Source organism: Cydia pomonella, chromosome 2 (assembly GCF_033807575.1).
Source record: "Cydia pomonella isolate Wapato2018A chromosome 2, ilCydPomo1, whole genome shotgun sequence".
NCBI lineage: Eukaryota > Metazoa > Arthropoda > Insecta > Lepidoptera > Tortricidae > Cydia > Cydia pomonella.
Window position 1 is genome coordinate 10,334,876 of NC_084704.1, and position 424,325 is coordinate 10,759,200.

At 36.3% G+C, this 424,325-nt stretch overlaps 13 protein-coding genes, 2 long non-coding RNA genes and 1 other non-coding gene across 20 annotated transcripts; 6 read left to right on the top strand and 10 right to left on the bottom strand.

Annotated features, from left to right (window-relative positions):
* Positions 1-352: 352 nt before the first annotated feature.
* Positions 353-3,618, top strand: LOC133533875 (uncharacterized). The gene has a single exon (XM_061872957.1). It carries the CDS (start codon positions 695-697, stop codon positions 1,955-1,957), a length of 1,263 nt encoding a protein of 420 aa, XP_061728941.1. The 5' UTR covers positions 353-694; the 3' UTR covers positions 1,958-3,618.
* Positions 3,564-6,093, bottom strand: LOC133533884 (putative glutathione-specific gamma-glutamylcyclotransferase 2). Its single transcript, XM_061872968.1, has 3 exons — positions 5,731-6,093; positions 4,658-4,886; positions 3,564-3,811 (listed from the first exon to the last, which is right to left on the bottom strand). The coding sequence occupies exons 1-3, from the start codon at positions 5,872-5,874 to the stop codon at positions 3,630-3,632; spliced, it is 555 nt and encodes a 184-aa protein (XP_061728952.1). The 5' UTR covers positions 5,875-6,093; the 3' UTR covers positions 3,564-3,629.
* Positions 6,094-11,701: 5,608 nt separating this feature from the next.
* Positions 11,702-14,482, top strand: LOC133533901 (uncharacterized). The gene is made up of 2 exons (XR_009801940.1): positions 11,702-13,518; positions 13,602-14,482. It is a non-coding gene; the product is annotated as an uncharacterized LOC133533901 (long non-coding RNA).
* Positions 14,474-16,215, bottom strand: LOC133533893 (CCR4-NOT transcription complex subunit 9). Its single transcript, XM_061872977.1, has 2 exons — positions 15,132-16,215; positions 14,474-14,558 (listed from the first exon to the last, which is right to left on the bottom strand). The coding sequence occupies exons 1-2, from the start codon at positions 16,022-16,024 to the stop codon at positions 14,543-14,545; spliced, it is 909 nt and encodes a 302-aa protein (XP_061728961.1). The 5' UTR covers positions 16,025-16,215; the 3' UTR covers positions 14,474-14,542.
* Positions 16,216-16,468: 253 nt separating this feature from the next.
* LOC133533970 (HEAT repeat-containing protein 5B) lies at positions 16,469-54,627 on the top strand. The gene is made up of 40 exons (XM_061873063.1): positions 16,469-16,687; positions 18,853-18,982; positions 19,694-19,905; positions 20,142-20,289; positions 21,994-22,211; positions 23,420-23,517; positions 24,266-24,429; positions 25,011-25,144; positions 25,844-25,994; positions 26,919-27,050; positions 28,136-28,292; positions 28,630-28,818; positions 29,201-29,319; positions 29,567-29,703; positions 30,532-30,716; positions 33,435-33,529; positions 33,788-33,948; positions 34,287-34,461; positions 34,561-34,821; positions 35,331-35,520; positions 35,893-36,053; positions 36,498-36,636; positions 37,212-37,394; positions 38,226-38,344; positions 38,894-39,005; positions 40,228-40,409; positions 41,268-41,392; positions 41,575-41,695; positions 41,895-42,180; positions 42,637-42,792; positions 43,140-43,238; positions 43,858-43,981; positions 46,220-46,371; positions 47,103-47,399; positions 47,778-47,984; positions 50,226-50,365; positions 50,761-50,968; positions 52,219-52,233; positions 52,321-52,466; positions 54,204-54,627. The coding sequence occupies exons 2-40, from the start codon at positions 18,857-18,859 to the stop codon at positions 54,369-54,371; spliced, it is 6,192 nt and encodes a 2,063-aa protein (XP_061729047.1). The 5' UTR covers positions 16,469-16,687; positions 18,853-18,856; the 3' UTR covers positions 54,372-54,627.
* Positions 54,628-56,865: 2,238 nt separating this feature from the next.
* LOC133533961 (tRNA (adenine(58)-N(1))-methyltransferase catalytic subunit TRMT61A) lies at positions 56,866-145,593 on the bottom strand. Its single transcript, XM_061873053.1, has 7 exons — positions 145,113-145,593; positions 144,667-144,823; positions 141,428-141,570; positions 136,059-136,188; positions 100,574-100,743; positions 57,417-57,546; positions 56,866-56,987 (listed from the first exon to the last, which is right to left on the bottom strand). The coding sequence occupies exons 1-7, from the start codon at positions 145,305-145,307 to the stop codon at positions 56,905-56,907; spliced, it is 1,008 nt and encodes a 335-aa protein (XP_061729037.1). The 5' UTR covers positions 145,308-145,593; the 3' UTR covers positions 56,866-56,904.
* LOC133515660 (U4 spliceosomal RNA) lies at positions 71,149-71,287 on the bottom strand. The gene has a single exon (XR_009799059.1). It is a non-coding gene; the product is annotated as a U4 spliceosomal RNA (small nuclear RNA).
* Positions 145,594-146,017: 424 nt separating the features above from the next.
* LOC133533909 (mediator of RNA polymerase II transcription subunit 24) lies at positions 146,018-149,395 on the top strand. The gene has a single exon (XM_061872992.1). It carries the CDS (start codon positions 146,231-146,233, stop codon positions 149,168-149,170), a length of 2,940 nt encoding a protein of 979 aa, XP_061728976.1. The 5' UTR covers positions 146,018-146,230; the 3' UTR covers positions 149,171-149,395.
* A 144-nt stretch (positions 149,396-149,539) lies between these two features.
* On the bottom strand, positions 149,540-288,983 carry LOC133533934 (PAS domain-containing protein cky-1-like). 2 transcript variants are annotated; one of them, XM_061873031.1, is made up of 12 exons: positions 288,529-288,983; positions 275,487-275,597; positions 250,680-250,861; positions 227,430-227,491; positions 224,778-224,867; positions 211,805-211,978; positions 186,913-187,097; positions 176,323-176,426; positions 166,856-167,009; positions 152,710-153,033; positions 151,844-152,460; positions 149,540-150,917 (listed from the first exon to the last, which is right to left on the bottom strand). In XM_061873031.1, the coding sequence occupies exons 2-12, from the start codon at positions 275,516-275,518 to the stop codon at positions 150,871-150,873; spliced, it is 1,971 nt and encodes a 656-aa protein (XP_061729015.1). In that variant the 5' UTR covers positions 275,519-275,597; positions 288,529-288,983; the 3' UTR covers positions 149,540-150,870. The 2 variants fall into 2 exon arrangements, with proteins under 2 accessions (XP_061729015.1, XP_061729009.1); XM_061873025.1 differs by having other exon boundaries at positions 176,323-176,429.
* On the bottom strand, positions 189,925-193,245 carry LOC133515593 (uncharacterized). The gene is made up of 2 exons (XR_009799044.1): positions 192,229-193,245; positions 189,925-191,682 (listed from the first exon to the last, which is right to left on the bottom strand). It is a non-coding gene; the product is annotated as an uncharacterized LOC133515593 (long non-coding RNA).
* A 40,219-nt stretch (positions 288,984-329,202) lies between the features above and the next one.
* On the bottom strand, positions 329,203-338,774 carry LOC133533978 (vesicle-associated membrane protein 2-like). The gene is made up of 7 exons (XM_061873073.1): positions 338,621-338,774; positions 335,750-335,930; positions 334,379-334,457; positions 334,201-334,280; positions 333,729-333,780; positions 332,628-332,744; positions 329,203-331,152 (listed from the first exon to the last, which is right to left on the bottom strand). Coding segments are annotated over exons 1-7 (513 nt in total). The 5' UTR covers positions 338,623-338,774; the 3' UTR covers positions 329,203-331,150.
* Positions 338,775-342,458: 3,684 nt separating this feature from the next.
* On the bottom strand, positions 342,459-350,086 carry LOC133533988 (neuronal synaptobrevin-like). Of its 4 annotated transcripts, none has more exons than XR_009801957.1 (7): positions 349,787-350,041; positions 347,960-348,101; positions 347,349-347,427; positions 347,079-347,158; positions 346,717-346,768; positions 345,942-346,063; positions 342,459-345,329 (listed from the first exon to the last, which is right to left on the bottom strand). XR_009801957.1 is itself a non-coding variant. In XM_061873088.1 (7 exons), coding segments are annotated over exons 1-7 (450 nt in total). In that variant the 5' UTR covers positions 349,789-350,080; the 3' UTR covers positions 342,459-345,327. The 4 variants fall into 4 exon arrangements, 3 of the variants coding, with proteins under 3 accessions (XP_061729072.1, XP_061729065.1, XP_061729078.1); XM_061873088.1 differs by having other exon boundaries at positions 345,942-346,034; positions 349,787-350,080; XM_061873081.1 differs by lacking the exon at positions 342,459-345,329 and having other exon boundaries at positions 345,356-346,034; positions 349,787-350,086.
* Positions 350,087-361,396: 11,310 nt separating this feature from the next.
* On the bottom strand, positions 361,397-362,546 carry LOC133515654 (uncharacterized). Its single transcript, XM_061848225.1, has 4 exons — positions 362,509-362,546; positions 362,349-362,454; positions 361,977-362,112; positions 361,397-361,560 (listed from the first exon to the last, which is right to left on the bottom strand). Exons 1-4 carry the CDS (start codon positions 362,544-362,546, stop codon positions 361,475-361,477), a joined length of 366 nt encoding a protein of 121 aa, XP_061704209.1. The 3' UTR covers positions 361,397-361,474.
* A 522-nt stretch (positions 362,547-363,068) lies between these two features.
* LOC133515655 (uncharacterized) lies at positions 363,069-363,644 on the top strand. The gene has a single exon (XM_061848226.1). It carries the CDS (start codon positions 363,069-363,071, stop codon positions 363,642-363,644), a length of 576 nt encoding a protein of 191 aa, XP_061704210.1.
* Positions 363,645-365,189: 1,545 nt separating this feature from the next.
* On the bottom strand, positions 365,190-367,472 carry LOC133515594 (uncharacterized). The gene is made up of 4 exons (XM_061848175.1): positions 367,422-367,472; positions 367,241-367,320; positions 366,485-366,620; positions 365,190-366,164 (listed from the first exon to the last, which is right to left on the bottom strand). The coding sequence occupies exons 1-4, from the start codon at positions 367,444-367,446 to the stop codon at positions 366,109-366,111; spliced, it is 297 nt and encodes a 98-aa protein (XP_061704159.1). The 5' UTR covers positions 367,447-367,472; the 3' UTR covers positions 365,190-366,108.
* A 13,738-nt stretch (positions 367,473-381,210) lies between these two features.
* Positions 381,211-402,849, top strand: LOC133534007 (PAS domain-containing protein cky-1-like). Its single transcript, XM_061873098.1, has 11 exons — positions 381,211-383,947; positions 397,454-397,635; positions 398,373-398,446; positions 398,528-398,617; positions 398,744-398,932; positions 399,208-399,392; positions 399,702-399,808; positions 399,986-400,136; positions 400,371-400,682; positions 401,461-401,609; positions 402,395-402,849. The coding sequence occupies exons 1-11, from the start codon at positions 383,937-383,939 to the stop codon at positions 402,565-402,567; spliced, it is 1,623 nt and encodes a 540-aa protein (XP_061729082.1). The 5' UTR covers positions 381,211-383,936; the 3' UTR covers positions 402,568-402,849.
* The last annotated feature ends 21,476 nt before the right edge of the window (positions 402,850-424,325 follow it).

Below are 424,325 nucleotides of genomic sequence, written 5' to 3' on the forward strand. Positions count from 1 at the left end.
ACAAATGGAGTTTTATTATTAAAACGTACTTTGGCATAAATCATAAACATAATGAAATCCGACATGATTATTTCCTTCCCCATTGACCTCATTAGAAAGACTTAATTAGATGGTATTCGGTACCATTTTTATTGCAATTTTGTATCCAAAAAGGTACGTATCGACTTTATTTAATCCATTTAACAAAGTGTAAACATTTGTGACATTATATGTCGATAGTGTTAATGCGTTACTTAGATATAGTAATTAACAATGAGCCGCTAAGTAGGTCTAGCGTATTCGGGCCATTTTGCCTTTTAATATTCATTATCGTTACATAACGAGGCGCGCCGACGCCGGCGCGCGCGCGGCTTTCACTCCATCCGCGATTAATTACGAAGACGATTGTGTACGCGCAGCGCTTCTATTTACTCAACTGCTTCGCCCGCCGAAAGATAAAGAAACTACCAAAGTGCCTACGTTTCACACCAGTATCTTATCGCGAACACTCTATTGATCGCTCACCATACACCGCGCTCGCCTCGCCTTAAACGGACGACAAATCCAGCCTTATTGTTCAATTTAACTTTAAAACGCTATTGTGGCCGCGATGTTACCGGTGAAGTCATAATGTGCGCCGTATAAAAATAGAACCGCGTGTTTACAGGAAAATAGTGTCAATAACAAAAGTGTTGCGGTTTGTAATCGAGCGGAAATGGCGGCCAAATCGCCTACATTAAGTTTGAAGTCGCGGGAAATCATCGGTGTGGATCAGTTCAGTCAGCGCCGCGAAGTGTTCGACAAACACGACACCGTGTTCCTCCCGTTGCCGTCGCCCACCAACCTGGCGCCCTCTTACGTCGAAGTCGAGCCTATAGTGACGTCCAACCACGGAAAAACTACCACCAATTTCAAACGTAACAGCCCTGGATATTCAAGCATGAGGGAATCGCGAACAGACAACTCGGAAGTTTTCGAATTCCGAACACGTAAATATTCCGACAATTTCACGTCGGAGTCCAACCAGGATGAAGATGTGGATTACAGGCGGAGCATGACTGAGCGAACGCGGCGATTGTCCAAGTTACGACGAGACTTCTTAACTTCCAATTTACACGAGCCCAGCAACGATAGCTCATTTACGCGCGCCGGTACCCGCGCCTCGATGCCGGTAAGAAGCGGCTCCATAAAGTACAAGATAGAGAGTCCCAATTTGCATAAATTTCCATTTGCGGAGCGAATCGCAACTCCACCTCCAGTGCGCAAAGTTACCGTGGACTTAGGACCGTCAGAAGTCGATAGTGGAAAAGAGAACCAAGATCCTGAGTTTAGATCCAAAATCGTTAGCTTGCCAGATACTGATGCTTTGAAGAAACTAGACCATCAAAAGATGTTCGAGGAACTTGTAAAAAGATATTCCCCACAACGCAAGCCAGTCGACTGGAAGATACCTCCCACCAAACCCAGAATAGTTGATTCAGTTCCTAAACTAACCACACCTAGCATGGCGAGCCAAGAGAGCTCGGATAGTAAGAAACAAATAGACGATAAGACAGTCAAACCAGAAGATGAGGATGTTTTCGACAAAAAGCCTGAAACTGAAGTAAGTTTAGTTATTGAAGAGAAAGAAGTAGAACCAAAGGACGCCCGCAATGGGCCCGAAATCATTATACAAGAACAAAACGATAACAAAGAGAGAGAGTCTAAAGTATCTCTGACAGAGCTAGCTGAGAAGAATGATGAAGTACCAGAATTATCGACAATCACTCGGCAAATTAGCAAGGAATCTGCTAAAAGGCCACCTTTAGACAAAATAGTAGATTTAACGATTCCCGACTTGCTAGAGAAGATGACTGTGGAAGGTGAGAACTTAGGGCACAAGAAAGACCAGAAAAAAGTGAAACGGAAGAGAAGTTTTCTGGACAAACTACTTGGGCGTAACAAAAAGGATAAAGTTATAGTTGGTAATGATAAATAATAATACAGTCGCTGCGTTGCACCTACTACACCCTACACCTGCCAAAGACTATCAAGAGTATCAAGGTTGATTGGTGATAAAATAATGACGTCAAAGTTTAGATATAAGAATATTTTTATACATATTGAAGCGGTAGTATTTTCGATAAATTATTTTTGTTATAATTAAGCCTCAGACTTCCTCTACTCGACTCTTTATCTAAATGCAATGGCTGGGTTATCAATAGTTGATAAAAAGTAAGTGCCATGTGACACTCCCTATCTGCCAAATTCTTAGTAATGGTTATAAAGTGTTGGGTTTTAAGACTGGGCACGCAAGTGTTGAACTCGGTTGTTACGTGAAGTCGGTGATTACCTTTTTTGACAATTTCCTCTGCTATTTTTCTGCGATTATGAAAGTCTGTGTGCAAAAATCCGCCCATGTACGACCTGGACATACTCGTACTTATTTTTATTTACTGCTGATTATGTTGCAGCACTTTTAAATTGATCTGTAGACAAAACATTATTCACCGAGCGCACGAAATGTCTCCATTTCAGCTTGGGCAAAAATGCTTTTGTGTGTTAATCGGATTGTCCGACTTAAAAAAAGTAGTGATTAAAGTTAACAAATGAAAAAAAGAAGAAACACGTCGTATTTGTAATAAAATTGCTTTGCTCTGACCGTCACCTCGATTACTAGAAGATTCGACATGTGGGGTTGAATATTTTACACAATGTGCGTGATACAATTACAATCCAATAAAATTGTTTATATAGGTATGTAAAGTATTCGTAAATTATTAAATTGCTCGTCCAGTCTTATTAATTATTCATTGGCTATAACTGTATTTATAAAATTAGTACCTACAATAAGTAAGAATCATTGATATCTATTTAAGGACGGGCCTTACGGACACTAAGAATGGTGCTAGTTCAGTGGTGTCAGTGTCACTCACGAATTCAAGCCAATCGTGCAGTCTAACGCAACTAGTTGCGACCGACGCCCGCGTGATGCGAACTCATCAACCAATCGCGTTGTGGTGTTAGTCTGCACGAGTGGCTCGAATTCGTGTGCGTGACACCGCTGTACTGGCCCCATTCTTGTTGCCCGTATTAGGGGTCATCCATTAATTACGTCACACGAAGTTCTAGGTTTTTTATCCCTCCTTTGTTACAATTGGTCACATTTGGCAAACCCCTCCCGCCCTGGTGTGTCGTCACATATTTGGCAATTTTGTTTTCAACGAAAAATATTGTTGATAAAATAAATATTACCAAATTTGTAACCCAAAACTGATGGATGACTCCTAAGGCCCGTCCTATACATGTCAATAGTAAGAACATGTAGATCGTGTCATGATCACGCCCGAATTTGACAAATCTAACCTTTAATGGCATGACAATACGAACCAAGGCACCAGTCCTCGTGTATGACTCGATCTATACTCGTAGAACTCGCGAAATACGTATGTCAACTTCCTTCCTGTTAATTAGTTCAATCTGTATTTATTTTGTATTATTATTCATTATACTTTGCAAGTTTTGGACTTTACGTTAATTTTCTGCTATGATATTTTGTAAACAAATGTTTTTAAAGTTAATTTATAATAATCATAACACAAGAATTTAACAGAAATATATTTTATTTACTACATTGATAAAATATACAATTTTTCTAAATATCACATGTTTCATTTTGATTCAGTGTCTAATTTTCTCACCTCCTGTTCTAGCGAGAAGAGGTGGTCATCATCAACGTCAGGTGCTAATTGCCGCATGGCTGCTGCTAGCTTATACACATACTCCTTATTGGGCCCACTGGGCCCTTCACTAACAACTACTTGTTTTGCTATTTCTTCTATAGGTGCTGGACCTGTAAAAAGCAATCTGTCAACAACTTTCTGTAAACATTTGGACAAAATCGATTACAATTTTTTAGGCGTCAATTTTTTTTACTCTAAATTTAACCTTATATTCAAAATTATACAGCACATTATTCAGATGAGTTTATGGTGCGGCATTAATGTGGGCGCGGTAAATAGAAGTTTGTTTGTTAAGGTAATATTGCATCAACACATATTTAGACACATGTACACAACTATGCTGATATCATAAAAGATAACAAGCAACCTCTTCACTAGCAAACTTCTTGTAACATGTTTAATAAGAATAATAAGCATAGACAATTATGTGCAGACATTGCAATTCCTACTTTATTTAAGTACAGTCTTTGGCCAAATTTCACCTTCCCATACAAGCAGAGTTTTGCTCTCATGTTAATAAAACTGTGTTGGATTGTAATGAAACATTGCACATAAAATACATGAGTTATATCTATGCCTGTAATTAGTTTATATAACTATAGCTTATAAAACAAAAAAAAAATAGAGCAGAAACAAATTTTGTATGAAAAACTTAAATTCACTGTATTTTTTAAGTCTGGTACCTCATCCTATTGTAAGTACAAAGTTTCAGAGCAATCTAGCCAGTCATTTTAAAATGAGAGTGTAACTGTTTGTATGGAGAACCAAGCTTGCTGCAGACCCTTATGTAGATGCCACTGATTTAGTAGGAGGTTTTGAAGAAAAAAAGCTTCATTGCTTAATAAGGTAAGTAACACACAACATTGAAAAAAAAGCTAATTGTGAACTCCCCCTTTTTCCAAGTTGTGAAAAATAGTGAACATTTAAGTTGCTCAAAAAAAATAGTATGGTCATACCCGCAAAAGATTCATTATCCTCTGTAGCAATGTACAATGTCAAGTCAAAAGGTTCAGATGTCTTATCTTTTGGATGGAATGTAACAATTTTCTGGCTATAGCCATTCTTTTCTCTGAAGTCTAAATACTTGGTCACTGTATCTACATCTTCTGGTTTAATTTTGTAAGCCACACCCCATACTGAACTGTTGGGATCATCACTGGCTATTAAAGTTACCACTCTGCCGGGCTGAAATCATATTTAATTCGCTATTTCTATACCACTAAACAGTAACATATAAAAAAAATTACAATAAGTGTTCCACAATCAAAGATTTAACATTCAAAAGGCGAAATCATATAATAAAACTTAATGTGATGTCACTGCTGTCATTTCTATTAGAATAAAAATACTTAAGGAGTCTATAGCATACCTAGCACATTGAAATAACTACAGTAACCTCATTATTTATTTTATTTTATTTTTTTGACGACCAGTCTGGCCTATTGGGTAGTGACCCTACCTACGAACCTGATGGTTCCGGGATCAAATCCTGGTAAGGGCATTTATCCATGTGATGAGCATGGATATTTGTTCCTGAGTCATGGGTGTTTTCTATGTATTTAAGTATTTATAAATATTTATATTATATATATATATCATTGTCTAAGGACTTAAGTCAATTTGTGTAATAATGTCCTATTATATTTATTTAACAATTTAACAATAAGTTTCACTAATGTGCACACTACTGACATGGAAGTTGCATAAAGAAACCAACAAGTTGGAAAAGCACTCAGAAATTGCAGGAAAATTTAACATGAAACAAAGGAAACTTTCTAATGGCACATCAGTATGCATAATCATATTTTTTTTTATTATTATTATGTCTTAATTTTAAAAGATTTGAAGGAATGCTGAAAATTGTTACTACTGTTGCGAAATCTTGTTGTGGTGAATGACCAAACTTTAAAAAAAAATGTGCATGTAAAGAAACCACATATGTTGGAATATAATTATACAATTATCAAAATGTAAACAAAGTATAAGGGATGTTTATAATATAATATCTATATTAGCAGAGAACATTTACCTTCCCCGGGACGCCCCTATGGTCAATACTGTGCTGGTAAAATCTCCTTAGGTATCCTTTAATATAACCTACAAGCTTTACTTCATAAGGAAATTCAACCTTCCATACTAAGGACCCGTAGCCGAACACCCACATCTTTATCATGTAACAAAATGTAATACCTTCTAATTTTTATACGTCATCGTCGTTTAACAGGATTATTTAGTATGACTGGTATAATTACTATTTAAAGCCAAAATTTTGTATCATACTAAAAGCATCATATGAGTGTTTTGGATTTTGACAACTAGGTCTTAACGTAGTGATCTAGTGATTATAATTATAGTGAGATTATTCTAACATCACATATTTGACACATGACATTTGATGTTTGAAGTGATGTGGCTAAGACAACATAATATGTCAAATCCTGCAATCGGATCGATTACAGTTACGATTTGTGAGATAGAATCGATTACCTGGAACCTGCACAGCAGTCATACATGCAAATTATACTGCTAGTGACTACTTAGTACTCGTATTAGCAAACTCAGGCATTTTTAGGTCCAAAGTCAACTAAATTCAAATCACAAGCAAAGTCAAAGTCCGAAAATACGAGCCAAGGTAACCAGATGTGAAAGAGAAGAATCCAAAAATAAAAGCAGGTGAAAAATACGAAAAGAAACGGAATATGCGCACAGTAAGACGGAAATTACAATATTGACAGTGACAGTGCAGTGGCAACACATGAGCATCCATCATGGAGATATTAAGTGGAGGACGTTTTAACATTTTTTGGCATACTAAATTGAACCTTATCACTGTGGCAGAATGGTGTTCGTACCATAGGGCTTACCGCGAACAACTTTCGACGTGTTGCTTCTTTGTTGCACTTGTAAATTCGTAAGTAAGTGTAACAGGGAGGCAACACGTCGAACGTGGTTCGCGGTAGGCCCTCTGACTAGAGAAAACGGTCCACATGAGATAGTAAAAGTAGAGTGCAGCATCTCACTCGCACATGGTACCTTTGTGGCAGTATTTATATCAATATACTACTGAAATTGAATACCTTCTTATATTATACTATTTTAGTGCTATATTCAGAGTGCGGTTCTGATATGTTTTAAGTAATTTGTAAATAATTATCATTAATAATCTCTTTATTTATCTTGTGTCTTAGATTAGGCATTTTATAATATGAATATAAAAGTAAAATACAACAAATCATACAAAAATAATACAAAATACATATAAACACATTATAAAAAACCTAACCTAGGGTGCCGCCAGCAGCGGGGCAGGGCACAAGCTGCCGATGGCCAGGGCTGCAGAGAGAGGAACCGCCTGGCTATCCGCGCCGTGTACAAGATCACCGCCTTCTGAATCTGACCCTTGATCCAACCACCTAGCGAGAGCCTCTCAAGGTGTTGGTCGAGACTCTTCGCTATGAGACTGTTCGCTGAAACGACTATCGGGACAATGATCGTCGAATTAACATCCCACATGGCGGTTATCTCGTGAGCCAAGTCTAGGTACTTACTGGACTTGTCCTTCTCGGCTTTCACGAGATTCGCATCATGGGGGATGGTGATGTCGACGAGCACGGCCTGGCAATGCCGGATTTAGAGGTCTGGAGGCCTCGGGCAATAAAGGAGTGGAGGCCCCCTGGCCCCAAATTTTTTCCGAATAAAATGTTAAATTTTTCGAATTCTCTATTGTGGAGACCCCTCTTTTATGGAGGCCCCGGGGCAGTAGCCCCGGTTGCCCTCTCCTAAATCCGGCCCTGCGGCCTGGCGTTGTGATCTATCTATTACCACGATGTTAGGCTTATTGTCTACAATAGTCCTGTTAGTGATAATACGAGGTTGGATTGAAAAATTCACCTCAGCTTGGACCTCGGCGTTGCTTGAAAATTTCATACCACACATATGTTTTTTTTAAATTGGGGAACAGATGAAAGTCCGATGGTGCTAAATCGGCTGAATAGGGTGGGTGGGGCAATAATTCAAACCCACATTTGGCAATCTCCTCCATCGATTTTAGTGACGTGTGAACACGTGCATTGTCCTGGTGGAAAATAACTTTCTTTGTCAACATTCCAGGTCTTTTTTATCTTCAGAGCCTCGCGTAATCTGCGTAATAACTCGCAATAATAGTCGGAATTTATAGTTTTACCTCTCTGGAGATAGTCAACCATTATTATTCCCTTTGCATCCTAGAAAACAGATGCCATGACTTTATTGGCCGACAAAATTGCTTTGGCTTTTTTGGCAGGCGGAGATCCAGGACGAACCCACTGCTTCGATTGCTGTTTGGTCTCTGGTGTATAGTGGTGGACCCACGTCTCGTCCATAGTTACAAATCTGTCCAAAAAGTCTTGAGTATCGGCTTCATACAGGTCTAGACGGCGAGCTACGGAGCTACTATTTCTTGGACCGTTTTCCGTAAATAGCTATAGGGCCAATTACATCCACATGCAAACGGGCCCGATGTTATGTTAGTCCCGACATCGGGGCAGAGCATTTGAACAACAATTGTTTTTCGTTTTACCAAATATCAGCACATCGTTTACAATATTTGATATGGCCCGGCGTCGGGGCAAACATCGGGCCCGTTTGCATGTGCATGTAATTAGTGAGTATTTGACATCTCGCGCTGGCTCGCGATTGGTAGCGCCATCTTGAATCGTAACGCTTCCGGTGAGGCAAGATGGCGGCAACTGGCGCGACGGTTGGGAAGCAGAACGAGTGAGGCTACGAACGAGTACAGATTTACAGATCGAATAAAATCGTCACATTGTAATAGCCAAACATGATTTGATGTAAAATTAGTTAATTGTGTCGAAAGAGTACGTGAATATGTACAGTCACGTCTGAAAACATCGACACGATCGAAGTGCCAAAAATATGGATACGCGACCTTAAGGCCCATATATTAGGGTAGACCGGGGACAATAGAAACACGTCATGATTGAAACAAGTCAAATTTCTCGAAAACTATAATACCTACGCGTCTGACGTAACACTCCGAACACGCGGTCGGCCATGTTTGAATCCTTGGCCAGTAGCGCTCGAGCGCCGGTGCGAGACGGGAGTGTCCACGAGCCAAACCAGTTTTTCGCGGTAAGAGTAAGTATTTGTGCTTTCGTATATTTTCTTATAACTTCTTTTACTGTTGTATTTTGACTAATCAAATTATTTTGGTGTTATAGTTAGGAATAAACGTATGTTTTAAATGGTCGTTGATCAGCGTTCGAGTCTTTTTTATACATAATATTTGACCTTAAAGTGAAAAACGTGGTGTGGGGACGATAGAAACAACTTGCTTGTGGACGATTGAAACGTTTCAATCGTCCTCGCGTTTTAATCGTCCCCAAAAGTAACCGACTTCAAAATATAAGGTTCTGTATTCGATGCACATGTTTATTCTATTAATGTTGACATTTATTTGAAGATATACGAAGATACACGAAGTTTTTTTTTAATCTGCAGTTTTTTTATTCGAGATAATATAAACATTTGTTTTTAACCGACTTCATAAAAAAGGAGGTTCTCAGTTTGACCCGTATGTTTGTATGTATGTTGGTCCACGATATAGACCAAATGATTATTAACAGGTTTAAAAAAAAGAAGGATCTCTGTTTAACCCGTATGTTTGTAGGTATACAATTTAGTGAAAAAAAAAATTTAGTGATTGTGACGATAAGCTGATGATAAAAGCAAAAGATTAAATTTTTTAACTAAAAAAAAAGAATGAAACTTAGATAAAATCAAAAATAAATGAACGGGTTCATGTAGATACAGATTACATTTGAATCACCTTTTAAAGTCGGTGACAAACCTTACGTAATTTTTTTTTATCCAACAAGCACCGCGATCTAAATTAAACTAAAATATTGCAAATAATGCTAATTAAAAATATAATACTATACTACTACATCCTATTTCTGTACAATACATTTATTTAACTGTTTTTTTTAGATGCCCCGAAAACGGAAGCATTACGGAGAACCTCAAAAAGCATGTTTGCCATTTTAGCAACAACCGACTGCTGCCAACCGGCTGATTAAACAGGTCGGCCACTGCTAAAATTTATATCAGAGAGAGTTAAGGATTTTTTTTTGATAGGCATATCGCCATGTTTTTGTTTACGTAATAAAACAATTTATACTGATTATTTTATTGCGTCTATTATTTCATTTTACATCCCGATGTCTGCAACACTCGTTGTCACAGAGTGTGTGGGAATGGTTATGATTGAAACATTGTTATAGTTGAAACAAGCACTTTTGTATGAAACATAATTATGCTTGTTTTCTGCGATTCTATATCGTTATATCTTATAATTGCATTGAAACTACTTTGGTTAAGGTAAATTTAAAAGGTAGCAGCGACAAAGACAACTAAAAGTCGTATTTTCTTTTTTTTTCTCAAGTTTTTTAGTCGAGATGTTCAGATGCTCATAAATTGAGAAATTTTTATGTTATGCTTGCGGACTTTTGATGAGCTCATTGTATGCCGAGGTAGTGATGAAAAAAATTAAAACAGATATAAGTACTTTCATTGTGCCGAAGATATTTGAGTGTTTCAATTGACCTCACATAGTGTTTCAATTGACACTCATGTGAGGTCAATTGAACCATACTGCCCCATTCTCTTTATTACATTATTGTCAAAAAACTATGGATTATAGACCATCCAAATACATTTTATTTAGGAACCAGATAACTAACCTTGAAATATTTTGAGCGTAGATCTTTCTACTCATCAAAATAAAACGATCACAGGCGGTTAAAGGCAAATTGTTTCAATTGTCCCCGGTCTACCCTATATTAGGGTAGTGTATATATATTTTTTGGCAAAGGTCCGTCTCGATATTTTCAGACGTGACCGTAAACCTTGCTGAATCATCGATTGTTTTATTGAATTGTCATTCACAATAGACATAAGATCCAAACCTTCATATTTGGCAGTATCAACTCTCAAATAAGCAATATGTCCAACACCCACTAGGGCGGCGCCAGAGTCATGCACGGGGCGATGTACCAGTAGACTAATACAAGCAGACCTCCAACTCCAAATAAATACTTACGTTTTTTTTAAAGCATGTTGTTGTCAAATAATGACGCTAAATCAAAATGGAGAACAAATAAACATAAACCTAATTTCAAATTAAATTTTATTACTAATGTCATGGACATCAAGCTGGACGAACTATGGTAGAAAATAAACATACGTTAATGATATTATACCCTTTTTAAAGTGATATCAAAAATGTCTAACACAGACGATGAACATTGCAGCTGGAATCAGAATTCAGTCTTTCACCCGTCACGGTGCTTTTATGATGTTCCCAAAAGCTTTGAGAAGCCTGTAAGAAAACCCAATAGACCCACAAGGGCAGTCGTCATTGAGAAAGAGACATTTATTAACAATCTTGGCCCACTTAAATCAAAGAAAAGGGTCAAGGATACTACGAGTAAGTTGACTTCAAGAGAGTTAATTTTACAAAAGTATTTCGAAGATGCAGGAGTTAACACAAGTATCTCCGCAGCGTCAAAAATCGACAACGAATCTAATACCATGATTCAACAAAGGGAGGATATAAACCGTCATAAATGCCATGGACCACACTTTCGAAACAATTCCAATGTACAGAAGAATAAATCATTCAGTTTGGATAAAGCTTGTTCCATAGTCGTCCAAACTGTCAATAACGGTACACAATTTTACGATAGTGTTAAAAAAACAGATAGTATAAAACTTGGCATCCTTCGAGCAACTGAGACACAGACTAGTAGTAGCGGTCGCAAAGATGTGGGGATGCAGGTAAAGCTGAACGTACATCAAAAGAATCATACTCCGAAACCTGAGTTTGTTTGTAATAATCAATTACTGCGGTATAGCTCCAAACCTTGTAAAAGATGGGCGGTGTCTCAAAATCCTATCATGGGCCCCGATTTTTAAACTTACCCACCACCTGAGTACCTAGGCAGGCCGTCTAGGTATCTACTCCCTCTGTCTGAGTAAGGTACCTACCGAACGCAGTCAGGCGGATCAGCCAATGGAATCGTGAGATGTTGTGACCTCAAAATACCAACTACCTATACGTGATCAGAGAGTGCACAACTAAAATTGTTTGGCCTGGTGTCTATTTCACCATGCTGACAATTGGTACCCGATACTGTCCATTTTCTGTACATTGCCGGGTCGATAATCACGGACAGTACAGTACAGTCCAACAAGTAAATATTGACGCTTTGTGCTTAGAAATTAGGTACAAGAAGTTGTCAGTGTCAGATGTATCGATTGAAAAGTTAGTAAAATAGGCGACTGATTGTTTTTGGTAAGCGGCAGCAAATTGGGAAAAGGTAGGTATAATCACAAAAGTTATTAGCTGTGTACCCCTGCAAACTCTTGTCTTCACAACACAAGTTAATAACTATGCTTCTGCTTTATCTAAGCGCTCATTAAAATCGCTTGCTTATATGCTCTGGTATAACAATAGAAAGTTAAAAAACTTCAAAATTGCCGCCATTTTGCAAGTGTAATTGGCGATTTTGGTTTTGCGCTAAAGCATTTGCAGAACGCCAACACTAACAAACATTTTTATGAACTATGTAATTTTAAGTCGCCTTGCGATAGGTAGTACAAATTGGAAGTTAGTTTAAGGGCCAGTTACACCAACCACAATTAGCGGACTGATGAACGTAAGCAGTGAACTATGAAACTTACCATACGTGGAGCCGACCCTTATTCTATTTCTTTATGAAGAGAGATAATAATCTCATCGTCATTTCAACAATTTCGATGAAAGTTATGTTTTTAACTCTCAAGTAATTTCTAAGAATTAAATGTACTCGGCCATATATATTTTTATTTTATTTATTTGCTTTTGTTGTTTGTGTAAAATAGGGGTAGTAAGTACTTTTATTAAGATTGCCTTATATTACCAGGCCTATGAAGATTTTTTTTATCAGGAAAAGTTATTTTAGTCACGCAGCAATCTTTAAAGGGCTATGGCTGTATCTCTTGAACCGTGTGTCGTAGATAGCGCGGACGTACTAACAAACGCCAACGATGGTTTGTAAGCGTGTGCCGACGATCCGCAGTGAGGCGGCAACATCAAAGGATTTGAAGCAATCGACCCCATGCGTTGTGGATTGGGGTGCGTACACACCAAGCTAACGAACGTTTTTCAGTGTTGGCTGTCGCACGTTCGTTGGTTCTAGCCAACGCCAACACGCATATCTTTCGTTGACATTCGTTGGTCTTGTGTGTACGCAGGCAATTTGCCTGCGTAAAATAATACCTACCGCCACGCAGCGTATTGCCGGCACACGCTAACGAATGATTATGGAACGGTCGTTAGCGTTTGTTGAGCCGTCCAGACAGGGCCAAACAAGGTCGGTGAAACCCATTCGTTGGCTTGGTGTGTACGCACTTTTACGAACGCGAAGCAGGGCGCTGCGGCGTTATTTACACGCGAACGTCGAGCGGCGCGGCGCGGCGCCTAAGAAACGAACCGTTGTTGCATAATCTAAGTGTAGGTGAGCGATCTATCTTGACACGATATGGCGAAGTGGCGCCGCGCGACGCGGTGCGGGCGCGATTAACACATTTGTTTTTTAGACGCGAATACAACGCGGCTAGAGGCATGGCCCGCGTGGCGCATGTAGAAATACCAAATTTTTATTTTTATAGATGTTTTGTAATGTATAGGAAAAAAAATTAAAAATAAATTATTCAAATGCACGGACATTGACATAAAGGACTTAGGCACCAATAGCGTATGGCACTGACGACTATGGTGAGTCCGCTGTGATAATAACTCGACAAAGTAATTATTCTTTAATATTACATTTTTTAAGGTAATTTTTTTCTATGACGCAGGAGGCAAGCGAGCAGACGGATCACCTGATAGTAAGCGATTACCACTGCCCATGGATACCTGCAACACCAGAGGGGTTTTAAGTGCGTTGCCGGAATTTAAGATGGAAGTACGCTCTTTTCTTGAAGGTCGTATCGGTCCGGAAATACCGCAGGCGACAGTTCATTCCACAGTTTAGCTGTGCGAGGTCTTCAGCTTACAGAGGCCTACCCCTAGTTTCGCTCATTGTCACTGACAGAGCGTTACCGATCTCCGCTTTGGTTTGTGCGGTTGTTCTTTTTTTTATACTACTTCGGTGGCAGACAAGCATACGGCCCGCCTGACGGCCTAGCAGTCTCCGTAGCCTATGGACGCCTGCAACTCCAGAGGAGTTACATGCGCGTTGCCTACCCAAACACTCCGCACAATCGTTGAGCTCTGGCAACCTTACTCACCGGCAGGAACACAACACTATGAGTAGGGTCTAGTGTTATTTGACTACGGTTTCTCCTCTGCAGATTGTACCTGCAGAGGAGAAACCGTAGCCAAATAACCTTCCTAACCGATATTCGCGAAATTTTGTGAGCCAGTTTGGTAGTTAAATAGTTTTTGTCGTTTCAATTTTTTTAAAGTTCAAAATGTTCTGTGCCAGTAACGCCTATAGCACTTAAGATAAGACTATTGTGAATTTTATATTAAAGGAAAAAATTACTCTTCCGGCAGGACTTGAACCTGCAACCTCCGCAATCTGTGCATTTGCTCTTATTCTATGTAACTCTAATTACGTCTTAGTGAGAGTAAAAGAAAAAGATCCCTCTGGCCTTTACTAGTTCAGTCAGTGAATGTGTTAAGCAACTACTTAAATTAAAGGGTGTAATAAATAAACAATTGTGTATACATGCCACATTATGAAAAACTTTATTCTTATACCAGTCCACTACATCTGCATACAAAATAAGTGCTTTCATCTTGTTTTGTACCTAAAAAAAGAAATACATAACATATAAAACCAATTCATGTTCAATCACATATTCTACTACATTAATGTTAGTCAGTAGGCATATTAATATTAATAATGAAGTGTCAGTCAAAGGTTCAAATACATAAAAAGCAATAATTTGAACAGTAAAAATGATTGTGAAATGCATTTTGGTTCTAGTTTCAAAGTGGCTCAGACCCACTACAGAAAGTGTAACACATTATTTCCATGTTAACTACTTTACTGTTAAAATTAAACTTTATATTAAGATAAACTTATACCAGAGGCTGCAAGATTAGTTGAGTATCACATAGAAACAATACACTACAGCAGGGGATCCCAACCAGTGGGGCATACCCCCCCAGAGGATTGCACTGAGACAAAGAGGGCAAGGAATACCTTGCTGGTAAAGAAGAACCAAAGGGTTTTTACCACAGCAGAAGTTAAATTTAAACTAGTGGCATAAAATACTGTTTTTCATCAGGGGGGGCTCAACACCAACAAAGGTTGGGAATCCTTGAACCACAGAGAGAACACTGCAGTGGGACTAGAGCTCCATAAAAGAGAAGCTCACATGTTCTGTTGAGCAGGGCTAGCAGGAGGAGGCTGGGCTTCTAAATTCTTAATTAGCTGCGCAAGCCAGTGCTTTGTAGAGTTGTCTTCCTGAAGGCAAGCTGTGAACGTAGCATCCCGCAGCTGATCCGGAAGACATTGTCTCAGTGCCTCCCTGGCCCTCGGGTTGTCAGACAGACGGAGATAACAGCGAACTACATGCTTCAACAACCTCGCAGAAGGATCTTTTGCTAAAGACAGCACCATCTTGCCGAGTATCATGGCTACATGTGAAAATCTATCATAGGTTTGACAAATGTAGCACAAACCACTGTCATCTAGCAAAATCTTTTGGAGTATGAATGTGGCAACCGTTTTAGAAAGTTCAGACCCATTTTCCATAATACGCAAGCACAGTGGAATTATTTCTGTGGTTAGCAGAAATGTTATAACTTCCTGTTCATCTGTCTTGACCAATGCTCCAATGACTCCCAGACTTGTCAATCGCAAGTATTCGAAGGGTCTAGTTTTAGAGACCGTGTGGAGAAAGGGGTACAGGAATAATGGAACATGGGCTTGAAGGAATGCAGATCTCGTCTCAGGATGAGAGGCTACACACTGCATCAAGGCTAAAGCGTTGCATACACGGTTGCTTTGATGCGCGGTAAGCGTCGGCGGGATCATTGCCACATAGATGTTCGTAATCTCTTGCAACAGCGCGGCTATGGTGCCAAAGCTGTGCCATAGCATGGGTGCCAAGTCGGGGACCACTTCCCGCTTTTTGCTCAATTCCAGGAGAGCATTCTCCCTCGTCTCTGGGTTACACAGCTCGAGGATCCACGTGTATATCTTCTCGCGGTCCACCACGGCTTGCATGTTGGCCGGGCTTTGCTGGGCGCTCATGTTGTTATTCATTGTTGCAGCTCAATGGGAGATTGTTGTAATACTAATAATACTATATACTTGGCACTGGCTTAAAATAAAATCTTAAGTAAAGGTCAAAACTCATTGTCCACTAAAACAAAACAGTTTCTAATTCATATCACAAATTATCAAAAATACTGAGTCTTGTCTTGACAAACGTCAAAGTAAAAGGGTAGACATTTTTATTTCTTCGCATCGTCTCGGCATTATTAAAAAAAAACTTATTAGATAGAATGATACCAACAATAATTTGTATATAAACAGTTTATTGATCATTGTTTGTTTTTATAATAAATAAATTGAATATAATATCTATATTTTTTTTTGTGACATAGAAGTAGTAGAACCATCCAAAAACCGAAAATGGTATCACTGTCATCATTATCGCTTCACTACCTCACAGCAGCGTCAGCAGCACTGCTGTCATCGTTCTGTTCTGTCACTTCTGTCAGACTACGGTTTGTGTGTATGAATCGTGTTGTATATCGTGGATCCTTTTTGGATATTTTTATTTTTAGTAGTAAATTACGTTTATTTATTTATTGCATTTACAGAGACATTTTTTACCTTCACTTTGGATCTAATGTTTAAATACTATGTAAATGTAAAAAGTGTACAGAACTTGGTCAGCTGTATTGGTACGCGTTAAATTAGGTAATAACTATTAACATTTTCGTAATCATTAGTTTAAGATCGAGCATTTTTAGGCCAGTCATAGACCATGGTAATACTTCTATTTTATATCTATCCGTAAAATTGTTTACGTATCATGAGTATTCACTCAGATTCCAATAATTGGCTGACGCCATAGCTATTTCGGACGTATAAAATAAACAATCTTTTGGTGTACTTGAACAGTCATGCGAACATTAATTAGTTGGGAACTAGGCAGGATATCTGAATGTTACAGCTATATGTGCTTTATATTAATAATTTAAATTTACTAGGAGACAGATCATCAAAGCCTACACATTAACATGTCTACTATGCCAGGAAGTTGCTTGTTTATACAGTACTTAAGGGCTTGGTTTATCATAAATCTGAAATAATGTTTTGGCATCTCAGCCATAACATCTTTCGTAGTTTCAAGATATATTTTTATAATATGTATGCTAGTTTAATGAGAAAACATTAGGGCTTTTTTTCATACAAACATTCTTGACATTTTCGTCTCTGGATGTTCAATATTATCATTACCTGTGTCTGTATGTTTTGCTGTTTTTGATATTCTTGTTTTTATAAGAACTAGGTTACTTCGAAAAGAGCTAAAACCGGCCAAATAAATGTGCCGTAAACAGACACCTAACATACATAATCGGCAACAATTGACACAGATAATTTCTTTCTCATTCCTTTCCCAAATTTGGTTAAGTTTTAGAGGAGGAAAATGTTGACAACAAAACCTCGATTTTTGCGATTTGTACACAGGATTTTTCACCTAAGCTAAGTCCTTATCACATTTTTAGGAAAGGTCCCCATAACCCGACAGATATCTATCTTCAGTTCATATTATACTGAGCTGTGTTCTAAGGAAAACATTAAATGATCAGGAAAAGGATTTAAAGGCTTTTGATAAAAGCTTATATTGTTATAATAAGATAGTTCTTATTCATCCTCTATTATATTCTACAACATTTCGAATCTAGATCTATGATGATAATGTTTCATCATAGCTCAAAAACGGTATAGACCTATAGACCTTATCCTAAAATAGTTTTACCAAAGAAAATTTGAAATAGAGGTGGATTGTCTAAGTAAACTTTGTAGCCATAGTTATTTTACTGCCATGCCGCCTGCCTTTTTGAGCGATGGCGCCAAATCTTTGGCCTATGCTAGGGGATGGTGCCACTTTTTGATATTTAATTAATTTAACACATATCAGTGAAAGAATGAGGATCAAAGTCAAATGGCATTCTTAAAAGTTTTAATCTTGTGTCGAAAGATGGCAGTAAATTTACTGAGGCTACAAAGTTTACTTTGTTAATCCACCTCTATTTCGAATTCTCTTTGGTTTTACTAAGGTTTCAGATACTTCCGACTATCTTCTTTAATTATAGATATACTTAATACTTATGGGAATAGTGATTAGGCGGGTCCAGACAGAGCGAGCATACGTGCGAAGCAATTTCCTCATGCACAAACTGGCCAGTGTAGACGTGGCTCGGCCGAGGTAGCACGCGCGTTTTCCTCGCCCGAGCGCGCTTCCTCGGTCAGGGAGGCGAACAGTCGAGCATACGCGCGAGGAAATTGCCTTGCGCATATGCTCGCTCTGTGTGGACCTGCCTATTTAATTTTTACTAATAAACAAGTAATCTATAAAAAGACAACTAAGCTCTCTAGCAGTGAAGCTGTAGGCTGGAGGGCATTGTCACTTACTCTTTTATGTATATCATCTATTTCAGCGTATAATTTATTTATAGGAGTGTGAATAATTTAAAAATAAATCAATATTTGATAAAAAAGGCAAAATAGATTAATAATCAATTTTCAATAATCTCTGCAGTCTATGGTGTATCCGGGATCATGATCAGATCAGAAATGACAAAAAAGATAGTAATATGTATCAACTATCCTTGTTGAACAAAAAAATCACAAAAAAAAAGCTATTCTATAGAAAACGATGATGCATGTATCCCATCCATGTATGTCCCATGGGACTAGAGATGTTTTTCTTCACAAGTTCAGTATTACCATTATAACCAATTTTTGTAATCACAACCTTAATCACCCTGTTGTTGGATTGTTAAATTTTATTGTTGATACTGGCCTTAACAATTGATATTGTATTATAGTCGTAGAAAGACCATTATACCTTGCAGAATCATGGAGGTCTCCCACTCCCTTACCCTGAACGAAACGGCGCTGCAACAGCTACCTGATGACAAGAAGCCACATTTCATCTTCGAATGGCTTCGATTCCTCGACAAAGTCCTTGTGGCGGCTCATAAGGTATTCTTCTTACTACTACAAATGAATTTTACGTTTATCTTCTATCTCCTCTCTCTTTATCTCTTTTAGCAATCATCATTTGCATCTGCTGATGCATAGATGAGTATATGTTATTACTATTACTGCTGCTTCACATATTTCACTTTTGAAGAGTGAAACCAATGACAAGTTCCATGTCATTCTAGATGCGGCTGTGTCATTTTAAAATTGTTTGTTGATTACCATGTTGTTTGTTTATTTATCATTTGAAATGGTTCATTTATCATTAACCACATCACAGATTAAAACAATAGTACCTGGGCGACCGGTTATATTTATTGTAATATGGTGGTGATAATCTTAACTACATTTTTTTACTAAATTAAACTTGTCTAAATATATTTAAAAAAAAAGTCAGTCACCGGGCGAGATTCGAACCCGTAACACTCGTTTAGCAGTCCGCGTCTTAACCCGCTGGACCAGACGGATAGTGGCTGGCAACACGAAATTAGCGACCATATTCTGCGACGAAAGAAAAACGCATGAAAACTCGAAAACACGTGTTTTCCCAAACATAAGACTAATCTAGATAGATTGTATACCCCCAAAAACCCCCATATACCAAATTTCAGCGAAATCGTTAGAGCCGTTTCCGAGATCACAGAAATATATATATATATATACAAGAATTGCTCGTTTAAAGGTATAAGATATTATTCTTTCATTTTCCAGTCTGACATCAAGAGCTGTCAACAAAAGCTGGTAGCCCAATTAGTGAACCTCCTCCGTGAAAACCTGGGTTCCCCGGCTCGACGGCTGCTTGCTCGCTGTTTGGCCACACTGTTCTCTGTTGGAGACACCTTCTTACTGTTTGATACCGTCAACAAATGCAATGATATCATTAAAGTTAAAGATGACTCACCTTCATACTTGCCAACAAGATTGTAAGTAATTTTATATTATGATGCTGTTTCCAAGGAACTTATAGTTGCCTGACTGACTGAAAATTGTCGAGAGCTATACAGAAAAATAATACCTATATTATATATCTCTCAACCTCAACATGCACCCTTCGAAATCCTTATTTTGTTTAAGAGATTTTTATATCTGGTTAAGAGTCAAACGAAATGCCGGGAAGAAAAGAAGAGAAACTCAAAGTGATCAAAACATTTATTTTCAGAGCTGCGATATGTTGCTTAGGGGGGATGTACGAGAAACTTGGCCGAATGATGGGGCGTTCGTACGAGGAAACAGTGACGACCCTAGTCAGGTCGCTGAAGAGCGCCGAATCGCAGACAAGACTGGAAATAATGAATACATTGGAAAAGGTAAACCTGTATAATAACTTCATACGGAATGTGTTTTTTATCAGGAAGACCGAAAGAGTTAATGTTGTTTTTCCTGTACATTGCAATTAGAATTAATTACGATAACTCGTGCACTGTAAATGTGTCATGGCTTCGCCTGCTTCACTTTTTGTTATCTCTGTACATGTATAGTGAATTTATTTCTATATGTCAATTGTTGTAACCCATTTATTTAAACGAGTGTTATTTACAGTTAAATCTAAATACATATATATAATAGAAAAAAATAATTAAATGTATTAATTTAAATACCACAATAAGGACGCTATGTTACGACTTGATTACCTAAAATACTTTCCCGCAAAATCACGTGTCAAAAATACACCGTAACTTCTATTACGAAGTGATTGAAGACAGGTCGTACAGTCAGCATCAAAAGTAGCGGATCAAATAACGCTTCATAAGTATCTGTAACAGCATAACAAAAAGTGATGTGTTTAATAATAATATAGAACAACAAAGATTGTAAAAGATATACCTTTGAACGCGAATTCTAGAAATTTATCTGTATTTGGAAAAGTTATCCGGAATATCAGATACTTTTGGCGCGTTATTTCATTCGCTACTTTTGATGCTGACTGTACGTCGGTAAACTCATAAAAAATCGTGGCCCTCTGTCGTCAAACGTGCTGATGACGTGTGTTTAATTAGTCGATCACAGTTTTGCAACACATTACACCAAGAGCATACAACCTATTTTATCCGGCCTATCCGGGCATTATGTATCGGTTTAGTACTATATTATGTCACTTCGATTGCGAGGAAAATACGCAGATAAATTACATGTTTGAGCGTGTTAAATGATATTTATATTTAACGGTCTGCTAGCAAATAGCTTGGCGGCGGTGGCTTAGTGGCCCTGCCTAAGTGGTCCCGGGTTATGAATCCCGGTAATATATGTTTTATATATGTATTTATCTATATAGGTATCTTTATTGTTAAGTTGTTGCTGTCGTAAGTTTTGTTGTATGCCCTCCATGATACATTCGACAGGTGTCTTTTGACACATTCTTGGTTTGAGTTTTATCAAGAACTATCTTTTTAAAAATATTTATGTTGTAAATCGTTCTTGTCGTTTCAATAGGTCAATACAGTGGGACTTTGTTGAATCAAGTATTTGGGTCCGATTTAGAGGGAATTGGCTAAAGCAAGCTGATGGCACCATAACCATCAGAGATCATCTCCAACTACTATCAAAATAATATTGGATCAAGTTTTTGACAGCAATTTGACGGCGAATTATTTTAGGCGTTCACTTAAAAAGTTTATTTGATTACCTGAGCAACCGGCAAATCGTCCCGCTTTGTCGCTTGCCATAAGGACGCCTTGACATGTTATTCGTATAGAAACACAAGCAAATCTCGTCCTTATGGCAAGCGACAAGGTGGGACGTTTTGCTGGTTTCGGTCACATATAAAGTAAACTAGAAAATATTCGCGAAAAGCACTCTGAATTCGGCGAATTCGCTACGAATCAGGCCTTAGTACAAGCTTTGCTTAGTTTGGGCCTAGGGAGATCTGTGTACGATTGCCCCCAAATATTTATTTATTTAAGCGTGGTATTAAGTCCGCGTTTTGTCACTGTATATTTTTTACTATGCAATAAGGTTTAAATAAATAAATAAATAAAATCATATTATTGCGATAACGGTATATTGTTTTTCAGATTTGCGTCGGAATGGGCCTAGCCGCGCCCGGTGCCTTGCGCGAGGTGTCCCGAGCCGCGCGCGCAGCCTTGCTGTCCGACCGCGCGCCCGCCGTCCGCGCTGCGGCGGCTAATGCACTACGTCACATGCTGCCACTGATGAAGCTCACCGCAGCAGACCTAGATGCTATAGCTGCGGCTTGCTTGAGAGCTGCGCAGCCGACTGATTACACGCTCAGGTAATTTAAACCCTTTGCAGCTAATTTAGAGTTTATATTTGAGAAACGACCGCGCGACAGAAGACTGCATTGCGGCGGCCAATGCGATGCATGCTACCACTTATAAGATTAGATTAAATTAAAAATTAAATTAAAATTTCTTTATTAAAGACAACATATGGTCCATAAATGTGTTAGTTATAGCTTATCAGTTATGTTAGTAGCAACCGTAACCTAATAAAAAAAATCCGCTGACCCATTGCCCACAACAGAGCTTGCTTATTAGCTATCATGTTTAGAATGCTGTTGCTACTCCCGCGAACTCTGTGAAGCAGTGAGGCCGCTTTCTTGCGCCACACGGCATCAAAACCGTCTGTGCGCGCCTCGGCGAACATGGACGATGTGCTGCAGAAACGCGGAAGTCTCAAGAGCATGCTAGAAGCATTATTGTATTGAATGTGCAAGGCATTGTAAGCTCGCTGAGTATATCTAATCCACAGACTTGACGTGTACAATGATGTACAGGAAGCCTTAAAGAGAGTGATTTTGACTTCATCTGTACACCGAGCAAATCTGCGGGCTAGCATGTTCGCTCTAACTGACAATGCCCTGCGCTCCCTCTCCATATCTAAATCGTCCTTTAAGTTGTCGGTCAGCAAATGTCCCAAATATTTGAAATGTGTCACTCTTTGTAGTGCAACACTTTTAAGGATGATAGGTGGTATAAAAACAAGACATTTACTTCCCGCCTTAAAGACCATGATCTTAGTTTTACTTACATTGTAAGTCAAACCATGCGCTGTCGCGTACGCCTCACACGCCTGGATTAGCTGACGCAATGCACTGACTGAGGGGGCCAGCACCATGTCATCTGCGTAACTCAGGTTATTGACGCAGACACCGTCAACAAAACAGCCGACTTGAGTGTTGCTGAGCTCCTCAATCAGCGCATTCATGTATAAACTGAACATTAAAGGTGAGCTCAACCCCCCCTGCCTTACTCCGCAGTCCAGCCCACATGGGTCCGACAGCTCTCCTGCCTACCTCACTCGATTTTCCTGGTGTAAGTACCAGTACTTAACTAGTGAAATAAACTCCGGTGGTAGCCCTATTCCTAGACTAGACCTAGATTAGATCTAGATGTATAATTAAAAGGAAACGTCTACAAATATCGAAAAGACTTGATGTAGGGATGATTTTTCTTTTTAAATATTTATGTTTACTTTCAGATGTGCGGTATCAGGGTTACTGGGCGCTCTAATAGCGGCGACGCAGGCAGGCGAAACGTCTAATTTGAATAGCAAGCTCAAAGTGGGTGCACAAGCAGGTACGTTTTTAACTATCGATTAATTTTCGATCTGCATACTTATTATAGTCGCGCTAATCGCACTTGACGCGACATGATACACTGCTCGTCATGCACAATAAAAGGGATGATGACACATGTTGAATTTTATAACAAAATCTAGTAAAATAGATAGCAAATGAGCAGTTTATCGCAATAATGTGGTTATTAAAATAATACATGGAAATGATAAAAAAAATATAGGACCTGAAAGTTTCAAAAATTAAATGTTTTTTTTTCCAAAAAGGAATAAAGTAAGGGTACCATTCGATTCCTTACATTTTATCCAAAAAAATATTTTATACATAAACGCAATATTTCACCGACAAAATCGCAATTTTAATGTTTTTCATACTTCAAGATGGGCTCTTGGTGACCGTGACGTCACGTTTGCTTATAGTTTTGTTGGGAGCGTTTCGCGAGTGAAGTACGACTGTCGGACTTTGACTATCATTTCTGACTTTTGTCTTTTGTGTTTTGACTTTCTGGCTTTAATGCAATGGGTCCCATATAGACATATGATTCTAAAAACGAACCTGATCGATTGATACCCTTAATAAAAAAATGTCATCTAGCCTATTGTGATCATAATACGCCATCCAAAAATAACTCATTTGTCACCCTGTATTGTGGCTACCTTTACTACCTACTACTACGTCAAGTATATGACTTGTTAGGTAATCCTAAAGTGGATTTTTGTCACTTTTAACATGAGCTTATACATTTTCAGTGCAACAAAGTAAAAAGGACCCACCGAAGAACGTAGTATCGTTAGACGAAGCGCTGAACCTCTTGATGGGTGCTTTCTTAAGAGGCGGCACCTCATTCTTGAAAGGCGAGCTCATCAAGTCTGGCTCGGGTGTAAGCCGGGAGGTCCGCGTCTGCGTTACTCATGTAAGCATAGTTTAAAATATTCACATTAGATTTGCGAAGCAGTTTTAAAAATGGTGCCCGCAGTTTTTGCAGCGGAAGTAGGATGCGCTGTATGACCCCGTACATAAGCTGCGTTTCCACAGAGATGTGCGAGGGATGCGTTTGTCAATAGAATCACTTATATTATGATATTTGTGTCCCGTTCTCGGAAACACAGCCTAATGCAGACGTTTTACTCCATACTGGCCTCAATGAACTATTAATAGTTTGTGTTAATGTGTTCTTATTTATTTGTAAGAATGGGATAAATCATAAATAATGTGGCCACGGCCGGCAAAACGTCCCACTTTGTCGCTTGCCATGAGGACACCTTGTCAGGTTCGTATAAAGATACAAGCAAATCTCGTTCTTATGGCAAGCGACACAGTGGGACGTTTTGCCGGCCGCGGTCACAATTGACTGATTGAGGCTAGTAAAGTTTTATGAATAAGAGGGTTATTATATTCCTTTTTTATTGTTTTTGATAGGGATAATAAGTAGCTTTGGTTTTGAATTTAGTATTCTGTGTAACTTTAAGTATTATAACTTGTGTCAATTTCCAGGCCTACGTGATATTCGTGCAGAACATGGGCGGCGTGTGGTTGGAGCGCAACCTGACGACGTTCCTCGCGCACGCGCTGGACTTGGTGGCCAACCCCAAGGCCGCCAGCTCCCACGTCGACGCCGTTTATTCTAGGTTCGCAGATTGTAACATAGTTGGCCTCTTATGTCAAAAATCACTACACCTTATAAAAAAAAGTCCCTCGCCGCGTCTGTCTGTGTGTATGGTCCGGTTTTTCCTGCGGTTTTCACCTATTAGAGTGATTCTTGAGGAAGGTTTAGGTGTATAATTTGTTAAGGTTTTGTGTAACCCGTGCGAAGCGGGCGGGTTGCGAGTAATATATAAATTAGTATTGCATTGAGTCCGTAAACCTGACAGCTAAAGCATATAACAATGTACGGCAGTGCATGATGCGGTAACTAACTAATAACTAAGGTTGCCAGAGCTAAATGAGGGTGCGAGGTATTAAGGTCGGCAACGCGATTGTAACACCTTTGAAGCTACAGGCGTTCATAGGGCGGTTCGTTGACCGCTTGTGTTGTGTAGTATGTAGTATAAATAAATAAGTAAAATGTAAGTTGTCAAGCGTTTTGTCAATCCAGTTATAACTATATACTTCCCTATATTTTGTTTTTGGATCTAGCAAAATAAAGAGTTAGTGTTCTTAGATTGGATCTAATTAAGTACTTCTTAATTTAAGTACATACTAACAACATTCGTTCCCTGAAATATATTTAATTGAAAGAATAACTCTACTTTTTTGCCCCATTGTATGTGTCTTGTATTCTCTATCTATTCTACGGTAAAGTGCTAATAATTAAAGAATTTCAACAGGAAATGTATAAACTACATTCTACGCAACACACTCGGCAAAATGTTGGGCGAGAAGGCGCAAGCTTCGGCGTGCCGCGAGATCATTCAGATCGTCATCAAACAGATGAACAGTATCGACTTCAACCCGGAAAACGCTAAGGATTGTAACCAGGTACTGTCGTATTTGCCGATTTATGGTTCGGTCATAAATTATAAATCGACCTTATTAACAACCCACACTTGTAACTTTTTACCAAAACGTCACTTTATTCATAAATATTTGATAAATAAAAAAAAACAAGAGGAACATATAAAATAATATCTGTTTTGAATTTGCGGTCTGCGTTTTTTGTAGATTTCTATCGCCATCTAGTGGTACATCAGAAGTAACCAAGTTATATAGCGCGAGTAGTATAGCGTTTTTTTAGTTTTATACCACCGACGCAAAAGAGGGGTGTCATTTGTTTGACTCCAATGTCTGGTCTGTCTGGCATCGTAGCTCACCAACGGATGTACCGATTTCGATAAGGGTTTTTAAACGTGAAAGCGAATTCCACTGCGGTGGTTCTTTCGTTTGATAGAAATCGATCCAGCAGTTTGAAGAGTATCAGCTCTTTTCCAAGATGATGTAAGGCATTTTGGCATAAAATGCTTTTTTTACGACTTTATAACAGTGACCAAAAGTGTAGTAAAGGTATACTGGGTGACATTTTTAGGTGATACAAGATTGTAATTGCTATGTTCAACTTTTACTATAGAAGGAACTTTGAATACACAACAAAAAAATCTGGTCTTTATACTTATACTTCATACAACGACACCTTGTATAACGTAAGCAATTACACCGCGTATAATATATAAAGCGGTTACGTTATAATAGTGACTATCGACAGGCAATGCAAAGCTTAAACCGTTGAAGGTAGGACTTTGAAATTTGCAACATTCTTCAAATATTCAAGAAATTGAACCCCAAGGAGGGTGAAAATTGGGTCGAGTTTTTAACTTCTATGCGGTAAACAACTAATACATATTGTATAAATTTAGGCAAAGGCCGACAGTACTGTGTTCTATGTTCACAAATGGTTATATTTTATAGGAGACACTGTTCAGCCAACATCTGCTGGTGTGCGCGTTGATGGAAGCGGGTGAGCTCACCCTACAACTTGGCACATCAGTACAAAACCTCGTGTCAGATACCTCGTTGAATATGATCGACGCCATATTTGCGGTAAGTGAAAAGTGTAGTCATTTAACATAAGAAAAAATATAGACTTGAAACCTCTAGAATCATTTGCGGATGATCACCCTTATTCATTAAACTTTACAAGCCTCAATTAGTTTATTTATGTTTTACCCCTTTCTTACAAACGGTTCCTATCTTCGGCATTTTTTTTCGTAATAATTATATTTTGCATATAACTAGGCATAGTATATTGTTAGCATAAACTCACTTGGTACTGGATAGTTACGCATACGTACTCTATGCATAATTTATATTGATCGAAGTATCTTTTGTCATAAAATCTATGAAGAATCTGTCGATCACTCTGATCGAAATATCTGTTATCTGTTTCATTTCGCATAATTTTATTGGTAATAATTTATTTTTGCATAGTTCGCTATTAATCATAAACTACTACAAGCATAAAATCAAGGCAGAAAAGTTTTGCATACTTGCAAGAGTTATATATGTTTGTAGGACGAATATTAGTCGGGACACTTCGGAAATTGAACAAACGCAAAATAAAACGATTCGTATCAAAAGTCGGCCAAGATAAGTCTATTTAAGATTCGGACTCGCTAGTATTCGGGCTAATAAACTTAATGATGATGATGAAATGAATGACTGAAGCTTTCTGCAAATTTAACATTCGTCGAAAAATAGTTCTGCCAAATGGACAGAATCCCTTACAAACACATAAATCAATATGACAGGTCAAGACAAACGACTAATAGCTAACTCAGGCTTGTAGCGCGTTTATGAATAACGTCATTAATGTATATTTATTTGAAATATTCGTTGGTTTTAATCTCAAGGTAGTCTCTGGGTAGGCATAGTATTGAAAGAAGGACTTTATGAATAGTTGAAGGTTATCCAAGACAATGCTTCAACAGTTTTCGAGTGCACTCCCTTTGTAGTTTTCGGAAACGTGTTTGAACTGTGTAAAATCTTAAGTACAAGTTTAAGCTTGCTATTTTAGCAATAAGACGGCAGACTTCCAGCGCGTACGGTGTATGTTTCAGAACCCAGGACATGCAGTGATCGATATAAACAAGGCCACTAACACTACTATAAGGTGTCATGCATTTTAGGTATTGGAGCACCCGTGCGTGGCGGCCCGCTTGGCGGGTGCGTGGTGCGTGCGGTGCGTGTGCGTGGCGCTGCCGTCGCAGATCACGCCGCTGCTGGACAAGTGCGTGGACGCGCTGGACGCGCCGCGCTCGTCACCTACGCCTCATCATATATCTGGTAACTACTTTATAGTCGCTGCTTGAGCGCCCGTGCGTGGCCGGTGCGTGGTGCGTGCTGTGTGTGTACATGAAGCTATTGGATAAATGCGTGGACGCTCTGGACGATAAACTCGAGGGAATTTCTCAACTTCCTTGAGTGTGATGAACACCGGTAGTCAATTTTTATAGACTATTGTTTATCAAAAAAATACTACTTGTCTTAAAAATGTATACGTTCGGCACGTTAAAACATAGGAAATGTTTGATTCGCTCAAGTGACTAGATGCTAAGTCAACATACCACTTTACTTGGCCTGTCAAAGTCACATTTATTTAACCTTTTTTTCTTCTACACAGGATATTCCGCAGCCCTAGCAGCAGTGCTGGGCTCAGTCCGTCTCTCCCCTCTCGGAGTGCCGCACGGCCGAGGCAAGGTGGCCTTCAACGCGGCTGAACAGTTGCTAAGATCGGCCGGGCAAAGCAGCCGACTGACGGCTGCGAGAACGAATGCGGGATGGCTCATCGTTGGAGCTATTTGCACATTAGGTAGAGAAATATAAAATAACCCGCTTAATAAGATCACATTTAATACGATTTCCCACTTAGGGCTGTTATTTGCCTGCAGTTAAATGAAGCGGACGGAAATGAATGAATTTTTTTTAATTATTTTGTATACCACTTTAAACTCTGTACTATGTCATGCATTTATTAATTACCTACCGATGTTTTGAAGTCCCTGTACGCGTGACAGACAAGAAGATGCCTAACACCTTCCCTGTTTCGATCTGTAATTTACTATGTATACTTTTATTTTCAATGGAACTAAAGGTCTGTTTGTTATCACTTAAGCTTATATATATTAATATGTGACTGTTTGTTTCCTAAATAAATTTAACAAAAAAAAAAAAAAACATTCTAATGTCGGTAGGTGTTCCCGTGGTGCGCGGACTGTTACCGCGAATGCTTTTGCTATGGAGGAACAGTTTCCCGAGATCCGCCAAGGAGATGGAGTCGGAGAAAGCCCGAGGCGATGCATTCACCTGGCAGGTTGGTGTCTTACCATAATCTCTTGTAAAAAATCTTCGTATAAACTCTTCATAAGAGTTTATACGAAGAGGTGATACTTTCTTTACAAAGCTTTCAAATAATTACCCCGCAACAGAAAAACGTAATACAAAACTGATGTTTCATAGAGCCATTTATATATAAAATTTCGTTGTCACATGATACAATAACGTTTTAAATCCAGATATTATGAATGGTTCCAACTGTCAGTACTGTTTCTTTTGAATAGGTGACATTGGAAGGCCGCGCCGGGGCATTGTCGGCGCTCCACAGCCTGCTGATTCACTGTCCGGCGCTGGTCAACAACGACGATACCGCCAAGCGGTTGACGCAGCCCATAGATGGAGCGATCGCGGTCCTTACCAAGTAAGTCAACAATTAAACTAGTCATATTTATTTAAACTAATGATGTCCAGATTTTCAAGCTGTCCGATTATCACAAACCTTGTAGATGAGTTAATTTAAGTCTGCTTTTTACGTTTATCTTGATCCCTAAATATGTACCTATTTTTACCTATACCTATAAAAAAACTTTGCTTTAGTACACGCACAGGGTTGTTGAACTGAATTAGGTAAACTACACTAAAATTGCAAGTGCCATAGGCTGCGGTGGCTGCTTAACATCAGACAGGCTCCAAGTTTGTTTATCATCGTCTTGGTAAAAAAAGTTGAATAAACAAAAGGCACGTTGCCGATTGATTTTAAAGTTACATAGGCTAGGTTTAAGCGAGGTTTGTCAATCTATCTGCGATGTGGCGTTATCGCTGCCACCGACTTATTACACTTTATCAGTGCAAAATAAAATCAAGATAATCGAATTTAAACTGTCGTAAGACATATTAACATTAAAATGATTCTACGGTTTTTAATCACTCGCGCGACATGTTTCGGAGAGCTTAGGTCTCCTTTCTCAAGCACTAACAGTGCGAGCAGCGTTCACGACGTCCGTGAATCGCGTACTGCACCGCGCCGCGTCGCACGCTGCGCGCGCACTGAGAGAACCGGTTGGGGGAGATCTTGCGTTGTCGTAGTAGGCGGGCATAGTGGTGTGGTGCTTGGGTTTGGGTCACCTAACACTTGTAGCGACAAGCAGCACGAACTCACTATGTCCACTATACTGTCACCACACTCACAAATATGTCGCGCGAGTGACTAAAAATTTTAAAGTCAAGATAATTATTATTTGTTCACCAGTGTTGGCGGTGTACTCCGCAACTACGGCGGTTCTCTAAAAGCACCGGCAGCGCTGCTGAGACTCCGCCTGTACCAGGCCTGCGCGGCGCTCGGGCCGGGCGCGCAGCCCGCGGCGCCGCTGCTGCGGCTGCTGGCGGGCGAGCTGGCCGGCACGCCGGACCCGACCACCGCCAACCTCGCCACTGGTCAGTACAGCACCGGCAGCGCTGACTCCCCTGTACCAGGCCTGCGCGGCGCTCGGGCCGGGCGCGCAGCCCGCGGCGCCGCTGCTGCGGCTGCTGGCGGGCGAGCTGGCCGGCACGCCGGACCCGACCACCGCCAACCTCGCCACTGGTCAGTACAGCACCGGCAGCGCTGACTCCCCTGTACCAGGCCTGCGCGGCGCTCGGGCCGGGCGCGCAGCCCGCGGCGCCGCTGCTGCGGCTGCTGGCGGGCGAGCTGGCCGGCACGCCGGACCCGACCACCGCCAACCTCGCCACTGGTCAGTACAGCACCGGCAGCGCTGACTCCCCTGTACCAGGCCTGCGCGGCGCTCGGGCCGGGCGCGCAGCCCGCGGCGCCGCTGCTGCGGCTGCTGGCGGGCGAGCTGGCCGGCACGCCGGACCCGACCACCGCCAACCTCGCCACTGGTCAGTACAGCACCGGCAGCGCTGACTCCCCTGTACCAGGCCTGCGCGGCGCTCGGGCCGGGCGCGCAGCCCGCGGCGCCGCTGCTGCGGCTGCTGGCGGGCGAGCTGGCCGGCACGCCGGACCCGACCACCGCCAACCTCGCCACTGGTCAGTACAGCACCGGCAGCGCTGACTCCCCTGTACCAGGCTTGCGCGGCGCTCGGGCCGGGCGCGCAGCCCGCGGCGCCGCTGCTGCGGCTGCTGGCGGGCGAGCTGGCCGGCACGCCGGACCCGACCACCGCCAACCTCGCCACTGGTCAGTACAGCACCGGCAGCGCTGACTCCCCTGTACCAGGCCTGCGCGGCGCTCGGGCCGGGCGCGCAGTCCGCGGCGCCGCTGCTGCGGCTGCTGGCGGGCGAGCTGGCCGGCACGCCGGACCCGACCACCGCCAACCTCGCCACTGGTCAGTACAGCACCGGCAGCGCTGACTCCCCTGTACCAGGCCTGCGCGGCGCTCGGGCCGGGCGCGCAGCCCGCGGCGCCGCTGCTGCGGCTGCTGGCGGGCGAGCTGGCCGGCACGCCGGACCCGACCACCGCCAACCTCGCCACTGGTCAGTACAGCACCGGCAGCGCTGACTCCCCTGTACCAGGCCTGCGCGGCGCTCGGGCCGGGCGCGCAGCCCGCGGCGCCGCTGCTGCGGCTGCTGGCGGGCGAGCTGGCCGGCACGCCGGACCCGACCACCGCCAACCTCGCCACTGGTCAGTACAGCACCGGCAGCGCTGACTCCCCTGTACCAGGCCTGCGCGGCGCTCGGGCCGGGCGCGCAGCCCGCGGCGCCGCTGCTGCGGCTGCTGGCGGGCGAGCTGGCCGGCACGCCGGACCCGACCACCGCCAACCTCGCCACTGGTCAGTACAGCACCGGCAGCGCTGACTCCCCTGTACCAGGCCTGCGCGGCGCTCGGGCCGGGCGCGCAGCCCGCGGCGCCGCTGCTGCGGCTGCTGGCGGGCGAGCTGGCCGGCACGCCGGACCCGACCACCGCCAACCTCGCCACTGGTCAGTACAGCACCGGCAGCGCTGACTCCCCTGTACCAGGCCTGCGCGGCGCTCGGGCCGGGCGCGCAGCCCGCGGCGCCGCTGCTGCGGCTGCTGGCGGGCGAGCTGGCCGGCACGCCGGACCCGACCACCGCCAACCTCGCCACTGGTCAGTACAGCACCGGCAGCGCTGACTCCCCTGTACCAGGCCTGCGCGGCGCTCGGGCCGGGCGCGCAGCCCGCGGCGCCGCTGCTGCGGCTGCTGGCGGGCGAGCTGGCCGGCACGCCGGACCCGACCACCGCCAACCTCGCCACTGGTCAGTACAGCACCGGCAGCGCTGACTCCCCTGTACCAGGCCTGCGCGGCGCTCGGGCCGGGCGCGCAGCCCGCGGCGCCGCTGCTGCGGCTGCTGGCGGGCGAGCTGGCCGGCACGCCGGACCCGACCACCGCCAACCTCGCCACTGGTCAGTACAGCACCGGCAGCGCTGACTCCCCTGTACCAGGCCTGCGCGGCGCTCGGGCCGGGCGCGCAGCCCGCGGCGCCGCTGCTGCGGCTGCTGGCGGGCGAGCTGGCCGGCACGCCGGACCCGACCACCGCCAACCTCGCCACTGGTCAGTACAGCACCGGCAGCGCTGATTCCGCTGTACCTACCAGCTGACGCTGTTCCAACCCGCAAAGACTGACGTAGTATTTAATTAGATGCATATCTCTGTACTGTACGGATATGACGGTTGTATTTGACTAGAGTCAGTCTACAGCGATTTTGATAGCCCAGCCTGTGCAAGTGTTAAGTAAACGTCATAATTTCATAGAAGAATGACGATTAAAATAACACTTGAACTTCCTGGGCTGTCAAAATGGCTGCCAACTTACCTTAGTCTAACTACGTGATACTGATAAATACAGTGTCCGTCTCTTGTCTTTTTCAATTAGAAATGACACTTATTTTATCACGTGGATAAAGCCTTTCATAATTTACCTGCATAATTATTGAACACAGTGTTTTTATTGAATTCCGTTAACTTCAGCGTATTCAGCGTACATACATTTAAACGAATTGTATTTTTCTTAACTATCGTATAAAAAAAAAACATACAAAATGTTGAAATGCTGTATATACCGTTGTTGTAACTCATGTATTGTTATTACTCGGGAATGCTTCAAATTAACGAAGTTAAAAAAAAACGGTGTATAAATCGGTGTATTACAACAAAATCCTTAAAACTTGTTACTGAATCATCTTTTCTCTTTACTTAGGTATGCTGCGTAGCGCTATGCATCCCCACGATACCATTTTGCTGGGAGACGAAGGCTGGATCTACGACACAGATCATGCTGAAATTGAAGAACAGGTATGATGACAGTTTGTATATATGTATTTTTATCCGTTCTATCCAAAAGCCCTCGTTATCACTCAACTGAGACGGTTTGAAGGAGGGTGGGCAGAAGGTAGCTCAGTGTTTAGTTTAATAAAATATTTAAACTTTAGGCGTCACGAATCTGTCGAATACAGAATAACATTTTACGAGTCAAGCGGTAGACCGACCGTGGTAGCTGGAACGACTAACCTTATTCTTCGTACCTATTTGATATGTATGCAATTTTTATAGCTGATTTCGCCGCTCAGCGCAAGCGGGTCGGGAGCGCTAGAGCACGACCCCTGCTGCTTATACCGCGGCGGCGCGGGCGCGCAGCCGCTAGGCGTCGCGGTCATCGACGCCTGCGTCACACTCTTCCCGCACACGTTCGCCAGGGCTGCCAATAAACACAGGTAACTACAATATCCGTTCTCAAATATGTCACCTCTAAACAAAATTGTATGCGATCGTATTTAATCCTATTGTTACGAGTATCGTATCGCAAAACCATACACTAATTTTTAATTTCTCGTGTCTAAATGTTACTAATACTATCTCAAATATATAATTAGCGTATGTGCAATACGCGGTATAAAATTGTACGATTTTACCGCCCCATATCGTATGAGAAAAAAGTTAACCCCAGACCAGACGAAGCCTGTGCCGTGCGTGTTAATTTTGTGGATTGAAAAGTAGTATTTTGTTTAAAAGTTAGAATGTGTTGTTAATGTCGATGAACGTCTTTTCATAGGCAACAAATGCTAGAACACTTCACAGAGTGCATCAAGATGTCCAAGGGCACGCGCCAGGAGGCCATACAAGTGAACGTTTACACCGCGTTGCTACTGGCGTTGAGGACGCTCGCCGAGCAGAAGAGCTCGCTCGGACAAGATGCCGTTAAGACGGCTGCTACTGAACTTATTATTGTGAGTACACATAGTATGCACCATACAAATGAACACGTTCACATGTTTCTAAATAATCCCAATCTAAAAAAAATGTTCATCCAATTTAACCTTCCACAGTCGGGCCTATCATCGACCAGCATTCCGGTCCGCGCGGCGGCGGCGTCCTGCGCCGGGCGTCTCTGCGGCTGCGTGACCGAAGCCGAGAGTCAAGCGATCAGCGAGCGAGTGCTAGCCCTGACTCGCTCCACCGTGCGCACCACTAGGGCGGCGGCCGCAGCGGCCGTGGGGGCCGTGCAGCGCGCGCGGGGGGGCAGCTCCGCGGCCGCGCTGCCGGCCTTGAGGGCCATGGCGCAGGATGCCAGCGGACAGGAGGCTCAGGTTAGTTATGTTGTTACATTTTAGTGACGAGTTCTAAACTTCACTAGTGAACAATTGACTGAGGATGCGGCTGCGGTAGCCGCGCAGAAGGCGCGGGGAGGCAGCTCCGCGGTCGCGCTGCCGGCGTTTAGGGCAATGGCGCAACGCACGAGCGGACAGGAGGCCCAAGTTAGTTTCGGGAATAAATACCACATAGCAGACGAGTGCTGGCCATTACTAGTGTACGAATCAGTAGGGCTGCTACATGAATAATTAAAATTATATTTGAAAATGCTGACAAAGTTTAAAGTGTGACCTAGGAGATGTAAACATGACTGATTCACCCTTATACATTCTAGCGGATGATTGTTAGCCTTAACTCAATCCACTCTACTAACTATAAGAGTTGCTGCGAGTGTTGATCTCTGACTTTCATTCTACCTTACAGATTTTTAAGACTGCCAAATTTTTGAACAATGTATAGATTGCATATCCATTCTCTAACTCAACTCGGCTGCTATTTTTTCCAGGTCTGGGCTCTCCACGCGCTCTCCGTGCTGGCCGACGCCTCCGGACCCATGTTCCGCAGCCACGTAGAGTCCACGCTCAACGTGGCCTTGAAGCTGCTGTTCACAGCGCCGCCCTTCCAAGAGGACCTGCATCGCAGCGTCGGCAGACTGCTGTCTGCGCTGATCACTGTGGTTGGGCCGGAGTTGCAAGGTATTACTTCTGAACGAGTGCGAATGGCATGCATGGCGAGATGAATTTGACGACTAATATCAACACATAATACATAACTGACCATCGGCGGACCATAATTCTTTGAGTTTAGTGGGCTGCTTCACGGCGATCGTCACTCTTCACAGATTTGCGCTGTCGCCGCTGTCAAACTATTCTATTCGTATGACTCTCTTTATTTGATCCGTTTAGACGTTACGCGTTATCGGTGATATGAATCGTGACCCGGTGCCTTCGACCATTTAGTACTTCTCATTTTAAATATTAAATGCATAATAAATAATCGATCGACTTTATAAATTCGGCCCACGTGTCGTGGGTATGATAATGCTCAAGATTTTATCTCATATAAAGGCAGTGCCGGAGCAACGGTGGGCCGCTTCCTGTGCGCATGCGCGGCGCTCAGCGAGTGCGGCGGCGGCGGCGCGCGCGCCGAGGGCATCGGCTGCCTGCAGCAGCTGCAGATGTTCTGTCCCCGCCACGTCAGCGCACACATGCTCGTGCCCTCGCTCGCCGTGAGTGTCTTTGTATAATAAATATTATACTGGCATTGGCATCATATTAGAACTAACTACGGAATCCAATGAAAAGCCCCGTCAACCCAATATACCTACATAGAAAACATAACTCAGAATCAAATGTATATTCACAAATAAATACCCTCAATGGAATTCCAACCCAGAACCTCCAGCTTCGTAGGACCCTGTCTACCGACTAAGTTAGCAGGCCGTTAAAATAGGAATCAATGCCAGCACTTTTAAGATAATATATTTCCTGCATGATTTTGAACTTTGTTTCGAAGTAATAATGTTGAATTTAGCATAATTTCTGATATCCTTATGCTTTATAAAGGTTTATACGTACGATGCTAATCACAGACTGGTAAATATCGTAATAGTATAAATAATCGAAAGAAAATGAAATTGTAAAGTAATGCTCTGTGACTTATAACATTGTAGCGGGACCTCTCAAGCTCGGAGCTGGCGGTGCGCCGCGCCGCGCTCTGCTGCCTGCGCCAACTGTCGCAGAAGGAGGCCGCAGAAGTTTGCCGGTACGCGATGCTCGCCAAGGACCACGTGCCCGCCCGCCCTTACTGTGGTACGTAATATATTAAACTACTAAAATCTACATTGAGCGGGACCTGTCCAGCTCGGAGGTGGCGGTGCACTGCGCCGCTCTGTGCTGCTTGCGCCGTTGCATGAGCAGGTTTTGAATATTGATTTTATTTGATTCGTATCAAAGATACGATAAATCAAAATCTAAGAAAAAAACTTGCTACGAAAAATCAAGAAAAACATATGATCGAATAGATGGCGATATACCTTTGGCCTATACTCGAGTAGACGACGACACCGTTTGATATTTAATATATATCAGTGAAAGAACATGGGTCAAATAGCCACATGCCATTCTAAGAGTTTTAGTCCTGTGTAGAAAGATGGCAGTAAATTTTGTTGACTACAAAATTTATTGTGACAATTCGCCTCTATACTAAATTCTCTTTGATTCGTTCTAAGGTAACCAATCCTCGATTAAAATAATCAGTCAATTACAAATGAAAAAAACCTGTACGTTAGTATTATAAATCTAAGTGCAGAAACAGGTGTCGCGAGCGCGTTGATGTAGTTTCAGTAAATGAGAGTTGTATAATACACGTGGTGTTTGTTGGTTAGGCGTGGTGATCACGGATACGGGCCTCCCGGGCGCTCTGTTCGCGTTCCTGGACACGGAGCGCGACGAGACGGCGCAGTCGTACGCGCGCGACACGCTCACGTGCTGCCTGCTGGCCGCCGCCGCCGCGCGCGCCGTGCGCGACTGGCTGGCGCTCGCCAAGCGCGTGCTCACCGTGCGCCTGGGTAACTATACGAATGATGACACATGTTGAATTTTATAACAAAATCTAGTAAAATATCTATTTTACTAGATGACCAATTTATCGCAATAATGTGGTTATTAAAATAATATATGGAAATGATAAAAAAATATAGGAACTGAAAGTTTTTTTTTATTTCCAAAAAGGAATAAAGTAAGGGTACCATTCGATTCCTTACATTTTATCCAAAAAAATATTGTATAGCAAATATATACATAAACGCAATTTCACCGACAAAATCGCAATTTCAATGTTTTTCATACTTCAAGATGGGCTCTTGGTGGCCGTGACGTCACGTTTGCTTATCGTTTTGTTGGGAGCGTTTCGCTAGTGAAGTACGACTGTCGGACTTTGACTATCATTTGTAACTTTTGTATTGCTTTAATGCAATGGGTCCCATATAGACATTTGATTCTAAAAATGAACCTGAACGATTGATACCATTAATAAAAATTGTCAGCTAGCCTATTATAACTAGACTGCTGCTTCCAGTCAAACTTTATGAGAAACACTGGACGTATTGGTAACGTAGTCAACGTTACCCAACCCCTCCGAAGTGTCAAATATAACACACAGCTGCCCACGCTGGATTCGATGTGACGTTGACATGTCGCTCCTTGTGCGACTTGTTGCTACTGGTGACTTAGCGATGTCTAGGAGGGGTAGCGTATGAGAGCTTAAGCGCACTAAACTTGGCTCTGGTTAATCCTTTTGTGTCTAGAGACTTGCTAAAAAAACTAGATTCTTTCCTGAAATTTTAATTATTATAACATTATAAATGAGTCTTATAATCGCTCTATGTAATATCTTCCAGAGGACAGTAACAGCCCTGACACGGATTTCGACGGCGAGGGCGACGACGACCAGGCAGAATTCCACGCAGATACGGACGAGTCCACGCATCCTGCAGTCCAGTCAAGGTGGCCCACTAGGGTAAGCATAATCTTTAATAGAAAAAAAACAACTCCACAAAACAGTGTAGAATGTCATTCAAATTATTTACAACTATATTGCATCTAATTATAATTAGATAATTAGAATTAGCCGTAACGTAAAATATCTCTCGTGAAGGAGTTCCATTCTGGTTTTCATGAGCCATTCCACCAAATAGCACTGTTAAAATGCAAATGTTTGGTAAAAATAATAAAAAAAACATACAACCGAATTGAGAAAATCAAGCAACTAGAAGTTAGTCCCGCGAAGTCCCGAACAGAGGACGGCGTTGCATCGGAAACGTGCACTAAATAACTTGTAATCACCTTTACTCTTACCTTTACCTTCAAAACCGATCCTCCTCATGTTCAAACTTATAAGTTGTATTTTTCTGAACTGAATCTTATTCGATTATATAAACATTGAGTCAGGAAATACGTAAAATATCCGAAGACATCGCTTCGGTGGGTCGAAAACGAATCTGATTTATTAACAGACCTCCTTATTTATTTTCTATATACGGCTGTGTTCATACCAGACCTTTTCCAGGTTTTCGCAATGGAATGCATCCAGAAAATAATGGGTGCATGTGAAGCGACAGGCGATCCAGCGCACTTTGACCTGGTCAAAGCTAAGGAGAAACAACTCACTGATCCTGACAGTAAGTATACCTAATCTTGGCCGTTTCGCTGCCGTCACATGGGTGTAAGGTGAAATTTTATTCGCTATTCATTATGTTTTTGTTATACAATAGTTCATGTAACGAAACGGCCAAGCCACATATTTTGAATAAGGTGTAGAGTTTGTGAAGTTAATGCTTGTAGAGTTAGAAGCTTGGCTCTACAAGAGATCTGATAACTTTTTGACAGTGCGAGCCATATGGTTTCTTCTTGGCAACATTTTACATGAAAATGTTTTTGATGAGATTTCACTTCTTTTTGGAAGTTGCTTATGACAATCTTCCATCCCCTAATTTAGTGGGTTGGGGGTGATTTACTATTAAAAATCCTGAAATACGTATCTGATTCCCCATACAAACTTCAACCCCTTTTCCACCCTTGCGTCCTTTTCCTCCCCCTTGTCACCTAACCTATCCACATACCAAATATTAACTAAATCGGTTCAGCAGTTCAAATCATTCCTCATCATTTGATTCCCCATACAAAATTCCACCCCCCTTTTCACTCCTTTAGGGGCTAAAAATTACAAGTTTTAGAATTTTTTGTTTTGTTTGTGTACTAATACTATTCTACATACCAAATTTCAGCTTCCTAGGACTTCAGGAAGTACTCTAAGGGTTTTGATGATCATCAGTGAGTGATTCAGTGATGAAATCGTTTTTATTTAGATATGAATAGAATCTAAAGTGTGAGAGCTATGCAATTGAAATTGTTTATGCTTAATAAGTCCATTATTGACATTATACCCCGTGAATTTTGTTTATCTGGGGGCACGCCAAGACGAGCAAAGCGAAGCGCAAGGGAACTACATACCTTTTCTCAAAGCGTTTCGTCGTTTTCTGAACCCTCATAACTTGGGTTTGGATTATAGCAGATAAACAAAATTCTCGGGATATAATGTCAATAGTGGACTTATTAAGCATAAAAAAATTACAGTTGCCTAGCTCTCATACTTTCGATTTTATTCATATCTAAAAAACCCGTTTTCGTCACTGACTCACTCACTCACTGATGATCATCAAAACTCTTAGGCTACCTTCTGAAGTGAAGGATTCAGATTTTAGAATGGATCACTTCATGATATGGTTAGGTTAGGTTTCACTTTTTCATGATGTGGCCAACCGATTATTTCATGAAACGATTGCCTAAGATCTGGGCGCGTCATATATACCAGTTAGAGACGCGGTTGTTACCACCCACCAGGCGACTACCTGTCGCTGCACCTGTCGGAGCTGGTGCGCATGGCGTTCGTGGGCGCGACGGGCGAGGCGGACGCGCTGCGGCTGCGCGGGCTGGGCACGCTGCAGCTCATCGTGCGCCAGTTCGCGCGCGCGCCCGAGCCCGGCTTCCCGGGACATCTGCTGCTGGAGCAGTATCAGGCGCAGGTGCCCTATATTCGCCTCCGTATATAATTATTACTAAATTACTTTACACAAAAGTAGGATCACGCCAAGATAATCTATTTTAGCTTTTTGGGTTTGACCCACTGGTCGTATAATTTAATACATCGGAAACTCGATAACTCGAACCGCGATAAGATGAAATCCCCGTTAATAAAACGAAATAAAATGCCCATTCCCTTCCTATCAAAGCCCAAAACGTCTATAAGTAACTTTAAATAAATTTTAACCTCGTTAAGTCGAAGTAATCAACGATTCCCTTCACGACTATCCATTACAGTTTTTACCTCTATAATTCGAAAAATGAAATTTTACTTCTACAACTCTAATAAATAGGCGTATGTTTTTACTACCTCCATATTTATAATTTACTGACAAACCTCTGTAACTCGAAAAAATACAATAAGACTGTATTTTACGCGGGTGTATGGTTACCTCTCTAATAAGATTTTTCATGGTTTTACGTCAGTAACTCGAAACCTCTTTAAGACGAACAAAAACCTATGAGAACCTCCCTAAGTCGACACTCTCTATAAGACGAATACCCGTTAACAAGAAGTTTTAGCGTTTCCCCTGAGATTCGTGCTATCGAGGTTCCACTGAAATTGTATATTCACTCACCAGTCACTCTTTAGCAAAGGTAAACGTCGCAAAGAAATGAAATAAGTAAGGCCTACTTTTCCTTTTGGTTTGGACGGTCAGATGACTTAGCTTTTTCAAATGATTCATTAGCGAGCCGTGGTAAAAAGCCAGAAGTGTAGGTACTAGGGAGATTATGAGATCAACCGACTTAATGACTGACTGCTTTGAACTTAGTTAATGATAAAAACACTTGACTTGTAGGTTGGAGCGGCGCTAAGACCGGCATTCTCCGGCGACACGGCATCTCACGTGACCGCTGCAGCTTGCGACGTGTGCTCCGCTTGGATCGGCTGCGGCGTCGCTAGGGACATCAACGACTTGAGAAGGTATAAGAGCCTTGTGACTTTATATTCGAAAACTTAAGAAGCTCATTAATCAGCATTAAATTTTACAATAACCTGATTAAGTGATTAACGATTGTAATAAAAAGTTAAGCGTACTCCATCCTTGATACAACATGGTATACGGAATTATAATAATGCTATACTAAACTTTGTCCTTGTTGAAGGGTGCACCAGTTACTCGTCTCGAGCTTGGACAAGTTGAACACAAAGGGCAACACTACACTCATCTACAATGAAAGTATGGCTACACTTGAAAAATTATCCATCTTGAAAGCCTGGGCCGAAGTAAGTGTTCTCAATATTTGCTATAGTTGGATCTATTTCGTACACTGTTTAATCTTGGGATTGTTTTGTCGAAATCTTATTCCATTAATGAACTTCCATTAGTTATAAATGTAAAATCACAGATTAGTTTAAAAAAATTAAAATTTTCTTATAACAGTTACATGGTTTCTATGATGTAATTTATACATGAATCTTTCAGGTGTACATAGTTGCAATGGTAAGCAACGGCAGCGCGCCAGGCAGCTACATCAAGCAGCTCGATAGCAAGCCGATTAATAATCGCGCAGAAATCGCAAAATGGCGGAACCAGCTCCTGCGAACCAACAGCCAGGTCGAAGACGTGAGCCCGGAGAATGACGACGATTACGGCGACTTCGAGTCTAAAGGCGAGAGCTTGTTGAAGTTGGTCGAGCCGGAGTTGGAGAGCTTGGGAGAGAATTGGATCGCAGCGTTGAAGGATCACGCGCTACTGAGTTTGCCGCCGGGTGAGTGCTGTTTTTGTTTTCAAGTAGTAGAAAGTTTCTCGTTAAAATATACTTATTTTCTCTACAGGCGAATGTTGTTTATGGGGATTGAATTTCATAAGAGTGCTCAGAATTGATTTAATTTATATGTTTTAGAGACAGATGGAAAAAAGTACTGGAAATGGAAATTAACAGTAACGAAAAGTGACTAATGGTGCTTCCATACTGTCTGTTATATAACGTTATATAAAATCGTGTGACAGGGCCACCATGATAGTATTGTTAGTGTTTTATTATGTTGTCCCTATCATACAATGTTATATAAGGTTATATAACAGCCAGTGTGGGAGCAAGTATTCTAAGGTTCTTCTAACATGCACAGACTATATCTACACTGGCTACTTCTCTCCCCCATAGTTAGCATTAGACATGTGTTTCATCACTACACCACCCTTGATCAAGTCGTGAATGTTGCAGAGTTCTCATCGCAACTGCCGCACGGCGGCGGCGCGTTCTACTCGGCCGAGACGGCGGAGGCGTCGCGCGCGCACTACGCCCGCGCCTGGCCTTCCCTGCTCTATGCCGCGGCGTTGAGATACAACGCTCACGTCGACAAACCCGTTCCTACTGCCGGTTGGGAATTTTTCTTTATTGGCTCCTGGCACGTGACTAACCAAGCTAGAAAGAGATTACTTCATAATCATAACAAACAAGACTCTTTTAGAAAATTAACAATGTTATAACATTCAAAAATATTAACAAAGAGTATCTTACCTCTGTGAAACTATAAAAAAATTGGATTGACTGCACTGTCTTATTGGCGACATACGGCTTCTGTTCGCGAATTGACTTACTTCTAGACAAACCATACACATGCATGCTGGGAATACGCCTATGTATTTTCAACAAACGTTGTGTCATAAAACTTTTGATTATATAGCTTATAGAGCCAGAGATGTAACTTACATTTTACTTTACAGATAAATCTGAAAATACATTAGACAATAGGGCAAATAAGACTGAAAACGGAAACTTCGAATTCTTCGAACCCATTGACGAGAGATTCCATTTACTATTTGGTAAGTTAATTGTTAATTATGACGACCGGTTTGGCCTAGTGGGTAGTGACCCTGCCTACGAAGCTGATGGTCCCGGGTTCAAATCCTGGTTAGGGCATTTATTCGTGTGGTGAGCATGGATATTTGTTCCCGAGTCATGGGTGTTTTCTATGTATTTAAGTATTTATAAATATTTATATATTATATATATCGTTGTCTAAGTACCCTCAACACAAGCCTTATTGAGCTTACTGTGGGACTTAGTCAATTAGTGTAATAATGTCCTATAATATTTATTTATTTATGGTACTACAAGCGTTTCCTTTTTGTTACATACAATATAAAGATGCATTCAGTATATTGTACTTAGAAAAGCACGCGAGCATTTAGTGTTTCTTTCGCAAATAGTTCGCGAATGGAGTGCTAGTGGTGCATTCGCCTGATCTGGTCACACTACAATGTTCATTTTGTTGACTGTGCAGTCGCCACCAGATATATCAGGGCGGCCAAAGTGCTCACAAATATCTGAACACAGCTCTTTTGACCAGAGTGCGTCTTCAGATATTTTTGAGAATCTCGGCCGCTCCGATACAACCAATTGTTTCTGTGAAAGGTGTAAACTGATAAACGAATATTTCAGGAATATGTATGGAAGCCCTATGTGCCCAAAGGGACATGACCGTCGACAACACTATCTCTGTCCTGCTCTCGATAGTCACTCTTTTGGACGCGCCCAGAAACAGGGCGAGGCTGCTGAAGGACAGGTAAAGGTTATTGTAACAAAATCAGTGAAATTTGTATTTGATATGAATATATTATTCTAAGCCAAATAATTACACGTCTATATCACCTTCGTGTATTATAACATGATAAGGCTTTTTGTTTACAATGACACAGATTTTCCGAGAGATCTACTGACTGACTGCTTTGGCTCAGCGATCCAAAAAGAATCTTGGCCTCCGAAACGAGAGAACGCCACCTGTCCCGATCCAGCGCGGTTTCCTGCCATGAATTGGCATTCAGCCGACGCAGATCCGCCTCCACTACATCACACCAGCGGTACCTGGGGCGCCCGATCGGACGACGGCCGATTGGTCGCCCCAAGTACGCTTCCTTGACTACGCGATCCTTCCCCATTCTGAGTAGGTGACCGAGCCAGCGAAGTCTGTGGGATTTAGTTACGCCTATGATATTGGGCTCAGCCACCAACTCTTCGATCTCGGCGTTTTTCCGGATCCTCCAGGAGCCGTCGTCACTTCGGACAGGTCCCAGGATCTTCCTGAGCACTTTTCTTTCCGCTATCAGGAGCTGACTTTCCTCTTTTTGAGTTAGTGTCCAGGCCTCACAGCCGTACATGAGAATAGGCCGAATGACGGTTTTATAGATTATTAGTTTTGTACTCTTACTGAGACGCCTGGACACCAACACTTTATGGAGGGCTGCACTACATCGTAGTGCGTTTTGAATACGCAGTGCAATCTCCTCCTCCCGGGTGTTTGTATCGGTGACTGTACATCCGAGGTAGCGGAACTTGTCAACACCCTGATAGACGGAACCCTCCACATGAAGGCTGTCTCGGCGAACTCGCGTGTTTTTGTACCGTTTCATGTGAAGGTATACGGTTTTTGCTTGATTGATCCTGAGACCTATCTTGGTTGCTTCCTGCTCGAGGACCTTTACCGCCTCAACCACCTCTTCACGGCGTTCCCCTAAGAAAGCAAGGTCATCCGCATACCCAATCACCTTGTGCCTCCCACCCAACTCTACTCCTATGTCAAGGGTTATCACCTTGCGGACGACATGCTCTAGAGCCAGGTTGAAGAGTACAGGCGACAAGGCATCACCCTGCTTTAGGCCGGTTATTACCGCGAATTCGTCCGTCAGTTCTCCCCCAACTCTGACTCTCATCCTGCTCTTCTTGGTTGCCGTGGCGATTAAGGAAACTAGTTTTTTTGGGATGCCAAAATTAATGAGGATGGAATATAGGGCCCCCCGATCCACACTGTCGTAGGCTTTCGCGAAGTCCACAAACAAACAGTGGACGCTCTGCGCGTACTCCCACTTCTTCTCCATTATCTGCTTAAGCAGAAAAATCTGGTCCACTGCGCTGCGGTTTTTGCGAAACCCACATTGGTAATCGCCAAGGATTTTTTCAGCATGCGGCTCCAGTCTTTTTAACAGCACATTAGACCAGATTTTGTACGCAGATGTCAGCAGAGCGATCCCCCGATAGTTCGTGCACCTCTTCTTGGAGCCTTTTTTGTGGATCGGACAAATGACGCCCACATTCCACTCCTGTGGCTGTTCTTCAAGTTCCCATACCTTCAGCAAAAGTTCATACACTTAGAGATCTAAGTTTACACATTTAACACGCGACAACGCCTGTAGAACGTAAACGCGCATGACCCATTGAAATTATTAATAAAATCCCGTAATAATATTAGGGTTTGTCAAGTACTTAAAAACAATATTTCGCTTTTCTGAAACATAACTTAATATAAGTTGAATTTTTTTAGAACTTAGTTATTGAATATTTTACGATAATAATTTATCACGCTAACAGTTACCTATTGTCTTTTCTTTTTTTTAAACTGTCGTTATTTCGATTAATATGACATCTCCGTAAGTTGATAAAAATCGTTTCATAATAATAAACGATACATTTAAAACAACAACAAAATGACAATATAATGAATTACAATGTAATAAAACGTTATTTAATAAAACAAACATGAGAAAATCGGCTGTAAAATCGATTCGACTAATTCGTTTATGATCGCTAGATTTGACAAACCATGTCTTAGCCTCATCACTACCAACTTCAATAGACAACTGTCAAATGTGTGGGCTTAGATCTGTTGGATACACTGTCTCATCTTACTTAATAGCTTTGTGACAGCGTGGAACTAAAGTCCTTTGTCGGTAGTCCACATTAAGGCGCTATTGGCGTATTAGAATGAATAAAACGATCCTTGTTCATTTTGTTTCCGTGATTGTTACAGGGCATTGGCAATAGAGTTGTGTCAAATAGTGCACCGCACCGGACTGACGCTGGAGAGCGTGGAAGCACTGCTCCTTGTGGCCGACGTTCTGAAGCTCATCATCACCGGCGCTCGAGAGCAGTTGCAGGCCAACATGCAGGCCAAGATCAAAGGTACTCTCAGATATTAATACAGAACTGTCTTTTTAAATTGATGTTTGTACTCGGCAGAACTTTTTGCTGCAGCAAAGAGAAGGGTATTACATGTTTTAATAGAATAGAGACGTTAGTGTTCTTAAGATAATTCTAGCACTTTTACGGTAGATGTCGCAAGGCACACCTAAGCTGTTTCAAGCTAAGTAAAATTATGAAGGATATGATGGAAATTGCCGTCGTTGTGTAAAGCTTCGATAGGTCGGTTGGTAGAACGGCCAGCCGTTGCTCCAGTGCCGCTTCTTCGAAATTTTCAAATTACGTCCGAGGCGCCGAATTTCTAAATATTTACTTATACCCGGGTTTGAAGGGGGCAGTAATGCACCAGTGCCAGTGATTAATTAAACGTTATTAGGACTAAACTCTTCGAACTAAACGCCATTAGTCAACGTTATTAAAACAACAGCTCTTTCATTACCAACTTTCTAACCTTTTTCATTTATTCTTCCAATATCTGACATTGATTCGAGTTACTCTAACAATAGTTCTAAAATGCATTAAATATTAATTCTGTTGATATTATTGTAATTACGATCAGTTGATATAATTAATAATATTACATAATGATGAGATTTATAAAGCGACCAAACATCAAACCATAATTACCCGCATCGAGCAGACCGGGGTTTGCTTATCTTACTCGTATTTTATGAATAGTAATTCAGTATTTAGATAGCAACAATGAGTTACAGAATTAGTACCAGACGAGCCATCCAACAACATCCCCGAATCGGTCTTGGAAGTGGTCCACACGCTGGGCGAAGGCGGCCCCACGGGCGACCTGCCGCCCGGCAAGTCCCTGGTGTTCGCGTGCCTCGAGGTGTGCGTGTGCCTCGCCGTGCGCCGCCTGCCCGCGCTCAGCCCCCGCAAGCAGGAGGGCGCCGTCGGCGTCATCGGCGTGCCCCGGGGGCTCGGCGTGCACGGGGACGCCTTGCTAGTCAGCACCTTGGCCGCCATGGGGGACTTGACTTCTTTGACTAGTCCTCAAGGTGTGTAGGTTTCTGTTATGTTAGCATTTGGCTTGTTAGATTCATTTATGTTATCATTTGTCTCCCGGTCATTCCCTCGTATTCTCGAGGTGCGCGTGTGGCTCAGCCCGCGGCGTAGGCGTCGCCAAGGGGGGACAGGAGGGGTCAGCTTCCGCCGCTGCTGCTGCTACTGGAGAACAAAATTACCTGTATACCTTGGGCATCGGCCATATTAACTGTCCCCTTCTTAGCCCGTCAGCTGGCGACGTCCTTAGCCCGCGGAGTAGTACAGGGCCCGGGAGAGAAACAACAGAGATCGTTTTGTGTTATAGGGGTGCCGAGGGGATTAGATTTGATGATTAATGAACGCGTTGTCTAAAAGTCAACTCCATATTCCAGGAGCTCTATCCCTCCTGCCGACGATACTGTACCTGGCGCTGGGCGTGCTGGGCGAGTGCCGCCACGCGCCGCTGGGCGACGCGGCCGTGCTGCTGCTGCAGCAGGCCTGCGCCGCGCCCGCGCCGCGCCTGCAGCCGCACACGCGCGACCAGCACGCGCGTCTGCTGCACTCCACGCTGGCCAAGTTGCTCGAGAAGGTCAAGAGCGGTCAGTGGCTAACGGCTCCCTACATACTTAACAATCTATTTTAGACGAGAACTAGGGGCTCAATCTACTATTCAATATACTCTATGGGCTCAATCAGCTAGTCCAGCAAATTTTGCCCGAGTGTAATGAACTACTTCCCATTTGTTCATGGAACTGTGAAATCCTTACAAATGTACTTAAACTAGTGGCTCTGTGAGCTGTAGATCTCACAATAAGAAGAAAAATACTTAGTTGATTGAGTCATTATCACAGTGACCTCACAATGGGCTTAAGTCCTTTATGCCAATACCCGCTATTTGAAAAAAAAAATACTGGATCGAGAAAAAAAAAAAAAGAATTTAATAATAGAATCTGGTCACGAGATTTCATGACAATCCGTTAAGAATTACAACCTATACGACCTGACGACCGGTCTGGCCCAGTGTGTAGTGACCCTGCTTATGAAGCCGATGGTCATATCCGGTCATACGAAGGCATTTTGCCTGAGTTAACACGGAGACCTTCGCTAACGCTTCGCATAATTACAAAATCAGCGAATGCTCTGGTATATTATTACAACTAACCCAGGATGGATCAAATTGAATGTTTAAGGACCACATTAATGGCGCGGTGCGCCACAATGTCACGTTTATAAACTTTATCTACACACATATCATAAACCCTCTATGATGCCTCCAAAATCCGTAAATAATGGCCAACATTACGATAAACTATAGATAAACTGTTTTGTTACAACAAATTTCTTATCTGTGATGATGTTGTAATTATTATTATTATTTCCTTGGATTTCACGGGCCTATAAATCCCGGTCTTTTGATAGGCTTGCGTGGGGATATAGATCCAACACGTAGAGGCCCCTTGGAGAGCTTTAATGTCATGTAGAACGCCTGCTGGAACCCGTTCACAGGCGCAACAATAGACACCCATGAACCGGTCGCAGCAGGCATTGGGACTATTGTAGTAAAAATGAACAGTATAACGGTCTATGGATTGAAGTTTGGGAGGACAATGAGACTGGGTTATTGCAAAGACGTCCGGACACCTGCCATAACAATGTTTCCACTAGTTATCAAGGCAGGCGGTGACTCGCCGCCCACTAGATGGGCCCCTGAAAATGCCGTCGTGAAGACGACCAGGAGCAACACCGGTGTGAGCGGCTCAGGGGTGTCGAGAGGTGTACGCCGCTTTCTACCCAGTGGCTGATAACAGCCACTGTGCCAACTCGCGTCTTATGCAAGTTTTCACTTCCACCCCTGGAGCATTTAGCTCTAACGACTCCTCTCTGGACGGCCAATGAAGGCAAGCCAGAGCTGAGGTTCCTGCGGGTCCCCTTGGGGTCCACTCCGACCGACGAAGACACGCCGGAGACGGAGACCCTGACCGACTCTCGGGAGTACTCGGGTCCGTGGGGTCGTTACTCCCCAACAGCTCGCCACAAGCTGCCCTTATTAATTATTATTATTATTATTTATTGTTCGGAGAACCAACAGCTATAGATTGTACAATAGTTATATATATAGATAACAAAGAGCCAATTATAGGTTCCCACCGGTAGCAACAGGTAATTGCTTCATAACTACATCAAAATAGATGTGGTTATACATTCAAATTTGGAACATCTCGAAAAAAAAAAGCAATTCGATTTGATCTCTATTCTAATATCAGTCGAGATGCCTTTTTGTTCGAAATGAAATGTCAATTGCTACAATTTTGACATATCTCGCATGTTAGTTTGTATCGAATGATACGGAAATAGGCCCCCGACTCAAGTTTGCCTGTGAATTAAAAAAAAAAAACAACGAATGCGTGACATGCGTGAAAAAAAGTTTTCATTTACCGCCATTTGACGTACAGTTTTCTTTTAATTAGTTTTAAGTATAAAATGAATATGTTTTGTTGTTTTTAAAGTAACAATTGCAAAAGGTGTGTGTAAAATTAGCGATAAAAATCATTTCGGTGACGCCACCACATATCCGCCATGACAGCAAAGATGCTCAACGTTGGCTGTAATTTGGGTTAGTGAATATATCATAGAAAGTTTATAATATGTGTGTAGATAAAATAGTGTATGTAACTGTACATAAGTAGGCATTAAAACATTCGTGTGATCTTTTTAAGAAACTCACTTCGTTCGTTTCTTAAACCCACACTCGTGTATTTTAATGCCGTTTATTATGCAGTAGTCACATAAACTACTCGTACTATTATTTGGTCCTGATTTTAACATGACTTTATTTTCAGACGAAGCCGGACAGCGCATCGACCCAGTAATTGGTGCGCGAGCGATGGCTGTGCTGCTGAACCACACAGAGCCCACGCCGGCCTTGCACTACCCGTGCATCAACCACTTCCGGCAGTGCCTCGAGACTAGAGACAACGAGGTTATTTTTAAACAATATAAATTAACAACAGGCATGTGCAAGGTCTTCATTTCAAAATCGTTACAAATTTGATTTTACAATAAAAGTGGGTAATAGATGATTGATTGCACGTCACATCAGACCTACTAGTAATGCGACGTATTATTATCAACAAAAAAAATAGTTTTATGTAATTATGATTTTCGATGGCGCGGCTGACGCTTATTGTAATTTTGTAATAAAATCTGGCGACAGAAGTTTTTCATAAATTGGTCTCTGCAAGTGACTCGGGGGGTGTTAAGCGATGCACGCGTATAAATGTTTGTACATATTCCACGATCTATTTTGAAATGTATAATCGATATTGTGTGCTTCTGGGTCTCAAGAGGAGGTAGTGAAGTGGTGCCTCTCGGCAGGTGTTCGCGTTGATCTGCGGCGTGGTTCGCACGGTGTGGTCGCAGGCGTCGCCGCAGTGCGTGTCGTGGTGGGCGCGCGCGCTGGCGGCCCGCGTGGTGGCGCGCGCGGCCGCGGCCAGGAGGCCCGCCGACATGGCGCACACCAGGGCCGCCATAGCGGCCGTCACCGCGCTGGATGACCTGCTCAACGCTGCTCCGGAACATGCGCGTGAGTATCGTGTCGTGGTGGGCGCGCGCGCTGGCGGCCCGCGTGGTGGCGCGCGCGGCCGCGGCCAGGAGGCCCGCCGACATGGCGCACACCAGGGCCGCCATAGCGGCCGTCACCGCGCTGGATGACCTGCTCAACGCTGCTCCGGAACATGCGCGTGAGTATCGTGTCGTGGTGGGCGCGCGCGCTGGCGGCCCGCGTGGTGGCGCGCGCGGCCGCGGCCAGGAGGCCCGCCGACATGGCGCACACCAGGGCCGCCATAGCGGCCGTCACCGCGCTGGATGACCTGCTCAACGCTGCTCCGGAACATGCGCGTGAGTATCGTGTCGTGGTGGGCGCGCGCGCTGGCGGCCCGCGTGGTGGCGCGCGCGGCCGCGGCCAGGAGGCCCGCCGACATGGCGCACACCAGGGCCGCCATAGCGGCCGTCACCGCGCTGGATGACCTGCTCAACGCTGCTCCGGAACATGCGCGTGAGTATCGTGTCGTGGTGGGCGCGCGCGCTGGCGGCCCGCGTGGTGGCGCGCGCGGCCGCGGCCAGGAGGCCCGCCGACATGGCGCACACCAGGGCCGCCATAGCGGCCGTCACCGCGCTGGATGACCTGCTCAACGCTGCTCCGGAACATGCGCGTGAGTATCATCATTAGGCCGGCGCCCCACTGCAGCGCACGCTACATCCACGGGCCACGTTTTAATACAAACCGTGGGCAGGCCCACGAAATTTTGTATAGGAACGTGGGTCGTGTACATAGCGTGCGCTGCAGTGGGGCGCCGGCCTTAGTCTTGATAGGATCTTCATCGTTCGAGATCGAGTGATCAAGCGCGCGGCACCTGACTACATTATGTCCGCAAATGTGACTATCGCTCCCGCTCAATGCTTCGGGAGTCTTTTATTGTAGAGTTATTGTAGTGTATAGTCTGTCCGTTTTTCTTAGATCAAGTACGCCATAGTAAATGTATGGCGAACTTGATCTTACAAATCGGACAGGCAAACAAACAAACATGTACTGTTTTTTGTATTACAACGAGATAAGCGATATTAAGACACATAAATGTGTACAAATTTGGTAGTTGAAGTGATGCTGTTCAACGGCGCCAACAACCAGCGCATGGTTTCTTACAACAACAATTATTTCGATTGTCAGGTTTAAGGCGTCTTATTAATCCTTGGTCTGTGGTGTAGCGAACTTATAATATACTGAAATAATGTTCGTTATTAAAATATTGTTCTTATTTTTTGGCGGCCTAACAGAGGGACCACATCAAGGTATGACTTAATTTAAAGCCTTTTATAATTGTCGGTATTATTTGACGGAATTCCCATACTAATTTGGAAATGATCGTACATTTGCAGGCATCCAGCTGCTGTGGCTGGTGGTGCCCATAGTGATCTCGTACCTGCGCGAGGGCGGCGAGCTGGCGCGCGCGGCGCCGCACGTGCGCGCGCTGCACGACTTCGCGCTCGCCTGGCTCACGCGCCAGGGGCCCAAGCATCCGCAGGTACCACACCACCTTACCAATCCATCACATTAATGTCATGTAGGCGTACAACCGACTCTTATTATTAAAAAAACCGGTCAAGTGCGAGTTCGTAAACTTTCATGTATTTAATGTAACTATAGCAGAAAAGACTTGACCGGAAGCATACTAATCATAATTATGTACAGCGCCACCTATCGGCAAATTGGCTAATTAATTTGAATTTTAAAGAATAATTATTTATCATGTGAACCAATTTCAACAATTTTATTAGAAAGAAGGTGTTTTTAGTGCAATATCATAATAATAAACTTCCGTGAAGGTTGTTAAATTGCAAATTTAATTGGAAAGGTTTTATTGATCTTCTCTTCTTCTTCCTCGCGTTGTCCCGGCATTTTACCACGGCTCATGGGAGCCTGGGGTCCGCTTGGCAACTAATCCCAAGATTTGGCGTAGGCACTAGTTTTTACGAAAGGTTTTATTGATCATCGAAAAAAAAAACAAAACAAGATAGAGCCCATACTTGAAGTCGCGCTAGATGTGTGGAGTCGCTCATTGGATCAAGATGTCAAAGAGAAGGCACAAGATAAATATACATGGAATTTGGTCCACCGACATAAGTCTAGCCCGCGTAGCCAACATATCAATCGTTAACGCTCCGTAGCTTAGCTCATCCATATTAGTGCGACAGTGACAGTTGTGTTTCGTTCGCTACGGGCCGATAACGATTGGCATGTTGGCTACGCGAGCAGATCATATATAAGTAATAATTACCATAAACATAACATCATCTCCATATAAAACCTGTTTTGATCAAGAGAAATCAAAATAATATGATCCTAGCTAAACTATACGTAAAAGGTAATCCCATATTTTTCCAGTGTTTGTTGTAACGACTAGCACATCATTTATCTGCACAATAAGGCATATTTCTTTTATTAAAGATATAATTTTAATACTTCTTACTATGACTGTGACAACGGGCCGCCATTTGCGAACTATAAATAGCTCCGCGGCACAAAGTTGACGCCCTGCCCGCTTCGGCACAATGTGTGTGGAGTCATTTTGCAGAGCTAGTTCGTCATCTATGTTTATTATCAATCGCTGACATCGTATGACAATAAATAAAAGTATACAAGTGGCCAACTTAAACAAAAATAAAGTGATCATCATCAATCTATTGCCTTCCAGCCAAACTTTCAGAAAATTATATTTGTTTCACTTGTTTAAGGTGCCGTTCAGCAGGAGTTTTTGAAAAATCGTAGCACTTTTTAGATCACAATGCTGTTGCCAAAAAATATGAATAACAATCTTGAGACGTTTTTCTAGTAACATCATCGCCAATCACACCCTGATTAAACAATATTCGCACAATAGAAAAAAATTACATAGGTTAAATAACAAAACACTTTTTTGATTGAACTCATCGATTACTTTTTTTTGTTAAAACAATCTAAAAATAACAATTCAAAACGATATCCGCGATCTCGGGCACGCACAACCGTTTCACTCACGCTCAGTGAAGAACTTAAATTCACGGCGCTTCAACTAGGTGTCACTAGTAGTTGTCATTTTAAACGTCATTGTTGATCAGTCTGTTAATTTTGCTGGGTGCAACTGGCCTTATTAGCAATTTACGAGTCCAGATAGGCGCGCCATCTATTGTTTTTACGAGCATGTTAAATCTTCCGGCACGCTTCACTAGATGTCGCTAGCTATTAGTATTGTTGGTTAAAATGAGTAATTTTCGTTTGTCAGGAATTGAAGACGATGATGTCCCAGTCGGCGGAGCTGCGGCGCGCGCTGGAGGCGGCCGTGCGCGCCGCGCCGCCCGCGCGCCGCGCGCCGCCGCGCCCCGCCTTCCCTCCGCGCGCCGCGCCGCCCCCCACCATACAGCTCCGGACCGACTTCAGCGACTTTAGATAACTTCGCCTTCCCTAACTAAACTACGCCAGTATGTCACTCTACATTGACTACCTATTGGAAAACAAGTACTCCCTTGACTTCTGTTATGCGTCTTTAGAAAAAAAAAGTATAAAGCCTAAACAAGTATACGCCCAGATAGAAGTAAAGCATCGTCTAAAAGTAAGCGAACATAACTTGAACTAATAATGACAGTTAAGTACATACCGTAAAATGGGGTGAGTAGGGATTACGAGGGCAGTTGGGTTATGAATGGGATGAGGAGGGATGACAGAGGGGTGCGTTGGTTTTTACAGGCTACTGCTGCGTAAATTATATATTCTATTAACAAATCAAGCTATTATAATGTTCATAATTGCAGTGTCGATCCAACAATTTTCAAAACTCGCTTTAGTATGAAATCCCTCCTCATCCATGCTACGGGGTGAGCTGGAATTTCCTACTATTTCGTATTTATCTTTAAAGATATGAAATAGAACTATACAAAATCATAAAAAAACTAAAATTACAAATGTATAAAAACCAGTTTGCCACATGCAAAAAAAGTTTTATTGAGGTTTGAATGTCAGTTTTGTCCCTACTCACCCCATTTTACAGTACACAAAGTGATAGCACGTGGAGTATTAAGAAACTTAATTTATAGGTGGAATTGGGACTAAAACGTGACCACATCTTCGAATGACGAAAATATATGAATTGGTCTGAGGATTTCTGAGTCGGTTAGTAGGTATAAGAAAAGGACCAGTGGTGATAATCAAAATGTAACACAGCAGACTGGGTTAAATAAAAAGTAAGCATTACACAGACTGCTATTACTTAGCAAATTACTTGTAGAAACCGCAAGCCAGGGTTTTAGAGAAAAATATCCAGTGATTATAAATAGTCATGAAATGCAATAGGTAATTCATACTTACGCGAAAATATTAAAGTTATCAAAATTTATGTAAAGCGATCATTAGAAATTTAATTATTAATCCAGATCTCTTTCTTAGTGTTTATAATTTTATCGAACGTAAAAATAAACAACTATTAGGTTGTTTAAGCATAATTTAGTGAAAATGCCAAGGGAGCTGAGAGTAGACCACGATGAAGGACTAAACTGTTATTGCCTAATTGTTTCTAGAAAACTATGAGTTATTTGGCATCGTTGTTCTGGATCTGCATGTGGCAAAAGTATCATAATTAATTGTAAGTTAAATTGAGGCTAGAGATGCTAACTGGCATACATTATCATTTTTAAAAGGAACAAAAATATCTCAGTTACAGACAATATTATTTATTTTTATAGTAAACATTCCAAACAGATCAAGCCTTCATTCAAGATTTCATTAATATTACTTATTACTGAGACCGCAACTAGATAAAATTAGTAATTAATAATTACTAATTTTATCTTGAAAATAGTAACTTCCTTTGCTTCCTTATTTAAATATGGAATGGTATATTCTGGTCTGTTCTCTTCCAACACAGAAATTATTCATTCCCATCTGTCACCGCTGATCATGTAAGGTGGGGCAGATAGATATATACACCTATAAAATACACATAATCTATTAAATGATTGATATTTTTAATCTAAATACTGCTTAGTGACATTATAGATAATATTTAATTGTTGAAAATTATAAGGAGTGTATCGAATGTTGAATGTGATGAAAAGTGAGGTAAATGTCGATGTTTTAACTGACAATATTTAATCAATTTATGACCATCGACATTTTATTTATACGTAATTGTAGAACAGTAGGTATAATGAAATTGATCACGACGTTGCAAGTATTGCATGTATTGCACGCTTAGTAACTAGCTGGAATCTCATGAGAAATTGTAAATTAGAAATTTACCAAATTTAATTATTTGTCTATGTTGGATTTCAACCTACATATTTTGTTATTTAACGTTTTGAATTAAGCTGTTTCTAGACTGACAAGTGTATCAAGAGACCTCAATATATGATAACAGTGGTGTATTCCCATCCGTCCCTGGTGGTCACAGATGGGAATAGTTTCATTCATGTCTGTCCCCGCCGGGAGCAGATGGGAATGAATCATTCCGATCTGTGTCCGCCCCCTGACCGGTGCGCGGGCGAATACACCAATATGCAAAGATGTAAAAACTTAGTACAATCCGTTTGCCGCTCATTGCCCTTTGTAATAAAGTTCTCAAGAGTTTCAGCAATTAGTGTGCTAATATGGTAGAAATTAACAAAATAATCAAAACTAATTACTGTGGTAGAGAATGAAATTCTGATTGCCAAATTTTTGTATGAAATAATTTTTCAACACTGCCTTTTATTATGCCCGATATTGAGTGTCGAATGCTAATTCTCGTGTATCTGTATTGTGTAAGTTTCATGTGTTAATGGAATTATTTATTTATAGATATTTTCAGTCATTAAATTATTTTAAGGCTTTTATTTAAATATACCATTTACCTAACAAATACTATTTTTATTAAACAACCAGTCCTTAAGTTTAGTAACAATAAAACTACAGAGTAAAATTCAAATTTATTTTATTTCATTGATTAATTGCAATTATGTGCTTGTTTCCATAGCTGCGTCATCTTCAGATAATACTGATTTTTCATTACTGCTAACTTCCGCTTTGGATTTCTTGTCTGAAAATAATAAGGTATGAATGAATGAATAAGAATACAAAACAATATACTTAATGACTATACCATTTTGAAGTATTTAACATTACAAATTCGGCAAGGACGGGGTAGTAACAACGCTATCATTTGTCTATCAATTGGATTTGTAGAAGTACTTAGTTGAGGCAGACAAGTTGAGGCGTAATAGTCACTGTAATAAATAGAAATTTGCTCGCAGACCATACTACGAATGAATGTATCTTTGCTGCAAGTTACGACCCAGGTCAATGTGCAAATCGCTTACCCTCCATGGCGATCGAAACACAACTCACTGTCGCACTAATAAGGAAGCGTGATAGAGATACACAAAGCGTTTCGTTGTCGTAGCGATAACGATTATCACCTTGGCTAGGCCAGCAGTTTCCTATATTGTCGCCTTATTGGAGAACTCACCTCTAAGGAAAAGAGGCGGCAGCGTCGCAACGGTGAGGTAGCCGGTGTGTCCCGGCGTGCTCGGCGGCCACGCACCCACCACGTAGTTCGTGTCTGATGTCGGCTTCTCGTCTACTGGGTTCTCAGAGCTCTGGAAACAAATAGTTCTCGCGTTAAGAAATGAACGGAAAAAAAATGTACGAATATTAAGCTAAGTTTGAATCTCAAGAGATACCTACGAAAAAATAAAATGGCTAGGAAGGTAACAAGGTCAGGGTGCGTAGCCAACGTGCGTGCGTGCCGTGCGTTAACGTTCCGTAGCGAATGAAACGCAACTGTCACTGTCGCACTAATGCGGAAGAGTGATAGAGATCACTACGCTACGGAGCGTTAACGGTTGGCACTTTGTCTCAGCACCAAGGACACCTAGGTGTCTATTAACCCTTAAATGCATAGTGTTGCCAAATGTCTACAAAGCATTAGACAGCTCACAGACTTTAGAAATCTAATCATAATTTTTAGTCCTTTATTATTATTTAGACCGTAAATGAATACACTTTCAAATGTTTTATTCAAATCTGCGCAGTATTTTAGTTTTAAAAAATTACATTAGTTTTAAGACAAAACTGCGGAAAATTTGGAAAATCTCGAAAAGTTAGTGATTTTTAGTATGTGATTTAGGCGGTTTTTCGGGGTTTGCAATTATTTTATATTTAAAATCATTATCATAGGTATATCACAAATAGTGTACCTTTCTGATAGTAGTAAGATTTTTCATATATCTCTTACTGAAAATTATATATTTACATAAATATGATTTAGCCTAAGTGAATTCTAACACTGATTTAGCAGTAAAACCGATGTTTTATTATTTTTCCCAGAATCAGTAAACAATTGTGTAACACATATATAAATTTCAGGCAAAAAGAAAAAATCATGCATTTAAGAGTTAAAATCTATGGTTAGTTCAATACCCGAAGGGTGCCTATGGAATCCCTATAGATAAGCCCTAACGTCCTGTCGGTCCGTCTGTTAAAACTTCATCCCCTCCCATCGGGCCCTTAAAACGCGAATGCCGCTTTTTTAGCATTACATTCGTACAATAATAACTAAGGAAGGAAATGATTATACACTACCTTTTCCCCCGCTAATTTAAATTGACACTGACTGACCTATGTAGTCCATATCGTATCTTTAAGTTCGAATCGGGCCGTTAGTATTTTGATTGATATTTCGTCCATATCTTATCAATACATTTTTTTTATTATGATTAATAGTTACAATTACATGAATTACAGGTTAACAAAGCTCCACTAAACTACATTTAGTTGACTGTGAAATCAGGTATCAGTCACACTTTTTACTTGGTTATATTTCCTATTATATTACATTACAGTATTCTGAAAGGCAGAGCATTTAAAACATAACTTTTTAGGGTCCTCCGGGCAAAGTGTTCAGCAAAAAAGGACTAGGGCTTCCAATACCGGGATCCCGGTATCCCGTATTTTTAAAAGCATTTTCAATACCGGTATTTTGAAATGCAATACCGGGTTCCCGGTATTTTCACAAACAAGGGAAATATGTAGTATAAACCCTTTATATCTATTAGAATGGTCACATTTGGCTGTATCAACACGGAACACGCATCTAACTGGCATATACCCCTCATTTTATTATTGAAACAAGATCGTTGCTGTGCGTCGGATAAATATTTGGTGGTTAGTGGTGGATGAATTCTGAAGTTTTCTGGGTGATGAATATGATAATAGTGACATTAATATAATTAGTTCTTAAAATTTTATCAAACATAAAAGAAAAGAGCAAGACAGTGTATAAACCAATTTTGGTGGAAATTTGATGAAAAGTTGGTTAAGTTGGACTAACAATGTGACTGGTGAAGTCAACATGTTGGATAAAATTATTGCCCATCTGGAGTGTGAAATTATTACAGATGGCGACATTGATTGTTTAAGGCCAGTCCAGACGCTATTATGATTTTTGACCAATTTGATCAGAAAAGAAATTGGCGTCGATCTCATCCAGCATCCACACGTATACAATTTAATCACCAATTTTAGATTTTTGGTGAATTCGAGGGCTCGTGGTTTAAAAAAATGTCCCCAAATGTGCATCTAGTATGCGGTATCGTCGGAAGTTGGTATTCTTGCGTTCGTGCCTTCATTTGATCGATCATAATCTTACAATCGAATAAAGTGGAATCGGCGAGCCAATTTCATTTTTGCGTCCACACCTGATATGGTCAGAATTTTCTGAAATGTTTAATTAGATTGGCGAAAAATTGTTCCCGCTTGAATGGGCCTTTATCGTTTTACTAAAAGCTTTTAATTAGGATATATGTGGTTTTACAGTGAGCCTTTTTAATTCCCGTTTTTAATAAAACTATACATTTTTAAGCGATTCGTCTTCAATGCCGGGATCCCGGTATTGATGAAGACAGTTTCGGTATTAATACCGGTATTGTGAGAAGTCCGGTATTTGGAAGCCCTAATAAGGGCACACGTTTTTCAAGTGGCCTATCTTCAAACATACTTTTATATACATATTATAAAAAGCCTAGCCTAAGAAAAGAGATAAATAAAGGAAATAATAATAATTAGTGGTAGTAATTAGTCACTAGGTAAGTACTACATTACTACATATTTGCCAGCGGAGAGTGCCCTGGTGTTATGACTTAATATGATTGACTAGTTCCAGATGTTCTTGGCTGCCAAGGCTGTTTAAGGCTAATTAGGATAAGTGGTTCGTGAGGCTAACATATATTTAAAGTTTTAACTGAGAAAATTAACTGTAAGTAGTATTTTAGTTTATCAATTTCAACGTAACGTAATAAACCCACATAATAATCAAATGTCCAATTAAAAAACTAACCAACCAGTTAATATTTCAATCTTAGGTTAATGTCGTAATTCGTCGCAAATAGCTACACGAATGAGTATGTTTGTATAAAATAACAACCATGGGTGTGCCAATTTTAAAGACGCGGTATCTGACAGGCTCGCATAATTTACGCGAGTTAATTAAGCCCGAGATGCTAGCACGGTGTGTTACTCAAATTCCGATAGAATTGTGCAATAAAATGGTAGGAATGGTAAAAGCATATGGCATGCTTTGAATCAGTAGCGAGAGAGAAGACAAGACGGAATACCTAAGACAATAGGTACATGTATTATCATGCTTGGACAGGCAGGCTTGCTTGCTTATGTTGGCAAACAGGCGATGAGTGTGACGGGATGACGCCATGCGTCACAGTGTTAAACGTGTAAAAACCAACAGACGTGAACAACTACCAATACAAGAATTTTATCTATCATGCTAGGCAGCTAGGCACAGGATTACTATGTTGCTAAATAGGCGATGACGATGAGTGTGACGGGATGACGCCATGCGTCACAGAGTGCTAAACGTGTAAGACTAACAGACGTGAATTACCGCCGATACCCCATTAGCGGCTGTCGACCGAATACGTGCTTGATGGTGCGGTACAAATGGTACAATCCTATTGAAAATCCCAATAGATGATTACAATAGATATTTTATAACACATATATAATAAATTAACGTATAATTTTAGAATTAAGATGTCATATCGGTAGATATACAACATGTATCTGAACGTAAAGCAATTACTCAAACCCATTAGTGTTTAGGTCATACTGAGCAACTTTTACTATGGGATCAACACCGAAATCGCGAAAAAAATTTGGCTGTTTCATACATTTTTCTGGTCTGATGTTGAAATTGCCTATGGGAGAGTTAAATTATTTTCTTTTTCACGATTCCGGGGTTGGTCCCATAGTAAAAGTTGCTCAGTACGTAAACATTAACGGGTTTAAGTAATTTTTTTTCAGATACATACTGTATACAGCTTTTTTATTCAATACCTAGTTTTATTTTAAATTTTTACAGTGCTTATAGTATTCTTCACATAGCTTGAGTTATGTTATTAAGCGTTCTGGCATTACTATTACTTAAGTACATGATTAGTAGGTGGTTTAACGACCGAACTATTAAGAGGGGAATAATATTTATGAATCGATTTTTAATTTCTAATTTGTATCTAAATTTCGTATGATACAACTATTTGGATATAATCCGTGAATACTGTGAAGTTTTCTTTTGAGATGTTGAAAGCATATGGATTGCGGGAGAAGAAATCAGAAGAACGTCTTCATTAAATTAATATTATGATAATAATATAATATTTTATTGCACACTACAAAATAAAAGTTACAGAGAATTCATTGGAGTCTAACAGTGTAGGTATCAACAGGCGGACTTATCGCTAAACAGCGATCTCTTCCAGACAACCTTCAGATAGCGAAACGGTGATAGTTAAGCGTACGGGTGGTGCAAAAACAAAAGAAAACATAATAATTGCAAAATGAAAAACAAGACAAAATTAATAATAAAATACATAAACTACAACTATACACTAAATCATACACTACACAAATTACTACATACAATTTATATATGTCAGGTATCCAAAACAACCGCGAGTTATAAGGAGAACACAAAAGGTTTAAGATTTAGATAAATATATTTATTAATATAAATCATACAAACTAAACCAACAGCGTTTGGGTATAGGAAATGTTGTCATTCATGCATATCTCTTCCACGTAAGAAATTCAAATCGAAACTGAATCTCTTGGATAGTTGTAAATTCCTAAAACTATTTAATTTAAATTCAGAATAACATTTCAAAATAATCTCCTTCTTATACTATACAATGGCACTGTCTCGTTCCGTTCCAAGCATTGGTCAATCTCAAATGGTCGGGTTCAAATCCTGGTAAGGGCATTTATTCGTGTGATGAGCATGGATATTTGTTCCTGAGTCATGGGTGTTTTCTATGTATTTAAGTATTTATAAATATTTATATATTATATACATCGTTGTCTAAGTACCCTCAACACAAGCCTTATTGAGCTTACTGTGGGACTTAGTCAATTTGTGTAATAATGTCCTATAATATTTATTTATTTATTATTTATCTCACATGTAGATATATTACTACATTAGAAGCATAGGTTTAGTGGTGCCACTTGTGTACCCGCTGATACCGCAAGGGGGTCAGGGCGGGGAATGCAATTGTCGATGTCACGGGGCTCGCGCGACCTTCGCACCATCGCAGCCGGTATTCCACGTGGATCATGAGAATCAAACAAACGCTGTCACAGGTGTTTCGATAATCAGGGGAGATCTATACCTACACTATGCCTTCTATGTTTATGGTGCACATCTCACATCTACGAGTATTACCGGTTAATATGAATGAGGACAAGTGTTCCGCGTAGACCTAAGAGGTTTAAGTTAACACACAATTTTACCGAGCTTAATAGAGGTGTCAGTGACACACATAGTTTCGTGGCTCGCAGGTATATTTATATTATACCCCAGTTATCCGAGAAGATAAAATTTTAACAGTAGCAAGCCCATTGTATATCATTTAACAATGTTTAGTCATATTTATAATATTGTAAGGATAGGTATATTTATTGCAACGGTAGATACATTTATTGGTAAACTGCAATGCTAACATACCTGTAAATAATTATTAAAAAAGCTACGCTACAATGAAGATATTGTGTAAGCTTTGAATTAATTCAAACAGCAAAGGCAGCATTTAACGGTACTGTTAGGTTTTAAATGACAGGCGAGCGGTGGCGCCTTCTAATGACAGAGCGGAGATGTCCTCTCATCTCGAGGGATTACTAAATGCAGTACATTACATGGGGTGTAGGTATTGCACAGCTTTTGTTTGTAAAACCTTGGATGGAGCGAAAGTACAATTGCAGCTGCATTCTGTGCTATTGAAATTGTATAAAATTATAGTAAGGTTTACCCTGGAAATTGGTTGTCATGAGTTCCCGTCGTTCAGTATCGTCGCAAGTGCCATTTCATTTTCATTTCAGTTAGCTGTTAGCTTAGTACGCTAAACTTACAAGAAATAATCACGGTAGTCATCATATCTCTTAATTCACAGTGATTAAATATATAGTAAACAATTACTTATTTATGTTTTCATTCTACGTTGATAAATAATACCTAACATAATACTTGCAACTGCGGCGAAGATCATACAAATGTTTTATGTATTATTCTACGAATCAAATAAATAACACCGCATCAAGCTCATTCTGGTAGGTACGAGTAGGTAAGACATGTTCACATGTCAGGCTTTTTATTCAGTAGTAATCTTTGTCTATTAACGTTTTTTTCTACACATACATAATTCCGAAACAATACGGAACAAATTATGCCTTCATTCTTCAAACAGCCACTTAGTGCTGATCTTTAAAATGACTAATAAAAACATTTGTTCGGATTTCCTCTTTCTATTGACGTTTGATTACAGCAAAAACCCGTGAAGATAACTTCCTCTTATGTACAAAGGGGCATATAGTACGTGCGAATACCTAAGTACCGTCCTAATAGTGATGGCGGACCTTGACAGAGTTGTGGTGAAGATTGCCACTAATTGAGCAGAGCCTGTATCCGTACGACCGCAGTTTGAACTTAACTGACCTTGGCCTGGTGGTGGCTAAAATGCTACGTTTGTATTGCTGAGTGGTTAGGAAAAAAGGTTTAGATCTAAGGTATGCTAGGAGTTTTATTCTAAACTGTAGGTAATAATTTAATTATAGTAAGATGGTATTATATAGGTATTTATTTATTGGGTTTCTAATATTTATTATCAAATTAACATAAAAGTACTTATAGTTACCTATTGCAGGATTTAAAACATTCAAATTATGTTCAATCATTCAGTCAAACAATCATTTTCCTCAGTAACACAACAGAAAAACCACAAAATAAATCTTTGAAAAACAACATAATAAGCGAAATCATTGCAATGTGCGCAGACGCACCGCAATTATGTAACATAAATCCGAAGTGCGTGATCGATGGACGATGCTACGAAAATGCAACTACAACTCGCCAGGCCAGTTTAAGCGCATTGATCAATTGCTTCTCATTTATTTAAAAGTCACAATTCGAATTGATACGTTGAATAAAATTTGTTAAGCAAAGAAACTGGCCGATAAATATTCATTTAAAGACATGACTAAGTACAAATCTGATCCAAATTAATAGGACCAAGCTACAACCTACAACCGCCTAATGCTGCTGAACGAACATTAAGTCGAGATTAAAACATAAAACCTTCATGCTGTCAACACAGAATTTAACCTCACCACTGGATGACATGTTGAAAAAGAACAAAAAATAAAAAAGAATAACGAGCAAAGAGGCGCATTAAGAATTGAGATAAGAGAGACGAACGAGCACTCAAGACGCGCGCGGCCACTTTATTATTTATTGACACTCAGAATAATTATACTTGCCGGTTGGCCCGTGCCGAAAATGCCGGACTAAGAGTGTCAAAGACCCTAATGCCATCAATCTGGAGATATATCTTTTACGCTAAATGTTCGCTACTAAGGTTTTGGAACATATGTTTACTTTAATTTTAACAGATATTTTCGACCAGAACTTTATCAGACAATTAGCCATACCTATTGATGTTTCTAAAAAATTATGCTGAAATGTATATGTATAGTACAAGCCTGTAGATAAAATTTAATTATAATATTTCAGTAAACAATCATTAACTATAGAGATAGAAAAGTGTTCACAGTATATTTTTAACATATAAGTACCTAAGGTGCAAACAAATTAGCTACCAATATTTTTACCGCTGATAGTAGTCGGTTCCTGGAGTGTATTTAAGTATGAAACATACTTAAATATTTTTTATGTTTTTTGGGAGAAAATTGGAAAACATAACTATGTAAAAACACCGTGTTAATGTCACCATCTCTTAAAATATGTGTAGTGTCATTAAAGTCCTCTTGCTAATCAAAACACCTCCATTATTCTTAACAAATCTCACCAAAACAAAATATTTAAAAAATAATAAATGACCACAAAATGACGCAGCTGCCAAACACTTGCAAGAAGCCTTATCAGAGCCATGTTGGTGTCTCCATAACTGTCAGGGATTGATAAATACTCGTTTGAATTTAGACGTCCATATTGGAGAAAAATAAAAAACATCGGTAGCAGTCCGTACATGTAGGCATAAGATAAGTTACACGCGAGAAACAAATGAGTCAGAATTTGTTTTAGGTTTTGAATATTGAATTGAATTTTACTGGGAACACATGACTGTCTATAAAATGTTGTTAGGTAGTACAGTCAGCATCAAAAGTAGCGGATCAAACAAGGTTTCAAAAGTATCTACCATTCTGTAACAACTTAACAAAAGTTGGTGGTTCTATATGTAGAGCAATTTAGACTGTAAAAGAAAGTAAATTTTAGAGAATTTCCTTTATTGGGAATAGTTATCTAGAATATCAGATACTTTTGGCGCGTTGTTTCATCCGCTACCATTGATGCTGACTGTACTAATACTAGGTATTATCTACAGATATTATTCATCACAGACGATACTGACACGTATATTTCAGCAACATAAAGTAAGGAGGAAATAAATGAGAGAAAATCTGTTCTATGTATTTCTTTATTCTGCTGAATTACTGGAATATTTTGCTGTTAAAAAAATGGTAAAATATTAACATTCTTTTTTGCGTTTGCTTCCAATGAAAGTCATCTACGTAAGTGTCGGAAGTAGACTATGTGTTGTGTAGGTTTACTAAACCGGTGGCAATGGATCGATTCCTTTTTTCAATTTTCCACAACACTAAAAGCTCCATATTTCGACACAGCGCGTGATTCATGCGATCCCATTATTGACAGCCAGCGGTAATGGCGATTGATATACGCGCAGTTTAATCGATGCTTGCGCAATCAATCCATCGATCCCGCGCATCGAGCTGTATCCTTCGGCTTCGTATTGATCTTTTAATGTTTCAGTGCAGTAAGTATGTCCTGATTATGTAACACGATTTGATATACTTGGTTATAATATTTTATCAAGTCTTAACCACTCATTATAAAAAATCTTGAAACGAATTAAGGATAGGTTAATGTCATACGTTGAACTTTTAATTTCGCTCTAAATACCAATACTCACATATATTTTAAACCTCTTTATATAATAAAATACCTTAAGAAATAAACCTATGCGTGAAACATCCCTATAAACCGGGCGGGCAGAACAATGGAAGTGCAAATCATCTGTGTTGGCAGGAAAAAGCGGTAATTTCACGGGTGTTCAAGCGGCCCGGGCACGTGTTCGGTGTGACATTCCGTGCGTGCCTGATACTGGCCACAGCCAGTTAATTCTGACCTTTCCGAGCCTTTTTGTCAAAAGGTTTATGTAATAAAATAAAACGTATAACCATGATTGTTGTATGCATGATTGCTGTCTTGATTTTATGATGAAATAGAACCTTGTTTAGACGTTTGTATATGTACCGTGTCTTCTTTAAGACAGCATTTTTTCTTCTTTTGATACGATTATTTCATGATGAAAAATGTTCATCAAGCTTACTGGAAATTGAATAAGCCCCATTTAAGAAAAAAAAATGTAAGTTGTCAACCATTAGGACCTAGACCCGACCCTAAGTCGCCGCTGAAATTGTTAGCAGAAGACCATATAACTAATGTGCGAAAATACTCAAGAATTTGAATCATCTGGTACTTTTAAATCCGTTAGTTGAAGCCTGTTAAACGTAAGAAATAATCAATTGAGAAATTATTTATAGCTAGGCATTTAAATTTATATACGCAGTTACGTGATTACTTTAGTGCCAATTAAACAACGCAACGCAGAAAATATACATAGGTTAACATTCATGTCCGAATAAGCCAACTAACTCTATTGTTGATTTTAAATCTTATATAAAGGCTTTTGTATACTTCTAGGCTTCTATATATATAGAGTTATAATGTAGTTGATTATTTGTATCTTATTATATATTTCGTGGGCACATTTCTGACGATTGCACATCAATTCGGTTCGATTTTGCTGACATTTCGGGTTATTTGATACACGTTTTGTACCCACTTCTATCATATAGACACCCCGAAACCCGCTATCAAAATTTTCGCCACTTACACTGTGTATTCATTCACGAAAGTAAATGGGATATGCTTGTACCCTCTAGAATATTAGGGAATATTTCGAGAGCGTGTTATAGTTGAATTACTTTTAGAAAATTTGGCAGGAGAGAAAAAAATATTTTTGAGGGGAGCATTCAAAAGAGATATAATAAGCATTGACCAGCTTGCCTGCCCAGCCACTTTGCACCACTTATCTGAACACTCCCGCCGAAATCTTAAATTATCCGTGTATGAAAGCTCATAATACTATACGTTTAAATTTGCATTAAAATCCTTTCAGCCAAATAGCATTAAACAGTTCGCGACTGTGACAAAATTATCTTGAACACGTTTAATGTCGGATTTGAGAGGAATATGTTTTTATCAGGTATATACAGAGTTCCTTAAGTTTGTAAGCACTATAAGTATTCTACAGTTTAAGGTTACTCTTACTTGTAACGTATAGTGTTCGACAAAAATCCTGATGCTTACTTCTGTCAATGCTAAAAAAGTTAGCATCAGGTATAAAATTATCTACCTCTAAGTATATCAAGTGGAGATTATTTTTGCGGTACTTCAGAAGTTTTAACAGGTGACTCTGCGGTTTTAGTATGTTGTGACAAGCCGCACTTACATTCTTAGAGCGTTAAATCTTCTAGTAAATAGAAAATTTAACGAAAATTGGCGTTTTTCGTAAGCAAAAGAACTTCCCCAGGTTTAAAGTCACCCGCCAATGGTTTAGGCAGAGTGAAATAAATTTACGAATACAAATGACGGAACCTCAGTATAAATTAAAACATTTACTGACTCAACAATCGTGGGCATTTCGTCCTTATAGCTTCCGATGCTAAGGTTAAGTAAAGGTTTGATTGATTTCTGGTTTTAAAATTAACATTTTTAAACTGCCCGCTTCTGACCACATATGCAGCATGCACACATGGTTATAAATCAAACTGAAAGCGTTTGGATTAAAGTTGGTTTTTCAAAAACAAGATTTAGTTGGGCGCTTGCGAATGTTAAGTTGTTTAATTTTTAACAGTGCATTGGCTAACGTGTCTTATAACAAATTGACTGTCAAAGTTCACATGAGTTTTTGGAAAGAATTGATTGTAATTAATCGGAGTTGTCAATTTGTTTTGATCGCGTAAAGGGAGGCTGATGTCATGGACCTTGACTCTTTAACCCTGTTACATGTGCCTAATCGTAATATTAGATGTAAATGCTGTGAACAGATTGATGAATGATAATAATAATTAAATGTAATCGCTTTGGTAAATTAATTGCCGGTTTAATTTTTTATACAGGTATTACGTGGTGGATATATTTAAAACGATTTACAGATATTAAATGAGCAATATTTGCATACATCTAATTTTGTAATCGTGTTTACGATTAACGCGTTTTCAAATTCGAAGAATCTGAATATGAGTAGCTAAGTATCAAGGAGAGCCGCAAAATATTAAATCAGCTCTTTGAATTTTATTGATCGTAAATGAATAAAGTAAAAAAAAACTGACTAAACAACGATCAATATTAGATAAGTCGACTCAGTAGAATTGTACAAATTTTGCCACTGGGCTGCCCATTAACAAACAAATAAATAAACAGTCGATTAACACCCATCGAGTCGATAAAACGGCACGTGAGACCCCCCGCGTACCAATAATGCGATTATACGAGCCATGTATCGATTCTTCATCATTCGTATCGATTATCGGCCGTTTTCACCGCAGTGTGGATGTCAAAGCCTGACGCTATTAAAAGTGTATCGAGCGTAATCGCGTCAAGTTTTGTTCTTTATTAATCCCTTTTGTAACAGACTGGTTTAAACCTCTGTGATGGTTAATGAAATGAACAAGCGTGAACATCAATATGGATGTTTTGTAATATCTGACGTAGCTTCATGAGCTGTCCAAGGTACGAGTACGTTGAATCATAATCACTATTTTTTTAAATTTCATATTTTCCGTTGTTGGAAAATGTGACATTATAATTCATTACAGTAATTAAAATGTAGAAAAGTACCTAGTTTTCTTTATAATAAACATCACATTTAATCGAAAATCGGTTAACGCCGTTTCTGCCTGACCGAGGAACAAATTAACTTCATAATTTATACTATATAGTCTGTCAAGACATTTGCGCCAGCAGTAGAAAAAAGCGGCAAATTTAAAAAATCAGGGCGCGAGCGCGAAGAGGTTTCGTCCCATAGAAACTTCCAAGTTTCGCGCCTTTTTCTACGGACAAAGTTGTTTGACAGGCTGCATGCAGGATACGACTTGCACATAAAACGTTTATAGAGTCTAGGCGGAAAGAGAAGAGTCGTGGAATGTATGGGGCCCCATACATTCCACGACTCCTTTCTTTCCGCATAGACCCTAAAAGGGATGATGATGCTACTGAAAAGCCGACGTGCTTGACTATGGCCAATTTTTTTTTCTATGTTACAGTAAAGACTCAACGAACTGGCAAAAAGTATTTTGTCATAGTTCCAAGAAACGAGATTCGTTGTACGGTTATAAACACGTACCTACGTAATGAAAGGATTCGCAGAATATAAATTTTGAGACCGAAATAAGCTCTGTTCTCATTTTAAATTAAATTTATTTATCCATTTATTTTCATACTTTGACCATGTGATATGTAGATAATGATGTCAGTGATTGGATTACTCAGTCATTTAAATTGAAAAAAATTAATCGATTTAAAATATTAGTAATTTCAGTAAATGACAGAAAATACTGGTAACAGCAATTAATGAAAAGCCAATAGCGTAAAAGTATTGAAATACAAAAAAATAGGATATTATGCATGTAAGTCAAGATTTTTAGATGTCTATAAACATTTGGAAATTTATACAATAATAAGTTTTTGGCAAAAATTTCATTTTAGATACAAGCTTTTATCGCTGACTGTACTTCTTTTTCCACAAGCAACTAATACTCATCGAGACAATTCTAACAACCCCAAACACGATTATTGTTGCGAATGCAACTTTTTATTAATATAAAACTATTCATAATGCAGTAACTAAACACAACTGCCGGGCTCGGCGTGTATTCAGAAGCTTTTTCTAAAACACCAATGGCAGCGCCCCACATATGTTTTATTGCGGCTAATCATAAGTACCCCCTAAATTTAAAACCATTTTATAGTGTTAAATTCTTGCAAAATCACTCTTTCATCAACCTGCAAGCAACTTTGCTTTCTGCTTTTAACCGTTTTGACAAGAACCCTTTGTATTGTCATCCGATTCACATTATGCAAAATTTCAGTTCGATCGGAAATTGGGTCAAATTTAGCTTCCAAGAATGTGGAAACTTTAAAGAGTAATATGTACTCTAGAACGTTGTACGATACACGTGCGAATATATAATTCGCAACTCGTGTCGATTTAAAACACTCCCTTCGGTCGTGTTTTATTTTAATTTATCACCACTCGTTGCGAATTTCCTTTTCTGCACTTGTATCGTAAATAACTATTGATACAACGTTGTTTCGGCAATAATTAAGAATTTAATTACTGAACTCGATAACTATATGTGATGTGACAGTAGACCAGCAGCGGTATCATGGTCGTGTTTTTGTCACTTGTCATATCATGCGTCACGTTCGCACTTACGTATTTGTTAGAGCGTGACAGGTAGGGTGACAAATGATAGACAGCCGACCATCTTAGCCCTGCTGACTCATTTCTATTTTATACAAGAATTTTGAGGCCTTAACGGCCATTCAAAAATTGCCATAGCGGACGGTATTTCACGTCCACACGGCGGGGTATTGGTAAAGTTTTCAACTAGCAATAATCGCACCTCGGATTAACCTCATTGGTTACGATATTGCCTCTGCGCAAAGTTAACATTGAGTCGAGTAATCTGTCGATACCCCCCGTCAGGGGGGTATGAGGGGCCGCTACCGCACAATGGCTGCGGCGGCTGTCGCGGGTCGCTTCCCCACCGACTGGTGGGGTGGTCGAGTGGCCGTCATTTTGGGGACGGTGTGGGTTGCTGGTTAACATTGAAGACGAATGTAAGCCGTCTGGTGAAACTACGGCGAACAAACGATAGCGCCATCTAACTCGACGCCAGCGCCATCTGTTGGCGTATGATGTAACTAATATCGTAGGTTTTCTCATATCAGCGTAGTTATTAAATTATATGTATATAATTATTTGAAGTATTTTTAATTTTATGCTTATATTAAGCACCTACAAACACAAAATAGGTACCTAAGATACAAGTATTAGTATATTAGTAACTAAATAGGTACATGAAATATGTTTAGAGCCAATTATAATTTTTGCTTACAAGATTTTGTATTTTATGTAAATATGTTTAGAGCCAATTATAATTTTTGCTTACAAGATTTTGTATTTTATGTGGACTATTCTAAACCATATTTGTATGTTTAGATTATTCAAGTACTTTATTATCTTATTTTTATATTATATGCTTTTTCCATTTAGCTCAGGTTCGTTGTATTTTCCAACTATTCCGTGAAGACAAACCAAGAAGATGGAGTGACAATATAAAATACAATCAAGATAATAAACAACCATCACTTCATTTTTCCATTAATAATTATTAAGTAGTGCTAAAGGTCAATCCAGATTACTGATATCTGAATTTTAGCAATTATTTATGTAACTATTTAACAAAGACCATGGAGCTACGAGCTTATACTGAAATTAAATCCGTCGTTTAAAAAAAGCTGACTTAACAAAATTTCCGTGTAATAGTGTCCAGGTGGGCGCGAAAATGCTTGCACGTAGCGTCTTCTCAGAGGAGGTTATGAATGGGGCTGGCCGCTGTCACGACCGCGTATTGTGGCTTTTTGTCCCGGCTGCTTCCGTGGTGTCGGAGGTCGGCTGACCGGGCCCTTCTCCAATGTCTCCGGTCAAATTACGTTTCAATTTAGAAGTTTTTTAAAAATATAAATACTTACCTGTTTATTAATCAACATTTGCTTTATGCTCGTTTTTATTTTAAGCAATTGAGGCCGATAATGGATAAATTAAGACTAATACAAAATAATCTTATTTTCTAAACAACACATTCAGGTGTGATCCCCAAATCAACTTATTTACTCGTAATTTTACCGTCTAAGGAAAATACTCTATAAGCAAAACGCTTTAACCTTAACTCCTTAAAGTTAAAAAATAACAACATAAATTCCTCAAATGTGACGTTTTCAACTAAAAGGTACTGGTTGATTTCAAATTAAAACTCTGGAAATAGCGCCTTATTGACAAACGACAGTAAGTACCCTTTTGGTTGAAAATGGCACAAATTATAGTATTAACTATTAAATTTGGAGAGTCTCATTTACAATTCGCTAGTACAAAAAATATTATAACAATTTGACAAATATCAGTCGCTAAATTTATAAACTTGATATTTGCAATATAAAACACCTAACTCTTAATTGATATTGTCACATTAAATTTTATTTAAGTCGACAATTAAGTAGTCGTAACGATAAAAGGTATAGATGATCGTTCAAAATGGGCAACATAGCAGCTTTTTGCTACTTAACAGCTTAAAGTAAATTTCGACACGGAACCATTGGCCAACGCCAGGTCGTCGGTCGTCAGTCGTGACCCGATGCGCTCCATCGGTCACGATGTCAGCCAGTCTATCTGTTCCCAACTACTGAATGAGATAGTTGCCCCAACAAAAACTATTTCCACTAAATTCTCAAAAGAAAGCCGAAAACATTGCTAGTTAACCGTGCAATCACGATAGCTACGTAATTTTAGTTCTTTAAAGATTGAATTGTTATTTTTTTGCCGATTGGGGAAAATATGACAAACGGTTCCAATATAACAAAACATCATTTGAACAAAAATTTGTAAAATTAAGATACTCACGATATTTAGTTTACATGTTTATTGGAAAAAATAGTTTTTCTGAGAATTATAACTTTCATAACAATAATTTAAAAAAAGACCTAATATTTACTAAATTATCCTTCGAAACATTAAGATAGAGGTAGTCCTTGTTTAAAAGTTTGTCCCCTCTGTTACCAAACATCACAAACATGCCACATTCATTCCCTCCGTGTATTACCTATTATGTAATTCAAAATCTGCAGCTAATTTCAGTAATTCTACAAGCTTACGTGACCGTGGCCTCTGTAATTAGATAGTAAGCTCTAATTCCATGTCGCGGCCATGACATGTAATCGTAATCAATAGAATGATAGCAATCTTCATCCTTGAGCAACACGTCCCGACAATTAATGCGGCTTGGAGACTTGAGACAATGGTGGCCAAATGAACTGATTTGGTTGCGTAAGACAAATGATGGTAGCCATCAGATGATAGAAAAATACGGTTATTAATTACGAATATATATTTAACATGTTACTTATTTAAGGTAGGTACCTTATATTATTTTATGCCTGAAATCATTTCTACAGTTGTATTTTTTCCCGCTCGAAAAGACACCTCGTATTTACTACAAATACTACATTTTAGTGTCATGTTTTTTTCTTTCTCCTGAACTTTTTAAACTATTATGAACTAGTCATTCTAACCTTTAATATAAACACCATACTCATTACTGAACTGCCGAGACAACGCGAGGAAGAAGACTCATTACTGAACTGTCAGCGACCAATATTTAGATTATAATAATAAATATAAAACGTAATAATGAATTAAAGTAGGTACTAACTAACGAGATATTTTACTACAGGGCATACGCGTGTTTTGGCGTAATAAACAAATGGCTATAAACACTCATGAATGTCAGAATAATAAAAACATCGACCTGTCAACTTCATCAAGCGTTTAAATTGGAAGTTGATTAAAAACACGTATCAAATTGCAAATAAAAAACTCGCGCAATAAATATTGCTGTGCATTGCAATTACAATAAACAAGGTACATTGAACACTTTTAGAAGTAAAATGTGAAAACGGGTAATTAAATCTGTTGCATTTTGAATCTTATATGTTTTAGAATGAAGTCTAGAATAGAAGTAGCTGAAGGCTGATATTTGGTTGTTTGTTCGGTGAAGAGCGTGGTGCGCGCAATAAAGCTCGCGTCATATCCGCGTGCACGCACGCAGCCTGTCACAGCGACACATTTCAATTGCGGGAGCATTATCCGCGATAGCGCTATCAGTTGTTGGTAGTACAAGTTAAGAGAGCAAAGTGGTTGTTCAACAGTTTATTAGTTAAATTACAATCCTATAAGGACTTAAGAGCAAAAAAAGGTATAAAATGGCTATCATTGCCTATCTCAAAAGAGATCCCTTTTTTTCTCTTTGATCCCTATAGTTAGATGAGAGAAGTGTATATTATCTTCGTGGAATTGTGTTTGAAATCTGCACAAGGAAACAAGTGCCTACAGCTAGGCGACTTAAAAGCTATAAATTGTTAACGTAATTACGAAGTGGCAAAGAATTTGCTTAATAACTGTGGGTTTATGAGTTCATAAAATAATAATTGCCGATAAATTTAAACTTGTCTCAATTACAAAGGTATAAAACGAATAAATCTAATATATTGTAGATATATAAGCAACTACAGGCCCGTCGCGAATTCACCGGAGTGGGCTAGTTTAGTACCATATGTTCAATTACTTCTTGGCTTACCCATGGCATTTTTCTCGTTTCATCATCCTATAGTTATACTAATATACTCATTTACCTTAACTATTCGAACGTCCGATATTTTATTTTTAAGTAACAAAATACAGTAACCATGAATGTGTAAGTGGCGTAAAGCTCGACTACTCCTTTTTTCCATGTTTGGTAGTTTCTGATGATTATCTGAAATGATGGCGTTATCGTTACTAACTTGTTAATAATAGACTAATTAAAATGCAATGTAAATATTGTACCATACCCAAAAATAACACAATAGGACCAGGGGGCCGGAGCGGGTCACGAACCCATAGGTGAACCAGTTTTGGGGTCGCCAGCTACCGACGCAACGTGTGGGTCATAGGTATCGTTAGGGCGCTATAGTGCAACATGGTGGTGGCATTTATGGCTCTAGTTTACGAAATACGAAATTATTGGTCTGTAAAATGTGATACAGGCAGCTGCATAGAAAGTTGTATGTACAGTTAACATCAATAGTAACGGATGAAACAACGCGCCAAAAGTATCTGATATTCCGGATAACTTTTCCAAATATACTTAGGATAAATCTCTAAAATTCACGTTCAAAAGTATATCTTTTACAGTCTAAATTGTTCTACATATAGAACCATCACTTTTTGTTAAGCTGTTACTGACTGTACTTACATGAAAGGGAGTATGAAAGTTCCGTAACATTCTCAACGGCAATAGAATTCTAGGTTTAGGTTCGTTAATTGCCATTGCATAAAAAACGGCGTATCAAATGCTTGATAGTGTTTAAAAGTCTAGACATATCTTGAACTTATAAGCTCATATCAATTCATAAATAAAGCATATACAGTTTTGTTACGTAGTAAAATAGACAGCGAGGGATGATGGTTAAGGAGGGCTATCCGCTGTTTACGCTAGCTCCACCTATTGAGTTGACTATCAATCAGGAGTTGGAATTGTTTGTTATTTAGAGGAAACAGCGCTATTAAGAGAAAATAGGCCGACAAGAATGTTGTAAATAAAATCATTATATTTCTTGATGTGGCATTTTGTCGTTAAATAATTGAATAAAAATGGAATAATGTTTATGAGTGTTTTGGAATTTGATACCGTTTGATAATCAAAAAATATATTTTGTCGATTATGAAATACTTTAAGTGTTGATGATACAAATTATTATTAATCGTTTTAAAATATTATGTACTGTTTCACCCGAGAAGAAATAGGAAACTACTGCCAAATGTTATAAATACTAAGTACCACCAGCGCCATCTAGTAAACTTTGATAGTAAACATGCTGCTCATATGGTATAAAAACTTTATTTAAAATATGCAGTACATATATTTTAATTTGAAACGACTCTAGGAAAGCCGGTCTTATCTAAGTATGTATAAACAAACCGATGAATTGGATTAATTTCAAACTTATATACCCTTGCAAGCAAAGTATGAGGTGAGGGCTAACGCGTTTAATTCCGCTAGGGGCGCTAGTGTAGACGGAGGTCTTTCGAAATGGCAAATGCATAGTATTTGTGGGGGGTTATAAGCCTTTTTATCGCGATTTTTCAATCCTTATTCGTAATTTGTTTTGATTGTTCATGGTAAACTTTTTTTTCATTATAGCTCAATATATTATAGCGGTTTAAAAAATTGCCAACTAAAATATATGTAAAAATAAACAGGTTTAAAAAACGGCAAATTTAGATTTTAAAATACTTTTGTGTAAGAATGTATTATTATTTTTTAAATAAGCGTAGCCGAATTTTGAGAGCTATTTTTCTGGACCACCATCTACAGTGGCGCCATCTGGTAAGCACAAAAACGGTAGCCCTCATTAGTTCACGTGTTTGGCTTCTACGCTCAATAACTTTTCCAATTTGCATGCAATCCTGCATTCCTGAAAAATGATTCTAGGCATAAAATAGTATCAAATCAAAGCTAATACGAATAATATAACCTATTGTATAACACCCAATTTTTATTTGTTTTAGGCTTGCGACTGTATTGCCACCCATATTATGTAGATCCTATAAAAGGAAGCAATCCATCGTACGTCCAGTTTATTTGGAGCATACCCTTAGTTGTTACGATTAAGTTGTTTAAATCTAGCTTTTATAAAAAGGCGATACGGAAACAATACAATCGCAATCCAATTATTTTCCAAATCTTCAGATAACGGTTGACGGTTGTAATAATGGCTTCCAAAATTGAATGATTAATTCAGTAATTATCAAAGTGGCCGTGTAAACATAATATTGCTCCACTTTCATTCGTGATCAATGGATATATATATCAGTAATTTCTATCCGGTCTGTCTGTCCGAGCTCCATTGTTTTCTCGACTCTATCAATCACAATTACGGATGTGGCTTAATCACGTTTATACTATTAATTGATTTTAATACGACCAAGGTTAAGAAGTTTATTTCCATAAGTCGTAGGCAATGGCATGCTGGGAATTTTGCAGATCCGTGAAGGGGTAACGGAGAAGTTATATGCCATCTGGTTGGTCCTTAAGTAGGCTAATTTAAAAAAGAAGTCATACGGTAATCCTTCTTAAACTCCTGGGCTCAGGAAGTAAAGCCTAACTACAAAACAGGCCACATAGTCCAAGTTACCCGCTATACTTGGTTTGAGTAACACAAGTATTACTTTATCAAGATAGGCATTGTTACAGTTATGGTGTCCAATAGATAGTATCGCTAAAGCTGCTAGGTGTTGCCTAACTTTACAAATAGGTGTATTGAATAAAACAACAAAACATAGGTGGACGACGTTATTTCAATAACAAACCAAACAAGTCACGAATAACTTGCTAACACGTAATATAATTTTAGCGAACTGTTAGAATTGAATCAGAAAATCTGTAGTGGAACACTTTCTTAATCTTGATAATTAACGTACGAGTATTAATTGTGCGTTTTAAATTTTCACACATTTTATTCAGCCGCGGAATATTTATTGGATATTCATTTTCATGCAGTAAATGGGCTGAAAAAGAACGTACAATTACTTTCTTGCAAGGTACCTATAACTTCCTTACACAGTTACCTTCGTATTGACCCAGTTCCCGATTTCCGATTGAGCTGAAAATGTGCATACATATTTAGGTAAGTTGGGTGCAGTCCAGTGCACCTTAAGCTTCTGCTACACACCACACAGATACGTTACTCAGACGATGTCCTAAAATTCCTAAATGAACTTGCACAAATATATATTATACATATAATATTTCCTTACGGTTTCACTATTTTGTCAATTGTGGCTTTGTTTAAAGGCCCGCCTTGTAAAACCAATCAATGAAACTGCGCCTATCGATAGAATATTAACAATAATTCAGATTAGAGCCTAACCAGTCCTATGCAATAATAATATTCCGTATTAGCTTTAATTGCTTCAAAGACGAATGTATATTCCTTGTAACCCAATACAAAATTAAAACGCTCTACAAACAAACACAAACCGAGTGTGAACGAGTGACAGCTAACAAAACGCAACGAATGTCACACAGGCGAAATAAATCGAGTAAGGGAATAATGCATTTCCACTGCTTACTTTCCGAGGCTCCTATCTCTCTCCCGCATAGTTTTTATATTTAAACCTTATTCGGACGCTTGAAGGTTCGTTTTAAACCGGGGTATATGCTAAGGTGTGAGCTTCGGAGAGTATTGGGTAGATTTCGCTCGTCCCCGTTTTCGACTCGGTGTTCTAGGGCGCTGCATCTTGATACGGTTTCGTGGGAACACTTTGAACATTCGAGCTCTAATTTATTGCCTAGCCGTGGTACAGGCGACTGACGACTCTATCCGTGCAGAAATGAAAACGCCTAAATCTAGAGCGATGTGTATGTCTCCCTTTGGAATGTGTAGTGAATGTTTTTAGTATAAAGCTTCGTTGTTTTAGAGGACTTGTGTTTCCAATGTCTGATCGTGATGTTTCGTTTAAGTCAAAAATAAATGGCGACATAAACAACAATGTACATGTATGTATGAGTGTAATGTAAGTAGGTATGTATTTGTGTCTGTTGGTGGCCGGGGTTTTGAAGGGGTTAAAAACTTCGTTTTGAAGGAAATATTTATAGGCCGCTAGTATACTACTTGATCGATGCGACCAAACAAAGATTTGTGAGAAACTGCGCAACACTGCCAAGTATCGTGTCATTTATTTCATTCACACGGCGCACATCAGTAAATCAGATTACTAAATCGTATAACCCTCGCTTACTAGCTTCGGGGGCATAAATAAATACGAACGTGCCAAATGCAGCACGACCTGCAGCGCACTAGTTAATTTAAACGACAGTTGCATCGTCAAAGTGCTTGCCAAAATCACGTAGCTTACTTTCTTATGCCAAGGATATAAAAGCTGTTTTTGAACGTTATGTTTTGAAGAGTGATTGGGTTGGATTTAAGCGACACTTTACAAGTGTTTAGCCGGGGATTTTAGATAGTGTTGGAACATCTGAAGTGTTTCATTAAAATAGATTAATTGTTGAAATTTGCAACATCGTTTTGACTTAAGACTTGTTTACTTGTCTTTTCACTATTATTCTATTTTTCAAGTATTATGCATTGTACAAGGCGCAGTTCGACATTCCATTTGACAATTCGTGACATCACTGACATCGGATAATGGACGTCATGTCTGTTAGTTTCCAGTGACTTATCGTATTTTGAATAGTAATATTTGACCGTTTGCCAGTGATTTCACTACTTTTCATAAAAAGGGTTCATAGGATGACTGATACAGTTATTGGCCAGTATACATAGTAATAATTTGTCTCTCTTAACAATAAAGCTTCAATTGGCTTGTTTCTTCCTGATTTGTTAGTAGTGGCCAATTACTATGTAGTGGCCAATAACTATAGCAGTCAACCTATGTCTATAAAATAGTTGAATTGGCTCCTTCATAGGTCATTGCACGCCAATCGATAAAACCGGTAAACATAGCGTAAGTAGAAAAAGATGACTACAGCAAAATCTAAATAAAAGTATCTTTCTAAAATAATGCCTTATCTCAAAGGCTTGTATACCTATTGTAAAACGCTTTCACATATAAATTTAAGATATATTTCCTCCATGCTCAAACACAAATTGATTCGTCCGCCAAGTACCGACAAGGAACGTTCGTATTCGCACTCGGGCATTGCTTGTAGCATGTAAGACATTCGCTGACCGGCTGATTCATGGTTCATTCAGCGTGTGCCATTCATGTCGAACATACTCCATCCTCGCCTGGCCTATAGTCGTTCTACATGTTAAGAAAATTGACAATATAAGCGTAGACATAAAATACTTAGTCTTAGCTTCACTAGCACGGTAAGTACGTGCGAGAGCTACAAAATGTTTTAAGTCCGCAATAAACAGTACCGTGCTAGATGGGCTTAAGTAAATATAGGTATTTATATATTTAGCTTTAACCTGAAATCCTGACAGTTGTAGAACTTGTAGAACATAAACTGATAGCACGTAGTTGGTTTACCGAAGATGTATGACAAGTTCGTTTTAGGGATGCTAATTTATTTAAAATTGAACAAGTTTTTCGTGACATGTATGGAACTTGATTTAGACAAAGAAATATAATTTTATTTATAACAATAATGTGTATGTACTATTTAGGGTATATACAATTTTAAGGGTCCAGCGGCTCCTTACAGTACTGTCATGATGAGTCTACAAAATGACGACCACCAAGGGTCTGGCTCTAGAAAATTCTATTTTTGTTGATGCTCCTTGAAGATAACGCTCATTGGGCCCTATCACCGTGTAATCTGGCACGACGGATAAATATACTACTAAATAAAGCTTGTTATTCGACACTGTCAAACTTGGGAGGAAAGCGAGCAATATAATCAGTTGTGTTGCAATTTGGCTTAGTGCATTAAATTGACAATTCCATCAATACAATGTTCTGATAATTAACTTAAGTTGATCTTTGTAATTGATTATTCGAAAGTACTTGTGGTTTATTTACAATATAGACCCGAGTATGTCCTTAAACTACGTCCAAAAGAGAGGTATGGGCACTGTGAATGTCATCTCGCTTTGTGTGGTAGGGCACAGCGCAGCGGATGTCATTCCAGATGTAGAGCAGAGCCCAACTGGGGAAGTACCTCCATCTTACAGAAAACCGCAGCCAAATAACACTAGACCCTACTCATAGTGTTATGTTCCTGCCGGTGAGTAAAGTTTCCAGAGCTCAGCGAGGGAGCGGAGTGTTAAAGTCGGCAACGCGCATGTAACTCCTCTGGAGTTGCATGCGTCCATAGGCTACGGAGACTACATACCATCAGGCGGGTCGTATGCTTGTTTGCCACCGACGTAGTATTAAAAAAATAACAGTATACATTAATAGTTTTCGTCTAAAAAACCTAATAGAGTTGTCCGGGGCATCGTCCCAAAGACGCTTGCTGCAAGTGCTTGTTGGAAAAAGAATAATTATGAATCTTGAATCTAAATTATGGTTACTATTTACAATATATTGCAATATATTGTAAATAGTAGGTACTAGTAACGTCTATCTTACACAGGTAGGTATGGATTTAGTATGATTTGCTAATTAAACCATAGCCAGAAATCATAAGTGTCGGTTTTCAACAATTCTATGATAACTAGTAGTGACTACTATGTTTTGATATCGCCCACGTGAGGGTCTATCACATTTTGAATCGTTGAAAATTTGATTGGGATGTTATTACTACATAACTCTCAGTTTTCATTAGAGAAACAAATGCCCACAAATACGGCGAGCGAGGCCAAAAGCGCGCAATTTGCCTAATTACATAATTTAGGTACAACGAAAACTTTGCTTCCGTACCGCAAAATGATTACGTATGCATACGCGTAAAAGCAAATATGCCTGCTGAAGGAGTAGCGTGGTAAGCAGAATGAAGTAGATATAGAGTTTTGGACATAATTCAAAAAGATAACCAATCATAAATACCCACACGCGATTGCGTAATTAAAACTAGAATTTATATTTAAAACGGACCGATATATCATGCTTGGTGTAAATGTCCACATTATGGAAATTACGTAGCACTCGGCTCAATCAGTTCTAATGGATAGTAAATGCTGTTACGATTCGCTGTATGTTTAATTTTTAGCAAAACACTAAAAACTGTAACTACAACGAACGTTAAAAGCTATGTCTCTAGAAAGCGTTTAAGCTCAAAGGCCATTTATCAGGGACCTTTAAAGTACAGTTTAACTAGTTGGAAATTTCTATTACAAGCTGGAAGGCTGTATTAAGGTATCTGATTGAGAAGAGTAGATTCAATATATCTTTCCGGGCGTTAATAGCGTGGAAGTATCGACTCCCCTATTATTTTGTCAAGGTGCGAATTTATAGATGGTAGTTGTAACGGTAAATTGTGTTGCTAAAGGAATGGGCCGTGCCTGGTGTTATATAGGGCGTTTGTTCATACGACAGTGTTGGACCGTCGATACTATCGGATCACAAGCTTTGGATAAGCAAAGGGTGGTCATATATTACATAGCCATCACAATACATTAGAATTGACACCACCTGATAAAGAAACCCTCCCAGAAACACTTGCGCTATATTTAACTTTCAAAGGACATCATTGCCTGTGCGTTTTAAAAAAAGTATAACTTCTTCAAGTAATCTAAGAACCAGAAAAGCTGGCGAATCAAAGGTTCTGTATAAGAATGTTGGTGTCGAATATGAACAAGTTTACAAAAAAAACATATTTTACAAAATTGTCGTATGGTTGGCCCACTGAATATAGGTGATTGATATCGGATACCTAGTAAACACGACTTACACAAACTTTTGGATAGAAGCGATTTATGTAAGTGGGCCGACTGCTGTTGATCCGTAATACTTTCGTCACCTGCTGTACCGACCCCTAAAATGGCCCAGTAAAGCGGATACTCCGAGTGTTAATCAAACATTGAGCACCGCACCGACCGCAGGCCATAAGTCCTCACATTGCCACAAGCCTAACGAGCGATTTCACGGCACACGCGCGCGCATCCTTTCGCCACGGCTGTCGGCCCTCGATCACGCCGCCATCTTAACCCATGCGACAGATTTGTTGCGTCACACGACAAACAATATGGCGGATTGTGTTACACTGCCCTAAATCTCTTTGTTCTTCGATTTGTATGAGCTTGTATGGAGTGTTTGTAAATATTACTGAATTAGCTGCATCTTCGAATGGCTATGAAGGTTTTTGTCACGAGAGTGGAATCACGAATCTACTCAGCTTCTATATTTGTCAAATATAAATAAAAAACTTGCTAAGATATTTCTTTATTAGGTACATATTTTATCTCTAAATACATCTAATCCTGTCCATCGATGGTAATTATGTAGCAATTTTATCTACAACGAAAGGGTAAAATCTCAGCACAATTAGTCGAGATACCTCCCTTCAAGGAAATATTTACTAAATTCTGAACAATTGTTTAATTGGGTATATATCACTTAATGGTATCTCGATCCCACACTTCTAGACAATAATTGATATGAACCTAAATGACGTGATGATTAAATTTCGTTAATAGTCACATTAACCCCTTTAACTATGAAATACAGTCATGAAGAGGTAATTTAGCTTAATTTATAGTTGCTATAACGTAATGACGTGTTAGTAGTTGCATTGAAGGGAGTATTTGGGTTAGGGCATGTTGGGAGGGATTTATGTGCGACGCTAGTAGTTGCGTTGTGTAACGCGTTCAAAGGGAACATCCCGCTGTTTATGGCGTTAATATAATGATATTAACGCCATTATCAATGCTGGTGCTGAGCTATGTTTATTATTTATCTCAAGACGGATGTAATTTATTTTATGGATAAATTCGATAGCACTAGGCATAATAAAATATATTTCAATGTCTTTGGTCTAAACACTCTTTCTACTCTCGTTATTTGTATTCAGATAAATTCACTCAAGCTAGCAGAAATAAAATAATTATCGAATATAAATACCTATTAATACTGTATTCAGGTATCGCGATAGTTACTCATGAAATCAAACTATTTAAACGGATAATATCTTTAATAATGAATTTAAAGTACATCCATGTAAGTAATAACTAATAGGACCCTAAGCAAACATACAACATTTGAAATTAAATATATGTTTACAAGTAACTTTTTTAATCCATCATTATAGAGAAGAAATCTATACACAAAGTTTAAGACACCGTATAAAAAAAACTCGTAACTGTATTGAATTCTCAGCTCCAGATATGTACAGAACTACAGACTACAATTAAGTAAAATCGCTCCACGCGACACGGCTCAACTTACACCGAGCCCACTTACAAGACGGCGCGATGTTTGGACACGGGACGCCAGCGACAATGTGCGCGATAACATCGACGCACGCGCCGCTCCGGATTACAGTTAATGGCCACTGAATTAATTATACGAAAATTATGGGAGCAACCTTGATCGAGTGCTATTGTACTAATATGCAGTTAAACTGAAATGAGCGCTCACCATGACGGTATAAGTTGGCCAACGGCAAAGTTCTCTTGTCTTCCAGTTTCTGAATGGCAGGAACTACTTTGTTTATATATATCTGTTTAGTACGAATTGCGAGAGGTTTATCTAAGTTAGTGTGAAATTAGAAGCGCTCTTGATAAACGCTGTATCGGTAAAGTGCTACGTGTCATTGTCAGGGACGATGGAGGTACGTTTAAAATTTGAGAGGATGTACAAAATGTGTTTACAGAATTTAAAGCCTGCGTTCTGTTTGTTGTTTGCTCTCAAATTTTATTCCTAAGCCTGATTATTACTTGGTAGCATATTATACGGGTTGGAAAAACGTAAGCGGGTGCGCCAACCAATACGATTCGAATCTAATACCTAGAGTCAATTTTTAATTCAAGATTTGGTGTCCTGAGTGAGTCGAGTGTTATTTTGCGACTCTATAAATACAGTGGTGCAATTTACTTGCAACATAAAAACCATTAGATATAAAGTTCAATTAAAAAGCTAAACAACACACCTGTCGCAATACACAAGTAAAGATATTGTCACTCAAAATACTTGGAAGTATCTGAACAGGTATCATGTCAAAGCTTCAGAAACCGACATGACTAGCCATTGTCAGTTGAACGTGACACTAGATTAGATAGAATCCATTCAATCCTTATCTGACGATGAATCTGATCGATTCCATTGATTCTTCTGGGTTCCTACAAAATTGGAGAGGTCAATGGTTTTGTGCTTGACAGTCTGACAGTAGGACAGTAACTACAGACTTGGGATAAGAGAATGAAAAAAAAAATATTAAAAATAAAACAAAAAAAAATACATATATTTATATATATGGGGACAATCTTCAGACACAGCCCTAAGCGAAGGAAAACTACTACTACTAATAGGCGTCGATATTCATACGTACGTAAATAGAAAACTACGGACTTAGATACGTAAAAAATATCCATAACTCAGAAAGACATTCTTCGTGATAAACACGAATAAATGCCCTTACCGGGATTTATTAAGAAACATATTAATTAAACATTTTCGTATGACAGTACCTACGAAGATTGTTTATCATTGGCCTAACTAAAACGACAACGAATGATAAGGGCTTGTGCATAAATCACGCAAGGTATTTTGGTTCTTTTTTCTTAGTTTCATTCACTGGAGTAAAATACACGTGAGGTCCCCTTACATGATTTTTTCTCCGTGATTTTTTCGTGACCACCCTCCCCCCTATCGAACCTCGCGTGATTTATTTCAATTTCAATTTATTTATTTCGGAACATGACCATAGTGTTAGTCCATAGTGTTATGCACAAGCCTTTAACGTGAAATACCCAGGGGTGGAACTCAGAGGCCAATTCGATTATAATCATTCGAGCTGTTTCCGATATGATACTGATTTGTCAGTGTCAAAAGTGACTTCTCTTCAACCGAAAACGACATTTTTACACTCATCAGTAACATATCGGAAACAGATCGAATAACTAAAACTCAAATTGGCCTAATAATATATACAATGAAAGTGTCCAACTGTCCATATAAACGTGGGTACCTACAGATACTACTTAACTACACAACTAGAGCAATGAAGATGAGTCGCTTAGTATTTTGTGACGTCTGCATACTATTTCGAAATACTACAGTATTGTGATGTGTGATTATTTAAAAAGAACCGGACAAGTGCAAGTCGGACTCGCCCACCGAAGGTTCGGTACAAAATCAACTTATATTTTTTTTGTTTTTACAAATGTATAGCTTTCCGATTTTTCGCTGTACGTGTACTTTAAGAAGATTTTATTTGCCAAATTTCATGATTTTATGTCAACGGAACAAACTTTATAAATTTTGATTCCGTTGAGAAGAGTGTCGAAATAATACGTTTTTTGCGGCATAAACGGCCGTATCTTTTTAGGGTTCCGTAGTCAACTAGGAACCCTTATAGTTTCGCCATGTCCGTCTGTCTGTCTGTCTGTCTGTCTGTCCGAGGCTTTGCTCCGTGGTCGTTAGTGCTAGAAAGCTAAAATTTGGCATGGATATATAAATCAATAAAGCCGATAAAGTCGTACAATAAAATCTAAAAAATTTTTTTTTTAGAGTACCTCCCCTACACGTAAAGTGGGGGTGGAATTTTTTATTCGCTTCAACCCTAGAGTGTGGGGTATCGTTCGAAAGGTCTTTCAAAACTAATAGGGGTTTTCAAGAAACATTTTTTGATGAAGTGAATATATTCGGAGATAATCGATCCGTAAGAAAAAAAAATGTGTCCCCCCCCTCTAACTTTTGAACCATAGGTCCAAAAAATATGAAAAAAATCGTGGAAGTAGAGCTTAAGAAATACATTAAATGAAAACTATAGCGGACATGATCAGTTTAGCTGTTTTTGAGTTATCGCAAAAAGCTTCCCCTTCATAGTAAAAAGACTTACTTTAATTAGGTACTGATTATGCAAATATGCCTATTTGTATAACTCGGGTGAAAGGTACCGTTTCATCCCTTGGTTAACAATTTACTATACTTTAAGCTCCAGTTTAGCTTATTGTGACGGAAGAGTAACTACGGAACCCTACACTGAGCGTGGCCCGACATGCTCTTGGCCGATTTTTTTATGTTAACTTAGAAGATAGATATTTTTACAGCTTCAAGGGATTGTAGACCTGAGTATATGGTTTTAATTATAACTCGATACGTCCACGCGTTCCCGAGATAAAGGGTCTTGACAGACAGACAACAAAGGAATTCTATAAGGGTTACGTGTTTTCCTTTCTGAAGTACGGAACCCTAAAAATGCCTTATCGTAATAACAGAAAATAGAACATCTGACATTACCTTCCTTTCCTTGTTATGATTAATTTGTTATTTAAGGTATGCACAGACAAGTATTGTACACTTGCTGAAAGTTATAAACTTGTTACCAGTCAGCACCACTATATTTGGAACTACTGACAGAAACACAAGCACGCGATGAAAGCATAGTTGCGAGCATAGACCAACGAAATGTATGAACATACATTTTGGACTTAATGTACATAAATGTAACCAATTTTATCTTTTATAACAACTATTAATTATTATATTTGATCCACGGGTGGCAAAATCAAAAACTATAAAACATATGTAGTATAATTGCATTAAAAGAAAAACAACGGAAGTAGTTTTTTAATACAGTTGCTCAAAAAGTGCTACTTTACGTAGCTCTTTAGCGTGCGGAAAGTCGGATTTCGCGAACTAGTGCTTTTCACTTTTCTATTTTTTTTTTTTAATGTATACTTGTTCCAATTCATGACTACTTATTGATGAGTGTTAATGTTAGTTTCCCTTAAAAGTCTCAATGAACATCAAAGCCTACTGTTAATGTAAGAATATACATATTTTCTATTTTATTACTTACCTCTTCATCATTATAACACGTTCATTTTTTAATATTTAAAAACCGTTCGTAATAAGTTGTCTGAATGGAACGGAATAGCTGCCGAAACGCCTGTCAAAGAAGAGGCGTTTTTTCTTCCTGCAAGCATGTTTTAAGTTTCCAAAGGCAACATTCGATATTGTTTTTATACAATTTAAATATACGATATGCAAATAATCGAAAATAACGATACTTATTTACAATTGTTTCTGTGTTATAGAATATGCATAAAAAATACTAGTTGTTTTTTTTATTTTTTCGCAACTGTATTAAAAAACGTCGTTCGTCGTTTAGGTAATGACATACTTTCCGCACTAGCATCGAAATGTACTATAATTGTGGAAATGGATAGTCTATAGTCTGTTTATGTGGTTGTTACAATTGGGTTGGTGATTGGCGGCAGGGTTGCAAGAAAACTATTAAAACGACCTCATACTCGTAGTTCATACGTTTCATAGTTCCTTAGTCTATAAGTCATTTCGGTAAGTAATGTGGGAATGCGCACACGGCTTTGTCCCGCGCAGCTGCGTCGGCGCGCGATATAAATCATATTCATAACTATAATGGACGATCTAAATTAGGATAGATGCTTGTTTAGATTGTAATTAGGGAGAGTTGGACGTATTTCCGACACGTGATTCCAGGTACTCGAATAGCGTGGATTGTGAAATATGACAGACTGCACTATATTGTATTCAATCAATTTTGAATTTCAAAATATAAGATCACTAAGTAAATGTTTAAGTTACCAATGGCGATATATGTATCCCAACAAAAACATAAATGAGAAATGAGAGCCAAGTTTATGCATTAATGCAACTGTATATATTTAAAAACCATGTCCTGCCTGTCCGCATACAATCGAGTCTAGAATTTACATGCTGCTAATAAACGTAACTAAAAGTTTAGGATAAATAACCTTTTGACTGCGATGCTTTACAAGTAGGCTAAAATCTGTTCTCGTGCTTCATACTTATCAATGTCGTTAAGATTCAAGCGTCCTTTATAAGGACTTATAAGCGTAACCTCGCGTATGAAATATGACACCCAACAATCTATGCAGGTCAATAATATTTAAATGAAACCCATTCCCTCTTTTAGCACCGCAGTAGCATATGCGACCGGATTTGGCACACACCGGTCACATACACTACGCAGTACAACCGCCTTTCCCATACCGCTGACAGCACTATTAGCTACTCGTTATGATTTGCGGCAGAACTGAACTTAGACTCGCAAATGGCTCGATGAAGCCTTATTCGGTTAGTTAATGTCTTGATAGAGCTTGCCTTTGTAATGAGACTGTTTAGTATGCGAGTGCGTTATGCATTTCAGTGCGTGTTTAAGTTCAATAGATGCATTGTAGTCAAGCTTGCTTAAATTATCTGTGTGTTAAATTGGTTAAAGTATGGACTATATTAATAGCATCTTTGTCTATGATATTCCGTCACTGCATATGATCAAATATTCCGCCACAGTTAAATTAGAGCATACATATTATTCGTGAAAATCAGGTCAGTCGTTTAGTATTTACGAGGAAAATAATATACATAATTTGTACTCATTACGCATCCTTTTTGGTTTCTTCGCACTCGAGCAAAAACGGGTATTAAAAGGCTTGTTGTTATCAAGCTACTTATCATGTGTCCTCCTCACCTAACCGAAATTGGAACCATCACCATCACGTTATAGAATTAGATTTTATTTTTACAAGCGTTATCTTATACTATTAAACAATTAATATTTATACAGAATGTAACAGAACGAAAGGCAAAGAAAGATACCCATTAATGTTTAGGTCATACTGAGCAACTCTTACTATGGGACCAACCCCGAAATCGCGAAAAAAAATATGGTTGTCATTTTGCTGGTTTCATGTTGAAATTTCCTATGGGAGAGTAAATTTTTTTTCGCGATTTCGGGATTGGTCAGATAGTAAAAATTGCTCAGTATGACCTAAACATTAATGGGTATCTTTCTTTGCTTTTCGTTTTGTTACATGCTGTATTTGTGTATTTGCGTGAGTTTTAGAGAACGTCTTAAAGTAGTAGATACCATTTTTGGGTATAAGGAGTTACAAAAACGAAAAATCTATCTATGTTTTATTATAGTAAATTCACTGTGTTAAATAGGTTTTTGTAAAACCTAGTTGTTATGTCGATCTTGCCTTCAATTTTAACACATTTATGAACATAATGAGATAACTTATGACAAGTGTGACTAAGTATCAATTATTTCCTTAATCGGACAGCTAGTTACCGTTAGTAAATTGTAAACAGCCCATAATACAATGATTTACTATTATGGGCAACAGTTGTTGGGATTTAAACAAGTAGCTAGGTTTCTTGGGCGTTGTTTAGAATTTTTGAGTATTAGGAACACAAAGTAATGTTTAAAAGTAAGTAAGTAGATATTCTTTATTGAACCAACATTAAAACACATATATAAAACTACAAATAAATTGCAAGTAATGATTATGAAAGGTTCTAATTTTAGATAAATTGCGCAGCAATGAATAATTAAATAACTTGCACATTTTAAACCGTCATTATTCAAAAATAGTGTTGAACATGAATATCTTAAATATCTTTTTTTATAAAGACATCGGTAAAAAACGAGCATACAGCCCGTCGATGACAAGCAGTTATCGTAGCTTATGGTGGCTCGTGACTCTAGGGGTGGTCTTATGTACATTGCCGATACTAAAAATACCTATATTTAACTTCTTTATTAAAGTCATTTATTCAAAAGAAATAATTTATGTAAAGGCAACATAATTATAAATATTGTACACCGTGTTTTTATGGAATTCCGTTAACTTCGGAGTATCGGGAAGTACCTTAAGGGAAACCAAAAGGCATAGTTAATTAAATATATATATAAAAAACGTAATTAAATGTTTCATACAACGTTGTTGTAATACGTGCATAATATTAAACTCAACCAAACAATGAGAACTCAGACATATCAAAGTCATTTCGAACATCGTTAGTAGCAAATCTATAAAATACAAAACCTTTCAAAATCCCAAAACAAAGTAATTCAAGCCATGGATACAGAATACACCCTGTTAGCTTCCCCAGGCCCTTCTACCAATCTGACCCTGACATCATCTCTATCTACCGATAAACCAAGTATCAAAAACCGGCCAAGAGCATGTCGGGCCACGCTCAGTGTAGGGTTCCGTAGTTACTCTTCCGTCACAATAAGCTAAACTGGAGCTTAAAGTATAGTAAATTGTTAACCAAGGCATGAAACGGTACATTTCACCTGAGTTAAATAAATAGGCAAATTTGCATAATCAGTACCTAATTAAAATAAGTCTTTTTACTATGAAGGGAAAACTTTTTGCGATAACTCAAAAACAGCTAAACTGATCATGTCCGCTATAGTTTTCATTTAATGTCTTTATTAAGTTCTACTTCCACGATTTTTTTCATATTTTTTGGACCTATGGTTCAAAAGTTAGAGGGGGGGGGACACATTTTTTTTTACTTTCGGAGCGATTATCTCCGAATATATTCACTTTATCAAAAAAAAAATCTTGAAAACCCCTATTAGTTTTGAAAGACCTTTCCAACGATACCCCACAATCTAGGGTTGAAACGAAAAAAAAATTTCACCCCCACTTTACGTGTAGGGGAGGTACCCTAAAAAAAATTACATTATTAGATTTTATTGTACGACTTTGTCGGCTTTATTGATTTATATATCCATGCCAAATTTCAGCTTTCTAGCACTAACGACCACGGAGCAAAGCCTCGGACAGACAGACAGACAGACAGACAGACAGACAGACAGACAGACAGACAGACGGACATGGCGAAACTATAAGGGTTCCGTTTTATGCCATTTGGCTACGGAACCCTAAAAAGGAGAAAATTAAGGCGCGCTCGGCCCAGAATCCGCACCGGGAGATGAAGTTTTGAGATGTTTGAGCGAAATACAGCCGGGACTGAGACCCGGCGCTTCGACTTGTTGGAAATCCATTTGCTAAGGTTTATGGATAGCACTAATGACTTCTATTTATGAATTGCAGTACCACCGGAGCGATATATGATTTAGGAATGGGGAAGGATATGCAAATTTGCTTGAGTGCCTGGTGCGATGGACTCATATACGAGTAGATAGATCAAACGGCTTTTATATCATCTTCGATCTTACATAGCATAATTACATCTAACTAAGAGAGAGCTATATAGCTACATGCTTTTGGGAATAAGAGCCTTTACGAAAATGGGATGATTGATCACGTAATATTTGGTACTATTCTATCCGGATATTAGACAGCAAAAACATCGTATTTAAGTTATTAATAAATAAAATAAATCTTTACATTTGTGGGTGGATACCGATGATTGTGGTATAAAGTAATTTGTCACAATAATAATAATAATAATTGGTAAGTAATCAGTCGGTTACACGCGCAAAGCGTTGGCTCGTGTGAAAGTTCATAAACCCTCAAATTTACTGAATTACGAAAAAGGTTTGCGATTAATCTTATGGATTCCAAACTTATGTCTCACGAGACAACACATTAACTAGTATTTTCTCTCTGTTTCCCACGTAGTCCTTCCTAATAAGTATGAGTTTAAAACAATTTTACTTGATAATCCGGTAATGGATAATTTATTATGAGTGTGGCATACTAGGGTTGGCTTTTAGATTTTAAGAAGCCTGCGATTTTCCCACGGACGAGAGCCTTTGTTACTAGGCATGGGCCTTATACAGGTTTCATCGATAAACTGTAAAGGGTACATTTTACTCATTTTAGAGTCAATAAATGTATTATGCGGAGCACTTTAGGGAAATATTAAAGATTTGATGTGGAGACTAATCATGGTAAATATTGAGTCTTATACACCATGTAATAAGGAAACGGTTGGTGTTGAGAACGGAAAAGAGGTTAGGAAACGAAGAGTTTTGATTAGTCATCAGATTTACAATACCTGTTTTAAGTATAAACTTTAAGATTCTTCTACTGAACTTAGTTCTTTAATTGAGTACTCAAAGATACATTTGAGTAATAGTTGACGGTTGACATAAGGACACAGTTAAAGAATTAATTCTTAGTCGTATCTTAAACTTCTTCGACTACGATGCATTGGTTGACTATGTTCCAGAAATAGGAGAGAAAGCTTGGAATACGAACACGACATGAACCCGCTGCTAATGTTTGGAGGCTATAACTTCAGCGGTGAACCTAGGAAATTTCTCACGATTTTACAAAATTAGGTACGATACTATTCAAAATGCAATCGGGTCACATTGATTGTTTATTTTCGAGTGTATTTTTGTGACCGTTCGCCGGAAAGTTCTTTGGAACTATTAAGAAGTGTTACCTATTTAATTATCCTCTTAGATCTTTATTATCGATGGATATCACAAAGTGTCCGTACTATTGGAGTGGTTTAAAATTATAACAAATGTTAAACAAATGAAATGAAGTCATTTAGGCTTCTGCTTTCAGTTCAATCGCTCAATCAAGCAAAGCCCGTTGATGTCTTTTGTATTGAAGTGAGATTGAAGTTAGCGTTAAAGATGTATTACGGAAACGTGAAATTGGTACGTGAACTGAACGATTTTTATTTGACACACATCATTAAATATGAACAGCCTGCTCTTACACATACGGTGAGGAATGAGAGGAAGTAAATACTCATGTGACTGACACGTTGAACATAGGTTCTCAACAAGGTTATTACTAATCGATAAATATTTATAATCAAATATGACGTCTCTACAGGCTACTGGTCGGGAGCGTGACCGCCCGCGACAAACGGCGCGCGTGACGTTTCAAACGCAGCCCGATATGTCGCCGATATCGATAGGTTTACCGTATTTGCGATTTAGCGCTTTATTGCAAGGGCTTTGGAGATATTGTAGCTTGATGTCGCGGTGCAAGTTCCATGTATTTTTACTTGCCTTGCAATCTTTATTCGAGAGCAATCCGGATGCAGTTCGAGGATATTACTTAGCAACTTATAGGTATTAATACGGATGAAAATATTAGAACTTCAAACTTAATATACCTAAAATAATGATATGATTTAAATACTCGCAATTTATTTGACATTTACAGCATTTTTAATAAGCACGAGCGATGCAATGGTAAGGTAATATCAAATCCAGTTGAATTTTGAATCCAACTCGGTATTACATACTATATTAGATATAGCCGGCAGTCCAAAAATAAACAAAGCGTATACTTCCCTAGTTTTAACGTAAGGATGCACAGAAGAGAGAAAAGCGGCCAAGTGCGAGTCGGACTCGCCCATGAAGGGTTCCGTACCATTTATGACGTATTAAAAAAAATACTTACTAGATCTGGTTCAAACCAATTTTCGGTGGAAGTTTGCATGGTAATGTATATCATATATTTTTTTTAGATTTTTCATTCTGTTAATTTAGAAGTTACAGGGGGGGGGGGGGGGACACACATTTTTTCACTTTGGAAGTGTCTCTCGCGCAAATTATTCAGTTTAGAAAAAAATGATATTAGAAACCTAACTATCATTTTTGAAGACCTATCCCTAGATACCCCACACGTATGGGTTTGATGAAAAAAAATTTTTTTTTTAATTTTTATGACGTATTAAAAAAAAACTTCTTACTAGATCTCGTTCGAACCAATTTTCGGTGGAAGTTTGCATGGCAATGTATATCATATATTTTTTTTAGATTTTTCATTCTGTTATTTTAGAAGTTACGGGGGGGGGGGACACACACTTTTTACCACTTTGGAAGTGTCTCTCGCGCAAACTATTCAGTTTAGAAAAAAATGATATTAGAAACCTCAATATCATTTTTAAAGACCTATCCATAGATATCCCACACGTATGGGTTTGATGAAAAAAGATTTTTTGAGTTTCAGTTCTAAGTATGGGGAACCCCCAAAATTTATTGTTTTTTTTCTATTTTTGTGTAAACATCATAATGCGGTTCATAGAATACATCTACTTACCAAGTTTGAAAAGTATAGCTTTTATAGTTTCAGAAAAAAGTGGCTGTGACAGAATCGGACAGACAGACGGACATGACGAATCTATAAGGGTTCCGTTTTTTGCCATTTGGCTACGGAACCCTAAAAAGGTGTGTATATGTTATTGTGAGTATTTAAAAAAGCGTGATATGCATAGTTCGGTACCCCTTAGCTTATTTAATCTACTTCGAATGATGCACTGCGAGCAATGATATGGCAATATTAAATCTACTTTGATTGCGATTCCAACTCGGCATTAAATAATGGACAGTATGGATTGTAGCAAAATATTGCCATATCATTGCTCGCAGTGCATCATTCGAAGTAGATTAAATAAGCTAAGGGGTACCGAACTATGCATATCACGCTTTTTTAAATACTCACAATAACATATACACAAAAATATTGAACAAAGCTGAATACTTCTCTTTTTTTTTAAAGATAAAGATATTTTATTTTTCAAGTAGGCATATTACAATGCGCTTATGAACGTCAAATAAAGCTACGCCGGCTCTAACCTCTGACCCGAGAAGATTTAAATCCCTCTTAAATTGTAGGAGGGTATCCCAAACTCGGCGGGACACATCTTTAATTAAATCATCATTAAATAAAATAAATACAATTTAAATTAATATGGTATTTAAATTAATATGGTATTTAAAAATGATATATAATAAAATAACATACAGTGAGTGGGTAGTTTCTTATAGAAATGTAATGCACTAGTTAGATTGCTAACACAGGACGTTATCATTGCCAAACATCCCTATCCATGATCACTTATTTTATTAGTATGCTCGCGAAATGAGTTTTTGCTTAACAACAGTTTTGAATTTAGAGTCTGTAAGATCGGTGACATTTTTTAGTATCTTGTTATAAAATTTTATACAATTTCCCAAGAACGATCTTCTTAGTAGCCTGTCTGTAAGATGTTATTTTATTTGTAGTCTTTGGTTTATCAACATTCGTTGGGAAATTGTGTAAGGTTTTCCTTTTTAACATAATGATGCGCAAAAAAGAAAAAAAAATTTCAAATGCTATTGTGAGTATTAAAGCCTATTCCTATGCATAGATTTTACAGTTATATCGCTTTTAAATATGAACCGAGGTAGATTTGTACGAAGCGTGAGTTTCGCGCTAGTTCGGAACCCCTTAGCTTACTTAATCTACTTCGAAAATCCGTTCTCAATTTTCTCACGCTCAGAAGCTAATCAATCAATCGATCCTATTTAATTCTTGCCGCGCACCAATCACAGTGATGGCTGGTTCAGAACCCCATACACTTCAAGTTAGTACAACGTATGCTTCAATCTACGTCAGTCTCAGCGTAGAGACGTACGACCGTATTCACGCACCCGTGGATCGCACGATTGTAACATAACACGTATATTAACTTGACACGTACCTATATTGCTATCTCATTTACGTAGCCCTGTTTTTCCCTTTTCAGTCGGGGTTTGTTATCAAATTCATCGGAGTAGTTATATGACAATCGAATTACCGTACCGGAGTACCGTAGCCCTACGATAGCGTTATATTAGTGGTGTGTTTTAGTCGTCCATTCATTCATTCATTCCCTTGCTCCCAGCTTGTTGCATTTTGAAATATTTAACATTGGACTGCTCCGTAGCCCCTCGACTCAATGTACAATACAATACAAATACTCTTTATTGTTCACCAATATGAAAACAACAAAATGACATACAAATTAAGCCCGTTGTCTACCATAGTCTATGTTGTGTATAGACTATGGTAGACAACGGGCGGTCTTATCGCTAAAGAGCGGTCTCTTCCAGACAACCTTAACCTTAATGTAGCTGCGACACTGCAACGCAAACCACATCTACTAGCGTGCACCCGCATGCCCGCATCACTGCTCGGAGCTGGATCTGAGGGACGCGACAGCCAGGCTGTCAACACCGCTGCTTACTGGGCATCCATCATATGAAAAAGGAACCTCGACTAGAAAAGAAGACGAAGATAAAATATTAGAAGTTTTGTAGCTGCCACTTGGCTCTAACTGTATAGACTGGAGGATTGTTGAAAGAGTTCACCTTTAGACAAAGCAGATCATAATGTGTAGAGTGTAGCCGTACGAAGTCAAAATACTGACTACAATCCTTTCACTGTGGGCAAGATGTGCTTGTGCCTCCCAATTACCAGGATCGCGTATAGTTCGATAGGGGCCATTCATACTCGTACCCCATTCATACCGCGACGTGACGACGTCTGTCGACAGACGGGTTCGCTTGGTTCTTCAACTCGTAGGTACTAGTAGTAAAACACTGTACATAGTATGGGTACAAATTGTGGCTGCATAATACTTGGATATAGACTGGAATCACAAGTGCTGCTGCGCTTTTCAATCTTGCCGAAGACCGGGAGGACCTTGCCAAAGACCGGGAGAAAAATGCGAAGCAGACTGCCAACTTTGACAAGTTGGAAAGTTACTAGAAGAAGAGAAAAGAAGATATAAACGTTTTGTTTTCGAGTCAGCAATACTATTAGTTTAGCACCACTGCATACGAATGTGTATGCAGTAGAGTAGGAGTATAGTAAAGCAAAATAGTTTTAAGCTATATTAAGTCAATTAGGTATAACAAACTAAAACACGATAGGATGCACTTTTGCAGCTATGTATACTTCCACCTCACAGAAGACCTTTCTTACCCATAAATCTTGTAATTATAAAACCGCACTGTACGGATAACATTCTATATCCAGTAAACCGAACCTATGATTCTCGGATAAAGGCGATGACTAATGTTGAACAAATTTGCCGGTACCATGTGGAGTGCAATAGGTGGTCCTGTGCAATCATTCGGAACGCACCGAATCAGGCAATTAGGTACGAACGATGTGGTCCTACCGTGATTTACTACACGTCTATACTCTCAATTTAGGTACACGGCACGTACTATGGATTTATGTGAGCCGGCTGGGACATTATATTGCAATCGAAATCCATGCGGTTTACAAAGGGCATTAGTAATTGAGATATATCAGTAATTTGAGGGATATACTTTATAGGGCCAGTAGTAAATGTAGGATTAAATGCTTTATTAGATTAACTTTAAAAACAGTTAAGCCGACGAGGAACTTTAATAGCTACAAGTACGAGTATCTGGTACATTTTGTATAGTGCGGCTCCTTAGCTCGATTTAGTATGGAGGTATCGTAGCCATAGCCATTCGGCAGAAAGCACGAAACTTTGCATGCATGTAGCTTTTAGGTTAGGCATGCCGAGTTTCGTGCTTTCTGCCAGATGGGACCATAGTTGAGGCTAAGAAGCCACACTAGTAGCAATTTCGTCACGTTTTAATTAAAGGAATTACGAAGTATAATTTCTAGAAAGATGATCATTGACATTGATCAATTCACCCTCCAGCTGGCATTCCTTAAATTTCTGTCTTTAAAATAAATTTGAAATAGACCTTCCCACTGCGGGAGTTTACCAGACCATGGCTGGTAACATGGAATTTAAATGGATTATTTTGGCTAGCCGAAGATAATTCTATTGAATTATGCCACAAAAACATACCAAAACTGTAATGCTTCGAACCTCGTATAACTTTACAAACTTTTTTTTGGGATGTCGAGTTCGATTTATCACGTCACGTTACTCATCACGTCGAGTAGGACTCTACACTACTACTACTGAGGTCGAGACATACAAGTGAAATTGGCACCTATTTATGTCAATTTCATAAAACTATAGGTACATCGTCCGTATGTGCGAAAATAGTAGTTCAATAACCCGCCAACATTGCTTATATCCGACCTCTGCAATTAGTAATGGTAATGAATAATGATACATTCAATAAAATACCCTGATATAAGACTTCTAATTAAATATTCTTACCCTAAACATAAATTATAGCAATAGAGTCATGACATCTAACTAACGACCTAATAAGCAATTTGCAATTCACGAACTTAACTGTAGCTCCTAACGAACCACGAAACAAGTGAAATGATTAAACCATTGCATCAACCGCTTAATTTGGATCATCTGCGCATAGGCAACGTATGTCGCAAGCGAGTAAGGTTGTCAATTACTGGCTACAATCGATCCTCGGAACCTGGGGCGTTTAGGGATGTGCATGTGCACTTACCCCAGAAAATAATACCAATTCAACAAAATAAGTACTTATCTGTTCTTAATATAATTTCTATAAAGAATTGACTTGTTTATTAGTGCCCAATTTCCTTGTGCTTGTACGTACTACGTACAGAGTAATTTCGCATAAAGTTGAGTATGTTCATTTATCCTCATGAGAACTTGCGTGCAATTTTTTGTACCTATTCCACAATATATTTTGAACTTTTATTGTGTAACTAAGAGTTCTAAATTCAAATACACAACTAAATTCAATCGGCATTTCGGCATTAACAGCCTCTCGGGAGACAATAGGTATACAGTCTTCGAGAAAACCACAAAACAAAGAAAAACGTTTTTGTACAATTAGTAATTATAATCAGGGTACTAGGATGGAGGACGGGTAATAATCCGTTTAATAAAATACAAAACTGGAAGTACCACATTATGTCGGTACACTGGTATTAGTGGTATCCTGATATAAACCCATCTCTAGTGTAGTCATCCACGGAACCTATAAGTGAGTCAACTAAATGTGTCAGTCTCAGAGGTCAGCGGTGTGGCCCACATTCGCTCACTTTCTTAATTAGGAGCAATGGGAAACCAATCGACTTGAAGACGTATTGCCGTTTATGGGATACAAAATATCTCTTATATTTATACCAATTTAACTGGCAGATAAATATCGATGTAGGAATTAAGTTAGGTTAGTAATACAAATGTGTCGGACAAACGGAAAGAACTATATAGGTAGAGATGTTCGGGCTTAATTAATTCAGTCAATTAGTTGGCTCAACTCACAGATATGCAAATATGCTCCAAATACAAAACATATACATATTATATTAGTATAATAAAATAATAGTCATTTGCCCATTGAGTGTTGGTAACTCAAACTATCCATAAGAATTACATACATACCAATAAAGGCAATAAAGTATGGCAGAGTATGCCTTGGATAGGTGCAAACTTTAGAAATTAGTAAAAATCTAGTGGTTGTCATAACTGGGGCACAACAACATCTTGTATTCGACATATCGTGCCATATATATTTTATATATTATACGACATTCTTACACAAATTAACTAAGTCCCACAGTAAGCTCAACAAGGCTTGTGTTGTGAGTACTTAGACAACGATATATATAATATATAAATATTTATGAATACTTAAATACATAGAAAACACCCATGACTCAGGAACAAATATTTATGCTCATCACACATATAAATGCCCTTACCAGGATTTGAACCCGGGACCATCGGCTTCATAGGCAGGGTCACTACCCACTAGGCCAGACAGGTCGTCAAAAATCAATTCCGTTATACGACGAAACAATTATGAAATATCCAATTATTATTTTTTACTTATCACTATACGATACAGGATCCAGAGGAGTTGAAGCGGATTAGATGGTAAATGCAAGTCTTTAGTGATCTAGTATTTAAAAAAATATCAAATATCTACGGGGATGGTCCACCCTAGGAGGTGATTTTTTTTCAGTTTGCAACCGGTCGCTAATCAAGGCTAGACACGTGCCCTGAACTTGTCAGACAAGCGATGAAAAAAAGGAAAAGATCCCTCTGTGAAAACAATATCACCAACCTTGTGTTTCAAAAACGATAGATCCCTCACTGGGATGGTCCTCCTGGTGACCTTGATCTCAGTCTGCAGCACTTCCAAAGTCGCAAGCTCCTGGAATCCGTTGTTAGTCAGGGCTCGGCACGTGCGCTGGACTTGCTCAATGCATGGTGAGAAAGAGCAGAACCGTCCACCTGGAAAGTGAGAATATGTTATAGTTAAGAAATTAATTATTAGGATAGGATAGCTTAAGGACGACATTAATGGATTTATTCAAATTATATTTTCAGGTTTCTAAAGCTTGATGATTGGTACATTTGGTACTAATTGAAACGCAGACACATTATTTGATTCTACGGGTATATTCTTTTCTTTATTTCTTTATTTAAATATGAAACAAACGGTCATACAAAAAATATTATTACAGTTTCGTATCTTAATCTAGACCTATAGTTTCCATGTTTGTTAAACATATCTTTATATAGAAGCACGAAAAGTACCTATCTACGTTTAGGTTCAGCTAAATAGTAAGAGGTTATTATAGAATTTATAATGTAATTGGTATGATCTCCTTGAGTAAATTTTAACATACGTATAAATTCATATCTCAAAGTCGTTGACCTTATTGGAGCTCCAGTTCGCGGGATACCGAGTCCCCTATCATAAGGCACGATAATGACCAAAGGGCTCTCGCCTCGCGACGCCGGACCCGTTCGGGCCCGTAACAATGTTTGACACGCGCCGGGGGCGATCGACCTCGCTATTACACAATCCAAACAAAACCACGACGTCTTACCACTTCATAATGCGCCCGCGCATGTAAAAAACGATCCAGACATAACAAAACGTCGACAGATGTTTTCATTCCCATGTGATACGCCCGGACCGTAGATAGAAAACCTTTTTGTTACCGCGATACCGTTTTGAAATTTTTACAAGTCCAAAATGCCCGGGAAACGACACATCGTCTTTTATGTGGGCCGCCGGATTTTATCTGTCAAATCTTATCGACCAATAAGGACAGCGTACGTCACTCACTCTGCCAATCAGAGTCGTCTGGAGCGGCCGCGTCACGGCGGGGGGCGAATTTAAAATTGTTGTATTTTTAAAATGCGTATCGCGTGCCTGGATGATATAATAAGCCGCGCTGGTTCTATTAGCATAATGTAGTCGGTCGTGTAATGAAGCCATTAAAGGGGATAATATGAGTACGACGTACGCGTATAGGTGGCGAAATATGCTGCGCTATCTTAATGTATCGCAAGTCACGTCGCACTGGTGTCGATCAGCTTACGATCGCCTTAACAAGGATTTCTTCGGCATATCGACAGCTTTATACCTTTAATTAAAGCTAATTAATCATAGATGAACGTTTGATACGAGTATATATATAGCTAATAAACATTTCTGATTGGAATCTAATATTCTAATGTGCTTAAGCACTGACATTTATTACAAAGTAAAAAATCTTATTGGAACATCTCATACGCTTTGTTTACATTATTATTCATACGGATACGCGCGCGATTTACGTTTGATTTTATATCGAATACACTTTCGTTGCAGATATTGTTGTTTTAAATTTACACTCATACGAGTATAACTAGAGTAAAATGTATCTATTTGATCAATAAATATGAGATCAGACTGAACCGTCCGATCCAATTAGTGCCTGGTGCGTCTTTTTAATGTATCACTAAAGGTGCATTTACATTTACCTATAATAAGTAGGTATTCAGGTCAAATCATAAGTGTGACTTAGTTATAGTCTGTCTAATCTAACTTTGCACCTAGTTGAACAGAAAAATGTGAGGGAGCATACTCTCCGGTATATACATACTTATACGTCATATTTTCATACAAAATTGACATTAATGATGACATTACCACACTTTGCCAAACCAAATGTCATGCAGAGGCTGGAGCTGGACCGACTCCATTTGTAAGTTTAAGTTTTAGAGAAAAATACATATCTACTCGTAGTCATAACCACACAGAAAGTGTTGCTAAATAGAAGTGTTGCTACATTTCGGCCCGATTTGAAGAATTAAGACACGTTTAAGATCTTTAAAAGATCGATAACTAAACGACATGTCAACATTGGCGTTTATTTCGATTCCGCTGTGATCCCAATATGATCCATCTACGATATTTCTAGCGTCAAAGTGACATTGGTTACCCGAATCGAGCTGCTTCTGTCAATTATACGACATACAAATGATATCTAAATGAAAACTTACCTAAACCAGAACTTATCGTTATCGTATCTCATTCCTCGAATCGGGCCGTTGTGACTTATATCGCACAAAATCGATCCCTACTGAGTTTTTCGTTGTATCATATTTTTTAATATTTGAGTTATGTGTGCTTAAGGTACCTATAGAAAACGAGTTAAGTAATACTTGTTTACATTTGCCGTTTAGGTCTTTCAATGGTTAGAATTGGAATGTATGGTATTTAAGTTAGTATTTATAGGTTCCGTTAAAGGTTGACCGGGGGAACAATAGTTAGTCATCCTCGGTTGCGCCACGCGGTTCACGGGACAGGAATGCCGGCTAATTGACAGATTAGCGAGGACACCATGCCTTAAACTATGCAACCTTGTCGGTTCGGCTAACCCGCGCTTGCTAACCCCGGACAGAGGCAAATTAATACAACAAACTTACACTGCTACAGTGTACTTAATACCTACACTTAAACAGACACCATGTAACATATAACAGCAATACAAACCTTAGTTGATAATCACTTTAGTAATTCATTTATATGTATTTTTAGTAATTCCTTTAATTTAACTACGCTGTATTAAAATTGCTACAAAATGTATCAGCGGGCGTAGCCAAGATGACAATCGTTTCCGCTACGACAACAAATCGTTTTCAACAAACCATTTATCGCACTAATATAGAAGAGTGATAGAGAGAACAGAAGTGTTTCGTTGAAATAAGGGACAAAAGAATAAAAACCGGCCAAGTGCGAGTTGGACTGGATACTATTACGCAAAAAAACGGCAAAAAATCATGTTTGTTGTATGGGTTTGGTTTTAGTATTTGTTGTCATAGCGGCAACAGAAATACACCTTCTGTAAAAATTTCAACTGTTTAATTAATACGGTTCATGAATTACGGCCTGGTGCCAGACGGATAGATAGACAGACGGACAGACAGCGGAATCTTACTAATAGGGTCCCGTTTTACCCTTTGGATATGGAACCCTAAGAAAACTTTTCTGTTTAATAGCGCCATCTGGTGAGCTATATGTTATCTACTTGTGCCATACGACTAAATAAAATCTGGTGAGCTTTCTGAGAAGGTTAAAAAATTATGCCGCCATATATAGTGTAATATGGTAAGAATAATAATATACATATTTAACAGTACATATGGTGCTACTTTCCGCACGTGTGCGATAATGTACACTTTCCGTGCATATGTCGAAACATTAAAGAGCCATATGTACTGTAAAACGTTGTACGATACACGTGAAATAGGTAATTCGCAACTCGTGTCGCGGGAGTGTTCTAATTTATCACCACTCGTTGCGAATTTCCTATTTCCTATTTTTTGCCCTATGACAGTGGCTAGGCGAGTTTTTAGAATATTTAGCGCCATCTCAGTGACAATTATCGCGGCGTTGTATGCGGATTGTCAGTCTTCTTTATTTACTAGCCTGTGTCCCAGCGTAGCTTTGCCTTTAGGATGTGTCGTAAATCTGGTAAATCTAGCGGTTGGCTTGTTAGTTTATGTGGAAGCTTTAGGCGATCAGAGGTGCGGTTTAGATGGCCAGTGACTCCACACAATTATAGTAATTTGCTTGAATTTGGAACTATTTTGATTTTATCTACAACTCGATATTGAGTAGAAAAAGTTTTCTAGTGTAGTACATTTAAGAAGAATGAAAATGGGTCATTCAGTATTATACCGTCTCTACAAAGTAATCCGTTTACATTACTCTTGACTAAAGGTGATCAAATTTAAATCATCGTGAGTCATACCAGAACTATTTAACATAAATGATTGAAGTTCCATGTTTATACCGAGTCACTCTATTAGGCGACATTTCGAAAATAATAAAGGGAAGAATGTAGGTACTTGTATGCTAATGAACTTATATCACGTTGACATGGCTATAAAATCTAATCATTCGATAACAAAATTTTATATATTTTCACGAAGTAAATGATGTAGTGCTAAACGCTATTTCCGATACGTATTGCAAAAAATGCGTTACTCAATGTCTTAAATAAAACTGATCTAATTCGCAATTCGACTCGGTCCCATTCAGAATATTGCGTTGTATGCAACAATGTATGAGATTTGTTGCCAAGCATAAAGCAGTATCGACACTAGCACTACTATCTAAGTCGAAAAGGCCTTATGTATCTCTAAATTTAAATAAAACATACGTTGTTCTTGTTGCGAGAAAGGCGGGGTAATCCTGGCCTGTATATTTTGTAACTATTTAGCTAAACGTTATGTAACAAAAGCTTTGTGGAATAAGTACCTCATTCACTCACAATGATGCTAGTGATGGGAAAACTTTATCGATAACTTTGATGTTATGATATATAATAAAGATTACTTAATGATTTTGTATTGTTGGGAGTATAGTGATGTATTAGTGATGAGTGACGTGGCTTGGCATGGCAATAAGCGGGCATTCTAGATCGAAGCCGAGAGCTTTCACTTTATATACAGTTTTCAAAATCAACTTTACTTAGATTTAGAGAATACATGCTAACCTGTGCTTCAGGTTGTGTTTCAAACGATTGCTTATAACGGAAAAACACTAGTTACATGCCGTTATTCGTAATTGTTTTGGGTAAATTTTAGCCTTGTCTCTTCGACACTAGGGTCTGAGAACTAAAAATAGGTTTGACCTCAGAATTAGCAGGTTAAGATCCATAAATAAGGGGTTAATCTTTCTGATACTCGAAGGCCAATGAGTTTCTTTAACTAATAACACAGCTGTCACCTAATTGCTTATCTACATCAACATGTGATTTCTCAAACAGCATCATATTCTAATAAGTTCACCACCAATAGATATATAGGCCCATCACTACTCCGAAGCGACGCAACGTAATCACAATAGATCCGACCGTCACTAACAATACTGGACAAGCCATTGATGTATTAGGCGAGATAACGCGGTGAAATCACATGTGAGCCCTAGAATACAGAATATGCTAGAACAGTAGGTACAATCTACACTGAAGTACTATCAAAGACAAGGCTTATGCGCACAATGGTTTGCCAACTATAGATTGTGTCATTCACGACGATGCGTGCCTCAGCTCGTATTGTCATATCATTAAAGGTTTGATTTGACAAATCTGCGCGTCATCGTAGATGACACGAACTATATCTACGAGTAAACCTTTAGTAAGTATTTGTGATTCCATCATATGTTGCAGTACCTATTAATATCCTAAAGGATTTTTAATGCCAGGGATGACCCTGGCATGCATCAGCAATATGAGCATGGCCAAATCGAGTCGATAAATTGTCATGTTATTGGTATGAAATGGAGGGTGGTTATTATAGCTGGAGTTGGTGGATTTTACATGCAGTGTACCCGATCACCTCATCGGTATTTTTACACTGGTGAGTTTGCCATTCACTTGTCTTGATATGCCATCATAACAGAGTAGTGTGCTTGAGGTCACTTAAGTTTATGGCCCTAAAATATTCGTAGCCGAAAATACTATGGTATTCAAAACATTTTGTTTTGAACAAACTGCACACCGCCTGTACGTACTATACTGCGACTTGACTCGAGACTTTCATAGTGCAACCACTGGCGCAATATAGTCTGCGCATACGCACCGTAATGGGGTCGCACTCGCGCGCAGACGGTATTGTTCTGCGATCTGATTGGAAATTAATTATTGATATGGTTTAAACTATTCCATTGCCATCAGGTTACAATGGTTAGCTAAGTACTATAAGTACATGAAATATCTCATCATAAGACAAAATGTTACATTTGAACTTAAAATGTTCCGTTCCATGATCATTGATCATTTACATTTTATTGCGAATTTGTCGTTTTTATTGTGATATTCGTATATGCGCGTTTTTGACTTGATAGAACTAAAAATAAAAAGTATAATTCGTAAAATATTTCAAGTACATATATATTGCTACATATGTACGTTTCAAATGTCTTCCGTATCTAAACAATGTAAATTAAGTACTAAACGCAATTCTGCACTAGTATCGTGCGATACCCCAGACCTCCTGGAGCAGAGCAGACGATCATAACATCAAGTGTCATATCACAGTCAGTTTTAAGTATAAATTACTTGGTTCACCACCATTAAACCCTTTGGCAGCAGACAATGAAGCCGTCTAAATATAGGTAAGTTGAGCGTCTGGCGTGGGGCGTCGTCGCCGGGGTGGCCGCGCTTGCGTCGCCCCGCCCTCGCCCGCGGCCTGCGCGAGCGCACCGACTGCGGCGACGGCTCCTCTTGTGTCTATGTTTTTGCCCTTTGCTCTAGAAACACCTAAGATGCCCCCTTTACAGATCCCTGCCCACCTATAAACGTATCATCATATTTCATGAGAATCCGTAAGCTATCATTCAAACGGGATTGCTTTCCGCATCCCAATCCTATTGAGCCTTCGTCACTAAGACACTCAAAATGAACGGTTTTCTCTCTATCATCGATTTTACGAATAAGTATGAAACTGTGATAAATAAAAGACGTGCGCTCGCGTTATAACCATTTAATGCACTGACTTATCGGTACAGGCGCGAAAGATACAATATGAACTAACCTAACATCCCTCCACCATAAATCCTTAATACTAGCTACTTATAATTAACGCGGGGTATATTCCTAAGTCGAGCGCTCCGAACGACCTCGCTGCCTGCTGGTACCGCGGTGGCAGAGCCGGGTGGCTGGCGCATAGACGTCGGCTCCTGTTGCGCGAGTGGAATGTTCGATGACGGTGGAACAGCCGGAGCGATGGGTACGGTTCGTGATGGTAGCGGAGGTGGAGCGTCAGACGTGCCCAACAATGACGGCGTGTGCGCAGCGTCCCTACCGCGCGACATTTGCGGTGCTGTTGGCACGTGTTGGCCGCCTTGCACGGCCGTAGTGGCTTCTATGGGATCGGAATTGGCTTCAATCCCATCCTCGTCGCCACTGTGATAAATAAAAGACGTGCGCTCGCGTTATAACCATTTAATGCACTGACTTATCGGTACAGGCGCGAAAGATACAATATGAACTAACCTAACAGAAACTTAAAATCAGAAGTCAACTATTAGATTTGAATACCCCTGATTCAGAACCCCTAGTGTAAATTTATTCGATAGCGTGACGTGACGTGGGATTTAGAATCAGCGCGCCAAGCGGGACGTTTTGGAAACTCAAAATGCGACTTAACGCAAACGCGTAGGTTACGTTTCGCTATCGATTTACAAATTTACACTAGGGGTACAGAAATGTATCCTTAAGTACGAAAGTTCTAGAATCAAATTTATACCGGTAGAAGTTATGTTATCCCAAAAAAAATAATTTAGTTGATAAAAGCTTAATCATTACCTTAATTTTTCTCTTAGGCATTAAAACATATTATGGCCAAGAATATATTATCGAACTTATCTGCCAGTGATATCAAACAGTTTTAATAAAGCGGATGCAAGTAGAACAATCATCGGAGACTATCGTGAAATACTACCTACAAACGAATGTAGTAATTTAATGTAAACAATCCTGGGAAATGGCGGGGATTGGTCGTGTGTTTGTTTTACCATACGCTTGAAATTCATAAGTCAAGCTATGAATTCCAATACTCGGCAACTATGCGGAATCTGAGAGAAACCACGTCAAACACAATTTCAATACTTGTTGGCGCGAGTGACATGACAATAATAACGGGCTTTGCTCGGTTTGGATTTAGACACTATGAATATATTCATGCATAAACTACGAGAGGTACAAATTAGATCTAGTATAATAAGTAGACACTATGTTGTCAGGTGTTGATTTTATCTAACCAATACTCATATATTATTAATATTAAATACAGGAATACTTATAGGTACAGGAAATAAGTTCGTAATAGGAAAAGAAGTCAACAATTGCTACTTAATATGTTTACATGTTTCGTCGTTTTTAGGGTTCCGTAGCCAAATGGCAAAAAACGGAACCCTTATAGATTCGTCATGTCCGTCTGTCTGTCCGATTATGTCACAGCCACTTTTTTGCCTAATTAGTCAAACGGTATACGTATACGATGTTCTTATTTTTTTTTTCATGACAGCTAATTTTAATAAGACGAATCACTAGTTTACCACAATAAACATTCCAAGAGCTTTTTTTTATATTTCGTCTTCGATTGCTCTATCTGCATACAGATAATATTTACTGATTATACAATTTAAATACTCAACTACAAATAGCAAATACAAAATGGTCTGTAAGCCGCTTACCTAATATTAACAAATATTGGGAGGCTCTAATTTTCGAGCGGTGGTCCACTTAGTAATAAATATCCCTATAAAATAAGCAGGGTAACAGTACCGGGAAGAAATACGATCCGGGATAACAGTTTCCGAGTATGTTCAATTAATTTAAAAACATTCGTTAATTTTATTAATGCGAGAACCTAAATCTACGATCGGCGATGTGATCGCGGGCGCCTTCTCATTTTCGAAATTAGCAAATGAATAAAAACAAACTGCTGGTAACCGCCAACAGAGCGGACAAGATAAAGAAATATACGGAGAGGTGCTGCGTTCGAGAGGCAAGATAACACCATTAACGCCGGGGAGGCTGAAGAACAAAACAATAGAACGAGACAGGAGAAAACTTTTCCAATCCAAAATGACTTACTTCGAGCAATCGCCAGAGCAACCTTAACCATACTGACTAAACAACTAAGTGCAAAATCCGTTAAATAGTTGCGATTTCTTACGGTATTATTTCGCAAGGGTAGGCCACTACCAAAGGTAGTGTAACAAGGACGGGGCATGATGGTAATGATAGCGAAATGAGTGGAGTAAGTTTTTCTCAGCCACCCAACCAGCAACATAATTAATGATGCTCGTGTTGGAGACGAATTTATAAATTGGCTTTATTCGCCTTAACAAAGGATATGCGTGATAGGACTGATAGCGTACGCAGGCTTGGCGTATCTAGCTGGAACGTTCCCACATCCAAACGAACATTGGTTTTATAATAGCAAGATCAATACAGGGTTCGGCAAAAATATATTATGACACACTGACCTATCACACATAGACAGTTAGTCCTCATAAGGCTATCTGCCAAAAGTGAAGCCGAAACTCGATCGATGTGTGCGTGCGACGCTCGTGTCTTACGCTCAGCGACACACACATATATACAAAAACGGGTTGCCAGAGTTCATTTATTCCCCTTAAAGTAGATGGATTTTAACCACATCCTTATACTTGGCTATCAATCATTTGGGAGTGTGTATGTAGATATTAAATTTGTAGCAAAAGCTTTCAAGGTTTCTTTTAAGGTCTTTGCATTTCTGTACTTTGTGAAATAATGTTTAAATAAAAAAACGTTTATTTTTTTTATTTTACAAATGTGCACAGATAATAGCTGGTAGAATTGACTTTGGAATAATGATTTTAAATGATAAATATTTAATGACGATCATTTGGATTTGATTTGGTTTGATTTTATTTGACTAATATTTTCTTCGGGTTAGTGTGGTGAAAAGTTTTGTGTTTCACTTGGGGCAAAATTTGTTTAACTCTCGTAACTTGAAACCCTCGCAACGCTCAAGATTCCATTTTTCGACATTTTGGATCTTTATTTAGCTCGAGTAGCAATATTAGCACGAGCGGTTAAACAACAACTTTTCCACTTGTAAAACAAATAACTATTTATCGTCAGTACTAGTAATTGTACCTGCAGGCCTAGCCAAGGTGGCAATCGCTATTGCTTCGAACAACGAAACGCTTTGTGTCTCTCTATCAGTCTTCCATATAAGTGCGACAGTGACAGTTGCGTTTCGTTTTTACAGACCTTAACTGTAACACCTGTGTTCCACAAATAAAATTTACTTTACTTGCTCATCAAAATGGCGAGAGCATATTCGACTATGTTTAGTCGGTTTCCATATTGCATCGTTCCTATTTAATCTAATTTTTTCCGTCCATCTCGCAGACAGAAGCGGATCAGTCGGAAATCTAAAACGAATATCACACAAAATAAAAATACGAATTTAAACTGTAATTTTATAAAAGACAAAACATAATTTGAAATAAAAGAATGAAAAACTAAAAAAGAATATTTTCTATAGTCATACAAGGAACTTAAAGTAAGCATATTAATTTTATCAATGTAATCGTCATGCCTCATTTGGAGGAAAAAAGATTCATATCACCTGGCAACATTTATAAGTAATGGCGGCTGACGAAAATTTGGATTTTTGTATTTACAATTACGTAAAAATATCACATTAAACTGGATACTTACGCATGAAATGTTATATCAGGCGGTTTGTTTTTATTCACTGATGTGTTGTGACACCAATTCACCGCACAAACAACCATCTTTCTTGTATTTTTTAATTTATAACCGGGAGGTGTACACAAACCAACTCGACCTTGAGTACTGCGAGGGCCGTTCGGATACGATGACACGAGGGCGACATAATGTCGTACTCGAAATGGCTTCACTAGGGATGTACAGACTAGGCATCTAGGTTAGTTATAAATCTATGTTATGACATACCTAAGCAAAATAAAAATCGAATAGATTAGATAAGTAGTCCATTTAGGATAGAGCTTCTTTGTATCGTTCAGTAATACTCGAATAGAAAAAAATCACTTGTAAGCACCGCAAGTTCAAGTAGATTGAAGTTGGAAAACAAATAGACCTAACCCTCGAATACTCGCTAGGGGGTAAAAAATACCACGGTATAGATCGTGTCATTCACGACGACGCGTGCCTTAACTCGTTATGTCATGTTATTATTGGTTGGATTTGAAAAATCTGCGCGTCATCGTAGATGACACGAACTATGGAATTTCGCTTATTTTCTTGGGAATTAGCTCACTACCAATTGCTCTACCAATTGATAGATAATAAACATTCACCAAAAAAAAAAACATTATTTTGTACAGCAGGAATTGGTTTCTAGAGTTAAATAAAAGATATTATGAAAACAGTTTTCCTAAGGTGAATTTTACGTGTAAGAACGTTTAAGCCAAAGTTAACATCAAAACTAATACATAACAAAGAAAGAGAAAGGACTAATTCTGTACTATTATGTAAAGACGTAAGTAATAGATAGGATTCTTTCGATATTTTGGGCAGTTGCTGTAAGATTTACTTACTGTATTTATTGTTGTCGGTGAAAAATAAACAAGTCTTTCTATTTATGCTAAGCGTGCTCACAATTTCTGTGTGTCCTATGCACGTTGCCGACCCTTTAAATGTCGTACATTCCTATTCATTTTTAAAGAATTCATACCCTTCCTGAAAACCGTAGCGTTGGGTCTCCTGCTGCGTATCTAAGTTTATAACAAACACGAAACAAGTATGCCATCCAGATTACAGCAAATACATATTGATTCGCAAGGCAGGTATAAATCTTTTTCAAGTTTGCCTTGTTGCGATCTGGAATAAGGTTCTAAGACACCACTTACATGCGTAAACTATACTTAATCTCGATCCAAATTCCATTCTCAGCAATAAATAAAACCAATAAACAATCTCGGGTCGTAATCGTAACTGTGAGAGTATTTGTTTCGCATATAATAATGGCATATTTAGTAGGTATTATCAGTTAATACGGAGAGGTTGGCATAAATCCGCGCGCGCGCAATCTAGCATCGCGCGGTCTCGCCCCGCCCCCCGCGAGTAACTCACTGCTATCGGACCCGAATATTGTTAATCAGTGTATCATTAGCTTGAGAGCCGTACACACTAGATGCATATTTAACTATTGTTCTAAATCATCATCATCATCATTACACTTTACTGGACGTATGACCTAGGACTTTAATTTGAACCGATAATATGCTGCCTTCAATTTTCCGTTGTTGAACAATCTCCCCAGGCTGCATGAATTAAAGGTCAAATGGGACTAGTGCCGCTATTAAATATTTGTACTTCAAGAGTAAAGGCACTTGCTCCACCTTGGGGATAAGCTACAAAATAATGAACAAAAATCAAACGGATCCTTTAAAGGAATGATGCCACTATAATTCGTAGTATTTGTGCTAGGAAAATTTGTGTTAGCGAAGCTAGCTATACATCATAACAACAACAACATAGGTGCCTGTACTACCTGATATTTTAGTAAATGTAGGACCGTACGTAAGTGTCGCTTATACCCCGCCTTGTACCAGAAAATCTGTATGCCTTTCAGAAGATCAGATTAGCATTATAATCGGACTATCTTTCCCTGCTTCGCATGGAAATTATAAGTAAACCACCCCGTGTGGGTCAAGCGCTAAGCCGAGCAGATGGTGACTCGCCCGCGCGATAGCTCCATAGCGCACCGAGCGATACAGATAAAACTAACGGGGAGGCGCTGCTATAAATCCAAAAACGAAGAAACGATCACTCTGTCCTGCTCGCGCACAGGAAAAAACTAACCCTTTCCGCCGTGTCCCTCTCGTTTCATGCAGTAAGGTTATTGAGGATTGGCACAAATGCTATGAAAATATAACAACAAAAGATTTTTAACTACTTTTGTCATAAGTCATGTGTAATGAACTTTTCTTCGGGTATATTATCAACCTACGTTTATGACATATATTTAGCACCAAAGAACCAGCCCGCGTAGCCAACATGCATATGCTCCGTAGCGAGCGAAATGCAACTGTCATTGTCGCACTAATATGGAAGAGTGATAGAGACACACAAAGCGTTTCGTTGTCGCAGCGATAGCGATTGTTACCTTGGCTAGGCGACTAGTTTAATTTCTGGGTCCATAGGTATGAAAGACACGTCGTTGTGAAGTGGCGTTCAAATGCGATGCTTAAAACTGCTGTGGCCTTTAACTCTTAAAAGTGGATTTAATCACTACTGAGATTCAATAATTATAATTTGCGGCAGCAGCGCAGTCGGCAGCAATGTCACGTCACATTAATGTCACGGCAACAATGTCACGTCACGTCACGTAGCAGTAATGGTGGTGTAGTCCGAATCCGAACTGTACCTGGAAGATACATCATCATCAATACATACGTATGAATGACTGTATGTATTCGCAAATAAGCTTCATGTCATATGGAATCGAAGTTTTTGAGGAAATGGTTCGACAGAACACGGCTCTAACGTTAGTACCATCGACAGGGGCCAGTTCGAATAACCCGCACTGTAGAGCAATAAAGTATTTTACAAGTGATACAAGAATGTACTGCAATCGGAGCGCCGGATCTTGCTCGTTGCTTTAACTTTATAAATACTGTGCTATTTATTTCTGGAAATCAGCCGAGTCTCATCAATACTGGTTCGGGTGTTCGATGGTCGAATAAACCTTAGGTTCAATTCGAAGTATAAAGTGTTGCAGCTTCTAAAGGTCACTATTAACACTATCTTCTGGGTAAAGCGTGTGAAAGGTAGCGAAACTTTGATCTTTCGCTTAGCGTTATCCTGACAAATATCAAGGTTTGCTTTCCGCGCAAGACTTCTGCGCTTAGTCCACTTTTGTGCATCCTTATTTGTGGGTCTGTTGACTTTCAAATTTGCAACACCCACTTTCCTATTTTCTAAAGGCTTTTCCTTAGAATATTAGTTTGCGGATGAATACAATGTTGCAAACTATTATTTTATATATATATATGTAAGGTGCTGATAAATTAGCTACCCATATTTTTACAGCTAATATGTACTTAGTACTCGGTTCCTGGAGTTTATTTTAGTATGAAACATTATAGGTTTTATACTGTTTTTTTTTGAGAAAAATAGGAAACAAACATTTGCTACGTAAAAACTCCCTGTTAATGACATGCCAATTAAAGAGATTCTAGAACCTCTTTTGACGTGACAGAAAGTGTTAGACATCTTGTCAGTTAAATGCACATGTGATTATTTTTAGACTATAATACAATACAAAATACACTTTATTGCACACCTCAATACAGAAACAGTACAAATAATACAACACATAAAGAAGAGGTAAACAACAGGCAGTCTTATCGCTAAAATGCGATCTCTTCCAGACAACCTTTAGGTAGCGGAATTAAAATATATATATATGTTATGTCAGTAGGTGTTCCAGATGCAATAAAAGAAGTCTAGCACAGAATAAACACAAAACTAAACAATATATCATATACAAATATAAATAAAAAAGATAAGAAATACATATGAAAAATGAAAAAAATGAAAAATGAAAAATATCTTTATTATCTATTTACAAACATATAGTAAGCATTTGCTGGGGCCTCTCTTTAGGCTTACAAAGCTTGTGTTGAGACGTCCCGCTCTTCCACAACATACATATATTAAAATACATATATTAAAATATATATATAATAAATGCCAGCTATAAGTATGGAAAAGGAAGCAGATAAAAGTATTACGGAGCAGGTAAAAAGTGAAGTTTAATGAGTATGTGTAATTTATTTTTTCTGTTCGGTAAATGAAAACATAAAAATGATAAAAAGGTTTCTTAATTTCTACCATCTCTTAAAATATCGGTACTTAATTTGTTAGAACCTTATATACTATACTTGTCAGTCTCGCATCGGTATATTCAGCCACCAAAATCGGTGTCTCTCCGGCATTACACCATAAATCGTCTGCAATAGACGCAACAGGCCAATGATGACCATTGAACCGTACATTTTATTAGCTTTTAAAATCCCAATATTTTATGTATGATATAGTTTTTTATCTATGGGCCTTTGTTGGCTAAAATAAATTTTGTAATATATGTAAACACATCTAGGCTTTTTTAGCATCTATAACTTTGAGCATAAATGTTTGACCAGTGCACGATATTATATTTATAATCTAACTACGAGTAGGTTTCCAAGATAAAAATATCCCCAGAAATACAAGATTATGAAGATTTCATACTTACATTTTATGTTCCGTTTGAATGTCAACTATTCTATTCTATTCTTTGATTGAGTAAATGATATGCGTCCTTGTACTGTTTATCAGTTTGACTTTTGTGTATTTGTATTAGCCAAAGAAGTCCAAACTCATTAATATATTGTTATGTTTGTCAAACAATAAAACTTCCTAACAACTCTTACGCCCTTAATTAAAAACAGTATTATAATTGAATGCGCTTGCACACCTCTCCCGCCGTATATCACACCCGGGCAGCCGGCGACACGCATGTGCGTCCATTCATTGCGTATAAGGACCGGCCGTGTAGCCCCGACACCGACAAGCCGTGTAAAGTCGCTACTGCCTGCAACTTAGGTTTTTAAGGTATAAGGAAATCGATTTATTTTATAGGCTTGGCTTAGCGGGTAAATACGATTGTACGAGTTTGCAATTTTTAATTGCATCACGGCGTTGTGAAACTTTTGGGTAATCTATATTGGCCCTTCCTACCTCTGAAGTCTATATAGGATTAAATCTTCTCTTCCTCTATTATTGCACATTATATTTATATGCCTTATATGTTTAACTAAAAAATAACAGAGTAGATGTCTCATATATTACATTTCGAATATTAACAAGTACGAGTAAGTCGGTATACTTATGTCCAAGTTTAGTTCTACGTAATTAAGAGCCGTTCCTAATAAAGTGAAATGAGACAGACCTAATAACGTATTTCAACGTCACATTGTCGTTGACTTAATATAGGACTTAGTTTAGGCCGTTAGCGGCTCGATCTTCAGTAAATCATCAGGACGTGGCAATGCCTACCGCCCCGGCCCGCGTCCCATAAGGCAATAAAATTCATTCACACGTTCGTCAACTTAATGTGCCAATGAAAATCAAAAAGGCCTTTAACGCGATAGGCGCTTATGCCTTTATAGATAAAATACCTATTTTAACTCGAGAGCGTACGGCTTAAGCGACATAAGCGTAAGATCCAAAGCCTCTAATAAATAGCTTATTAGCATTTAAGGCGAAATATATTTAGCAAGAAGGTTTTACCTACATATGGGGCTAGGTATATGAAAATAGGGCAACGTGGGCTATAAAAATTATATTTCTTTTTATGAAAACAAAAAAATGTTTTTTTTTTTTTTTTCTATTCCTGTTTGAAAGGGTTGAGACGTACTAATTATCATCGGCAGAAGAAATATCAGAGTTAGCTTATTCTTGTGATCTTTTTTTAGACTGAAAAATTATGTTATTTCATTATGTATATATTTCTAGATCCTCTTAATGGTAAATCTATATTTAAATAACTAATGGCTGCCTGAAAAATAAAAATTAGATCAATAAAATGCAATATATTCTCATTACACAAAATAAGCCTGGTTTGGGCGCGGTTACTCACTACTCCATATACTTTAGCTACAAAATTCGGAGCGGATTTCACCTTAAGCCGTATAGGTACACTATTCAACGTACAATAAATACCTTTTCAAATGAATACTGGCAGATACGTTTACGCACTCTTGTATTGATTTAGTTAAGTGTCAACCTAGGCTTTACTCGATATTCGAGTTCCAGTTTGTGACTGTAGGTATAATGGTCCCTACGTTTGCATATGATTTATTTTAATACGGCGTTGGTAATTGACTAATACAGTAATTAATTGTAATTGCATTTAGTGACTTAATTTTTTGGATTATAAATTGTAAGTGGTTAGTCACGGTCCCTTGTAAACGATTGCGAAGTTTTGCGAAGAAAATCCTTAAATACTTTCCAATCAAGGATCAACCTGTAGTTTATACGTGTAGTTCGATTTTTTTTTGTGAGTTTAGGGAGACCCCCCCACTAGCGTCTTGAGCGTTGGCGTCTAGTCAGCGCTATGGAAAATGGCGTCGCTGCGCAGTTGCGCCAACGTTGCTTTGAGCAGCAGCCATAGAGTCGACTAGACTCCGACGCTCGGAAGACCATAATGTCGGGTGGCGGTTAATATTTAATTTCAGTTTTAATGTCGTTTAATAATTCCAGCCAAGGTCTCAAATTGCACCAAAAAGCTCATCAAGATGATGACGATTATGATTTTACTTGTAGGTTTTTATAGTAAAAGCAATCTGCTGGTCCTGCTGCTGCTTCTGCACGTAAAACGCATTTCAGTATTGCTACAGCAAGGACTATAAGCTTCGAACTCAAATGCAATCCTTATAATTGGAAATTATTACAAACACAATAATCCTCTAAAAAGAGTACCTAATGTAATCATTTATAAGCACTTATACCAAAAGGCTTCTAAAGTTACGCCAATATTCTTGCTTCCAAAATGCAAGCTTCAAGCAAGCCTCTAGAAAGTGTTACTATTTCTGCAGTTACAAGCGCGCTCCACCTGTGAGGGTAGCAGCGCGTGGGAACGCTCCCTAATTATCCCGGCACATAACGAGTCTAATTCGCGGGCTGCGCCTGCGTGCCCGGCGCCCGGCTCTCACGCACGCATTGTCTTCGGTAATTGCCGATCCTGTTCAATTTGTTGGATTTGTTGCCTCTCCGCACTGTGATTCCTTTAAGTGGCCACTTTCAATTGCTTAGTAAATCGTATGCGAGCTTAGTTCGCCGTTTTAAGGGGTGGGATTTTTATGCAAACATAGTAAGTTTTCCATGGTTACGTCTAAGAAGGCATGCGATTACCGTTAAGCTTTCTTTGCTTTGAACGAAACAAGAGCGACACAGCAGAAGGAAAGGCAGCGAGAACAAAATATGTCCATAAAAAGGCACGTTTTCATCTGAAGTGATTACTCCTAAACTTCCACATTACTAGTTTCTTCATCAGTATTTCTTCAAAAACTGTGAGTATGCTACGAAATCGGATTGGAACGTGCGTTACTAAGAAATACGGGAAATCCCGGCGCGTTTTGTTCGATACTCGATAACAGTGGAGTTCGCGTAAATCATGACACAGCTTCATGTAAATTGCCTTTATGCAAATTTCCAACCACATACAATAGATGCGCACATTTCTCGTACAAAAGCTGTAAGTTTAGGTGCGCAAGCGCTGGGCGTTACGCCCCCGGGCGGCTGATGAAGACATCACGTCGCGCGCCAATTGATTAGTCGCGCGACGACCCGCGAGCGCTGCGGACGTGTTATTATGCGACGTTAGACACGCGTCCCGGTTACAACGTCATATTAATTCGCTAAGACTATATAGAGAAAAAGGATCTATAAAATAGGACTCAATTTTTTCAGTGACGACGACGCATAGGTACTAATTTAACGCTGATTATCAGCTATTGGCTACAGGTCAAAACCTTAAATTCATAATTATGTATGTACTAGCTTACTGTCCTGATCATCAAATACAACAAAAGAATTAGATAGTAAGATATTGCTGTTTCCTCTATTTACAAATCTCTCTCCAGGGCCCAATGGCCAGGAAAATACATCGAGCTGGTATTTAGAACACATGTTATTCTACACTGAAAATCAGTCTTGACACTAAATCTAACGGTGCACGAGTGCCTTTCAATAACACCCATACTCACGTAATCCACTTATGTACGCTTTATTCAAGTAACTAAATACAGAGACTTTACGTCAAATGCTGTTAGGCTAAAAGGGAGTTAAGTACCGATATAAACTCATTTAACTTGGCCAAAGCAACAGGTCAATGGGGGAATTATTGCTTGAATTACCCGGCCTAATCATGGTCGGACGCATTCACGCGATTCTAATAGAAATGCGACCATCGAGATGGTATTCCCATGAACACATAATTATACGATTATATGTAAGGAAGCTATCCATCTCGATGTAATTAAGACGTGAAACCGAACGGAAGTTAGGACTTAGTTGTAATTTGTTTGGCATTTATTTAAAACTTTTCTATAGAAAAAAATATTGTAACATTATATATTATAACATAGTCATAGGTATATCGTAACATAGTCAAGAATAAAAAAAAATGTTTAAATAAATATCCCACCAAAAACATTTTTATGTAAAATATACCCAAGATCTCATGTAGAACCAAGCTCTTCTACAGGCCCTAACTCTAGAAGCCCTAAACTTCACAAGCTCTACACCTTAGTCAAAATATGGGGCTTGGCCGTTTCCTTACAACAAGAACTACTAAATAACAGAAAAGTAATGAACTATGAATGCATTTTTCACCTGATGGGGATTTATTAAAAATCCTGAGATATGTATTTTATTATTTTAGACCTCGAGCATCAAAATTTGCGGAAGTCATACAAACTTCCATCCTCTAGTTTAATGGGTTGGGTGGTCAAAGTTCCATGTTTTAGCATTTTTTTGTTGTTTGCATACCAATACTAGCTTACATACAAAATTTCAGCTTTCCAGGACTTCAGGAAGTACCCTAAGAATTTTATTGTTTATCAGTAAGTGAGTGAGTCAGTATCAATAGAATCTAAAGTATAAGAGCAATTGAATCTTTTTATGTTTAATAAGTACACCACTATTGACATCATATCCCGAGAATTTTGTTTATCTGGTATAATCCAAATCCAAGTTACGAGTGTTCAAAAAAACGATAGAGAAAAGGTAGGTAAGTAGCCCTTGCGCTTGGCTCGTCTTGGCCCGGGAGTCTCATTACCGTGTCCCCACTGTCCCCAGATCTCAGATGCGTATTTCTTATCCCAATTTCTATGAGTTCCTATCGATCTTATATTGGCGTATTAAGGCGGTGCCTTTTAGGGGAGTGTTAAGACATGGCCCGAATGCACAAACCTCCCTTGTCCGAAACACATAATTGCATATGACCTGCCACTTATAGATGCAGCAAATAACACTTACGGCCTGTACACGCAGACTCAAATAAATAGCTTATAATTTTATACTCATAGCGTGCTTTCGACCATTTAGCATAGAGAACCACACTGCGCACATAGCCCGGGGGCGCTTTCAGAGTTGTTTTAAAACATTCGCCGGTCTCTATTAATTGCTAGCATAAATGATTTTAATGCGAACCATTCGTTTCTGTTTTGAATAGAATAAAGTTTCATTGCAGTTCCTCTTTACATAATTTGAACACGCATCTGAGAAGATTACATAGAATTGACGACTTCATCGGCTTCAATTTATATTAATAAAATGCGAGAGTAGAGCCCCAACACGCGAGTTGTTATAATATTTGTACAAGATTTCATTATGCAACACGACACTTTTCTAATAAATATTAATGATATTATGCATATTTAAAAATACGAAAAGTGCAGATTTTTTTACCAAAGATTCAAACCCTTGCTAACAAGAGCATCAGCTCCAAATTTTTGATACACAAACACAAATTGCAATGAATGCTAGAAATACTACAAAACGATGTGCTATGTGTTTATGAGACTCTATAACAATAATGAGCAGTAATCATTTAGCAATCACCAATTATTTGGGTATGATATGAATCTGAATGATCATCACACTAGTGAAACAGACACTAGACTAGATTACAGAATATTTAATGTTGTATCCGTTATAGATATATCATGCAAGGGCAGACAAATTTATTATTGTTTCAGTTCGAATACTACTTAACGTCATAACACTCGTGGTTTTAATGGAATAAATTCCCATGCAAAACTGCCTTTTATTATATAAGCAAGCTGTAATAAACAAGGGGCAATAGGTATAAATTACTACAGGCCGACAGCCGCATTTACCGCGACGTCCGACCATATTGAAACTAAATCATTTCAACGTGACCCAGACTGGTACTAAATACAAACAACGACGCTAATGAACTTTGAATAAAAGTATAAATTATACAACTTTGGTGGTTTGATTCTTTTGGTGTAACCGAAAACTGAAAAGCTTATTAAGGTAAGTTTTTGACTAACATTTAATTTGTGATACAGTCAGCATCAAAAGTAGAGAATCAAACAAGGTTTCAAAAGTATCTACTAATCTGTAACAACTTAACGAAATGTGATGGTTCTATATGTAGAACAATACATACATACATATAATCACGCCTATTTCCCGGAGGGGTAAGCAGAGACCACGGATTTCCACTTGCTACGATCCTGACATATCTCTTTCGCTTCCTTCACTTTCATTACATTCCTCATACACGCTCGTCGGTTTAGGGTGCTCTTGACCTGGCCTTTCTTCAGGATTTCCCCGATTTGATCAGAGAAAGTCCGCCAAGGTCTACTCCTTCCAGCTCCCACTTCTACTTCTCCCTTATGCACTCTCCTTGTTAACCTTCTTTCACTCATTCCTTCCACAAGAACAATTAAAATGGTGAAAGATATACTTTTGAGTGTAAATATTAGAGATTTATCTATATTTGGAAAAGTTATCCGGAATATCAGATACTTTTGGCGCATTGTTTCATCCGCTACTATTGATGCTGACTGTAGTAAACTTTTATCATAGACTGTATTTTTTTCCAATTGTTATCTATTTATTACTCATCAAAATGATTATAACCCAAACTCTACGAAGTTTCATTGTCTTATGACAGAGATACTCTATAGTACGATTCCCACCGAACGGGCCGAGTCGGAGCGCGCCCAAGCGCATTTTACTAGTTGGCAAAGGAATTTAGAGCGTCTGCACAGTAGTCTGATCCCATATTTGAATGTTATTGGACCGCTTCCGGCCGGTAGGCTGCGATCGAGCGTCCGTTGCGACGCGGCGGTAGCCGATCCGACTCGGCCCGGTCGGTGGGAATCGTACATAATGGCATTGGCCACTTTGGGGTCCATCATCAAAATTTTTCGATGACATTACAATATTATATTGTTAACGGTCATTCATTATTTTCATTAAGTAAGTATGCCCAGTAGGATAGGTCATTTTTCTACCCGTCGACTGTAATGACTGAATTAAGATTTCGTATACCAAACTATAATTGCGTACTTTTCATGTATATCTTATAGTTGTATGGGCTTCCACTCAACTATAAGATTCCTTTACGATACGCTGTAGTCTACTATTAAAAAAAATAACCAATCATTTGTCGCCGCGCTCCCATAGAAAAGACTAGACAGGCGGGGGCGCGGGGCGCAAGATGCGGGCGGGAATCGCGCATTTATGTCTACATTTTTGTTGAGATACTTACCAATTTTCATTTAGGTGTTATAGTAAATTTTAAAAATAATACTTAAAAAGAAAGTGTTATTTCAGATGACTCGTAGAAAAAGTATGTAAGTATGCAATAGTGATATAGTCAAGCTTTTCAATCTCGTCCTAGGTACGAGATTGAAAATTTACCGTGTTTAGGTAACTAAGTATAGTTTAATATAGGTATGTATTGTTATATTTATATGTTTATTTAAATTGTAAATGTACTGTATGTACTGTCTGCTTAATGTATGTGTAATGTTCCTATTCCTCTAATTAATTCGTGCACTACCTGTTCTAAAAACTTACTGTTCTTTATATCCTGCTACCCTAAGGTTGTCTGGAAGAGATCACTTACAGCGATAAGACCGCCTGTGGCTATCTTTCTTTACATTGTAAATCTGTTTTTAAATTTGTTTTCTTTGTGGTGCAATAAATAATATTTACTTACTTACTTACTCAGCAAGCTTCGTTGCCTAAACACGGTAGGTAGGTACTCGACTGAAAAGCTCTCTAGTATATCACGATTGTACAAAATACTATTTTACTTATTGGCATTATTACGCAACTTTTTATAACTGTGCCCGAAGGATAACTAATTCCTTTTTAGGGTTCCGTAGTTTTTCTCCATACATGTATACCCACCCTAATGTCCAGCTCAATCGGATACCAAACAAGTGTTCGAAAAATGGTTTGGAAATTTTGAACACAATTTACATACATAGTTACCTACGAGGCCTGCCCCCCCCCCCCCCCCTCCATCCATATTGGATATTTTCCATGGTAAATAATAAAAAAAATACTTTCAATGCCGGGTAGGCCTTGTTTATAAGTAGGTATTCCAAATTATATCGATAGCGTAAGTAGTTCTTGAGATATTTAGCAATGTGACAGACAGTGTTTTACCTTGGGTAGGATGATTCGGAAGGATTAGCAAGCTTGTATTTACGGCACAATTGACTTTTACAGTCACGGTTTAAATTTTTTCCACATACGATCCATTTATAAGTTTTAATCAATAATATTATTTTTATAGCAAATGTGTGCGAGTTTCATACTCGTATTTATGATTACTTGCCCATTCTGATATCACCTTGTATAATTATTATGTAGAACTTTTGAAATATAATTATGTTATATGTAAAGTAGATTTCTTAAATAAAACTTATTAAATTGGTAACGTGTGAATATTTAACTGTGTTTGGATTTCTACATTATACTACACGGAACCCTTAATCCCAATTACATCCACACTTCCCGATATCGGGCCCGAAATCAGTCCCGATTTCGGGCCTAATAATCGTGTGCCGTTTCACGGCATATCAGCACATCGTTAACAATATTTGAAATGTAAAAAATACTGTGTCTCTAAATGCCTAAAATGTCCAATGTTTGATATTTTTGCATATGAACCTTTATTTACATTTCAAATATTGTAATCGATGTGCTGATATTTGGTAAAACGGAAAAATACTCTTTTTCTGGCCCGAAATCGGGTCTGATATCAGGCCTGATAAAGTGTGGATGTAATTAGCACTTTAGCCACCCTGATCAGATTCAGATTTTACCGAGTTGTATTTGAAAGAAGGCTATCGTAGCGTCATGTTCTACACCTACTCTGCAGCAAGTCGAAAAGTCGTAACATTCATTTTCGGCAGATTCGCCGAGATAAAGATCTCGAAATGTCTAAATGACCTAATGGCAAATCAATTTGAAGGTTAGCATTGGTAGTTATAATTAACAAGCCGTCAGCTCCTTGAATCCTACGGAACATAAGGCCGGCCACATACTGTGATAAACAACGACATATGCGTCGTTGTGCTACTAACTTATATAAGCCCTTTTGACCTGGTATATGAATGACGTACGAACAAGCCCGGTATGCGAGCAGGGCGCGGCGAGTCAAGGCGAGGGGTCACCGAGAGAAAGGCAGCCTAATGTCTGTATTAATTTTATGCTTTACTTATTAACTGGACACTTATTAGTATCAAGTCCACGATAATATCGACGTGAGACTAAAATTCGGCTCGGACAATACTAATAATCACGCCAAACTTTCGTCATTCATTTTCCTGAACCGAGCTGATCATAGACTAATCATAGACTTCTACTTACCTATCGCTAGATAATCTTAGTGACAAGATTAGTTGAATTTGATAATAATTAATACAGTGATTTCCAATAATGTATGTATGCATAAGTAAGCTGCTGGTTGGCAAAATGGTTTCCCAGAAAGAATTTAATTCCAAAGTCGAGTTTAATCGACTGTTCATCGTTCGACTTGTTTGTTTTGTAAAGCTGTTTCATTTAGTTTGCTATATCCAAATACCTATATCGATATTTCTTGTAGGTGAAATAAAATAATCATATCATAAGAACAGCAGTTAAACTTGAAGATTTATACGAAATGGATTCGAGTTAATGTTTGAATAAGTTTAATGCATAAAAGCACGGTAGTGTCACTAACAGCCAGTAACAGAAGTGCGGCAGGAGGGTGGAGGAGTGTGGTAAAGTTCAACAATGAAAGCTCGCTAACTCGTACCTACAGCGCGCAACGGCAAAGTTCGCTTCGCCAGCTGTTGACATTGTGCTTTGATCCACATAGAGACCAGTTCCAGCGAGCTTATATCTTATCTATATCTAATGCTAATCTAGGTTAGGTTAGGTCAAAAGTACAATTAATTGTATTTTGTCCTCGGTAAACGCTTACTTTTGTATAATGTTAATGAGGTTAATGACTTAATATGATGTCATGTGGGCAATAAGGTCATGTTATGCCCAATGAAGCAAGCAAACAATAAATAAACCACTGGAGATTAATTAAGTCTTATGTTTTGCCTTGATTATATTTAGTTAGCAGGTACTTGACCATGTTTAATGTCTTATAAAACCTAACACTTGGGTTCGGAATACATAGATATAATATATCAGATATGAATGTTGAATTCCATGCTTAGGGGATCAACGCGCCCCACTGGAATGGTTGGGGAGTAAGGAAGCACCAAATATTTACCTTGCTCATGTTTACTAAAAATAGTTTACATATGTATAGGCCGTTAAAACCAACTATAGTTACTTAAATATTACCTTTATGAAGAAGTCGTATTTTGACATTCATTTAAATTTATTCACCATAGATGTTTGATAAGATAATATCAATGCCAGGTACGCAATGCAATTTATCTTACTAAATCATTAGCATCGATTTATCACAATATCGTGGGTTATCTACGTTTGAAAGAGTGGAATTCGATTAATCTTAACAGTGAGGACTAATTAAACTTAGATTTAAATTAAACGGAAAACAAAATTTGTTAAAATTGTCAGGTGGTGAATTATAGTTATTTCCAATGTTAATTTTATTCTAGCCGCGGTCAGGACTTATTAATTCAGTAAGGAACCAGTAAGTCAGCAATTTTGAGTCTATCTAGTTCTAGTTGTTCGCTTATACGATCCGTAAATAATTTGTTTGGACATTACAATTGTGGAGTTACGTTTTAAAACGTACTTAAAGGTAATTTAAAGTATATAAAACGGTTTGAAAGCGTACTTAAAGGGTAATCTAAAGTTAAAAGGCATTAAAAATTAGTTTTAAGACTAAGTACCTAATTTTAAGAAACTACAATTTCAGTGTGGTTTATAATTTCTGTAGTATCCTGTGGTTTATACAAATGAGGCATTCGCCGGGTCGTACCTAAGTATCCAAGAGTTTTCTTTAAAAATAATTCCTGCACCAGACCATACAAACTGCTGATACTAATCCACATGATGATGATGATCATGAACTATATACTGGTGCCGAAACAAGTAAAGATTAAGTATCATTTCTTAAATATTATTATTTCTTGAAATTTAAGTCTTATCTAATAATTATAGAACTTAGGCGGTGTAGCAAGTAATTATTGTAGGTATTTTTAGAAACGGTTAATAACATATTAACGTAAACTAAATTTTGCGAAATATTTTACAACCATTACCTACATTATCCTGTAGATAGAAATATAATTAGTGTGTATTAATAGACTAGCGAATCATTGCTACAAGTAAGATTCTTGTATATATAATATCTGAGACGGACAACAGATGCTAGAGAGACCTATGCTAGAGATTTCAGCAAAATCGAAACGGACAACACACATACCTATACCTACTCGTAACATGTAAACATCAATGCTTTTAGAGCAAAAACTGGAAGCTATTAATATAACTGTATGAAGATATCATAGTCATTTTAGAGATGTACTACATCAAAACTATTAAAATAACCGAGAAAAGATTTCAAAGATATCTAAAACAATCATAGTTACATAAAAAGCTTGATCAAACTTAAACATGCTTTACCTCTGAATACCGCTCAGGCCTGTCCAGTTTTTGTGTTAACGTCGATGACAGCTGCTTTGAATAAAGTTTATGTTTTGTTTCATAAAGTCGACTGCAGCATTGAACGAATTAAATATTAATAGGAATTATATTCCCCGTGTTGTTAGTCGGTTAGCTGAACAAAGTGCCGGTTAGTCGTATGGTGCGGCGGAGTGCAAAAATTGCACAAGTATTTTAATACTAAAATGGCGATATACAGCGCTTATGTAATAAAGCTCAGCTCTCCACATAAACGTAGTTACACTCTCTAAAACGAAAGAAAAGCTAGATTGCTCTGAAACTATGTATTAACAATAGGATAATAATATAATATAGAAAGATACCATAGTTAATAAAATACATCGAATTTCTTTATGCATTAGGTATTTCGTTTGTTTTATAAGTTAGAGCAGTATAAACAAATTTCAGCTTTATATATACCTCATGTCATTATATGTGCAAAGTTTCATTACAATCTAACCTAACACCTAGTTTCAAAATGAGAACGAAACTCCGTTTGTATGGGAAGGTATATTTCGGCCGAGCTTGCCAGGACTCTTATTGAACAGTTTTTACATTGTCTCAAACGCCCTGAATACATTTTGTTCTACGCTATACTTATTCATTTTCTTATAATTAAATACAATCTGGAACTACTCCATTTTAATGAGTCGGAAAGATCACTAACAAACTACGAATTTAACGAACAATTAAATGGTAAAACAAGATAATACACCTTGTTGACTCAGATCTTTAAATATGTTCCTTACACAGATTTGTTTCCGGCCCAATCACATGCTCTATTGTCCACGGCTGTCGTTGTCCAAGCTTTATCTTAATTGACTGCGTTTTGATTTAGTGCTGCACTCTTACCAATTTAAATATGCTGTCCCTCAACACCTTCTAATACTCTATCTCTAAGAAACAATGCTCATTATATTATTTTGATTTAATTCTGATAATCGCATTTGTAACTTGGCTTTTATAAGCGCGGATTATTTTTTAGATATCTTTACAGAAGTAGCCCGCGTAACAACACTGGATCTTATTCTTATTCAGATAAGAAATGTTATTTATTTAGAGCAACAGTAGTGTTAAGTTTGTGATATAGTGTTGTGAGAGTAACGCCTAAAGGGACATGTTATGTCATGCTGTTTCTTATACGACATGTTGAGTAAAAGTAACAAGGATAAGATTGCAATCCAGCGGTGCCATACGGAATGTGATTGAAGTTCTCTTGTCATGAACTCATTTGATTTCCTTGATTGGTCTACATAGTTGATAGCAGACAGATAACCTTTAATGTGTTTAGAAAAACAGCTTAAAGATAAGATTCATAATTTGATAATAGGTAGGTATGTAAACATGCTTTTTGACGCGGAAACAGCAAACTGACACTATGGCTAACTAATAATATCATAGCTACCGGTAAATTGAAAAAGCTGGTATGAATGGCATCAATTAAGCGATATCTTACTATCTAGTATCTATCATTGTGCAAATGCCGTTCTGTTAAGTTTTATAATTTACATATAATAATTGTGACATACACACATGCATAAATACTTTTTCTCCAATATAGTTTTAGCAGACAGAATAGATATTACTGTATTGTTTTTTACTTTTTAAAAACATGTATCCACTAAGAAAAACGCATACAGACAATTAATATAGCTGCGGGCCGCGGCTACACGACCCGGTCAGCATCATTTCAAGCTATAGGATAGAGTCGTGTAAGACCGACGTGAATGATCATCTAAATACTGCTTGATAAAATCAAAGACTGTAACTTTTATATTTTTTTAAGGATCTCATGCGTGCAAATACAGCTTATATTGCACAATTATATTGAATGAGCGAATATTGAATGGTACTGAATGGCAGAATAGTTGTGCCTTTAACTTTAAAAAATAATTAAAGAGGGAAATTGACTTTGACGTTTTTGATGTGAAGGTTCGATTTGAGTGATGGTTCATGTTTAAATAATGATTATTTTACCTGATTTCCTCGCATGTTTGGAGAAAAGCACTATAAAGGCCTCGGCAGGAACAGCAATTCGTGGATTCGTCTTCTTTGTCGGACTCCGCTACGCGTCGTTCGACAAAATCGAAACTCGTCCACGAATTGCCATTTCCCGGCCTCTGCAATAATGTACTATTATTTACCTATACCCAATAGATCCTTCCCAGCCAGCTCTCACGAATAGTGCTGCATTTGATCTACGTAAAGTCTATCTATAGCGTGTATTCTTTTAGTTGCCTTGTTTTTTGTCCCAAAAAAATGAGACGGAGTGGAGCTTCTTGTAATGATATGAATTTTAGTTTGTAATTTTTCTCTTTAGTAATTTAAAATACAGAAATACAAGTGTGACAGAGTGGTCCAAAACAACACAATGAAAAGTATTTTGATCCGTATAATTGCATATCTCTATTTTTTACCCATATGTATAAGTTTAATTACTTTCAGTTGTCCGCATTTTCCCTTACACCTTCGATCGCTGTTCCATGTCAGTTTTTGTGTGAAGAACTATTCCAGACATACTTTTTTCAGACGAGTTCCGAGTTACTATAATAAACATTTATACGATGTAGATTGCTTTCAAAGTTCATTGGTTAGCCTAAAAAATATAGTTAAACGTAAGTTGTTTTAGTACACAGGTACTTATATATTTATGTTGCATGCAGTTTATTTTTTATCATACATCAGATCTATTCATTAGATATACTTGTATCTACCGTATATCTAACTTATATAATGTGTTTATATGACTGTTTGGTTTCTGAATAAACTAAAAAATAAATAAATGCGGAAACCCCCTATATTACCAACAACATGTAAGTAATTAATCCAATATCCGTATTGCAAATCCTTGATAGCATCGGCTGTGGTGATTAATAAGCTGGAATAAGGTGAAGGTTCAACCTAAACCTTTATTGAATAACGCTTTATCGCGACTGCATTAATCAAGGGGCAGCGCTATGCTAATCAACTTAAACGCTTCGTTAAGATGCGAGATTAACTTAGGGCTAGTTAGTTAGTATTCAAGCCAGCAAATTAGATATGTTATGAGTGTGCTTAAGAAAAGAGCGTAACTACTTGAAACTTTATTGTAACATTCGGGATGTTTCTCATTCTTTCCAGATTTAGTTATGTGGAAGTTAGGTATATACAAAACACATGGTCTAGTAGTAGTTAGTAATGAGTTCCTACAAGTTATAAACACAATAACATTTTAATGGGTAACTTATATTGTAAAGCATGCGGGTACCTCAGTCTTTACGAGTGTTTGTAGAATGTAAATATAGAGATATAAACCTATGAAGTCATTCCGTAAGGCAATGAATACTTGGGACAATTTGAACAATTCGTATGCATAGCCAGGTACTTCTCCTACCTACTGATAATCACCGCCGTCTCTGTTGTGTCTTTAAGAAATGTACACAATTGGCATGTGTGCTCTGCTGTTTTGAGTGGAGTGACGCGTGCGTGTCGATAATATTGTCAGCTGTCGTTTGCATTTCGATGTGTATACTCGATCAATCACCGGGATTATGATTATGACACAGATTTTCACTGTTAGCTCACTTGCATCGCTATTTGTTTAATTTTGAACCGAACACCTACTATGTTATTATATTAGGTACCTACTTATTATATATACCTAATTGACCAAGCGTTTGCGAAGGTCTTCGTTTCAGCTTGGTCAAAAATGCTTTCATATGTCCGGATGTTCTCTTCTACAGGTCGAAATTCTCAGCCAATTTATGAAATTTTGTGAGCAGGTTCAATAATAAAACATTTACGAGCTTTGCTTAGTTTGGGGCTAGGTCGATCTGTGTAGGATTGTACCCAAATATATACATTTTTTAATTTATTTATTATCAATGTATCTTGACTAAATACACTGAGTGCAGACTTGGGTTATTCGTTCTTATTTTATATTCTTTAATACAATAAGTTCCAGTTAGGTATATATTCCATGTTTAAAATATTTTAATAACTATCAAGAGCTCTGTCTTTCTCTAAGACGTTCTCCTGTGATATAAAACGTTTTCGTTCGTTCGTTCAAATATTTTCTACACAAAACTGAAAACATTCCCGAGAACAGAACATCTCGTATTATCCTTGGGCCAACTAAGTGTGATCTATAAATTCTTAAGTAGGTAGGTAGGTACTTAACTATGACACCAAACAGTACACTCGTGTAGTTCCCACAGGACGAATTAAACTCTTAATGTTCCGTCATGCTTTCTATCCTATTCGCATTCGAGGCTAAGTCTGGCATAAAGGCCGCTATTTTTCACACTCAGATAACGTCCTGAACCCGACAGCTGAGCTAGGGGACTGTCTTATTAGAGTTCCGCGCCGGACCACCGTGGAGGAGGTTTTTGTTACGTGTCCCATTCCCGTCAGAACATTTGTTAGTTACTGCGATTAAGGCAGTTTAGTGTTTGGTTTGTTACGTTGGGATTATATGTTTGTTGGTTTTCGCCTGTGTGTTAAGTAAGTATTATTGGCGTAATTGTATGTCAGAAAAAATATAGCAGTCACATTACTAAGAGGCAATACGCTTTTGTGTGTTGTTGTTTATTATTTTCCGCGTGAATTTAAATTACTCATAAAAATGTGAGAAAAACAATAACTGTTTGGACTCCACTTATGACGGATCTTACTAAATGCAAACGCGAAGATACTTAAATAGGCCGTGTCGCGCGTAGAAGTGTGGACAAATTGAAAATAAGGAAAAAGGAGGAGAAAAAAATTTCGTGACTAAGTTTTAGATACATATATTCCAAACTGCAAAAAAACTTTCAGGGCTGGATTTTATGGACGAGCGAACATACTTTGAATTATTTTCAAAACACTTGAATCAAATTTAAGTTATTCCAAACACTTCCAAAATGCCGTAGTTAAAGTGGTATTAGTGGCAGCTCACAAGGTATAATAGTTCACGCATTTCTCATACATTTATTACACCTATTGTAGTCCAATTCATAGAGTATGCTGTCCATTTATTAATAGGACATATTTGGACAGAGTCCGACAAGCAATAAATATGGGTATAGAGGCTTACGGTCTAACAGAGACGATCGTTAGTTACGCTCGCATTGATTTTTAAAGGGTATTAGAGTTTGTTAGACATGTTTGTTACAATAGAGTTGCCTTTCGACGCCAAGAAATTGTTTCCGATTGTGTTGTGGTCGGTAGACTGTTTGGAGCCCAGATGTATTGGGGAGATTTATTGTGCAGGTTATCTATGTACTTTTATTAGTAAGATTATGTATGTATAGAGAAAGTCGTAATGTAGGTAAATGCTGATATTTAACTGATTGCGTAAATCATCTACATTATCATCATCAATCCTAGATGTTGTCATCAATTTCTCTACAAATGTATCGATCGAAGCATCATAACCGAGCGGACTCCTTTAGGATGCGACTAGGAAAAAGCTAACGACGAATACTAAAGTTCGTGCATGAGGTCTGTGGTTTTTTTTATACTACGTCGGTGGCAAACAAGCATGCGGCCCGCCTGATGGTAAGCAGTCTCCGTAGCCTATGTACGCCTGCAATTCCAGAGGAGTTACATGCGCGTTGCCGACCCTAACAACCCTCCCTCCCCTCGTTGAGCTCTGGCAACCTTACTGACCGGCAGGAACACAACACTATGAGTAGGGTCTAGTGTTATTTGGCTGCGGTTTTCTGTAAGGTAGAGGTACTCCCCCAGTTGGGCTCTGCTCTAGACGTGGAATGACATCCGCTGTGCTGTGCCCTACCACACAAAGCGAGATGACATTCGCAATGCCCATACCTCTCTTGTGGACGTAGTTTAAGGACCTACCCGGGTCCATTCTCCATACTCCGGGGATTCGGACGCTGAGAGAGCGGGAGGATGTGCCCAGCGTGGACTCATTTCGCTTCCTCGGATTTCGTCCCGGAAAGAATACACGTGCATGTCACAGTTCACAGGTAATCATATAAAAGCAGCCTATCAGTTTTGAAATCAGAACTCATTGAGCAACAAACTTGAAGCTTAATATTATGTGCATACATTTATATGTATCATCAAGTTATGGTTCTAATACTAAACACCGATCACAAAGCCTTGCATCATTTCTAGGTACGCCACATATTATCCCCATCTTCAATGTGGCACATAATATCTATCCACAACTTAATTTGCACAACTCGTATGATAAACATTGCATCAGCAAAAATGAATCTTAGTTTTACTAAACATAAAGTCTAAATTTCAACATCATTAAATAGAGTTAAGAGCTTACGAAAGTAAGTAATCCTTATTATAATTGCACAACAAACATTACGTCAACCGCACATTACGCTGATTTGCCTGCATATATTTCAACGCAACATAATTATATGTTGGTTCTATGTTGCGGAGATGCCAAACAAGTGTTTACCAAAATTGACCATAATGCGAAGGAAAGTGGAGACGTCCGAGACTTGGAGGTAAATGATAGACGCCTTATTTCTCATAGCAATTGGCCTGTGTCGTAAAATCTTAACCTATTGAGCTAGGCGCTTTCTAGACATTTACTGAAGAAACTACGCTCTTGTAAGGATCATGTGTTAAACTCAAGAGCATTGTAATTTTGACGGCCTTCTAGCCTAGAGATACCTAGTTGGTAGTGTGACTGGGTTCGAATTTCTGGAATCGAATCAAGTACAACACAAGCCTTATTAAGCTTACTGTGGGACTAGGTCGATCTGTGTAAAAAGTCCTTTAAAAAAACTCATTCTCATTGCATTTCTATTCAAAGTGAAGCGTTATCATTTTGTAGGTACTGTCAACATCGAAAGTAGCTGAGCGGATGAGGTTTTCGAAATGATTTTCATACACTTTCTTGTTAACAAATGAAGAGCAAGCTAAAATAGTTGTTGTGTTTGTTTACAGTCTCGTAAAAACCTTCAGCGGTCAAAACCATCGTTTTAGCCAACGCGCATACAGCGGGTACACCTACTGCTACAAACACCAATTCTTTGGCATGGTGAATGTTCAACCTCCTCGTTACGGATCGGTTATCAATATCACTTTATCTTAATCACAAGTGGCCAGGCGTAAGTAACAAGGTAAGGTTCATGGCCATAAAGTTCGAAGTATGTATTTGTTTGTTTGAAGTATAACAAAGTACACAGGTACATAATACCAAGTAAGATTCTTAGTAAAAATCTATGCAATGATACATTGGTAAAGTTAAAGAGCAATGCCGAAACCTATCACGTAAATTGGGCCAGGTACCGCATCTATCAAAGAAGTGGATAGTGATACAAAAACAGCTTTCAAGTTATAAACGTGGAGAACCATGAGATTCTTAGATAGCTTGTAACAGTCCTATAAAATAGGTTTAGCATCGTTATCAACACTTCTAATTCGACATTAACACGCAAGCAGTAGCCAAGACAACTTATTCGCACTGTCACTAAATCGCTCTGCTCCGTCATCGTAATTCTGATAGTTCGAATTCCATTGCCTGTTAACAATGGAGCAACTAAGAGCAATTTCAAGGATAACTAACAACTGTTATTGTGTTGTTTGTCGCGACCGGCCGATCACTTGCGATGCGTATCGCGATATAACTAGTTCCAATTAGGGAAATCAATTTAGGGTTGTCACCGTGATTTGGGTTTGTTAAGGTACAAAACTTTTTAAACCTTTATAGTGCAAAAATACAGGCAACCGAGAGCTAGATGAGAAATGTGCACTCGTGCAAACTAACATATAGGTATGCCTAGATCACATAATAATCACAATCTAAGCACATTTTATATTTATTTATTTATTTAATCGTATGGCATAACATAATACAGAAGCCTATAATATCCAAAAATTATTAAATGTCAACACAAAGACCAGTCAGCCATTTGATGGCTTCTTCGCACAGGGAGATCAGGTCTTCTGGAGGACCGGCAGTATAGCTCAATATGGGGCAGTCTTCAATTATGTGCTGGATAGTCTGGGTTTCAAGAGGGTTTAGTTTTATGTGTTGGTTAGCAAATTCTATATAAAAGTATTTTACTCGATGAATGAAAGCCTTTTCAGACCATCTTTGCTTTCGTGATTATTATACATGTTTGAATTGGTCAGAGTGGACTATTTGATGGCATGTATGCATCAGCATAGGCTATATCCAGCATTTAAGGTAAATATTTACAAATTTTTTTTAGGTACCCTTGTATTTTTAGCCATTTTGCATTTTTAACACGCAATTATGTCGACTGGCCGCATAATATTTAGTTCTTTTAAGTGTTATAATTACCAAATCTAACATCAATTAACAGCCCTAACAAGTGCAAGATTTACTACTATCAAACCGAACACAAATCGATGAATGCATTCTGAATTTGTTATCTAGTTCGGCAACAGCTAGTTCAATGAATAGAATCGAATAACTTACAAAGGGATCTGAATAATCGACACCGGGTAATCAGATCGCAATCTGTTCAGTCGATTTATAAGATCTGCGGGTTCCTGCATACGACGATGCTATCGGGCACGGTGAGCATTAGTTATAGTGATTTGTTTCAACGGCTGAAATTTACACTAACTATTGAGCGTGTTTGATTAAGAGGAAATGGGAGCTAGCGTTCCGTCTATTAGAAAAAAAAAAAACAATCAAGATTGATTCTTTCTCCAAAATTAAACTTATATGTATCATATTAAAAAAAAAAACATAAAGTATGTAGGTTTCATTAAAAATCACGACAAGATTAACCACAAAATCTCAGAATCCCTAGAACTAATACGTATTATAAATGTGAAAATTAGAATTTGTTTATATCTACGCTATTAAGTTTACACCACCTTTGCAGTGACAATGTATGTATAGAGCGGAAACTTCACGTAGCACTAGACGTAAAGCCCACCCCACTGGGTCCATTGGGCTAATTGCGTTTGTCAATATGTCTCTATCGTTCTTGCATTCGATCGATATAGAGAGGCTGATAAAGAAATTTTGATTTTCGTTTTTTGCGGTAGGGCCTCAGGAATTCCGGTCAACTCCTCACGGAACCATTTATCGAGTTACTACTCACTTACCAATTTCCTTCATAGCGACGACAGCATGTGGCACTCCAAGCCAAGGAGCTGGCAGGTCCAAAAACACAGCGTCGGCTTTACCGTTCAGCTCCTCCCCAAATCCATGCTCGAGCACGTCTCTGTGTTTTGCCTGAAAGTGAGTCTTCGTGAGCTGATTTAGGTTGGTTAGTTTAATTATCTTATCTGAAGGCACGGTAGTGCCCCCGCCAAGACGAGCAAAGCAAAGCGCAAGGGTGCGCTGCCTACCTTTTCTCGAAGCTCTTTGTCGTTTTTTTGAAACCTCATAACTTGGGTTTGGATTATACCAGATAAACAAAATTCTCGGAATATAATGTCAATGGTGGACTTATTAAGCGTAAAAAAATTCAAATGCATAGCTCTCATACTTTCACTGACTCACTCACTCATTCACCGATGATCATCAAAACCCTTAGGGTACCTCCTTAAGTCCTAGGAAGCTGAAATTTGGTATGTAAGATAGTATTAGTACACAAACAACAAAAAAAATTTAACAACCTGAAATTTTTAGCCCCTAAGGGTGTGAAAAGGGTTGTGGAATTTTGTATGGGGAATCAATAACCCCTGAACCGATTTAGTTGAATATCAAATTCAATTGTAGCTAGTTATTGTTATGGGGAAGAATATAGAATAATTTTTAACCCCAACATCACCCCGTTAGGATGGAAAGGGGGAGGAAAAGGGCGTTAGGGGATAAAAGGGGTTAAAGTTTGTATGTTAAATCAATAAAAAAAGCAGATTTAATAAAAGAAGCCCCCAGAAACGTATTTCAGACTTTTAAATCGTAAATAACCCCCAAACCTTTAAATAAAGGGATGGGAGATTGTTATAAGCAACTGACAAAAAGAAGTGAAATTCCATCAAAAACATTTTCATGTAAAATGTTGCCAAAACGAAACCCTTATGGTTTCGTTACTACAAGAAGTATTGTATGATAAAAAAAGTAGTGAATACATTTTTCACCTTACGCCAATGTGACGGTAGCGAAACTGCCAAGCCATATATTTAGACTAATGTGTAGAGTTTGTGAAGTTAGGGCTTGTAGAGTTAGAAGCTTGGCTCTACAAGTGATCTGATAACTTTATGGTTTCGTCTTGGCAACATTTTACATGAAAATGTTTTTGGTGTGATTTGATTCGTCCCATTAAACTTCCCAAAGTTTTGATTCGTGGGCGGCTAGAGAATGTGTTTTTCTACTATCACATCGAGTTTGTATGTTTAACCGTTATAGAGATAATTACAGGAATTTGATGGGATCAGTATATACTAAACTTATAAAAAACTGGCCAAGTGCGAGTCGGACTCGCGCACGAAGGGTTCCGTACCATTATTTATAAAAATTTGAATAAATATAATGTCCTTAGAGTCAGACCAAGATAAGTTGCCAGCGCAGACAGTGCACGTCAAACTTCAATGAAATTATTAAATTAACACTTGCGCATGCTGGGTTATCAAAATCCTTGCCAACTTAGCTTGGTCTTACTTTATCTTTATGATATAGTAAATAATTTAGAAAACACATAAAACCCATGAAAATTTATAAAATATTCCGAAACTAATAAAAAAAAAATGCAACACGCAACTTACCTTCGTAAATATTTGCGGTTTTCAGGACATTATCATGACATGGTCATTGCGGGTGCGAACCACGGTTCGCACGAGTAATTACACAGGTATATGTTAATCTTGAGAAATAAGCTACAAGTAGGTACACGACTACCGACACTACCGTGTTTTCCCTAGAAAAGCGTATAAATGCAATAGTTTCAGAGTTAACCGCAAACAAATAGACGGATAGGCAATGGTGCGTAGACAACATGCCAGTCATTAACGCTCCGTGGCGAACGAAACGCAACTGCCACTGTCACATTGATATGGAAGAGTGATAGAGAGAGATGACTACTCTATGCTACGGAGCGTTAACGATTTGCACGTTAGCCTTAGCGCCAGCAGAAGCACCCAGGCTTCTTTCTCATGTTGCAGCTATGCTGATTGCATCCGTAAGGAGTCCGGAATCAGCGAGGCTACCTAATCCTAGGATTTCGTAGGTTTAACGAAAGCAACAGCTACGATAAATCTAACCCTTATTGGAAAAAGGCACATTGCCTCCGAAAGTTGAACGATGTTTTTCGTTAGGTACTTGATACAAGTTATATGTCGATACGATACGAACCTATCACAATTTTTTATTAATTTGATGTTTCGTAGCTGTGTTTAGAACCCAAAACATTCATATTTATTTTCTCCAATATGCTCGGAAATGTTCACCTTATTGTAGCAAAAATAGTACGGGAAGTTCTTCGTTATGGTCAAACTCAAATTAAAAAAATTCAAACCATTATTGTCGTGATTTAGCGGACGGCAAAAGTTATTACTGTATTGTTTTTTACTTTTTAAAAACTTGTATACAGCCAATTACTATTTTACTGCCAATTATTAATTATTTATATATAGCTACGAGCTACGTCTACACGACCAGGCCAGCATCATTTCAAGCTATAGGATAGAGTCGTGTAAGACCGAGGTGTATGATCGTGCGAATACTGCTTAATAAAATCAAAGATCATATAACTTTTATATTTTTTTTTTTATCTCATGCGTGCAAATACAGCTTATATTGCACGATTCTATGGAATGAGCGAATATTGAATGGTACTGAATGGCAGAATAGCTGTGCCTGTAACTTTTTAAAAATAATTAAAGAGGGAAATTGTTTTTGACGTTTTTGATGTGAAGGTTCGATTTGAGTGCTGGTTCATGTGTAAATTATGATTATTTTATCTAATTTCCTCGCATGTTTGGAGAAATGCACTATATATGGCTCGGCAGGAACAGCAATTCGTGGATTCGTCTTCTTCGAAACCGAAACTCATCCACGAATTGCTCTTTCCCGGCCTCTGCAATAATATACTATTATTTAATCTTTATTGCACAATACATGAAGGTACAAATGGCGGACTTAATGCCTTAAGGCATTCTCTACCAGTCAACCAATGGGTTAAACCAGAAAGATTAAGTAGGTGCAGTGTCTTTTAAAGTAATTGAATTTGTAACCGAGACTATATATGAATATAAACTATATATTGATAAACTTACACATATACTTAATATTAATAAACATACATATATTAATACATATGTACATAATTATACCAAGTGTTAATCATTAAGTTGATGAAGAAGAAAGTTTGTCAAGGAAATACTTGCGCAACATGCGCTTGAATGTGAATTTGGTCTGCGCTTGCCTGATAGAGAGTGGGAGAACGTTCCAATGTCTGATTGCCTGGACAGTGAAAGAATTGGACATGAAACCCGTTCGGTGTTGGGGGATAATGAGCTTAAGACTACGGGAAGAGCGAAGATCTGTGCCTGGATGTGGGGTAACAAATTTAAATTTCGAACGGAGATAACCTGGAGTGGACGGGTCAAACAAGATTGAGTAGAGAGTACATAGAATACGAAGGGACCTACGCTCTCGAATAGGGAGCCAATTAAGTTTCCTACGGAAAGAGGAGATATGGTCATACTTACGAAGTCTGAACACGAACCGAATGCAGCTATTAAGGAGCCGGTCAAATTTATTCAAGGAATCTTAAGTGAGATTAGTGTAACAAAGATCAGCATAATCAAGGACAGGCAGAACAAGAGCTTGGACGAGGAGAGTTTTTGTGCCGACCGGGAGAATTTTTTTAAAACGATAGAGTGCTCTTAACGTGTTAATTACTCTACGACTGACGTCGGGCACCTGAGGTTCCCACGTGAGCCCATTGTCGATTGTTAGCCCCAGGTTCTTCACTTGCGATGAAAGCGGAATAACTTCGGTTTCAAAGAGAACAGGTGCCAATTCAGCAGTATTTACCAAAGCGAGTAAGCGGGTGCTGCCAAGTAACATGGCCTGGCATTTGGCTGGGTTAACTGTGTGAGTCCAAAGCAATGTGACCAAGTGGAAATACAGTTAAGGTTTAAGTTTATTTCAGCAATTGCTTGGTCCAGATCCTTTGCACTCGCTTGGGTATAAAGCTGCAAGTCATCAGCATACAGATGGTAAGAGCATTTAATTTTAGAAGTAATAAGGTTAATAAAAATCGAGAAAAGAAGAGGTGAGAGAATTCCGCCCTGTGGAACACCAGAAGTAAGAGTGCACAGTCAGAAGACGTACGATCAGAACGAATCGACTGACGGCGGTCCTGAAGATACGAAGAAAACCAACCAGCCGCAGATGAAGATATATTCAGGTGCCTGAGAGTGGCTAGTAACAGATCATGGTTAACAGCGTTAAAAGCATTCGAGAAATCGATAATAAAAACACTGTTAACAATGAAGAGTCCATACCGAGCCTCACGTCATCAACCACTTTCAGCAAAGCGGTGGAAGTACTATGGCCACAACGAAATCCAGACTGAAAAGAAGAAATTAATTGATTGGAATAAATGTAAGTGGACAGTTGATTATGGACAATAGATTCTAAATTTTTTAAAAGAAAAGGGAGAATAGAAATGGGTCTAAAATCTTTAAGGGCACTGGGGTTGGAAACTTTTGGCAGAGGAATGACATAGGCATGGCGCCATAACGAAGAAAAAACCCCAGAGGACATATAAAAGTTAATAACATGCTTTATAACAGGGAGAATACATTCTAAAATGGAAGTAATCATAGTTCTACTTAACTCGTCATAGCCAACAGCATTCGATTTCACTGAAATTATTGTTTTTCTAACCTCTTCATCTGTGGCTGGGGTAAGAGAAAAAGTGTTTGTAGTAAAACAAGGCAGGGCACTAATTTCAGCATTTTCAGCAATACTAAGAACTATAGTAATAGGATCTAAGGAAGAAGGTTTTGCAAAGTGGGAATTTAGATCATTTACCAAAAAAACAGAAGAAGTTAACTTCACAGGAGATTTAACTACACCAATCGATTTGAGAAATTTCCATGTCTCAACTGGTGATGGCATGGCGATGTTGTGGTGAATGAATTTACTTACAGTGCTGCTCTTACCATCTGGTTGCATTTGTTTCTGGCAGCCTTAAAAAGGCACCAATTCTCCTCGCAACGGTCACGCTTAAATTTGCGAAAAGCCCTATCTCGCCGTGTCATCGCAATACGCACCTCTCGCGTGATCCACGGCGCCGGAGGCCTCTTCAACCGTACTGTGCGTATAGGCGCATGAATGTCAAAAAGCTTAAGAACAGATGAATTAAGGGCCGACACCGCTTCATCAACCGACGATATTTACAATCACTGTTGTGTCTATCCTTCCATATACATCCACATACCCATCGTCTATTGTGGCTGGGAGCAGCCTGGAATAATGCTATATTAAGGGAGTAATAAATGTATAAAATTAAACTTACAGTGACATACTCGGCTATGCCGTGGGCTTCAAATTCATCTCGGGCGATACTGGCGCGGTGCTCGTGGAAGTCAAACGTATGGACGTGACCGTGCGGTCGCACCCGCCGCATTAGGGCATGCGTTAGGGAACCGCTTCCAGTGCCTGTTGCAAATGAATTTGGACTTTGTTCTAAGTTGTAATAGGTTCACGTTTGCCAGGCAGTAATAGAATATATTTTGAGATAGCTTCACAGAGTTTTAAATTAGGTGACCTTATCTTGAGACCTCTTACTAACTGTTTACTGCAAATATAATTTCATGGTATAGATATCTTATAATTCTAGATAAGGACATAAGCAGGTAATAGGAGTGAGAGTCAATTAATAAAAAAAAACTTATTAGTGTAAGGTTGCTTTACTTTGCGACTTAAACTGGTTACACATTTTATTTAAGCACAGAATGGAGAACCAATACTTACAGCGTCTTGGTCATTAAACTTTCAAGAGTATAAAATGTGTGTTGTTTCCAAACTTCCAATTTATCATGTCTTTGAATTTATTTCAATGCACCTTTGTAACTGTATTTGTATAAAATGTGGGAATGCTTTTCTATCTGTATTTACATATTCATACAAAACACGTGTGTCGTGTGAAATATTAAATGATTTGCCAGAAGATGTTCGTGTAAAGTACTTAAATGGTAAACATATAAAAAAAGTTATTAAAATCTAACGACACAAGCTACTTATACTAAGAATCCTACAATGTTTTTTTTTAAAATTAGATATAACACATTAATATATGTACTTATTGTTCTTTTTTCTCTGAACCCCCCATCGGCACACAAACCTTCTCAAGGTTTTGCCTACGATGGGTCTTGTATTAAATTCCAGACTGTAACATGTTTGTTTATTCAATAAATAAAAAATACAATGTTGAACTGAATGGTTCAAACCTATATTAACCACTTACCCCATAAGAAGTCATATTTATAAGACTGACATATTGATTAATAAACGATAATATCATTCACATGTTTTGGCATGGTAGTACATTTTTTTTTATTTGGTAAGTAAGGCTTTTTTATCTCCCCTATTCGGAAAGTTCACCTTTCATAGGCTGATAGCTGGGTAGAATTTCCCATCCAGGGTGGACGGTATTTTTTTTTATTTGTACTTCTGGCAACGGCTAACAGCCATATATGCCATATTATTCAGTTAAAAACTCTCATAATAGCTTCCTCATTTTCAGACCAAGAATTATTGAAATTAAATGTTAATTGCATTGCATTATTAAATAAATATACTACTTGTATTGAATATTTAAATGTATGAAATAAACATAAATGTTTGTTAATAAATCAACATAAATGACAATGAATGTTTGAAATATTATCATTCATTCATTCAGTTTCACTTTTTTTAAGAGGCATATACTTTAAGGCTGGTTCATACACATCCTAATTTTAGATCAGATTATCTATGGTTTTAGATTTTTTTCAGATCAAAATGTAAATGGCGCCATTACCAGTGAAAAGTAGAATGTTTAACTCAGGTAAAAGTATCCATATCACCTGAGATATTTTTAGTTCGAGAGTTCACTTTCCACCATTGGTTGACAATCTACTATTGAGGATAAGTGAGATGTGTTTCTTTAGTGAAATTAAAATTTATTTGATCTTTTGCTGGCACATAACATATATAAAAACCGGCCAAGAGCATGTCGGGCCACGCTCAGTGTAGGGTTCCGTAGTTACTCTTCCGTCACAATAAGCTAAACTGGAGCTTAAAGTATAGTAAATTGTTAACCAAGGGATGAAACAGTACCTTTCACGCGAGTTAAACAAATAGGCAAATTTGCATAATCAGTACCTAATTAGGTAAAGTAAGTCGTTTTACTATGAAGGGGGAACTTTTTGCGATAACTCAAAAACAGCTAAACTGATCATGTCCGCTATAGTTTTCAATAATGTCTTTCTTAAGCTCTACTTCCACGATTTTTTTCATAATTTTTGGACCTATGGTTCAAAAGTTAGAGGGGGGGGGGACTCAATATTTTTTCTTTCGGAGAGATTATCTCCGAATATATTCACTTTGTCAAAAAATGTTTGCTGAAGACCCCTATTAGTTTTGAAAAACCTTTCCAACGATACCCCACACTGTAGGGTTGAAGCAAAAAAAAAATTCACCCCCACTTTACGTGTAGGGGAGGTATCCTCAAAAAAAAAAAATTTTTAGATTTTATTGTACGACTTTGTCGGCTTTATTGATTTATATATTCATGCCGAATTTCAGCTTTCTAGCACTAGCGACCACGGAGCAAAGCCTCGGACAGACGGACAGACAGACAGACGGACATGGCGAAACTATAAGGGTTCCTAGTTGACTACGGAACCCTAAAAAGGGAGTTAGACATAAATATAAATTTTGGTACATGATACACCAACACTATTGTTCCAGAATTTTGTATTGCCTTTATGCAATGGGTCCCATATAGACATTTGATCCTTGTATAATAAAATAAAAATAAAATCCTTGTAAGGTAGAAGTACTAGTGCTTGACGCTGCACTAGTCACTGACATGGGCACTTTATTTCATGGAAATATAGGTTAAATTTGAACAACAAACCTTTCTCTGTATTCGAACTTAATCCTTGTCACTTTGACATAAAGTGACCATGTTGAGTACTAGTATAGCGTCGAGCACTAGTAGTTCTACCTTATATAACTTGTTTATAACAAACCGAATCAACTGATAAAATTTAAAAAAACTTGTCATTTAGTCTATTGTCAACCATACTGTCTAAGCAAGAGGATTGATCCTGTAGTAATACATTTTGGACTCGCCCACTGAGGGTTCCGTACAAATTTGACTTACTAGTTTTTTATTTTTTATAAATCTATAGTTTACACATTTTTTTCTGTTTCCTCATAGTTCTAGGTCAATGGGAAGTACCCTATAATTTTGTATTCCCTTGATGGTGTGGATGTGAATATTTCATTTATTGTGACAAAAATGGCCATATTGTTTTCTTTTTTACACATCTTCGAGGACTGTAGGCCTGAGTATATGGTTTTAATTTTAACTTCATACCTCCATGTGTTCCCGAGATAAAGGGTCTTGACAGACAGACGGCCAGATGGATAACAAAGTGATCCTATAAGGGTTCCGTTTTTTGCTTTTGAGGTACAGAACTTAGAACGAGGTTAGAAATATATTATTAAGCAATTTAATAAGGCCGTAAATGAACTTGAACTTACCTGCTTCTATAACAACACAACCCGGGACCAGATCAAGTTGTAACAAAATCATACTGATATCAGGAGTGTAGATTATTTGGGTGCGGTGAGGAAGAGTCACAGACCACAGTTCAGGGGTGGGCTGTAAAACATGGCCCCAACCCTTGGACAGTTCCACCTGTTTAAATTAGAGAGTAGTATGTCAGTGTAATGTAATAATGAGTATTAGAAATAGTTTTAGTGCTAGTCTTATTATATTTTTAATTTAATAAAATTACATTTACCATCAAATAGCTCAATTTCGAAAAATTAAGCACTGCACTATTTTGATTTTGTCACCCTCGTATATAGGTTTAATAACTATAAAATAAAAGAAGTATTTTGCAACTTTTAGATGGTTACAGCAGTTCTGTGATAAAATGCAGAGACTAACAATTATTTAAGTGTTATACACTGAAAAAGTTTACCCGGCTTCCGTATTCAACTCCTATAAGATTCTTAACCTTTAAGGCACCAAATGTTGTTTGAAAAACGTTCTCTACCAAGTCTCCTTTCTTGTTTTTTATTTCAGGTCGGACTTCTATTGCGTGGACATTGTTACTCAAATATAAAATAACAATATCCCCTTCGTCAATTTTGTCCTTATAATTTTTGAAACTCATTTTTGATATTAACTACAAAATAAACAAAGTTTGTAAACAAAAAATCAATGCTACAGAAATTCAACCATGTGGGTTTGACATTAATGACATTTGTACCTTTTTATGCGTTCGGAACCATATTAAGTAACACAATTACAAAATACAAATGGGCTTCAGCACAGTAGTCGAAAACCACTGATCTATATACACTGCTCAAAGAATGTTATATAACAAGTATTAAGTAATCAAAATAATTAAGGTGTCTTTCAGTGATAAATTTCTTAACGCACTCTTTTGAAGTAACGCAAAAGGTTTTTGAACGTCGTTTAGTCTGTCTTGTCGTGAACGTTCGTCAACTAACAATGATCATCGCGATCTTTGGGTTAACGGAATTTATAATACGACAGTTTGATTTCGGTTCTCAAAGAAAAAAAAGGTGCGATAATTTTTTGACTCATTGTAATTTCCAATTTCCACTCACAGATAGGCGAAAAATTGGTCCGTCTGGACTAGCTTTTGTATATGTTTTGTATATTCAACGTTTCTAACCATTCCGATATACGTAATCGACACATAATATCATCATTGCCTTTTATTGTGACGGCAATAGAATAATCCTGAAAATTTGCTCAAATATAAAAAAAAAACAAATTAAACTGCTTGAAATATATAATTCGGAATTTTTTAATAATTATATCACGACTTTCTTTTTTTACATTTCTTTAAATCATATCTCGAAACGAAACGTTTCCATTTTGGTTGACATAATTGTCAATACTTCAATAGTGTCATCGTCGTATACGTTTCGTATTGAGAGCTTTCTTGCTTTCTTTTTGTCAAGAAGTCTGTTTTTTGAACATTATTAGTGCCGATCTGAACTAAAATGATCAGTGATCAATACGTGACTAACACATATCAAGTTTAGTTAACAAACTTTTACAACTATGGTTCAAATGGAGACGTCGAAGAGTACTAGCAAAACTAGTTCACTTAAGGCTTTAATATTAAAAGCCTGGCGAGAACGATGGACTGACATTCAATGGGGAATAAACATCAAGACCATCATACCTCGAGGAGTCAGCGGTGATCTATACAACTTGGCGGATTGTATTCTCCAGCAAGCCATGGTCGGATGCGGAGCAAACCAATTAGTAATATCTTATCTTAAACATTCTTTGGCATCGCACATAGTTTCCTATGCGGCTGTGTTGCAGAGAATCTCCAAATTTGATGCATTTCACAAACCTCACTGCATTTTGAGCCTTTTGGAGTTTCTGGAAAGCTTTTTAGACAGTATTACCTGCCGGGGGAAACTGGAGGAAGAAGTAATAGCCACAGCTGTGTCATCCATAATACTGTGGCTTTTGCAAGTCTATCATTATTCTCTGAGCAAATATCCATCATCAAATACTATTCAATGTCAAGAACTTCTGGAGAAGTCAACAGCTCTTCTCAGCTCTATAGTAAGTACTGATTATTTAGTAGCTATGTTTTATCTAGCTAAACAAAACAACCCTGATGAATACAACGAGGTTACCAAGAAGTGCCAAGAAATTACAGCCTTTATGATGATGAACACACAGTTCAAAGCTCCAGTGGCAATTCATGAGACTTTACAAAAGATTTGTAATATGGATATTGACAAAATAGCACCACTGAATCTCAAGCCCGAACCTGTCACTCATTGTTTGCAGGCGTTAGTTGCTATAAATATTTTGGCAAACCCTAGTGCTGACATGCAACAGCTCTCAACTCAACTGCTTATGATAAAGAGGATTAAGGGATATTCCCTGGGCAGACTCTTTTGTGAGCTAATCCGAGCTTGCTTTATTTCTTTGAATGACTCCAGTAAAGATGCATCTAAACAAGCACTTTGGGCGGCATTCACATTTCTTAAAGTGCCTCAAGTTATAAGTTACCTGCACAGCACATGTGGCACCAGCAACAAAGAAGGAGATTACTCTGCAGAAACTGTTGAAGCCTTTGAGAAACTACTGCAGTCAACTCCGCTATTGGATATAGTTGACACTAAAAACTCTTGTAACAGCATTGTGTCCTTATTGGAACCCTTAGTCAAACTAAATGTAGTGTCTGAGCAACACCTATCCTATTTTAGCCAAAAAAGAGAAAGCAAAGAAGTAAAGTTGCAGAAATTAGAACCCACTGGCCTCCAGGGATCTGTGCCTTCATTCATTACACGGGCAGAACCTACTCTAGCTGGGATATTAAAGACAATGTCTGGAGATTTTCACAAAATGCAAGAGCAACTGTATGCAATGCTTTGCCAGATAGTAGGAGGAACTTCTTTAACAACGATCTTGGCTGTTGCAGCAGTTGAAGGGAAGTTAAAGTTGTTTGTGTCAAGACTTATTAGATTTAATGAATTTGCTTTACATGCAGCTAGTGAGAAAGGTGCTTCTCAGTCCAAGGTCTATATTTTTGACATTTCATTTTTAATTCTATGTTCAATTGTGCAAGACTATGGTGTTGATGCAGTTTTAGAAGACAATGGTGAGTCTTTCTTTGAACAGTGGGTCAGAGAATGTATGCCACAAAAAGGTGTCCACAAGTCACCTGATCAAATTGTGCAAAAATGTGATCCATCCATTGTAGACATTTTTATTCATCACTTGAGTGCACCTGACTTTGATTTCAAAAATACCAATTTGAAACCTCATGAGCTCTGCATGAATGTGAGTCGAACTGTGAAAGAAGTATTATTTGCGTGGGAGCAAGGCTCATTATCTGCTGTGGATGTTAAGAGAATGTTGGATTCTTTAAGACAGAAAATGGCATCACTAGCCGTATGTGCTACTGTTTGGCTGTGCGCCTATATTGATGTTGTTATCCAAGATGCTATCTTGAAGCCAATAAACATGATACAGCAGTTATTGACTGCACCTAGTGAGGTAGAATTGGCCCAAATCGATAACTTTAAAGAGCGTGCTATTTTAATGTGCCAAATTATTAGAAAAATGCAATATGACATTCATCCTCCATCTGCACCAAAGAACAAAAATGTGACTCTCCCTCACACAATTATTTCACGGCAGCCAATTTTAGAGCAATTACAATCAGCCTGGGAAGACGTAAAAACGAGAGGCTATTTGCATATTGATGCCACACACACTATAGAAAGTCTTCTGAATACTGCAGGCCCAGTGTGGTTTGTTACGAATCTTGTAAAAGAGACTTTGAAATTTAGATACCAAGAAGACCTTGATAGATCTGTGGATATAGTTCTTGCCATGTTCCATTTGGACATTGAAAAGTGTACTGAAGCTATGTTGTTACATGTCTTACCGCAGTATTTATATAATGCAAAATTATCTGAAGAACTAGTGGAGCCTCAATCTGCAACATTAGCCAAATTGGCCGTGTACTGTGTCTTTGCCGCACTTGAACAGAGCAGCTCAAACAAGACTCAGAATACGAGAAAACGCCGTCACGAGGATGCTGATGATATGGATGCAATGGTATCTTCAAGTAAAGTTCGGAGATTGAATGATAATAGCTCAGATTCTGTGTATTATATGCAGGGACAGAGTGTGTCTGGGATGAATATGAGAGAACCATTAGCATCTGCTTTAGAAACTTTGTATAAATCATTCTCGCAACTGGCTGGAAAAAATGGCGATGTGACACCTCAGACACAATTTATACTCGAGTTTTTGGTGTATGTCGTGCAGTGTGGTCAAGACAGAGCACAAGTGGTATTGCAGAAAATGCCTAGTGAACTAGTTCCAACTCTTATAAAGGCTCTTCCAGATAGTTTTAACATAAATTTGATTTTGAGATTACATGATTTGTCTACTCCTTATGGCAGAAAAGATACTGCCAGAGACTTATGTCTGCTCAGAAATATGAGACTGAGGCCAGAGTAAATGTTGTAAGTTTATAGGTATTCATTAGTGTTAGATTAAAATGTATGGTAAATAATTTTGTAATAGAGGGTAAGAAAATAAAACTTTTTAAAATGTAAAATCTTTACTTTTTCAAACTCAATTCAACAATGTAGCAATTAAAATTAAAACTAGTTTTTCAATACTTTTTACAATTTCTTATGGAAGACTGACATTTCTTCTTATAATAATAAACCATCAAACTTTCTACTTTTGTATAATTAACTACTACTCTATTTCTGGACGGATTTTATTACGTATCAGAGGGCCTTCCGCGAAAAACGAGAATCGAAATTTCGTTATATGCCTCTCTATCGCTCTTGCACATTCAAGCAATAGAGGGGCAGATAAAGAAATTTTGATTCTCGTTTTTCGCGGTAGAGCTTCAGTATATACCAGGGCCCTATTTTTAAACAGAATCAGGTAATTTATCTAGGCAAAAATGCCTGTTAACTTTTTAATATTTTTCTTATCAAAATATTTTTCTGAAAACAAGTCAAGATAAAATGTACAATAATGACGATGTAGCCCCCATATGAAATATTTGAATTTGACAATGACAGTTGATTGCCAGCACATTATTAAATGATTGCATTCAACTATGTATGTACCAAATTGGAGGAGGCCTTTACCCAATAAAGTGGGGTTCCTATCAACTTTTAGTTTGAAAGAAAAAAACATTAAATTAAGTTGAAATATACTAACCATAATAAGTTTAATTAATAGTATGTACCTAAATGATACCAAGTGTGTAAGTAGTTGATAAGAAAATAAAGAGGCTTTTTATTTTTATTTATTATTATTATGTATGTACCAAGCTCTGGTTTTTTTTCATTGCTTTAGTTACACTTACCGTTTACGAGTTTGAGACATAAGAAGAACTTGCATGCATTATTCGATATACATTATTACTAACTACAGAGTACATCGAATTCAGTCGATCAACCATATATTTCAATGTAACGAAAATCACGTGCTACGGAAGGTGGAGATAAGGAACGAAATCTCCATGTACCAAAAAGTGTCATCAAAAAACTTTAAATAGGTGGCGCTACAATACCTAGAGTACTTGAACAAAAAAAATCAAATCATAGCGCAATTCACTCCGTCAATAACGCCTAGGTTCTTAGCAACTCTAGCGCTACTCTGGAGAGATTTGGAACTATTATTTATAGCTGACAGCTGGACACTTTTGCAACAGTTCTACCATAAGAGATGCCACTCCTCTTAATTCCACACTCCATATCACGTGCAAGTTCTTGAACCGTCAAAATGGGACGTTACTGATTTCCAGTGAGCATTCCAGGCTAGTGACAGGTAATATACTACTGACACTGACAAATTCATATTTTCATCTCAAGGGGCTACCCTTCCTTTCTTAGGAACCTTTATATAGACCCTTTAGTAAAATTAAATTAAGTTAATAATAATATGTACATCGTATACACAACCTAATCACATTGTATGTGAAAAACTTATTTATGTACTTACATAATGAGAGTAATTTGTACAAGTTTCATATATTAAATTGAATATACAGTTTGCCTAGCATCAAAAAAATCTTAACGCTATAAAGATCACAGGAGAGTTCCAGAGCTTTTTGTCTACATAAAATAAAATTTATTTAAATAGGGTAACATAATATTGAACTATTTTAGAGAAATTAAACAAATTAACTTTAGTTATAAAGCAGGCTTCTTGGCATCCGGCGAATCAGGATGTGGACGATCTAGAACAAGAGAAAAAATGCTAAAGTTAACGGTCTTGTAGCCTAGTCACTAGTGACACTGCTTACGTAGCGGGACGGGTTCGAATCCCTGTAACCTGTAAGGGCATTATTTTGAGTTTATCACAAGTATTTGTCCCTGAGTCATGGATTTTTTTTTTATATTTAGGTAACATTTATGTATTTCATATCTTTATATATCGGATATACTACAGCTTGATTTGATAGAGCCCATCGTTTGATTTTTTATTGTTACAAGAATTAGGAGTAGGGAATGCAATCACAAACCAGGATTGGCGTGCGAAAATTCTGAAATGTGATTGAGCGTTTCGAGATCGAGATTAATCCCGACGAGATCGAGATTTGACAAAGTAATTAAAATTGTGATATTATGATCTAAACTCCAGAACTCTGTATATACTATATACCTATTTAGGGTACTTGATGTTAAATTTGCAAAATAAAACAGCAACTTACATAGAAATGTAATTCCCCATAGTGATCGAATCCAGCACTGGAATGGGATGTTACTGGAATAATGTGAACCGGCACTGGAATATATTCATTCCAGTCCAGTGAATTAATTTAATAATCGAGGTCTCAACCAAAATAGCAAAAATCGAGATTTCGTGCCGACGAGACTGAATCTCGAAAATTCTTATAATAATAAAAAAATCCGAAAGAAGTCAAACGAAAGGGCATTGCTAAGGTTAAAATGTATATCGAATCAAGAGAGGATAATGGGGATTATGTTTGTATGGGAAGAGTTGTCCACTATCCCTTTAAGTGTATTAAATAGATACTGTTGATAGATAAATAGATATTACTGTTGTAAATAGATGAAAATTAAATTCGAAATATAAAACTTGGTGACATAAATAAGTACACATGTACGCATTAATCCTAACTCCAATAGACAGTTCACTTACCCATTTGCCTTCTAAGAATCTCTCCTTCCCTCGTTGCGTTATACGCTGGCGGTTGATTACTGACCCTCATTTGTAAGCTTATTCTATTAGGATTGCAATTCTCGTCTACGGTGTCCGCAGTCGCGAACGATGCTCTCTGACTCCTATTCCACGTCTGCTGCTGGTAGGAACTTTCGGTTGTTACTGTGTTACATCTATTGTTAGTATGAGGAACATATTGCTCTGGCGACCAGTCGAACACGAAGGTATGACTATAGTTTTGTGTGTAAGCGGACGGTGTGCCAGACGGAGTTGGAGGAGTGGTGGTCACATACGGACTCAAGTCCTGGTGACAAACGTCAGGGACTTTTTGGAGAGCCGATTCGGACCAAGTCGGACTTGGATTCCACTGATCGACCATTTCAGTTTCTGATATATTAAAGTTTTTGGACCCTGGTCTTCTGCTAGCTATTGACCCTGTAACTGCTACTAATGTTTCGCCCCCTGAAGTGACTGTGGAAGGCGTGCACCGAGGCGACATATTCGAAACGGGTGTGCTGGGTTTTTCATCGGTATTCTTTCCTTTCCGTTTAGCGTTTGATTGAATTCTAGTATCTTCTATCCTGACATTGTGGTACCTGAAATATGAACCTAATGTTAAACATGCGATTTAGTTATTAGTCGAACTAATTGAGAAACAATTAAAAAAATCCTAAACAAAAAAAAACTATAATCAATATATTCTAGTAGATAGGGTATAAAAACTTCAAAATTACATCGTAGGTCAAAAGTTCTAACATCTCCTAAACTTCACCATTTTAGACATATCCTATTACTAAATTGATTGTAGTTTGCTAACTTGTGAGACACAGAATAATATCCAGTACCTGTTATCCTGTAATGGGACAGAGTAATCCACAGGTCCATTGTCCGCCCTTTCATACGCGTAGTGCATCGGAGTTAAGTGTGGCGTCACATGCGGTATGTGAGGCTGAAGGCCTGGGTTCGGCATCATCACTTGGCTCCCGTTTATACAGACTGGTGGAGTCGGTGTGTACTGCATGGCTGGAGGGTACACTTGGAGATCAGGCGGCGGTGGCCCATACATTCTGGTCGCAGCCTCGTAAGCTAGGCCGTAGTGGAGCTTGGATTGAACGGCGTAGTAATGATAAAGCCAGGGATTTGCCTTCATGACTGTTGCTTCTTGCTCACTGTGAACAATATTTCAATTTCAATACTCTGTCGGATCCTGTAGGCTAGGTAATATTAGAACTTACAAATAAATTTGGGTTATTCCCATTACATAGTTACCACCAACTTGTTACCAGTGGTAACTACTGGGATTTTTTTTCCCACCTTTGCCACTCAGTAGTTACCACCAAATTAAGTTGGTGGCAACTAGTGGGATTTTTTTTCCCAGTAGTTACCACCAAAATTTGTTTAGCGTTAAATACTAATAAGAACAGTGTAAATATCTAATATATAAATATTAATCAATAATTTATTAAAAGTCGAATTAATTATAAGTGAATTAGTTTTTAGTTTCTTTCTAAGTTTCAGTAAACTGCCTTAATTGCGATCAAAAATATAATTATAATTGTGACATTATTTATTGAAAGGAAACTTATTGTCGACGGCCTACGCCATTATCAACGATGCTCCTATATAAATACAACGCTGCGCTACGCAGTACGGCGTAAGGGCCCTCGACAAAAGATCCAGGTTTCATATATAACGTCGCAATTAATTCAATTTACAATTAATAAGATAAATTTCATCCAAACGTTAATTTCTCCCTAACTATTTATATTTTGGACTTGCTCCGGTTTTAATATTTTTGATCACTCTTAAGGTAGTTTATTGAAACACTAATCGACTTATAATTATTTATTTAAGCACTCTATATTTATACTATACCATTTCTACTGTTTTATTAGTATTGAACTCAAACAACATTTTGGTGGTAACTACCGGAATTTTATTTTCCCAATAGTTACTAGTTACCACTGGTAACAACTTAGTGGTAAATAGTGGGAATAACCCTGAAAATTCAGTATTATGTAGGGACTTAGTAGTAGTTAGGTAAATAGTTATCCATATAAATCACTGACATAACAAAATCACTTAAAACTATTTTAAAAGTTTTATTATTTATTTGTTTTATGACCTGGATTGAGTATCAGAATGACTCTTGGTTAACATATTACTTTCATATTTAGCGTAACGGGTGATAACAAAAAAATGAGAATGATTTTCTGTAGACTTATAAACAAAACTATCGACATAAACAAAAAATGGTGTTAATAATGTTGTTGCTAGTTCTTTTGAGATTCTTGAATTTCATATGTTTTATTTTTTTCAAACATTTGTTTTTGTTAAAATGGAGTGGAAACAAGAAACTGCGAAAACGTGTTTTACATTTTAAAAATGATAACTTAAACATGAGAAAAGGGACACACAGTGGGTCATTTTAGTACAGAAAATGTACCAGTTTCTACTATATATAGAATTCATGCATCCTATATGACTATAAATCTCAAAAGTGGTTGTAGCTGGCCAGCAAAGATAATAACCAACGTAAGCCTGAATTGACTCCAAAGCACTTTTAATTATATGAATTCCATGAGCCAACAAGATGCCGCCAAAATTTTTAAGTGTTACCAACCGTACATTTGTCGATCATTAAAAAAGATAGATCTGGAAGGAATGCTGCTAGAAGGTAAGAGCCCCGGAATACACTGATCAGTAAAAATCGACGATTATGTCTCAGTGTCGCTAGACGACTCGAAATTACAAAGGGAAATCATTCAGTTTGAATGAAGAAAATTATTTTCCTCTTAGCAAAACTGATATACCTACTTGGAAATGGGTGATATTATACTAGCAATAATTCTACAATACCAGGCAATATCAAACACAAGTATTATGGACAAGTTTGAGCAGATATACATTACAATTCTTGGACTCCAATAACATACCATTTGTATGTAAGAATGTCCGAAATCCCACAAACCTAAAATGTCTTCTAAAATTCTGATTGATTTTTTTTGCTGTTTGAGTAGTTGAGTGTATAAAATTAATTGGAGAGCTGAAAATTGTGCCCAGATATTAAAAATGACTAAGACTTATGTTCCGAAAATGGACAAAAACGGTGTCCAAAGGTCTTATTCGAACTTTTTATCTAAACTACGGCTAAAAGCTGACCACGGGCCCTATTCTAACATCCATTAATGTTATTGTTAATAATTATCATGTATATATATTGCCTAATAATAACAAAGGATCGTAAAAAGTTATATAAGTATTTTTTCACAGCTGTGAAATAATTCTAATTTTTTTGTTATCACCCGCTAAATAGGTTTCTATATTCAAACTTAATGTATTTTGTACACATTAAATTTGCAGTAGAAAATTAGTCTTAACTTAAGTACTACTAATGGCATTCCTCTGGTAATTCGTAATTATTCAATAAATAGAGCAGCATACGCAAGGACATAATAAAGCTATTTAATGTTTGAGGTAATTTCATCTGAGATAATGTGCATGTGGGAAAGAATTCCCCCATCAGTGCGTTGTTACAAGGTTCGGCCATTAGTGGGCCTTAGAATGGGGACCACTAAAGTTTAATGTTTATATTAATACCGTCATCTGCTGCAGGTATATCTTTGTAGTAATTCTTGCTATGCCAATGCAATTTGAATTTATTTTGCGTATTCCGATAAATTTATTTTATTTTATCAGCCTTTGCATTTTTAATGCCTGGAACTGCGTCCGTGTTGAATTTTTTTGTTCAATGACCCGCCCATTCATTTGTTCTGAGTATCCCTAAACTCATCCAGATATTCCAAGTGACAAACTATCCGTGTATAATTTAATTTAAATTCACAAATTAGTTAACCAGTTTTTGTGTGATAGTAGAGTAGGTACCTAAAAAATACTAAACAAATACCAAAATATGTATAATAACCATAAGTAATATAAGTACATGCAAAAAATTAGTAGTAATGGTAGTAAACAGTAAACACTTTATTGCACAAAATAAATTAATATTAGTACTCAGTACTCGTGGAACTTATAATGAACTATATATTATCAGTTAATTCCGTGGTTTAGGAGTTCAGCGGAATATACCAAAGAATCTCACGCCGCATATAATAATATTCATAGATAATATTAGTAGTGTTAATATTTTCTTGATGTAGTTTTGTCAAACAATTGTGCATAGTAAAATACAAATATATTATTCAAAAACTCTATTGGAGAGGTAAGTTCGTTTCAGAATTAAACAAAACAGAAGCTCAAGTGTATTCGCGATAACCCGCAATTCTATAGACAATAAATTAAAATCAACCGAACGACAATAGCACTCAGTGTTCCCGCCAGTAAGGTAGTATTAAATTTGTAGGGACCTCGGTTAACCTTTAGCGCACACCGACGTTTGAGTAAGCCAACCTTTAAGATAGTGGTTGCAGGGAAATGTCACATAGTTGGACTCAGCCCTGGACCTATATAGGCGCAGTCGCGCGAAAAAGTGTTAAAGGAAACAACTGAATTAAATATGAGGAAAATTATGTGACCTCGTACGATATTTGAAACGTTAACAACCGGGGTTATGAACACTTATTATAGCTAAGTACATTGATGAATTTTGTTTGTATGATACTTTCAGCAGAGACAAGATAATCATAAATACTGATGATGAAGTACATGAAGTACATGAAGTACATGAAGTTACGTTTTTCACCATTATTGCAGAACATGCGTTCTGTAAAGGGATGCCTTTTTAGCAAGTTCCATATATTTTGTATTTTCCAACTCGCGGGAGGTCGGCCTGAACCTCTTTCTCTCTACACTAAATCATACATATAAAATCGAAATCGTGCGTATAAAATAAAAATGCCTATTATATTTACTAAGTAATTGGTGTTACTTGCAATTAAAAATACCTATGTAGGTAGGTTAATGTAGGTAGTGAATGTTCACTTATTAATTAAAAAAGTGACTTTTGTTGGCGACGATACATCAAAAGTTTAGATATGTGTTGGACGGCGACAAATCGCTTTAGCATTCGCATTAGGAAAGAGATAGCGCCGAATCAAAGGGCGCGGATAGCAGCGGGGATGTTTACACACGTTCTGCATTAATGAACTTGGCCTTAAAGCTAATGGTGACTTATTGCTTGGCCTTTGAAATTTGTGCTTTATTTAATCCTTTGATCAAAAAAGCTATCAAGAGAAAATCGTTTTCTACCCACCACTCAGCTGAATTCAAAAAGTATCAGCAAAACTTAAACTGTAAATAAGTAGTTTACAATTGGATTTTTCTGTGGGCACAATCAGCGTCAATAGTAGCGGATGAGGCTACGAGTCAAAATTATCTACCATTCTCTGAAAGTTTCATAAAAACATGTTTCTGTAAGTAAGACATGACATGACACTTGACTTATAACACTTTCGAACGCGAACTGTAAGGATATGCAGGTTGGCAGATACTTTTGGAGCTTTGTTTCATCCGTCACTATTTATGCTCACTGTACAGCCCCATCAGATATATCGAAGCAGCCAAGACGCTTACAAATATCTGGACTTGCCTCTATTGTCAAGACATTAGAGTGTTCACATATTTTTGAGCGCCAAGCTCCAATATATCTGATGGCGACGACTGTACCTACTTTATTCCTACTTTACTTACTACCATATCTCATTTGAACCGAGTATTATTGATATTATATGTGTTGAGCTTAGGTTACATATATTGAACTTTTAACTACTTACCCATAAAAGCATGTTTTTAATTGCTTACCTGTTCATTGTATTTATCTTTAATCAAGACAATTATTTATGAAGCTGAAATACGTCTATAAAAGTGTCTTTATATGATAACATTGATAACTTATTTAAATATGGGTAGTGTAATGTGAATACAGCCTAATAGTTGTTAGAGAAAAAGTAGCGTAGGTAGCGTAAGACTAACCCGACGGGGTCAATAGCAATTAGAATTAATTAGTAGAATTTACTGCTTGGTTCGCATTATAGAAGTCGTTTAAAGCTCCGACGCTTGGCAAATAATTTTCTTCTGAAACGTGTATTGTTGCAAATTATACCAATAAATGAGATCAATCTAATGCAGAGAATCGGTTTAAATAGTTATTTTTTTTAATAGCAATATAAACACGCAAAAAGAGGGGTGTTATATGTATGTTTCACTGCGTGTCTGTCTGTGGCATCGTAGCTCTTCAACGGATGGGTCGATTTCGTTGCGGTTTTTTTTCTTGCGGTGGTTCTTAGCTATGTTTTAATAGAACTTGATCTACCAGTTTGAAGAGTATTTTTTTTATACTACGTCGGTGGCAAACAAGCATACGGACCGCCTGATGGTAAGCAGTCTCCGTAGCCTGCCTATGTTCGCCTGCAAATCCAGAGGAGTTACATGCGCGTTGCCGACCCTAACACTCCGCACCCTCGTTGAGCTCAGTATCAGGCGGCCTACCGCGAAAACCGAAATTCGCAAATTGCGGGGATCTTTCTCTTTTACACTCACTAAGACCGAATTAGCGTGACAGAGAAAAATGCCCGCAATTGATGAATTTCGATTTTCGCGGTTATAGCCCAGCTCTTTACCTAATGATGTAAGGCATTTTTAAGCATATAGTTATAGCGTATTTTTTATAATTTAATAGTTATCTAATACGAGTATAGACGTGTAGGCACACCAACTAGGCAGGCATTCAAGTCAAGTCAAGTTCTTTTCCTTTTAATGTTGTTTATTATTGCATTTTATTTAGGTATATGATTATTTTATGTGGCATTCCAAATATATACTTAACTACGAGAAATAAATTTCAACATTTCCAGATAATTATTTAATTTATTTTTTCTTTAGCTAAGTAATACATACTTAGTTATTTAGCAATTGTTTTAGGTATAATGTAATGGGAAGTCTGGAGTGTCTTATGTGAAGCGATATTTACGGCAAGAAGATTAATTTGGTACCAAATAATTTAGATAATCAAACGATTTCTGTCTCATTAACTACGTAAAAACTTTTATTTAAATCAAAACAGAATAGAGTATTATGCAGGTACAATACTTCCTCACGGCTTATAGAAACCGCTTTTCCTTAGGCATATCCTGTTAATGAAATCTGCGTATGTATGTATTTTTTTAAGAATAGCTCGTTATGCATAACCGAGTTAATGGAATGTTGGAAATCGTATCCGCCGTTGCTTCCCGCCAATTTGTGCGTCCGCACAGGCTGACGCATAAATCTCTGCGACATGACGTAGGCGGTCGACATGTTGACAATTTGTTGTCGTTCACTGTATTTGCAAGGGGGTGCATCCACTGACGACACTGCGTACCTAAAGTTTACATTTAAAAGTCTGCAATATTTTTAAAAATCTGATACATTTCATGATACGGTTATAAAGACCGTTATCTAATACATTACATACTTGATGGCATTTCTCACTCGCAAATTTCATGAATATAATAGGTACATAGGTACTTATTATATTTTTCGAAGTCTTCTGCAACGGTCTTATCTGGTACCTATATAATAAATAAAGACTACACAAATTGACAAAAAATCGGGTTGCACTCCGGGAGTGCCGGCAGAAGTAAAAACTAGAATATTAACGTTGCGTATTTTTGATATTGTGGAGAAATTGAGTAGCAGTTTTATAAAAAGAGATAATTGTCTATTATACCTACGTAATTAATTTGAGTGTGGAAGATTTAATGCGAATTTTATTGTTATTATATAACATAAATAGAGTAATTCATGAAATCATGAGATGTGAGCAGGACTACAGCCTACACAATCAGTACGTACTTAAATGTTAATGAATCGTTCACCATCATATTAATTAAAACAATCACGCTTCTTTTCTGTTATTTAACTTTTTGGTAAGGAAACATTTGAGTATCTATAATCATGGACACCCAACAACACAAAGATACAATACAACACAATTAACAAAGATTAAACAACGTAGTGATTATATGCTCTTTGGATTAAACCCCTGTAACCGTTATGACAACACTTTGATTATGAAAAAAATAAAATGTCACACTTGAAAGAGATACGATTTTTCAAAAGTAATCAGGCTTCGATGACATTCAATTTGCACGTCACCATGATGTCACGTTTCCGTCTTACGAATTTTAAATCTGACGGTCACGTGACCCTGACGCGAGTTTAACATTTTTTCCCCATCACAAAAAGTGCACAGCGCCGCTAAAGAAGTTTTCAGTTCAATAAATAAGGTCATTATTTTTTAATATCAGAACAGAAAAACATAATACTTTTACATCTATACACTATTTATATTTTAGGTAAATCTCCTTCATCGCCATTGAGTGGTATAGCTTAAGCGTTGGACCGGCGTTTTCGAGCCAGAGCCAACTTTATAATCCCTTCAGACTAATACGAGCCTTCCCTAACTAGGTGCGTTATTTATTGCAGTAAATCTATCAAAACTGATAACTGAACGTGTCTGAACCTAAATGGGCAGCTAAATCTATTTATATACTTAGGCAAAACTAAGTTAAGACCGGTGCACCTATTAAATTCGCTATCCACATAATCCCGGCTCATTATTGAAGGCATTTCGTGGTAGCAGTATTTCGTATGCGTGGAAAGAGAATGGCACATGTGCGTATGGACCAGGTAGTCTCTTAAGGCATTATGGTACTAAGGGTGGTATTTGTCAGTGGAAAGCACGAAGTAACATGAGTAGGTTGCGCAAGCGCATCTGGGCAGGAGACAAATGACGCAATCGCGCGAACAATGCGCGCTTGTGAGCAGTGGGATTAAGCTTTAGGGTGAATTTTGGGGCAATAATTTATAGGAGTTAGCGATGTGGACGTTTCGTGTTAAATATAATTTCAGTCAAAACTTGAAATGTTGTGCCAATGGATAAAAAACATTGTTTTATACGTAAATAAATTCATATCCCCGCGGCAGGATTCTCATAATAAGTAGTTTAAATCTGCTATCTGGTTTAATTGGTAGTATATTTGTTAGGTTTAATTTAAAGTTTGTATTTCAGATTATCAGATACATTGTATGCTTTTATAATGGGTAAAGTAAAAAAAAAAAACTTTTTCACGTTAATTTTAATTCGGATAAGTGTTCGTAAACCTTGCAACTATTTTTATTTATGAAACGCCTAGCTATGTGATTTCTAGTTTGTACCACAGTTGGAGCTTAACCTAAGCGCCTGCGGGCCACATGGTCACCGCCCTTTGTGCCTGATTGTTTAGGTCAGCTGGGCTGTCACCCACTCGTACATTGAAATTAATTTAGATTTACAATCTACCCAGCGCCTACTGGCGGTTCAGATGAATTGCCTCTTAGTCATGCTAGTTTATAGGGATAATAACATTGTTACTACAAAGTGTGCCCCTTTAATGAGTACCTAAGGCTAGTTTCGTGTCCGTTATTGATTTCGTTGGTAGCTGAATTAGCTAGTTAATCAATAATGCATTTTGAAGGAACCTTAAACTAAAGCTTATCATGAAATTGAATGAAAGCATAAACGTTTTAATTAGCGCGAAACAATAGGCTTTTAACCGCAAGCGCGCAACAAACGGCTCAGCTTCGAATCTAAAGCTTTTTTATACTAAAACGTAATTATTAAACCAAAGTGTTCCAGCGTTCTCTAATCTTCGCAGTGCAATCAATAAAATTACAAGCTGCGTCTCTTAAAATTAGTCAAGTTTTCGTGTATTTTGTGGCTATAAAATATGGTTGGGATTAAAGCGTGGAGCGGCGCCATCGATCAGGGCCGGCGCTTGTTAAACACAGTTTCTCACATCACAACAATAGCCCTCTGCGGGCATATTTTAAACCATCCGATAGCAACATCGGCCGGCCGATCGGCTCGCAAGCCGCACTCTAACTCAATAAATCACCTCTTTACAATATTTATTCGCCGGTAACCCCACCACGGGTTCGCGATGCTATTTCGCTCAGTAAACGGAATGTTAAACACGGATGAGAAGCGATAAAGGCATGATGATGATGAACGCGTTCGGTGCCGCCAATCCTGAACACCTCACTGCTTAGTGCTTAGTCCAAAAAATTTGACAGAAAGTTTAAGCCATATATTTCTGTTTATTGGTTATAACTTGAATATTAAAACCGCAATAAAGTTTTATGTCCAGTTTATTTCTATTATTAAATTAATGATAATGGGGCTATTGAAATTTTAGTCAGCATTAAGGTTCTAACCTCAAACAAACCTGAATATAGTCTGACCAATATGAAAAACCACGACATTTGGCAAAGTTCTGAGACCTAAGAGCTTCTTAACTTACAGCAATATCTTCTTCACCGATCATTATACATATAGGAGGTAAAAAAAAAATAGGGTTAGTAATGCGATTATGGTGAACCTGAATTCCCAACATGAAATATCTTGGTACGGCTATTTCCAAGATCCCGATCCCGCCTAAAGCAAACTAAATCGCAGTCGGGCCGATAGTAAGGGCTGTATTTACGCGAGCTGCGTCCCGCGACGTCATCTAGTATTGATATCTCAATAGGGAAGTTTGTAAGTGACCGCGTTAAGTTATGATGGTCATTTTTCAAAGTCGGTTCGCTGCGGGTTGGCACTGGACTTGTCGGTTTAATGGCTCGGCTTTTAAGCCAATTAGTTCACAGAGTCGGGCACGCTGGTGTTTTTAAATGCATACATTTGTCACTTAAATATTTTTGAGGAACTTGGTCTGTATAATGTTTGGTAGAGTTGCTTTTAGGTCACAGCATCCTTTGTCTCGAACGTGTCTAGATTCAAATTAATTATTGTAAAATGTTGCATGGCTTTGTAATGTTCATCATCATCATCATTTTAGCCTCCAGTCGCCCACTGCTATTAAGCATAGGCCTCTCTTCGTGTACGCTACTTATACCGGTCCTGGACTAGTCGCATCCAGAAGTGCCCTGTGGTTTTTCGAATGTCATCCACCAAACGACCCAACTTGTAATGTTAAGGTTGGCCAACTAATCATATCACCAAAAAATTCGAAGGGTATTGTTACTCGCATAAATTAAATTTACCATCGTTAATATTAGAGCGGTTGTTTCCAACCACTGTTGTATTATTTACTGACTGACAAAATATTTGTGTTGAAAATAACGAATTTGAAAATAGTAAAATAATAATGTATTTTGATGCAATGAAGAATAATCTGAAACCATCAACAACGGCAAGATTAAAGAATTTAAAATATTTTAACGTCGTTAAGTAAACAAAATTCCTTCGCTAAAGTATAAAATTATCTCCAATTATTGGTTAATTCATAATTACTGTTTGCCGTACCATACAAGTACTATTAAGGTCGTAATCATAATTGGTTCTTGCGGGAACCTCGCGGACTGACGGTAAATCTCATACTCTTAGTCTGGGCTTACATGATATTATATCTATTAAATTATATCGCGTGAACATAAAGAACCTATCCGCACTATTATTTTCTTTGGAAATTAAAGCAAAAAGGTTCGTAATTTACGTAAAAAACTCTTAACATAACGCCAAGCAACCGATTACTTTAAACACAGTGTTAGCTTCATGTTTACTACCTATTGAATTAAGACTATAACAATGATGGGACTATATTTAATAATATAATAGGTAAGAAAGCTCTGGTACTGGATTTTATTTTATATTCTGTCAAACCATTTCCGTCAGTAGACAAAAATCGACATATTAAAAAAAAATGGCGTTTTTCTACTGACAAAGTTGTTTAACTGGCTATATTTTTAGTTTCGCCTATCTATTACTATTCCGTACATATGTAGGTACCTAATTAAATCTTGCATTTTCAATTTGACCTAATTCGGTGAATTTTCCATAGTTTCTAACGATTTCATTATTGAACGAAAATATTACAGTACCTAACCGGTCTTGTGTCTTGTGATGGAGTCGAAAAATGAGAAAATATAATTTTAGTAAACAACCCTTAACACCACCCTATTGCGAGTTTATTGTTTTCATTACACCAACTGGTAAAGGCCCTCTTGATTGTTCAAAAACGAATGAGGAAGTTACATTTGATCCATATGTAATCAGATGCAAATTTTGAGTTGTTTCCTTATGTTAGCTGGTAGAATTGACTTTTATACTAGACTATTTAGACGATAATTTTGAATGATACATTTTTTATTTCGTTCATGTGGACTCGATTTGGTTTGATTTTTTTGCTATTTCATAGGTAGTATTTTCCTCGCGTTGGTGTGGTAAAAAAAATGTGTTTCACTCGGAGGCAAAGTTTGTTTTTTGTTGAACAACTTTGCCCCCTTGTAAAACAACTAACTATTAATCTGTACTAGATGTAATTAGTCAGTTAACGCTACAAACAAAGAGCCCGGTAACGATTTTAGAGCAAAAATGTAAAATTGATAGATTTAGTCGTTGAAATTGTACACCTTTTGTTACGTAATATCTAAATAACAAGTATTGGTTTCTATTAGCACGTTTTTTCATCTTGCCTTTTAATAATGAGGTCGCAAGCGTGCTTTCCCGGTAATGTGTGACGAGAAGGGATAGTTTTTAAAAAATCATCAAAAAATTATGGTAGTAATTATACAAAATGATGTATAAGAGCAGTTTCGGCCAATGTTTACTTAAGTATCAAAATTACGTTGAAATTAAGTCGATTTTCAGAGAAATTGTCACTTGTTTTGAAGTTAGTTCTGGAAAAAAATGATTTCATCTAACTTTCATTTACATTACTTCAAATTTATAATAACAAAAATGTAGTTTATTAAAGTTAAAGTTCAGGATATGTGTAATGCAAAATTACCATTTTTTCAAACTTTACGATATATACAAATAAGCTGCGCTGCTGCACTGCTTTACGCGCGTTTCCCTAAACGTCCAACAGAAAAAAAAAACATTACTAATGAAGTGAGTCTGTTTTGAAAAAAAAAATTCAATAAAATGAAAGATAACAAGACGTGCTAATAGAAACCAGTACTTGTTATTTCTAATAGATAACAAAAGGTGTACAATTTTATGCGCTAAATCTATCAATTTAACATTTATGCGACTAAAATCGATAACGGCCTCTTAAATTTTGTCACTACAAATATCTATCATGACTCATGACGTGACTTAAGTCATTGTAAAATTAAAACTAAATTTAAGTTTCTGGTAGTTTATCCGACTAATTAGAGTGACATATCAGGTATTATTACAATCTTTTATTTAACTAGCCCTTTTTAGGGTTCCGTAGTCAAATAGGAACCCTTATAGTTTCGCCATGTCCGTCTGTCTGTCTGTCCGAGGCTTTGCTCCGTGGTTGTTAGTGCTAGAAAGTAGAAATTTGGACATATAAATCAATAAAGTCGACAAAGTCGTACAATAACTCTAAAAATGTAATTGTTTTAGGGTACCCCTAAGTTCACCCCCACGTACTTATAGTGGACCCCCATTTTTTTTTTGCTTCAAACCTAGGATATCGTTGGAAAGGTCTTTCAAAACTAATAGGGGTCTTGTGTGAATTCTCATGTTAATCTTTCCATCAAATTAATCCATTAACTTTCCGTGGATAAATATTTCAGTCAGATGTAATAGAAACAGAAAGATGGCAGGTGTCGTTAACGCTCTGGCATGAATCGAGGCCGCCCTCGTAAAATCAATCATTCGCGTGATCATATTCGATTGATTTGACAGAATCACACGTTACAATTATGGAAAAATATTTACGTTCATTTCAATTTATTACCAGCCATATAAATAAATTCAATATTCTTGAGAATAACATCTCGTGGCGAGGATTAAAGCCAGTAACGAGCTCGCATTACAAATATTAGAGACATTGATTTAAATGAAAAGCAATTCCACGATTCGATACGATTTGTCGATCGGAATATAATTATTGTACCGGCTAACATTTCACGAGATATAAGACAGGCAATTTAGTCGGATACATTACTCGTGTCAGTAATATTATTGATTTTATTATGCGTTATCTACGTTGGTTTCAACTTTAGACTAATTTTATGGTTTTAGGAAATGTTACTTTCGAAATTTGGGAACTTTATCATAATAGGTAACGTATTTTGTGTGTTTCCGGAAGCCATTTTATTTTTTATAAAGTTAACTACAACTGCACTGGGCATAACACATTTACAAGAATATTATAGTTAAGGTTAAAAATAGGTAAGCTAATAACAATGTACCTCATACCTAATAATAATCAAGTCAGATGTCTCATTTATCTAAATCAAGTGTCGATTACTTTTTCATTTCTTGGGACCTATTATCCTTAGATATTATGGTTAGAAATTTATACCAAAACATATAAAATTTTGTATTATTTCTATGAAGGTATACCATACCTTTTGATACTGTATTTTGTTTATTTCTGAGGTATAAAGCAGTCTACTATTTCTAAACGCGGTCTCGTGTATGTTACCCCGTCATTTTGACTGATAGTCTCAGTTGATTGTCCGAGTCAGTTAGATCGCAATTTCAATGATTTATGTCTGAATAATGGGCGGGCGCATGTGACCCGAGCGCATGCGATTAGTATGTCGTATAAAACTCCACATTTGACGTTTGTTCACGTCGTAATTGCGCCTGCGCAGGGCGGTCATGATGAAGTGATTTCACCCTTGATCGCCGCTCGATTGGCGGTTGTTTCGATATATTAATGGGTATTAAGAGGTTCTCCAAGGAAAGGACGATTAAGCTGAATGTTTGCAAGGGGTCAGATAATTCAACGGTCATAAGTTAGAGTGGTTCTTATTAGGCCGAGTGAGACTTAACCTGCCATGGCCGGCTACGGGCTATACTTAACTTATGAATGCGCACTATAATGGGAGATATGAGCGTTATAGGAAATATTTCACTTTGATGTTGTTGTGTTGGTTTTCTTGGTAGATGATTCGTTCGGGTAAAAAACAATATCGATGTAGTTACTCTACTTTTATCTGGTTCAATTGGTCCAAATAAAAATTCATCTCGAATATAATCTGTATACGGGGAGTAAAGTATGAACTAACCTAGAAATTATAGCTCACCTTAATACTTGATTAGTGCAAACAATGACAGGCCGCTGTGAATTGTCCAGGTTGTCTTTCAACTGTAGGACGGCGTGGACCCACAGGAACTGGCCGGACCTCCGCTGCAGCCGCAGTAGAGCTATGCAAGACCGCTCTTGCTCGGACTGGGTTACTGCGAACAACAATTTATTATCAGATCTCAGTCGGAATATATGCAAATATGACTCTATTGTTTACATTTAATGATTCCATATCATTAGATACCAAACTTCTGATATCATACTCTCCTTAATGAACACGCTGACCAGAAATAAACACTTCCGCAATCTACAACTAAACCCGCTAATACAATCGGTCAATTCGAATCAATAGAACACTTAATTGGTTATCACAAATCCAAAACCAACAGAGTGTGAATTGTGCTAATCGAACGTATCTGAAATTAGACTATTGTTAATGAACAGATTATCGAGCGATAGCTAAATAATATGCCGTTTAACAAGACACCTTCATAGTACATACCGAAATATTATAAACACCTTACCGCCTACAATCCCTTTCAAAGTGTATTCGCTTCTGTTAGAGTTTAAAATTAAACGAATGGGCTGTAAAAAGGCGTTGATATGTTTAGAGGTGCGGTAGGCATTGACAATGTTATGATAGTAATTTACATAGGCCAGAAATGGCCTGAGCGATGATGGTGCGTAAGCTCATGCCATATATGGCGTCTAATTCGAGCCCATCGGCGACGTAAAAGGCTCGGTTTGTTTGTTGATCGAATTAGCCGATAAGATTTGGGTTTATTTTGTTTTGATTAGGCTTTTATTGTTGTTTGAACTGGTACGTCAAGTTGATGACAAAAATGATTTAGACAGAATTCTTGTAGTTTGCGGTCATAAATATGTATTAGATAGAAATAAGAAACTAGAGTTAGACTAAGTTAAGTTGGCAGCGATTTTGATAGCACAGACGTCATAATTTCATTAGAAGTTTCACGTTTAATTTAAAGTCACACGCGCAGTCTATGCTATCAAAATCGCTGCCAATTTAGCTTGGTCTGACTATATATAGCTTTCGTTATATTGCTTGATTTTAAATGAAAGAGTATTTTGAAATAACCTTGACGTGGTCTGCTAAGCAATAATCAAATCGAATATCATTTTTATCCTTGACAAGAAAAAAAAAACCTTACCAACTTAATCCCGAGATTCATGAGATGCTCTTGAAAATGCGGATTGCCAATAAGATTATATTTGCGAACAAATATTTCACGTCTGTAATAAAATATATTACCATAGAACTGTAAATAATATCAACGTCCTAATTAACTTCTGTCTCGAGCAGGTAATTATTCCAAACACTAATGAGTGCGAAAGCTTGGTGTTAGCTCTAGGTACATAGGTAGCCTAATACAGCTTACGCGTACTTACTTAATTTTATTTACCTACCTAAGTTTCACTTTTGCTTGCATTGAGAGGCTTGGAGCCATACTTCATCGCACTCTTTGTAGTTGCTATGGAGCATTTTTTACTAGTGTCAACCTTTTATGTATTTTGGTGTACATTTTTATTTGTTGTAAGTCCAAAGGGGGTGCATGAATATATGTACTTATAGGTATTTTCGATCGTTATCGTAGCAATGCCCCGGCTTTTTGCTATGGCTCATGGGAGCCTGGGGTCCACTTGGCAGTTGATCTCAAATTTTGGCGTAGCCGTAGGTTATTATTTTGCAGATGTCTACAGTAAAGAACCACCTTCCTTTTGCCCATATTCGTCCATGCTTCTACATACCTATAATTATGCTATCTTTAGAATAAAACAAGGTAGGTACATACTATTTACTTCCTTCATGGGTTTGTTTATTTCATCTAATGAAGGTGATTATACTTTTGTTACTTTTTTGATTAAAATTATGAATTTGGCCAAAATGATATTTTTAGTTGTACCGGCAGTATAATGTGTGCCCTTTTATATAGTTACAATAAAATATATGAAATCAAGGTACATAATTATTTTGAACAAGGCTTATTAAATTGCAATATCGTTAAATATCACATCATAAAACCTTAGAATAAGACCGTTTAATATCTAACTATAAAACTCGGGTAAAAGAAATGTGGGGGGAAATAATTTGAATACCAAGAAACATTTACAACCAACTAACCTTTTTTACCTTGTACGTTGATTACATTTTACTTACAATGATTTGCCCGAAAAAATATATAGTAGGATGATAAATGTCTCAGACCGATTAAATCAATATTATAAAGTTTTGATTACGTACACGATTGAAATTAAATGGATACTAATTGCGTGACACAACATTGGGACTTGTGATTTAACATATTGCTTTATAAAATAGGGAAATCAAATGTATTCGTCGTTAAACCTTGAGACAACAGCAATGCAGTATTCGCTTAAATTCAGTGGTGGTGTAAATAATCGCAAATAAGGATATCAAGATGCGTAGCCAAGATGCCAATCGTTTACACTCCATAGCGAACGAAAGCGAACTGTCACTGTCGTACTTATATGGAAGAGTGATAGAGAGACACAAAGCGTTTTGTTGTCGTAATTGTAGCGCAAGCGATTGTCACCTTGGCTAGGCACCCAGAGCAAACGGTCCATTGATTTAGTACTATAGTATAGTAATTTATTAATTGGGATTACAGAATTAATGTGTAGGTGTTATGACTGTATCTACAGTCAGATGCAGAGTAAATGAACCCCCCTGCATAGACTGATTGTATGCAAGGGGGGTCACCTCTCTCTGCATCTGTTTGTAAATTATGAGGTAGCGGTCTGGTTACAACTTCTCTGTTATTTTGGCTAAAATATTAAAAAAATGGCTGCTTTTGTGGCCAAAATCAATGATGTGAGTCCCTAATACTTGTACATGTAGGTATATAGGTACCTAACTACCTACCGGTCAACAGAGTTGGTTCCAAAATACTTCGACTTTATGCTTCCATCACCTATTAAATAAAACCGGCCAAGAGCATGTCGGGTTATGCTCAGTGTAGGGATCCGTAGTCCGTCACAATAGGCAGCCTTGATTAGTTGGGGATTTACGTATTTGGTAATTATTTATTTTCATACGCCTACGGAACCCTAAAAAGGTCATGAGTTATGTATGTATGTATATACTTTATTGTACATAGAAACAAAAACACGAAAAACACAGTTACAGAGTAAATTAAATACAACAAAGGTGAACTTATCCCTGTATGGGATCTCTTCCAGTAAACCTTTGAGAAAATGAGTAAAACAGAAGTAACGGTGAATGAATGACAAACACAAACAAAAGTGTACAATCACTGAAATTAATGAAATGCACGTTTTGAATACACATTGATACAAATATAGAGGTACATACTTAGATAGAAAAATAACCATAAAATAATGCATACATATATATATATATATATATAAAGAAATAAATATTCAATATATAATATCAATAGATATGAAATCGAACCAGAAAAGTAAAGGAAATTAAAAAAGTAGAAGTACTCAATGAAACTAGGAAGTCGTAACCAAAGTATCGGAAAGCCACAATTTTTTAAGCTTCTCCTTGAGTGATGCTTGATCGAAGGCGATGACCACTACCGGCAGCTAAATAACTAAATCTTTCGGAAAGGTAAGGTGGCGAAGCAGGATTGAATAGAACATTAAAAAGCAATGATAGGACATGCACACCTCGTCGACGACGAATCGGAAGCCAGCCAAGCTGAGATCGGAACTGGGATACATGATCAAACTTACGTAGACCGAAAATGTATCGAATACAAATATTTAGTTTAGTTATCGTACAACAAGGAAAATAAGGCCCATCTTCGTTATTGGTCTTTTTATTTTAATATTATATCATTAATAAAACATGGTTGAATAGAAATGAACAATAGTACTCAACGGCATATCATTCACAAAGGTCACCGCACACAGACCCGTCCTTGTCGCTCTCCATTATCGAATCATTCGAATGATGACTCGAGCTCCGATGCATCGATTGCAACCACATTAAGTTTTTAACAACTACATTCTTACTGACACGCGATAAAACACCTTATGTTGAAGCAAGAAGTAGTAAGAAGGGTGTATGCGTGTAAGTACATTTGTCGAGGAATAATGAGGGTTAATGCCAGACGGTTATTTGTGCAATCTCGACTGTTGGTTTTAGAGTCAAGAAGAGATTGACGACTGCTATGATTGTGCTCGGGCCTAACTGCCAGCTTGTTTATCTTCGGGCACTTATTTTGCTCGAGAATGTACATATTGCTAAAGTGTATTTGATTTGCTGTTTTCTGAGACCAACCTACGCTGTACGTGGAACTAATGGTGTAATGATATGGATAGACGTCGAAATAACTAATTATTATTCTTAGCACTTGACAGCAGCACCTACGGTTCGTTGAAATTGGATTAGTTTAATGGACTAAATTTAATACTGGTGTCACTTTAGGGTTATATATCATTAAAATAACAAGAGTTCAACGCTATTTATGTATTAGGCAGGGGCTTTGGCTGAAGTTAACGACTACATAAAATCAAATTGGAGAATCATGATTGTGGTGAAAATATTACGACTAAGAAAATAATGTATTACACTCGGGTGCAAAGAAATCGAGCCACCCCAGCATTTTTTTTAAATTTCTATAAAAACTCTGAACGTGACTGTATCATATTATATACCTTTAAGGTATGCTTTTCCTCTGTAAATTGATGTACTTTTGCTACCAATTCTTTCAGACGTTACCGCCCTAAACATGCGTACTGGAGTAAAACTTATGCTTTATGAGAAAACTATTTATGTAAGAAAATTGAAGAAAAAGTAAAATGTTTTCAGTATTTTAATATCGTGTATTGATCGGCTGGCATACGCTTTTTCATCGAACTTATTATTTTTTGGCGTCTGGCATTTTTGTTCAGTTTTTTCAGGTCGTAGGATCGATGAGAGCAGTGATCAAGAAGACGTATCACGAACGATGCATAAACTGACCGACTGAATATCGTTCAATACCCTCCCTGTGGGAGGGTATGAGAGGCCTTGCCCGCATTCCTGCTTTTAAGGCTGTGTTGGTTCGCGCCCCACCGTGTGGGGCGGTCATTTACCGTCTTGGTGTGGCCGGCTGTGCGTCGGGTGTAGGCCAGCTTTATCAATATCGGCTGCTATCCAACCCGCGACCCCTAGCCTGGTGATACTGTTTGAGTGGGGCCGGATGGCGGGGTCGCAGTGAAGGCGACTGGCAGTTTAGGCAGGCGTGTGCCGCGTGCTCATATGGGCTTCACCCGAACGTAGTGTGGTGTGGTGTCTTCTTTCTTCTGTCTTGATGGATACACAAAGATAATTACTGGTTTCATACCTAACGTGATCTATTTGTACATGCATTAATGAGGCTGTCGAAGGGGGGTGATTTCTACGCCCACATTTTGCACAGTATCCATCTCCACCTCAAGTATTGGTGTCATTTGCTAGGGCCTCATGGTCGAGCTTATAGTTTTATAGGAGTTGTGCTGGAGGGGCCCGATTTATTTGCACCCGAGTGTATAAGCTTCTCCACAAGCGATCCGGACCAAACATTTTATAGGTCCGCTTAAATTACGTATTGGTGTTATTAATTAAAAATCAGTAAGCTTTTTTATCATCGCATTGCATTGCTGATAATATGAAAAAAATGTAGGTAAATGATGAGATGACGAGCGAAAGGCATTAAGTGGAGGTATGGAAGAAAAAAACTTACGTCGTCGACCACTAGTAAATGGGACAAGGGCAAATGAATGATGTTACTCATGAAATTGACCGGTCAACGGTTAATACTGTTGACCATGATATCCTCCTTGCCCTGCTCAAGCATTTGAATGGGTCTCCTAGCTGGTTCGCTACTTATCTGGGTGGACGCTAACAAGCAGTCAAGATAGACAGGTCTCTATCTGATTGGTGTGATCTTGTGACTGGCTTGCCTCAAGGTGGAATTCTATCTCCGCTCCTTTTTTCCACTTTCATTAATTTCATCACACCTGGTCTTCGTTGTTCTCACCACCTGTATGCCGACGATCAGTGTGAAGTGACTAATGTCTCGTATTCTATTGACAAGCTCAATCTGGACCTGTTACACATCCAACAGTGGTTCGAGATGTATATATGGCCTTTTTGTCAATCCGTCTAAGCGCCAAGCCATTGTTATTGGTAGTTCTCGGCAGCTTGCCAGACTTGACCTTGCCTCGATTGCACCAGTAAGCTTCAACGGTACCCCAATACATTTCAGTCAGAGTGTTAAAGACCTAGGCATTTTTATAGATAGTGTTATGAGCTGGAGAGCACAGGTTTCTGAGGTCAGCCGGAAAGTCATGAGCTCTCTTCCTTATCTTAACAAGCTTAAGCACTTTTTACCTATTAAGACTCAAGTCTCTTATTTTACCCATTATTGATTACGGTGATGTGTGTTATCCGGACCTATCCGAAGAACTTCTCAACAAATTGGTTCGCCTTCTCAATAACTGTATTCGATTCATTTTCTGCCTCCGCAAATATGATCATATCTCTGTTTTCCGCTCCCAGCTTAGCTGGCTTCCCATCCGTCAACGACGTAGTGTTCGCATGCTTTGCTCTTTATACTCTGTTCTCAACGATCCACTTTCTCCTGTATATCTCAAGTCGCTCTTTCAGTTTTACGGCGTGTCTCGCGACCGTCAGCTCCGCTCTTCTAGCAATATGTCTTTATCCATACCCTCTCATCGAACTGGCTTCATGTCAAACTCGTTCTGCGTGCAGGCGGCGCGCCTTTTGAACGCACTTCCCCTTAATATAAAAAATGCCCCAAATAAATTTGCGTTTAAGAAATCGGTACGGTCTTTCTTTGCTAGTAGTATGAAGGATTCCTAGTTTTATTATTTAGTTTATATAATTTATATATATATATATATATATATATTGTATGTATTATTTGTATTATGTATATATGTATTTTGTTGCTTATGTATGTTGAATCTTAGGTAAGCTTTTGTGTTATTTTGTTAATAGCACTGCCCGCAATCACTCTGCTTCTCTCTGGTTCACTGGTAGAGAACCTGCCTGCTGGTGCCTTTTGGCATTAAGTCCGCCTTTTGTACTATAAGTTTTCTTTTGTGCAATAAAGTTTAAATAAATAAATAAATTCGAAGGACAGAAGTCAGGTGGTCTAGGGGTGGCGTCAGCTTTGATGGCTGAAGGTGTAGATTATCTGTATTCCCTGATAAATATGACTTCGGTCTCTTTAAAATAAGAGTGAATAGGCTGAACGCTGAAATACTACTGAACGGGTGAGCTCCATTTTAGGCCCTGTCTTCTCTTTCCATCAGATGTGATTAGGGCCAATCGCCGACCAGTTTATAAAAAAAGGTTCACAACACAATTAATTTATAGAATATCGTTAAGCATTATCAAGTCCGCCAATTTATGTCTTCTTTAATTTAAGAGCTGGGCTCTCGTTGGCGCAGCTTGATGAAGTTGTCTCCATCTTGGTAGATCCGATGCCAGCCCTTTAGTGTCCTGGCACGACACGGCTCCTACATGCTCCTTTACTTGGCTCATATAACTTTTTCTTGGTCTTCCCCTCCCTCTCCTTCCATTTATTCTCCCTTCTATAATGTTTCTGATGAAGTGGCCGTGTCGTAACAGGTGGCCGATCATTTTTACTATTCTATTTTTAATAATGCTCATTAAGCTTCTCTTTTCCTTCACTCTTTTTAGGACGGCTTCATTGGTTACTCTTTCTGTCCAACTTATTCCTTCCATCCTTCGCCAACACCACATCTTAAATGCTTGTAAATATTGTTCATCTCTTTTATTTAGTGTCCATGTCTCACATGCACATAAAGCGATAGACCATATGTATGTCTTCATAAATCTCTTCCGTATGTTTAAGGATATACGTGATTTCAATAGTAATAATATGTTATGATTTAAAAAAAAGTAAAAAAAAACTGGGAATTTGAATGGCACGCATCATTTTCAGTCAATGATATGATAACCTTAGAGGGTACCTCAGTTAGTGTTGTGGGTAATAGGTTTTAGTTATAAATGTTATAATATATCTACATGATTTGTCTCGAAGCACGACTTTGGTTCCCTGTCACTCGACCTCGGAAAAACATCTTCACGTTCCAAACGTAAGAAAGTGTTCTAATTTTGAATTTGCTCCTAGCTGCCTTCCGTCAAGCGGAGAGTCACGAACCCTGTGCAACCGTTTACCAAAAACGTTTCAATTAACACGTAAAATATAAGCGTTAGAGTCTAGTTTCGTGTGTTCATAATTTGACAGTTCGTTCGAGTTGTCGATTTATTCGATTTAATCGCTCACGTAGTGTAAGGTAAGCGTTCACACATGGTTGTCACGCGCGGTTTCAGCCTCATCTCGCTTTCACTAGTCCGTGTGAGGTTGGCTCAAGTGGTTATGGAATACCGTTTATTATAAACGCTCTATGTTGTCGTAGGTTATCGATAATGATCATGAGATTGGTATTAAGATATTATTATATTGCTTGTATTTTCTCTTTACTGCGAAGAGATTACTGTAGATAAGTAGGCACATAAAATAACTGAACGACTGAGTAACTTAACTTTGTATCGCATTGTAGTTTTGATATGACATTGTCAGTTAATTCATTCGTTGTTCGTGCAAAACACCATGTTTTTCTTGAAATTGGTAATTTCTTACATTTTTAGGGTTCCTTAGTCAACTAGGAATCCTTATAGTTTCACCATGTCCGTCTGTCTGCTCGTCCGCGGTTTTGCTCCGTGATTGTTAGTGCTAGAATACTGAAATTTGGCATGGATATATAAATCATGCATGGCGACAGAACAGTAACATAAAAAGTATAAAAAAATTGGGTTACCTCCCATACAAAATGTTTTTTTTTTTAAACGAAAAGAGTCAGCAACAACCATCTTCTGAGGGTCCAAAAATATGAAAAAAATCGTAACCCTAAAGCATAGTAAATAATTTCAATGAAAACTATAGGGAACATGATCGATCTAGCCTTTTATGAAATATTGCTAAAAGTCTTCTTTTCTTGCTTAAAACATGCACAAAGCGCTGCGAAGGTACTCCCTTATGATTGTAATGTACATGATACTTACTAATAGCCCCCGTTTACCCAATTCTGACAGAATAGTATCTACGGAACCCTACATTGAGCATAACCCGATATGCTTTTGGCCGATTTTTACCTATGATTAACTTAATACCATTTGTAGGTACGTGTTAGATTATAATTTCAGACCTGGCTTGTTCAACTAGTTCTACTACGGAGATCAGACTTCTTATTAACGTGAATGCGGCGGTCAGTTATGTTTAAAATATTGACGTTGTCTTCGTAGAGTTTGTCGAAAACTGTAAACGTATGATGGTTATTATGCAATTGTCATAATACTAATTGAAGCTGTTGTTCAGCATTTGAAATTAAAAATAATATAGGTACTGCAAATAAAAAATAGTGTATACTCACTTAGGCGATGTTTGCTCTGCGCTTCTTTACAACAGTCGGGATGTAGAAGATGGTACCAGCTCACGCCGTGGAGCGAGCTCCTGTCCCAGCCCAGGTGCCACTCGCTACTGGACAATAAAATTTATAATTGATTACGACAAGGTTCGTCGCACTAATCGAAATTTAACTAACTTAACTAAAATTAGATTAATCTATATAATGAAAATGTATACAAATTGTTTAGTTTAGTCACCTGCAATAATTTACGGGGTGAATATATAGGTCATACTGAGCAACTTTTACGATTTCGTGGTTGGTATCGTATACAATAAGGCGTTACTTTGCGGAAATCCGCAAAAAAAAATACAAAGCAAAAGCAATGCAATTTTTTTTACAAATAATTAAATTAGCAAAGTAATATTTTTATACATATTTCTTCCTTACAGTAATTTCTACTACCTGAAGGTTGTCTGGAAGAGATCGCTTTTTAGCGATAAGACCGCCTGTTGTTGCTTAGTTTTTTATGTTAATTACTGTATTTAATCATGTTTTCGTTGTGCACAATAAAGAATATTATTATTATTATTTGTCTGTCTTACCATATCTCGGGACCATGGGGTCCCGGACCTTTGGGAGGCATGCGTGGGGCCGAAGCCAACAGCGCAGAGGCCCTTTCAGACAAATTAATCTAAAAGCAAGGGATACACGTGGCGGATACCATCCCCGAGCGCACAACATGATACATCCGGAGATGGTCCCCGCCAGGTGCAAAGACTATTGCAGTGCAGCACTTTTGTGCTGCGATGGGATCTAAGGTCATAAGGCTATTGATTTGAAAGTTGGATGGACTGGATAATGGGCTATGGGAGGAGACTAACGGACACCTGCCGTGACAATCAGTCTCGGAATTTATTATTTTGTGTTTTAATTAGTTGGTATCGTAGTATAAGTTTTTTAAGTTTCTAAGTGACTAAATAAACAGCATGATGTAGTGTACCTACATAACCTACATTTTTCACTTAATATAGAGACTTTATTGACCAGTGTTCAGGTAGTTCCTTCAATTGTTGACAGTAGGTAGGTAATTAGCAGCGTGCAATTAATGGGTATCGAGCAGTTCTAAGAGTGCGCACTTAATTTAACATTATTAGATGATCTTAATTGATCATTACCTACTACGATATTATTAAAGTCTCATTCAGGCAAAAGTAATTGCATCTAAACCTTGAACTAAAAATAAAACAATATACTTAAAGAAGAACAAAATCTGAAGTTAAATTAAATTGGACCTTTTTATTAAATGCAAACACTAACTCTATCAAATTAAAGTTATTGTATGAACTAAGAACAGAGCAAGGCCAGTTGATTGATCGATGTGATGACCCCTCAGATATTTGTTTAGCCAGTGTCAAGTTCACTTTAATTATATTTGTCAAAATTATAATGAACTGTCTTACTTAATATCTGTTTCATTTTGATAAACTATCAATTCTCGGGCGAGTCTACGAAAGCGAAGGTTGAAATGTCAAAATCAATCATTTTTGTTTAAGTAAGCTCTGAGAAATCAGCCTTATCGAGTTTTATTAAACTTTGCGCACTTAGTTTTAAATATTTGGTATATGTATAATTTATCTAAGTATGTACGTATTTAGATTTTTTTTAATTGTTTTTACTAACTACGCTCAGTACCATTGGTACCTACTGCAAAACTTTAACATGGTGGTATTATTTTAGTAAAAGATAGGTATAGAATTATTAATAAGTACTGATTATAAGTTAATAAATAGTAATAATATTAACTCAGAGACGATACTCTTTGTTTATCCCTTGTATTCGGTATCTTCACTACTTAAACTAGAATTACTATGTTAGGTACTAGAAATGCCTTAAAAGTAATGGAAGCAAATTTATATTTCGAAATTGCAAGCCAATAAAAGGTTTGAGTATCCATGACCTCCTTTATAAGAATATTTAAACTTCAGTCAAGTGCCATTGATAGCAGTTGAGACAAATGCAAACAGCTAACAGCTTATAAAATCATTGCGTCAATCTAGGATATACCTAATCATTGTAGCTACTTCTTTATAAGCAGATATAAGGCGCAAACAAATTAGTTACCGATTTTGTTACAACTGATAGTACTCGGCTCCTGGAGTACTATTTAAGTATGAAACATTGTAGGTTTTATGATGTTTTATTGGAGAAAATTGTAAAACAAATTTGCTACGTAAAACACCCAGTTAATGAGATAATTAAATGAGATCTCATTAAACAGATTCACTGGCCACTTAACTGGCCACTTCGCGTGCCGCCGAACCATAATCACATTTAAGACAAACAATTGTTGACATGACAGAAAATGTGAAACATCTTAGATCAGTTAAATGCACATGATTTTTATATTTAGATAAAATAGTTTTTTTGTTCGGTACATGAAAACAAAAAAACATATGAAAAGTTTACTTAATTTCTATTTAAAGTTATTCGTTTTAATGTAAAGTACCATCTCTTAAAATATCGGTAGCTAATATGTTAGCACGTTATATATCATCAAATGCAAAATGGAAATTTTAAGAATGACGAGAATTATTTCGAATCGGTTGTTGCTTTTATAGAAGGCGACTATAGTGAAACATTTTAGCAACATTAGGTACCAAAATACATTGAACTGCTTAAAATTACATGGTATGTATGTTAAATAGAGTATGATAAGGTAAGGTGGGGTAAGTCTATCACCGGGGCGAGACAAACACTTGTATGGAATCCTCATATTATTTGTCTTGCCCCAAGCAAAATAAACTATGTTCGCCTTAATCCACCTTACCTTATATAGATACATACAGGCTGTCGTAGCGAGGTCGTTTAGTAATAACATACGGCAGGTAATTCCTATTCCGATCGATATACTTACTTCATCTCAAAATCAATTTACGAAAAATACACGAATTTAATAATAATCTAAAAGCTCGGTATTAGGTAATTGATGCAAGACTACCTTTGCCAGCCTAGGCCGCCGATTGTCTTTTGAGTATTCATGACTGGTGCGTCTCGGTAAGCGTCCGCAAGTCCCCCTTCCCAGTCCAGTTCCACAATCTTTCGCAGCTTATTATTACGAACGTGATGGTGATATGTCTGCGCGTTTCAGAGAAAACATTGCCACAGCTTGTGGCAAAAATTGGGTTTAAATAGGGCGGTAAGTTTGCAACCACTTGGCGTCTGGACTTAATACGGTGTCTAATATGTGCTGCACAGGGCGTTGCTTCTGGTCTAATCGGCTCTCTAAAAGGCAAAATGTGAATACATTTGTATCAATTACATAACTCAAGCGGAGACAATAACTAATGCCAGATTTTATTTATAATGAGGCAGTTGCTCATTTGAAATGAACATAATGTCTCGAAGACAGGACAATGATTGTTGTTTATGGCACACGCAACAATATGGTATTTACTGGTGGTTTTGTGCGATAATCTTCAGGATATTGATTTGACATGTGCTTAAGTCATATGGCTGTTACCTACCTAACAAAAAAAGCTATGTTATTCCGGAATACATGTATTATTGTTAGTGAACTAGTTTTAGTTCAAAAACTTTTTAGCTGCTTGGGTTGGTTTTGTCAGTGCAGTGTCGATTGTAGGGGCTTTTTCATTTGTTTCATGCCTTAATGTAATATTCTTGTCTAAATAAGATTATTATGAAGTACTTACTTCCATTTTAACTTACAAGCCAGTGACAAAAGGCATTAAGGCTCATGATCTTGAAGTAACTCGTTTCTCAAAGCAAACAAAACGCTTGTCATGCTCGTATTTGCTTATACAGTTTCACGGTAGCTTGTAACTCCGTCATTGTATGCAAAGTTACACTTCCGAGCAGGTGACAGGCTTAATGTTTACATTTCATTAACAAAGCGAGAGGTGACAATACATTATAATATTTTATAAGGACTATGTAGCCACTTAATAAATTGCATCTTTTCTATAAATTTGAATACTACTCTTTGGGCGAGGTTAGGGATTGCAAACCGGATTGGTTTTCAATCTGGCCGGATCCGGCCGGATTTTGGCCGTAGTCCGGCCGGATCCGGCCGGACCGGATCCGGTTTGGCATAGGGATATAAAAGTTAATTACATGACATATTTTTTTAGATTTTTGCGTAATCCGTATTCCTATATCTATAATTTGAAGTTAATAAATAACTTCTTAACAATAAAATAGAACTTGGTAGTAAAAAGTGTCACAATCTCAATATCACTTTAAAAATAAAATTTGAAATCGGTAATTTATTAACCACCATTATATTATTCCATATATTATTATTAACCATTTATTGACCATCTAAAAGTGGTCAAATTTTCGTTTACAATTATAAATTTGATTAGTTTGCAAAGCCCGATGATGGGATGTGGGGTGGGAATTGGAGCTCCTTGAAAGGACAAGTTTTCGTAACTGTTCTTTGATTGAATTCTTTGTAGAGTCTGTTTGGAAAGAGAAGAGTCGTGGAATGTATTGGGCCCCATACATTCCACGACTCTTCTCTTTCCTCACAAACTCTAATATTGACATCCATTCTAGCATAGAGAAATAAGAAGAACATAGAGTGCTCACTCCATACATCAGTTTTGGTACCAAAACGCTTATTATTTTCGTAGTCGACATCTAGCATCGAGTAGCGGAACTCTCAGTACTGCTACTCGACAATAGATATCGCGGCAAACAAGAGTAATCGGAATTCTATTTTCAACTCCTACGCTTACTATTATTTATTACTTTTAACGAAGAAATTTTACTTTTAACCAATTATGATATTAAATGCGCTCTAGTATTATCTTGCTTTTTTGTCCGAAAAAGTAGTAGACTGTATGATTTAAAAAATGTACTTTTTTAAATTTATAGAAAAGTATATTGGTCAAATTATAGGGAACAACACACGACACGACGATCTCATGCGAAAAATAATAGAATGTAGGATTGAAAACCATCGCGGAACGGGACTCCGTAAGAAAAGTTACATAGATCAAATAAAGAATTGGCTAGACGTAGAGTAGCATGTACCAGGAGATGAAGGAAATTGCATAAGATTGGATGAAATTGTAAAGACAAAATATTCTCTCTTAAATTTGAATAGAAAAGAATCTATATTTTATCATATATATAGATATAGCGGAGAAAACTAAAGATTATCAATATTATTATATATTTTTCATTCACACATATTGATGAGCCCAACTGTAGTCGGTTGAGTACCGCCGACTTAATCCTGCTCATTTGTTTACTTTTAATCTCCTATCACAACATTATGACACGACATTAACCTAGTCTTTAGCATAAATTACAAATGCCTTCCATGGCATCTCCATCCTTTCATTTTTCCTTCTATTACAGTATTTATGTAATCGTCATATCGTGCCACCAACATGAAAGAAGAAGAAATCCTCTTCTGTTCCCAGTCATCGTCATTATAAATATATTTTTATCTTACTAAATTTAAACTTTTTAATTCGTTTTTTGTTCTGTTCAACTTCATACCTTGTATCCGTTGCCTTTTCCGCATCTGAAATGCACAGCGCGTGCTGTATTTAGGCGTTTTTTTATTTTACCGGATCCGGTCCGGATCCGGTGATTTTTACCGGATCCGCCGGACCGGATTGCAATCCCTAGGCGAGGTACATTTGCATTTGATTCTACATTTGCATTATAAATCCGAAAGGTGTTTTTTTGGGTGCTTCTGATCTTAAATTTATTTTAGTTAATTGTAAAAAACTATCGCAAGAGCTCATTTAGACGATGCGAGGACTCGCATGTGAGTTTAATTTCATTACGCTATTTTAATGTCGGTATTAATATTCGCGCACGATATAAGTGAACCCCTCTAATTATTTTTAAAATATTTTACTTAAAGGTTAAGTATAAAAGTAATTTAAAATCTAGTACAGTTAGGTATCTATCAGCTTTTTGATGAGTTATAGCAATCGCTATGATTTGTGTTTGACATGTAAACAAAAATATGATGTATGTTTTTGATATTTATATCGACAACAAGAAACTGGGTATGCACATATTTTTACCTACGAGAGAGGGAATACTGACAGAATAATCTCGGTGTATCCTAAACTTGTTTCTACCTAGAATTTCAATCTCTTTACTCGTAAAATGTATGCTGCCACCCTTTTTGTGCCGTCAACGGGCGACAAAGTCTGACCGCTGTTTGCCATTGCATATCATTTCAACTGGTATTATTTCATGCCATTGAGCGCAACAGCGGTGACGCGGTTCATGAATATGAAATGCCCTCAATAGATATGTTGTCATACATCTGCCTGACTCTGATGGACAGTAGCACTGACTTACGCATCAATAACCTTTGTTTATTGTGCCTGAAACCTTGAACCAGTACCGGGAATGTAGTAGGAGGTCTTTAGGAGGATGGTGGATTATTGTGCTACTTAGTTACCTATTTAGATAATTTACGTGTTGTAAACATGACTTTTGACTACCTATTTCTGTAATTATTATCTGTATATTATATTTCTGAAGGTTGGTAGATGACGAGGCAGTTTTTAAGAATCTGTTGGTGAAGTTTTTGAATGAGCAATGACTGAATCCTATAATTGCATTGACTAGTATAACAATTACAATGATTTGACTTATTTGAAAAATACTATTAAATAAAAAAAAAAAATTTTGCCATTTAATTTATCCTAATAATCTTTTTCTTGATAGCTTTCAATTTTTTTTGGTCTATCTGGACAGGTTAAAGCTCTAAGCCATACTGCCTTGTCACAAGTACGATTATTTTCTTTTCAGTAAGTTCAATCCAGTAAACGTCTTCAGTAAATACTATTCATAATAGGTCAATTCCGAAATTAATGTCTTCAGTAGTTTTAATTTTCGCAGTACTTTAAGTAAAATGCGTCTCTTCCAGTTATTTAGTCATATCCACTAAGTTTCATAAATATTTTCCCAAATAGACAAATCCTGTAATATTAGTTTAAATGCATTGATTGCATTAAGAACTTAAATAGCTTTTTAAATTTACCACTGATAACCAGAGTTGAACATAAAGATAGCCGTATTTTCGTTTTAGTTTTGTTTTGACATGTTTAAATTTCAATCTTAAGTTATTTATAAATCTGTAAATATGCTGTATAGTTGTTTGGATTATGTAAATATGTTTTATATTTTCTGATTTGCACGCCTTCTGGCTGAATGCGCTGATACCAATATTGATTATGTATGACAATAACATGTACTAATGTACGTGCATTGTTAGCAAATAAATATTGAAGTTAAAGTTTTTAAAATTGCAGTAAAATAGCGATTGATTTTAAGCCCTTAAAGAATAAAAGTGTCAGGTGTACGATGCAGCGCCACCTAGTGTTCGCAACTTTAACAGCGCTGTAAAATTATGAGCGCAACAAAATAAAGATTATTCCTTAAAAATATTTACTGCAATCCAGTAAATAATGTCCGAAATCTTTTCGTTTTAATGTTAAATACATGTGGTTTTTAGTTTTATTGGAAACAGTATGAATTATTTGTGTATTTAATACTATTATGTAAATTTTCTTTGTAGTTGTTTTATTAAAAATTAAAGGAAAAAAATATTTATATTTTGATAGCCCATCTCGTGATCCCCTGAAAGAGCACCGGATACGTATGATGCTTGCAAGTATAAAAACGTAGCTTATCTTCACAGGTTTTAATCAATAACTTTTATGTTACTACGACGCTCCGTCTCCGTTCTACTATTATATTCCGTCGCTCTTCGTAACGTAACGATTTTGACAGAAGCCAGGCAAAATGAAAGTTGTGCCACAGATAAACTATAGCAGCCCTACGCGCCAAAAGTATGTTTTTGACGGACTTTCAATGTCTGTAATTATAACTAATATTAGTATGACAATCACATTTTTTTTATTAACAAGCAAGTTATTTATGTGTTGATATATGTTAGATAGAATGTTTAGCGTCACGTTGCTTTAATTAAAACTTTTGTGAGACTCGAACATATTAAAATTATTTTAAACATGTTTAAAATCAATTTTAGAAGATCTTCACGGAGCACCGACTGCACGGCCTTTACTGAACGAGCGCGCAACGTGTACCTGTGTGTGTACGTGTAAATAATATGTGTAATCATTTTAACCTCCCTAACTACGTAACGTTGTTAAGCCTGGAATAATACTTACTATATAGGTATTATAAACGTCGTAAAAATTTACTATGTATTACTCTTTTGTCCATTATAATTACAGTTTACCATACAAAAGCTAAGTCTCGTGATCCATTTTTATCGTAAATATGATTTAAAAGCAAAAATGGTGACCAAAACAACTGACGAGTATGGCAATTGACAGAAACACCGCATAGGATTTCGCAAGTTTTTGCCACATCAAGCTCTGTGATCGTTTTCGTTTGCGCGTCAAGCCAAGCCCAACCCGGCCAATATATATGCCCACTATTTCCCACATATATCTCCTATTTCATTTGCTCTTTCATATCTTTGGATTAAACGCGGATTACTTTAAATCAGTTTTTGAACCGGCTTCACCGAACGCTTATGACACAAGCGCTCTTGAGCGGAGTGACGCCGACAACTCTATCCTCCAATTAAATAATATAACGTTTTCAAAACATGAAGTTCTTACTACATTAAAGAAAACTGACGAGAATAAGGGTCCAGGTCCTGACGAGTTGAGTCCTGTGTTTATCAAGCGTGCATGCACTGCTTTAGCACTTCCGTTACAGATAATATTTAACAAATGCATGATTTTCGGCACATTCCCGGATCGGTGGAAAATGGCACACGTCACGCCTATACACAAATCAGGCGCTAAAGACAATGTGCAAAATTACCGGCCTATTTCCATCTTGTCATGCATTCCAAAAACTTTTGAGAAATTGGTTCACGGTCGTATATCTAAAATGTTAAAAAACCATATCCTAGAAGAGCAACACGGATTTGTCAAAGGTAAATCGACGTCTACTAACCTTACTCTATTCGTTAATACCTTATTTGAGACTCTTGATAAAAATGTTCAAATTGACACAATCTACACAGATTTTCAAAAGGCGTTCGACAAAGTTGACCATCTGATACTATTAAAAAAATTATCCTACAAGGGAATAAAGGGTAATCTCCTCAGGTGGTTCGCGTCGTACCTCCAAAACCGCACTCAATCTGTAGTTATTAACGGATTAGCTTCTTCATCTACAATTGTAACTTCCGGCGTGCCGCAAGGCTCAATTATTGGCCCATTCTTATTTGTCTTGTTTATTAACGATATTTCACTGTGCTTCAAGAACTGTAACTTTCTGTTGTATGCTGACGATTTAAACATTTATAAAAAAGTTCACACTAACGAAGATGTTCAACTAATTCAAGACGATTTAAACAGACTCGATGATTACTGTAAGATTAATAAGTTATCCTTGGCTTACAATAAGTGCAAACATGTCATTTTCACTAGAAAAAGCAACGTACTACGAAATTCATATAAACTAAATGAATACTCCCTTGAAACAGTAAACAACATTAGAGATCTAGGTGTTATTCTTGATACGAAGTTGACACTAGACACACACATCGACCACATTCTCAAAAAAGCATACCGAATGTTGGGCTTTATTATGCGCGTCACTAAACCCTTCAAACAGAAGCTCAGCCTGACTTGCCTTTATCAAACTTTAGTTCGTTCCAATCTTGAGTACGCGTCAGTTGCATGGAGCCCTTTTTACAATGTATACTGCAATAAGCTAGAAATGATACAAAAAAAAATTCTTACGACGCCTTAATATTCGATTGAAGAATCCACAGTGCTCCTATGATGAGCTCTTAAATAAATACAACATGCTAAGATTGCGGGACCGCCGTTGCATCGCCGACGCAGTCATGCTACGTGACGTATGTGCAGGTGACTTAGACTGTCCAAGTCTCCTATCCAAAATATACTTTCGCGCTCCTCTCAAACTAACGCGGTCTACACACCTCTTCAGTCTACCGAAGACAAAGACTAACGCCGGAAAACGTGCACCTGTATACAGAATGTGCGACCACTACAATAAGTCTCTTCTCGAGATCGATCTATTCTCAAAATCCCGCGCCCAGATCAAGACAGCAGTCACAAATTTATATAGAAATAAGATCATATATACCTAGGTAACTTTTCCTTCCTATTTAGTTACATATAAGTAATTAGTTTATGTGCATACGTATATTATACACTAAGTATCTCTAAACACTTTCAATGTTGTAAACCGCATGTTAGTCTTAAGTATTAAGTGGTATTAGGTATATGTTCTTCGTGAGATACGTATATGGAAGCATCTGTAGTTAAGGACATTTATGCTATTTAAGTCTTTTTTGTTCATGCCATGTATGTTTTCTGTGTTATCTCCTTAATAAATAAATAAATAAACATTCGTTAGCCTCACTTTGTAACCGTTCATGCCTGTTTTAGAATCGAGACGGGTATTTTGTTACAGGTAGGATATTACAACAACCAACTGGCCATGCTGGATGTATTCTCAAACTACACGTGATTAGGTAAGTTGTGGCAATAACATACAGTTAATCCCAAACTAAAGAAAGGCCCCACAAACATAGCTTACTTGGCGTCGATGTGCAGTATCTTCATGTCCATGGTGTGCAGCGTGGTGAAGACGTTGGTGGCGCCGTGCACAACGCACTCGCGCGTCTCGGGCATGGCGAGCGGCGTGCACGCTGCCAGGAACACCGGCTCGTTGCGGCTGCACAGCGGCAGGTACGACACGAAGTGGCCCCGCACTAGCACTACCTGGATAAAAACATATATTGAACAAAAGCAAACATCGGTTGAACATCAACAGTGAACAGAACTCCATTTAGAAAACGTCATCAGTACATAATATATGAACTTTCTGCGAGGAGGTGTAATAAGCAGAAATTTGTAATACCTAAATAATTTTCAGTTTTAATATGGGCATTTTAAATAGAAAACTTTTATCCGCTATACTCAAAGCTCGAATGTCACATCTGATATGGTTTTTATCTTTAAATTTAATTGGGCATTATAAAAATAAACTAACTTATCTATTAAATAAAACTAAATTAAAACTAAAAACTAATAGTAAATAAAATTAAAATATGTCTAAAAAATTTGGCCCCTTTGGCATGGTGCCGAGGATGCTGGCAGCATTTCCCCGCTGTATAGCGATGCTAATACGTTGTGCGAGAAAGCTGCCAGCTCTTCGGTCACCTGTGAAGTCGAATTCTAATGCTATATTCATATACATGCAGTAGACTATCAGGGGGCACTTTGCGATAAATGTCAGTATAAAGTGTTTCTTTGATTAGTCGAAGAGTTTAAATTCGTACATAAGTTTAAATAGTGTGCGATATGATCATAACTTCCTCTTATATTAATAGAAGATCTACAAGATTTTAATGTCCTCTGAAAAAACTTGTATGTATACCCATCATTACAAATACGACAGACATAATAAGTCCCGCATTCATCGCCGACAGATTGGAAGGGGCAAAAAGTTTAATCCGTATGATATCATTTTCTGAACCGGATCCATTTTGTTTTCAACGGCCTCGCAATGATATAGGCCATCGAGGATACGAGTACACTGCAATAAGGATGAGGCCGATAATTGTTATGTCATGATGGGCGATTCTTCGTTTTCTAAGCTTTCAAAAGAGAAACTGCAGCGCTCGCTACTTACATACATAATTCGTTTAGCGCACATCATTTTTCTTTCACACCGCCGCTTAGCTCCAAAAATAGGATATATTTCAAAACTGCACCAGATTTAATCGTCCCAAACAGTCAATCCATTTCTCGCCGTTACACTATGACCTGTTAAAAAGGCTTAGGGCGTGGCAGTTTGACATTCTTAAGCGGTGCTAGACGAGACGCCGACACAATAGTTCACAGCTCGGCCGCTCACCGAACGATCCGGATTCACTCGGCCTTGGACGATATCGACTACTTATTGAGTAGGCACTAGCTTTGTAATCATTCTTCCTACACGGTTATTACTTAACACAAGTTTGTATAAATTAAGCTCTCGCGTACAAAATCTTCAAAAATTTCATACGATACATGGGCCCGAACCTACACATTTGATGAAGGTTCTGAAATACAAATTCATATACGCACAATGTCCCGCATGCGGGAAAAACGGAATAAGACTGACCATAGAATCAAAAGAAGAAAGCACATTTATTTTATACCAGATTTAATATATGTGCGATGTGCCATACATTAAAAAAAACTCTATAATTGTATTTACAAATCTGGAGATACTTTCAACAAGTCATGGGTACCAAAAAGTTCAGATTTACAGGTGCCTGCCGGGCGTGAAATGGAGCAACAATTGCATAAAAACTAAATCTATTTTACAAGACGTATTAAAATCGCTCCACTATAGGCCAGATTATATCATGCCTTATAAATGCAGCAGTTAAAGAACAACTCTCACAACGTCTTATCGCGTTTTACGTTGGATTTCAATTGAACCTTATTTAATAGGAACAAAGTACTATTTGCCACTAGTATTATAGGCGAATAACAACTTATTGAGGGTTATCACTTAAGACGTTGTTGTACGGCAGCATTTATTAAAATGTGTCTACCTTTACAAAGTTCAAATTATGAAAGTATGAATATTTTATGTCAAGTTCAACCTCGCAATTTTGAGTTAGAAAGGATATCGTTAGAGAACTAAAAACCAAGTTCACTTAATGTTCAGATTATTACTTACTAAGTTTAATTGTGACTAAAGGAAATAAAATACAGATTATGAACTAATGGAGACGTCTTTTTAAATCTAAGTTAACTAACAAAACAATGCATCAATTAATAAAACAATGGACAAGAAATATTTACATGATTGCCATTGCATAAGTAACTAAAGTAACATAAACGACAAGACAAATTTTGCGATAAATGAGTAATATTGTAAAAACTTTCATCGAGCATTTGTAAGATACTAGTTGTGACCATATGGCTTACATTACAGTATACCTATCCACAGATTTCATAACAGGGCCTGATTTGAGTAACGTACAGGGCGATCGATCGTGGACACTATCAGTCGGACCCGAATCCATCAAACATACCTACACGCGTCATGAGGTGAACAATGAACGGCTTTCTAATGACTGATAAAATTGAGTGACCCGTGTCATGTGTGGGTCGGTAAAGACAGTAGCTTTGACAGTTATGCTGGGGTCTTATGATTCGACTTATTGACGTGTTATCGCTTTGCAGGAGCAGACTTTATTGTAAAGAGATTTAAAATTCATATTAACAAAAGCATTATTAAACATACTGTGGGATTGGGTATATTTGTATAAGATTGTCTCATTGTTGATAAAAAAAGGAATATGTAGACAAACCGATATTTTTACAAATTTATAGAATAAAATTTAGCAATGTTAGTAAATTTGTGAATTTAATACAATCTGTTATCAACTTGAAACAGTGGGAGCGAACATGGCGTGTGAGTAGGTAAATATTGTTAGAAGTTTATTGTACTCGTAATGTAGACTACGTGTTTCATAGTAACTGTATCAAAGTAACAAACCGGACAAGTGCAAGTCGGACTCGCCCACCGAGGGTTGCGTACTTTAGTATTTGTTGTTATTGCGGCAACAGAAATACATCATCTGTTAAAATTTCAACTGTCTAACTATCACGGTTCATGAGATACAGCCTGGTGACAGACGGACAGACAGACAGACGGACGGCCAGCGGAGTCTTAGTAATAGGGTCTCGTTTTACCCTTTGTGTACGGGACCCTAACGGGATTATAAAAAATACATCTGAAAAAAATCGAACACGAAACAAATCACTTAACCGTTTTCAAATAAAAATACGAGTGCAGAATGTAGATTTGCTTTTTAATACGAAGGCTTAGCCAAGTCTGGTCAGAAGAGTCACGAGAGTCAGTCACGAAAAGTTACGTCAGGACACACCTCTCATCTTATACTATGTTCCATTTTTTTAAAATCCTTTATAACGGTTTGTGGAGTTTACTGGCCTGCGTGTACGCCGGTCAATCACGACTCCACGTGTCCCATAGACATATTGTTATGTTGTAGAGTTGGTTCGTGTTAATTAAGTTCTATGACGTCCATTGTTTCTTTGAATTTATATGAAATCCTGCCATGAGATAGCGATACGTTATGTAGTCATTATGAAGCCGATGGTCCCGGGTTCGAATCCCGGTAAGGGCATTTTGTATTTATGTGATGAACAGAGATATTTGTTCCTGAGTCATGGTTGTTTTCTAAGTATAAAAGAGAGAGAGACATAAAAAATTTAAAAGGTTTCCTAGTCAGTCTATGTGGATTGACTTATTCAATAGAATGAGCCAATTATAACTGTATATTCCTACTTATATTTATATTAAATTTCACTACACTAAATATAATTACTTTAAATGATCTTTAAGAAAACTTTGTATGAGAGACGAGCATACCGTTTAACTGATTTAAGTATGATTAACACATTCACTGGGCAGGTTCTCTGTTCGTAGGCGCTTTTCGCTACAAAGCGGAAAAATAAACGCGTAGCTCTCGTTGGCAGTAAAAACGTTAATAAAAATATATGTTATATATTTTTTAGGTAAATTACATTTTTTGTCAAACTTAAATAGCAACAGATATCTTGATATCAACTCAGAACTATATGCATGGTAACAGAACTCCAATAAAAACGTGATCTGTTAGATTTTGATATTCAACCTTCACAGACACTATCAATATAAGTTCGTTTCTCCCGCACCAGGGAGTTAACTAGCATGTTTTTATTTAAATGTGCAACGCGTCTTCAAAACAATATTCTTCTACAATCGAAACTAAACTGTTGTCACTGATCGATCAGCCGTGTGTCGCGGAATTCGGCTACGTCGCGCACGCGCCAGCGCGCGGCGTGCGCACGACGAGCTCGTGACGTCACCTACACGTCACGACTCACCATACCTTTCACTGCCAATTACCGATTCATTATTTGTAATAACTTTTTATCTAAATTAAGTAGTTTAATAGTGATTTTATCTTTTATGTCCGTTAGTTACGACATGATTGGACAAAATTTTATGGTACTAGTTATTGATACTATTAATATGCGCATGGCGTTGTCTCGATCAAACATGCCTGCGAAACGAATCCAGTGTGCTAAGCGCCTTATAGTTATAAATTATTCCGATATTTTTTTGGCTTTTTACCTTTAAATAAAAATAGGTAAAATAGTTACTCAGGCATTATGTTATTTTATCAATTTAATCTCTTACGTCTTTGGCCGTCTTAAACAGAAAATCATTCGAATGTGATATTTCTCATGCTATGAGCTTAAAAATAGCTTTATAAACAAGGTTAAATGAGGATAGCTGTGTGCCACATTTCAAAGACCTGAACATACTTACATTCCCTTGCCTCTACATTTTTGAAATTGCGATGTATATTAAAACAAACCCAACACTATTCAGGACGGTCTCTGAGGTATTTGCTAGAAACTCCAGGTACCCTCAGAATCTCTTTCCTGTTTCCGCAAATACTGCCCTAATGCGTAAAAGTGTGTTCTGCTTAGCTAGTAAGATTTATAACAAATTGCCTGTCCATTTTAGAATGTTACCCCTAAATCAGTTTAAGCATGGACTCTTGACATTTTTAATTAAAAATTGTTTTTACACTATTTCTGAATTTTTGCTGTATAATTTTAATACTTATGATTTGACATGACTTTCAATATTAATAATAACTAGGTATTTATGTAGATTTCGCATGTTAGTATGTAAGGAAATTATTCAAGTTTTTGTACGCCATCAGGCAGGGTATAGTGATACATATATTTATTTACCACCACTGTAATCAGTTTGAAATACCTATACTCACGAATAAAAACACTTTGAACTTTGAACTTTGAACTTTGATACAAAGGTAATATCAGATTTGCCACCCGTAGCCTCGGTCACACTCTTACAATAGTATACACATACAGTATGCAAATAATACATCTTAATATAGAGGAGAGCAGTGCCTTCGAGTTTTGTTATTACAATCAGTGCATTTACATTTCATAAATAAATGCATCTCCTGCAGCTAACGACGCCACACCGAATGTTTTGTGGACATGAGCCTTTATTTAAATACGTTTTATCGTATTCGGTGTGAATTTCAGATTCTACGGCCGCGGTTTTATATCGTTTTAGCATTTAAACTGGTGGGTGAGTATTTATTTTAAGATTAAAATTGTTTTTGCCACGTGTTAACTTATCTGATTTTGAAGTAAGTAAAGGCTAGCACTGAAATTGCTATTTTACATAAATGTAAAATCTGTCCTAAAATACGGCTTATCGGTTCACAATCTCACAATTTCCATTTAAATAACTAGCGAGATGTATATCGGAATATAACATTAAAATAGAATATGGAATTCAGTACATGGACTTGAAAACGAATAAACTGAACTACCCTTAAATTGAAAATAATGAAAATGACGATTTTGGGGCCTTCAGCGCCAAGACAGTTAACCGGTTCAACATTAATAGCTGAGTGTGTAGTTACTCGAGCATCTTAGAGACCTATTGGAATCGAAAGATTAGATGATAGGTAGAAAAAAAGGTTATATAATATTTTCCAGCGAGCTGGACAGAGTCTACAGATTTTTTAAACATTCGCGTGGTTAAAATATCATTAAGTAGCTTGTGGATTTGGTCGTTTTGGTCCAAGTTAATGCTATAATTTTTCTATAACTTAATCTGACAATTATTTGTACGCATTTCCTTAATCTGACGAACACAAGTTCGACGCCCGATTTGCACAATATGACTGTCTGATTTAGAAAATTGGTAGGTACATATAATTAACAGATTTAGTAAAAGCACTATTATAGCATTCATTTGGACTAAAATGACTAAATTTACAATCTTCTTAACGGTTTTTTAACCCCCCCCCCCCCCCCCACCAACCAACGGCTCAACATCTAAAAGTAGTTAAGGTATAGACTCCACGGGGCAGCAAGATATCACTCATGTCTTATGCGCTCGAGTAACTACAAAAATCCCCTCTTGGGCTCCCCATAATGTTTAATTTCTAATAAAAACTATTTTTGAATGAAATGAAATCTATTTTACAATTTTAATAAAATTAGATTTCTTTATATCATGATAAAAATAACACAATACATTTGTATCTATATCAAAATTATGTTTCTTTTCTCATCATGATCGTCAAATATTAATTGACGATCATGATGAGAAAAGAACGGCAGAGAGCGGTTTATTTGTATAAATTTGAAAGTTGTAATTTGATTTGTAATTTTTATAATTTTAATTAATAAGTCAAAAGTATATATTGTAAATTGAAATAAAAAATATAATATACTACTTATTTTTTTCAAAGATGGTAAAAATACCAGTGCCTACGCCAATTCTTGGAATTCGTTGCCAAGCGGACCTCGGGCTACCAGGAGCCATGGAAAAATGCCGGGACAACGCGAGGAAGATGATGATGATTTAAAGTTGGTAAAAGTTAGTAGCATGATTACGAAGACCGCAGAATAAAATTTTACATTTATAAGTATAATCAAGGGATATAATCTATCATGACAACACCAGTTAGGATTCCGTACCCAAAGGGTAAATACGGGACCGGCCGTCTGTCTATCCATCACCAGGCTGTATCTCATGAACCGTGATAGTCTACACGTGAAATTTTCACAGATGATGTATTTTTGTCACCGCTATAACAACATATACTAAAAACAGAATAAAATTAATATTTATGTGGGGCTCCCTTAAAACAAACCTGATTTTTTTTGCCGTTTTTTGCGTAATGGTACGGAACCCGACGTGCGCGAGTCCGACTCACACTTGACCGATTTTTAATTTTTATTTTCACACTACTTTCCATTACTTTTAGGTAGCTAATTGCTATTCGAGCCAGCTTAGTAAATATTGAGATTCACCCACTTGCAACACTTTACTTAATACATTCGGTTCCAAGATTGAGTGACAAGGGGAGTCAGTCGTAACAGCTAACTTTCAAGTTTGATTGACGCCTGCACTTACTCGTTGAGTTAATAATATTGAGTACTAATTTATACTGTAACCACTTCTATTTACTTCAAAGACGGCATGACGTAATGCTTTAAGCGTTTGCTCTTAACACTTGAAAATGGATTTTATTGGAACACTTGGATGGATTTTATTGGAAGTTGGCCCATTCAATAAGTTTAACTGAAATCGCGCAAATCGCTAAGTAAATCTGCGTGTAGTAAATAGTTTGTAATGTGAAACACTGTGTATAAACACTTAATGTTGGTGATACAAACTTACGCGCAGATCAACCTCAGTACAAAAAATGTTTAGACATATATAGTTCGTGTCATCCACGATGACGCGCAGATTTGTCAAATCTATCCTTTAATAACATGGCATTACGAGTCAAAACACGCGTCGTCGTGGATGAAACGATCTACAAATTATACAAACATCTTAAATATTTGCTAATTCTTGAAAGGAATTACATATTGCTTTTACTCGTATTTAGACTGAAACTACCCCGGTAGGTAATGGAAAATACGCGTTACTTGATGAACTCTAACACCAATTTGAGTGCACATTAGCGGCTATATCAATTACAAAGGGAAACCCGATTGAATGATACATGAAACAAATTAACCTATTGAGCAAAAAGCTACGTACAGAGACATATCATTTGGCCGTGTTCTCACGGACTCTAAAAATCGAGTACCAATCATTACATGGACCTCTCGAACTGACACGTAGGTATATTAATTCCAGTAATGACTGTCCGAATGAGGCTTCTTTCGTCACACCGTATAGAAAACATCAAATACATATAATTAGAGGTATCTATAAACTACGGGAATTGTGATTCGTCTTCTTTAATTACGAAGGCCGGGCTCGAAGGTTGCGGGTTGTGAAATCTATTGATTCTGCTCGAAGGTGATGCGATCAATCAGCGAGCATTTATGTTTGGTGCTGGTGAATTGTACCGGTTCTTGGTAATTGTTACTTTTGTCGGATTCTAGAATCGTATTATTTATATAAAAGCAAGTGTTTGAGGGCAATTACAATTGAATTTTAGTCATACATTCGTAATTTGTATCTCATCAGTCTTATAATCACAGTGTTTGTTTAATCAACCCAAATTTACGTTTTTCTAAAACTGAGTAAGTCCGAAGTGTAACTTTTGTTCTTATCTCATGTCTTGTTTTATACTTTTTTATACTGTAACTTTATAATGGTGTCACAATGTCAATGTCAAATACGGGAGTCTCGACACCAACTACAACTTTGTTGCATTTGGAGTCGAGACTCTTGGTCCGTGGGGCCCCGCAGCGCAGGACCTATACCGGCAATTGGCGAAACGGCTGGTGGATGGGACCGGGGATAAGAGAGCTGGCAGCTTCCTCGCCCAACGCTTGAGCATAGCGATCCAGCGAGGAAATGCTGCCAGCATCCTCGGTACCTTGCCACGGGGGCCCATTTTAGATTTAGATTTTTAGTTTTATATAGTAGTTTTAGTTTAGTTAATTGTATTACTTATATAATTTTTTTTATTAACTTTTCAAGTGACCTAGTTTAAATGTATTATTAACCAATAAGGACAAGGAGTCTCAAATAAAATCAGTCAAGACTTTTTAACATTTTGACAAGCAATTACGTCCAGGATCTTGTTAGATTAAGTGACATCCGGAGATACGAGTAAGTATACAAAGCGTGTGTTGAGGTCAGTTGATTTCCCGGTCAAGGTACCTACGGCTTTTAGATCTATGCGGATATAAGTTATAAATAGACAGTTAACTTTTTACTAAATAATTCGTATTATTTCTACTTTACTCGTAATTTTTAGGAAATAAAAGTGAACATAAAGTTATTTAGCTATTGTAGGTAACAATGTTATTCTTACTTAAGTATTTAGAAATGGATTATTCGATGTTAAACGGTAAAACTTTACATTAAAATATTTATAATGTTGTATCATATGTATTTTGTTATATTTTATATAGGTTTCAAAACGGTCCATCAACAAAACTATCATGACATATAATAACATGAATAGAGAGATGACGAGTTACTGAATGCTTGGTTAATATTATCGACCTTTCTTGTTATGTTTATGTATTTGCTTTAAAAGGCCAAGTTCGATGGTTAATCCAGCAATATGGAATGCCCTCATATCTAAATTAATCTTAGTAGAGTCTATTATCGTTTAAAAGTATACTGCGATGGATCTACCTATATAACATAATGACATGTTCAAAATGTTTAGAAGAGCAAGGCGTTCGCACGTGAATGAAGGCATTACAGCTTCATTGAAGATCAAGTGCGAGTTTATGTGTGTTGAGAGATAACATGAGATGTTTTACAGACCATCAACACCTTTACTTTTGTTGGTTGTGTAACCCTTTGAGGTTACCTCTCTTTTGGAATTGGATTTAGAAGGTAATCCTTATTTTAATTAACCTGTAAGTAAACATAAAATATGCTTGTACTGTTTTAAAGATAATCTAGAGTTAAAATAAAAAAATATATTATTGATATCTTACACAGGTTTTAAAATTGACATTGCGTCTCATTGTCATTTTACTATTTTACAAAATAAATATGTAAGGTTTACTAATGTGTAAAAACAAGCGGATATAGAAACAATCTTCCCTCATTATCACTGTTCTAGTTTTGGCGACTGTTTCTTTTTATGGTATTTTTAATATGTTTCCATATTACGCGAGTCAAGTTAGTTAAGTAGCAAGAGACATGTAGTTAACTAGTTACATTGGTGACACAGCTAGGAATGTTGCATATGTATACGATCAACGCCATTATTGTAATACGGAATAAGGTCAACTTGGATCCTAAGTACCGACAGCATGAAAAAATCGAGCACAGGCGTATTTAAAAAAAAAAAACTCTCGAATAAACACGAAAATCCATGGGTGCTCAGACTTGAATATGCTATATCTTTTTATTTTATTTTATTCTTAATATCATTTTTCAAAATACACACCTAATAGCTAGCATAGTCGATGTGGTGATAGTTGATCTGAAATAGTTCAGTTAATTTAAGCCAGGGATATGAATTATTACGTCAGAGCTCAGAATTACCGACATTAAAATATACGTATCCAAGAGTAGTTTAATTTAGTATCTTCTTCTCTGTCGTATACTCTTGTCAGAGTAGTCGTGGTCATTATGGTCGTTGTATGGCCTTTTTCATTGCTTCCCGCCATTATTATTATTATTTTAAAAATAACGTACAAAATAAACGAAAAAAAAATATTACATAATACACATATTCCAAGCACACATTAACTCCAGTTTTCCCAATAATCCCAATAAATAACACTTATACAAATGAATATGCGACGCTGGCATTTCTGCAGTCAGTAGGCAGTACCAACAAGATTGTATATTTTAACTAGTTGCAGAAGTTTCTTTTGTCATTGTATAATAATGATGCTCCGCGTTTCTGATGTTTTGTGTCTTGGAATGTGCTACGATTAGACTTATGCTATGCGCATAGACACGGATTACACATACAGTTACCGATACACTTTCAAAATCATAAAAAGTATATTAATATGGAAGACATAAGGTTGAAAATGAGATGTAAAGCATCTAATTACATTAAGACTTATGTTTTTGTAGATCGTGTGATCGATGGTTTTGGTGACGCTACAGAGACATAATGGGAGTTAAAATTTCGGCCAGTAATTGATGGGGAGAAAGGCCGAGATTTGATTAATTGGAGTGGTTAGAGCAGGTAGGTACGTATGGGTTTCTGCAACGGCTCGTGGTGGTCGACCACCAGCGGCCGCGTTATTGATAACTTAGCTTGTTATATAAAATTCCCCTTCGGTTTAAAGGTCGATTTCGAGCAATACGTTCTGTTGCGGTTTATAAATTGCTATAGAAGGTATTAACATTAGCATTGTATGTTCGAGGGCTGCTTTAGTTCAAAAGGATTGAGGGTCATAAATAACGATAGATACGCGTACGCACTTATGTGTTTCACTTAATATATTAAAGTACTTTAGCACACTAAGTACCTATTGAGTAGAGTGACGGGAGTGTGCACTGTAATAGGTTCAATTGGTAGGACAGAGGGCTTTGCTCAGCAGCAGCAGTAGGACATGCTTCCATGGTAATAAAACAATAATTAGCATATCCTTTTCAAAATGTATCAATTATTCATAGCAACTAAAAATATGTAATTATCTAAAATGTATCTTCTCCTACTTCAGTCCAGTAAAGTTTCAGTGTCCACCAGTCCTGAGGAGCCCACTTTGACAGAGTTAGACTTTTCGTCTAGATGAGATACTGCTAGGATTAAGTGTGTGTCGGTTTCGTGGCCGCAAACCCATTAGCGCTAAGCGACGCTTGCGCAAGGCACACTTTAGTTCAGCAGTTAGGCGCAAGTTAATCTGGGAAAATGTTCCCTCATAAAGTTGCTATCGAAATGTCTATAAAATATTAAACACCTTGGTGTTTTGTGTATGCCCTTTGATCGGTTATATTTCTTGCAATATCAATAACACCGATATTATAAATTGACATGCACTTGATATATTTGGCATGTTTATACCACTTGACTAATATATACTTTTGAAGGAGTAGAGGAATTATCCATCCTACCTATTCATATATGGAATAAAATAATTGTTAATATATATACAAGCATTAAACATACATATACTACAAGGAAGAACACACTTTTGTTTTAACTTGATAACTTTTACCTTATTTATATAGTGTGTTCGGAAAGAGCAGAGTCGTGGAATGTATTGGGCCCCATACATTCCACGACTCTTCTTTTTCCGCACAGACTCTATCAATACTTACAGCAAGTATCTTTTTAACCAGAATATATTATGTTGTCTAAATATATATCTTTAGAAGCGAAAGAATTACCCTCGTGACCCAAGACAAAATAGAAGTACCATGAGAAAATGGACTTGTATATGTTCTTAGCTACAAAGATACCAGGTTTCCATCATTTTATTATAACCTTACGTGGAATAACTGCAAGTAAAACACCGTTTAATATGAACCTGAATGATGATTAAATTATGTTTATAGCAGTATTTGCAGTTATAAACGGGTGACACGTCCGATAGAGTCATGCACTTTGTATTTAACGATGCTGTAAAAGCCGATAGTGTTAAATACGAGCCTTTAATAAAGCGCTGTTAGTGTAAGACGCTTGTTGATAAGATATTGAAGGCTTCATGTAAATAATGGCAAAATCAGGATAATTTATATCTGAACGGCATTACGTTTTAGAAGTTGTAACAGTAGGTATCTACATTCAGCAAGAACATTTTAATCCAGATATCTAATCAGTGCGTCGCAATCTCACATTTTTTTTGACACTTTGTCGCTTTCTAGTCTGAGAGAGAGAGGGAGAGAGAGAGAGAGAATATGTAACCATACTTTCAACATCCAAGAAGTTGGTTGCATATTAAAAATCTTTCCATATTTCAGCAGCTGAATAACGTGTATATGAAGATGTGCCATTATATTTTATTTAGATAGCATGTACAATGTAGAGAGAGGACAATAGAGAGTTTCAAGTTCATAGCTCAAAATAAAACTTGTACCACATACAACATTTCATCCCTTATTTTACCCCCTTTTTTTCAGAATCGCTTCTTATTACTTGTACATTCTATACATTCTATAAATGTAACCTGATGTGCAAATTGTAACTTTTTAGCTTTTGTAGTTTCGGGTGGGAATTGATAAAGCAGTCAGGACACACGCATTTACATTCGGGCATGTAAAGAAACCTAACGAACCTAACGTACCTAATATTTGAATAAATCTATATGTATGATTAGTTTCTTTTATAAAACCGTTTCTTCTACTGGAGGGGGCTCCTCTCCTTCGATCTCCTCTTTTATACGGTTTTTGTGTGGTTATGATTATGACTAAAGTAATATATGGTTCATAGGTTGCTCACAACCATACATAGGTATGTATTATTCATATTTTGAAACATTTATGAAAAAACAAATTATGACCACTAAATATATGATTTAATTTTTTATGTGTATATTAATACTATGCACTGTAATACTTCGAACTTAAAATTGTATGCGAATTAAATTAATGACTATAAAAATTATGACATAAGTCATTTATGACAAAAACCCAGTTACCTAGGCTCAGGAATAATTCTGACTAAAGATTATTATTATTATTATTATTATTAATCATTTATTTCAAATAACAAGGATTCATAATACATGGTTAGTAACATAATAGCTCATTATCTTATCATCTACGTTAGTATTCTTATATCTAAGGTTTTTATATTAATAGTAATATAGGGCTATGTACACAAATAAATAAATAAATACTCCATTGCAACAGTGCGCACATCACCCCACTACTTGAGCATTGTTAGAGATGTGCACACTGCAGCAATGTCGTATATAAGGACAATCAATCCTATCCGCTATCATGGCCAGGATGCTGTTGCGGCTATCCCGCACCCGCCGCACCAGGGACGCGCATTTCTTTCTGATTGTTGCATAAAAGCAGTCAACTCTCGCTTCCGCAAACATCCCTGATGCGCTGCAGAAGCGGGGCTTATTATGACTTACAATTTTATGCATAGTGTTATGACAAAAGTTACTATGCGACCAGAAGGAGTCTCAGCAAACTGACCAAAGGTCAATTTCACGAAAAAAAATTTTGTTTCATTTAAATCGCATTTAAAATGAATTTTTACTTTGTTTTCGTAAAACCTAGTTTTTTCAAAGTGCCATGTTTTTTGTCACTTTTTTACATCTATTAATGAGGATATTTAGACTACGTCCCATAATAGCAACATCGCCATCAAGAAGGCGTTGAGCACTAAAAAGTAACAATATTTTTTTTTTTTTTTTTTTGTTTTCAATTGGTATTAACTCTAAAACATGTCGAATTCCAGAAAAGTTTATAGGACATTTTAGCCTTTATATATGATCAGGAATACACTATTAAAAAGCTTTGGGGTTCCTCGTGAAAAACCGTTACGACTATGCATGTCAAAACAGCGACAGTTGTAAGTAATATTTCCTCCAGCTACCAGCTACCGATTGACAACCGATCACTGGGTGGCAAGAACTGGGACGAACTGCATTGGACGTGCTCTGTAGTTTTTACAGTCGGTAACCGGCCGCGTGCGATTACACATCGGCATTCAGGGAATCTTACGACCAGAAAAACACAAGCAAACGTAAACGCCTATTGAGACAGAAAAAACCGGGTCAGAGATCAGTTCAAATTACTAAGAAAGTACTGTATCATACCAGACTCTTCTTTTACGATTTTCTTTCTGTAGTTTTTTTAGATTGCGTGTACAACCGTTTTTAGAACACCGTTTAAGAAACAGCTATTAACACCTATCTGTACACTAAACTTTTTTGGTCTTTTGAGAGGAATGTCATCAATGTAACATATGTGTCAATGAAAATGAGCTTTTGACAAAAGATGAGAAACCGTAATAAGATTCATATACTAGCCGTGTCTTATCCAACCTCGACATTGGCAGAATCATCAACACCTTGATGGAGCCATAACACGAAAAATTGATTGATTGAAAAGATGAGAATATATACTATACTTTTCTATTTCTATGACCGTAATATGATAAGATTCATGTACTAGCCGTGTCTTATCCAACCTCGACATTGGCAGAATCATCAACACCTTGATGGAGCCATAACACGAAAAATTGATTGATTGACTTTTCCATGTATACAAAATATGAGAACTAAACAAGTCATTGTGTGGATTGTACTTTGTATTCGTTTCCAGGATTTATTTCAAGTGCAATGTACTATTGACATGACCAAATCCGATTTTACCTACATTGCAAAGCATTTATCTATAACGGATTGTCGTAAACTGGTAGTATCTTTGCAGAACCTTAATTATGCGCTCCCTAGCCATTTATCAGATGCAGTGAAAAAAGTTCCTAGAAAAGTGCCTTGTAAACAACTCCTTTTGACATGGAACAGTGAAGACTCCAAAGGCGGTGGCAAAGGCAGGAGCCATGTGGACGTAGCACACAGATTGCGTCAACTTGATAAAATACATCTAGCAGATTGGCTCGGAAGATCTGTTTTTCGCCAATTGGCTATTGATGTCCATGAAAGTCTGAACAGTTATCCATTTAAAGTTAAAGAAGTAGTGGAGTCGACTGCCATAAAATATTCTAAGAGTAATAAAGTTTGTACTGAAGGTTGGACAAAGTATGACACTGTTTTATGGAGTGGTATTATAGCAGGTGTCGGTTTTGCGTTTTACCAAGTGGTAGATCGTTCTTGTGTTAATAGAAGAAGACGAAATAATGACAAATGTGAGCTGAAAGATTTATTGATTCGAGAAAATTTTGATAGCGATGACGACTACGCAAGTGAAAATATATTTTTTAATAGTATCGAACATTTCGACGAGGATTAAAGGTACTTATGCAATATCGTGAGGGATAGTTCGATAACCCGTAGCTAACAAATGCAATAAGGTCTAATCATCTTGTACATTGTTTGAATTTTGAATTCTTTCGACTTTGTTGGTTGCGCAGCATTACACTATCCCCGACGATATGGTATTATGTTGGACTTAGAAATCATAATACATGTCTTCTGACATATGATATGTGAGTATTTTATTTATAAATTATATTAAGTATACAACAATACTTCAGAGTCGAAACAATAACAGCGCAATCACTTTGTAAATAATTTTACCGTAGCTACGAATAAGAGTTATTATCGCTGTAGTTGTCATAAGTACTGAGTATATTCGTAATAAAAGTTAGCATTAGAAATCGCTTGAAGTGAGACTTACGAAGCGCATTAGCGGATTTTATTTTATTAAAACAATGATAGGGTTGTTGATCGCTTTGGCAGGTCCTGTCAGTCGTTGACCTATACGACCATACCCATTGATAAGGCTGTTATAAGCTGCTGTCACAGTGACTGTCCACTAACAAGGGGCGTGTTCAATGCGCAAACGCAGCCATCGGCCGTGTCATCGCGGCGGCGCGTCGATAAGCCTCATTAGTGGCCGTCGTTCTTAACTTCATCAACCGATACCGGGCCCCGGATAGCTGAAACTACTTAGAGATTGACCAAACTGTGTTTGTTTAGTTGGTATCTGTTAATAGGAATTAAAATATATTAGATGTAACTTTGTATTTACAATTTATAATTTTTTTAATGTAACACTAATTTCATATGAACTCTTTTTAACATAGCGAGTACCTTAAACTGCTTAAAAATATGAACAAACATATATTCATATCTTAAACTTATCATCACTGTAACATCAAGTGGTTTAAGAAGAAATACTATAGACCACATAAAATCATTATAAATCAAAAACATAAGCAAATAAGGTAAGGTATATTCAGACAAAATGCAATATTTGTCGGCAAATTCAGAAATCATCCATAATTTCATCATATTTGGGTAAGTTTTCGGAATTTCCCGATAAACTAGTATTTGATGACCTGTCTGGTCTAGCAGGTACTGACCCTGCCTACGAAGCCGATGGTCCAGGGTTCGAATCCTGGTAAGGGAATTTATTCGTGTAATTAGCATGGATATTTATTTATTCCTGAGTCATGGGTGTTTCCTATGTATTTAAGTATTTATTAGTACATTACCATACAAATGCGAAAAATAGGAAATTCGCAACGAGTGGAAATAAATTAAAACACGACCGAACCGAATAGAGTGTTTGAAATCGACACGAGTTGCGAATTGCCTATTCGCACATGTATCGTACAACATTTTACAGTACATATGGCCCTTTAAATTTTCGATTTGGTTACGTAATGTGCTAATTATCGCACTAGTGCGGTAAAGTAGCACCATATGTCCTGAAAAATATTTACAGTTCACTCCCTTCGGTCGTGTTTTAATTTACCGTCACTCGTTTCGGATTTCCTATTTTTCGCACTTGTATCGTAATTTTCTATTATATATTTTACAGTACATATGGGGCTACTTTATAGCACTAGTGCGAGAAGTAGCATATTATGTTACTGTGTCGAACATTTAAAGGGCCATATGTACTGTAAAACGTTGTACGATACATGTGCGAATAGGTAATTCGCAACTCGTGTCGATTTAAAACACTCCCTTCGGTCGTGTTTTAATTTATCGCCACTCGTTTCGAATTTCCTATTTTTCGCACTTGTATCGTAATGTACTAATATATACTTTTGTCTAAGTACCCACAACACAAGCCTTATTGAGCTTACTGTTGAACTTTTTAAATTTGTGTAATAATGTCGTATAATATATATATTTTATTCGGATTTACCCGAATATACCTTATCCTACTAGGTGTTGTTGAAACTTCTAATTCATTTATTGTCAACTAACCTATAAGTCAGGCCCTTATTATCATAAACAATGCACTGGATATTTCCTTATTGCGTTGCAAAGTGCTAAATTATTTCGTTTTGTGATTTATTATTCAATTTATAATAATGTCATTATAAATTTTAGATAAAGTCAATATAATTGTAGTATGATATGAGTTATGCGCGAATTATTCGACGACATTTCATTAATTATCTTTCTTGAAAGTTATTTTGAATAAAAAGGAAGCAGCCGATGTATTTCATTGAAGTATAATAAATCTTGTAGTTAGTCCCTGTAGGTATATAGCAAAACATAGGGTAGGTAATACATTGTGGAAATATTGTGGCATTGGAAATGTAAGAAATGCAAATGAAGTACCTTGTAAAGCCTAGACTTACATTATTACTATAATGCCACACAAAAGTGCGCACTGCGCAGGCGTGGCAGCAATACCTAGTGTTTTCATTAAAGATATTTTCTGCGCAATAGCAATATTTTCTGTGCTACAGCTCCAGAGCTTTACTGAATAGTAAAAAAAAAAAGGTTTTTTTCATCACACTTGCTCGAAAAAGATCTTATTTCATGCAGGTGTGCTGAAGGACAAAGGCCTATTTTATTCCCGCGGGAGTTATGGATAGTGAAAAAAGCTTTTATTTTATTATGTCACTTATTCATACAAACCAAGTAGCATAAATGAGTTTTACTTTTAAAATACTGAAGTTTATAATTTAATATTTTTGTTTATGTTAAAAAAAAAAAATTAATTCTTTTAACAGCCGTTTAAAATATTTTTACATAATTTTCAATCGCGGCTGAATGCCGAATAGGTCTGTGCCTTCAATGCCTCACCTGCCAAGACAATGGCGGACGAATGTTTGATATGTCACCGTATTTAAGAATTACTTCGCTTAAAATTTAGTTTTTTCTCTGCAAGTGTGATGAAAAACATTGTGTGTAACTACGGGGTAAGAAAATTGCAAACTCGGGTCTTTAATTCCCTCATATCCAAAATGTGTACGTTGCACAATGTACTATTGTACTTACGTATATTTGTGAAGCACAAACTAAAATAACCATTTTCTTATACGTATTATCACAGAAAACAATATTGTTGTACGGTCACGTCTGAAAACATCAATATGAACCAACTACAAAAATATTTACACACTATCTTAATATATGGACAATAAGGACGTGTATACATATTTTTGCCACCTTGTTTGTATCGATATTATTAGACGTGACTGTAGTAGTTAAAAAATTACTTAGGTACCGTAAGTTCAGAGAGCGGAGTTATTGAAAAATCGTACCGCTTTCTTCACAATACTGTTGCCAAAAATTTAATTATTAATTTATTTATTTCTTGAGGATTTTCTGTAGTGACTACATCGATATTTTTACTTTCGCTCGGTACTAGAAAATCACGAACATAGGTCTATGACGTACGTTGAGAAATTCGAACAATTTTCCTTTGAACAAAAGCTAAAAATATGAAAAATGCTTCTATAAATGCGCAACTGTATTTTTATATGATTACTTCTTTTGATAAAACTTACAACAAATCAAAATTCAAAAACATGATACTCGCGGTCCCGAGCACGCTCATCCATCTTGCTCACGCTTACGATCTGTGAGAGTGAGTGAAGAACTTGAACCTACGGGGCCATAAGTGATCTCATATTTGTTTCAGGAAACCATACTGCCACAGAAAGAATAAGCATCTTTATCCTTTTGGTCGTGCCATGTTGAATAAGGGGTAAGAATATTTTAATATCGTTGTTTTTTGTTCGGTAAGTAAAAGGCTTAGGCTCCTAAAAATAATATTTTACGTTCTATAACATCAGAGAAAACTAAAAAAACCTTGCCTTTTGTGCCTACGACAGAATCACAGTTATAGTTAAAATCACAGGTCAGGTTGTATACGGGATTAAAGGTCTTTTTTGCCCCTGATTTAGGTGACAAATGCCGCGCACTCTCGCAACAGACTTCGCTGTTATTTGTTATTCGCTAATGGCTCGACAAAAAAGAAGTTCATAAAGTGACTAGTGACATGGCCTGTATAGCAAAGTATGTAAGCATAGTAATATTAAAGGAGTCGCCCGCGCACGTGCGCGTGAGTTTATTAATCGTCTACGAGTTGGCTGCGACTGCGTGCATTATTTATTCTCAAACGTTTCATGTTTTGCCTGGCTCCTATTTAGCGTGGGAGCTTGCATACCTATTGGGAATTAATTGATCATATATTTCATCAATTCACCTGTGGGAAATAATAATAGGACCTGAAAATAATACGAATAATGAGCCGATAAATGGAAATCACAGGGTAAAGTCCATGTGTTGTGTCGCAATTAAAATAAAGGAATATATATATGTTTACATTAAAAGACAAACACCGTACAAATTTTCCAAAATTAAGGATACCTTCAATTAATTTCAAATAGTTTGTACAAATGTATGAAAATAAAAACCCTATTGGATTGTTTATACAGGGTAGTTTTTTAAACGTGGGATCCCGTACTACTACGCGAAAATGGTTTTAGGACACCTTTCCTAACTTTTTCATTATGGACGTATACGTGCTTACATAGGTCCTGTACGCTAAATAGGAATCCAATATTTACGCCTGTAAATAACGGTAATAAATAATTGTTTCCCTGACTCTCATCATAAACCTGTCCAAAAAGTTAACCTTTACCAGCCAGTAAATCAAACGGTGATCGATAAAATATACTGTCACTATAAAAGAGTAAACGTTTTATGGATCAAAAATACTACTAATGATCATCATTGGTAACTTAGTTCATTAATTATTTTACAAGGCAGAACTACCACGTCCGCTTATTATGTGTGAAGTTAGTGCTTACTTTGGCTATCTATCATAGTAGTTAAGTGTGATGTGAGCAGAAGTGTTAATAAAAAATCGTACAATAAGTAACGTGATTTCAATCGCCCTAAATGGGAAAAGTAAATATGTATGCGGGGCTAGGAAGAGTTACAATCTGTAACTGTTTAATGACATATTGTGGACGTAGTCTCTCTCTCATAATTATGAAATTAAAAAATTACTTATATTTTATTTTAAATATTAAATTTCATGCCAGAAATACATAAATATATTTCATACGTATTTATTTGTTATGAAATTCTAAAAATAGTCAATGTTAAAATTATACGGAAAATTTTAAGCCAAGAAAAAAATAACTAGCTCATTTGTGAACATAAATTGAACCACATGTTTCCATTAAAATAATCATACCGTACACTTCGGCGGGTAAGTGCGAACAAGCTAATAGTGATAATAAAAACAGAACCATCAGATAAGCTGGTTATAGCGGGTTTATTACCACAAGGAAATAATTACCAAACGATTCTCAGGCTAATGCGTGCTCTTTCAATTACCTCGTGTAAAAGATTCGATGTATCGACGGAGTGGGGTTTGGAGTTGGACATATCTGGAGTTGAGGCTAAAGAACTTATGCCGTTGATTAAAAAAAAAACTTATGCCGATTTGTTTTATGCATTTATAAAAGAGGAAATTAGTTTTATTATTTAAGAGTGATATTTATATTAAGTAATAAAGTGAGTCAAGATTGAATAGATGATGATGATGATTAATAAAAAACTACCCTGAGATGTCATTCCCGGGCCTCAAACTGTCTCCATACCAAATTCGGTTCTCATTAAAATCGGTTCAGCGATTTAAGTGTGAAGAGGTAACATACAGAAAGACAGTTACTTTCGCATTTTAACACTTAACAGTATAGCACGTATACATATATGATAAATAATAACATATTGTATAATATTAATAAAACTAAAATTTTGAATTGAATTGATATTAAAAGTACCCATAGCAAGTGTTAATGCAAATAGAATATAACTTAGTATGTCCCAAGAATTAATTGTAATAGAAAGGTAAAGGTAAAGAAAAAAAAACGTGCTACTTATTTTGAGATGGCGCTGATGTTTTGCGGTCACTGAATTGTCAACGTCAATTTTTGACAATCAGAGTTTATGTTTATGTGTTGACAAGATCAGAAACACAAAATATATGGAGCCGTACAGCGCCATATCGTTATCTGTCGAATTCGAAGCACGAAATCGTCTTAGATTTTACGTATCTTACTCAATGAATGTATCTTTGGTATATCTAAATATGAACTAATCTTTATAGGTAGTATGTATGCGTATGTTTTAAATAGCGAGGTAATCTCGACACACTCTGACGCCCTACTCATTAATGTGTACGAGCACCTGTTAGACGTTTTTTGTACAAGATACTTAATATTCACTTAAATTATTTGAAAGTGAACTCGTTAATTATGCTCTCATCAATTTTATATGTAATATTTCAAAATTGAACTCTCGCATCGTTCGGGTCACGTGTTATAATATGTTGTTTAAAAACGGAGTGGAAGTGTGTAGTAGAATTAAACTTTATTGGTTCCGTACGTAAATCAGTAATTATATTTAAGTATTTATGTTTCTGATTTCTTTTATAGCAGGAAAGAGAAATAACCATACCTTTAAATAAGTTCTTTGCTAGAATTAAATCATAGTTTAAATGAATATATACCTTATATGTTTTATTAGATAATTTGAATATTTCCCCAAAATATTGCACTTATTAAAAATATTGACTGATCCCTAATTGCTGAACACTGGTACCTACCCGAATTGACGATTTCTGTACCATATTAATTAACTTTCGAATTGATTACAACTTTTTAATTACCATTTTGTTAATAACCAACTCTATGTAGGTACGCAGCTGTCAAAGTAATGTAAAAAGTAATAAGGTAGGCAATGATTTCAATCAAAGTAAAAAAGTTAAAATTAGACTGTCAAAAATCCAGGTAACTACCTAATGCTTAATGATGCCAAGTATCATGCCAAGCTAGTTAGCAAGGTATCAAGTTGGCATAGATATGTAATTATAAATTATTCGCTTAGATTGGGTATAATTACCCATTGCGTATAGTTTTGTATTTATTGCAATTAGGCATTGAAATATTAGATTTATAATTCTGAAATCTATGTAACTGTTAACTTCCAATATTATCTAGATATCACCTTCAGTAATATGACTGTACTCGTATATAGTAGGTATAAGTAGATTTTCCTAATTCAAAGTTATGCTAATAGTTAAAATTTATTTAATAATAAGATGGAATTATCTATCCTTCAAGACTAGAGTTGCGCCAGGGAGAATTGGACCGCCTGCTTAATAACTGCATTCGCTTTGTTTTTTGCCTCCGCAAATATGATCACGTTTCTTCTTTTCGCGCACAACTTGGCTGGCTTCCCATTCGTCAACGACGCAATATTCGCTTGCTTTCCACTCTTTTTTCTGTGCTTAACGATCCATATTCTCCTGAATACCTCAAATACTTCTTTAATATTATGGCGTTACCCGCGACCGTCAACTTCGCTCTTCTGGCAGTATGTCTCTGTCCATCCCTCTTCACCGGACTGGGTTCATGTCAAATTCGTTCACCGTGCAGGTGGCGCGTCTTTAGAATGGACTTCCTTTTAACATCAGAAATGCGCCAAATAAGTTCGCTTTCAAAAAATCATTACGTGCTTTCTTTGCTAGCAGAATGAAAAATTCTTAATGTATTTATTTATTAGCTTCATATGTTTCGTCTTTTTATTTATATATATATATATATATATATATATATATATATGTGTGTGTATTATATTTGTACATGTTATTATATGTATTTTTGTTTGATTTGTTTTGCTATTAGAATTTTAGTTTACATATGTAAATCGGATGACTGCAATATTATCATGACTCCAAGTCATGATGATCTGATGATGTAGACAGGAAATGACCATGGGATCTCTGTGATAAAACAATACAATTTAATATTTTTTTAGAAACAAAAAACATTGTTGGTACAAGTGTTTATCGCTTACCGTACTTTTCTTTCTACAAGCAACTACTATTCACCGAGACAATTCTAACAACTCCAAACAAAATTAGTTTGTATTGTTTTATCGCAGAGTTCCCATCGTCATTTCCTGTCTCCATCATCAGATCATCATGACATGGAGTCATCATAATATTGCAGTCATCCGATTTACATATGTAAACTAAAATTCAAGTGTCAAGTTTAGCTTCCAAGATCAAGTTTTATAAAAGCTTGTAAAAACTCAAGTATCAGAAAAACATATGTACAAAGAAACAACTTGATATACATAATAAATAGTTTGTATTCAAAATACTAGGGACGCCTTATAAAGAAATGTGTCGGAGAACTTTCCCGAGAATATTCTTGGGAGTAATGAGAAATTTGCTCTATTAAGTTTAAAATATGGTTTCAAAATAAAATATCAATAAAACACACATACGAAATTAATTTGAGCAAAAAAAAGGAACATTATCTCAATAAACTAGTAAATTTCCTCCAATAAACGGTCAAAGAAAGTGCCGAGAAAGTGCTCGAGAAAGTTCTCGCGAGAACATTCCCAAGAATATGCTCTGAAATTTCCCGAGAGTGAATAGATAGTTGCCTTTAGAGTAATTTGTTCGTTACCAAATTGTTTTAATCATGTATTAAACACTTATAGAAAGATACACCAAAAAAAAACTGAACTCATGCATATATTTTGTACTTTCTCGGAAATTTCCGTGTCGGAGAACATTTCCGAGCACTTTTTCGCAATGTTCTCTCATTCGGGTATGTTCTCGAGAACGGCACATCTCTATTCAAGACCCCTTTTTTCATTAAATGAACTGATGTGTCCTAATTATTCATTTTGAGAGCGTTATGTTACTAATACTACAAACGTGAAAAATTGTGCGGATGAATGAATGTTTTATACTTTTTCACAGATATAAATGTTTATCTCAAATTCATCCAAGGGTAAGGAGAACGAGTGATATAGGAATTAGATATCTATACAACTTGCTACGGAAGTACGATATATCGGTTCTTTGAGGTCTAAATTGCGGAAAAAATCTACATTCATAACATTCGCGATACACAGGATATCAATAACAAAAGATTTATAGTAACTTAGCCATATACTTGCTGGCTCAATGAAATTAATTATGTGTAAAATTATGTCGTACATCTTAATTCCAAACACAAAAATATGCTCACCTTCTGGTCACCAAATCGCATCTGCCTCCTCGCGTTCCTGGCCACATTCATCCGGCACAGGAAGACGCGGTCCTCGCCGTCCGCCGGCGCCCGCGACAGCTCCCCTCTCACCGCCTGCTGGTCTTGCTTGTCGATCACATCGTACACACTGTCCCCGTGGATAAGCAGGTCTTCCTGTAGAAAAAGAAGTATTGTAAGTACTTTACGAGTTTTACGGCGAGTTTCCGCATTGCGTGTGAGGCCTCAATTAATGCGTCAGTTATTAAACGTGCATATTTTAACTTTTCTTATTTATAGTTTTACATTTTATAGCACGTAAAAAAGTACTATAGATGGATTTAACGCCTATAGGTATTCTCTACCAGCAACCATAGAGCAAAACAGAAATGCGTCGGTAGGCCTCTCGCGGGCAAGATACTTTTGCTAGGTCTACAGGTGGTCTAACTTTTGTCGACTGGTGCTACTTAAATCAAAAATCTAAGTTTAAAAGTCGAAGCCTGATTTGAAGTGATTTTAAAATGGGAAAGCATCTTGCCAATAAATAGAAATCATAGCTGTGGAGAGTTCCTAGTTGAACCCCGTCAGATCAGCTTTCTCACATGGGAAAGGATAGCAAGACATAGCAGAGCTATCATAGCACGTTATACGATATTATTTTTAAAAGAATACATGACACAAATATCTGCATACTCCTCAAACCTTAGGTAGGTTTTAAACAGTACCGCATAAAAACTATCTAGCCAAACAAAAGAAATGCTAGCATGGAATGGTAATTGCGGAACCCGTCGCCGCAGAGTTCGTTAAACGCTTTTATTTTTAAACAGCCGTATACTTAGGGGAGATTGCGTCGACATTTTCATCAGTGAGCGACCGCAAGGTATTATTTTAATCGCGCGCCCGGCACCTTTGTACCGTTGCCTGGGGTCTAGTCGGTCTACGCATAGCCTACCTTGGTTTTGACGGAAATGTACAGTACGATACTTTGGATTTCATTATAGGTTCATGTTGCCTAAAACCCACGAGACCTGACCACGACAGACGTAGGTATTGACCGGACTCCGAAACTGCAGGTTGATATCAAAGGCACTTTTCTTATTTTTGGGCTATAAGGAAATAAATGTTTTGACATGCAGACCCATAATACGAGTACGAGTATGTGTCTTTATGAGCAATTAAGGAAATATTCCTTAATATTACTAACTATAAGTTATAATTAGCAATATAATGGTAAATATGAGTAGTAAATTACCTGTATTCTTATCATATATAAACATGAATATAATGCCATAATAGTTTTACTTTTAGAAAGAACAACTTAAGCTACTTATGTCTGTGTTACCTGTAAAAGTACATATACCCATACTTCATAATATAATTTAAAGGAAATAATAATTTCCAAAGTGACCTCTGAGCTTGTACGTCGGGGTCAAATATAAATTGTGGAACAATTTCTTACCTTTCCGAGTAAACTTTCAATTAGCCTGAGACAGCTTAAATAACTTTAATTAAATCATAAGAGTGAAAGAAAATTTCCTCTAGATTGCAAGCATTGTGTAGCATGATAGGGATGTCTAGAAGAAATAATTAATAATAAACCATAGTTATTAGTTTTACAAAAGAGCTAAGTTGATGTTTAACCGCTCGTGCTAATATTGATATCCGAGCAAGTGAACGATCCCAAAATTTAACCATGAACGTAGCGAGTTGTTCGAAAAGTGCAACCTTGAGCGTTACGAGGGTTAAACAAAATTTGCCACCGAGTGAAACACAAACATTTTCACTTCACCTAATCATACCAAATGAAATATTTATCATTAAAAGTCATCATTAAATTTATAAGTCAATTCTAGCTGCTAACATAAGGAAACAACTCAAAATTTGGATCAAATTACTTTGTCACTCTTGTGGATAAAATGCAATTTTCTCATCAGTTTTTGAACAATCAAGAGAACCTTTACGAGCTGGTGTGGTGAAAACAAAATGTATTCTTATATGTATAGTTTCCGTAAATTGGAATTTATAATGAATTAACCTTTGATTCTTTGAATGCTTTAGGTACGTCGTATACAAATCTTTCATTTGCCTAGCCAATACTTTAAACAAAAAAAAAAAAAAGCATTTATTAAAGCATTTTTTAAAGCATTTATTTGTTGACAATGTTATTACATTTAAGAGGATAGTGGACGACCGCTTCTCCATACAAACGTAGTCCCCATTTTCCTCTCTGGATATTGACATTGTGGAAAATATTTTTACACAACCTATTGTATGTATATTAACCATAGCTATTATTATAAGAATTCGGAGCGAATAACAAATTCCTTAAAAAGCTTCTAACTCTATGTATTATGTTATATTCTTTCTCACTTTGTCGTGGCATTTTGCCACAGCTGGGGGGGTCCGCTTGGCAACTAATCCCTGGACTTGGCGTAAGCACTAGTTTTTACGAAAGCGACTGCCATCTGACCTTCCAACCCAGAGGGTAAACTAGGCCTTATTAGGATTAGTCCAGTTTCCTCACGATGTTCCTTCACCGAAAAGCGACTGGTGAATATCAAATGATATTTCGTACATAAGTCCCGAAAAACTCATTGATACGGGCCGGGGTTTAAACCCGCTACCACTAAGCCAGCGCTTCTTTACTCCCAACCACAGACCACCTAGATACCGCAATCATGCTCAATAGTATGGAGACAGAGCGTGTAAATTTTTTGATGACTACTATGACGTCACGCAAGCGATTTTGTAATGTGCAACGCTATCGCCACGGTGATCCGATTCAAAGACGTAGGTAATAATAAATCGGCGTTTTTATGATTGACTTATATCGATTCTTTTATAGAATATAAATCGAGTTAATGGACAAAAAATGCGAAGCGATTCCAGTAAAGTCGGTGCTCCAGGAAAACTTGAGTTTAAGGAGATATAACAAAACACGTGTACATTATTTTTTCCTGTTCTCAAACAAGCCATTAAGTAGCAAATGGCTTGAGCATCACTTTCTATAGGAGTTAGAAGATTTAGTAACTTTTTAATAGTTTGGAGGACAATTTCTCCCAATAGGTTGAGTTTGGGTAGCTTTAAAAAAAAATCGTGTCCGTTATTTTAGACTACTCTATAACATATGTAAATATAAATCAAATCGGAACCGGACAGTTGGGTACCTTCCAGAGACGAAAATGTCGAGAACCTTTGTATGGGAAAATTACCACTAATGTTTCCCTTTAAGTGTGTAGGTTTTTATTTAATAATTATTCACACGCTTGAGGAGATTCTATTAGTACCAAATAAATATGTGGCGTTCCACTTCAAACGTACTGAAAATAACAAGTTAAGTTTTTAATAGACAATAGTTAATCGTTATGGCTCGGTACCTATTACATACCACCATTTCTAGTAACAGACGTATGTAATCTAATACTGAAATAGAAATTAGACGTATGCTGAAATACATACAAGTAGTACCTACATTTTTAGAATCCATATTGACATTGAATTATTGCGTGGCAACCCTGCTCGGGGTCACGTGTCATGCCCCGCCCACCTGTCGCGCGCCCTGCGTTAAGACATAATTGCGCGCGTGCGCACCGCTGTGTGGGGGGCGCACTGACGGGACGCAGGGGTTGTGTACTTTTTTTTTACTTCTCCGCTCTATTTATATTACATTACATGTGGTAGTATTGTAAATAGGCGATAGCTTTTATTTGAAATACCATGGCGTGAGTTCCTACTTATTTGAAAGTCAAGTTTGTAGCATGACAAAAATAGGTTGTTATTCTCGTAATCATTGCTTGGTAACATGTCTTAGTATAGATGTTGCAATACCATACTAGCCTACCTAGTGCTACCTAGTGGCACAGATAGTGAGGCTTTCTGTGCCTTTCCTATCCAAGCAGGAACTTAGGCTTAGACACCATAACCTTCTTGCAGTTGCAGCAACGCGTACTGTAGCACACCTGAAATCTCCACTCATTCGCGCTCTAAAATTTCTGAACGCGCTTCTGTCATGGTAACGGGCCCCTGAAAGTGATTTGTTTGCAAGTCGATGGGCAAGTGTATGTATCTGTCTGAAGTATTGTGAGGTGATGGATGCCAGTGGTATTTTATAAAACTGTTTTTAAAAGTGTTGTGTACAGTGATTTGGTTTAGACTGTCAGACTGTATACATTTTGTTCGAATAAATATGAATATAAAATACAAAAATACCACACTCATGATTAGGAGATGTAAGTGAATATATTTTTTTTTTCATCAGTCCTATTTTGCGACCTAATTTAATGGCAGTATCCTCTAGCCACCCAAAGACCTATAAAAAGGCTATTCCATTGTGTTTTAAATCTTTATTTAGAGAAATCAGAGTTGCATTTGTATTGGCAAGTTTTTATTTGTGGGCAGGCAGCTAGATGGTATAGCACTAATAACAAACATTTTAATTTAACATAAAATTTGATGTTGTAGATTATCTTCATACACTAATTGTTTTGTACAGTTGTAGATAAGTTCAACTGAATGTTTCTGCTTACATATAACAAGAGCTTATATAATAAACCAAATAATGTATATGTGGTTTTGTTATATAAACACATTTTGTATTAAGAAAAAAAACGTTTCACCTCACGTAATTTTTAGTCATCCGCGCTACATGGTAAAACATAGCGCGGCAGTTTAAATTCGATTATTGAAAACATTTTGTATTGCAAAGTACGGAAACGCTAGCGGACGTTAATATAATAACACACACACACACAACGAAACCTCTTGCATTCTTCCTTGAAAGTCCTAGACCACCAGCACTGGCTCTAACCTCCTTACAGCATAATGCACTAAGTGAAAATAATTTAATTGTGTACAAATAAACTAATTCTTCGTGGGCGGATCCGCCCCGGGCAGTGATGGGCCTACATGTGAACAATGCAATTTATGCACACTACAGATTCGCTTGAGCACTGTGATATATGAAAGGCTTGATGTAGTTGCTTAATTACGGCCTAAGAGGTAAGGCTTTATACCACCCGCTTTCATAGACCTCTCACAGAGAATAGCATATGAGTGCATTGAAAAAAATAACGGATTTGCAAGACCGAAATGGACCTTTAAGTGCCTGAACAAAGTTTTGTATGGAGCACTAATATATCATTATTATTTTTATCAGAATTACAGTATTTCTTGTATTTTATTCGTGGAATTTTAGTGTAACGTCCTTGTACAAAACTAACAAAACACTCACGGGATCCACTTCGGTCAGTACCTAGCTGATGACGTTATGGGAAAAACATAACGTGGTGAGAAGAGTGTCGTATAAAGTACAGTGTCGTTTTATACAGAAATGATATAACTTTTTTCTTATACTAGACCAAACGGACGGTAATAGATACCATAATGTGGCTAGCATACTTTCCTCTGTTGTGTGATGGGCGTAATCCGGTGTCGGATACGTATTATTGATCCTTTGAAATCATCCTTTTTGATCTCATGTTACCAGGAGCAATATTCTTTATTTACTACTTAGTACTTGATCTGTTTGTGAAAATAACTGAATTCACTACCAAGGCCACTATTATTTATGTATTAAAAACTGATACAAATAAAATTAATATAATTAATTTGATATTCATTTTGATGAAGAATAATTTTATAGAATAAAAAGTGAATCACCTAGCGTGGCCGGCACTCATTACTCACAGCATCTGTTTGTTTACAGCGTTAATACCACCGCGGTGGTCCATTGAATTTATCTCTATATCTTTGGTATCATTGAAATTATTTTCTGCTTTCACCGTAGTTCTTCGGGTTTCGTTGTTTTCGATTGATTCCAGCATGGTTCCCGTTATTTAGCATTTAGATTGACCGTTGATACGGCAAATGATCGGTCCAGTTATGTCTGATTGTGAGATTTTTGGATTTGATCTTCAGGTAATGCGTATTCTATTATTGTGATCTATGCCGTTATTTTGATCATCATTCAATAGAAACATAATATAATAGTTAACGTATATAAGCCAGTATGTTTCATAATGTAACCCGCATTACTTATTCTAAAATGTTCTCTCTCTTCAGTTTTTGAGCTATCTACACTATTATTTTAAACAATGTTAGTTAATTTAATAATATAAATTAGAGTAGTGGACTGGTTAGTCAAATCAGTTTCCTTTTTTTCGATCTGTCAAAACAGTTAGCCATTATGGAATCTATATGGAAAACAGAACAATGACGTCACTGTCAACTTACTTAACCTCTATAATTCTTTCGGATTTATTAAATAGAAATTATGTCTAAAAACAACTGTGGTCTAGATTTTCTAATATTTTTGTGGTGTTTTATTTCGAGAGGTCGCATAGGACCGAGAAAAGTGGCGTTGTCTTGGGTCGGAGGCCAAGTCTCATTTTGGGTCGCTGAGCCAACGGAGTAAGTAAGTAGTAAGAAAGTAAGTGTTTTATTTCGAGCATGGTTTGAAATACCTAATTTATTTGAAATACAGGAAACATCTCTGTTGATTGGCCAATGTTAAATATAATTAAATTAAATTCAAATGATTTTGATAATATAATATACTTAAGAATTAATTCTTCCTTTCATTTAATTTTATATTACAATAAGATCAGCTGTATTTAATTGGTCTAATTTGTTGAGGTTATATGCTTATATCTTAACATTTTATTTAAACGAGGTTAAAACCGATAGGTTAGGAGGTTTTTAATTACTTATACGATATTTGGAAGTTCGAAAGCCATTTTGATACTTGAATTATGAATCAGAACCTAGTAGTTATACTGTCGTAGTTCCTCTTCTCACACCTAATAAATCATCTGTCAGAACATTTTGTAATCCACATCATACGCTTCAATTACACCCAACAAATGTACAGTCAGAACACAAGCCTCCGGATACTACACCCGTTAGAAAACAAAGTCTTAAGCACCAATGAACGCTATAGTAATATATAACGTTATTCTTTTAACGCTCAATATGTAGATTAATGATGGACATATGAAAACGCTGATTATAAATGCGTTATAAATTAGTGTTTGTTTAATGTTGATCGGTAACAAGGTACCATGATATTAATCGTTGTGGATTTACAACAGCATTGTGTTCAACAGAAACAGAAGTCATGTTGTAATTGAGTATAGGGGTAACCTAAGTTATTAGTTATCACCAAAGAAAACTCAGTGTCATATTTACCTGCATAAAACGGTTGACTGGTGGATATTGCCTTTTGGCTCTCTGTCAATATACTTTCCTGTATTGTGCAATAAATTTAAAACATCCACACTATAATATTAAATACTAAAATAATAATTCAGTCTATATACGTCCCACTGCTGGCCACAAGCCTCCTCTCATGCGCGAGAGGACTTGGGCTATAGTCCTCAGGCTGACCTAATGCGGGTTGGGGACTTCACATACATCTTTGAATTTCTTCGCGGATGTATGCAGGTTTCCTCACGATATTTTCCTTCACCGAAAAGCTAGTGATGAATATCAAATGATATTCCGTACATAAGTTCTGAAAAACTCATTGGTACGAGCCAGGATTTGAACCCGCGACCTCCGGATTGAAATATTATTTGATTATAATATTTTAAATCCGAAAATAACTGTCTCTCTGTTTGTCTGTTACCTTTTCACACTTAAATAGTTGCCCCGATTTATATGAAATTTGGTATGGAGAGTCCGGGGATGGACATAGGGTAGTTTTTATCTTGAAGGGGGTGGAATTGGCTATGGACTGGAATATAAAAGTACATATTCTACGCAGACGCAGTCGCAGGAAGAAGCCAGTAGTAAATAAATATAGTGCTATTTTTAAGCAGTGTTGTAGTTGTAGAATGTACCTACTGTATGAGTTAAAATAGATGGTCGCAACACGCAACAATATGTATATTAGTACAACTGAGATGAACAGTAGATTGATGTCAAAATGAGATGAAATGAACACCAAGTTGGAAGTTCGAATCGACCTTCTGCACACAATACAATTAATTATTTAAAATAAATTTAATATGTCGGAGTCTCACGGGTGTTTATAGTTAAAATTAGATCTCATCTTAGTTTCCATACAAGTTGCATCACGAAATTTTATTTATTTATTTATTTGGAGATCTAGCAGCTATGACATTAGCATTAAACATTAAAGTAGATACAGGAAGCCAATTATAGAAGCGCTGGTGGCCTAGCGGTAAGAGCGTGCGACTTGCAATCCGGAGGTCGCGGGTTCAAACCCTGGCTCGTACCAATGCGTTTTTCGGAACTTACGTACGAAATATCATTTGATATTTACCAGTCGCTTTTCGGTGAAGGAAAACATCGTGAGGAAACCGGACTAATCCCAACAAGGCCTAGTACCCACCCTTCTGGGTTGGAAGGTCAGATGGCAGTCGCTTTCGTAAAAACTAGTGCCTACGCCAAATCTTGGGATTAGTTGTCAAGCGGACCCCAGGCTCCCATGAGCCGTGGCAAAATGCCGGGACAACGCGAGGAAGAAGAAGACAGGAAGCCAATTATAGGAACTCACAGGTAGTAACCAAAATATGTAAGTATCAGTGTTGGTCGAACGTTAATTGCAACTGATCATTAACATTTTGGCCAACACTGGTAAGTAGCTCATTTAATACATTTCTAACGTATGCGCTAAGTACGGCGAGCTGCAAAATGGCATGGACACGTGAATGGCATTTTTTCATAGGGTGGCTATGCACTTTTGCGGCTGCGCAGTTTTTAGATATTTTGCACATTATTCAATTCGAGTTATATGCTTAAATGGTGGTGTTAAACTTATTTATTGATGTGATGTCCTGTCATCACAGTTCCAGGACACCCGTACAGATTGCAGTGTATTTATCACCCCAGCGTCGACACGATAACAATTGACATTATGAACAATCGCACATCTCTATGTGAAAAGTCATTTCAGTTCCTTCAGCGAAAGGGCAAAGTCACACAATAGCAATGATAAATACCAGATTGCCCAAGGCATAGGCGCGGAACCGTTCGCCCGCACCAGATTTAAAAGACCTGCCCTGCCGTCTTTTGTTCAATAAAAATAGGCCAATTGTTGCAATTTAAGAGATCTTATTAAGTTGGTTGGATTTATTACAAAGGTATTAATAGCTGAGTATCAATAAATCGGTACAGTGGTTAGCGCGACGAAAGAGCATTGTCTATAGTCTATGGCATTATCATTACATTGTTCGGTTTGCATATTGAATTGTGCGTTCCTATTGTCTGGCTAGTCGGCTGCTACGTGTGTGGTTCATTCGTTTTAGCACTTCGCTGCTTTATGGGTGTTAACTTTATGCTAAGTTAATTCCTTATCAAGCGCTAAAGCGATCGTTAACATTTAATGTCTATAGCCAGCTGATTAAGTTTATAGGTTTCCATCGCATAGACAACGAGAAATTATCTTAATCACTTTTAGATACATTTTCAATCTAGATATGGAACAGAGTCATACCTACGTGGTCTTACATAATATAAACGGATTTGTATTTTCTATTTAAGAAATAACCAAAACGATGAAGGTATGAGTTTTAAAGGTATATTTCAATAATTTACGGGCATTCCGGGCAGTTACCGGGACACTCCCACTCGGTGATTTGCGCTTATAAACGATGTATTAACAAGCTTGCATTGTTTTTAACTAGATATTTGAATTAAGTACTTAATGATTCTAAAATCTTATCATTAATCTTAATTGTAAAATAACATTAAAATATTGCTCGGAGGTTGGGGTCATACCGTTAGAGTTTGATCTTTATTGGTATATAATTAAAGTCGAATGTGGCGTTTTGGTAGATAATAATAGTTGGTATCGATCATTACATTATGGAGCTCATAAGAATGGTATCGTGGGAATCCTGCCGGAGCTTGAGTTATGGCGATCGACCGAGATGGACTTCGGATAAACATTATCTATCTTACACTATAATTGTTAGAAATGATATAGCTGCACCGTAATGATTGTGTAAATAATAAAAGTTAGTAATTACGTTGTTGCTAACATGTTGTACCTTCGGGCTTTCTTTTGTAACACATTAGGAATAATCTGATGATCAATGGAATGCAAGGAATTCTAGGTAGGTATTCTCTTTCTACATACACATTGTATCTTCTATTTCCTTCTACTACCTACCTATCATTAAATACCTTGTTTCAGCCAGGATCTGCTATTCTATTTGATTTCTTTACCATTAGTACTTATCGATTATATATCATTAAGTCAAGACCTAAAATGCAATTTATTTATATGATAAATATGTACTATTTAGGTAAAATTGTTAAGTGAATTTGTCTTGTATATTATGAATACAAAACGCAAAGGTAACGTTGCCAACACTCGGTTATTAATCACAATTTGAATATATTGACTGCTGTTATTATGTACATCAGAGGTAGCGCCGGCTCACACGGGCTTACCGCCAAATCCTATCTATAGGATGTATACTTCTTTTTAAATTTGACTTTGTGAATCATTCCTGGTGAATCACAATTAAATAAATAAATAAATAATAATAAATATTATAGGACATTATTACACAAATTGACTAAGTCCCACAGTAAGCTCAATAAGGCTTGTGTTGAGGGTACTTAGACAACGATATATATAATATATAAATATTTATAAATACTTAAATACATAGAAAACACCCATGACTCAGGAACAAATATCCATGCTCATCACACGAATAAATGCCCTTACCAGGATTTGAACCCGGGACCATCGGCTTCGTAGGCAGGGTCACTACCCACTAGGCCAAACTGGTCGTCAGACAATTAAAATGAATACTTCATTTCACGTCAGATGATCTGGTGGGCACTGAATTTGAAGAACGTGCCACAAGTCTACATTGACATTATGCGAGACATGTACCGCGATTCGGTTTCTTTAGTAAGAACCTCCGTTGGCAATACAAAACCCTTCCCAATCACAGTGGGTGTTCACCAAGGCTCCGCTCTAAGCCCCTTTGTGTTTAGTGTGGTGCTTGACGCCGTCACGGCGGAGATACAAGACCCACCGCCGTGGTTACTCATGTACGCAGATGAAACCGCACTGACAAAGGAGGACAAACAGGTATTAGAGCGAAAGGTGAACCAGTGGAAGAGCTCGCTAGAAAATGGAGGTCTGAAGCTAAATGTCACGAAGACCGAATACGTAGCCTGCGGAAGTACGGATTCCACTCCCATCAATATAGGGAACGAACTTGCCGTGAAAACGGAGAAGTTTAAGTAGTAGAGATCAGTACTGCAGGAGTCCTGGCATTGATCACGACATCCGTGCCCGAATCTGCGCGCCTTGGTCTAAATGGCGGGAGGTCACAGGAGTCATCTGCGATGGCAGAATACCGCTTAGACTCAAGGGGCTAGTGTATAAGTGCATTATCTGATTACTTTATGACGCCCAGACGTGGCCGGTTCTTGGAAGGCACGTTCAGGAGCTTCGCGTTACGGAGATGAAGATGCTGCGGTAGATGTGCGGAGTTACGCGCGCTGACCGCATCTCGTTACATCCGTGGCAGCCTCGCTGTCCGTGACGTAGCGGAGAAGCTCCAAGAATGTCGCCTCCGGTGGTTCGGCCACGTTTGTCGCAGGCCAGCTGACTAGGTACGTAGGAAAATATGCCTTCACCTAGCCCTTGACGGCCCCCGACCCCACGGCTGACCAAGAAAACGATGGCTCGATGTAGTGAAAGCGGATATGAGCGTAAACGGGCTCACACAAGAGGACGCGTAGGATCGCGCAAAGTGGAGGAAAGCAAGCATGAAAGCGGACCCTGGCAAAGGCCGGGATATCGCTAGGTAGAAAAAGCCTTAACTTGAGGATACAAATGTGCAGTAGATTCAATTCCATGTAATGACTTACGTCTATATCTACAGACACAACAATGGAAAAACAGACTTTACCTATAATGTAAACTGCACATCATGTATGCATTAGTCATTAGATAGATACCTACCATGCATTCATGTTTAAGTCCGTACACATATTAATAAAGCTCGTGCAAATTAATCAACCGGTAAAGGATAAATCTATTTACCCGCTTCCTTCTATGGTTTTAACAAATAAATCTCTCACAACTGCAAATAAACTAGTGTGATTTGCTCATAAATAGCTAATTTACAAAATTCAATTAAACTGGTTTGTTAGAAATAATTGAATAACTAGTTAGATCAACCTGTGGCTCACATGCGCCGAACAATAAACCGCTGTGATTAATTCGGCGGCGCGGGCGCAGGCTAACGAGGTACTATCTCGTCCTTATTAAATTTGAACGTTATCGCCTCTCATAATAGGGTTGTTTTAGTGACTTTACGACTTAACTAGATACGTATTTGCGAAAGTAAGGAAGTAATTTGGGGTCAGCGCTACGATTTGTAGCAAGACCCACCGGGGCGTCGGAAAAATCTTAACTGATATTGATTTTGATTGAGTGCGATAAAAGGATCGCGGACGAGTTTTGGGTGTTTTTTTTTATACAGGCAAACCTCTGTGCCTTACTCATCAGGCGATTGTATCCAATATTCATTATTTATTAAACGTACATCAACAAAGCTTTTAACATTACAAGCAGTATTTTACGAGTAAGTTAGGTCAGTTTAATGTGTTTATAATTAAATATATTTGACGGTCGCATAGCCTATATTGGTAGTGAAGCAGAGGCCTACTATGAAGCTGGTAGTAATGGGTTGGACTCCTAATAAGGGTAATAAATTTATTTGGGATGAGTTGGTGAAGATATTAATTCTATAAACATTATGATTATTTTTATGCACCTATTTATAAGTATATCTTATTTATCATGATAAGCAGATATGTAGTCATTCAGTACCTACAACGGGGATAGATCTATTGTAGAGGATATAATATATACATATAATATGTAGGTTTAAACAATGGACTCCTTTATATTTAAAGTTACTAAAATTTCAACGAAACCTGACACTATACTTAAGGCTATCAACAATAATGTACTCACCATCGAATGTCCAAGATATTCTGCTGCGTTGTCGGATATGTAGAGTAACTTCCCATTCTGCGTCATCATCATCAGGAAACCGTTAAGAGCCTAAAACAAGTTTATGGCGTTAGAAATATATTTTAAGAATAATGGACATTGTATCGCATCGACTTATATAAGATTGTAATATTTAAATAATATGTACAGACAACTGAATAATAAATAAGTTAAATACAACAAGCACGAGTTGTATTTAACTTAATAAGTAACTTTAACACTTAGATGTCTTAGATATAATAAATAAATAAGTAATGGCACAAAACGAGTAAACAAACGAATTACAAATTCCAAAAGAATATTTAAACTCGTAACTTATTCAGTTTCTAACCTATATTTAAACTTATTAGCGAAATAAAATACTCTCTTCATTTCTGGAACGCTCTCATTCCATTATGCCTAGCCGCGGCCGCTAAGTTATGGCGCGAATAAATTAAATAAGCACACAATCGAATAGCCAATCGCAGCACACCACAATCGAGTATTTGTCACATAAAGTATTCGGTTCTGTTATCATTTCCTAGAGGGAAATTAGCTCTGTGTTCACAATACTTTATAGGCGAGCCGTGGAGAGTTTGGCTGTTAAACCTCGGCACTCGGAAGGACTTAAATATGTTACATGTGCTAATTTTTAAGTTACATATTTGATCTAAACTGCGAGTACTGTTGACTGTAATGTTTATGACGTTGTCTTTAGATAGAGATTGAGATAAAAATAAAAACAGTCTTCCTTCAAACAAGGACACGTTCGAATTGTATGCATATAATATACAGTATGTATCTGAGCGTAAAGCAATGAGTTAAACCCGTTAATGTTTAGGTCATACTGAGCAATTTTTACTATGGGGCCAAACCAGAAATCGCGAAAAAAAAATTTGGCTGTTTCATACATTTTGCTGGTCTGATGTTGAAATTTCCTATAGGAGAGTAAATGTTTTTTCGGTTTCGAGTTTGGTTTGGTCCCACAGAAAAAATTGCTCAGTATGGCCTAAATAAACGTTAACGGCCTTTGTAATTGCTGTACGTTCAGATACATACTGTTTATGTCGTCAAGTGAATATTGCAAAACCATAATGAAAGATAAAAACAATATAATATATGATATAGGTGAAATAACTAGTAGGGGTTCTACGATACGAAATATGTACCAGTAGCGTTAAAACTAGGGCATTAAAATATCTTGATAATTTATTTTACTAATGTATAAAAAAAAACATGGGTTGACTCGAGCTGGAGCTCTATCAGTAACATTGCTAGTATTGTGAACAATCGATAATATTTTATACAATCGTATATATAATAGAAAGCTTTTCAGTCGAGTACCGTGTTTAGGCCACGAAGCTTACTGAGTAGCCTAAATAAGGTACGAGATTGAAATAGTACATTACGATACAAGGGCGGAAAGTAGGAAATTCCCAACGAGTGGCGATAAATTAAGCCCTTTAAATTCTCGACATACGCACGTTGATGTCTTTTGTTCTATCTTTGGCGACACGTGATGGTCAAATTCATTTCATTACAGTTGACTAAAGCGTTATAGTACAAAAGACACTTTTTATTTATTAAATAGTACCTAGCACGTTGATGTCTTTTGTTCTATCTTTGGCGACACGCGGTGGTCGAATTCATTTCATTACAGTTGACTAAAGCGTTATAGTACAAAAGACACTTTTTATTTATTAAATAGTACCTAGCACGTTGATGTCTTTTGTTCTATCTTTGGCGACACGCGGTGGTCGAATTCATTTCATTACAGTTGACTAAAGCGTAAGCGTTTCGTAAGAGTCGGGAGCCCACAGTGAAAATAATGCGATTACAGTTTGGTATACGAAGTCTTAATTCAACCGACTAGTAGAATAACAGAATTTTACAGTACATATGGTGCTACTTTACCGCACTAGTGCGAAAATTAGCATATTACGTTACTGTGTCGAACATTTAAAGGGCAATATGTACTGTAAAACATTGTACGATACATGTGCGAATAGGTAATTTCCTATTTTTTGCACTTGTATCGTAATGTACTATTACTACACATACACTTTTAAACTGGTTTTAATATAAGTTTCTTGATTCAATTGTCTAAGTTTAACACAAAATAAACATAATACTAACCATAATACCGAAAATTGACCTCTAAAATATATCCTTTTAAATCTGTTCAAATAAAACGGTAACACACAGCGGCTAGTATGAAAAATTGCTCCCAACTTATGATTAAAACCAACCGAATTAAAGTTAATAAGAGGGTATACTACCACTCCCTCTTAATGTATTCTTACGAACTATTGAAGTTTGTTCCACATAGTTTGGTCTCTTTTTGACAAATTACAAGCCCCCATGGAAAGAAAGCGACGGCAGGAGAAGCTTATTTGAATGAGCTACATAATTATGAAGCGTGGGAATTTGTGTATTGTATACTTAAAGATAAAGTGTATGTGCTAATTATAGATTAGTCTGCGTCATAATTAATACACTCAAGAACAATCAAACAGGACACATTTTGTTTATGAATTACATACAAAATATATGTAAAAAAATAAATATGCCAAAAAAGTGTTTAGTTGTATTCAGTGAAACAAAATAATAAAAAAGTTTTCTGTTGTTACTTACTTTAGAAAAACCAAAATTAGGAGCCGGAGGTTGTTGCTGATTGATGTCAAAGCGTTTGAAAACTGCAACAAAGTAAAAACATTTTTTTTTAATAATTAATATACGATATGATATATAAATATAATAAGGGTATAAATGTTAGGCATAATAGTATTTTGTTAAAAAAATTATAGCAGATTTGTAGAAAAGAGTTTTGTATCTCCATACAGGATTTAGATATTTCGTTAGAAATAAAATAGTTTATCTAACTGCCATCACTATGAAATGCTTTCTTCTTCTTTTTTTCTTAATGGTAAAAAACAGACATAAACACATAATTTAAAAAAGAGGATATTGGCTTTTATATAAATAACTACAACCTCCTAAAACAATTCCCACTAAGATATTTATAAGTAAACCAATAATTAAGTGGCATTGTTATCGGACCGAGATCTACATTTTTGACGCACTATTTAGGACTAAGATCTTTGTTTGTGATAAAAATAAGCCTGTGCATATTTACAAAACTTATACAGTATTAGCGCTCAACTGACTTTAATCTTTAGTGCTTAAAATACATTGTAATAAAAAAAACATTAAAATAACAGTTACATGTCAAGCATATAGTTGGACCGCAAACGTCGTTTAGTGAGACATTATAGTGCAATCATAGAACGTCTAATACGACTGTAATGTGTCGCGACAAGAAGCCATCGCTTTCAGATACGAGAAATACGATGAGTAAAGCAAGGAACACAGTAGTAAGTAGGCTATAGTGCTTACTCAGATGAATAAAAAAAAAGTTAGTAAAGGATTGTAAAGGATCTGTAATTAGTCTTAAATTAATTGATCCATGGTGTTACGAAAATGTATGCTGTGTTTTATTTTTAACCCCCGACGCAAAAAGAGGGGTATTATATTTATGACGCCAATGTCTGTCTGTCTGTGGCATCGTAGCTCTCCAACGTTTCGATGTGATTTGTTTTACGTGTCTTAGTTAAGAACCACTGCAAGAAAACTCTCTTTTTTGCGGTGGTTCTTAACTATGTTCGATAAAAATCGATCTAGTGGTTTGAAAAGTATCAGCTCTTTTTCAAAATGATGACAGGCATAATACGTAGAGGGACGAGGCCCTCAATTGTGTCTTGATATCTATATCATGCTACTACGCCAAGCTTGGTATTGTTTTTGTATCAATCGAGGATATAAAACATAAAATATGAAGAAAAGTACTTTAATTTTAATTCCTCTTTACGCTTAAATCGGTGAACCAATTTTGTTAAAATTTTGTATAGAGATAGTTTGAGTCCCGGGGAAGAATATAGGATAGTTAGTATCTAAAAAAATCCCTTAAAAGTGAAAAGGGAAGTGTAGGTTTTTATGGGGAATCAATAACCGCTGAACCGATATTGATGAAATCTACATCTTTGATTTAGTTGATACCTAATGATACTAAACTTGACTTAGAACCTGAACTTAAACAATTATTATCCTTAGACGTCGCCTACTTAATTAATTTTTATATAATTAATGGCTGTTTTTATTTTGTGCTGTATTCATCATATCTTTAGGTGTACCACAAGCTCGCACAAGAACCGAACAATCGATGATTTGGAGCAGCCTACTTGCATGATACATATCTCATCGCTGCATTACGTTCTTGCACAACGTTCCGATCATTGTGAGGCAATGCGGGAAACATACTTAATACGGAGTGAGGGTTCTCGAGTTATAATTGAAACGAAATCAACCTATGTTTTCAATTTTCGATACGATTCGTTTAGCTCCTTACGTTTTAGAAGTAATTGTTCCCTGATCTTATAAAGATAAATAATAATAGTAAATATCAAGGAATTAAGATCGGTAGCTCCAAAAATCTCCATCGTATTTGTATCTTATCTTAACGTTACTTTGCTTACTGTAGGGGACCACTAATCAGGCTTGTCATTAAACAATTAGAGAACGCCTACGGCGGAAACACCCGAAACAGCACTTATGCGACATTCGATTAATTAATCGAATTAACTGATCGATACTTTCTCGACCGGCGGCATTGGGAACAACGATAAACAATAACTAGCCGTACGATTATATCGATAAGATATCGAATAATTCTGAGTCTAATGGGCCCGCCACGGTGTATAAGGGGATTTACACTTTCTAAACGATCTCAAAAGGGTACGGAGGATGGATTAGAATATTGATAAGTCGGGCGAAATCATAAGAGCCAGTTTTGATTAGGAATAGGAATAGTACCATTTATCTCTGGCTGTGTGACTAGAATTTATTAGCGACTGGCTAGCGGTGCCAGAGGTCTAAAGCTTTCTGCACAATTATGAAAGTGGCGTTTTAAGAGTTTCAGAGGACAGAAATAACTTACCTAAGTACAAATGCATATACATATGTTACACATACACATATCATTATATACAATACATGGAAATGTTTATGCTTTATTAAATTACATATTGTTACATAGTGCTAGGTAAGTGTCCAAACTCGCAGCTATTCTTATGCATTGGGTTTACAAGTTATTTCGGCTACATTTAAACTAAATGTCATAATATCTAAATTGCAAAATAACAATATTGTACAGGTTTTTACGGCTACAATTAAGCTACTGTAGCACTTGTGTGTACCTATTCACGGAATTCCAGGTAGGTACAACCGCATTAGATAAATATCTGCCTACCGCCAGGAGCCCGGGTTGCTCGTTGGTCTCATTGCAAACATTGTTATAATAAAGCATTATTGAATTTAATACTGTTCGAGTTGTCTCTAATTGCCCTTTTATGCTATACTGCTTATTATTCTCTAATCTAACTCAATATTAAAAAGCCACGTGGGGTTTTTTTATAGGTAGCTAACAGAACGACAGATACTATTTTAATTAAAACAAGAAATATTACTTTGCTAATCCGCGAGAAAATAACGTGTTAGTCAATCAGTGCTAACCCGTTATACTTACTTGCGTATTTTTACATGCAATTAATGTTCCCACCCTCCCACCGCAAAAATAAATACGCAAATAAATATAACAACCCACCACCAAAAGTACAAAACTCGACACGTGTTTCGCCTCTCTACGAGGCATCCTCAGGAGATGCTGGAGATGTTGACGGTCTGACACCCGACAACTGACTGAGCTGTCTAGAACGGTCGGCCATATTTAGACCATTTGTTCTGGAACAGTTGGAAATAATTAGGTACAACAATAGGGGGATGATTCTTAACGAACAGTTGAATGTTGCGTCATCGCCGTTATTACGAATTTTTCCATCTCACTCACACTTGCACAGTAGGGGGACTGGTCAAGGTATAAATATGGCCGACCGTTCTAGACAGCTCAGTCAGTTGTCGGGTGTCAGACCGTCAACATCTCCAGCATCTCCTGAGGATGCCTCGTAGAGAGGCGAAACACGTGTCGAGTTTTGTACTTTTGGTGGTGGGTTGTTATATTTATTTTTGCGGTGGGAGGGTGGGAACATTAATTGCATGTAAAAATACGCAAGTAAGTATAACGGGTTAGCACTGATTGACTAACACGTTATTTTCTCGCGGATTAGCAAAGTAATATTTCTTGTTTTAATTAGCATGGATTTCCGCAAAGTAACGCCTGATTCTATTAATTATTAGATACTATTTTATAAACTTTTATTTAACTTGCAATGTATGTATGCAACTATGTTCGTACGGGTCGACTTGCAAGCTAAATTTGGCCCACATCCCATTATTCAAATGAGCTGAAACTTTATTATATATATATTGTAAGGATAACCGGACTCGAATCCCAGTAAAGAAAATTTTTGTGTGTTTATATGGTGTTTATCATTATCACGGATATTTCTGAGTCCTGGATATTTCCTATATTTATAAGTTTCTTGTAATAACGTTTTCACCACACCGGCTGGTAAGGGCGCTCTTGATTGTACAAAAACAGCTGAGAAAATAGCATTTTATCCATATGTATGGCAAAGTATTTGATTGATTGATTTTTAAATGGTGATTTTTAATGATAAATATTTTATAACATTAATTTAGATTTGATTTGGTTCGATTTTGTTTGATATTTTACAGTTAGAATTTTCCTCGCGTTGGTGTGGTGAAAAATGTTGTTTCATTCGGTGGAAAAATTTGTTTAACCCTTATGCCTTGAAACCTTGCGAAGGTTTCATCGCAACTCTTAAGATTCCAATTTTTTAAACAACTTTGCCCACCAATTCCTAAAAGTTTATGATTTCTGAAAAACATTGCTTACCTAATGATCAAGTGTCCCGAGAATTTTATTAGTCTGGGTCAAATTATACGAACATTACATCAACTTCTTACTGCATAGGCGTGATGTCACCTTGCGGTTAAGTGATCCCAAAACTGCCGGGAGATTCGGTTTCCGTCTCCCAAGGAATGATATTAAAAAATACAGTTTTAGAATCCTGTAAGCTTACCTATTACAGCTACACTTATAGTTTTACGTCTAAGGGATACAAGCCGCAAGGGACTAGGTACAATAAACGATTTATTGCAAAAAAATATCTGTAGAATTACCCGTCTTAAATTATTTTTCCGCGTCTCTAATACAAATATAATAGTGTACTTGCCTCGAGCATTAGTCCAAGTCACAGCAAATGGCCCACGAACGCCCTAACTGATTTTAACGAGTGGACCATTCGTTCCGACGCCATCCAGCGGCTTCACAAATTATTTAGTTACATTAAATTTAATGACGAACAGGAACATACAATTAAGCGGTGTGAGCTAGTCAATATGAAAGATGATATCTTGAAGTCAATGCTAATCAAACTGTTTACTATAACAGTAGTTTTACTTCTATTATATCCTTAATTACACATAAGATGAATTACAAATATTTTACAAATTCTGATTTAAGTTATCCGCTACGAGCATTAAATCAAATTAGCATACGTAGCTTTGATATACCTATGTTTTAGTTTCGCGTTTATTTATCGATCTATTGGTAAATTAATAACATGCTAATTTATCTGTTTGGTTTTGAAGACTAATCTGCTTACTAATTTGCTTTGCCAGTAATATATTATGTATTTTACGTTAAAATTATACCTAAGTCATCAATATTTAGATACTTGGCATATGCACACATCTAGAACCTACACCAATTTGAGTAAAAAAATTTAGAACATCTTACACAGATGAAACTAGGTCCAATCTAAACAAAGCTTGTACTATGGGAACTAAGCGACGATATACATACTTGTGTAGATAAATACATACTTATATACATAGAAAACACCCATGACTCAGGAACACAAATAAATGCCCTTACCAGGATTCGAACCCAAGACCAGACCAAGGCTTCATAGGCAGGGTCACTAGGCCATACTGGTCGGTCGTATGTCGATATTTATGCAAAGCGGCAAAGCTCATTGAATTTACTTACTTAGTGCTAATCATAAAAAACACTGAAAACAAAACCTGAAAGTATAAGAATTTCCCTTAAAAATAACAAGCCCCAATAGAATAAAACACCCACGACTTCTAGCCAAATTCCATTTCGAATAGACTGTTTATTTAAGCTCGCTCCAGGCAGGTGGGTAGCTAAATTGAGATGTTCGTTAGTCGCCTAATGTATGTATCTCGTCAATCTGTGCCCAGTTATTTCTGCCGCCCGCGAAACATCACCCGCCGCGCCGCTTTTTATTTTTAATAAGTACCTGGTGTGTATGTGGCCTTATTAAAATGAATCGCATTTTATAAATGGTAAGGACGGATTGCTAAATAAAAAACAAGTAAATTCGATTATAAAAATAATAAGACAAGGCCTGTTTCAATAATAAAACTATTTGTTTATCAACAACGTTCTATTGTTTCAATGAATGTATCCTGACAGCCGCTAATGAGTTCGTATGACAAGTGGATTCGTCAAACTTGGATATTTTACATTAGCGAAAGGTTACTTGTAAATTATATTTTTATTAAAATTAGATAGAATTTGGATTTTATGAACCTAAAGTGAAGTGTAGTTACAACTAAAAGCTAATGATACATATAGGTACGTAAAACTTCTAGAAATTTCTACATGTATGCAATGGTACACAACCTACCTGTGGTAAAATTTAAAAAATAACAGGTTCATCTTCACAAACATAAAAATCACTATTAGAAATTTGTATGCCATTTCAAAATATATGTTGAGTAAAAACTATTTTTATGAAGTGAAGTGACTTGCACTTCACTCAGCTTCACTGTATCTTCAAATTGAGTTGTTTCGTGGTTAAAATAGCAGACGTGAAGCATTGTATTTGCTGTCTCTAGAGAACATTTACCCGAGAATAGTGTCCAGGCATCGAATTCCGTACATTCGAACATCGGTAATAACATAAACATGACTGCCAAATAAACAGGCTCGGCTCGAGCAGGAATTCTGTGCGCTATGAGAACCCAAAGACAATGAGATATAAAATTCCTAACCGGGTTCCAAACAAATACCGGCTCTTTGCGTATACTGAAACCAATGCCATAGAATACTTACCCCACTTACACGAGAAATGGCTATTTAAATAGGAACACGCAGTTTTTAAGGGCATTATCTTAGAATATTTGGTTTTCTTATAGAAAAATATGAACATTTTAATGAAAATGTAATTTTTGGCATTCAATTTCTTTTCCTCTAGGTATCATTTTTTTTACTCAATAAAATGTAACGTAGACCTTATGTGGATAGAAACAGCATTATATTATTAAATACTTTGTATTTACTGAAAAGATTATTCTTTCCTTACTATTTGGATTGATACCAACTGCTTGTGAAGTGAAGTTGGTAACAATGTTACAAGGAGTTTTAGGAGTTTGTCACAATATATCTATATATATATATATATATATATATATATATATTTGTATTAGCTGACCATTCTAGCTAATGTCCATTACTTGATTCTGAACTTTACTCGTATCGTATACTAAGCAAAGTAAAATTTTACCAGTAAGTATAGTTAAGAAAAGTACGAACTAGTGAAAGTAACTAGGGCTTATAGTGGCTACGAAGAGCCTCCTTATGCAAATGCTATAGGCAATTACTATAAAAGAAATTGTTCTAGAGTCTCACGAGCACTTAAGTCTACGGTCGTGCGAGGCCTTTTCGGGCTCACTCTTAAATAAGACTATTGTATGTCAGTCCGTCGGTCTGTAATTGTGCGAGCATGTGTGAACGGATCGACTTTTGGTTTGCATTTAATGAGTTCATGTGTATGAAATAATTCACTGTCTATTTTGTAGATTTGCTTTCTCTCTCTAAGTAGTTTGAACCAGAAGCGTGGAACTCCTTCCACGTTTTGACCACGGTGCAACAAGCACTCGATTTTCTTATAGGATATACATATTATTATACTTCTAGTGAAGGTATACAGTTTATGTTGAATTTGCTACTACTCCATAGCGAGCGGAGAGTGAGTGTTATAAAATTTGACGTGTCCACGATATTTCAACCCAAACGAATGAATTGTTTTTAATTCTTAATTTCTGTTTTAAGAGACTTGATTTTAGGCTGTCCACTTGTTTTGACTGTTACGTTATACAAACACTCACGCGAATAAATTATACCCAAATACCTAAACAATTTCTTAAGTCCGCATGCAATAAAATCCGATAAATTACAAAATTACCAAAAACAATTACTTATGTTTCGAAACTGAGGTCGTCTTCATACTGACGGCCTGTCGAGCGTGGCAATTAACGTTTCACACGCGTCAACCAAATTAGCTTGTCATGGCAACGCGTTAGCGCGTGTGAAGCGCCCATTAGGTATGTACATTAAAGGTGGAGAACCGGGATTGACAGTGTCTCATAGGCCAAGATTCACTGTAGAAACATAATAAAATAAGATTTTTACTCATTTTTAGATATGTCCTGTGCAAATGAGCTGTGTTATGTTACGAATTTTTGATAATCTAAAAGATGAAAAGTAGTTTACACGAACGCGTTTTCCTTAATACTCTTGCTATTGAAGTTCTAATGTAATACTTTATAATGTATCAACGTTGTCTGGTCTATGGGCTGTGCAATCAATTTCTGTGTCTGTACTTACTCCTGGTTGCTTTTAACACGGAGAATTAGTCGGTGCATTGAAAAGTAATATTACAACGGCATGTAATTATTTCATGCAACAATCTAAAGATCTGTCAAGCTGTTTAATCATGTCAAGCTCGCATCTCACATTAGACGGGTGCTGTGAAGTCATTTATGCTTTTGTAATATGTTTTAACTTAAGTGTATAGCCGAAATGACGTACGAGTAGGTAATGGGTATTTATTTATTAAAAATAAACGGACTTTTGCTAATATAAATTAAAAATGTTATTCTTATTTGTGTAGTAAACGGACTACTGTTTTAACTTGTACTGGTTTGAAGTTCAAACTCTGAAATATCTACTTTAATTGGTAGAATAGCAAAATCTGACAGTTGGATTTATCCGGGTTTAAAGTTAAGCGACTCAATTGAAAAGTACATGTTTCTTCTCATGACAGTTCAAAGTATATAATTGACATATCAATTTCAATATAACATAATTATAGACTAAATGTTATCATCTTCTTCATTAAAAATTCATATTCGATTTCCTTTACACATGGTATGAACATCGTAAATATTTAGTAAATTATAAGTTGGAGTTAAATTAATTATTTTTATAAGTGCTAAGGAAGTTACGACAAAGTTAAACACAACTTATAATTACTAAATTCCTTGACATTTCGCTTTGGTTCTTAAAATACCTACGCGTGAAGTTTTATAAACAATTTGATAACGTCTGTCAAAACAAATCACCAAACGATGCGCGGTTGGTGTGAGTTTTTAATCGATACAATATATTTGAATCGGTTGGCTGCATAAATACAGGTCGCTCGATGTATAAATCAAGTTTAAAATCGATTTCAACAAGTGGCTATTAATTAAGTTGTAGTTAGATTAGAAATTAGATAGAGTAACGATGTCGACTGATGTATGGTCTTTATCTTAACCCAATGCGTTTTTTGTATTTCATAATTTAGATTTGTCTGTTTGTCTGATTTTTCAAAAAACCTAAATGTTTATCACGTTTTTTGTAGAAAATATTTATGAACCAATATAAGGTCTGTGTCAAGTCAACCCAGTAATATACGAGTATATGTTACCGTAAAAATTAGTTCTAGGTGATAACGCGTTTTTCTTAGTTAAAATTAGTTTACTTTATCTCTTCAGTGAAAACGCGTTTTCACTAGATAAAACTAGGTTTCCGTAAGGTCTCGGTGAAAACTAGTTTTAACTGGGATCTTTCAGTCAAAACAAATTTTAGCCAAGTGCGTTGGTGAAAACTAGTTTTAACTAGCCGATACACATAATCGTACAAATAGAGCTTTTCTTTCTAAGTTAACATTGAAAAAAATATTTTAATATAAAGTCGGTTCTGGCTCTCGCCGCCCGCTGTCACTCGCTTCGCTTACTCGACTTCGCGCTCTGTTTAGTCGCAGTTAACCTCCTCGCTTCGCTCGTCGTCACATCTTTTTTTTTTTCTTTGACAAAACACCGTGAAACCTTATTTTAACCAGTGAAAATTCGTTTCACTAGACAAAACTAGTTTTAAATAAAATAATTAATACTGAGTTTTCACGAGGGCACTTTTGACTGAAAGATACCAGTTAAAACTAGTTTTCAGTTTCATGATGTATCAATATCCACATCACATATACTTATATTTATCACAGTCAAAGTCACGGGATCTGCCAGTAGAACGATATAGATATATTGAAAGCATTAGGCATTGCAACAGTAAATAAGTGTTGAAAAGTGAAACTTGGGGCCGCGTTACTCTTTCGGAGATGTAATTAAAGGCATTCAGTAAGTGGAAATAATGAGTTATGAATCATAACTAAATTGCGGGCTGCAGACTTGTAATCAAAAGGTAACCATCGCGCGTTTAGTAAAGTGCCTAGATAAGCACAAGCTTCATGTAAAGGGGGTAGTGGAGGGAAACATAGGTATTCAAGTTTTGTTTGAGTCTCATAAAAGTTTTAAGGTTTCCTAAAACCTAATTTCATAACAGTTAGCTGGCTAAATTTATGCTACAGTATAAAAATAATACAGTCATAGTTCTTTAATAGTCCTTATTATGTATAAAAATGCAGTACCAAATAAGGCACGTAAATTTTTTAAAATCGAATAAATGTTATTCATTCCAAAACAATGTTGGCTACTTAAAAGGTATTTTTAAACCAACTTTAACACAAACAACCTGCACGATTCCTTTACATAATTATATGATCACTTTTATAGCAGGTACATCAAAGAGTACAGAATTAAATTTGTGTGCTTATTTTAGTCAATTATGATTTGAAGAAACAATATTTTAGAACAAAAATAAATTGATAATCTAATTTATACACAATATTCGCGTACGAACCTATCACTTGTATAAAAATCAAGGTAATTTATTATACAAATAAATCAAGAATATTTTTAAATTGGCTGTCAACACTTGACTATCAAAAATTACACATTACTATGGGACATAAATGAAATATGTTTATTTCTTTTACAAAGGTTTGAAGCTATTATTACTATTGGTGAGTAGTTTGTTATGATTGAGTCATCAATATTAATTCAGTGTTCGCAGAATCACAATGTGATGTCTGATGTCCGATTTATCTTATTTGAATACAAATTTAACAAGCAATTTTACAGACGTACGTAAAAAATGGAGAATAATTAGTACCTAATAATAATCATATTATTATAAATAGGAAAATATTATAAAACACGAAGAGTTTAGCAATCATTGTATTTATTTGTATACGAACCTTTTATTTTTCATTATATTAGGATATAATATTTGTTTTTAAATAAGTTAAAGGTACAAACGGATTACAATGAATCACTAAAAATAATATTAGAACCTGGGGAAAATAAATTTAACCATAATAAAAAAAGTGTAGTTGGGTGTATTGGGGATGGGGTGGGAAGAGGTTACCCAAGCTGCCCAGGACCTGAGTCAGTGGAAGAAAATGGTTCGAGTCCTATACCCCAGCAGAGCAGGGGGTAACAGGATGGAAAGAAGAAGATAATAATAAAAAACTGTTAACAAACCGGATACTTGAAAATAAAACATGATTGCACTTTTAAATCCGATAAGACCTCTGTCTTACATGTTTTCATTAACAAAAAATATTAGTGGTTCCTCAGTGTACAATGTACCATTGATGAAATCATCAATACTTACCGGTCGAGGTGACCTTTTGTTTCGTAACTAATAAGTATTTTTTAATAAAACAATTGAAAGTGAGACTTGAGTTGAAGGTAGGAAGTACGTGTACCTACATCAGGTTGGACTAAAGGTCAATAATGTCACACTGGAGTGAAAATGCGAAGTATGTATGTATTTATTTCTTTAAATCTTGAATTAAAGCTTGTAAGTTGACTGTTAGAGTATGGTTGGTGGTGGTTGTATGGTTGCTATTTGGCATTAAGTCCGCCATTTGTACATTGTTGAATATAATTTGTGCAAAAAAGTTTAAATAAATAAAGCTACTATGTAAAAAAATATTAAAATTGCAAAGACGCAGCAGATATAAATTCGGCTTAAACGTTAATTTGAGCAATAATGCAGTAATTAGAAATAAAATTAATGGTTATCATACCTACATAAGACGCGACTACGAGGAACCCGTAGGTATTTAACATTGTATTCTTGATCATGGATTCGGTCTCATTTCTAATATCTACACTTAACTATACTTAATGACATTTTTTGTACCGGCTCTTCAATCGTGATTTTGCCACCATGAACGGTTAGTCCTTACAAAAAAACATATCAATTCATTATTTGTTATAGTTTTACTTATAAAAGTTTATTTTTATGTAAGTATAGCCAAAATAAAATAAAACAATGTCATACAATATTTTGGCGCTTTTGACCTCAGGAATGCGTAGGTAATTGAAATCCTTTGTGGTCATTAGGCACCATGTAACACAGCATTCGATATGCATTCGATAAAGAGGCTAAGTAGTTCGATTTTGTGTAGAAAAATACATTATTTCATAGTAGTTATGAAATCAAAACGCAAATACACTGAACCATTTTAAGTAAAACAATACGATTCTGCGCATGAATAATTTAATTATATAAAAATACTTTGACACAACAATAAATTGAAGTAGGTACCTACATTTTACACTACATAGACAACGCATAAGTAACGTAGGCACACAATTTAATTATAACCGTTTAACATCTTTGAACGATTCGAATCGGTTATTGTATCTAATCGCAATCGTGTTGTAATCGATCGTATGTATCGATACAAAAAAATAATTATTTCCGACCTTACCCAAGTAGTTAATTGTTGTTAGAATAGGCCATGGGTGGACTTGCTGACAATTAATTTAATTAAGAATATTGCTGCAATATGGTAGTTAGTTTCATAAAATACTTCCAATAAAACCATAAAATGTATCAAATTCGCTTTGGTACTGTATTAGAGCATATTCAATATTGGTTATGAGCGTTGGTTGATGTTTGATTTCTTAATGTTTATATTGTAGTTTGCGAAATATACGTTACCATTTAGGTCTGACCTGAGCCATCACGAAATATAATTGACAGTTCGGTAAGATTTCGAAACTTTTATGCCTCTTACATATGAACTAGGAAAAATAGGTATAGATTTTAGTAGATCATAGGCGTCAAAACTAGTACATACAGACCATACAGTAATTGCGCATATGTATATTTAACACCTATGTGTGAACTGCTCACATGTTTTTTTTTGTAAACGGACCAGGAAATCTTGCTTCAAGTATTTAATAATGCTGCTATTGTTGTTTGATTGCATCAATAATATACGTTGTATATCTTAGATTATGGTAATGCGAACGCGGTGCCGGAGGATAGGTAGGTAAGTAATAATTTCAGTTTGTGCAGGTATGAGTTGTTGTTATCGTAATAAGCTAATGCTTTGTTTTATTGCTTTGCTTATATTTATTGTGTTGGATCCATTAATATATAAAAAAAAAGTTTGATTGTTTATCATTGTAAAAACGTTCGTTTTTGATACCTATTTGGTGGTAGATATAAATCAGGATATATACGACTACTGACCCGCCCCAGCTTCGCACGGGTTATAGAAAACCTTAAAAAATTATACACCGAAACCTTCCTCAAGAATTACTCTATTGATAATTGAAAACCGCATGAAAATCCGTTTAGTCGTTTTTGAGTTAAATACGAACATACATACACACAGCCAAACGCGGCGGGGGACTTTGTTTTATGAGGTGTAGTGATGTTGAGCTTAGGAGTAAGAAACAAATGCAGGTCACCTGACGGTCATCAATTCATCATTACAGTGTATTTTCGGGAGCTTTGAATCCTTACTCATCAACATATTAGGAGGTGGAGGAGTGCGATGGCACCTATCTATATCTTTGCATTTTTTTCTAAAATATTAATATACCCTGTAGTTAATCTATCATATCCAAAATATATTTATTTATTTATAAACAAGATATTTTTGTCACATTTTTCACCTAATTGTCCAGAAGACTTCACAACAAACATACGAACGCTACACCTGTTGGCAGTAACGGTGATGTATAGGTAATTTAATATGAAAACAAGTAATAACAGTGGGCAAAGCGCGATAAATCTCGGCGAGGCGTGTATCAGCCGTATAAATAAGACCTATCGCCTGGGCCTTGACCCAAACCCTTGCGTACGGGTTGCAACTGTGCTAAAGCTTATAGCTTAATAATTTATTAGAGCTTCAGCCGTAGATATGATAATATTAATAAACTATAAGTACAGGGTTATGTTTTATACCGACTAAATAAATTACTAATTTTACCTTTCAAATTTAACTTAATGTGTTAGTTTTTGACGATCTCAGGAGGGTTCCTGGGATCAAAGGTAGGCGCTACGCTAATATTTTATCCCATGATAGTGACAAACAGTCATATGTTTAGTAATTTTTCCTGATTGTAAGCGAACACCGTAGCCTATGGGCGTTTACAACTCCAGAAATGGCACATATAAGTTATCCACTTTTTAAGAGGTGCACGTAGTGCACGGTTATTTTGTTGACAGATTAAGAGATAGGCGGTCTTCACACAAGCACAGCAATTGGATGCCGTGACGGCAAGCGAGGGAGACAATGCTATGGCTTCACATTGCGCTGTCTCGCTTGCACACCATCATCACATCTGGTTGCGGCGTCAGTGTTATAACCGCATTAATGCAGGTCGGTTACCATAAAACCACTGTACAATAGATATTCGTTTATTTTGCGGTTTAAACAAACTAAAGCATGTTCAATGTTTTTAAAGTTTCACATTTAACAGCCTGTTATTTATCTATGGTGCGATTTAATAATGCAACAGCCTTTATCAACAACTTAACACCATGAACATGCGTACGAGAAACCGATAATGTACATACATTACACATCCTGTACTTACGTTAGTTGGGTATGGAGATACGTTAATCCAATTAGAGCTTGGTGCTGTGTCACATTAGCATGAATTTGAATTTTAAATAAGGCAGAAAATTACTTGGTCACTAACAGGAGACAGGTGCGGATAGGCGCGTCTATCGATGAAATATTATGTTTCATTTTGCTTTGCTTTAATTTTAATTATGATACATTTTGTTGGGATTTCATTGATTAATTCTCACAACTAAGCTTAAAGCAGTAAGTAGGTAACTTTGATCAAATAATTTGGTTTTCATTAATTATGAAAAAATATGCAGTTATTCGAATATTAACGGATCAGTTTAAAGGATAGGCGAACCGAAATTACGAGATGGATTTTGATATATGCAGATACAGTCAGCTGCAAAAATATGTATCGAGAGAATCGTCTCATAAATATGGTACTACGCTCTTATTACACTGGAATAAGATGCTATGGGACATATTTTTGAGTAAGATGTGTACACCCATATTTTTACACTTGACTGTACTTGTTTCATAATTTTAGATTTCTATAATGGCAAACAAAACAAGTATAAAGCTCTCCTTGGTTTTAGCACGGTCGCATTTTTATCACTTGTCACTTCCCACATGCCTCGTCACGTTCTAACAAGTATGTAAGTGCGAAAGTGATAGGCAATGACGAGTGATAAACTGCGACCGTGCTACAGCCGCTGGTGGTAAAAAAGATAGTGTAGCTTATTGGCGCTTCAAGATCTATATCTTAGGTTAGTGGTGTCATTTTATTTAAGAATGACAGCTTCAGAAATAAATGCTGGAGTCTCACCGTCTTAACGTTCTTGAGATCATTGAAACCTTAGTTTTTCTTACCATATGTTTTATCAGAATTTCTGAAATAGGCAAACTAGAATTGGGCTATCAAGGATATTACACGACTGCAGTTAGCTTACCTCTCCAGCCGGGTTAGTATATGAGCGCGCGACAGTATCTCGCCCGCGATAGACTACCCGTCACTCTCTAATTAATACTGTTAGAAAAACACGGGTATTCTATCTCGCGGGTGAGATACTGTCGTTACGCTCCTGTGCTAAGTCTACTGTACGATAAAAATACCCTTCTATCAGTGGGATATTTATACATGTTATATATTGTTTGTGATTAAGTGCCTCATACATTATACTCACTTTTTAATTGTGGTAGCATGCACATAGTTTATACATATAAATATCTTATAATATAATTTAGGCACAGAAATACATATCAGTGAGCTGTTGTGCATAAATTTGACGAAAAATTTAATATGTATAAGAACATATTGTAATAATAAAAAAACTATCAAATGCTACTGTTAGTGTTACTGCCAAATATGCACACCAATTTCGTCATTACTTTAAGATGCTACAGCATAGTAGGTATATTATATATACATATATTGCAATATTACCAAGGAACGTTTAAATTCATCCCACGTATTAAAGTTAAGAGACCCAGATTAGTCTTAGACACTTCAACAAAGTTATTGATAATTAGGTACACAAAATCCATTCATACACTTGCTATTATAGCCTGAGGCATTTTACTGTCAGATACTTGCTATTATGTTAAATTTATTTATATTAATTAATATCTTCAGCTAGATACTGCTGTCATGTCATAAAATACCTAAAGAGACTTTGTGTTGTTTATAGTCATTCTTAAGTCATTGTGCACTAGTTAGATTATGTATTCACGGTTATTGTTGTATTTTACTTTATTATATAAAAAAACATCATTGTTGCTTTCATAAATTTATTGATATTTAGCAGGTGCATATAGGACTTATATTGACTTAATAATCAAGTTTACAATTTATACAAGTAGCCGACCTATAAGTAAACAGTGCCTCCCATTTTTTCCCCATCAGTACTTTCGTACTAAAATGCGACCACTATTGCATTTCTCTAAGACAAAGTTTTATCCCGTAATTTATCCCCTATACTTGTGCCAAATATCATCGAAATCCGTTCAGCCGTCTTTGCGTAATAGAGGATCAAACATCATCACATACAAACTTTCACATTTATAATGCATATAAGTAGGAACCTTAATGTACATGAAGCTTGGTAAGTATGCACCTATTGTTATGTAGGTACATAACAATAGATACGTATAGCTACACCTTTATATGTAAGTAGGAATGACGTTACAGCGATTGAAGTGGTACTATTTAAAACAAATGCCTGTGGTGCATCGAATTGCAGTGTTTGCAGCTAAAGCAATGCATTGATAATTGCGCGTTTGCTCACAAGGACGGACTTTAAGAGGTAACATTTGCTAAGTTTGTTTTCAAATCATATAATTGTGATAATTACATGTAAAACTAGCGTTTTCAAATTCGCACATTGCTTAGTTCTATCAATCTTAAATATTAAAGATTTTGACGAAGTTAAGAAATTGTAGATTTAGGTTTTTTTTTGTCGCGCTATACTGCTCGTATCGTAGTATTGCTGCAAAAATCAAACATTTTGGAATCTCTATTTCAGTAAACCAAACCAGTGACACTTATTTTTTATCTGGCCTATTGATGACAGATACAATGAAAAAGAAGAATATTACCTTACTTCTTAATGAGAATTAAGAAGTAAGGTAATATTTCCGCCGAAAAGGCTATATATTTCGCGACAAGTATACATATATGAAAACTATGAGACTACAGGTGCACGTATCGCTGTGCATACTGCATACCGATGGATGGGTGGATCTAGGTTACACGATAAATGCTTACTGTACTCTCACCTACGAAATATCATTATTTTTTTTATACTGATTACCAACCGTTTCACGGAAAACATCGTGGCAAAATGCACTAATCAAGGAGTTAAGTTAGGTCAAGTTTCCTCTCTGGGTTGGAAGGTAAGATAGCAGTTGCTTTCGTAAAAACTAGTGCCTATGTCTGTTCTTGGGACTGGGTTACCGAGTGGACCCCCGGTAGGTCAGAATCAGAATCAGAATGCTTTATTTGTAAAACATAGGTATAAATAGGTCTTAGGTATACATTTTGAACACTATGTTTCGCCGGTCGGCATACAAATGTTAGAAGAAACGAAAATCTAATTAAAAATTGCACAATGTTGTAGCTTATAAAATAAAACAATTAAAATGAGTATTACATTACAAATAAATTAAAATACAATTAAAATACAGTTCAAAATTCAAATACAATTAAAATTCATTAAAATTAAAATATATCATTAGTCATGGTTATAATTACTATTTATGTCATAATTATCTAGATATTCTTTTATGGAGTAATATGCTTTATTTACTAGGAATTTGAAAACTTCTTTTTTGAATATAAGGATAGGTCTGTGGTAAGATGCCGGGACAATGGTAGGAGGATGATAATGATTTTATGTACCTAATCAATGTGCATGCCAGGTTATTGTAATTATTGACATTAAAGGTAAATAGTACCTACTAGTACCATTAAAGGTGATAAAAGGGATCCCTCGACTCCATCGGAATGCGAACTGGAAAGCATCAGGAGGATGAAGAGCCAGAAAAGAGCCCTGTTATGAATGCACGTTAATTGCGCTGTAGCTAAAAATATTTTAATCCGCTTTTAATTTATAGTAACTTTTTGGACTACTTTTGTTTCACAAATTGTATATAAAAGTATTCCTATTAGTCTTTACACATTATTGGTCCTTATTTATTACCCTTTTAACTCTATCGAAGCACAGCTAACAGCGATGCATTTATTTGATTTGAGCGATCACTTAGCAGTGCACGCACATCGATCTACATACCGCCACGTTACTTACACAAAGTCTTACAGTGCTATTGCTGTTACTTGAAGTTTAAATTCTATATTCAAGAAATTTAAGTCTTAATTGGAAATTTAAGGTCGAGTAAAGTACTTCGTTGGCAAAGTTATTCCGCGATATCATGGCTAAGGGAACGTAATATGTAAAGGACTACATTACATGTGTTTAACACTTAATGTTGTTTATCAGTAGAGTGTTCTCAGCTTTGTTCAGTTCAGTCACCGCGGCAATATCAGAGCTGATCCAGCCGTTTTAACTCTATGGGAGACTAGTTAATTTTTCAAAAACACAAGTAGATATATATCTTTTTATCACTTTAACTGTAGATTTACTTAAATCACTGAAAGATTTGTTTTCATTTTATCACAGCTTTACCTACCTACTTAGCATAACAAAGTTATAACAGTCTCTTCATTATAATACCTAAAAATCCGTATAAAAATAACTATAAAAACAGCACATTCTTACTCATTTTTCAACGATAAATTGCCTCCGGATAATTTTAAGAAACTCTCACACAAATACAAAGAAACGTCCGACTTCAAATAAAAGCTTGTAATATCCTCATACTCGCCAATCAGTTTACAAGTTAATTAGGGACAAGAAAGCCGATAGTTCCCAGGGAGGTATGCAGAAATTGTTGAGAGCGTACCAGGAGGCTGTGCGTGCGCGCTAATTCCCCGCATATGCGAGTAATACCCGCATTTATGACTCGTATGTGCACCCAACAATGCACCATTTTCAACCCTTTTGTTTACGTAATAAGACCACGCAAATTGGAGCGACTCGGATGACGTGTAATGAACGGCCTGAATAGGGATGAAAGTGCAATTATTAATTTGCTTCACAGATCATTATTTTAATACCTTTTTCAATTCTCAAGGGTTGTCATTTTTTACATTTTAGCATTGTTGGGAATGTTTTGCAATGAAATATGTTTTTCAGGCAAAAATATAAATTACATAAAAATATACATATTATATGTAATCGTAAAAAAATACATATGTCATGTATATTGGACAATCTCTTGTGTACCTACCTAAGTTATGTTGATATAAATAACTTCTGATTATTCCTATATTTTTATTTATTGCTAACTTTTTTGTAGTAAAATAGAATATTATATAAAACTATAACAATTTATATATTAAATTTCACCTACGTATGTGGAATATATTAATTCAGGATAATGACAGTTCCTGTCTGCTGCGATGTTTGCAGATCGTCAATATAGTCGGATTTAAAATTCAAACGATACGGCCGGCATTGTTCTCACGATCGGCACAATCGCGTTATCGCGTCGTGCGATACGCCGGGGAAGTCGGTAGTCCCGGGAATGTTCGCAAAATATGTCGCGGTGGATTACATGGAGGCGGCTATGAAAGAAAGTCGAAAAACGAGATTTTGATTTGTTTATTTTATTGTGTGCAATTTGTAAAAAAATGGTAATATATCTTCATTAAAGTAAATGCCGTATTTAAAATCCATTTATTAAATATTCAACTCAGTAAACAAATTAAAAACCAAGACATCATTTTCTAAAATTGTTAGTTAGTTCTGATAATTGATATTATATATTATTGCCAGACAATAAGTTTTTTTAATAGAATGGTTGATATTTTTGTAGTGACATTAATACGTAAGCAGTGGGATTCAGCGTTTATGCAACTAAAAAAATCTCCAAATGACTCGCCCAGAACCTGTTAATTTTACTAAGTACATTACTACCTAATTGGATAGATCATGTATTTTGCAGTCCGTTTTTGTTTTAAAGTGCGACAAAGAAGATTTTAATACATTTTATTTCAATACATTATCTTTCTTCTTACCAGAAATAATATTTTCAGATCTATTACTTGATAATCATATAGTATTGTTATTATGGATATATACTTATGTAGGTACCTAATAAATAACAAGCTTTTATTTAAAAAAAATCCTAAATGCATAAGACATTGAGGAAAAAAGACTTATAATTTACCCAAACAAATAAATAGATCGGTTGACAATAACGTTTTGTTGATAAGTAATTATAAAAAAATTGTGTTCTACTTGTAGAAATGTATGTGCTCCATGTAAGCCGGGTGGCGTGCGTTGCAGGCGTGACACCGGCCGCGGCCGGCGGGCACCATTAGGCCCAATAACCATCAGTCGGTAGCCAGACCGGCCTCGCTAATTTTCTCTAATTTTCATATCAAAATCGAACGTTTTTATTCTTTAAACAGTAGTCGACTAACTGTTGATCGTGGGAATCCAAAGGGTTATGTAATTTGTGGGGTTTTGATTTTGGGTTCGTTGCTGCAGTCAGGAAAGCCCATTTGTCATCGTTTTTGATTAAAATACTGTTTTATACGTGTTACTTGGGAGTTAAAACTGCTATAACTTAAATTTGATTAGTTAATTTGGGTATTAACGCCATTTTATCTTGAATTCGATATAGATATAACTTTTGTTATTTTTCTTCTATTAAGGACAACACTCGAAAAATAAAGGTACATCCAGAATCGTAAGATCTGATCTATAGATACATATATATCTTTATACCTAAATCAATTCATCAGTAATATGACAACCACATTGACGAAGGACAATATAAAACACGCGGAACCCGCGCCGAAGTTTCCGTAAAACATTTATTTTCGTAACGCAATTATAGCATTTCGTCAATTTGCGTTTTTGCAAGCCGCATGCGCGCGACCTTGCATTAACGCATGATTGACCGTGAAGGAACATAAGCAACCATTCCTAAGCCTATGCTTCTGTATAAAAGAAAAAGGTATTAAGATTTGGTGTATGTGTTTGTGTTTTCAGTCGATGGTGTATGGGCCAATCATCCGAATACGTTTGTTGTCCATTTTTGGATGCTTGGACATTTTTACGGATTTTAATTACTGTTGATGGTTTTTACTAGTTTTATGGAAGGCTGTGGCTCACGGCCCGATTCGAAGAATGATTAATACACGTTTAAGATCTTGGAAAGATCTTTAAAAGATCAATAACTAAACCACATGTCATAATTGACGTTTATTTCGATTCCGCTGTGATCCCAATAAGATCTATCTACGATATTTCTAACATCAAAGTGACATTGGTGGCCCGAATTGAGCTGCTTCTGCCAATTATACGACATACAAACGATATCTAAATGAGAACTTATATAAACCAGAGCGTATCGTTATCGTATCTCATTCTTCGAATCGGGCCGATAGTTTAACTAATGTTTTTTTTTATCTTTAATTTGGTTTGTACTTGGTTGTAAAAATTATAAACGTACATAACTATAACTCTGAAAAGTCATCAAAACGTCAATCATGGCTAATTATCGCACTGTTTATGTTTTCGAAGAACTATGAAGTAATTGCAGTTGCCAGTTAGTCCTGATTGATGTTTCTGAAGCACCATGTTCAAGCGGAGTAACTCAGTAGGCGATTATCGTATTTAATTTTATTAAATTATATTTCGCAACTGGGGGAAAAATGACCTCATTAAACGTAATTAATTAACAAACAAAGTTGGGCTTATGTTGGAAATTAAGAACACAATTAGACATGAATAGTAATTTTCATTCTATTTTCTAGCTTGAAGAAAAACGGATATAAATCATTTCTCTTAGTTTTAAATTAATTAAACTATAAAGTATTATGTTTTATTTGTTTATCTTATGAAAAAACGAGTAGTTTGTCAAAACAGCACTAAAATGTTTAATAACTTATACTATCAGCGTCACAATTAACAATTATATGGAAACGTTTACGACGGGCAAAGAGATACAGCGTTACAAAGTTATACTTAAGACGTCAGTGGACGACCGTCCCTAACCGCCTTTTCATACAAACGTAGTCCTCATTTTCCTCTCTGGATATTAACATTATTGAAAATATTTCACACAATTTGTTAGGAGAAGCAGCCGGGACGGCTGCTTCTCCTAACAAATTGTGTGAAATCTTTCCTCTTAACAGACGCAACAAACGTAGCAGCCGCCGACGTACAGCGTAACAAGCGTAACCGTGCGTCGAGCGTTGACAGCGCGCGGCCTAACACGCTCGGTTAGCCGGGGCTGCCCTTTTCAAAGCCAAATGACGGCAGATTAATGAGTAATAGTTTAAACGAGCTTTATTCGAGTGCCATTCAAAGGAACATCTAAAGTGTGTACATCTAAGGATTGTTACCTATAGGAAGTACGCGATATATCATGAATGCGATACTACATATGGGGCCGGATTTATGTTTTAATGACTATTCAGCTTGTGATATTGCATATTATAATATGGATGTCAATTTTAATTTTATACATATGTCATTTCGAATAATATTTCAATTAATTTTAAATTTGATATAAAATGTACCTGACATGTAACTTGGCGTTATTAATAAAGTATTTGTATTTAAACAATTGGCCCCAATTCGAAGAATGATTAAGACACGTTTAAGATCTTGTAAAGATCTTTAAAAGATCGATAGCTAAACGACATGTCAAAATTGACGTGTATTTCGATTCCGTTGTGATCCCACTAAGATCTATCTACGATATTTCTAACGTCAAAGTGACATTGGTTGCCCGAATCGAGCTGCTTCTGTCAATTATACGACATACAAATGATATCTAAATGAGAACTTATCTAAACCAGAACTTATTGCTATCGTATTTCTTTCTTCGAATCGGGCCGAATCGCTCAGTTGTAATTTCAGCCATAAGCTGCGAAAGAAAATTGCGAATCATGTTAGGTTAGGTTAACTATGGGTCGATTTGATAGCAAAAATATACATAAAATATTTCGTGAATTTGGAATATTCCAGTCAAACATATACCCCCTTATTTATAAAACGTTACGAGCCTGAATTAGATAAATTATGTGTTATCTCTTTCTTACAAATAGATAACATGACACATAACGACAAACGATTCATAGCTAATTCGGGTATGAATAACGCCAATAATGTATAAAAAGTTAATTTTCCATATCTCAGCTTGTTGTCTTTTGTCTTCATGTCAGTCACCATTTAATCAGAGATAGAAAACAATTTCTCACCTTGTTGAAAGTAGTTCGACTTCCGTACATAGACGCAGACGAGAGCCATGAGCTGAAGCTGAGACAGGCGCTGGCGGGTGGAAGGTGGCAGCGGCAGCAGGTCGCGAAGGTTTGCGATCTCTGCGTTGATTAGGTCGCGTCGGAGCTTGCTCGCGCCTTTCGTTGATTTGCCTTGGTCGAACCTGGAGAAATTCCTAGTGTTAATATGCACAAAAATAATACAATCGCACGATGTAGTCTCAAAACTAAATAAAGTAAACGATTAACGCTTGAGAGAGGCCTGTGTAGATGTCATGTTTTTCTCGACGAGTTCCTGGTGCAAAAGACATCAACGCATGCCATACGATAGGTACCGTAAAAACCCGTTAGAATACGTCAAAACTTTTCACTTGGCAATATGGAAAATAAATATAAACCTTAATTGTATGTCATAAAATAAACATATATGTATAACCAAACGACTTTGTCAAACTAATTTTGACAAAGAAAAATGAGTTAAACCAAGTCATCGAGGAAAACTTTTCATTGGGAAAACGTATTTTATGTAAAACCGTTTTTATTACAATAACATATATTTAAACTTGTTTTTTTAGATTCTGACTATGAAAAACTATTATAATACTTATATTACAAATTTAATGATAATAAAGAGTTACTCCTTATTAGCGTATGAACACCGCTTATTAGAGTAAAATTCCGATTTAGCAAAATATGATACGAATTGTAGTTTTATATATTTTTTTGTACATATTGAAAATCCTTATAAATATATTCTGACCTTGACTCTTCATAGAAGAACGAGTAGCATTCGACATGCAATTGTGCAGAAGGTAAAGGCCGCTATTTGTACCAATCGGTTCCAATTTATTTTTATTACATAAGTTATTTTAGTTTACGAGGCCAGAAGGTTAGGTTTATTTATATGACTATTTAATAACAATAATGGGATTCGTTCAGATTCCGACTATCATCAATACGGGTTTTCGGATTTGATTTCTAAACTGGTTAGTAATGTTTCCCAGCGGCTTTCATAAGAATTAAAACATCGACTTCTCGTCTTGCATACATCTACAAAAAATGAAAGGTTTGTTAAGTCCCCAGCCCGCTTGGCGTCAGTGTAGTGAGTACTAGCCATCCATCTTGAGCATGTGGGACATGTACTGGCTAACATTAGGCATCCTACATAGTTCGAAACAACAATCAAAAAAATATTCTATACATGTAAAACTGTGTGCAGTCCGATATTGGAAACTTTTTTTTATTATTCGTCTGCATTAATTAAGTACCATTGGGAGTAATATGTTTTTTCGAAAATATCATGACTATACTTTTCTTTCAACAGGCAACTAATACTACTCCTCGAGACAATTTTAACAAACCCAAACATAATCAGATTGCGTTGTTTTATCACAGAGCTCCATCAAATCAGCTCGATGGTACCATAATATTGCATTGTTACCCAATTTATATATGTGCTCGTATGTGAAGTTTCCTCAAACGAATAATGGGAAGGGTCTAATTTAGCTTGCATGATATGACCTACTTTGCTACATAAATAAAAGGATGTAAAAAGAATAATTATTAATTATAAATACACTAATATTATATTGCTCTATACTGTAAGTATATAACGCTGCGGGCTATGCTTGTTTACTAGTGCTCAGAATTGATGGTGTGAAGCAAAGGCCGAGAGTTTGACAAATACCCATATTAGTGTTATTGATAACCGCACGGTGTGACGTATCGCCCCGTGCCCTTCAAGTTGTGTCTAACTCACTGATGAAAACACTCCTCGGGACACATAGCAATCTAAAAGCACTAAAGCAATATGGTTCAATGGCTCCACTTGGTTAGAAATACTTGAAAATCTGTTTATGTTTTAGTACAGTCGATTTATTAGTGTTTAAGATTTGGTTTTTTTGAGTGAAAGAAAGAATATTGTGTATATAACTATAGTTCGTGTCATCCATGATGCCGCGCAGATTTGTCCAATCTAACTTTTATTAACATGATATTTTGAGTCAAGGCACGAGTCGTCGTGAATGACACGATCTATATGTCGGTTTAAAATACTAAACTTATTTGAAACTCTAATAAAGGTAGCCGAAAATCAGTCCGATGTGATAATAGTAGACTGCTAACCAAGGAACGAAATAGTGACTTCATCCGAGTAACACTCTATTTTTCATTTCGAATACGAGGGAAGAAAATAACATGTGTATTTAAAAAAAAACAGCTAAGTATAAACTTCAGTAGTATTTCTTGAGGGTACTTTCAATTAGCATTTTATGTAAAAATATCGTTATTTATGGAATGGGAAGTTCATTATCAGAATGGAAATTGTACAACACATCATTATAATTTTTTCATTTTCAAGTACAGTCCTCTAGAGCAGAAACGTCTCATTTTTTGCACACTTTTTAGAACAACAACGACCAACTGTCAGAGCATGAGAAATTAAAAAGTAACATATGGCAATTTTTAAGATGTTCAAATAATACTTTAAAGTCTTAAAATCTTCTTGCTACAATTTGGATACTTTGAAATTTATACTGCCGTCTGTTAAAAAGTACAATAACAAAATCAAAAATGTCTGTAAATACCTTTATTTACACTAAAAGAAACTTTGTAAAGTTTCTCACGCCCTAAGTTCCATCCAGTGATCACAAACAGTGAAAAAATATGTCTCAAAACCCATTCGTTCTATGTACAAATCATTTAAAGAAAATTTACGACCTTTTAATACCAGGTTCATAAAGCATTCCAAAACCCTCAATCAGCACCACAAAGAAGCGAAATCAATGAGCGAACTCTTATACCTAATATTGAGGCGCACGCGATGCGAAGACCATAATGGTACGCTTCATATGGGTTTACCGAAAGTCAAACTTCATTCAGACAGAATGCGGTATTATGTCATGCGGTAAAAATAAAATTATTTTTTAAAATTTGGACTTGAATAGCTATCAATAGAGTAGAATTTATAACGGCCATATTTAGAATAATGCGATAAAGGGCTAAAATTTTAACCGTTATTATATTTCATATAACCTAATGAATAACTTCAAAATTTATAAGTTGTTTAAACTATAATTTATAGAATCATGTTATTTAGTCAGTTATCGTGCGTCTCGCTCGCGCCAATAGATGTATGGACAAGTACGAGCGAAATGCACCATAACTGAATGACATCAGTTGGATGTATTGAAAACGGGTTATTTACCATGTATATTTGTTTTGGCGAGTATCCCAAAGTAAACTTAGGGACACACTTAGCGTAGGTACACAACGCATGACAAGTACCTATGTTTTTAAACCGACTTCAATTTCATAGAAGGAGGAGGTTCTGTATTCGGTTGTGGCTATTTCTTTTTTATATGTATGTACACTGAATACTCCGACGCCTGTGGTCCGATTTGAGTAATTATTTTTTTGTTTGAAAGGAGTTACCTCCAAGTTGGTCCCGGTTTAATTGGGTTCTGATCTGATGATGGGATCCATGAGGAAATGAGGGAAATTCTCATTTTTTAAAAGCATGTGTATGGTTATTTGGGTGTTTTCTTAAGCAAACCGAGCATTTTCTCTTAAAAACCATCAACTTGATGAAGTGGATGATCATTTTTTTTTATGATAATGATGATTTTTTAAATGTAGTGTTCACCGATTACTCCGACACCCGTGCTCCGATTTGAGTAATTCTTTTTTTTTTTAAAGGAGTTACATCCAAGGTGGTCCCATAATATTTTGATGATGATGGAATTCACGAGGAATTGAAGGAACTCCTCAATTTTTAAAGGCACATGTATGGTGATTTGACTGTATACTTAAGCAACTCAAGCATTTCCTCTCGTAAACTACCAATTTGATGTAGTGCAACTGTAGCCTTACCACGAGTTAGACTCTACATATTAAGTGACGTGTTCGTAACTTACTTTCTATACATCTCGCTCGCACTAATAGGATGCCAGTACGAGCGAGATGCATAGAAAGTGAGTTACGCTATAGCAAATATGTCAGTGTCAAATTCGTGATAAGGCTACTTACTGATTATGAAGATCACGGGCGATATGTGGAACTTAAGTGTTATAATTGGGTGTATTTTTTTTGTAATAATAGTGTTTTATGTACGTTTTTTTTTTGGAATGACTTTTGTTATTATTTAAGTTGTATAGGATAATATATAAATGTAATGGGTGCATTATGATTTTTGATGTAGGTAGTGTTGGAAATAAGAGGTGAGGGGTAGGTGTGAGAGGTGTGTGAGGTGGTGGTGGTGAAGGTAGACGAGGGTCTGAGGTTGGGGATTTAGGGGTTTGGGCTTGACGAATCAGGCTTTGAGAGGTTAAGGGGTCGAGGGGGTGGTGAATTGATGGGTCGGAGACTAAGCAGTTGGGAGTTGAGAAATCGGGAGGTTGGAGATGAGTGGTCGGGGGTTGGAAGTTGAGGAATTGGGGGTTAGGATTAGGAGTTAAAGGGTCTGGGGTTGAGCGGTCGGGGAATGGCTGGTTGAAGGTTTGGTGTTGGTGGTTCAGGGTCAAGGGAGTGATCAGGGGTTGATGTGCTGTGAGGTGGAGTGATCAGAGGGTTGAGGGATTGGGCTAGTGGTGGGGCGGAGGATAGATTTAGAGTAGTGGCAGGAATGATTTCCCAGACGCACTAGAGGAAAATCCTGATTATTTATTAAAGTTAACGAATTTACTGTTAAACATGATGAACATGATTGTTTTTCATTTATGTGTCACGCGTTACTCGTAAGCTCTTAACAATGCCTTATAACTAAAAATTGAAAAATAAAACCTTTTTAGAAAATACGTAAACCGACTTCACGTTTATAATAACTATTACTACAGTTGTAATGTGTGTAGACATAAAGCTGATTATTTTTGACATGTGTTGTTACTATTTGGCTTGGCACCGCCTTCAAACATATCAGTTGGTAACGCATATACTTAACAAAGGATTATATTTTATTTTTGGTAACGCATATACTTAACAAAGGATTATATTTTATTTTATCCTTTTTGAAGTCGGTTTACTTTTTTTTGTAATAAGTTTTTATTAAGCATATATATTTATGGGTCCAGATATAATAATGCATTGCGAACATGGGCTAAATGTGACCCTAGCATAACTGACGTGCTGCTGCGAGTTTAATTTTGATCTCGTCAATAGGAACACAGGGCTTAAACACTCTAAGAATTCAAGTGTTTAATCCAGTTCCAAGTGGAACAAAGCGGGCGCAAGCGCATGTGTATCGTGGGAACTGGATGCATTACTTCAGCGGAGCCAAACCCGACTCAATAACCCGCACGTTTCCGTATTGGAGGGAAATCCCATGATTTGTGGCCAAATGAGGTTCCTTTTACAAAACGGTAACATGGAAAAGTAAATGGATTAGTGTTTGATGACATTTCTAAAATGTATCTTAATCACTATTATTGGCTGTGGTGTACGGGAATGAAGGATTTTTTGAGTTTATCGTTACTGCAGCCCGTAACTATGTTCACAAAATAGACGTCTAACTGAAAACTAAATATCGAACCAGATTATACTTAAATAAATTTACGGTTTTGGTTTACGCATTATTCATTTATTTTCTATTAACATCGCTCTTCTATAGATGTTCTTTATGTATGTTTAATAAATGCTGATTGCGGTGATAATTTTTAGTTACCTAATTTATTTCTTACAAACCATACCATTTGTTAAAATAAAGTACTCCATAAATACGCAATGTATTGCTTAAAAATCAGACTCATAGATCATCAAGTGATTTCAAGAGAGAGCAATGTTCGTCCAGACAAAGCTAAGTAGATAATTTCGTAGGTATAGCAATGTTGGCAAGGATTTAACCGCGCCTGTTTAGAGCAAAATTGCTTAACATTCGACGAGAACAAGCTTATATGGCGTATTGCCAGCTGGTTTAGGTATAGTTTAGTTATAATTTCATTGAAAACTCCCTTGTTTTCCCACGCTGCGGGCCGTTACAAAAGCAACCAATAATTTAGACAATTTTCCAATATACAGGTTCACTCTGTACATAGATTAAAACATGAGCGATAGCGGCAACAAAAGTGGTTTAATTTACTCATATTATACTGATTCCTTCATGTCCCACCACGGCGATGGATTTGATCAAAAAGACAAAAAATAAATGCTTAAAATCCTAACTAGAAACATTTTATATACCATACATTAACTCTTTAGTTTCCGTGTGATGTGTCGACATTTGTAGCTAACAATTATATTTAAATATACACACGTAATATGATTCGTTGAATATTCGTATAGGTATAAAATCGTAATTTATTAAGATAGTAGCGACCCGCCCGAGAAACGCACGGATAAACCTTAACAAATGGTACACCTAAACCTTCCTTATTAATCACTCTATTGATAGATGAAAACCGCATCAAAATCCGTTCTGTAGTTTCCAAGTTTATCGAGAACATACAGACAGACAGACAAACAGACGCAGTGGGGATCTTTGTTTTTTTATAAAGTGTAACGATTGTGGTTCGTAATAAGGTGTTTTAGATAACTTATTCTTCTCTCCTAAAGTCATTCATGGAATAGGTCAGATTAATTTGATTTAAGGAACTATTTATATGGGTACAGCTCTTGTGGCTCGGACCACGGTCCAAGGGCAGTGCTTAGAAACCGCAACAGCGCCCCGGCGGTACACGGCATTACGTACTGGCTGGCCTAATGCTGCGTTATTGTTCCCTTTATTACTGCATGGCGGGGATAGTGTGGGAGGATTCGCTAAATGTTCATACTACTACCGACGGAGCTTGTCGAACGACTGTCTTAATAACGACACTCGAGTGGGGTTCTGAAACAACTATTCTTTGAAACAATACCAGTGGAATTTATTTAGTAAAATATTGTTAAACCATCGTTAAGAATCAATATTGTTAGTTTAGATATTGTCCGAGATTTTCTTCATTTTTACAAGCTTTTATCTTACCCTGTTAGTATAATAATATAAATAAATAAATAATAATTTATTGAAGAAAGTATTGTACAGTGGTAGCACTTAAAGACTAAGGATAAGGAGAAGCTTACAAACGCCTGAACTAGGAGTTCCTGGAACACATCTTGGAAGTTAAATTTGACCCACCTCTCGATGTCCGATTGAGCTGAAGAATTGCATACATATGTAAGTCGGGTGACAATGCAATACCAATACCAAAAACGAAATGTTTGCCAAAAACTGTTTGAAAGTAGGTATTGTGTAATATCGCACGTGAACGAAGATATTCAAGTTTGTACCATAGGAGATTTTGAACAATTTGTTTATTTATTTTGTAATATACAGTGGTATTCTTAAGAATAGACGTAGCCCCACAAAACTCAACAATAAGTTTGACTGTGGAGTCATCAGATGGGGTTAGGTTTACTGTAGCTGTTTCCTGATAGGCAATTGCTTTTCCACTGAGAACTTTACCCAACGCAATTTTTCTAGGAGTAATGCTTATAATATGACCAGTTAAAATCAAGCCAAAACTCATTATAAAGCACGACGCACATTATTAAAGTGTATGCGATCCATACCCTAACAATCCTGTTACGCTCTGACGTTGTTGTACAACGTAACGAGTTGATAGTGCAATCACGGGACTGACCCTGCCTCGTCGAAAGTGCGCTAAATAGCGCCCTGAAGCGGCCATTCCGCCTCATATCACACGCCACGACGTAAACTAAGCGGTTAGGGTCGCAGGTTCTGCTGAGATACAGTTTTCAAGTGGGTACTTGTCCGTTGTTTAGATAGTTGTTAGTAGTGTTGATGCTTACTTGGTCCTTATAATCTTTTCTTTTAAAAAATAGTGTTTATAATGACACACCCTCACTATGTTCTATTCTAGTCGATGCGAAATTAGTTTAGACGGACGTAGCCAAGTATAACTGCGTAAGGAGAGAAAAAAAAATTTTTTTTCACTTGTTTAAATAGAAACTTAATACTTGTAGTATATTATATAAAATTAAAGTTCATTTTATATATAATCGAACTGTAATAGCTGGCCTTATTAAAAAGTTGTTCCAGTCCATGGTTGCCTAGATTAACCTATTTTTTATCTAAATAAACTTCTTTCTTATTACAAATAAATAACAGAGGTATATATTCCTTATAACGTATCTTAGGCCATACTAAGTGCGTATCCCTTCAACTACATTCTTCAATAAAAATAAAACAATGGTGTAGAACTCATACGTCCATATTCCCTTAAATCCACGATCAGGGCCAGAATAACTCCACGTGTGCGCATATCCTACTCGTAGAGAAGGTATATTTTGTATGACTGTTATAAGAGAACTTACTTCTTTTTTGTTTCATCTAGCTTTCACATTTTATTGCACGCAATGGACATTAAATAGCTGTAGATACACACAGGTATGATATACACAGGTATATGAGTTTGTCGCAAGCTTTTGAAACTTGAATAATATTTTAACGTAACTTATGAAAGTATCGTTTTACGATATTAGGTTTACGACTAGGCTTGTTTAGGTACACGTGTTCTTATTTCACTTACATTGAAGTCATGATCAAATAGCTTACATACAGGAACTAGTTTTAATAGTGTAGGCACATGAGAATGGTTGACATTACAAAATAGGGCTTGGAGTCAAATCCTAATGAAATCTTACCCATAATGTAAGTTTCAAATAATATGTAGTTTTAAATAATTAATAATCATAATCGTAAAGTTTAAAATTAGCGTGTCAATTATTAAATTTTTCAAATATTAACAAATTTTAATATTTGAATCTTTCAATCCTTATCTACAGATCAACCGAGATCCTGATAAAATTTCATGCTATTGTACTATTTGAATCGGTAATTTAATTTTCAACAATTTCCATATTTAAGTAACATTAATCTTGTTCGCTTGTATAAAGTACACATTAAACTTTATGGGCCAGCCTTCTGCAGCTCAAAAGGCGCTAACGCACATTTTATCACCCTGTATACATTAAGGCAATGAATATCATTAGTGCGGGCTTCCTCGTCGCAAGGTCGCATCTTCTGCCCATTATGGTAAAGTTACACGTCTCGTTCCATAATAGGCTTTAGTGTAGAGTCTGTAGTAATTTAAGGTCAGTAGCGTTAAATAATTACAAGCAATAAACTATTTATTCTAGTTTTCATAAGGTTCATTGTCAAGTGACAATAATTCGTGAAAACAAGTTGTTGATCGTGGACACTAAATCTCACTTTTGTGTCCACGTCTATGAAAAATTATTACCGTATTGATATAGGCTTTTATGTATGTGTCGACGAATATATAAATCCATTATTTAAGTTTATTCTGAACTGAGATTGAGTTTGAGCTGCATCTGAATAGGATATACGTTAAATTGGTGTACTAAACTATGAAAACTTTAAGTGTATTTGATTTGCATCTTTTAATTACTTTTTCATTAGATTTTTCTCTGTACTTTATGAGTAAGTAATCATTAAAACAAGAAATTTATAATTAAATCGCAAGTTCAATTTCTTCACATTAATGTTATTTCATTAGAAAACAATTACCTAACCACATAAACCTTTCTCGCTACTCAAAAATAAAAAACAAAGCGCACCAATAAACAATAAAATAAACAATAAATATTGAGAAACAAATTTATTTCAATTAAATCAAAATAAGCGTGAAAAACAATTACGATACGATTGCAATTCAAAAAGTAACTCGAACTCTTATTTGAAAATGATTTGGATGGAAAATAGTAGCTTGTCCACAGACAATAAGGTTTCAATTGGGACAGACAGAAACACTCGATAAGAGTTTGTGAAAGTAAATGTACCGATCGTACGTTGAGCCTGCGTTAAATAACCGGGCCGGCGCCAGGACTTCATTAACTGACAGCTAATTTTAATCTTCGATTAAAGACTAGGTTCTAGTGACGAGTAATGAGCCGTGGGGAATCGGCGCGCACTCTACGAATCGGTAATAGAATTAAATCGACTTGGATTATTTATTAGTTGGGCAACAAGATCAATGCAGATGCACTGCGTAAATATTAGTAAAATGATGAATTCGATTTGATGCACGATATATTGCATCGAAGCTACATAATTAAATCAATTTAAATGAATGTGCCTTTTCTTAAAACTTAAAATCATAGATAGATAAATCAGATTGAATCATTCCAAAACTAAGTAACAAACGGCAGATTTTATTTTGTAAGGAAACCGTATCCCGGATTCGGTTATGTTTTATACCAAATGGTATCTAAAATATCTACCTGTCTCATTGCTTTAAATTTTAGGTATTTTGTATCCTAACACAATCTCACCATATTAGTTATTGTTCATGACAATTGAAGAATATCTCAGTTGTTAGAAATCTTTATTTAACAAACACATGTCTACCTACTGATAAATGATCTGTTTAATGCTTACTTACTACTAACAGGTAACGGAAAGTAAATATTTACTTTACGATTTAAATGCCTACATTAAATAACAACACGAAAAACGTTTCCGTTTATGCTTCAATGACTAATGATCTCGCTTGACAATGTATGGGAACCGAGGTTAATCCCCAGAAACATCCCAATTTCAAACCTTATCGCCTTGAAATACGGTATAGAATCAGAAACATTTTTACATCTGACAATAATGGCAAGTTATTAACAGACAATTAGTCTTCATCTGTCGTTAGTGTGTTTGTTTTTGTTGCGGTCTTAAACTGAACTTTGTGCTCATGTTATTGGTAAATCATGGTTTGATTAAAATTACAGAAGGTAATTAATGTTTTATTGTGATTAATAGTCCTATACTAATAATTCAGTTATTAATAAAAACTTATGATCAGCTTTAGGGGAAATGTCGAGAGTCTACATAAAGATTATGACATTTATATACTCGTATTAATTTTATTTAATTAGAACAGTTAGAATCGTTTTACGAATAGGTAGTAAAAAATTTGTCAATAAGTATAATTGGTTTATTTAAATATTGTTTTTTAGGGTTCCGTACCCAAAGGATCAAACGGGACTCTATTACTGAGACTCCGCTGTACGTCCGTCCGTCCGTCTATCACCAGGCTGTATCTCATGAACCGTGATAGTTAGCCAGTTGAAATTTCTAGAGATTATGTATTTCTGTTGCCGCTATAACAACAATTACTAAAAACAGAATAAAATACATATTTCTTTCCAATCTCGAGTTCTCATCCAATCACCGAAGTTAAGCAACGTCGGGCGGGGTCAGTACTTGCATGGGTGACTGTTTTTATAGATAATGGCACGGAACTCTTCCTGTGCGAGTCCGACTCGCACTTGGCCGATTTTTTTTTTTTACTTTTTTATTTATTGGAGAGGGAACAACAAGTCCCTACCTTTTACGATAATTGGGCTATTTGTATTCCTATCGACTTTACTTTCCACATATTTCTCCATTTGTACATTCGAATCTTCAATCGTATTAGAGCTCAAAGATGCAAGTTCAACGCTCGGCGGTGCACAATAGTGCACTCATTAGCACTGCATTTGCATGCACTAATTATTGCCACACGAACGGACATCGTCCCCGGCACTCGCGACGTCTGCGCAGGAGATGGGCGACGGTGAACCGTTGAAAGAGGGAAACATGGAAGACTCATTATCTGCCAATATCCTGACCTGTGCCTATACGTTTGGACTAAGGAAGAGATCCCAGGTACTTGGGATTACGAACAGGTCAAAGGGCAACCGCTTATGTTATTCATAAGTAACGTTTCCATATTGGTTTCAGGACAACTAGATGGTGTCACGAAATTTCAATTTGACTGCATATTCTGCCTTTTTAGGGTTTCGTACCCAAAAGGTAAAACGGGACCCTATTACCAAGACTCCGCTGTCCGTCTGTCTGTCTATTTATCAGTCCGTCTATCTTCAGGCTGTATCTTATGAACCGTACAGTTGAAATTTTCACAAATGATGTATTTCTGTTGCCGCTATAATAATAAATACAAAAAAGAAACAAAATAAATTTAATATTTAAGGGGGCTTCCATACAACAAACGTGATTTTTTTGCCGTTTTTAATGGTAATCGTACGGAACCGTTCGTGCGCGAATCTGACGCTTACTTGTCCGGTTTTTTATAAAGCCATCAAAATCCATCCGGCCTCCTGCCCGAACTTCCTGGGCTTTCTGCCTGGGCTGGGCGGACTTCTGGCCGAAGGGTGTCGTGTTTCGGAGGTTCCGGGGCAAACTGCCGAATCCGACACAAGAGCAGCCGATTCAACGGAGCCACGCCGTTTTGTCGCCTAAATAGTGTTTAGTTGTAATTTTATAAAATGTATATGTATGTTAGTCTGTAAGGTATTTGTAATATGGGCCTTGTTGCCTGAATCAAATTTTAAATAAATAATTAAAGTAATTTTCTATGTTTGTTATATTTTACTGAGAAATGTATGTTAATGTTAAGGATAAATTAATTAATGCGTGTATAAAATACAAAAAAGTGGCCGAAAGTGGACAAAAGTTCTCGCAAATTGAGTCGATAATATGCCAGATGCCTATGCTACATACTCATTTTGCTCGATTACGAGCATTGTGCGCGACTCTTTGTGCGCAGGCGCGGCGATTAGTGGCTGTCTTTTGCGCAACCTCATTATTCGGCTAAGGTTAATTTTACACACCAGCTTATCTGTCCCTTGTCAAAATTCTTATGACATTGACAAAAAGGCCATTATTGCTTGGCTCAGACCACTCATAACGTAGTTTCTAGGCTTGTATATCCCATTTTAATCTCACGGTTACCATGTGTCAACTATTATGATTCGGGTCGTAAAGCGCATTTCATATCATTGGTGAGGTCGTATGTTGAGTTACGAAATGATAAAGGAACATTATATTGAATTTAAGTGTTGTGTTGGCAAGGTCACGTTAACATTGAATTGATCATCTGATTGAAGCCTCCTTTCTTTGCTGTTCTTTGGGTGTTTGCTGCTGACGGAAACTTGATTTTATTTTATACAATACTCATGTCTTTACAACCAACTTGACTCACAAAGGAATCTAAAGCAGCGATGACGAAAGATTATGTCATCTATATAGACGAGTATGTTCACATGATTTCTACCAACATCACTAACCCTCGAATATTAGTAACTTACGGCCCGATTCGAAGAATGATTAAGACACTTTTAAGATCTTGGAAAGATCTTTAAAAGTTCGATAACTAAACGATATGTCAAAATTGACGTTTAATTCGATTTCGCTGTGATCCCAATAAGATCTCTCTACGATATTTCTAACGTCAAAGTGATATTGGTTGCCCGAATCGAGCTGCTTCTGTCAATTATACGACATATAATCGATATATAAATGAGAATTTATCTAAACCAGTAGGGCTAAGATGGTCGGCTCTTTATGATCTGTCATCATGCCTGTCACGTTCTAACAAGTATATAAGCGCGAAAGTGACGGGCATAGTGACAGGTGTAAAAAATAGAACCATGCTGCCACCGCTGAACTTATCGTTATCGTATCTCATTCTTCGAATTGGGCCGATAATATGTGGAGGAATCCATCCAATTTCAAAGCTTAATATTCACATTTTACAACATAATTTAATATTACATTTAAGTCTATGCTGTAATCAAAAACCAAATTTCGCAAATAATTTATGCATCATGACGTTAAATACTCATCCATTTCAAAGTGACGGACAACGCATTAGCTCTTGAACATTTCATTCATTCGTTTTTAAATGTTTGACAAGTACAATTAAACAGCAAAGTGTAATGTTTGAAGTGAGATCAGTAAAAGGTCGAGAGATCATTTGTTAAAATGGTGTAAGAATAAATATGAAACGTCACTGAAATGTCTTCTATTTGGATTAGGTAACTACGTCATTCTTTTCTAATACACTTTCAACATTTAATAATACCTACACATTTTATGGAATATCCGGGGACAACATCAAGACAAGTTTTATAATAATTGCATTAGAAGCCAGATTGTTATTTTTATTTTTCAAGTCATTTCACAAGCTCACAAATCGAAATGACAACACAAATCAATCGCAAATAAAAGCAAAACAGAAAGTGAGCAAAATATATAAACACGCCTATTCAATCACATCATAACCGTATCCGATAGATTTAGCAGCATTTATTGAAAATTTAGTATGTTTAGTAAGCAATGAAAAATGAGAAAAAGAAAGATTGAACAGTAGTGAACATACATGTTGCATGCATACTGCGTATTTAAAAAACATGTATGAAGAGAGGGGTTCCCAAACTAGGCTTAGCTTGTATCTTGGGCACATAGTTATTGAATTACAGGCCTAGAAAATTATGCCAGAAAATAATGATACTTATGTTTAACCTTAGCTATTAGGTAGTTACGTTAGTTAGTTTGTCAGTCAAGTCCCTTAAGGCTAAGTGGAAGGATACAAAGGTTAGTTAACACTTGGTACGTAGATTATTACTTCATATGGACAAAAGCAAGACTTGTGGAGGTAATATTTAACATATTATATTTATTTATCATTTATTGCAATGCAAACTAAATTTAATTGCTAAACAGTCAACATTAAATATGATTCAGTATTTCAGCGAACCGGAACTGTTGGGTAGTCAAGTCACAGATATTGGATCCCGATAATTTATCGGCGCTCGCGCGTGGGAACCGCGCGCCTGCACTCACACCGTAACATCATCGGAGTCATTCATCAGCTAATCAAGTTGATTTGATAAAATTAACAATTATATAAAGTTTCTTCAACGTTGTCACCGTTGCTCTAGATGAGTATAATCGAAAAAGCACCTCATGATGTCTTTTATATCGTCCTCTTATTTATTATGACACTTATCGAGTTTTGTTATAAAATTTCATTGAATGCTTCGAATTTTAGAGTGCATCAAAGTCTGCAGAAAATACTTATATGAACTGCATATCTAACATAAACAAAATTGTTTTGAATGAATTAACATTGATAATTCATCTTAATCGGTGTACGACGAGTTTCACGTAACTGGCTAGGAAGGCAACAGTCCGTATTGTTAGTACTTACCTATATCAGTACTCGAGGCAAGGCCGATTTAATTAATCGATGCATACCATTAGCCATCATTACAATGCATAATTAGAACAATATGAGTATGGATTTTTTCTCGAGTTTCATAGTAAAATTAAAGTTAAAATATATAATTATATATTTTGTTTTTGTCTACACCACCTGCCTAAACACTGAACGCTGGGCGAACGCTACGCATTGCATTAATTAACACATTTTACGTAATTATGTGTCTACAAATTGTAAACGATTAACAGACCAAGCCTCAGAATTCCGAATGTTTATGACTCTCAGGCTAACACAATTGATGCTGAATTTCTAATAATTAGATTAAAGAATAGTATAAATCAGGTTTTGTAAATCAGATCAATTATTAACAATAATTTGATAAGCATTCTCTAAAACAAAAGGCGGCGAGACAAAAGCTTGATCTAAGCAGCATAAGAGCACTAGAAATAGATCCATCAATTAAGCCGGATCAGGCGTGAGTGGACTTTTGATTGATCCATCAATACGTACATAAATCCATTACGGTACCGATGCGCCTGCGGTTAATTGTGTATCTATGGACGTCTGCGGTCGCTTCCTGCGTGAGTCCCGTTCCTTGTTTAGATTTCGAAAATATTTGGATAGTGAAGATTGAAATGCAGAATGAATATACCTAGTTATACGTGGCTGTAAGTTTTAAATTTAATATCTTTGTACTGGTATTTAAGAAAATAAAATTAAAATAGTTCCCGTAATCGTGATAGACGTGATAAATTATTTTTTATTGATACGTTCTTTTTTAGGTATGTGAAACTCATTTTTAGGGAAACGTTAAATTTTATTCATATACATCGAAATATATCACAACACAACATTTACAACGTTTAATCTTGAAAAGTATAACTCTTTCACCAACATCATCCAATTTTTATTTTATTTGTATTTTTTGATGAGTACACAAGATTTGAACTCAGCATTTAGCAAGAAGATATTTAAAACTACTATTTACTATATAGATAATTAAACTACGAAGCACTGTAACAATGAAACTTCTCAAAATGGAAATAATCTGGTTTCATTTGTTAAATAAAACTTATTTCGAACCTTTTCTATTAGAAACACAAATAAAGTATGCTTTTGTTAACACTGATCAAACTCTGAGTGGTGAATATGTAGGTAAAAATTAACAACTTTTACTATGAGGTCAACCTCAAAATCGCAAAAAAAATCCGTATTCTCATTTCTCATACATCATTCTGTGAATCAGAGTCTATATAGATCAGCTGATTTTATTTGGCGATTTCGGGGTTGACCCCATAGTAAAAGTTGTTCAGTAAGTATGACCTACATATTCACCCTTTGGAGTTTGGTCAGTGATAAGAAACGCACCCTGTATATTTATGGATTTATATAAAAAATAGTGATAATTATAAATTATAAGGTATGTGACATGAGATATACTATAGGTAAAAGCATGCGTACATCATTACTGATGTAGTTAAATAGTAGATTCTTAACCAAGAGATGAAAGGCACCCTTTTCTGTCGAGGTAGTTTATATTCCGAGACTGAAATGATGCCTTTTACTCGAGTTAAACACTCTACTTTTCATTTCGAATACGAGGAAAGTGCATTTATAAAAAAACACGGCTAAGTATAAACTCCAGTACTGTTTCTTGAGCGTACTTTCAATTAACAATTTAGGTAAAAATATCGTTATTTATGGAATGGTAAGCTAATTATCAGAATGGAAATTGTACAACAAATCCATCGCAAACCTAAATTTTTATTGCTTATCGTAAAAAAACGGACTAAGGACGGAGTATCATTTTCTGCACACTTTTCAGGACAACAATGACCCACTTTCAGAGCATGACAAATAAAAATATATAAATTAACACTTACAGGATACGGCTACAAAATTACAATCTGTCAGACCTCATCATTTTGTTATTTTTAATTCCATTAAAACAAACCAGTTACGAATAGGTTGATCCCCTTAACAGATTAAAACCTAATCAAATCCGATGTAGCGTTCATACGTATAATGAGTTACAATGATCTAATTAGACTGGGCAAGTACAAGTACTCTACACGCGTGCTGTCACAACATTCCTCCTATTATATCGTATCGCGCAACCGACTGTCATCTGTGTGTCAAAGATATGGTACAGTCGGGAAGATTAGTAATATCACCGACAACGTGTCGTGATTTTGTTACAATGTTCCTTGTATAAAGTACTATAACAAAGTAGTTATTCAAAGAATATATTTGTTAAATTCTGAGATTGTTATAATACCTATATACTGATCTGTGAAATTCTTGTATGAAATTCACGCCATTAATCACTTCATGATATCGTTAGATTACTAGGTTCCATGATGTGGCCAGCCAAACTATCATTTCATGAAATGATGAATTCTAAGATCTGGCCACGATATTAACATTTTTTTTCCAATTAGATTAGCTAAAAGACTTGTATAATTGCGTACAAATGTACCTGTCAAACATTTTAATTTAAAAATCAGACCCTTCAAAAGCTGCTATCTCACTTCCAATCGACGCGTTAGTAAAAGATAGCAGTGGGCCGTCTAGTTCTGTTATCATGAGATTTTTCAGTGTTGCTATCTCGTTTAACGTTACGGTATTAGTGCGAGATAGTTGTATGGATGTTTCTGATACGGTTGTTGAATGATTTTGAATAGGCCATGATCGGCTTATGGCTTATCAAGTGGTACATCGGTACCACGTGCCGGGATTAAACTCCTACGTTATATGAAATCTGACATAGGTATGGCCTTCTTATCAGCATTGTGTATAATATTCAAACATAATTGTTCTTAAATCATATTTGTCATTTATATGCGTGTACATCTAAAATTAAGTAAGATTTTACATAAGCATCAAAAACAGTATACATAGGTATTTATGAGTATGTTACAAGAACTCATTACACTTATGAGTATGTTACAAGAATTTCAAATCTTGAATTACCTGTCATTAATCTCTTTAAAAAACCAATTATTACTTGATTCATTCATTTAAATAATGACATTACCGTAAAATGGGGGAGAAGGGACAAAACAAAAATTCAAACCTCGATAAAAGTTACATTTTAAATGTGGCACGTTGATTGTTCTACATAAAAATATCCCAGTCGCATGAATTTAAGTTTTTTTTTTTTATTATTATCTGTCGTTTCATTTCATAATTTCATAGAAAAACACAAAATAGTAGGAAATTCTAGCTCACCCCGTACTTGGGGTTAGTAGGCATAGTACTGAGGTGAGTTGGAAAAATTGCTAGGGTTGACACTTTCGGATTATGAACATTACAGTAGCTTGACTTGTCAAGAGAATATTTTATTTACGTATCGATTTTATGTTTTATTTATTTATTTTTATTTATGTTGTTTTATTACATTTTGTTTGTTCTGGCCTAGTGGTCCCCGGTTCAAATCCTGGTAAAGGAATTTATTCGTGTGATGAGCACGGATTGTTCCTGAATCATGGGTGTTTTCTATGTATTTAAGTATATACATATATATATATTAATTATATATCATTGTCTAAGTACCCACAACACAAGCCTTATTGAGCTTACTGTAGGACTTCAATTTGTGTATAAATGTCCTATAATATTTATTTATTTATATTTATGAAATATCAAACTTTTTCGCCACTACACTAACGGGAGAACCCGTTATCGTCAGTTCTTCAAGAGCCTGCTGTTTCAAGAGTTTATCATATATAAAAGTAAACTTTTGACTACTCATGTAAATTAACAACCGTGGTCTACAAACACCAGCTCATCCCTGTATTATCCCTATATACCCCGTTTGTTACACCGACTCTCCCCATCTATGACCCGTCTGTCCGTTGTAGTTCCACACCTCAAATACGTTTATATCGTTTTTTAGGGTTCCGTAGTCAACTAGGAACCCTTATAGTTTCGCCATGTCCGTCTGTCTGTCTGTCTGTCTGTCCGAGGCTTTGCTCCGTGGTCGTTAGTGCTAGAAAGCTGAAATTCGGCATGGATATATAAATCAATAAAGCCGACAAAGTCGTACACTAAAATCTAAAATTATTTTTTTTTGAGGGTACCTCCCCTACACGTAAAGTGGGGTGAATTTTTTTTTTGCTTTAACCCTACAGTGTGGGGTTACGTTAGAAAGGTCTTTCAAAACTAAAAGGGGTCTTCAACAAACATTTTTTGATAAAGTGTATATATTCGGAGATAATCGCTCCGAAAAAAAAAAATGTGTCCCCCCCTCTAACTTTTGAACCATAGGTCCAAAAAATATGAAAAAAATCTTGGGAGTAGAGCTTAAGAAAGACATTAAATGAAAACTATAGCGGACATGATCAGTTTAGCTGTTTTTGAGTTATCGCAAAAAGTTTCCCCTTCATAGTAAAAAGACTTACTTGAATTAGGTACTGATTATGCAAATTTGCCTATTTGTTTAACTCGCGTGAAAGGTTCCGTTTCATCCCTTGGTTAACAATTTACTATACTTTAAGATCCAGTTTAGCTTATTGTGACGGAAGAGTAACTACGGAACCCTACACTGAGCGTGGCCCGACATGCTCTTGGCCGGTTTTTTTTTATATGTTAAAACCGTTAAAATATATCTTATCTTTGTTTTTTTTATTTTAAATAAGCCTCGTAAGGTCCTTACAGTTGGAATAAAATATGTCGGAAAATATAATTAAATTACTAAAAGACCAGTACCCCTAGTGTAATTTTAGTCGATAGCGAAACGTGACGTACGCGTTTGCGTTAAGTCTCATTTTGTATGGGTTTTTGAACAGCGCGCCAAGCGGGACGTTTTGGAAAGTCAAAATCTCATACAAAATGACACTTAACGCAAACGCGTACTTCACGTTTCGCTGTCGAAAATATTTACACTAGGGGTACTGAAGTGCCCGTGAGCCCGAAAGTTAAAGTAACAAATAAAAAAAATAAAAAATACATTATTTTACTTTATAATAATTTCTGGTCATAATGGTAAAGAGTGCACATGATTAGAACAATAAATAAAATAATCCAATTATAAAATAATTAAATTTGTGTTTTTTTTTGTCAAAACATCGAATAGCAAATCAGATAAAGGGCACGCGTTTTTGACATAAAAATACATCTCCAAATTTTTAAGTGGCCAAAACGCGTTTCGTTTCATCGGACATTATGGGTTTGGGTACGTGCACAGGTACGTAAGGTACTAAATTAATTTTATTGTAAAACATACAAATAACGATCATGTTTACAGATATATTCTGGCTTTCTTTAGTACTAACCAACATTTTAATGTACCATTATGGCCATATTGGCGTTGTGTGCGCGACGCCTTACCGCCGTAATGGCCTTACGCATTACGTTATTTTAGTGGTTTGGGACGAACAAAAAAATTGAAGACAATTTGAGTTATGTAGGGAATGTCGGCGTTATCCGTAAGTTAAAGCGTTTACAAATAAAAATTACCATTTCGTTGTTTAATTAGCTATAAACATATTTGAACTTGTATGGTACAGCTACCGCGTGAACTCTATCGCAGGCCATCTCGCTCGCGCTGATGGTGCTATCGAGAGGGAATGCGATCGAGTTCACTCAGTTCCTTCCTAGCGTGAATATCAAATGTCAACTCATGGTAGCCGTGCTAAACGTTAAAATCTTAAAAAATAAATAAATAAATAAATATTATAGGACATTATTACACAAATTGACTAAGTCCCACAGTAAGCTCAATAAGCCTTGTGTTGACGGTACTTAGACAACGATATATATAATATATAAATACTTAAATACATAAACACCCATTACTCAGGAACAAATATCCATACTCATCGCACGAATAAATGCCCTTACCAGGATTTGAACCCGGGACCATCAGCTTCGTAGGCAGGGTCACTACCCACTAGGCCAACCGGTCGTCATCAAATCTTACTTCCTCAGCTACTGCTTCGAAGTAGGTATCTATTTAAAGATTTTTAGATACACCATAATTGGCACGCATTTTACCTTTGAAAATATCTAGTCACACGGTCGGTATATTCTGGCACACCCAGCTTCTCAGTAGAAATACGCGGCAAATTAAAAAAAGCGGCGAAATACGCGAAGAGTTGCCCTTCTTTTAAAAAATTTAATATCGCGCCTTTTTCTATTGGCAAACTGGGTAATCTAGAGAGACCTTTATGTTACCGTCTACTCATGCGCACACAATGGCACAATTATAATTATCAGTTTTTCAAATCGTCCAAAATTTTACTCTTATTATCCTCCTTATACATCGTGTCATTCACGAAGACGAAGGCTCTCGAAATGTCATATTATTAAAGTTAAGATTTGACAAATCTGCGCGTCTTCGTGGATGACACGAACTATATAGCAATGATGATTGAGTAACATGTGTAAAATCTAAGACAATTTCGTGCTTCGAATTTGACAGGTAAACGAGATGGGGCTGTACAGCTCCATACATTTTGCGGTAACTCTGATTGGTTAAAAGTTGACGTCTGACAATTCAGTGACCGCATTATATGCCGTAGTACAGCGCCATCTGTTTTGGATATCAAACTAAGGGGCACACTTTTTCTTAGACTTTTACACGATACGACATCGTGTCACATTGCGACGTCGTGTAACGTTGCGACGTCGTGTAACTTTGCGATGTCGTGACGCAACACGATACGACGTCGTATTGTGAGCACTATACGACGTTATGTCACGTTGCGACATCATAACGTGGAAATTTACGTCACGCGACGTCGTGTTGTGCCAATACTCGACGTCGCAACGTTACATGACGTCGCAACGCATCGTGCCACGACTCGGCGTCGTATTGTGTAATTGTTGAATTCCCCAGTCTGAAGCCATTGGAATTAGCATAGACATTCGTGGTATGTTTCGCCATGACCCGTTTCCAAATTTCCACGGGACACTATATTTTACTATTTACTTACTTTACTTACGTAGTAGACACTAATTTGACACGTAAGTTACAGCGTTCTTAAACTTGAGACATGATAACAACCCTAATTGATGACGCGTTTTATTGTCGTTTAGTCTAGTTGAGGCTAGTATCTCTTAACGTTTTTGACATCAAATTGGTATATAGTTGAGTTGAAGGATTCTATAAACAATTCAAACCGAGAATATTATCCTTAATAGGTGATTGCGTGAGGTGGCAAGCACAAGCCCTTTTCTGTGCTATCGAGTGTAGTAAATCGCTTAAGGGGCCGTAAGTTCAGAGAGCGGCGTTTTTGAAAAATCGTACCGCTTTTTTACCAAAAATTGAGTAAGCAATCTTGAGGATGTTCTCTCGTGAATTCATCGATTTGAATCCTGATTTATTGACTTTCACTGCATCCAAAAAAAACACGAATATAGCACTATTTATACACAAAAGCTAAAAATATGAAGCTTGCTTCTAAAAATGCGCAATTTTATTTATGAGGGCAGATGTTAAAACTTACAACAAATTAAAATTCAAATATCATGTATTTGTAGCCACGGTCCCGAACACGCACATCACGCTTACGTTCAGTGAGAGTGAGAGAAGAACACGAACCTACGGGGCCTTAACCATCTTTGCCTTAATAGTATAATAATTTTATGGTTACATGTACGGGGTCCATGGGTTGGAAGGTCAGATGGCAGTCGCTTTCGTAAAACTTAGTGCCTACGCTAAATCTTGGGATTAGTTGTCAAGCGGACCCCAGGCTCCCAAGACCCGTGGCAATGTGCCGGGACAACGCTAGGAAGAAGAAGAGAAGATGTACGGGGTCCATATTAGTTGTTACTTTGAAAACTATCAGACTTTTAAAGTTAGGTAACTATTTATTTATTCTTAAACCTCTCGTTGTTTTGGATTTATGTCAAACAAAACCTTAAAATATATCTGATGCTCGTAAAATAAGATGGAACTCGAAAATATCAGTCAAATGGATCGTGCCTTTACGTTCATTGTAATAAGCAATTATCGCTTGACGTGGATTCTTGAGCGGCCCGGCGTCACCTATTAGCAGCAGAAGTGTTAACAGAACAACTGTTCCGAGATCTAATTTGATTTGAATTATACAAATAATCTGTACATGCATTTTGTCCAGGCTGCGTTTGCGTGAGATTAAAATTGTAATTATGACAAAACGTTTTATATTTTAGGTGAATATGTATTATCTAGGAAATTGTGCAAGTTCATTATATTTCATATTATACAGTAAAATGCTTCTGTCAATTTTATGTCACCGATTACTTACTAGGTTACTCATTACTCACCTGGTCTAGGTTACATTTTGAAAAACAGTGATAGTGATACGTAACAGGCCGTGTAGCCAACGTGCAAATCGCTTACGCTTCGTAGCGATCAAAACGCAACTGTCACTGTCGCACTAATATGGAAGAGTGATAGAGAGACACAAAGCGTTTCGTTGTCGAAGCGATAGCGATTGTCACCTTGGCTAGGCCGGTAGCTTCGCTGACAGCACCAACGACGAGGCGTTCTTCCATAGGGTATTCTTTTGGTCTTACGTTGTCCATCATGACAGTTTTAATTTAAGATTAGTAGTTTTTGGTATGAAATAAACAGATTTTTTTTTTTAGTTTACAGGATTTTAACTCGTAGTGTGGCTGGTATATTTATATTATACAAAAAAAAATATTATGATTTTTACTGAGAGTTTTTTAGTCCTATCAATAGAAATGCCTAGGTTCTGAGACATGTTAAATCGTCTATTTAATTAAAATACCTCATATTTATTTATGTGAGTTTATTACCGATAGTATATGTTATTTATCGCTATATTGTTTTTTGTTTTATGTTATCTATTCTGTTGTTTTGTTGAATACCTGCACCTACTACTGTTTCTGTTTAACCTGATGGTTGACTGGTAGAGAATGCCTTTAGGCATTAAGTCTGCTTTATGTAATTTATTTTTTATATTGTGAAACAAAGTTTAAAGATTCTGATTTATTTTATAGACATTACATTTATTAGACATAGATTTCAATCTAAATAATGATGGCGCCTATTACTGAGTAGCTGCTACAATGAAATTCTAACATCATTCTTTGAAATGGCCGCTAACGCACTATTGCTAAAAAATGACGAAATGTGCGAATTAATTTCATAATATTGGTCTTCTTAACTACGTATGTGCCAAAAAGTGCGACAAATACCTACAATACAAGATACGATCACTATACAGTAAGTCATTGCTTATGTCATGCTTATGTATATTCTTTTACACATGTTTTTATATATTTAAGTATAACATTTTATTTAAAATAGCATTAACTTTTACATTAACTATGAACATCGCATTGAGAGATAAATAAACTTAACTAAACTACACTCATATAATGTCTTAAGATAGTTTCAATGGAATTGTATTGACGTAGAGCTTGTAGGTACTCCTAAATGTTGTAACGTGCGACGTTGTACTTACTTACATTTGGGGCCATTTGAATCCTGGTTGTTTGAATCGGTAACTACAGAACCCTACACTTAGCTTGGCCTGACCTGCTCTTGGCCAGTTTTTTGTATAAAGTAGTTCACATCTTCCACCTAGCCAAGTATCTGGGACTCCCTAATAGGTAGACGTATTGGATACGATTGAAGAATACCTGTACTTACTCTAAGCGTTGGTGGTAATTTTAATGTTAAGCATTGCATGTCGACGAAGATATCAGTTTCCCTTGGATTTGGGATGGCTAGAAAATATGGAGTGAGCGTCGGCCGACTCTTATGTCAAGCATTCAAGTATGGCGCTTTGTAATGTGAGTCATCCTGAAAGGGTTTACTAACCTGGTGAACATGTTGTGTGCGTGGCTGCTCATGTGTGTGTGGCACGCTTTGATCAGCGTCCCCCCGCGCCCCTCGCGCTCGCATCATTAACGAAGCCCCCACTGCTGTCACCTGTCGACAGAGATGACCTCTGTATTATAGTATTTAAGCTGAATTATACAGGTTTTCGTCGAAATTTTGTAACATCATTTCAGAAATCAGAAATCAACGCATTTATTCGTGATTACCTAAAAAAAAATAGTTTACCACGAAATGTATACCTACATATATATATTTTAATTAATTTTAAGTCAGAAATAACACAAAATATGTTCTGACGGGTGTCAATATTTAAGGCAAATGTAGTAATATGAGGTAGGTTTGATATTGTCGTGCAAAGCCATCGCTACAGGCCATTAAAACAGGAGAGTGACCAGTATTAGAAGTCACATTGATTATAAGCTAACGCAGGTACCTTGATACAATTCATGAGTCATGTATTTAAGAGCATCATACTTAAGGACGGAAACAAAATTAGAAAGAAAAAATGTTTAAAATAAATTAAATTAAATTAAAATTACTAGGCTTAGATTTTTAAATCTAAAAAAAATCAAGAATTAGATCATTTTCAAGGAAAATGTTCTAATACCTAACTAGTAGCTATTGGTTTGTCTTGAAAAGGTTCTGGAACTGCCAGTCCGAATATGGAGCGCTAAAAATTTTTCATTAGCATTACGATGCTTTGACCAATCGTTGCTCGGCGATGCATCGAATATGGGCATAGGAGGAGTGTTATGACTTCTGCTTATTAAAGTAATAACTGACCTTATTGGTCAAAGAAGACGAGGAGCTGTAATACTTGCTACTTCTATAGGTAGAGGTTTTAAAGCTGTATTAATAAGGTACAAAATACAAGGTATGTTCTATTGTTCTAACTGTGGAACAAAACAAATTATTTTATTAAATATTTTCACTTGTGTTGTTTTAAGTAGCAACACTCCAACATAAATAATGAACTGAAACAAATGTCATATATAAAAAAACAGGGATTGCACTCCGGGAGTGCCGGCAGAAGAGAAAACTTGAATATTAACGTTGTGCATTTTTGATATTTTGGAATTGTTAGGGAGTAATTTTGCACGAGTTGCTTTAATTATCAGTACAAAAACTATCATTTTTCAATACCACGTGGGTGGCAAACAAGCATACGGCCCGCCTGATGGTAAGCAGTCACCGTAGTCTATGGCCGCCTGCAAATCTAGAGGTGTAAATGCGCATTGCCGACCCTATTACTATTGTTGTTGTTGCTATTTATGTGGTTGCTAATATTCATACAATATTCATTTACTGCGCTATATATATATATAACATTTAAATTGCAACACTTCAGTACCCCTAGTGTAAATTTGATCGACATCATAACGTGACGAACGCGTTTGCGTTAAGTCTCATTTTGTATAGGATTTTGAGTTTCCAAAATGTCCCGCTTGGCGCGCTCTTTCTAAATCCAATACAAAATGAGACTAAACGCAAACGCGTACGTCACGTTTCGAAATCGAATTTATTTACACTAGGGGTACAGAACTATTACAATTAGTTAACATTTAAAAGTTTATCTCTCAGAAAAATCAACTTCCATCCATAATTTCAACGACTCTTACACCATCATCATTACTAGAACCATTAAGGAATTTTTCGATCAGGTCACGTGTCCATCTTACGAATTTTCAATCTCCCGAATCTGTCGGTCACGTGACCTGTCGCGAGTTTAACATTTTTTCCCCATTACAAAAAGTGCACAGCGCCGCTAAAGAAGTTTTCACTTCAAAAATGTGACCAAGGCCCAGACAGTGCTGGAATGCCTGTAATCGAAACAGAATGTCTGCAGCTTCGAGATAGTCTAAGAAAAAAACGTACCCTTAGTTTGGCATCGAGTGCTGTACTGCGCTATACTCGTATCTTGTGCGGTCACTGTATTGTCAAGCGTCAACTTTTGTACAGCACCATCTCTTTTTCCTGTCAAAGTCGAAGCACAAAATTGTCTTCGATTTTACGCATCTTGCTCAATCAATGTATATCTATTTATAAGTAAAATACAACCACTTTTACAATATTTTGTTTGTAGGTACTGCTTTTAAACTATTAATTTCACTTTTTAGTTATAAAAGTAGAATGGGTTTATGCTCTAAGTCATTAATATTTTTGTCTACGTATGTATGGTTTTCAAATAAAGCCCACGCAATAAATAGTTTAAACTAAAAATCATTAGAACCATAAAAAAAATAGCAAATAAACCATTTTAGAACACTTCTACAATCCATCGCCAGTACAGCTAGGCACTTGATGACGTATGTAGGTATAAATAACGTATATTATGTAACAATACACAGAACGAAACGTCATAATTACTCATAACATCGACATCGAAGTGATATGTTATCTACATAGAAACACATCTTACTAAAACGAAATGTTGACATACATTAATCCAACGTCATTAGTTTATTTTAGACTAGTAGCGTTATCTGAATCGGTTTAGCGGTTAAAACATGAAGAGGTCACACAGGCATTTATAAATAATACTGGTAGGGATATTGACCGATACTGCTATAGAATACACACTATTAATATTATACTGGAATTCTTGACTTAAAAATATTCCGCATTAAATTGTGTTGCAATATCTAATATATTATATAGTATAACAAATCAGACTTTTTTGAAGTAAAAACATATCAAAATATCACTGCGGAATAATGACGAGTAACAACTTTCATATTCCCGAAAGGTGCACTCACAACAATATTTGTTTGACCAAGAATCAACAAAGATATTTCTGTGGTAAAACACCGCATAATGACATCCAAACTTATATACTTAAAGTACTTTCAGGTTAATAGGACCGATTTAAGTTTGTGCCATATATATACAGCTGTATACAAAATAAACTAAAGTACTTAAGCGACTGTCTTCAACAATTGGTCCGAATTGTATTAAGGACCTGCATTAAGGTGATTACGTCCATTTTCGTCGAATGATTGGACACATTTTGGTTTTGGGCTTTTATTTATAAAAAGAGATGTAATTGGTGTAAATAAAGTACCTTCAAGTTGCGATGGCTGATAAATTGATAGCTGCAGGCTTGTTTTCATGTACAAGTGTTATTACTAAAGAATTTATGGGCAATGTTCAATAAACTATTATTTTGAAAACGAGTTCCTTTACATTGAAAATATGATTGAAACTTTTTTTTCATATTTTGGGTGCTTATATGAAAACATATTTTTGCCGATTATGAAGCAAGATGAAACCGTACTTATTCTTTATTAAATTGTATCCTGCATACATATATCTTAGGACTATACATAAAGTCAGGATAACATATTTCAAGTTAGTACCTATTCTATATGCCTACTATCGATATTCTAACTTCACGCAGACCCTTTTTCGACACATATTTAACTTATTCTTATCAGAGCCATCAGAGTCCAACTTCTACGCATTTAGCTTAAATATTATACCCAATAACCTATTGTTCCTACTACCTACTAGAGTCACGGCTAGTACCATATTGGCATATTGCAATCCCTACATGGCTAGGACCTAATGACCTATGACATTTCAACCAGTAGCCGCGTCCTTCTCTAACGCCGCGAGGTGGAGAAAGATAGACGATCACCATAATAGAATATCGGATTGTTTGTTTTATTCGATTTGCGCGATTCGGTGTCTACTGTTTCATATTGTTTCTGAACGTCAGTGTAATTTGGAGTTCCCATGGGATCTGCAGGAATGTTTTACTATTCATGTAGATTATATTAATGATGTTACCTTCTCCACACACCTATAATATTTTCTATGAAATAATACTTTGAAATATTCTTCTTGTACCATGTGCAAATATATATATATATATATATTACTTTACTAGAAAGAATGCCACAAATATCAACAGTATGACAAAACCCTTATTCTATAAATATTCTTATCTATGAGACAAAAGGTAAAAATATATTTTGAAAATAATTTTTACCCACCTAGAAATTATTCCAGAGACTTTTAACTTAAGATTAAAAATAAAAATATATGGCAGTTATGCACAAAAGTAATAAGAAGTAAGAGAAAACAATAATTTATCTACCTATTTATATAGATACAGCGGGTTGTTTGGAAGGGGAACCTCCAACACACTATTTCTCTGCCTACCTGACCCCAAAAGTTAATGCTAACAATATTTACCCCCCATTTTGACCCCCATTAGCACCCTTGGAAGGACTGTTTACGAAGGGTGCACGTGGTAAGTAGAGGTCGAATTAACACCAGCGTTTAGCGGTTACTTACGGGGTGGACGCAGGTGGTCTTTGTTTAAACGTTTTTGGTGCATTTGGTGTGTTTTAGGTAACACTGTATTTCAGGTTTACTTGCTTGTTATGATTCCTTTGTAAATATGTAGGTATTGTCAGTAGAACGATCGAGAGGATATCGATGTACTGTCAAGGTATAAAATAACGATACGGACAGTGTCAAAAATATGTAAACACTACCTTAATGTTTGGGGCAATGAAGGCGTGTATACGCATTTTTGGCACTTTGTCCGTGCCGATATTTAATACCTTGACTGTACATATTTCATCAAAATATACTATAAAATAACAATGCTAAGGTACGCATGCACGTGCACGTTACGAACACGTATCCAGTGTGCACAGGCCCTTAAAAGGTAGTCATAAAAACTTCTTAGTTTATTTTGGAAAATGGAACTTCATAAAATTTTAGTACTTACTAAAACTCAGTAAACACTGTATTAACATCCTCCTCCGGTCCTCTGGTAATATTACGCTCCTATACCTACTTGAAATTTAACATGTTGAGTTGTAACAATTATTTTAATGTGTATTTTCAGTGTAAAATCTTTCATGTAGGTATGTGTATGGAAAAAAGTCAGAGATGTGCCTATTCCTTTCTATCGTTGTCATAGTGAAAAACTTGTGATCACGATTTTGCATTTCCTTTATTCCAACTTTACCAAATTCTTACGTTCCACTCAAAACTACAGCGTGTATTTTTGATATGTATGCGTATGTATTAAAGGGTAGTTAGTTAAGGCTTTAATGAACACACTTGCATAGGTTTTATAAAAAATGGACTACTTTTATTTTTCCATATAAAATATTTCATAATTAAATGTATCACTAGTTTGTTAAATCAAAACGTCGCATTTAATGACGCGACATCACAAGTTGTTCGAGTTACATTGCCGCTCGAAATATTTTCAAAAAATAATTATGCTCTGGTAGTTAAGACTAAATTAAAAATTCTTTCAGAATTGTTTTATAGCACTAAAATATATCAAAAATACACACTGTATAAATTAAGTGCGCTCTGCGATTTCATAATAGTTGGTTACGGATCTGGACGTAACATACGTTACTCTGATCCATTCGATATCATAGGATACGATTGGTTTTACGCACTATGGACCTTAATCTCAGTTTGCTCGTTTACTTATTTTACGAGTAGATAACTAATAAAGATACTGGCGGGCCCATATTCACAATTCCATCACCGTCCCGGGTCGCCTGTGTTTGAATATCCACATTTCACTAAACGATCATCTCCGTAGCCTAATCGCCGCCATTACGCTGCCAGAACTAATGCACCGTCTTATCATAATTTCAATCTCCGGAGCTGTGTATGACAAAACTCAGTTTTCTTACGGTTATTAATTTCTAACGCATAGCTGTGCTACGTATTGTAGTTTACATTAAAGTAGTTAGTTCAGTCAACTCTGTGATGTTTAAAATAAAATTATGGTTAGGTAAATGTAGCAAAGGTAACAGTAACAATTTCTGAAGTTTCAGTTTAGATGAATATCCTACTACATTTAGGAGAACATTTGGCTACATTTGGAGGATATTTCATTATTGTGGATAATGAGAAACCCTAAACTTAAGTTTTTCTTTGAAGCTCAGAATGACCTTTATATGAAAAATCAATTTTGAACCGAATTTTCATAGCTAATTGTAAAAAAATAAACATAACTAGAAACTTCCTAGGGTAAGGTACTCATATTACTTTCAGAGCATGGAGAATGAAAAAGCTCGGCTCGATTTCCCTAACAAAAAAGTATATATTGTCCTATCGGGAAGAAAGGATGGAACTTGGCATGCATGTATAGCTTATGTTTGAAACAAAAAAATAGAAGGGGAAGCAACTTGTCAAGTGGATGCTTCCCCTCCATTCCTCCATTTTTGAGATAATGATAAATTCATTCCTTAAAAAATCTTTCTGTTAAATTCGAGATCTTCAAGGATGACAAGCTTTAAAACGGTACATTCCACTTTAGAAACGTGTAAATATTATTCGTTATTTTTTGTCTTTTAGCGTTACTTCGCTAAGTATACAAGCGCTCTTCTTAACAAATAACCCCGATGTACCTATATCATATCCTGTTACAAGTAATTTGATTGATAAACATATCAAGAACCTTCTCATATTCAAACAAGCGTATAATAACTGTATTATACACTCATATAAAAAAAACGTTTTAAAACTGTTCAACTGTAAGTACATTATCACTTTTCATGTTTGTGTTTTTACTATACCACTGATTCTAATTACTATTAAGATTCATTTGTTTCAATGTTAACGCATAGTACACAGATATTTACGCGGTAGTCATACTTAGCGCACAATTTTGTGTGGTACCTTATTTTCGTGTACCTATAAAGTATATAATTTTATTTTTATTTATTAAATGTTGACAAATTTTAAATTTCGAATGATTTCAATTGGATCGCGATTTGATAATTGAGAAGAAATATTACCAATGTATTAATATTAAACACAATCACTGAATGCACGGACAATATTTAACTCAGAATGAAATTGGGTTCTACCCATCAAAAACTTCATAATAAATGTAAATATTAAATATTCTACTTAAAATAAATGCAAAGCCTTAACACAGCCTAAGACAACCTTAGTTCACTGCTTTCAATATGGATACTGTGATTCGTAGTTAGATTACAGATTACAATCCATTACATTAGTCACTCGAGCAACGATGACTAACATATATCCTGGTCGGGATCGAACCCTGAACCTGACTAACCGTTTTCCCATGCACCAATTAATATATGCAAAGATGATCTAAGATTTAAATCACACTTATGTATTCATAACTTCAATTTTAATTGATTCATTGACTTAATTTTTTTATTTTGTATGTGAAGAAATTAAAGTACCATTGCTTTTTATGTACCTATATAAATAAAATGGGTACTTTGAAAGATATCGATCACACAAAATGAGATTTTTTCAAACTGACTCCTGTTTTACTCGTCGTAAATTACGTACACATTAAATAGAAATCTCAAAAGCTTTCATCGATTATATAGACGTACAATTGTCCGAACGTACAATCATTACAAAAATAGCTATTGTCATTCGATAGACTTCATTGTGATGCATCAGGGAAAAGAAATCTCGTGGAACGGAGCGTAAAAAAGGGCAAGTAAAAAGCAAACGAGATGCGCCTGCGAGCGTACGCTAAGATCTCGGTCAGGCGGGAGCCGACTTCTTTTGTTTCCAGTCTCGAATCAGCCAGTGCTTCGAATCTAGATGCTGTTTCCAATTGTTTTTTTCTTTTTCCCTCTATGGCTTTTTCTTTATTGTCTTTGCCTTTAAAAAAACAAAAGCCCGGTGGCTTATGGCTCCCCATTGATATGCGACGTTCGAATTGAAATTTAAATATTTGCTCGTGGATACTGGACGGGCTTCATCTTGAGTATTTTGTTTTTAAGAGACGCTGCCATCTTCATATTTATTATGTTATTCGGGACTGCAATGCGTTGAGATACAAGTCGATTGTAAACGTACGTGTACTAGCTATTCGTAAGCCAAATTTTATATAACAGGTAAACCCTATATTGTATTTGTAAAATGGTGAAATAAATATTAAATAAATAAATATATTATTTTGGGACAATCTTACACAACTTAGTCCCACAGTAAGCTTAATAAGACTTGTGTTGTGGGTACTAGTACTAAAACTTGATAAATACCTAAATACATATAAAACACCCAACTAAGGAATGAATATCTGTGATAAAAAACAAATAAATCCCCATACTAGGATTCGAACCAGATACCGTAGTTTCGTAGGCCGCGTCACTATCGACTAGGCTATATCAAATTAATTTCTAAAAACAGTTTTTTAAACTTGTTTCTATAATTAATACCTATACTTAGGGCCAAAACGAGATGGATTTCAAAAGATACAGTGCGTATTTTAAACTTAAGCATGTCACCTATTTAACCCTAATATTTTTTGCCTGAATCTACTGAAATAGCTGTTTATGAAGCAAAGTCCTTAGTGGCGTTTGAATTTCTACATTCAAGAGTAATGAAAATGGGTCGGTTGGTAATTATACAGGGTAAACCGTCTATTACTGGCCACCTTTCAATAACTGGCCACCTTTACATGTCTTTACATTTACACCACATACATTATTTTTTTGACGAAGTAACTGATTTTCATTAAAAACATAATTGGAGTAACATTTTCCATACGAAACTTTTAAAAAGCAATGTAATTTATCCGAATCATATTATTATATGTAGGTATAACACGTTTCTTTCTAAATTAATCACAACATATGCAATCAAGAAATAAGAATTATTGATGTTTAAATAAGCATTTCAAAATTATGATAAGGGGGTCGATAAACGGCTTTCAAAGTAATCTAATAATCATTAATATGATTTTAAACGTGTCAAAGGTGCTTTCGCAATTAAGTACTTTCAATTCAGAAATCAGCATGAACAAGTATCAAAAAATGTGAACGTTTATCATTTATTATGACATAATACATTTAAAAATACTTATAAAAAAACGGAATCGAATTAGTTACGCACACGTAAAAGTAATCAGTAGGCGATAATCTGACCCGTGACCTTTCACCCAGCCGAGTGGATTACGACCGTTTATAATCAGCGGTGGAACACTTTTACACCATCACCATTTTTCTCACATGTGTGCAGTACAGCTTAATGCAGTGGGCTCAGTTAAGCCGGCAGAGCTTTTGAGAAATCGCTTTTAATTTTACTCGATCACAAAAAAAAAAAAAAACACGAATATAGGTATCGCACCATTAATAATTTGTAACTATTTTTCACAAAAACTATTAGCGTGAAAATTGTTTCTAAAAATGCGTAATGTTATTTTTGATGGAATTCATTGGTTACATTTTTTGATAAAAATACGAGTAACAATGTTATCCGCGATCCCGGGCACGCACGGCCGTCCGTTCAGTGCTCAGCGAGCTGCGTTCGTAGAAGGACCTGAGTCACTGCACCTTAAGCAGAACACAAGCCTTATTGAGCTTACTATGGGACTAGGCCCATTTGTGTAAGATTGTCCCATTATATTTGTTATCATTTATTTATTATTAATGAGTTAATTACCAAAACGATATCCATGATTAGTATTATTTTAATAATCTTGTATTAAAATGTGTACATTATGTATAACCGAATTCTGATTTTGTTAGTTTGTGTACCTATATATATTTAAAACATTTTCGACAGTACAACCAAATAGTACCTACCTAAATAATAATCCAACATGTAGATAAAAAGTATATACCAGACACACAAGACATAAGCAATAAAATGTTCACATGTAATAAAATTTGACAAGCACCTGCCTTCCACGCAACCCATCGTCAGCAAAAACCGATGCCGCTGTACAGATACTCTGTGGGCTCTGTGGCACCGCGACTTAAAAACTATATCCGGTTGGCGACCGGTTCACTTTAGGTATTTATTTGCATCTATCTAGAGCCTATCAATTATATTTGATCGCCACCTATTACGGTACGCCTTGTGATGTCGCATCAATTCTGAAAGAGAGTATGTACGTTTACTTCATATCTTAGTTAAGCTTTAATGTTGATGTATTTAAATGATGTTACGGTTTTTAACTAAACATTGCATGTCTTACTTAATTACTATGATACATTTGTCTTATTGTTGGTACTATTAGCAATTTTATTGACTAACAGTTAATTTTAGACACTGGTCTTAGTAAGAGTCATGACTTTGCCTAATAAGCTGATGGTGCTATATTCTCATCCCGAGAAAGACATATTGTGTGTAATGAACACGGATATTTATAGGAGAGACGATTGCAGTAGAATAGAAACTATTATAGGTACCTAGGCATGAAACTGTCAGCGTTATTTTGAAAAAATGAGTATATTTTTAGTTATTATTACACGCTTTAAACATCGACACACGTGAATGAAGCTGCAACGGCGCCATTTCCTTCACCGATAAATGAGACAAACATACCGCCGCTTATTTTGGCTCCATTTAGACAAAAAATGGCCAAGAGCATATCGGGCACTGTAGCTGCTAATGTGTATATAAATAATAATAAATAAATAATAAATAAATATTATAGGACATTATTACACAAATTGACTAAGTCCCACAGTAAGCTCAATAAGGCTTGTGTTGAGGGTACTTAGACAACGATATATATATATATATATATATATATATATAATATAGATATTTATAAATACTTAAATACATAGAAAACACCCATGACTCAGGAACAAATATCCATGCTCATCACACGAATAAATGCCCTTACCAGGATTTGAACCCGGAACCATCGGCTTCATAGGCAGGGTCACTACCCACGAGGCCAGACCGGTCGTCGTGTATGGTTTTACAGCCGCTATTGCAATAAATACACAACCTCTCAAAGTTTGCGAATACATAAATAAGTATGTATACTATATATCATGATCATCGTAAGCCTGCCCTTGCGTCATACAGTTTAGGTAAGGAATTTTGTAGGTATAAACATGTTAGTTGCTTGTCTACTACGTAATTATAAATAAGTAGTTTTCCTTTTCACTTAGTTATATATACTTGTATCGTGATTGTTTTAATTTTCCAGCTTCGGCTCTCACTAAGCTAAGCCAATACATATGGACAGACATACACAAGGGCGTGAGAAAACTATAAAGGTGGCGACTGACTTGTAACATTTCGGTGTAATGCAACGTGATACAACCCGAGCATTACAACAGTCAGTGCAGCGAGCCGAGCCGCTCGACGCGAGCACCGCGTGCTCCACTCGGCTGTCGGTTTTTACACGAATCCCTTTGAGTATTACAAAGGTGGCGACTGACTTGTAACGATCGCCGTGAACGATACATTACAAGCAAATGTTACAAGTCAGTCGCCACCTTAAGGGTTCTATGTTAGCTTCGGAGCCCAAAAAAAGTAATGTCTTTATTGCCAATTTCTACTAAGTATACAAGAAAGACACAATACTTAAGTATCAGGCGATTTAGTAGCGTAAGTAGTAGTACCTAGTAGTAAAACACTTTATTGCACAAACCAAGTAGAACAAATAGCGAATACTATAAATGTGTACAAAGGCGAACTTATCCCTTTAAGGGTAAGTATATTTATAAGAGGAAAAACTTCTTTTGTAAGTAAGTAGGTACTATGTTTTATTTACCATCTCTGACAGCAAACATTCGTAAATGCAGTGACCATAGTCAAGGGTTAGATCTTGACAAGGTGTTATTTGCTAAACACAAACGAAAACTTATTGAGTACCGTCATTTGCTTGGCCTATTTAATAAGAAAAAAGTAATTCAAATGCTTAGTTGAAGCACTCCGGGAAAGTAACGGTTGAGTGATAGATATCATTAAACAAGAAAATTGAAAAATTGACTCTCTCATACAATATGTCAACATCAGCCAGTCAAATCTATGAGAGTCAATTTTTTTTGCGATTTCGGGGTTGGTCCCATAATAAAAGTTGCTCAGTATGACCTTATACAACATGTACCCACCCACCCCACTTTCAATGGCTGGTGTAACACGTCGCTAATAACTTTTGTGCGCATCAAATGCGCAGTCAATACATGTATCGATAGACACTATTACATTGAAATAGAGTACCTATGTATTAAATTCTGTTTGTTTTATCCCTCGTCCATGAAATTACTCCCCGATTGAATTCACTTGACGACGGCGTTGTCAGACTTATATATGTTTTACATGCTCGGCTCTGAGCCCATAGTATGATTTTGGATAAGTCTAATCCAGGTCAATACAGTCATTCTTAAAAAAAACTCAGGTTACACATGAAACATTCAATTTGTGTCTAGTATAATATTCTACTTTTGTGGTATTTCTCATAGGCGACAAGGCAAAACTAAATGTCATAATTACTGAATAGTAAAGCAAAATGTGAATTTATTATTATATGTATTTGGTAAAACTGCTTCGCTAAAATGCCCATTAAAATTTGTAAAAATTGTTTTAAGTTATACGTGTTAAACGTCTGACTAATGTTTAGACACTTAAATATGAAATTATTCTGAGCTATAATAGGATAGGTCCCGATTATTTTGCTTTAACTCAGAACGTCGCTATTTTTTACAATTCATAAGGTTTGTAATTGCTCCAGGAATTTTCATAAATTGATTAAGCTTTGAAAGCTTAGATTAAATTTATATAAAATATCTTGCAAAATTGGCTCTCTCATACAATATGTCAACATCAGCCAGCCAAATGTATGAGAGTCAATGTCTGTCTGTTGAAAATTAAAATATATGGTTATATATAAAAATGCAAGTGGTTTAGTATAGTAGTAAAAATGCAGTCGAGACATAAAATAGAGCTCATGTAGAGTACTTCACCGGAGTGAACCGAGTAGTAGGTTTTTTTTTAATTCCTGAAAATAATATTACGTACCTACGTTTATATTACTGTTATGTTAATGTTAATTTTTTCATTAATGTGTAGGTCATGTCATCTTTAGTAATTAACTTAATATTTTGATTTTGGTGTTCACTGTTCAACGAACGGTGTAGGTACATTTTCTTCCCAACTGGTGCCTGTCCAGGCGACTTCTAACTTGTTGTTGTTTAAATAATTAGATACATAAGTTAGGTAAGCAAAAACATAAAAAGTAATGTTAAAAAATAAAAGGGGATATTTGAGTAGAGAAAATGTATATGCTTACCGTTTTTATCTGTACAACAATCCTTTACTACAACCATCTAATACACTCAACAAATTCAAATATATTCCAAAGTCCACACCTTATCAGTTCACACCTACTAGTCAAGACTGCCCTTGTAATCACTGAACGAAATTAAACAGACCTAGAAATCCATTAGCACAAATTTAGGCACTCTTCACGCCTATTTTCAGTCATAATTGATAAACAGTGTCACAACAATAAAAACCTTATCAATTTACTAAACAACAGCATGCATGAAATCAGGCCTAGGTCCCATTTTGAAAAGAAAATAATGAAAAATTGGAAACGCCAATCGGCGTTTCGGATTCAAATTCGGAACTGTCAACGAGTTTGACAGGTCGCGCTTGCGCAGACGCGGGCGAACGGGCGTGCTGTGCGCACGGGCATCGGCGCTACACTGAGTTCGCGCGCTTTTCGACTAACACAGCCTCTCAAGTCTCACAGTATGGGATGCATTAGAACACGATGTTCGAAAACTTACGGATACGATATCACGTTTATCAAAACTTGACCTTTGACTGAGGCTTTGACAGTCCCAACCATATTGTTGCACTGTCATGAGCGTGCGCTTGGACACATGCGTACTGGATGTAAGTATTTCAATAATTCATCTTCTTTTTCGTTTTAATTTTTAATGGTGATCAGCTGACTAAAACATATAGGGAGTAGACAGAAAAAAAATAGAAAAAGCCAAACGAACGGAGTATTGTAAAGCTATTAACAGTTGCATAGTTTTTCATAATAAGAAAAACTTATTTCGTAATGCTACTTGATAATAAGGGAAATCTTGCGTTTATAAAGTACGTAAAGATTACAGTCACACCTGGCAAGTGTTAGTGGTGTACCTTTTGATTAAAAAAAGCTGTTTAGCACTATCTACTGACTTGCAAGTTCTGTCGCAAAGGCTTGTAATTTTGGTAATTTAAATAAATATCGTAAATCGTAGATTTTATAAAGGCTTTATTAAATTCTATAGAAAACCTTAACAGAAACGTAAGGGTATTTAAAAGTATTCGATATACATATTCCCAGGATTTAGCTTGCATAGAGGCACACGTCTAACGGTCGGTATCGTCGTTGACTGATGATGACTCGGCTTACCTTGTGCCCGCCCGTTTGACGTGCGGGTCGCCCCACAGTACCCGCGGGAGAGGGAGCGGGCTGCATTAGTTCCAGCTTGTATGGAGCACACGCCGGTATCGTCTTCGACTGATGAAAACTTGACCTTAGACTTGGTGCTCGTCCTTATACTTAATGCTATAATAACAAGAATAATGGTTCGAGCAATGATAACAAGATAAATATATCTATAGAAGTATTATTAGTATAGGTTCTCAAAACATTTTACGCTGAAACGTCGATTAGGTGAACTTTTCTGCCGGAAGAGTAAAAAAGTTATTTCTAGTTTGTAATTGACAAATAGTTTTATGCCTATGATTTTCTAAGTAATCACAGTAGACGACCACAAATTTTAAATTTCAAGATTATAGTTATTTTATAGGGGATATATCTTGCAGAGAGAGCCAAATACATAAATAAATAAATATTATAGGACATTATTACACTCATTGGCGTCCCACAGTAAAATCAATAAGCCTTGTGTTGTGGGTATTTAACAACAATATATATTATATATAAATACTCACATAGAAAACACCATGAATCAGGAACAAATATCCGTGCTCATCACACAAATAAATGCCCTTACCAGGATTTGGACCCGGAGCCATCGGCTTCATAATCAGGGTCACTACCCACTAGGACAGACAGGTTGTACCTATATAAAACTTATCTCTCAATCAGCAACTGTTAAAATTTACCTGATGGTAGTTAGGTCTATTTCATAAGGACACACATCGCGTATTGCCTCACTGCTGCGTTTGGTATTAACAATATTCTCATCAGTGTTATTAGGTGTATAAAAAGTCTCGAATAGAATATAATTGTAAGCAAATAGTATTTTCCTACTCCTCTACTGTTATCTGTCATTTATGCATCCATTATCACGAATATAAGAACATACATAAAAGGTTTCAAGAAAAGTCTATATTGTCTATTCCTCATAAAAGCTCCTGTGCTTTTAATCGCTATAACGTTACTGCGAATAATGGCTACCAACCTAACAAAACCAAAACGAATACAGTTTTAAACTAAGTGCATTGCTGCCAACTTACAAGATATTCATTTGGTTGCATAGTAAAAATAATTACTTCATAAGTCAGAAACACGCATGTGACACCCGTAATATAGCAACACCCATAGACTACGAAGACCGCTTAGCGTTGCTTGTTAGTCTCCGTAGGCTACGGTGGCCAAAATTGAGAAAAAATTTAATTCAGCAAGTAGCAAGTACCAGGGCCTCATGAGTTACGAGGTGTCGCTGACCGGCCGGCCACAGCTCGGGGCGGGCTGGGCGCGTAACAAGGTATGCTCGCGCGTCTTGGCTATATACTTTTGCTTTGTTTACCTAAATTAAGATTTATTTTTGTTGACTCGTAGGAAAAATATTGTATGCAACGTTGTATAAGTAGGTCAAAAAATGCTCGTGGCGTATTCCTTTACAATGTTCGCCTACGCCTTCGGCTCCGGCTCACATTGTAACTCACGCCACTCGCCTTTTTTGACCCTTCTTATACAACTGTTGCATAAAATACTATTAACTGCTTACTTTACATAATAAGGGCTTATTTTGACGGTGCTAGAACTAGCATGTAAGTGTCATTACATTGCTGTATTTAATAAGTCGGCTGAATTGGATGTAACCACAATAGTACCTGCGCAATGTAACTAAGACCTAGGCCTAAGACTAGTTATCTTATCTTTAAAATACCAACAAGGTAAGTTATACAATTACTGAAATTAGAGTCCCTTAACTTCGAACTCTGATAAATCCAATTGTCAGATTTAGCGATTTTGGTATTAAGAAAAGGTAATAAGGTAGATATTTCGTAAGAAAGTAGAGTGGATTCATCAGAAACTGAAGTTAAGTGACTCATAGTAGTATACTTGATCAAACCCATTGTACAAGGAGACGGCCAAATTTTTTAAAATGTAATGTAATGTTCACCACATTAAATAAAAATCAATATTATAGTTCACAAGACAGGGCTTTAGTATATTAGCTGGATACTGCTGTTTGCTAAATAATTGACTACTTGACCTTTATGACCCACAAATTATAATACTTATCTAAGTGAAAAACATGGGTGCGAGTGGGATATTAAATATGCACGCTGTTTATATAAGTATTGCCACATTTTAAAATCATTTTTAATAACTTTATTTCCGCTTCAGCCTTTCACTAAGTTCATCGCCTTGCCGCATTCGAAGTGGTTCGTTTATTTTTTTAAACGGGATTATTGGGTTATGAATGCTCGAGTTTTATGAACCATAGCTAATCGTGATGCCTTTTTGTGTTCAAAAGTAGATCTGTCAATAAGAAATGTATTAAAATAACTATTAGTAGTGTGAACACATCCCGGTGTTAATGAAGGATTAATACGGAATGAACTTTGTGTGTAGACACGGCTTTATTATTGAAAAAGTTGTTTGTGATATTTTAGATTCTCTTAGGTATTAGTACAAATACTACGCTAATATTGTTGAATGTTTATTGTGTTATAATTATTACGCTTAGAGTATAATTTATGGGAATTTCGTTAGATATAAAATATAGGTAGCCTGAGATTAAATATATTTAGTTACTAAAACTGAAACGTTTAATATAGCGGGTATCATAGATGTTAAAATCGCTGCGACTAATTTTGTGAACTACGCCACTCGTATTATGCAAGCATAAGACATCAACGCAGTCCTAAAGTTACAGTAACATTTTTTCTGGCAACGTACAATATACTGGGTAAGTAACTTTAATCCACTTTTTGCACATAACCATTACAATTAATGCACTCCAGCGGCTCGATAATAAGTTCTCATTTATATATCATTTTTATGTCGTATAATCGACTGAAGCAGCTCGAATCGGGCATCCAATGTCACTTTGACGTTAGAAATATCGTAGATAGATTTTATTGGGATCACAGCTGAATCGAAACAAACGTCAGTTTTGGCATGTCGTTTAGTTATCGATCTTTTAAAGATCTTTCCAAGATCTTAAACGTGTCTTAATCATTCTTCCAATTGGGCCGCTAGTTGGCTTCCAACCTACCCTTTTTTGGGTCAGCTTGAAAGTTAAGTCATTCGCAATTCAAGTCTGCCCAGTCATCATTATTTTCAAACAGTTTTGTCGTTATTTCGCCCATCTAAATTTACAAATAAAAAATGTTTTTTGCTTAAATTTTCATTATTTATAAGGTGGGTCATAATTGGTTAAGATTTTGTAGGTATGTGTTATTTACATAAAGCGAGCTGCAAAAGTTGCATGGACATATTATACATAAAATCCATGAAGTAGCCATGTAATTTTGCGGTTGGGTGTACTTACAAAAAAATTGACAAAAACATACGATTTTATTTTAATTATAATGCAGCGTCAAAGATGCGTTTTCGTAAGTCCGCATTCGGCTATATGTAAATACGATTAATAAATTTACTTATAGGTGACCATCATCTCAATGACATAATTCGTAATTATTTGTTCACAATATAATATGTCAATATCGTGAAAGCGTTTTCACGCGTCGCTGAAATTGCCTCATCAGTTATCATTGCCTTGAAAATATGACAACATTGCATCACAATGCCAACGGTAAAAAAATGCGCGAGCGAGACGTCGCTAAGCCTCACTTTTGTCATTTCTACTTCAAACACAACGCGCGTCACGGATCACCGCGAAAGACTGCCCACTTGGAAGTGAAACTTACGAACTATGCCCGTCTCTTTTTTTCCCACGTGTTTGTTTGCTAGCGTTCGGAGCAACAGTGATGGCAATGCTGTTATAGATTTTTTATGGATTGTCGAGTTTTTGTCAAAAATATAGATCAAGTGAAAAATAATGTGTCGTTGACCCCGGATCGTGCGAAATGGTTACAATTTGTGTAAATGGCCTTTCATTTTGTTAATTGTTTGTTTGTGGTTTAGTAAAATTTCGGGATATAATAGTAAACAAATATCGGGAAATAGCTTCAAAATTTTTTTTTGAGATTGTTACGGTATTTTGAGTTTATAATTAAAAATTGAATTAGTGCCTGCAGTATCATTAATTAGGTACATACTAGATCTTAGTATACTGTTGAAAATAAAAGTAAACTAAGCATTATGATTTTTAGGGTTTCGTAGAAACCTTATAGTTTCGCCATGTCTATCTGTCCGTCCGTCGGCGGCTTTGCTCCGTGATCGTTTGAGCTAGAAAGCTGCAATTTGGCGTGGATACATAAATCATACATGGCGACAGAACGGTAAAATTAAAACTAGAAAAATAAAATTTTTTGGTTACCTTCCATACAAAATAATATTTTGTTTTTTTTGTAGTGAGGTATCATTGGATAGATCTTTCAAAACGAATACGGCTTTCCAAAAACCATTTTTTGATTAAATATATATTTTAGAAAATAATCGCTCAGAAGGAAAAAAAAGAAATCGTGAAACAAAATATTAGTAAATAATTTCTTTGAAAACTATAGCGAACAGGATCGGTCTAGTCGTTTTTCAGTTATTGCAAAAAATCTTCTCTTCTTAGTAAAAAGACGTACAAAGCGCTGCGAAGGTACTTCATTATGATATTGTAATGACTATGAGTACATGATACTTACTAATTAACAGCCCCCGTTTGGTCTGTTCAGACAGAATGGTAACTACGAAACCCTACACTGAGCATGGCCTGACATGCTCTAGGCCAATTTTTTTGTTAAATGTATGTATTAACCTAGCTATCGAGCTTCTTAGTCCAAAACATAAATTGATAATATATCACTATGGAAACTAAGTTTGGTGATTCCTTGGCATCACACAATTTATTTATTTACCTACTTACTCACTTCACTAGACATATATGAAAATGTGTACCTTTTTACGTCTTCTTCCTCGCGTTGTCCCGGCATTTGCCACGGCTCATGGGAGCCTGGGGTCCGCTTGACAACTAATCCCAAGATTTGGCGTAGGCACTAGTTTTTACGAAAGCGACTGCCATCTGACCTTCCAACCCAGAGGATAAACTAGGCCTTGTTGGGATTAGTCCGGTTTCCTCACGATGTTTTCCTTCACCGAAAAGCGACTGGTAAATATCAAATGATATTTCGTACATAAGTTCCGAAAAACTCATTGGTACGAGCCGGGGTTTGAACCCGCGACCTCCGGATTGCAAGTCGCACGCTCTTACCGCTAGGCCACCAGCGCTTGTACCTTTTTACGTATTTCCTCATAATTATTAAGTTATTTTTGTTTTATTTTAATCTATAAGCAATATAAATTAACGCATTGAAAACGCTGCAATAATATAAGTTTACCTACTTAAAAGTCACATAACACTTTATGTATTGGTATCACAAAATTTTAAAATCTTACAAAACTTTTCTCTCATCTCGTGATCTGAACCACAGCGAAACGACAAGCTACTTTTGACTGACTGTAAAGCTCCGTAGCCCAAAGGTCAGTAACCAAAGCACTGACCCTTTCCCACGGGCTGTTTCCATGGCAACCGATATCCTATCACCGGCGCAGACGCAGCGCAGCGTAATTTGTAGCCTCGCGCAGGATTTACTGGCAAAAGTGGAGCTTTCCTAGAAACCACTGTACTTACATACCTTGGCGCGTATTCTGATTGTCATAACAGGCTATAATTTTGATTTGGATTTTGTTATAAATAGGTATAATCTGTCATTTTCATTACTGATATTACTTCAACCAAAAACGTCACTTTTGACTCTGTCAGATCATAGCTATAACAAATCCAGATCAAACTTATACCCTGATCTTACAATCAGAATACGCCTCCTATACGGGTGAACTAGCTGTGCGCTTTATCTAGACGGTAGGTTGACAGCAGTTTCAGGTTTTTAATTTTAATTTGCTTTTTGGTTTAGGGTACATTTATTCAACCAAAAACATAACTTTTGACACTGACAGACCAGTATCGTATCGGAATCAGATCACATAACTAAAACTCGAATTAGTGCATTAATCAGAGCTCGTATCTAACTAATACCTAACAAAAAAAGCTTGCATCTTACTATATTATAATCATAATATCTTAGTAGGTATTATGAAGCCTAGGCTTACATTTCTGATTTTATAAATCATATCACGCCTGCAAAGGACCCAAAAAAAATATATGTAGGTTGTTTGCACTTGTGCTAGATTAATGTTACTTTTTTTGTTGATCGTCTACTATGAAGTAGACAAGATTTTAAAAAGTACGAGGCCTTCTCAGGTTTAAAGTTTTCTTTGATCTGTAACTATGTTCGTACGGGTCAAATCTTGCTGGTTAAATATGACCCACTTATTGGTTTCCGTTGAAGCTGAAATTTTTCAAACATGTAAATTGGATAACTGTGCAATATTATGGTACCATCGATCTGATTTGATGATGGAAATAGGCGGTGGTCATAAGAATTTAACTCTGTGATAAAACAACTCAACCTAATTGTGTTTGGGTTCGTTAGAGTTGTTTCGATGAGTACTCGTACTGTTGCCTGTTGAAAGAAAAGTACTTTCAGCGATAAAAGCTTGTATGAAAGATGAAATTTTTGACAAAAAACTTAGTATTTATTGATACGGTGTATATAACTAGACCAAGTTAAGGATGATATTTGTTTAAGCATTAAGTAGGTACTTTCCAATAAATACAAGCAATACAAAAAAGTTTGCAACTTGCTTCTCAGTCAGTGCTTAAAATTTAGGTAATATAATCAGTAATTTTGCATGTTGTTGGTCATGGTGCCTAAAAGTACATGAACCTCGATACTTGTTTGTTGATCATCTGTTTCGTACTGTTCGTGTACAGAACTGTAAGAATTATTCTCATGTATGAACACAAACGGAACCCGCAATGTTTCTGGCAGGCTATGACACAATTAATTGACGTTTAGTTTCTTGACAACAAAGTTTTGATTGTCTGACTACTTCATATTGGCACATTAGCCGGCATAGGCGGCATAGCATTTATACCGGCCAATAATAAAACAATTTTAAGGCACTTTCAACATTTATTAAATTCACCTGAAATTGTTTAAACCCACTTGCGGCCCGATTCTAATAATGATTAAGAGACGTTTAAGATCTTGGAAAGATCTGTAAACGATCGATAACTAAACGAAAACGACATGTCAAAATTGACGTTTATTTCGATTCCGCTGTGATCCCAATAAGATCTACCTACGATATTTCTAACGTCAAAGTGTCATTGGTTGCCCGAATCGAGCTATCGTTATCGTATCTCATTCTTCGAAATATTCGAATCGATATGAAACTTTTCAAGTAGGTAAGTAGGTATTAGGGCCGGTAGCGCGCATGTAACGCCCCCGAGTAGCAGGCAACCATATGCTAATGTGATCGCTTACTATCAGAAGGGTCGTATGCTTGTCTACCACCGAAGTGGTTAAAAGAAACTATAGATAATACACATGACAATAGCAATGAACTAGAAAATGGATAGTAATTTATGCTCTTCGGTAGCTACGAGTAAGCCCATTGAGAATGGGTAAACAAAATATTGATGATACTGATATAAACTTTATCTGTTCCACATTATTACTCTGTGTAACTAACATAAAGATAATAAATACAAAAATACGAAAGTAATTTAATGGTGAGAATATTAAAATGTGATAAGGTTGGAGTGTTGTTTTTTGTTCAATTGATATGACGCTAATAGGTATTCATTTTCCGTTCAAACACTCACCAATCATAATTTTTACAAAAAATATATGAACATGTAGAATATATACGTACTTTGATAAGCAGAAAATATAAACAAAAGATGAGTACAATAGTATCTAACTAACTTACCTAAATAACCATTTTAAGAGACTCCCAAAAAAGCCTGTTTGGAATTCTCGAAAAGCCGCATCACAATAGAGCGTGAAATGAATTAGAGACGTGCGAACGTCTGCTCTATTCCCGCTGTTCAGCTGCATCGCTGGGGCCTGGTCGGCTGTGACCAACGTGCTTTGGACGCCTGGAGTGCCAGACGTGCCAGAGAACCCTTTTTTATACTACGTCGGAGGAAAATAAACATACGGGCCGCCTGATGGTAAGCAGTCTCTTTAGCCTATGGACGCTTGCAATTCCAGACCTCAATGAAAATGCTAATTCAATAAAATCTGAACCTGCTGCCCGTTAAAGTTTATCAGTATCTCTAGCATTGTGTAGATCGGTCATTCACGAAGACGCTTGCCTTGACTTGTATTTTCATGTTATTAAAGGTTAGATTTGACATATCTTCACGTCATCGTGGACGACACGAACTAGACGGTCGAGTTTACAAACATTTTTACGAGACAACTTTCCAAAAATACGCCTCTAAGACACTGACGATAAGGTCGTGTATTATATTTTTTGGGACATTGGCATTGTAAACTGCACGTCTGTGAATTGTTTATAGATGGCGAGTATCTATAATTGTTCACATCATATCTTTTAGATATCTACAGAATATATGTATACATGCTATGCTGTGCTCAATGAAACATACTTTTTTTGCATCATGGTGATTGTTGACAATTCGTGTTATAGAAATAAATCGTAATTGTATGCATTTCAACATTTCAAACATTCCTTTGGCATGATTAAGACTTGGGGTTCCGTCACATTGTGTCTGCCACGGCAATCAAGGCGGGAATCTACAAAAAAAACTGAACTTCCGTAAATGCCAAGCATGCCGCTCTACCGATTCGATCTCACAAAAACGGGAAACAAATGGAATCGGATCTTAAAATAACTTTGGAGTTCAATCTTTACTGAATTTCTATTTATATATTTCGGGATAAGGGCTAAGGATATTTCGTGGTGTTCGGGGTGTACACTTATGTGTCGATCTTTTTCTAAATTCAAGCAGTACAGAGTATATAAAGCCTGACCAGTAATATATGATCACGCGCCATATTGCGGAATTTCATTGGAACTATGTTTTTCATACTAAACTGAACTGTCACCCTATACATGAGAATAACAGCGCCCTCTTGACAATGATCATATATTTCTGGTCAGGCTTTAAAATCAAATGACAAATAATGATATGTAAAGTACTATGGCAAAAAAATTGGACCATCCACAAACTAATGTATTAGTACTGTATTTTCACCAAAATAAATCCAGAATCTAATAACTACATGTCAAAGAGGTATGGAACGTAGCATGTTAAACTTGAAAAAAATTCAAAAGATACGACACACAAGGATAAGAACAGCGATTAAAACTATAGATGCTCTCAACCAAGCTCAAAAATTGAAATGGCGATGGGCCGGACATGTGGCACGACTTAAAGACCGCAGATGGACTAAAATCGTCACATTATGGAAAGGGCCTCAAGGCAAGCGACGCAGTGGAAGACCACACTCACGCTGGGACGAGGACATCATAAAAATAGCGGGACCAAACTGGCATCAAACCGCACTAGACCGATCAAAATGGCAAACTTTGGAAGCGGCCTTCACCTGAGAGGGGTTTCTGTTACATATCTACAAATTATTTAGAAAATAACTAACAACTCCAAAACTACTATGTAAGCAAAAAAAAAACAAAAAATGATTTACTAACCATCATAAAGTAAGAAACAAATTGTACTAATTTAGCGGGAAATAAAAGGCTTTTTATTTTATTTTATTTTTATTTATTTATTACTGTATTTTCATCAAACGTATAGGTAAGCCTAATAAATAAAAAAATCCAAAACAGCAGTATTGAATTCGATTCGATCATAATTCAATAAGGAGTAAGTGCTGCGTTGAAATTGGTAAATCACAACAATGCGCGCCAGAAGGCAAAGAAACCACGTGCGTTGAAATATGGAATCCCGCGCATTCAACGCACATGCGCACGCGAATAAAACAACGTGGAGATGAATTTAGAGTTGGGGATAATCAATCGATATATTTTTTTAGATACCCAATATATTTTTTAAGATAAATATATTTCAATTATGCAGTTCATTGATTTCAGAAATTTTATTTATTTCTGAGCACTGTATGACTCAATTCTTTAATTAACATTTTATTTAAAAATGTTCTATGTTTAGTACACCTTATAAATGCTATATTGATCATTTCTATAATGTTCACAAATTTACGACTATATCTATTAATAATGAATTAGGTACCTATGGTATATTAAAAAACGAACATGTAATAACTGGTAGTGTAAAAAAATATGTAGTAGAATGCAACATTTGACATAGACTGTAAGTAGTTATGCAATATTTAGATTAGATATAGACTTAGGTTAGTTCTACTACGTTACTAAACTATAATCATTCCAAGCAGATCATCCATTCGTACATTGAAACACAAGTATGGAAGTCAAAATGAATTAAGTATGTGAATAATAATCGATACTTGTATAAATCGACTTAGATCGCGACTAGCAGTGCGAATCGCAGCGCATAGCTACGCGGCTGCTTGGGAATCTCGCGTTACGCAGCCCCAGACTCCTCCGGCGCGGTGACGCAGCACACAGAACAAACACACAGACAGACAGACGGAGACACTTCTATTATTATATTATATATAAAATAGTAAGCATTTCCTTGTTTGCTAACTTCTAAGGGATAGACACCATGCAGAATTTGGCACGTAGTACTTATTTGTACCAACTCACCTTCCCCTTCTTAACCTTCGTTAAGGTTAATTTAATAAATATTTTGATTTGTGTCGGGCATATGATCGTTTCTTTCGTATACTTCAGTAATAGTTTTTTGCTTCGATCTTTATTTGTTATTAATAATAACACTTTAATTCCTATACATATTATGAACATAAGAAGATATTGATGTGGCTATACGCCGCCGTTGGTACATAACGTATTTCATCTGTGGTTGACAACATATAATATTTCACAAATTAAGAGTTGACACGGTAACGATGGAGAACGATGACAGGCCATCATTACTTAATTATATATTCATTCGTTATTTGGATTTAAACGGCCCGATTCGAAGAATGAAATACGATAACGATAAGTTCTAGTTTAGATAAGTTCTCATTTAGATATCGTTTGTATGTCGTATAATTGACAGAAGCAGCTCGATTCGGGCAACCAATGTCACTTTGACGTTAGAAATATCGTAGATAGATCTTATTGGGATCACAGCGGAATCGAAATAAACGTCAATTTTGACATGTCGTTTAGTTATCGATCTTTTAAAGATCTTTCCAAGATCTTAAACGTGTCTTAATCATTCTTCGAATTGGGCCGAAAGGTACGTCGGGTTAAAGAAATTTATTTTCTCATAAGAAATTTTACATTTCACTTAACGAGAACTTAGAATAAATACATAGTTGTTTTCACCAGTAACAAACATCGACATGTTTTTATCTAAGTGCTTGTTTGCGTGTTTTTATATAATTTAATACAATTTAAAATATTATGTAGTGTAGCACTGCTTACAGCTCTGCGTACTGTGAACAGGCCATCCCACTTTCAATTTCCTGGCTGCATTACAATAAGCTTTTTATATCGATACTTATTCGATGAAAACAATGTGCCTCCCGTATAGGATCGGGAATGTTATCTTCATAAAATATGCCTTTACCTATTGGTATTTCGGTATCGCATGGCAAAAGATTTGGGCATGCGTGTGGATTTACATTTCACGTACGTTTGCAGTTTGAGAGAATTCGGTATTGAATTTTGCTGTTTTATTATTTATTATATAACTACGAGTCTTAACTTAGGTAAGTATTTAACTTTACTAGGATAAATGGAAGATTTTTTAACAGATATGCAGGATAATCTCCCTTCTACCCTCCTAAGTTGCGCCCATGATCTTAGAATAAAGATTTATGTGATTAAACACTATTCTATGTCTTTTCTGCAACGACCTCCATCCTCCATACTAAGTTTGAGCACGGACAGTACGATACGATAGTACGACAGTAGATGTTTATTATCAATTGCATTTTTTCATTTTTTTCATTCATTATGTATTCTATCGCTATATTGTTTTTTTTTTTTTTTTATTACCTTTGTAACGTAACTTTTTTGCATTTACTGGCCAAATCATGTATGAAGTAATTTCCACTTAAAGCGCGTTAAAAGTGATTTAAAGCGGTCTGCGTTAGACAACAGATTATCTTGAGCATCGTAATTTACTTATCGCGATGCTATCCGCCCCCATTTTCTCTCCTACGACTTGATAAGATGAAATTACTGATATTATTGAAGGAGAACCACCTACGAGCGGCCATCGTTAAGAAACACATGGTTAAGTTCAACAGCGAGCTTGTTTGCTAAACCACGCATAATAATAACTGTAAGTGATATTGGAAAACAAAAAAAAAGAGTTAACTAATGAAATGTGTGACGTCTTAACTCCGTTGTATGACAAGGTGGTAAATAAAATACAAATTGTGATCGTGTGCTTGCCTAGCCACCTGCCCGCCATGACACACCCCAACGGAGTGTCGACTTGAAGGTAGCTGGCAAAACATTTATTGTATAAACGTCACAAAATGAAATGAATGAAACGAATGAAATTAAATGTTTTATTTTTATTTTCAGACAACTAAAACAACTAAAAAATTTTCAGACATTAAAAGTAGCATTCATTAAATAACAATAAGGAAAAATAAATTTATTAGGGGTAGTTAATTAAAAAAATATCAGCTTTTATTGATACTAAAATGGCCCTGGTGCCTCTCGGTCGGTAGGTAGTAGGTACGTTTTCCTCTTTGTTCTTTACCAAGCGAGATTAAACTTTAACCAAATATAAATATGCTACTATTTATTTATTTACTTTGTTCCTTGTGTATCAAAAATCTAGGGTGTTATCAGGTCTAAATTTTATATGAATTTGTCCAGAGATACCTTAAATGCTTCTGCTGTATTAATATTTTGAACATTTAGATCTTATTAATTTCATACTAATTTACGTTAAGTGTAACCCGCTTATTCATAAAACTTTACGGGCCTGATGTAGTTAAATGATGCTTTATCCCTTTCTTACAAATACATAAGTCAAAATGACAGATAAAGACAAACGATTCATAGCTAATTCAGGCCACTATCTACCCTAGAAGCGGTTTCTTCGGCGAGCATCTCGCTCATGCTTGTAAGCAACCTTCACTGCGCTGATGTTTGAATGCCGCTTCCTGGAGTCCGATAACCCGAAAATGGCCACTGTTTAGGTGTCTGCCATTTATTATAATACAAGTCGGATTGAGCCATTTTACTTGATATATAAGTATTTTGTGTATATATAGTTGCTTGCAAGTATCTGTGGCTGTGTGGCGCCGCGAAGACAGGCAAGACGTCGGGACAGCGCGACGTATTGTTCACCCGCGTTATTTAGCGCGATTGAAATTTCAACGAAACCGCCGCCTAATACCGGTGCTTATGTGTGTGAACCTTGCAATATCATGTGCTTTAGCTCAAGGGAAATGACGCGCCATGGACATGTTAATACTTCTTTGCTTATAAGTATAGCTTTTTTTAATTAAATGCTTTCCCTGTTATCTCGGCGGAGTGTTAATGTTAAATGGACAACCTTGAGAGTCAATTTACTTTAATACAAAGCCTGCAAAGGCCATCATAGGCGAGTCACATATTATATGTATAGTGCTTTTCTTAAAAATCATGCATAAATAAAAGATATGCAATATAGTATTATTATTCAATAAATTTTGTTCGGTTCATGGTTCATTATATTCTGGCAAACCCACTATGCCATATAAAATTTCCCATGGCATGACAAGACAACCCTTCGTGCCTACATTTTTTTAATCTGCCATTTTGTTCTGCCAAGAGCACTTAAGCTATTTCAAACACAGATAAAAAAGTTGCGATTGGTTGACATTTTTGGCTGAATACGACCTAAGCCTAGGTACTTTTTTAAGGGCGTTTAAATGATTTCAAAAAATTGGATCACTTCAAATAATGGAATTTGTATTCAATATTTCAGTCGCGAAAAATATTTAATTTTATTATTGACCATATAATTTCTCTCTCTGCAGCTGACTGTACCTATGCCTTCATTTGGTATGGCCAACTTTAATTTATATGCAACATAGTCCTGTAATCAAGACTGCAATGTTTAAAATTTAAAATTTTTGACTCACCTATTTTTAGGGTTCCGTAGCCAAATGGCAAAAAACGGAACCCTTATAGATTCGTCATGTCCGTCTGTCTGTCCGATTATGTCACAGCCACTTTTTTCCGAAACTATAAGAGCTATACTGTTCAAACTTGGTAAGTAGAAGTATTCTATGAACCGCATTAAGATTTTCACACAAAAATAGAAAAAAAAATTTAGGGGTTCCCCATACTTAGAACTGAAACTCAATAAATCTTTTTTCATCAAACCCATACGTGTGGGGTATCTATGGATAGGTCTTCAAAAATGATATTGAGGTTTCTAATATCATTTTTTTCTAAACTGAATAGTTTGCGCGAGAGACACTTTCAAAGTGGTAAAATGTGTGTCCTCCCCCCTGTAACTTCTAAAATAAGAGAATGATAAACCTAAAAAAAATATATGATGTACATTACCATGCAAACTTCCACCGAGAATTGGTTTGAACGAGACCTAGTAAGTAGTTTTTTTTTAATACGTCATAATATTAAAAAAAAAATTTTTTTCATTAATCCCATACGTGTGGCGTATCCATGGATAGGTCTTCAAAAATGATATTTAGGTTTCTAATATCATTTTTTTCTAAACTGAATAGTTTGCGCGAGAGACACTTCCAAAGTGGTTAAATGTGCCCCCCCCCCCCCCCGTAACTTTTAAAATAACAGAATGAAAAATCTAAAAAAAATATGTGATGTACATTACCATGCAAACTTCCACCGAAAATTGGTTTGAACGAGATCTAGTAAGTAGTTTTTTTTAATACGTCGTAAATGGTACGGAACCCTTCAAGGGCGAGTCCGACTCGCACTTGGCCGCTTTTTAACTTGCCGGCCATTTTTGAGAAAAATAATTTATTGCTATGGTAGGTATATGCTATAATACTTGCATAATTATAAACTTGTATTTGACTGTTCGTTGTTACACTGTTGTTTTTTTTAATCAAGTGTCTTTGTATACTTTTAACTAATATTTTAGAACTTATACTAATATGTATTCTATCCTACATATTTTTTACTCAGAGCAACAATCAAAAATTTGTTATGAAATATTTCTACATTTTTTACTTAAGTATCGGCCCGATTCGAATAATGCTTCAAAGAAGTCACCGATGTGATATCGAAAGCGACATTTTTTGATTGAAGAAACGACACTTTTGATACTGACAGATCGGTATCGTATCGCTGCGACTTCTAAGCATTGTTCGAATCAGAATTTTATAGTGTTAGAGCTAATGAAGTAAAGTCTAACAATTACTGGAAATGTACATAGATCATGCAAACTTGCTTACCAACTCGTAAAAAATTGGTTTAATAAAATTAATAGCCGCTCAATGCAGGCCAGATTGCAAATTATTAAATCTGTTAGCTCTGCTTCAACACGAAAATTCCCTGTCCACTATGAAACATGTAATGACGTTTAATGAATTACCTTTTCCATAAACTGTTTAATTATCACACTTTACCGCATAGCACAACGTTAAACAACTTCTTATACACCTTGGCATACCAACACCATGTTCAATTCATCGGTGGTATGCAGGAAATCCCGTATCTCCATATGAAACTTGAAAACATCCTTACTCATCCCACAATTTCTGCTAAAACATAAAATGTATGGACATGTAAGTTTTTAAGTGGGGCCAGGAATCGAACCCGGGCTCGTTACTCGGGTCTAATGAACCGCCACTTCATTAGCGCCGCAAAAACACCGCCTCCCGCGCAGCTCTATGCATCTTGTATGAGACACCCAGCGGGAAAGGCGCTATTCTGCAGCAGATTGGTGATTCTGTTACTTTTGTTTTGTTTTCCTATTTTAAGCAAAAAACGTCTGTCCGTGATGTAGGCTCCCATGTGGTGGGACCGATTTGGTGTATTCCCATCTGTCCCCGCCGGGCACAGACGGGAATAGGCGCTACATACAAATCATTCCCATCTGTGCTCGCCTCTTGTATGGCGGTGGTCACGTAGGGCGGGCACAGATGGGAATACACCACCGATTCGAGTGCAGATTGTTTGTCCATATGCTTAATATTGGCAATGGTAGTCTTTTACGTCCCTGTACCAAATTACGTTGACAAAATTGCCTTATGAGTCTGTGGAGAGTCTTACACAAATCAATCTATTTTCATATTAAGCTTAAAAAGGCGTTTGTTGTAGTAATTAGACGACAATATATAATTTATATGTGGATATGTAAATATTACATTGACAATATTCATAAGTTCATATCATATCTCAGGATGCGATGAGGATCACACGAATAAAATTGGCCTTACTGGAAGCGGAATCCAAAACCCCTATGTTAAAAAGTAGCCGTCAACAAATAAATATAGTTATAAGTATATACTGATAAATGCATAGTTTTTTTTAATACCTTATGGGCTATGGCATGGTCAGCTAACTTGTAGGTATTATGGTACAGTAATAAGTGCCCCAACTTTACCCACGTCGTCACACTAGATGTATAGAAAAGTGGATATTTATTTTTGGACATTGACTGTACCGTACCTTCTATACAAACATAGAACTCTTCTCACCAACCTCGCAGAATAACCCTCTGGTAAGCCAGTTAGCGCGACGATGTATTGCGTATTGTGCGCTACAAATTGATTGGCGCATCACAGACACCGCCGCCTGTACCTGTCACTTCGTCACTCCATGCGAGTAAACCATACCCAAGTTACAAATTACAATGCTTCAACGACAAATCAAACCTTACTGTAATCTTTTAGAGTCTACATGAGCTGAACCAAACGGTAAATTCAAATTGGTGAAATGTGAATTCTGGATCAAAAGGACCTATTGAATTTTAAGTTTTAAACATAAGGTTTAAAGTTCTAATTGGGTTGGTAAAGTTAATGAAATTAATGTGGGTGTAAAAATATGTCAGGCGATACACAGAAGTGTCAATTGTAAGGGATTTCTACTGATCGGCGTATAATTTTATCGAGGGAGCTGCGATATTTGATTTTGACCGAGTGCAAATAATAAATACGGTCGCGAAATGGGTACCACCTTTCTATAAAACATAGGTATTAGGTAACTATTTAAATTATTCACAAAAACTATTTTTACTCCTTTTAAGAATATTGAAGTAAGTACAGTAGAACCTCGACAACAGGAATTTCAAGAGAAACGCCAAAAGTTCGTATTAACGAGTTTTTGCCTAAAGGAGGGTTTTGACTCGCGTTTTGAGCGTTTCTGATTATTGCGAGCCTTAAAAGGTTTCACAAGTTACAGAGGAAAGTCGAATTTAAAAAAATCTTATTAGAGAGGTAATTATAAAAAAACGTGTAAAGTCACTAAAGTCTTATTATTTTCTTCAAGTTACAGAGGTCCACTTTTATTTTACGAGTAATGCAGTCAAAAATTGTACTTCGTCTTGATGAGGTTAAATATTTCGAGCTATTATTATTTTTTATTTTAACGAGAATTTCGTCTTATCGAGGTTCGAGTGATCAAGGTTCTACAATAAAACAACAGAAAACAGAATCTTCAGTAGTCTATATTTCACAGTTAAGAATAAAAAATAAATGTTAAAAAACGTCAAACAAAATTGTGACCCCGTCCCATGCCTCCGTAAGATCAGGCTACGAAATTATGGAACCGTATTTAAAACCACTACAACAACGCTAAGGAAGGTCGATATGCACTTGTTCACAACAAGAGCTCCACTCCGATTGTACCGTATACATTACTGGCCGCGGAAATCTGAATCATTATACGTAATAATACATTTTGTTATTTGCAATACAATCTTTTCAATTTGAGTTTTTTCAATACAATCATTCAAAAATCATGAATACTAACGTAATAATGAGAGTTTTTTATGTATAATGTTGAACAACGCGCATGTAACTGCTCTGGAGTTGCAGGCATACATACGTTACGGAGACTGCTTACCATCAGGCGGGCCGTATGCTTGTTTGCCATCGACGTAGTATAAACAATATGTATAATAAGTTAGGACTAAAACTCAGTGGATTGATAAAAACAACATTTAATCTGTCTCTTTCATGATTTTTTCGTAAAAAAATAAATACAATTCTGCATATATGTTGTTAAATTTTTTGCATCGTTAATAATGAATGAAGTATAAATAAAGACACTTAAAACAAAGAAATAAAAATCCTATATTTAATAGTAACCAATGGATGATCGCACGGGGAACGCAGACCACCAGCGCCGGCACGGTAGCCCGGGGTCGCGGGTTCGATCCTCGCATAAATATTGTATCTACAACAATTCAGAACATTTTTGTCTGAGCATGTCTTTGAATTTATTGAACCTCTGCTACCATTGTTTATTGAATATATGATCTTTTTGCGCACTTCATTACGAAAATGTATTATTTGTTCAAGAGGTATTATGGAGGAAATGCAAAATAAATGTAGTCATTTTCTTTTGGTATTGATTTTAAAACCTAGAAAAATGTTGCGTTAGTCTGTTTGATAAACTTTTTTCTTTGTAATATCAACTATTTGTCTGGAGGAGATTGTTACCTAAAGGTTTGAAATTACTATAGGTTTGGAATGTAGCTCCTCATAACCGAACCTACTTGACCATAATTTCAATTTCACAACCAAATAACCTTTAATTATTAATCTATTCGCAACGTCTTATAAATCACAATAGCAAAGGATATACATTAGTAATAATAATTTATGATGCTGCAGCCAGCCTACCCTTCGGCTATCTGTGCGATACGCACCTAATCTAATCTATCTTATGTTATGTTATCTAACACTAGAACACTTTGGAGTGCATAATAAATATGCTTGAAGTTATGGGATGCATCTTGATAGCACGGGTTTTAGATTTAAAGGTGCATGTGAAGAGAGATTTAGATTACTAATTATCTTTTTATTTTTGATTCTCGAAGATTAACTCGCACAGAATAACTTTGTGTGTCTGATGACTTCGCTCAGGCCAATATTTCGCATATGAAATTTGATTTTCTAAGGTGTAATCTACCTGCCATAACTAGTACCTGTACCTACACGCGTTTAGGTACACCTTAACTTAAATCGAATATCAGGTGTCATATCAACGCCGTAAAGTTATAAAAGTTTTCTCGTCTTTACAGTGAGTTCATTTCTTGTACAAAGTGAATATAAATGAAACGGATATGATTAAGTTACATAATTAAATCAGAAGCAAACATGAATATGGAATTATTAGTTACGATGTCTATGATACAAGGTTTAATACTTTATTCGCATACCGTGGGAGATATCCGTAATCCACTGTGGATTAGATACAAATTAATAGCAGGCTGCTGTAAAAGTACATAACCGTTTTGATTTATTTTTATGGATTTAATCGTATCATTAGGTTACAAGTTACAATTACAACGTTCCTCAAGTAGCTTTAAAAGTCAGAGAGCAATAAATTAGCACACTTGGTTGTGTTAAATAACGTGTTAAAAGATGAACCGTACACTTTATAAATGATTCGTAGTCTCGATGCTAATTATAGCTTAACCTGTACATATAATAACAAATGCTCATTTGCCCGTAGATACGTGAGCATTAGCTGTCCTTGGCCGGTTCTAGTGGCTGGTGAGTTATCTCGAATTAATTACTTCGATACCAATCGCCGATACAAGCATTGTAAAAACGTTTTCCTGATACCTAACTTAAAAGGTCTTTTATATTTCTCTTTATTCATGGTTAATATGATTTTTCACTAAACGATGGTGTTTTAACTGATTTCTTATGTGTTTTTTGCTATTAAAAACATTTTCTGAAGAAGATTAAGTGTGCTAAATTTTTACTCACATAGTATTTTGAGTATTAAACTAGTAAAAGCCCAAGGGCGAGGTTAGATTGGTTTGCATACTTAATATTTTAATGGTTAAGCTAACTTAATTGCTTTAAATAAAATGTATGGTTTATGAAACGTTGTCACAATCAGTTTATAAATGATCTGTCTATCATGCTTACGCAAAAGGCGTAAAATTCTTACTTTTTACCAAACCTCTGTATGAAAAGCAATGCCTAAATAAAATTATTAAATCAGGGAATGAACGGGAATGAAAAAACCTCACGATTTAGGTGGAGTTTAAGCCTTATGTCAATGCTATAAAGGCGTTGATTACGGCAAAGCTTTGGTTAATAAATATAATTACGGAAATGAACAATATAATTTTTTTATTATGTTTTTCTAATTCCCGTTTCATTTACACTCAACGTGCGTACGTATAATTCAGTAATAAAATGCGTATGTTTATACATAATAGTCTGTAAGATATATGTGATGGGCCCAAATCAAGGGTCTTCTTTAAGATAGATCTTAAAGTAGAATGCGGTTCAGTTCTGAACCTTACTGTAATATCTACTAATCGGCAAATCTTCAAGTTGAAACTGTTAAACGAGCTTCGTCATGATTCGATTAATTGCAGGATACCTACAATGCAAGGCGATAATTGATTACAATCAATATCGGGTAACCTACTAGGAATGATCTTTGTCATCAACAACTTCGATACACTGTCATAAGTGGAAAACCGTTGCTTTGCAGGATACCTACAAAGGGCGGTCATTGGTTAAAATCGCGATAAGGTAACCTGCTTCTTGGAATGATCTTTGCCTCATAGAATAAATCCCCGTGAAACAAAAACTCCGATGCACTGTCGTCATAAGAAAATGTTATATGCGTTAAGGAGGAAAACCGATGATGTATTTTTAATTTCTTGAGACGCTATTGTGTGCAAATTGAATGTGAGGTCATAATTCTCCGCGTCTGTCGACAACTGCCGGTAAAATCAGGAATTATTCTCTCATTGGCTATTAATTTGAACCTAGGTACTCATGCCTGTTGAACTAGTTAAATATATCATAGGTACATAAGTATATCTTAAAATCCTACGTTAAAATGCGTTAAGCTGCTATTACCTTCTCGGCAATAACCATGAATATCACGCCGATCTATTAGCAAAGTAAAGTATGTTATTAAGGTGGCAAAAATATGCGACCAATTTACTAAATTCATAAATGTAATTGAGTTAAATATTTTTTTATAGTAATAAAAAAACTGTAACATTTGTGGCATTCGATAGGTGATTAAGGGAATACTTTTGGTACCAAGAAAATGGGTCCTCTCTAACTTATGAATGGGGTGTACAAATTTTGTTTAGATTATTCATGCGGTTTATTCATAATACTTATATTTTTATTACGAGGACGTAAATACGCCTATTATGCTTGTATGGCTTTTTTATATCGTATGAAGCTACGGAACCCTCCATTTTGCATAGCCCGACACGCACTTAGCCGTTTATTTTTATATTTTTATCGATGTATCATATCTATTGTTAGCCGTTTCGTGGCTGCTAAACTAAATTCCAAAGCCAATACAGCTGGGTGCAAACGCGAACAAATGAAAAATTGTATCAGAAACTAAGAAAATAAAATTGAACCGCAGAGATCGCCCAGATTGAAACGTCCCTCAATAAATTTACCACGTGCCTTTAGAGCCTTTCAAAGCATAAAAACACCGCCCGCAGTCATAAATTATAAGAACATAAACACCCAATAAGTATTGAGCCTCGAGCGCTTGCAAAAAAAGGGACGAGAAGTTTTACTTTTCATATAAAATGTGGGTTCCGCTAGTCAATATTTTCTAGGGTGGCAGTCTAGTGAAATGATGACAAGTATTTTCTTTGGGAATTTTGCTTTTAGTTTTATTTTAATTTATTCAATGTAGCCAAATGAGAGGTGATTATGCAAAGTTAGTACTCGTATCTACTTAATTATAATTCATTTTACTTCCGTAGTTCGTTTTTCGCAATTCGCAGATAACTCGTTTTACATATTATTAATATTTACGTACTTCTAAAGCAATCTAAGAAAAAATAAATCATTTTTTCTTGTTTTGTAATTGATACAAACATAATTATGGTCACATTAGATTAGAACTAAGCAAATACGTAATTTAAATAGCACTGGAACCCCAACACTCGGCCACTTAAACCATGTAATGGCTAACAAAACAACACCATAAATTTAAGCTTAAAGAGGTGTTATAATTAATGTATGGTGCGTAAAAGGATGAACGTAAGAGCTCGGTTAATTTCTTATCCCTTTGTGCGGTCAAAATGTCATAATTTGTATGAAATAAACACAAATAATTACACACTTAAACATCTGTAGGCGATTCGCATCTTAAAATTATCTTATAACATAAAATATTATTTCTACATACTACAAATCTCAGTAATAAGAGCAGTCTCTATAAGAGTGAGAGGCACGAGAGAACATGTCAGAGCTTTTCAGATAGAGCAGGGACATATTTAAATGTTTCAAAAACAATAAGTACTAACCGTAAAATTTGCTCTACATATTATTGTTGAGCCGCAGGCGCAGGAAGACTCCATTGGAAGTGCAAAGATCCAGTTAAAATTATAGTCCAACTAACAATAACAATAGTTTTGTAAGGCAACAAGGCTTGACTGGCACCGTCTCTCAAAAGGAACACAACAAGAAACTCGGTACGAGTGGCTAAACCATAAAATTGTGTGTCGCACAACATCTTAGTTAGCCAATGATTTATAGAACCGTAACTTTTGCAAGCTCCTATCTGGCTCGGTTGCTGTACTGAAATAACATCTTTGTGCTAACATACATAGTGTAAATTCTAGCGAAAGATCATTGTCTATAGGATTTTGTTATGTTTTCTCTCGGAATATGCTCAATGGAAAAAAATAAGTTTGCGCAAAATTGCAAGAACGCGAGTCATCGTAATTCTCGCTTGGCGGACGTGTTGCTTAGTTACTCGTAATGTTTAATGGCCGAGTCCTATATTTCGAACTAGAGATGTTATTATACTGTTGAAAATATTATTTGAAGATAACTGTTGTTGCACAGTAATTGTTGTGAACAAGTAGTTGCCGGATATAATAAAACAAATAAAATGCAATAAAAATCAATAAAATATTAAAGGAAAAATGAAAAAAATCACGCTTCTGCTAAGCTTCCGGTGTTCCGAAAGGTCGGAAGTGGGAGTTTTGCCGGAAGCGGTGAATTTTTCTTTTGTTATAAAAAAAGTATGTATCGCTCGCAAACGTATCTGCTTGATGAAATTTGAAAATAAAATATTAAATCATTGTATACCTACTTACTAAGTATATTTATTTAGCCTAGCTATGATACTTATGTTCAAGTACCTATATCCTACCTATACTATTTTTACAAATTATCTACGCAAGTTTTTTCATTTAACGTAATTAAACACGTAACTACATCCATATATGTGTTATACATGTTATTTATTTATGTATCGTAGTGTGCCTTTGTAGTTTATACTATTTGTTATTTATGTATTACTATTATTTCTCAACTTCTATCACTCACTTCATCACCTACTCACATTACTTGTTTTTTTGCCTCCACTACCTACTACTAACTCTACTAAGGTTTTCTGGAAGAGATCGCGCTTTAGCCATAAGGCCGCCTGTTGTTTACCATAGTTTAAGTTATGTGCTTAATATGTATATCATGTTCGTTTTCATATTGGTGACCAATAAGTAATATTTCTATTGTATTGTCCTATTTTTTTAATTAATTAAAATGAATAACAAAATGTTCAAACTATACGTTGACGAGATGAATTAATACTTAAGCTTAAGATTTTAGAATTTATTTTAACCATAGGACTTTCAGAAAACTATATCAAACTGCTTAATAGTAACAGTAATACCCTGATAAGACTTATCCCCAACACACCTTAGCATTAAGTTATTTCGCACAGATACCAAACTGCTGAGTCCATTAATTAAACTATGTTCTAGTTTACGAGGTGGCCGGTATATGAACAATTTATTAACGTGTTTACATTATGTACAACTAAAGCGATGTTTTATTCGACATTGCGCTGATATGTAGATATCATGTACTCGTATTTGTTTCATTTTATTCCGTTACCCTCTTTAGCTAACCAAGAATAATTAACGAAGGTTTAAGATATTTGTGCCAGTATCGTCAATAAAAAGATATTTAATTGTTATTGATGATGACATTTCAGTAAGTACAGTCAACGTCAAAAATATACATACACTTTTGCACCATACCTTTGTGATAAAGCAAAAATAAAATAAAGATATGTTTGACGTCGACGTACACATCTCATAGTGTTGTGTTCCTGCCGGTGAGTAGAGCTGCCAGAGCTCAACGAGGGTGCAGAGTGTTAGGGTCGGCAACGCGCATATAACTCCTCTGGAGTTGCAGGTGTACATAGGCTACGGAAACTGCTTACCGATAGGCGGGCCGTAGGCTTGTTTGCCACTGACATATAAAAAAAATATTATAATAATATTAGGAACAACCGTTTGTCCGTTTCTTGTACCTAACTGCGCGTACTTACCTATAAGTACAGTGATACGTGACAGGTCCTTTGCTTGCAATTCTTACCAGATTGACAGCCCGATTTGAACTTTAAGATGCATGGATATTTAGTCAATGAGAAAAGTGACGTTTCTTCAAATCAATTTTTCGATGTTTCTTAAAGTTTGAATCGAACCGACATCGTTAAGAAATCCGGAAAATGATTTTAATGTGATATAGCGACGCGGGTAGATACTACAAGTGACTACCTTTTATCGCTTACAACTTACTCGGATACTGCAAGTCCTGCATTTTGATAGGCTTATTAATTTTATGTTGCAAGTTTTAGGGTCTAAAGTTGTACTATAAAATATATGGGATATCAAAATATTGACCAATACCGTTACGATATTCATTTTATCGACATAACGTTTATACTTACTTAATAAGCAAAGTAAGTTTCGTATTTACCTAAAGGAAAGGAAAGGAAGGAAGGAAGTGTGATCATACACAAATGATAATGATGACAACTCCTAAAGGTACATGCCACATAAGTATGGTAGTAAATGTGTACATTACAATGAAACAGTTTTACTCGGAAAATGGTGCAAAAATGCCTGACGATGACGCTCAAATTGAGCTCAGTAGTGTTCACTCCTGAAATTAAATATACCAAGTACGGCTTATTATAGGTATATTTATGATAAGCTGTAATAAAGCTTAGTATAGGTATACTAAGCCAGCTAATAGACTCAATGCGTGTACTATTTGTGCATATCTTTTTTCATATTCTTTATTAACTTAAGAAAAAATGTTATTTACTTTACTGTACCCCTCATTATATATATTATTATTATAGTATTTTTTCATTTGCAGCCGTAATTTTCAAAATTTATATAGCCTATGTCTCTACCACAATTTCGACAAAGTCAACAACCCTTTATATGTCAAAAACTGTCTAGCCGTTTGGGCTGTAGGGCGTGCCAAAAAATGGACATACACACATACGCTTGAAATCATTACCCTCCTTCTGACGCAGTTGGGTAAAAAATAGGCAACATTCATGAAGCATAACCAAAATTCATGGTTATTTGATTTTTTCCCGTGAATGACACTGCGATCGCTTCTTCTGTACGCAAGGAATCTATCGGCCAAGTTAATTACCAGGATGACATTATTTAATTATTTCCATAGCATTACATATAAAGCCCGACCAAGGGGGCGCTGTTATTCCCTTGTATAGGGTGACAACTCTGTTCCGTATGAAAAATTTAGTTCCAGTGAAATTCCGCAATATGGCGCGTGTTCATATATTACTGGTCAGAATTTAACAACAAAGTGCTTCGACAGATTAACCAATCTATTGTCTTGAGCCATTATCCTAAATTCGACCCATAGACCGTAACGGCTCTATCATACTCTGCCCGCAGCCACCTCTAAATTAGGTTGACACTAAAATCAGTTGATTAACAACACCCAGGTGTAAATCTTAATTACTAGCTGTCCACACATAAATTCCAAACAACCTACGTATAGTTTAACGTAAGATTCTTGAGACCTTGTTACTTTGTAGCAACTGCAAGCAATTACTGGACATTGTCATTATGTCGCGGTTACCGCCCCGCTTTAGATTGAACGATATATCTTGTGTTTTATCGACATTTGCTTCCACAAGTAGTTCAGATAATATCAACGTGATATGAAATTGATCAGAGATTCTTAATTTACATTGACAAATTAGAGTCGAAGCAATTGTACCAATAGTGATTCAGATCGATGAAAATTATTGAACAAGTTTATAGTACCTATAATTATGAAGTAAATGAAATAAAATAGCCTATTCGCACTTATCTATTGCACCAGCTATACGTATATCGTTACGCGAGTCGCGATGCCTACGCGACGCAATGTCGCCTACCTACTAATAATTGGATAAACGCGATTACCCAACTTAAGACCCTGATATGTTCAGTAGATAAAGTTAACTAAGATGGTTATGGTATGTTACTTAGATGGTACAGGTCTAGAATATCTCTCCGTTTTCAGTAAAAGGTATAGTCATCGTTTTGATGGTCTTCTACTGGTCAGGGACTGCATAACCAAAAAATAACGATACCTTCATATAACAGTATGACGTCATACCCGTTTAATCCGAACTATTTAGGTAGTCGAATAAATTTATTTCGCTACCGAAAAATAATGTTACCGTTACCATGTATTTAAAGCCTGACCAGTAATATATGATCACGGGCCATATTGCGGAATTTCACTGGAACTAATTTTTTCATACTAAACTGAACTGTCACCCTATACATAAGAATAACAGCGCCCCCTTGACAATTATCATATATTTCTGGTCGGGCTTTAATGCAATATTGACATATATTTGTAAGAAAGGGATAAAACATAAATTAACTAATTGAGGCTTGTAGCGCGTTTTTAATACGGCGGTTACTTAGTGTAATTTTTTTTATCTTAGTTACTATTTCGTAAACAACCAATGTAATAAAAAAATAAGGGTTTTTTTACCTTTTTGGTACGGAACCCTAAAAAGAGATAATACTCTTTGACTCCATATGATTTAAATTAGTTTGCTCAACGTTAGTGTATAGGTAGCAATCTTCTTCTTCTTCTTCCTCGCGTTGTCCCGGCATTTTGCCACGGCTCATGGGAGCCTGGGGTCCGCTTGACAACTAACCCCAAGATTTGGCCTAGGCACTAGTTTTTACGAAAGCGACTGCCATCTGACCTTCCAACCCAGAGGGTAAACTAGGCCTTGTTGGGATTAGTCCGGTTTCCTCACGATGTTTTCCTTCACCGAAAAGCGACTGGTAAATATCAAATGATTAGTGTGTAGGTAGCAATATAATATAATAAAAGAGAGTAACAACATTTTAGAGCTATATTATGTCCATCATTCAGAAATTATTACTAAATGCGGTGAAAAGCTTGCAATATGTCAACAGAATGTTGTTCCAGAACGAATTTGATTGTATAATGACTTTACGGGCTTAATGATAGCGGACTTGCCACAATAATTGCCTGTGGCCACTCAAGTAAATTAAGATCAACAAATTAAATTTCAGACACGGTTGATCGAACTGGATCCAAGATAGTGTTATAGTTATTGCGGGTATGTTGACAACATTGGGCGTTTATTATCACTTACGTAAGAGATGCAAACGGTAGTCCCCATTTTATTCTCTAGATAATGACAATGTGGAAAATATTTCTACATAAAATGATGTAAATTAACCATAGCTACGGCCCTTGGTTTACTTTTTAGATTTTTTTAATTTTGTAAAAATTAGGCGGGAAAAAACATATTTCATACAAATTTATAATAATTCAAAATTCGAATAAAAATTAAACGTTGGGGCATAGCTGTCGTTGATATACAACAAAGCGTGTCAAAATATTTTCAATAATGGTAATATCCAGAGAGGAAATGAGGACTACGTTTGTATGAAAAGGCAACTTCGCGCGGGTCCTCCACTTTCGTCTTAATAAATAAGCCATGACATATCATTATCTTTCGCACGATGGCACAACCTTCAAAATCTTACCCCCCGACGTTGTAAGAAGCTTTTTTATAATTTGTAACGTGTCTTACCTGTTTCTTCAAAAGTAAATTTTCTTAGATATGCTACTGGTAAGTACTTTATTGGCTTTAGGTATTTGAAAAAAAATCATTTGTGTGCGGTAAACCCACCTACATTGTATGCGCACAATAAATTTATAAAGTTTTATTATTTGTTTTTTATTTTTTCATGTTCTCGATATTCTGACAATACCTAAGTTTGCCCTCGCTATGTAAACCTACCTACATTGATATCCCTTTTTTGCGTGTGACATCGATTATTTGTAAAAAAAAATCTGTTCTAATATTACGTGGACGATTCGATTTAGTGAAAGCATTTTGTTTTATCCTCTTGAGTAAAATACTACGTCATTTTCTTTAAGAAATAAACAAATTTAATCTAGTCTAATAATGTTTAAGGGCAGCATTGATGACATAACTAGAAATGGTTAATATGGTCATATAATCGTGTGTCAATGATGACCAAGATAAGATTTATTGGAGTTTCTATCCCATCATCACCAAGTTTCTATGTACAGCTTTAACGCATACACGTGTAATCGGTTAGCAAATCATTCCTGCTAGCTTGAACCAGGTATTGTACGAAAGTGCTAGGTTATCTCCATCGGCGTGTTAGCAATTAACGCGTACAGCGAGGAGGTGTGAGCTTGCCATGAAATATGGTGGTTTGAGCTATTTCGTAACTCGCTTAATAAGCTTCCTGGGTTACGCAAGGGTTTAGATTTGTTAAACGGAATAGTGTTTATGTGTTCAATAAATAAGTTACATTATTTAATATCATATTTACTGTGTGTAGCAGCCATTTACCATATTTATATTCTATCTCATCTATTCTACAGTGGCATCTATTCTGCATTGGACAAAGCCGAAATGTACATATGCATTAGGGTATTTAGAACCAGTGTACAAAGTATCATAACCACCGGTGTAGCGGTTTCGAAGAAATTATCAAATTACCACTTTTTACTTTGGAGCAGCCTATATAATGTTAATAGCTCCTAGGGTAATATCCTCAAAGAATAGTATGGAACCTTCTTCGACCTTTTTGATTATCTTTTTTTATTTATGACACTAATAATAATAAGCTTCTGACTTTAGTAAAATGTCATTATTATCAAATATTTCGAACACATTGTCAAAAACACTGCCAAAGATTAACACAGTGTGTTTCTTTTTGTTGTTGATTACTGCAAATAACTTTTGTTCGAAAAAATTATTTTTTTATCTTTTGTTCTAATCAAAAAAATAGTACCTGGGCGACCGAGCTTTGCTCGGTTATAACTATTTATTGTAATATGGTGGTGTATAGGTGATAATCTACATAAACTTAATAAGTAAAATGTGAACTGACAATTATTATTATTTACAATCGATTTTAACCTTACAGCACTTGTCACAGAGTAACGCCATCTATTGTCAATTTCTCTTATTACATAGGTCATTTTTTTACTAAATTAAACTTGTCTAAAACAATAAAAATTAAAAAAATATATATAAACTTGAACATATAAAAAAAAAACAAAAGTTAGTCACCGGGCGAGATTCGAACCCGTAACACTCGTTTAGCAGTCCGCGTCTTAGCCCGCTGGACCTGACGGACAGTGGCCGGCAACACTAAATTAGCGACCATATTCTGCGTCGAAACAAAAACGCATGAAAACTCGTAAACACGCGTTTTCCCAAACATAAGACTAATCTAGATAGATTATATATCCCCAAAAACCCCCATATACCAAATTTCAGCGAAATCGTTAGAGCCGTTTCCGAGATCACAGAAATATATATTTATATACAAGAATTGCTCGTTTAAAGGTATAAGATTAACGTCAGAGCATTCCTGAGAAGTAACCTTACATGGGATTTCTGGGTTTGTCCAATGGCTAAGGTCACCCTGTATAAATAAGTTCAATGAAAATAATTCATTTATTTCGTTATTGGTCAAAATTGTACTAAAAATGATGCAACGTGCAGCGATACGTGCTGGCTGAAATCAAATCCATATATATTTTATATGATCAGAATAGCCTTAAGGTCCGCACATCCGATTAGATAACACTAGGTTACCCGATTTCTAGATATTTTGCCAGATCGGCGTGTTGCGTTGGAACAATACTTTGGAATGCAGCCAATATGTTTCTAGCCCAATCTGACACTAACATACTGGCTGGCATATACATGGTGGATATCAGATCGCATTTCAGTAGCTTCTAAAGACTTTGACTACTTACCACGTTTTTTGTATTTCCAATGTAGACTGCTCCGCTACTTATTTGCTGTTAATTACTAACTGTGATTTTCATTTCCTAAAATTAGGTTTTTTTAGTTAATTAATGAATGAATGAATTTATTTTATTTCAGACTTTTCCAAATCCATATTTTTTGTTAGTAGTTACACATGTAGAAAAATGGTTAGTAAATAATGATGACTATCCATAAATTAATAAATTTAAATTAATATTATATATCCATGAAGTTAAATAAAAATAAAAACCAAAGTAGGTTAAAATTAACACATACTTCAGTTTGTCGAAGTAAATTGCATAAAAACCCGACACAGTAATGGCCCCATCTGGGACAAATAAAATAAATTCAGTGCTTACAGTAACGGCCCTATTAGCTCTAAGTGCCCCTGTCCCCGCGCAGCACGTCACACGTTATAGGTAGCGGTCGACGCCGCTACCTCATACAATGATCCAAAGGCATCCAGTTAAAATAATTCAGTTCGACCATTACGGTCATATTCAATTTAATCAACCCAAGTACAATAACCGGCGTATATTACGTACATGAAACAGTGGGCTGAATTTTATTGTTAAATCGAAAAAGGGCGACCCAGGATGATAATTTCAGGTCACTTTTGTACAAAAGGGTTTTGAATTGTATGTATTTGTAAAAAGTTTCCATGGTTCGATTTCGATTACAGTTTTTTTCCAAGTATTGTTTGTATTTATTAATACCATTAGTATTTTCTATTTCTATCTCATCTCGCAGAAATAAACAAAAACTTTTGCGAAGAAGTTGTATGGAATCCTGGCTTCGCTGTATAAAGGCTTTAAGTAGCGTAGAGATACAATAAAATTTAACTGCTCAAACAACACTTTGTGGCTCAATGGTTATAGTAGGGGTCTATGACTGTCGCTAAAATATAAGTTTCTGGTCACTTTCCTATGAATTAACGAAAATTCATTTATTTTTATAGTTCCGTAGCCAAAATGGCAAAAACGGAATCCTTATAGTTTCGTCATGTCCGTCTGTCTGTCTGTATGATACAGCCATTTGAATCGAAATCTATGAAATATATTTTAATGAAATTTGGAACGTAGGAGTATTTTGTAAGCCGCTACTTAGATTAGAAATAAAAGAAATTAAAAATATACTTTCAAGGGGGGCACTCAATACCGGATCTCTTTGTTTGGCATAATTATTGAAAGTCATAATGTAATAATAGTCATATTATTATTAGTCATAACTCTAAAACCGTTAACTCTTCAGGAATTTCTTTAGGTTATCCTATAGATAGGTTAGGTTTGTTTTATGGCAATCCTGAAAAGTTACGTTTTCTGAGAAAAACCAAATTATGGCTAACGAAAATGCGGACAAAAAAATACATTATGACTTAAAACTTTATGGGAAACAATAGACACTCTCAATACATGTCTAACAAAAAGTTAAAAAGTACTTAGTTGCATAAACTGTTAGAATAAACGTTTCTTGCTATATGATAATAAGTTTCACCGACTATTTAATTGAATACAATGATAGAATAAACATATATTCGACCTTGCTACGTCAATAAGTTTATACGACTATTTAGTTGCATATCGTACAATTACACTATGTACGGTAAAAGTGACGACTGTAATACTACTTTTATAATACTTCGGGTGGTAAAGCTACTTGATTATACGACTAAATTGTTTATTGGGTAATCATATAAAATTTCGTTAATGCATATTCAAATATTATGCATGTGTACAATTGTACAAATATAGTTACCTATATATAAAGATTACATAAGTATTATTGAGGCGTTGGTTGCCTAGGAGTTGCCGGTGAGTTTCTTGGAACTTATGTACGAAATATAATTTAATATTTGCCAATCGCTTTCCGGCGAAGGAAAATATCGTGAGGAAACCGGAATAGTCCTCCTATACCTATAAGGCATAGCTTTCAAATTGGGTCGGAAGATCAAATGGCAGTCGCTTTCGTAAAAACAGGCACTATAGCCTGTGCAAAATTTTGGGATTAGGTTGCCCAGCGGAGTCATGGCAAAAATACCGGGAAAACGCTATAGCTCGTGTCATCCACGATGACGCGCAGATTTGTTAAATCTAACCTTTAGTGACATGACAATACGAGTCAAGGTACACGTCATCGTGAACGACACAATCTATAGGAAGATGATGATGATTCTGAAAACATAAATCATCCTAATCAGAACTATCACGATAATGTGAAATTGGAATGTAATCTATCATACGCTAGTACGTGCGAGTGGCGTACGATCACGCACTTCAGTGGCGTCATTCATATTTCTGTGGTGGTGTCCTCCCGCTATACGGCGTCAAGCAGCTGAGATTGTTCATGAAGTTTCGTGACCTGTGACCTGAAAGAACTTTACTTACTTTACTATCAGTTGTGTTAAGTTCCTCTACTTATTCGATAGCGTGACGTGACGAACGCGTTTGCGTTAAAGTCTCCTTTTGCATGGGATTTTGAGTTTCCAAAACGTCCGGCTTGGCGCACTGTTTCTAAATCCCATACAAAATGAGACTTAACGCTAACGCGTACGTCACGTCACGCTATCGAATAAATTTATACTAGGGGTTCAGATACCTGTGAAGTTTGGCTATTCGAAGTAATTCATCCCTAAACCTATTTACCTTTTTTAAAATCAGCGATCAGCGTAATAAAAATTCATTCATAGTGTTTTATCATTTTCTTTAAATCAATGATACTATTATTCAATAACTACAAGATACCTACTAGCCATATCCACAGAAACCTAGCTCCTCGCTAAACAATATAAAATGCATTAAAATACAATCGCATTACAATAATAGTTGGAATTGTTCCTTGTCGGCGGATCCCGCGATGATTGGGCCAGTTACTTGACTGGTAAGAGTGGTAAGGCTAGTCATCCACCACCAGATACAATGACGATCGAACTTATTTCGCAACAAGACGCTTCGTGGCTGGCATAGTTAGTTTGTAGAATTTCAGTTTATATAATTTAGACCGATTTCATGTCCCTATATAAATACATATGTGGTTACAGTTAAAGTTCACTTACCTATCTATGTATACCTAGTTATAAGAATTTGTATGATTATATCAGGAATAATTCTAACTCAAATCGAATTTAATTTTGTAACTCACATTTTTAACACACCATATTTCTCCAGTAAATTAACCTTTAATTCTCACATTTCGACGCGTTTAAGGTAAACGCTAAAGGCAAACTAGTTAATTCGGGGTAGACCTTGAGGCTCATCCTAATTTAAAATGTGTTATTGTTTTGTTTTGGGATTTACAGGGCCGTGAAATCAATGGAGATACAAATAATAATTCAGCTTATATACGTCCCACTGCTGGGCCCAGGCCTCCTCTCATGTTCGAGAGGGCTTGGGCTATAGTCCCCATGCTGGCCCAATGCGGGTTGGGGACTTTACATACACCTTTGAATTTCTTCGCAGGTTTCCTCACGATGTTGTCCAGTGTCCTTCACCGAATAGCTAGTGATGTATATCATTATATTCCGTGCATATGTTCCAAAAAACTAATTGGAACAAACCAGGATTTGAACTCGCGACCTCCGGATTGAAAGTCGAATGCCATATTCATTAAGCCACCACCGCTTATCCACCGCTCACGAAAATGCTTTTTAAATTTTCAGCAGTGGACAACCAGCTTAACGCAAATCGCTCGCGTCTCGTAACATACTTGTTTCTACGATACGATATGGAACAATTTACTTAGATCATGCATTGTTGCCAAGATTGAAAGTGAAGCTTCCTAAAAGTATTAAGCACGTCTCGTATTACTTACATTCCATAGATAAATAGAAATAGATATACTTTATCGTGGTTTTCAGGTTAATATGAGATCAAAAACACGATTTTTACATGCTTGATTATTTTGTGTTTTATCATGTATAAAGTATCCATTACCAACGCAGTAATTTTTATATTTGTATATAGGTATATTTTAGTTATTATCACTATTATCAGTCTAGTACTTTTTAGGACTAAGCTTAAGTACATTTTTTTTTTAATTTCTTCTATGTTGGAGCACGGTATCCACTTTTTACGGCCTTTACCGGATGTCTGTTACTACTCGTTTTTTTAACGCTAGTCACTGTTTTTCGTTTTCATGGGAAATATCAAGAAATATACATACAAGCATGCGACACAATAGCGCTCGACGTGTGTTGCCTAGGCCCCGGCCACAAAGGGCCCTATTACGTAGCCCGTGGGTACCAGCAAATTGCGATTATTACGTCGCAGGGTAACGAGGTGTTCGCGACTTTCCCTGTAATCGGCCTTTGTACGGGCCACGCTGTGTTTATCTCTATTAATACTTAATAGGCCGTTGGGATAGCAAAAACTTTTACGTAAATATGAGAATCAGGTAAATACGACGGCACAGTAAACGCACATCACATTGTACATACATGACACCGATTTTGTTTTATTTAAGCAATTTTTTACATATCTGTGTAGCTGGTACCTACCAATGAAAAAGGCATAACCGAATATCGGCCCAGTTCGAAGAATGATTAAGACACGTTTAAGATCTTGGAAAGATCTTTAAAAGATCGATAACTAAACGAGATGTCAAAATTGACGTTTATTTCGATTCCGCTGTGTTCCCAATAAGATCTATCTACGATATTTCTAATGTCAAAGTGACATTGGTTGCCCGAATCGAGCTGCTTCTGTCATTTATACGTCATACAAACGATATCGTTATCGTATATATCGTATCATTCTTCGAATAGGGCCGTATTTCTTTTATTTATAAAATTGGAAATTTTATCCATCGCTGTAAACATAATACAAACACCTAAATAAATATAATTATTAATATATATGTAAATTATAATAGGAAGTGGCTTTTAACACCAATTTACTACCTAATTTTGTCTATTAGATCCACTTACCGGCACTCACAGATAAATATACTTTTTTTTATTCCTACTCGACCTTCAAGCCTTTAATGCCGACAGTGCCTTTCAACAGCTGAGCATTAATGCTCGAGCTAATATCACAACAGGGTCACGAGGTCAAAAAAATGTATTCTTAGTAAACAGTTCTGAGAACTTGAAAATAAATAGCGATATGTGCTCCTCAAACACCTGACAGTCCCATTACCGCGTACTGTCAGCGCACAGTGGGCTTGTTAGCTCATACTTGGACTAAATGTAATACATGCCAACACACGAAACTACGAAATTTATTTCGTGAAATAAAACATATAACTATAAAATACGTGTAGTCACTCACAAAAAAACTTAGTCTGTAACTTTCTTAACTTTTCATGTATGTTTAATACTTTAAACTCGCTGAATATACTTAATATAAAGTAGCCTAAATAAAATGAGTACACCATGATTGTATTATGTGTGTACTTTTAAAATACCGTTGTGTTCAGTTCTCGTTTAGCTTACCACAATCCTCGCAAAAAAATTATACTGCCCAAGAAATTAGACATTAAAACTAAAGCGTTTTGTCCAGTTCGCACTCCGCGAGACTCACTGTGCGGCTCACCAACCGGACGACAGCGCGCTGGCCTGACACGCAATTAAATAATGCTCCGAGTGTTCACACTAAATTCAATACCTCCCAGCAACTTATCCTAGAGCCTTATGATCCTGATACGATTACCACTGGTTTTATACTGATCGAGTAAGTACAACTCAAAATGTTGCTTAGGTATCTTGTTTGTGAAGTTCGATCGATTTTCATTTAGGATTATTTCATGTTTATTTTGAATACTTGAACATATTTCAATCTGTCTAATCATAGTAAATATTTTTTACTCTTGATAACATTGGTAAGTGTATTACGATGGGCTTTGAATAGTCGTAAGAAAATGTCATCTTAATAAATACAACTTGTAAGTTGTAGGTATGCATACTTAAAATGAACCAGTATGTTCCAATCATCAAACTAGTTTTTGACGTGGCGAGTAATGGCGTAACCTAATTGAAAATCAAAACCCAAGTGTTCATTCGAGTGCCCTTAGTATGCGTCTACAATCGTAGCATAGATACCCGTAACCCAACACGCTTTGTTTTCCCAGACAGTTCCCACCGAGAAACTAATTGACTGTCCGAACAACAAAATATTGTAGTGCGAACCATTTTTGCATTCGTAGTATACCTAACTATTTATTCTCTTTTGTTTTTATAGCCAAAAGGTTACGTATCACTATAGATATACTTTAAATGGTCTTGTTTACTTCACAGTTTACACAATTGCAGCTGCAAGGCTCTATCGCTTCGTCGATTGTTAACCAAGGGATGAGATACACCTATTTCTGATGTGATAGTTTGGCGCTCGAACAAAATGAAATGGATGCCTGAAAGGTACACCACACTCACCTTTTTATTTTACAAAACATTACTAAAAAAATATATTTGTATATCTTTAGAGTATGTTATTCGTACAGGTACCAGATAAGGCTTATTTAACAGGAGTAAAAAAATTAAACTGCAGGCTGTACTCCTCAAACTGACCACTTTTATACAGCGACTTTCAAAAAACTTGCGTTTTGATTTTTAGTACACTAAAGTTTATTCTAAGACTCAATGTATTGCAAATTTAGTTATGTTTAAAACGGGACAAGCAGCGTCAATTACGTTGAAGGTGATATTTAATTTGTTTGAAACCTAAAGACTTCATAATTATTAAAAGTTATTGAACAAAAGTGACATCGTTTGACTATGTTTTAATTATTTGCCGGTGTTCCAGGCCCCACCCCGTATGTGGAATCAGGAGTTAAATATCATGAAAATTATAAAACTAATTCTTTTTTAACCGAATTTATCGTTTGTTATTACTATTTTATCACGACCAATATACAAAAATTAAACAGAACCTCATTTGATGTAAAGCAACACCTCTTTTTTGGTACAATTTCCATGTATTATTTTCAGCTCGCTTCATAGATAAACAATGATCCACTTTCAGAGGTTTATACTAGGGTTCTCGTAGAACTAGGGTAACTCGAAGTATGATTGGTCTATGTATATGTGTCTGCTAAATAGTTATGCCGTTCTCGAGAACGTTTTCCGACTTGTATGGGGAATGCGATAATATTCCCCATAGTAAACGAAGAACGTTCTCGAGAACGGCACAACTATGCTAGATTTACCTAGTTAAGTTTCAGAGCTCTTAATTTCTGAGAAAATAGATATGTATTTAGTCTTAAGTTTACGCCATTGAATAAATAAAATACTTTATAAATAAAACTATATAAATTGCGTAAAATTCCTGAAAATTAAACATTTTTAATTTGTTCTGCTTAACGATTGAGGAATACTACCAACATTACTTAAGACCAAGTGACGCTTGCGAATAACTCATGCCATACCAGCCATTACTGTAAGTCAGAATGGCGGCCAACTATCAAAGAGAAAGCGCGCGAGCTCTCATATCATTCTCTATGGTCTAGTCTATGAAGCGCTCACAACGCCACCATCAAACCACTTTAAAGGAAAATCAGTCGCTTGGAGAAGACTCCAAGGCTTAATTCTGCGTATACCATGTATACAATTTTCTTCATTTTCAGTGTGACAGGATTAAATTTATCAATTTATGAAGATTGTGCGATGTCTTGCACTATTAACACATTAACGTGCGTCGTGATTGCAGTTGTTGCTAAATATTAAATTATGGGTATTTCACGTGCTTTAGGTACCAATAACACATAGTGCTGATGCAATAGACAGATAATATAGATGAACGCGAAATTAGTCCGATTTTTAAATATATTTTTACATTACAGCGTTGTTTGATAAAATGTGAAATTAAATAAATATATTATTTTCACCATAGCAGCTGGTAAAAGCTCTCTTGATACTTCAAAACTGATGAGAAAGTTGCATTTTAGCCACAAGAGTGCCAAAGTAATTAAATGCAAATTTTGAGTTGTTTTCTTATTTTGAGCTGGTGAGATTGACTTTTAAGTGATGATTTTGATTGTTAAATATTTTTAACATTAATTGGGATTTGATTTGTAATGTTTCAGAGTTAGTATGGTGAAAAATTATGTGTTTCACTCTGCGGCAAAGATTGTTTAACTCTTGTGCTTTAAAACCCTCGCACACTCTCCTTCCTTGTTATCACATATTGTAAAAGAAAAAATAACCCCAAAAACAAAGAAACATAAACAACGGGAGCCATCGTCTGAGTTTCTCGAGTAGTCGTTGGTACTTATAAGACATATCTTGTTAAATTCTTGATTGATTATTTGTGTATATTTCTACAACGAATTAAATTAATACAAGGCTGAACACCTCGGTCCACCGAAGACTCTCCTAAAAGTTGTCGGCAACATTAAGGGTCTGCTAGGCTTCTTGGTCGAGTTAAGTTGGCAAGACCGCCGACAACCCATCATGAAAAAGGCGCAATTAATGACATCGAGATACGGAAACCAAGCATGAACCTATTTTAATAAGACTGATTGAATGAGATAAATTGATTTCTTAGTACATATATCTGATGTCAATGGTTGCTGCAGTAATGGCTTGACTCAGACAATCTTGACGCATTACTTACCAGTCTAAGTAACCTGTAAACGTTTTATTGATGATACCCTTTACTTTTAGTTTTAGAGTAACTGTAAAGTGAAATGATCAAATGTTTATTTTAAATATTCGCATATTTCGGCAATTCCGTGGAGTTGTTTGAAGCATCACTATTCTAAATTATAATCTTCAGCAGACGTAACTATTATGGATAACTTTATCCACGTCATAAAATAACCGTCAGTTTTGAACCAAGGGATTGAAATTGACGGATAACGTTTTTCCACGCTGTCACGTAGACAAAGTACAGTAAAATATAACTACAAAAATATAATTATATTGTTTTTTGCCTTTAAATTTGGTTTCTTATTCTCTAAGATTTAGATAAACCCCCAAATATTTCGAACATCAAGTTACTTTATTAACATGAAGGAACTGTACCCGGAATTTAACAAACTCAGAGGGCAAGTTATTCGGATAAAGAATAATGTTAATGTAAAAATAAAGAATTAAAAGCATGTTATTATAATAGAGTATACGCAGAAAATTTTACAATATTTATTGTTATTGATTTTGTGTGTTTGTAATAACCAAGTAAACGTATTATCTATCTACCTATCCATCTTTTAGGTACAACACAGTCGTACAATTTAATTACTTAGGTTACTAGAACTTCAAATTTAATTTCAGGTAATGAAACTGACGAATAATATAGATGAACTAGTCAATAGCTTATAATAAAAAAACGGCATTACCTATAGGTAATCTTACGTCATATACCTAAATAAAATATCTGGTGACAAATGAAAACCAATAACTGTATTAATATGTATACTCGGTAAATATATATCTATGGGCTTCATAATTCTAATAAGATAACTATTTTCAACTAAACTACACTAAAAATTCTACTAAGTTATAACGTAAAATATTCACTCCATATAAAAAGAAACATTCTGGTATACAAGTCAAAGCAATCCGAAACTTAAAAAAAAACTAAGGGCCTGAAAACAGTCTATTATTTTTATAACTTACTACACATCTTTATTAAACACAGCCCATGTCTCACTAGTTACACATCCATTTTAGAATTTCAAGCATTTAACACGCCAATGACATATATAGGTACTTAGTGTAGATATTTTATTAATTTTATAATTTACATTATTAATTTTATATATTATGTTTTCTACTCTTTTTGTTCAATAGAGTTTTGTTCTAGTTTTTACTAAGAACTAAAATTGCAAATGAATTTGAGATGACAAGAAATAAGTAGGAAAACTCCAAATGTAGACGGTTCGTCTATAAAACACGTTTCTTCTTTTTACCGCTTAGTTTTGGGCTGAATTCAGGACGATCCGTAATTTTTACGTAATTTAAACAAAAATATACGAGCGGAAATGCGTACAGATGTACAGATACATTGGTTGAAACTTGCACAATTTTCACAAATTATTAAATTATACAACGGGACTTAATCCCGTATAATGAAGTTATAAAATTTAACTCCATTGTTTCGAGGACGGCGATATCTCCGTGGTCCCGGTCGTGGTCTTCTCTAAGACCACGGGGACAACGCCGTCCTCGAAACATTGGAGGTAAATTTTATAATTTAATGATACGCGATTAAGTCCCGTTTTATAATTTAATAATGCATACAGATACATTTGATGAGTAGATACCGCGCACTCGCAGTTGTGTACTGTTTAAGAAGGTGATAGACGGGCGAATAAGTTAGCGGACTTACAGCTACAGCTCGAGGACCTTTCTCACCTATATGTCATTCTAAGTACGCGTACTTTAAAACCACCGAGCCAGTTTGTCAACGATCCACCATATTGGAATTTTGCTCTTAGCCAGCTTTGGATCGTACGCTTGTCACTGCTGTGAATCGCGAGCCACCATTTTATTTGTAGTGCAGTCTGTGGGTGCGGATAGCTTGTGGTATTTCATTTTAAAGGACGTGCGTCTATCATCCCCTTAAGTTCTCACAGCGCACGTGCACTGTCACATCAAGCTTTCGTTCATGTTCTTCATTCATGTAGCAATATATTCAGGCTAAGATAACTCTGCAGCATGTTTGATAGCACATAGTGTGCATGTGTTATTTAAAATGGTATAATTTCATAGAAGCTTAACCTTTTCATCGCCAAAGACGTCAAATGACGCGCGCGGCTACAGCCCAATATCAACCTTCATGCGTACCGACAAGGTTCACGATTACGCGCCGCGTACAATAGGCGTGGCGTTCAAAAGGTTAACGTTTAAAAGAACACTAGCACACTCTATGCTATCAAACACGTTGCAGAGCTTTAGCTTAGCCTGACCTTAGTTCTCATCCAGTTTGCGTACCGATTGTGGAAGCGGTCTTAAATGAACAGTGCGCAATTAATTATTGTCGTTTTTATCACATTTTTGACGAAACTGGACGGTCTCAGTTTGATAATTTTGAAATATAATTCACATACTAAGCCACATTTCCGTTGTGTAATTTAATGTACCTAATTTAAGGCATTTCTTAGTATTGGAAAGTCTAAATATTTTGAATAGGTAATGTTCGTTAAGAAAATACAATATTAAAGTATGTCCACGAGTTAAGACTTGACTGGAATTAAATGATGTTATTTGGGGTCTACCGACTGTACTGCTTATTTTGTTAATTAAATAATTAGGCGCAGTATCCTGTTCATTTTAATTAACAGCACGTTTTGGCTACATGTTCTTGAGCACGGGTCTCCGATTGGATTCTGTAAAAAAGAAACATAATCGTTCAATAATCCTTAATAATTAGGTAATGTTTCATGAAGCTTTCTAGTAGGTTTTTTTTTAAAGTGTATAAAATAGTCTAAATAATCACAGGTTATATCTACTCGTATTTTAAATAATAAGGTACTTTCTTTTTGTACAGTAATACCAAAATAAATTTTAGTGTTAAAAGTATTAGTTAAGAAATGATAAGTATTAAATAAAATATTTAAAAAATAATTCAACCTATATGCGTCCCACTGCTGGGCACAGGCTTCCTCTCATGCGCGAGAGGGCTCGGGCTATAGTCCCCACGCTACATCGTGAGGAAACCTGCATACATTTGCAAAGACATTCAAAGGTATGTGATGTCCCCAATCCGCAATAAGTATTAGTTAAGAAAAATTTTAGTTAATGTACTTATTATTTTTTTGTATAAAAGAAGTATTTAGTTTTAAGTATTAGATTTATACTATACACTAACATATTGGTTTCTACCCTTACTTATTGGAAGAGCAGGGCATCCAATAAAATATTTTCATTTTTTTTTTCATTTTTCATCATGTTAAATATTGTTTCGGTTACATCTGAATAAGAATCGGCTAAGTGCGAGTCGGACTCGCACAGGAAGGGTTCCGTACCATTATCTATAAAAACGGTCACCCATCCAAGTACTGACCCCGCCCGACGTTGCTTAACTTCGGTGATTGGATGAGAACCTCGAGATTGGAAGTAAATATTTATTTTATTCTGTTTTTAGTATTTGTTGTTATAGCGGCAACAGAAATACATCATCTGTAGAAATTTCAACTGGCTAACTATCACAGTTCATGAGATACAGCCTGGTGACAGACGGACGGACGGACGGACAGCGGAGTCTCAGTAATAGAGTCCCGTTTGACCCTTTGGGTACGGAACCCTAAAAATCGAGATTTAATGTGTAACCTTTGCCCTGAATATAGAAAAGTGCCAGAACCTTTGTCATCAATAAGTGGGTATGGTCAGCTTAACAATAGTGCCCGTAAAACAAATAATTTATCAGTAATATTTCTGATTTGATTTGTTGATTTATTCTATACTTAATCTTATTTGTAAACTAGCTTATGCCCGGAATTTCACCGGGATAGGAGGCTATTTTTAACCATGTTTGGGAACATCCTACATTTCACTCAGTGTAGGTATATTGTGTATTAAGGCAATGAAATAACACTTGTTGTACTATTGCCAAAACATGAGTTATCATATTTTAGAATAGTCCTATTTATAATATGTAAATAAATTATCTAAAGCTAATATTCAGTACCTACTTCAGAATTTTATGGTAAAATAAGGCAACATAAAACTTTTGACGTTTGTACTTGTTTGGATACTTGCGAACGAAATACAAGTATAGACATACTTAGATATAATATACATATGAATTTCTATAATTTCCATCTTTTCTGTATTTATTTCGTGTACTTCGAGTAATGCTTACATTTGCCAGCCGCGGGTGCGGGGGGTGGGGTGCCCTCGGCTGGCGCACCTGGGGCCGGCGCTGCTGGCGCTGCTGCCGTCTGCACCACCGCCGGGGTGTCGCCTCCACTGTACCGGACTGAGACAAAACGTATTAACTAGGTACTACACACACGTCCGCGGCTTATTTCACTTAAATAAGTAATTCTCACACCACGTATGACATCTGGGCAATATGTCGGAGTGAACTAGCCTAACTAATTTTGGAGTCAGTACTCTCATCACAGATATCATACTAAAATGTTGAGCTACTTTGTCCTTGAAATCGTAATAAAAGTTATTAAAAAGTACTATGTAGGAAGGTAATATCGTTTCCTATTAATTTCACCAATAGTGTAACATACCACGAATGCCCAAATAACTTGTGTGATGACCATTTACCGAGCCTTGGTGAATGACAAATAGCTTTTTTTGCCTCATTTCTGCATAAGTGTACTGTCTCCATAATCTAAGTATATAAATACTACTGGGTGATTCTACTGATACCAGCATGATTTAATTAAGATTTAAACACTCTTATACAGTATTACATAAATAACTTTAAACATGATGATTTTGCATACAAGTATAGAAGTAAACTCTAGGAAAGCTTTTGAATTACTTAGTCACTAAGATTTCTCAATAAGCAGTGCTATAGTTAGCAATGAATACGTGTGTGTTTTCAAGTTTTTTAAATATATTACAGTTGCTAAATATGCTAAATCAATACAATCACCTACACTACGAATATATATAAACAAATTCGTGTAGAGTGTCATTTAAAAATGAGAATATAATCTTCAAGCAGCGATTATGGTAATCATATACGTATCAAGCTCAATGTATAAGTTGGAGTGTTTCAATATACATATATATATATATCAATTCATATGTTCGAATTGTTTGGCTAGCGTGTCAATATAAGATAAGATTAAGTGATAGATATAATAGATATAATTGCGGATACCATTTTAAACATCATACAACTAAGTGAATTTTATTTTGTACATCCCAAGATACGAAAAATGTGCTTAAAAAAAGGTGGGATTACTTAAACAAGAAATAATTGTTCGTTGCGACTCACCATACAGAATACCTATTATTATGAGTCCGATTACTCCCATTATTATCATCATCTGAAATACGTTACAACATCTAGTTTATTAATTTGAATGGCAGAACACTGTTTTTCTTTTCAATTATATTATTATTTTTATTTCCAATTCCTCAATTTATCTTTCACCCGATAATCAGTTTGGTCTAAGGACTGCACCCGGTGATCAATGTATTTTGCTAACTATACTGCCAGCAATAGATGTTTTTAACATACCTAACTGTTAAGACATGTGCACACCCGTATAATAAAATAAAATTACATTAATACCCCTTCAACCCACCTATTTTATATAATAGACATGTTAATTGTAATTTGATATTTGTGTAGTAGGCATTTTATTGCAAATTCGAACTGGTCATAGTCACACTTAAGCCCCAGAAATGTGTATTTATGAATTTAGTGTTCCAATAAAATTAATTAGGTACTATTTTAACGATACCTTGAGATTTTCTAGCCAGAACTTGTTCTTGAGACTGGCCGCTTGGCTCTTGAATGCCGAAGCACCATCCTCTAGAGCCTCTAAAAAAAATTAAAATTATATGATATAGTGCTATCTTCAAATGAATACTTTAAATGTTAATGTTGTGTTATATTTTAAGTGTTAATTAATACTTTACCAGCTCTTTCACTTAGATCCGATATCAAGTGATCCCTCTCCAATACTTTGTCCATATTTGTTTTCATTATATCTACCACCTGAAAAGTTATAAAATTTTAAGAATAATTTGCCCAAGATTTTGTTTCGATTAATTTTAAGTAATATTGAGGTATTATTAACGAAAAAACTGAATCTCCTGTATCATTTTTTAAAATAAAAACTTCAGGTAAAAAATAACTAAATATAAAATAATCGGAATTGCATTTTCTGTTCAATACATCTAGTATTGAATGTTGTTTTTTTTTTCATCTCTCCTATTCGGAAAGTTCACCTTTCATAGGCTGATAGCCGCGTGGAAAATTGCATTTCCCATCCTAGGGTGGAAAGTATTTTTTTTTATTTGTACTTCGAGCAACGGCTAAAAGCCATATATGCCATATTATTCAGTTAAAAGCTTTCATATTAGCTTCCGCATTTTCAAACCAAGTATTATCGAAATGAAATGTCAACTGCATTGCATTAAAAAAAAATATACTATGTAATGCTATTAAATATTTAAATGTATGAAGTCAACAAATATTTGTTAATAAATCAATACTCGTATAAATGACACTGATGTTTAAAATATTATCATTACATTACATTCATTCATTCAGTTCCACTTTTTTAAGGCGCGTATACATTAAGGACGTTTCAGAAAAAAAAAAGAAATTTAAGAAATCATCATCGTTTCAGAAATTTAAGATCGGATTGTCTATGGTTCTAGGTTTTTTAATGTAATGTCGCCATTTACATTGGTCGGAAAAAACAGATAACCTATATTTCTTGTGTTTGATTTTCCTCATAGTCGAAATGAAAAGTAGAGTGTTTAAGTCGGGTAAAAGTAAGTATCCATCTCACCCTCGAACTATTAATTAAAAATATCTCGGGTGATATGGTTCACTTTCCACCCTTGCTTAACAATATACTATCGACCTTTATTTTAAGGTATATATGTATTTTATGCTCTTAAAATTATTATGAATTATATAAACCTCACATTTCAAATCGTATGTCAGAATTTTTTAAACAAAGAACTAATGAGAGTTCCATACTTTTTCATAAAAAATAACAGACTATAGCGTATGTGTTAAATATCTACCCGTTATCAAGACTACTTATGGTAATATATAAGTGGACTTACGTTGATCGATCTCGCCTCGGTGTAGTGTCATACTTAGGTAACGTTAGGTTCTTTAACTGTGACGCTACATAGTTTTACTAGAAAATTCTACTGCAACGTAGTGCACGGCCCGTCTAGCAGCTCCCCATCGGGCCTGACTGCGGCTTTAACGGCAGGTCTGGTGCAACCACGGCACCGTTTTGTTAAGTTTGCAAATGGGTGACATACCTCATCGACTTGCGCTTGTGTCTGCTGCAGCCGCCGCTGTGCTGCCTGCTGCTGCATAGTATGGGGCCCGCCCAGCAGCTCGCCATCGGGCCCGTATTGCGGTTCGCGCGGCTTCGGAGGTCCCGGCGGACCCGGTGGCGGGGCGGCAGCGGCTTCCGCATCCTTTTCCTTGTCTTTGCCCCTAAAATAAAGAATTCAATATTAAGTGATAGGTTCATATTTGGCCACTTAAAAATCAAACCAACCATTCTGTATACTTGGGTGTTACCTAATAATAAACAATTCCTCAATCATCATAACTAATGTGATTCATCCTTGAATTAAACATTAACCTCTTTCATTTATTTTTATCGCAACGATAAATATCCAACATTTGACATTGGTTGAAGTCATCACCATCATTGAGATAACATTAAATAATTATTGAATTAATTTTATTGCACTTATACCCATACTACATATGATCATCATGTTTTTTTTTATTATACATGTAACAGCGGTATGGTAAGTACGTCATACCGTTATCAACATTGACTTAAAAAGTACATTTTATTCGTCCTCACACTATTCAAACGTCAGTTCAGGACCTAACCTACACACTTGTTGGCGTCGAACCGAGGTATGTTCATGAATTTCATATTATTTGTTAGATAAAGTATTTTTTTAAGGTTACTACGGATTTACACCATTCTATCATTCCAACATTTTGTGCTGGTATGACAAAAGCTGCCGCTATGTGTGTGTGCGTACACTTCACTGGCGGAAAACTTACGCTTGTGAAATAAAATAAAACGATTGTTTGTTTCGTACAACTTTAAATTGATGTACATAATTCGGTCGGCTGTTTTAAAACTGAGCACCATTATCCATTGACTCCCAATATTTCATTTCTGTAGCCAGTTATAAGACGTTGGCTTGTAATATAATCGCCATGTCTTTTAAAGTGGGTTACTAATAAATATTTCTGTCAGTTTCCAATCGAAATCAATTTAGAATATTATTGTGTGTCTAACTGTGTAACTGTATAAGAAACTGATAAAAAATACTTATCAAATATTTAAATAAACCGGCCAAGAGCATGTCGGGCCATGCTCAGAGTAGGGTTCCGTAGTTACTCTTCCGTCACAATAAGCTAAACTGGAGCTTAAAGATTGTTAACCAAGGGATGAACTGTGGATGTACGTCTTTTTACTATGAAGGGGAAACTTTTTGCGATAACTCAAAAACAGCTACAATGATCATGTCCGCTATAGTTTTCATTTAATGTCTTTCTGAAGCTCTACTGCCACGATTCTTTTTCATATTTTTTTGACCTATAGTTCAAAAGTTAGAGGGGGAGAACACATTTTTTTTTCTTCCGGAGCAATGATCTCCGAATATATTCACTTTATCAAAAAATGTTTGTTGAAGACCCCTATTAATTTTAAAAGATCTTTCCAACTCTCTCCAATCTCACAATGTAGGGTTGAAGCAAAAAAAAAACACCCCCACTTTACGTGTAGGGGAGGTACCCTAAAAAAAAAAATTTTTAGATTTTATTGTACAAATTTGTCGGTTTCATTGATTTATATATCCATGCCAAATTTCAGCTTTCTAGCACTAACGACCACGGAGCAAAGCCTCGGACAGACAGACAGACGGACATGGCAAAACTATAAGGGTTCCTAGTTGACTATGGAACCCTTAAAAAGAACCGGCTTCACAAAACAGTTAACATGCTACCGTTTTATGGTTTTAAACGGCAGTTTCACTCCACCAAATGGTGTTTTGTGTGCGAAAAATGCTCGAATTACCTATTACAAATAATAGGTACCTACTACCTACGTAGGTAGGTAGTGATGTAGACCTACCCACATCACTATGTAGTAGTATGCCTATCATATAAGAAAATTCCCTTAGATTTTTCAGTTTTCAATATTCCCGAATGAACCCGAAGATGCCGAGGAATTGAGAGCCAATAATCCTGTTTAAAATCAGTGAATGAATATTTTTATGAGTTCAATATTATTGTACTAATACTTTAAGTACGACAGTAAAAAAATAATATTCCCGAATGAACCCGAAGATGCCGAGGAATTGAGAGCCAATAATCCTGTTTAATATCAGTTAATGAATATTTCTGTGGGTTCAATTTTTTTTTACTAATACTTAAGTACGACAGTTGATGGGAGAAGTTCAAAAACATAACATCAAATCTACATCGATACTCGTCGTTCGAAAATCGTAATGAATATTATGAAGTTTAAAGCCTTGAATAAAAAGTCAATACGTGTAAGTTTTTCTATTGTAGGTTTACATTCCTTATATGAATTCATGTACCAAAATTATTCATCTCGATGTCATAACTGAGTCATAGAAACCGGAAGAAAATATGTCATTGGAGCGTAGGTACATTACCGTAGCATTCGCTAATCAATACAAAAATTGGCAAATTGCCAGCTGACGTGACCATACTAGAACAAAGTTTTCTTTACACACTATATATGTATTTACTATGTTTAGTTTGATTCACCTATATAAATAATGGCAGTATTTAAAACCATAAGGCTCAAATCCGTAGACCTAAAACTTCACTTCACAATGCGTCAAAAACTACTGCAGTTTAACTTGACATACTTAAGTTTGCAACGAAATAATGTATTCAAAAGCTAAACCCAATAAGAACCATTAATTCTGAGATTCTTGAATACTGTTGATCAATTTCTAATGAGTGATTAAACGTTTGAATCGAAATTCTAAATTCACTTATAAACTTTATTGATAGACAACAATCAACATATCATTAAAAGTTTTAAGATTGATTGCTCGAAATTTGATAAGAAAAACACGTTAATCTGGTTTAACAGTACGTGAAAAGGCATAATTACTCACATTTTGCGTATTTTCCGCGATATCCAAGAGCTGCAACTGTCCGATACTAACTAGGGAAAGCGGGAGCAGACTAGCTGGCGACACTACGGCACCAAATGACGCAGAGCGCTGAAACGGCCCTGTCCACATACACTGAAAAACTAACTCCACTACCTCCCTCTCTTTCACTACCAGCAGTGTAATATCGAGCGACTGAGATGGGGCAACAGTAGTTTCAAAATGCGGTTTTTAGAGTAGTGCCCTTGTTTTTATGTAGTGATGTGCAATACCGCCAAAAGCTAAATAATAGAGATATTCAATTCAATTCAAATATACTTTATTCATGTAGGCCTAGCAACAAGCACTTATGAATAGTAAGACAGTATTACATATAATTATCTTAATCTAATTATCAGAGCAATTTATTGATGTTGTAAATATTATTCCATATATAATACTAATGAATATAATTCATAGATCAAATTTAATACTAAAACTTTCACAAAATATAGTCATACAAAAAAAAAAAATTATAAAAAATACTAGTCTAGATTGTTTCTAGAATAAATTCTAAATGTCAAACAAATATAATAAAAACAACAAAGGAAATACATGCATTGGAATATCCATTTCATCATCATTATTCAAATATAATAAATAATTAATCATTTCGAATCACAATTAATCCCACGTTGTTTTATCATTCATGTAGTCTTGTGTGGTATAATAAGCTTTAGAAATAAGTTTACGCTTTACATGATTCTTAAATTTATTAATTGGAAACTCAGTAATATGGTTTGGAAGTTTATTATAAAATCTCACACAATTACCCATGAATGATTTTTTAATTTTATGGAGCCGAGTGAAGGGCACGGCGAACTTATGTTTATTTCTAGTATTCATATTATGAATGTCACAATTTTTCTTAAAATCGGCAATATTTTTATGCACATACAGAATATTCTCATAAATGTATTGACAGTGCACTGTCATGATGTCAATTTCCTTAAATTTATCTCTCAGTGAGTCTCTATGGTTCATTTTATATATTGCTCGAATAGCCCTCTTCTGCAGAACAAAAATGGTATTTATATCTGATGCACCACCCCACAGTAAAATACCATATGACATAATGCTATGGAAGTAACTAAAATATACTAAACGAGCTGTTTTTACATCAGTTAACTGACGGATTTTGCTTACTGCAAAAGCTGCAGAACTCAGTCTATTCGAAAGAGTAGCAATATGGGGACCCCACTGGAGTTTAGAATCTAAAGTTATACCAAGAAAAACTGTACTATCAACTAATTCCAATTCCTCATCCTTCACAATGACACTTGTTTTTACATGCCTTACATTACTAGTGACAAACTTAATACATTTAGTCTTATTCTCATTTAACAATAAATTATTAACATTGAACCAATTTACTACTTTTGAAATAGCATCGTTTACATCATTGTAAGCTTGTTGCTGTCGTTTGACTTTGAAAATAAGTGAAGTGTCGTCTGCAAACAATACTATATCATGGTGGGTCTTTACAAGGAATGGCAAGTCATTTATGTAGATAAGGAACAGGAAAGGTCCCAATATTGACCCCTGTGGTACACCCATAGAGACCAATGACCCCGGTGATCGCTGTCCATTCACATCGACCCTTTGTATTCTACCATTTAAGTAGGACTTAAGTAAATCCAGTGCCGCTCCTCTAACTCCATAATAGTGTAGTTTCCTGATTAATGTTTCATGACAAACGCAGTCGAAGGCCTTAGACAAATCACAGAAGATACCTATAGCATCTCGTGACTCCTCCCAGGCATCGAAGATATGCTTAATTAGCTCAACACCAGCATCGGTTGTCGAGCGACCCCGTGTAAAACCAAACTGCTTATTATGCATTAAATTATTGACGTTAAAATGTCGTACTAATTGAGAAAGAATTAATTTTTCAAAAATCTTACTGAACGTTGGTAGCACAGATATCGGTCTAAAGTTAGTGGGGTCAGAGTTGCTACCCGATTTAAATAAAGGAGTTATTTTACTATGTTTAATTAAATCAGGAAACTCGCCGCAATCAACACTGTTGTTAAATATAATTACTAAGTCAGGCGCTATAATTTCTACTAAGGATTTGACAGCATGGACAGAGACTCCCCAGAGGTCATTCGTTTTTTTGACATTAACCGAATTAAACGCCTTTACTACATCGGAGGTACAAACACGTTCAAAATGAAAATCTCCACAACACTCTGGAGCGTTATCTTTTAATAGAGTAACAGCGGATGAGGGTGATGAATTTAAATCCTTAGTTGTGAAAACTGGTACGTCAGTGAAAAATTTTTCAAATTCTGTAGCTACTTCTAAATTGGAATCTATAATTTTGTTATCAATATTTAGTTTAAAATCATTCACTCTGTGTTTCGAGCGACCAGTCTCCACGTTGATTACTTTCCAGGTTGCTTTAATAATGTTGGGACTATTTTTTATTCTTTGACTTAGATAATTTCGCTTAGCTATATGACAATCTATTTTAAACTTTTTCGAATATTGCTTGACATGTTCTTTAAATTCATCACTCGTGTTAAACCGCCGTTCCTCATACAAGGCATACAGTGCACGTCTTCGTTGATGTAAGTCCGCAGTAGCCCACTCACTAAAAACTGATGCACCACTAACTACGACCGATTTTGAAGTAAATATCGCATTATAATGATCCATAAAAGTGTGAAAGAATGAATTATACATACTATTTGGACCCATATCGGAAGACAAAAAGGGTAGCGCCTGAACTAGACTTTGCTTCATTCTTTCTACGCGGTCCGAGGTTACTGGTACAAAAGTTATTTGTTTTCTCAAAGTATTTTTCCTTAATGTCTCAAATACCATTAATTGACCTAAGTGGTCTGATTCTAAATTACTGATAACTTTTTTAGTAATAGGAACAATATCAGTGAAAATATTATCTATACAGGTTGCACTAGTAGCAGTCACTCTAGTAGGCTCCATATACATGTGGTTGAGATTACCAGATTTGAATAGATTCAACAATCTACAAGACATTGTTGAATTTTCCAAAATATTTACATTAAAGTCGCCGCATATAAATAATTTCTTACTAGAAGATGATATTTTAAGTAGCACAGAATCCATTACACTTTCAAATATTTCAAAATTACTTAATGGCGGCCTATACACACAGACAACAATAAATTGCTCCAATTCTACTGCACTTAGTTCTATAGTCCGTTCAACAGACATGGATACAATATCCTTACGTTCCTTAAATTTTAACTGACTATTTAATATAATTAACGACCCACCATGTATGGAACTAATTCTGGTGAACGAACTTCCCACCTGATGATTATTAAATTGAGGCATTAATTCATTATTTGTTAACCAATGTTCAGTAATACATAAAATATCAACATAAAAATCGTTCATAAAAAGTTCAATCTGTAAATCTTTTCCTCTAATACATTGAATGTTTTAAGTTTAGTAATGTTGCTTGCGAAACCCTAACTGCATTCGGTTTTAGTTTTAATTTCATGAATTTCACTTTTTCTTCATATCGTATCTCTACGTGTTTTGTATAATAAAGTGCTAACATTTTATTTTAAGTTATGTGCAAGGGAAATGCTACAAGTATCTGTAAAGTATTTTCGATAACACAACCACACTTATCACAGAATTTCAACGCTTATGATTATCTGTCGTGTCAGCGTTTGTTTCTAGATTCCGTTTCTCATTAACCTGCTAGCTATCTTGATAGAACCTAAATTTGCTTCTTTAGTCACTTCATTATTCAATAAAATCAGGTAATAAATCATGACAAATCAAGGATTAAATAAAACAACTCTTTATTTATGTAATCATTTTAATCACATTATTGTATAACCTAAAACTGTTTACTTCTTGTATTCTGTTACATATAATAAACACCTATGAAAATGTCGTCAAACGACGCCCTGGCTTTGCAGATATTAAAAAAATAAGAACTGTTTTCATCCTTGGAAATGTTGTGTTTCAGGCCAAAAATAAGTCCAAGATTAAATATGTACAATCACAACATCATAAATTTAAATTGTAAGTTTTTTTTATTACTATTCGTTGAATTAAAAATTTGTAATATAAATAGGTATAACTCTATAAAACATTGAATTTATTTATTGATATGATTTTTATTATGAAAAACAACTTGAAGGTCAAAAAGTTTTAAGTATGTTTTTCATTATTTACAAATTAATGATGATACTCGTTTGTTTTGGGGCACCTCGAATCTTTCTGCTTGTAAGAAATTTGATTTCCATTAGCTTTACAGGTAGTATAAATATCACTAGACATGTATTCTTAAGGATTTAAACGAAGTTGATAAAGTCTATTGTAATAATACTAATCTGTTAAACATAAGTGCATTTAAAAGTAGACTCAATGAATATCTATATTTTTATGTGATATGCACAACACCGAAAAGTTAAAAGTCGTAGAATATCATAAAATGTCCCATTTTATAGGTACAGTAGATACACGCTTCATTCCACAGTTATTATAAAAGAACTAATATTGTCAATGGCACCATATTATTAATCTATACTTACAATTTTCATCTAAATTTATAATTCAATATTTCAAAGCAAATAAACAGCTAACTGGGTCAAAATTATTTTCGTTGTCTTTTTTTTGTCCCCAAAAAATGTCACGGAGTGTAGCTTTTTGTATGAGATGATATTTATTTTTTTAATTTTACTCATGTAAATTCTAATCTACAGCCTTTAACACATGCAATAGCATTCGACTTGATTTATTTATTTGATAGAAGACACAAATACAAGCGTGACAGAGAGGTCAGAAACAAGGCAGCGAAAATAATTTAAAGTACTACGCCAAGTACTACGATAATTGCAAAACTAACTGACAATCGAATTCTAAGATCGTCTAACTCACAGGAGGGTGAAACATCTAGTTCGTATAAAATTGAAGGCACAAGAATAAATGAAAGCAAACTTTAAAATTACCCCTACGATTTACACAAAAATTGTAAATACAGTCCATTTTTATCCAAATCATTTAAAATTAGATATCGCTAAAGAATGTACCGTAGATGTGTATGTATGTAGAACTTCTTTGAAAAAGTAAATTTCTAATTGACATTTGATACTAGCAAATAATTATACAGCCTTAATAATGTGTAACATATACATTTGCAAATAATTGACTTCAAGAGGCTCCATAATCTAGAGGCAGGTCCACATCTCTTTCCCACAGCTACTTTATATTCAGACTAGGGATGTCACGAATATCCGCATTCGTATATACGAAACTTCGCTTCATTTGAAGCATCAATCGAATATTTTGCGAATGCGAATGTGCGCAGAGGGGCAATTTTTGAATTTCAGGCGCTCGATTTTGTCACTCAAAAATCTGTAGAAAACGGCCAAATGATCTTTTTGACGTAGGAGCGATAGAAATTGGGAATCCAGTGGAATTTACCACTCGTTTTCAATTATATTAGTAGAATTTAAATGCCTAGTAGTGGAGATATTATTAAAAGGAGAACACGAATTCGAGCGATCGAAATTCAAAAATCGGCCCCCAGGTCGTGTCCCATCTCGTCGACTCACGTATAGGCAGTGCGCGCAGACTGTTTTCAAATAATGCATTTTGACTACCTACGGGTCATTTTTCAACACTTTAAAACATCCCGTTCTAAGGTAATTATGTTTTATGTACTACCAGATTTTATTCTAATTAGGAATGATAATAACAACAACATATTCCCTAACATTCGGATTCGCATTCGCATTCGCGAATGGGAAGAATTCAACATGCGTGACATCCCTGATTTAGACTACATTTGTCAATGGTATTAGTAAAGAGCGGATATGCAATGTTGATAGGTAAATAGTAGATCATTGTAGGTACTTGTTATATTATGAGACTAAATATTAAACAAGATTTCTCTTAATTCTATACACCTATCACTTAATAATTCAATTCCATTTATTTCTATTTCGGCTAACTTTGGTGTCACGATTTTACATTTCGTATGTTATTGCATTTAAATTGTTTTATTAACAACCAATAGCGTGTTTATTTCTATAATCCTGTTTCCATTACATGAGTTATAATAATAATGCTATATTAATATCGATAAAGGTTCCACTACGTTTGGAAGAACTCGCTCACTAATATAAGTATCTCTTTGAATTTTTCGAGCATTCATAGGCCGATTTAGAGTCGAAATTAAAGCAGCGTCACAGCGAGGTCTCAAATCATAACTTAAATGTTACACTTATTTAGGACTTGTATATAGTATCCTAGAACAAGGCACGCAAATAAATTAAAACATTAGCAGAATTTTGTTTCCCCGTAGGTACACTATAACAAATAAACGAATAAGAAATATTTCAATTTTACAATGAGTACTTAAAAACTTAGTACTTTAGAGTCATTCAAAGTTGTTTGGCTTTAGATAACGCCATGTTAATACTTTAAATATTTTATGTTGATTTTTTTAGTAACTAAGTAATACGAATTTCATAAGGTTATTCTTTACCCTAAATTTTGTTCCATTGGTAGGTATTCTAGATTCTAAAGATGCTACCTAATTTATTAAGTAGATAGTAGAATATAAAGTACCTAGTTTAAACGTAGCATGTGTTTTGAAGACAGCTTCACGGTTTAAGTAGAACCCAACAGATGCGATGAATAAAAACTTACATGTATTTTCCTGAAACATAAATAAGAACATCAAGTACTTACGCGATTCATTTTAAATACACCCAAAATATGCTCTCTTGATATCTCTTTACGGGTATCTTTGTTTGTAAATACTTAAGCTTATTGAGTAAAACATGTGGGAATATTTTATGTGGGTATGTAACTACCACCTACCTGTTAGTAATGAACAACATTAAATAAGTAAGAATAATTATTATTACCTATGCATAAACGGAGTTCATAATTATCTTACCAGAGTCCAGTGTTTATGATAGTAATAGTAGGTGTACAATGTTAAAAACGTGGAATAAGAAAGCATAAAGTGTATAAAAAGATATTAACAAGGATTAAAATTTAAATGTGTTGTAAAATTCGAATGAGTGCCACTATATACGATCGATTAATACCCGAAATTGTAGGCAAGTTGCATTAAGTAGATATGTACGATACAATGTTATGTTATTATGTTGATTTGTATACTGTGTGCTTAAAATATATTACTCACCTTGGTTTGACCGGTTTCATGCAACATGTAATTCAAGCTCCATTCATGCGCAAGCATTATAAGTTCAAGAAGGAAGGAAGTCAAAGTGGCAAAGACAGAAGAACTAACATTACTCACAATGAATAGTATTAGCTGACATAGTGATATTGCTGGCTATGCCCGATATACCCGCTGGGATGCCAGTCATAGACGGGGTGCCACGGTATCGAACTAATCAAACATTTGTTTAATGTTATCACCTGCAAACAGCCATAAGCAAAACATTGCCTGGAAGCAGCTCCAACTATATTTAGCACTAGAAGGGTAAGACTACGACCATTGTTAAAGGTGTGATTTGTTATGGCCACCAATGCAGTTGAAAAGTAAATTACGTTGAAACAGGCAGCATGTTAATAATAGGTTTTTGTTTTACCTAATGTTCACTTTAAAGTAATTGATAGTTTACTTATATTTAACTGAAATGTTTGCTCTAAAGGGATTTTTAAACTCCATTATAGAACATAAGCCAATTATACAACAAAATACTTTAAATCTGCGTAAATAAGTAGTGTCGAATAATGTTGTAAGTGTTGTAACTTCGTGTAAAAATATAAAAAAGGGTTATGCCATGAGAATTCTAATACAATTAGGAAATTCCCAGCTGTTAGGGAAAGAAATTTGCAAAACACCCAATAAAGTAATATTTACATTACAGCCAATCATTACACATAGTTATAGCGGGTCTAGGCAATAGAGTTGAAACTGGCATATGAAACATAGCAACCAATTAAAGTTTTTATACTGAAAGTGTTATGTTTCAACTCTTACTGCTCAGCAAATCTAACTTTATGTTAACTAAACTTCGGTCACTCGACAACACTGAGGATGTTACTTTTATTATATCATAACTTACCAAACAGCAGACCTATTATGACGATTCCAATCACTCCCATTATTATCATCATCTGCAATCAATTGTAATATCTAAATAATTGTCAATGCAAGTGTATTAGAATGTGGCATTGTTCAAAACACGTGTAATTTTTTATTTTTTTTTAAAATGGTACAGTCGAGTTCATAAATATGTAAAAAAAAATCACCTTAATGAACTCGGCTGTACTATGTAAGGACGAACTAACGTAAGAACGTCGTCGGCTAATGTATTACTTTTTGACTTCTTAAAATGTAGTGATGGCATTCGACATGTACTTGATGGTGGTTATTATTAATTTGCTGTCGACTTATAGTTATCTATTAAAAATACTTCAATATTACCTTTAGGTTTTGAAGCCAGAATTTATTCTTTAAGCTCTTGGCCTGTTGTTCAAACTGCGACGCACCGTACTGAAGTGCATCTGTATAAAAAAAAACATTACATATTAAATATGTATAAATTTTGTATCACTGGGTGAATGTTAGCTGTAGAATAATTAAAAACAATTTTTAACTAACAAATTAACTTTAAACTAACTTTGTAATTATTTTCAAAATTTTAGATTGAATTGCAATGTTTCGTAACTTCATAACTACTGAAGGGAGACCTACCGGCTCTGTCATCTAGTTCTGATAACTTCGCGTCTCTTTCCAGAACTTTTTCGACGTTGGTTTTCATAATGTCCACCACCTAGAAGATGGTAAAAAGAGAGTAAAATGTATAATGTTAGAGATTTTTTCAGTTAGTTTTTTTTTTCACGAAATGTTGGTTTTGGGATAACTGACAATGCCCTAGCCAAATAAACAGTTAAGGTTTTATTATTTATTTGAACTGGTACTTATCAAAGTACAAGTATTTTTTGCATTACTATTAGCGTTGCCTTAGAGGCCACTCTAGATTAGTCTAGATAGAGATTTATAATTTATTACTTTCTACAACATCTTTAATCAACCAGATTCTGCAATTTGATTGTGATGAATAAACAGATTTAACCAATTGTTCACGGATAATCACCAGTTGGGCTAAGATGGTCGGCTCCGGGTTCTTTATTATTTATCACCATGCCTGTCACGTTCTAACAAGTATGTAAGCGCGAAAGTGACGGGCATAATGACAAGTGATCAAAATTAAACCACAATGCCACCGCTGCAGGGATTAAATAGTTAAGATTGAGTTTAGAAATGACCTAATTTAGCGTACTCTTGTCGCATGTGCTGTGTACCTCGTCAACTTGCGCCTGCGTCTGCTGAAGCCTACGTTGCGCGGCCACCTGCTGCATGTTCCGCGGGCCGCCGATGATCTCCCCGTCGGGGCCCGTCTGTGGCTCTGTCGGCGGCATGCCAGGGGGTCCTTCTGGAGCAGCCCTGGAATTTGTTTGCAACATGGTTAAGCATCAATTTGAGCAGGTAACTTTCTTTACTGGTATTAGGTAATCCAAAAACAGCTTCCTTAAGGATCCCCAGCAAGCTCGGTTCTCCATACAAACGTGGTTAAGCTCTTATTTTAAAACGACTAGCTAGATTGCTCGGAAACTTTGTACTTACAATAGGATAAGGTATATCTAGGTCTGTAATTAATTTATGTAGCCTCAGATACCATAGTTGAAAAAACTACAGCAAATTTAAGATTTTCGTACAAAAATAGTTTTTGCTTATTTCGTTTGTTTTATAAGGAGCAATACAAACTAATTTCAGCTCAAAGTTGCATTACAATCCAACACGTAGTTTTAAAATGAGAATGAAACTCCGTTTGTATGGGAAGGTAAAATTCGACCAAGCTTGCAGGAAATCATTAGAAATGTAAGGTTTAAATACAGATTTTAGTAACTGTTATAGCTAATTAAAAACTAAGCAGCTTTTAGGTGAAACACATCCAGTAAACCTTGACTACTAATGTCTAAATGAAGCTTATAAACGTCGTCAAACAATGGCGACAAAAGTCAATACAATAATTTCTAACGCAGACAGCTTTCAACGTGTACGGTCAAGGTCATCGACATGTCTGAACAGAGTATTACAGCCTAAGATTAATTACAGTCTAAGATTTTTCAGAATTCAGATTTCAGAGAGAGAGAGAGAGACAGATCAAATTCATTAAATAGGTATTTCAGTTTATAACAGTAAAATTTAGTAACCAATCTATATACTTATATGCATGTAAATTAACTATTCACAATATATTGATCGTCCAGGTACTCAATAGATTTCCCAGCCAGCAGGTTGTGGTAAACTTAATGATAGGTTAAGTTTAAGGACAACCATGCCAATCAATATGTTGCTTGACAAAATGCCACGTGATATAGTCGACTCGTTTGCAAGACAAGTAAATATCAAAACAGTAGGTAATTGGTAATATAAAATTATTATAATCAATTAAGACTGACTCAAGATAAAAAAAAATACCAAACATTTAAACTAATGTCAAATGATATTAAGTAATTCTCCTATTTTACTAACTTAAAATATTAACTTACAATCCTAGTTAGTTAAATAATAAAAACCAAGTTAATATTTGTTAAAAAATCAAGTATATAAGTGAATTTTATTTTATTTTATTAGTCACACTAAACAGATATAATATCAAGAAAAACTTGATGCTGATTAATAAATATTTCTTATTCATTTTGTTTGTTAATATGTTTACCATAAGGCATAGGAAACCTCTTCCAGTAGCAACAGGTACGCCTTTTCATATTAAAGTACAATAGTTAGTTTCACACAGCGGTTTTTGGCAAATGGTTTAACAGCTTTCATTCAAGTCCAATTGGAATGTTGCCAATGGAAATAAAAATCAATCATTAATTCTACAATGGCCAAAATTATTATTACACTTAAATCATATACTAAATCAAATTAAATTATTGAGGGACCTATATACTCTAGCCATAACAATATTTATGTACTTTTGGCTTGACATATTTTTTTGCTCATTAAAAAATGAAGCAACAGTTCTTTATTAAAAAGTTCAACATGTGGATTTTCCTAAAATATATTTATCAGTGTCAGCGCTAGTCTTTTCATGCATTTCGCCTTTCTGAGATTTTACTTACATGTTTTAAGTCTTCTTTATGATTGTATTTGTTGCGCCGACCCGATGATTTTTGTATGCAAGTATAGGCGGGAGGTGGGGAGCTTTCAACGGAGGCTTTCAGGCGCGCGCTGTTGCCGCAAACCACGACTGAAGCCGGCCGCAGTGAACTCGCGTACACAAGTGTTCCACGAGCTTTCCATTATTTCGACTTATCATTAAAAATTGTAAACAAAGAATAATGATATAATTGCCTGCTGCCAGTAAGTGCACAGGGTACGATTAGTTAGAAAAATAAATAAAAATACCATAAAAGTTTGCGATACTATTAATATAGAAATAATAGTCGAGTCACTTTTTTTCGGAAAATAAAATTAATCATATTCAGATCATATTCAGGTCGTAATAGAAAATACACAAAATATAAACAAATAAATATAATGAGAACACGTGTAGAAGCCAATGCCACGAAAATCATAACTTGTAAAAAAAAACAAGCCTCGCAACTCAGTTCTTCTACCGCAAAATGTTGTGAGATCCATGTCCATTAATTTATTCATTCATTACCAAGTCGGTTAATTTGTTCAGTCGTAGGGACTGAGGGACCTTCTATCTTAAGTTATTAGTTTTTCTTTAAGCTGTATATTTTACTGAGGTTTGCCAATAAAGAGTATTCTATCTATCTATCTACGTAATTAGCTAACATAACAACATCTTATAGTGACCATATCATAGATTGACTGGGCAATCGCACTAAACATCTAATTTAAATTATGTACTACTTGTCAGATACATTGTGTTTTCATGCGGTGGCCAAGTCATTCTGTTTATTTAAAACATAAAGATTTTAAATATTGATATCTTCACCATAAGATGTTGTTAGGTTAGCTAAAAGACATCGTTTCCAACTTTTAAATTGCGATAACTCAAAATGTTACTATAGTGACTACTTTACTAGACATGTTCTTTTAATTTATGCTTTATTTAATGAATTTTGGGGTTTATATTTCATACCAAGGTTATTTATGTATTATTTTGTGTAGCCGCTAGCCGCTTATCATGTTCATACAAAAAAATATCTTTTATGTTTTTTTTTTCACGTTGTGGCACGAAACTTCCTACAAAACCGAAGTTAGACAGCGATTCAGGGACAAGTCATGCTAATGTATGGCACTATCCCTTTCGGTTACTTAGGGTTGTCAAAATTCAAGTAATTATCTTATCTATTGTTGTGCACCTAAAGGGAGGTCAAGTTGTGTCAACCCTATTAATTGCTCGGAGCAATGCTGAGCCGAACGGAGCCGAAGAATGCCCGAAAGGCTCCGTTTCGCCATCCTGATTGTGGACAATCTCTCTCTCTCGGGGCAAAACTAGTATCCATACTATTTTTGTGTGTAGTGTAAAAGAGATACGGTCTATCTGAGGTGGGAAATGTAAACGCTCAAGGTAGATTTCTTATTTTATATGTATTATATTTTTTATACGTTTAGCTAGATTACAATTTCACTACCCGTAATGGCTATTTTTTCCTTTAGCAGGGCGATATTTCTGAATTCAAATACATAATCGTCGCCAGTTACCTACCAAAAGACTGTGAAGGTTGGAAACGCAACGTTGGTAGCAACCTAGCAACTATGACGAAGCATACGCTGTCGATTGATATTTCATTCAGATTCAAATAAACTACTGTTTTTGAATTCTTTAAAGTAAAATTTGTGTCCTACAGGTATAGGGATTGTAGGTATAGGGACAATTATTTTAAGACAACGTTCTCTACCCAAGTTGGTAGGCACTTATCTGTCCGCTATTCCCCACGTGACGCATGCGCGGCTGCGCGGCGCGCATCGATTCTTGCGCACTCGTGGGGTAGGTCCGGGGGCCCATACACGTGCAGCGCTGCATCAATGAACTGTGCATGAATGTACTATTTAATGACTTTTCCGAGTAAAAGCAAATGAGATCACTGAGTGCATGAATGTATCTATTAAGGGGTGAGGAAAATTGGGGTTATTTTAATTTATAGAAGCATTTCCTGATGCGGTTTAGGTCCAAAATGTTTTCATTATTTACTCCCTCATCAAGATATGAGGTGAAAATAATATTAATATATAAATTTGGCCTCCACTATTATAAGATTTTACTAGTTCAGGTTTTGGCTGATAAAATATACCAAAACAGTGTCATTAAAATAAATTCAGATTGATTAAAAACACAGTTGATCATTTTGTTTCATTGCATATTTAAATCAAATCGGCAAAGAGCATATCGGGCCATGCTCAGTGTAGGGTTTCATAGTTCTTTAGTGGGAGGGGGAGGGGGGCGGAGACACATTTTTTTTTCGGAGCGATTATTTCCGAAAATATTAACTTTATCAAAAAATTGTTTTCGGAGCCCCTTATTCGGGATGTACTCTACAAAATATTTTTTGCAGCTTTTAGTTTACCGTTCTGTCACCATGCATGATTAATGTATTCAAATGACAGCGTTCTAGCACTAACGATGACGGAGCAAAGCCGCGGATGGACGGACAGACGGATTAGGTGTCTGCGAAACCCTAAAAACAATAGGTACTGTTACCGTAAGTATTTGTGCATTTATATCGTAGGAAGAAAACATTTAATATATATTAGTACTCTTCAACTGTTGCTCTTCTGGTGTGTGTTTTTGTCAGAAATGTGTTTCATTTAACCTTTCATATCTGTGTGGTGGTCAAAATCTTGGGCTCAAAACTAAGTTGTGCTGTATAAAGCAGAAAAAATTCGGCCAGAATCCTTATTCGTATGCAGGCAAGAGGTTAAATTCCATACCTAGTAACTAATCGCTTTGACAGTGGAATGTCATCATCAAATACCGTATTTATTATACGCGTATCAAAACCACCTTATATTAAAAACAAACATTAAAATTTTTCTTAAAAGCCAGTTTTATTGCGTTATATGTTTATATTGCCATGTTCCACGTACACGTGTCTCATCTAACTTAATTTTCGCAATTTCGAGTAATATGAATTTCATAACAAGCTAACAGTAATAAGATTGGATGAGTTTCGTATTTTGGAACGTAACAGAACTCACGTAAAAAATCCCTACTTATATATTATTCATATTTAAGTGCGAAAAAAACTCTGTTCAAGCTTAAACCGCTGAACCGATACATTATAGATGAAATTCGGTATGGAGGTAGTTTAAGGCTCAGGAATGGACATAGGATAGTTTTTATCAATCATCATGATAATCCACGCAGACAAAATTGCGGGTAGAAGCTGGTATATTTCATATCTGCCGCTAGCTCTTGAGTGAAAGAAACGATGGTAAGGAACTAATGAAATGACTAATATTAAAAATGTATCTGAGCTTCTTTTTGAAACTGAGCTGAGTCGAGGTTTTAGCAAACTACATGCCAAAAAGTTAGTATTTTTTTTTTAATTAACAGCATTTTACTTCTTTTACATACTAGAGTCAAAATTGGTATGTATATGCGTCTGCACCTCCTGATTTGATCGGTAACAATCTGACAATCAAATCAAGTGGGATTGGAGCCAATGTCATTTTTATGTCCGCGCCACCTAATTAATTCTTGTATATTTATATGTATAAGTATATTTCAGGGATCTCGGAAACGGCTCTAACGATTCGATGAAATTTGGTATATGGGTTTTCGGAAGTAAAAAATCGATCTAGGTAGATCTAATAGTAGATCTTATCTCTGAAAAATACTTATATTTTACGAGCAAAGCTTGGTCTCCAAGATAGTCTTAATTAAATTTCTAATATAAACAGATTAAATCAGATATATCCAACATACAACAAGTGGTCGAGTATTTAACTAGCCCGTAAAACATGTGTTTTCTACTCGTCGACTGTCGTTGGTTGAATTAAGATTTCGTTTTGCAAACTATAATTGCGTACCTATTTTTCATGTATGGGCTCCCACTCAACTATAAGATTCATTTCGATACGCAGTAGTCAACTATAAAAAAAATCCAGTTACGTGCCCCCGTGCTCCTATAGAAAAAGGAGTCGCGGGGCGGAAGTCGCGCGTTTATGTCTACAGTTTTGTCTACTGAAATAATTATCAATTTTCATTAATTATTTAGGTTTTATAATAAAAAAAGTATTATTTTACATGACTCGTATAAAACGTATTGTACCTATACAATAGTGATATAATCAAGCTTTTCAATCCGGATCCCTTTGTTCACATAATTATTGTAGGTCATAATGTAATGATTGTCAGATTATCATTAGACATAATTCTGAAATCGTTAACCTTTCAGGATTTTCGTAAGGGTATCCTATAGATAGGTTAGGTTAGGTTTGTTTTATGACAATCCTAAAAACTTACGTATTTCGGAGAAAAACTAAATTATGACTAACGAAAATGCGGTCAAGCAATACATTATGACTTAAAACTTTATGGGAATCAATAGAGACCCTTTTCAATCTCGTACCTGACTAACCTTACTTAGGCAACTTAGCAAGCTTCGTTGCCTAAACACGGTACTTAACTTAAAAGCTCTTTATTATATCACGATTGTATAAAATACTATTTTAAAAGTATAAATAAACTCATTTTGCATGCAACATTTTATACCTCACTTGAAAAATCCAGAATAGTGCACTAATTTCAATGCTAGTTCAAGTAAGAAAATATGCTTGCAGGTGGATATCTGTACATGTTCTGCATTTTCATTTACGCTGTTCGTTATGTATTATTTATTTCCACTATACCTATCACACAAAAACATGTCAAACACAGAAAATAAAAAACAACTTAAACTTAACATTAATTTAAAACAAATACAAAAACATAACTACACTAAATCTAAAAAAGTTTATAAATATCATATTTTCAGAAATCGGACGGTAAGATGAAGATGGCGGAACTTTAAGCCTGCAAGTTGCTGCTCGATTTAGATGTTAAATTATATATATATATATTTAAGCGCTAATGGCCTAGCGGTAAGAGCGTGTGACTTTCAATCCGGAGGTCGCGGGTTCAAACCTCGGCTCATACCAATGAGTTTTCCGGAACTTACGTACGAAATATCATTTGATATTTACCAGTCGCTTTTCGGTGAAGGAAAACATCGTGAGGGAACCGGACTAATACCAACAAGGCCTAGTTTTACCATCTGGGTTGGAAGGTCAGATGGTAGTCGCTTTCGTAAAAACTAGTGCCTACGCCAAATCTTGGAATTAGTTGTCAAGCGGACCCCAAGCTCCCATGAGCCGTGGCAATATGCCGGGAGAACACTAGGAAGAAGAAGAGGTATATATTTTTTTCTGTTAATAACATTGTAAATCTTTATTCAGGAAAAGCCATACGATATAATAATACAATAAAATGCAGCGTCATCACTTATCGATGATAATCTACCTGCTGCAGTAAACGAACCTTTACTTGGCACTGGTAATAATAAGGGGTCAACAAAAGCCAATATAAAAAGTAGTGCTATATTAATCAGTGGGCAAAGCGATCAATCCGAGTTGTTGAGTCCCCGCCCCGCTCCCACGCATCGACGCTCATACTTAAAAGCCTTAAACACTGTAATTAAAGATACACTACAAATAAATAAACGTATTAGGCGAGTGACTTATAATGCCTCCAAGTCCTGCTAATAAAATAAATGAAGAGTCGGCAATGAGAATCTCAGTACGATGCGGTAGGGATGGTAAAATAATGTATGTGAGGATTCGAAAAAAAACTTAGTTAAGCATAAATACTAACCTATAGTTTTATTGTACAATTATTAGTTTTAATGTGATGGCAAAGTTTTAAAGTAGTTTCTTGAAATGTTAAAATTTAATCTATATTTCTATGTAAACAAGCACCAACATTAAATTAGCAGCAGTATCGGTAGCCATATTCTTATAACTTCTAATAGTAACAATTCAGCGCCTATAAATATGTATAGTGGTATAAGGGTATTAGGAAATATTTTCAATAGTTGTCATCGCTAGGAAACTAATTAGAAATATGTCGGTATCAAATGTAACATACGAATTAAAAATTGCTTTCTGATAAAATTCACTTTTTATATTAATTGTATATGTTCACGATGACTAAAAATAAATGTGTATTATACCAGATATTTGTTACCTACGTATATACTTATAGTTAATGCTTATAAAATGTTAAAACAAACAAAATCCGTTAAACTGTAGTTACGTGGTTTGTTCTCGGCGGGCCCGCCGCAGAGGCAATTGATTAGTCGGCGTCCTTTGTGCGCCGGCGCAGCCAACAACAACAATTTGCTCGCGGCCCGACCGCCCTAATTTTAATGGCCTTATAAAATTTATATTTAATGTATTTATCATCGGCGAGCGGCATGTGGATATGGTTTTACGGGCTTACAGTACTTCCATGGTACATATAACATTTGAACTTTGAACTGTTGTACAACTCTTGAACACTGTGTAATTAAATCAGAGAGTAGTAAAAAAAAACAAGATCATAAACTTTCATAGAATGCCGTGGCTCTCTTAATTCTTGTAAGTTTTATTTGCTATTTTTGCATTTTCATGCACAAATTCATATGAAAACTGTCACTTTGTTGATATACTTATCTAAGTTCAACTTGGAAACGTAACAGTGAACTTAAGTACCTGGTCGCTGTTTGTTACAATAGCAAAATAACAATGAAAGTACTTAAGAAGTCCAAAAAAAATATTAATAAAATGTATGTAAATTTTGACAAGTCTAATAAATTACTGACTTGGTGTGAAAATAAATAAATGATTTTAAACTGTTGCCATAAAAAAATATAGCGGTATATCCACACTAGCGCTGCTCACAAAAGGTAAGCATTCGTATTGTCTTACGACGCGTACGCACGCGGCGAGCATTAGCGTTACGGAACCTCGCTGATTGGAGCGGCGTCTAAGCGTGCCAGGCTGACGGGCATCAACATGTGATCAGATGCCCTACTTTGACTTATGGTATTCCCAAACGAACAGCAGATGGGAAACCTTATCTAAATGTATTACGAAGATTTAATTATTGTTAAATATAATATATTTTATATTTTATTCTTATCCTTTAAAATGTAACTTATTACTGACTAGTGACACTGCTTACGTTTAGGTAATACAATACAATGGTAGTCAATTTAAAAGTGATCTATTTTTATAACTTAGCTCCTGCCCGGGTAATTCATCTGCGTAGAACTAGAATTAGTATTTCCATTAGTAATTTCATGGAAATAAAAACTATTCTGTATTATTTCCAGCACTCAAATGATTTCCATACCAAATTTCATCTACATCGGTGGAGCGGTTATCCTTTTGAACGCTTTATGTCATAAACACAAACATCACTCAAACGCCAAGCTCCCGGGCGCAAGCGAGCTAATGTAAACCTTACTTGAAACTGTGAAGGGTACTTTGACAGCGTCCGCCATAACACATATAGTTGTCCTTGGCGCTGTAACAGTAGTAACGACGATCTTAGGTGTTCTTGGCGTTCAATAGGTTCAATAGGTTAAAGCGTGGTGGTGATATTTGTACTACGTCATGTTAAAACTTAACACTGTTATAGGCTCAGCGCCTGAAATAAATGACAAATTAATATAATTTAATATTAGCATGAATAATATAAGTATGGATTCAGGCCCACTTTAAAAGTCCATTTAAAAAAGTATTGAAAAAAGTTAAATTAAGTATAGGTCATAATCCTGGTTTTTCATTTTAGTTAGTAGTTGGATTAAGACAACATTTATTTAGCAAAAATAAACGCTGATTAATAGCGACACTGTAAGCAAATTATGTGTAAAAACCTGATTTTAACGTTGGTCCGATTTTAAAAGTTGCTCAGTATGACATGCAAAATATGGCTAGAGGTTTTAAAAAAACACGCTATACAGTAGGGCCTCGCTAACCTACTGTAGGTACTTCAATGACGTTTTATACTAAACTTACATTCAAATCGGCACACGTCAGCAGGTGACATTCTACGAGCAATTAGGCCACTTAAGATGCAACTAGGCGCAAACACACCAAGGCTTTGTCCACTGCGTTATCGCCGGCCGGCTAAGTGCCAGATCCTCGTTAACTGCTTGGGTTAACAAGACAAGTGTTTACGCGCGCAGTTAGTGCTGGGCCGGTGCGCGTGCGCTGAGGGCTGCAGGATGCGCGGTAGTTCCAAGGTTCTTCCAATACATTGTGAACAGGGTTTCTACAAAATATAAGTAGGGTGTAATATGTAAGGTGACTACACCGGCACCATGGATGCTTAATATGTACTAGAACACGATTTTGGTATTAAGCATCCATAGATGTTATTCATCGGCGAAGGATTGTGAGTTGCATGCAGGTTACTTCAAGGTGGGCAAATCTATAGCAAATGCAGAAAAAATACACGTGTTTATACTATGCCTAATGACTTAATGATTCAAAAAATTGTCATTTAACAATTGAGTCATCTTTATAAAGCACTTTTTGGCTCAAAATAATAATGAACTAAGTATTGACTTCTACACATGTTCTCATTTTAACGATTTGCTTATATTTTCTGTGTATTTTCTATAATATAGCACTTCTTGGATTCTCATTTTATTTGACTTACCCCAACTCAATTTATTTAGTAAAATATGTTAGTAGTAATTTGGTAAAATAACGAAAATTATGCTTATCTAAAAACATTTTAAATCCTCGAATATTCACTCTGGTTAACTGTAATAAGCTATCAGACACAAGGTGCTAAGTAAGCGTATCTAAAATAGTACGCTTTGTGACACGTAACATAACACATCACGTAACGATCGTACGTAGGTAACAATATGCGGGGTTACCCAGAATTTAATACAATAATGTAAACAGAGCTTCTGAACTGAGTGTTACACTTTTGACATAACCTTTCAATATTGACAGGCAAATATTTACCAGCCGCTTTTTAACACTTTCGGGACTTTGTAGGCAAAGCTGCGTGCCTACCCTTATTTATTTAAGAAATTAAAGATACTAGCTAAACAGAAGCAGGTTATCGATATATGTTTTAAACTAAAACGTACAACCTGTACAAGCCCGTTACCTAAATATATGTTAGCTTATAAGCGAGTTAAAAAATTTCTTATAATTATCTTATATTTCATCCATGGTGTGAATACTGTTTATATATGTATTTATACTGGTTAGCTTATCCATTAAAATAATGGAGCTGAATGCTTCGTTATAAAATAGTTATTTTTTTTTTTCCAAAGCGCAATCTTGAAACTAACAATATTCCAGCTAACCAGTTATTTTAACATCTCATTGTGACATGTGCCAGTCGTAGCGATAAAGTTGCATGCGCCTTCGGCACACTTGGAAGTATAGGATATTTTACTTTTAGAATGACACGAGGTGGTGTCAACTAAAGTCGGCGTTAAGTCAGAATTCGGCATCCACAAGAACATTATCACTGCTTCGGTAATAGGAGGCGCGGGTGCACGGCCATTCTCAAATGAAATAAATAAACAATTTCAAAACTTTTGAAAAAGGTCATTCAATCCCAACTATTTTTTCAAATTATTGAACCCTATGTAGATAGGCATAACGTTGAAAATGTAATCATGCTGATCAATAACAAGTGGCATTTAAGAATGGATTTGGTTTATTGGAAACTGTATCAGAGGTCTTTAGTACATACTACCGTTTTTGGGCATCCGTTCTCATGGCAGTGTTACATCTGTTATTCGTCGCTGTTTCTTATTTTTCTAGTTCAGTCTAGGTATAACAATATAACTATTTCATAACCATCCCTTTGAATAAATATTATACACGGGGAGCTGTTATAAGTTTGGTATAATATTGAAATACACAAACCGAGTCTCGTTTCAATTACGTTTGCGTTAAGTTTGCAAACGCTTAACCGACAGAATAAATCGCTTGGCACTTGTCATACAACTCAACACCCTTCACAATAAACCAGCCGCTGCAAACCGATAACATACGAACAGGAATAGTAAAATCGCATATAATACCAACTGGTAAGTCAATACGTTTGTTGTAATAACAGATTAATCGTAAATCTACAATTAAAACTTCGGACACACTTAATTGACTTCGTAATCTCAAAGAAGCAACGTACAAACTAGAGAACATATTTATTTATAGTGGCTCGTGACTTCTTTGTGTTTTTTTTTAAAAGGAGCTGTCATCATATTGTACTTGTAAGTCTTAGCTAAGTCACACATATTGCAATATCACGACTAGTTTTGAATTTCACCGTTTTGTATTTTTTTACGGTTATGAATCTCTAGCAGTAATATCAAATTGTTTTCTATCTTTATCAAGTTTTTACTTAAAATGTACCAAATGTATAATTTAGGCGGCATTTTTAATTATTAATTTAGTATTTAGTAACATTTAGTTAGTGTACTGTCGCAATAATCGCAGCCGTAGCTGTGTTGGCAAAGTGATTGGTTTGGCGACCTGATACCGGCGCGGGCGGCGATACGTCTTGCTCGGGAAGATCGTTAGTTACGCCTTGGGAGGTCCTGGATGCTGATATGCAAGCACATATTTGTTGGTAAATAATTAATTATTATTTGGAATTTTTATCCGAAATGTGAAATGAACCATCTCTTTTCATATAGCTATTTTTTTATTATTTGTTTTTGCGTCCTTTATCTTTGATATAAATATTACACTCCTTACATCAGCACATATGCTATGTATAGTAATACATATAATTAAAATTATTCCTTACAAGAGAATGATTTATCCCATCTTACATTAAAGACGCACTAAATAATTTTCTGTCAAAAATGTATTGTCTAAGATGAAGAAAATGTATTCTTAATATATAATTTTGAACAGCGAACAATTACTCATAGAAAAAGTTCGTATAATCACTGAGTGTCTATACAATAGTCTATGCCTTCAACAGGAGATCAGGAATACCTTACAATATCACCAAAATTACGTACCTATTCCAAAATAGATCAATTCGATACCAATAGATTTATGAAATTATGACTACTTTCACAAATCTATTTCTGCTCTTATATTTGCACTATTTGCATAAACATTGCCAGTTAAAAAACTTCAAATAAAAGATTGTTTTATCAAAATGAAGAAGAATTTATTTGTGAAAGAAAAAAACTAAAATATCTTTTAATACACCTACCTACTCGTGGCTCCCTTCAACATGGCCTGGAAATACAAGCAGTGGTAATTATTAAATTGAACATTGCTGAGGTGTAATATAATCGCTACAAAGCTTTCTTACAAAGATACATGAACCGCGTTGTTACAAATAAAACTAAAGCATTTAGGTGTAGAGTAGACTTTTAAGGTACTTTTATTGCTACAATCTGACAATTCGACAAGTGAGCTTTAGATATAGCAGTTTATGGATATTAGACCAATGTTGTAAAAAGTGGTAATACCACGGGCTATTACGCAGGTTCTGGTTAATTTATCTAAGGTCGACAAAAAACATCTATGTCGATCTAAAAAATACTTCAATTCAATAGGAATACCTAGGGCACAAATCAAATTATTTTATGAAATACTTTTTGATTTGTGTTTTTAAGTAGTCACACTACTGTATATAAATTATAAACTGAAATAGATATCATACACTAAAGAAAAATGTGACCAAGTCCACCAGTTATTGTTGTTAAATTGTGAAATAATTAAAAGAGCTCTCAGATTAATAATATTGGTTTATTTTTCGTCATTATACAGTGTTATTTCGCACTAATTAAATTTATTCATTGCACGCCTTATTTCTTTTTCCCCAGATTGCCCCATTCATACGGGGCAGGTACGAATTCATATTTACACATTTTCATATGGACGTGACGGTATTCTGTAAAGAAGGGAAATATTTTATTTTTTAGAAGTTGTGGCTACATACGGATCAAACGCACCTATATGTATTTAGCTTTGTTTTACAAAAGCGTTTTTTCCTTAAAAAAGAGCCAAAAATACATAAGGAAATTATAGATAGGGTTTATTAAATTGAAGAAAGTTAAACACTTCATAATCATCTATGAACCGATTGACCTATGTCAACAACCTACCTATGACCTATGTCAAATTAGCTCATCCGTATAGATGCATGAGCTAATTTTATTCGCTCGAAAACATTCAAATTCACACTTTGTGAGCGCATCGATCTAAATTGAATATATCTAGTTGAAATGGTTTTTTCAGGGTGTAAATTGAAAAACACCGCGTGCAGATATTGTAATGTTTAGTAAGAAAATATTGAGTTAACATTACGTTTATTTTCGTCGCAGTTGTACTCGTAGCTGTCGCAAACATCGTTGAACATGCGCGTGATGCCGAGCGAGTCCTGGGCACACACAGGCACGAAGTCATGCTGGCATTCGTCTCCTAGTTTGCAGAAGTTTATCACCTGCAACACCATGGTGTTTGGTATTCTTTAAATTTAATTTTATTATTTTGATTCTTTTTGTCATAAAGATGTACCTAAATGGGAGTAAAAATCGTTCAATTGCATTTGACACTTCATTTCGCTGCAATTACAATATAGCAATTGATTTATTTTGTTCTTGGGGGACACGGGGAGTAAACATACGACGGCGCCTTAAAATTAATGCAGAGTAGAGCTAAATATCGTGTATTACTCACCGGTTCTAGAGGGAAAAAATAATCTTCCAATTCCACCTCTACATGGCACCAGACTTGACTAGCAAATTTGATAATTAACAAACCTGTAATATATTTTATTGTAACACTTTTAATTAATCAGTTAATAGGTTAAAGAATCTACAAATAAATTTTAGTTTACCGGTAATGGCTTCCCGTAATGCCATAGTTCCAACACATGAAACCCGAGCTCGACACACTCGTAATTCAAATGGCAGTCGATAGTTTACATAAATTATTAACTGTTATAGCTTAAGACAGGAAATTGTGGATAAACATAAGCTAAAGTATAAATACATATTATTTATAACAATGATTCACATATATCCAGGGACTGTACTTATACATACCTGGTATCAAAAGAGGTACCTAATTGTTTATAAATAATTATATAAGTAATTTGTCACAACACTGGCGAAGCGTAAATATTTAAAAGTAATTTTAAATAGCGGTTATATGTAAAGCTTGAAACCGCTTATGAACTTTGTTTATAAAAAGTAGCTATACTTATATCACCTTGGACAGCAGCACACAGAGCTCTCAGCATTCAATATTTTTCTAATAGAGCTTTCATAATTATAGGTACGCAGTAAGCCAAAAAGTAGGTAGATCAATAACACAAATGGAGGTGTGAACGTCATAAATCTGTAGGTCTCAATTTAAGGAGCTGGTTGCATTTTGTTTGATCGACAAAGGTAATTTATGCTAGACACCATTAAACTTCAGCACACCCCACTAAAAAAGATAAACAGCTTCAAATACTTTGGCTCAGTTATTAGTAGCGATAGATCTATAGATGCTGATATAATCCACCGAATAAACACGGGATGGATGAAGTGGAAGGAGCTATCGGGAGTGCTGTGTGATAATAGAATGCCGGTGCACATGAAGGGTAAATTGTACAAGGCTGCAGTGCGTCCAGCTACGGAGTGCTGGCCTTTAAAGAAAAAACAAGAAGATAAGCTACACACTGCGGAAATGAGGATGCTGCGCGTACGAAACATACAAATACGAGGCAGCTTCAGAGTAAAACCTATCCCTGACAAACTGGAAGAAACCCGACTCAGATGGTATGGTCACGTCATGCGGCGACCACCTAACCACATGACACAGAAAGTGCTGCAAATATACCCACCTCCGTCGACGAGGCGAGGAAGAACCCGACAAACATGGATGGCTACTATAAATAAGGACTTAAATAACGCAAAAATACCAGTCCAGACGACTCGGGACAGACTGTTCTGGCGAAAAATTACTAGGAGAGTCGACCCCAAATGACGGGATTAAGGCTAGGAAAAGAAGAAGAAGAAAGATAATTTATGCTAAATAAATCCACCAACCTGAAAACCACACAAAACAAACAAATAAGACCGTCAAGCTGAAATGGGACTAGCCCGGCCATATCCGCTGCATGCACCCACAGAGGCGGGCCTAAATAACCACGGATGAGTGCGGTTAGACGGGCGAAGATCTGGTAGCCCCAGACGGAGATGGCGGGACAACCTAGACGCACCCGAATTGAAATCGAGGGAGGAAGCCTTTGCCCAACAGTGGGACACCGTATAAGCTTATAATAATTATACCCCGCGGGGGCAGCTTGTGGCGAGCTGAAGGTGAGTGGCGACACTTACATCTAGCCCTAAATAAACTGCCTGACCAGAGTGGAGTCGCAAGGGCGGGACTTATGCTCCAGGTTGGAAGCTTAAAATTTCATAACGCCGGCGGTCTGCTGAATGGATTACCGGAATCATGCTACCGCATACACGCGGCTATTGTGCCCCACACAATGAGTTGGCGAGTGACCACATGTTTTTCACAAATTCGAGATTGATTCTTCTTATCCGTCAGCCTACACATAATTATCGAATCAAAATGAATAAACTAGTCACTGAGTTTCATATCAGTATCACATACTTAATGTAGTTTAATAATGTATGTTAAGTTGTTCACATATTCAGTAATCTGAAGTATCAATCTATGTCTGTCTATTTGCGGAATCTTAGCGCCACATTTAGTGACTATAGATACTATTTAGCTGTGTGATTTAATTATTGTAGAAGATCTATGATATATATATATGTACTCCCATCTTAAAGACCGGCAACGCACTTACAACCCCTCTGGTGTTGCAGGTGTCTATGGGTGGCGGTAATCTCTTGCCATCAGGCGATCCGTCTCCTCATTTGCCTCCTCTTTCATAAATATATATATATATATTTATATTTAAATACTAAAAAAATACTCCTTTATGTAATAAATACTCCTTTGGTACAGTAGTTCAGGCATCCGAAGGCAGGAGAGTAGTTCAGGCATGCGACGAAGACTTCCGCTGGCGAAGTCGCTAAATAGAGCTCCGGTTTAAATTAATAAGTTAAAAAAAAGTGCTGTTGGTAGATATCTAAAAAAACAACGTTTACCTATTTGCTAACCGTATTCCATACTTATTTGGCACATATAACTATTGTGACGAAAAACGAGCGCAATTCCTATGAAACTGAGATTTTGCACTGAGTTGAAATGTGCAAAGTCAGTCCCCTACATAAAAACTAATGCTCATTACCTAATGTCGGGGCTCGAGGTTGATTCGTCGTAGCGACTCTTGGCTATTTAGTTCTTCTGTCTTCAGTAAATTAAAATCGAAACAGTAATTTACTATCTATTTTGCAATTGCAAAGTAGCATAAACAAATATTTTTTACCTGACATGACCAGTGGGTACAGTCAACTGCAGATATAGCTGACCCCCTTGCAAACACGTTTTTATGCATGGGGGTCAATTATCTCCGCAGCTTACTGTGTATTATGGATAAAGTAAATGCAGGAGGGAAGGAACCAACATACTCGTAATATTTATAATTATACATAAATATTTTGCACACAAATTTATGACACATACTTGTTTTATTTCACTAAAACAAAATTTAAATAATGTTTTATAAATTCCTATTTATTACTCATAATTCAAGTAATGGTATTTTCCTTTGAGTGCGCATTTTCTAACGAGCTTCGCGCTGTCCTCGCGGTGCCGTCGTTAACTGCAGGAAACGCCTTCAGCTTCATCCGTTTTGCCTACATAATTCAGATATAATTTTTCCTTTAATGACTTGAATTAATATAAAAAACGAGTCAAGTGCGAGTTCGTTTAACTCGCGCACCGATGCTTCCGTACAAACTTTCAATTATATCTCATGTAACTCTGAACACGAATGACTTTATGACCAGAAGTATACTAAGCACAAATATGTACAGTGACATCTATCGGCAAATTGGCCAATTTGTGCAACATGTATGTTGGTGATTCAGGGATAATTCTTTATTATGTTAACCGATTTCAGCAATTTTTGTTTTATTTGAGAGTAGGTGCTTTTAGTGTAATTTTAAGAAAAACCCGCAAAGGGGGTTAAATTGCATATAAAATGTCTTTTGATCATTAAAAACAATTTATCAATAAAGAAGTGTGATTATATTTTTCCTGGAAAATTTATATGTTGTGTTGGGGTTAGCGTTGTTCATAACTATTCCAAATTTCAAATCGATGGGTTACGTACTTCTCGAGATATTTAGAAATGTGACAGACAAACGGACGGACGAACAGAGTCGCACTATAAGGGTTCCATTTGCACCTTTTTGGTAAGGAACCCTAAAAAACGTTATAACAATCAAGTTCATGACCGTTTTTAGTCTGTACAAAAAGGTGGACGATTATTTTATTTAGTTTAAAATAAAATCGTTAAATCTCTGTTCTACCGCGAGAGCGCTGGATCACCGGCACAGATGTCTATTTCCACGTGACGAAATTCTGTAAATAAAAAATTATGTTAAGTAATCACGATTGAATAGAATATACCTAATACTAATATTTTTATTCGTAAACGCAAACGAGACAATTTACATAATAACAAAAGCGCCACGAAATTACCAGCACCTCATCCTAGCAAGGTGCATTACATTTTTTTTTAAACTCTATTTAAGATAGACGTGGCGGCGGTTACTTTTTAAATCCTACAATTTTGTACGGAGCTTCCACCACCCCAACCGGCAGAAGGTTCTGGTGATAGTCGTTCACCGACTTATAGTTCAGAGTCTGGATTACACAGCCATTTTACTATGAAATATTACGTTTTTTCTCATCGCAGCAGTACTCATAGAGGTCGCAGTCATCTCTGAAGGCCCTGAAGTTGCCGCTGGCGTCCTGCCCGCACACCGGCACGCGGTCGTGGTGACACTCGTCTGCCAACTTGCAGTAGTTCAGCGTCTGTATTACAATGTGTTGTGTTACTTTATGAACTTATATACAAGAAATATAAGCTACTTGACTTTTAATGCATTTTGTAAAGTAGCTAACTAATTAGCTATTCGAGTAACTAGAATAGTAAATAACCAGAGTGCAGAGATATACTTTTGTTTTTGAAGCTTCATTGGAATAAAAAGAATTAATAAACATATGCAAAAGGCGCTTTGATTAGATATAAGATATTTTTATTACAAAATAAACGTTATAAAACTGTCTTTATTCTAAGCATCAAACATCATACCTAAGCCTCTTTATATCATTTGATTTTTTTTTATTTCCGCAGCTCGACCTTTAGGTCGTCGGCGCTGTTTACCCAGTGACTAAATATTGTAATAGATTGATTAACATTTTTTTTGACGGAGTGGGTATGCATTTACGCATGGTGTCTGGGACTCGCCGCTTCTTTCCCCTCTCCCGGCAAGAGGGGTCTACCCACTAAACCCACTCCGGCGTTTCAACTTCTTTGCCGTTCGTGAGGGCGCACTGGGATCGATGACATTCCACCACGGCGCCCTCCGAAAGCTTATTAACCTGGGGTTGTATCATGAGAGGACAAAATATTGGCTGTGAAATATGCTTACCGCCTCTAAAGGGAAAAAATAGTCTTCAGATTCTAACTCCACATGACACCAGACTGTAGCTAGTCTGATGAATATTAAACCTGAAACAAAGTCGATATTAAATATGTATCCAATTCTTAGTATTATTTTGACTTTGTTTATGCACATTTTTCTATTAAACAATAAACAAATAGGTGCTAACTTGTAACAGCTCTTCTTAACAACATAGTTACAGCACAAGTGGCTCAAATAACATGCATTTGCGATGAAGCAGAATCATGCTTGACATCAACCAATTGTTTTGAATTGATGCAGGAAATTATGGATAAACATACGAGTACGCCTATGACGAACTATTTAAAATGCCATTTGTCAGGGGTGTCTAACGCGTGGTCTGGTTCTAAATATGTGTACAGTATGTATGTGAATTTAAGGTTTAGTTCATACTTAGCAATTTTTATAGCCCCATAGTAAAAGTTGCTCAGTATGACCTAAACATTAACGGGTTTCAGTGATTACTTTACATTCAAATACATACTGTATGTATACACAGAGCGAATTCAAGGACGACATGCCAAATAAATGTTTATAACACATTTCCCTGGTACTAAGACTTTCTAGAGAAGCAAGATTATGGAGATCAAATGGATTTGTTATATAAAAAATATACCTAAATAAATAAATAAAGTCGAAATAAAACTGACTTAAATAGCCAAGAACAGGTTTTACTAAATTACTAATAGTGTTCAAAACTGCCAATTTGCAAAATACAGCACTAAGTAGAACCATCACTTCTTTCATTTTCAGTTGTCAATTCAGGTTCGGATTCAGACTACACGAGAATTACTGCAGCAGTATTGCAGCGTGACATTACTGCCGACTGCATTGCTGACGAAAATGTCAAAAATTTGGGCAGAAACATCAACGGATTTGCGGCTGTATAATTTGTTTGTGAGGTGTGATACCCCTGGCCTTGCGTTGCGACCGCTGCTACAATACCTCGTTTACTATATGGCAACTAATGCTACACGGGCACGTTATGTGGCTGAAAATCCTTATCCATTGTAAGTTAATCTGTTTTGATCTCTTACCGAATAAATGTAGGTTTGAATCAATATTCCATTGCTTTCAGCATATAAAGCTTTGAAGTTTCATTTAACACTAACACCCGTGGGCTGGGTCTTTAATCTACAAGGTGCCCGTGAGCATTGCGAGAGATTTTGACGGTGCATTCCTGGTAATATTTAGAAACTAAAATGTCATATAAAATTTTCTGGTTTAGGCCTAGTTTCAGAGATAATTAAATGTTTTTCGAAATCATTCTTTCGCCATAAGCCGGTACAAAACACATTTTTCTTTTATGGTAGAGGAGGCAAACGAGCAGACGGATCACCTGATGATAAGCGATATTGCTTTTGACTGCGGTATTGCCACTTTGAGGTCTAGTCTGGACATACCTATTGATAGACATCGAAAAATTAAAAAAATGTATTCGAGAGGCTACCCCCAAATAAATAAATAAACTTTTTAGTTAATTTTAGGTTATGTGTTTATCAATAAAAATTACGTTTTATGTACAGGAGTGTTCAAAAAAAGGAAAAACAAAAAAATAATATTTTTTGTCGAATTTCACAAAAAGTCATATTACATTTTTTGCTTCGGTTGCCATCAGGAATGCACCGTTAAAATCTCTCGTAATGCTCACGGGCACCTTGTATGTATGTAGCAAGTTTATTTCTAATAACAATCTTGACACAAGTGAGGTACGACTTGGGAAACTAAGTTAGAAAATTGTGTGGCTAAAATAATATTTAGCTTTTAAGTTTTTTATTATTATATGTTTGTTTGTAAGGTATGTATTTATGGGCCTGAGTTGCCTGATAATAAATGATATTTAATTATTTAGGGGTTATAGTGATAGTGAAGTAGCCAGTACTGGCAAACTCCCTCGAATACTTGTATAAATTCAAAGCAGTTGTTTTTGAATCCATCCATTAAAAATTGAATGATAGCATTGTTTGTTTTAGGCTTTTTATGGCTACATGTCATAATGGTGATAAATTGTCACCTTCCACCATACGTCGAAACTGAACTGGTACGTTCTTTAAGTAACAATATAATAGATCATACTCTATGACCTTTCTAATTCTTATGATTATCTCACAATATATGTAGAGTAATATACTTATTTATCATTACTTACTTATTTATATTAAGTACTTCATGGCGCAGAAACTTAATTTTTAAAGTTACTAATTAGTATGTAAAGCCCTTTTTATAGTAAAAGTCAATTGTGTTCACAGAATAGGATTGAGGCGGCGTGTGACCAGGCAAGGAGGTGCATCCACGACACTATCCCTATCTGTGGCAAGAGCAGCTCCGGCTCTGACCAGATTAGGACCTTTTGGGACCTCTGCGATCTATTTGAATATTCTTGTGACAATGAAGAAGGTTAATAAGTTACTTATTAGTATTAATAGGTAGGTAGATGTAACAACATATATTAACGCAGTCCTTAATAGTCTTTAATTTACACTTATAAGATATTGCAGAGCCACTGGGCGATTAAATAATCGGTTTTGTTCTCTTAATCTGTATTAATTAACAATCAGTTTTTTTTGTATTACTTTTCAGTATGGAGGCACACCCCGGATGTTGAGGGCTGTCCAAATATGACGTAATTCTCTTTCTGCGAATCAATTCGTACGATATTTTATTACTTAGTTATACTTAAAATTAGGCTCTTCTCCCTCGTGTTCTATAGGTATATTCTTGTAGTAGTACAGTGTTGCCAGTTACGGTGCAGTACAAAAAATATTCAACCTACCCCTTATAAAATATCAATACAAAACTACTTTCCGTTGTATAACAATGTGTTTTAAATAATATTCTGCCTCGCCTTATAAATTAGAACATCATCCACTATCTTGTGAAAATTTCGAATGCAAAACTTTTTGCGCAAAACGAGACTTAACTTAAATATGTGTTTAAGTATCATTACGGTAATGTGCTCTAACCTGACCTGAGATCGCAGGAGAGAGATGGTTGTATGAGAAGTTAAGTGTAACAGAGCGAGAGCGAATGCTCGATGGTTGACCGGGTAACAGGTTGGGCAGACAGAATAAGTATAGCGAATGCAGTAACGTACTTCGGAGCGGGCGCATCTGATATGGTTGAAACGAAATAATAAACTTGGATTAAACAATGTTTAAGTTTTTAATAAACAGTGCACATTATTTCTATATTTATAACCTTGATATCACAAAAATATTACTTGTGGTAAAAACGTACGTAGATGTTACAAAATCCAGTTAGAATAGAATAATTTGGGTAGGTACGAGTACCTAAGTCCAAAATGATAGTTTACAACATAATAAGTAAAAGGTATAATGTATTAAATCATAATTCTATTCAATGCAGTAAAATAAATAATTTTGTATGTTACTATCGTAAGTATCGCAACTGTCTGTCACTAAAATCATAAGCATGGGTGATTTTAGAAGTTCTATTTTTTTTTTTCAATATTTCGATTCGCGGTGTACACTAATTTTCCCCGGCCGAGACGAAATATTTTGCAGTGAAAAAATATACCAAGTGAAATGTTCTTAGCAACATTGTACCTGGTACAGTAGACGTTGACATAACCAATACTAGGAACAAAATATTAGCACTAAGGCTCATATGACCTTCCTAAGTAGCTGCGTAAATAGTCGTTAGTCAACTGCTTGAAAATATTACTGGCATGCTCTCACACCATGGGTTATTGTATATCTGCTTCTAAGTTCATCCCGTTCAACCAAGAAGCAGCCAAACGACAAATATTACTTTACAAAAATCTCGTGTCTGCGGTTTTGCTCCTTGATCGTTAGTGCTAGAAAACTGCAATTTGATCATGCAAATCAATCATGACAAATTAGTAAAATAAAAAACTACAACATTTTTTTTTTACACGTATGATTTTTCGTTGAATATGGGTCTGTCAAAACGATTAGAGGTATCCAATATCATTACGTACTTATATTATTCTTTATACTTTTGATAACGTGAATATTTTTGGAAATAACAGCTCCGAAGGAAAAAAATCTGCGGTGCGATTTTTTATATATTTATTCTTTATACTTTTGATAACGTGAATATTTTTGAAAATAACCGCTCCGAAAGAAAAAAATCTGCGGTGCGGTTTTTTAATACGTAAATAAATTCGTAGGTAGATAGACGAGGGAAATGGTTTTTTCAAATTACATTAATAAATGTTGATGTTTAATTGTACCTAAATTGTAAATTTTCCCAGACAAAACAAACAAAACAAACAGCTTACAAAAAGCTCCAGTAGTAAAAATACTGGGGTTTCCATCAGATATAAATTGTATTAGGTTTGCCGCGTATTACATTGCTGTAAATATTAATTATACATTATCTACCAGCAAGTGATTGACAGTATCAGTTATGATGCCGCTCATTATAACTATGTATAAGAAAAGTAGGAAATATAATCTTTAATTATACACGTAAATATTTGTATTACTATTAAATATGGAAAATAAGCCTAATTTTAGCGTTAATCTGTTCATAATCCCCGTAAGTTTTCTTCGTTAATATTGTCTTACACATTTTCGGTGAGTTTTTTTAACCAGCCTTTTGTGCAACCGGGCCGATCCGTGAGAAAGGTACAATTTGAACAGGCCATAATTAGCGAGTGCTGTATTAAATCACGGGCGGCCCCCGCCTCGCCGCCTCGCCTCCGTCCCAACGCCACATCGCCAGCTAACAGATACTTCACTCGTCGAATTTTCATATTTCAAATACCGATACATTATTGCACAATGAATCTAACGGATAGAACTGGTATAAATAATAAGACTCGTATCACGTCATCGTCAATAGAGGTTAAACTTTATAGTTACAATATGTAGACAGCTACGAGTGTCTCTCCCAGCTTTTGGTTAGTGGACTGAGGGAAATCGCGAAACATACGGTCGGTAATGCAGATAATGGAAATATATTAAGAAGTGTGTTATTTCAACAACAAACAAAATCGATAAGTTCCCAAATATTTTGGAATATTTATTTATTTAGGCTTAAGAATACAAAAATACATTCTTGCAAGTGAAATTTATGATTTCTATGGTTTTTATTTTTTATTGACAACTTTACATCACATCTATATTTACTAAAGGATATTCTTTAAACACTAAATATCCCCTTTTTACGTACTTATGTAAAAATAGGCAGCTCACAACGGTAAAATACTTTTTCGGTTAATACGTGAATTAATATTTAATCCATTGCTACTGCAATATGTGTATTTTAAGGTACCATCACTATTTGTTGGAGCTACTCTCCGGCCACGAATTACACCTCCCAATACCAGCCCAATGACATTAGTTACTAGTCCTCATATGTTGCACTCAACCATATTAATAAAATTGTTTTTCACAATCCCACTCTTGACATATTCTCACAAACAGAACCGAAATTCCTAGCCACAGCAGCCCGCTACTTAGAGTCAATATCTACACCCACAACTATTAATATGAATTAAATCTAGTGATAAGCTTAGTCTAATTAGTTTTAAGTATGTATGTAACCCATAACTTGCATGTCTGGTTTAACTGTTAATGTGAGTTGGTGAATAAATAGTTTTTTTGCACAAACTGAAAAACGGCTTAACCGATCAGATTAGCTATAGTTTTCTTTGGAAGTCTTTACTGGACTTCACTTTCACGATTTTTTATATTTTTTTGGATCCATGGTTCAAAAGCAAGAGGGGGAGAAACCATTTTTAATTTTTCAGAGCAATTATATCCGAAAATATTGCTTATCAAAAAATGTTATTGACCCATATTCGTTTTGAAAGACTATCTAACGGCACCCCCCGGCGGACAGACGAACATAGCGATACTATAAGGGTTCCTACTTGACTATGGAACCCCAAAAACACTAAAGTGATGCAGCTGTCCGTTACCAGTTTATGTCAAACGGCTTGCAGCGATTCCGATGATTAGAGCCATGCGAGGTTCAAGTTCGAAACAGGTGGATTTCAGGGGTCAAGGACAGGAAATTGGTTTAAGCAGATCCCCTTATACGGGATCAGGCAGAAAACAATATGCTACGTGTTAAAAAAGTGTTATTTACTCTTGGAATATTTAATAGTAATAATAGTATTTAGATAGTGACTTTTATCTCTCTGTACTGATTTTCCGCTCAATTGTGTTTCTGTTTGGCCTAGTGGTTGACTGATAGAGAATGCAATAGGCATAAAGTCCCCCATTTGTACTCTTTTTGTGATGTGCAATGAAGGTTAAATAAATAATTAATTAATGTTTATGTATTCTTCTTTTCGTTTCCTTATAATTATATCTTTTCTATTAGTTTCAACACTTTCTTTACTGCAAGAAATATAAACTTGATATGTTTTGTAATACCTATACAGTATAAAAATTATAGTATTTTTTAAATAACTTTGGTATGGTGACAGATGTCATTTCCATACAATTTAAAACCTTAAAACGCCAAATCCCGACAATTGTATTATCCAATATAAAACCGTAACAGATTTAATAATCTAAATACCGCTTGTCTCCCGGAATTTATGGGTTCCCAATATCAGGTCTGTTTGACATACCTAATAAAAGTCGGTGCTCGTTCGAGTTAATTCCAATATCATCCGATATATTGTGAAATATTGAACGCATTAAAAGCATTTTTTTTTTTCATTTTCATTTCATCCTGCTAACTATCCTACCGAACACCCTTAATTCTATCTTTTGAGGAGAAAGTAAAGGATCTCACCCATTAACAGTCCGCCTGCAATCACTGGTCCTATCGGTTTTCGTCCCAAGACCACGGATAGATGTCCGGCCGATATCTGTTGACGCTGACCGGCATCGTCAAGCGGCCACACACTCTTGGTTTTTATCTGAAATGGAACTGTTAGTTTTGCGATTCACTGACAGACTAGTATCATCAGGCGAACTTATAATCTGTGAGCCCCTTTTTTGTTCTTCCATAATAAACCGCTGCTAGACACTATACCTCAGGCTAATTGACATTAAATTAATTTAATAACATAATGTCAGATGGGATAAGAAAAACTCCGGGGTAAGAGAAACTCTTGTACAGGCGTCGCTAAGTTTTCATGCCAAGTGGTTCGTCAAATATGGAGCTTATAGGGATATGTATTTAAGCATTATTACTGCCAAATTTGTGCAAAGTTAGCGTGGTCAAATTATTATTTTTCTTTCCCCAAGCAAAATAAACTATAGGTATGTTATGTTTATCTTACTCTATCTGACCTTAGTCATTTATTTCAGGCATAACATAAGTGTTAGTAAGGTACAAGTTAGCTATGCTCAAAATAAGTCTAGTTGATACGGTGCCAACGATGTAAACAGGCTGGGTGTCATGCCTGCCAAGTGCCAACAGGGTCATGTAAAATTATCCAGACATTGACTCCTTATTCATAAAACTTAGCAACCTCTTACAAACCTCTGTTGTATTTTGTCTCTTTCTGACAAACACAATGGTCAAAATGAAGAATATGTGCAAAGGATTATCAACTGTTTGTTAGATTTGACAGACTTTTATGGATATTAAGCCACTAGGTTAGTTTAAATTAACGTTTTTTCTAACAGTTTTGCTTAAATATTTATTTGATTAGAAATTTAAACATTAGGTTAAAGTTGATAACGCGTTTACCTGTACCTAATAAAGTTTATACTAAATATTTATTTGAATCAATGCTTCTTAATTTTGCCACAATATAATTTTAGGCTGGTGAAGGCGAGTGAAGGTCTGCTGCACAGATAGAATCACCTTTATCCGATTATCCGATATCAGTTACTTACGGACACCAACAAATGTCCACTACTCGACTTCTAAACTTCGTATCTTACTCCATCGAGATTGCAGTATCCACCTTAAAGGTGAAACTGCAAGGTTGCATTTTCCAAACAATACATTTTTGAAATAGGTTATAGTATAGAAAATAAGTCGATGTAACAACAAGCTGTCGTATTTATGGAGCGATAACGATTCCTAGAGAGATATTTGAATATCTAGGAGACCTACTTCACAAATACAGTGGTTATATTTTTGCGAAATTTTGTACATGTCGGACAACTATTGGCAGCTAAATCAAAACCACAACGTTCGATTAGGCTCAAATTTCGTATACTTACTTACATATAAAAGGCAATGCCTAATATTGTATTGTCTTTTATATTTATGATGAAATAGTCAAAGTCAAGTCAAAGTCAAAGTAAAAGTCAATATATTCTTTATTCAAATAGGCCTAGCAACAAGCACTTTTAAATCGTAAATATGACAATGATTGAGCTATATAATCATGATGGTGAATACCGAAGGTTGCCATAAAAACGGTGAATAAACAACGCAACCTAATTGAGTTTACTGTATATTGTCGTATTATGGTGTTCCAATAAAATTTAAATGATATTGAGTTTGGATTTGTTAAAAACGCCTCGATACTCTCGATACTGACTTTTGAGAAAAAAGTACCGTCTGCGACAAGAGATTGTACCAAAATGTTTGTCAAAGAAACATATTATTTATTGGCTAACGTTTACGGGCCATAATAGGTATACTTTTTTCCTATGGGTATATTATACATATGTAGCTGTATTTAGTTTATCTTGCCTAATTATGAAACAACATTTATCTGAAAAATATTGCTATCTGCATATCCCTTTCAAACGGTTGTTTATTCCTACCTGATTTAATCAATCTCTTAACATAATAATAGACCACTACCGTATTTTTCTACGGTTCAGTTCTTAGAAATATCTTATCAGAAACACAACCGTATAGTTCTAGAATCAACGGGCTTTAGAGATAAATTATATCTTTTAATATGACTCACCTTGCCAAATCCGTTTTTGCTGATTTTGCCGAAAATTAACAAATATTTCGAGCCAATGAAACACCGTAATAGGGTATAATTTGAATTCGGACGCCTTGTAATCTTTCAATTTTGGAACAACAAATAAAATTATAATTCGCTAATGGTACCAACCAGCCCTGTTGTTAGGATACATATCCTAAATGAGTTTTGCTTTACTCCTCTTAAAACTGACCGCTGGTTAAGATTAAGCGTTACAAAAATATGATACTCGTACAGAAAATAAATGAGAAACAAAAGGTCGGGGTTTACGAAAATAAACAAAAACATGATCCGTGGCTTGCGCTGCAGTTCGGGTTAAATAGATGGTGGTGGGTTCAGTACTAAGCGCTGAATATTAAGCCACTTTATTATTTTATGTTTTGTACAATTTTCTAACTATCAACTCTAATTAACTGCTATTTTGACCTAAACTACACGGTATGCTTAATACACAATTACATTAATGCTATGGATTTATTAAAAGCAAACATACGGTAACTTAAGTTTATATGATAAAATTGTAGGTTTCATGCTGCAAAGAACGCCATGAAAAGTCATGCTTTTTGTGTTCTTTTTAGCTTTAAATTTTCGCACGTAACCCAAGACATTGAAAAACGTTTAAAGCTCTGTCTTAAATCATTCAGGAGGTTTCGGTAACTAACCAGGAGACAAATAAAACAATATTATGCATTATTGTGTACTGTGACTCACAGCGTTCATCAAACTTATAAGTTGACTTGTTTAGTAAAAATAATAAAATGTGCCCTGACAGAAATTTTTGACTATGAGTAAATATTGATTGCCGTATTTGGATAATGATATTTCTTATTAATCGCGAATATACTTGAATTACACTTAACTAAACCAACGTCTATCTTTATAAAAGTTCCAACATTATCAAATCCAGGAACAGAAAGCGAAAGTAAATGTATCGGCGGATCAAAGCGGCGACGTCCGGCGCGGGCGGCGGCATTAGAGCGCGCGCGCACGCGTCTAACCTGCGCCACGTGCGTCGCACCCCTAGCTCACGTACAGGGTGGGCGACAGTGACGAAACCGTCGTGGGCTTCTTCAAGTGCGCTTGAAACAGTTTCAATGTCGCGGGCTTGATCGCATGACGCAGACATGCAGACAAGCAGACACGCAGACATAATTTAAATTTGGTTTCCGGATCTAATGGAGCTAATATACGTAATTTGGCGTACCTATAAGTACCTAGTCCTACTTAGATGACAGGATTACTAGATAGTTGTAGAATTTGAAAATTATTACCCATAGGTAATACGACAAGGGGTCATCCATTAATTACATACGTAACAAGTTTAGGGGGTGAGAGGGGGTCAAGAATATGTGACATGTTATGACAATGGGGAGGGGGGAGTCATATACTTTGTGACGTTTCTATGACTTCAACTGTAACGAGAAATTGTTTTTTTTTTCGCTGTACAGTTAAATAACTAGTTTTAACAATGATAATCATTTATATTCATGTAATTTTCTATTTCTAATCGGTTGCGTGTTATAAAATACTTAATATTGCTTTTATGAAATATGTGACGTCACACCAGGGGGGAGGAGGTTGTCAAATGTGACCAGGGGTTAATAAATCTTGAAATTGATTTATGGATGATCCCCAACTTTATTAATATGTATCTAAATTATCCGTATGTACCTATATGTAGTACCTAGTAGTAAAGTTATTCATTTTCATGACACTTTATAAACCATTGACAAAAAGTATATTTACGGCACGATTCGAAGAATGAAATACTATAACGATAAGTTCTAGTTTAGATAAGTTCTCATTTAGTTATCGTTTGTGTGTCGTATAATTGACAAAAGCAGCTCGATTCGGGCAACCAATGTCACTTTGACGTTAGAAATATCGTAGATAGATCTTATTGGGATCACAGCGGAGTCGAAATAAACGCCAATTTTGACATGTCGTTTGGCTATCGATCTTTTAAAGATCTTTCCAAGATCTTGAACGTGTCTTAATCATTCTTCGAATCGGGCCGTTAATGACCTAAAACAGCTAACTTGAATTTTGCTCGAGCAGATATGGGCTAATCAAACGTTTTTGAATAATCTGATTGCTAAGTAGTTTATGGTATCATCCTGTAGAGCGTAACGGTGACGTTTTACCCGAACCACGGGGAGGTCCGTAAAGGAGCCGCGAGCCTACCGAAATCACGTCTCACCCCGATGTAAACAATGGACAAAGGGCCCGCGGTCATTAGGCTAGACGATGCTTATCGCGTACGGAGGACAACAGCTGGTCTTTGTACATCGGGAAGTAGGTATATTGCCGATAGTTCCGTGTTGGGAAAACGGAACCCTTGGGAAAACTTTGTGTTTGCCCATTCGGTTAGCACACGGATGCTTCCGGTGAATATATACATTATGTCATAATTTTTTTTTTATAACGTTCAGATTAAATAATAATTGCTCTATTTAAGGCACCTATTCAAAAGATATTTTTAACCCCACTGGAGCTTTTGACGTGATCAAAATTACTTAGTCAGAATTTCCTGACTAAAGAAATTATTTTTAACAAGCAGAAACGTCTGCGAATGATGCTATTAAGCTTAGAATAAATTTAAAAGTGGAAAATTACTGTCTTGGGTGAGACTTGAACTCACGGCCTCTGGATAGATACTCCAGCGCTCTGCCATCTGAGCCACCAAAACCTCATCCATAGGCAGCAAATTTTCCACCATATGGGTTTAGGGGACCCTAGCGACATCTACCGTAAGAACGTTACACTTAGACGGCACCCAAGACGGTAATTTTCCACTTTTAAATTTATTCTAAGCTGAAAGAATTTATCAACAAATGGAGTATATAAAGTAACTTGATAATTTCATACTCAAGTCTTCCAGCATCAAAAAAGGCTTTCTGTTGCCCACCGTAAACTTCTAGGAAGTTTTTAAAGTCCAAAAGACGTTATCGCAAAGGGTGCACCGATTTCGTCGGTTTTAGTCCTAAGTAGGCAATTGAGATGGTATCACGCTGCGTGGTAGGCTGTAGGTCAGCACAAGGCCTCGTATTATCAAATATTATATGTATGACTAAATACTCGTATTTTGATCATATTTTTGCATAGATTGAAATTTTCGTAAATAAGCACTTAGCGTAAGTTGTACTAGTGATAGATGTGTTAGCGTAAGTTGTACTAATGATAGATGTGTTAACGTACCCTAATAGCTAAAATATTGCTTAAAATACACACTGCACAAACATAACTATAAATAGACAACACTGAAAATTCTTAGAAAAGGCCACTTAAATATCATATAATAATACGAAGTGGCATATCAGTTATTTATGAAATCATAATTCTTTGAGTATGTTTTATTTTTGAGGTATACGTCATTCGGTTATCATATGTATTACAGGATTGCTGGCAAATTGAAAATTGTATTTTAAGCGAAAATTTTGATAGTTCCAATCTTGATCACAAAATATATTTTGTTCATAATTTTATGTTACAATAGGTTTCAGATATACTTTTATAATGAAGCCTAGTTCTCGTACGACTGGTTACACTTTGATTTTCTAATATAATCGCTAAGCATGTCATTCAGCAGCGATGTCAAAGCAGACGATGTATATCGCGGTTGTGCAGTTATAAAAACCCTTAAAAGACTGTCAAAAGTTCCTTATCAGCTAATTCTGACATCCCACGGTATTCCTGTGACATCAGTTAAACAATTTTGAATGAATGGCGTTTTAAAAACGTTTCCATTTCTTATGCTCTGAAGTCTTTCGTTGTTCAAAGAACTATGCAGAAAATGATACGTTTCTGCATTAGAGCATTTTACTTTCCCAGTCCGTTTTTAGGGTTCCGTAGTCAATTAGGAACCCTTATAGTTTCGCCATGTCCCTCTGTCTGTCTGTCTGTCTGTCCGAGCTGAAATTTGGCATGGATATATAAATCAATAAAGCCGACAAAGTCGTACAATAAAATCTAAAAATTTAATTTTTTTTTAGGGTACCTCCCCTACACGTAAAGTAATTTTTTTTTTACTTCAACCCTACAGTGTGGGATATCGTTGGAAAGGTCTTTCAAAACGAATAGGGGTCTTCAACAAACCTTTTTTGATAAAGTAAATATATTCGGAGATAATCGCTCCGAAAGAAAAAAAAATGTCCCCCCCCCCCCCTCTAACTTTTGAACCATAAGTCAAAAAACTATGAAGAAAATCGTGAAAGTAGAGCTTAAGAAAGACATTAAATGAAAACTATAGCGGTTAAGATCAGTTTAGCTGTTTTTGAGTTATCGCAAAAAGTTTCCCCTTCATAGTAAAAAGATTTACATCCACAGTTCATCCCTTGGTTAACAATCTACTATACTTTAAGCTCCAGTTTAGCTTATTGTGACGGAAGAATAACTACGGAACCCTACTCTGAGCATGGCCCGACATGCTCTTGGCCGGTTTTTTTTTATATATATATCGATAAGCAATTATAATTTGATAGTAAATGGATTTGTTGTACAATTTCCACTTCTGATATTAAACTCCCCATTCCATAAATTACAATACTTTAAAATAAATTGTTAATTGAAAGTACCCTCAAGAAATAGTATAAAAGTTTATACTTACTCATATTTTTTTTCAATACACATGTATTTTACTTTCCTTGTATTTGAAATAAATCCTCCTTGTATTTGTATTTGTATTTGAGATAAAAGTAGAGTGTTTAACTCGGGCGTTCGAGCGCCAATCTACCTCGACAGAAATGAGTGCCTTTTATCCCTTGGTTAACAATCTCCTAGTCGATGGATACCTCATGAACTTTATGCAAGACCTCTGAGTGCCCTATCAATAAAACGCTATACAAAAATAGCTTTTTAGGAATGAGCTCTGTGCCTTTTAGGGTGATCCTATCCTACCGAATTCGAACGTACACTTTTTATCAAAGTGATATCTAAATGATATCAGTTAGTTATCATACGCCTAATACTAACATACTAACATCATTTAGATATCGTTTTCATGTCAAGGGTACGTTCGAATTGGCAACCTAATATCATCACGTCATCAGTCTCCTTATTTAATACATTATAAGTTTTATGGGAGGTATGATAAAAAGTATTAGTAATAAATATATTAAAACAGGTCACTCACGTATCTTAAGTCGAAATTCGCTCAGCATGTTTCACTCCGTAAGCATCATCAGGAGCTCGCGTTGGCGGACCGGCGCAGACTGACGTGATGTGTGGACGTGAGTGACCCGTTTTTAATATATTTAATATGTCTGTGTCCCACGGAAGTTTTGTATTAGTAATAAGTTGAAAACTAGCTTAAAGTTAATAGTTATTAAGCTTAAACCATGTTACAAATAAGTTTTACAACGAGTCGCTTAAAATATAATTAAACTAGGTTATATCTGTGTATAAGCAATCTAAGCTATTTCTCTATGCTAGTGGGTAATATTTTTCACTAATTGATTAGATACATACTTACATAGGTAACGATTGCGAAGTTATTAGAGCTCCGTACAAAAATTTGTTGACGGAGCTCTTATGGGATTACTTCAGTCTTCGGTCGGCTCTGAAACGGATATTTCACGGCTAAGCCCCCTTAATTGAAGTTTGAGAAATTTATTGATCGTTTTTCTTTCAACATGGCATACAGTGTAGATGCAAGATTACGGTGGTTATCTGCGTAACGCGGGAGCCGCCGCAGGCGACGCGGGCCCTAAACTTGATACGTTTTTATCCCGACCCTCCCAGGTTTAATGGTTTAACTTTACTGCCAACTTTATCATTGCATAACATGGGTAATTATTGTCTAACGACTGAAGGAACTGAGCCAAATACTGAGTCAAATATAGGAAGTTACTCCAGTTTTTGGGACAAAAATATTTTTTCATAACTTTAGACTAAATATACCTAAACTATAGTTTCGTGTATAGTTTTTTTTTTTTGGATGTTCCATCATCATAATATATCTATAGGTACATAATTATCTTAGGTTAATTTGGTGATTACCTGTACATAACATTGATAAGAGAAGTCTATATAAATAGTGTCAATAAATTTTTATTCAGCCAATTTCGTGACATAACAGTTTTTAGTTTATTTCTACTAGTCCTTCATTTTTCCTTGAAAACTAATTTTGTAAATACCTAATAATACAATAACAAAAAACGCTGCTAACAATTAACCTTCAGAATGGAACTCACAGTTCATCACATCGCTGTTACAAGAGTCCGCATGCCCAATGGGTATTAACCGTGAAATATACGCGGCCATCACTCTTCATTCTACCTCCTGCCCAACATTTCTAAGGTTACGGTGAAATGGGTGTCACAAAAATTCACTCGAGTTCTGAATTTAATTTCTGTGATGTAAAGAAAGAACTACTACTGTTGAATGTAGTTTAAGTTCATTGAAATCTATGTTACCTAATTACCTACTGTCAAAAAAAGTTTTATTAAAAATAGATTAAATAGTTTTTAATGACTGATGTCAATAGCATCATCAACTTTCATCAATGCAAACTTACAATGTGACGGTGTACGTGTATATTACATATTAGGGAGGTAATTTACACTTGTCTTTATCAGGTGCAAGGTGCAAAAAGCTCTCGTAACCATAGAAAACAATTCAATACTAAAACCCACTTGACAGAATTTTAAATTTACATAATTATCGTTTTCATTATCTTGCATTAGAAACGTTAGCTTTTTTTTTAAATTAACTCATTCAAGTAGATACAAAACATGAGCATGTGCGAAGTTTACATCAGCCGATTAGGTTAAATTACAGCGAACATTATAAGTAGATCAACTAAGACACGGCACACCCGCTAATCGATCGCTCCAATTAGAACACCATCCGACAGTAAAAACGGCGAATCTCGACTCGAGAGGGCTATCATTAAATTCTAATTAACGTTTACCATCCGCATGTGCACGCGCAGGTCCCGTCCCACGCCTGCGCACAAATCGACGCGTATTATGACAATATCAATAACTGTCATTTCGCCCAATCATTATAGTTTCGTCTCGTTTACGCAAAACTGCCGTAATTACCGCGCCATTACCTACGTCTCTTTCGAACTCATTAATCTCAAGTAACGCTGGTAACGAACCGCTCTTTCCATTTCTTTCGCGCGAAACAAACGACGGCTACGCGGAAAAACGCGATGGACAAAACTATACCCATCCTCTTTTAATGCACTTGGAACGCTCGAAAATGAAGTCGTCGCGAGCGTTTTCTTTTTTCACTTCAAAATTAAATGATAGTTCCTTTTTCAAAATGACAAGGCGAAAGTTGGAACAGTTTTGAAATTGGAAGTTCCCCTCCACCCGAAGGGACTCGTTAGGCGCGGGCGCTTTTTTCAACAAAAAGAAAATAAGGCTCGCGGGAAAGAGAGGTTTGGTGGAGGCTTTTTATAGTCGTTGTTCCGATGCGCTGGCGCACGGCGGTATCGGAGCTTAGGAGCGAGCCTTAATCTTATTCTAATAAAAAGCTTACGCATATATTGCCGCGCTATCATTAAACTTGGAAATTTAAAATAGTTTTTTCACAATGTGTAGTGACGTCGCGCTGTGAGGTTGCATACGTGTTTACTATGGACGGCACGTGCGTTTTATCGTTTATTTTATGACTGGATTATGACGTTTAGTGATTTTTATTTTGTGGAAAAGGGTTGACGCTTTTATTGAGCAATCATTAAGGTTTGATCGTCCGAACTGTGTGGTCGTGTTAATTTTTTTACAATTGGCTGAAAAATGATTGAATATATTAGTTGTGCATAAGTGAATACTAGTACTCACAAACCAGTTTGTTCATCCCTTTAAAATGTTTTTAAGGTAAGTTACTTACAAATAATAAATTCTATTAATTCAGTAATCTAATGATTTCTGTCTTTACTCTCATTCAATTTTGTGTTTAGTTTGTGCTTTACAATAAACATAATTTAAAACTACACTTTACATTTAGATAAATTATTATAAATTTATTCTTACAAAATTACTTTTATAACGTCCAAAGGCGTGTGCGCAGTTGCGCCCCTTCCCTGAAAATCTTGAGTAGTGAATGACATGACTCTGTTGCCAAAAAGTTAATGTTGAAAGTAAAGATCATTATTAGCATTTATTATAATTAAAGTTTCTGTTTTTTCTATTGAGTTTTTTAAATAATAATAATTAATTGTATAATATAACTGAACAAATTTATTGTTTAATATTTAATCATTAACTTCTGTTTCATTTTGTACTAATGTCTATATAAAATGTTGATGTCAATAGGTGAGATGTCTTACTATCACGGTTCATGAGATACAGCCAGGTGACAGACGGACAGACAGACGGAAAGACAGACGGACGGACAGCGAAGTCTTAGTAATAGGGTCCCCTTTTGCTCTTTGGATACGGAACCCTAAAAACTAGACAATGGAATACGAAAACACATACTTTAAATAAATTTGACAGTTGTAGTAGGTAGTACTGTACTGTAACATATACGCCGTACATTACGAGGGGAACCAGGTTGTCTACTTAGACTCGATATTTTGTGGAATAATATTTTATATTACACGTCCAAAATTTATTTATCTGTGAAGAAACTATAATTATTAAACACTTTCTGAATTCTTCATAAGATTAAATTATTAAACTTAACATGCAAGTAGAGTGCAATAATCACTTGTATTATTAATAATTCACGGTCTGTATGATGCATCTTGAATAACAAATGCTAATCACAATATATTAATGACATGTTTGTAAACTCGCACTTCTCGAATGCTGAGCTTATCACACTAATCGCTAATCTACTCATAACATACGTATTATAAATTCTAAATAATACTAAAAGAAATAATAAGTAATTAGGTATTCCTATGGACGGTCTCTATCGACACATTGTAAACTAAATATTTTTTCAGGACATTTTAACTATAGGTACCAACTAGAACCAGTGTCAAAAAATACGTTATGCATTTTTTCTATTTTTGGCCTAAAACAAACCATTATGATTTGCGAGAGAAAAAACCTACTTACATCGAAATTTAATACATCTCATAACGGTCAGTGGTCAAAATGCTTGACAGCATCCGCATCAAAAGGAATTAGTTATGAATGCATAGGTATCCGCCAAGACGAGCAAAGCGAAGCGCAAGGGCACTACCTACCTTTTCTCGGAGCGCTTCGTCGTCTTTTTGAACCCTCATAACTTGGGTTTGGATTATACCAGATAAACAAAATTCTCGGAATATATATTTTGAGTCATATATTTTGACTAGGGTGTAGAGTTTGTGAATTTAGGGCTTATAGAGTTAGAAGCTTGGCTCTACAAGATATCTGATATCCTTTTGACAGTGCGAGTGTTATGGTTTCGTCTTGGCAACATTTTATATGAAAATGTTTTTGATGTGATTTATTTTACAAATTTCCCTTAATTTCCTTTAATAACAAAACATTTGTTTATAAACTAGATAAAACCAGACAAAAGGCGAAGCGTCCATTAGTAGCAATTATTCTACTCTAAGCACAACTTGCTGCCGTATTGTTACCTAAGTGCTAAATATATATTGCGCCTTGAGATATATAACCTTGTACGGAAATATGTTTACCAGATACGTAACATTTCAGTCATCGTTACTCATTTTATTTTAACTACTTACTTAAGTTACACAATATATTTTAACTTTTAAATATTTTTTTAATTGCGATGTAAAAATACACATACCTACCTACATATATTCTTCTCTTAACCCTAAAAAAATAATTCTTACTAATTATTAAAAAAAAACCTTAGTCATTTTTTTGTATAAATTTTGGGAATTAAAAGGCTTACCGTATATTTTTTTAATAGGTATCAATTTAAAACTTAAAAAAAAAAACACAGCAAAAGTGCCACTATTATATTTATACTATTCATAATAACTCATAAATATAGCCAAACTGTAGGTATTGTAAAAAACAATATAAAAGTGCATCACGTCAGATGTAGTTAATAGTAACTATGATATTTTTTCTATTTTTGGAGATTTCAATATGTATATAAGACTCTAAGAAGTAATTGACTGAAGGCTAATTTGAATATATGTATTTCCGATGTTTTTTAAGTGTCGTCAGTCAGAGTTTATTAAGTGGTTGCGTCCACAGCCGCAGCGCAAACGAGACAGTCACGCCTCGCCTCGCCCTGGCTGAGGGTACACACACACTACGACAAACCAACAAACATTAATTACTTCACAGTAGAAAATAATCAGGAGCTCATTTATGTGTATTATTTTAAAATAAATACCTACTACTAATTATAATTATTTTTTATGTTAACCGTTAATACCAACATGGATTAACTGATTAAGAAAATACATACGTAGGTAAATATTTTTATTTCATGCTTTGGATGCCGTATTATATGGTACTCTTTTAATCGTTATAAACTTGATAATCTAAATTCAAAATTATTGTTTAAAGTTCAAACATTGTTGGCGGGCACTTTACAAGAACAATTGTTTACATATACAATCGTTTTTTTCTACTCCAGTATTATAATCTGTCTGTTAAATAACTGATAGGTGTATTGAAAAAGGTTTACTTTACGTTTTAAGGCTCATTTAGACGGTGCTAAAACTCGCATGCGAGTTTCATTACATTGCGATTGCGGTATTTGATCGATTGGCGAATCGGATGTAACCTCAATAGTCCGCAATGTAACTAAAATCGCATACGAGTTCTTGCGCCGTCTTAATGAGCCCTTAATGTCTGTGTGTGCCGGTCAAAATCCTGTACGAGGGAAGTATACCATGTACCTACTCGTCCATACACAAAGAGAAAATGGTTTTCCACTCTTAAAAATTATTAAATTATAGAAACGGGACTTAATCACGTATTGAGTTTTAAATTTACCTCCGATGTTTCGAGGGCGGCGGCGTTGTCCCCGTGGTCTCGGAAAAGACTGCTAAAGTTGACATCAACATCTGATGATATTGAAGTTGTCAGTGACTACTTTTCTAAGATTGGTCAACAATTGGCTAAAGCAATAACAAATAATGGAACAAATTTAAATATACACAGCTTTCCCATGCCAAGAGCTTTACAATCCATAGTTTTATTGCCTCCAGATGAAGCTGAAATAGAATCCTTAATACTTAGTCTCAAAACTGATTGTGCCACCGGCTGGGATCTCATTCCAGCAAAACTGCTTAAACTTGCAAAAAATGTAATTATTAACCCTCTCACAAAACTTATTAAAATGTGTTTTAAACAAGGGGTTTTCCCTGCGGTACTTAAAAGATCTCTAATCACACCTGTTCATAAAGGAGGGAGCCAAGACAATGTTGCTAATTACAGGCCAATCTCAGTTTTGTCAACACTCTCAAAAATCCTTGAAAGAGCTCTAAATAACCGTCTTGTTAAATACTTGGAGCACCATAAAATTTTATCAAACTGTCAATTTGGATTCAGGCCAGGCAGGAGCACGGAAGACGCCGTCAGTGCTTTGACTGAACACGTTATTACCCAATTAGATACTAAAAAGAAATGCCTGGGCGTTTTCCTTGATCTTGCCAAGGCATTTGATACTGTCTCGATCCCAGAGCTTATCGACAAGCTGGATTGCATTGGCATAAGGGGAAAGGCTCACATGATATTCAGTGACTTCCTGGTCAATCGTACACAGCAAGTTAAAATAGGAAACACTGTTAGTAAAGATTCCCCTGTTGTTTATGGAGTGCCCCAGGGCAGTATATTGGGACCCAGCTTGTTTCTAATTTACATAAATGACTTGTGTCAATTATCTCTTACAAAAGGAAAAATTTTCACTTATGCTGATGATACATCCATAATTTTCCATGGAGATACATGGGAGGAAGTGTACAGTAATGCTGAGATTGGACTCCATAAAATAAATACTTGGTTACAGAGAAATCTACTTACCTTGAACTTAAATAAGACCACATATTTACAATTTTCTTTAAATAAATCATTTATGTATAATAGGGAGCTTAAGGTTCACAAATGCAGTTTTCAGTCAGGAACTGATTGTACTTGTACTATTATTGCTAAATCTGACTGTATTAAGTATCTGGGCGTTCTGCTTGATGAAAGAATGAGTTGGCAGCCTCACCTAGACCTAACCTCAACACGGATAAGAAAACTAGTATATATTTTTAAGAAACTAAGAAATGTATCTGACCTAGTTTTATTGAAAAAAGTATATGTTGCTCTGGTTCAGCCAGTGATTGGTTATTGCAATGTTGTATGGGGTGGCGCTTGTAAAACCCACATGTTAAAATTAGAAAGAGCTCAGAGATCCCTGTTGAAAGTCATGACATGTAGATCATATAGATATCCAACGAGTCTATTATATAAACAATGTCAATTGCTCTCTGTTAGACAACTATATATACTTCAGTTAGTGCTAAAGCAGCATAAGCTTACCCCTTATGATCAAAATAAAATTACAAGCAAACGAACTTTGACTAATGTTTGTGTACCATATAAATGTAGACTAGCTACGGCCAGACGGCAACAAAGATTTATGGGCATCTTTTTATATAATAAGATTAATAAAACCCTAAACATTTATCCCCTAAATAAACATGAGTGTAAGGAAAAACTTAAGTCCTGGTTGCTGTCATTAGACTATGTACAAACTGAAAGCATCTTACCCTGATTTACTCACACACACACACACATACACACACACACACACACACACACACATCTACACAAAAAAATATATATGTAAAATAAATTGCATTTGTATTCTTATTAGAATGGCATTTGTTTTATAATATTAAAACAAGCCTTAATTATCTACTTTATGTCTAAAATGAAAATGGTTAATGTCTTAATAGTTACTATTTTGTTTGGGAGAGGACACTGACTTCTGTAACACAGGTTTTTACCTAGCTCAGAAGTCAGGGACTTCAACACTAAAATGTACTTACCTTAATGCCAATAAAATTTATTTTATTTATTTATTTATTTATTTTAACATCGTCTAACCGCGCGAGTTTTTCGAACTACCCGCGCTTGGTCTTGTTTATCAACTTAAACGTTTTGCGCACTAGGGATGATACTCTGTCGACACACAACACTAACGATGTTCGATTTTTAGACTATCGATATTCGTTTCCGCTTACATATACTAATGATTGGATTCCCCTAGTCTACTGGTGGGGCTGCCACCTCGGAGTTTGTAGACTGACTCGGTTTTGTTCGGGTATCCTCCCTAGTGATAGGTTCTGTTTTAGGGCGCAGAACACTCGCCCGTTGCCCTGCATCCGTTCGCAGCACAGCTCGTAGGTGGCGATCACGCGGTTGCGTGGCTGTGTCAGGTTCTAGGGTGGCCGACGGGGACGTGGATGGCTCGGACTGTCTGAGGCTCTGTGTGGTTGTGTCTCACCACTGACACCACAGATCGCTTACTTGACACTTTATAGAGAGTTCTGACTCACTGTATCAAAACACCCATCAAGGCTCGACCTCAGCTTCCCACCCTACCTCAGCTTCCCACCTCTGGCTTAGGTTAATATTACTTCACTATAAATAATATTTACGGTTTTTTCATATAAAAAATATAATTTGCTAAAGTAGTGATATTTTCGTTTCCGTCCGCCTATGAGCTAGTTTTCGTCCACTGCATCATTAAGTCGAAAATCGATTGTATATTCAGTTTTTAGTTCCTAGGTTTGTTGATGGTAAGTTGACCAAGTCATCTAAACTCACTCACGTCATGGGTCCCACTGTCTACAATAAGTTGCCAAAAAACATACTTGATGCTCCAAGCTTGGGCAGCTTTAAATTTCGCTTAAAGCAGTGGCTTATCGAGCAATCCTTTTACAGCTACGACGAATTCATTGCGTATAAAGCGCAATAATTATACTGTTTATTATGTTATTGTAATAACTATCATAAGTACCATGTATTTTTGGTAAATTACTATAGGTACTATTACTAAATTATTTATTAATGACGTATAAATTGGTTTTATAAATAAATTATTATGATTATGATTATGATTATAACTAAATAAATATTATATGACATTACACAAATTGACTAAGTCACACAGTAAGCTCAATAAAGCTTGTGTTGAGGGTATTTAGACATCGCAACGATATATATAATATATAAATATTTATAAATTCTTAAACACATAGAAAACACCCATAACTCAGGAACCATATTGGTGCTCATCACACGAATAAATGCCCTTACCAGGATTTGACCCCGGGACCATCAGCTTCATAGGCAGGGTCACTACCTACTAGGCCAGACCGGTCGTCGAAAAAAATATTTTAATTATATATAAATATTTTTAGTTGGTTTTATAGCCTAATGTTGTTTTGGGTTTAATGTCCTATAATATTTATTTATTTATAGCTTCTGCCCGTGATTTCGACCGCGTATGATAATTATTTTCGTGATAAACCCAACCTATGTCGTTCCTTGGGACTCAAGCAATTTTCATACCACATTCAACAATCCCTAATTTAAATCGGTCCAGAATCAATGGTACAAAATTCCATTTTATTTACACACCGTTGACAAAGGAGTAGACGTAAACCTAATGCCTGCTTTAAGAGGCGATATCTGTATCGCCTATGTATGATCTGTCATAATGAGAGGAAGAGATATATTTAAATAAAATCACCATACTAAATATTCGCCTAGCTGCCCTAGCTATTTGGATTTCCGTCGGTTCGTGAACGAAAACTAATTTTTTATTAATATTGTTATGTTAGTTCTCGTCCCCTAAATTTCTCTAAGATTTCTTTAAAAGTTTGATGATTGATTTCTTTGGTTTTATGACCCTGAAAGGCACGGATGCGAAGCTGTAACTAATTTTATGTAGATAGATATATTGCTTAGATATTAAGGGTTGCACTAACAATAAGTAAGGTTTATACTCAAATTATACGCAATTCTTTGTAGCAACTCCGTCATGTGCACGGAAACTAGCGCTGGACGGTAACTAGCACACTAACCCTAAGTCATGGCTTGTATTAAGTATATGTATTGTAACAAGCACAAAGAATAAAAATAATATTATAAAACTGTACAGAAAAGGTTTCGAATCTCTGATCTTATAATCTTCTATCTTGTAGTCTAATGTTATTTGGAATGGAGTAAGTATAAGTACTGGCGGGAGATGGCACAGGATCGAGACAACTGGCGTGTACTCGTGTCGGAGGCCATGACTCATTTTGGGTCGCTGCGCCATTAATTAGTAGTAGTAAGTATAAGTATATGTAATTTCTATGAAATCAAATTTTCCATACATGTATTCTAGGCTTTAGTCAGATGCACAGATGAAAATATGGTATTTTTCAACACACTTGCTTGCAACGTTTTACTTATTGGATCGCTTTTAGGCGTATAATCCTAGATATTAAACACGCGTGCTTTTTCATTATATTATTGCATTTGTGTGTAATGCATGATAATCTAACTGAGTTAAGAAGGTAACTAATGGCGTAATGGCTAATAATATGTATGGAAACGGAGCCTTCTTATTTGGTCGAATAATGCCTTTTTTTAAACCAACTAAATGGTTTTAAAAGTTCAAAGAGGTTTTATCTCGCCAAACATAATTTATAGATTACATTTTCTTGTAAGTATTACATTAATAAATAAACTTGAAAAAATAGATTTGGTCTCAATCCAGTGATTATAAATATGAAAGTAGGTTTTTTTTATATTTTTAATATTGGTTGTTTGTCGATTTTGTTCGCGCCTTTGCCATGCGCGCGCAGTGAGATCGCGGACAAAATATAAAAAAAAACGCCATTTTCCGTATTTATTACAACATTGAGCTAGTTTCGCAAGTTTTTAGTTTATATTGACGAAAATGTCAATTTCAAGTATTGACACTGAAGAACATTGACGCTGCGAGAAATACTAATAGTATACATAGGCAAGAACCGCGAATATTATCCTTTTACCAACTGTTCAACGACACCTTGTAAGTCAGTAGGTCTTGGTACTTGGTCCATGCCAAATTCAATTTTTAAACAGCTTTTTCTCGATTTTGGCCACAGTAGCCTATGGAGACTACACATACGCGTTTCTGACTTGTGAAGCAATTATTTCTACTATACAACCTAAAATATATAATTAATTTGAGATATCGTTTTGTTTTGTCCTCTTGATCGCGGCGGCACGTGATTGGTCAAGTTTATTATAGTTGACTAAAGCGTTGCGATATGAATATATTAGTTGAGTCGGGATCCCAAAGTATGCGATTTCAGAATTCCCATTTGAATTTCAGTTTGCGGTAACGGCTTTAGAGCAAAAACGTAAAATTAATAGATTTAGTCGTTGAAATTGTACACCTTTTGTTACGTAATATCCAAATAACAAGTATTGGTTTCTATTAGCACGTCTTCTCATCTTGCCTTTTAATAATGAGGTCGCAAGCGTACTTCCCCGGTAATGAGTGACGAGAAGGGACAGTTTTTAAAAAAATTATCAAAAAATTATGGTGGTATATTATACAAAATGAGTAAAATTATATAAGAACAGTTTCAGCAAATGTTTAAGTTTCAAAATTACGTAGAGATTAAGTCGATTTTCACAGAAATTTCATTTACACTATTCAAATTTATAATATAGTTTATTAAGTTGAAGTACAGGATATGTGTAATATAAAATTACCATTTTCAGCAGTCCAAACTTAACAAAATTTACAAATAAGATCGACAAAATGAGTGCTTTACGCGCGTTTACCTAAACGTCCATCAGAAAAAAAAAACATTACTAATTGAGTGAGTCTGTTTTAAATTTTTTTTTAATAAAATGAAAGATAACAAGACGTGCTAATAGAAATTAGTACTTGTTATTTCTAATAGTTACCAAAATATGTACAATTTAATCGACTAAATCTGTCAATTTCGCATTTTTGCGACTAAAATCCATAACGGCCTCTTAAGACTTCAACGAGTAGAAAAAATATGTGACGTTCCACGGGAAAAGGTACCTTATGGCGGCTGGCGCTTACGCTGTTATTCACGACGCTCCTATATGAACACGCTGCTACGCGTCGTAAGCGCCAACCGCCATAAGGTACCTTTACCCATGGGACATCACATATATAAGTAGGTAGTATACGTTGCAGAACTACACATTCCTTAAAATAGCAGTTAGAAAGTGATAAATCTTGTGCATAATATTTCCAATGGATTTAATACTGAACAGTGAGCATGTCAGCCGAATATAAATGCGGTTATCCTTATGGGAAGTAGTGTTCCGGTGCGGGCGGCATGTTAACACGCTGCGCGCGCGGCACTTTCATCTCACCTGGGAGTCCTTTGAACAGTTTGAACATCGCCACCACACATAAGTATTCCAGAATTTATTCGAGGCCTAATGAACGCCAATCGTAAATACCAAATAAACAGAGCTCAAATTTGGTTAACTTTTGATTCTAACTTATCACTCTTATTTTATATTGCCGCTTAAAACAAAAGTGGATTTATAGCTGCCTTAATCCAAATGAAATTTTCTAATGAAGGAATAAAAGCCATAATAGAATGTGCCCTGCGTTGAAAGTTACGATTTTACCTCTAAAGTGAACGACTTCTTATTTGAGTGATTAGGTTTTTTACCGACTAATATGATTGTGGGAAAACATGGGATGATTGGTGCCTTCGGTGCCGGGTTATTAATTTGTTTGAGATTTTATATTGAGTTATTGTTGTTTATTTTTGTAGTTAATGTTTTGTTGGTACGTTATCGTTTGAGTCTGTAAGAGTACTTATAATAATCAACTTGCTTGTAAGCCAAGTTGGCTTCGAGTTATCAATACGAATGTTGGACCTTTTTAGGGTTCCGTAGTCAACTAGGAACCCTTATAGTTTCGCCATGTCCGTCTTGTCTGTCTGTCTGTCTGTCTGTCTGTCTGTCTGTCCGAGGCAATGCTCAGTGGTCGTTAGTGCTAGAAAGCTGAAATTTGGCATGGATATATACATCAATAAAGCCGACAAAGTCGTATAATAAAATCTAAAAAAAAATTTTTTTGGGTACCTCCCCTTTACGTAAAGTGGGGGTGAAAAATTTTTTCTTGCTTCAGCATTACAGTGTGGGGTATCGTTGGAAAGGTCTTTCAAAACTAATAGGGGTCTTCTACAAACATTTTTTTTATAAAATGAATATGTTCGGAGATAATCGCTCCGAAAAAAGAGGTCCCCCCCCTCTAAATTTTGAACCATAGGTCCAAAAAATATGAAAAAAAAATCGTGGAAGTAGAGTTTAAGAAATACATTATACGAAAACTATAGCGGACATGATCTGTTTAGCTGTTTTTGAGTTATTACAAAAAGTTTGCCCTTCATTGTAAAAAAACGTACATCCACAGTTCATCCCTTGGTTAACAATCTACTATACTTTAAGCTCCATTTTAGCTTATTGTGACGGAAAAGTAACTACGGAACCCTACTCTGAGCATGGCCCGACATGCTCTTGGCCGGTTTTTTTAATATGGAATCATTTATACTATTAGTTTTAATTTGAATAGATAAATACCTACTAGATCAAAACGCCAAGTAAACTTCAATAAAATAATAACGAAGTTTTTAAAACAATAACTCATATTGAATTTAAATCTAAATAAATAAGAAGTTACAGTGCTGCGGGTGGTTCCAGAAGAGGATAACACTCAGCATGTGTCGCAGCACATGAGTAGTGTTACGACGCTGATTTTCAATGTACCCATTGACACGTAAAATAACACGAAAGAACACAGAACATAAAAACAGAACCGAAGCAGAATACAACAGAATGCGCAGTTGACATTGTAATGATTTATAAGAAAACCGATACATGTTTTATTAATAAATACATACACAATACATAAATAAATATATAAACTTTAAAACCCAGAAGTCGGTACAATTATGGGCGGGTTTAGGTATAGGTATATTAATATTGCATTGCCTTCTTCTTCCAAAATAAAACTTTAATTATAAGACCCAAGACCCTAATATACGGATTAACTAATAAATGCAATTATTTATTTAAATAAAAGTACCATAATCTCATTATTACAAAAAATGAGTTGGTGTTATAGCACCTAAATCTAATCATACATAAAGTTATCAAAATGATGCGTAACTTTTTAGTGATATCAAATCAAGAATGCATCGTAACATGGTAATCGTTTACGCACTGCGTTACAAAAAGCGGCATTCCTTACGTGCGTCAAACGTGGTCGCGACACGCTCGGTTAGGGACCGTGAAAATTCTGATACATTAGCGCGTTCATGCCAGTTGGAATGCTTGAAATGAGACTAAAATTAAGCGGAAAAATTCTTGTACTGCTCGTTGGATTAAACGAGTTAGTTATGTACAGAAAATATTTTAATTACAGCAAATATGTCTAGTGAGAATTCCTTTATACGAACAATCTTTGTTAAAAAGAAGCGCCTTAACAAAAAAGGTTAAAGTGCAATCAGACTATATGAATTATAGTGCCAACAGACAAAAGACCATAAAGATAATAATTAGCCAGTGAGCTATTTACGAGTATAGCATGTAACAAGTCAAATATTGATAGGACAAAACTGTTATTGATAGAAATCTAGTAAATATTACATATACCTATTACCTGCCTAGATTAAATACATACTAGTAAGACTCGGCGAATATCGCTATAAAAATACCTGTCCACCTTTCTTTATAATGAAATATGCATTTCATCTTTCCTTTCCAACTAACATTTCATAATGTGATTCTAAATAAAAAGATAAAGTTGTTTTTCTAGGATTTGTAGACAATGCGCGGATACTGTGTTCCGGACAGGTGCAGCGGCGCTCTTGTGAAGATTGCATTAACATAGCCACTCTATTGAACCTTTCTTCTAACGTTGATCACAGAATGGTCATTGACCTTTAATTGATACTTGGGGGTAGTAGTAGGGGGTAATTTTTAGGCTTTCGTAGCCGTAATGGCAAAAACGTATCTCTTATAGTTTCGTTAAGTCCGTCTGTCTGTCCGTCTGTATCTGTCGTCAGTATTATGTCACTCGGTTTAGTCGGAAACTAAGATATATTTTAACGTAGGTGTATTTTGTGAACAGCTATAAAGCTTAGAATACTACTAACCTAAAAAAATCGGCCAAGTGCGAGTCGGACTCGCACAGGAAGGGTTCCGCATCATTATCTATAAAAACGGTCACCCATCCAAATACGTTGTTACGTCCGACGTTGCTCAACTTCGGTGATTGGATGAGAACCTCGAGATTGGGAAGAAATATTTATTTTATTCTGTTTTTAGTATTTATACCACGTCGGCGGCAAACAAGCATACGGCCCGCCTGATGGTAAGCAGTTTCCGTAGCCTATGTACGCCTGCAACTCTAGGGGAGTTACATGCGCGTTGCCGACCCTGAACCCCCCTCCCCCTCGTTGAGCTCTGGCAACCTTACTCACCTTTTTGTTGACCTTACTTCTTATTTGTTGTTATAGCGGCAACAGAAATAGGTACATAATCTGTAGAAATTTCAACTGGTTAACTATCAAGATTCATGAGATACAGCCTGGTGACAGACGGACGGACGGACAGCGGAGTGTCAGTAATAGGGTCCCGTTTGACCCTTTGGGTACGGAACCCTAAAAATAATGTGTTCGCACATCATTCGATTGATCTTTAAAAATAACGTCAGGTTGGTAGGTTGTGAACGTTTTTCGATTCAGTGGATTGGATAGGTACTTCAATGATTTAAGTATCAACAACTTTGAAACATATAAGTAACAAAACCAGTGACTTAAAAGACTTTTTGTACAAAAAATAATATGTCTGTATGATAAACCAATTAATACTTTAATAACAATCATTACATCATTTATAACAATACGAAATACAAATGGTATTCTGACGCCTTATAAAATTCTCTACATAATTAGTCATAGCTCTTTTAAACGTGTGAATGAACATAAATTAAATTATAGGTAATGGCATTTCGTCGGTTGAGAATACATTTGTGCCATATGTCACTTAAAAATATATTTTTCGAAAAGTTTTATATTTACAAAATATTCAACTTATCTATCATTTAGGCTCATATGTTTTCTATTTATACATGCAAATATTTTTAATATAGTGGTATTTATGAAATAAAAGCATTTTTAATATTGCCATATAAGTTTATGATAGTAAATGTTAAACGTACAATATATGACATAACACAAAGTTTTGGATATGTCACAACTTTAATTTTCTGTTACATACGGCGCCGTACAGCCCCATCTCCTTCAGCTGGTAAAATTCAAAACCCGACAGATTTTAGACTTCACACATTGTACACAATCAATGAATCTTTGCTTTAAACTCAGAGTAGTAATAGAAAATTAATTTCGCCAGATTCGAACCAACAAAGTCCACAAAGGGCGCCAGCAAGATGCGGCGTGACCTGATCAACGCAGAGATCTCCAACCTGCGGGACCTGCTTCCGCTGCCGCCCTCCACCCGCCAGCGCCTCTCGCAGCTGCAGCTCATGGCCCTCGTCTGCGTCTATGTGCGGAAAATGAATTACTTCCAACAAGGTAACAAAGCCACACACTTAAAATGTACAAATTTGTTTCTTTTTCTGACAAATGTTAGTCCATACATGGTACTCCTAATATATTACACCTATTTCCTAATAGATTCCAAAGTTAAGGGGTTCCATAGTCAATAAGATTCTAATAAAATAATAAAGTATCTTATTATTGATGTTGTAATTATGAGTTTTAGCTTTCAAGGATCATACAGCTAAGGATATAAAATGTTATTGTAACTTAAGTTTTGTTTATATATTAGTTTTAGCAAAATCCGCAAAAAAAATGTCAATTTAACTCTAACTTACATCGCAAGACTCAACTATAAGCCCCTGATAAAAAGTGGTCGAACAATCTCGGAGATTTGACAATTCGTTTGTATACACAAAAAGCTTCTAAGCCTGATTTTATATAGGTACCTACATAGGTACTAGTACCGTCTACGATCCATCGGGCCTACTAAATACGAGTCGTGAAAATGTTGACTGTAGCATCCACCCCAGATTAACATCGCACCCATATTGTTATTAAATTTCCCTTCTTTCCCACTAAAAAAACTTCGTAAGCCCATCACGTATTTATCCCAAAATCTCGGCCACATTCTGAAAACGTCTCCCAAAAGTTTGTCAGCTCACCTTCAGTCACGACAGGGCATATTAAGACATTTAACATGCATTTAGGCCACTATCTTATCTCCAGTTGCTATAACTTTACCCATAATAACGTCTTTCTTTCCGTTTTAGTGTTTAAAAGTCACGACTTCAGCTACGAGTATCAAGAGCAAGCAACACCAACACCTAACATTGGATTTTCAAAGGTATATTTTACTTTTTCAAGTTTTATGAGTATTTAACGTGAAACCATAAAAGTCAGTATTGACATTTACAATGTTTTTCAGGCAATGAACGGTTTTATGATGATGATGACACAGAACGGAAAACTGTTGTACATATCGGAAAATGCTGCGGAATACCTGGGACACTCCATGGTTAGTAACTGGAATAAAACATTTATACAAGTAATCTGTTCTTGTGTAATCTAAAAATACAAAATATTACAGTTCACAATTCTTACGCTATCAGTTATTTTATACTAACATTGATTTTATTTTCAGGAAGATTTATTAATACATGGCGATAGCGTATACGACATTATAGATAGACAGGATCACCAGACTGTTCAAACTGAACTGAATAGAGGGAGCAATGGAGAGACTGAAAACGTACCAAAGAATAGGCATTTCTTCTGTAGAATGAACGTTTCAAGAAACGCGAGGAGACAAATGAGATTCGGAGATCAAAAAGTAAGTACATAACTCTAACTTAGCAACTAATAAAAAACTTGTGCAAATTGTCTTTAGGTTCGTCATTCTCATTACATAAACTAGTTGTTACGAGGTATACATGTTCCATTGAATCTTAATTGATTGATTGATTAGTAAATTTTCTGGTCAATTAATAATTCTATCAGCCAGCAAATCTGAAATCTAAAGTAACATCTATAATCGTACTCAAGATCTAAAAGCGTGTCAAACTCTTGAAAGCTAATTTTCATTAATTATTTGTCCTATGATGATAGGTGGCTCTAGTGCGGGGCCACTTCGTGTCGTACCTGCCACTGTGCAGCCGCAACGAGCCGGTATTCCTGGCAGCGTGCACGCCGCTCGCCATGCCCGAGACGCGCGAGTGCGTCGTGCACGGCGCCACCAACGTCTTCACAACGCTGCACACCATGGACATGAAGATACTGCACGTCGACGCCAAGTAAGTTATAGTTTAGGACTTGTTTAAATACTTCTATTGAGAGTTTTTTTTTGTCGATTAACGAGGGTCATTATGGCTAATTAAACTCTCTACACAAAAGCTAGTCCAATCTAGTCATTAATATACATGTCATAGGTAAATAAATTGTTTAGTTATAATCATAATTTGTCTATCTTGGTAAATAGGTTGTACATAAATAGATTACAACAATACAACAATACTCGTATTTACCTATCAAGTTCAATAGAGTTATATAAGTACCTAGTGATATGACAAGATTTTTTAATTTCATCGTTAACATTGTTTCAGCGGTGAATGGTACTTAGGTTGGAAGAAATCAGAATTGGTTGACGTGTCGTGGTATCAGTTACTCCACTGGGACAGTTTGCGAGAAGCACAAAGTAAACATAGACTAAGTAAGTAAGCACAAACATATTTTTCTTATCTCTTATGATGCTACTTGAAAAAAAAGAACTTCAGAAAGTTTGTTTCCTTGGGATTAGCCATTAGTAAGAAAAAATATAAACAATAATACCAGTTTCCATAAATCCAAAAACAATTACCATAATGGATCCGATTGATTTCTGTCACAGTAACCCAGTCGGAGCAGGACAAGTGCTGCATACTGCTGGTGAAGCTGCAGCAGCGAAGTGGGCAGTTCCTGTGGGTGCACGTCGTGCTGCAGGTGAAGGACGCCGCCGACGCTCCGCGACAGTTCATCGTGGCCACTAACCAAGTTTTAAGGTTCAAATTTTATTTAATTTGTTATAAGTACTTAAGTATATTTACTTATCTGTGGGACTTGGGGTAATTATTGCAAAAAAAATTTGATACTTTTTAGGCTAATCGAAAATAAGTCTCAAAAAATATTTAATTTCTCACCGAATGCGTTAGACCCTATAGGTATCACAATGTAAACACAGTGTTCGTTCATAAAAATGTTTCAGTACTAACTCAGTTTTCTTATGTTTTCTGCAGTGAAGAGGAAGCTTCAATTATGCTTGCAAACTCCTGGCTATACCAATACTACGGCTACCAGAACCAACCCTGCGGAGTCTTAGATCCCAGGTGCCAAAAGTTCTTTAGAAGAGAGAACACCTACCAGGACGCGTATCAAGAAGCGTACCCTTATGTAGAGAACCAGGAGGTCGAGTATCCAGGGTATCATGTATCTTCGTACGTGCCACAGAAGATGGTTGAAGATTTCAGTGGCTGTGAGAGGACATATTCAGAAAGAGGACCAGTCGACTATTCTACTCACTCTCCGCAGTCTACGATAAGTGAAGAAAGGTAAAAAATTGTGATGCTCAAAATGCTTTTGTTAAATTTGCCTTTTCCTATGAAACAATAATGCCAGGGATTTTGTTTGTTGGTGATTTGACAGACGCTTATAAATAACGCCAGTAGAATAAGTAATCCTGTTTATACACTCGACCGAATATAATACCAGACCTTATATTAACAAAAAAACAAAAACCAATTCAAGGTCACTTCGGACAATTTGTATCTGTCATGTCACAGACGAGAAATAAATATGAAAATCATCACCCCGCCATCGCAAGCGCACGGCCAGCCGCGTAATTTGACATCTTTCATTACCATATTTATTGTATATCCTCATTCCCAGCTTGCGTTTGCATTCAAAAACTCAAACACCTCATTAACACTACCATCATAAGATCTATATTTGAACATCGTCTGCTAATTTCGACCGCATTAGTAAAATTGTCCAACTAAGTGTAAGCCAAATATGAAAACGTCAACTTAAAAAATATATCTCAAAGATCTTGCATGTTATTGATGCTCTTGCGCAGTTTCTTATTAACGGGTACTTTCAAATTATATCAATGAATAAAAGTGTTATGATTGTTTAGATTGAATGTCGAACAGATTCTACGTAAATTATAAACCTTATAACTGTTTTATACTTGTAGTTTTCACCTACCTTTTCGTGTTATTCTTAGCATGATTAAATTATTGCGCAATCGATCGCTTTTGTTTTGACTTGGCGATTCACTAGCAACCAAACCAATATGATTTTTTGAACTATGAACATTTTTTTTGCCAGATCTCCCCTGCACTTTGACCCTTCGCCGGAGGTCGTCGTGAACAGCAACATGTATATGTACCCACACCCCGGCAAGCGAGAGTACTATGAACAGTACTCAAGAGTCGGCTACCACGTGCAGGAGCCGTGTACCAGTACTGCGATAGAAGGTGTGTTTCGGAGACCAGTTAAATCCTGAAATGTATATTAACTCATCTCAAAAACTGATATCATATTGCTCACAGCACGATTATTATCTATCGATTAACTCGCGCGACGACTCTTAAACTACCTAAGTTTGTTAAGAGGAAAGAGGACGGCCCTTTTCTCCATACAAACGTAGTCCCCATTATCCTCTCTAGATTTTGACATTATGGAAAATATTATTACATAATTTGATGTATATTAACCGTTGCTTTTTCGATTTTTTGATTACTGTAAAAAATAGGAGCAAAGAACAGATTTCATATGATTTTTGAAATGCTCGTAACTCTTATAATTAAAATTTCGAAATAAATCAAAAGTAGCATAGCTGTGGTTGATATACAACAAATTGCGTCAAAATACAAAATATTTTCAATAACGTTAATATTCAGAGGAGAAAATGAGGATTATATGAAAAAGCGAATTCGTGCGGGTCCTCCACTTCCGTCTTAATTTTAATTCGGCGCTCCCTCGCCGAGCCTAACTATTCATCACTCCCGAGCTTATTAAAAAAAGTGTTCCCAATCTTTGGAGCTAAAATAATATTGATTTATTTTGTAATATATCTATTCAACTAGGGAACAAATCAAATTATTGTATGAAATATTATTTTTATTTGTGTTTTTTAAGTAGTCACACTACTACATCTATATAGACTTGTCACACTTATTGTCACATTTATAACATTGCATCTGTTTTTCCTTTTCTGACTTTTTTGTATGTGCTTATACAGTTTCCTTGTCTGTCGCAGGTATGGAATATCCCAGTCCAAAGCGGATGCGGCTGGCGCCCCTAACCTTGGATACCGATGGCATGGACCGGTGGAACCCCAGCCCGCCCTGGTCCGACACCCTCAAGGCTCCTGAATTCCAGCGGTTCGGCTACAACCACGTCGTACAACCCGAACGAGCAATGGTTACTTAAGTCTAGCTTAACTCTCAATGTGTTATAATTGTTATATGTAAATATGTATGAGGATTTCTTCTTCTCTTAAAATATGATTTCCATCAAATCTTTGATGATTTTGCCAATGTCAGGATTTACAGAACTGTTTTTGTTTCAAGAAACGTCACTTTTGACACCGACATTTCTGATCCATATCGTATTTAGACCTAATATTTGACGTATCTTAAAGTTCGAATCGGGCTGTAGGTTTTATATGTAAATAAAACAGCGTCGCACCCTATTAGGGACCGTCAATTTCGGTCGCACAATGAAAGACTATCATATGAAATTTGATTTAATATGTACTTTTTTAATTCCACCGGTATAATATGCTAAGAATAAAAAGTCCTCACTATTCAAGTGTATATTGCATTTATGTTTTATTTTATATGAAGGTTGAGTAAGACACTTTAGACAAATATCACCATAATAAAAATATGCCCTAATGAAGAAAAAAAGTATATTTTTCAAAAATATATATACTATATTTTGTCATAGTAATTTATTCAACCATAAATTTGTTAAAAATATCTGGATTTTTTGGTAAATTTGATATCAGAAAATTTTAATATATTGTCTGCTTGTGCAGTTTTTATAGTGCAAAATATATGTGCAATTACGATTCTACCTTAGTTCAGTCGAAGTTAGTTTTACATTATTTTATGTATTTATTAATATTTAAATATAATAGGAAATCGTCATAAACATAAGATAAGTATTCATAGTTTAAGCAGTGGAAAATGGTTCCGTCCAAATGTCTATCATTCCAAAGGAAAATTTAGTTATTGTATTGTGTAAATATGTTACGTTATTTAAAGAACAATGTTGTACATACCTATCTAATTGTAATTAATAATAAGTTATGTAAAGGAATGTAAGTTAATATTAAAGAAACGAAAATAAAAAATGAAATTACCAAGGCCGTTTTATTTAACATTACTCTGTACGTATCTATGTTAATGGAATGTATTAGGCAATCAAATGATTCCTGTAATTGTTGAAAATAATGCATGTAGTGAGAACGAATTGGTTAGCAGGATTATATGAGCCTTGATTAAGTCCCTCTGTCCAGTAAGATCCACGGTCTCGATCCACCAGTGGATTTAATAGGACGCTAAAGTTCACTGTGATCGATCAGTGTATCCTACCTGACAGACGGGATTCAGTAGGTAATAAGATGACCCCTACTTAGGCGGTAGCAAGTGGTAGTTTATTAGTTTTAAATGTAATTCTCACGGTTATCATAAAGGGCGGCTCGTTTGATTATTTGCATTATCATTTACATTTCAATGAAATTAAAGGCAAGTAGTTGGACTTAAGTAGTATTGATATTTATATTTTGTATATTGATATATACCGAACCAACGTAGGGGTCATCTTATTACCTACTTAATCAAGGCTCGTATAATCCTGTTAACCAATTCATTCTCACTACATGCATTAATTTCAACAGTTTCAGGAATCATTTGAATGCCTAATATAGCCCATTAACATTAAGGAATAAGTCTTCATTCCTCTTAATAGGAGTAACACGGCACCAGTGTCCAAGTAACCAGTATACAAAGATACCTTGAATATCGTATGGCAAACTCCATTCAAGTACTTATTTGAAGAGGGGGGAAGGTCAAATTAAATAAGCGGCGCTACTTCTGTCAATTACATAGTTCGATGGCGGAAGTCACAAACTGAAGCTATTCAAATGATAGATGACATACATCGAAAAAAACTGCAGGACCAAATACTCTACCACATTCCATAGACCCTTAAACTGCATTTGGCTTCTTAAAAAAACTGGCCAAGTGCAAGACGAACTCGCCCACCGAGGGTACTTTTTAGGGTTCCGTAGCCAAATGGCAAAAAACGGAACCCTTATAGATTCGTCATGTCCGTCTGTCTGTCCGATTATGTCACCGCCACTTTTTTCCGAAACTATAAGGGCTATACTGTTCAAACTTGGTAAGTAGATGTATTCTATGAGCCGCATTAGGATTTTTACACAAAAATAGAAAAAAAAACAATAAATTTTGGGGGTTCCCCATACTTAGAACTGAAACCCAAAAAATCTTTTTTCATCAAACCCATACGTGTGGGGTATCTATGGATAGGTCTTTAAAAATGATATTGAGGTTTCTAATATCATTTTTTTCTAAATTGAATAGTTTGCGCGAGAGACACTTCCAAAGTGGTAAAATGTGTCCCCCCCCCCCCCGTAACTTCTAAAATAACAGAATGAAAAATCTAATAAAAATATATGATATACATTGCCATGCAAACTTCCACCGAAAATTGGTTTGAACGAGATCGAGTAAGTAGTTTTTTTTAATACGTCATAAAATTAAAAAAAAAAATTATCAAACCCATACGTGTGGGATATCTATGGATAGGTCTTCAAAAATGATATTTAGGTTTCTAATATCATTTTTTTATAAACTGAATAGTTTGCGCGAGAGACACTTCCAAAGTGAAAAAAATTGTGTGTCCCCCCCCCCTGTAACTTCTAAAATAACAGAATGAAAAATCTAAAAAAAATATATGATATACATTAGCATGCAAACTTCCACCGAAAATTGGTTTGAACGAGATTAGTAAGTAGTTTTTTTAATAAGTCATAAAATAAAAATATATTTTTTTTCATCAAACCCATACGCGTGGGGTATCTACGGATAGGTCTTCAAAAATGATATTGAGGTTTCTAATATCATTTTTTTCTAAACTGAATAGTTTGCGCGAGAGACACTTCCAAAGTGGTAAAATGTGTGTCCAAAGTGGTAAAATGTTGAACGAGATCTAGTAAGTGGATTTTTTTTAATACGTCATAAATGGTACGGAACCCTTCATGCGCGAGTCCGACTCGCACTTGGCCGCTTTTTTAGTATTTGCTGTTATAGCGGCAACAGAAATACATCATCTGTGAAAATTTCAACTGTCCAACTGTCACGGCTGATGAGATACAGCCTGGAGACAGATGGACAGCTGAGTCATAGTAATAGGGTCCCGTTTAACCCTTTGGGTACGGAACCCTAAAAATTAGGTACCTATTCAGGTCAAGACATTCAATTAACTAATCTTTAATGAAACTTATTCAATATTCGATCTAAATAAAATGCCTTATCCAGAATACAACTTCCAAATAGCTGGCTCTATGAGCTGTAGACTTCACGAGCATAGCTTAAAAATTTCTAAAAACTGAGTCGGCAAAAAATCTATTTACTTAATCATTACCATAGCTACTGACAAAATTTCACGAGAATCGGTTGAGAAATTGCGACCTGTAGAGGAGAACATCCGGACATACAAAAGCATTTTCGCCCAAGCTAAAACAGAGCCCTTTGCTAACATTCGGTCAATTATGAAGTCGAACATAAATATTTAGCTTTGAAAAAAGGAATTTAATTTTTTCCTGCTTTGGTTTTGGTTTCCAAATTGATCTTCAAAACGGTTGATGTTGACAACCAACACATAGTTTCATAAAGTCATTGAGAGTGTATTCTAATGATCGAGTCTAACTACTTAGAATAAATATTTACCGAATCTCAAAAGTTTTTCTAAGAGTAGACAAAAAGGTCGCGTCCCTTTAAGATCATGTTCGTATCCGCGCGCCTATCGTAACTTGCACCTTTAAAGCTCCAGCTCTAGCGAAACTTTGATCCATTATTATTGCAAGCTTGTCTGACTGACTGCAAGTACGATGAATTATGGAAGAGGACACTTTACCCCCGGTTACGTGAGCTTCTCCTCTCTGAGTTACAATGAGGTACAAAAATAGTACCCATTACTAGTAACATGCAAAAATGGAAGTATATTAAAGACTAGACTCCAACTTGAAAAAAAAACGTTACTTCATAAATACTCAAAGGTTTTAACTTTTTTTGGTAATATTCATACTACTAAGGTGTAAACTGTTTCTATTCGTGTGCTGGGGTATAGTAGTAAATGGATGTCAAATCACAGTAACATGTTCATTTATAGAATCTATAATGATTATACGAGTTAATTTTGAATAGTTTGATGCAAAACTAAGCCAGATAAATGGTTTAGGTAATGAGCCGTTAGACTGGTATATGCGGTATAAGCCCTTCCTGACTTCGCATCTTAGGTAGAACTTATCCGGTTGTATATTAAAAGTGTCTAGGGTCAGGAACAGACGATGTCATTTTAATTATTGAGTTAGCTAATAATTACAATCAGCCATTTTCAGTTAAAAAAAAATATACTCTCTTTTATTCGCAAATTCACGTTGCGTTGCAAAGAAACGTCAAAAACTATATTAGCAACTTATTTAATTTATGAGAAAAAAGGAATAAGAACAACGTAGCTTAGGGATAGGCACCCACTCAATCTATGCAGATCATTCAGCTTTAGCATAAAAATTTGTATACTTTAATTAAGTTTTATAGTAGGTATAGGCATTCTCACCAACACCACCAACTCTTAATTTGTGATTATTAGAATTGAAAAACAATAAATAGTCACTTATCTTATACCGCATACACCGATCCTAAGGTTGAGAGGCATCGCAGCGGTTCGCATTAGCGGAGTTCGTTAACAGAAAACAAATTAATAGACACATTATGCCCTCGTAGAGTTTTCTGATCACACGTGCGTGGGAAATGTGCGTTCGAAGTGGGACATCTCTGGAATAGGACACGGAATGTAAACAAACTGTTTATAAATAACTTTTCATCGTACTAGCTTGGTATCTGGTACGAACGTTAGATTATTAATACGTAATAGTATTTTATACAATCGTGATATATTTAATAGAGAGCGATAGTCGAGTACCGTGTTTAACCAACAAAGCTTGCTGAGTTGCCTAAGTAAAGTACGAGATTGAAAAGCTTGATTATATCACTATTGTATACAATACTTTTTCTACGAGTCATCTAAAATACATAGTAATTTTCTTACCATAAAACCTGAATAATTAATGAAAATTGTTAAGTATCTCAGTAAACAAAAATGTAGTACAAAACAGATAAACGTGCAACTATTATTCCCGCCCCGCGCCCGTTTAGTATTTTCTATGGCGCGCGACAGCACATGATTAGTCATTTTTTTATAGTTGACTACGGCGTATCGAAATGAATATTATAATAAAGTTGGGAGCCTATACATGAAAAGTGCGCAATTTTAGTTTGGCATACGAAATCTTAATTCAACCATTACAGTCGACGAGTAGAAAAAATAGTATAATAATATTTGATGTCAACTGCTTCATTGCCGCTTCGTTGTTTACTGTCGTAATTATTATAGTTATCTTAGTAACTTAACTGTAGTTGGTAGCTGCGCGCAACTACGCTCTCTACAGGTGTCCACGGAAGACCAGCGTCAGCGTACTACTTCAGTAGGACCTGGCATTATGACTCAGCATAATATAGTTCACCTTTTTCAGTATAATTATATACAGTGTACAAGTTAGTTATAAGTCATTTTTTCTCTTTCTTTCTCTACGAGTATATGAATTGTATAACTGTGTACTTATACTGAAATAAATGATATTCTATTCTATTGTATAATATTATTGGTAGATTTTTTTGCATGTGTACCTCAGAACTCTGTAATTTGTGAACCGATTTTCTTTTTTCCTTCAAAAGTATATAATTCTAAATTAGGCCCATTTTCATAAAATTCAGTTCTGATCATACGATCCATGAGAAACTGAGGGTACTCCTCAAAGCTACGATCATAGCGATTTTTGTCTTTTCATCAACAAATCAATCATTTGCATCCAAAAAAGTGCCATTTGGTGAAGTCGAACTGCTGATGAGAACAAGACCACAATCGCGAAAATTGAAGTTCGCAAATTTCGAGCAAATATCTCTGTTACTCTAATACGGCTAATTGTAGTAAAAAAAAAGATGCCCAAAATTTGCGGAATTCGGTGTTTGCGGTAGGCCCTTAAAACGGTACAAGAAATTCATGTTTGGCGATTGTCTTCTACGTTCAGTTTGCTAAATAAGTAAGGTTCCAAAAAACATTCTTGTGAAGGTCCAGTTCTGATCATGAGTTACAAGAAGAATTGAGAAAATTCCTCAAATTTTGATAGATTTAGATCCAGACCTAGAAACGTACCGAAAGCTCGAAACTTTTTAATGACATGAGTGTGAATATTGTATTCATTTTATGAAAGGTAGAGACAAGTAACAAAATCTCCATATATCAAAAAGTGTCCGACAAAAAACCATAAATAGGTGGCGCTACAATACCTAGTATACTTGAGAAAAAAATCTAATCATAGACGCACTTCACTCTTAGACTCTTAGCTACTCTAATGCTACTCTGGAGAGATTTGGAACTATTATTTATAGCTGACAGCTGGACACTTTTGCAACAATTCTGCCTAAGGAGTTTCTGTTCCTTGCCTCTACCTTCCATAATTCTTTGATTTAGTCAGACTCAGACCAGAGAGTCAGGTCTTGCAAACTATTGCGTTCACTCGTAACAAAAATGTGTAGACAATTAAAAATGGAAAAATGAATTTATATGTGCCAGCAACTGATATGCTTGAAGTTGGTGCCGAACAAAGGGATCATACATTATATTATCTTTCTTTTGAGGTCGGTTTTTCTTTTTTTAAGTTATTCATTTATTATTTTTTTAACTTTTTGCATGCTAGGTACTTACTGATATATTTTGGCTGTTCTAAACATGAACTTAGGCATGTGAATTATAATTTACTGCAGTTAACTATGTATATTTACATTATAAATGCCCCAAGCCGTTATTTCCTTTATTTATATTACATCCTGATAATTTATATCGTAATACTATTTACAAAGTAAACTTACTTTCAAGCTGCACTACCACTTAAAGAAATGAGATAAGAACGCGCATTGTGCGCGATTATTTCACGACTGGCACTAAAATAGCAATAAAACCATGTAATGATCTCCAGAGGCACTAACTAAACTAAAACACTCAAGTGTCGCATAAAAATGTATTAAAATGCAGTTTACGATAGCACCGACAGCGTGTACGATAAATATTCATGCAAAATATGCACACATCCTGGATTCGATGGAAAAAGGAAAACAGCTTGGGATTCTCTCATGTCACCGATGAATGGATTGCCAAGGAATTAAAACTGATTTCACATTAAACACGAAACCTATTAACAATCTTAACATTCATAACGATCGTACTTTTTTGGGTTTGAATTATTGAACGCCAAATGCTACGACGCAATTAGCCACCAAATCCGCTGATTACTACTACCTTTTGTGTTTTCCCCCCTGAACTTAGTATATACCTAAGGGATATTTGGATTATGTATTATTTTGTACATTAACTAATTAGTAATGTAGTATTTTATCTTCGAATGGTGACGAGGTAGCCATACCTTATGCTGCGGATGCTTGGGCGGTATGGTCGGCTCTCAACCCTGGTTCGCCCGTGCCAGACAGGCGGGACCGCCAGCGCTCATGGGATGATATAAAGGTGAAGCGTGCGTTCGATGGCTTGATGGAGAATACGGCGGGTGTGGATAGGGCGAGGCATAACGCCGTGTCGAGGCCAGAGTCTGGGGCTTGCCGCTTGCTTCTCCGCGTTTAGGTACCTCCTTGATAATGACTCGATGAGAGTGGCCGTGGCTCTTCGCCTGAGCTGTGAGGTGTGTGAACCTCATGTATGCATCTGCGGCTCTATGGTGGAGAGGGACGACCATCACGCCTTAAGTTGTCGGTGTGCAGGAAGGTACCCACGCCACCACACCTTAAATGATCTCATCCGGAGGGCGTTGGTCTCGGCGAATGTACCTTGTGTGCTGGAGCCACCGGGTCTTAGTAGGTCTGATGGGAAGAGGCCAGACGGGTTGACCTTGGTCCCGTGGTAGAGGGGCAGATGTCTGTTGTGGGACGCTAAGTACGTCAACACTTTTGCTGCTTCTCATATTAGCCGAACCGTGCGTTCGGCGGGGGCAGCAGCTGAGCTGGCGTCGGTCCGAAGGCGGGCGAAGTACACGGCGCTGGCGAACTACATATTTGTTCCTCTTGCCGTAGAAACCACTGGCTGTTGGTGTGATGAGGCCAAGACATTTACTGGGGAAGTGGGCAGACGGGAGGCATGCGGGAGTGTGATCTTGACCCTCGCTCCGGGTCGTTTTTGATGCAGAGGTTGTCCATCGCCGTTCTACGTGGCAACGCGGCAAGCGTGATGGGCTCCTTTAAGTCTGGAAGAGCGCGGGGCGAGTTGTGTTATGCGGATATTTTTGTGTGTTGGTTAGATTTAGGATTTAGTTCAGTTTAGGTTAAGATTTTTGTGTTGTATAACTTTATATGTATCTATAATAATTATATAATTATTTTTTTAAGTTAAAAATAATTAGTCATGTAATATGGAATTATAATAAGACTGAGAGTGTGTCCGTGGATTGGTTGTGCGATCTCGATTTGGATATATAAGTCTATTTTTTATTTATATTATATGCCTACTATATGAAACGCCATACTAAAATATAATAAATATGTTCATGTTTTTAGGGTTCCGTAGCCAAATGGCAAAAAATGGAACCCTTATAGATTCGTCATGTCCGTCTGTCTGTCCGATTCTGTCACAGCCACTTTTTTCCGAAACTATAAGAGCTATACTGTTCAAACTTAGTAAGTGGATGTATTCTATGAACCGCATTAAGATGTTCACACAAAAATAGAAAAAAAACAATAAATTTTGGGGGTTCTCCATACTTAGAACTAAAAATCAAAAAATCTTTTTTCATCAAACCCATACGTGTGGGATACCTATGGATAGGTCTTCAAAAATGATATTGAGGTTTCTAATATCATTTTTTTCTAAAATGAATAGTTTGCGCGAGAGACACTTCCAAAGTGAAGAAATGTGTGTGTGTCCCCCTGTAATTTCTAAAATAACAGAATGAAAAATCTAAAAAAAATTATTATTTATATTACGATGCAAACTTCCACCGAAAATTGGTTTGAACGAGATCTAGTAAGTAGTTTTTTAATAAGTCATAAAATAAAAATATTTTTTTTTCATCAAACCCATACGTGTGGGGTATCTATGGATAGGTCTTCAAAAATGATATTTAGGTTTCTAATATCATTTTTTTCTAAACTGAATAGTTTGCGCGAGAGACACTACCAAAGTGGTCAAATGTGTGTCCAAAGTGGTAAAATGTTGAACGAGATCTAGTAAGTAGTTTTTTTTAATACGTGATAAAGGAACCCTTCATGGGCGAGTCCGACTCGCACTTGGCCGCTTTTGTTGTAAAACCGAATATTTAGACCTAAAGTGAGTGTGCGGGACTTATCTAGTAAGTATTGTATGTCCGCGTGAACCGCGTATCCGATCGGATTTCGCAATACCTAAGCATTTTAATTTCAACTGGCGTGTGTAATACCAAGTGAGGCGGTCAATCACATTTATTGAGCTGAGGGCCTATTGTTGTGAGAGGATGGACGAGAGCGTAGAATAGCAGGAAATGTGTGATACACATGCATACAGAACGACTTATAACGAGGAAATTCGCACTTGGTTAAACTGCGGATTTTGGTAAACATTTGAATTTTATTATTACATTTAATAGACAATAAGGAATATTATTAATAATTTACTACAGGCCTAGCACAGGAGTGGCGCGAGAGTATCTTGCCCACGAGATAGTAAGTAAATAGGTAGTGACCCATTCACATACGTGTAACATTTCTACCACTTTGCGCGTTAAAAGTTGAATATCCTATTACTATCGTGTTTTCGACGTGTTCAATGAATCAAAAGTGTGTTTTTTCTCCAATCATGGTCAGTATGGCGCCAGGTCCATGATTCTTGTAGGTATACGGGTATATTTCAATATTGGTGCCACGTCCATTATGATCATATAATTATTATACCTTTAAATTTAATTTTAGATATTAAACTGAAATACAAAAACACATACAGAAACAATACAAACTGTGATGTATTCTATTTTTATACTGGCAACCTACCGGTTGTCACTGTTGCCGCTAGAATGTGTGTAATCTGTCATGATAGATATGGCAAGTAAAAATAGCATCATTTCTAGAAATTGTGTTTTTATTTAAAGACTCATTATTCCACATTCACGAAATATTCTATTGTACAAACGCGAATTTTATTAAGATTTGCAAGTATACGTTTTTTTTTTGTTACGATGGATGTAAAATATGCACATTAAATTAATAATTGACTTGAAAGGTTCAGTAAATGTACTGTATAGGTACGATATTAAATATAAAAAGCGTTTGTAAGGGACAGCTCATGGAATGCCTCATAACAAAAACGTAACCTAGCGAGAAGAGGAACCGCCCAACTGCTCGCCTACTCGTATTCGCAGTGTCCAGGAGTTCGTACCGCCTTCTGCATCTGGCCCTTGATCCAGCCATCTAGCTAGAATCTCTCAACATGTTGGTCGAACTCTTTTCAATGAGACCTTTCGTTCACCGAATCGACTTCCCATATGATGCTTTCCTCGTGAGCCAAGTTTAACACTTGCTGGATTTGTGGAGGAAATATTATTATTTCTTAAAATAGAATTTCTTATATTTGTTCAAATAAATTAAATTTGAGCCCAAATCTTAAAGTATTCTAAAACAACTGTTAAGTAAAATATTAAACGTGATAAAATTAAATAGGTATTTAGCTTGTTATGATGGTATTATTTTTGTTAGGTAAAATAACGCCCGACCATATAATTTCTTAACTATCCCTTTATAATATACGTACGTTTTTTAAATTGTAAATTGTGACAGTTGAGTTGATATTGACAGATTGTTAAAGCCAAATTAAACTACCGTACCGCAACCCTGGTGCTGACAAAATAATCCTTTCGTACGTAAAGGGTAAAAATATTAAAAAAAAAGTCCTTTGAGTAATACACATTACATAACAGTCAGCTGCACATTCAATATGCATAAAGGAACATAATAAAATCCTACGAAGCGTACGCAATAAGCAAACCTATTAAACAATATTGCGTAATTCACGAAGACATTATAATACAAAAGTTATAATTTAATCAATAATCGCTATAATTACGCTGCAAAAAACTCAAGTCACCTCTGTAGAGGCAACACTTTGAATACAAAGACGATTACAGTAAAGAACCGGCAAAGCTTTTATTCGTGTTAAACGGAACAGTCGATATTGAAAACAATCGTCGGGGTAGCACGACTCGATGGCTTCATTAATAGGGAGGAGACAGTGTCGATTTAATTATCGACATTGCAAGACCACGCTTAAATAACCTTTGTTCTAAATTTATATGCTTTTTTTGGGGGGGCAATAACATAAAAGATCGGTAATTTTTTGCGTTGTTACGTATTTTTATTACATATTACATGTTTTTTTTTACTTATTAGCTTATTACTATTAGCAGTTTTTAGAAGCCAGTACCTATAATAGTAAAAACTCGTACAACAGACAGCCTAGGGGTATATTCAGTATATTGATAGTTATGACATTTATTTTATTACATAGGATTTGCTAATTAAGCAGATAAAGGCTCGGTATATGCATCCTAATTCGCCTTAGGTTTTTTTAAACTTACTTTTTAATTTAATATTTATGAAAACAAAAAGTATGTCTCAAAACCTAGCCAAAGGTTCCACTTTGTCGCTTACGATAAGGACGAGATTTACTTGTATCTTTATACGAATAACCTGTCAAAGCATCCTTATCTTATCGCAAGCGACAAAGTGGGACTTTTTGCTTGGAAACGACACTTATAATACTTAAATAAAACTGTATAACCGTATAAATTACACCTTTTCCATTCATTGTTGGGTATAGGTTTCCAGAAATAAATAAATACACGTCAATATTTCCGCCTGTTCCACCTATCCGTACCGGGTTGTCTCCACTGGTAGGGATTCTTCTCCACTGATGTACGAAGTATGTACGTACTATTAATACTTCTTGTATCTTATTTGTAGCTATGGTGCAACTTTACTTAGGTATATTAGAAATATATACTCTATTAAAAAATATTTCTTTCTATAGAACGCGCCATAAACAGAGCCACATTTTTTCGAATCTTCTCATTGTTCATCGATAAAGTAGGTACATGTATCACTCTAATCACTTGAAGCAGACGCACGATTTTCATGTTCCTTGCCACGTGTCCGAGCCGATACACGACGCTGGCTTGCTCCCTGAATTTAAGATTAGTAAATACATAATTTTATTCAAAATTGCCTTTTCTAATTCTAATCGTTCCAGGCACACGTTCGGACAACACCACGGAATATGAATTAACTTTTTTCCTTCAAAATTAGACGAAAACGTGTACCTATCGGTAACGGTTGATGTGTATCGATATTATTTATCAATGTTTAGCTTCCTCGGGACCGTTAGAGAAATCGACGGGTGTTTCAATTTCCGAAGCTATTCTGTGTCGGTATCCTGTGGTAAGATCCGGTCGAAGGATGTACGAGTATGTAGATTAATTAGACTCTACAAGAGAAAGTTTACGTTAGGTTAATGTGTAAAGCTTGTCAAAATTATATTTGGCCATGAAATAGTGTCGCTACAACCAGCTTACATGTAGTTGCATGCAGCAATAATATGCGAACGTCATGTAGTCAAAATCACAGTTAACAGACTGATTTACGTCTCGTAGCAGAGGTTAATGAAACTTCTCATACAATAAAATTTAGCGAACCGACCCGGCGTATGTATATACCGGTCATGTCAAGGATTCCTTTCAAAACATTCGCAATACTTCGTCCTTTTATTAATGTAAATTTCTTATTAATATTCATTATAATTTTTCTTGCAAGTTTGACTAGGTATCATTTTTGGTCAAAAGTCTTTCGTGTTACTTGAGATAATTGAAAGTTTGTACGGAACCCTCGGTGCGCGAGGTAAATGAACTCACGCTTGTCCGGGTTTTTTAAAATAAATAGATTGATTTGGTTATCGCACACGGCGCTTTACTTAGCGCTATATTCAATGAGGACTTATTCAAATAATAGATTATTTTAGGAAAATATTTAGTATAAAATAATGTATATACAAACTAAATTTAAGTTACAAGAATAAAAATAACTACTTATAAAATAAACTAATATAACTATACCAAACTAAAAAAAAAAACTACTCTACAACCCTTGGCCTCTTGGCAGAGTGCCCATCACGCAGGCAATATCTCTCTATATAAATAAAAATCAAATACGTTTGTTAGTCACGCATAAACTCGAGAACCGCTGGACCGATTTAGCTAATTTTGGCATTGAAATGTTTGTATTAGACGCCAGAAGATTTAGGAAATGATGATTTTCAGAAATCCAACCCCTAAGGGGGTTAAAAGGTCGATTAAAGTACCCGCGTTGGGCGAGGGATAGGCGTGAAGCCAGTGACCTGATTCCAGTTTTGATGCTGCCAAAAGTGTCGCGAGGTCCTTACCTAAAGATGTGGCTATGAGTGAATTTATGGTGGCAACGGAGGTCATCGTGTCCCAAGCCCTTTGTTTTTTAGGTCTGGAAAGAAAATTTGGACTTGGTCCAGCTAGCCAAGCATTCGTGGCCCCATGCAAGCACGCAATCTCGCAGTTTGTAGCCGTAGGGGCTTTAAGGATTTTACCCGCGAGATCAGACGTGCTGTGGATGGAGGACAGGAAAGTCGGCAAAGCGACGCCAGAAATATTACGGGTTCCCAACCCGCCGAACCTTACAGGTAGACAAACTTGAGTCGAGGCCTGCTCGCTGAAATGAAGGTTAAGAACGGATTCAATTTGTGACTTGAGGATGAAGTCTATTGTGTTGGTCAAATTTGGGAATTTCCAAATGCCGTTGAAATTTTACAGCGGCTAGAGCCAAAATATCGGTATAAGTTAAGTTTCATTTAATAAAATCATTTTACCAAGGTCATTTCTTTATACATTTTTGCTTTTTTTTTGCTATATGTTTGGAGCATTCCGGCAGTGCTTTTTATGAAATATTTGGACTTATCAACGTTTTTACGAAAACTCCATGCTAAAACTAAACTAAAACTTAAAGTGCAAGGAAGTGTAAACATCTGAAAAATAAAAAGGTGAGGTAGGTTGAAACATCTTGTTGTAACTCACCTCGTAAATTTTTTGTTTGAGATTGTTAGAGGCTATTCATATCAGACTGTTGAAATCATATTTTTCAATTTAATTTTACAATTTGGATCATGAATTAAAAGCTTTTTTTGAAAAATACATGTATATCATACAGTTCCAGTCACTAACAACTAGTTTACTCAACAAAAATATTGATTAAGGTAGCATATTCCGCCGCAATCTAAGTATATGTTAAAAATTATAACGAGTTAAAAGATGTAATTGATAACTAAAATTCTAAATTCAGCTGTGGATATCGATGAACATGTTTCATTGACACTAGTTTGCTGTTTAAATTCATAAATTATAGATGTGTGAGGTAAATTGTACCTCAGCATAGCCTGTTTCAAGTTACCTTAGTATTAGGTGAGTTAAAACAGACTGAAATCAATTTAGTCTCTAAAAAAATGTTTTAAATGTTTCTCTCCTGGATAAAATATTATTAAATATTATAAAATTTGCTGTCAGATGCCAAAGATTTTGCATTTTGTAGATATACATTTTCTATTACAATAGAATTATGGCCAAATAAGTAAAATTAGTTTCAACTCTCCTAGGTCCCCCCCTAACAAGGCTGATCCCCAAGGCAGCACACAACTGACAGGGTAAAAGGTATACCTTATATCCTTCTGAGATTATTAAATAAATAAATAACATTTTATTTATTCGTTAGCATACATGCTTTTTACAATAACAGGGTACATGTCTCTTTTTAAGTATTCAGAGATACTTGTGATAAGAGACACCGCTCTTCCGCAGTAAAGTATCTTAACTAACAAAGGTGATACAGATTAACTTAAAATACAGAAAATGCTGTTTTATCCGCCACAAGTTTTTTTGTGTGCAGACTAAGGCGATCTTCACCGACAGCTTTCGTTTTTATTTGTGTAACATGCAAACATATGTTTCATATACTTAATATTCAACTTAATATTGTAAAAGTAAATACAATTTTAATTCTAAATTAAAGATAGGCTATAAATAAACTTAAAACTAATAAAAAGTAAATTTAAATATGAGTCTTATACTTAAATAGAATATGTCCTCAAGCTCGCTACCGATGGGAAGTGTGCCCAGAAGGCTGGCCGCATTGCCACGTTGAATGGCAATGCGTATGCGTTGAGCGAAATATTGGCCAGATCTGAGATTATTAATTTTCTATCTTACTTCCTTAATATTTACTTTCTCAGACGTTATACTCGTACTTAGAATGAGATCGTGGGAAAAACAGGTGAAGTGGGCGTGCGCCACGAATCTTATCTTATCTTATGAACAATAAACTGACGTTTTCACTTTGCTTAGCAAATGTTGGTACTTACTCGCCAAATAATCCTCGCTAATGTACTTAACTCCAAGCAATTACAACTAGCGGCCCGATTCGAAGAATGATTAAGACACGTTTAAGATCTTGGAAATCGATCTTTGAAAGATCGATAACTAAACGACATGTCAAAATTGACGTTTATTTCGATTCCGCTGTGATTCCAATAAGATCTATCTACGATATTTCTAACGTCAAAAGACCCGATTCGAAGAATGATTAAGACACGTTTAAGATCTTGGAAATGATCGATAAGTAAACGACATGTCAAAATTGACGTTTATTTCGATTCCGCTGTGATTCCAATAACATCTATCTACGATATTTCTAACGTCAAAAGGCCCCATTCGAAAAATGATTAAGACCTTGGAAAGACCTTTAAAAGATCGATAACTAAGCGACATGTCAAAATTGACGTTTATTTGGATTCCGCTGTGATCCCAATAAAAAAAGTAGGTACCGTTATTTCGTTAGCATCGCAAAGTTATTCTTCCCTCTTAAGAGAATATGGACTATTTTTACAATTTCACTGATACCTGTAAATTCTTTACTGCTTTTTTGCGCATACAGTTGATTGTCCTATGATAATTTTTTATGTTAAATTCATTAATGGGTTCCATGAAAGATACTGCAATACAACCTGGTCACCGCATTACAATTTACGCTCTCATTTTCAATGTTCAAGTTAACATATATCATATGTTACTTATAATATAATATGTTACTTGAACAAATATAATATCTGGTACTAGTTTTCGTGGCTAGAAAATAATACAAAGAAATAAGAGCGAACAGAAATTTTACTTACAAAACATCTACTAGCCCTATTTTCTTTTTTTTTATACTGTAAGTACTATATTCTAGTTCAATGTTGTCCCTAGTTTCCTTCATAAACTTATAAGTTTTAGTTAAGACAGATAGACAACTAAGGCCCGACATGCTCTTAGTCGTCTTGGCAATGTGGATTATTTATATAATATTAGTCTTTAGCAGTTTAGGTACAAATGTTCTGAAATTGTGAAACTGCAGACCCATAAGTCAAAAAAATAAAGACATAGACTCGTTTAATGGTGACTTAAAGACCAATAGGTATACTCGCAATTATTTTCTATTGAGCCAATTTCGTCCAATCATGTATCGAGTACGGCCAGGGTCTTTGAAATATAATTAATATTAACATTTTTCTGCTTTACTATAACTATAACCAAAGAGAATTTGAAATTCTCTTTGCTATAACCAAATAACATACAGTTTTTTTCCAAAAACCTGCTTAAGTAACATCAATTTCAACGAATTGGGTGTTGTCAAGCACTTAATACTAGCGCTATCTAGCTACTAAAGCTGACAACGACTTAAACTTTAACTACACTCGCTTTCACTTGCTCACATTTCAGCTGAGGTGTTTAACTTAACAGTTTCTACGTCCGATAACAGATGGCGCCTAATACTGACTAATTGCTTCACTTCAAAGTGGTGATAGGGTCGGCAACGCGCATGTAACACCCCCAGAGTGGCCGGCATCCATAGGCTACAGTGATCGCTTACAATCGGGCGATCCGTATGCTTGTTTGGCGCTGACGTGGTACGAGTATATAAAAAAAATAGTGTCTTTGTTACCTTTTGCGAATGCATTGAAACACTGGTAGCACCATTTTTTCTACCTAATGTAAATTGCGTCGTAATCGATAAAACCGTAAATAGCTCTTTACTAATAGCAGTAATAGCTACAGGGTATGAGCATTTTTATCTACTTGTGTACCGTTAAGAGGGAAGAATACTACGTACTCGGCCCATACAAAAAGAGAAAATGTTTTTCCACTTTTAAATATTTTTAGTACGTTATTGACACAATGAACCACCAACTTTATACATACTTAGGTGTATTTATTTTCAAAATGTACAATAGATTCAAACTTATAGGCACCCAAAAACTAAATTATTATGATTAAAACTTGGTCGAATTAATCCGTTTGAATTATAAAAACCATGTAATTAAAAAAAAAGCGAAACGTTATACGTTGACCAAGAAATACCTGGAATATATTATGCTGAAGCGATCGACATCAAAATCAAAATGATTTGTTAACATTAAGGATTAAATGGAAATGTCGTCAAATTATTATTATTAATCATTTATTTCAAATAACAAGGATTCATAATACATGGTTAGTAACATAATAGCTCATTATCTTATTATCTACGTTAGTATTCTTATATCTAAGGTTTTTACATTGCTATGACTATGTACACAAATAAATACTCCATTGCTGAGTGCGCACATCACCCCACTACTTGAGCATTGTTAGAGATGTGCACACTGCAGCAATGTCGTATATAAGGACAATTAATCCTATCCGCTATCATGGCCAGGATGCTGTTGCGGCTATCCCGCACCCGCCGCACCAAGGACGCGCATTTCTTTCTAATTGTTGCATAAAAGCAGTCAACTCTCGCTTCCGCAAACATCCCTGATGCGCTACAGAAGCGGGGCAGCCGCATCAACACCCTGAACGCATTATTATATTGTACGCGTAGGGCGGTGTAAGTTTTTCGAGTGTAGTTTACCCACAGGCTGCTCGTGTAAAAAGATGTGCAATAAGCTTTAAAAAGCGTTTTTTTAACTTCGTTGGAACAACGAGCAAACCTGCGGGCCAACATGTTGGCTCTCACCAATGTATTCGGATTTATTTACATTATATAACAACCCATGATTATGGGCATACTTTTCGCGGGTACTCAGCAATTGTCAAAAAATTACCTATTGTCAGTTGCGACCTGCAACGCTCTCTATCGCACGATTGGGAGTCGGCATGAGCACACGAGCGATAGCATGTTTTCCTACTCGTAAACCCTATTTCGTTAGGATCGTAAAGCTATTCTTCCCTCTTAATCCATCTGACCATTCAGCAGTCATAATTGGCAGTGGCATTGATCATCGCTTTTTAATACTTACCTCTCTTTTGTTTAAAAACAGTTGTTACAACGTGACTCAAATTTGAACTCAAGTTTCAACGTATAGTTGTTAGCTTTGTAGCTGGCCCGCAACGGCTTATCCTTTGTCTATGGTTAACTAAAACCGCGCGTGCCATTACCTGCAAAAAAAGGGTCGTATAATTCTAATTGGCACCTGTGCGCGGGCTAGTCCAACGCTCAAAAAACCAGTGTAGGTGCGCTCTCCGATAACGCGCCTTTGTTCCGCATATCGAAGACACATTTTAGACTGGTTCAGTAGCGTTCGACTCGCCAGCACTCAGTAACCGTATAGGGACCACACAAGAATTCACAAATTATTTTTCCATTTGTTCATTTTGAATCTTATTTCAGTTACCATAGGAGTTCTAATTAAATAACCGCTTAAAGTTACCCGGCCCTTTTTTTGCAGGTAAGTGGGACGCGCGGTTTTAGTTAACAATAGACAAAGGATAAGCCGTTGGGGGCCAGCTACAAAACTAACAACTATAAAAATAACTAGAACGTAACAGTTCATATCCTGCTATAATGACAAAGGCTGTCTTAGTAGTCCATGATTTTTTAGCATGTTATTGTAAACCTATAAACTAGGTTTATAGGTATTCCTTTTTTAGAGTCAAAAAATCAGTAAAGCCGACAAAGTCGTACAATAAAATCTAATTTTTTTTTTAGGGTACCTCCCTACACGTTAAGTGGGGGTGTTTTTTTTTCCTACAGTGTGGGATAAGGTCTTTCACGTTGGAAAGGTCTTTCAAAACTAATACGGGCCTTCAACAATTTTTTTTTGATACAGTGAATATATTCGGAGATAATCGCTCCGAAAGAAAAAAATGTGTGTCCCCCCCCCCCCCCCCCCCATCTTTTGAACCGTAGGTCCAAACAATATGGAAAAAATAATGGAAGTAGAGCTTAAGAAATACATTAATGAAAACTATAGCGGACATGATCAGTTTAGCTGTTTTTGAGTTATCGCAAAATGTTTCCCCTTCATAGTAAAAAGATGTACATCCACAGTTCATCCCTTGGTTAACAATCTACTATACTTTAAGCTTCAGTTTAGCTTATTGTGACGGAAGAGTAACTACGGGACCCTACACTGCGCATGGCCCGATATGCTTTTGGCCGGTTTTTTTTATGTGCAAAACAAAAAAAATGTTTTTAAAAGCGAAACTTATAAACCTAGAATATATTATGCTGAAGCGATCGACATCAAAATCAAAGTGATTTGTTAAGATTTAGTTAGTGGAAAACGTTTTCTCCCGAAATGGAATTTCATTGAAAAATTACCGTTACTTTGTTAGATTCAAAAGCTATTCTTTCCTCTTAAATATTATAAAATGTATATATACCTTTCCTTATAATGTTCTATACCTATGAAGAAAAGCGTCATCAAAAGCCGGCCGGCTTTTTAACCGACTTCAAAAAAAGGAGGAGGTTCTCAATTCGTCGGAATATTTTTTTTTTATTTTTTTTTTATGTATGTTCACCGATTACTCGAAGACGCCTGGACCGATTTGCAAAATTCTTTTTTTATTTGATAGGGTATACTTCCCAGGTGGTCCCATAGTCATCAGGTCAAGATCTGATGATGGTATCATTGAGAAATTGGTGGTATTCTTAAAATTTTATAGGCAATTTTAACGTTTTTCATATACTTCGTAAAGCTATTTAGGTATTTGCGCCTGGTAGTCATCATCTCGTTACAGAGCTGATGATGGAAGATACAATTCCTTAACGGTAAAGAGATAGGGGGTAGATGGCTTCCGTTGTTGCAACAATACGTTTACTTTAATGATGATGATTACACGGGAAACCTTGTCAATACTAGCAAACCGCTTTCTTGGCCTAATGAATAGGTACCTGTCTACCTTTAGTCAGTAATGAGATTTCTCAACCGTTGCATTTCTGCTAATGCCCGTTCATCGTGGGGTTTAGTTAACAGTTTAGTGGGTTCTAAATCAGATAGAGCTATTCCTTCCAGTTTTTACTCTGCTGAGAGCTACATATACTTGTCCCTTAGCAAAATTTCGAGCTTTATCGAGGGTTATACCCTGTAGTTTATGTACTGTTATAGCCCAGCATAAAATAATAGGCAACATTCAACTTCTTCAACTTCAACATTTATTCAGCAAATAGGCCACAAGGGCACTTTTACACGTCAACATGGAATTTACATACAAACAAAAACAAGCACATTAACAATTAGGGTTACCCTCATGTGGCAGAACAATATTGGTCAGAAACACACTTGGCATAACATGTTTCGCAGAAACACTTTCGGTCGAATGGTAATTTTGCATAAAGGTATAGTTGGAATTATTAATACCACGCATACGACACATTTTGCAGCACATTGTTTCGTAGAACATTACTTTGGCCGACTTTGGTTTAGCATCATTTTAGATACCATAATAATCCTATAGCATACTATTACAATTGCATAATTATTTTCTGCTAAGTAGGCATAATAGGATTGTTAGGTATCTTGCGTCCCCAACACAACCGACTCGCTGTCAAAAAGGAAATACAGTCCCAGAGTCACCGTTAGGTACGACGACGAGCGTAGCGAGGAGGAGTGTTAGGTATATTGCGTCCCCAACACACCCGACTCGCTATCAAAAACGAAATGCAGCCCCAGAGTCACCGTTAGGTACGACGACGAGCGAAGCGAGGAGGAGTGTTAGGTATCTTGCGCCCTCAACACACCCGACTCGTTATCAAAAAATAAATACAGTCCCAGAGTCACCGTTAGGTACGACGACGAGCGAAGCGAAGAGGAGTGTTAGGTATCTTGCGTTCCCAACACACCCGACTCGCTATCAAAAAGAAATAGGAAGAATTATAAATAAAACAATAATAATAATAATAATGGATTTATGATAAATAAAGAATAACAATTGTAATCTTTTTATTTTAATTTCAAATTAGCACCTAGCGCCTTCAATAAACCAATTTAGGCGGCGTGACAACTTTATGCCGCCTAAATATTATGCAAAAAAAAAGTATCTGCGAAAGTACTATTCGTTTAGAAGACAGTTATGCTCATAAACATTATGGCAATATAAGATTCGATATTATAAAAATCTGCGAATTGATTTATGCCAAAGCATACTCTGCGTAAGGTGTTTCTGCCAAACGTTAATTCTGCCAAGTATCATTATGCGAAACAAAATATGTCAAAAAAGTTTCTACAAGACAACAGTGAACCCAACAATTAAGTATAAAATACAATTACAAAAAAAAACTAAAATAATAATATTTAAAACAACATACAGATACAAAAAATATCTAAAATTATTAAGAGGTGTAAATAGCTGTAAATGTGAGAACTAAATGACTTTTATCAAATTATCCTTAGAGATGTATGGAGTCTGTAAGAGTCAAAATTCC

Bases quoted from the DNA above. Each gene is read 5' to 3' on its own strand.
- LOC133533978 (XM_061873073.1), bottom strand. The intron at 334,281-334,378 runs GTAAAGTATTAA...AATTTTTTTTAG, and splicing joins GGATCTAAGTGAAAGAGCTG to AGGCTCTAGAGGATGGTGCT. The intron at 332,745-333,728 runs GTGAGTCGCAAC...GTTTTGTCTCAG, and splicing joins AATAATAGGTATTCTGTATG to TCCGGTACAGTGGAGGCGAC.
- LOC133533970 (XM_061873063.1), top strand. From the start codon at position 18,857: ATGGAGGTCTCCCACTCCCTTACCCTGAACGAAACGGCGCTGCAACAG. The intron at 38,345-38,893 runs GTAAGCATAATC...GACCTTTTCCAG, and splicing joins AGTCAAGGTGGCCCACTAGG to GTTTTCGCAATGGAATGCAT. The intron at 46,372-47,102 runs GTACTCTCAGAT...AATGAGTTACAG, and splicing joins CATGCAGGCCAAGATCAAAG to AATTAGTACCAGACGAGCCA.
- LOC133533934 (XM_061873025.1), bottom strand. From the start codon at position 275,518: ATGAGCAGCCACGCACACAACATGTTCACCAG. The intron at 153,034-166,855 runs GTGAGCTATAAT...TATTGTTCACAG, and splicing joins TGCACTAATCAAGTATTAAG to TGAGCAAGAAGCAACAGTCA. The intron at 152,461-152,709 runs GTACTGGATATT...TTCATATTTCAG, and splicing joins GTCCCATTACAGGATAACAG to GTACCACAATGTCAGGATAG.
- LOC133515654 (XM_061848225.1), bottom strand. From the start codon at position 362,546: ATGTGTTGGAACTATGGCATTACGGGAAGCCATTACCG. The intron at 362,455-362,508 runs GTAAACTAAAAT...ATTAATTAAAAG, and splicing joins ATTACGGGAAGCCATTACCG to TGTTACAATAAAATATATTA. The intron at 361,561-361,976 runs GTAATGTTAACT...CCTTCTTTACAG, and splicing joins CAACTGCGACGAAAATAAAC to AATACCGTCACGTCCATATG.
- LOC133533884 (XM_061872968.1), bottom strand. From the start codon at position 5,874: ATGATAAAGATGTGGGTGTTCGGCTACGGGTCCTTAGTATGGAAGGTT. The intron at 4,887-5,730 runs GTAAATGTTCTC...ATATGATTTCAG, and splicing joins ATAGGGGCGTCCCGGGGAAG to CCCGGCAGAGTGGTAACTTT. The intron at 3,812-4,657 runs GTATGACCATAC...TGCTTTTTACAG, and splicing joins GGATAATGAATCTTTTGCGG to GTCCAGCACCTATAGAAGAA.
- LOC133533875 (XM_061872957.1), top strand. From the start codon at position 695: ATGGCGGCCAAATCGCCTACATTAAGTTTGAAGTCGCGGGAAATCATC.
- LOC133533893 (XM_061872977.1), bottom strand. From the start codon at position 16,024: ATGAATAACAACATGAGCGCCCAGCAAAGCCCGGCCAACATGCAAGCC.
- LOC133533909 (XM_061872992.1), top strand. From the start codon at position 146,231: ATGGTTCAAATGGAGACGTCGAAGAGTACTAGCAAAACTAGTTCACTT.
- LOC133533988 (XM_061873081.1), bottom strand. The intron at 347,159-347,348 runs GTAGGTCTCCCT...TTTTTTATACAG, and splicing joins AGAACTAGATGACAGAGCCG to ATGCACTTCAGTACGGTGCG. The intron at 346,035-346,716 runs GTAAGTTATGAT...ATGTTTGATTAG, and splicing joins CATAATAGGTCTGCTGTTTG to TTCGATACCGTGGCACCCCG.
- LOC133515594 (XM_061848175.1), bottom strand. From the start codon at position 367,446: ATGTTGTTAAGAAGAGCTGTTACAA. The intron at 366,621-367,240 runs GTAAGCATATTT...ATTGTAATACAG, and splicing joins ATTTTTTCCCTTTAGAGGCG to ACGCTGAACTACTGCAAGTT. The intron at 366,165-366,484 runs GTAATATTTCAT...TTTTATTTACAG, and splicing joins CTGCTGCGATGAGAAAAAAC to AATTTCGTCACGTGGAAATA.
- LOC133515655 (XM_061848226.1), top strand. From the start codon at position 363,069: ATGCTAGACACCATTAAACTTCAGCACACCCCACTAAAAAAGATAAAC.
- LOC133533961 (XM_061873053.1), bottom strand. From the start codon at position 145,307: ATGAGTTTCAAAAATTATAAGGACAAAATTGACGAAGGGGATATTGTT. The intron at 144,824-145,112 runs GTAAACTTTTTC...TAATTTAAACAG, and splicing joins GAGTTGAATACGGAAGCCGG to GTGGAACTGTCCAAGGGTTG. The intron at 136,189-141,427 runs GTAAGTTTAATT...ACTCACTTTCAG, and splicing joins GCATAGCCGAGTATGTCACT to GCAAAACACAGAGACGTGCT.
- LOC133534007 (XM_061873098.1), top strand. The intron at 398,447-398,527 runs GTATATTTTACT...AATGTTTTTCAG, and splicing joins CTAACATTGGATTTTCAAAG to GCAATGAACGGTTTTATGAT. The intron at 400,137-400,370 runs GTTCAAATTTTA...TGTTTTCTGCAG, and splicing joins GCCACTAACCAAGTTTTAAG to TGAAGAGGAAGCTTCAATTA.